The 576,716-nt window shown below is 40.9% G+C and overlaps 1 protein-coding gene across 2 annotated transcripts; it reads left to right on the forward strand.

Annotated features, from left to right (window-relative positions):
- The first annotated feature begins 56,204 nt into the window (after positions 1–56,204).
- SEMA3A (semaphorin 3A) lies at positions 56,205–459,529 on the forward strand. Of its 2 annotated transcripts, XM_074942567.1 has the most exons (19): positions 56,205–56,234; positions 174,188–174,257; positions 263,477–263,681; positions 323,071–323,228; positions 326,794–326,856; positions 345,849–345,968; positions 378,172–378,265; positions 386,668–386,787; positions 416,824–416,966; positions 418,170–418,284; positions 418,396–418,465; positions 419,872–420,016; positions 425,997–426,216; positions 431,543–431,634; positions 434,438–434,479; positions 440,619–440,776; positions 445,455–445,522; positions 452,589–452,731; positions 458,111–459,529. In XM_074942567.1, exons 3-19 carry the CDS (start codon positions 263,570–263,572, stop codon positions 458,564–458,566), a joined length of 2,319 nt encoding a protein of 772 aa, XP_074798668.1. In that variant the 5' UTR covers positions 56,205–56,234; positions 174,188–174,257; positions 263,477–263,569; the 3' UTR covers positions 458,567–459,529. The 2 variants fall into 2 exon arrangements, with proteins under 2 accessions (XP_074798668.1, XP_074798667.1); XM_074942566.1 differs by lacking the exons at positions 56,205–56,234; positions 174,188–174,257 and having other exon boundaries at positions 263,055–263,681.
- Positions 459,530–576,716: the final 117,187 nt, after the last annotated feature.

The raw sequence follows: 576,716 nt of genomic DNA on the forward strand, positions 1-576,716 counted from the left end.
GCAGAATGAGCTGAATCTTATTCAAGAGCTGTTACACCTCAGAAAACCTTTTAAAACCAAATTATGAATCTAAATGCAAAATGTAAAAAAATGCTTCCCATTGTTCCAAGAGGAGGAATCTCTTGGTAGTGGCCACATAATGTATTTAAGTATCCCTCTTTCTAGTGAGGGTGGGAGGGTTAGAGGACTATTCCACATGTGCAAGTGCACACATGTGCATTAGTGTCTTCCTACTGGGACAGGGAGTTACTCTACCTATGAGGCCTTACCATTTTGCATGGGCTGTGTGCCCTGCATGTGGAGATGGGACTGGCTTCCAAGGAAGGGAACAATGGAGCAGCCATCAGCTGCTGGGGGAATGATATTTATATGTTCTTTTCCCCAAGCATCTGTACAACGTGCCACCACAAAGCTGTGGGATTTTATCTCTTTGGCCTTCAGTGGTAGGATGACAATTTCTCTGCAAATATTCCTGGTTTTCAAGGGCTTTTGCAGCCAGAAAAGGTTGCAGGTATTTTTCCTGGTCTGGCCCTTATTTAGCAACATATAACTTTCTTATATAATCTCAAAAAAATACTGTTCTATTTTTGAAAAAAAAAAACCCAATCTGTTGCTAAACCATGTCCCATTGCAACTTGTGTGCTGGCCACTTGGAAACTGTGTGTCACTAACAAGCATAGGAGTCTATTCATCTGTTAATGCTGGTGTAGTGCTTATGTTTCATTTATATGTTTATGGCATGCAACTGAAAATGAATGATGATCATTCCATAGTTGGGTTTTAATAAATGTCTTCTAGTTACAGAGTATGCTTTGGAAAATGATATTCCACCATTTCCTTTCCTTGATGCATTGATTCTCAGACAAGACAAACAACTTCAGAAAATGTCTGAGAAATAAATTGTGTTGCATATAAACATTTATAGCAGCTACTGTATCATCCCAGATCATTAGTCAGCCGAATTTATTACACTGAGAATTGTGTGCATCTGCTGGTAATTTCAGAGAAATATTTAGTCATGCTTAATAGATTTTTTTTTGAAAGAAAGTACATGTCACCACCTCCACCTCAAGAAAATTGTCTTTAAGCCTTTAATGAGAACATTGTGGCCCTGAATCTCCATTAGTCTGCACCTTGCATAGTCATTTACAATCAGTGTGAAATGAATACAAAGTGGGTGTAAAATGCTGTGATTCAGTTTTTGTAACATTTTACACCCACTTTACTCTGGTGTAAGTGACTATGCGGAGTGTAGGGTAATGAAGAATCCAACCATGTTTTCTGAGAGGTTTGTGTCAATAAAGTTCAGAACACTGTTGGAAAAAATAATCCTCATGTGTTCAGAGGAAGCGGGGAGAGATCTAGTGATTAAGCAGGACACCTGGGTTCTATTACAGACTGACACTGACTTGCTGTGTGACTTTGGACACTTACCCTTTCTGTCAAATGATACCTACTTTGCAGGGATGATGTAAGAATTAATGTTTGGAAGGTTATTTGATCTTGCAGAGAAAGGAACTAAGAAGTGTAAATGTACCATAATCATTATGTTTAATACATTGCTTCATGTATTTTTAGCAAACACAACCCCTTGGGGCTTGCTCAAACATTGGTGCACTATGTTTTGCAGTCACATAAGCGATTCTGACATTCTTCCAATGTCCCTTAAAAAAAGGGGGGGGAAGCAATATTTTAGATCCCTGGTTAGATTCAGTAAGGACAGTGACATTCAGCTCATTATGTTTAGTTTATCCTGAAACTAGAGAATTATAATCAATTCGTTAAAAATAAGAAGAGGAAACCGAATCCTTTGAGAGGCACAGCTTGCCACAGCCATCCTTGCTGTTGTGATTTAGAGCCTGGATTCCTGCAAGGCACAAGGGTACGTTTGAATACCTGGGAAACTGGACCTGGTGCAGAGTGCGACAGCCAATGTATTTAACGGTGTTAACTGTAAGGATCATATTGCATGAATGCTCCAAAAACTGCACCGAGTTAGTCAGTTTTGGGTGTTGATTTTAATTGTTGAGGGCCTAGCTGTCTTAGCCTATGTCTGCACGTATGGAGCCATGTAGAGTACGGGTTCTATACATGTACCTACATGCCACAGTGAAAGGCAGGCTGCAAGATGCAGTGAAAGGCTCCAGCTGCTCCATGCTGCCGGAATTTTTCTCCACATCCTTCCCCCTTTCACTGCTGCCAGAGCCTTTCACTGTGGTGAGAATCATAGAATCTAAGAGTTGGAAGGGACCTCAGGAGGTAATCTAGTCCAAGCCCCTGCTCAAAGCAGGACCAATCCCCAATTTTTGCCCCAGTTCCCTAAATGGCCCCCTCAAGGATTGAACTGACAACCCTGGGTTCAGCAGGCCAATGCTCAAACCACTGAGCTATCCCTCCCTGCCCCCAGTGAGGAAAGGTTCTGACTGGGGAGGAGGGTGGAGAGGGAAGGAGCAATGGGACACTACACTGCTAAAAATAGCAGTGTAGATGTGGGAGCGATTGCTTGGGCACATAGCCTTCTACGGGGTATCGTCATGTAGGGCACTTTAGTTGCCTAAGCCATGCCTCACTGTCTGCACTGCTATCTAGTTGGGGGTACAGTGTCAGTACCTGGCACACCATCATAAGGGTAGATGTAGGCTTAGAGACTGCCTATCTCCCAATGAACTTCTGTAGTACGGGAGGTGAATGGATCTACTGGCCCCCCACACACCCTAAGACTGTCTGGGGTCAAGTCTTTCTCTATGGAAGACTCTCAGCTCTGGAACTTCCCATATTGGGCATGTAGATCCTGATTGTGCTGTCCTTCTTAGCCCACCTAATCACTTGGACTGTCTCAAGCTTTTGACAGAGGGCATGATAATCAGTTGCACCTTAATAGCTGGGTGTAGGGTTGGGATTTTAGGTGAGGCTGATGTTGATTAAATGCAGTTTGTATAGTTTTACAACAATTTGGTATTGTTTTATAATATTGCTTTGGAACCAGTCGATGGGGCACTGGACTGGGACTCAGGAGACCTGGGCTCTATTTCTGACTCAATTACTGACCTGCTGTGTGACTTTGGACCAGTCACTTTATCTCTCTGTGCCCCTGTTTCCCAATGCACTCTTCATCTGTCACATCTTGTTTAGATTTTAAGCACTTTGGGAGTGGGGATTGTCTCTCACTGTGTTTGTACAGCACTGAGCACGAGGGAACCAAAATGTTGGTTGGGGACACGTAGGCACTACTGTAATGAAAATAAAGAATGATAATAAGTTATAGTAGAAAGTCAACAGAGTTCCATTTGTGTAACGGGGGAGTGAGGGGAGTAGTAGGCCCTTATAAATTTAAAGCTTACTATGTTGTGACAGGTATATATTAGCCACACATCCTTTGTTTTGTTCTTAATCTGTGAACCTATATCGAAAAATAAGACATCTTTATAGGAGCCTGTAGTTTTCATTAGGATGTCAATACTGTAGCTTTGCCACAAGATGTTTTGCCAGTGGAGGAACTTTTCCAGAGTTTTGGGCACCAATCACATTTTGATTAATTGAAGAGTAAGAAAAGGGCTTTTGTGTCCTTCGTTTTTTGAACGATCGACCATGTTTTTGATGGAGCAGCACATTCTGGAACGTAAGGGGAAAGACTACTCTTGACTTATTTTTTGTGAAAGGTTTAGTTCAGGATGTAAGTGTGGTTAAGATACTAAATAGCACTGAGCATAATATAATCAAGTCTGACGTGCACTCAGGTGGCATGAGACTAAGAGGCAGGATTGTGACACTGAACTTCAAAAAGGGGGATTTTAACAGAAAAGAGGAAGTTAGAAACAGCCTTAAGGGAAAAGTTAGGAAATTAAAATACAGAGAATCAGCATGGAAGCTTCTTCGAGACTTAGATTAGGGACAGAATCTATGCTTATCCCAGAACCAAAAATAAAATCAAATGAAACAAAGCACAAAGGGGAAAATAGTATGGTCAAATGGCAAGGTATGAGAGTTTCCTGAGGCCAAAGGGTATTTTATATAATGGAAAGCCAGCTCAAGTGATGCTAATACAAAGGAACATGTAAACTTTGGAAGGTAAGATGTAAAATGGAGATTAAGAAAGCTAAAAGGAAATTTGAAAAACAAAGAGCCAAAGATACAAAGACAAAGAAATCCTCTTTAAAACTATTCCAATGCCTCAGAAGTAGCCCACAGAGTATCAGTGGGTCTGCTAGGCCACAAAATGCAAAGGGGCCAATGAAAAAAAGATTGCAGAGCAGATATTGGTTTCGTTGCATCTGTCTTCCCCACAGTGGGTTACAATAAAATGCCTACATCACAGCTACTCTACAGTGAGTTTGATACAGAGATATCAGAAACAAAAGTAATGGAACAAAGCAAGAAATGTCCTTGTTACAATAATTCACCAGAGGCCAGTCCTAACTACAGTTTTCTATGTAGTGATCACCCCCTACACTGCTGGAGCACTGTTGTAACATGTAGTGTTGACCTATTACTATAAAATACTGAACTGTGTTTACAGCAGGTGCTGTGTTCTTCTGTGTGGCATGAATGGGAAGGAAATTATAGTAAAATAAGAGGGTAGTAGTGTTCCTTTTAGTAGGGTATACAGACATAAAGGGGAATGTAATGGCAATCCAGGAGATTAGTTAGTGAGGTTACTGGCTCATCTCTCCCAGGTCAGCAAGAAACAGCCTGCCCGCCAACTGTCTTCATATAGAAATTCCTTATGTTCTTGTCTGAATTAGACGGTCATAGACGTTACAGTTGACTACATTATAACTTCAAAGCAGTGAGTGGTTGGGGAGCAGTGACTCAACAGGATGCTCTCCTCTTCTTCCTGGGAGGCAACCGTGGAAGCCCCTCTTCAGGGATACTGCAGGTTTGGAGGAGGGTTGTAAGTAGATCTGGCCAGAGGACAACAATTCCATTTTGTGACAACTTTCGAGGTTTCAAAATTTTTATTCCACATCGGACTGAACCAAAACCTTTTGAATGTGTTTTGCAAAAGGAAATTGTGTCACAAAGGTCAGGATTTTAATTCAGGTCTCTCTCTAGAAGTGACCAGAGAGTCTACTCTGGACCTCATGAGCCTTCCTGTCAAAATCTTCTTTTAATTCAGTCCATCTGCATGGAGAGATTTGGCTTCAACAAAACAGCTGTTTTTGGTGAAAAAGATCTAGTCGAAAAAGTTCCAGACAGTTCTATTGAGACAATATTGAGATGATAGAGACAACCTGGTATGGCCCCTGTAAGCCTACACCTATGCTTGAAGCTAGGAGTGTGATTCCTAGCTTGTGTAGACATACTCATGCAAGCACTCATTGAGCTAGCATGTTAAAAATAGTAGTGTAGCCATGGTAGCATGGGCAGCGGTGGCATGGTCTAGCCATCCCGAGTATGTACCCATTGGGTCCAGTCAGGGTTGTACTTGTGGTGGCTAGCTCGTGATGCTGATGCAGCTGCCTGTGCTATCGTGACTACGCTATTTTTAGCATACGAACTCAATGAGAACTAGCGTGAGTGTCTCCCCTCAGGCTGGGACTCACACTCCTACCGTAAGAGAACACTGTGCCTTGCTGATTCTTTTAAAAAGTCAAACAACATCCTGAAGAGCCAGTTAGCATCAATTATTTAGGCCTTCAAAAGGCTTTTGAATAAAGTCCCTTGCGGAAGGTGACTAAAGAAACTTGGTGTCATAAATATAAAGAGAAGGCAAACCACCTTTAAATCCCTCCTGGCCAGAGGAAAAAAACCCTTTCACCTGTAAAGGGTTAAGAATCTAGGATAACCTCGCTGGCACCTGACCAAAATGACCAATGAGGAGACAAGACACTTTCAAAGCTGGAGGGGCGGGGGGGAACAAAGGGTTCTCTCTGTCAGGGTGTTGCTTTTGCCGGGACCAGAGCAGGAATGCAGGTCAGAACTCCTGTAAAGGGATACTAAGCAATCTAGTTAGATTCTGTTTTGTTTAAATGGCTGATAAAAGAAGTTGTGCTGAATGGAACGCATATTCCTGTTTTTGTGCCTTTTTGTAACTTAAGGTTTTGCCTAGAGGGATTCTCTATGTTTTGAATCTGATTACCCTGTAAGGTATTTATCATCCTGATTTTACAGAGGTGATTCTTTTACTTTTCTTTAATTAAAATTCTTCTTTTAAGAACCTGATTGCTTTTTCATTGTTCTTAAGATCCAAGGGTTTGGGTCTGTGTTCACCTATGCAAATTGGTGAGGATTTTTATCAAGCCTTCCCCAGGGTATAGGGTTTGGGAGGATTTTGGGGGGAAAGACGTTTCCAAGCGGGCTCTTTCCCTGTTATATATTTCTTAGATGCTTGGTGGTGGCAGCAATAAAGTCCAGGGGCAAAAGGTAAAATAGTTTGTACCTTGGGGAAGTTTTAACCTAAACTGGTAAAAATAAGCTTAGGGGGGTTTTCATGCAGGTCCCCACATCTGTACCTTAGAGTTCAGAGTGGGGAAGGAACCTTGACACTTGGTAACCACAAAGTGAGAGGTAAAGTTCTGGGATGAATTAAAAACTTGGTTAGAAGGTAGGAAACAAAGAGTAGGAATAATTGACAGTTTCCTTTGGCACCATCTCTTTTACTTTGTTTTTCAAGGAGACTTTCATGATTCTTCCAAGGAAAGTTTAGTCTGTTTCCTTTGATGTAATTTGCCATTTGATTCTATTTTATAGTAGGGAGGCCTGAATGGAAAGTGATGATTCCCCCTTGGTAGAAACTGCTGTCAGATAGCAAAAGAGGATACCTGAAATGACAAGATCCATGATTGTTCACTTTTAGTTTTCTGATTTGAGATCAAACACGATGGCCCCAATGGTCAGTTGGTGTAAGTCAGTACACCTTCACTGAAGTTCATTGTACTAGCTGAGGATCAAGACAATGATTTTCTTAAATGAATATCAGAAACCCCTGTCACCAGTAGATGGCCAACCAGTTTGCACATGGGTTCATTATAGCCTTTTTATTGGATGGTTTAATTATAGGTATTCTAAAACCAGAGCACCAGATTGAAATGCCTTGGAAGGTCTGGGCAAATTCAGATTCAGATTGGGAGTCTTCATTTCAGCCCTTCTTGGCTGCATCTCTCTGCAAGCTCCTCCTTGGGTCTCCTATTTTGAGCATTATTGTCAAATTATTATACCCAGTGTCACACTATTAAGGCTAATTCCCCCTTTTGGCACTTCGAGTGCAGAAGGTGGGGTCCCACAAGGATTCTAAAAAATAATACTGGCCCCTCCAGGCTTTTATTAAACTCCCAAGATTACAGCTTTTCTCTGGCCTTGGATTGGTAGATGCTGCCACCGCCCAAGTGCAGAACCCCTTTGATAGCCCAGGAAGGCACACTTGGGAATTACTTCCTGTGGGGTACCCTAAAGCCCTTTCACACCACTACCCTTGCCAGGGAAGAGCTGAGAAAGGGGAGGGGGGAAGGAAATCAGCTGTTGTCACCAGTTAATTAAACACGTACACAAACCTCTTAAAACAAAAATCCAATCCTGTTCTAAAAAAAGAAAATTTTATTAATAAAATTTAAGAAAGAAAATACATCTGGAAACTCAGGTTATTGCTAGATTTTAAAAGAGCAACTACAAGGATTAAGTATCAAGAATAGCTTTCTTGAGGTCCAACTTAAAGGTTACAAGCAAAACAAAAGCACCTGGGGTTAGCACAGAGGAATCCACAAGCCATAACGAAATAAAAGGAATAAACCTAATCACATCTTTAGACATTTCCTGATACTTACATATCTGGGGTTTTAAATGATTAGTTCTAGGTATGATGCTGATGATTTTTTTCATACCTGGCCCAAGCTCTTAAAGCATAGCTGCTGACCTCTTCGGGAGACCTCTCCCCGGGAGAGCAGCCACAGACAGACAAAAGGGGAGTCTTGTTTCAATTTTAAAAAGTTCTAGACTTCCCATTGGCTCTTTTGGCCAGGTGTCCACTCATTTCCTTTTACCTATAAATAGCAGTGAGACTTTTTAACCCTTTACAGGTAGAGCAATTAGAGTACAGCCACTAAGAGGGATTTTATAGCTACTGGCTGGCCGGGTGTCCATAAAAGTGAGCTACCTCCCCCCTGCCCCTTCATTTATCACACATATTGTGGCTCAAAGCTGATGTCTGCATTGTTGGGGTGAAAAGGGACTTCACACAGCAGTGGGAATCCCTGGCAGAATTTTGGGTAGTTCAATCAATGTTCGTGTCTCTTGCGAAGTGGGAGCTCAGCCATCTTTTGCATGGGACAGCGCTGTTGGCTGTGTGTCTCCAGTCCTCACTCTGCCTATCCTTTTTTGTGGATTGGCTTTACACAGAGACGCAAGGGTAGGAGTGTGGGGCAAGCTCTTTGTACCTTCTCTCCAAGCCTTGCACATTGGTTGGATGCACGGAAGAGGACTGGTGCATAGGAGATGGGACTGTTTGCCCATCTGAAATAAGTCAGCGCAGTGATTGTGCAACTGTGCCTGGATCTGGCCTATAAGCAATAACTTTATTGTTACAGCATGGGTCAGATCTTTATTTTCTAAAGATTCTGCATAAAGAAGTGCAATAAAACCTATTTTGAAAACTTTCCTCTGCCCAGTGCTTCAGATTCCATGCTCCGTCCAGCTCCTAATAACACATGCTAACTCCTTGCCTTTTGTTTTTAAGTTAGGACAGCGCCACAGGGCACATATTAACACACATTAATGAATGGAGTATGGGCTTGTCAGAGCTTCCGGTGATGAATTTAGGCCCATTAAAGACTAGGCACTGATTGCACTGGAGACTGTAGCACACTGTTTAATCCCTAGCAGGTGGGCATCAATGCAGGCTTCACCATCTTGCATCAGCAGTGAACCTCGAACGTGACCTCTCAAGAGGGAGGAGGGTAATTCATTTGCCATGTTTACTTTATCCTTGACTCCTTTTTAGAAGGACATTTCTAACTGTGCTGAATTGTACCAAGTTAAGAGAGGCAGATATGTGATGTGGCTCGCGTTCTTGGAGGATTCCATAACAATTGCTGTGTGTGCTTGACCTTCAGCCAGTTTTTTAAGCCAAGTCTCCATAGCCAAAAAATGAGTGTGTGTGTTACGAGCTCTGTTACATTAACTGTAGCCTCCTTGGTGGATTTTCGCTGTCAGGGCGCATACAATAGATAATACATTTCCTTCCACCCTCCTTAATTTCTATTCAGCCAAAAGCACTGTTTGACTTTTACAAAGCAAACCACGACTTTCACAAAATAAAATGTAACAATGAAGATGAAAGCAGATAAAATCAGGATAAATCTGAAATCGAGACATTTAGTGACATTCCTGATTATTTGGGGCGAGGCAAGTCTTAATGTAATTTGGAAAACCCCAGTTTTCTTTTGAAATGTCTGTTGCTAATCAATGCTAATAAGATAAATGATAGACAGAAACATGGAGCTGTCTTGTCTTGTGTGTCCGCCTATCACTCAGACATTCATTCTATTATTTTGGAAATCGGGTCTAGGCAATTTTTTTTCCCTCCTCTCTCCACAACCGCACCATCCTCTCTTCCCCCCACCAAAAACAAACAGAACAAAGTTGTATTTAATTTTTGGTTTAGTATTGGATTAATTTCTTTGATTTTTTTTTTTTGTTCAAATCCCCAATGCAAAAATCACACACATTTGATAGCAAGACATACTTGAAAATTTCAATATCACCTGAAACTTTAGCTTTTTCCCTTACAAGCTATTTTCTTTTTCCTCTTCTATCCTGTATTAAAGCTCTGGGTGCCTTTTATTTATTTAAACTGCATTTTTCCTTTGTTGTAGCTGCACTGTCTCCATGGGTCCAGTCTTGTTTCTCCCTATCCCTGACTAAGGCTCAAGAGTATGCAGATGGGTTTATATTGGTTCTGCACTCCATCAGAAGAGGGGTTGAGACCCGATCTGAGGATGCCATGCTCTCTACCATCCAACCAGTGAGCATCACTTGGAATCTACAGGCAGGGGTGTGTGCAGGAATTTAAATTTTACTGCTTTTGGGGGGGAACCGGTGGGGGATGCAGAACTCCTCTGGTGGGGGGGCGAAGAGCAAGCCTCTCTAGCCCAACTCCTCCTGCTTCTGGGCTGTGGCAGGGATAACAAGAGAGCTCCTCCTGCTCCAGGGCTGCAGTGGGGAAAGGAAATTCCTTCAGCCCCAGGGCTCTCTCTGCTGCAGCCCTGGGGGAGAGGAGGTTTCTCTGCTGCAGCTCAGGAGCAGGAGGAGTTCTGTGCCCCTTGCCGGGGCCCTGGGGCCAGAGGAGTTCTGCATCCCCTGCTGACTATTGGGGGCCCGTGCCCCTGCTTGCCCCCCCTCTCCCCCCCCCCCACCGTGCATGCCCCTGCCTATGGGTGGATCTAGGGGAAGAATAGGAGAGGGCTGACATGGATGCTTCTTTGGGATAACAGCCCTTTCTTGGCTAAGGGAGCACTGTGTGTTGATGCCCTGACTCTTCCCCAACCTGAAACTTGGGACAGGACATAAGCTGTATGGAGAACATATCCTTTATTACTACATTATTATTTGTGTTCTCATAGTGCCTAGAGGCTTCATCAGGATTCCATTGTGCTAGGCACTGGGTAGCATACAGAAGAAAGTACCACCTGTAAGTGCAGTCAATCTGATAAGCTGACTTCCACACTTGTAGAGCTGTGGTCTAAGGGCCTGATCTAAAGCACATTGAAGTCAATGGAAGGACTGCCATTGACTTCAGTGAGCAATGAAGCAGGCCCTCAGTCGTGGCCCTAGCGAAGCTTGCTTCAACCCTAGTCCGCTTGCCTTGAAGACTCTAAGAGGAGAAATGGAAGCTGAATCGGCTTGCTTTCTCTCTTGCTTCCTTTCCCTTCTCTTGACAGTGACTTTGCTGCTCTCTTCACTCGGTTTCCACAATAATACTGCAGTAAGCGGTTGCCATTTGTTTTGCAGGTATTATGTATGCTAGCATGTAACAAATTCTTAGCACCCATTCCAGATTACTTAGAATGTAGAAGAGATTTAGTACAAAGATATTGTACTAATTAATTTGCACAGTTAGCTGTGAGCGCCACACTGAACTACCAAAACGAACTACCTACAGAGAATCAGTTTGTTCCCATACCGGTGCCTGCAGGATCATTGTTTTCCTTGAACAAAGTTATATAGCCTTAGGAGATTAAGCTCTATTTCTCCACCTTGTGGAAGGAACTAAGCATAGAACAACTTTGCTGGCAAAACAGGTGCATATGTAGGGGCACACAAAAAAGCAGAGGAGGTGCCCTGAAACGAGGGTGGGATTCATTTATTCACATGTTACACATTTTCCATAACTTCAGTTTCAAGATCCAGAGGGAGTAACAGGAAGAAGTTAACTGAAATGTATGTAGGCTGGCTGTTAGGAGAAAAGACGTGTAGTACTTAGAGGTGTGCCCCTCTATCTCTTTTAGTATTCCAGGATGATGATACTCTACAATATCTTGTGCTAAATCCAGATACACTTTTCCTGATTCCCTTCAAAACTCAGTTTCCTTAAAGCAACTGTGGTTGTTCAGGAACTTTCCATTTCAGTGATTTCACTGTTGTGCCCAATGATATTTCACTCTTATCTTGTCCTTCACTCATTTGTCTGTTAAGATCCTCTGGCCTCTTATTGTATGATAGATTATAAACTCTTTGGGGGCAGAGACTCTCTTTGTTAGGTTTGTGTTCTGTGCCCAGCAGGATGGGTCTCTGATCCCTCATTAAGGCCTCAAGGTGTGACTGCAATTCAATTAACTACTACTACTACTAATGAAATCACAGTATTTCATATAGCAGTTAGAGAGGTCTAAAGTGTCTCCCTGGCTTAAAATTTAAAGGAGTAGCCACCATGGCATTAAACACTACAATATAGTTTATTATAAAAGTATTTCCTCATTGCAGCATGTAAGGGAGCGGACTCACCTCTGTGGCGCCTCCTGCTGGTCCTCATCAGGAATTAGCTCACCAGGCTCCGGAGTGCCCTCTGCAGGTCAGTGATCCGCCTTACCACTGGCCCCGCGTCCCTCCCGGACCCGGTGCCCCTTGTCTCTTGGATGGCTGCCCCCTGGCAGTACACCCACTGTCTCTCAGGGTTCCCCCCAGGGGAACCTCCACCCACTATCCCCACCTTGCCTCAGTGTAAGGCTACTGCCAGTCACTAACTAGCCCCTTGTCTCAGGGGCAGACTGCAGTGTAAAAGCCACTTATCACTGGCAAGGAGGGTTTTGGACCTTCTGCCTCGGCCTACGCATGGGCTGCCCCCTTTGCAACCCCGGTACTTGCCTGGCCTTCTACTAGGCCTTCTTTCGGCAACTAACGGAAGTTACTAGATCGCAGGCCCTGGTTCTCATGGGAGACTTCAATCAACATGATATCTGCTGGGAGAGCAATACAGCGGTGCACAGACAATCCAGGAAGTTTTTGGAAAGTGCAGGGGACAATTTCCTGGTGCAAGTGCTGGAGGAACCAACTAGGGGCAGAGATCTTCTTGACCTGCTGCTCACAAACCGGGAAGAATTAGGAGGGGAAGCAAAAGTGGATGGGAACCTGGGAGGCAGTGACCATGAGATGGTTGAGTTCAGGATCCTGACACAAAGAAGAAAGAAGAGCAGCAGAATACGGACCCTGGACTTCAGAAAAGCAGACTTTGACTCCCTCAGGGAACTGATGGGCAGGATCCGCTGGGAGAATAACATGAGGGGGAAAGGAGTCCAGGAGAGCTGGCTGTATTTTAAAGAATCCTTATTGAGGTTACAGTGACAAACCATCCCGATGTGTAGAAAGAATAGTAAATATGGCAGGCGACCTGCTTGGCTTAACAGTGAAATCCTTACTGATCTTAAACACAAAAAAGATGCTTACAAGAAGGGAAGATTGGATAAATGACCAGGGAAGAGTATAAAAATATTGCTCGGGCATGCAGGAGTGAAATCAGGAAGGCCAAATCACACCTGGAGTTGCAGCTAGCAAGAGATGTTAAGAGTAACAAGAAGGGTTTCTTCAGGTATGTTAGCAACAAGAAGAAAGTCAAGGAAAGTGTGGGCCCCTTACTGAATGAGGGAGGCAACCTAGTGACAGAGGATGTGGAAAAAGCTAATGTACTCAATGCTTTTGTTGCCTCTGTCTTCACGAACAAGGTCAGCTCCCAGACGACTGCACTGGGCAACACAGTATGGGGAAGAGGTGACCAGCCCTCTGTGGAGAAAGAAGTGGTTCGGGACTATTTAGAAAAGCTGGATGAGCACAAATCCAAGGGGCTGGATGTGCTGCATCCGAGAGTGCTAAAGGAGTTGGTGGATGTGATTGCAGAGCCATTGGCCATTATCTTTGAAAACTCATGGCAATCGAGGGAGGTCCCGGACGACTGGAAAAAGGCTAATGTAGTGCCCATCTTTAAAAAAGGGAAGGAGGAGGATCTGGGGAACTATAGGCCAGTCAGCCTCACCTCAGTCCCTGGAAAAATCATGGAGTAGGTCCTCAAGTAATCAATTCTGAAGCACTTAGGTGAGAGGAAAGTGATCAGGAACAGTCAGCATGGATTCACTAAGGGCAAGTCATGCCTGATTAATCTAATTGCCTTCTATGACGAGATAACTGGCTCTGTGGATGAGGGGAAAGCAGTGGATGTGTTGTTTCTTGACTTTAGCAAAGCTTTTGATACAGTCTCCCACAGTATTCTTGCCAGCAAGTTAAAGAAGTATGGGCTGGATGACTGGACTATAAGGTGGATAGAAAGCTGGCTAGATCGTCGGGCTCAACGGGTAGTGATCAATGGCTCCATATCTAGTTGGCAGCCAGTATCAAGCGGAGTGCCCCAAGGGTCAGTCCTCGGGCTGGTTTTGTTCAATATCTTCATTAATGATCTGGAGCATGGCGTGGATTGCACCCTCAGCAAGTTTGCAGATGACACTAAACTGGGAGGAGAGGTAGATACGCTGGAGGGTAAGATACAGAGGGCCCTAGACAAATTAGAGGATTGGGCCAAAAGAAATCTGATGAGGTTCAACAAGGACAAGTGCAGAGTCCTGCACTTAGGACGGAAGAATCCCATGCACCGCTACAGACTAGGGACCGAATGGCTCGGCAGCAGTTCTGCAGAAAAGGACCTAGGGGTTATAGTGGACGAGAAGCTGGATATGAGTCAACAGTGTGCCCTTGTTGCCAAGAAGGCCAATGGCATTTTGGGATGTATATGTAGGGGCATTGCCAGCAGATCAATGGACGTGATCGTTCCCCTCTATTCGACATTGGTAAGGCCTCATCTGGAGTACTGTGTCCAGTTTTGGGCCCCACACTACAAGAAGGATGTGGAAAAATTGGAAAGAGTCCAGCGGAGGGCAACAAAAATGATTAGAGGACTGGAACACATAACTTATGAGGAGAGGCTGAGGGAACTGGGGATATTTAGTCTACGGAAGAGAAGAATGAGGGGGGATTTGATAGCTGCTTTCAACTACCTGAAAGGGGGTTCCAAAGAGGATGGATCTAGACTGTTCCCAGTGGTAGCAGATGACAGAACGAGTAGTAATGGTCTCAAGTTGCAGTGGGGAAGGTTTAGGTTGGATATTAGGAAGAGCTTTTTTCACTAGGAGGGTGGTGAAGCACTGGAATGCGTTACCTAGGGAGGTGGTGGAATCTCCTTCCTTAGATATTTTTAAGGTCAGGCTGGAGAAAGCCCTGGCTGGGAGGATTTAGTTGGGGATTGGTCCTGCTTTGAGCAGGGGGTTGGATTAGATGACCTCCTGAAGTCCCGCCCAACCCTGATACTCTCTGATTCTAGGCCACAGCCTGGGATTTTCCAGGCCAGAGCTCCCCAGCTCCCTTGGCCTTTCCCCAGCCCTGCTCCAATCGAGGTACTCTCTGCTCCCTGCAGCCAGGTCCCTCCCTCTCCAAAGGCTAGAGAGAGTGAGTCAGCTCCTGGCTCACTGCCTACTTATAAGGCCAGCTGAGCCCTAATTGGGGCGTAGCCCCAGCTGAGCCTACTTCCCTACTCAGCCTGGGCTGTTTGCCCCAGCCAGAGCTCTCTCTTTGGCTGTTCTAAGCCCCTCAGGGCAGGAGTGGGTGTCTACCCCGCTACACAGCATCCCAGAAAGGAGAGAGATATCCTTTTCCTTCATAGAATCATAGAATATCAGGGTTGGAAGGGACCTCAGAAGGTCATCTAGTCCAAACCCTCAAAGCAGGACCAACCCCAGATTTTTGGCCCCCTCAAGGATTGAACTCACAACCCTACGTTTAGCAGGCCAATGCTCAAACCACTGAGCTATCCCTCCCCCCTTCAGGCCCAGTTCTGCCACCTTCACTCACATCGAGTGTATCATCTACTTCTTGAATAGAAACCCCTCAGGGTTTGGCCCAGTAGGAGTCTTGACTGGGCAAGGACTTCAAGATTTGGCCCAATCACTTCAATGATATTTTTGCTTGAGTTAAGGACTGAGACAAAATGGTGTAAAGACTTCAGAGCGTGTCCCCATATAGAGCTGGTTGAATTGTTCGTTTCAGATAAGATTTGTTGCAGATGTAGTCCATGTTTCTGTTCACAAGGTACTAATGAGCCAATCCTTATTTCTGCAAACATATTGTTTAACCCCCATAGTGTAGTGGTAGTGTAGTCTCCACAGAATGTGCTATTCAAAGGGAAAAAAGCGGCACACCCGCTGTTACCTTAGCCTGGGAGTTATTTCATGGAAATCAGATGTGAATATTTTATTGGCGAGTGAAGGCCCAGTTTGATTTGAATTCATTTATTTATGAATTGAAGGTTTTGAGGTTCTTCCAAAACCTTAAGTGCTCTTTGGGTCAAGTTCTGCTTTTGTTTACACCTGTGTAAATCTAGAATATGTGTATTTTGTGCATTGTCTTCAGTGGGATCACTCCAGATTTATATTGGTGTAACTAAGAGAAGTATTTGCTCTTGTATATGCACATTTGGAGCCAGATCCTCCACTATGCTAATTTATGCCAGCTCAGAGGATCTGGCCCTTTAATTCTTAGACCCTAGAGGCAGGTTTAACATGCAGAGTCCATAGTGCTGCTAAAAGTTGTGGGAATGGAAACTCAGTCTGTTTTTGTAAGCATTTGTGCTCATTTTTGTCTTTACCTGCCTTGCCCCTTCCCCATACCAAAGCAAGGAATAGTTTCACTATCCAACTAAATCAAGGTTTGACAATGGCTAATAGATCCCCCTTCACAGTCAAAAAGCTGTCAGCAGCAATCCAACTAGCCATGGGGCGCTGGGTGAAACCAGTGACAGCTGTGTGTGGTTGTATTTCTTTGTGGGCTAGAAAGAGAGAAATGTTCAGGATTGTTAATGGCCAAACAGTTGGACACATCAATAAAAAGTACAGTTTGAGGCCATTATTCAAGAGCTCATTACGAAAAGAAAAATGCTCTGAAACCCTGGATGCAAAGCATTCCTAGGCCTTGGGTCAGAGGAGAAAGAAACGTTGCAAGCTTCTTCTTTATTTTGCTGTCCTTGAAACAGCAGTTTGGAAACACACACGCACACACGCACACACTTCTACTTCTTAGATGTTAGTTCATGATTTATTAGGTGTCCAAACGCAAACCCGAGAGCCACAAGATATATAGAAAACAGTCCTCAAATGGTCAGTCCAGATTTCCTGCTTGGCATAAAGGCTGTTATATTCATTAGGGAATCGAACAAAGAGAAACATTACAAGTTTCAAAAAACACGTCTGATCTGAAAGCTGTAAAGTGGAGCTTAAGAAATTCCAAAATGCGTGATTTGTTTAACATTTGTGTTACCTGCGTGACATTGTGTAATCTCGGTGACACACTTTAGGCTGATAACTCTAAAGATCAAACTGACCACTTAGCCTCATGCTGGTTTTCCCATCCAGTGCTAATTATGATGTTTGTCTTTGTAGAGCTTTTGTGCTCTTGGCATTCAAATGTCTTTTCCACTTGTGGCCCCAGCTGGAGGAATGATACTTAAGCAAGAAGGCATGAGGCTGGGCTGTTTTTATTTCCATGTTTGTTCCTTCTGTGCCTTCACCTACTTGCCAGAGGTTGACAGTATTTTCTCAGAAATGCCAGAAGAATTCCCATTACCTCAGCTAACAAGCACTGAAAGACAATTATATCTCTTGCTTTCCTCACACACATGTTGTGAGGTTTGTATAGATAATGTCTGTAAAATTCTTTGACATCTTTGGATAAAAAGCGACATAGTATAACAAGTATAACATGCTAAAAAGTACATTTTTAAAATCAGCATAGCTCCGTAAAACAGCCGAGCATCTGGCTCTATTGCCCCATACACACAGACACTGCAGGTGAAATATTTTGATTTTGATAGGGCCAGGATTTCACTCTGCAGTTGTCAGTGGACAAAGAACCCAGGACCTTTGTCATGAAAAACACAGGCCTTCACCACCTGAGCTAAAAGAGAGAGAGTTCTTAACACTGAGAAAGAAGTAAGCTTTTATAGTCAAGGGGAAAACCCACTGGAGGGACACATGATCATATGTCCTAGGCCACCATATTACAATCTTCCTCTAAAGAGACAAGGTGGGTAACATCTTTTATTGGACCAACTTCTGTTGGTGAGAGAGATGAACTTTCGAGGCACACGGAGCTCTTCTTCTGACCAACAGAAGTTGGTCCAGTTAAAGATATTACCTCACATACCTTGTCTCTCTCATATCCTGGGACTGACACAGCTACAACTACTCTCCACACAATCTTCCTCTAATTCATTTTTATGCTTATGTGCATCTTTAGAATTCCTAATGAAAAGGTCAGCAGCATCAGTTCTCATGGATGGACTCTGTGAGCCTGGGGCTTTGATCTCATCAGATCTTGCCTCTGACCATTGTTGGGACTCTTTCATGGGAAACCTCAAACAAAAAAATAAGGAAGTGCAGCTGGAAAATGAGTAGATGGAACCCTTTCCTCTGAACCAGTGTCCTAGCATGTTTCTTATGGGTGGGTTTTGGAGGTCCTCTGGGTGAGAAGTAAAATTTGCAACCATGAAATATCCTGTGGCACTTATCACAACAGTAGGGTGCTCTGCCCTGACTGAGGTGGTTGTATATAGTAATAGAGGTTGTCATGAGTCTTTTAGCACTTTGGGATCCTTTGGAATGAAAGACAGTATATAAATGTAAGCATATTGCTATTCATTTGAGTATTTTGGACACTTCCCTACTATGACCCATGGAACCTGCCCAGGTAGTAAAATTGATAACAACTCACCACCATTCACCCTAAAGAAAATAAGGCAACATTTATTTGAACAGCATCAATGATTATAATTCTTGGTTCAGTAAAACACAATCTATTGTGATTGTCCATTATTTCTCAAGGAGACAATGGTATTAGCTACAGAGACATGGCTCAGTGCTCTAAAGTGCTGAGTACCCTTAACTCCCATTTGATGTCAAAGGAAGTTATAAATTCTCAGCATTTCATAGGTGGCACTCAACACCTTGCAGACTTTGGAACATAGTACGTATATACTTTATCTCAGGCTGACTACTGACTCTGTGAAAGTATAACATCATTCAGCTAGCAAATAAGATTGGGGAGAGATGGGCAAAGAGCTCACTTAAACATTTACTAATTATATGGTAATGCTGAAGCCTGCAGTCCTTAATCCTGAATCTGTGTGCTGTCACACCTCATCAGCCCTTTAGTCAGAAAGCTGAGGAGAAAAGCACCAGGTTCCACTGGAGATTTTGACTCTTCAAATTCCGGAATCATTTTACCTTGTGAGTCTGCGTTGTTGCTCAAAGATTGAGTGTCTCTGCAGGTTGCTGCATTCTATCACTGCATTTCCTTAGGGAAAATGTGGAGAGGAAACATTTATTGACCCACTGCACTGTCTTCTGCTACAATTGTCCTGGATCCCATAAACACACAGATCCTTTTCCCTGCACCTTTCTCTTTTAACTTTAAAGTCTTAGATAATCCTGTGCTATAGTTTTCATGATTCATAAAATATTTCCATAACTGGCATATAATATCCATTGCACTTTCCTTGGAAATCTCCTAATTATATACTGATGCAATACATTAACATATATTTTTGTTATTGGACAAACTTTCCTTTAAACTTTAACCAACTTTTTCTCTGCTTGGGAAAGTTCTTCCCTACCAGTAACTATGGTGCCAAGAAAACACAGCCTTCTCTTTGATTATAATAATTAACTACTAACTTGTTCTTAAAGAGTATCTGCCATTCATAATCTTAAAGTACTTTATAAATTTCAGTGAATTAAGTATCAGTCCACTCCTGCCAGTTAAATATTATTATCCTCATTTTATAGATGGGGGAACTGAGGCACAGAGAGAATAAATCACAGAAACAATCAGTGGAACAGCCAGAAATAAAACAAGAAACCTGGTCCCTAGTCCTGAGTTTTAACTACAGTGCCATTATTCAATCCTTATTGAATGTCACCATGAAATGCTGGATGAACTGTAACATGGAATGAGTAAAAATGTAAGAGGAAAGTCTAAAGTTTCTTTATAGTCCATTTTTGTTCTACTGTCCCTTGTCAGGCACACTTCATTTGCCCAATATCCTTGTTACATATCAGTGGAAACCACTAATCTGTTTTATAGACTAAGGGGGCCCTCTGGAACTAGACTATTGCTAACACTGCCCTTTGTATCATTTTGAGCAATGCCCATTGTAATTGATGCCATTCCCTAGAATATAATATGTATTAATTTCTCTTTACCTCTAAAAACTAGTAGCTCCACAAAATAAAAAAGGCTAATATCACAAGTTGAGATTTAAGTAGGAGTGCACAAACCTTGCAGTTTGTTTGAATGAGTCAGAAGCAAATGAGCCCCTTCCGGTTAGCTCCTGGGTTGGTTTGATTAAATTCGAGAGCACTTGAGGCTAGAAAGTTGGCTAGATTGTCGGGCTCAGCAGGTAGTGATCAATGGCTCCATGTCTAGTTGGCAGCCGGTATCAAGTGGAGTGCCCCAAGGGTCGGTCCTCAGGCCGGTTTTGCTCAATATCTTCATTAATGATCTGGAGGATGGTGTGGATTGCACCCTAAGCAAGTTTGCAGATGACACTAAACTGGGAGGAGAGGTAGATACGCTGGAGGGTAGGGATAGGATACAGAGGGACCTAGATGAATTAGAGGGTTGGGCCAAAAGAAATCTGATGAGGTTCAACAAGGACAAGTGCAGAGTCCTGCACTTAGGACGGAAGAATCCCATGCACCGCTACAGACTAGGGACCGAATGGCTTGGCAGCAGTTCTGCAGAAAAGGACCTAGGGGTTACAGTGGACGAGAAGCTGGATATGAGTCAACAGTGTGCCCTTGTTGCCAAGAAGGCCAATGGCATTTTGGGATGTATATGTAGGGGCATTGCCAGCAGATCAATGGACGTGATCGTTCCCCTCTATTCGACATTGGTGAGGCCTCATCTGGAGTACTGTGTCCAGTTTTGGGCCCCAAACTACAAGAAGGATGTGGAAAAATTGGAAAGAGTCCAGCAGAGGGCAACAAAAATGATTAGGGGACTGGAACACATGATTTATGAGGAGAGGTTGATTGTTTAGGATTGGGATTGTTTAGTCTGCGGAAGAGAAGACTGAGGGTGGATTTGATAGCTGCTTTCAACTACCTGAAAGGGGGTTCCAAAGAGGATGGATCTAGACTGTTCTCAGTGGTAGCTGATGACAGAACAAGGAGTAATGGTCTCAAGTTGCAGTGGGGGAGGTTTAGGTTGGATATTAGGAAAACCTTTTTCACTAGGAGGGTGGTGAAACACTGGAATACGTTACCTAGGGAGGTGGTGGAATCTCCTTCCTTAAAAGTTTTTAAGGTCAGGCTGGACAAAGCCCTGGCTGGGATGATTTAGTTGGGGATTGGTCCTGCTTTGAGCAGGGGGTTGGACTAGATGACCTCCTGAGGTCCCTTCCAACCCTTATATTCTATGAGGGTTATTATTTATATGGTGCCACTTCTAGCCCTGTGTAATCACCTCTGGAGTAGCCCAGGGACTGAATTATGTCTCATGACTAATAGGAATTGGGTGTTCAGAATCTTCATGTAGCATTGGAAACCTCGGTCCAAGAGAAACAGGAAGAACCCTACGTTGTTGAAACTTCATCACATCTGCAGCAGCTAGTTTCCTTGATGTCTAAGTTGCTACTGAATTTTTAAAATCCGTGTTAACTTAGAGACATTTTCAGAGACTTGCATTGCCACATTCTCTATCCATTTACTCTTTTTCACTTAATTTGACTTGGGAACTATATTAAAGATGAAAATGGAGGCTTACTTTCCTTTTGCTTTCTTAGCCATGAATAGGAAATGACACAATTACTCAAGTTACAATTAAGTGGCAGCTGATATCACTATAAAAATTTCTAATCAATTTCAGCATTGAAAGATGAAGGATAATTCCACTGAGAATTCTGTTCATTTGTGAACAGATCAGGTGCAACGAACACATGTGTAATACATTATGCCTTATATTACTTCATTAATCCAATAGAAATTAAAACAAAAGGAATGCTTCAGTCTTCATTTGTATTCAGTACTGGGTTTTTAGAGCACAACAGTGTCAGTTACGTAATAGAATTTAGCTCAAGTATCTGATCACAAATATGGAAAATAATGGCACTCATAACATTGTAGCTGCTGACCTCTCTAACAAAATGTTACGCTGAAGACAAGGAAAAGAAATAACAACAAGCATATTGACTGCAGTATAACAAGAAAGGAGTGTGTGCATTGGAGATAACATGCCTTTGAGAATATGGCTCCTAAGGGCTGATTGGCTATTTCAGAATTCTGAGATATTTTCCCCCCTTTTCCTCACTTTATGCTTAGCCTCTCTTCTCCCATCAAGTCTGGTGGACTATTTTCACCCCCCCGCCCCTGCAATTTATGGACCTATAGAATAGTGCAGGCTGTTGAAAGTGGGTGGGTGAAATTGACATGTAAAGAGGTGATCCAGCAGTGGGTAAAATTGGTAATGTAACTGATTAGAACCATGATAATTGATGTCTACCTGTCCCGAGGAGCCATTTGTGGTACAGTGTCTTTGTTTACCAGAACGTATTGGAGAAATGAAACCGTGTGACAATTTTGCCCCTGTGAAATCAAGCAATGAATGTATATCTGTAGGAACTATTTTATTCATGGCAGCATTACAGTGTACATGGGATATTTTCCAGATACTGTAAATTAAATGTGTGTGTATGTTAGTTCTAACAAAAAAAAAAGTAAAATAAAATAAAACCAAAGCTAATTAATAATAACCTACACTGAGAAACTAATTACAGTACTACAGAACTGCCATAGAGAGAAGAAAGCACTGGCCCTATTATTTTGTGGAAACCTCTGGCAGAAAGGCAAGTAACTAGCAATAGTTCTTTTTCCCATTTAGCAATGTCATTCCAGTAAATAACAGTGCTGTCTCAGGCAGCAATCTGACTAAGTCTGTGGGACACGATAGGCAGATGGGGGGTGATGCACACTTTGATTGTGACAAACACAGCAGCAAAGGAGGCACTGGGAATTCAGCCGTTCTTGTCTATCTGGAATGTAAGGAGGAATTGAACTGTATCTCTCATTCATCAAACCCTAACTTCTGATTCTGAATCGTTAGGGAATTATTCAAAACAAAGCATTTTATTGGGGAACCCTGTTGGCAGATTCCTTTAGGGGACTAGATTCTTTTACATCTTACAATTATGGGTTATATTACATCCAGGAAAGTAGTGCAATGAAATTAACATGTATTTTATTGCATGTTAACTTTGTAGGTTGTCATTGATGTCAAAGGGAAAAATGATTTCTTGATAGCGTGGACTGATCCAAGCTGTTGCATAAAATCAAGTGAGATCTTGTTACGACTCAAAAGTAAGTTAATGGGCCTTATCAGCATAGTGCATACAACCAATCTATTCAATATTCTTCTGAAAATTTAAACTTTTACTGAGTATATGGAAAAATTTGTGTTTGCCCTTTAAATTAGGACTTTAGGAGAGAAGTTTTCAAATTTCCTGCTTTTGAGATTGTGGAGGAAAAGATAGGGAGTGAAGTCAACCAGTTGTGTAAAAGAAATAAAAAAGGGGACTTCCAGGATAGTACAACTCTTTTGGCTCTTTGTATAAAAATATTGGCTACAGGCCACAAAAGGCCCCAGTTAAAGTTTCTGATAGAATAACATATAGGACAATTCAGAAACAGAAAATTCAGCTACCAACTACGGAGCTGTGCTAATTGGTTAAGTGCTCTCAAGTGTCTGGCTGCATATAGGCAGGCACAGTGGTGGAACAGGTGGATTTGAAACCCAGGGAACATTCTAACATAGTCAAAAGTAAAAGGAGAGAGAGAGAGAGAGAGAGAGAGAGTGTGTGTGTGTGCCTAAAATTGCAAATATACACAATGTCAAAGGACAGCTAGAAATAAAGATCAAAGACAGTGTTGTGTCTTTCTGTTTGAAAGCATATGTTGACAAATAAATGAGGCCTTCAACAGATTTTAAAATTCTAATCCTCCTTTAGTACCCATCCTATCTCTGTGAGAGAGGTTTTATTTCCACTTTACAGATGGGAAAGTGAGGCACAAAGAAACTCATTTTCAGCAGGGGATAGTGATTTCTGCATTCTCAGTTTTTGCCATTTTGCACATCAAATGTCTTAAGGGAAGCAGATTTTCAGGGAGAGTCAACAAACAAACAAACAAAAGCCCCTTTCGGGTGTTTCAAATTGGGCAGCCAAAATCATTGGTCACTATTGAAAACTGTACTTAAATGACTTGCTGGAAATAACAGAACACCCTGTGGCAGAGCCAGCCGTTAAATCAAGCTCTTCTCAGTCCCACTCTGGTGCCTCAACCTCAAGATCATCTTTCCTCTCAGTGACAGCTTGGATAAGAATCACTGCAACTGAGATCTAGTTTCCTCATTAAAGAGAGGTTTGCATTAGCATCTAAAGAACCAGTAACCACCCAGCATTTGATCATCATCATCATTTATCTGTGTATAGCCCCTGAAAGGCAATTCTGATTGTCAAGCAGAAATCAAACATTGTGTACTGGGTTAACCCCCAGGATGTTTGCTGAGGTGTCCTATGAACTTTAGAAGAAATTTTACTAAAATAATTTAAGCAAATTGCAAATGAGTTCCCACATCTGGCTTGAACTCATCTATCATTCATTGTAACACGAATAAATGAAGACATTCATCACAAAGCACGCAACAGAAATTGTGTTCTCCTATTGATATAATTAAATACTCAAAGAAGGCTAAATGCATAATAGCTTCCAGACCCTTTATTTCATGCCAGAATTCAATGGCTCCATACTCATCTGTTCTTAGTCAGAACCATTGTGAACCCTCTCCAGTTTCTAAACATTTATTGCTGCTGCGGTAATAATAAACATCTTGCATTTATAAATTGTAATGTTGCCTAGAATTTTTCATTTTTCAAGACTATAGCTCACACTGTCTAATGGCTCTCATATGTCCAGCATGCCCACGAACAATTTGTCTTCTGAGTGGAGTGTTAATCTGACCCCTCAAGGACAGAGCTGGTTTCAAGAAGATGCAAAGAAAAGCTGGAAAGTTTTATATTTTGCAGTAACGACTGAAATTCCACGTGAGCTGGTGCTGGGGTCGCTCACGCTCTGGACTGCATTACCTCTGATTTGCAATATTTTGCTTAAGTGGGAATTATTAAAGAATAAAGATCATTTTCAACCTAATGATATATTTATTGTTCATTTCTTTACTGGAGTTAGAGATCAGTTGGGGAAGAGTAGCTGACTCTTTGATCTGTTTGGAGAGACAAAGGGAATAAACTTACCCCAAACGCATAAACACTGAGGTACAGTCCCCTGTTGGGTAAAGTTTTAACCTCAAGATTCCTTCTGCAAATCAAGGTCTTTGTTTCCACGGGGCGAGGGGTGGGGGCGGGGGAGGTTATTAAACTGGCTGCTCTATGAGCACTCCCTGTGGCTTGAATAATAGAATATCAAACTGGCTTGCAAATGGGGGTAGTATGGTCTCCATTCAACTTCCATTAATATCAGTGGAGATATTTTCATTGATTTTAGAAGATGTTTGATTGGGTCCTGTGGGCCTGGTCCAAAGCCCATTTAAAAACTTATATCAATTTTAGTGGGTTTTGAATCAAACCCTGTTGTGCCTTCATCTGCAAGGACTGGGAATCCAAAAGAAGAAAAAAAGTTGTGGAATTTAAAGATACTTCATTGGATTTACCATCTAGCTGGGAAGAATTAAAAATGAATAGAAAACAAAGATCTCAGAACCCTACCTTTCTGTTGTATTTATACATGACAAAAAGGCACTAAATAAAGGACACACAATGTAAACCAGTAGAAGGTGTTTGGAATGATATGGTTAAATTTTCATAAAGTATTTAAAAATGTTGATTCCCTGAAATTCTTGAATATGTTGTCAGAACTGTCATCAAAATGGTTGTCAAAAACATTTTGCTTACAGAAAACCAGGTTTTGTGTAAATTAAACATTCTCGTAAGCATTTCAGTAAGGTTTTTAAATAGCGTCCCTGAAAATGTCACAAAAATACTTCTAAACCGTCAACAGTTTTAGTCAAAAGGTTTCATAAAAGGCCATTTTTCAATAAGAAACACCCCAAACTTTTTTCATTTGAAAAATTTCAACCAGCTATAATTTTAAATAAATTAAATGGCTAGCTTATAACTTGGAGTGCACAGCCACAGAGGGGAGAAAGAACACTATTAGACCTCTGCGGACTATCCTGACCCTGGCTTTGGATGGGCAGGAGTGAGCAGGGTCTCTCTTCCCCCAGGACCAGGAAGGCTAGAGAAACTTTGTTTCCACCCCCAATGTGCCTGCGCAGCTGGGCAGAGGTTGGGGTGTTGTAATTTGGTGCTGTTTTAGGCTAGGAGAAAATTACTAATCCCCTCTCACCATCACAACCAAGCAAGTGGGAGGCAGGGCAGGAATTATGCCGCATGGTCACTCTAGATTGCTACTGTTGTCATGCAGCAAACACACCAACCTTTGTTCAGGGCTATGCCTAAATAGATAAAATAGCCATAAGTGATTAATATTGAAGGTCCAAAAATATTGGGTTAAAATTTTGGGAGCAGTGGTTGTCAGTTCTTATTCTCGTGGAGGACTAGTTATATTCTTGTGGTAGCAAGACCAAACTGAATTGGATGACGTATATCCTGAGTCCCAGGAGAGGACTGGGACCAGAAGGGGCATACAGGCCATCTTAAACACTGAATAGTTCATTCTTGGGCTATCAGATTTCCTTTCCATGGAGAGGAAATCATCAAGACTGCATTGGGTGGTTTCAATGTCCCCCTGGGTGATTACTCATGTAGTTTGTTCACATTTTTCTGCCTGATTTTGGGGTGAGATTAGAAGTAAGGGGGAGTGAGACTTATATCCTTTTCATGGCTCACGCTGCATATTTCTCTACTTGTATCTGTCCTTCTTTTCTCCTGTCCCCTACTGGTTCAGCTCTCTGTACAACATGTTGTATTTTATAGTGAATGACCGATATTCCGGGGGTAGCACAACCAAAACTAGATTGGACCCCTCTTGGGTCACTAAGAAGGACTTGTTTTTATGCTTGTCCATGGATACTAATGGAACCAGAGGTCTTTGAGGGAGAATGTTATCTTTTTAGCAGTTAACTTTTCTGCTAAAAAAACCTGGGTGTTAACCTCAGTTATCAATGGAGTGGCTCCTCTTCCTAAGCTTCATTATCACATGTCACAGTGGTATTATGGTGGTATCAGATGACTTATAATGTAGGGAAATGGATAGAGTACTGGTGGTTGTGGTCTCGTTTTGAATCAGGCTGCTTGTGGCATAATGAATATTTTAAATCTTAAGTTATTTTTGTGCATGAGTTTTCTTCACCTCCACCATAGCACACAGGAAATCTTGATCAGCAAAACTGATTGGCGGATGTTCAGATACAACCATGATGGTTGTTTGTAGATTCATTTAAAATGTCTTTTTAACATTTGATTGTTGTATGTTCTTTAGAATTGTGTATGTGTGGTATATTGAAGATTGTTTGGAATTACAAGCTGTTACTTTGTATGTGTGTCAGGGTGGGGGGCGGGGGGCGGAGATTCCTGGTCCTGCTTGCAGGCGAGGGGGCTGTGTAGGGACGTAGGAGATCAGATTTAGTTTGCAGAAAGCAAACCTAAATTAAGATAGGTTGTGTTGTGCCTCTGTGTTTTAGGGAACAGCCTGCTTTGTCTGTCTGTTTGTCTCTCTTTCTCTCTCTCGGGGTCTTGTGTGTAATTGTTCTGAATTCAAATAAACGAAGTACTACTATGTTGGAACTTGCCATCAAGAATAGTTTTATATTTTTAACTAATTTCTCTCTGTCCACATAGCAGTAAGTGCTTGACAAAACGCAGGTAGATGCAGCAGTAAATCACAATAAGCTGTTGCAGTGGATCAGGCTATATAGTCAACTAAAGTTATACTGGGTAATGAGCAAATCCAAAATAATATTTTAATTAAAAGCAAATACTACACTATTCAAATAGATTTTATACAGATTTTGAAAATTAGGACTCCCCTTAACTGAAATAACACACCCAGAGATATATGAAGGATTCACCTGGGTATTAATATTATTTGCATTACAGTAGGGCCTGGAGGCTCCAAGCAAGATTGTGCTAGGTGATGTACAAACACACAGTAAGAAACAGTTACTGCCCCAAAGAAGTTACAGTTTAAACAGACAAGCATAAAATATTTCCATTTTACATCTGGAGAACTGAGATGCAGAGAGATTAAGGATACAATTGTCCAAAGTGACTTAGGAGCCTAACACCCAATTTTTAAAGTGACTTAGGAACTTAAGTCCCATTCACTTGTCACTTTAAAAATTGGGAGTTAGGCTCCTGTGAGATTTAGGGATAGATCCACAGAGAGTCTTAGGCATGGAAATTGCGTCATCTTATGCACTTTTAGGGACTTCTTACAGCTGAGCTCACAATTAGGGTAAATTTGTTGGCCCAACTATCATGACATGCCCTATTCATCAGGCTGTTGGATAGTCTGGAATGGGTCCTGCATAATCTCTTCTGTTAGAGCTGCTCCACTTTGTATAATTAAATATTAATTGGGCCTAAGGTAGTGAGGAATTGATTCTATAGCCCAGTGGTTAGGGCACTCACCTGGGCTGTGAGAGAGTCAGGTTCAAGTCCCTGATCCATAAATGTTTGTTTAATTAGTTGTACTAAGTGGAACACCTCCAACAGGAGAAATTGAGAGGTAACATTCTAGAATACCCAATAGCCTAGTGGTTAGGGTAGTGCCCTGAGAAGCAGGAGACTTGTTTTCAAATCACTGCTCCACATTAGGGAGTCCCAGTGAGTGTCTTAACCATTCGGCCATTAGGTTGACTGGGGAACACACACATATACACACCAGCCAGTCCCCAAAATTTTCAGTCTTTTCACGCCAGCTGCCTTTTGTGGAGGGCATGAACCAGTAGGCATTCTCAGAGCGCATCATCTGGATTAGAGCCCACAAGAGAGGGAGGTCAGGGATCTCTTGGTTTGAGAATCCTACTGGGACTTCGGCATGTGTAAGAGCTCCAAACAACTCATTCGCTGTCAGGCAGCCTCTGGATTTAGGCTGCGTTGTGCCTAAACTACAGGGCTAGGCAGTAGCTGAGCAGTGGTGGTGCCTAAAGAATAGTTAGGCACTTAAGTCCTGGTCTACACTAAAAACAGGTCAATCCAGCCATGCCACTCCAGGGTGTGAAAAACCCACATCCCTAAGCAGTGCAGGTAAGCCAGCCTAACCCCTGATGTAGACAGTGCTAGATCAATGGAGGAATTTTTCTGTTAACCTAGCTACCACCTTTTGAGGGGATGGATTATCTATGCTGGAGGGGGAACCCTTCCTGTTGGCATAGGTTGTGTCCACACTGAAGTTCTACAGTGGCACAGCTGGTGCACCACTATAGCATTTCAAGTGCACACAAGCCCTAAGTTTCTTTGTGAATCTAGCCCTTAAGAACTTCTGAAAATTTTAACTGAAGTCAGACATGAAGTCTGCGGCAGAACTAGGAATTTAAGCCAGGTCTCTGGAGTCCCACTCCAGTGCTTTAATCACAAGACCATTTTTCCTTTTGATGGGTAAATGTTTACTCTTAGATAATTGCAAAACCCGTTGCACAGCCTCTTTTCTGCACTTCACATTTTATTTCATTGTTGTTTTTTTGCCAAGAAAATTATTGTTGGGTTATGAGGAAAGCATTTAATTGTTGCTCACATTTTGGCATCATGAAGAATGGGCTTGACACAGCAAATCCATCTTTTCACCAGACATAGCGGAATCCAGAATAGGAGCATTCACTTGGCTTTTGGATTTACAGTGTCTACAGCTCCTCTTAAAATGACAGGTTATAAAGATAGTCTCATCTAACTGATTGCTACAAATATAGTCATTTTCTTCAGTAAAACGACAAAGGCTATGATTAAAACATTTTGCTATGATCTTTCCAATTCATAACATCTATTCTTCTACTTATCTAGATACGTGTTTGGCTTTCTTCCTTGGACTATCTTGCATGCCTAATAGGGCTGAAATAACTCTTTGTCTTTAACTAGCAACTGTTTCCAACCATTCACACTTGGTAAAAGGTATAGAAAGCATATACAAAGCTGGGACTGATATTCTGTAAAAGTTTTGCATAAATTATTAGATAATCACAGCTCCTGGAAAGATTTCAAGTATTACTTAGATACAGCTTACATTCATAAAGACACCCTGTGGAATGCATTGTACCCAGCAAAGGCCTGGTATGATTATCAGAGAACTGTGGCATAATACTTACACTTCAGTAGAGTAGGGGAAAATATACACGATGATTTGGGATATCATGTGCTTCAGAAATAATTGTATAAATTCTTTTTGATTATGTGATTCTCTTATGACCTAGTTAAAATCATTAAATGCGAAATCTCTGTTAAAACAGGCTAATCCTTGGCTCTCATCCAGGAATGCTTTGTACAGCTCTGAAGGAGGGTGTGCAAAGGTGGTGGGAAGCCACCCACATGCTCCCTCAGTCCTCTGTCTGACCTTCCCCAGGAACCTGTTACAACAAGCTGAGGTGCAGGGATGTCTTGGCCTTTTACCCTGGTCACACACCTGTTCTGCCAGAGAAATGGAGGGGATTGTGTAAAAGCTCAATGCCGCCTGAACATTACCCTATGCAATGATCTTCCTGTGAGTAGCTACACTATTTTAAGGAGTTTTCCCACAGTTCTGTCCATACCATTCACTGCTATATATTTCTAGTGAGGTTTTGCCCCAAAATATAGATGGGTAGGACTGGCAACTAATAATTCATTATCATCAAATCACCATTCTCATCATTGCTACTCTTCGCTAGTGAGGAAGACAGAGCACTGGAACCGTATCCATTTGCTTACCCAGGTTTACATTGTGGTTACTCCTGACTTACACCAGCATGAATTCAGACTCCAGCCTTTGAAAGAGGAAGGGCATTCGTAACCTGCCTGAAATTATAGGCAAGCACTTTGGAGAATGGGGTTTTTAAAATTAGGCAATCTCAGAGATAATCCTTCCCTTCCTGATTGTGGTTTTCCACTCATCTGTTTTATAAGTCACATATTTTTCAAGAGTTGGATATAATGTTAGCATCTTTAAGCAAATCCTTGCAACTGTGTCTTTAAAATTAAGACCATGGGCTGAGTTTGTCGATGGTACAACATTATAAAAGTCAATGAAGTCACACTAGGGATCAGTTTAGTTTGTTGGTACTAACAGTTATTAAACGGATCTAGTGATTGCAACAGCTCGTGAATCATTATACTGTATCAAGCCAATAGCTGTTTGAGGCATGATCATGGTGAAATGACTATAAGAACGTCGAGAAACATAGTTTCTGTTGATCAATAAGCTCAGAAGCTTGATAATGGTGAGACAGCTGGTGTACTGAGACCAAAGCTTATCATGCTGAGTATTTTCTCATTGTTTTCTTGTGCTCTTCCATCCTTCTGTGGGTATCCACCTGTTGTCTCTTGTATTACACTTAAACTGTAGTGTGCAGTGGTGTTGTAGCCTTGTTGGTTCCAGGATATTAGAGAGATAAGGTGGGGTGAGGTAATATCTCACTTCTGTTGATGAGAGAGACAAGCTTTCAAGCTTACACAGAGCTCTTCTTTAGGTCTCTCTCACATAATTTGTAAGCTGTTTGGGGCAATACAATACAGTACACATAATGATAGCTGATTTAGGAATGTTTATAATAATATAATTGGAATATATATTGTTTAAATAAGTAAAAACCACCAGTGCCTACAAAATGTCAGCTTGCCAATGCTAGAACATTTCATTGCTAAAACCACACACACAATTGAAACCATATGTAACTATTTATTTTGCAATATCATAATCAAAAATTGGCCTAATAAAGATTTGGAAAAGGATAAAAAGGGTCCCACATGTTCAAAATGTGTGTTCAGATTGAATATTTTATGTGATTGCTTTTTAAATCCATGAGAATTACAGAACACTATATAAAGAATCAAGGTGTGAACTGTATTCACAATACACCTGTTGTTTATATATTTGTGTAGAACTGTTATAAATTTTCTGAATTTTGAAAATTTAACATTTTGAAATTAAAGAAACATTTTGATGATATTTTAACATAATTTTCTTTCTTCCCAGTTTTTCAAAGAATTAGAGAGCTAGTTGACTTTTTTTTAATTTAAATCGCTTCATTAAATTTCAATTTTTAGAAGTGGTGTGTGGGTTGGGAGGCACTTTTGAAAGACATTTGTTCTTTTTTTTAACCATGTCTAGTTTGTTAAGGTAACTGATAATGTGCACCAACATGGCAGTGTCCCAGGCAGTATTACCCCAAATCATCAAGTGGAAGAAGGAGAGATAGAAAGAAACACTATACTCCTGCCTTTACTAATGGTTCAGGCATTTGCTCTATTTTACTTGCATTCTGAAGAAATTTTCATCCTCAAGAGTTCCAAGCCCTCTGCGCTCTAAGGGCTACCTTATTTAATGTAGCCTCATTATTTTCAATTATATGCAGAAACAGCTGATGACGTAAGGTAAATTTGCAACATCGTGCATGGGGAGTAATGGACATAGTTTCTGTAGAGTGGTGTGTGTACAAAGTGTATATTATATCCAGGAAAAGGCCATACAAAGTCTGATTTTGGAGGGATGCTTGGTATCTGCCAGGTTAAGAAGTTTCATAACAACCCTCCCCCTTCCCCATCTCTCTGCATCATCGGATCTGTTTGAATTTTGACTTGTATGTCTTGTTACTTTGACCCATTACACTTTGTCACACAAGAGTATGTCACACACTGGGGCTTGAACCAAACCTGGAATCTGGAAAGCCCAGGAATGTGGGTCTAGATGCAAACTTTGCAGATGGAATGATCGAAAAACCCCAGATCCAAACACTCTGAAATGTTGGCTCTTTGTCCCTCCTCCTCCTCCTCCTCATCATCATCATCATTGAAATTACAAAAGAAACGTAACCTCCTGGTAGATCTCTAGCTAGCTCAAATCCATCTCTGATACATCATCTGAAGTGTAATTAATTCACAGAACACCAGGATTGAAGCTGGAATTTTCCTCCCTGCAGAGGGGCTGCACCAGGCCCTATATACCAGGTAAGCTCTTAATAGTGGGTTTAAGTGGTGTATGGCACCTAATATTCTACCTCAATAAGCCTTCTATAAAAATATTTTCAGCATGTTAATAATTCACACCATGTGGACTGAGAGAAAGCTCCTTATAATAATAATAATAAAGCAGCCTTGTCTCTATTTCACTGGATATAAGCAGTAGCGAAATAAGTAAGCCGTTTCTAATTGTAACCTTTAAAAACAAGGAAAAAGCAGATGAGGTAAACCACTAATGAAATCAGTACATTTTGGAACAATGTGCAGTTTTCAGTTGAGTTTTCCAAACGTGTTGATTCAGTTAGTGGTATTCACCACATTCTGTTATTCTTTGGATTTTGCCGTGCTCAAGTAACCCCTGTTGATCCACCTTCACATTTGTGTCAGAAAGCCAAATTCTGCCACAGGTTATGGGGGCATAATGGTCACTGACTTCAGCAGAAGTTTTCAGTGTCTAAAGGAAGGCAGAATTTGGTCTATATATATTTTTAGGTCGAGAAGGAAACAAAAGTGTTGGAATTTTGTAATATTTTTATCAGGGGGTAGCCATCTTAGTCTGTATCCACAAAAACAGCACGGAGTCTGGTGGCACCTTAGTCTTTAAGGTGCCACCGGACTCCCTGTTTTTGTAATATTTTTTAAAATTCATGTATAACCCTTTTGCCAGGTGTCAGTGGTAGTAACCAGGACTGGGCTCAATAACACATCTTGGAGACCTCTTCTCAAATAAATTAAGCTCACAGGTTAAGTCACCACCCACAACCTTATACCCAGCCATGTTTTGGGAACTTAATTATCTAAGTTTTACAAGTGTTTCTTTCCCACTTACAAACACCTGAGGGTCCCTGGAGATGTGCAGCTGCAAATATATTTTATTGAGAAACCTCATAACTTCATATTTACATAAAAATGAACAGGAATCACACAGTGTATTAGGGATGTGGATAACCACACAGATCCAATTATTTCTTTCTTTTCACCAGTAGGTCTGGCTCAGAAAAGTCAGCTTCACCAAAGAACATAAGAACTTAACATGAGAATGGCCATACTGGGTCAGACCAATGGTCCATCTAGCCCAGTATCCAGTCTTCCAACAGTAACTAATGCCAGATGCTTCAAAGGGAATGAACAGAACAGGGCAATCCTCAAGTAATCCATCCCCTGTCATCCAGTCTCAGCATCTGGCAGTCAGAGACTTAGGGACAACCAGAGCATGGGGTTGCATCCCTGACCATCTTGACTAATAGCCACTGATGGACCTATCCTCCATGAATTTATCCATTTTTTTTAACCCAGTTATTGTTTTGGCCTTCACAACATCCCCTTACAATGAGTTCAACAGGTTGACTGGGTGTTGTATGAAGTACTACTTCATATTTGTTTTAAATCTGCTGCCTATTAATTTCATTGTATGACCCCTGGTTCATGTATTATGTGAAGGGGTAAATAACACTTCCTTATTCAGTTTCTCCACACCAGTCATGAGTTTCTATACATCTATCATATCCCCACTTAAATCGTCTCTTTTTCAAGATGAATAGTCCCAGTCTTTTTAATCTCTCCAATTCAGCTACTGCCCAGATGGTGGGACACCAGGAACTAATGAGACAAAGTTGGTCATCAGGATAGGCAATGAGAGAGAATTTACTTTAGAACTAACTCCTAAAAGAAAATACTTTTTTGTTGGCAAAGCACAACTAATCTATGACACTTGCTGTTAGAATATATTATTGATAAGGGATATAAATTCTCCTGCTTTGGGCCATAAATCCACAAGTAACTGCCAGGGGTTAGGAAGAAATTTGGGTATTAATGTTGCATAGCTGTCCACTGTGGGAGTTTTATACCTTCCCTTGAAGCATCTGATACAGGTTACTGTTGGAGATTGGACCACTGATCTGATCTAGTATGGATCTGATTGCAGAACTAACTGGGCATGCAGTGAATGATGGACATTTTCACATAGCTTAGATTATAGTAAAATATTTGATACATCTCTGTCAAAACTTACTCTGTTTTCTTTTAAATCAATTTGGATATGAGCATGATCACTTAGACTGGAAACTGAAAAAAGGGCCATAATCAAAGATGATAAATCGTAATGGAGGGATGTCTAGTGGAGTGCCATAGAGTTCATGGTTGGTCTCTGTGTTATTATATACCTTCATTAACCATATGGAAGAAGGGATAAACAGTATGTTAATGAAATTTTCAGAATACTACAGTACTGAATTGTGAGGTGCTGTGAATATCAGTGAGGACAGGAAAATACCATCAAGGGACCTTGAAAGGCTAGAATAATTGGGCAGGAAATAATGGACTTTGGCTGGAGACAAATTTGTGTGTAGACACATGTACACGTAGGTAGATGCAAGATGACTTGCATCAACCTAACTTGTAGTATAGACCAGTGGTTCTCAAAGCCGGTCCGCCGCTTGTTCAGGGAAAGCGGGCTGGTTTGTTTACCTGCCACGTCCGCAGGTTCGGCCGATCGTGGCTCCCACTGGTCGCGGTTCACTGCTCCAGGCCAATGGGGGCTGCGGGAAGCGGCGCAGGCCAAGGGATATGCTGGCTGCCCTTCCCGCAGCCCCCATTGGCCTGAAGCGGCAAACCGCGGCCAGTGGGAGCTGCGATTGGCCGAACCTGTGGACACGGCAGGTAAACAAACCGGCCAGGCCCTCCGGGGGCTTTTCCTAAACAAGCGGCGGACCAGTTTTGAGAACCACTGGTGTCGATGAAGCCTAAAATTCAGATAGGAGAAGTGAATACTAATGCACTAAGGGAAAATTACCGTTATCAGAAACACAGATATTCAATGGGAGAGAAGAAAACCCAAAACAGCTGAAAAGCAATGAAGGAATATATTGGATGCACGGATGAAACTGAAGGGTAAATCATGTATGGAGTTGTAGTGCAATATAACCACATAATAAAATATGCAATATAGGGCTGCATACAGAAGGACATCCCATCATGTCTCAGGGAGATGATACTCTTGGAATATATGTGATTAGGTTAATATACATCTAGAGTACTGAGGTCATTCAGAAAGATGTAGACATTTGGGAAGGGGTTCACAGAGGAGAAAAAAATATTATGGGGCCTGATGTTAGCTTATGAGGAATATGTTGAGGTTGGCTAAGCAAAGATAGGAGATCCATCTACATGTACTGGAAGTGTATAAACACACCAGGGACAGAGAGTAGTTATTTAGAGAATAAAACTCAGGGCATGTCTACACTGTAGCTGGGAGGTGTAATTCCCATCTCAGATAGACGTACAAGTGCTAGCTCTGATTGGGCTAATGTCCTAAAAGAGCAATGTGGCTACAGCATAATGGATGGTGGTTTGGGCAAGCTGCCCAAGTAGAGTCCCATCCAGCATCCTAGGTATTTACTAGGGTAGCTAGTTTGAGCTGCAGCCACACTGCTATTTTTAGCATGCTAGCTCAATCAAAGTATGCCATTTAGTGTCTAGGTGAAGTACTTGCACTGGTAGTTGGTCACCTGAGTTTTCACATTGGACTACTCATAAAAGTCATTTTCCACAGTTTTGTACAGTCTAGTCCTAAGAAGTAATACCAGAGCTGGGGTGAGGGAATTCACTATATTTGACAGTTTCAAAACTGGAAATATTAAAAGTTAAAAAAATTCGAAACTGTGAACCAGCTCCACCATTGTTTGAAAAATAATGGAGAAAATTTTCAAAAATGTATTTGAATTTTTCCTTTTGTTTTTTTGTTTCCTATTTGGAAATTTCCTCCAAATTTTGTCCATATTTTAGACCCACATTATTTAATATTCCTGAGCAGAATCTTGGGTAGCATGTGGAGTAAATGTAGGGAACAACTAACATTTTCATGCTGAGAATTTACATAACCACATACCCACTGGATAACCAGCTGAACACCAGCTTCCAGTGTGATGCTGTGGTCAAAAGGGCTAATATGATCATTGGATGCATAAACAGGTAGGAGTAGAGAGGTTATTTTACCTCTGTATTACATAAGTCACATAAACACTTTTGAAAACTCTACTCAACATGAACTGAAGTGTTTATTTGCCTACAAACTGCTCTTAAACATTACAGTAACAATAATAATAATAATGCATTGTTCCTCCACTCCCAAAAAATATTCCACATAGATGTGGGGAATAATATCAAAGCTTGCAGTGGCTCACAGATAAGAAACAAAGGGGTCAAATTGCTGAGACAGTGGAGAGCATCATTCAGTCATGTTGGCCTTTCATCGAAGTCTGCCAACAATTTCACGGCTAAAGTTGATCCATAGTACTACGTCCCTTTGCATACATTGCACTGTACATAGGATCTTCTGCAACTCTGTGATGCTCTGGCCTAAAGAAGAATGCTGCAACATTTGGTTTTATATGACTGATGCTACCGTTCCTACCCAGGGCATCTAAAGTGCTTTACATGGGAATATGTTTAATATTGCTCATGCAGCATTCTGGTAGGAAAATACAACACATCCATGGTGGAAACAGCAATAGGTCAACACTGCCTTGGATACTAAAAGCTGTGTTACTTGGAAGAATAATTTTGGCTGGATACTGGAGAGATGTCTTGCTCTTTTAGAAAAGTGTGATGAGTTCTTTAACTTCCATCTGGGCAGAGATGAGCAGAAGCAACGTTGGTTTTATCACAGCATGATCTGAAACAATCAAGACTATCTGGATCAGTGCTCAAAGAGTTACTCTACTGCCCAGTGGAACATATTTTTTAGTCTTTCATTCTCCACCTTTGCTCCAACTCCAAACTAATCCATCATGAAAGATGCAGGACTGTGCATTTACAATCTGTGTTTTGATTTCTTTGTTTTTTTCTTTTATTTTCTTTTAAAGACAAGGCCAAATATATATTTCACTTACTAAAAGAATCACAACATGCATTTAGTTTTACCTCCAAGTTCCTGGATCTGTATTAACAGAGAACATTGCCAACATCGGGAGCCAGCCAAGGCCCATTGACATCAATGGAAGTCTCTCTATTGACTTCAGTGCGTTTTGGATCAGTCCTACCGTGCGCACACATGCCTTTGCTTTGCACATTTAAGCCTAGTCATGAATAGTTTCCTCACTGTTGTCTTTGGTACTGAAATCTGTTAGGAAATTGGGAGTGCTTGTAAAACCTGTGGTCAATGTTCTGTCAAAGGCAAAGCCAGGAAAATCCTGAGCTAGCTCCAGGAAGAGACCAATTTTTCAAGACACTAGCTGAAGCAGGAGGTTCCAATGTGTTTGGATATTATGTAGTGTGTGCTTGAATGGCTTCTGAGAGAACACAAAATCAAAGTAGTACAGTATAGAGTAGGAAATGCAGATGTAGAGCTCACCTCTACCCAGTCAAATTATGCTGCCTGTTTAGATTGCAAGCCAGATCCTTAAAAGCAGTCATTGGAGATGTCATTGGTGATAACACAATGAGCAGCCAGATGCTGCCATGTATCAAATATCTTCACATTCTGCGTGAAGGAGTATGCAGCTGCATTCGTATTTGTGCAGAACTTAGACTTCAGAATCAGAGAGGGGAAAAACTCCTACAGGGGCATGTAGCCATGTGCTTGTGGTGGAGCCGTTGGGGAGGGAAGAGCTGGACAACCACAGCTGGCGTTCCAGCTGGCGCTGGACTTGCAGCAAGGTCAAGGCATCGCAGAGCTCCAGTCAGTGCACCACTCTGAGGGATATGCAGAAAATGCTGCTTTTTCTGTCCAGCCAGCTCTGCTGGAGAGGCTAGTGCTGGCAGTCATGTCAGCCCTCTGGACCTAGCTATTGCACCCTCCGAGTCTGACCACTGTGTGGAGGGCACAAGAGTGGGAGAGAATTATTGTGCCCCTTGCATACTTTGTAGGGGAGGCATGGTGGCTTCAGGTATTGACAGTATTATTGTTAAGAATGTTTATATCACAGCAGTACCCAAAGGCCCCAGCCAAGCCTGTGCTGGGTGCTGTACATATGCATGTGAAAACAGTCCATACCCAAAAGAGCTTAGCAATGGAGAAGCATTGCTCCCTACTTCTCTGAAAAGTCCTTCGGCAAGCAGCACTCTCACCCTACGCAGAGGGAGGGAAGGGTGGTCCAACGATTAGGGTGCTAACTTGGGAGACCTACGTTCAGTTCCCTGCACAAACTGCGTGACTTTGGACTAGTTAATTAGAGTACGTCTACTCTGTTTTAAAAGCCACGAAAACGAGTGTCAGAGCCGGGTCTGCAGGCTTGCGAGGCTCACAGTGCAGCACTAAAAACAGTGGTGTAGAAGTTTGGGCTCAGGCTCTGAAACCCAGTGTGGGGGATGGGCTTCAGAGCCTGAGCCCGGGCAGCCGCACTGCTGATTTTAGTGCTGTAGTGCAAGCCCTGTGAGTCCAAGTCTGTGGATCTGGGGTCTGAGACTTGCTGCCATGGGATTTATAATGCAGTGTAGGCATACAGTGAGTATCTCTGTGCCTCAGTTCCCATCTATAAAATGGTGGTAATAGCACTTCTCTATCTCACAGGGGTGTTGTAAGAATAGATACATTACAGATTGCGAGGTGCTTGAATGCTATGGTAACAGGGGCCATATAATTACCTAAGATAGATTCACATGCAGACATATACAACATCACTGAACATCCTTCCTGCAGTCTATTTTATCCTCCTGATGTCCCAACTCCCATAGGTAGGGCATGTAATTTTCATGAAATAGCAGGAAGTGCAGAAGATATGAATGTAATAATAACCCACGACACAGGAAACAGTACAAACAATTTCTTCTGTACCCATTGCTATAGTCATGAAATCTTTTAGCTTTCTGATTTTGGGTTCCAGTTTTCCCTTAAAAAACGTTACAGGAAATTGAAAGAAAATTGTTTCTGAATTTCCCAGGAAAATAGTTGGCAGTTTTTACCCGCTCTAAAAACCTAGGAATACAGAATTAAGCACTGGCAAAACTCACTGTAGTTGAGCTGTCATCGTGAGCTAAGTAAACGAATGCATTTTCAGAGTTACTGGCGGGATTCTAAAACCGATTGAGCTAGTGTGGAGTTTCTTTAAAGGGAATCCGCCTATCCCACTTTATGTCCATTACCTGCCTCTTTGATTTACATCCAGATGATCAAGCTGAACCTGGAAGGAAATGAGAAGGACTGATAAACTCTCTCTGCAACATCTGTGGGTGATCGTCCTCAAACCTCAGACATCTTTGCTGATATAGTAAGTGTGCTGCACAGCTGTGAGTTTGTCATCTCTGAGGCAGGGTCATTATTTGCCATATGTCAGTTTCTTTATGTAAAATGGATTCATGAAGATATTATAGGGAAAAGAAGAGGGAAGGGTCTAAAAAGAGCAAATGCACAGCACACGCTTAGGAAGCATTCTTTTCTTCTTGCTGCTAACTTTGTATCCATTCTCCTTTAAATTTCGTTCTTCTACGTGTTATGGCAATGGTATGAAAAGTTGCAAGCCTGCACATACAAATAATTAGATTGGACGTCAAACATCTGAGACTTTTCTTTTCCATTCTGGTAGTTTGTATCTGATTCCCCGTTTGTTTTAGGAGTAACTTCCAGCAGGCATTACGACTCTTGCCTGTGTGTGCATGTGTAGATATGGTGTGTAATGTTTCAAATAGACCCTTTACTTTAGTTTATCCTTGATCCCTTTACACAGTTTTAGTATTTCACTTATCTAACCCTAATGAATCTTGTACTAAAAGGGGCAGGCTCTGCAGAAATATAAAATTTTACGAACTCTAGGTAAAATATGCAGTCAAGTTTTCAATGAACTGTCATTTTCATGAGAGTTAAGAACAGAGCTTGGGGTTAAGAATTTCATGACTTTTGGCAATATACAGCACTGATTTTTCTCAATGGGAGTGATATACCAGTGATATATTGTGCACCGAATGTTCATTTTTGGGGGTTTTAAAACAGCTTGTATAAATCTACATGTGGAAAGATGTAGCTGCAGAGCAGTAAAATGTTTCAGCAGATCACTTGAGACATAGTGAAAGCCTTTTATAATATTAGGTAACCTCCTGGAAACATTATTCTTACACCGCCTTTGCTGGATCTTGGCTAGACTGTAAAAGATTTAAATCCCAGCGGTGGCGAGAATTGACATAAACAAAAACTATGTATTGTAAGTTTCCTGAGCCTCAATAATTCTATCTTGGAAAGCAAGTTCATTTTCTAAGAGCAGATCTCTGTCTTTTGTTGCTGTGCTCTAGAACTGCATAATGCAGTAGCAACATTGGGTTGTGTAACAGTGTGAATTATGCTACATAAATATGCTCTCCAATATGAAATGTGCCAGTAGAAAGCTATGTATGTCAATCAGATGCTGCAGTGATGAGTATGATATAAATGTGGAGATTGAAGTTTTAACGCTTGCACCATAGAAACCTCACATGAGCTTTCAGTTAGGGGTGACTAGCTTCCAGATGACGATTGCAACACACTTCTGAACGCTTAGAGGAGCTCTGATGGTGGTGCTGGTGCTGCAGCTCCGGGGTGAGCTTTGTGCGTATCTTCAGGAAAGTTGCCTTTGGTATCCCAAAATTCTGCACACTCCGCTGGTCATCCCAGCTCTGTATTGCAATGTTTTCTCACCAGTCAGCGCTTGTTTCCTGAGCCCAGAAATGGTGCTGCACTGAGACAGTCTGCTCCAAGAAAAGTTCATCCATAAGCAGCTGTTCGACAGCCTCCTTTCTTCCTACTGGCACCAGCTGACTTCCAAACCACAAGCCAAGACAATGACGAGATCTCTCATACATCTCCACCAGCCTCTGCATGTTGGAGGTTGTCAGGATCACAGCACAGAGTATTGTTCTGTCCATGCTGCTTGACAGCAGTTTGAAAATGGCACTGGGCTCACGAAAAGGTAAAGAATCCTGGGAGGGTATACAGGAGTCATGGGCATTTTTGAGTTTGATTCCAAGTCTCAGAATTACAGTAGTTTATGGCTGGCATAGGCTATGTATCTCGCAATGCATTGTGAGAAAAGTCCCAGGATGCACAGAACCCTGCAGTTACGCAAAGCACCATGAGATACCCACCCAGAACCCTGCATGCTTATTCCACAAAAAGTCTCTGCCGTTTGGTCACAGTGATCCAACTGAAGTAGGAAACAGCTGGCTACATGCATGCAGGTATTGCGGAATATCTAACCTGCAACAGTGAGTGCGCAATAGCTCAGTACAAGATAGCCCTTCTTTCCCCATGTAGATGAGGCCAGTCTCTCGTATTCCCACCTTGATGGTACCTCAGTGCCCGACACTTGGGTCTTTTAATAGTGGATTTAATATGTTCATATTTAAAATGACCATTCAGCCATTTATAAAACACATTGCATCTTCAAAACACTTTACAAGTGTTGATGAAATGATCTTGACAAGTTAGATTGTAAAATCTTCAGGGAAGGGATTGTTTTGTACTCTGTTTGTGGAGCACCTAGGGCCTCTCTGTTATTACAGTATAAATAATATTGTAACCTGAGCCTCTGTGAATGCTGTGCATCTTTCACAATTTAGCAATACATATGATGAGAACTCTCAAGTCATCTGATGACACTGACTTTGTGTCTTAGCAGCACAAGTGTAATGTATTCCACATCGTACAATGGTTTGCTGCAGTGTGGAGACTTGGGAGAGCAGAGGAGGGTGGATAACCAGCTGAACATCAGCTCCCAGTGTGACGCTGTGGTCAAAAGGGCTAATATGATCATTGGATGCATAAACAGGTAGGAGTAGAGAGGTTATTTTACCTCTGTATTTACCTCTGTGCAATCACTTCTGGAGTGCTGTGTCCAATTCTGGTGCTCACAATTCAAGAAGGATGCTGATAAATTGGAGAGGATTCAGGGAAGAGCCACGAGAATGATTAAAGGATTGGAAAACATTCCTTATACTATAAGGCTTATAGTGACAGAGACAAGGAACTGAACATATTTATCTTAGCAAAGAGACAATGAAGAGGTGAATTGATTGCAGTTTATAAGTACCTACTGTTAGAGGGCTTTCCCTCAACCCTCCCACTTCCCTGGTTCTTGTCACGCAGACAGCAAGCAGCAAAAGACCAGAAAAGTCTGAAGTGCAGACATTGCAATGTTTATTGGGGTTAGTTTCCAAGCAAGCATATTCCGAAGCCCTTCACACCAGTCAGGCTTATCTCTATGCCGATAGAGTCTGTTCCCCAGTGTTCCCTTCCCAGCTCCGACGCCTCAGAGCATTTACACCGTGTCCCCGTTCCCAGCTCTGATGCCGCAAAGCCTTGCCTGTGTCACTGTTCCCATCCTCCCCTTTAGCAAGCATGATTCCAATTTCCCTTCCACTTCCTGCTTGACTCCAGTTTATATAGTAATATTCTCAGTTATATCTTACCCAATCATTTTACTGAAATCTATCTAACCAATCCTAACACATTGTAACATAATTCTCTAACCAATTATATCCCACTACACTAATTGACAGGTTTCAGAGTGGTAGCTGTGTTCATCTGTCTCAGCAAAAACAACGAGGAGTCCTTGTGGCACCTTAGAGACTAACAAATTTTGGCATAAGTTTTCATGGGCTCGAACCCACTTCATCAGATGCATGAAGTGGAAAATACAGGAGCAGGTATAAATACATAAAAAGATGTGAGTTGCCTTACCAAGTGTGAGGTCAGTCTAACAAGACAAATCAATTAACATCAGGATACCAAGGGAGGAAAAATAACTTTTGAAGTGGTAATGAGAGTGACCCATTTCAGACAGTTGACAAGAAGGTGTGAATAACAGGAGGGGGAAATTAGTATTGGGGAAATTAGGTTTAGGTTTTGAAATGACCTAACCACTCCCAGTCTTTATTCAGGCCTAATCTGATGGTGTCCAGTTTGCAAATTAATTCCAGTTCTGCAGTTTCATGTCGGAGTCTGTTTTTGAAGGTTTTTTTTTTGTTGAAGAATTGCCACTTTGAGGTCTATTATTGAGTGACTGGAGAGATTGAAGCGTTCTCCTACTGGTTTTTGAATGTTATGATTCCTGATGTCAGATTTGTGTCCATTTATTCTTTTGCTTAGAGACTGTCTGGTTTGGCCAATGTACATGGCAGAAGGGCATTGCTGGCATATGAGGGCATATATCACATTGGTAGATGTGCAGGTGAACGAGCCTCTGATAGTGTGTCTGATGTGATTAGGCCCTATGATGGTGTCCCCTGAATAGATATGTGGACAGAGTTGGCACCGGGTTTTGTTGCAGGGTTTGGTTCCTGAGTTGGTGTTTTTGTTGTGTGGTGTGTAGTTGCTGGTGAGTATTTGCTTCAGGCTGGGGGCTCTCTGTAAGCGAGGACTGGCCTGTTCCCCAGGGTCTGTGAGAGTGAGGGATCGTCCTTCAGGATAGGTTGTAGATCCTTGATGATGCGTTGGAGAGTTTTTAGTTGGGGGCTGTAGGTGACGGCTAGTGGAGTTCTGTTACTTTCTTTGTTGGGCCTGTCCTGTAGTAGGTGACTTCTGGATACCCTTCTGGCTCTGTCAATCTGTTTCTTCACTTCACCAGGTGGGTGCTGTAGTTTTAAGAATGTTTGATAGAGATCTTGTAGGTGTTTGTCTCTGTCTGAGGGATTGGAGCAAATGCAGTTGTTTCTTAGAGCTTGGCTGTAGACAATGGATCATGTGATGTGGTCTGGATGAAAGCTGGAGGCATGTAGGTAAGTATAGCAGTCAGTAGGTTTCCAGTATAAGGTGTGTTTAAGTGACCATCGCTTATTCGCACTGTAGTGTCCATCTTTGTGTGGAACGTTCGTGTAGAGAGCTTCTACATCCATAGTGGCTAGGATTGTGTTTTCTGGAAGATCACCGAAGGATTGTAGTTTACTCAGGAAGTCAGTGGTGTCTCGTAGGTAGCTGGGAGTGCTGGTAGCGTAGGGCCTAAGGAGAGAGTCTACATAGCCAGACAATCCTACTGTCAGGGTGCCATTGCCTGAGATGATGGGCTGTCCAGGATTCCCAGGTTTATGGATTTTGGGTAGCAGATAGAATACCCCTGGTCGGGGCTCTAGGGGAGTGTCAGTGTAGATTTGTTCCTGTGCTTCTTTAGGGAGTTTCTTGATCAGATGGTGTAGTTACTTTTGGTAATCCTCAGTGGGGTGAGAGGGTAATGGCCTGTAGAACGTGATGTCAGAGAGTTGTCTAGCTGCCTTTTGTTCATATTCCAACCTATTCATGATGACTACAGCACCTCCTTTGTCAGCCTTTTTGATTATGATGTCAGAGTTGTTTCTGAGGCTGTGGATGGTGTTGTGTTCTGCACGGCTGAGGTTATGGGGCAAGTGTTGCTGCTTTTCCACAATTTCAGCCCATGCACATCGGCAAAAGCACTCTATGTAGAAGTCCAGTCTTACTTACACCTAGCAAAATTAATTATACAGCAGACAGAAACAATTAGAGAACCAGACAGATTAATAATAGAAAAGTGGGGGCCATAAAGATAAAACAATACAGAAATGAGGGTTTTACCACCACGGCCATTTATAAGAGCGTCCTGTCTGGCAAGAAATCAATCAGACTAAGTTTTCTTTAACCATCTTAAGATCGGTTTCTTTATCTGGTGGTGATGGGCATTATCAGGACAGGATCATCTTCCTAACATCCCAATACCACCTTATTTCAATGTGACTGGTTTGGAATGTGAGGATGTGACCCTATGGTTCCCAGCTTATCACTGCCCCTGCTGCTTAGCCAAGGCCTTAGCCTACGAACAAGTTCTCAGACTATCCTAATGAGAGAAGGCCCATACACAGGCAGACTGTGATTTTGATTCTTTCTTTTATATCTCTATAGCTAGCTAAGTGATAAAAATACACCTAAGTTCTTAAAGTATAGTCCTTTACAGGCAGGCCTGAAATATCTGTATTCTAACACCTACATGAGGAACAAATATTTGATAATGGGCTCCTCAGTCTAGCAGAGAAAGCTGTTACATGATCCAGTGGCTGCAAGTTGAAACTAGATAAATTCAGACTTGAAATAAGGCCTACATTTTTAACAGGGAAGGTAATTAATCATTGGAACAATTAATCCAGGATCACGGTAGATTCTCCATTACTGGCAACTTTTAAATCAAGATTGGGTGTTTTTCTAAAAGATAAAAAAATATGTTGGGGAAATTCTATGGCCCGTGGGGGGGTCTGACTGGGTGATCACAATGTTCCCTTCTGGCCTTCGAATCTGACTCTATAAACCTATGAAAATCAGTCACAGATTTCAATAAGAAGATCTCTGGATGGCATCATGGCCAGAATTCTATATGATGGAGAACAGAAGGGCCAACAAATGACATCCCTGTTATGTATGTTGTTCTGCGTGTTGTTGCTGCTCTGCCTGGAAAGAGAGAACCTTCTTTCTTGTTGTTTAGCTTTCTGTACTCAACCAGTTGTGTTGTTCTCAGAAAACATGATCTGTCTCTCAGTGCAGGCTGCTTTAGTGGCTGGCCCATTGAATATAAGTCTGCTAATTACTTATAACTAAAGCAGTAGCATCTTTAGCTCTTGTGAGTAAGGCCTTTTTGGACTGAAGGCTCTGACAGGATGATGCATGAGAAAATAACCCACAGGCAAGAGGATGTGGAAATGTTACTGGTGAGGGGGTCAGTATATGAAAGAAGAGTGTTTTGAAGCACAGAGATTCTCCAGTGATAATGGGTATATTAGATACGGAGAAGGAGAGAGGGGAATTGGAAAAAAGAGAAATGAGATGGTACTTGGAGCACAAGCAGAGGGAGGCTGCCTCAGTCCTAAGAAACACTACAGAAGAAGACAATTCCAAGTTGTGAATGGGATAAGGGGTGGATGGAATAGTTAGGAGGTAAAAGCAGAGGAAGTGTAAGGAACAAGGAGGAGTGTAGGATCAAATGAGAACAGAGATATATGCATGGATAACAATATAAAGAGCCTTGAAAATGAGGATGTGGAGCCTGAAGCAGAAAGCCAGTGTGTGGACTTAAGGTGGGGCTGATGCGGCCAGAGCAGGAAAAGAAGATTATTCCATCAGGGTCCTTTTAGTATAGAGTGTGGAAGGGCCAAAATTGGATCCATTAAATCAAACCTTCCTCGTAACTCTTGGGGTTAAGATAAAATTAACACTGGATCCAAACAATGAGCGTTTGGATTCTTTTTGATTTGGTTCCCAAATGAGATTTTGCAAAACTCAAACCATTTTCCTGTCTGCGCCAGATGGAGAAGTAAGAAGTTATGAGAGAGGCCAGAGGAGACGAGGCTTAAGAAGCCAAGGTGAGTACGTAGACAGAGCAAATTTAAGATAATTGAGGAGGAGAAGAAGGAGGAGAAAGGGGTAAATATTGAGCAGGAACCAACCACTTTCACAGTAGCACTTTGTAAGAACAGCTCGGTTGGCAGGAGTCAGATGAGGAAACCTCTTTGGGAACCCAGGTAATAATAGGCTACTAAATTATGAATGGAGAGAGAGGTGGATGTTAAGTTAAAGAAACTGAACTTCCTGTGCTTTTAAGTTGCACTCATAGAAAAAATCTGGTCTTACTAAATAGGTTGTATTTACCTTGTATAGTTCCATGGTATAAATAAAATGACACATGTAATATGCTGCTGTGAAATATGGAATTATTGTAAAATGAGAATTGGGACAATAAGAAACAGCTTCCATTGCCATTGAAACTTCCTGTCTGAAAGGGTCTCAACATTTGCTTTAGTTTTTCCATCTTCCTTCAGGCTCCTGTGGAAATGCTGCCAAATGATTATAATCAAAGTCTTCTGGTCTGGTTGGAAAACTTTGAGTGTCATAGTTACAAAGGACCAGATTTTGGTATCTAACTTTCATTGATTTCAAGGAAACATAATTTGCTTTTAAAACTGATGAAGATGATCAATCCACAGAAATGTCAATATCATCAATTTAGATTAAAGTGTCATCACAGGCTTTCCTTGATGTCTTCAAAGAGGCAGTTCTGAAAAGCCCTATATCAAACAGGAAGAGAGTTAGCAAGACGATTAATTCCTATATGTGACTAAGCAATTAAGGAGGACCATTACCATTTGTGGATCAGATTCTCAGATCATGTAATTCAGCGTAGCTCCACTGACTTCACTTCAGCTGTGCCCATTTACATTAGTTGAGGATCTGGCCTGTAATTTCTCTCTCTCCCTGAATTATCGGGAAAAAATTTCACCATTGAAAAATACAGAAATCCATTTTGAAGAATGTAAAATCAAGTGGGATAGTTAAGTCTGACTAAAAGAAGCATTTAAGTAAAGGTGTGAGGGAAGGATGAAGGCTTGCACCATGATCACTTTGTAATGTAATAATGCCACACTTTTCACTGTTAAATCTCAAAGCTCTTTGCAAAGGAGGTTATCATTATCCCAGTTTTATAGATGGGAAAACTGGGGCACAGAGTGGTGAAGTGAATTGCCCAAGATCACCCAGTAGTGACTCTGCCACCCACTGGCAGAGCCAAAAACAGATGCCAGGTCTCCTGAATGGCTCTATTTACATGTTCACACTGTCTCCTCAGTACTGTTATCACATCAGAACAAACATGCTAACTTTACAGGTCGGGCTGTGTTGGCACTTAGATAGAACAGACCAGCTTCTCCAGTGTGGTGTGACTGTTGTATCACACTACTGGTGTAATCTAGTTCTTAGACAGCTCCAGGATAAAAGTAATTTGATCCTCCAATGTCATAGAGCTGGTGGGTGGGTTCTTATGCCATTGCTTAGCCTGGTTGCTGATGCAGGAGGGAAATAACAGGTGTGGTGAAGAAGCTCTGTGGGCGTTGTCAGGGATCTGCTGCTTGGTGGGAAATCTCTTGGTCAGGGGTTGGCTGCCCAGAGTGGGGGTGTTTTTGCTGGGTGGGATGTTCTACTCTCTAGAAGATGACACTCGACTGGTTAGGTGGGCCTTTTTGCCAGCAAGATGAGTGAGGTACTCTGATAGGCTCTGCAACCTCTGGGGTGTGTGTGTGCATTTAACTGGTGGGTGTGGCATCTGCTGCCCAAACGGGCAACCTAGCTGCGCCATTTATTTTGAGCATCAACCATCACCACTGGAAATGGAAGTGACTTTAACAGAGGAAGCTGAAGGAGCAGAGGGATCATACATCTAGTTTCTGATAAATGTAATTTTTTTTGTTCTCTTTAATTCTTTTAATTTTGGGATCTGCATTTTTCTGATGCAGCAACTTGTGTCAGGAATTTTGCAACCCAGGGCTATCATCAAAGCTAAAAACATGGTAATAAGTCACAACAGAAATATTTATTTCTACCAGTAAATTCATTGCTGGGCAATAAAAACCCCTCTTTACATAGTCATGCTGGAACTTCTACACCATGAATGAGGTAAATCCCTCAGGTACCTCCCCAAGAGACAGTGGTAAAGCCTGATTAAAATATTCCCTCTGCGAGCAATTTTTTTCTTTTTATCCTCTAATATTGCTCCAGAACAAAATAGTAATTTTCACCAACAAATTCTCTAAAGAATGAAAATTAATGCTTTGGCATGTTCTCAGTAGTTGCAAAGAAGATGTTGTGGCAAGAGCCAATCTTGTGCTTTCCTATCCAAAACTATTTATGCGTATTTCCCATTCACGTTGCCAACGGGTGTATTTTACAAACACTTTTTTCATTACGTATTTTGGAATCATTAATATAAAATAGAATCCAGTTCTGCAGCTGCTTGCATGTCAGAGCAACATCAGGATGGTGCCAATATAAAGAATCCAGTGGGTTAAATTTTAAGGTCTTTGGTCAGTTTGTATTCAACCCTCGCTTACACTAGTTGACTAGTTGACTTCAGTAAGATTTTGCCACATTAAGAATTAATTAAAACTCAGAATTCATCCCATTGTATGTTACACCCTTGTAAAGAGGAGCCAGAGACTAGGGCAGAGGAAAAGTGGCAAAAAATACAAAGAAGACAAGAGGAGAAGAAACATGGTGGGGAAAAGAAGCAACATTGAAATGAGTGGACAGAGAGAATGTGGGGGAAAGGGAACTTGGGAAAACCATCAATGATTTAGATAATGGCATAGAGAGTACACTTAGAAAGTTTGCGGACGATACCAAGCTGGGAGGGGTTGCAAGTGCTTTGGAGGATAGAATTATAATTCAAAATTATCTGGACAAACTCAAGAAATGGTCTGAGTAAATGGGATGAAATTCAATAAGGACAACAAAAAAGTACTCCACTTAGGAAGGAACAATCAGTTGCACACATTGTGATGGGGGCCCTGTGCCGAGCTTGGGTGCCCCCATTGGCCCAGTGTGGGGTTGGTACACCCTGTCACCCCATCGTCAGGATCACCCCGTTAAGCGGGTGATTTCGGCCAAGTGGGTCCCAGCCCCCGATGGGATCACTTAGGCGAATAGTCCATAGTCCCTGGGTGAGCAAAACAATCAGTCTGGAGCCTCTGGGCTGGGGCAAAATGAACAACCAGTCTAGACCCCTACAGCCTCCAGGCTGGGGCAGGCAGCAACACTTGGGGAGGGGAATTAGCCCCCTGGGCAGGGCAAAACAGTAAGCAGACTGCAGTCCCTGGGCGGGGCAAAGCAAACAAACAGTCTATGGCTCTGCAGTCTCCAGGCTAGGGCAGACAGTTGCACTGCGGGGGAATTGAAGTAGCAGAAATGGAAGGGGTGCAGAGATGGTGGTGCAAAATGACTGGAGGCATGACAGGCTTCCAAATGAAAAGAGAAACTGAAAAGATAAGGCACTGATACTTTAGAGAGGAGCATAATAGAGGTATACTAAATAGTGAACACTGTAGAGAAAGTAAATACTAAGGAGCTCCTGTTGCCATTTCCCAGGATACATAATACACTACAAGAAAAACGGGACAATCAATGAAACTGTCAGGCAATACATTTGGAAAAGAAATGCCTTTTTACACCCAGCTAAATTAGCTCTGAAACTCTCTGCTATGATTGTGGAAAAGAGATTAGAAGGGTTAAATAAAAAGATTAGGTATATATGTGAATAATATATATATGCTGCATTACCTTAGCTCAGATAGAAATGTATGAAGGACATCATGCCGCCTTCTTCAAGGAAAAAAGAACACCACTAACTGACAATTAACAAGAAACTTTCCCTATGGGCCAGTTATTCCATTAATGGTGTTTCCTGTGATGCATCTGCCATTGTCCACTGTCAGAGATAGGATACTGGAGTCGGTGAGTCTGATCTAATATGACAATTTCTGTGTTCCTACCAAGATGTTGTGGATTCATCTTTGGCTTTTACTGATCCTCTCCAGGCAACTCTTCTTCCAGTGAAGGCCCAGGACAGAACTAGCCACGTCCATAGCAGCCCCTGCTTGAATTGTTGTCGAAGGCTTTTCTGAATGTTCATAGAATCATAGAATATCAGGGTTGGAAGGGACCCCAGAAGGTCATCTAGTCCAACCCCCTGCTCGAAGCAGGACCAATTCCCAGTTAAATCATCCCAGCCAGGGCTTTGTCAAGCCTGACCTTAAAAACCTCTAAGGAAGGAGATTCTACCACCTCCCTAGGTAACGCATTCCAGTGTTTCACCACCCTCTTAGTGAAAAAGTTTTTCCTAATATCCAATCTAAACCTCCCCCATTGCAACGTGAGACCATTACTCCTCGTTCTGTCATCTGCTACCATTGAGAACAGTCTAGAGCCATCCTCTTTGGAACCCCCTTTCAGGTAGTTGAAAGCAGCTATCAAATCCCCCCTCATTCTTCTCTTCTGCAGACTAAACAATCCCAGCTCCCTCAGCCTCTCTTCATAAGTCATGTGCTCTAGACCCCTAATCATTTTTGTTGCCCTTCGCTGGACTCTCTCCAATTTATCCACATCCTTCTTGTAGTGTGGGGCCCAAAACTGGACACAGTACTCCAGATGAGGCCTCACCAGTGTCGAATAGAGGGGAACGATCACATCCCTCGATCTGCTCGCTATGCCCCTACTTATACATCCCAAAATGCCATTGGCCTTCTTGGCAACAAGGGCACACTGTTGACTCATATCCAGCTTCTCGTCCACTGTCACCCCTAGGTCCTGTTCCGCAGAACTGCTGCCTAGCCATTCGGTCCCTAGTCTGTAGCGGTGCATTGGATTCTTCCATCCTAAGTGCAGGACCCTGCACTTATCCTTATTGAACCTCATCAGATTTCTTTTGGCCCAATCCTCCAATTTGTCTAGGTCCTTTTGTATCCTATCCCTCCCCTCCAGCGTATCTACCACTCCTCCCAGTTTAGTATCATCTGCAAATTTGCTGAGAGTGCAATCCACACCATCCTCCAGATCATTTATGAAGATATTGAACAAAACCGGCCCCAGGACCGACCCTTGGGGCATTCCACTTGACACCGGCTGCCAACTAGACATGGAGCCATTTATCACTACCCGTTGAGCCCGACAATCTAGCCAGCTTTCTACCCACCTTATAGTGCATTCATCTAGCCCATACTTCCTTAACTTGCTGACAAGAATACTGTGGGAGACCGTGTCAAAAGCTTTGCTAAAGTCAAGAAACAATACATCCACTGCTTTCCCTTCATCCACAGAACCAGTAATCTCATCATAAAAGGCGATTAGATTAGTTAGGCATGACCTTCCCTTGGTGAATCCATGCTGACTGTTCCTGATCACTTTCCTCTCATGTAAGTGCTTCAGGATTGATTCTTTGAGGACCTGCTCCATGATTTTTCCAGGGACTGAGGTGAGGCTGACTGGCCTGTAGTTCCCAGGATCCTCCTTCTTCCCTTTTTTAAAGATTGGCACTACATTAGCCTTTTTCCAGTCATCCGGGACTTCCCCCGTTCGCCACGAGTTTTCAAAGATAATGGCCAAGGGCTCTGCAATCACAGCTGCCAATTCCTTCAGCACTCTCGGATGTAACTCGTCCGGCCCCATGGACTTGTGCACGTCCAGCTTTTCTAAATAGTCCCTAACCACCTCTATCTCCACAGAGGGCTGGCCATCTCTTCCCCATTCTGTGATGCCCAGCGCAGCAGTCTGGGAGCTGACCTTGTTCGTGAAGACAGAGGCAAAGAAAGCATTGAGTACATTAGCTTTTTCCACATCCTCTGTCACTAGGTTGCCTCCCTCATTCAGTAAGGGGCCCACACTTTCCTTGGCATGTTGATCCCTAATACATGCATAATACATTTTCTAACTAGCTTAGAGTTTTGTACTGCTGTCCATTAACTTAGTAGCTGAGCCCCCTCCATGTTAAATTGGCAATAATGAATGAATAGTGGATTTCTTAAAGTCTGGGCTCTTCTCCTTTTCCAGGAGAACTGGTGGGAATATGGAATTTCCATTCCATGGGACATTCTGACGTTTGAAATTTGTTTTCATTCCTAATTGTAATGAAAAGTCAATTTTTTCCACAGAATGGAGATTCCCAAAAATTGTGAAATTGAACCACTTCATTTAGATAATGGTGAGTTGTTTCATTTTGATAATGTCAAAAGCTTATAAAGGAAAATATTAAGTATATTTATAAACATATTAGAATTAATATGTTAAGATAATATACATGTCAAAACTAAATCAATCAAAACATTAAAGTCAAAACAAAATGTTTTTACCTTGTCTAAACTAACCATTTTGATATTACTGAACAAGAAAGTTAAAATGTTTCATTTAGACATTTTTCCATCACGTTTATTTTCAAGCAGCTCTGGTTTCTAGGTTATAGGAAACTCTGCTTGAGGTAGATATTTTTTTAAAGGGAACTGTTGATGTTGTGCCTGTTCCTTTGACTTGGGTGGAAAAGCTTTCTCAAATAAAAAGGGTTTGCAATGTTTCCAAAGGGGGCTAGATTCCTGATTCCTGTAATCTCCTTTGGCAGTTTGTTCCAAACTTGGAATCCCCTCAATTGAGGGCACGAGCTCCGCTCTCTAGAATGTTCTGTTCCATTATTATTTTGGCATGTTGCAAACATTTTGCTGAAGAAGGGAACTGGCTATTTTTAACAGTTTCTATCTTGGCTAAACCCAAATGGAATTTTATGTGAGAAAACAAACAAACCAACAAATCCTCAAACAGACAAAAAGGCACTTCTCTACCCCAAGGGCTTTCTTTCTGCTGACAATCAAAGCCTTGCTGTTAAAAGAGGTATGAGAGCATCACTAGAAAAAGGTCACAATTACCTAAGTAAATCATTGCCAGCTCCACACTCAAGACCCGATTTATATTTTGAGGCAGGGAACTTCTGTTCCATGCTGGGTGGCCATGGAGCAATTCCATAGCCTGCAGCTCCTGCTCCTTCAGGACTCTGGGAGTTGTCAGGAGAGTACTGAGCCTGAAGTCAACAGAGTTGCACTGGTAAAACTCAGAGGCAATCAGACTGACAGGCAGCCAGGGAGAACCTAAAAGGGCCACATGCCAGATGATGGAACTTGAGGCTCACAGCTCCAGAATAGCTTCTTGCCCCACAAGGGAAAGTTTCTGTTTTAAAAGGACAAGCTGGGACCCCATAACAGCTCTATAAGGATTACAGCAGCTCTGTGGCAGTGGCAGTCCCTGCACAGGGAAATGAGAAAGACTCAGGATCTGTAGAGGTTTGCTTTCCAAGTAGTTCCATAGGTCTGAGTGCAGACAGGTTTGGAAATTTTCTACCCTCCATTTGCACAGTCCCCAGGGTTAATCACTGTGGTATAGAGCTGGCATAAGATGTAACAGTTGGGTAGAACAGGGCCATGCATTTGGCCCTTTGTTATTAGAGAAGAATAGTTTCATATCAATAACCTGCTTATTAAAGAGCTCTAGGAGGTAATGAAAAATACATTTTAAAGAGGGCATTTTACCCCACAGCAATACAGTGAAGTGGAGTGGGAAGAACATTCTTATAAAAAGAAATGTATTAGGCTAGTCAGCTCATTTTAATGTTCCCTTTGCAGTTTCAGCTATTTGGGTATAAATAGACCTATTAAAAATATAGTATATTTGTGTGTGTGTGTGTGGGGGGAATATTCATAAACTTTTCTGTGTAGCCCTTTCCATTATAAAGGGCCTGATCATGCAGCTGGTAGGTCTGAAGGACGACTATCCCTTAAACACAATATATACTAGAGTACTCTACAGTAATAGCCCAAAATACTGTAGTAACACTGTTGTAAGCTACCTGGCCAGAGCCCCAGCTGGTGTAAATCAGCATAGCTATTGCCTTCAGCGAAGTATATTGACTTACACCAGCTGAGAATCTGGCTCCCAGTGTTTTGGGCCATTACTGTAGAATGCTGCAATAAGGACTCACTAAGGGACTGAGTGGGAGTTCCACATTCATCGCTGTGCAGGGGGCCAGCACAAGATCTATATGGACCAATTAAGTCCTACTTAACCCCTCATAATGAGCAGTGGTGAATAGCCTGAGCCTGGGCCCTCTGTACCGGATGAATTGCTCTCTCAGAGCAGCTGAGGGTCACTTCTGCAGTGGATGTTTGACTGCTGTCCAGCCTGGGTAGGAGTTGCACATGTGAAATATTATAAAGCATTGTTGTCATAACAGGGATCCTCAGGCAATCTGCACTTCCTGAGATTCAGTATCCTTCTATGAGAGACAGTAAGCCAAATTTTTCCCTAGTGTATATCGGTGGGGCTCCACCAGGGATGAATTTGACCCAATGTACATTATACAGAAGTATATCATAAGGGACACTTCAACCGTCCTCAGAAATAACTGCTAACTGAAGAGTCTCTCCCACCAGTCCGCCTCCCTTTTCCCTGTAAACTGAACATTGGACCACCTCTTGAAGCAGTTCTAATCCATTTCCCAGTGATTCCTCGGGTCGTACAATAGCACAGGATTCTGTTTGGAATAAACTGTTAACACCAGCAGTAATGGAGTAGTTTTAATTAAGTGTATGCAAAAAGTGGGGGAGGGGCAAGAGAGCCATTGCTAATCGTGATGATTACAGGATCATGTAAGTTGGTCAGACTGAACATCCACCCTGCTTTTTCAGTTCTTGTTTATTATATTTGCTTGTGACTGCCCAGTCCTATTTCTGGGCACGTCAGTTCCTGGGAGCATTCATGCTACCCCATTTCCAGCACCATAAAACGGAGGCCTGCTGTTTTAATCACGCCTCCCTTTCTCAATGTTGTTTGCGCCCTGGTACAACCCATCTGCCTTGAATCTAGTGCTCCACTGGGGCTGCACACATCTGCCAGCCAGACTACCTTCGTACACAATTACTCAATCCACCGTAAGGCTCTTTAATAGGAAACAAGTGTGACAACAGCAAGCCCTTCTCGCTCTCGCTCTCTCCTTAAACCACAGAGTCAAACTGCTCTAATAGAGATGAAGCTTGATAGATCCGCCCAGGTGTAGGTGAAACGGTAGAGCCTCGGGGATAATAGATGCCGTGCTCTTGTGCTGAAGTTCAGCACTGTGTCCTGAAGGGTTGTCTAGCAGCAGTGAGATGGGTTGCTCTTTGCACAGTTAAAAAGTCAATAAGCTTCCTCCAGCTTGTATGTATGACTAATTTAGAATGCAACCTGGATCTAGGTGAGAGCTGCAGAACTGTCTCTTCTCAGTGCACGGACAAAGCACAACACACAGTAAGTGGAAAATTTGTCTTTACTTATTTTACTTGGGAATTAATTAAGGGTGTTTACTTTGGAAGGAACCCTCTAAAGACTGGTTCAGAAATGAACCAGAATAACGCTTGCATGCATGTCCCCTGTGGATAGTCTCCTGTTTCATTTTACACCTTGCCTTGGCATTGCCACTGCTGCTTGAATGCTCAGATTGAATTCCTGGTATGAAGAGGACCTCCGATCTAAAATGTGGCATTACTGATAATAATAATATATCTTAGTTAATTTATTTATCCAATTAGGTCTCTGTGCTATACATTTTATTGCTGGGCAGAACTGATGATGTATTTTTATTACAAAAATGAAAAAAATAAATGTTTTAAATGAAGGAGTAAAAAACCAACAAATAAATAATTAAACCCTTTGTTGTAGCCAGCCAGGGATTTTAGAGTCTAAAAGATGAAAGTAGTTTATTTTGAAGAAAGCTGTATTATTTGTTTACTAACTTGTTCCTTTAAATATTATCAGAATAACCCTAAATGCTGAAATTAATGTATTGGAGCAACCGCACTGATAGTGAAGTTTTAAAAAGCAAAAAATAAGGTCACTTGTCTAAACTGCACGAAGCAGCATATTAAAACCAGATGTATGGAATCTCAACTTTGACTTCTTGGTCTTTCATGCTTGGTTTAAAGCAGCCTTAAAATTGCATTTACTTTGCATTTACAACTTTGGATTTGCTGTTAAACTATGCTTGAACTTGAAGTTAAGATTTGATCTTAACACACACACATATTCTTTGAGCCTAGTACCCCAATTTTACTTTGCTATAGGGAGTCTATTTACTACTGCACCATATATCCTGAAGCACGTTAACAAGCTTGCTGTGATGGTCTTTCAGGTGGAATGTCAGCCAGTGTAAAAGAATGTGTCTGTTGCATGTATAAAAACATTCTGTGAGAGAAATAAATGTGCAATTAAAAAAGGATCCACCAGAGTCTCCAATAGATGATGACACAAACAAAGAATGCAGACCAGAAAGTGCCAGGATATTCTAATTTCTGGAAAGTCCAGTGAGATGACAGTTCTCATGTTAGGCTTTATTTATCTTGAAATATTACTTTGCTTGGTGTCTCTTGTCATAAGAGTGGAACAAATGACTCAGCGCTATTATGCTTATAAGATGCTTTTAAGTAGTCTTCCGTTTTTCAAAGGATTATTTTCTTTGCACTTGGACAGGATAGTAGGTGTTGTTTCAATTAGCCATGGCTTTAGGCTGCTAGGGATTCCTTTGATCATGACAATGGCTTACTTTTGCTGCTGTGAAAAGTCCCAGGTATTACTAGTTACAGTGAGCTTCTATATACAGCAATGGTGATTTGAAATTGCTGAAGTTGAGGGGATAGAGAGGTAAGACAGCATCCCACAAGAAATATTTAGACTTGCATTTGCTGTCATCAAATAGCAGTCAATGCCTACCCCCTACAGGGGAGAGAATCTAATTTCACTAGTGCATGAACACTATATAGTAGTACGATTCACACATATGAACAGTGCAGATAGTCTCTAGCTCCAACAAGTGTCCCTTAATGAGGAGGTCAGACTATGATTAATATGAAGTGAGTTTCAATGGGCTGGATCTCTCTTCAGCGCCACTGATAAATATCAATGGACATTTTATTTCCCTTCAGTGTAATTCAATGGACAGGGACTCTTTGAATTTAAAAATTCGAGTCAGCAATGCACTTTTTATATATGTAAAACTTAGATTTTAATTAATTACACACAAACTTGCAGATTTACTACGTGTCAAATGCACAACAATTTAGGGCCCAAATCTGCCACACTTCTGCACACAGAGTATTATCCTATTACAAAAGTAGCCCCATTGATTTCTGTGGGAATACTCTTGGAGTAAGGTACTATTCAATATGAGTAAGCATGGTAAAATTGGGCCCTTAATTACTAAGGGCCAGATTCTGCCCACAGATTTTGATCCAAGAGTATTCACATTGAAATCCATGAATGTGAATCTTCCACCCTTACACATATCACGTTCAGCGGAACTTCTTGTCGAGTAAGGGCACTACTCAGTGGGAATAAAGACGCAAGAGTCTGGCCCAGTGACACTGCTTGTGGATAAGATTCTATTCAGCATTAGTAAAACTGACAGAATTTGGCCACAAAGATTCTCTTGAGGCCAGATTTTTTGCCCGTTCTTCTTGATGAGTTGAAATCACTCAACTATTCATTTCAGTGAGATTACTTACAGAATAAGGTATTAATTATTGTGGGCAATAGTACAAATTCTGGCAATTGGTGTTTTATGTAGGTATATATTCTTTTAGAGAAGTGAAATTCTGAACCATCAGATTTTTGAATAAAATATTTTAATCAGTACATAGTCAAAACAGAAGGTTTCTTTTAATGACACCCCGCCTCACCCCACGAACGTCTAAATCAGGCATTTTCCACAGAAGTTTATCCTTTGCTGATTCAACATAAATTTAAACTTATCTGCTTCCCAGGAAACATAAGGGCCACATTCCTCCCTCAGTTATAACACATGCTCTCCATTGGCTATCCATGCCTTCACTTCAGTGGTTTTGCATAGTACCTGAGGACAGAATTTGGCAATAGTTTGGAAACCATGTCCAAAACTAACTGTATTCTCCAATGTGGAGCCCTAATACAACAAACCCTGGTCCTGGTAAACAAAGAGCCAGAAACCAGTTGAAACTTTGAGATTAATTTGCCAACTTTGGTAATAACAATAGGATATATATTATGGTGTTGGGTAAATAGGCTTTTTTCATGACAGCCTTCCCCAAAATGAGGGATCTAGCTCCTTCCCTAATTTGTTCAACAGTTCAATCTATTGAAGTATCTTTTATGAACTTTGGATTTGTGGAGTTTTACTATTTAAACGTCACAGCTTCTCTCTTGCTCTCTCTCACACACACACAACACAAACTAACACATAGATATTCATAACCAGCTCTGTCTTGTTTCCCCTGTTTTGAGAAAGAAGCTTTGGTTCCTTCAAATGCTCATCCACTGGCATCAATTTCAGTGCCCTAATTGCTTTGAGAACTGAAAATGTGGCACTCCATCAATAGGCATGAGGCCAAAATCTGCTCTCAGTTATACCTCTGTTGACATCAAGGGGGTTTCAAGGGTGTGATTCAGGATACGTTTTAGGTCATACACTTCATTGTCATTACCCTGGCTAAAAAACAGACCATGTAACAATGTATACAGTGACACTATTTGTTGTTGTTGTTATAATTATTTAGTAAACATTTGACAATGTGCTTTTGAAGTCAATTTGTCAGCTACTGGAATTAATAACCCTTCTACTTTTAAGCTCTTCTGGGTATATGAACAAAAAATTAAAAAGGTACTGAAATAAAAATTTTCAAATTTGAGTACTTCAAATCAGGCACCTAACTCCATGTTTAGTCATCTAAGCAAATGATTTGATTTTTTGTCAGAGATTAATGGTTTATTTTTATTGCCACTTTCGTTTAGGTGTGTACTTATGGATTTAGGTATCCAAGTTAAGTCACTCACATTTGACAGTTTGGGGCTATGTTAATTCCAGGAAGACTGGTTTCAGAGTAGCAGCCGTGTTAGTCTGTATCCACAAAAAGAAAAGGAGTACTTGTGGCATCTTAGAGACTAACAAATTTATTTGAGCATAAGCTTTTGTGAGCTACAGCTCACTTCATCGGATGCGTGCAGTGGAAAATACAAGGGTGGGGGGGAGATTTTATATACACAGAGAACATGAAACAGTGGGTGTTACCATACACACTGTAAGGACAGTGATCAGGTAAGGTGAGCTATTACCAGCAGGAGAGAAAAAAACCTATTGTAGTGATAATCAAGGTGTAATAGCTCACTTTACCTGATCACTGTCCTTACAGTGTGTATGGTAACACCCATTGTTTCATGTTCTCTGTGTATATAAAATCCTCTCCCCTCCCCCCACCCCGTATTTTCCACTGCACGCATCCGATGAAGTGAGCTGTAGCTCACAAAAGCTTATGCTCAGATATATTTGTTAGTCTCTAAGGTGCCACAAGTACTCCTTTTCTTTATCCAGGAAGACTGTTTTTTAGCCCCAGAGCAAGCTGGCTATGACTTTCTTGTTTAGTATCTGTAGAGGAAGTATGAATCATAGAATATAAGGCCAGAGGCAACAATTGTGATCATATAGTCTTACCTTCTGTATACCAAAGGCCATGGGACTTCCCTAAATTAATTCCTATTCGAACTAGAGTTAATCTTTTAGAGAAACATGCAATGTTGATTAAAAATTTTCCAGTGGTGGAGAATTCACCGCAGCCTTTGGTAAGATGTATAATACACAGATAAATTGGCAATAACCATACAAAGGGAAGTAGAAATTGCTAGTAAATCTTTACTCATTGTAAGATTAAAAACTTGTTAGTTCATTATGAAATCACTGGGTCAAATTCTCTGCCAATTTAATTCTATTATGCTGGCAGAGAATTTTCTATGATGAATCTTTTCTTACACAAGGCTTTAATTTTATTCCTATTTGCTGGTCTTGTGGAAGCTGTAGATATTGCATGACCCAGTGAATCATATATTATCTCCTTTGATACAATTACCACTGGCTGCTAATATTTAATAAGTCCTAAACTGGACAAGATGTAGAAATAGTGCCTACAGGCACAGCAATGTGTTATTAATGAGCATCAAAAGATTACTGGAATATCAGCGAAGATTACATGAAAAAACAAAACCATATATATATTTTTGTAGTTCTGAAATATTTTCCATAAGAATTCACTGGAAAGAGTCCTCCATCCTTTGTGATATAATATGTATATATATAATACTTATATAAGCTGATCAGATCCCTGGACACCTATCTAGAACTATTTTGTAAGTGTAGTTAACAAGTATGGCTAGCCTTATTTACACTGCAATCTCAATCATCATGATCACTGATATACAGCATATTTTGTGCAAAGTTCTGTTTGCCTTAGTCCCATTCATTTCAGTGGTTGGTATTGGTATGAATACGTTGAGATTATTTGGACCTTGTTCTTTGTAGTTTGGACATCAACACTGTTTTGATGCATGAGCTGTTAGCTCTGATAGCATTTTAAGTACCAGCATAGAAACCGAGCCTTTGATCCAGAACATTAGTGTCCAGTGATTATTTGGTTTGGGCTTCAAATGTTTGACCCACACTTTTTTTAAAAAAATGTTTAATGCCAAAATGGTCAGATTGAAGGATAAAAAAATAGTTCTGGATAAAATAAGGCACTTATCACTCCAAAATGACTGCCTGGTATCAGATCCAAAATCAGATCAAACCGAATCTTTCAAAGGATTCTGATACATTCATATGGCTTTATTTTTGCCTTTGCAACTGGGACTAGAAGTAGAATTGACTAAATACCATGGGGCTATTATTTTGGTTTCTTCAGCCCACTTTTAAAGACTTAAAAGGATGTCAGTGTTCCAGATAAATATTCAGGGCTTGTCTACAAAGTGCCACAGTCCGGTCTACAGGGAGTATGAATTGTAGAGCACTCTAGCGTGTTGTGTTCCAGCTGCCCTGTGTAGATCCTCCTGGCACAAACTAAAAGGTACCTAGTTTTCACTGATGTAGTCTTGTTTCAAACAGGATTAATATACAGACTTCTGAATATTCACTCAGACTATTTGATGCTTTCATGGCAAGGCCAGAAGGGACCATTGTGATCATCTAGTCTGACCTCCTGTATAACACAAATCATAGAATTTCTCCAAAATAATTCCCAGAACAGATCTTTTAGGAAAAAAAATCCTATCTTTCTTTTAAAATTGTCACTCATGGATAATCTTCATAAATTGATCCAATGGTTAAGTACTCTCACCATTAAAAAGTTATGCCTTATTTCTGGGTGATTTGAATTTGTCTCACTTCAATGTCCAGCCGTTGGCTCGTGTTATACCTTTCTCTGCTAGACTGAACAGTCCATTATTAAATATTTGTTCTGAATTTAGAGACCTACAGACAATAATCATTACCCCACAGCTGTCTCTTCGTTAAGCTAAATAGATTGAGCTCTTTGAGTCTATCACTATAAAACATATTTTCGAATCCATTTATCATTCTCATGGCTCTTCTCTGAATCCTCTCCAGTTTATCAACATCCTTCTTCAATTGTGGACAGAGTATTCCAGCAGCAGTCACACAAATGCTAATAAATAAAATAACGTCTCTACTTCTGTTTGAGATTCTCTTGTTTATGCATCCCAGGATCACACTAGCTCTTTTGGCCATAGTTGCACTGGGAACTCATGTTCTGCTGATTATCCACCACAACCCACAAATCATTTTTCAGAATCACTGGTTCCCAGGATACAGTCCCCCATCCTGTGAGTATAGCCTACATTCTTTAGTCCCTGATGTATACATTTACATTTAGCTATATTAAAACATACATTGTTTGCCCTATTTAACAAGCGATCCAGATCACCCTGAATCAGTGACCTATCCTCTTCATTATTTACCATTCCCCCAATTTTTTTTGTCATCTGTAAACTTTACTGTGATGATTTTATATTTTTCTTCCATGTTGTTGATAAAAATGGTAAATATCATAGAGTCAAGAACCAATCCTTGCAGGACCCCACTGGAAATACACCCACTAAATAACACATTCACTTATCAGCATTGAACCTGTCTGCAATAGATCTTAGACTCACCTGTCACATTACCAGATGGATTTTTTGTTGTTGTTGACATTATGTTCTAGGTAGTTGAGCAGTTTAGATGCCTGTGGCTTTGAGATGTAATCACAAGTAACGGGGAGAAGGCAGCAAGGTTATATAAAGAGAATTGCATTGGACAGTTATACTTGTTCTCATAGTTCAGGGTAGTGCTAGTTCTAACAGTTCCAATAGTTTTACTTTCCCCTAGCTAGAACACATTGTGTGCAAATGTTCGAAAAACAAACAGCCGTGGAAACAATAAGTGTATTTAAAGAGCAACTTGCTTATGTCTTTGTTGTAAATGGAGTGAGTTCACTTGGAGTGATTAATGGGAAGTTAAAATTTGTATGCTGTTCTTTAAAGGGTGGTAAAGATACATAAACCTCATAATGTGCATGCAAAGTGACTACGAGCCTGATTCACCACTACATTAACCTGCTTATACACTAGTGTAACTCTGTTGTAATCTGTTTCATTACACTGAAGTAATGCAGCTGTGAATCAGGCCCCCGTTCTTTTTCATATGTGAAAACTACTTTTCTCTCACCTAAATTTCGGGGTAGGGAAGTGAAACTATACAAACAATTAAAAAAAATCCTTTGGGCTCAATGAGCCAAATTAATCACTGGTGTAATTCAAATGACTTCACTGAAATGAACACCAGGGCTGAATTTGGCCAGCCATTTTTATTTGGAGCTGCTTTAAACTAACACTCATTTATGAGTTCTGTTCCTGTGACAACTTTGAAATAAAAACCCTGTAAAATTGGGACAAATTGGCCAACGATCCTGCATGGAGCATGGGTTGAGGTCAAAAATGTGTTTGTTAAATTTCCAGACAGTAGGGCTGGACTTTAAAAGCTCCATAAATTTAAAACAGTCTTTGAAATATCAGCACAGCAAATTCACATGTTGCATATCACAGATGTCATCATACCTGAGTAATAATATTAGTGTTACCATCAAATTTACATTTGACCAAATGAAAGAAACATGTATGGTACACAGTCATGGGTTTTCTGCTGGAAGGTTTTGTCCCACTAGTTTTTTTCAGAATACAAACAGATCCCACTATCTGGAGAACGGATACATTGTACATTATTAGTAATATTATTTTTGAAATAATATGTAAGATGCCTTGAACATGCTCAGAAACGTAGCTTTTCATGGTGCTCCTTTCCATTTTAATGTTGTGGCAATATGAGTAATAAATGGCCTATATTTATAAATCATTTACTATATATTCTCTGGCAATAAAGGTAGCAGCCAAACATTAAGACAGGGGTTTTGATACCACACATTGCAATAAATTCCAGGGCTTGTTAGCAGGTCCAAACCTATTCCCATTCAAATCAGCTAAAGTCTTTCCATTGATTCAGTGGTAGCTGGATCGGGCCCATCATACTCTGTTAGTATTTAGGCCAGATCTCCAGCAGAACAAAGTGTCTCCCATCTACCCACCTATTTAAATAACTGGCCAGATTTTCAGAAGAGCTCAGCTCCCACTTAGGCATTAAATGAAGTGGACAGATTTTCAAAAGTATTCAGCACTAGGCAGCTCCCACATTGTCCTCAGTGGGATCTGGGGGGAGACAAAGACTTCGGAAAATCTGCCCACATCAGTCATGTGCCTAAGAGACCATGGATTCTTCTGAAATTGGACCCCCAATGTGAGCACTAACATTTTTGAAAATCTGGCCTGTAAGCCTGACTGCATGTCTGTCTTGATTTATCTGCCAGTTGTATGATTCACTAGATAAAATATACTTGTAGGTAGGTTTTTATTTATTTATTTTTCATGAAGCTCAAGTTTTTCACATGTGGTTGAAAGCAGGTTTGTGCCTACTTTGCTGGTAGAAATGTAAGTACCTTCTATTTCTATTTCATGGGCTGACAACAGAACAAACCACGGCTCACACATTGCTTAATGCACAATTGGAAGACACTCAGACACTGTGGTCATGAGGGTGGTGTAAGAACCCGAATAGAATAGGGTAGAATAGAAAGGGGTATGTGTTACAGTGCTAGATCTACTTAGAGGCAAATCCTACCTGCTTCTGCCTTTTGTAGCCAAGAAAAGCCTGAATGCAATAGAAGAAGTGTGGGGTTCCACTTTGATACATTGGGGAGGATTTGAGAAGACTGTGCAAGCGGTCGGCACTGCAGAGCACAACTTTGTAGGGCTTCCTGTTCCTTGGCATGGAGTGCAGCAGGCCAGTACAGTTTAACAGTCTGTGGATCAACAACTCCATGGCTCAGCTGGTCAAATTTCCACTAGCTGATGTAGGGGGACAGCATGTCAAATAAAGTTACGTCATTTATTCTGGGGAAATAATGTGGGTGTCTCAGTTCACACAGGTGTCCAAGTTACATGACACCCCACTACAACTGACATTAATTGGCAGTCTCAGTCCAAAGAAGCCAGGAACGTAATGCTCATGACATCTGAACTACCCTTTTTATCATTAGAAATGTTCCCTCCAGGCCAGGTTTAAAGCACATGACAAGGCGTTATGCAAAACCATATATAGCCAATTCCCATGCTGTGTCTGTTCTGTGAATAAACAGATGACTTTACTCTCCAGGGGTGAAATCCTGTCAAAACTCACATTGACTTCAGTAGGGCCAGGATTTCACGTTGGCTCTTAATTTAGCACCTTTTACAACACTTAAATTCATATACTTGCGCTCACGAAAGTGTATGTCAATCACAACATTTTTCAAGCCTAGACCAGTGCTAAGCTATGAATTTACTTGTTGTTTGAATTCAAGTGCTATTCGCCAATATCTTGATGGGTCTCCACAAATTACATGAGACTAAAAATACTGACAGTTGCATCACTGAACACAGCTTCATTTGTGGAAGGCAGGGTTTTTTAAACCTTATAATCTCAGGTGTTTTGAATTTGTTTCAGTTTCAAAAAGCCAGTGGCTCTTTGTCAAATTTCATTTTAAATCAAAATTGTTTTTAAGTTCTACATCTGCAAAACAAGTGTCCAAAACGTGTAAACTTTTTTTTTTGCACCTTCATGTACAGTGGACAGAGTCCAGGACAAATTTTATAGCTGAGTTATAAACGCTTGAAAAATGGAGTTTGCAATGAAAGTGCTGACACAGCCTTAATTATTGCAGCATGAATGGCTTTATTATATACTATATACAGTGTCTATACATACACAGTACATGTTATAGTGTAAAGAAATATTCCAGTTAAGCAAAAAGCAATTACTTAACAGCTGTAGAGAGCTAAATATAAACAGGCTAAGCCAACAGCTCTATGCTTTTTGAGACAGTATAGAGAAATGTTATTACCACATAAAAGGGTTTGTAGTTTAAAAGACTTAAAAGTACAGAGAGCCAGACCCAGCTAAAGTAATAACCTGTGCCAGAGTATTTAATTAAAAAGCCTCAAGTTACTAAAGTCTATTGAAAACCAGAGGCATTGATTCTTTGAGCTAATTTTGCCCTCCTCTGTTAAGTGCTTATCGGGTGTTAAAGAATTAAAATGCAGCCCCAGCACTTTAAATAGAGAATAATTTGTCTTTTTTTGATTGAAGGCAATTATTTATTCTGTCAGCTTGTAGACACTGTAATAAAATGGAGAAGGTGGGTGTAATTGGGTGGCATAGTTGGATTTAATTTACCTTTAATTAAGCAAAATTGGAAAAGAACCTGGGAAATCGGCCTAAAGGAATTTCAGTAAACCACTGTCACAGTATCTTATAGTCTTCGCATAATCACAGCTATAAATCTTTGCAATGATTGCCCAAGGGGTATGAGAAGCTGTCCAGAAACTACTGCTATGGTATATCCTCTATTTAACACATACAGGCCTTCAGAGTTAGCTTTGGCTAACAAGGCATTAACATTTACCAAGCTACAACTAAAGATTGGCTGTGGTTGTATTTGTGAAGCCTTTGGAGTTTGTCATGAAATCAGATGCTATAAGAAAGTTTTTCAAAGTGAGTTTTGTTTTGGTTTTCCTTTTGTTTTGTTGGTCGGTTCATTTTTGCTATTTGGTTTCAGTGTTTAAGACATTTTAAAAGAAAATTAGTTTAGTTTTCCTTCCCCTCTCCCATTTAAAATGCCATTGGGTGCTCCTGAAAATGTCTTTAAAAGTGATGGCTTGGATTCTCAGTTGTGTCCAGCAGATCCTGGGATCAGGTGAGTGTGCATGTGTGTGGCTGCAAAGGAGATGTTTATGGCTCCCTCTTTCAGTTCTACAGCAGCTCTGACATAGTTTGCACCATTAGATTATACTAGTGAAGTATAGGCAGAGTGCATTTGTGCTGTGTGCCATGGTCTCAACATACCTCCTGTGCCAAAAGCTGCAAGGTGGGTGGCATAGGGATCACTAAATCAGCTTGGAGCTGTTCTGTGCTTTGGAAATGTCCAGCTGGAAAGATCTTCTGCCTTTCTCGTCTCTCTGCAATGCCTGGAGGAGCAGAACAAAGGAGTTGGTTGAAATAAGGAATCTGGCTCAATCTGCATAGTATATAAACATACTCCTGTATTCAAACTTCTTCATTCTGTGTTTGACTTTCTCCTTTATTTTATTAGCACTACTCTAAGAACATTATTGGCTAGGTTTGTTCTTTATGTAGAACCTAGTTATAGATGGTCCTTGTGAACTCAGACACATACAGAACAAAAAGCGAGAGTGGAATGAATCACCTGCCCAGCCTGAAGGCACAAAGAGGTGCTGGAGTGACATGTAGGTGTTATAACTGGAAGACAATAAAGAAAAAGTAGAGTTTTAGCAATCTGAAGCAAAGGGAACATGTTTTGCCATAGTTAATTGATCACGAGGCTGTTGCATGGAAAGCGGTTGTCACATGAAAGAAGGCAAAAGTTGGGAATGGGAAAAGAAGACAGGAGGAACAGTACGGAGAGAAAGTGAGTGAATTGTAGAGAACAGGACTTGGTGTAGGAGGAATGAGGTCTGAGATGTGGAGGAGTACCATGTAAGTTAGAAGGAGACTGTGTAGTTTAACAGTGTGGCCAATCATTCATGCACCAATTGAATATTAATCCTCTTTATCTAATATTAATCTTGAATAGTAATCTTGTTTATCCAAACGAGTGTGCCATGGAATTACTTTCCAGCAGATATGAGGGTAATAGGTAGGCAAAATTCAGGTACTGATAAGAGAGCATCCAAAGATATGAATGTTTGTTTTAGTTTGATTAAATTAGCCTGAAATTTGCATACAGCCCATGGCACGGTCACGAGTTTCCTTGCTGCCCCACTATTAAAAATACGTGGAGTCAAATTCTGATTTAAGTTACACTGATGTAGAACAGGCACAACTCCACAGATGTCATGGAAGTCACTCCCAGTTTACACCACTCTGAGTTCAGAATCTGGCCATTATCATTCCTATAGTGCTTTAGATCCTCAGAGCATTACTTATATCAATGAATGAATTCGGTTGACATTTCCATAAGGTGTGTATTATTGTTCTCATTTTACATATGGGCAGATAGTGGCACAAAAAGATTAAATTGTTTCCCCTAAACCATACAGCAAATCAGTGGCAGACCCAGCACTAGACTACATTAGTCCTGTGGTCAAATCTTTCAACATTTGCAGAGCTGCCTATTACCTCTGTTTTAATATTTTTGTAAAAAAAGATGAGTATTAGAAATACTTTTTCTCCAAACAGTCTATCCATGAGTGGGTCTGCAGGATCAGAAATGCCACTGGCTTCATTATTAATTTCTAGGAAAGATCTCACAGGATGGTTGTCCAGCCACCACAATGTCAGCAGTCAGGACTTACCTAAATACTGTGGAATTCACCCTAGGGCAGAAGGCTCATTCAAAAAATCATCTTGCATGAGCTCATCAAAAAATGGGAGATGGTGTCCACCCAAAATGTAGATTTTTCCAGCAAAAACTTGGAAACCAAAATGCTTTTATTAGAGAAGGCCACCGCAATGCCTCATGTGAGTTGTAGTCTGGCTGGGGTTCTCAGCCCATAGAGAACAAAGGAGGGCGTGATGTACTTGAATGACAACCTCCATGAGGAAACACAGCGACATTTCCTCATCAAAATAGTTTCTTTTTTGGCCAAACTATTTTGGGTTATTCTGTAGGGGAAAGAAAAGAAAGAAATTTTGCGTGGAAAACAGATGCTTTTTCACACAGGCACACACAAAATTATTTAGTCCAAAACCCAAATTTCTTTTGAAAAATAGCTTTCTGGGAAATTCTTTGACTCGCTCTACTTTTGACATTTTAGCTTCACATGTGTCCTCTGCAAAAGGGTTGTGTGTGTAGCAGCAGGGGAGTGCCACACCCCACTAAATGTGGAGGTGAGTGCATCAGACCTGAACAAAACATGCAGGGGGTGACATTGAGGCTGGTTCTGGGGTAATGCAGAGAATATGTCACTGGATTCACATTTATGCAGATCCAGTGGCCTAATGCCTTACTCAGTTGGTACGCGGGGAAGAGTGGGGGCATGAATAGCTATCAGCTAGAAGCTGTGGAGAAGATGCCCTTCATTCCTTTGCCTTGGCCTCAGTTTGGGAAGGTGGATTTCACTCCAACCAGTTGTGCAAGTAACAGTCCTAAAGCCTCATGTAGTTGAAGTAAATTTCAATCTTAGTGAATAGTCAAATATTTTATTCCAGCAAATCTCTAGATTCTAAACAATGAGCCTGGTTTTCCTCTCACTTATATCAGTTTTACCCTGGCATATCTCTACTGACTTTGCACCACCAAAAGTGAGACCAGAATTAGGCACTTTATATTTAAGATTTTAGGTATGAACGAGATCACATTTCATTAAATCCTAATATTCTTTCAGATTAACTGTGTTTTGTCCCTGCTGCATAATTACTTAGTAAATTACAATATGTAATGTATCAAGCCTCAGATTAGCTCACAAACCTGTTTAGTGGGTGGATATTTTGTTTCCACTACCTGGCATGTATCAGCTGAGATCAAATACAGTAGGATCCTATTGTTCAGCATTCAGAATTCATATCTACTAGATAAAGTAGCAGCACTACATCAGCTGCAACAAAGACGTTGAATAACTTTAGATCTAATTATTCATCATTGTCAGGATCCTTGGATTCCAAAAAGGTAATTTGGTAAAGTTTCAAATACAATATTTACCTACTACATAGTGAAAAACAACTGACTGAATTCATGGAAGCCACCTGATACTAATGTACTGATTATTTGTGGATTTTCTGAAGCATTCAGCAGTAGATGCTGTCTCTGTGGAGTCAGACAGTTCAAGAAAAGATGGGGACAAAGCGGGCTGCTAAGCTAGTACTGATTCTTAAGAGGATAGAATCTGGTCCCAAATATTTCAATTGTGTTTTTTTTTTAAATTTAAATATTAAGTTGAAAAACAAAGTGTCCTGTAAAACTCCCAATCACTTCAACGGGAACAGCATGAGAACCATTAATAAAAAATGTGCCTAATTCTATTCTCAGTTCCACTGGCATAAATCTGGAATAACTACATTGACTTAAGAGGATTTAGTCCACAGAGTAGAATCTGTCCCCAGACCCTGTCACTAGTATAAGTGATAGGAGAATCAAAACCTATAGCAATGAAAGCAGATATATTAGGAAAGGGTTAGCCATCTCAGTGGTCAAATTAAATATCACACAAATAAAGCTAATTAGGTCCTCATTCAGATTTTATGGGTTTATGAGCCCTAGCAGGCAGATCATGCTATTTGTATCATATTTAACTTGACCCTTTCTTAATATTTTAATCTTTCTGGGCATGCATGTTCCTGCATGTTCCACATGTTTACATGTGTAAAGTGGACATGTAATAATATTCCCTTTCTCTCGCCGTAATGGGTCTTGTCTATTTTCACCGTAACGTTTTTGGGGCAGGGACTTTCTCTTACTGTGTGTATGTACAGTGCCCAGCCCAAGGACTATGTCTCAGTAAGTACTATTATAATAACAATAATTATTCACCTAAAAGCTACATTAAAAGAACATTATGAAGGTAGGCAAGACAAGCACTCAAAAGTTAGGAAATGACAGAATTAATGTTACCTCTGATACCTTAATTTTGGTCTCATTGGGAGTATGCATTATGGTATAGTCTTTAATTACATGACCACATATAATTTTTTCCACAGGACACCTCAGTCTCTTCCTACAACCTACTAGTCCCCAGATCCCCTCCCTGACTCCCAGTTTCAGTCTCCTTGTCCAGTCAGTTACAGCCTTCCCACCCACCCCAGTTCCCAGTTTCCTTCTCTCGCCACTTGCTAACCTCCCATCACAGTCTCCCTCCATCCCTCTCCTTGCTCCAGTCTGCTCCCCTGCCAGCTTCCTTCAGGTTTTGTCTCCTCTGCCTTCAGACCCAGCAGTTTTGTCCTCCACATTGCCTGAGCTCATGGGGAGTGGTGGGAGGGTGGTCATAGACAGCATATGTTAGACATTCTCCCTGCTCTTAATTCAGGTGCCCAGAGCCAGCATAGACTGCAACAGCCTAGACCTGCAATTACAGGGGAACTCATGCTCAGCTGCAGGCTGGAGCATGTCCAGTGCAGATGGAAAATTTAGGGAATTTAGCTCTTAAAATCTAAGGATCCTCACCTGAGAATGTGCACAGTACAATTTTTCAAGGGCTTATAACTTGGTCAAATTTGGGTAGATTTTCACAAGGACAGCAAAAGGCATACCCCTGACAAAGTCAACCACCTCGTCCAAATTGTTCTAGTCCCTTCACCAAAGCATGGGAGCACTAAAGTTTTTCAAATAAATGGTCACCATTGTTTTTTCCATGTTCAAAAATCATGAATTTCCCCTTAACCTCATTCTCAGAAACTGCTGAATAACTCATAACAAAAATAATACTAATCCGCCTGAGGCAGAGACCTGATACGGAAAATTTAAGTCCAAATGCTTGAAGTTTGGCAAAGTTATAAGCAACTAAAAATAGGATCTTATGATAGGAAGTTTCAGAGTAGCAGCCGTGTTAGTCTGTATTCGCAAAAAGAAAGGGAGTACTTGTGGCACCTTAGAGACTAACCAATTTATTTGAGTATAAGCTTTCGTGAGCTACAGCTCACTTCATTGGATGCATTCAGTGGAAAATACAGTGGGGAGATTTATATACATAGACAACATGAAACAATGGGTGTTACCATACGCACTGTAACCAGAGTGATCACTTCAGGTGAGCTATTACCAGCAGGAGAGCGGGGGGGGGGGGGCGGGGGAGACAACTTTTTTAGTGATAATCAAGGTGGGCCATTTCCAGCAGTTGACAAGAATGTCTGAGGAACAGTGGGGGGTGGGGGATAAACATGGGGAAATAGTTTTACTTTGTGTAATGACCCATCCACTCCCAGGCTCTATTCAAGCTTAATAGGAAGTGTCAGGGAATATTAACAATAGGCAATGCTACCAACCCTTCCTATAATACCAGGAGTTTAATTTAATACCATTGAAGCATGCTTCACTGTCTTCCTTGGGCCTAATTCTGCAGTCAGTGGGAAGTTTATTTTGAGTTAAAAATGCAGGAATGTCTTCAGTCACTCTGAACTGGCTTGTCAGGGGATGGATCACTGGATGGTTATCTGTTCTGTTTATTCCCTCTGGGGCACCTGGCATTGGCCACTGTTGGAAGACAGGATACTGAGCTAGATGAACCTTCGGTCTGACCCAGTATGGCCGTTCTTATGTCCCCCTCTTATGGGAAATCAGTCACTAAGGGCTGGGGAGTTGCATGACTACTGCAAACCAATAAGTAATGGGAAACGCAAGCAGCCATTTTGACTGACCACAAGCAAACTGGCAGAAAAACAAGCTTAGCCTTCATTGAGGGTCTATAGCCAGCATCTGAAGAAGTGGGTTTTTTACCCATGAAAGCTTATGCTCAAATAAATCTGTTAGTCTTTAAGGTTCCACCAGACTCCTTGTTGTTTTCGTGGATACAGACTAACACGGCTACCCCCTGATACTTATAGCCAGCAGAGGGAGCGCAGGTACAACCAAAGGAAGAAGTCTGCAGTTCTGGCACTCAGCCAGAAGAGGCAGATCAAGAGCAATAGGGCAGTAACAACAAACAGTCTACATGTGGCAGAGGAGATGTCCAGGAGGTGTACAGGCCAACAGGAGAGCAGAGAAAATGGCAAATTTTGTGGGCAATGTTGGTGAATTTGATGACAACCGTGAATCATGGGTGTACCTAAAATGTTTTGAGCAATTTGTAACTGCAACACCATTCCAGATGGACGAGTTTCAACCTTGCTGACAATGATGGGGCCGAAAGCATATGGACTGCCATGGGACCTATTGTCTCCAACTGTGGCACGCACACCACAATTACTGCAGCAATGCAGGGATGTTTTTCTCCTGTCCCATTGATGACAGCAGAATCCTATTGATTTCATCAATGACGTGGGAAGCGGAGAATCAGTAGCACAGTTTGTTGCTGCTCTAAGGAACTTGTCAGAGTGCTGTCAGTTTGGACAAACATTAAGCGATGCCCTGTGATCCTGTTAGTCTCTGGATTACACAATGACCAGGCCCAGAAGAAGTTATTGACTGTGTCAGTGCTTACATTCAAGAAGGCTGTTGAAGTAGCAGTTGCAATGAACACCACAGAGAAGGATTTTTTGAAATTTAGTGTGAACCAAGAAATTCACCTCATGAATTGGTGAGACAGAGGACCATGGGAACATAAGGAATTTCCACGTGGCCATTGTGCACAAATTACTCACGCTGAGAAGGATTGCTAAACATGCTAGATCATTTGCAGAAAGTGTTAGAAGAAAGGACACATCACCATGACTAGTCACACAGGTCAATGACCAGTAACACAGCATATCAGTTCATCCAAGAAGACATCTATGAAGATTGAACCTAAGCAAGGATGGAAGTTGGGAATTCATAATATGGAAAAAGAAAGATCTCTAGTGACACTGACCAAGATCCAGCACTACATGTATTATCTCAATCTGGAGTTACATGGCATCTGGATTATTCCCTTGATCAAAGGAGTTCCTACAAGAATGGAGCTTAATACTGGAGCTGCCATTTCACTGAGTTTGCCTCTACCTGTCACCAGACTTTGTCACAAGTTCCTTTGGATGAAACTGCCACAGTTTTCAAGACTTATACCAGGGAAAAATTAGACCCAGAAGAGATACTCCAGTTGAAAGTTCAGATAGATGGACAATCACTGGCTTTATCCTTGAATGTGATTTAAGGAAAGTTTTGGCACTATTATTTGGCAGATCTTGGCTTGAGAAGCTCAGGATGAATTGGACCAAGATGAAGGCAAGCACAGAAACAGCTTGAAATCTTCAAGACATACTTGACAGACACTCCAAAGTTTTTGAAAAACAGCTTGGACAGATGAACAATGTGTCAGTGAAGCTCACTGTTCAGTCTGACAGCCAGCCAAAATACTGCAAGCTCTGAGTTGTGCCTTACTCTCTGAAGCCTCTGGTGAAATTCCATTTAGTGAATATTGGAGTCCTGTCACCAGTTTCACACAGTGAGTGGCCTACTGCCATTGTGCCAGTGATCAAGAGAGATATCTCATCTGAATTTGTGGAGATTTCAGAGTAACACTGAATCCAATTATACGTGGAGATCAGTATCCACTACCTCATATTGAAGATTTGTTTGCTATTGTTAGTGGAGGACAGGGGTTCAGTGAATTGGATTTGCTCAGTGCTTACCAACAAATGGAGAGTGATCTGGCATCTCGCAAATATCTCACAATCAACACACAAAAAAGCTTTATTTTATTACAACAGGTTGCCTTTTGGTGTCATATTGGCACCTACCCTGTTTCAGAAATCCAAGTGTGAGATCCTGAAGGGACTGAATGAAGGTCAGTGCTATTTGGATGACATCCTTGTTACAGGAAAGGATCAAGAGGATAGTCTTCAACATTTGGATGCTGTCTTGCAACATTTGGAAGAGTTGGGCTCAGAGTACATTGAGACAAATGTGAGTTTTTCAAACCTTCTGCTGAATATCCTGGAGATGTAATTGATGCAAAGGGCTTAAAGAAATTACCAGAGAAAGAAAAGGCACTGAAGCACTAACACTGGAGAAGTGTCAAAGTTAGATTCATTCTTAGGATTGCTTAACTACTATGCCACATATCTGCCTAAATTGGCAACGGTACTAACATCTTTACATGAACTATTATGAACAAAGAAACAATGGAAATGGGCTAACGCATGTGAGTGTGCATTTAAGGAAGCAAAGAAACTGTTGAGATCAACCAAAGTTCTTAAGCACTTCGATGCTTCGCTCCCCAGTTCTTTTGTGATGTTTCACCATATGGAGTGGGTGCAGTTGTTTCCCACATTTTTTCTAATAACATGGAGAAACCAACTGCTTTTGCATCATGAACACTCACTACGCCTGAGAAGAACTTTGTGCAAATAGCGCTAAAAGCTTCTCATTCTATCTTGGAACTTGAAAGTTCCATACCTATCTGTATGGAAGACTTTTTACCTTGCTAATGGATCATCTTCTGTTGATTTCAGTTTTTGGACTGAAACGTGGAATTCTGTCATTAGCTGCTGTTCAGATGCAATGTTGGGAATTGCTACTTTCAGCTCATTCCTGTACTATTCAATTTCCTAAAGGGATTCAGCATGGCAATGCTGATGGGCTGTCACACCTGCCATGCCCAAGCTCCTGTCAACCCAAAGAAACTTTGTACAAAGTGTTCTTATCTCAATTTGATGGCTAGATTACCCATCATTAACATAGACATCAACAAAGAAACTGCTTTCTCTTATGAAGGGAATGGTACTACAGAGTACAGTGTTGGATCAAAAGAATCTCCAGTTTACACAATTCATGTCTTGTCAATTTTATCTATCTACCTTATGGGGAATGTGAGTGATCATTCCAAAATCACTTCAGTCTTAGGTTCTGGAAGTGTTTCACAAAGGTCATTTTGGTATTATATGGATGAAGACCATAGCCTAGAGTCATATCTGGTGGCAGGGGATATTGAGAAGAAGGCAAAGTGTAATACCAGTGTCAGCAAACTCAGCATGATTCTGGCACAACTCATCTAGACCTGTGGTCATGACCTCTGACTCCTTGGACATGTATTTCACATGGACTTTGCTGGACCTTTAGAAGGTTATCTATTTTGGGTTGTAGTTGATGCCCACTCAAAATGACCAGAAGTTTGCAAAATGACTACATCTACCGAGACCATTCAACATCTTTGTACCATGTTTTAGCCAGTTTGGTTTACCTTTACATTTGATGAGTAACAATGGACCTCAACTCCATTTTGAAGAATTTCACAGCTTCAAATGGAATTTAGCACATATGCAAAGTTCCTTATCGTCCTGCTACAAACAGACTAGTGGAATGCTTTGTACAAATATTTAAGCATGTCTTGAGAGCTAACAAGTCTGTTTCAAGTCATCAGCAGAAATTGGACAATTTCTTGCTTGTCTACAGGAACACACCACTTGCTACTACCCAGGGGTCACCTGAAACCCTTTTACTTTTCCTGGAGTAATCTTTACATACTTGTTGGGACCTGCTCCATTCTGATGTTGCCTCACACGTAGCTAAATCCTAAGCTATGCAATTGATCGACAATGTAAGATTTGTCATAATTCTTTTCATGTAGGAGACTTAGTGTGGACTCACAGCTACCATTTTGGAGTGAAATTGGTACCCAGAGAACTTACAAAATGTATGGGACCTATTTTGTTTGTGGTAAAATTATTCAACGGTATTTTATGGAAATGACATATGGAACATTGCACCCTCAATGAATATGAGAGTCCAGGGATGTTCCAATCAGACTTTCTGATCCTCTGATCGAACATCCTTTTGTTACAACTCCTAATTTTGATGACCTATTGGGAGAAAATTTGGTACCAGAGCCAGCTGATTCCTTATCAGAGCCAGCTGATTCCTTCCCACCAACTGTTCCCGTTCAGGATGCTGCCACACCACCATCACTAAGTCATCCCAAGGGAGTGTGAAAACCAGTGGTGTGCCTGAATTTATAAATAGTTTAGTTAGTGAATTGCTATTCCAGGGCATAATAATCCCTTGCAACTTGAGAGTCTGGTGTTGTCCACCCACAACTTTTAGTTAGGTTATACAGTGTTTCCCCTTTAAATGTGTGAGCACTCCCCTCTCCCCAGTGAAAAGTCTCCATTTCATGTTGTTTTCAGTTTTGCGGCCAGAACAATAAACATTTCCACAGCAGCTAGCTGTGCTTAAATGAGCTGCTCTGTGTTTGTATCTTCTTCTCTGCAGGGTCCAGATATAATAATAGGCTCCTAAATTACTTAGATGCTTTAGAAAAAATATACCCATTGTGAGTGGTTAATTTATATAATAAGATTCTAGGATTGTCCCTCTGTCTGTGTGTCACTCTGAAGTCTAGAATATCTGTTGAGTCAGTGTAAAGCAATGGAAACAACTACCGGCATGGCTGACAGCGCTTTTTGTTTAGAAAATCACCAGATTCAATCATAATTGGATTTTGCAGTCTGTTACCATCCATTTTTAAAAAGTTTCAGCTGTTTTGACTTTACAAACTACGCCTGTGTGACAGTTATGCATGTATGTATGCCATGCCAAAAGTCCCAGACCATTACGATATCAGCGGTAACTCAACCAATCACTACTTTTACTCTACAGCTAATTCGTACGCAACAATTTCATTGGTTGTATGAGGGAGACTGCACAGATGGTGGATTAACTGGCCCAATGGCCACAGTATTTCAGAATAGCCCACACAACACAACCATCACACTGTGTGACAACAAGGACTTTCATCTACTACTGACACAATAGTAACTTTTTCTTTATAGGATATCCTTTCCCTGCAAAGCACTGTCCCAGTCAATGTAAACATTGATAGGTGCTTAGGTTCATAGTGCAGCTAAGCTGAACAATATACTATATGAGCAAATAACCTGCTTTATTAAGCCATTTGATACATTTCCAAGTGACAGTCTCACAGGGAAACTATAGAGATATGAATGCGTAATTGGCTAAAAAAATCAAACACTGAGAGTAATTGTTCATGGTTTACTGTCAAATTGGGAGGAGTTGTCAAATGGGGCCTCCCAGGGGTCCAATCAGTGTGTAATAATATTCCATATTTTCATTAATGATTTCGAGGCTGGAGTAAAGAGCACAGTGGTCAGAGTTGCATATAATCTAGACCTGGGAAGTGAGCATACATTGCATAAAATTAATATCAGATAAGGTGCAACGTTCTGTACTGATTTACACTCATTGAATTAACTAAGGTGTACATCAGTGCAGACCACGACCCGGAATCAATAAACCAAGGAGATGGGAGAATAAAAATAATCAAAATCAGATTCAATATATGTGAAGTGTTTTCCATAGAAAGGAATAATCAAGGGCATAATATAGGGCCAGATTCTGTCTTTGCCTTGTGCCAGCGCACAAAGGGACAGGAGGAAAGGTCACAGGGAATCCTATTATGGCCTTCACAGTGGGGAGCAAGAATCTCAGTTCTGATGCTCACTTGGGTAAGATCCACAGCCCATTGAAGCCTATAAAATGAGTCTTTCCATTGATTTCAGTGGGCTTTGGATCAAACCTTTTGAGCACAAGTATTGGAGCTGTCAAAGGCTACTGGTGCCACAAGATACCGCAAAGTATTTGCGAAAGAAAAACAGGGGAAGTTGTATTTTTTTAAAGTTTGCAAGCTGTGTGGAGTTGGATGGTGCAAAAAATGATCACAATTGCATACCGCTGAGTGATGCATAATCTTCTTGTAGGTGCACACTCTCCTTGTGTCCCTACCCGGGGAATGAATGAGACTGCAGGCCGCCTCACTAGCCACATCCCTCTCCCCTTGTGGAGCTGCTCTCCTGTGCCTGCTTCATCCTCCCCGGGCCAGGGGAAGGGAGGAATTGTTCCCCTTCCCCCTTTATTACTTTTCTGTTTCCACGTGGAGCCATGCGGCTGAGACGTGCTGAAGTGCTGCGTTCCCTCCTGCTTCAGCCTGGTCCGTGTGAAAGAGAGGCTTCAGGTGCAGAGCTGCCCCTTTTAAACCCTGCATTCCTAGGGGATGAGTCAGCAACCACGCTGACCCTTTTTCAGCAGTTTTCATCTCTTCCCGCCCCTCAGCCATAAAGCACTGTTCCCTTCATTCAGCCTGCCAGCCAAATATACCCCCCTGCTTAAAGGTGCAGGGCGGTCGCCGGTCAGAAGCCGCATGGCTGCCTAATCCACTTTAGCTGATTTACCAGTGGCTGTGCCTGACAATTCTTACTATGATTTTTCATGATGATTAAGACCAAAGGGAAGATGTTAAACCCTATACATACAGGGAACTCCCACTGAATTCATCCCTTAGTGTTGTTCTGCTTTGGAAGCCTGTATCTCTTAGGCTAGGATATAGTGAAATGAAATCTGTGAGCAGATGAGACCAACAGCACCGAGCCCTGCTTATGGTCTTTCAGCATTTATGAGCTGAGGCAGTTTTCAGACCCATATTTTTAAGAAATTGCCAACTCCTTATCTGTGTGCCTCTAGCTTTTTTCATCCCATGCTGCTCTGTACTGTGAAACTAACAAATTGCAGCACTAAACTGGAGATGATAGGTGCTAAATTCAGTGCTCCATAAAAGTGGGCATTGTTTTCTCCATTCACCTTGTTCTTGTTCTGTTAGAACATAATCTTGACTTTGTGGGTGCTCAGCATTTCACCGGAGGTGCTCAGGACCTTGGAGCATGAGGCCCTTATTTTGTAAGTAAAATATTTAATGATGGTTATTGGTTTTAACATGCAGATTTTGAGGAAATTCTAAATTTAGACTGAAGAATATCAACGTTTTTCCTGCCTACATCCCTGATCCTACAAAATCCTACTCAGACAAATAATCCATACTCTCCTGAATATGCCCATTGACTAGTGGCAGTAATCAGAAAGAGTCACTCATGGGAATGTGAAAGAGTCCATACTCTCCTGAATATGCCCATTGACTAGTGGCAGTAATCAGAAAGAGTCACTCATGGGAATGTGTGTTGCAGGATTAGATTTCTGCAGAATCGTTTTTCTTGACTGATCTAATGGTGGTTGTCCAGGTCTGACTATAGGTGTGACGTCTTCATTCTCTGGAATTGACATAACAATGCGCAAATCTAAGTCTTTTTTTGCTAATTCATTCACTTTGCCAGTACTTTTAGTTTCACAAAGATCTTTTGTTAATACACAATACACTGTTTCTATTTCAAAATGTTTATGGTGAAATCCAAAACGTTCTTGCTCATCTGATTTAATTAGAACAGGAGGACTTGTGGCACCTTAGAGACTAACAAATTTATTTGAGCATAAGCTTTCGTGGGCTACAGCCCACTTCATCAGTTGCAGGCAGTGGAAAATGCAGTAGGGCGATTTTATATACACAGAGCAGGGCCGGCTCTAGGCACCAGCAAAACAAGCAGGTGCTTGGGGCGGCACATTTCTAGGGGCGGCGTTCTGGCGCCGGCCATGCCGCCCCTAGAAATGTGCCCCCGCCGCCCCAGCTCGCCTCTGCTCCGTCTCCACCTGCTCCCCTGAGCACGCCACTGCCGCTCTGCTTCTCCCCCCTCCCTCCCAGTTTCGCGCGGCAAGCCTGGGAGGCAGGGAGGAGAAGCTGTGCGGCGACACGCTCTGGGGAGGTGGCGGTGGAGTGGAGGTGAGCTGGGGTGGGGAGCAAGTCCTCTACCCCCCCCATTACTTCCTGTGCTCCCCCCCCACCCTCGCTCACCTCCGCTCTGCCTGCTCCCCTGAATGAGCTCCCTCTCCCTCGCCTGAGAGGGACGGGGGAGAAGCGGAGCGGCGCCGTGTTCAGGGGAGCAGGTGGAGGGGAGGTGAGCTAGGGCAGGGGGTTGCGGGGGGGGGGCGCCGCAGGAAGCAATGTGAGGGGAGGCGGGGCTGGGGATTTGGGGATAGTAGTGTACCTGTTTGCCCAATAGTCTACCTGTTTGCATACTTAGTTTTGAATAAATTCAGGAAGAATTTCATGGAAAGCTTGGTAAAATTCCAAGAGAATCGGAGCTGATTTATGGTTTCAAGTGTCTAGTACTTTTGAATTGTTTCAATCCAAAAACAGACACAGTTCATCTTTATATCTGTCATAGCAGGAAGAGAGACAAAGGTTTGTCTCTCTTCCTGCTATGACAGACATAAAGATGATGAGTCAGAATAAATGGTAATGTCAGTAATGCAATGGAGCCATTTCCAGAATTAAGGGTAACAGTGCTGGAAATGGGTTGCTTCATTTGGAAGGCCTTTCACTGGCATTAACATTCCATGATCCTCTGGGAAAAGAGACATCCGAAGACACAAGACAAAAGTAATTTCAACATGAGAGAAGGGTCTGATTTCTGTGCTGACAGTTGAAATGTTTTATGTCAGTCTCGACATCAGAAGCCATAGTCTTCACCAAGAGAGAAGGATGTTCCCTCCTTTCTCCATTTTGTCCTCTTTGTTTAGACAACACTCCATAGACTTAGTCCAGTCTACGTCATGTACCTTTTCCCTTTCTCTCTCTCTCTCCCTTCATTTACCGAGTGCTAGCGTCTTCTTTCTCTCATCCTGTGGTCTCATCGCTGTTGGTATGACATTTGTCTCTGATGCAGCTCTTGTCTTTTTGGATCCTTCAGCCCTTTTGATCCCAAAGGATCTTGCCTTTTTGAAATCTCATCAGAAAACTTTTCTTTTTGGTGTTTGTACAGCTCCTAGCACAGTGGGGTCTGGGTCCGTGATGAGGGCTCCTGGGCACTACAGCAATACAGATAAATAATTAATAATAACAGTAATTTTTGTTTTTCCTTACCCATGCCACTCTCTAGTTCTATGCAGTGTTATTGTAGCCATGTCAGCCCTAGGAAGTTAGAAAGACAAGCTGGGTGAGGTAATACCTTTATTGGACCAACTTTTGTTGGTGAGAGAGACAGAAATGGGTCCAATAAAAAGATATTACCTCACCCACCTTGTCACTCTCCAGATCTGTTATTTTTACTTAGTTAATTCTCTGTCTATTCTTTTAATTCCACTAAGTGTTCTGGGATTCAGTTTGTATGAAAGACACTGTACAAATTAGTTAGACGTGTCTTGCTTTAATGTCAGGGGTATTTGTTAATTCTGAAGATGGTATTACTGGGGAGGTAACATAATCTTGTGCATAGGACACTGGACGGGGGCCTCAGGAAACCTAGCTTCTATTTCCAGCTCTGCCACTGACTTGAGTAAGACACTTCATCTCTCTGAACCTGTTTTCCCTCTGTCTTGTCTACATAAACCATAAGCTTTTCAGAGGGCAGGGACTGTCTCTCACTGTGTGTATGTACAGCACCTAGCACGGTGGAACCTCATGCTCAGTCGGTTCTTCTAGGATCTACTGTAATACCAATACGAGGGACACCATTCTGGAAAAAGTGCCATCCCTGAGATTTGATGTATAACATGGACTGATCATTTGTTTTAATCAAAGATCCCATAGCACATTTTGTACGACTCAGGTGATCATTTCAACTCAAGGAATTACCTTTTGCCTCCCTCAATTCCCTCTCTCATTTCAGTTGGATACACTAATCTTCATCTTCTGTCTTAAGTTCTTATGTACTAGTGCTGTGCACTGCCAACGGTTGCCATATTTAACTTCACTGGCCAATGAAGTGACCCCTTGGTAAAGCTTGTATTTCAGTTTGTAAAGCACTTCAGGATATTTTAGGATGAAAGGCTGTATATAATGGTATTAATAAGTGGACTCCTTTTAAATATAATCTACTGTAACTGCACAAGCTGATAGAAATATATGAACAATATTTTATGGATAATAATATTTAATGAGCTCAGAAAATTAGAGAGACCCTAAATATATAACAGAATATAAATTATAAAATAAAATATTAAAATGTTTCATCCACTCCTCAGCTCTTTGGAAAAAGATATTTTCATCGGTGCCTCATTTCTCAACTGTTGAGGTCAGTGATTAACATTAGCATAAAGTACAAATTCTTAATGGCCATCAGTTGCCATGTAAGGTATCAGGGCTTTGCTTATTATATGTGACACAGAAGGAGGAAGTAACACAACCTGCATTTTATTACCTTGAATCAGACACAAAGGGTTTTCAAAACTTCAAATCCAACTGAAAGCAGCTGTTGGGAAATATCATTACATTATACCTTAAGCTACAAAAACCAATTTAATGGTGACATTTTATTTTATTCAGATGGTCCCCTCTTTTATTCTGTCTAAATGGATGAAGCCCATGGAAACTGTATCTGGATGAAATCACCAGAAGGTGAAGGGCCCATGACTAAAAACATTCTTTAAAGATTATACAGGATAACAGTCAAATGGAATAGCAGCACTAACAAGAGCAAAGGTCTCCATAGCTACAGGAAGTCATATTACATCATTTAGCCTCATATATAAGAACACAGAGTGTCCTTGTGCTAGTTGCAGTTGAATTTTGATTAAAGCGAAATACAAAAATATTATTGACTAAAGTAAACACAGGTATTAATTAAGAAAAGCACAAGCCACACTTTCCAGATCAGCAAATCATATTGTTTGTAAATGGAATTAACTCTTATCCCACTGGCTTCAGCTCATTTTTGTTGCATGGAATTTTTGTAACAATTCCAGTGGCTTGGCTAAATAATTTTTGAGTGATTCCTTCAAACTTTTCCCTTGAAGGGTAATGCATGCAACCCATGTGGGGACTGAACACAGCTCTTGTGATTCTGCATCTGATTTCATTGCCTGGCAGTATCAATAGAGATTAAAATAGAACCCTGAGCTAAATTCAGATCGAAGGCCCAGATCTTGCTTTCATTTAAATAAATGGCAACATTCCAGTTGATTTCAGTGGGGCAGGATTAGGCTCCAAGAAACAAATTCTGCTCTGTTACACCCTGGCAGTCTGATACAGGAACATTCCTGTGTGTACAGTATTGTTAAAAATACATATGACCAAAATAATAGTGAAAGGTGCTGGTTTGACAGTTTTATAGAGTGCACTCTTCATAAAAAAGGCCACAACTTCCGTGTGCAAACCAGATCCACAACTGTGTCTGAACTGCAGGAGCCCCCTGCAGGGGAGAGCGTATTATTTAACATTCATGGTCCATTCAGTCCTTGACCTCTGCCAAAACTGCCTACAAAAATAATGATTAGTCTTTGTGGTGTGGACAAGTATCCACTAGGCCGAAAACCACCAACTCGCTTGTTGAACATTCATCAGATTATAAAAATGTTTGGTCTCTGGCTGGATCCAAACCAGTAATCTAGTACTGAAAACTTTCTAATTCATTATCAATCTGCTGAAGAATACAGTTTCTGTTGTGTACAGTATAATAGCTTACAGGATCATCTACTAAGTTTGCCCACCTTTTTATAGGCGTGTAAATACTAGAGAATAAGCTCAAGCCCTGAATGTCCGTTGATTGTAGCTTATCTCCATCTTTCATCTTATTTCTCATTGTTTTCAGATATATTTTTCAACGATCTGAACACTATTCCATCTGTAACATCAGTTTGAGAATCACACAAAATGTAGATCTGTGGAAAAGAAAACGTGTAAATGAGCCTACAGTATCTTATGTAATTATATATAATTATATTTTGGTGGCATATTTACCAAATGCAGCATGTAGTTAGTATAACCCTGATGAACAATGTTAGGCAGAACATATTTTTACATGGTGTGAGTTTGAGTGGCTAGCTAGTAAAGATCTACGATGCAATTATCAGCATTCTAATCTTGCAATCTCATACATCAGTGAGTAACCCTTATTTGCATGAATAGCTTCGTTAACTTCAGTAGGACTACTCACCTGAGTAAAGGTTTTCAGGATCAAGCCCTTACAAAACTATGTTTATGAGAAGACGTGACTCAGGGAAGGCTCTTTTTTTAACCAGTTGTCACTGAGCCTCTTGCAAACAAACATGCAAAGGCTTAATCAAACAAACACACATGGCATTCTGAAAAAGTTCAAGCTAGTCAGCACTGTCAAAGAAATTCCTTGCAGAGAGAAGAGCCTTGCTTACTTTGAATAACAGTACTGCTGAGGCAGGAGAATCCTCCCCAAATCCCTGTTGATCCAACTTTTGTCTTTGCGTATAAGAGTTCAGTGGAGCGGACTTGAAAGAGATGGAGAGATTAGAGCTCGGGAAGCATTTGCAAAATTCTATAACTATTATGGTGCATAAACATTAGGAAATTAATTGATTTTTCCCCACTGAGTTGTATATTACATGCAATATTTGAATTGGCAGGACTTTAATAGGTCGTTTTGAAGCAAATCATAACCCAATTTCTTAAAATAAATTGTTAGCCTTCTCCCAGAGGATCCTTACATTATTTACACAGCAACAGTGTGGAAGGCAATTTTCCCCATTGTTTTGGCATACTCTGTGCTTGTTTGCAACACACAGAATAGTATTTCTACATGCCTGAGTGGCTGATTTATGCATCCAAAGGCTGCCTTCATTTAAAAGAGGTGAAGTGTGCCAATAATAAAACTAAAGATTTACAAGTATTTATGCATCAAAATACATATTCATGTTGGAATATTATGACAAAAGTGTCATCAGCAATTAGCCAACATTTTAACTCTGTATAAATTGTAACCAGTCGCTCACATTTTCTATCTACCCAGTTACTTCTACTCTGTACTCAGAGAGCAGGGAAATGCTCCAGGTAGAGCAAAATGAACTATAGAAATGCTGATCCATGTGCTTTCCACGAGAGATGAGTATTTGTACATAACAAATTTGAAAAATTGAAAAGATAGAGTGCTGACACAGCAGGGAGGCCACATCTTGCCCCAAAATGAATCTACTCGCATATTTAGGGACTGATCCAGCTGTTCAAAATCAAGCAAAATTCCCTTGGCAGGCACCATTTCAGCAAGGTACTTAAGCATATGCCTAACTTTAAGCATGATTTCAGTGACACTACTTGCATACTTAAAGATAGGCACATGCTTATGTGCCCTGCTGAATCAGGGTTCAGAACTGTGGTTAGAATGCTCAGAGTCTGCACCTCTACCACTGAGTTCAGTGGGAGTTTTGCCATTGCTCTCTATGGCAGCAGGCCCTTACGCTGCTATTTACTTTACATTTTGTAGTTACGAGATTATTGGGCACTTTACAGGACACATATTCCAAAACATTTTACCACAACGAAAATAAAGGGGAGGTGAGAAATATGGATATAAAAATATAGCCAATGTGTATGTTAAAGTTTTTACTGATTACCTGTACTGGCTGCTTCTGGGTTACTGGGGTGGAGTTTACGGTGGTGGTTTTCCTCCTGTTAAGCCCTAAATAGCTTAAGACCTACCTATCTGAGAAACCACCTCTCTTCCCATGCTGTACTGCCACAAATGAGATCAGCAGAGGCACTGAAATGAAGTCCCATTGGCATAACAGAGAGGGGGTTGCTGGCCAAGCATTCTCTGAGAGGGCCCTGTGGCTTTGGAATGTGGTGCCTTTGTTTGGTTCCCAAATAGCCAAATGTGATGATCTTCATATCATGCTTTAAAGCCCATTTGCCCCCAAGATATTTATTCATAATGGAGTATCATGAGAGTGGCAAATTGATGGAGGGGCAAAATATTATACCTTTTAATTTGCTTGGCTTGCTGGTTCTGGTTTATATTGAATGGTACTGCTGCATATTAGTTGTTTTGCGGTGTCTTTGATGTGGGTATTTTTAAGTTATGTTAAGGGCCCCTAGAGCATATGATACAACACCCTTATGTATGCAAATACATATATAAAGTGACTTCTGTGTAACAATTTATCTTTCACTACAGTGGCCAGATCCTGTGAGAGGCAAGAATCCTTGCTGTGACCAAAACCCTCACAAAATGCCATGAGCATTTTACAAAATGTGTCTGTTTTAGAAAATGTGCAACACAAAGTTTTTCTAATTTCCCTGTGAAATCTTCACATATCTCTGATCTTCATCTAATCTGAGTCCAATAAGTATTGCTCTATTGATCTAGGTAAAGCCACCTAAGCAGGAAGTCCTATTACCAGCAAGAAGCGGGCTGTTTTGAAGCAGGATTTTCATGCTAGAGAAGATGTTCCAACAGATAGATGTGTCAGAAAGGTAGTAAATATGATATTTTTTGTTGTTGCTGTGATTATTGTAACGGCTGGATCAAGCAGAGTGGTGGAAGAGGGATGCTGCCAGGCAGAGGTGTTCCTTCCAAGCATAGGTGCAAAATATCCATGAGGTGCTGGGCACATGGAACATCACATGGCAGGAGTGCAGAGTAGTTTTACCCAAAAGCAGCTGTAGAAGAGGGTCTTGAAAAGCTATGTCTGAGAACCCCAGGCACTAATTCAGATATTTCTTTGGTGGGGAGTGGGGCAAATTCCGGCTGGGGAGAGCATACGTAATTTTGACCACCTCCCATTCCTCTATCCAGCCCCTGGTGGTGTGTGTAAACCAATGCTGAAAGCCAGTGCTGTCAGACACTATTAACCTCCTTGCAGAGCCCTTCCTTCTTTAAGGAGGTTCCAGAGACAGCCCCTGTGGTACCCAGGAAAGGGTGCAGGTTGCAAGAGGGCCACATTTTTTAAATTATATCGAGAGTCATGGAGCAGGGGAAAGTATAATTATAAATAGTCATATTTTTACCCAGAATTCTTTGCCTTCTCCACACTGAAATATAGTGGGAATGGCTAATCAGGCCTATAAACGTTAAGATGAAGCCTCCAGACAGCTGGAAAAACAAAACCACATCTTCTCCTTGCACATTTATCTTGTTCAACTTGGGGGGCCTGGGATGAGTTGGGAGAAGCAAAATTCTGTTGCACGAGTTGTTAAAAAGTAACCTTATGTTCTTCATGGATTTAAAACTCACTGGTTCTATTTACTTGACAAATATAAAAGAACTATTCACTTCTTACTGTGTTCACCACCACTGACAAGCAGGTGACAAGAAGGTAGCACTGAGTAACCTTTGGTGATGATCCCCTAATGAGTTTCTAAAAGGGTTGTTGATGGGAATACTCTCTGGTTGGGATTCCAGAGATGTTTATTCTTGTTTGCTACTTATAAACATGGTGAGTGAAAGGCAGTTTTTTGATGACAGAGGATTCTGAGATTTTATCCCGTCTGCAGTTCAAGTGTTCGTTTTACTGAGAAAACATTTGACTCTGAGAATTGCAGGAAAATGTAAAGGCTTTGATGTTCAAAGCAAGATGCAGAAACATTTCTTTTGGTAAAAGGGAACGTGTTAAACAAACAAAAATCACCATTTTACTTTGACAGCATTGCCACTGTTCATTGCTAGGTGGTAGAAGGATATATTGTTAAATTATTTCCCTGGCAATTGTGGAACTTAATTGTGGAAACTGACAAATGTGTCAGCTCTGTTTGCACTACTCTGGTGGCAATGGGGCTAATCTGGGCAAAGCGACATGGTGGTTTAGTAATATTGTGATATTAATAGTGATCTTGAGAAATGTCCACTAAAAACTAAGTGCTGACCACCAAAGATTTTAACTTGTGTCTCCAACAATAAATAGGAGTGTGTTAAATCACAGCACTATCTTCAGTTTTTCACTCTGTCTCTTCCAGAATCTTTTCTTTATGGCCTTTTTACTGTTTTAGCTGGTGTCTGTATGAACAGATCCTGTGCTTTGTTTTACTCTATTGTAGGCAGGGAATCATAAATTTGTAACTACTTTGGTAGGATTAAGGCACTGACAGGTAAATTCCAGAAAACATTAGGGGGAAATGGATGCCATTATGAGAATCTGGATAGATAGATAGAAGTTCTGCCCTCTGCTGCTTGCAGCTGTTGTTCACGTCAAGGGAGTAGCACACATATGACAGCAGAAGCTGTAGCAATGTGAAAAGACTGTCTTTAAAAATCAGCACCTAAACTACTTTCAAAAAATATTCAGACACAGGTGTGAACAAGTATTTATGAAATTCAAGCATCATATGAAAATCCGAGTGCACAAATATGGATATTTGGGTGCCCAAAATGAAGGTTTTGTGCAATAAGTACCCATCTGCATGCAATTAGTTTTTCCTGAGATTGCACGTAGAATTGTTTGAAAATTTAGCTAGGAAGATCATCTGGTTAAGAGAGAGATCTGTTGAACATTTTTCAGAAAAAAAGATTAAGTTGAATTATGTACACCTATTTTCAAGCTAATTAAAACCAAAACAGGAGTCAAATAATTGCTCACATCACTGAAAATCTTACTGTTGCTTGGATGGCTGCAGCCTTTTCAAGCAATCAGATGGGAACTCATTTGAAAGGGTTACAGTAATAGGAATCTATGAAATACTAGACTACAGTCTTGTAACTACATAAGTCTATTTTTTGTCTTCATCGTACAAACAGTCTGTTTCTTTTCTAATCATCTTCCCAAATATTTGTCACAATATTTTTTTTAAGAATCAACGAGTTTGGATTTCCTTTGTTTTAGAGTTTTCTGTTACTTTAAAAAAAAAAAGAATCTCAAGCATTTTAATTAGATTCAACAGTCTGGATGTGTAGAAGGATTTAATACAGAACAATTCACTCCATGGAAAATATGATTTGGAGGGGGGAAGCTCTTTTTTTTTCGTAATAGAAATGAGACATCTTGAATTCCAGATGAAACAGCAGGGATTTGAACATTGCATGAACTCTGCCCATCTGTAGGAGTCCTAGTTTAAAATTCATTATGAAGCGTTGGGGTGGCAGTTATTGAAACAGGATAATAATAATAAATGGGAAACCCACACACTAATCTTGGGGCATTTTAGTGTTACTCAATAGTTTATTAAGATCAAACTCTTGATGACAAATAATATATCCAGTGGTATATACTTTCAAAATGCATGGTAGTGTCTCTACTTGAACAGTAAAATGTAGTTTAACTGTAGTTTATTTTATTTGTACTGCACTACAAATGACATCAGCCAAAAGTACCTATCTAACTAGACTAACGACCTATTTGGGATGTCACTTACATACGTTTAGTGGCAGTATAACTCCACTGGGACAAATTTTGTTCTGTTACACCAATGAAAGCCTTGTATGCTCAGTGCTGTCTGCGTTGAACTGAGTGGAGTTGTAACCATTTTTAACAGGGCTGAATTTGACCAATTAAACTCAGTGTTATTGCAGGGATCATCACTTTCTAAATGTGTGTATATCTCCTTTCATACTGAGGCCCCAATTCAGTTGGGGGAGTAGGAGCTGGGTAGATACATGGGTGCAACCATAACAGGATTAAAGTGAGCAGGATTTGGCTCAACATCAGTTTGATCCAAAATCAGAGAAAAAATCTATTGTAATCGATAAATATTCACTGTGGAAAAAAGTTTACCCCCCACCCCCCCCACACACATAATTCAAAATTGAATTTTGCTAGCAGCAGGTGATTACTAACATGTGTTTAGACATAGTATTTTATCCTTCGGCTCAGACTCTTCACCTTAATAGCCTAACAAATACCCCCCCGCCCCATTTTTAAGCCAACAAACTTCTGAAGTTTTCTGAATACATCTTAGCTTATACTAATCTGTTGTGATGCTCCAGCTGTGTGGGCACGTTAACTTAACATGATATAGTGTCTATACATGTTCTAATGCTAACATCAACAGAGGGAGGGAAACACATGACAGTGGGTAAAGATTTACTTCCGAAATCATGCCTCTTGTTTGCTTGCACAAATGGCCGCAGAGAGTGACGAGTGACCTGCTGCTCTGAGTTCAGGCGAGTTACAAAAGGCAAAGACAAATGGTACCCCTGCTCACTGACAGATGAACTCAGCATTCTTCACTAGAGCTCCACAGTGAAAGCAGGTGGCAGTATTGCTAGTCTTAATGAGGAACCTTTGCCCTGGGCTAAAGGAATAACTTCAGCAGAGATGAGTAACGCTGATTCCAGCATGCATATATTTGTTTTATTGGAGCTGCTTTAATTAACATTCTATGAATATTCATAAACTACCTCTGGATTATATAATATTGCGTTAGGAAAGCAAAAAAATGTGGGTGGCATTAAGGCAGATAATTTAAAACATGAGGAGATTTAATACTTTGCGCCTATTTTGCACTTTTTGACTCAGGCTCTCAAGGTGTTTTACAAAGATGGGCCGTTTTTCTCAATTTACAAATGGGGAAATTGAGGCACAGAGCTGTGGCAGAGTCAAGAGTAGAACTCAGCTCTCCTGAATCCTAGTTCCCTGTTCTAACCGCAAGATAAGGACTTTACAACTGGTGTATGACACCTGCAAGGTGGTTGTGAGGTGGCACCTGCTGAGGTTCACTCAGCCGCTGAGAAGCTGCAAAATCCTGTGGTTGCTAGGAACCAACAGGAGACAAGATGGGGAGGAAAGAAGTAGCTCACGCCCACCACTGCATCTTCCCCCACCACTCATTCTACTCCAGTCTTGAGACATATCTTCAGTCCTTTCCTCTTCTTCTCACTCCCAGCCAGTATTCTGCCATAGGAGTTGGGACTTCAAGAGGCTATGGAGCTAATTCAACAGCAACCTCCTCTCAGTACAACCCACCCATTATTTTATTGATCTACAGACAATGCAATACATTTTTCCCTCCACAAGGTAACCTTAACACAATGGTTAAGGGTTAGTGTCCCGGCCTAGCCTCCGTTTGCCAGAAGCTGGGAATGAGTGACAGGGGATGGATCACTTGATGACTACCTGTTCTGTTCATTCCCTCTGGGGCACCTGGCACTGGCCACTGTCATAAGACAGGATACTGGGTTAGATGGACCTTTGGTCTGATCCAGTTTGGCTGTTCTTATGAGTGACTGAAAAACATGATATAATTAGAGGATCACCTTGGATCCTATACAATGGCCAGTTTCCTAGGAGATGGAATCTATTTGTATGTTGATACTAAAGAAATACCTATATTTTGTCTGCCTTTTTGCCATGTGGACGTATTTTAATATTTTAAAATGTTATTTAAAAAGGGATGGTGATCATTAGATAATCCGAGAATACCAGCTTCTCTCTTATTCTGCTCCTTTATTATACTATAACCCTCAGGGCACTGTTAAAACAGCCCAATTCTGCTGCAGGTGTCGTCTGGTTTTTGTTTGTTTGTTTGTTTTTGAATTTGTAGATTTAAGTATCTTCACGCTTCCCAAAGGTCAACATAGGTAGGATATTTTCTTCAGTTAATAGCCTCCCTCTAAATCAGTTTTTGTGTGGTTAACGTCTAATGGCTTGCTTGGCCTCTCTTTGGAACTACCGATCAGGCCTGTCAACTACTATAAATACACCAGAATCCATGTCTGGATTTCAATGTGCCAAGACATAGCCCAGAAATCATCTTTCCAGCTATGCATATTCAGTCTACAAAACTAAATGGGCAGGGTTGACCTTACCGATGCTGGCCATGGATGGAATGGGAGCTGATAAAATACATTCTAAGAAGGAAAGCTGACTAACGAGCCAATAACATAAGTAACTGTATTATAGCAAAGAGTAGAAAGCAACCTCAGCTACATTTATTTAGCTAACTTACAGAAGTTTTACCTTATCTGTGAAGATTGTTTTCAGAGTTCTTCTCAGACATATTCCGTCCTCCCTGCGCCCCCTAGAGTAAGTCAGTTTATATTCTTACGAACCTTGTGGGATTTGCATTCACTTATACCACCAGGTCTGAGTTTGGCCACCAACCTCTTCTTTCACTTGTGTCTATCTTAGGTACTTCATATGGTCCCCATTATCATAGTTATCTGAATTCCTCTTTACTATATTTATCCTCACAATGCTCCTGTGAGATGGAGAAGTGTTGTTATCCCAGTTCTACAGATGGGGAACAGAGGCAGAGAGACTAAGGCTACATTTACACTTGGAGCTAGGGGGTGTGATTCCCAGCTTGCGTAAGGCATACTCACACTAGCTCTGCTCGCACTAGTGCTCTAAACTTAGTAGTGTAGTCGGGGTAGCGTGGGCAGTGGTGAGCCATGTCAGGTATGTACCCACGGGTTAAGGCAGGTTTGTACTCAGCATAGCTAGCCCGTGCTACCATCCATCACTGCCCGGGCTACCCAGGCTACACTATTATTTTCAGCACGCTAGCTCAGTGAGAGCTAGCATGAGTACGTCTATGCAAGCTGGGAATCAGACTCCAGTTCCAAGTGGAGACATCCCCTATGTGACTTGCCAACATCTCTGGCAGGGAAGGGAATTAAATGAGAGTATCCTGATTGCCAGGCTTGTACCCTAAACCCAGGACCATCCTTCCTCTCTTGTACTGATCCAGCTGTCTGGAATGTTCCTTCATTCTAAGGACCTGATCCAGAACTCACTGAAGTCATAGCAAGGCTCCCTTGACTTAGTAGGCTGTGGACCATGTCCCAAATCAGTAAGGGTCTCTCTCTAAATTTTGCCTTAAACTCTTCCTTAACACTTTCACTTATTAATGAGACTTATTTCCCCAAGAACTTTCCCTGCTGCCTTTACTGCACCCTTTCATTGTGTTTTCTGTCAGCACTGTCTGCTCAGGATTTATTAGCACAGTGGGGGGAAGTGTATTACATTGCCTTCCTGAATGGCCCAGTGCTCTGGGAAGTAGCGTGCTGGTTATGCCATCATTGGCATAGTACAGACTGCTCCCTGCTCTCCCAGTGTCCCTGGCTACGTGCAAGAAGGCAGGGTCATAATTCCACCTCCTCAGGATGATGTACACACACAAGGGAACATGGAAGAAACAATTTCTGTGCTCCCAGAGACAGCCTTAGTAACTGTATGGGGTGTGTAAGGAGGCAGACTGCTTGTGCTCACCCAACTTGCCTCCTCCCATACAGGTCACTGCAATCCAGCCTTAAGTCTGAGAACTCCAGTATCTCCCGAGAGCACATTTCCAACTGTATTTTGTATTGTAGCATTCACAGTTCATGTTGCATTGGTTAGGTACATACCATACAGTCAGCCACATAATCTGGGAACAGAAGCAAAACAATGTGGAGAACTGAAGGTCTTCACAATGGTGTACTTACTTTCTGCACAAGTGGAAGAGTTGGCTGTGAACCACTTCTGAATCCAAATTTTTACTACCACAGTACTGATAAAAGCTGTTTTCAGGAACCAAGCAAATTGCGTTAGGGAGAACAACAGGTTTCTCACCACTGTATTCAGGAGTCAGCAGAATGCAGTAATTTCATTTGAGCGATTCATGTTAGTAGGACACCAGACAACAAGGGAAAACTATACGCTATTTACACGTAAACAATAATGTCAGCAGTGGCAGTTGTACAGAACAGGTTAATATCCCGCTGCTGATAAGTAAATAACTCAAGCTTCAGGCAACAGAATGGCTGACAGAATTGGTAATGGGATACCGAGCCTTTCACCTCTAGATCACTGGATGAATGATAAGTAAATGGCTAGTGAAAGTCATTACCATCTGAAGTTCATTAAGTGGTCTATATGTGCTGGTGGCAGCAGCCAAGTTTAGTGGAGAAGCGTCCGTACTTCAAAAACCACCCCCATATCATACTGGTTGGCAGACTCAGTAGAGAGGCCAAAAACTGAATGTGTATAGAGGCTAACCTACCCTCCATACCCAAAACATAGTCCACCCAGAAAAACATGGAAGCGTATTGGAATGCCAGTCTGGGGCAGCTTCTGAGCTGGGCCATTCTTCTTCTGTGGATTACAAGAGGACTTTCTTCTTCAAGCATCGTGATCTTGCATCTTTCATGAGGAATACATTTGCTTTTTAAAAAATGGCTCTGTTTCTTTCTTAGTCTTTATTACCAATAACCATTAAACAGAAGCCAAGCTGTTCAATTTCACAGGTGAAATATTTACCAGAGGAGGCTTAAATGAGTTCGGAGAGTGGACAAGGGAGGGGATTCAACTAGCAAATCTTTGTGGAAGTGTGATTCTATTTTCCTAGGACGAGTTCACGTTCAGTACAGTTGAGAGTTGGACTGCAAATGATTCTAAACATAGACAACATGATCTTCCCCACACTGCCTGAATCTGACCACAGGTGAATAGCCACTCGGGTTAAGGACTGGACTGAGACCATCCTATGCTAGTGACTCTAGGGGCTAGATTCACAAAGGGGGTTTAAGCATTCCAATGTCTAACTCCTAGTCACCCTTCCATCCACTGGAATTCACAGCCCTGAGTTAGGTGCCCATACTTTGCATCCATGGATCTAGTCTTCTGGGCACCTGACTGATAGGCTGGAAAGAGGGACTTATCTCTACTCAGTATTCTCAGCTGCAAACCCCCTCTTGAAATTAGAGCTGACTTGTCTTAGGTGCTTTTCTCACAAAAAAGCAGAGCGAGACCCAAATGTAGTCACTAGCTCCATGGGAAGGGCATGTGGAATGTGGGAGACCTGTTTCTTATCCCTACTATACCTGATCTGATGCAGACACTTGAACTGAGGTCTTCCCCATCCTATCTCAGTGCCCTAATCAGCAGACTGGCATGAGTGGTGCTCTCCATCTTTTCTTTTGAAGCAGTTCCACTTTGCGTACATAATTATTCATTGGGCCAGAGAGAAAATAAAAGGGACCAATTGGCTTCGGCATTCATCTAAGATGTGGGAGTGTCTCGTTCAAGTCCCTGGGGCAAATCAGGTAGAGCAGGAATTCACATTTAGCTCTCCACATCCTAGGTGAGTGCCCTAATCTCTGGGCTGTTGAGTATTCTGGGGCAGGCACCCACATCAGCCAGCCCTCAAAATTCCTGACCTGCTTGCCCGTGACTGTCTTAGGGCAGGTGAGGCATATTCTAAGCCTGCCTACTGGATCAGGCCCTATGGGTGAGAGAACACCTAGTTTGAGAATCCCATCAGGTCTTATGCATGAGCAAGGGCTTGTTAGTTGTGGAGTGGTGTCAGGGCTGAGGTGGCTTTGCAAATGCATGCTGGCGTAAACTTAGGCTCCTATGGATTTTTGGCACCCCCAAGGTTAGGCTGTAGCTGAGTAGTGGTTGTGCGAATGTCAGTGGCACCTAAATGTTGGACTTAGGTACCTCAAGAGGCAGTTAGGTACCTAAATCTCTTTGTGAATCTAGTTCTTGGTCACTAATGTAATGTCCACATTCCTAACGAGGGTTCCAGGACAAATTAAATAGATACCACATTCAAAGAATCCATCCCAGTTTCCAATCTGAGCCCAATGAAAGCTAATGGAGTGCAGATCAAAGCTTTTGCAAATGAACTGCAGATCAAAGCTTATTTTCTGGAGAAATCTGTGAAATTTGTGAATTAAGAAAAACATGAGAATTTCATGATATCTCCAGGAACAACTCATGGATAGACACAAGGGGAAATGTGTGAAACATGTTACTCTTTGCAAATTGTTTGTTTGCAAAGCTCAAATTCCCAGCATAGTGAATTGTTGGTACTGTACAGGTTACTTTAACATATGATTATTTTAAAACTATGTTAAGAAAGTACCATGGGGAACTGAATAAATAAAACTTGCTTCACTATATTTTCACAAGAGCTCGATCATCCATCCTGTTTACAAATAACTATGTTAATCATTGCCGTCTGAGAATCCAGTGACACTATCGTATAAATAGCTTATCTATTATGAAACCAAGCTTTCCTTTAGCCTCAGTTGCTATAAACAATTTGCCTAATTAGTTTTCATATGTCCCTCCATCTGCAGATTAATGAAAGATCTTCCTTGCATTATCTTAACACCACCGGTTTAAGATGAAATGTTCTTAAGAAATTACAGAAGTACCAACTGGGCCCCAATCCTGCAGACATTCAGGCACCACACTAAGAAATGCACTTAAGCATGCACTTAACTTAATAGGAGTTAAGCATGTGCTTAAAATTAAGCAAGCACTGAAATGAAGTCTTGAGTAAGGTCACTTTCCTAAATCACAGTTTTAAGTATGTGAATAATCTTACCTACAAGAATAGTTCTATTCACTACAAGGGGATTACTCACATGGGTAAAGTTACTCACATACTTAAGTGTTTGAGGCCCCAATCCTGCAACTTTCCATTGAAATGAAATCAGTTGGAATTTGCCAAAGTACAGAGTACAGGATTGTGCCCTGATGTTGACATAGGGAAAACTGCTTCTAAATAACAGTGAAAGTCATCTTAGCCAAGAGAAAAAACCTTGGCTACCACTATATCACTGCCAGTAAGGATATGTCTGCACAGCAGTCTATAAACTAGCTTGAATCCAGCTAGCATGGGTAGCAATAGAAGTGAAGGCAGCACAGCATGGGCTTCAGAGCAGCTAATGAGCAAATTATAGATCAAGGGTCTGTGCCAGGCTTCTATTGCCCATACTGAAGCCTATGATGCACTTTCTGCATGGTGGTTGTTACTTGTGCTAACTGGATTCAAGCTAGTTCGGGTAGGCTAGCCTGTACACAGCTTTTACAGTGTAGTCATACCCTAAAAGAAAATTTTACACTAGTGTATCAAAGATCAGAAATGAGGCCCATTGGATGTTGCATGCAGATAACTATGGCCCTTCTAATGTAGTTTTATTCTGCTGGGTTGACTCCTGTACCTAATTCCTGTTTTTCTGAACACCGCTAATGTGATGTGAATGCGGAGGCACTTGTATTGGTCTAAATTATATTGTGCCAATATTGGTGTGGTCCACTCTCACCCCAGTTCAAAACCTTAAGCTGTACGCTCCACAAGGGTGAACCTTGTTTTCTCCGTGGCATTTTGATAACTTTGCAGCTGCAAATAATCTATGTTGCAACAAAAACATCACATGCCATGTTAGTAGTATCATCTTTCAGGATAAGAAACTGTTTCCAGTAATTCTTGTCCTTAAACTGCATCAGAAATCTCCCATCAGCATAGGAAATAAGCTTTATGATGCTGAATCAGAATGTGCCGTCAGTTACAAGAAAAGTCATTTTGGGGCACCTCATCATAGAAATAATATATATATGATTACCACCCTTTCTTCTTCATGTCATGACGTTTGGTCTTGCAGCTGTTTCTCCTCCAGCTCCTTCTCCATAGTAAAACTGGGATTATGTGTAAACTTAGATAGAAGTTTAATACTTTTTCTGTATTGTAAACAAACACATAGCTAGAAAACCACATGGTATTTTCCCCATTATAATTAAAAGCTGTTGACACTAACCTAGCTCCTTATCGAATTGGGATGCTTTCCTCATAATTATCCCTCCTCAAGAGAGGAAATAAAGTAGGATGGAAGGGGTAAATGAGAGGAAGGAAACTTGGTAACATAATAAAGTCAGTTCAAAGAATCATATTTGTACTATCATGTACTTATACATCAGTACAAAGAAACATATTTTGATGTGAATGGAATACTACATTTTCATTTGACAGAGTAATAAATCACTTATTCTCCCGTGTTTGTTTGGATATGTATATAATATTGACATGTGTATCAATCTGCATATATACTTAGGCCAAATTCTGCTCAAAGTTACACTGGTGAAAATATGGACTAACTCTGTTGATGTCAATGGATTTATTCTTGATTCACATTGCTGTAACAGGTTTTTGTTTTGCCCAAAATATCCACTGCAATCAATTCCACCTTGCAATATAGTGTAGACAATTTAATTTTCTTTATTTCCCAGTTGTCAGAATCACAGCAAAAGAGCATAGATCTACAGTCCCAGCCAAGAGTAAGATGCAAACCAAATGAAACATGAGACAAATAGTAGTGACATTCAGAGTTCAACAGAATTGCTTTTCACAAGCTATCATGTAGTATGGAGACATTTGTTTATAAATCACAATAATAAGGGCTGCAGCATTTATCATGATCACTTCTCAAAAAAAAAAGTCAGTGAGTATTGGCGCTGGTTTGGTTAATTAAAGTTGACTTAATTTTTTTAGTAAATTAACTAAAATCAAATATCAAAAGAGATGCGGGAGCTGGGTGTAATGTAACTCGGTCAGCCTATTACTAAAAGATTGAGTGAAGTGTTAACGTGGAAAGTAATAGATTTTTTAAAAAAATTTATTTTAGCTTGCAGAGGAAGATGGGCCAGTGGTTAGGAAACTAACCTAGATGTGGGAATCCAGCATTTAATCTCTACTTCGCTGCAAACTTTCTGTGAGACCTTGGGCAAGTCATTTACAGCTCTCTGTGCCTCAGTCCCCCATCCCCAAAATGGGGATAATATTTCCCTGCCTCACAAGGGGCATTGTAAGGATAAATGGATAAAAGATTTTAAAAATGTGAAGGGCTTTGAGATCTGCCGATGAAAAGTGTTATGAAAGAGCAGAACAACAAGTCACATGTGTGCTTGGGTTATAAAATGGTCTGCTAGTGCAGATGACCAAACAGCTGTATAACTTATTTACTAAGCAGGATGTTACAGATATACTTAAGTAATTTAAGGTGTTTAACAGGCTGGCATACATTAATAATATTCTACATTAATGTAGATCCCCCTGTATTGCCAAAAATACATTTCCCTTATGAAGTCCTGTTAGTAGTGTAAGGGAGAGTAATTTGCAGTTAGGCTGAACCTGACTGGATAGTAATATTAAATATTACTAAGTAAATTCATCACTGACTAACTTGGGTTAACAGTTCACCTTAATAAAATCAATTCAGGTTCAGATTGTCTAATCTGTCCTCCCTCTTAGATATCTCCATTTGCATGTTTCACATGTGTTTGTGGTTATTTGTGATTGAAATTAAGGGTTTTATTTTTGCATTTGATCCTTTTATTCAATGGAAGATATAACAGTAGCCACATAAATTAGTAGGCACTGACCCTTTTCATATGACAGGGAACCCCTACATGCATCATGTGTCTGGAATAAGTCAGCACCTTGCCAAATTAGGCCCAAAGTGTGGTTATAGTCAGAAAAGTGACCATACAAGTGATATCTTACTCCTCTTATGTGCTCCTGGTTTTATGTTCAGCTGCTTTCTTTACAGACCAAATATATTTTAATGAACAAACTAGATTCTCTCATGCCTCTGATATCAGTATCATTGCTACCTACATCCTTACCACAGATGTTCCTTAGTGGCGATGATGTAAGAGGCAGAAAGGAGAGAGTATGCTGTTCAAATCCCAGGCCAAGATTGCTGCACAGCCAGTTAGGGTGAAAAAGAAAACCATACTTGGCCATATAAACTGAACTAATTGGATCTGGAAGTCATTGAGAGATAATTAATAGAGAAGCCTGCCATGTCAATTTCACAATCACTTTTGTGACTGTAACTAATTACTTCGCAAAAAGATCATGTCAATTTTGGTGTTTGAATGCAGACTAAAAAGCAAGAATATTTACTTTGAAGTTTTTGAATGGCTAAATACATTCAAAATGTGAAGACAATTCACTGCACAGCACCAATGGACCTGAACATCACTTATGTCTGCATTATATAGTTGAAACCTCTATGGAAAGAGCTGTGCAAATAATGCTTATTATGGCATAAATTAACCCTATAATTGTAATGAACACAATACGAGTGTAATCTTGTGGCTCTACCCGGACAGGGCCAGAGTTCAGTTCCTAACACAGATTTACCTGCTAATAGAATGAGTCACACTCACAGTATTTCAAGAGTTACAATGGATACATTCAACCTCTTGCACCTAGTGTAATGCCCACCTGAATCAAGCAGGTGGGTCCCTGGAGTCCAGTCCTCCCTGTAAAGTTATTTGTATTGAAGATTTCCCATTGGTCTGGATCAATTCCAAATTCCTTCATATCTCACTTGCATGTGTCTTTATAGCAAAGCTTGGGACGTCCTGTTGTTCTTGTTCCTTCTGACAGCTCCCCGTATAGCATGTCCTTGGGTATGTGTCTGTCTTCTAACCTACTCAGATGGCCCAGCCAGCGCAGTCATCTTTGCTTGAGCAGGGCTGTCACACTTGGTAAATTTGCCCTTTGACGAACCTCTGCATTGGTGACTTTATCCTGCCATTTGGTGTTGAGTATGCAGCATAAAGAGCGCAGGTGGAAACTGTTTAATCTTTTTTCCAGATAGGCATAAGTTGTCCATGTTTTCCCACCATACATGAGAATGCTGAGGATTCAAGCTTGGTACACTAGCATTTTGGTCTTGATGGTAAGCTTTGAGTTGTTCAATGCTCTTTTAGTTAGTCTGCTAAAGGTGGTGGCAGCCTTTCCAATATAAACATTTAAGCCTCCATCCAGTGAGAGGTTGGCAGTCACTATAGAACCTAAATAGCTAAACTTTTGGACTACTTCTAGGTGGTTTGCATTTAAGGTGATCAAAGGATCTTGTGGAAACCCCTGTCCAAATACAACCATTTTCTTAATGCTGATGGTGAGAGGAAATGCCTGATAAGCACTTGAAAGGCAGTCCATGAGTTCTTGTAGTAGATCTTCATTGTGGGCTATGAGAGCAGCAGTATCAGAGAATAGAAGTTCCCTGATTAGCACCTTTTTGTCTTTGGTCTTTGACTTGGGTCATGAGAGGTTTAAGAGTTTCCCATCCAATCTTGTGTGGAGATACACTCCATCTTTCATGGCCTTAAACACATAGTTCAAGAGTACTGAGAAGAGATTCCAAAGAGTTTAGGGGCAAGAACACATCCTCACTTCACTTCACTTTTCATCTCAAATCACATTTAATAATAAGCTCTTCAATCTAATAGAGAAAGGTATAACATGATGCCTGGAAGTTGAAGCTAGACAAATTCACACTGGAAATAGAGTATACATTTTTAACAGTGAGGATGATTAACCATTGAAACAACTTACAAATGTCTCTCTTGGACTTTTAAATCAAGATTGGATGTTTTTCTAAAAGATTTTCTCTAGGAATTATTTGCTGGATGTTCTGTGATCACAGTGGTCCCTTCTGGCCTTGTAATCTATGAATCTATCAATATACTATACTACTTACATATCCCTACCCCAGGACCTTCCCATTGTAGGAGAGCAGTGGCTATCAACATTAAAGGAAAGTGTCAGAATGCTGGGTAGCCTTTGACATCACTGGAACTTGAGGGTCCTCATCACCATGCAACATCAAGTCCTTTAGCCCCAATATTAATTCACCTTATACAAGACTGTTACAGTGATGGGGAATAATCTCCAGATTCTAAATACCTACTTTTTGTATGTGGATTTTATTATTCTCACTACCTTGTTTCCAAGAAATGAGTTGGGGGAAAGAGACACAACTCTGAAATGCTCTCCTTCCCCATCAACACCTGAATACACCTGTCCAGGGAAACTCAAGGAGTGAGATCCCGATCCCATGTAAACTGGTGTGAATCCAGAGCAACTCCAATGAAGTTCATGGGGCTAATTCACTATGAAGTTACACTGGTGTAATACAGAAGTAATGCAGTGGTGGTGTGGCCCATGACACAAAAAACACCACCAATGTTTACTTCCATTGTCAGCACGGGGGACATACTGAAACAGGCATGGAAAATATACTATCCAATCAGCCTTTCAGGAGAGATGCAGTGTGGGAAAATGTGTGTCCGTTCTATGGAACTAATGGAGCACTTTAGTCTCCAAGATTCCTAAACTGGGTTTTATATCCGCACTGATGGGCTGGGCCTCAGCTGGTGTCGATTGACCAGTTCCACTGACTTCAATGGCGCTATGTCAGCTTATCCCCATTGACGATCGGATTCTAAATTGATAAAAGAAAAAAGAGGGTCACTAAGTCTTCAGAAGAACTGGCAACACACAGAGAAAATGCTGTTGCTTTCGTATTTACAAAGCTTCGAAAATCTATGTCGTGTATGGGAAAGCAGGGCTATGGTTTTAAAAATGAGATGACATGGACAAGTGTTGCTGCTTTTGGCAAAACAATTGTCCTTTTTTCTGTAAGGTGAGCGTTTTCTTTCATGGTGTTCAATACCGAGAAAAAAATTGCTAGTGATATTATTTTTCAAAATGCACTTTGAAATTCTGTCTCGTCTTGGAAGCGTGTTTGTCTTTTGTGGAATTCATATGTTCCAGTTCTTACCTTAAATCCCCTTGTTCACAGCTTTTGAATCACCCCGACAAATCCTCCGTGAATATGACAAGCTTAAAAAGCTACATTTAGCCTAGTTCTGGGCCAGGCCAATATAACTTTGCCCAGATGGTAATTCAGCTATGTCATGTCATAAAAGCAGAAGTTATAAAATGATAAATTCCTGAACAGAAGCCAAAAGCACATGAAAAGAGAGATATGCCTGATTTAAGAAACAGCTAAATGAATACAGAGATAATATTACTGAGAGAGGCCTTTGTCAAAATTATCTAAGGTAAATGCCATTTATCTTGTTTGGGTAGATTTTATTTAAGAAAGGGAAGAGTTATCTTTCCTTAAGTTCTTTGCCACCCTTGGGAAAATGACTGACAGTTAAATTATTTGCAGTAATTTTAAAAAAACATTTTAGATAAAGAGAGAGCCCAGTCCTACAAACCCAGGCTCTCATGTCAGTAGCCTTTAAGCCATGCAGTTGTCCTACTGCCCTCAGAATACTCTCATGAATAAGGGTTTGCAAACTGGGACTGTTGATTTTAATGGGGCTGAAATGGGACTGCTCATCCGAGTAAGAGCTGCAAAATAAGAAAAAAAGTGACTGAGAGGTATTTATTGTCTTTACTCTCTTACTTGTTTTCAAAGGCATAAATGATCCTCGAGGATCAACTGAATTCCATGATATTTCTGATGATCCTGTCTCAGAAATCAAGCTGAATGTGATTAAGGTGTCACTGTACAGCTGTCTCACCTGACAGATTTTTTAATCCGATGAGAAGCTAAATTGCCCCAAAGACCATCGTTATAAGTTCATTAGGACAGGGATCATGTCTTTTTCTGTCTTGTACAGCAAGAAGCACACAGCTGGTGCTTAGCACATAATTAATAATAAATAACTCATACAGGACCTGATCTTAAGCCCCTTGAAATCTATCAGAGTCTTTCTAGTGACTTCAGTGGGCCTTGCATTGGGCCCATATTGTATTAGATATAAAAGAATCCCCAAACCAGTCTGTTTTATAGTGCTGGGTGAGAGCGTGTCACTGGGTTTAAAGCTCTATTTAACAGGGTCTGTTTTAATCAGGAAAGGGTAAGGATTCGCTGCTATCTATGTAAATTACTTAGACTAGACAGATCTCCTGTTTTATTTGCCTCTTTCTCAAATCACCACTGAGAAAAGCCGCCTTCAAATAGCCTTCAAGCAGTAAGGAGCTTTAGGGGGATTTTTAAGTGACAAGCACCGTTACTAATAAATTGTCTCAGAATGTAAAAATGTGACCCCCCTCAGGTGGTTCAGTCGCATTGTTTGCAAACTGTGACAAAGTATCAGATTCCTGCCTTTTTGCTAAGCACTCACCATGGGATAATACAGTTCCACGACTTAGCACGCCAGCTTTGATTGTGCAGCCTGTAATTAGGGATTCGGACGAGGATGAATGACAAAGAATGCCACTGTGCAATTGGCTGTAACCAATGTGACCTTACCTGATCCTGTCTCTTTAAAAAGAAAAAAAAATACTGACCTCTGGTCCCCCCCTTGCATGATCCATATATGTAGTTAGCGCGGACACCCCTGCCAGGCTTTTCATCGCTGCGCTTTTAAAACCATTAGCTTGCTTTGTAGTCTTAGCGAGACATACATTTCTGAGCTATCATAAATGAAATCTTAGAAGATACCTTTCAACATATGCCAGGCACAGTTAAAAAAGGGGGAAAAAAGGCCATTATGGTTTCTTTAAAGGGGAAAAGTACACAGGGTGAAACACTGCAGACTTCTGTAGAATATGGAAAGTTTGAAAGAAGCTAACAGGCTAAGGACTGCAAGAAAATATGGTGCTATTGGATAGAGAGGAGATATGCAGCTAGTCTACAGGTTTTTATAGGATTTTTTTTCTTTTCCCTACAGATTGTTTTGCCTCTTCTCTACCAGGTTGTGGGTTGGTTGACCTCACTTTCTCTCCCAGTAACTTACGCCTAATACTTCTTTCTATTAAAAAATAAAATAAAATGCTACCAAGGAGTTGTCTTCCACAGTCCAGCTGTTGTCTGCTGTCATGGGGGAAAACGTGACTGGGAAAAATATATGTCTCAATTTATTTAGGAAAAATAAGGTTTATGGGTTTTCCAGTGGAATTTTTATGTGGCTTTTGGACTGCACCATATGGAGCATATTCAGCTATTCCTCTCCACCCCTCAAATTTCCTAGTTACAAGCAGAGATGGTCCAAAGCTGCCAGACTGTATCTGGACTCAGATCTGAGTCCAAACTTCCCCCTAAGCACTGGGTTTGTGGTTCAAGTTCATTATCGAGATTGGCTTGTGGTCTCAGATCCAGAGATGAATTGTTCCAGATTTGTTTCAGACATTTGTGTTTTGGTAGGTGCCCTGCAGCTAGCATTCTGTAAGAAGGGTGCATCAGAGCACCCTTCTTCCCAAGTGCAGGAGGTCTGGACTAATTTGCTTTCAGGGGAAGGCCAAGAGGCAGATCTTAAAATGTTCAGTCCTCTTGCCTGAAGGGAGAACTTGGAATACGATACAGAGCAAGCTAACTGTGCTGCAAATAGTCTCAGGTGACTTATTTGTTCCTATCTGAGCCATTCTGGTGGCGAGAGCCTAAAGACTTGCTAGTGCTTCTTTTTAATGATAAACAGCAAAGCAAACTTGGAAATGAGGAAGAGTCTGGAGCCCTTATAATACAGATACACCCCTTAAAGTAGTTGAAGGTAAAAAATCTTATCAAGGGAAGTAGGCAGATGGTTGGTCAGGAGTCACTTGGGTCTTGTCTTCACTACCAGGGTAAGTCGACCTAACTTACGCTACTCCAGCTCTGTAAATAACCCCGGTGTCTTCACTGCACTGCACTGATGGGAGATGCTCTCCGGTCGACTTCCCTTACTCTTATTGGAGAGATGGAGTACTGGGATCGACCAGAGACCCCTCTGCTGTCGATTTAGTAGGGCTTTAATAGACCCCTAAATTGACACCTGCTGCATCGGTTGCAGCAGTGTCAATCTCCCGGTAATGCAGACAAGCCATTGGAGATATAGAGCAAGTTGGGAGAGCCTGGAGTTGTTCACCCTCCCATGCACAACTGTTGTGCGGTGGGCTCTGTTGCTTTTAGCTTTGCAGGATGGTGTATACGTTCTATCACTTCTGTGTTGGGAAGAGTTATCATTCAGCTGTGGTCATGGCGTGTTGTTCATCCCCATTTTTGCTCTGTTCATACAGACTACCCTGGAGTTAACCATGTCTCCGTCTTCTTTAAAGGAGAAAGTAAACAAGTCTTAGCGATACTGATTCCTAGGTATGGCCCAGATCCTCCCCATGCAGGAAAAGCCCACAAAGGGAAAAGGAAACTCACCAAGGTTCCCTTAGGAACTTTCCACCCTGCATCGTTCTGTCTGGTGGGTAGTGATTACCTCCCAGTATCATCATGGAATAGACAGTCTTGGTCTTAAAACGTGAATGTCCCCTCAGTTCAGCCAGATGCTTGAGCGAACGCTGTGGAGCCCCTATGACTTTATTCTGTCTCTGGGGACCCATGATCCTGCCATCAGAAGATCTGCCTTGGAGCTGCTCTTCCAGGCACTCTCCCACTTCTGCCTATACAAATAACCCCCTCTCAGAATGAGTTCAGCACTACCGGAGTGGTGCACATGGAAATTAATAACATGGCTCAGTCAGTGGGATGAAACTTGTTCTCCTGATTCTGCATCCTCCTAGATCTTCCTCATACATTGATCCTCAAATGCATGGAGGAGCTTCTGTGGATTTCAAGGTGGAGAGATGTGCTCCCTGATTGGTGATGCATGGGGCATTCGCCCCTTCTGCCCCCAGAAGTGAAGAGGATAATTTGAGCCTAAATCTTTACAAGGTGCATTAAGATTCGAACACTTTGCTGTCGCTGGGCTTGGAGGTGACTTAAACCTTGTTTCCTGCTATATGTTTCTTGAGTGACCAGCGTGACGAGGAACTGATCTTAATTGGGGTCTCTAGGCAGCACTATAATACAAAATAATAATTTAATAATAATAATGAAACTACTCTCACAAGCACTTCCAGAGTATTAAACTTCTAATATTATTAAGCCTTTGAATTTCTGCGTGTGTTTGGAGCAATGAATAGTGGCATTCCTTCGTATCTCTTTTGGGACCTGGAATATCTCTTCAGTTTTGCTTGTGGACACAATCCCTAGGACATCCCAGATAAGACAAGTGGATAGGGCACTGGATTGTGACTTGGGCAGCCTGGATGGTAATTCCATCTGTATTACCAGCCTGTTGTGTGACAGTAGGTAAATCTCTGTGCCTCTATTTCCCCTTCTTCTTGTTTGCCTGTTTTACCTGTTTATAATGGGATGGGCACTACTCTAATCCAGATTATTATAAGAAGAATCTTTTTAGCATAAGAGAGCTGGACACACACTTACTTCTTTTAATTGGGCAAAGGATTGCTGATAAAGACATTCCCTTTCCATAGGATCTGAGAGTGCTGGGGATGGGAATGAGAAGCCAAGATAGGGAACAGAGCCTGGCTCTCCAAAAAGCCAAAATATTTTACGCTTTATGGAAAAAAAAATAAAATGGCATAAGAAAGAAATTGCCCACTTTACTAAACAATCCTCCAAACCACTTCCTCCAAATGAGAAAAGTATGTTCCCTAGTGTAAAATATTTATTATCCTGAAAACAATGTAGAAAGCACATTAGATCCCATTACATTTGTATGTGTGTGTTCCTTTAAGGTACAATGCATTCTGGGCAAGCTGTAGGACATTAGTCTTTGTGACCCAAGGCTTTCTTCAGTAGTCATCATTTTTAATGAATATGGATGAAGGAAACTTGTTACAAATATGTCACCAATCCTGCATTTTTTTTTTTTTTTGGTTTCTCCAGAGTAGTCCGTTTGTCAGAACACGGATGGCTATTTCCAGCTGTATTAGTCATTCCCCACAAGGTAAAATAGCCTATTGTGAGAAGATGGAGTGCAATATTTCAAGTTGCTTGCAATGCATTTCTTACCCCCTCTGAAAATTGAAAGCTCAAGTATATGGTGATGGGTGAATCCAGCTTCTTAATGAATCCAGCACTTGCTGCAAGCAGGCTAATAAAGTGAAGGAGCACCTGGTTTACGCTTAGCATGTGTTAAGGCTTAGCTCACTGAACTCACTCAGGGAAGTGCATATAAACCACCCCCTGAAAAAGCAACTTAAAACAGCTTGGAAAAAATCCATTGTATTTAACTACCCACCTGCACAATATCAAAGATGATGCATAGATATTTGTGTGGTTTACTGATAGTTTAAAAAATAGAAATGGCTCAGGCCCTGATTCAATAAAGCACTTAACCATGTGCTTAGCTTTAATTGAGTGCTTAAATCCCACTGCAATCTTTCTACTCCATCTTCTCACAGCTCAGTGGAATTTAAGCACATGCTTAACTGCATTACTGAACTGGAGCCTCAAGAACCATGATGATACGCACATCGCATATAGCCTAGGATGCTGGATAATCTAGTGATTTGCAACTAGATCTGGTGTCTTCAGACTGTAGCTGTTTTGCTGTGAGCAAATGCACTGGCTATAAGAAGATGATTTTTAGCAAATATTAACTGTTTACATTTTGCAAGAACATTATTTCACAAAAATATATGAAGAAGGCATGGCTATGATAAAGCAAAACACAAACCATTACTATGGTAGCATGCCTAACTTTCCAGCATGGAGAAGAAGTGTTCTCTCCTAGGAATGCAAGAGGACCTACAACACTGAGAAATAAAAATGGAAAGTTCTGAGGAAAGAGGGCTACAAGGGAAGAGGGCCCCATGACTTTCAGCCTTGTTACTATGGCATGAAAGTGAAACTGGTTGTGAAAAGTTTTGTTGTTGTTGTTCCCTTGAAAAATGTCAAAGGGGGGAAAAAAAGTTTGTGTTGACATTTTTCTTCAAATATGTTTGTGTTTTGTCAAAATAAATCCTATCAGCTGACAAAATTTCAGTTTTTGGCAAGTGAAAACAAAAAATTGGACAAAAACTAAATTTTGACTGAAAATTTTTGGTGTTTTTTAAAAATGCATTTTGAACTAAAACATGTTGATCAGCTCCAAATGAAAGTTCTGTTTAAGAAAGAGATTCATAGCGGAAGAGTGCATTCTGGGCCCCTGTTTGGGACCTAATGACTTTGTTTTGAAAACTGATGCCAAGACACAGGTATGTGATGGGGGTTAGCACAGTTCTGCTTACAGCTGAATATCCTTAGTTTTCCATGGATGTAAGCAGGGACCTGCAGTTCATACCTTGGCTGCTGCTGTTTGCCTACAAAGCATTTTCTGCAATGTTTCCTGAACAGAGAAATATTACATTGACATATACCCACTTGGGAATACTGTCCCCATAAGACAGAGGACTAAAAATCCTGATTTTGAATTTACACCAAAATCTTGGATTCTACTGAAAACAACACCACAGCAAACATTTGAGTTAGGATACCGCACTCACAGGATCTGTTTCAGAGTAGCACCCATGTTAGTCTGTATCCGCAAAAAGAAAAGGAGTACTTGTGGCACCTTAGAGACTAACAAATTTATTTGAGCATAACCTTTAATCTGGTCTTTGCCAGAGCACCCCAAACCCAGATATACATCTCTCTCCCAGTAAAATCATCCGATGCTTGCTATGCAAAAGGCAAAACTTATACACTGTGAGCTAGCTGAGGCAGGCGAGCTCCAAATCACACTCTGGTGATAACATTACCCACTGAAGAAGAAACAGAAAACCATTACAGATGATGCAGGTGAGAGACAACCTGAACCAGTCTGTCCTTACATTGTGCCAAATGGTGGACTCTATGCTCCTGTTGGTGAACAGTTACTCATAGGTATTGTCATGTTGATTTCAGTAGAATTACTTGTGTGAGTAGCTGTTCACCAATGGGAGTAAGAGCTTCACAAGTATTTTGCAGTTGTAATTTTGCAGTTGCCCATCACCATAGTATCAAGCTGCAAGATAATCAAACACACAGGAACGAAACCACTTGCAAAGCAGAGCCAGAGGAATGCCGTGGTAACCAAGCCCTTGTCTGAGTGCTCATTCGTAAACCCTTGTTAAATTTTTTAAATAGTAAGTCTCTGTTGCCAACATACCTAGTAAGATGTCGTTTCAGGCCTTTTCTTCTACTTTATGTTAGATGGAAGGCCACACCTCTTTCCCGCTGAGCTTCAGAGGATGAAAATGTTGACAATCATCACCACAACAGTTTCCCATCTCTCTCTTCAAGCATACTTGCTAAATACAACTTTAATTTAAAATACATTTTTAAAAAGTCATTTGGAGGTTTGCCACTGACTTTAGTGGGAGCAAGATCAGGCTCTCAAATGCCAGCATTGTATTTTTCTTAAAACATCTAAATCCAAAGGGGATTAACCTAGCAGCTATCCTGTTTGGAGGGCTTTTAAACAAGATTTCTCAAATGAGCCTCTAAGCCCACCTGTCACCTGAAAATCTTTTCTAAAGTGGCCAGGCTTTGAAAGGTGTTTGTGTGTTTTGCAAGCATGCGAGATCTGTTTGTACTAATTCTTAGTCTAGCCACAACCTAAAAGAAGCATTATGCTGGAACACAAAACCCTTGTGTTTTCAAGTCAAAGCTAATGTAATTGTGCTGCTACAATTAACGTAGTGAACATAGCAAAATCTATTGAGCTATACAATGTATGCCATTACAATTATTCATTTAAATGGGTTATTTCCATTGAGCACAGGTGGTAAACTTATCTCACATTTTTTATATAAAAGCCTGAAATAAGCGCACACTGACAAACAGCATCTAATGGTGTCATTAAAATGATTGTAAACATGCCTGTTGTGGCAGATGTGTGCTTTCTTTCTGTTGAGATACATTCAGATCGTTGGTTAAGATCAAACAAATGCAGCCTTTTAAATGTCAGAAATGTCTGCATTCTAACGGGTTCTGTTTCTAAAGAGATCTGTTTCCTTGGGAGCCAGGACAGCTATAAAATAGCCAGACTGCATGATCGGATCCAATGTCTACCCTTATTTTCTTTGATTAGAGCAGCGCTCGCGATATCTGTCTCTCTGCGGTCTACAGTTTCAAGTGAACAAGGGATTATGTGTTGCATCACTCTGGTTTTAGGAAACATTTCAACAGAGCAATAAACGTAGAGAAATACACAAAACTCAGAGCTGGGTGCATGTATGCTTTTTTCTTCCATCTAGCAATATTGCTCACTATTTGAGTATAATTGCCAGCCTGACAATGATTATTTACTCTGCTACACAAAGTAACAAGCTGGAGTTGTGTTATACTGGAGGACAAGATGAATTTAAACACATTTCCTCAGAGCCAAATCATCAAGCCTCAGAAAGGTTGGTGGATGGCTCTGACCGATGGAGTTTCCCTCTGCTTGGAGCTGGGTAGAGACAGCTTGTGCAAGGTTCTGCAAGCCTATGTCCAGGAGAGCACAGCTTGGTCAGGACTTGATCTGCACTCATGTGGAGGATAGTTCTGAGGTTGGGAAAAGATACATCTATGAGGGAGCCAGTAGCTTTGCAACCATTTGTCTCTCTATGCCATCCAGTCATCACCCTTCTCTCTTAGGATGATGCTTGTGCGGTGGCCACACATATCTGGGGAGGGATTGCTTCACCAACAAACTTTGTGGTGCTCCCCTGCGCACAAAGGGTTGTGTGCAGAATACATGATTTGACATCCAGAGTTTAAACTTTAAGACAAATTATTTATTGAGAATAATAGTCACAGTCTTTAAATTTACGAAGTTTCATGTGTTTATGGTAATCTTATTTACTGAGATCTTTTCATAACTAAATTCAATTAGCCAGGAAACATTAATAGAGTCAGGTGTGCTCGCTATACAGCAATCCAGCTTTATTATCCAATTGAACTTATATCAGCTAATTCTATTCTTCTGTACTTAAATACTCAGAAGAATGAGATCCTTAGATGGTGTAAATCAATGGAGTTTTGTTGATTTATATCAGCTACAGATCCTGCCATCTATATCAATGAGGGCTTTGGAGATGAATGTTACTCTGTGTTGAGTGAAAGTTTGAGATCTCATTCTACTGTCACCTATACCACTGTAAATCAGGCATAACTCTGTTAAAGTCAGTGGAATTATACAGGGGTAAAATTGATGCGAGCTGGAGAAAAACCCCAGCCCATATGTTACAATGAGCCTTTAGTAATGGTTAAAGACATACAATGTGCCTTTCTTTATTTAAAGCACAAAGCTCTTTACCTAACACTACATCAAAGTCATAGACTTCCTGACTTCGGTTCTCTCTTCACTGGGAACCTCCCGAGAATAGCTTGCCTTTAGTGTTATTAGATTACTGTATTTGGACTTGAGACATGACACACAAGCAACCAGTAGCTGCATAATATCTATGCAGCTCCGTTACCTAATTGATGTGCTTCCCATGTTCTCTGAACTGGATTTAACATACAGTATCATGCCAGGTAGATTTTCTTATTTCACCCATTTCAATATTTGGACCAAATTTGATACTCTTTATGCCAACAATTGAGTTATACTGGCTATGTAGTGATGTACCTGAGAGGAGAATTTGGCTTATGTTAGAGATTCCTTCTTTTCTACCTCTCAAAAAGTAAATCAGTGCCTGGACAATACACACAAAACAAAGAATCCACAAAATATTTACTGATCGTTGTTAGCTTTGTGTTCCTCTCTTTGCAACCGAGATAACTGACAGTTGGTGGATCTTTACTTTTACAAGGATCATACTGGCGTGCGGACTGGGGTTAATGAGGTTCACCACACATGTAGCTGTTAGAAAAGCCTTCTTGACTGACAGAGAAGAGGTGAACCTGCACTACGGGTCAATGCCTGGCGGGACCTTGTGCACAAGACATGTTGAAGATCGTATTGAGTATGTGGAGATAGTCTGTAATTATGAACTTCAAAATACCCAATTTTCCCAGGAATAGAAAAGCGTTAAGACAATAAGCGTGGTTTTGTAATAATCCTGCTTAGTCTCAATTTGTGTTTTGAAATTAACAGGAGAAACAATCTGTGATTTAAAGAAGTAAATATTTTGAGTTACATCTAAATGGCATTAAGTCTTGTCAAAGACATTCTCAGTAAACTGATATCCCTGTGGTGCTAAAAGTTTATGTTGGTTTTAAGGCACAATTAAGTTTCTATTAACTATTTGATACAGGTTTCAAATAGTGTGTGTTAAGCATTTTTAGGAAACCCATATTATGGGCTGTGCAAAAACTACCTGACTGTATTTAAGCATTTCAGTCCTGGTCTTTTACACACTTAAGACAATGCAAAACTCCCATTGACCTGAATAATTAAGGATCAGGCCCTTGTTGCCTCTGGTTAAGTTCCCTAATGTCTCTCTTTCTGAGCTGTGAGGAGATTAATTGAGTACAGAAGGATGGTCCAGTGGCATGGGCACTAGCTTGGTGTTCAGAAGATCTAGATTTAATTTCCTGCTCTGCCAATGACTTCCTGTATAACCTTGGCTAAGTCACTCTCTCTGTGCCTCAGTTCTACATCTGTAAAATGGACATAATACTTCACAGAGGTGTAGTGATGATAAATATGTTGAAAGATTCGGAGGTGCTCATATGCTGTGGTAATAGGTGCCATATTAGTACTTAAAATTGGACATTTTACAGAAATGTTTCTTACATAGCATTTCTGTTATATTTGCAAGCAGCAAAGTTATATTTTGAGACATACCTGTTGGAAGAATGAGAATTGATTTGCAATGGGTGCACTAGATTATGGTTTCATCTCTTTTCTGTGGCATCTGCATTGCAGTATTGCATTTTTTAAATGTTTAGAAATTGGTTAACTTTCAGCATGAGAAAGACAAGGTGGGTGAGGTAATATCTTTTATTGGACCAACTTCTGTTGGTTAGAGAGACAAGCTGTCGAGCTACACAGAACTCTTCTTCTACAACAACTTTCAGTATGAACAGCTGATTGAGAATTTTGAAGGACAATTGTCATTTCATGTTGTATAATATTAGACAAGACAGTTCGAGGTGGGGAAATCACAACTGGTGAAGCTGGCAAAAATTAATCTACGTTATGATGAATTTATGGTCTAACCAGCCAGTTTTGACTGTCTCAAACTTTTCATTTAAAAAGTCTCGTCAAGGCACAGAATTCACTAAATGAAACAACATTCTTCCCAGTCACAAGAAATCACTCCCACGTCCCCCCACTTCAGTTGTATTTATGCAGTAAAATATTCCCCCGACACTCTTGTTTTGTGAATAGCCATGAGAGATATAAACTTTAACACAAAAATAGTCACAATAAAAAGCTTCACCCTTTTTCATATTGAGTTGCATTTACTAAGGCAAGTAGTCCCGTTCAGTTCAATGGGAGTAAGATTTTTTTTTTTTAGTAGCGGGACCAAGATGAAAAATTGGTGGCAAAGGCTTCCATTTTGAGCATAAACATTATTATGAAAGTAGAAAAGAACGTTTCCTGCAGCAGTCTTTAGAATAGTATTCTGTTTCTTTAACAGAACTCGTTACCCACACATGCCAAAAAAATTATCTTGAAATAGCTCTGCAGGGACTCATCTACAAATTTACTTTTATCAGAGATTTACCTTTCTAGATGCATGTTATTTTATTGCCTTTTGCCTAGCCTAATAAATATTTATGGTGTGATCCTGCCTGGCATATTATTATTTTTATTAATATTCTTTGGAATATATGAACTCCTGCATAGCTTGGCAAGGTGAAGTGACCTGTAAGAGTACAGTGGGGATAGGAAAAGCAAGGTTTCAAAATGAAATCAATTACTGAACACTGATTATGTCACAGAACCAAGAATTTGTGGCCTAAAGAAACCAAATGTTTTGCCTTATAAACTTTGACTTTGAAAATTCTTCATTTGACGCTAGTGAGATTCTGATGCTTTTTCAATGGATTTAGAAATGGTTTTGGATTTAATATTGTCCCCAGGAAAAACATCTTCACTTTTTTTAAACATTTAAAAAGCTGAACTCTGGAAAATTGCCTTTGTATGACTGCTGCATTTGCATCACTGAAAGGCTGTTAAGATGGAGACATTGTTAGAGCAATAAACATCTGCTCCAGAAGTGTAAACAGAACTTATGCAGCTACGATTTTGCATTTTATAGTCAGGAAGTTTAGAGTCTGCAAAGTGAAAATGTAACACCCTTTGAATGCAGATTCCATCATTCAAGGAAGAGGTGTGATTTAGGATTCAAGTCTGAGATCTATTCTGGAAGGAGCTTTTAACAGAACACTGCATTACTTTAGGATGCTAATTAGCATCACTGTGCTGCCCTATAAACAATTAAAGACTGAAAAGGTCGGTATGTAATCTCTCTCTAACTGCCTTTTCAGAACATGATTTGAACAAACAGAATTTTATCCTCTACTACTAACATAATGAGTTTTAACATGAGGCTTTGCTTTTTAAATGGCAGGCTAAGAATAAACTATCTCTGGGAACCTGGCACCACTAAATTCTAAGGCTGGACAATTAGAAGTCAGTTACTTATTGTCAACTATTGACCTGAAGTTTATAATTCTGGGTGCATTGAGTGACCAGAATTCTTTACATGGATCTGAATATTAAAATTGCACTCCCCACCCTAACGTCCTTGTAAATGAACAACACATTAACATATGACAAATTTTAATTTTTAAAATAAATTATCTAATTTCAGTTACCAAAAATGGGGACAGACAGATTTGCTTGTTTGATATCCATGAGTGGTTGGCAGGTTGTCCTTAGACAGGTCAGGTTACACATACAAAGATCACAAATTTCCCTGGGATTTGTGCCAATGAAACTATCTACTTCATGATTATTTTTAGTGGCAATAATGATTATTTATTATATTTAAACATTTATGTTATAGCAGCACCCAAAACCCAAGTCAGGAGTGAAGTCCTGTTGTGCTGGGTGCTGTACAAATACAGATCAAGTCCTGGAGGACTTACAATCAGACACAAATAGATGAAAGGTCATCAAAATTTCCTCTTAGGGCATTTACAGCAAGTAGAAGACCTGTAGAAAAGCCTACTCAGCCTTAAGCCTCCTGTCACCTTCTCTCCCTAGATGTTTCTGCCACTGCCACATTAAGACCCAAGTCCACCACCAACCAGCAGGGATGAATGTGGATGAAAGGAAGAGGAGGCCTCTCCTCCCCCAGTTTGAAGAGATGCTCTACAGCCTGTGGACTAGAGTACCCTCTGTGGTTTTAGTGACATGGCGAGTGTGAGGTAGATCAGAGAATCCTGTGGAGTTATCAATCCATTTGCTCATCTCAGCTCTCCCTGAGGAGCTGCTGTGGGTATCCATGTCAGGAAAACCTGCAGAGCTGGTTCCCATGATACACAACATGTGAGCAGCCCTGATGCAGGCTGCTGAGAACATGCTTCCTTCCCAGGCACAGTGGTAGTGCAGTGGTTTTGTTGTGCCAGGGTCAAGAGGAGCCTTGCAACCACAGGGAAGGGGCAAGAATTTGGTCCAAGCGGCTTAAGTGATGCATAGGCCTTGCACTGGGGTACATTCACCTCTGCACTGGGGTGAATTTTATGCATAGGGCAAAGGTAAAAAATATCAAATACGCTCATCTACTGAATTCCCTTCCTTGCCCACACTATGCTGAAGCCAAGCACATGGAATTGGCTTTTCAGAAGTATGCAGCACTAAACTCAATCTCATCCCTCAGTTATTCCCCTTACTTACACTCCAAGCATTTGAATCAAAATTGCCAAGAATTAGATGCCAAACTAATCCAATTTATGATTTTTAGCAATGGCTCAATTCATGCTCTGAATGCTCTCTGTTGCTTCATTTAATACAAATTGTCCTTAATTGGCAAATACCACACAAGACAGAAAATAAAAATGAGGCCCCGCCAGATCTTTGAAGTCCATTTGTTACCCAAATGGGCTGTGTTTGCCAGCTTTAATCTTTGATCAGGGTACAGTTAAGCCTTTTTCCTACCATCTTGCTTGCAATATTATCTACCTCATGCCTGCTAGAAGCTACGAGCTGTGCCTTTCTTCTAGCCAAAAGGGCAAATGGTAATTGGTGATATCCCCACCCCTACCACAGCACGCAACCACATCCTCAAACACATGCTTTGTTCATTTAAATAGCTTCTATATTGTTAATACAGCCAGTGCAGAAATACAGCACGCAGATTATAGGTGTATTTATTTGTGTATGGGGACTAATTACAGAGGGGCAAGGTAAAAAAGTAAGCAAATGGCCATAATGATATGTTATTTGCAAACATTTCTGCAGCTCTCTTATGAACTGGACTTTTATATGGGTAATAAGAGCTTTCGCACTTACATTAATTAGAACAAGCTTGGCTATATTAGAATCTCAATTGATTTAATTATTTATTATTTATTCGAGGGGCATAAGTAAGGGCACTAAACAAAAAATTCACAGAAGCCTGTGACCTATCCGTGACTTTTACTAAAAATAACTGTGACAAAATGGGGAGTGTGTGTGTGTGTGTGGGGGGGGTCCAGCACCCACTGTTGCTGCAGCTCCAGGGTGTCTCTGCCCCCCGCCCCCCCCCGCTCAGAATTGCAGAGGCACCCGCCATAGCTCGAGGCTGGCATCTGGGAGCTGCAGAGCTCCCCCGCCATGGCTTGGAGCTCCACGGCCGGCAGCTGGGAACTGTAGGGTCCCCCTGCCAGGGCTCAGAGCTGCAGAGCTCCCCCGCCGTGGCTTGGAGCTCCAGGGCCGGCAGCTGGGAACTGTAGGGTCCCCCTGCCATGGCTCAGAGCTGTAGAGGTCCTCCCACCGTGGCTTGGAGCTCCAGGGCAGCAGCTGGGAACTGCAGGGTCCCCCTGCCATGGTTCAGAGCTGCAGAGCTCCCCCGCCATGGCGCGGAGCTCCAGGGCAGCGGCGGGGAACTGTAGGGTCCCCCTGCCATGGCTCAGAGCTGCAGAGCTCCCTCGCCATGGCTCGGAGCTCCAGGGTAGCAGCTGGGAACTGCAGGGTCCCCCTGCCATGGCTCAGAGCTGCAGAGCTCCCCCGCCATGGCTCGGAGCTCCAGGGCAACGGCTGGGAACTGCAGGGTCCCCCTACCATGGTTCAGAGCTGCAGAGCTCCCCCGCCATGGCTCGGAGCTCCAGGGCAGCGGCTGGGAACTGCGGGAGGCCCCGCCACCTGTGGCAGTCGAGTACTTTTGGGGCCACCACTGGCTGACAGCTGAAGCAAAAAATGTCACAGATTCTTTGACTTCTGTGACATCCTTGACATAATCGTAGCCTCATGCGTCAGGTCATAAGACGGCTAATAACAGCTCGAGGTTAGGAAGAAACTTTCCTGTGGGCAGGTTATTCCATAATTGTTCACTACAGGCTTTCATTCATCTTCCTCAAAAGTATCTACTTAATGGCCACTGTGAGAGACTGGATACTTGTTTAAAGCAGCATGGACCTTTCTGGGTCCATATGGAAAGACTCATTACAGTACAAAAAGAGAAGCTGGCATTTGCACATACAAACTTAGGCCCCAATCCTGCAAACACTTAGGAATATGCTTAATTTTACTCCTGTATTTAGTCCCATTGAAGTCAAGGTGGCTACTTAGAGTGCTAACGCGAAGCACATATGTAACATTCGGATCTATTCAATATAACTTTCGCAGCTGAGGTTTCTGCAGCTGTCGTATATGGGGCATTCATGGTTATGGCAGAGCTAGAAGTCCTGAGACTTCGGAGACGGTCCTGAAGGCCTGAGAAATCTCCCCTTTCAACAAAAGCTGAAAATTAGACAGGCATGAAGGCAGTAGGCAGAGTGCTGCATTGGAGCCTGGTGAGGTTACTCCACCTCCCTCTCTTCTTCACAAGATGGCTATAACCCACGTGCAACTCCCCAACCCTCTTCTGAGGCAAGGGAGATCATGGGTCATTTATCCATCTTCACCTTTTATATCTAATTTTGATGCTCACTGAAACCCGGTAATGTAATTTGAATGCACTTACCTAAATTCAGTTATTTCAAAGCTACCTTTGTGCCCAAGTATTGTGCCAACAGCAGCCAGTATGTTCCAAAGCAACTGTTGTTTAATTACAGAAGCTTCTTATCTACTTATGTAACTTTCTAACCACTGGGTGTCTAGATAGATTATTGAAATGCCTCGGTTTTTTTAGAGAGAACTGCTGCTGAACTGTGAAGTTGATGAAGAGTACCGGTATTTCCTGTAAATAGAGATTTATTATAACTAGGGATGGACCTATCTATCTTCATGTTGTGGTATCCTCTCACATTGAGGAGTGAGCTGTAGCTCACGAAAGCTTATGATCAAATAAATTTGTAAGTCTCTAAGGTGCCACAAGTCCTCCTTTTCTTTTTGCGGATACAGACTAACATGGCTGTTTCTCTGGGGGAGTGAGCTTCAGTTATTAGGAAGAGACAGGTAATAGTTATGGGGGATTCGATCATTACAAACATAGATAGCTGGGTTTGCGATGACCAGGAGAACCACATGATGACTTGCCTGCCTGGTGTGAAGGTTGCAGATTTCTCAAGACATCTAGATAGACTTATGTGTAGTGCTTAAGCTGGTGGTCATAGTACATGTAGGTATCAATGACATAGGGAAGGATAGGAGAGAGGTCCTGGAGGCCAAATTTAGGCTGCTAGATAAGAAATTGAAGTCCAGGACCTCCATGGTGGCATTCTCTGAAATGCTTCCAGTTCCAAGTGCAGGCCAGTTAGACAGGCAGAACTGCAGGGTCTCAATGCATGGATGAGACGGTGGTGTAGGGAGGAAGGGTTTAGATTTATTAGGAACTGGGGAAACTTTTGGGAAAGGGGGAGCCTATACAGAAAGGATAGCCTCCACCTAAACTAAAATGGAACCAGATTGCTGGCACTTAAAATTAAAAAGTTTGTAGAGCAGTTTTTAAACTAAGGGCTGGGGGAAAGCCAACATGTGCGGAGGAGCACATGGTTCAGACAGAGACATCCCTTAGGAAAGGATCTACTAATGGAGATTCTCTATGTCCTAGTAAGAAGGAGAGGATGGAAGATGATAAAATATGAGTAGGATCTGATGAGAAACAGTCAAATGAAAAAGAGTCCCATTCAATTACATCATGTAATGGCAGACAGCTACAAAGTGACAATTTTTAAGTGCTTATATCCAAATGCTAGAAGTCTAAATAATAAGATGAGTGAACTAGAGTGCCTCATATTAAATGAGGGTATTGATATAATAGGCATCACAGAAACTTGGTGGAATGAGAATAATTAATGGGACAAAATAATACCAGGGTACAAAATGTATTGGAAGGACAGAACAGGTTGTGCTGGTGGGGGAGTGGCACTATGTATGAAAGAAATCATAGAATCAAATGAACTAAAAATCTCAAATGAACTAAACTGTATTATAGAATCTCTATGGATAGTAATTCCATGCTCTATAATAAGAATATAGCAGTAGGGATATATTACCAACCACTTGACCAGGATAGTGATAGTCACTATGAAATGCTCAGGGAGTCTAGAAAGGCTGTAAAAATAAAAAACACAATAATAATGGGGGATATCAACTATCCCCACGTTGACTGGGTACACGTCACCTCAGGACAGGATGCAGAGATAAAGTTTCTTGACATCTTAAATGACAGCTTCTTGGAGCAGCTAGTCCTGGAACCCACAAGAGGAAAGGCAATTCTTGATTTAGTCCTAAATGGAGCACAGAATCTGGTCCAAGAGGTGAATATAGCTGGACCGCTTGGTAATAGTGACCATAATATAATTAAATTTAACATCCCTGTGGCAGGGAAAGCACAACAGCAGCCCAACACTGTAGCATTTAATTTCAGAAAGGGGAACTACACAAAAATGAGGAAGTTAGTGAAACAGAAATTAAAAGGTGCCAAAAGTGAAATCCCTGCAAGCTGCATGGAAACTTTTAAAGACACCATAGTAGAGGCTCAACTTAAATGTATACTCCAAATTAAAAAAAATATAGTAAGAGAACCAAAAAAGTGTCACAGTGGCTAAACAACAAAGTAAAAGAAGCAGTGAGAGACAAAAAAGCATTCTTTAAAAAGTGGAAGTTAAATCCTAGTGAGGAAAATAGAAAGGAGCATAAACTCTGGCAAGTGAAGGGTAAAAATATAATTAGGAAGGCCAAAAAAATAATTTGAAGAACAGCTAGCTAAAGACTCAAAAAGTAATAGCAAAAAAACATTTTAAGTACATCAGAAGCTAAACAACCAGTGGGGCCACTAGATGATTGAGATGCTAAAGGAGCACTCAAGGATGATAAGGCCATTGCAGAGAAACTAAATGAATTATTTTCACAGCTGAGGATGTGAGGGAGATTCCCAAACCTGAGCCATTCTTTTTAGGTGACAAATCTGAGGAACTGTCCAAGATTGAGGTGTCATTAGAGGAGGTTTTGGAACAAATTGGTAAACTAAACAGTCACCAGGATCAGATGGTATTCACCCAAGAGTGCTGAAGGAGGAACTCAAATGTGAAATTGCAGAACTACTAACTGTGGTTTGTAACCTATCATTTAAATCAGCTTCTGTACCAAATGACTGGAGGATAGTTAATGTGACACCAATTTTTAAAAAGGGCTCCACAGGTCGCCCTGGCAATTACAGGCCAGTAAGCCTGACTTCAGTACCGGGCAAACTGGTTGAAACGATAGTAAAAAACAAAATTGTCAGACACATAGATGAACATAATGTGTTGGGGAAGAGTCAATATGGTTTTTGTAAACAGAAATCATTTCTCACCAATCTACTGGAATTCTTTGAGGGGTCAACAAGTATGTGGACAAGGGGGATCCAGAGAATATAGTGCACTTAGATTTTCAGAAAGTCTTTGACAAGGTCCCTCACCAAAGGCTCTTAAGGTTAAGAGGGTAGGTTCTCTCATGGATGGGTAACTGGATAAAAGATAGGGAAAAAAGGATAGGAAAAATGGTCAGTTTACAGAATGGAGAGAAGTAAATAGTGGTGTCCCCCAGAGGTCTGTACGGGGACCAGTCTTATTCAACATATTCATAAATTATCTAGAAAAAGAGGTAAACAGTGAGGTGGCAAAAGTTGCAGATGATACAAAACTACTGAAGATAGTTAGGTCCCAAGCAGACTACAAAGAGCTACAAAAGGATCTCACAAAACTGGGTGACGGGGCAACAAAATGGCAGATGAAATTCAGTGTTGATAAATGCAAAGTAATGTACATTGGAAAACATAATCCCAACTATACATATAAAATGATGGGGTCTAAATTAGCTATTACCACTCAAGAAAGAGATTATGGAGTCATTGTGGATAGTTCTCTGAAAATATCCACTCAATATGCAGTGGCAGTCAAAAAAGTGAACAGAATGTTGGAAATCATTAAGAAAGGAATAGATAATAAGACAGAAAATATCATATTGCCTCTATATAAATCTATGGTACGCTCACATCTTGAATAGTGCATGCAGATATGGTTGCCCCATCTTAAAAAAGATATATTAGAATTGGAAAAGGTTCAGAAAAGGACAACAAAATGATTAGGAGTACGGAACAGCTTCCATATGAGGCGAGATTAATAAGACTGGGACTTTTCAGCTTGGAAAAGAGATGACTAAGGGGGGATATGACAGAGGTCTATAAAATCATGACAGGTGTGGAGAAAATAAATAAGGAAGTGTTATTTACTCCTTCTCATAACACAAGGACTAGGGGTCACCAAATGAAATTAATAGGCAGCAGATTTAAAACAAACAAAAGGAAGTATTTTTTTCACACAACACATAGTAAACCTGTGGAACTCCTTGTCAGAGAATGTTGTGAAGGCCAAGACTATAACAGAGTTCAAAAAAGATCTAGATAAGTTCATGGAGGATGAACATATTAGCCAGGGTGGGCAGGGATGGTGTCCCTAGCCTCTGTTTGCCAGAAGCTGGGAATGGGCGACAAGGAATGGATCACTTGATGGTTACCTGTTCTGTTCATTCTCTCTGGGGCACCTGGCATTGTCCACTGTTGGAAGACAGGATGCTGGACTTGATGGACTTTTGGTCTGTCCCAGTATGGCTGTTCTTATGTTCATCTGTCAGTGCAGTTTGGTGCGGGATCGGTATACAACCTTTGTGATTGGCCCAATCTCTATTAAGGGTTGAAACAAATCAACAACACTAAATACTCCTAAACCTTGGGAATGTTTGGATCCAGAAATGAACTTTGCAACTCAGGGTCATCTAATTAAAAACATTGGCTATGTTTGTACTGGCCACAATTGCTCAAACTCTGTAGAGGAGGAAAAGAAAGCTCAAGCCCAGTAAGCATTGGGGTAAATAACTATTGCTAACCTTCCCACACCCACAGTCACTTCCTAAATCAAATAACAGGTCTGAGATCTGTTTTCATATGTTCATCCTTGTCTGGGCCATGCGTAAGTCCAGTTTGACCAGACACCTAAACATTCAAGTAATAGACATGGACCAAAAAGACTCTTCTTTTTTTTGTGTTTAAATTATTGACTAGTGGAGTCTCAGACTGGTGACAGGTACTTAGAGGGTAGCCAACCACTAAACATAATTACATATGATATATTAGAAAATGTGAAACAAACAAACATTGGGCTTATTAAATCTCTAGCTTTGGTTCCATTGGGGTTTTATTGGGATTCCAAATATAAATCCTTGCACCACTTATCTACCTCTATGGTAATCGAACTTGCAGAAACATTGCGGGGCTTGACAAAGCAATTCTATTACAGTCAGAGCAAACTGGAAACAGGGAGAAACACATATATACTGTTAATTAACCTAGGCACATGGCTGGCCATGAGAGCTATGTTTAAGAAAAGCACAACAACAAAAAAACCAAAAACACAGCATCTAACCACTAGCATTAGATCTGCAGCAGTCGAGTTAATTCTCTCAACAATGCCTAAATTATAAGCCCAGAAAATTGTTTGACAGTCCTGTTGGCTGTTCATCTTAGGAGACCACAATTAAAAGTTCTGGAAACAGATATAAAAGCAGAACTCTTTTTTTAAAAAATAACATTCCTTTTTCAGGTTTTAGAGTAGCAGCCATGACAGTCTGTATTCGCAAAAAGAAAAGGAGTACTTGTGGCACCTTAGAGACTAACCAATTTATTTGAGCATAAGCTTTCGTGAGCTACAGCTCACTTCATCAGATGCATTCAGTGGAAAATACAGCGGGGAGATTTATATACATAGAGAACATGAAACAATGGGTGTTACCATACACACTGTAACGAGAGTGATCACTTAAGGTGAGCTATTACCAGCAACAATTCTGGCTAACCCTTTGCTCACCATGTACCCTGAATATAAAACCAAACCTCCGCTTCCTGATGCATTGCAGCTCTTAATTAGCCACTGGTTTTACTTACCATGTGGCTATGCCACTAAAATATTCCAAGCTAGCCCAAATCTTCAATTGCCCATAGCATCTCTCTTGACTGCTATGTTACTCTGTCTTATGGCATTTTAATCTCTGCTACTGAAAATAATGGGCAGAGAACAAAAACAACTAAAACCCCAGATTGATCTCTGAGTCTAAATGACCTTCCATGAACAATTCAAATGACCCATTTAGTGGCTGCTTTTGTTTCTAAGTGATCTTCTTTGCTTAAATGTCTCCTGCACTAAAAAACGTTAGGAAGACAAGACTTAATTTCCCCCCAATTCAGTGTCTAATGGTGCTGGCATTTTTAACTGTGTGTGGGGAGTTAGAAAGTCCTCCATGTGGGACAGGGGGATAAATAATAGTAAAAATGAAAAAACTCTAAATAACGCTAAAGTTAAATAAAGCTTCTCTAGATCTATAAATATCTGACCCATGTTAAAGAAAGAAAGGAAGAAAGAAAGAAAACCCCACCACCCCTAGGAATATGTTTATCCACAAATACTTGTGTATGAATTTAATCTCTCGAAAACATAACTCCTGCCTGAACTCCCACCCCTCTCCTTGTACACCAGTCGTCATACTAGTATACCACGGTATGTCTTCTGCATTTCCAACCTCGACTGAAAACACTTATATATCATGCTGGACTCACAAGCAACTCATCATGGGCTACAAGCCACATATGGGCTACTGTCCCAAATTCAGATTCTTCTTTCGTTATCTATTCGCTGTGATGGGATCCCCCGAGTGCAACCTGGGACTGTGGGACCGCTTTGCCTCCTTAACTCTCCAGCCTGGGCTGTCTCTCAGAATGCTTTGCTAGTAACAAGCAGCAAACCCCTCCAGGTGCTGTTATCACTCAGCACAACAGTATGTGGAGCCCCACTACCAAGTAGATTGCATGGATGCTCCCAGAGCCATTAATGAATCACACAGATTAGGGCCCCAGACAAATCCCCCCAGCTCCAAGCCTTGTACCTCAGGAATATACCATCTTGCACTGCTCAAGATCCTTTCTTGAGCAATGCAAGTTTATTAATTGATTCATCACTCAGTAGAAAGTGGACATACACCAGCCTTTGTAAACTTGAGCAGATTTACCAATCACTTCAGGCAAACCCACTGGTAAAGATAAACAGTAATGCAAATTTACTGATTACAACAGATAGATTTTAAGTTATTATAAGTGATAGGCAAAAAATCAAAGTGGTTACCAAAATAAAATAAAATAAAATATAAGCACACAATCTATAATCTCAGCCCTATTAGACTGGGAAACATCTAGATTAAGCAGTTTTCACACCCCTTTGGATATTGCTGTTCATAGTACACAGGTTTCACTTTTGAAGCCTGGGACAGTCTCCTCTGTTGGAGTCTTCAGTCTTCTCAGTGTCCTCGTTGCTTGCAGCACAGGTGGTAGGAAGAGAAAAGGCAAAGCATGGGGCCACTGCATTCTGTTTTATACCCCTAATCCAGGTGCATGGAGAACATACGTCTAGGTATGTTTGGTGGGCATTGCTGAGTCAGCAGGCAAGGTTGAGCAATTCCCCTGGTGTGCCCTTTTGCAGGTGAGTTATTGAATTGTAACTCCCTTGCTGGACAATGGCTGTTGATGGTTGTTCAATACCTGCTCAGGCATTGGTGATCCCCCTTGTTATTGTCTTTAGGGAGCTAGTATCTGGGCACGTCCCAAACCCACAGCATATTTTAGTGACAATCATGCAATACAATTCTCATAACTTCATATGCATTAATGATATACATATTTAGATGGAACAGTGGGTTTCAGCCAATCATAACCTTTCCCCTGATACCTCACATGGCATGCTTTATATGCAATATCACAATTAGATATAAATGAGGAATATGGGGCTAACAGGATGCTCCCCGAGGTATAGCGTGTCACACTCCCACACTGAGAGAGAATAACTATAAATCATCTTGTTATCCTCCAGGCAATTTCTAGAAACAACTCTAAGATCTGCCATTCCACTATGAGCCAGACAGTCCAATCTAATTCATCATCAGCATGATTGTAATATTTCACAATGACCTTTCCTTTTTCCTCCTTGATATGGCTCTGATACTGCACCTTAAAAGATTTTGCATATACCTACACTATCTCCCCAAAATATGTACAGAACACACCATAACATAATTATGTGATTCATCGCAGATCTGTTTCCCTGAATGGATATATCTCCATCTCTCTTCCTCTCCATTTTATTCATAAGACACTTGCCATCTTGAAATCACCTTCAGTCTCTGACCTGAAATTCCCAGTCATCATTTGTATCATGCACCCCAGTAGGACACTTTGAAACCTTCAAAGAAAATTCTGCAGAATGATTGTTCTTTCAGTGCTAACCTGCTTTTAATGGAAAATTTGCTCTTAGCAGTCTCAACCTTGTTCCCATGCTTGATCTCCTTTTAATCAAAAGCATCTGGGGACATTGTGAAACCCTTACGCCCCTTTCATCTGGTCTGTCAACTGATGGGGCACTCAATGCCTTGCTTTTCTGTGTGTGAACATACAAACTCAGCTCATCTCCATTAGAAATTTGTGTGTGATTCCAGACATTCCAAGGAGCATCCAAACATTTGGATACTTATCTGATTCTTTGGTGCCCTTTCCCATCCAGACTGTAAAACTCACTCTAATGTGCTCCCTCCAAAATCCCTGGTTTTACTTAGTTTCATCTGAAAGGTTTCCACTTGGGGTGGTTGATCAGCCTACTCCCCTAATCCAAGAGGGAATCCTCTTGTAAAGGGCAAGTTGCATGACTCACTTTCCCCATCCGGGAAAGGTTCTTCATCAGTGTTTGGATGACCTGCATTCATGTAGTAAGCAAATACCTTTGAGACCCAGTAATCCCTCTACTGGAACACTGAGTTGTCGTTTTAACATGTCATGACTCTAGGTCTTATCTGTATTTTATTTGGCTCCATCAGCTGTATACAGTACCACCATGAAATTGTCACTATGTAGATTATTTTATACAAATAACTGGTTTTCTAAGTGCAGAGTATCTTTTTCATCGTGTTAGGTGGGATACTAAAGTACTTTCTTCTCCAGATGCTCTGGGCATAGAAATCCCATTGATTTCAATGGCACTTCTGCATATGATATGAGAAGCAGCTACAGAATCAAATGCTAAAATAGCACATTGATAGGAAGTTGTATTTTATATGGTGTGTGACTAGATAGTTATTGACTAATTAAGAATGCCAATGACTTCTAAAGACACATTCTGGTGTCACCCTTGATTAATTGGGACGTGCCAATGCATGACGAATGTTGTGGTGCATACTGTGCTTGCCTAATTTTTCAACTATGATAGAGTTTTTCAACATAAAATGTGTTTTTTTTCTTTATTTAAAGTTCTCAGGAGAAACATCAACACATAGCAAGATGCTGACTACTCATTTTGACAGGAGTGATTTATACAATTATCAGTATGAAGGTACAAATCTTGAGACCCTTACTCAACTTTTATTCAACCTGATCTGAATCAAAACACCCACTAAACTCATTGAGTAAGGACTCCAATGTTTGACTTAAAGCATATCTATGAACTTTATCCTAATCCTTCCTACAAATTGTGGCCCTGATTACCGAGGTACTTAAGCACATGAGTAGTACTATTGACTTCAATTTAATTCCATTGATTTCAATTTATTCCTGACATTTCAATAGGACGTTTCATTTACTTAAGGTTTACAGACACTTAAGTACCTTTTTGAACCAAGACCTAATTCTGCTGTTATGATTTTAATTGGCTAGTTCATTATTTTTTAATCCTTAATAATTCTTCCAGCTTGACAGTCAGCATATCTTTTGGAGAATAATTACTAATTATCGTTTCATTTCTCCACTTTCTAATCAAAATTGCTATTGTCATCACTCTGAGATCAATTTTAAGGTATGTTGGGTTAAACTTGGGTGGTTAACTATCATCATACCGGCAATTACTCATAAGCTATTGTCATAGTTTTGAATTTTGCTGTTTCACACATAACAGAAAAACTATGTTTAACTAATATCAAGGCAGGGGAACAAACTAAAAAAAACCCACCCCAACAACCAGAAAATTCAGATTTAAGAAAAAAAATCTACCTGTAATTCTTTCTCTTTGGACACTGTAGCATGTGTAAGTAAGTGTGTGTGTGTGTGTGTGTGTGTGTGTGTGTGTGTGTGTGTGTGTACACACCTGTTGATTCAGATGCACAATTCCTGCTAATACCAAAATAAGAGCTATACATTCTAAAACGGTACTCTGCCTTCCCTGAGATAAAATGTCTTTGGTGAGACTAATGATACTTGACTCATATATATCCTTCATGTCCAAAGTGCTTTCTAAATTGACTTTGATCATATGTATGTGTTGAGAAGAAAATGTACCCAATGGTCATACCCATCAATAAACACATAACACCATTGATTACATAGGAACTGAATGACTAAGTGTTATGAGTCAGGACTCTTGGGTTCTCTTCTTAGCTATGCAACTGATTGTCAATATGCTGATGGGCAAGTCAGCTAACTGTAACTCTAATCCTCAGTTTACTCAACACTAATCCAAGTATGATGCTTCCCTACCCCACATGCTGTAAGTAGTTAATGTTTTCAAAGTGCTTTGAGATATGTGGATGAAAGGTGCTTTAGTAGTGTTGTCTGACACTTTTATTATTGAGAATATTAGGTCTAACCACTTACTGCCTGGCTTCTGCTGATTTTTGACAAGATCGATTATCAGTTTTACACATTTTAAAAATTGTTACTTATTTGTTATTCAGCAGTATCTAGAGTTTCCTATTAGGGTTTGAGGTTGCATTGTGAGGGGCAGTGCCTGCACAAGTCATTCCCCAAAGGGCTTACTATCTAAGCATTTGATGAGAGATGACAAGTGGAGAAAACAAAATTGGGGTGGGGGAGGAAAAATACCCATAAAACAATCATGCTTGATACAGTAAAAAGTCAAAACACTCTAACACTGAAATCCTGTCCCCACTGAAGTCCATGGAAGTTTTGCCACTGGGACATGGATTTCACCTCAAGGGTCTAGACAATGTTAATCTCCTGGTGGTGTTGGGTTTATTAAAGGAATGTTTGTTATAAGAAAATATCCTTGAATCTAGGTTCCAATCCTACAGGATTCAGGAGTTTTGCCATTGGCTTGCAACAGAGTAGGATTTTACTCCAGACCCTGAAAAGTCAGCAGCATAAGCACCTGGCAGGCCTAATGCAGCAAAGATCTGTGCAGATTTCTCCTCATACCTGCCAAATAAGGTCATGAAAGACGACTGCTTTTTCCTTCACTAAAGACACTCGGTATTCTGCAAAGTTTTGTCCAAGGCAAAGTACATTTTAATTGTAGTAAAATTTACTGTTTGTTTTTGAATTTTCTGAATTTATTTCTGGCTTTGATTGTCATTGGAACTATTTTCAACAGTTTGAAAACATTATTTTCTATGCTGGCAAAATAATAATAATAATAATTAATAATAATAATAAAGGATATGGGTCTTTCATTGAAATGAAAGGCACTTTCCATCTTCCAAAACCTGCCTATTGACATAGAAGAAAAATTCAAAAAATGTGAGACAAACAAGCCATATGTTTTGCTTTTTATGCATCTGGCAAAAATGTGATTTCTTTTGCTATGTTTCTCCAGTGATGATAATTTATTCCACAAAACTGACATTTGTGTATTTCCCCTCAAACCTTTCCCTCCCCATCTTTCTGGCCAAATCTACTATTTTTACCATCACTCATCATGCTTCCTTGTCTCTTTTTCCTCTTATACCCAGGCTGTAATTCCTGGGCATAAGACATTTTTTTACAACATTGATAAAATCATAGTCAGTTCTTTAGTCTAGTAGGAAAAGGCACCAAAAGATCCAGTGGTTATAAACTGAAACCAGACAAATTCATACTAGAGAGAAACACATTTTTAACTGATAGTAATTAGCCATTGGAACCATTTATCTAGGGATGTGCTGAGTTCTCTGTCATTTGAAATCTTTAAATCAAGACTGGATAACTCTAAAAGACATGTGCTAGCTCAAGCAGAACTTATGGATTTAACGCAAAGATTGCTGACTGAGGTTCTGTGGCCTGTGTTATGCAGGAGGTCAGATTACAATGATCATGATGGTCCCTTCTGGCCTTAAAATCTGTGAATCTATTAAATTTGTCATCTAGTTCTCCAGTTCTCCTGCTAGAACCCAAGTCCATGCTTTGCTCCTCTTTCACTTTCCCTTTTCTGGCCATCCTGCATCTTGCCTCCCTCCCCAACAATCCATCCAAAATACTGGAGCTAAAGTCATTTTTCTGCTGCCAAGATCACATCAGTTACCTGATAACATCCCTTAGCTGGCTTCCCCTTGCCTCCTGAATCAATGTCAAGCTTCTTGTCGTCATCCTCAAGGCTCACCCAAACTACTTTGTTTAAATCTCTTCTTTTGCTGCCTATTCTCTTTGCTCCAATCAAGCATCCATTCTAAGTGCTTCCTTCATAACCTTGTTCCAGGACGGATTTCATGTTCTTTCCCATGTTGCCTCTTATGCTTCAACAATTTTTCAATTGCAAATGGCCATCTTCTTCTCATTTACATCATCATTAAAACAGATTCCTTCCTAGATGCATTTCAGTGAAAATTAATCTAAGAAGTATAGTTGCCTAAAAGAATCTTCTCTCTCTTTTGAGATTAATTTTCACCTGGTCAGCCAGCATATCCTGGGCCCAGTTTGTATCATATGCCTTATTTACAGATTGAAAGCTCCTTGAGACAAAGGGTCCATTCATTTCCAGCCTCATAACACATTGTAAGAGGTGAAATCCTGGCCACATTGAAGTCAATGATAAAATTATCACTGGGGCCAGAATCGCATCCAAGGAGTTTATCGTAGGCTGTTTATTGTCTGAATCAGGGATGGCCAACCTGAGTCTGAGAAGGAGCCAGAATTCAACAATGTACATTGCCAGAGAGCCACAGTAATACGTCAGCAGCCCCCTACCAAATTCCCCCTACCCCGTTCCCAGTGCCTCCTGCTTACAAGAGGCTTAAAAGAAGCTTACAAGAAGTGGAAGATTGGACAAATGACCAGGAATGAGTATAAAAATATTGCTCAGGCATGCAGGAGTGAAATCAGGAAGGCCAAATCACATCTGGAGTTGCAGCTAGCAAGAGATGTTAAGAGTAACAAGAAGGGTTTCTTCAGGTATGTTGGCAACAAGAAGAAAGTCAGGGAAAGTGTGGGCCCCCTACTGAATGAGGGAGGCAACCTAGTGACAGATGATGTGGAAAAAGCTAATGTACTCAATACTTTTTTTGCCTCTGTCTTCATGAACAAGGTCAGCTCCCAGACTACTGCACTGGGCAGCACAGCATGGGGAGGAGGTGACCAGCCCTCTGTAGAGAAAGAAGTGGTTGGGACTATTTAGAAAAGCTGGACGTGCACAAGTCCATGGGGCCGGATGCATTGCATCCGAGAGTGCTAAAGGAGTTGGCGGATGTGATTGCGGAGCCATTGTCCATTATCTTTGAAAACTCATGGCAATCCGGGGAAGCCCCGGACGACTGGAAAAAGGCTAATGTAGTGCCCATCTTTAAAAAAGGGAAGAAGGAGGATCCAGGGAACTACAGGCCAGTCAGCCTCACCTCAGTCCCTGGAAAAATCATGGAGCAGGTCCTCAAGGAATCAATTCTGAAGCACTTAGATGAGAGGAAAGTGAGCAGGAACAGTCAGCATGGATTCAACAAGGGCAAGTCATGCCTGACCAATCTAATTGCCTTCTATGACGAGGTAACTGGCTTTGTGGATGAGGGGAAAGCAGTGGACGTGTTGTTCCTTGACTTTAGCAAAGCTTTTGACACTGTCTCCCACAGTATTCTTGTCATCTAGTAATCTAGTTGGCTAGATTGTCGGGCTCAACGGGTAGTGATCAATGGCTCCATGTCTAGTTGGCAGCCAGTATCAAGTGGAGTGCCCCAAGGGTCGGTCCTGGGGCCGGTTTTGTTCAAAATCTTCATAAACGATCTGGAGGATGGTGTGGATTGCACCCTCAGCAAGTTTGCAGACGACACTAAACTGGGAGGAGTGGTAGATATGCTGGAGGGTAGGGATAGGATACAGAGGGCCCTAGACAAATTGGAGGATTGGGCCAAAAGAAATCTGATGAGGTTCAACAAGGACAAGTGCAGAGTCCTGCACTTAGGACGGAAGAATCCCAGGCACCGCTACAGACTAGGGACCGAATGGCTAGGCAGCAGTTCTGCAGAAAAGGACCTAGGGGTTACAGTGGACGAGAAGCTGGATATGAGTCAACAGTGTGCCCTTGTTGCCAAGAAGACCAATGGCATTTTGGGATGTATAAGTAGGGGCATTGCCAGCAGATTGAGGGACGTGATCGTTCCCCTCTATTCGACATTGGTGAGGCCTCATCTGGAGTACTGTGTCCAGTTTTGAGCCCCACACTACAAGAAGGATGTGGAAAAATTGGAAAGAGTCCAGCGGAGGGCAACAAAAATGATTAGGGGACTGGAACACATGACTTATGAGGAGAGGCTGAGGGAACTGGGATTGTTTAGTCTACAGAAGAGAAGAATGAGGGGAGATTTGATAGCTGCTTTCAACTACCTGAAAGGGGGTTCCAAAGAGGATGGCTCTAGACTGTTCTCAGTGGTAGCGGATGACAGAACAAGGAGTAGTGGTCTCAAGTTGCAGTGGGGGAGATTTAGGTTGGATATTAGGAAAAACTTTTTCACTAGGAGGGTGGTGAAACACTGGAATGTGTTACCTAGGGAGGTGGTGGAATCTCCTTCCTTAGAAGTTTTTAAGGTCAGGCTTGACAAAGCCCTGGCTGGGATGATTTAATGGGGGTCGGTCCTGCTTTGAGCAGGGGGTTGGACTAGATGACTTCCTGAGGTCCCTTCCAACCCTGATATTCTATGATTCTATGGTGACACTGAACTGGCCATCCCCTACACATAACATTTGCATGCTTCTGGTCTGCCTTCACACGCGGAGGCCTGGATCCTGCAAACATTGAAGCACACGCTTAACTTTAAGCATGTAAGCGATCCCACTGTCTTTAATGGGATACCTCATGTGAGTTAAGTTAAGCACATGTTTTCAGAATGGAGCCCAAAATCCATATGCTAAATATTTTATATAATGATCCTAATCCCCAAAGGCCTCTGGGCACCTTATCAAAAATTAAATAAAACAATATTTTCAAAATAGACATGTCCCAAATAAACCATAAAATCACCAGACTGTGGAACAAAAAGAAAAAAAAACACTTTCTTGAGTAAAGCTACACCACATGTGAGGGCTGAAATCATGTTTCCTCTCTGTTTCCAACATGTCAGTGTGTAGTGTGCTAATCCATTCTAGAACCAGCAGCTTGCAATTTTGAGTTATAAGAATGCAAAAAGCAGCAAAATTGACTAATTTGACCATTTGGTAGAATTGGGGGGACTCATCTGAACAGGAGAAATACTATTTGTCCATAGAATTTGAATAAATAGACGCTGGGAAGATGAGCCCAGACCCACTGCTGGTGTACATTGGCGTAGATCAATTGAGCTATATTTAATTACACCAGCTGAAGATCTGGCCCAATGTTTTATAATGGAAATACAGTCATAAGCTCCAGATGTTTCTGTTTAAGTTTATACAACTTTTGTTGATGTGTGTAGGTTTTGCCAATATATTCCAAAGCTGCAAACTTGGCATACCAAAAAAAACTCCTTTGGAGGTCATCAGGAGTTTTGGGTGCCTCTGGACTGAAGGACTGGACCTAAAAACTATTGTTATAGTATACAGGAGCAATGTTCAGATACTATGGTTACTATAAAACAAACCAACAAACAAACAAAGGCCCAATCCTACTGACATTTATGTATGTGAGTAACTCTCCTTAGTCAACTAGTTTTGCTGGGTTTTCTGTATCACTAATTACTTACAGGAGTGAGAAATGTATGCCCAACCTTGAAAGTCATCCATTGCAGTTATATGTGATCCATTGAATAGGGCACCAGACTGTGAGTCAAGAGACATGAGTTCTCTTTTGCATGTTTCATTAACTGGATACAGTGTAAGCTGGGATCTTGGGAAAATCATGTAGAGCAAAACAGCCCTCAGATTCTGAGTAGCTCCTAGGCTGGGTAAGAACAAAATTCTGTTCACTGGTTCACAAGCAGCTGAGACTTCAGATTTGGTTGCATGGCGAAAATTGCCGTGGGTTTGTGTTCTCATTCACTCTAGTAAATAGAAATAAATAAAATATTGTGGTTTCTGTGATTGCCATTATGCTTCTCCTCTTATGGACTATTGAGGCAAGGTTTCTTCTTTTTAGTCTCCTGTTTTAGTGTGTCTGACATGCTCATTATTATCATTAACATTAATATTTATATTACGAATGATTAATTTGTATTGTATTAATGACAAGGCCTTAATCGAGACTGAAGCTTGTCGTGCTGGGCACTGTACAAACATATAAAAGAAACTACCTGTCCCTGAATAAATATTGTTATTGTCATTATTTGTATTATCGTAGTGCCTCGGCGCCCTGATCATGGTCCAGGACCCATTGTCCTAGGTGTTATACAAACGTAGAACAAAAAGAATGTCCCTGCCCCAAAGTAGTTACAATCTATGTATGCCCATCTGGACTGAAATCTAGATAAACTCATGCAGTACTGCACTAGTCTAATCCAAGACTAATTTTAGATGCTTACTCTATTTCCATAAATACGTTTTGTTCCTTGTACCCCTCAAAACCAGCAGAAAATAGCCTTATGAAGCTAGAAATTATCTGCACTTGAGCTGTTACATAAGAATGGCCATACTGTGTCAGACCAATGGTGCATCTCGTCCACTTTCCTGTCTTCCAACAGTGACCAATGTCAAATGCTTCAGAGAGAATGAACAGAACAGGGACATTATTGTATGAGCCATCCCCTGTTGTCCAGTCCCAGCATCTGGCAGTCAGAGGCTTAGAGACACCCAGAGCATGGAGTTGTATCCCTGCTCATCTGGGCTAATAGCCACTGATGGACCTATCCTCCAGGAATTTATCTAATTCTTTATTGAACCCAATTCTTGTTTTAGCCTTCACAATGACCCCTGACAATGAGTTCCACAGGTTGACTGTGTGTTGTATGAAGAAGTACTTCCTTTAGTTTATTTAAAACCTGTTGCCTATTAATTTCATTGTGTGACCCATGGTTTTTGTGTTATGTGAAGGGATAAATAATACTTCCTTATTCACTTTCTCCACACCATTCATGATTTTATAGACCCCTATTATTATCATCCCCTAATTTTATCTTTTCTAAGCTGAACGGTTCCAGTCTTTTTAATCTTCCTCATATGGAAGCTGTTCCATACCCATAATCATTTTTGTTGCCCTTCTCTGCACTTTTTCCTTTTCTAAAATATCTTTTTTAAGATGGGGTGACCGGAACTACATTAAGAATTGAGGCTGTGAGTGTACCATGGATTTATATACTGGCATTTGAATATTTACTGTCTTATTATACATCTATTTAATAATGCTTTCTAACATTGCTAGCTTTTTTGCTTGCCATTGCACGCTGAGGAGATGTTTTAAAGAACTATCCACAAAGACTGCAAAATCTCTTTCTTGAGTAATATCAGATAATCCCCCATCATTCTGTATGCATAGTTGGGATTATGTTTTCCAATGTGCAAAACTCTGCATTTATCAACACTGAATTTCATCTGACATTTTGTTGCTCAGTCACCCAGTTTAGTGGAAGTCTTCATAGTCTGCTTTGGACTTAACTATCTTGAGTAATTTAGTATTGTCTGCAAACTTTGCCACCTCACTGTTTACCCCTTTTTACAGATCATTTGTTACTATATTGAACAGCCCTGGTCCCTAGTACAGACCCTTGGGGGACACTGCTATTTACCTCTCTCTCTTTTGAAAACTGACCATTTATTCCTACCCTATCTTTTAACCAGTTACTGATCCATGAGAAAACCTTCCCTCTTATCCCATGACTGCTTACTTTGCTTAAGAGCATTTGGTGAGAGACCTTCAGAAATTCCAAGTATACCACATCCACACTTGTCCACTTCTTTTTTGACCCCCTCAAAGAATTTGAATAGATTGGTGAGGCATGATTTCCCTTTCAAAAGTAGTGTTGACCCTTCCCCAACAAATCATGTTTATCTATGACAGGTTTCAGAGTAACAGCCGTGTTAGTCTGTATTCGTAAAAAGAAAAAAGAAAAGGAGTACTTGTGGCACCTTAGAGACTAACCAGTTTATTTGAGCATGAGCTTTCGTGAGCTACAGCTCACTTCATCGGATGCATAGCATATCGTGGAAATATATATAATGTCTTCTGCAGTTTCCACGATATGCTATGCATCCGATGAAGTGAGCTGTAGCTCACGAAAGCTCATGCTCAAATAAACTGGTTAGTCTCTAAGGTGCCACAAGTACTCCTTTTCTTTTTTCTTTTCATGTTTATCTATGTGTGTGATAATTCTGTTCTTCACTATAATTTCAACTCATTTGCCTGTTATAGAAGTTATGCTTAATGGCCTGTAATTGCCAGGGTCTGCTTTAGAGCCTTTTTAAAAAATTGTCATCATATTAGCTATCCTCTTGTCATCTTGCACAGAAGCTGATTTAAGCGATAGGTTACATACCACAGTTAGTAATTCTGCAAGTTCATATTTGAGTTCCTTCAGAGCTCTGGGTGAAAACCATCTGCTCCTAGTAATTTATTACTGTTTAACTTATCAGTTTGTTCCCAAACCTCCTCTACTGATGCCTCAATCCAGGACAGTACCTGAGATTTGTAACCTACAAAGAATGGCTCAGGTTTAAGCATCTTCCTCACATTCTCTGCAGTGAAGACCAATGTACAGAATTCATTTAGTGTCTCCACAATGGCCTTATATTCCTTGAGTGCTCCTTCAGCACTTCAATCATCCAGTGGCCCCATTGATTGCTTGGCAGGCTTCCTGATTCTGTTCTCAGTTTGTTCTTAGTTTTTGTCTTTTACTAGTTGCTCTTCAAATTCTATGTTGGCCTGCCTAATTATAATACTTTTATGCTCGACTTGCCAGAATTTATGCTCCTTTCTATTTTCCTCAATAGGATTTGAATTCCAATTTTTAAAGGGTGCTTTTCTGCTTCTAACTGCCTGTTTTACCTTGTTGTTTAGTCATGATGGCATTTTTGACCCTCTTATTATTTTTCTTTTTAAATTTGGGGTATACCGTTTCGTTTGAGCCTTTCTTATCGTATTTTTAAAAGTTTCCATGGAGCTTGCGGGCATTTTACTCTTGTGCCTGTTCCTTTTAATTTCTGTTTAACTAGCTTCCTCATTTTTGTGTTGTTCCACTTCTTGAAGTTAAATGCTACTGTGGTGGGCTTCTTTGGTATTCTCCTCCACCCCCTACATGGATGTTAAATTTAATGACCTTATGGTTGTTAGTGTCAAGCAGTTCCACTATATTGACTTCTTGGACCAGATCCTGTGCTCTACTTAGAACTCAGTTGAGAATTGCTCACATCTACATCTAATCCTGGAGTGTTCTTTGGTACCTCTATGTGGTTAGGCTTGTTTTGATCAAGCTAATTTTGGAAAACCTGTGTTCCACCACAGGGAATTGGAACAGTATTGCTATCAAGGGCAATATATTCTGAAAGCTAGGTGTTTAAAAACTTAGTAAAACATGAATGTTCACCGTCATTAGTTTGGGATTTGATGGTATTTAAGTGTAATTACAGTCAAACAACAATGGAGGAGACTCTCCTTTCCCCCTTCACTGAGTACCTGTGTAAGTGGTTACGTGGGTTGTCAATTTGTGCACTGCAGTCATGTGCCAATACTTTTTAAATCACTAGACCACTGTGTGGAGTCAAAGCACTGAAAACCATATGAATGGTGATTGGTGTAGCCTGATCAATCTGACATCCATATATTCAATGACTGCGACAAGCATATCAGTGTGATTTTTATGTAACTTGCAAAAGATATTTATATTTTCAGATTTCTGCAGTATATTCCGAATGGGTTACATCCATATAATTATAACTCTTTAAAATGGCATTCAGGGCTCTTTTATAACTAACAAATCTCTGAAGGTCTTTCAAAATAAATTCCGACTTCTGTAAGGCTGAATGAATCTATTTCAAACATTACAAGGGTATTCTCTGAGATGGCCTGGCTGATTGACTGGAAAAACTAGAGTGAGGAAGAAGGAATATTTCACACCTTGGCCATGCAACAAAAATAATTGAGCAATGTGGCGATGGGGAGTCAGAGACATACCAGGAGGATTTGTTTTTTGTTTTTTATTTTTTAAGAAAACTCAGCTTCCTTGAGAAAGAGGAAAACAGATTGGGAGAGTCACTCTCCGAGTGCCCATCTACACTTGGAAGTTGTTTTGGGGTAACTTGAGGTTTTTCAAGATAAACTGCCTTGCGTCCACACACAAATGTTCACCAGACATCTCAATACTCCCTAATTAACCCATTTTGAAAGTGAGTTTTCCTGCAACTAAGTAGCTGCACATGCATTCCCATTTCAGATCAACTCTTCCACCTCTGGCAGACATCTCACTGTTATCCCACACTGCTTTGCTGCCCAGCTTGGTTGGCTTGCCTCTTTACTTGTGTGCCTTCTTCAGCTCTGTGTAACTTCACTGGATGTCACCTCTGTGTTTAAACGCTCCCACTTAGCCAAGTGGGACCTGTTGCAATTCCAGTTCCTGGTGAGTTTGCATGCATGGAGTCATGTACCAACTGTACATCAGCTCATGATTCTGCATGGTTCCCTTGTCAGTTCCTAGACTTCTTTGCTCTCTGCGGGGAGGAGACAGGAGTAGACTTTGTTATGCAACACTGACATTAAAAAATAATGATGTCCCAAGAGCACATTGGCTTCCTGAAGGAATGTAAGTTGGTTCTGTTCTTTCTTGTAACTCAGGAGAGAGGACCATCAATTTAGCTTGTACTGAAGCATAACATTGAATGAGATTGTAGGCTCTATGCTCTTTTGATTTTTTCCCTCTAAACTTTGCTTCTACTGTTGCACAAAATGCTTGAATTTAAGAAAGCTGTTAATACTATATCACTGGTCACAAGTCCTTAGCTGAGCCTATACAGTAATAAGCAGTTGGCATTGCCTGGTGTTGTACCCAGATCCTGATCTAAGAATGGGAGAAATGTGTGATTCCACCCGGAAAGAGATAAGGCGAAAAAGCCTAACACCTGAGGAGGTGCACTCAGATAGACCAGAGAAAGGGTAGAGGTATAGCTAGCCCAATAATTGTGATATCATCTTTTTTTATATCTAGAACTTGAAGTTAAAAGTTGTGCTGGAAGCAATCCACCATGAAGGAGCATCTTCTTTAAACTTCGTCTGCATGGCTATTTGAACAGTCTATAACCACTACTGCTCTCTCTACATTCAGGCCAGCCAGTTTTGATTTCAGCTTTTCCCATCAAGCCGAAAGCTGTTTTTATTCCCTGTCAGTTGTCCCTAATTCCAAGTCTACTATGTCCGCTAAGAGAGTGCAAGGAGAAATCTGGTGTGCACTGTCAGCTAGAAATCTGTCAGTTGATCCATCAGCATGCACACAAAAAAAGTTAGTTTGCCTGTCTGTAAGCATTTCTGTGGCACTTCCTTAATACTTTGTAGTTGCTTCCAGGGTGGTATTATAGTTTGATCTAAGATTAAGGCCATTTGTAGCCTGCAAATTGCAAATTATTTAAAAATCTCTGCAACTGAAATCACATGTAGTAACCATTTGTAACCCCCTTTTCCCTCCCAGGTTACTTGGGAGAAGATAAGTCTCACCTGTTGCCTGGGTGCCTTACATCATTTAGGATAATGGAGATCCTGGTGGTCTCAGCTGAGATAGGGAATAGGGTCGGAATCCTCTAGTCATCCCTATGCAATCGTCCTCTTACTCATATGACTATTTATAGGCACTGTATACCTCTGGGTGTACCTCGGTTGCCTGCGGGAACAAAAATATAAATAATGGTTCTTATACAGGCAATAAACACCCAAAATAGAACCCAGATAATTTTACTTAAAAGTTATTCCAGCAACATACAATGGGAAATGCAACAGATTAATATAGGTTAACTTGTTATAACTCTACCAGATCAGTAAGTGGCACTGCAATAGTTCAGCCAATGGCTGCAGCTTTCAACAGGGCCATAAACCTAACGAACATTCTTCTCACTACACACAAATCCACCCCATCCCTGAGTATGCACTCTCCCTTAAGATTATAGTCTTGGGCCCTCCCTTGCACTGGTGTGCTGGGCAAGCAGGAGTTCAAGCCAGCACTCCCCAAGTCTGGCAAAGGCAGTCCAGGTAAAGCAAGAAGGAATAAGGCAATTTTGTGTTGTGACCATTTTAGACTGCACAGTACTATCTGGCACTAACAGTTGCTATATTAGGGAGCAATAGCTCCTGATTCTGACCAGACTTTTAATTCTTCGACTTAATAGAGCCACATCAAGCTTTAATTCTGTATAGCCCAGGGGCAACTCCCTCTATCCTCAATCATCTGTAAGCAAAATTCAGCTCTGTTGCACAAGTGACAGTCTCTGGCCTCTGCTCTCACTGCCTAGCTGGGGAGCAAGAGTCCATGAGCTATGGCTTAGAACTAACAAGTTGTCAGCTGTAATGTAGTCTTAACCCTGGTTATGTCTTCAACCCCAGCAACTCAACAAAAGGGCCCCATCACAGCTTTTCCTTGGCTTAGGCCTATTGTTGCCAACTCTCCAGGATTGTCCTGGAGTCTCTGGGAATTAAAGATTAATCTTTAATTAAAGTTTATGTCATGTGATGAAACCTCCAGGAATCTGTTCAACCAAAATTGATTACCTAGGCCACAAAGGGAGAAGCAGCTCTCTGTTCTAGCTCCCTCGCCACAGAATGGAGCCTGCTGTGCCTTCTACAGCAGCCTCTGACCCAGGAGGTTCAGTCCTGTCCCAGAGAGTACCCACCACTTCATCATGGGGTGTGCGGTCCTTCAAAGCCAGCATACAGCACATAGAGGTCTGTCTAATCAGAATACTTCTGGTAGGTTCAGAGGCTCCTGAGACAGGGGGCCTACACATGTAAGCTTTACTAATGTTTGGATCTCCTCGTCATGTGGCTTTTTTTATGAGCAATCTAGTAATGGGAGCTTATTGTGGACAAAGTGACATGTTTTCTTCTTCCATGCATTTCACATGAGGTGCAGATTAGTCACGTGCATGCAGGAAATCAGTTTTAAAGGTCCAACACCCACATCCAAGAACACTGGTCTTATCAGAGAGTTTCTCATGCTTTCTGCAAATTACACAAAACACTTAATCTTTCTGACATGAAATCCATGGCTATTTAACTTTACATGAATTATGGAATGCGTATATGCAACCAAGTTTCTCAGCATACGCTTCTGTACCATTTGCTCTTTGCTTATCCGCCCTAGTGCCTTCAATATGATCATCCATTGATTTAGGTAGATGAGTTTTGAGGGATTCAAATGAACCTCAGCAAGATAGTTTCATACGTTCAATAAGTTTTCCATATATATGTCCTAATTAACCAAGTCTATGTGTATATAATTTTCATACAAAAATAGAAGTGGCAAAAAATTTGCAAAAACTTTCACTGATTTTGTGGACCTCCAGTTTGGGCATTCTGCTTAAGTTGTAAAAAGAGTTGGACGCCGAAAATCAGAGGCCATGTTTGAAAAGTACTGCATGCTAATGTTTCCCTTTGTTTAAAATGAAGATAATAATTCACACACTTTTATAAAATTGTTTCACTTTTTTGCATCTAAGTGATAAGTATTATTAGCAGGAATTCTGCGCACAGAAGGTTGACAGGATCTGGTCCTTTTGTTAGCAACCACCAAATGACTTTGTTATGCAAAACTGGAATTTAAAAATAACTTGATGTCCAAGATATGTCTAGCAAGAAATGAATTGCACGTGTCTACTTTTTTTATTAAATTAAGCCTTGAAGTAAAATCAAGTTGAATTTATGGAAAAACTCAAGTAGTTATTTTTACTAGTATCATGTACGGATGTCATTAGTAATCAGCTAAAGACCTAACCATTTTTAAGTTAACATAAGCTAAAGATAGTTGCTTAGAGCGTAGATTGTATCCCAGCAGGCTTCTTTAGCTACGTGTTTGATAGTCGTTGCGAGAAATAGAGGGCAAAACCAAAACCTTATGAACTTTGAATTGCACCTTTTTCTCATTAAAATTCACGCTGCATAGGTCTTTATTTCCACAATGACTTGATTTTACTTCAACAAATCCAATTTATGGTCATTTAATTGGCTTCCAGTAAGTCACTGCTTACAATTAGAAAGCACATTTCAAATGTTTTCCTCTTTAAAAATCACTTACAGTCAGATAGGTGGGTATGGATATTGCTTTGTACTGTAGTGTGAGGGGAGATGCAGGGTGAAAAGCAACATCAGGGTATTAGTGCTTAATGAGATGGTATGATTGCACTCAAAAGGAAAGAGCAATAGGTGAAATCATTATGAGGCGAATATGGTCTTGACCTTCTGGACCATCAGAAAAGAAGAAGGGAATGCTGAAGACCAACCTTGTGCCCTAGAATATAGGTCGGGTCTGCACACAGATTTTATCCCAGTATAATTATTTTGGTTATCGCACCATTTTTTACCAAAATAGTTATACCACTATAACCCCTAGGCTGGGTACAGTATGTCAGTATAAAGATGCATTATACCAGAATAGCTTATTCCCTTACCTATACTGGAATAAGGTCTCGTGTTGTAAGTACTTTAATACACCATCCACACTGGGGGAAGGGGAGTGGGTTAGCTGCTTTAACTATACTGGTAAAGCAATAAAACTTTTATGTGTAGATAAGGCTATAGATAGGAAGATATCACACTCACAGAGGAATTGTGACCTCTGGCTCCTCTACTTTATGCATCTTCATTAAAGCAATAGTTCATGGCTTCCATTTTCCAAATGGTTCAGGAGCACTACAATATACAGAGCTATGATCATATAACTCGCATAAAACCATATATATGTGCATATATATTGCCAATTTGTCAAGCCCCATGACCGTAGTTCCATCGTAACACTCTATATTTGTGACGTTATGCTAGTAACGGGTGGATATTATATAAATGAGCCATTTATCTTGCTTTAATTTACTTTTAACTATTTGTGCACTGTGAATCAAACATGCTTATCTAACCTAGTGCAACATTTTACATGTGTACGGCTAGACTATGCCCCCTTTACTCAATGATTAATACCTGACTCCCCTAGTAGCACCTTTGAAATCATTTGAGACTACTTTCCTAGTAAGGAACTATTCCGTGTAGCAAAGGGTTGCATATTTTGGCTCTATATGAATAAGAATAAAATAGAAGCTAAGGGACAAATCCACATGTATTCACTAAAGGCCCCAAAGCAACTAAAGACCTGCAGGATGATTGCATAAGGGGGGAGAGCAGCAAAAACCTGCCACGGAGGACTCCTCTCTTTCCCCTACACTCAGTAGATGGTCTTCGCATCTCACTTATTGTGTAGGACTGTGGTTGATGGGCCAATGTATCCATGCACTGTGCAGATCAATTGACTGAGATTCGTTTGCCAGGGATGCCTGCCTGCACTCTTCTAATCCCTGTTCTGAATTAGCATCTGTGGCTTAGCTGCACCAGGAGCCCTTCTGACTGGGATTGAGGACTCCATCCCACTGACTTGTTGTGTTTCTTATGGAGCAAATACATGGTGTGTATGCTTCTTCCTTCAAAACCTAAAGCCCTCCAAACATGTTTGCATTTTGAAGCTGATTATCTCCCTCCCTTAGGTGTTTCTTCCTGCTTGAGAATAGAAAATAATGGATAACGCTTGGACTTTCCCTGATGAAATCAAAAGGGTTGGATGCATCAAAAGCTTCTTTAAATATTCTGACTGTTCGCTTAAGTTAGACTCTGTTTTGACTTTTAACTGAAAAACACATTTTCAGGCACTGTAGCCAAAAGAAAAAAAAATTGGAAGGGAGAGATAAGTGCAGTCAGACTATAAAGCTATTTTCCTAGAGCTGATGAAAGAATATTCAGCATCTCTCCCAAAAATCACAGAAAAGTCATATTTTAAGGATATGAAAGTCCTTTTCACTTGGACTCCAGCTGCTTCATCAGACTTTTGCCCTAAGAAATATCAGCTAAATGTTCTCCTTCTTTTGGAAACCTAATTAAAAAGACTTTTGAACCTCAGCACCCCACAGTCTTTCAGATGAAACAAACAAAAAAAGAAAGAAAGCCCCACTGACCATTTTTTGTCAGAAAGAACCCCTGGCACTTTTAGAAAGAATTGGGGTGGTAGTTCAAGTGTCCATTCAACTCAGGCAATTATATTTTGCCTGGTCTGAGTTATCCCTAGATGTCAGATATTACTTTTCACTTCTTCATCCAAATGGTTGCTATTTACTGTTAAACATCAGCTGCCAAAGCCAAAATGGCAGGGAGCAAAGACCCTGGGCAATATATTCTGAACAGCTGATTCTGTTAGAAAACGACTTTTTACTTCTCCCCAGTTTACAGCAGGATGGTAATTTTGAAACCTAATGATGGGGATTTCATTGGAGACTCATGATTTTGAGAGGAGATCTCAAAAATTCAAATAGGGGAAGCCATACATTTTCTCATTGCCTACCAAAGGCGACACAGAAATTACCATACCATATCAGATCTTTGGTTCATCTAGTCCAGTATCCTGTGTCTGACAATGGCCAGCATTAGATTCTTCAGAGGAAGATGAAAGCAACTCTTCAGTAGGCAGATGTGGGATAATCTACGACGCTGCCATAAAGGTCTCATCTTAACCTCGACTAGTAAAATGACAGATGCTGCCATAATATTCTGGGAAGATCTGCCCCAAATTCCTGACACAGAGTTTGGGACAATGAAACAAGAGAGAAACCCCAAATGACCCATGCAAGGCTTTACAGGGAGCCCAGTTCGTGCTGGGACAGATTTTTAAGAGGTTAGGGCGTGAGATTGTAGGATCATGAATGGGAGCAGGATCGGGACTACAGGGTGATAAAAAACAAAAATTAGAGGGCAAATTTATACTTTTTCCAAAGAGTAAAAGCAAAGTTGAAAATGCACAGTAGAGGGAAAGCAACCATGCTATATGCAATTTAAACACAAGCAGGACTTGTCATTCCCTGTTGCTTAGTTACATTTTTTTTTTTAATATTGCAAGAAGCTTGATCCAAAGATTATAAACACAAGAGAAAAATATGGTTGAAAACCTTCCCATCAAATTGCTATTCGAGCAGTGGGTGAAAGAATGTTAGTTTTATTTTGTATAATTCTCTCTATCCCAGAATAAATAAGAAAAGATTTGCTTATATAAAGGGTAAATTCATACTGGAGCTAGCTTACGGTCTATAGCAAAATTGGCCTGCATGTGAACAGAAAGCAAATCTATGGGTTAAATCCTCCAAGATAAATACGCTATCCTAAACCATGGAGTAAGCAGTAATCTTACATTGAAAGAGACACATTGCAAATGGCCTTTGGCATGTCTTTCTATGCTTCGGACTCCTGTGGAGTTGTTATTACAACGTTAAAAGTCTTATTTTATATCTGAAATATTTATAATATCATTTTAATGAAACTTAATATTTGGCTAGGACATGGTGACATTTTTATATGCTTTCTTTTTCAGAGTATTGTGTCCAGAGTGTAGGTCTTGAGGGCAACTGTTACTGTGGCAGTGTAACACATGTTTCCAATAGGTAACTGACACATGAAAGGAGAGGAAAGTGATTTAATGTTACAATTTTATTTTATGCAATTTAACATATGGCAGGAAAGACGACACAATCCAAAACAATATGAATGTGGAAGCGCCCAATAAAAGATACCTCGGAGGGTCTGATTTAATAATTTATTGTGTCTTACTGGTTAAATGATTCATTTTGAACAATTTATTTGCTGGGTTTGGACTTGTTGTTTGTTTGCAAGTTGTTAGTGCACAGCTAATAATTTTTACAAACCTGTTTTTTCAGGGGTGACAGGAGGGTCTGAACTGCTCCACAGATCTATCTGGGTTTTACACCCTCACCCATCACCATAGTATCTGAGTACTTTTACAAAGAAATCATAAGCAAAAGCAGTCACTGGACTGATTTCCTTCCTAGATTCCCTGAGGAAATTGAGATTGTGATTCCTCTCCCCCTTTTAATCTCCCCCTTCTCTCTTCCCGCCTTTTCTCTTGTTTTTCTTTCCCTCCTGCTCTTCCCTATTCTGCCTTACTCCATTGCTGCTTCTATTATGGGTCTGGGAAAATGAAGCTAAAATGAGTTTTTGAACTTCACTCTGAAGGCAATAAAAGTTTTGGTCACTTCCTCTGGAAGTGAGGAAAGTTCGCCAAATGTAGGTACTGAAGGTTAAATAGAAATCCCATGCTTGAATAATAAGAGTATCGCAGTAGAAATATACTACCGACCACCTGACCAGGATGGTGACAGTGACTGTGAAATCTTCAGGGAGATTAGAGAGGTAGAAAACTCAATAATAATTGGGGATTTCAACTATCCTCATATTGACTGAGTATATATGTCCCCTCAGGAAGGGAAACAGAGAGAAAATTTCTAGACACATTAAATGACTGCTTCTTGGAGCACCTTGTCCTGAAACCTACAAGGAGAGAGGCAATTCTTGATTTCATCATAAGTGGATCATAGGATCTGGTCCAAGAAGTGAACACAGACGAACCACGCAGTACTAGCATCCATGATGTAATTAAATTTAACATCCTTGTAGGAGGAAAAAATGCCAAAGAAACCCACTTCTGTGGCATTTAATTTCACAAAGGGGCACTGTAAAAAATGAAGAAATTAGTTAAATGGAGAATAAAAGGAACAATCACAAGGGTGAAATGCCTGCAGACTGCATGCAGATTATTTAAAAACAGCATAGTGGGGGCTCAAACTAAATTTGTACCCCAAATCACATACAAATAATAAGAGAAACAAAAAAATGTCACCCTGGTTAAAGAGCAAAGAAACATTTGGTGTACCTCATCCAACGCATTAAATGCCCCAAAGCACCCAAGTTGGAGAAACCAAACAGTCACTACGCTCTAAAATGAACTCACACAGGAAAATGATAAAAGACAAAAACACCACGTCACCTGTGGGTGATCACTTTTCACAAAGCGATCATTCTGTATCTGACCTATCAGTCCTCATCCTCAAAAGAAATACGCACAACACTTTAAGATGAGCTTGGGAGCTTAAATTCATAACTTTGCTAGACACTAAAAATCATGGACTGAGTAGAGACTGGATCAATGGCTTATTAAAACAATCTATAACCCTGATACGGCTATATCAGGGATCAGCAACCTTTGGCATGCGGCCTGTCAGGGAAATCCGCTGATGGGCCAGGACAGTTTGTATACCTGCAGCGTCCGCAAGTTCAGCCGATCGCAGCTCCCCCTGTCTGCAGTTTGCCGTTCCAGGCCAATGGGGGCTGCAGTAAGTGGCATGGGCCGAGGGATATGCTGGCCACCGCTTCCAGCAGAACCCATTGGCCTGGAATGGTGAAATGTGGCCAGTGGGAGCTGCAATCACCCAAACCTGCAGACACAGCAGGTAAAGAAGCCGTCTCAGCCCGCCAGTGGATTTCCCTGATGGGCCGCATGCCAAAGGTTCTCAATTCCTGGGCTATATCAACACTACATACCATATTTTCAGAAGACAGACAGACCTTGGCTTATCAAATATTCTTTGTTAACTTATTCCAATGACAAATAACCTTGACCCAACACAAAAGGGAATAAAGTGGTGTTGATTCAATTATGAGACTGCTTCAATTTCAGATTATTATCCTTGAAATTTATTCTTTAATAAGAGTCACTTACGAAGTGGAGTTAATTTTGTAAAGTTCAATGTAATTTGGTATCTTATTCAATAAATATATAACTAGTTTAGGACTGTTGCTTACTTGATAAGTGTTTATTTACAATATGTAAAGGATTAGATTTTCAAAGGCTTCCAAGAAATTTGGACATCCAATCATGAGAATTGAACTTCCAAATCTCTTAGGCAGTTTTGAAAATTTCAGCCATATACATAGTTCCTATTGTTAATTCAAAAATTAGTTTTTAATGTGGATATTTGTTGAGTAGCTGTCATAGCTTATTTGGGATTTTAATGGGACAAGGGTAACTACAGATTAGGGAGTTGTAGACCATTCAGGTTATTGTCTGCCATGATGGAAGATTTGTACAACTATCTTAAAGGTGGTAGTAGAATAAGCACTGTTTGATTAAGGTGAGCCAGCCGTCAGGGATTCAACAAGTAACATCATGTCTGACTATCTACTACAGTATTAAATATATTACCACCAAGGTAGATACAGGAAATTTAGTACTGTACATATGATATGCTTTCAATTTCAGAATCCATTTTACTAGGCTCTGATATTACAGAGATTAATGGCTGCTACAAAGAATCATGGAATGAGGGCTTAAATAAAATGCTGGGAAGAACACTTATTTATGGGTAAGAGAACAATGAAAGCTATGATTGGAACTATAGTTATGAATGGGGCATTAGAAGTCAAATGTTGAACCTCTTTAATATAACAAAACTGGATGTTTTTCACAGTGATCTTGGGAGTCATGAGCTCCATTGTTTAATTTATGCTTTTTTAACAAATATCTCTGGCTCTTGGAAGTTTGGCATCAGGGTGGGTGGTTGGCATGATGAACACATTAATAAATTTCATTGAAAACTTCAGAATTAAATCTTTTGCTACATGTGAGGCTCATAGATTGCAGAAGCTTGTAAACAGAAGGGAAACAGAAGGTCGGAGACATGAAAGATCAGAATAGACTCTCAGCAAATTGTTTGATCTCCAGGGCTCATGAGGTCCCACCCATCAGTATAAAAAATCCTGAGCTGGATCCTACTCCATAGGAGTCAATGAGAGTTTTGCAATAGATTTTGATGGGAACAGGTAAGGTTTACCTGGGTCATCCTTTACTGTTAATAAAATATTAATCCATATTAATAAAATATCATCACAGCTCATGCACTGGTCTTAATATTGGCATTTGACCTGTTTGGTCAGAATATCTGTTTTTTACACATGTGGTTCTTATTGAACAAAACTTGGATTTCTTATGTATCACAGGGAGCTGTTTTGGAATAAAGTATGGTAATGTTTATCTGAGGTATGGTGCTTTGTTATTCCTTTCTCCACCCACCTCATGCTTCATTGGATGAGGTGAGGTAAATTTTTAGCTATCACAAAGCATTTTTTGTGAGGTACCTAATTCTGTGGTAAATGAATCTAGCTGGGGTAATTATATTGTCCCCGTTCCATTAGTATCTGAGTGCCTCACAGTATGCAATGTAATTATCCACACGACACCCCGGGTGTGGTAAGCCAATGCTAGAATCCCCATTTCATAGATGGGGAACTGAGGCACAGAGGCCTGGATGTACCAAAGAAGTTAGGCATTGTGACACTCAGCATCACAGCACCTAACTTTTAGGCACCTGGAAAATCACTGCAATTCACAAAGCTTGAGTTGGGCACCTGGGCTCCTATACATTGAATGGGGACAGATAGGTGCCTTAGACTGTGATTCACAAAAGCCAGTGTGGTAAGCAGGGAGCTGCCTAAGATAGCCAATGGGAAATGCTGACAAGAAGCGGGGTGCTAAGCCCTTCTTACAGATATAGGTGTCTTAAGTTCAGCATGCAGGGAGGTGCCTATCTCTCAGCCCCTTCCCCATCCTTCCCCGCAAGCTGTTTTGTGTGAACTTCCCTGAGGGGCCCAATCCCGTAAGCAGCCTTTCAGCACACCTACCAGATAGGACTCAGCATATGATGTAGGTATCCAGATACCTATCATCTCCTGATTCGCTCTGGGCCTTGGGTGGGAGATGGGCACCTGGAGGCCAGGACAGAAATAGTCGTGAGCATGCTCAGAGGCAGAAACATAGGTGCCTAGGCAACTTTTACTGAAAAAAACTTAGGCGCTGAGTGAACATAGGCATCTACAGGGTTCAGTGGGAGTTTTGTGCAGCACAGTGGAGCCTAAAACTGGGACTTAGTTGCCGAACTCCTTTTGTTCATCCAGGCCTAAGTGGCTTTTCCAGGAAGCCCATGATGTAGCAGGGAATTGAATCTGGGTCTCCCAAATCCCAAGTTAGCACCCTCACTACTGGATCATCCTTCCTCTCCTGAATGACCACAACTTTTTCCTCTGGTAATTATCTAAAAACCAACACCAGCAAAGACATTAAGGTCCCATTTATAAATAGTCTATGAAGGATTAATGAATGATGAGCGGGTGTTGTAATCATGTGACAGACATGAGTGGTCTGCATTATACTGTTCTAAGCTTATCAGTAAAAGGTGTGATTTATAGTTAGTCGTTATGAGCAATCTATTGGTATGTTGGACTATATTGGTCTGTAGCAATTCATTAATCATTTATTAAAATATCTATTAATTATTTATGAACCTTTTATGAACTATTTATAAATAGAACCTTAATATAATTCATGACCATCCAGGACTTGATATAAAGTGTGAACTCAAAACTAACTGAGTTTGACTTTTTCTAGTAGGTTTCTATCAGTGTCATCCCATGTGCCATGAAAAAAGCTGGTAATGACTTGTGCTATATCTAAATAGGAAGCTTTACAAAATTCCAAGTTACTACAATATCTTGTGCTGAAGGTGAAGCTCAGTTTGTTTGATGCTACCTGTTCCCTGGGTGAATATTAATGAATTTTGCATGATTGTGGTGAAAACATGGGACCTATTTTATTTCTTGTTGTGTTTTATGGATTGTGAAACTGCTTGGGATATGGCTTGCATGAAAGGTGCTATTTAAGAGTAAATTGTAATGTAATGAACATCTATCCAAGCCACTTGTTTGACCCCTTCTGCAATTATCTGTACAGGCTTTGTCATCGCACAATAGGAAGACTCATCTGTTCTGATGGCAAAACCTGTGAGGAGAGAGAACACACAAGAATTTCCATTAGGTTCCCCTCACAATATATACTTCAGATACTTTTCTGAGGGTGGAGTTGTTGTAGGGATTGTGGAGGAATCATGTTCACCAGTCATTCTTTCCCCTCCTCTAACTTCTTGTCCATTTTTCTTTGCTGCGGCAGGGGAAGGTGGGGATATGGCATATCCTGTGCACTAAAAGAAAGGAATTCCAATCATATGCGCCGTGTACAAATTGAGGTAGCTGGAGGAATTAGAACCACACTGCTGTGATGGGTGGGTGAGAGGTGGAAAAGGCTTTGTAACCTGCAGAGCATCTGATCTATGTTCAAGTTGTGAATGTGAATCTTATAGGGACTCATAAGAAGGTGGTATCCCAGTCTAGTGCTGACTTTTTTTTCAAGGTTGCCACTAACTCATTCACTATAAATGGATCCAAAAGATTGGAGTAATACATTAATTCATACAAGACTTAATTCACTCTTGCCCAGAATTCTAAAAGGGTTCTATACAGTTCTTGTGTAACAAGCTTCTTCCTATTCTATAGGACCTTCTCTGGCTATTTAAACTCTCCATCTATTATTTGGCTAAAAATAAGTTTGTCCTACCATGGTAACTGCCTAACTTTTCAAAGAATGCTGCCTCTGTGGGCTTAAAAAGCTGGCAGAGAAAACTCAAGGCTGTCCTTACAGTGGTACAATTAAAACAGTCATCTACTTAGCTGGGATCAGAAAGGTATCATCTGAATCTCTCCTAAGTGAAATAAACTGGGGACGTCTCCTTCCACTGCATTATCGCACTAACCTCTACACACCCCGTAATAGCATGTCCCAAAGGATTATGAGTTTGAAGAATAGCTGTGTCCGACTTCAGATGCTGGCACATGAAAGTGAGAAAATTTAAAATGAGAAAGGGAATCAGCTCTTTCATTATGAACATGACTGGCCTCGTAAGATACATTGAGGTGCAAATGGCTGAGAACCAAAGCCCTCAACAATTTAATCACTGGTCCCAAATATGCTGACTGCCTGTTAATTGCTTTGAGAGTGCCCAAACGGTCCAGCCCCAAAACCACCCTAGGATTCCATAGCTATTCATCCCATGTGACCAGAGCCACAGCTACGGGAAACAGTTTTACTGACATTTTTTTTAATACCCTCCCTTTTCCATAGTTCTTGCCAACCTTGTACACAGTAGGAACCCTGGAAACAAGCTCTAAACCCTCTCCTTCCTGACATGTCCATGAACAGCTGCAACTCCTTAGGCATTGAGAGCAGCTGCCTTGATAGTGCCATTGACATGCTCCACAAAGATAGCGAAAATGGAAATATATTATACAGGATATATTTAGTGGCCTTAGCACAAGAAGAATATGTGCATACTGTGGAGGTCAGTAGGCATCAAACAAAAAATATAAAAGGTCTGATTTTCCCCTCACTGTTTTTATAACTTATTGCTCCTGATTTACACTGGTATAAGAAAAGAATCAAGCTCAAACAATCCTGTAGCGACCACACAGGCAAAAGTCAAGGGTGAAATCCTGGCTCCATTGACTTCAAATGCCCAGTGACTATATTATTATTATTATTTATTATGTATTATTATCCACTTTAACATGACTTTCTTTAGGGTTACTCTCTACTAGACAATGCTTGAATTTAAGCAAGATACCATCCCTGTATCTAGCTCTATGCTTAAAATTATCATAATTGTGCTGGTTTAAGCTTGTACCCTATGTTTTATGAAATTCCAAATTGGCTGTTTGCTTCCTGAGATGCCTAAAGCATTTCAAGGAAATAAAAGACAACTGTGTGAAAAATACAGGATAAAGGTTATTTGTCAGGAACAGCACCCCACAGTGTTTTATTCATGGCATAAAACCACACATCTGTGTTATAGTGTCTGAGTCTTTGTAGCTCCCTGGGAGATCTTGACTGGATAGGGGACATGGGACTTTCCATACTGAGGGCTTGATCCTGCCATGTGTTCAGTACTCTGGCCCTGATCCAGAAAAGTACTGTTTAAGCCAAGAATAGTCCCATTACTATCATACAGGGCTGTGACCTTGACATCAGTAGGCCTACTCATGTGCGTAAAGTTAAGCAAGCGCTGAACTGCTTCTCTGGATTGGAACTGAATTCTTAGCCTCTTGCAGGACAAACCTCTTGATACAGAATGTCCTTTACGACACATGGTGCATAGTCGTTGCAGATGTATAAGCCCTTGCTGGGCCTGTAAAAGGAAATCATGGAGAACAGGATATACCACAGGCATCTCAGCTGCCACTGAATGTAAAAGAACAGCCCAAACAAGGGGCCTTAATTACAAAATATTTTTACTTTTCATTGTTTCATTTCTTAAGAGGATTTTTTGGTCTCAGCCTCCAGCTCCCATGAAGCAGTCAAGAGATTTCAGTGCATTGTCTGCATCATATTTTTCTCTTTGCTTTGTAGCATTTCCTTCGGAGCATTCAGCATTGCACAAACTAGTTTATTTTTTCCACAGTCTGGCTTCTCTGTGGCACTTATATGATTGCTCTCCATTCCATACCTGAGTATCTTGATCGAGTGGTATGAAATTATCTAAACTCCCCATTCTTGGGCAGATAGCTTGGTCCTCAGTTGCGAAAAGGTTGACTTCAAAGTAGACCTCTACCAGCCACCTCCCACAACAAACAGGGAGAGGGGAATGGGCCAGCTGCCTCCCCATGGAAGAGCTGGGAGCTAGACAGCAAGCTTGTTAGCTGCCCTTTGGCCACAGTAGGGGTATTACCACTGAGCCTCCTCCCAAGATGGTGATTCAAGGAGGGAAGCCCATCCTTTCTGTGAGAGAGGGTGGGCATGTCTGGGGGTTAGTGGGAAGTGTTGGTGGAAGGTTTCATATTTGGGAGAAGGAGCATCCCTAACGTTAGATGACTGTGTTAAGCATCTGGACATTTCTAGATTTTGAATAATTGATAGATGATCTTTTCTCTCAGTGATTGTTTTGCTTCTACCAGGCTATTTGTTCCATATCTGCACTGAGTGCTGATCTCAGAACACCTCTTTTGTGCAGTTGTTGGGATATACTGATGTGATATCTTGCTCAGGCCACCCTGAACTGTGAGCCACTGCGTTACTGCTCTGCCTCAGCAAGACCGAGCTTTGCTGCTGACACACCATCACGTTTGCCTTGCCAACAAACTCTCCAGATCTCTGCCAGTCCAAACCTTGCCTTGCAGGTAACAATCTGTGAACCCCAATTCCTGATTTCTCCAAAGACGTCTCCCTGCAGTGCCCAAACCCTTTCACTGGACACTCATGAAAGTTACTAAGATTGCTGCCTCCAGAGAGACAGAGCACAAACCACCCTGTTAGGTTAGCTGAAGACTGACACTTCACTTCAGTATAACAGCACTGCTGAAATGGTTTTGTTAATAAAACAAGAATAAGTTTATTAAAAAAGAACATAACTTTAAGTAATTTCAGGTGAGAGTAAAAGAGATATGAATAATTACAAACAAACCAAACAAAACATGCTTTCTATTGACTAAAACAACAGGAAGTTACAATCTTTGCCTAAGCGGGTTTCTCAGCTATGGTCTATCCTCAGAGACTTCACCCCCTTGGTTGAAGGATCCACCTTTCTCAGATTTCAAGAGCTCTGGCCTCTTTTGTCCCTAAGATCATGGATGCCAAAATGGCTTTCTGTTTCTGCTTCTATTTCCCAACATCTGTTGCTTCTGTTTCAAGAGCCAGGCAGGCTTCCTGGGGGTACAGCATCTATCCCCCATCAGAATCATTAAGTGGTCATCTCCCTCACTTGCTGGTTTGATGGCTTTGTTTTTCTTATAAGTAAATGTACCTCCATTGTTTCTGCCCTTGTCTTGCTTACTTCACATTGGAGACACAGTTAAGCAGGTGAAACAACTTTCCTTTGTCGAGGACAAGCTGAGCTTATGCACTTAAGCCTTAAGAACGTATTTCCAGCACACATCTGTAATTCTTTATACACCCCCTGTAAATATATCATACAATGATATTATGTGTTATCAGTTTATATATAATACCTCATATGACACCTTTTAGATACAGTGTGTGTTGGGGCAATGAGCATGTCAGGCCTGGTCTGAGTTATGATATGATGTTGCTTCTGCAGTTAGTTTTGAGGGGATCCTAGGATCACACCACTGAATAGTTAACAATGAATGTTGTAAATTGAAAAAAAAACCACTCTCATTCTAACTCATCACAAAAACTGAAGGATAGCAGAAGCCAGATGAGGCCACAAGGACTGGTATAGCTCAGATTAAAATCTAAACACCTACAGTGATGCACAGATGTGCACTGATATTCTTAAAATGTGCACTGACTTTTTAAGAATATGCATGCACACTGAATATTAAACAAACAGATGAATCTCCAAGTGCAGATTCTACCAACCAATGCTTCAGTCTCTTTAGATTTGAGACACTGGCTCCTATGCTACATTAAGAAACCAGAAATACTGCTTGTTAACCTGAGTGCAACAAAACACCATATTTGATACATCTGGGTTTCAAGATGAAAGCATGGGATGCATGTTTATATACCCATGTCTTGGATAGGAGACAGCAAGCAATAATTTGTTCTCACTGTATATAACACCTTCCAGCCAAGAATCTTGTAGTGCTTTCCAAACATCAGTGAATATATCTTCAGAACACTTCTAAGATTTATTTACCTCCTACGAGATATTATCTTGATCAGGGAAACTGAAGCACAGATGGATTATAGCCAACATTTTCAAACATCAGAGCCTTAAGTGATCTCTCTGTCTGTCTGCCCAATTGTAGTGTTTTTACTGCTAGCAATCACCTTCCTATCTCGGCACCATCCATTCCAAATCAAAAGCAAATGTGAGGTGCCTTGTGGATTTAGTTAGGCACCTAGATCCATAATTAGGCATTTTAAAAAGTATGTCATTTGTGATTCCTCAGCACCTATGAGAATCAGGCCATGATTTAAATGCCTAAAGATGTATTTAGAAGCCTTACTGCAGGCATCCAAGTTTGAAAATGTTGTCCCAAGAAGTCTGTTGCAGAGCCAGGAATTAAACTCCGATCAAATGACAACCACAAGCTCATTCTGTATCTCAAAAAGAAAGGAAGAAAAAGTGTTGACTATTCTTTCATGCAAAAAAAAATCATAATAATGCACCAGAACATTGAAATAATATTCATTTATTTACAATTCTTAAAAATGCATTTCTAGGCTAACTGTAAATAGGTGACATCAACAAGGCATCGTCTGTATTTATTTTTTGTCTTGTGGTAGAACCTAAAGGCCTCAAACTAGGCATGTTTCACTCTATAATGGAACAAAGTTCCCTGTCCCAGAAAGCTTGCAATCTAAGTATATAATGGGAGAGGTGGATACAACAAACAAATCGGGGTAACAAGATTATTATGGCTAGTGAAATAAATAGGGTGAGGGGGAAATCACAATCCCCATCAGCAGAGTTGCCATTATCAAGAGTTTTGTAGGCATCACAGAAAAAAGGTGTGTTTGAAGAAGAGATTTAAAGGTGACATAGTGGTTTGCAGATTTCCATGGGGAGCTCCATTCAAGTGTAAAATCAGGATGGGAGAAAGCCCAAAGGTGCCTTTACGTGATGTTGCTGGGGTAACCTCAGGATGAAAACATGATCAACCACCAGTCTGATAATTCTATTGACTTAGAATAATAGAATATCAGGGTTGGAAGGAACCTCAGGAGGTCATCTAGTCCAACCCCCTGCTCAAAGCAGGACCAATCCCCCATAGTTGCCCCAGATCCCTAAATGGCCCCGTCAAGGATTGAACTCAGAACCCTGGGTTTAGCAGGCCAATGCTCAAACCACTGAGATATCCCTCCCCCCATGAAGTATCTATTATGTGACTGTGCTCTATGTGACTGTGGTCCAAGAAGAGCTACATAAAAACGAGGTAGTCAATGGAGAAAGGAGTAGCAACCAAAATGATTTCTGAAACTAATTTTCATTGTGCAGCCAAACACAAATCCAGTCTGTTTGAACAGAGTCCATTTTCCTGTCATTTTGCATATTCATAAATAGAATGCACATAACACACACACACACACACACACACACAACTTTTCATATAGATTGTTGCACAGATACAGCTATAGATGGTATGTTTTTCAGAATACTGGATATTATTGTGACCTCAGGATGGATTGGACATTTCTTCCTCTTCCTGATGGTGGTGTTGAATACATAACAATTCATTCACATTCTCCTTTTATATGTTGAAGAACTGGAACTGTACCCATATCCTCCCCTCCCCTCCTTCCCCCCCCCCCCCCCCCGCCCATCACATTCATATGGTGGGTTCCATCTGCAGTCCAGACTTGCCAACAAGTTTTAAAATATGTTGCTCAGAAAACAACCGCAGCATCTGGATCAGTGTGAATTTTACTTTGGCAAGTTTCATTTCCTGGCCTTTTGGCTGGACAGACCTTTGACTGTTCAGGCACCCATGGAAATCCTGTACGTCTAAATGTGATGTCAGATCATAGGTGGGAACCTTGTTTCCCAGGGCAAAAGGATTTTTTGCTAGAGATTGATGCCCACCATAAAAATCACATCAAATCAGAATTTGGGGAGATCAAACCCTCCAAATGTAATGTGTTGAATCCTGGATTTTAGTTTAGTCCTTTACAAAGAAAGGGAACATTAGTAAAATGCATACACTGATCCATCTGGGATTTTAGTTAGGGCTCTTGTCTACTTTGTATAATTGATTTTAAGGAACTTTTTTAAAATGATCCAATTGTGCAAACAGCATAGGGAGAGGCAAATGGATGCATTATTATTCTACAAAGAAAAGAAAACTACAGTGTTCTTTAAAGGTCACATAGGTGCTGTTCAATGTGGTACAGATAAAGATTTTTGACAATTATAGAAACATCTATCAAATTCCCCTTTGGCTGATATGCTGTAGTGTGTAAATTCTAGATATTAGGAACAAGTATGCAGATCCCTGTATTAAAGCATTTGTTTCATTCATAGAAATAAAGCTAGTCTTCTTTCCAGATTTGTTGATGAATGCAGAAAGAAAGAACCAGTATAAAGATAACCACTCGTTTACTCAGTCGGCCAATACTATTGTTAATTTGTTACACCGTCATGAAATATAGATAGCAATATAAGTTAACAACAACATTATTGTTTAGGATACAGTGTCCCTTCAATTAAATGCTTAGACAGAGAAGTAAAAAACACAATTATAGAAGTTCTAACATATAAAGATTTATTCCACCAGATAGAACAAGGGCTCTAACTCAAGCAAGAGCAATGAAGTCTCTATTAAATTATTAAAGAGTTCTGTATACTGGGGATTAAATCTAACCATATTGTATGTACCATGTGGTGCAAGATATTTTTAGCATTCTTCGTAACCTCTTTGATTCTCAGATGCTGTAGCTACAAAGATGCTAAAAGCCACATTTGGTGTCTATAATAAAAGCTTGTATTTAATACCTGGAACAACCTGGAATTTTAAAGAATAACATCTAAATCTGATGAACTACCTGTTAAAATTGATCTAACTTTGAAAGGTCTGGTCTTAAGTATGCAAGAGTCAGGTGAATTGGAGTGGTGATACCCAGAATTGTACAGTTACACTGGGATATTTCATGAGATTTACAATGTAAATCTCACATTAATATAGTATTGTTCCATTGAGTAGAGTAATGTTATTTCAAGATATCTACTAACATTCATAGTAAAAATTCTTAGCATCCCACAGTGACTTCTGTGGGGACAAAACATTCACTCAAAAATATAAATTATAAAACTGAAATTGTTTTATTTGTATTACCAGAGCATGTAGGAGTGCCAGTCATTGACCAGGATCCCATTGTGCGAGGTGCTGTACAAACATAGAGCAAAAAGACAGTCCTTGCCCCAACAAGCGTACAATCTAAGTATAAGACAAGAGACAACAGAAGCATACAGACAGATAGATGGAGGAGTACAAGGAAACAGTGAGATAGTATTGATCAACATGACAGGGAGTGGTATTGGTGCGTCAGGCTGGGTGGGGTTGTCTGAGATGTTTTGGTGACACTCTATTATGACACCCTAAAAGAGCCAAAGGATTACACATTTGCTTTAAGCCCGATGACTTGACTTAAACAACTTAAGTACATGCTTAACTTGGACTATGTGAATAGTCCCATTGACATCACTGTTGGCTCATCATTATCAGCTATAATTTCCTAAATCTGCGGTCAAGTACTGGAACTTTATAGGTCATTCAAAGCTGACCGCGCCAGAGCACTAGCAAGAGGTTTGCCTTTCTTTAGGGCTATTCTGGATAGAAAGCTACCTGTTGCTTTCTGTGAATTGATGTGAGTGCCAACGTTTGATAGCAAATGGCTAACAGCAAATTTTTGATCAGTTTCTTGGTCACGATGCTACTTATCTTCTAAAAATATTTTAAGATAGCACATCCTAAGAAAACTACAGTATTGTCACCTTGCAGAAGTGGATCCATAAATTGGAATATTTTGCTTTTCTTGGGATAATGTTATGTGATAAATAGATGCAGACATGATGTTTAGCACAATTAATCTAAACGTATATCAGAAAGAGAAAGCACAGAGTAAGAAAACTAGTTCTTCATGATAGGACATTAATCAAAAAAGAACATTTACATTTCGCACTTGCCTTCCTTCATGAGGTTTGCCCTAGTGTTTAGCTGAGCAAAAAACTGAAATAGAGGCAGAAAGACCTTTTTTATTCTGAATGTGAGAGAGAAAAGCTATAAAAGTGGAAAGCAATATGTTTCTTCAAAATCCAAGGATGCTGAGAAAAGGGACAGCGGGAGACTCTTATAAATGAAGAATGGTATATTTCCTTTGACTGCCCATGTATAAATAGGTTTGTACAATGAAAATAAATGATATGGACCTTGAAGAAATACATACTTGATTTTGATATAAAGCCTGTTAGGTGTAATTGCTCAAGAATAGTTTGTCTTAACAAAAATAGCTTTTGTTGTTTTGCCAAGATCAATAAAAGCTTGAGTTACCCGCCACATGAATGCATGTTTGGTAATAAAGAAATGAAACTACCCAAGACACCTAACTTTTTAGAAGTTCATAGAGTCCAACTTTACTGGTTCATCAATCAATTTAACTTGCTGTTTCATGCTGGCTTTTCCTCTCTCACCTCATTTGCTACCAATTTTAATTTATCTTATGCACCTACTCACTGGTGCATACTAGATGAATTCCCTTTTGCATAGCCAGCATGTGCTCCTTTTGAACAGATTAACCTTCATCTGTTAGCCATGTAGAAGAGTTGTGTTTTCTGAGCTTTACATATAGCTCATTGCAGTAATTCAGCCCTACACAGTGAACAAAGCAATTGGCAAATAGGAAAATTAGCAGATAGAACAAAGCCCACACATTTTAATTCTCAGTTATAAATTGCATCCAAACAGATTAAAATTGCTACAGAGATCCAGTTGTGTGTGGAACACGAGGGGATGCTCAATCTGTACTTTAGTGGATTCCTGCATGAAACAATGGCAAGAAGAGAAAGAGAAATTAGAGATAGGGAAAGCCAAGGAGGAGGTTAATTCAGTTGCAGTTAGTTGGTTTCTTGCAAGTTCATGGCATGGACAGTCAGATATACTGTTTAGGTTGGGAGTTAAAGCATTCCTATTCACACAGTATTAACACTTCACAGAAGAGTTGGGCATCTGGTGGTGATCATTGTTTTAATGTTGGAATTGTTGGAAGGAAAAGAAATTAATTATTTTGTATTTCATGTTGCATCTTATGTTGTTCACACTTAGAATAAATATGACAGGTGAAATGGTCTCAGGGATTTTTAGTGTGGCTGGAGAGTTCTGAGTTTTTGAGGCCTGAAGAGGACCACTGAGATCAGTTACACTGACTTTCTGCATAACACATATCATAGAATTTCACCCTGTAATTCCTGTAGTGGATGTAATTATTCTTTGCTACTAAATAAATACTATAGAGCCCAGGAACATGTGGCTGAATGAGAGCAGTGCAGCAGACCCTGAACTGGTGTTAGTTGTCATTGTTCTGTTACATCATTGTAAATCCAGAAGAATTCAGTAGAAGCCAAACCTGATCATGTTATTGGGAACTGTTGAGTGGAGGTGAGGTTCTTCTACCACATCTATCCTCTGGATTAACACTGAAAGCATGATTTGGCACTTTAAAACCAAAACCAAAATATGCCCTGACAGGACTCAAAGTACGCTGTGAAGTTTTAGGTTTCTTCAAGTTCACCCAAAGCTGAATAACCTACAGAATAGCTCAGATCCCTACTGGATCATCAGGTCTGGCAATTAGAACAACTATCTAGAGTGCCAGTTGAGCACCAGATGAGACTCATACCCAGAATTTCTAATACACTGACACCATTCCTTCCACTGCGTAAGAGAGTGCAAGTGTTGTAGGTAAAGAACAAACTCCCTGCACTGCAGTTGGTTGTGCAGAACAATGCTAGGCCAATACCATTATCTTGCAAGTGTGGTAGCACGCCGAAGCCTGTTGACTTGGATTCTGACTGACAGTTTGCTGATGAGCTTAATATAATCAGTCAGAAGCCCCATGATGCAAAGTACCTTCAGTCAACTGAGATTACTTCTTGGGACTCTAGGTAGATTGTATGTCCACCGTCAATTCCAGATTGTTGATGAGAACTTCACCTTTTTAGGCCACACAGGGTGCATCCTCCTTATGACTAGAACTGCTCCCAAACCTAAGGCTAAGCTCAGTGAATTTAATGGTGAGGTGGCTGGGGATCTTTTTTACTTCCTTTTGAGAGCTTATCCCTTAGATTTATCAGGAGACGTTCTCAGATACGGTTGAGAGGGAGACACAATGTAAGAGCGTCTAAAATAGACTACAGTCAGATATGTGTTTAGTTCTGGAGCATGTAAGTAAGGATGATTAACTTTTAACACAGTAGTTTGCACAAAAAGACTTTCCAACTACAGCTTGGGGAAGACTTCAAGAATTCCAGCAGGGAAAATAAGCACCGGTGGGATTCAGTGTGCTGCTTGGTTACACTGTTCTGTCCTGCCCTGCAGTGAACTTGAGCTACAGAATCAGTTGGCTCTTGATAAAGTTCTTAGCATACTGAGAGATATGATAAGTGATATATGAAGTTATAGTTTGTGATGTCACAACACTAGCAGAGAGATTGGCTTAGAGACCAGAATATAGTCTGTAACACTCAGGGGAGGGGAACCAGCACCACATACTTCTAATGGAGAAGTTGACAGTGATAGTCTCCCTAAGACTGCTTCTACTCTGTAAGCTAGGGGTGTGATTCCCAGCTCCCAGAGATGTACCCGTGCTAGCTTCCATCTGAACTAGCATGCTAAAAATAGGAGAGGAGCTGTGCTAGCATGGGCAGTCCCAGTGGCAGCATGAACTAGTAGCCCTGAGAACAAACCCACCTCAACCTCATGGGTGTGTGCTCGTGGTAGCTAGCCTGTGTCTTCACTGCTCCTTCCTGTCCTACTGAGGCTACATTACTGTTTTTAGCAGCTAGCTCAGATGCTCCCATCCCAAACTGGTTGCTGGTGACTTTAAACCCCTAAGAGATAGTTGTTCATCCAGCCATGGGTACCTGTTGGAGATGAATTGCAACATGAATTATATTTCCAGTTCAGTAAACTAAGTTGTGCCTAATTTTTAATGTTAGGATTAGTATTAGGCCTTCAGCCTTGCTGAGCGGAGAGATGGGAGGTGGGCCAGGGATTTAATTTGGGGAGATGCAGTAGAAGGAGGTTACTTGCTCTTCCTGTGCTGAACCAAAGACAGGTTTCAATTCTGATTCAGTGAGGAAGGAAAAGCCAGAAAGGAAGTCAATCAGTTGGTTGCTTTCCAATTTCTGGCATAGATAGTGAAAAACTGGTCTGTATTGGAGCTAAAGGAACCTGATCTTTCATGTTGTTTCCTTCTTGTTATTTTGTCTCTATTTCTTGTAACATCCTGTGTCAGCTACGCCTAGAAGCAATTCGACAATAATTACATACATAACCCAGAGAAGTCCATCAAGATGAAAATGTTGCAATGATGTGACATCACAGCCTTTGGCTAAGGAAACCATGATGATGGCACAGAACACAGCCATACAGCATTACAGACAGGGGAGAGAGGACGTGTGGAAGGGGGAGGTTCTTGCTTAACCAAAAAAATGTCACCCATTTTGGGAAAGAGCAGTTCTTGAAAAGCATCAATTTCATTTTGATTGTAATACATTCCCAATGCATCGCTCCATGGGGAGATTTCTGCTCAACATTTTCAATTGATTTAGGTTTAAAAATCACACAGGTGAGGTGAAAGAAAGGAAATAATGAAAAACAATTTCAGTGGAAAAACAAGTGTTGATGGTGTGACTAAGCAATGAAGTAAATTTATGAAGTGATTTGATCTTGGGTGTTAGCACCTCCTTTCCTTCCAGCATGACTCAGTGTGAAATTAAACATCAGAGCTACGTGCAAAAAATGTACATCCCTGGTTTTTGAAAATAATAAAAATAATAATCAAAGCTTTTTGCAAATTCACTTTAAGTTTTTGATAATTGCCAGACAAAAAAGCAGTGGTAAAAGCTGACCAGAAAACCTGTTTTCACTGTGAAAAGGGGTAAATGTTTGTTATGGGATAATGAGTGACATGCTGTGATACATGCTAGAATGGAATGCTACTGCTTTTCTGATGGTGCTGCTGTGTGGTTAATATTCTTGAGTGAAAATAGGAAATGGTTGTCCTTCAGCAAACTTGAAAATTTCTCAGGTTTTCACAGTAAAATTCACATCTCCCCTTTGCTCCCTTTGGAATGTCTGACGGGAAGTGAAGCCAGAAAAAAACAGCTTTGGAGGTGTGGCAGTAACTTGCAGGCCTTGTCATGAGCTGCCATAAAGGGTTCATTCACTGAAGACAAATTCTACCTCTACAAATGGTATGCAGTGTCTGTTATATTAATCCTAGACTAAATAGTCATTTTGTTTGCTTTTTTTGAGAATGAAATTTAATTTCGTAAATTACAAATGCCAGTGAATGCTGATCATTTCAGTATCAGTCCCACAGCCAAATTCTGCACTCCCTTTGTTTCAGCCATATGCTCTTTCCTTTATGCTATATAACAATCTTGTTTTTGTAAGTTCATTGGAGCTGGCAGATAACTAAGAGAGCTTGAATACCAAAGCAGATTCAAAATTTACTTTATACCCGTGACTAATGTCAAATCTGAACTCTATCTAATAGAAATATTGAGTAACCTCACGTTAATCTCCTCTCTATGCCAGCTATGACTAACTCTAATAGCTAAGGTCAGATCACTATTCCTGATATATTTCTTTCTTCCCCTAGAGTTTTCTTTGGTAAGCAACCACCCTGTGGATGAACTCCGCTCCCCTCCACCCCCACTCCACCCTGCAAATCAGGCTGGCCTGGCACAAGGAAGTTTAAAAGCATTATGCACACCCTGTAATTTAAAAATCCTTGACACATGGTGGCAGGAATTCAACAGGACCAAACCAGTACACTGGCAAACACTTGTTCCCTAATACTTTTATCTATTTACCTATTCTGACGTTGTGTTGATTCACCAACTTTTCAAAATTGGCAGCATGGAGTGAAATACATGGTTGAAAAGTTCTGAAGCACATTATTTTTAAACCACTCGAGGACCCCAAAAGGAACAGAACAAGCAGACTCCGATATGACTTTATAATTTTGTTCAGGAGAGCAGAAAATTGTCCGATAGAAATATGGTTTTTATTGAACAGATGTGTTGTAACAAAAAAAATGCATGGGATATTACATTTTCTCTGCTATAAAACCAAAAAAATTAAATGTTACAATAAAACAAAAAAATCCTTACCCTATGGTGTATAAACCTAAAGCGATGGTAATCAACCTTGATGCATGACTAAAGCGCACATCTGTCCAGATGATTTATGGTAGAACACAATCAGAGAATAAACTGATTTTTTTAAAAAAAAACTACAGTTCACTGTAAGAGGATATTATGCTCAACAATGGAGGCATAGCATTTTCTGTTTTCAAATTTTCTTTCCCACTCTATTTCCTAATCTTTCTAAGAGTTACTATCCATCTACAATATTCACTCACTATAGGAGGCATAGAAACCCCTTTTGATCTCTTCTGTGTAGAAGCACAGATCTGTACTCACTGTCATAGATTCGGATTGTTCTGTTTTAGTTTTGAAACAAAAACTGTCATTTTAAAAAAATTCTTTAAAAAATTTAATGAATGCTAAATTAAGAGGCCTAGACATTAAAGTCCTTTGTTTATTCACAGATCAGAACAGTGCATGCTTCACTTATACACCCCTATAATGCTTTCACCTGGAGGGAACATCTCTTGGGGTGAAAGTGTACTTCGGTTTTCAAGCCTAACTGATCCTTTGCTTAGACAGTTAACAAAGGTCCCAGTTGTCGGGGACATTTCTGATGTGGACAGTATTACCCAGGGAACCAGCTGAAGACTATTGAATTATTAAGTTCAAATAGGCTGCTGAACTGCCATCAGATAACCTTTTTTTGCTACAGACATGAACTGTGTTCAAACCAGTGACCTGTAAGAAAAGGCTCCACACCCCCTTAACAAGCAGATATGTATTATAAAGGAAATATAACTTGGATTAGAACTGGAAGCCTGGTGCTGCTTCCATTGCAGTCAGCGGCAAAACTCCTCGTGATTTCAAGATTTCAGAGCCAAGTCATTTATGACCCAGTGTTTTTACATAAAAATGGTCTCCTAGCAATTGGCTTTGTTTCAGATGGTTTGAAAATGACAATATATGACATTTTTTGTGGGCTACCGGTCGAAATGTTGATGATAGAATTTAGCATAGTAGCAGGATATTTCCAAGAAACACACTAAACTACGTAAGAACTTAAAGTAGTTTGTATTTTTTCCCATGGACTAATCCTTGGTCTGTATTTACTTACACAGTAGTAATGATTGCACATTTTGAGGTATATCTCACTAAGTCAGTTTACTTGACTAGCTAGGCTTACCAAATTAGCTGCAGGGGGATAGTACCCGAGAGTCTCACTGTGCAAAACCTTTGGATTCCTGCCTCAGGGAGGAAGCAAGTTGTGCTCATGTATTTATCACATTTAATTACCTTTTCAGAAGGAAATCACATGTACCATCTATTCCCAGTAAAACTGGCTTAATAAAGAAAAGGAAGGACTTGCATTAGTCAGAACAGGGCAATCAGTAATATTTACAGCCATGCCGTTGTTATGGGATGACATTTATATGACACAGTTCTCTTTGTGATGTAGTACGTTGGTCCCAGGATATTAAAGAGACAAGCTGGGTGAGGTAATAATCTTTTATTGGACCAACTTCTATTGGTGAGAGATACAAGCTTTCAAACTTACACAGAGCTCTTCTTCAGGTTTGGGAAATGTACTCAGAGTTAAATACATGGAAGATGCAACTACTTGATGAATAAGTGAAAAATCAAAGATTCCTCTTTGTGCGACTGTGGTGTGAACATCCAAACCACAGAACAAATCATAAGATAGTCCACCAAATATGTATTCAAAGATGAAATGGATGATATCCACAACGTCACAGAGGAGAACTCAAAAATGGTTTATGGACCTACAACCGCATCTATAGAATGTTGCTCTGCAGACACCATACACAAGAGAGCTAAATACTGTGTGAAACAGATTGTTTAACATAAGTAAACACACAATTCAAGGGAACCATTCAAGGTGAAGTGGCCTGCTAATTCTCCTGTCATAGGAGTGGAAAAAAACCTGGGGGGAGGGGAGGTTAGTGGTTTACAGATTGTTGTAATAAGCCCAAATCAGTGTCTTTCTTCAGTGCATGATTTTTAGTGTCCAGCAAAGTTATGAATTTAATCTCCCAGATTCATCTCCTGAAGGTGTTGTGCAGGTTTGAGGATGAGGACCGATAAGTCAGATACAGAGTGATCATGTTGTGAAAAATGATGTGATATTTTTGTCTTTCATCATTTTTCTGTTAGTTCATTCGAGAACAGAGTGATGGTCTCATTTTACACACATAGTTTTTATTGGGGCACTTGGTGCACTGGATGGGATACACCACATGTTGTGATAGGCACATGTAGGACCCATGGATCTTGAAAGGTATTGTGGGAGCTTCTTTTTGGACAGTCCTACAGCTATCTTAATGAGAATAGAAGGCATGGTTGATGGATTCATTTACTGCCTGTAGTAGAAGTCAAATGCTTCATTTCATTGCATTATTTTAATCTACAGATGCATCTACTTCTGCATCTTTTATTAATCCTGAGGCATTTATCATATAGCAATCAGAAATTCCTTAAGTAATTCCGCATCCTGGAGATGTTTTGCAGTAGCTACATTTCATGGTGTTTTACCTGAAAGGCACAGTCCAAAGGAGAACATTTATCAAATTAAATTATTTGTCTAACTAGAGGCCTAAAATAGCTGATGAAATATTTTGACATGAGGAATAGCCAGTTATAGATTATGGGTCAGAACCTACAGCCTTCGCTCAGGCAAACATCAACAAAAGGTTTGCCTGAGTCAGGACTGCTGTTATATTGGAGTGATCTGCTGTGAAATTCAAGCAACGAAGACCAGATGCTTTCATTACTCTATTATTATTATTATTCCTCTAAAATATAAGACTGTTTCTTCTCTCTATCTTAAATGGAGATCTATGTGTGACAGAAAACAATACAGAGCCAAGGATATTAAAATTAATCAGGGAGGGCTATCATTTATAAAGCTGAGTCTGGCAATTGTTTTGTCCATTTTCATTGATAATTTCAAAGGCAAAGAAATTGTTCTCAACTCTTTTTGCTGCCAGATGGATACAGGTTAAAAAATGTTAAAGCTTCTGGGAGTGCTTATTCCAATCATGACCTGAACTGAACTCACTCTGTCCTTGCCACGTTCAGATTTTGCTTATTCTGTGCATGTCTGCTTTGGGAAGGTCAGAGTTTGGTGGGTATGCACATAGAGATCATAGCAATTAGAGAAGGGAAATTTTTATCCATTTCTCTGCAAATATAGGATTGTTCTCTACTGTGATCCAGACTGTGGTATCCTTATGGGGCTGGAATTCACCTTTGTGTAAAATGTGAGCACAAGGCTTGTCCCGCATTTCAGTCCCACCTAACCTTATTTTGAGGACTTAAGTGATGCATAGGCCTAATATTGGTCCTCAGCATAAGGGTAAATTTCACCCATTGGTGAGAACTTTCTCACACAAATATTCTCATTTGAAGTCAATGATAACTGCTTCTGTAACCCATGCCTGCTTGGTGTAGCACTCTGTCCCCCTCCAGTTGCACCTAGCCCAGACAGAGATTGCTGAGTCTGCTACAGCCTTGGCTAAGAATCACATAGCTTTTATAGCTGTTCAATGGCATGCAGGAGGCACTGGCGGGAGGGGCGAGGGTGGGAAGAGGCGGGGTGGAGTTTTGGGGAAAGGGGTGGAGTGGGGATGGGGCCTGGGATGGAGTGGGGCGGTCGAGCATTCCCCAGGAACTTCGGAAGTCGGTGCCTCGAATGAGTAAGGATTGCACAATCAGGTCTTGTGTATTTTTACAATGCATCCAGTCTAGTCTGATGAACCAGATCCTCACCTGGTGTAAACCAGTGAAACTCCATTGACTTCTATGAAGCTATGCCAAGTTATATCAGTCGATGAATTGACCCATAGTGTATGTTATAAATGATACAGTATAATAATAAAAAAGCATGTCTGTACGGTGACAGGGATTGTCTAATATGGATTTAGTTCAAGTATGACTGAGCCTGTGAAATAAAACTCCTCACAGACTAACATTTTTTGTGAGGACTAGAATGTACACAAAATATATATTGAATATATGTTTGATTAAAAACTGCTACATGATTGCAGAACTCATGTCTCAAAATCATATTCTGTAGTTCCTTTGATTTCATTTTCAAATGGGTAAAAATTGATAAAATCCACATAAAAATGCATCCACTCTCCAAAAGAAGTCAATAAAATAAGCAAAAATGTTTTTGAATTCTAGAGCCCTATGCAAAGTCCATGCATATCAATGTTAGTTGTTCCATTTACTTCAGTGGGCTGTGGATCAGGCCCTACAAATAAAGGAAAGAAATTTAGGAGCCTGTATCAAGATTTTCCAAAGTCACCAATGATTTTAGGCACCCCAACTTTTGGTGCCCAACTTGAGATACCTTAAAGAGGCCTGATTTTCAGATCATGCTCCGGAGTTTCCGAAAGTCAGGCCCCTTCAGAATGCCTCAAATTGGACATCCAAAAATTGAGGTACCCAAAGCAAAGAGTCTTTTAAAATAAAAAAAAGAACGAACCCTTGACCCAGGTATATTTTTATTTTTCACATTTTCATGACTCAAATATAAACGATGGTTCCCCCCGCCCACCCCCGCTGCGATTAAAGACACACAATTTCTCTTTAGCTAAAAATTTCAATCTGAAATTTTAGTCTGGAGAATGTTTCGTCTAAAATTAAAGAACTCTGGAAATACAGCTGATATTTTATCTTGTACAAGTGCTGATAGAACTTTAACAGAAGCCTGACGAAAGGTGATGCTTTTAATATCTCTCTACTTTTAATATGATTAAGAAACATGGTTTCTTCAGCTGTTCTTTGCTTAAGTAAATAGTTTAATAAGTTTTAGCGGACACATTATGGGAAATAAATAGATTTGAGGTTTAAGTCAAGGCAAGATTGTCCTTGCATCAACTTTAGTTTAGGAAATCATAAGAGAAGACAATCAAATGGGAAGCTTAACAAGCTATTGTCAGTGATTTACCTATACTCAGTGGGGCTCAGAGTGTTGAACCTGTTTGATAGTGGGACAGGGTTGGTTATCTTTTCAATCAGTTTTGTCGGTAGAAGATTAAGGCATAATAAAATAGAGCAGAACACAAAAAATATTTTCAAACAGCAATAACCTAAGAGCAATTTTGGCCCCATTTGTTCTTAATATGACTCATCTCAGCCTCCTCAAATCTAGAGTTAATCCATAGGCTTTACTGGAGTTACTGTGTGTAGTTGGCTTGATCCTAAGCCTACTGAAGTGTCTGGAAAGATTCCCGTGGACTTGAGTGAACTTTGGAGGAGGGCCTTCCCCCAGAGTGATGGAGTTCTGAATTTGATCCCCAGACTGGGAAGAGGAAGTAGACTGAGGGGTGAAGGAATTAAATGCCCATCTGCCCAGCCCCCCTCAGTTTTGCACACTAGACCTCTCATCTGCCCAATCCCCCATGGGTTTTGCCCTCAATCCTCCCATCTGCGATCGGGGGAAGTCCCGGACGACTGGAAAAAGGCTAATGTAGTGCCCATCTTTAAAAAAGGGAAGAAGGAGGATCCTGGGAACTACAGGCCAGTCAGCCTCACCTCAGTCCCTGGAAAAATCATGGAGCAGGTCCTCAAGGAATCAATTCTGAAGCACTTAGAGGAGAGGAAAGTGATCAGGAACAGTCAGCATGGATTCACCAAGGGCAAGTCATGCCTGACCAATCTAATTGCCTTCTATGATGAGATAACTGGCTCTGTGGATGAGGGGAAAGTGGTGGACATGTTGTTCCTTGACTTTAGCAAAGCTTTTGACACGGTCTCCCACAGTATTCCTGCCAGCAAGTTAAAGAAGTATGGGCTGGATGAATGCACTATAAGGTGGATAGAAAGTTGGCTAGATTGTCGGGCTCAGCGGGTAGTGATCAATGGCTCCATGTCTGGTTGGCAGCCGGTATCAAGTGGAATGCCCCAAGGGTCGGTCCTGGGGCCGGTTTTGTTCAATATCTTCATAAATGATCTGGAGGGTGGTGTGGATTGCACCCTCAGCAAGTTTGCAGATGACACTAAACTGGGAGGAGAGGTAGATACACTGGAGGGTAGGGATAGGATACAGAGGGACCTAGATGAATTAGAGGATTGGGCCAAAAGAAATCTGATGAGGTTCAACAAGGACAAGTGCAGAGTCCTGCACTTAGGATGGAAGAATCCCATGCACCGCTACAGACTAGGGACCGAATGGCTCGGCAGCAGTTCTGCAGAAAAGGACCTAGGGGTTACAGTGGACGAGAAGCTGGATATGAGTCAACAGTGTGCCCTTGTTGCCAAGAAGGCCAATGGCATTTTGGGATGTATATGTCGGGGCACTGCCAGCAGATGAAGGGATGTGATCATTCCCCTCTATTCGACATTGGTGAGGCCTCATCTGGAGTACTGTGTCCAGTTTTGGGCCCCACACTACAATTAGGATGTGGAAAAATTGGAAAGAGTCCAGCGGAGGGCAACAAAAATGATTAGAGGACTGGAACACATGATTTATGAGGAGAGGCTGAGGGAACTGGGATTGTTTAGTCTGCGGAAGAGAAGAATGAGGGGGGATTTGATAGCTGCTTTCAACTACCTGAAAGGGGGTTCCAAAGAGGATGGCTCTAGACTGTTCTCAGTGGTAGCTGATGACAGAACAAGGAGTAATGGTCTCAAGTTGCAGTGAGGGAGGTTTAGGTTGGATATGAGGAAAAACTTTTTCACTAGGAGGGTGGTGAAACACTGGAATGCGTTACCTAGGGAGGTGGTGGAATCTCCTTTCTTAGATATTTTTAAGGTCAGGCTTGACAAAGCCCTGGCTGGGATGATTTAGTTGGGGATTAGTCCTGCTTTGAGCAGGGGGTTGGACTAGATGACCTCCTGAGGTCCCTTCCAACCCTGATATTCTATGATTCTATGATCTGCCCAGCCCCGCATCAGTTCTGCCCTCTATCGCACACATATGTATCTATGTGGTGAACAAATATTTAATAATGGACTCTGCAATCTAGCAGACAAAGGTATAACATGATCAAATGGCTGGAAGTTGAAGCTAGATACACTCAGACTGGAAATAAGGTGTACTTTTTTAATGATGAGAGTAATTAACCATTGGAACAAGAGTCGTGGTGGATTCTCTGTCACTGATCATTTTAAAATCAAGATTGGATGTTTTTTTCTAAAAGATATACACTCGATGGCCAGTTTTACACAGGAAGTCAGACTAGATAATCACAGTCATACTTCCTGGCTTGGAATCTACGAATCTCCAGAGCCCATGTGGTGATTGGAACAGACTGCAAATATTGTATGGTAGAGAAATAGCATCATGAACTTTGTCTTTCCTTTTGGCAGAAAAGTTCAGTTATTTCATTGTAAATAATTATCAATCCAGTTTACACAAGAGTAACTTTGGTATTTTTTATATATTTGTAGCTTTTTTGTTGTTATTTAATTGTGCATGTTGACTGCTTTCATGGCAGTTGACATGGGCTAGCTGATGCCAGAACTTTTGTCTGAAAGATTATTAAAATTGTCAGTTGAAATCCTGTTGAGCAGGCTTATAGTAATGTATTTCCACCAGGTTTCCTTATTCTTTTGATCCCATGTGTCCCTTTGTCAGCACAGAAATTCATTTAGTGTGGTTCCCTTTTATCAGTCACCTTTATCAACATTGAACTACTCAGTTTTCAGTATAGCATGCTATACATCATCCAAATAAGTAATCACTTTTTTTCTTTGCTACCTTCACATATGCTATGCAAGGCATTAAATAATTTTCCAATGGAAATATCACAAAAACATTGGGCGAGGATTGCCTCTTCCTATAGTTTGTATAGTGCCAAGCGCAACGGGGCCTCAATTTCAGCTGGGGCCTCTAGATGTTACTATAATACAAATAGTATTAACTCATATAACGATAGTGTTCCAAATAACTTTACTAATATGTTTTCTGTTAACTGACTCTAGAGAAATTTCCTTTAGTTCCAGTTTGCCCTTGCATGATGTGCAACAGAGAGTTTGTTGCACTCCAGTGCAAGCATGAGTGGCAGCTAAATGTGGGTGCCTATGAGGTTAATTGCTAGGCAAAGTTCTCATCAATGGACAGCAGAGAAGCTCAAGTATCCTGCACCTGCCTCCTTTCTTGCAAAGGTGCAAGAAAAGAAAGGAGCGGAGAATGGATTTGTCTGAGGAGACACGGGCTTCAGCACGATCATCCACATACTAACGAGGTGCTTAGCTACATGTTTCCCTCTTAAGCCTTAATGAAGCTACTAGGCAAGAATAACTTGGCATCTACAGAACAGCACTCATGCTAATAAAAGATCAGGTTCCCCTGCATGCTTTGTCCTGATCATTATATTTTACCTTACACTTATACATGCAATATTCTCACCTGTGCTGTGCATCAATATTATTCACATATCACCATAAATCTGCTCATTCACTGTACGAAAAATAAATATTCCCCCTACTCTTCTGTTGTGGCAGATTCAGGGAATAGGGCAGAATGAAACCATGATGTCACCTTTCAGTGAAGTGGGATGAATTTGGTTCAGTGTCTTTTGTCCAGGCTTCTATTCATAAGGCATTTTTTTCTTCTTTCCAATATAAAGTGATGCATTATGGGTTTCCTTCTATTACTGAGACAGTCCTGACAAACTGCAGTTGCAAATCAAGACTTCATTTAGCAGTAGCATAAAAGGCTGGTGTTTTGTACAGTGACAACACGGTTCTATTTCATCACAGTCTCTTGCAATAGGCATTCTCAAACAATGCTAAATTTGAAATACTCTCCTATTATATAAAATAAAGACAAGGTTTTGAACACTTTCAAACAATACCATGGTACCTGATTAAATTATTTAAAAAAATAATAATGTCGATCAACCCATTTGTTGTACCTATAAATTAGGTAACGATTATTAAACCAATATGAAATTCTCTTCTCTTAGGGGAGCTGAAAGTGATACCAGCTGGATAGGATACATTGCCTTAACCATTAAGCACTTATGGCAGTGTAAGGTAAGAATTTCTTATATTTTAAATTATTATTTAAAATTAATTATTTTGACAGTGGTTGACATGCAGTAGTGAAGAATTCTGACAGAGTTATGATATTGTTTAAACATATAGGCTAACATCTTGAAAGTCACGGAAAGGAATTAAATGTTAATTAATTTCCTATTCAGATTTCAGCTATAAAGCAATTTAAACTCACACATTGATTTGGTCAGGGTCTGATGCACAAACATAGAGAGCCACATTTTCATAATGCTGGTCTTTTTTTCTTTTTCTTTTTTTTGCCGGAGCCAACTGCACCTGCAAAATTCTCATCCCACAGTTTTGAACTGTGTAAGTGCTCTGATTTTGCATCTGCAATTCATTTATTGCACAAATTTCAGAGGAGCAAATTTCACATGCAAAAATTGGCCTTTTAAAAATACGCCCCACGCTATCAAGACTTCACAATCATTGTTCAAGGCACTAGGATCCCAGTTTTGCATGCTCCAGTTTTCATTGTCTTCAGGTGAGCCAAAAGAATACAGGTTGGCATATCTAAGCAGTTTCCACCACCTTTATCAGGAATCTAATGCCAAGATTTTTACTTGCGGCTGTAACTAAGCAAATCATTTGGCACCAAAGTTTTTAAAATGACCATTTATGCCCAGATCCTGATCCACTGCTTGATTTCAATGGCTATATTTGCTTAAGTAAATACAGCAAGATTTAGCATTTAAGGATAATTGGAATTATCTTTGAGAACTGCTTACAATTTAAGATGATTTTCTTGTGAGAAAGGTTTAGAATTTTAGGGCTAAATCATGAATGTGAATCTGGAGTAAGTCCATGTTGTTAGTCCAATGGCGTTACACCAGTTTAGCACTGATGAAACTGAGATCAGAGTCTGTCCTTTAGGGCTAGACTCTAACTTCACTCTTTCATGGGGTGGTTTAGGCCTCACTATATACCCAGCTAGCTGCTCTTGCTTTAAAGTCCACAGCTGGACTTTCAATCTGAGCAAGGCCAGGCAGGGAAGAAAGAAAGGCAGAATTCTCACTCCTCCGCATGGCCAAGGAAGAGCTGTGGCAATCTAGCCCTTAGCATTTAAGCTTTAGATCAGAGCTGCATAAGCTAACTGAGCTTGGCACTATTGGAAGGAGCTTGCTGAACTGTGAAAGACACTGAAATGGTTATGATTATAGGAGTATTGAAATATTACAGGCAGACCGAGAGAGGCCTTTATTCAGTAGTACAAAGGTGGGGAGGATTAGCATGTACAAAGCCTCTTCCACTAAAGTCTTGCATAGCCGATTCAGTGGCATCTTACACTTGGAGTCCCTGTGTTTGAGGGTGTGCAGAGCCTGCTCCTTTGGTGTGCCCTGGATGTGGAGAGGAGGCCTAGCCACGTACTCTCCCTCCACATTGGGCTGACTGCAACTCGGGGGACAGGCTGTGTAGCCTTAAAGTTGAGTGTTAAAGGATGCTATAGCCTGCTCAGTGTGGGGTGTTCAAAAGAGAATGTGCATCAGGTACAGCTGCTCCTTGAGTTCCCCATGGGGCACTGCAGCTCTGCATCCCAGCCCCAAGCCCCTTGGCTTAAGTGCTGCCCTATTATTACCCTGTGAATCGAGATGAGTGAATCTCAGTTGTGGTTTGAGATCTGTTCAGAGAGGAATCCATACTACTTGAATCTGCAAAACACACTGGAATTTTGAACACTTGGTTGATCTCCGGTCGCATTTGGTCCTCTAATCACAGCTGGAAAGCAGCAGAGAGGGAAAGTGCTAACATTACCTGTGTGTGTCAAAACCCTAAGGAAAATTTAGATGTAGTTTGGCTCTAGAAGTACAGGACAGTTCATAGGGGTTCCTGATTTTCTGAGTACCTGTTCTCACATCCTTAATTGTAACCATTTAAAATACCCAGAAAAGGCTTGATGTTGGGTTAATTTCAAAGGAGAAGAAAGGATCTTAACAAGTGGAGCATATGCAAGTTAGCAACAAACTTTAGAATGAGGAGACTGTCATTTCCATTACTGTGAAACTATGGCTGACCCCAAAGTTTAAAGACAAATATTTTTAGATTCTCCTTAATATTGTAGTCCAGTTTTCATAACTATATTTTACCGCTATAGATGAAGGCTAAGTATCTACCTTGTATTTCTGGTAAATAATAATCTCCTGATTTTTTCCAATCTAAATTGCCCCACAGGGCACTAATAAAACAAGTCATGGCTCACAAAGTAAATTTCCTGTGCACTAATTGAAAATGGTTTCAAATTTATTAGAGTTTCCGTCATCACCCTGAGATCTGATGTGAGCCTGTGCAGTAGTCACCATGACCCTTAAATATATACCTGGGCGATAAAAGAAAGATTAAAGAGCAGTTGTCGTACCATAGCATTAAAAATAATAAAACAATAATGATGAGTGTTAAGTTAACTGAATGCTGCTTAAATGCCACGTGTTAAGCTGAAGCAGCAATCCTCTGGAAAGATTTGATATCGTACTGCCAAGTCCTTTCCTAGATGTACCTAGACACTTACTGTAATAAATAGGCTCTTAAACTTTGCTTTAAATGCTCACGGTAGGCTCCTTTGCTCTAAGAAGTCTGGGAAGGCATGGAAGTTGGGAGAGCTACCTCTTTCTTGTGTCCCTGTTTGCCTTGGTAAGCCACAAGAGATGAGGTTCTGTGGCGATCCCTGGGGTGATGCCATATTCCCATGGCATTCTAGTTCCCCCTCCAAAGCCCCAACACGAAGCAGCATAAGTGACTGTGCAAACTGAGTCCTGAAATAACTCATGCAGGTTCCCCTTCTGTGCTGTGGAACCCTTTCTTCCAAAATGTCATTCCACAGGTGGAGAGCACTTGAGGGAAGTACTACCACCAGGCCTCGTGAACTAGCTGTGCCATCAAGGATCCACAGCTTACCAGGTGCACATGTGCATTGACTGGTAGTACAGAAGCACAGGGCCTGGACGCAGATGTTTTTTGCCTCTAGCAGATCCCAAAGAAAGAAAGAGCCCTCCTTAAAGCTTGGAATTTCCATTGTATTCAGACCCAAACCTTGTGACTTGGGCCATCTCTGTTACTGAGATATATTCTTAGCCAGTCTGTCCAGTGGGACTATATATTAATATCTGCTAACTATTTTATCCAGCCACAATTTCACTATAGAAGACCCATGCTCTTGGCAAAAATGGCAGAAGGCCAGATGATGAGCACTTGTACTGCTATAGAGTCATTCTCAGATGTGCAAAAGACCAGTTGTAATTATCGTATTGTACTTGTGGGAATTGAGTCTCCTACATACTGTAACCCGCACAGGCTGGCAAGCCTATTAAAATGCCAGTCACACCAGCAGCATAGCAGATACTTTGTCATTGATACGTATTCTGAGGTATTCCAATATTTGTGTGTGTACCTTTATAATATATATATATTATATATATAATATTTGTTTGTGTACCCACAAATAACCTTTCCCCATCCTCCAGCTACTCCGATGATTAATAGAATTCTGAGAACTTTATTCTTAACTCATAACTGCTGCACTTCAGTGATGACCACATTGTTTCTTTTAAACTCTCTTAATATTATTATTTTTCAATCTAGCATTGTAACTCTGCAGTTGGTATGCTGCCCTGTAAAGCTGCATGTGGTGCTTACAGCCCTGAAACATTATGTAAAATCAACAATACATATGCTTTGTAGAAAAAACTGAGCCTGTCTGGGATGGTGCAGTCCAAAACCATTCAATGATTAATTGTGATATGGTTACAGAGGCTATGTCTACACTTAAAATGCTACAGTAGTGCACTTACTGTAATAAATAGGCTATCAAAATTTGCTTTACATGCTATCACTGGGTTAGTCTACCTCCGTGAATGGTGGTAGCTAGGTCAATGGAAGAATCCTTCTGATGACCTACCGGTGTCTACACCACAGGTTAGGTTGGCTTAATTACATTGCTCCGGGGTGTGGATTTTTCCTACCCTTGAGCGACATAGCTAGGTCCACCGAACTTTTCCATGTAAACCAGCCCACAGCCATAACTGGCAAGGTGAATTTTGGTGAGAATGGAATCATTGCCATAATTTTTCAGCACTTTGTAACTACCTCTATGCATTCTGAAAACCTTCAGACAATATGGGGTTAGCCCTGGTCTACACTGAAAAGTTACGTCAACCCAGCTATCTCCCTCAAAAGTCTGAAAAATCCACATCCCTGAGAGATGTAGTTAAGCCAACCCATCCCTGCTGTAGACAGCGCTGTCAGTGGAAGAATTTGTCTGTCAACTTAACTACCACCTCTCGGGGAGGTGGTAGGCGATGGGAGAACCATTCCTGTTGCTGTAGTGATTGTCTCCACTGAAATGCTGCAGCTATGCTGCTGTAGCATTTTAAGTGTAGACATAGCCTTAGTGTGGAAGTCCTTACTAAAGAAAATGTCTAATTGACTCCAGTGGTAATGTCTTTCAATAGGAATGTAAAGGGACTAATTTTCATTTACACTAAGGCAACTTTACACTGCTCTGGTTAATGTAAATTACATCCACTTTCAGGGCCCACGACCCAGATAAATGTAGGGTGGCCATAGTGCAGCTGAAAATCAGACTTGTTGAATTGTACCCTCTGATAATAGTGATGCTTCAGTTGCTCAGGGGAGGAGTGATTCCATTCTTAGCTGCTGCTTTTTAATTGTTCATTGCAACCTCAGCATTTTTCCTTTTGGGGCTAAGATTTCTCAGACTCTGTCTTAGTCGCAAGAAGATGTTTTGGAGGGCTCTGAGTTTGGTCAAAGAGGAAAGGGCCATTTCAGGTCATTTCCATCTACACATGTAGCTTCTTAGAGGCAGGAGAGCAGTATTTTTAAATTTACCAAATGCCGCAATGAGGTCCATCTTGATTAGCATGGTTGCATTTTCTTTGTCGGTGGGTAGGAAGAGTTTATCCACCATAGCAACAATTGTTCTTTCAGTGCCATATCCTAGCCTGGAGCCTGACTGAGAAGGAACCAAACGCTGGCAACTGAAAAGTTTTCTTCCATTGAAATGTCAGTGACCCACTTTTCTGAGATCTCACTAGTCCTGTTGCAAATTTACAATCTGTACTGCCCCCACTTCAGCCCCTCTCCTGGCTACTCTCAGAGGGGAATTACTTCATCTGGTTACACGCTTGACAACTTTTAAGAAGTCAGTTCCTGGACTTAGAAGAACAATTAAGGCTCAAGGTCTACAAGCTGCCTAAATCCATAAAAAATGACAAAAAGGAGTAATTACATGGGATACCCATATATATGTTTTTAATGTACAATTGTCAATTTCTTCCCTCTCGCCACCACTTTTATATGCACCATTTTGCCATTTGTTTTTTTCTGTGTTTTTCACGACCCTTCCTTTTCTGTGCCTTTATTTTTACTATAACAACACTAATAGCACTGTGGAATTGCTGCTGATCCAAAGCCATAAAGAAAGGGATGTTGGTCAGTAGTTAAATGTTCCCCCACTTCCTAGAGGTATCAGTTCCCTTTTTACACATGTTTCTGACCTCTCTCACTCCTCTCTTTCACCTTTTCTGCTTTTCCCAACTGTTCTTCAGTGCTCTAGGCTCCTCTCTGTCTGTTTAGTTAATAGGTGGCTGGGGCAGAATTTTGTTTCTGGAGATGTTTTCCCCTTAACTCAGAGATATGGAAGGGGAGGGGATTGGTAATGGGATATACAGCCTTTAACCTCGAGATCATCATCTCAAATACAGCCCAGGTCAGTCATGTCTGAAAGCAATTATATTCTCTATATGGTGATCTATATGAAATGCATTGGTGGGCTCATCCCACATCCACCCACATCAGTTAGAAATCTTTTTGGTGGTCCTAATGGGGAGTCTAAACTTTGAATGTACATGGGCACTGCACTATTTCACTTCTAAAGAGTGTTTCTTCGGATTGGAGTTGAAGCACTCATTGGAGTGGGATGTGAAGATTCCAGTGACACTGACCACATTTTGGATAAACAAATGAATTTGGTCTCCAGGGCTCTTAATCTGGCACCTTTCATAATGACTAAATTCAATTAGCTTTTTAAAATACTAAGTGGCTCATTGAAGGAGGACCCCTGCTTAGGTAGATAAAGAATGGAGGTTATCCCCCAAACATCATAGAATAATAGTCTAATGCCACTTCAAAGACTTGTAGTGCTTCAAAGCAATACTTAAGAAAATTAAAAATTGTTCTGAGGTCATCAAGTGCATTTCAGTTCCTCCGACACTTGCCATTTGTTTCAGTGGGGGTCCAAATGTTATGGAATCTGAGTTGGATACTGAAACTGGTTAAGGAACTCTTAGGAAAACAAACTACACCTTATCGTATTTCCTTAACATTCTCATGAAACATTTTACCCCAAGACACCCCCCACAAGCCCCACATATTCACAATGCAAGTCTCAGAGCAGTATTAACATATAAACAATGATGCAACAGAGACTGGGAAATCAATCTGGATAAAATAAGAAAGGACTCAGGCTTGTGTGCAAATCTCCAGCTGAACCTTTACAATGAGGTTCCGAAGAAGTTCACTTAAGTGTATTTCCCTATTATGTTTAATTCTTATCTCTGTACTTCCTGGTTATGAGTTGGGACCTGGGACAGAAGTGCTAAAAGCCTGTGAGGAAAGGCTGTTTCTGAGGCATTTTTAGCCCAACCAGAAGCAAGGACATCTCAATCAATCTGTTTGAAGATTATTGATAATTCCAATTCACTTCAAGAGAGAGTCTCAGAGATGTACCTGGACTATATTCCCTGGCCTGTACACAGAGCAGGGTGTTGTACCTGTCAAAACTTTGGGGAGGTGCTAGAATAGACACTTAAAACCACAATCCACAAAGTTCCCTTGTTTTTTAAAAGTGACCAGTAGTGGCTGCAAAGATGCAGTCGGAAACAAGATACTGGTATTCAATGAAAGACAGTGATTAGAAAAGGAGACTTATAAGTAGGAAAATAAAAAATGAGCCATCACTTGCTCAGTTGCATAGCTTTCCCTTGATCATATGCTCATTTCTTCCTCTTTTGGACCAGTGCAAGATCTGGTCAGTAGTTCCTTAGATCTTTTCAGTTAACATACATATTCCAAGATGAGTCTGGGCAGCTCTGAGTGACTTTTTTCACTGCTCCACTTTACTGAGTGGCTTCTTTCCTTTCCTTTTCTTCATTTCATTTTATTTTCTCATCTTACTACCATTTCTCAGTTTGTCCTACATTATAAAGCAATGAACAACTGGGATGTGTTTCTTTGGTGCTGTGAAAATGATTTATATGGAACTTGACTCTGCATTTCCATACTAATGTAAATATAGATTATGTATAAACATTTCATCATGCTCATGAACAAAAAAAGGGCCAAGACTCAAAAGCTGGATGCCGAATTTAGGCGGGATTCAAATGTAGGAGACTGGTTTGACTTAAGCAAAGACCCGTGCTATGATTTTATCTGGGTCTGAGCTTCCTCGAAGTTAGGGTGTATTTGGAGGTCTGGGGTTTTGAGTCTGTCCCCTTATTAATATGTATAATGTAGTGATGTATGTTTAGAATGAAACATTCACTATATAATCTTCATGATCTCTGGGTAAAATGTTCATAGCCAATTCACAACATGGAGTTCCACATATATAATAAATGTCATCCGAAAATGGCTAATCAGGTGGCAAGTTGTGATTGCTGCTACTGATTAGCTATAAGAATTGTGCACACAGCTAGTTTCACCAATCAGTTGTCTGAGCTACCTGTTATGTCTTGTCTCTTTGATTGCAAGCTCTTTGGGGGAAGGACTGGTATTTACTTTGTGCTTGTATAATGGCCAGCACAAAGGGTCCCCAACCTGGTAGTGGTCTCTTAAAAAAAGAACTAGATAAGTTCATAGAGGATAGTTCCATCAATGGCTATTAGCCAGGATGGGCAGGGATGGTGTCCCTAGCCTCTGTTTGCCAGAAGCTGGGAATGGGCGACAGGGGATGGATCATTTGACGATTACCTGTTCTGTTCGTTCCCTCTGGGACACCTGGTATTGGCCACTGTTGGAAGACAGGAGACTTGGCTAGATGGACCTTTGGTCTGACCCCGTGTGGCCATTCTTATGTTCTTTGCATGCTACTGCAATATAAATGTTTAATAATAATAAACAATGCATATGTATTTTGTTCTTTTTAACTGAGCTTTCAGCAAGACATAGGGTAGATTTCACATTATCCTTCCTACCTTTCATAGATACAGACAATTAAGCAGGATTAGCTTTTTTTATCAACCTTATCTTCCCAATTGGAGTGGAATGGAAGGTTATTAAGGACATCATGAGGGATTTAAAAAAAAATAAGAAAGCTAGAGGAATGCAAAAGAAAATAAAGATTGATTTCTCTTCCCTTATTGAGTGCTAGCAGTTAGGTAAACTGATTTGCAGTGAGGTCATCAGTCACAATTGGATGATAATTCGAAAATGGATTAGATTAGAAGTAGCAATTTCTGCTCTCTGGGTTTCAGCAGAAAATGGTTCAATTCTGTAACAGACCTCATAAACTAGTGGAGATCAATGCCCACCTAATGTGCCATTACACAGTGGGCACACTTCAGTGACTGCAAGTACAGCTGCAACTTGGGTTTTTACCATCTATATTTCCTCTGCTCTTTATTTGCTTTCCACAGGTGCTTTCACTTGATTATTTTTCCCTAGGGAATAAACAGTTTAAGAGAATTCTTTTCACTATTTCCATAAGCAGCAGTAAGAGAGAGGTGTTAGAAACATACTCTAGGGTGGGGAAAGAATCAGAACATCTCTCTGCTTGTATCAGAGTAACAGCCGTGTTAGTCTGTATTCGCAAAAAGAAAAGGAGTACTTGTGGTACCTTAGAGACTAACCAATTTATCTGAGCATAAGCATCCAATGAAGTGAGCTGTAGCTCACGAAAGCTTATGCTCAAATAAATTGGTTAGTCTCTAAGGTGCCACAAGTCCTCCTTTTCTCTCTGCTTGTAGTAGTATTCAGTAATGTTAGTGGCCTATTAAATTTGGGCAAGAAACAGTTTTCCCATGTTGAGAACTTTTGAGATTTCGAAAGATTTTCCTGTTCTGAAGTGAGATAAAACATTAAAATATCAAACAAATTTGTTTAAAAATGGATTCATCACAATGTTTTACTTTGATATTTTTAAATGTTTCATTTCAACTCTGATCTTTTATTTTTTGACATTTTAACTATAAATTACTTTACATTTCTTAATGAAAAGTTGTTTTGAAACTTAAAAAAGGAACTTTTATTCTTGAAAATGTCAAAATGGACATTTTGAAAATTGCAAAACTTTTTTTTCATTTTTTCTTTTTCAAAATGGGAAATTCATCTAAACTTATCCCTTTCATATAAACAGTGCTGGTTTCACGGAAATGGCAGAAAAATGACCAATTCTATAGCCTATTCCAGTGTAAATCTGGAGAAAGTATAGGTAAATAGTGGGGGAAATTATTCACAAAAGGCTAGATTGCACAATTCCTATTCACACCGATGAGCACGTAAATAAATAGTGCCTGTGAAGTCTATGTGCAAAAATTAGAGCTGAATGAATAGTGTTAGTAATAGTATAACAAAAAAAACCAACCATCCATACTAAGCCTTTTTATTTGTTTCCCAAATTGTATCAAATTTCTACTAATGTATTATTAAGTATTCTCTGAATAGTTTGGACAAATAATTTTCAAACTACGTGTTGTCCACTGCTGCTATTGATAGTCTGAGATTGGTGTATTTCCTAGCCCTTATCTATATAGATGACTGATATTTTTCAACATTATGGCAATATTACACTTCCATACAAAGTGATGAAACTTCTGGGACTCAGTACTATTTTCCTGAACACTCATGGTTGCATGAATGTTTGCAAATAATGAAAAATACAACCTTAGACATTGACAGTGAATCACATGCAGGTCATTTATCCATAAATATATGCACTGAATAGTGCTAAAATATATAAATAGGTTAGTGACTAATCTATTTATATATTTTAGCATTATTCAAACAGGAAATATCATGTAGGAAATATCATGAGGTAGGGTGTTCAAGAGCACCTAAGACTCATTTTCATAAGTGACTGAAGCACTTAAGTGGCATATGCTCCTAAACCCCTAAAGGTATTTAGGTGCCTAAGGATGTAGGTAGGTGTCTAGTGGAATTTTTAAAAGCTCCAAGGTGTTTAGGCCCTTTTGAAAATCCTACTAGATGCCTATTTACATTTTTAGGCAACCTAAATACCTTTAAAAATCTGGCCCTAAGTGACTAAGTCACTTCTGAAAATGAAATGTAGGCTCCCAAGTAACTTAGGCACTTAGCTATAATCTATCTGGGTGCAAACAGTGATCAGAAAGATCTAATATCTCTTTGGTGCAGAGGTTGTGTCTTCTTTGTGTTTACTCAGGGGCCAGCCCATTTTCGTAAGTGCATTATTTGCCATAATGTTAAAATTTTCAGTCATCTGTCTAGCTCCCACAATATAAATCATGAATAAAAAAAATAAATAATGTAGTCACTAAATAAACTGGTCAAAGCAAATAATTCAAGTAGGTCTAAACTCAGATGACCTAATTGCTTTCATCTGAATCTACTAACTCGCTGATAATTTAAATTTGCAGAAAAAGTCATTCTACTTTTTTGTTTTGCCCCCTTAAACTCAGTGACCTAGACAGTTCATAAAACAAGTGAGTTTTACTATCAGTGTAATTCTGCATTATTCTGAAGCTGCAAATAAAAGTTGCTCTTCTGTAGCTCTGTTTAGTCATTGGTTGCTTAATAGGTAAGAATAGCATAAGGGATATAAGATTCTGAAACCTAATAATATCCAATGCTTAGTTTTTGAAGTAAATATTAGCTGCTAACTAGCTCCAGAGTGAAATTTGAAAAGGGAATTGAAACACTGCTTGTAGCCCCTATTAAAATCTCTCTGTTTTAATTGAGAACATGACCTGGGGGTTCCATAGCTCAACTTACACTGTTCCATTGGTACAACTCTCTGCTTGATTTTGGCAGCAGGGTGCTGAGCTTGGCAACTGCAGAGCAGTGCACCTGTTTTCAACACAGGAAGTTATGTTACTTAAACTGAATCTAATCTGCTAATGATTGTTATGATTGGAGTGCAAGGTCACTTCTAGATTGCAATCAAATGTCAACATCTGGTTAATAAACAAAATGACACTTTGTGATTATTGCATAGCAAATTAGAAGTGAGGTGAAATTTCCGGCCTTTCAGTTAGCAGAAAATCTGTGATGTCTAGTGATGCCAGCTCCCATTTTCTGACCACAAAAAATGAAAGAGGCTGTTTAAAGGATTAGATGTAGGAAACTACATTTTTTAGATTAAATGTATACATGCCAGCAAAATTCATCCCTGGCGTAGCTCCATTGACTTAATTAGCATGACACCAAAGATGAAATTGTCCCACCATTTAAAACAAAACTTCCTAGTGACTATTTCTTAATTGCTTCAAGTAAAAATGCACTGAGGTTCATCGGGAACACTTGAATGGACCAAATCTTGATCTCTCATGCAGTATTCAAGGAACAGATCTTTTCACAAGGAATTTATGGCTTAATCCTGCAAGATTCTGAGGATTTGGCTATAATCCACCCAACCACTTTAGTATAGTGTGAGGAAAGAAACACAACTAGCCATTCTTTAACCAGCAACTAGAGAACTCCCTAACCAGTAAGTTTACGTGTTTATTAAGCTCTTCTCTGCAATACTTCCTGGTCCTCTCTGGTAACTGTGGAGGACCAGGAACTTTATAACAACTTCACAGTTAGCACATAAATTGTCCCACTGATTTCAATGTGACTAATTGCATGCTTGAAGTTAAGCATTTTTCTTAAGTACTTTGCAGGATCAAGTCTTTAGCAGGGTGAGGGTGGGACAGAATCCACCTGCCATGCAGCCAGACTGCAGTCTTTATTATAACCTATGGTCACACACTGTGTCCATGGCCTTATTCAGGCCCCTTTCCAGCCACAGATTTGGGGCTGCTTGTTCAGTGACTGACCAAGACTCATGAATCCTTTGACTCATCTGACAGTGTTGCCAAGTGTATTGGACAGAGCCATGGCACAGGTTGCAGAATCCCACACTTGTGGCCATTCAGTGGCTTGAACCTCTTGTGCAACAGAAATGCAGATCCTCTACTTGTGTGAATTTGCATAACCCCATTGCGGTGAATGGAGGTACCCTGATTCACACAAGCAGTAGCTTTACCATCAGGATCTGGCCTGTAATGTTTCCACTATATTTTGAGCATTCTGCACTTGCCAGAGGGTGCATATATTCCTTACGACATATGATAAAAGTTCATGGGTAGGACTGAAGGAAATCAAGCCAGTCGGGATGTTCCATTTCTGAAAGTTCTAAAAGAATTATGTTCAAGTCACTTTGTAAGTCAGATTTTGACATCCGATGAAGTGAGCTGTAGCTCACGAAAGCTCATGCTCAAATAAATTGCTTAGTCTCTAAGGTGCCACAAGTACTCCTTTTCTTTTTGACACTTTTACTGTAATAAGTAGCACCTTACTCCATGAGTAGTCCCATTGAACTCAGAGGGGCTACTCGTAAAGTAAGATGATATTCAGTGTGATGCAAGGGTTTCAGAATTTAGTTCTATGTAAGTGGGATAAGCCCTATGTAACTGGATCAAATTAAGTGTCACCACTGGGAGTTCTATATTACTCCCCACTTCCTGCACATCAGCCTAATGGTATGACCGCTGTCCCACAGTTCAGACTACGGGGAGGTGAACGGCAACACACATCAAAGTGCTGTGCTCTAACTCCCCCATATAGATGCTGCAGGCACAAACTTGAAGTTTTCTAGTATACAAAGATTCCTGTTCAAACACGACTAAATTAGGGAGAACAAGGGACCCTTCGGGTCACGCCCACATCATCCACACGGGGGAGTAACCACGCAACACTTCAGTACGCACTGCTATTTACAGGTCCAAAGTCCAATCTGCAAGGCAGTGTAGACATATCTTACCTTTTAGGTGAGGAGCTCAGTCCTTTGAGAAAGCATTAACATGGTCAGACCCAGAGCTACTGCGTTTGAAGGTGACTGGGAACAATTAATAAAACACCAAAGAGAGAATTCCACATGACTGCTTAGCATACAAATATTTCAATTTAATACATTTAATTGTGGAAGCAAATAAATATTTTAACAGCACATAAATTATTTAAAAAATTTAAATAGCTGGGCTAGAAGTGAATCTTTGTTATAACAAATTCACATGCAAAATTCACACACACTCCTTGACATACACATGCATATAAAAGTACACCTTCATATGTATACATTCTTCTTTGATTTTTTTACAAACCATTTCTAATGTATTGTGTTCCATAAAATGTAGTTGGATGGGACATAATGAATCTGCCAATCTGGTTCCCATCCCCCCAATTAATTCTTCAATTGTTTAAGAAGAACTGGAACGAAAACTGCAATGTCTCTCTGTCCATATCTAAAAGCTTCAGTCAGCACCTGAAAAAGGTCTAGGCCCTACTCCTTAGGTTCAGCTGAACTCTGCTTAGTACTGGACTCAGGAACTGACGGGCAAATATGGCTTTATATCATCATTGCACACTGCAGATCCCCAGAGCTGCTGGCGAATGAATAGCTCCCAATATAATTTAGAGCAATCTCCACACTGCGCTAATATGACCAGCTGGAAATGGATCCCAAGAAGGTTGTACAGCAGTCAGGGATTACTGGGGTGTTAGAGGCGCTTCTGTCACACCTCTTCTCCAAAACTTCTACTCCTCCCCTCGGCCATGCCTTTGATATATTCTTTATAGTAGGGGATGGCACAGAGCCAGCAAGCAGGCTATATTCACCTCCTAGGGTTTGTCTATACGACAGTTTATGTCAGTATAATTTATGTTGCTCAGGGGTGTGAATAAGCCACCCTTCTGAGCGACGTACGTTACACACACCTCAGCTCTGGGGTGGACAGCGCTATGTGAGCGGGAGAGCTTCTCCTGCCGATATAGCTACCGCCTCTCGCAGAGGTGGTTTTATTATGCCAATGGCAGACCGCCAGTGGTGCAGCTGAATCAGCCACTGTAGCGCTACTAGTGTAGACTAGCCCTCTTTGCTGCCACACTGGCACAGAGAAGCCCTACTGGGGGCCAGGATCAGGTTCCTAGTTACTGGGTACTGACTGGCTAACAGCCATCAGGTCTCTGTTAATAGTGACTCGCTGCCATTAGCTACCTTCATGTGAGGTCGGAAATATTGCCTGCAGCCTCAATGGGATGAGACATCCAGGGATTAAATAATCCACCCCACTTCAGATTTTCATAGGGCTTCCACTAATCTAGAGCACTATCTCTTCCCAATAGGCTCAACTCTGAATCAACGAGAGGATATACAGGTCCTCATCTCTCTGAGTTTTTCTTCCATTCATTTTCATACTAACTAAAGCAGATAGATTCTAGATTCTGCACAGATTCTAGAAGTGATGCACTATGGTCACCCAACTTGTTTGTACAAGGGCTTGCCCCACCCCCAATTAACTTAATTTGACTAAAAAATTAACACTACAGTGTCTCTGTATCTGTATCTAAAAGCTTCAGTCAACAACTTGAAAAAAAATCTAGGCCCTAGTCCTCCAGCTGAACTGTGTTTAGCTTTACTCAGGGACTGGGGGACAAAAGTGTCTGTACACCATCTTTGCACAACCCACATCTTACCTGAGGCCAGGTCTGAGACCTAGTAGTCACAGCAGTCATAATGTCATGGCTTCATTCTGCTGGCTTTGTCTGATGGGAACAGCAACTAATTTCAAACCCTGATCTGTTGAGCTCCTGGCCTGAAGAAGGGTGAGATGAAAATCTGCTTCTTTTGTTGATAGCTTCTATGTCAGCTTCAGACTCCACCTCCTGGCTCTTTCCCAGACACTTGTGCTGGGCTTGCGCCCAGCCATGCTTTCTGCACATGTACATACATATGGATCATACAGATGTTTACAATGCATCCAGTCCTCCTTCTCACTGCTCTGGACACACACACACACACACACATGCATTCTATGATCTATCTATAAATAGCGTTTACTTTTTAAAGGATCTGTGTAATTATATGTATAGAATTCAGTGAGATACATTACGCTGGTCCTTTAAAAAGTAAACTCAATTTTTAAAACAAGTGCTTTTAAATTCAATACTGTACGTTATTATATAGTTACAGGCCATATGTTAAATTATTTTAATTTCTTGCTTTTAAATTATTATTACCACAACAAACTTGCATTTTAACATTTAATTTAAAAGAAATGCAATATATATTTTCTTGCTCTATTTAATATACTGTAGGATATTACTTTCCTTTACCACACCCAGGTGTTATGAGGGTTATTTTTATTTTAAAGACTATAGTATGGCTACAGCAGTTTTGTATTCCCCAGAAAAGCTTGAATACATTTTATGAATCATGAATACTTTACATATTTTTTTCTTTAATGTATCTCCCAGGAACTGAAAACACCTGCTGTGTAAGCCTGTGCATTAGAAAAGCAGAGAGGTTATATATTGGAACGAGGCTTATGGATGAAAATAAACCCTTTTTTAATAGGAATTCCACCTGGGAATGGCTGGTATAAGATCTGCTAAAAACAATGGGAAATTTTGTTTAGACCCACAGCCACGTTAAAAGAGAAAAAAAAAGAAACTAAAATGAAAATTTAACTCAAAGTTGCAAAAAAAAAAAAAAAAGAAGAAGAAGAAGAAGCCCCATAGGAAAATTGCAAATTTCCCTCTGCCAACAGTGCTTTGAGACCCACTGTTTCCCCTGTAGGTATCCACATGGTTTTGATTTTCCCCTGACTACAAAAAAACAAACATTGGCAAATGCGGCTTGGAAAAAGTGGCGACCCCACTGTGTGAACTAGCACTTGATGCTGTTTGCCTTGGTAGATGCTCAGTTTGACTGTAAAGATGAGTTCTTTTGGTTTTAATTTGAGGAAGTTTTACATTTCAGTAAAACCAAAATGAAAATCCCCATGTTTGGATTAGTAAATTGCAACAGTTGAGCTTTACCCGGGATTAACATTTTGCCATTTGTTCATTGTGGCTTTATCATTTGTTGTAATTTTTTTCCTGCTATTTAAAGAAATACAAAATCATTGGAGAAAGAATGGATGGTGGAAGAGAGGAAGAAAAATTGAAAAATTCACTAATAAAATAAATCAACTCATTGTAATTTTTCCTGTAGTATTTGCACAATGGGAGATTCAAGTTTAAGGTCATATTCAGGGGCATAGGCTCCTAGCTTCATGAGAGGAGGTGACAGATTTAGTCTTAGAAATCTTTGGCCCCCTGGTATTGTGGCTGCAGTTGCTATTTGCCTAAGTTGTGGTGTTGGCAGTGAGAACAGATTTATGCGCATAAAGCTGCCATTCTGCAAGGGCTCTTATAACACAAAACGCACTTCTCAAGTTGTACCTTGGTATGAAAAGAGCTGAAAGAAAGAAGCAATTGACTACCAAGAGAATGGTACCAGATGCTGGCCTTTTGACATCGACCAGTGGGCCATGGCTGAGCACTTCCTCAGCATACCTTGCTTTCACTCACTACAGCGTCCACCCTAGGAACGCTTATAATGAAAAGCACCATAAAAAAACAAAGAGATTTAGGCCACATTTCAAAAGGGGAAATTAACTAAAACTCAGAGAAAAGATGGTGAAGCGTACCATTAATAGTTTTCAGTTCCCAAGTAGACAGTTCACCAAATTTACAATACCACGCAGAACATTTCTGGTCTGCTTAAGATTCAGAAGGGCAACAGTGTTTTACATGATCTCAGATTCCATACTGCACCATTTTCTTTCAGATCCTGCTAAACTTCTTCAAAAAGGAGACAAACTTGATATACGCAAATCTGTATTATAATGACTAGGTGCACTTTATAATTGCACTTCCAATAGCTAGAATAATCAGTAACATACCTATTCCTTGGACACTGTAGGTACAAGACCATCATTTACATAAACTATTGGACTAAGTCTCAGGAGACCTGGGTTCAGATCCCAGACCTGTGTGACAGGGTCGGGCCAGATGGCTACAGGAGAGTAATAGAAGGCAGATATATTAGCCCCAGGTTAAGTAGGTCCCTTTTCCCTGGATAAGGTAACACGGAAGGTTCCAGAACAATCAGGAACCTTCTGGAGACAATTAAGACAGACAGGCTGATTAGAACACCTGCAGCCAATCAAGAAGCTGTTAGAATCAATTAAGGCAGGCTAATCAGGGCACCTGGGTTTAAAAAGGAGCTCACTTTAGTTTGTGGTGCACGTGTGAGGAGCTGGGAGCAAGAGGCACTAGGAGCTGAGAGTGAGAATGCGGACTGTTGGAGGACTGAGGAGTACAAGCATTATCAGACACCAGGAGGAAGGTCCTATGGTGAGAATAAAGAAGGTGTTGGGAGGAGGCCATGGGGAAGTAGCCCAGGGAGTTGTAGCTGTCGCACAGCTGTTCCAGGAGGCACTCTGGACAGCTGCATTCCACAGGGCTCTGGGCTGGAACTCGGAGTAGAGGGTGGGCCCAGGTTCCCCCCAAACCTCCCAACTCCTGGTCAGACACAGGAGGAGTTGACCTGGACTGTGGGTTCAGAAAAACGGCCAAGCTGAGGGCTGCCATGAAGCTCCACGGCGAGCAAATCCGCCAATAAGCGCAAGACCCACCAAGGTAGAGGAGGAACTTTGTCACACGTGCTACAAACTTTCTGTGTTACCCTGGGCAGGTCAATTAATCTTTCTGTTTTTCAGTTCCACATCTGTAAAATGCAGATAATAATACTTTCCCCCCATTGTAAGGTCTTTGGGATGGGGACAGTCTCTTACATCTTCAGATTTCTAGATAGGGTGATGTGAAAAGGTCCCTCGTGAACACAGCAAGATACATTCAAAATCAACTCATATAGCTTGATTTAAATTTTAAACTTTGTCCTTCTATTGCACCTTTTAGCTAAAGATTGCCAAGCAATTTACAAACAATACTGAATTCAGTTTTGCAGTGTCCCTGGGTGGAAGGGATATAATCTTATTACTGTTTTATAGATGAAGAAAATAGGATGTCTGTGACAGAGACAGCAATAGACTTCACATCCGCTGAGTGGCAGGCCTCTGCTTTAACCACTAGGCCCTCTTTCCTCACTTCCAAAATCATCTGCCAAAAATATTTACAAACTAAATATGGGGACATGGTGATATGTGGCATGTCAAATGACAGTTGCTGCTGCCTTTCTAATTCGAGCCCCAAGATGCACACTGCCAAAATATTGTAGCACCAACATACTAATAATGCTGGCGTTGAAAGATATGAAAAGAATAATTTTCAGCTGGGACAAGGTGAGAGAGAGACAGAGAGGTGGTCTTTTTGCTAACCTGGTAGAACTGCTGCTTACTGGGCCATGATCATTCTAGCTCTAGTCTTGGCTGTTGTACAATGTACTGGAAATAGACAGAAGTAGCCCAGGCACTGGATGACAGTTAAGGAAGGCAAATTCTGCTTCTTGGACAAGTCTTCGCCACTGTCTGGCTATCAGTTGACAGACACAAAGAACATCCAGTCACAATAATATTTTAGGACTTTTTTTTTCCCTTTGCAAATAATTGGAGAAGTTTCTTTGTGGACTTGAGACTAGCTTAGAGAGGACGATGGCTCAGTGGTAGGAGTCAAGAGACTTGGGTTCTGTTCCCAGTGCGGTCACAGCTTTCCTGAGTCACCGAACCCTAACCTCTCAGGGCTTGACTCTTCATTGCCTTGCACGTTCTCTAACTCTTAGCATCTGCACAAAGTGAGTGTTAAATCTTGCTCCACTCACATCCATTCAGAATGCTGCCCCAAAGATCAGGTTCCTAGCCCCTTGGTTTGACCAGCTCACAGCTTTCTCTGAATCCCTCCACTGGCTTCCTCTTCTCTGGCACATCCCCTTCTCTTTAAAGGCCATTTACAGTCAATCCCCGCTCTGTTTTTCATCTTTCGTTTGCAATCAAGCAGTCATTGCTCTCCTCCCGTCAGCCTTTGTTGCCAGCATCACCCACTTGTTAAATTTTCAAACAAGCATCTTTGTGCTTTCTCCCATGGTGCCCCTCACAGTTGGGAGAAGCTCCCTATCAATATCTGCAAGATTACCTCATTATCCATCTTCAAATCCCTCCTCAAAACTCTCCTTTGGCTTGATACCTACAAAAAACTTGAGAACGGTTAGGCCATTAGTGTGCAGAGACCACTACCGAGTACCAATATTGTCTCATTGTTCACTTATGCTCCCGTCTGTCTATATCCATCTGTTGCCGCTCATCTTCTAAGCTCCTTGGGGAAGGGATCATCTTTTTGTTCTGTGTTCGTACACCACCTAGTACATTGAGGTCCTGGTCCATGACTAGGAATAATAATTATAATGCTACCAAATCAAAATGGTGTCACTTTGCACCGGGGCAAATGACTATATAAAGTACTAGCAATGGAGAACCAGGCCCTCAGTTTCCTCATCATCAAATATGAAGTAACATCTGACCTCACTGAGGTTAAATTAATTTATGTTTGTAAAGTGCTTTGAGATCCTCAGGCTACAGAAAGGCAACATTTCCCCCAAATTCGCCAAGGTAAACAGTTAGGGTTACCTCGCTGTCTGAGTGTTCTCATATATTTCCCCATGCTTACTAATGTTGATTACTGCCAGCCATGTTGCTATCTAACTGTAAATACTTGATTTAGTTATCTGCAGTAATTGGCAAGTTTTTAAGAGCCACTGCTGTATTACAGGTTTCAGAGTAACAGCCGTGTTAGTCTGTATTCGCAAAAAGAAAAGGAGGACTTGTGGCACCTTAGAGACTAACCAATTTATTTGAGCATGAGCTTTCGTGAGCTACAGCTCACTTCATCGGATGCATACTGTGGAAAATACAGAAGATGTTTGTTTTTATACACACAAATCATGAAAAAATGGGTGTTTATCACTACAAAAGGTTTTCTCTCCCCCCACCCCACTCTCCTGCTGGTAATAGCTTATGTAAAATGATCACTCTCCTTACAATGTGTATGATAATCAAGGTGGGCCATTTCCAGCACAAATCAAGGGTTTAACAAGAATGTCTGAGGAAGGGGGTGGGGGGTTAGGAAAACAAGGGGAAATAGGTTACCTTGCATAATGACTTAGCCACTCCCAGTCTCTATTCAAGCCTAAGTTAATTGTATCCAATTTGCAAATGAATTCCAATTCAACAGTTTCTCGCTAGAGTCTGGATTTGAAGTTTTTTTGTTGAAGAATTGCAACTTTCATGTCTGTAATCGCGTGACCAGAGAGATTGAAGTGTTCTCCGACTGGTTTATGAATGTTATAATTCTTGACATCTGATTTGTGTCCATTTATTCTTTTACGTAGAGACTGTCCAGTTTGACCAATGTACATGGCAGAGGGGCATTGCTGGCACATGATGGCATATATCACACTGGTAGATGTGCAGGTGAACGAGCCTCTGATAGTGTGGCTGATGTGATTAGGCCCTATGATGGTGTCCCCTGAATAGATATGTGGGCACAGTTGGCAACGGGCTTTGTTGCAAGGATAGGTTCCTGGGTTAGTGGTTCTTTTGTGTGGTATGTGGTTGCTGGTGAGTATTAGTGCATAATGACTTAACCTCTCTTGTCAGATGAGGAAACCAAAGATGTGCTGAAATGACAAAAGAACTTTCAAACTAAGCAACCTTTCACATTACAAAAAAAATTAAGTGAAGTTTCAGGAAAAGAGATTTCTCAAGGTGTCAGAGGCATGTATTCTAGCTGGCAAGAAATAAAGGCTTAGCAAACTCCACAGCTCTAAAAAAATAAGCATTGGAAAATGCTATATTTCAAGACTAACAATGAATATGTCATACATTTTCACCTATGAAATGCTTGAATGCTTTTCACTATGCTCCAGAAATCAGTAGCGAAAAACATAGAACAGAACCTTATTGTTTGAAGAAAAATAGCTTGTACTGAAAAGACTGTATCTCAGTGTAATTACATAAACATATTTTACCATGTATATATCATATAACACTCTGTACTCACAAGGATTCCAAAACACTTTACATATGAATAAGGACCACTTCACCCATCACTGAAATGCAGGCACTTCTGAGGTGGAAAATGGAAGCTGCTGTCTGCTAGCATATTCCACAAGAGTCTTCCAGCAGGGGACATGAAGAGTAGCTTATCCAATTGGAACTTCATGGAGAATTTAGATAAGCATAACATAATTACCCATGTTGGAATTTGGCCAGAATGCTAGGGTTAACACTGCTACTTATGTGAAAAGTGCCATGGGACCTTCAAGGGCTACTAAGTGGTCAAGGCTGTGGTTTTAGGTTTCATCCATAATACAGGTGACTTCAGGACATTGCTAAATGTGTTGCATTGAGTGTGAGTTTCACTTGTTTAACGAGGCCAAAAATACTCTCTCTTTTTTTTTTTTTTTACTTTTGCTGATATTTCTGACTATTCATGGCTATTTGTGATAAAGGGAGTTAAAGAGGTTGAAGAGAAAAGGAGAAGGAATGTTGTTTTGCATTGAGTTCCCAATCCCAATCTCAATGAAACCGTTTGCCACTTGGGGCACAATCTCCCAGTAGATAGATAAATGTGAGTTTTGCTGTTGATTTGGTTGGGGACAGGATTAGGCTTCTAATGAATAAATGTGAAGGAAGTATCTTGCATATGAATTCTGTGATTCTTTTTGTATAGAGTGTTCTAAGACATTTACGCTATTTTTTTCTGAACCTATTAGGTGTAGACTTACTCATTTCTAAGGGCTTCATCATGGCTTTTACTTGAGTCCCGTTGTAGGGGCAAATTGTTGCTATGCTGATCCTGGAGCACTGCTCGAGTCACAATCTCGCTCCCAGTTCCCCCACTGCTCCGGGGAGGGCATATGCTTTATCAGGTCTGCTCCCCAAGGCAGCAATATAGCTGCATGGCCAGGCATATTACAGGGGGTGTGGAGCCAAGACCCAACCTATTCTACACCTCATCTTACCTGGTTGTTGCACCTTCTTATACCCGAATGTCGCTGTATAATCTGTGCCATGATTTAAATGAAAGCAACACTGACTCCCATTCTTTTATTCAGAATTTGAATTGTGTGCAATAAAATGGGCTTCCTTTCCTACACACTCTCTTTATTTTGGTCTCTTTGTTTCTAGATTGAGACACCATGAGGTGGGGTACTTTTTTTTCTCTCTCTCTTAGTATTATTGGGCAAGATTTTCAACAATTACTTTGTGATTTAGGGTGCCTCCGTTTCTGGGCATCAGACTCAAAACACCCTTTTTTGGGTCTAATTTTCATAATGGCTCTGATCGATTGTCTCTCTGAAAATCAGACCCCTTTGAGTCATCTCGAGCTGAGCATCCAAAAACTGAGGCATTCAGAAAAACTCGTCACTATTCACAATGTCAGCCATGGTGCTCTAATGATAGAACGCCTTTGTGCCTCTGATACTTTTCATTGTAAACTGGGAGGGACAGGGGAGAGTAAAGTCTTTAATAAATCAGACACACACAAAAAGGATCTCCCAAATGCAACATTTAAAAAACAAAAAAGAGAAAGTGATAGTTAGTTCAAATGAAACAGGGCTGACAAGCAGACTTCTTCAGTGCTCACAGGTAACTGCATAACTCAAACTGTCTGGTGTAGGTATAATCCTAGTACAAATGCAGACTATTCATGACTCTCTGAGACTGGACTCAGTATGGTCAGACCACTGGCATTCAGTAGAGCTGCTAAAATGTGAAGGAGGCAAATAAGCATAGATATATGAGTGGAGATAGTAGAGTAGTGCCAAGAACCACTGACAGGATTTATTGGGCCAGGAAAAGATGTGGGGTTCAGCTCTGGTGCTGATAGATGAGGGAGAGGAGGAGAGAGAAAAGGCACTGTAAGAGCATAGCTGATGGAAGGATAACCTGCCCAGATCAGCATAGGCCCAGGAAGACATCTCTGGTGCTTGTCCCCTCCTCCACTGATCTGTTATGAATTGTGCTGCTCTGTCCAAACGAAACACATCGAATCAGAGAGCAGTCTGGCATGGATATTGCAAACGCCTCTGCAGCAGCTGTGTACAGCTGTGCATATCAGGCACACAGGTGTTTCTGCCTGTATTTTCTGCCTTGCCAACACTGTTTTTTATATGGGCAATCGAGATTGTTGGCAATCCCAGTCAGATGTTTCACAGCTATATAGAGTGTGGGTGTGTAGACCACCCAGTGAGAATAAATGAAATTATTCTTAGTCTTTCAAATGACTTCCTGGTCATTCTCATCCTTTGAGGAGAAAGGCAAATGGGGCAGGTGAATCATCTAGGAAATATTGCCAGATTAATCTGATTGTAATTTAGCCAAGAAAGATCTGATGAGATGCTCAGCGTCTGGTTGTCAGCAAAGTCCTGCTTTTTACTCAGCTCTTCAGAAGGCTTTGCTGAGGCACAAGAGGGTCAAGTGACTATCCCCAAGGTCACACAGTGAGTCAGTGCCTCAATTCATATTGAAATCCAACATCCGCTTGACTCTGCATCCTTTGTTCTAACCACGAGACCCACCCTAAATTAATTGGTGAATAATTCAACACTGGTTGCACTGTGTGGGTTCTTTTGTGCTAGTGACAATACCGTGGCAGTGTTTTCATGCTGAATAGTGGAAAAGTCTGGTACACAACAACAATCCCTATAGAAAAATCCAGTCCTTACAGGAGGAAAGCACTTAAAAAACTTAAAAAACACAGACATACAAACAAAAATAAGAGACAATCTTGAGGTTGTTTATTGTCCTTTAAAGACAAGTTTTCTTTCCTAATAGCCCTCAAGCTATTTTCTGCTGAGACCAAGGTCATCATAATATGAGAGAAAATCATTCTGTGATAGGAGAACACATTCTCAGGTCTTCATTGCATCCTTCTTTCTCCCTTCTAACTTAAACACTAGACTCCTCATTTCTGAAGGACAGAGATCAGGCAGCAGAGATATTTCAACTCCTGTTTTGTTTTGTTTTTTTACGCAGTTATCATCTGAAAACTCAGAAAGCTGAGTATATGGGGCCAGTCCACAGCTTAGGAAACTCATTGAAAGACTCTCTTCACCTCTGAGGTAGAAAGTAAACTGCTCACTTTCCAAATGTATTTTCTAAATCTCCTTACAAGGCTATCCAGCTGTGGTGTTTGTTTCTGAGTTTACCACTTGTCACCTAAACAGTGGTATCTACCTGAACAAATGAATGATGACCAGCAGTGGAAACCAAGGGTGTAGTTTATATAAGAACTGTCTCTTGGGAACGTGGTGCTGGGGGAGGGATAGGACCATGAATCCTGACCTAACCAAAGTAGCATTTATAAGTGCTGGGTTATTATTTTCTGAAATAAATGTTTTCACATTGCTTATAGCACAGTTGGGAAAAAAAGTGAAATGGCTTCTTTGGGAGTCCACCAGAAGTGGAAAGATAATATGGTAGTTAGAGTGATTTCTGAGGTCAGAGGAAGTCTTTAGATCAACCAAACACTGGAACAGCTAAATTAACAAGTGTCTGTCCATCCAGTCAAGGTTGCATGGTGTGGACCCACCGTTAGTACAGCAGGTCTACACTTAAAAAGCTGCAGCAGCACAGGTGCACCAGTTCAGCTGCAGTGCTTCATCGAAGACTAGGGTTCCCAAGCCTCCAGGATTGGCATGGAGTCTCCGGGAATTAAAGATTAATGTTTAATTAAAGATTATGTCATGTGATTAAATCTCCAGGAATACGTCCAACCAAAATTGGCAACCTTATCAATGAGGCTAATTCGTCGACAAGAGAGTGTCTCCCAGTGGGGTAGTTAATCCACTTCCACAAGAGGCAGTAGCTATGTCAATTTATTTATTTAGCATGTGCATAGTCATCTAGCCAAGTGATGGCATCTGCAGTGGCGTGATGCAGTTCTTCTAGGCCACCGCTGAACCTTGTCAGCAGGCATTCATCGACAATGTGCGTCATCGTCTGTGCTGCACCACAGCTGCACAAAGGCCCCAGCAACACTGGCTGGGTGCACAGAGACCTTGCCTGCTCCAGTTCAACAGGGACCGTTAGCGACTGGGCAGGTCAAAACCAGGAGGGCAAATTGTGGGGTCAGCAATGAGGGACTGGTTGGGGATTATAATAGATATCCATTCCTCTCACCAGAGCGTTTCTGCCCTAACATCCTGGCATGGCAGATGAGACCATAATGGGCGATGTGACAGCAAACGTGCAGCTGGTGGTTTAGAAAGGTCATTGTGCAGTGGAAGGCTTGGGTTGGTGCGTACTTTCTCCAGTCAGTTGCGAGTGGCAACCTCTCGTCTGATATGAGGAGGAGCCATATTGCTCAGAACTAGAAGACATGGGAGTGGAGTCAGATGCAGGATGCCAGAGATGATACACATGGCGCCATGTAACTGCATATCCAACAGTTTGGTGTGTGATGATCGACTCCATACTGGTGCGTAGTACTCCGCCAGTGAATACAAGGTGGCAAGAGCTGACGTCTGCAGAGTTAGAGCATGAGCACCCCATGACGAACCTGCCAGTTTGCTAAGAAGATTGTTGCACATCTTAACTTTAGCTTCTATCTTCTTCAGGGGGGCATAGTAACGCAGTGTGCGGTCTAAGGTCACACCTAGATAGACCGGTTCTACTTCATACTTCACCTTCTGACCCTTCAGATAAACATTCAGTTCTTGGGTTGCGCTGGCGTGATGAAGATAGAACAAACTGGAGACTGTTTTTATGATGCTTGGCTGGAGGCGTCAAGTCTTACAGTAGTCAGCTAACTTTATCATGTCCCAATTTAAGGTGGCATCAAGCTTGTGGAACATCCGGGACTTAAATTGTAATCCATCTGTTTTAGAACTTCTGGGATACCAGTAGTATGTAACTTTGAGATATTGCTTGTAGGTTATCCATTATTTTCTCGTCTTTGGGGGAGAGGGGGAACCAGCTGTAAGCAAAGAGGAATATTGCATTGCACTCCCATCAATAATTATGCTAATTAAGGTTCTCCATATTGTATATGATTACTCATTGGCATTTCTAATTTGCCAACACTTTGGGATGCATTTTGCAGCTCTAACTCAGGCAGAGTTTCCAGGGAATTCCAGTCTTTTAATGAGCTTTCTTTTGGAACAGAATGTGGCCTGTGTTATGAAGACAGTCTGACTAGATTGTCATAATGGTTCTTTCTAGTTTTCAGAAATTCTACAATATATGAATGAATTGGTTACTGGGAACTTCATAACCACCAGGACTGTAGAGAAGTTGTGTCCTGAAAGCAGCTCTTAACAACTATAACTAGGTTAAAAGAAATTACAGCTCTAACTAACCCAAAACACCACAAGTCAAAAACGGACTTCTATTTGTCCTGCACTTCATATTACTTAAGTGTCAGAGGAGTCTAAGTGCCTTCGTAAAGACTTGAGTATCGTGGTCACACTTATCCAGCTTAGTGCTGTATTGCCTTAAAACATTAATTTAATTGATGCAGTCCAACAAAGATTATTGTTGTTTTGTTTTTTAGTTTTTTTCTCCCATTGCTTTTAACAGCAACATGTAATTTGAGATCCAGGGGTACCTGAAAGTAACTTCTGCATCTTATTCACAAAGTTGTTAAATAATTATATTCAACAGTAGAGTATTTGGCTTCTCACCGTACAATGCATAAATCTTGTGCTGAATTGCTGCTTCACTGTTTCTCTTTCCCTTGAACTCTTGCATGGAGGAAAAGAATTTCTTAAGAGTTCAATAGGAATGTCCCATTACTGAGCATCAATCATCAAATGCCCATTGTGCACGGAAAGTGAGGTGACTGTAATAAAATTGACACAACTAAGCAAGCATCATCTGACCTTTAGAAGCCAGTGCTTATGATCCGAAGACCCATACTTCCAAACCTTCAGAGTTAAGAGTTATCATCCCTCTGGAAAAAAAACCCTTCAGTAAATGAAGTGCTACATATGAATGTGTGTGATAAAAGAGGTGGAATAAATTCCTCTGTGACCCTTAGTTGAGGAGTGTTGACAGAATAGAGGTAGAGATTGAATTTTGAAAGGAAGGACAAAGGAATGTATCTTTTGGTCTTCTAGATGGAAGCAGCTGCTCCCCTTATCTTCAGTCAGTATTAAAATAGTTGTTCCTTCTATGCCAGTCAAGTCACAACACAATATGCAATACTACATTTGAGATGCTGCAAAGTAAAGGGGAACGGGTACAGTCAAAATGTTGTATCCACAATGCTGACACAACATAAATCTTCAAAGAGTTTTGTCAACTTGTTTGCTTTTGTCTACACTCTATTTCCCAAGTAACTTGTGCTGCCATTACCATGTTAGTCTTCCTGAGCTTGTCCAGTCCTTCAAGTATCTCCTGGGCTGCCTACAGGAGAGGACGCTGCTGTGAGCTCTGACTCAGCATCAGCATCAAGCTGCTGGATTAGTGACTTTATAAAGCCTTCCCCTCCCTCATGTGCTCCATATTGTGTTCTGTTTATTTTAAGATGAGCCATCACATACACACAGCTGATGTATCTGATTTGTGCAAATCAAAGAGTTCTGTGTTTTAAATCCTAGTGGAAGGCTTCAAATCATCTCTTGCAAGGATTAGTGTTTCAATTCAGGTACCACATACTTTTCCTAAAGTTGTGGCTGTCTAACATGTTCTATTTGCTTTTTACAGGAGTATTCCTTCTAAGACTATAAACATTACACTGGGTTATTCCAGTTCCTTCCTTAAGTTTTTGTTTAAGTTCATAATAAATACCAAAAGGAAATTACAGGAATGTTCAAATGCAATATTTCCAGAAATCTCTAGTCCCATTATGGAGGCCCTCGTTAGCTAAGCCCCTGGGTAAAGATGTAAGCTTTTAAACAGGTAGCATGGTAAAGCAGCTTACAGTAGAGCTGAACTGCAGATGGGTTACTCACAGAAAAGTTACCATTTCAAAGAGCTCCAGCCGAGCCTTAAAAAAAAGGTCCAGCCTGTTTTTGATGTGTGTTTGACATTTATTACTTCCTTTAGGTTTTTCTGTTAGAAATACCTTGGTGATTTAAGAGGACTTGACTACTGCATTCTGGGGTTAAAAATGGATTTAGGCAGAAACTGATATTTCCTTGTTACTCTTTGATTCATGAAAGAGTGGAGACACCAAGGGGGAGAAGAACAATGCTTAAATCCTCCTTTTCAGTATCCTGGCTGCTTGTGTCTGGGATCCCTGCCTCCTTGGAAATCCAATGTGAAAAGGGGAAAAAAGAAGATATTTTATTCTTAATTCAGTAAAAGTATCTACATACTTATATGGCTCCCATGACCGTGGTATAAGAGCCCATGCCAATATTTAGTGTATTTATCTTCACTTCCGACCTTGTGAGGTAGGGAAGTGCTAATATCCCTATTTTACAAATGGGAAACTGAGGCACAGAGTGCCTACGGGACTCAGAAGGTCACATAGCAAGGGTGGTAGAGCATAGACTTGAACCCAGATCTTCCAAGTCCAGCCTCCCTTTCTGAGCAGAGTTCTTAAGCTCTCAAGTATAATCTCTCCTGTTTTGTCAGAAAAGTACTGTCAGATGCCCTATATCACAGAGCACTTAAGCATGTCTGAGCATATTCAGGAAACCACTTACGCATGTGCTTACATCCCAATGCTTTCCTGAATAGAAGAGGTCTTAGGTAACAAGATAATTAGATATCGCCTTAACTTGGCCGGCCTTGCTGATGTTTCAAACCAGTTTTCATTATAGGGTTCAGAATCCTGTGCATTTATAGCTCACAAACAAGTTTAAAAATAAAACAAAAAAAAGTATGCTAACCATATGCCATCTCCCAGTTTGTGACTTCAAGGGATATAGTTACAGGAGTTCTTTCAGCTTAGGAACAAATCTTCATTTTGCATTCCAGTGTATGGTACAATAATGGCAACCCATCATTGCGAGTCTGGAGTACCGTATGTTGTGGCTTTAGTCCAGCATAGTACACTATGCTGAATGTCACTTTGTTATTATCGCAGTAAACTTGGGATACTCTTGAAACAAATGCTTTAATTTGCTAGGTATTTTTGAAAAAAGAATCCTTTTGTTTGGCTTTACAATGTTGATCAGATCAAGGAAAGGAATTCATGTTTGAAAATAGCTTTTCAGTCAATATGGAAACTATGCAATGCAGACCTAGGATACTTTTGTAAAGAGGTGTTATTTAAATTAAGTTTCAATGTAGAGATTGCCAGATTCTGTCTTCTTTACACCTGTGTGACCCCCTCAAGTCAGATGTAACCGAGGGCTGAACCTGGCTCATAGACAGACTTTGTTGCTTAATATATACTGTGCCACAAAATGAATACTGAAATAAGAAATTTGCTGCATTACTTTCCTATTACAGTGGAATTCAGTCTCATTGATCACCAAGTGCAACTCTCTGGAGAAAGTCTAACTTTCCATAACTCCCTGCCCCCCATGTGTGCTGTTGTCTACAACTGGCTTATAGTGATCAATGAGGATTTTGGTTGTAAATTTGGGCTGGAATTGGTTCCTTTGATGGTTTTCAAAGACAGGAAAGAATTATGTTCCTGTCTGAGTTCCACTTGGCTGCAGGTAAAGAATGTTACAGCTTGTGGGAGTACTAATTCAAACCAATAATTGACCTGAGTTGGTACTGAAATGCTTATTAGAACTTGCTCTGTCCTGGAAAGATGGGAAGATTGTTTCCGTGCATATGTCTGATTTGAAAGTTCTCCTCTCCATGGATCCACAAGTAAAATTAAATCCAGCAAAATAGTGCACCCGACAAACAGAATGTACACTTAGAAAAAGGACACACAAAAGGTGTGAGCCCAGAGATGAGATTCCCAACCCTGATCTGCAGGAGCTTGTTTGACATCTAGGACAAGGCCACTACTGTAGAATGTACCAGGTCGCTTGTAACACTGTGGGAGTCACACAAACCTCTAAATGGCTGGGTCTCTCCTTCCTCATACCTTTTCCCCATCCTGCATGTGAGCAGATTGAGTTCCCATCCTGCTGGTGAACGAACAAAATATAAAGTCCAGACTTCCCTCCTTCCTGAGGTTTGGTAACTCAAATAATAGAACATAAAACTCACTCTGAGTCTTCTCCTCAAGGTAGGCTGTTTCTAGGGTTTTCCTACAATGTCTTTTCATCTCTGCCCCTAGCTCCCTCTACCAGAGACACTTTTTGGGGGGGATTTAATTAGGGTTCTACAATCTAACCTCAGTATCAGGACTCCAATATCGAACCCAGGCCCACCAGTGGCATCCTTAGCCTCTGCACCACGGCAATGCACTAAACCAGCACACTGATCAATAGCCCTAGTGCTAAAGGCCTACAGCCCCACAGAAACCAAGCCCCTGATTGAATGGACAGGCCGCACTCTCACTGGGTACCTGGACTATATAATGGCCCTCAAAGGAAGAGGAAGCTGTCTGAGCAACAGACCATTCCCTGCTGGTTGTGCCTTTCCTCCACAGGGTGACCAGACATCCTGATATTATTGGGACCATCCTGATATTAGAAGCTTTGTCTTAGATAGGCAACTATTGGCTCTTCCCCTTCCCCCCTGCAAAAAACCCCACTGATTCAGCTCCATGGACTGGGTCTTTCAGCTACTGACCCCTATGAGAGCACCGACCATTGCCCAGGTTGCCTTATATGGATTGACCTGCCGGCTGCCCGACCACTCGCATACCCTTGACTACTGCTCTGGATTTTCCCCTAGCCTGCCTCAGCCACCGGGCATTGCAATCAGAATGACTCACTAAAATACCTCTGCATCTCTATGCAGAGCTCAACCAATTGACACTATGAAAATCCCTGGATCCCTGGGTGGGTCTGAGAATTTACCACCCTGTTTCATTACATAAAGCAGTGTGGAGTAAGGTTCAGTGTGGAGCAGGCAGCAGTGGAAGGAGGTACATTGTTTGCCCCAGAAGATTCTCTTGATTGGATTAGGAGCCAGCAGGCAAATTTACCAGAGTCACAGATAACCAAATAGGGGAACAGGTCAAATTAATGTCCCCACAAAAATGTTGACAGAGAGTTGCAGTCTCTATACCAGTGGTGGGCAACCTGCAGCCCGTGGGCTGCACGTGGCCCATCAGGGTAATCCGCTGGCAGGCCGCCAGACAGTTTGTTTACATTTGCACGGCCGCCCGCAGCTCCCAGTGGCCGCGGTTTGCCATTCCAGGCCAATGGGAGCTGTCGGAGGTCACGTGGGCCATAGGGACGTGCTGTCCACCACTTCCCGCAGCTCCCATTGGCCGGGAACGGCGAACTGTGGCCACTGGGAGCTGCGGGCGGCCGTGCAAATATAAACAAACTGTCTGGCGGCCTGCCAGCGGATTACTCTGATAGGCCACATGCGGCCCGTGGGCCGCAGGTTGCCTACCACTGCTCTACACCATCCTCAGCAGTATATGTAAGGCAAGTCCTAGAGCAAACTAGGGAGATGGATCTGTGGTTGAAGGGCGTTGGGGGAGGGGGAGGAGGGGAGGAAATCATGCAAGTTTCATTCATTTCAGATTTCATGAAACTGAAATGAAAATATCCTGTAACTTAGTTCTCCCCAGTGTAGGACACAAGCACTTCAGTGGATTGTAGTCATGTCCCGAGAAAAGAGAACTGGACCAAGGATGCCAGAAACGTTTGAAGTGAACTCATTTGGATCTGTTTATGAAAAATATTTACACTAACATGCTGGATTTGGGAGCAGCTGTACTTTAATAGCAATTGAAAGACATTTATTTTTCATCCAATATGCTAACTCGCTATACGTTACATCCGTGAAAGGATGTTTAGTACCATAAGGATCAAAGGAGTTATCAAGTGTCACCATGTTTTGAAGACAGTTGACAGTTGCAAACAAATTACTATTTAAAATCTCAGATCCTGGTTAATTTTTCAGGTATTTATTAGTGGAAAATTCTAGTTCCTTGTGTACCTCATGAGTGCTTCTTCTGGAATTCTGTCTTTTATGAACACCCACACTTTGGGGCAAATTCATCCCTGATGTAACTCCACTGAGTACTACAGAGTTATACAGGAGATGAATTTGTCTAACCTCTGTACAATTACTGATTCAGATTTATGTGGAGAGAGATTGATACCTTGCACCCTGCAGGTCTTTTAGTTCTTCTTATGCCCACATGGCTTCCATCCAAAAACCTTGCAGAACTGTCTGGGAATTGCAATACCCACTTTTTAAAAATGTGTATTTTATTATCAAGATAGCAGTAAATACCATAAAATAGTATAACACACTGATTCTGCTGCCAAAAAAGGTAATAATGATCTATGAAAATCCTTATATCTGGGCTTTTAAAAAGACTTAAAAAGTCATAAGCATCTGAGACAGCAGTCAATTTTTATATGCATATTCTATTGCACATCCATCCACCATTTGTGGGAGACAGGGAAAACAGTCTATGCTGAAAATTGCTTCATTCATCTCCTGTCCTAGGAGTCATTAAAGCAAGTGAATAACATGCTCAGATTATGACATAGGAAATATGTAGTACATTGCATTTTTGTTGTTTATGAAAAATATATTTTTCCTGGTATTTTGTTGTCTTCTCTGTTGAGAAGCCATGTTAAGATCTGGAAAGTCCCTCTAGGATCCCATTAATTTCCTGTATTGTATAGCTGGCTCAGCTGATATATACTCTGGGATAGGGTCACTGGTAAGTTTTCAGAGCAAAAATTTGGAGTTCTTTACTCGGTGTCTGAGTACTAGGGAACCCCCACACCAGTATACCTGTAATCAATGTCTGGATTTTAAAACTTTAGTGAACAGGTGCATTTTCAGATTCATACTTCAGTACTGAGCACCGGTTTGAAAAGCCTCCATTCGACCTTTAACCAATGGCAGTAGCATATTCACATCAGCTACATGTAATTTGTTAGTGTAAAACAGGCCAAAAAAGAATCCTTATTGTGGCTTAACCTGCATCTATTTTTAAATTTGCCTTTCATATTAAGAAACTGCATGATCTGTTCTTTGAAATGCTCCACATGTGGTGATGGAGCGTTGAGTGTTCCAAAGGTTTAGAATTCTCAGAAGCCATCGGGGGAGCAGGTAATTTGCATGGAAAAACTCTAAATTCCAAAGAGTTAAAGTCACCCAAATGTAAATCTGAATGCAGCTAAGATATCTTGGCTGGTGTAAATGGGCACAGACCCATTGATATCATTTACACGAGCAGAAGACCTGACCCCAAATTCATTGGATTAATGAACCGGCAAAATGCTGTCTTCGGTTTTCGAAACACTGAAGGTGGCATTTTGCCCCAATGTTTGTCCACACAATGATATTCCTTACTGTGGCTTGGAACCCTACTGTGCCCTGAGGCAATCTCCTTCCACCTCCCAGTAGGTTAAGTCAGCCTTCACACATGCACACAGAGAGAAGCAGGAGGGAGAGAGTGCTCATTATCAATCATAGAACACAAGCAGTTTGGAGGAGCCATCCGTCGCGCTCTCTCTCTCTCTTGAAGGTAAAGAGGTTTACAGCCCCCAAAGAGCTTATTATTATTGCTGGACTGATCTCATCAAAGTCATTTGGCTTTGTCCTGTACAGTAGTCAGAGGGGTTCAAGTGAGGTTAAATTGCTTAAAGAAAATGGAAGTAATTACACAGTGGAATAGCATAGGGCTGTTTTTTTTACCCCTACAGACAAAACAATATAATAAAAAAGGATCCCTGGATCTTTGCGGTCATGAAATACATTTGTCCCTTTGATTAAGTTAGCTACAAACCTCATTTACCTGTGTCTTGTTGAGAGTGTTTCCGGCTGAAACAAAATCAGTTCCTTTGCTGAGTGAAAACCCCCTTGCTATGCTCAGCACAGTGCCTATACAGTATCTGATCAATGCTGCGTTGTCACTGCTCTGCAAGCCACTTCTCCGGGCAGTCCTTACACTGTGCCTCCAAAAGTTATGCCTTAGCATTTTCTACCTTGTGACTTCACAGGGAAAGGCAGAGGTGCATGAGAGCATGTGGAAATGCACTGGGAACAGGAGTGCAAAACTGACCCATTCCCTGCTTAAGACAGCAAGGTGGGGGATTTGTTCCCCTCTCCCATGCAAACTTGTATCATGGCTGAATTGTCAATCCTGGCCTTCCGGTGACCCATATCGTGTGATGGGGGAGATCTGTCCTTGATTAGGCCTACTTTTTTGTTCCCTGAAAATGGAAGGTAGTAGCATAAACAGCTTTCACTTACAGTGTGAACAGTGCCGCATTATGGATCTAAATGGAGTCTTTATTGAATTCCCTCCAGGGTCTTTGCTGTTAAGCAGAAAAACACATCAAAGAGCCCTTTAAAATGGTATGTTTAAAGAAAGAATAGAAAGAAAGTTCTTTTAATTCTATAAACAAGAACTGACATGGTGTTTATTGAAACTTGTCTGTCTGAAAAAGCACTGGGGGCTTCTATAGATAACCCAACTGAGGAGTTGCATGTTTAATTTTATCATTAGCTAAAATTACTGCAGGCCGACTCCAATGTAGCCTAAATGTGTATTACAGAGGTACTTTTCTGTAATGCTGTGAGTTTTTGGAAAGTTTGTGGTGAAATATTTCTTTGACCCTACATCAAAACTCCAAACAAAAGGTGAATCTTTCAAAGAGTTCTCTTTATCCCTGTGAAGGATGTTTGTCTTGTTCAAGCCTGTTACAAAGCATTAAGACAGAAACACAGGGGGATGGGTGGCAGGGGGAACAATTTGCTTTTACAATTGTAAAAGAAGTTGCAACAATGTGGAATATCTTCTGTTGGAAATGGAAAAGGCTTTTTATAGAGAAGTCATAACACACCCTTGCAACTGAGCCAGAATATTCAAATGCAAAGAAGACTTAATGGAGTCACACTGGAAAAGAACTGGAGTAACACTGTGATGAATCAGGGCCTTAGTCCTCAAACCATTTCTGTAAATGGTGAAGACTATAGAATTAATCAGTAAAAAACATATTTCTTCTCACGCAAGTGGCTGCAGATGTCAGATAATCAATAGTGGCATGAGCACAGAAAGACAGATTATGATATGACCTACTCCCTTCTGGCTCTGGTGTAGGAAGAAGCCAGGTCTTGGTATGTATTGTCATGGCAGGCTGTTAAAGGTGGCACTGTTACACAGTCTTCCAAGTTCTTTTGAACATGCAAACAAATGTTCAATCTGGGGAAGACATGTGTCACGGAATCACTGGGCAATGCTCTGGAACTACTGCATACAAAGCCAGTCAGGACTCTGGGGGAGCCTCCTCTCTGTGAGCAGATTGTCTCCAGGGCAAGAAGCTCAGCCAGCTTCGACCTTCCTGAGTCTGCCCTCAGAGCATTCAGCATCCCCTTCTATACCATGCGCTTCCCACAGTGAGTCCGCACAGGCGGGGTTCCTGGGGGAAGCCAGTGGGTCCTGCACCCCAGTTCCGCAGTCAGACGTGACTCTCAACCAGCCAGTAAAACAGAAGGTTTATTAGACGACAGGAACATGGTCTAAAACAGACTTGTAGGTACAGAGGACAGGACCCCTCAGTCATGTCTGCCTTGTGGGGCAGGGAGGCCAGAGCCCCATTTTCCCAGCCAGCTCCAAACTGAAACTCTCCCGCCCCTCCTCTGGCCTTTGTGTCTTTCCCAGGCCAGTAGGCCACCTGATCTCTTCATTCTCCAACCCCTTCAGTTGGCACCTTTGCAGAGGAGGGGCCCAGGCCATCAGTTGCCAGGAGACAGGGTGTCAGCCATTCTCTGTGCAGAGAGCATCATGGCTCTCTAGGGCTCTGCAACAATCACACACCCTTACCCCACCACCTAGATACTTAAGAAATGCCTAGGGGAAACTGAGGCACCCACACAGTATTCAGAGAAAACATTAAGAACATTCCCACTTTGTCACATCATGCTCTGTTGTTGTTAGCTGTTGTTATGCAAGGTTCTGTGTAGAGGCAGTGATCCTTGGGGAGGGAGCTATGTGAATAGGTGGAGAGTTTGCTCTCTGCCTTAGTCTCTGTTTGGAGTCAATTTCTGAGGCAAAGTTGATTTCTGGGGACCAGGCACTGCTGTGGGGCTGAGATTCCTGGAAGAAGGGATTGCCTATATGCTGTTTGACCGCCTCTTTTCCAGGACTGGTGTATAAGTTACATTTAGAACATACCCATAAGAACAAAAGAATGGCCATGATGAATCAGACCACTGGTCCATTTAACCCAGTATCCTGTCTTCTGACAGTGGCCGGTGCCAGATGCTTCAGAAGGAGTGAACAGAGCTGGGCAATTTAATGAGTGACCAATCCCCTGTTATCCAGTCCCAGCTTCTGGCAGTCAGAGGTTTAGGGACACCCAAAGCATGAGGTTGCATCCCTGACCATCTTGGCTAATAGCCATTGATAGCTCTGTTCCATGAACTTATCTAATTCTTTTTTGAACTCGCTTATGCTTCTGGCCTTCATGACATGACATGGCAAATAAGTTCCACAGGTTGACGGTGCATTGTGTGAAGAAGTGCTTCTTTATGTTTGTTTTAAACCTGTTCCTTGTTAATTTCATTGGGTGACCCCTGGTTCATGTATTATGTGAAGGGGTAAATAACACATTCACTTTCTCCACGCCTGTCAAAATTTTATAGACCTCTATCATATCCCCCCTTAATCATCTCTTTTCTAAGCTGAACAGTCCTAACCTTTTTAATTTCTCCTCATGGAAACTGTTCGTACCCCTAATAATTTTTGTTGCCCTTCTCTGTACTTTTTCCAATTCTAATCTCTTTTTTGAGATGGTGTGACCTGAGCTGCATTCAGCATCCAAAGTTTGGGTTTACCATGGATTTATACAGTGGCATTATGATATTTTCTCTCTTACAATCTATCTCTTTCCTAATGGTTCCTAACATTCATTTAGCTTTTTTGACTGCCACTGCACATTGAGCAGATGTTTTCAGAGAACGATACACAGTGACTCCAAGATCTTTCATGAGTGGTAACAGCTAACTTAGATCCCATCGTTTTATATGTATAGTTGGGATGATGTTTTCCATGTGCATTACTTTGCATTTATCAAGCTTGAGTTTCATCTGCCATTTTCTTGCCCAGACACCCAGTTTTGTGAGATCCCTTTGTAACTCTTTGCAGTCTGGTTCAGACTTAACTATCTGAAGTAATTTTGTATCATCTGCAAACTTTGTTACCTCCCTGTGTACTCCTTTTTCCAGATTATTTATGAATATGTTAAACAGCTCTGGTCCCAGGACAGATCCTTGGAGGGCCCTGCTGTTTACCTCTCTCCACTGTGAAAATAGATAATTTATTCCTGCCTTTTGTTTCCTATAATTTAACCAGTTACTGAACAAAGAGAGGACCTTCTCTCTTATCTCATGACTTCCTTCTTTGCTTAAGAGCCTTTGGTGGGGGCTTTCTGAAAGTCCAAGTATACTGTATCCACTGAATCACCCTTGTCCACATGCTCCTTGACCCCCTCAGAGAATTCTAACAGATTGTTGAGGCATGATTTCCCTTTACAAAAGCTGTGTTGACTGCTCCCCAACATACCATGTTCATCTATGTGTCTGATAATTCTGTTCTTACTATAATTTCAGCCAATTTGCCTGGTACTGAAGTTAGGCTAGCCAGCCTGTAATTGTCAGGATCGCCTCTGGAGCCTTCTTTAAAAATCAGCGTTACATTAGCTATTCACCAGTCATCTGGTATAGAGGCTGATTTTAAGAAATAGGTCACATACCACACTTAGTTCTGAAATTTTATATGTGAGTTCCTTTGAACCCTTGGGTGAATACCATCTGGTCCTGGTGACTTAATAGTATTTAATTTATCAATTTCTTCCAAAACCTCCTTTATTAATAACTCAATCTGGGACAATTCGTCAGATTTGTCACCTAAAAAGAATGGCTCAGGTATAGGAATCCACCTCACATCCTCTGCAGTGAAGACCAGAGCAAAGAATTCATTTAGCTACTATGCAATGGCCTTGTCTTTCTTGAGTGCTCTTTTAGCACCTTGATCGTCCAGTGGCTCCACTAATTGTTTGGTGGGCTTCTTCCTTCTGATGAGCTTTATAAAAATTACTCTTATTTTTGTGTCTTTTGCTAGTTGCTCTTCAGATTCTTTTGGCCTGCCTAATTATACTTTTACACTTGACTTGCCAGAGTTTATGCTCTTTTCTATTTTCCTCAATAGGATTTGAATTGCATTTTTAAAAGATGTCTTTTTGTTTTGACACCTCTTTTACTGTACTGTTTAACCACGGTGACAGTTTTTTGGTCCTCTTACAGTTTTTTTTATTTGGGGTATTCATATATTTTGAGCCTCTATTGTGGTGTTTTTAAAATGTTCCATGCGGCATTTCACTCTTGTGACTGTTCCTTTTAATTTCCGTTTAACTAGCCTCCTCATTTTTGTGTTGTTCCCCTTTTTGAAGTTAACCAGACTTAGCATTACTGATGTCTCCTCCACTGTAACATGAACCTGTAAGGCCTGAGACATTTACTTCTCTCAGCATAGGGTCAGACTGGAACGCTGGTGTTAAAAGAGGCAATAGTATCTTCTTCCCCTTCTCCCAATGTCAGCTGTGGGGATTCAATCTCCCAAGGTAAAAGAGAAGGAATAGGTTTGGGGTTTGATTGTTACTCCAGATAATACTAGCTTACACTGAAAGAAGAGTTGGCAGTTCTCCCTTCTTCAATAACCTCCTGGTATTTCATTCCCACCCCCTGAATTGTCCGAGACAGATGGATATTTCCAAGGCACTGGTTTGAACTGCTGGGTTCTGTGGTGAGTATTTTAAACACAACCTGTCTCACTCACTCCTTCTGATCTTTTTCTACTATAATTCAAACACGTTTAGACGTTCGAACCTCAGCCGATACTTTTTATTTTATTTTTATGGTCCAGTTCTAAAGGGTTCTTGATCTATAAACATGAAATTGCTTCCAATAAAATATAATTGGAGCTGGATTTTAGTTAGTGACAATCAGATGCTGAAAAAAGACATGGGTGCAATTATAAAAGTTTCTTGGCACATTAAGGACATGAAGATTTTTCCATTGAAGATTTGTATTTCTGCTGAGATCTTTCTGGTAAATTTTACTCTCCCATTCACCCCCAAGTCCTTTTCAAATACACCATTTTTTAGATATACATGTTTTTAAAATAATGTTTTGATATGAAGTGTGTGCAGCATGCTGGGCACAAAATATATAAGTGCAATAGTTACAAGAACACTATATTTAGAATTTGTATGGCTTTAAAGTAGCAGATACTTATAGCTCTGATTCTCCAGGCACTTAAAAAAAGCAGTGTAAATCAGGAATAATATCACTGAAGTCAATGGATTTATAACAGCGTCAAGCCAGTGCAAGTCAGAGGAGAATCAGGTTGCTTATGTTTACGGAACCCTTGGATCCTGTGTACTTGATTTCCTTGAGTAAAAATTAGAAATTTGTGGGTGATGAAATATTCCTGGTTTTGAATTTTTCTGTGGAGAATTCATATGATTTGGTTTGAGTGCCTGCCCAATCCACTAAAACTCTGCCAGAAGTACAGACATTATTCTGCACAGTCTAGTTATCTAAGCTGAAAATAGTGTGGGTAAATATGTTTACTTTTAGGAGCAGCAACAACTGAGTGAAATTGTTGTCTTGTTTCACATTAATGTTGCTGAGCTGGTGACACGCTTGTTTCAGGGCTTAGAGGTCATGAGTTTAACTCCTGCGCTCGGTCTTGCCCTCATAGGACTTAGCTGCATAAGCAGAACTGCGTGAATTCCCACAGTTTTGATTCACAGGGGTCTGTACAACAGTTTTCTTCGGTTTTGTGTGAGCTTGCACCCAAGCATAGCTTTCGAAACAGGCGCTCCAAAAGCTGAAACTCTTGGGCGTGGTTCTCAAACTTTGTATTGGTGACCCCTTTCACACAGCAAGCCTATGAGTCTGACCCCCTCCCCCGCTTAAAAAGTAAAAACACATTTTTTTAATATTTAACACTATTATAAATGCTGGAGGCAAAGCAGGGTTTGGAGAGGAGGCTGACAGCTCTCGACCCCCCACGTAATAACCTCATGACCCCCCTGAGGGGTCACGACCCCCAGTTTGAGAACCCCTGCTCTAAGGAATGCTAAATTGTAATAGGAATCATGCTTGGTCTTAAACTGAGGCCCCTTCTACCTGTGTCTAATGACTGTCCAGGTGGTATTAAAAGTCACTTTTTAATGTGATAACTTTCAAAGTTTTGTGCATTGTCCCATCTCTCAGTGAAAAGGTTTCGCATTCTCAGGTGTCTGAAGCACATAATGGCTGCTGTATTTATCTATATAATGATGTAACTATCAGCTTTTAATTTAATTATTTTGTTTTATTTTTCTAATATTGGGCCTCCCCCTAAAAATGTTCAGTAGATGGAACACCCGTTCATTCATGCGCATTCAGATTTCTTAATAGATCAATTAACATAAGAAAATAACTTTTTTAAAAAAATTACATCCTTCACAATATTTCTCGTAGAAGGAGAGAGGCAGTCTTTCAAATGGCTTGGATTGAAATCATTTGGGTTTACTGAGGTCAAAGCAGCATCTTAAACTTAACCTGGAAATTAGCTGGTACCCACTGCAGTGGATGGAATTTATTCTCTGCATGAAATAATTCTTGTAAAACTGCACTGGCAGCAATTTAGGAATGGCTTGAAGGCCCAGTCCTGTGCAGAGTGCTCTACAATAATCCAGCTTCAAGGTGATGAAGGCATGGATAACTCTTGTAAGGTCTGAATCCAAACAAAGGATTCAGCCTCTTGCTCTTCTTTGCAACTGTTGCTTCTTGGATATAGCAAAGCAGTTTGGGGAGTTGGCAAGAAGAATGAGAGAAAATTCTAAGATATTTGTACCCCTCAGCATTCTTTCTTTCTTATTAATGGATAATTTACATAGAATCATAGAATATTAGGGTTGGAAGAGACCTCAGGAGGTCATCTAGTCCAATCCCCTGCTCAAAGCAGGACCAACACCAACTAAATCATCCCAGCCAGGGCTTTGTCAAGCTGGGCCTTAAAAACCTCTACGGATGGAGATTCCATCACCTCCCTAGGTAACCCATTCCATTGCTTCACCACCCTCCTAATGAAATAGTGTTTCCTAATATCCAACCTAGACCTCTCCCACTGCAACTTGAGACCATTGCTTCTTGTTCTGTCATATGCCACCACTGAGAACAGCCTAGCTCCATACTCTTTGGAATCCCCTGTCAGGTAGTTGAAGGCTGCTAGCAAATCCCCTCTCAGTCTTCTCGTCTGCAAACTAAATAACCCCAGTTCCCTCAGCCTCTCCTTGTAAGTCATGTACCCCAACCCCCGAATCATTTTTGTTGCCCTCCGCTGGATTCTCTCCAATTTGTCCACATCCCTTCTGTAGTGGGGGGACCAAAACTGGACACAGTGCTCCAGATGTGGTCTCACCAGTGCTGAATAGAGGGGAATAATCACTTCCCTTGATCTGCTGGCAATGTTCCTACTAATACAGCCCAATATGTCATTGGCCTTCTTGGCAACGAGGGTACACTGCTGACTCATATCGAGCTTGTCGTCCACTGTAATCCCCAGGTCCTTTTCTGCAGAACTGCTGCTTAGCCAGTTGGTCCCCAGCCTGTAGCGGTTCATGGGATTCTTCCTTCCTAAGTGAAGGACTCTGCACTTGTCCTTGTTGAACCTCATCAGATTTCTTTTGGCCCAATCCTCCAATTTGCCTAGGTCACTCTGGACCCTATCCCTACCCTCCAGCATATCTACTTCTCCCCCCAGCTTAGTGTCATCTGCGAACTTGCTGAGGGTGCAATTCATCCCATCATCCAGATAATTAATGAAGATGTTGAACAAAACCGGCCCCAGGACCGACTCCTGGGGCACTCTGGTTGATACCAGCTGCCAACTAGATATTAAGCCATTGATCACTACCCATTGAGCCCGGCAATCTAGCCATCGTTCTATCCACCTTATTGGCCATTCTTCCAATCCATACTTCTTTAACTTGATGGCAAGAATACCGTGGAAGATCGTATCAAAAGCTTTGCTAAAGTCAAGATATATCACATCCACCCTTTTCCCTATATCCACAGAGCCAGTTATTTCATCATAGAAGGCAATCAGGTTGGTCAGGCATGACTTGCCCTTGGTGAATCCATGTTGACTGTTCTTGATCACCTTCCTCTCCTCCAAGTGCTTCAAAATGGATTCTTTGAGGACCTGCTCCATGATTTTTCCGGGGACTGAAGTGAGGTCTGGTATATCTCCTTAGGAGGTTCAGAGTTGGCTAGAATGTGTGTGTTTTGCAGTCTTGTCAGAATGGAGAAAAACTTTTTTTTATTTAGCAAGAACAGAAAATGTGGGAATGAAACCATGCAAAAGCAGCCTTTAGATTGCTACCTTGGGCTGGCAACCTCTTGGATGAACTTTAACAACCGTGACTGAAAAAACCACAAACATTCCATAACAATGCAGATAAATCAGAACCATTTGTTTTCTGGGGACTGAAGTTCCAGGACACCAGCAATCAGAGGGGGCATTATAAAAGGCAGAATTGCTGGTGTGATGGTTCTCACCCCTGGGGTGCAGTCTGGGAGCCGTGAGAAACTGCTGCACCTCTCTAACCACTCAGTTGGGCTGGTCCTGCTCACACTGCTTCCCTAGGTTGGAGAAACAACAGCCTCTCCCAGGCCTTGTTATCACTGAATACGAAAGCAGGTGGCACCACTCACTCAAACTGGGCTACCTGAGTGCAACCAGCAGACACCAACCAGTTTCCCAGCTCCCAAGGCACGCACCCTCCCCTCTGGAGTATAAAATCAAAATTGTACTGTCTTACACTGCACAGAGATTTGCACAAAGTCAGCTCATAAAGTTTGCCCCTCCCTCAATGAGGAGAGGAAATTCAACAACCCCAGCCCCTTGAGCTAAGATTTCCAAGCACTTCACTTCAAAAATGCAAACTAAGCATAACATACTAGAAGGATATGATCTGAATTAACAATCTCTCACCCTGACTGATGATACAAGCAGGCTGCAGATTCTTAAGGCATGAGCTGCATTTGCTTTGCAGCTTGGGATCCCCTGGTCTTCCATACACAGGCTAGAAATCTTTTTAGCCTGGGTCCAGCACTTTGCCCAGTTCAGTCTTTGTTCCTCAGGCGTTTTCAGGAGTCCTCTTGTGTGGGGAGTGAAGAACAACCAGTGACGTCACTCCCTGCCTTATATAGCTTTATCATATGGTGGGAACCCTTTGTTTCAAACTTGGTTCCACAAACCAGTGGAAAATGGAGTCCAAAGTCATGTGGCCTGGTCACATGCCCTTGCTGAGTCAATACAAAGGTTTGCAGAGTTGGAAAATGAAGAAGGAGCTCAGCAGGTGGTCACTGAAGGTGGAATGGCAAGGAAGGAGAGAAGAGCGGCTAGTCCTATGGGAAAAGGGGAAGAGTCAATGGAGACAACGCCAAATATGAGCCCCAGGAGGATACAGGATGGGTTGAAGAGGATTACAAGGGAGAATAGGAATGGAAAGAACTTGCAGCCAGAGGGAACAGGGGATAGACCGGAGAATCGCACCATCACCAGGAAAAGGCAGGTCTACGTGATCGGGGACTCCTAACTGAGAAGAATAGACAGGCCTGTAACCAGAGCCGATCCAGAGAATAGAAGGGTGTGCTGTCTCCAGGTGCTAAGATACGGGATGTGGACCCGAGGTTGAAAAGGATCCTAAAGGGAGCAGGAAAGAATCCACTGACTGTCCTTCATGTGGGAACAAATGGTACGGGTAGATTCTCGCTGGAACGTATCAAGGGAGACTATGCCAGGCTGGGGAAGACGCTTAAGGAAATTGAGGCTCAGGTGATCTTCAGTGGGATTCTGCCTGTTCCTAGCGAAGGGCAACAAAGATGTGACAAGATTATGACTATCAACAGATGGCTCAGGCAGTGTGCTATAAGGAGGGCTTTGGGATGTATGCCCACTGGGAGGCATTCATGGACAGAGGACAGTTCTCTCAGGATGGACTTCATCTGAGTAGGGAAGGAAATAGACTTCTAGGATGGAGGCTGGCACAACTGATTAAGAGAGCTTTAAACTAGGAATTTGGGGGAGATGGTTGGGAGATGTCCAGGTAATCTCCACGCCGGATTTAAGCATTGAGAGGGAAGAAAACAAAGTAAGAAAGGATACAGCTGTGGGTAGGAGAATGGACATAAGGAGGAAGGGCAGTGTGGATACCAGTCTAATAGGTTCTACTGGCTGTAGAATGTCCATGTTAGGGAAGTGGATTGGACTGAAGAATTTATGGCTCTAAAAGCAGAGGAGGCCTGGGATTACTTCAAGTCAAAGGTGCAGAAGCTATCGGAAGCCTGCATCCCAAGAAAGGGGAAAAAATTCATAGGCAGGAGTTGTAGACCAAGCTGGATGAGCAAGCATCTCAGAGAGGTGATTAAGAAAAAGCAGAAAGCATACAGGGAGTGGAAGATGGGAGGAATCAGCAAGGAAAGCTACCTTATTGAGGTCAGACCATGTAGGGATAAAGTGAGAAAGGCTAAAAGTCAAGTAGAGTTGGACTTTGCAAAGGGAATTAAAACCAATAGTAAAAGGTTCTTTAGCCATATAAATAAATAAATAAGAAGAAAACAAAGAAAGAAAAAGTGGGACCGCTAAACACTGAGGATGGAGTCGAGGTTAAGGATAATCTAGGAATATTTAGGTATTTAAGTATTCCACTTTAACATGGAATGTGTGTTGAGATGGGCAAACCTCATAATGTTCAAGGATGTGATTCTATTTAGGATGAGCACTCAAAAATTTAGAAGCTAATGTATCTGAATCTGAGCTTGGTCTAAAGTGGGAAATTCAGATTTGGATGTAGATTATGAATGCCCAAGTTTGGTAGTGTTCATATCTCTGGTTAAAATCTGTAAAATGGGGATAATCCTTCATTTGTCTGACTTGTCTATTAAGTCCCTTATCCTGCAAAAACTTACACACATGCTTAACTTTATACACAGTGAGTAGTTCTGTCAACTCCATTGGGACTAAATCTGGTGCCTAAAACTAAGCAAGAGCATAAGTCTTTTCAGGATCAGAGGCTTAGTTTTTTAATTCTCTGGAGTGGGGACTATCTTATTGAGTATGTAGAGCACCTAAGGGCAAATATACAGTTAAAATGCTGCATCGCCACAGCTGCACCAATGAAGACGCTCTATGCCGATGGAAGAGAGCACTCCCATTGGTGTAGTTAATTCACCTCCCCGAGAGGTGGTAGCTTTGTCTGTGGGAGAAGTTCTTCCACCAGCATAGCGCTGTCTACACAGGGGTTAGGTCAGTATAACTACGTCACTCAGGGTTGTGGATTTTTCACACCCCTGAGAGACATATTCATGCCAATATAGGTCTGTAGTGTGGATCAGACCTAAGTCCCTGTTGAGGCAACTGGACCTGATCCAATGTTCATTGAAATCAGCAAAAGATTCCTGTTAGTTTGAACTGGCTTTGGAGCAGGACTCTGGTATAACTGTAATACAAATAATAAAAACAACTGATAATCACATGGTTTTTAACAAATTTTGTCTTGAAATCAGGTTTGTAATCTTACTGAAACGTGTTATGTTGGGAATTTTTCCACACAACCAGTTTTTGGCTACTTTGTAATTGCCACAAGAGTAGTTTTGTATCATGGTAGTTTGGTCTGTCTGCTGCCTGTCTCCCCAAAATCCAAGAGGAACAGAATCATGCTTGTTTGTTTTCAAATTGAATTCTTTTAGACCTCAGAAAAGCTTTGTACCTAGTTTGGGTTGAGCTTTGGGAATGGTTCCTGATGATTCTTACTTTTACCCAAGCCAGTTCACTCAGCCCGACACATTTGTGGATATATGGTGGCAGCACCACTTGGAAGGGAGAGTGCAAGGAGCCTTCTCTTTGCCCTTCCGCAGCCCAAGCCTTCCCATTCCTTCATGTCATCTGAAAACAGACCTGCCCTTAGTGTGCAAATATTGTGAAGAAGTCTAACTCAGACAGCAGTGTGGAGAGGATCAAGGAGTGGGCAGGTCCATTGTCCTGCCCCTTTGGCACAAACCAGTCTGCCTGGGATGATATTAGGAAGAGCAGAGCGCTGCATGGCCACTAAGGCCTCCACTCTACCAGTGCTCCTGATGCAATATGCCTGTCTCAGACATACTGCTGCTGAGAGAGGCCACTGGTCCAGGATCCCTTCACAAACACTCGTAAGGCAGACAGTGGCTTAAAGCCGTATTCTTGTCCTTTACATCACATAAAACTATAATGCAGCAAAAACAAAGAATAACAACAATGAAACATGTCCCTGTCTAAGCTGTGATTGTCATTAATCATACCACTATCTCAATCTGAATGTAGCCAGGGTCCATTTCCCTCTCCCCCACCCATCCGCCAAATTCTCATGAACCGATCAGCTAGAAACTCTTTCAAACTTTTGCCAAGTGAAAATAAATACCAACAGCTGGGGCCAGTGACAGAATCTTGTCTGCCCTACATCAACATTTAATTGTTTCGTTTGGTTGTTGTTTTGTGTTTGTGCGTGTTTTAATGGACTACCCTCAGAAAAGTATCTGGATGGAATATGATCTAGTGATTAAAACACAGGGCTGGCATTCAGACCTATTTCCAACTCTCTGACTTGGCCCAATTACTGCTTTGAATTTTCAAAATGTGTCAATTCCCACCCTTTCCTTCTTATCTTTTCTTGGCTACACTCCTACATTTATTCTCTCTTCCATGCTCCTTCTTCCATCTCATTGTCTTTTTTTCCACCATAGGCCCTTTCTCACCACAGTCACCATGTAAGAACATAAGAACGGCCATACTGGGTCAGACCAAAGGTCCATCCAGCCCAGGATCCTGTCTACCAACAGTGGCCAATACCAGGTGCCCCAGAGGGAGTGAACCTAACAGGTAATGATCAGTGATCTTTCTCCTGCCATCCATCTCCACCCTCTGACATACAGAGGCTAGGGACACCATTCCTTTTCCTGGCTAATAGCCATTAATGGACTTAGCCTCCATGAATTTATCCAGTTCTCTTTTAAACCCTGTTATAGTCCTAGCCTTTACAACCTCCTCAGGCAAGGAGTTCCACAGGTTGACTGTGCGCTGTGTGAAAAAGAACTTCCTTTTATTTATTTTAAACCTGCTACCCATTAATTTCATTTGGTGGCCCCTAGTTCTTATATTATGGGAACAAGTAAATAACTTTTCCTTATTCACTTTCTCCACACCACTCATGATTTTATATACCTCTATCATATGCCCCCTTAGTCTCCTCTTTTCCAAGCTGAAAAGTCCTAGCCTCTTTAATCTCTCCTCATATGGGACCCATTCCAACCCCCTAATAATTTTAGTTGCCCTTTTCTGAACCTTTTCTAATGCCAGAAGATCTTTTTTGAGATGAGGGGACCACATCTGTACACAGTATTCAAGATGTGGGTGTACCATGAATTTATATAAGGGCAATAAGATATTCTCCGTCTTATTCTCTATCCCTTTCTTAATTATTCTTAACATCCTGTTTGCTTTTTTGACTGCTGCTGCACACTGCGTGGACATCTTCAGAGAACTATCCACGATGACTCCAAGATCTTTCTCCTGATTTGTTGTAGCTAAATTAGCCCCCATCATATTGTATGTATAGTTGGGTTTATTTTTTCCAATGTGCATTACTTTACATTTATCCACATTAAATTTCATTTGCCATTTTGTTGCCCAATCACTTAGTTTTGTGAGATCTTTTTGTCTTTATTTTTCCCCATTTCTTCTTTTTTTTTCTTCAAGTAGGAAAACACCTACTTCTTTATTGTAAATGGATGTGCTAATCAAGGCAGGGAAGGAGTTCCATTATCACTAAGTAACCCAGCAAATAATAGGAAGAAATACTGTAGGATAAAGGGCAGGGGGAAAAATGGGACTCAACTCAAAATCATCCAGTTGTCTTGTCACGTGGAAGGAGTAAAGCCCAGACAAGGCATTAGCCGTGTTCTGCCAGTGAATTTCTTGTAAAGAGCCCAAAGTGAAACACAGATGTCCCATCTCATCAAACGTAGATCAGGGCTGGCACTAAGCCATGCTGGGGCTCACTCAGAGCTGATTGGGCCCTTCAAGAAGCCCTGCTTCACGATTGGGAAATTCAGCTTTGCAAGTTGGAATGGGAATGTGCATGATCGGAAGCTGCCCTTAATACACATTTTTGTATTAAATATACATGTGGAGCCAACCCTAGCCTCAGCGGAGTGTCAGAGTATAGTTAAAAGCCTAAATAAAATTCATAGCACTCCGGTGAAATTCCTTCCTTATTGTGAAGGTTGAGTCCACCGCACTTTATTTTACATTAATAGGCAGATATAAAGGTTGGTTTGCATTGGCTCAGTGGAGGAATATTTGAGAGGCATTGCTCTCACTCAGCATTTGGATGGGCTGAGCTCCCTTATGCATCTGGCTCACTGGCACCTACTGTTTATTTCCAAATGTCTTACAACAAGAGCTTATATGGGAGCAGAAAATCTTTTTTTTTTCCTGTGGTAACATGATTATCGGGGCAAACTTTTGTAGCTCAAATCATGCTTTTGTTGGGACTGGAAATGTCCCAGTGGGTTTCTCTAATCCCTCTTGAGAGAGACATCCTGGGGCAATCAACTCATTTGTACATTCTCTACTTTTTTTTTCTCTTTTTTCTGCTGAAGGAAAGAGCTGGTTTTTTGCCAAGACCTGTTTAAATGGTAGCCTATGCAGTTCATTCTAAAACCACTCATTTATCATTCACAAATTAACCTTGTAACAGGATAGCTGCTCTTATTTTCCTTGTCATTTTGCCCTTTGGATAAGAGATTGCAAACACACAGAAATCCAGCCGAAAGAGCATATGTAATGTTAAGAAGGTAACTCTGAATGGCATCACTATAATTACAAGCAAAGATAAGTCACCATACATCTTCATTTCCCACATACCAGATCTATTAATAATAGAATGAAATGTAATTTGTGCTAAATATTATGCAGTGCCTCATGCCAGCATCATAATTGCTTTCAATCAGGTTGGATCTTAAATGAAAAAAAAGTTCAGCCTTGAATACATACACAGTAGTAATGCAAAATGATTTTAAAATGGTATGTCCCATTTCTTTGGCTCTCAAAGTGATTTTTGACATGAGGGATTTTATAAACAGCATGTTGTATGGTAAGAATATGTATGGAACTATTGTACTTTATTTTTAAATCACACACATACATTATTGTGGAGGAGGAAAACAATGTCTTGGCATCTGACGCAAACAGCTTGCTATAATGAAATACACTATAGATGTAACTCTTTATAGTAAACATGAAGCCTCTTTCAAGTTACGCCTTGTAAAAGCCTGGCAGACAAATTTAAAGGAAGGGTCAAGATTTCTGTAGCAGGTTTGGATGCTTGACTTGCCCCCTACTCTCTCTCTTTTTTTTTTTATAAAGTTTTATGGGCCCTGTTTGCGCACACTTAGAGGCTTTTCTCTCAAAAGGACTTTCTTGTAGAGGAACACACTGCAAAATGTGTGATTTCTGACACCTCTCCTGATCCCAGCAACTCAAGCCTAAATTTATGTTCTCTGTCATGTATCTTGCTCTACAGGGGCACAAAGAAAAGAACGCCTTCTTTTTTTCATGTGGTGACACCTTTCTTCAGACTGCCCTTCCTTCCCCTTGGGCATATACATATTTTAAGTATTTTGAGGGGATGGTCTCTTCACTTGAATGGTAGGTTGAGCTGGACAAATTAATATTGCAGGGAATATGTTTGTTTAGGATATAAGGGCCGAATCCAAAGTCCACTGAAGTCAATGGGAATTTTTCCATTGACTTCAATGGGCTTTGGATCAGTGCCTTAGTCCTTATTCCTGTTCATGAACTGTTTGCAAATTGACTTTTTTATTAATTTAGTAGTAATTAGTCAATTTATGCAAACAAATTTCAGCCTATGGATTCTTCATGGAGCATTTGGGGGGAGGGATAGCTCAGTGGTTTGAGCATTGGCCTGCTAAACACAGGGTTGTGAGTTCAATCCTTGAGGGGGCCATTTAGGGAAATGGAGCAAAAATTGGGGATTGGTCCTGCTTTGAGCAGAGGGTTGGACTAGATGACCTCCTGAGGTCCCTTCCAACTCTGATATTCTATGAATCTTCAGCTGCCTACCATTTTGCTGTTTGTTGTGTGATTGGTCACATGTATCATTTCTGGGCCATGGTTGGAATGACTGAAACTTTTTAAACAGATAAACTACTGCAGTAGCTAGTAGAGAATGTACTTGCTTATATGTAAGACTCCTTAGTGGCATGCCATTTAGGGTATTCATGAATCGTACATCTGTTCACCAAACACTGGTATACGCAACATCCCACTTGAACAAATAATTGCAGTCGAGGTGGTCAGAAAATGGTGAGTGTGTTTTGCTGATTTTTTTTTCAAATGTCAAAAATCTTCAAATACTCATTTTTTCAAAAAATCCAAAAATTGTGGGGAAAAACTGAAACCATGAAAGTTTTTCCATCTGAAACAACGACAATTTTCCATTGAAAAAAAGTTTAAATTTACTTGTTTTCCTCCTCTGCAATTATGTGCTCCATATAATCAGGCCATAGAGAACAATCCTGCATAGGTAGGATGATTGGGTAGGCTATCGAACAGATCTGCTTCAGTGGCAGCTATGTACTCATATAGTTGAAAATTTTGCTGTGGAACATTTTTTCCATTATAAAATACTGACTGGGCAAAATCTAAATGTTTCATAGGAACATATCCGTTTTGCCAAAATTTTAGATGAAAACTTATCAAATGTTCATGCAATGTTTAGATAAAGTCAAACCTCTTCATTTCAATAAGATTGAAGTGTTTTATTCTGAATTATTATATACTGTATATCATAAAAGTTGAAATGATAAAGTCAAAATGAAGCACTTGGACCTTATCAAAGTGCTTCATTTCAATAATGTTGAAACAAAATGTTCTGATACGGTCATTTCAAAATGTCTGAAAATACATTTTCTGGGTGTTTTGTTTTGCGGGAAACTTCAAAATTTTGATTTTGGGTTCAGATTTGGGATGAAGGGATATCTTGAAATGCGACTTTCCCGTGGAATTGAAATTCCAGGTTTTGAGCTGCTCTAGTGGCAGCATTGTGAAGTCTAAGCCAATCCCCAACCTTCACTGGGACAGGTGAGATTGGTCAATGGCATTTGTCCTGCCTAGGAGGGCAGGATGCCCCATCCAGAGAACTGCTTCATGGGATTTCATGTGTGACCCTCTTGGTTAATTGGCTGAAGCCTGAAGTAGCATGCTGGAAGGACAGAGGAAACACAGACATTTGCAGTAATCATGTCTAAGTAAAACAAGCTTTGATTATAACACTTGCAAAAGCAAAAATGGGGCTTCTGACGGATACTTCCTTTTGGTTTATTTGAGGTTCACTCTCAGCTCTTGACGTATTTTGTTTATTTATCCACACTGTAAACTCCCTGTGAGTAGGGACCTAGGACTTCTATTTGTTTGGGTGCCCATGACACTTTATGAATAAGAAACTGTAACATCCATCATTAAGTGCCTGGTTTTTGACAACCCACATAGGGATGTCAGCCAGTTCTGGTGCTTGGAGGAAGGTGTCCAGTTGCCCTCTTTTCTGTTTTCCTCCATTGTCAAACAGCTAGGGAGACCTTGTCCTTTCATGCAGAAACTTGGACTTACCTAGTGTTTGTGGGTGCAGCTCCGGATCAGGGTCTGGGTCTGTGGCTGGGCTCTATACCTGCAAAGTGAAGGACTCAGGGTATGGCCTGTATATTGCCTGTCTAGTTATATAGCAAGAGAGAAAGCAAACTCCTTACAAGCACATGTGAGTCAAAACAAAAACACCAGGAAGGTCAGCTGAGCACACCAGCAAGATGATGTTGGCATAGTCTCTTAGGCAACTTTTGAGCTGCCAAAGGCAGCCAGTGGTGGTCTCACGCAAAAGACATGAGAAGGTGCCAGCTGGGAAGCCACCCACTAACCCACAGGCAGCTTCTAAAACCAAACTTGAGTTTCAGAATTTGAGAGTCAGGTCCAGGAGCAGCTGCCAGGCACATCCTGGCACCAGGGACTTCTCATCATTCTTTTCAGTGGAAATACTGTACATGGAGAGTGAGTCCATAAATTCCAGTGTGGAAGGATTTCCATTTTTTATGGGGGAACAGCAATAAATTTAAGCCTTATCATTAAGTTTCATTGTTGAAACCTAGCTGGCATAGCATTAATCCAGCAAGTCAAACTTTGTTTTAAATATTTTTTGCTAAATATGCTAGTTTAACTCTTTGGTTGCTGCCAAGATATTATAAACAGTTCTCAGATACTGACCTAATTCAAAGTTAACTGGGGCTGATCAAATCTCTTGTACAGTCCTCAACTCCTAGCACTGTGGATGAGAGCAAAAAGGCCTGAGTTATAGATGGTTGGTTTGTATTGTATTGAATTTCACTATAACTTTTTGTCTATAAATACCCTTCTTTAGTGATTTGTTTTAATAATAGCCATCATCAAATCCTTCCTGGAAAAGTTATGAAAACATATTTAAGAGAATACACCATAAAAGGTATCTTTCATTTTTAGGACTATCATTACCCACTTGTGTGAGAAGTTCTACTGTGTTACAACCACACATTGTTATTTATCATGTTTGTGACAGTAGCACCTTTTGGCCCAAACCTTGACTGGAGTCCCACTGTGATAGGCACTGTACCTACACATAACAAGAGTCAGTCCCTGCCTTGAAGAGTGTACAATCTATATGGACAAGACAGACAGGAAGTATGATCCTCATTTTACAGATGGGTAACTGAGGCACAGAGAGATTGAGGTCCAGATTTTTAAAGGTATTTAGGCTTGCCCGAGGTCATACAGGAAGTCTGTGGCAGAGCTAGGAACTGAATGCAAGTCTCCTAAATTCCAGTCCAGTGCTTTAACCAGAAGACGATCATACCTCTCGGTTACTGAGATACCTTGAACTGGATTGCGCTATAAAGGCACAGGTTGCAGTGCAGTTACATTGCCCCTGAGGAACCTCTGGAGGCACTATTCCTCCCAGCACTTTGGGGGAGTGCACCCATTGCATTACCCCCTTTGGAGCACGTAGTCTGTGCTTCCCACCATGACCCTCCAACCCCACAGACTAGTCTGGCCCCAGAACTTTGCCTCATTTAGGAGTATATCTACTCCAGGAAGTGCTCCCAGAATAAGTATTTTCTGGACTGAGGAGAGCACAGGAACTTCTGTTTTAACTTGTCCCTGTGTGGATGTCGTACTTAGTGTGGAGGGTGTACCTGGTGTGGGAAGGCTCCTCTCCCCACTCTTCCACCTTTGCTCATGCCAGGGCTGCTCACATTCTGGCTTCTTCAAGTTCTTATGAGCTAGTCTGTAAAAGCTAGGTTCTGCCACCCTTCCATTAGGTAGCACCTTGCTCCATGAGTATCTCCACTGAGTTCAATACGTCTACTCATGAAGTAATCTACTATTCACCATGAATAAGGATTACAGAATCTGGCCCTCAGTTAGGGCTTGTCTATGCAGTGAGTTACTGTGTGGTAGGCCAGGGTGTGAATTTACAGTGCACCAGCTTGCCACACAGTGACGTCTCAATTGAACACTGCTGCAGTGCAGTTAAAGTCCTGGAGTGTGACTTAGCTGTTACTTTTTGAAAGCATAACCACTAATTAGCTCTCTGGGACTTTCACTGCACTGTAGAAGCATCCACATGGGTTGTTATTGTGCAGCAAGCTGGTGCATGGTAAATCTGGCTTGCTGCACACTAACATGCCATGTTAGTGTTGGACATGGGTCCAGGCAGAGTCCTGGATGAAACCTGCCACTGAATTTTGTGATTGAAGCTTAAATCTGTGGTGGGAATATCTGATCTGGATTTATTCCTCTCTGATGCCTCCATGATATGAATGTGTATTTTGATTTCATCAGTTTTTAATCTTTTGCCATGAAACACTGTTGTGATATCACAGATTCACTGTTGCTAAGATGCTTAAAGTCTGTGCAAAAGCATTAAGATATCTTGCCACCCATCCCCAACTATTCAAAGGTCTGGTGACACCATTATGTGTAATTTACTGACAGTTTGACTTGAATATGATGATTTTGACGGACAACATTTTCAAATGTGGGGGTCTGAAGTTCGGTAGCTACATAAACAGACCGACTGGGAAGTGATGAGCATTTACAGCTCCCACTAACTTTAGCAATAGGCTAGTCTGAATAAGTCCCCTTTCACCTTGCTAGAATGTGTCTGCCTGCACAGACACACTTACTCTGGCTTCACACTCTTTTCCTCAGTTGTGTATATATGTGAATTATCTGACAGCCTTTCAGAACAAAGGCTTCTGTGTGTCCACTGAGCAGGTGTAAGTTTAGCAGGTTTAGCATCTCCCAGTACCAAAACACCTGCCAGTAAAGGTGAATGCCTATTCTCTTTGCAAAAAGAAAAGGAGTACTTGTGGCACCTTAGAGACTAACACATTTATTTGAGCATAAGCTTTTGTGAGCTACAGCTCACTTCATCGGATGCTGTAGCTCACGAAAGCTTGTGCTCAAATAAATGTGTTAGTCTCTAAGGTGCCACAAGTACTCCTTTTCTTTTTACGAATACAGACTAACATGGCTGCTACTCTGAAGCCTATTCTCTTTGCAGTCTCTCTGCTGAGATTGCCAAGTGGAGCAGTGACTTTTGTGACATGAGGACCCTGTCAGATTGAGACTAGATAAATACCACCAAACACATTAGAAATAGGCCACTACACAGCCACCAGATCATAGTACCACTTCCATTTACTGATGATGCAAGTTGGCTTTAAATCAGCACCCTAGACGAGAAAGGCGGTTGAGTCCATTTCCGTTGCTCTGAGCCACTGGGTACCCCTGGATCAGCTTTACTTCTTTGCAAAAGAATATTCTCTTATGGTCATGGTAAAATATTCTATCTATCAAAGGTCAACATTTCCCTTGTTCTATTATTACTTGATCAAATTCCTAAGGGTTATCAATACTTGGGGCATAGACTTGTGCATGCAAAGTCTGTAGGATTTGGCTGGTGCAGTCAAGTAGCTAAATCCTGATGCTTCCTTTTGAAAATGTCCCCCCAAGTCTTTCACAGTGTCTTGATGGATATGTCAAATATTCCCTGTTCCTTATGTAATGTGGGAACAAAAAATGGTGTTCTTCTCGTATTTGCAGCGGGTAAGCCTGGACTATTATACTGTACGTACCACATGCAGTGTTGGTGTCTTAAAATCCTCCAGAATGAAGTGAACCGATGACTTAATTAACTTCCACTTAAATAGTTACCTGCTCGAAGGCCATTCAGGAGGCATTAAGCAATTTGAGGGTGACAAATGAACATACATGAGGAACCACACGCCACCCAGTGGGAAACCTGACAACAAACATAAGTTATTTCACAAGTGGTGCCAAAGTGGGCATTTGATCGGAAAACTTAAATATGTACCACTGTTTTAGGAGAAGTGGAAGCAGTATGGGCTTTGTCTGAACTAATTGATTTTGTGTTCATAAATGTATATTTCCATAGGAAAGCTTAAGTTTAGTGTCATTGTTCATCCGTCATGCTTTGATTTTATGTACTAGCCTAAACGGTTTAAAACAAAGTATAAAAGGATAAACAATTGGAAACTTTTGAAACTGGCGTGGTTAAAAAAAAACAACCTTTACACCCCCTCCCTCAAACAACAACCACAAACTGAATCAGGATTAACTTCGGAGCTGTAGACTATATTTATAATTACTCTGCAGTTGTTGATATGGAAGTATAGATACAATCTCAAAAGTTGTTGGCTTTATTCAATTTTATTTTAATTTATATAGTGATAGGTAGTGGCAGCCTTTAATTATGCACAGAACCAAAGTTCCCTAAGTGAAAACTTAAGATCAAAGGGCATGAATAATGGCCTTAAAGCGTCTCCCCTTACACAAGCAACTCTTAGCCACTCTTCTGTCCTTTGGTATAAATTAAGCACCTTAGGATAAACGTTGAATAAAACATGAAGCACAGAAGGTTTAGATTTCACAGAATATGAGTGGTTAGATTACAGATGGGAAAAGGAGCACGGGAAAATATAAACCATTTACTTTAAAAAAAATTAAACAATGCAAATGATCAGATTTGACTTTTCTAATAACTAACCCCCATTTTCCTATTGCTTTCTACAAAACTGCTTAGGTTGGTGCTTTGGCTGTGTTGTTCTATATAAAGGTTCAGACTTCACTTTTAACCAAGCTGAGAAGCCTACAGCAGTGCAGTCATGCCACTGATTTCATTGATTTTAGGGCCTGGTCTAGTTACTAGTTGTTATGAACAATACAAACACGTACATCCAATTACAATGGGAAAGGTGCACCCCATTTGTGCCTCATGAAGCACTAACTGAAAGGCCAGTTGCTTCCAACATATATGAGCCAAATTCACTCCTATGTAATCTCCATTGCCTTCAGTGGTTTTACACATGATTAATTGGATCCAGTTACAATATCTGATCATGTTATTGGTACTGCAACCCATGAAAAAGGGCTAAAGGATAAGGCCCAAAGTCTATACAATTCGGAGTAGGTATTTATACTTAAAATCGGCTTCTGTATGTTGAGTGAATAAAGACACAGGATAAAAGCTGTGTACTTATTTTGAAGAAAATGTTATGCTTTTATGCAGTGTGTCAATACGCAACAGAAAAATAGCTCTTTTAAATGAATTAATACTTTGGGAAATCATAAAATGAAAATGTTTTGCTGGTATTTTTCTTTAGTAATTTTCTATCTGGCGTTTTTATTTGAGTGTGTGTCCAAAGCTTTTGGATCATGATCATAATGCTTGAAAATATGGTTTTGTGTTCAGCATGAGCAATCCTAAATGCATTACAGGAAGGAAAGTGGCATTTCTCAAACTGGGATGTCTCCATATGGTCTACTCTCTAAGTGAAGACAGCTTTTGCTAAATGGTCTGGGTCCTGAAAACTTTAGGATCCCAAGCTTTGGTCCACAACCCACTGGAGTAAATGAGAGTCCTTCCATTGATTTTAATGAACTTTGGATTGACTTCAGTGGTCTTTGTAGCAAGCTCCAGCAGAACTTAAAACCTGTTAAGTGTGTGTGTGTGTGTGTGTGTGTGTGCACGTGCACACATGTGTAGAATATCTGTATAAAAGAAAGATAATGATACAACAAAATAAGATACCACAACATTGCAAGGGAAATAAGGAAATATATTTTCAGGCTGGGCTTTTTGTTCTCCAACCCCACATTAATTCATGGATGTAACACATTGGTATGAAGACATTATAGAAGCTCATAGATTCCAGCCAATGAGATTATGTTATATGAACATTCTGAAAACCCTCATCGGTCAAACAGCTCTAGCAAACAAAGACATTTATAAGATATTGTATCACTCATTATATTACACACACAGAATAAAAAGAGTGATGAACTTAGTTCATCATGACAAATAAATCTTCTGGAGAATAAATAAATAGATTCTCAGTAGTTCAGTTGTAATTATGGTACCATTTCAAAAATAAAGGGAGTTCGCAAATCATGCTTATTAAGAGTTCAGTCGTACTATTTAGGCACAGCACTGCATTAGCGCTGAAGGGGGTGCGCTTCAGAGCTTGAGCTCCAGCCAGAGCTGCAACTTCAAAGTGCAATCTACAGAGCTATTTTGAAAGTGGTAGTGTGACCTGAGTCTGTCGAGCCAGGTTGGGAGGCTTGGTGCCCTGTTGACCCATGCTGGGGCTGTCTTTTCATTATGTGTACGTACAGCACCAAGCACAGGGTTGCTACTTAACCGGGCCCTCTGGGGGTATATCAATCCAAATAAATAATAACTTTTTTACAAGTGATTGATAACACAGTTGTGTTGCATTGAGTTATTACATATTACCAGTGTACTCACGTTGCAGTTACAAAGTACCATGTGGTATTTCCTGTAAGATTAGGCTCTGCCATATACTGGCGAGGGAAACCATGTGATTGAAAGGTTTGATGGAAAGCTGCTAAGGTGGCTTCACAGGCTAAAGTAGTCATCCATAATCTCCTCTTAGTAATGTGGTTCAACCTCGTGGACTTCAAAGAAGTAGGAGACAACAAGAGGAGAATTTGACTGTGTGTTGTCACTGAAATCTTTCTTCCTTTTTTTCTTTCATAATTAGTTCAGGATCTTCAGCTCATGTCATCTACATATCATTTATACATCCATTGTTTATTATCCTCATCATTTATTCCTGCTTTGCAGGCATTTGACATTTTTACATTGTTGCAGAGGAGGAAATTATAGAGCAAATTAGCTAATTATATTTTTATCTTCTTCATCTTATTTAAAGCAAAGCGGAAATGTGACTCCAAGCCCAGTTCCATCAAAGAGATCCTTGGTTTCAGTAGTATCTGGAGTACAAGCTGAAAATACGTTACAGCTGTGCAGATCTCTTTGCAGTCACTTTGAATCGCTGGCTATCTGCCCCACTTGACAGTTTGTGAACATGGAGAATAATTTAGCATTCATGCTGCTGCTGTTCTGGCACAATTAATGTGAATGACATGCCCACCACTTTCCAAATGGATATTAAAAAAAAAGAGTCATGACTACATTTTTGGTCGCGTCATGTTCCATTGTCCCATAATAACACACAATGTAATGTCAAACATTAAGGCATAAAGGATATTTTTGTGTACTGACCTATAAGTCACTAGGACATCTTACTTAGTAAATGTCTGCTACCAATTTAGAGAGTTGGTTTCTAATTTTGGAAGTTTCCTGGAGAGTTTTGTCAACTGGATGTCCATGAATGTCAAGCATGTTCCTGGACTCCGTCGTGAATTCAGAGACTTCCAGGCTACAGTGTAATCAACCAGCCATTTGCAATACCTTCCAACATATCTCAGATGTATATGTCTGATCTCAGTTCATCCATGTTTCGAAAGGCTGCTTAAGTGGGTGCAACAGATTTTCCTTGCCATCATAACTTTTTAAATATTTTTTGTTCCTGAAAAGCTTAATGCTTGTGAAAGGTGGGAGACTAGAAGCTATCAAATCACAGAATAAATTTGGTATGGGAGCAACGGTGCTGCTCAGTCTTCACCTAGATTGTGGTCCTGACCCAACTCTAAGGGTATGCATTTACTGTGAAGTTACATCTCTAGAGACAGCCAAGCCTGAGTGAGTGCAGCCACCCTGAGAAATAACACTCAAGTTATTGTGGTGCTGGACTCATTCTTGTGTGGCACTAAGGGTATGTCTACACTACGGAATAAGGTCGAATTTATAGAAGTCGTTTTTTTAGAAATCGGTTTTATATATTCGAGTGTGTGTGTCCCCACAGAAGTGCATTAAGTGCATTAACTCGGCGGAGTGCTTCCACAGTACCGAGGCTAGAGTCGACTTCCAGAGCGTTGCACTGTGGGTAGCTATCCCACAGTTCCCGCAGTCTCCGCTGCCCATTGGAATTCTGGGTTGAGATCCCAATGCCTGATGGGGCTGAAACATTGTCGCGGGTGGTTCTGGGTACATATCGTCAGTCCCCCCTTCCCTCCCTCACTCCCTCCGTGAAAGCAAGGGCAGACAATCGTTTCGCGCCTTTTTTCCTGAGTTACCTGTGTGGACGCCATACCACCGCAAGCATGGAGCCCGCTCAGGTAACTGTCACCGTATGTCTCATGGGTGCTGGCAGACGTGGCATGGCATTGCTACACAGTAGCAGCAACCCATTGCCTTGTGGCAGCAGACGGTACAATACGACTGGTAGCCGTCCTCGTCATGTCCGAGGTACTCCTGGTCGCCTGTGTGAGGTCGATCAGGAGCGCCTGGGCAGACATGGGCGCAGGGACTAAATTTTTAGTGACTTGACCAGGTCATTCTCTTAAGTCCAGCAGTCAGTCCTATTGAACCGTCTTATGGTGAGCAGGTAGGCAATATGTCCTTCTGCACCGTCTGCTGCCAGCCAAAGATGTAAAAGACAGATGGAGTGGATCAAAACAAGAAATAGACCAGATTTGTTTTGTACTCATTTGCCTCCTCCCCTGTCTAGGGGACTCATTCCTCTAGGTCACACTGCAGTCACTCACAGAGAAGGTGCAGCGAGGTAAATCTAGCCATGTATCAATCAGAGGCCAGGCTAACCTCCTTGTTCCAATAAGAACAATAACTTAGGTGCACCATTTCTTATTGGAACCCTCCGTGAAGTCAACCCTGTAAGCCGTGTCCTCAGTCGCCCCTCCCTGCGTCAGAGCAACGGCAAACAATCGTGCATCTGAGTTGAGAGTGCTGTCCAGAGCAGTCACAATGGAGCACTCTGATTGGGCTAAAACATTGTCGCGGGTGGTTCTGGGTACATATTGTCCGGCCCCCGTTCCCTCCCTCCCTCCGTGAAGGCAAGGGCAGACAATCGTTTCGCGCCTTTTTTCCTGAGTTACCTGTGCGGACGCCATACCACAGCAAGCATGGAGCCCGCTCAGGTAACCGTCACCGTATGTCTCCTGGGTGCTGGCAGACGCAGTACGGCATTGCTACACAGTAGCAGCAACCCTTTGCCTTCTGGCAGCAGACGGTGCAGTATGACTGATAGCCGTCCTCGTCATGTCCGAGGTGCTCCTGGCCACGTCGGCTGGGAGCGCCTGGGCAGACATGGGCGCAGGGACTAAATTTTTGGTGACTTGACCAGGTCATTCTCTTTAGTCCTGCAGTCAGTCGTATTGAACCGTCTAATGGTGAGCAGGCAGGCAATACGGATTGCTAGCAGTCGTATTGTACCATCTTCTGCCGGGCAGGCAAGAGATGACGATGGCTAGCAATCATATTGTACCATCTTCTGCCGGGCAGGCAAGAGATGAGGATGGCTAGCAATCGTATTGTACCATCTTCTGCCGGGCAGGCAAGAGATGAGGATGGCTAGCAGTCATATTGCACCATCTTCTGCCAGGCAGGCAAGAGATGAGGATGGCTAGCAGTCGTACTGTACCATCTTCTGCCGAGCAGCCATGAGATGTGGATGGCTTGCAGTCCTTCTGCACCGTCTGCTGCCAGCCAAAGATGTAAAAGATAGATGGAGTGGATCAAAACAAGAAATAGACCAGATTTGTTTTGTACTCATTTGCCTCCTCCCCTGTCTAGGGGACTCATTCCTCTAGGTCACACTGCAGTCACTCACAGAGAAGGTGGAGCGAGGTAAATCTAGCCATGTATCAATCAGAGGCCAGGCTAACCTCCTTGTTCCAATAAGAACAATAACTTAGGTGCACCATTTCTTATTGGAACCCTCCGTGAAGTCCTGCCTGAACTACTCCTTGATGTAAAGCCACCCCATTTGTGGATTTTAGCCCCCTGAAGCCAACCCTGTAAGCCGTGTCGTCAGTCACCCCTCCCTCCGTCAGAGCAACGGCAGACAATCATTCCGCGCCTTTTTTCTGTGCGGACGCCATACCAAGGCAAGCATGGAGTCCGCTCAGCTCACTTTGGCAATTAGGAGCACATTAAACACCACACGCATTATCCAGCAGTATATGCAGCACCAGAACCTGGCAAAGTGCTACCGGGCGAGGAGGCGACGTCAGCGCGGTCACGTGAGTGATCAGGACATGGACACAGATTTCTCTGAAAGCATGGGCCCTGCCAATGCATGCATCATGGTGCTAATGGGGCAGGTTCATGCTGTGGAACGCCGATTCTGGGCTCGGGAAACAAGCACAGACTGGTGGGACCGCATAGTGTTGCAGGTCTGGGACGATTCCCAGTGGCTGCGAAACTTTCGCATGCGTAAGGGCACTTTCATGGAACTTTGTGACTTGCTTTCCCCTGCCCTGAAGCGCATGAATACCAAGATGAGAGCAGCCCTCACAGTTGAGAAGCGAGTGGCGATAGCCCTGTGGAAGCTTGCAACGCCAGACAGCTACCGGTCAGTTGGGAATCAATTTGGAGTGGGCAAATCTACTGTGGGGGCTGCTGTGATGCAAGTAGCCCACGCAATCAAAGATCTGCTGATATCAAGGGTAGTGACCCTGGGAAATGTGCAGGTCATAGTGGATGGCTTTGCTGCAATGGGATTCCCTAACTGTGGTGGGGCCATAGACGGAACCTATATCCCTATCTTGGCACCGGAGCACCAAGCCGGCGAGTACATAAACCGCAAGGGGTACTTTTCAATAGTGCTGCAAGCTCTGGTGGATCACAAGGGACGTTTCACCAACATCAACGTGGGATGGCCGGGAAAGGTACATGACGCTCGCATCTTCAGGAACTCTGGTCTGTTTCAAAAGCTTCAAGAAGGGACTTTATTCCCAGACCAGAAAATAACTGTTGGTGATGTTGAAATGCCTATAGTTATCCTTGGGGACCCAGCCTACCCCTTAATGCCATGGCTCATGAAGCCGTACACAGGCAGCCTGGACAGCAGTCAGGAGCTGTTCAACTACAGGCTGAGCAAGTGCAGAATGGTGGTAGAATGTGCATTTGGACGTTTAAAGGCGTGCTGGCGCAGTTTACTGACTCGCTTAGACCTCAGCGAAACCAATATTCCCACTGTTATTACTGCTTGCTGTGTGCTCCACAATATCTGTGAGAGTAAGGGGGAGACGTTTATGGCGGGGTGGGAGGTTGAGTCAAATCGCCTGGCTGCTGGTTACGCGCAGCCAGACACCAGGGCGGTTAGAAGAGCACAGGAGGGTGCGGTACGCATCAGAGAGGCTTTGAAAACCAGTTTCATGACTGGCCAGGCTACGGTGTGAAAGTTCTGTTTGTTTCTCCTTGATGAAACCCCCCGCCCCTTGGTTCACTCTACTTCCTTGTAAGCTAACCACCCTCCCCTCCTCCCTTTGATCACCGCTTGCAGAGGCAATAAAGTCATTGTTGCTTCACATTCATGCATTCTTTATTCATTCATCACACAAATAGGGGGATGACTACCAAGGTAGCCCAGGAGGGGTGGTGGAGGAGGGAAGGAAAATGCCACACAGCACTTTAAAAGTTTACAACTTTAAAATTTATTGAATGCCAGCCTTCTTTTTTTTGGGGAATCCTCTGTGGTGGAGTGGCTGGTTGGCTGGAGGCCCCCCCACCGCGTTCTTGGGCATCTGGGTGTGGAGGCTATGGAACTTGGGGAGGAGGGCGGTTGGTTACACAGGGGCTGTAGTGGCAGTCTGTGCTCCAGCTGCCTTTGCTGCAGCTCAACCATACACTGGAGCATACTGGTTTGGTCCTCCAGCAGCCTCAGCATTGAATCCTGCCTCCTCTCATCACGCTGCCGCCACATTCGAGCTTCAGCCCTCTCTTCAGCCCGCCACTTACTCTCTTCAGCCCGCCACTTACTCTCTTCAGCCCGCCACCTCTCCTCCCGGTCATTTTGTGCTTTCCTGCAGTCTGACATTATTTGCCTCCACGCATTCGTCTGTGCTCTGTCAGTGTGGGAGGACAGCATGAGCTCGGAGAACATTTCATCTCGAGTGCGTTTTTTTTTCTTTCTAATCTTCACTAGCCTCTGGGAAGGAGAAGATCCTGTGATTATTGAAACACATGCAGCTGGTGGAGAAAAAAAAAGGGACAGCGGTATTTAAAAAGACACATTTTATAAAACACTGGCTACACTCTTTCAGGGTAAACCTTGCTGTTAACATTACATACATAGCACATGTGCTTTCGTTACAAGGTCGCATTTTGCCTCCCCCCACCGCGTGGCTACCCCCTCAACCCTCCCCCCTCCCTGTGGCTAACAGCGGGGAACATTTCTGTTCAGCCGCAGGCAAACAGCCCAGCAGGAATGGGCTCCTCTGAGTGTCCCCTGAAGAAAAGCACCCTATTTCAACCAGGTGACCATGGATTATATCTCACTCTCCTGAGGATAACACAGAGAGATAAAGAACGGATGTTGCTTGAACGCCAGCAAACATACACTGCAATGCTTTGTTGTACAATGATTCCTGAGTACGTGTTACTGGCCTGGAGTGGTAAAGTGTCCTACCATGAAGGACACAATAAGTCTGCCCTCCCCAGAAACCTTTTGCAAAGGCTTTGGGAGTATATCCAGGAGAGCCGCGAATGCCAGGGCAAAGTAATCCTTTCACATGCTTGCTTTTAAACCATGTATAGTATTTTAAAAGGTACACTCACCGGAGGTCCCTTCTCCGCCTGCTGGGTCCAGGAGGCAGCCTTGGGTGGGTTCAGGGGGTACTGGCTCCAGGTCCAGGGTGAGAAACAGTTCCTGGCTGTCGGGAAAACCGGTTTCTCCGCTTGCTTGCTGTGAGCTATCTACAACCTCGTCATCATCATCATCTTCTTCGTCCCCAAAACCTGCTTCCGTATTGCCTCCATCTCCATTGAAGGAGTCAAACAACACGGCTGGGGTAGTGGTGGCTGAACCCCCTAAAATGGCATGCAGCTCATCATAGAAGCGGCATGTTTGGGGCTCTGACCTGGAGCGGCCGTTCGCCTCTCTGGTTTTCTGGTAGGCTTGCCTCAGCTCCTTCAGTTTCACGCGGCACTGCTTCGGGTCCCTGTTATGGCCTCTGTCCTTCATGCCCTGGGAGATCTTGACAAAGGTTTTGGCATTTCGAGAACTGGAACGGAGTTCTGATAGCACGGATTCCTCTCCCCATACGGCGATCAGATCCCGTACCTCCCGTTCGGTCCATGCTGGAGCTCTTTTGCAATTCTGAGACTCCATCATGGTCACCTCTGCTGATGAGCTCTGCATGGTCACCTGCAGCTTGCCACGCTGGCCAAACAGGAAATGAGATTCAAAAGTTCGCGGTTCTTTTCCTGTCTACCTGGCCAGTGCATCTGAGTTGAGAGTGCTGTCCAGAGCGGTCAAAATGGAGCACTCTGGGATAGCTCCCGGAGGCCAATACCGTCGAATTGTGTCCACAGTACCCCAAATTCGACCCGGCAAGGCCGATTTAAGCTCTAATCCACTTGTCAGGGGTGGAGTAAGGAAATCGATTTTAAGAGCCCTTTAAGTCGAAATAAAGGGCTTCATCGTGTGGACGGGTGCAGGTTTACATCGATTTAATGCTGCTAAATTCGACCTAAAGTCCTAGTGTAGACGAGGGCTAAGACTTCTGGGGGAACGCCCCATGGTGCTTTACACTGCAGTAAGCTGAGCTGCTTTATGAATTCTCTCTCAGTGGCTTGTGGAAAAACGTGTCTGTCCTTTCTAGGCACACAGGGGGAATTGTGGGAAGGCACTGGCACTCCAGAGTTACTGGCCTGCATCCAGACTAGAGGATGGTTGTGTAAGCAGCTGACCAGTTGTGCTCACTTGAGCTTAGCCTCTTGGGCCAATCAATTCGAGTTAAAAGCACTACGACATTTGAGTTATGGTTTTTCTGTGTGGTCAGGACTCAAGTTAGGGGCAACAGTAAAATTATCACGTATATTAACTTTTCAGTGAAGACAGGCCCAAAGGGTTGAGAGTGTAATTAATGTTAACTGGCGGTGGTGGTGTTCATGATCTGTACACCTGTACTCTGAAAGCTAGGGGCTTGTCTGCACAGTGGGGTAATGCGCTTTACAGGAGGGAGGGGAGTTCTAAAAGTGCACTGCCGTGTTGTGCATTAATTAACTGGTGCGCTTTAATGTAGTGCTGTGTGAAACAGTACGATATTAAAGTGCACTAGGGAACCGTTAGTGCACACCAGCAAGGTCCACATGGACCAATTAATGTGCAACTCATCAGTGCGCTTTATAAATCCCACCTCTGTAGAGCACGTTATCCCACCATGTAGACAAGCAATTGATCTGCCAACATAACTAAAGGGCAGCATGATTTTCTCAAACCTTTGGCTTGGCACCATGGATCTAGTTACAAATATGCATGTAGGGTGTGATGTGGTTGGCTTAGTATGGGCTAGGAACACAGAGCAGTCCCTCCCAGCTTGTGCACCCAGGGGCTGCTCTAGTTATTGGCAGACTAGGCAGCTACTGGGTGGCAGATTTCTGGGACATTAGACTTGCTCCAGTACCCTCCAGCAGCAGCAGCAAGGGACCCAGCTGGCAGGGCTGCCCTGTGGAGCAGGTGGTGACAAGCTGGGGTTCTGACCAACCAGGCTGCAGGAGAAATGTTCCTTCTCTCTCCCCAGCCACTCCCTGCCCCTGGCACAGGTAAGATTGTGGCCATCTCTCGGGTGATGAGAGGCTGAGGGCTGCTTCTAGTGACACTGTGAGCACTGCTGGGGCTTCAGCCAACAGCGCAGAGACCTGCCTGCCTCCATGTTGCCAGCAAGCTCCCATCTGCCTCTCTCCATTCAGCCCCTGCAGGCCCTGCTGCCCAGGCAGCCCCCAGCCTCTGCCCCAGCCACTGCTCTGGAGTCATACTGCCACCCCCATTTCAACTCCACCATGTCCAGGCTCTGGAGGTGCTGCCATTGCGCAACCTACAAGCCCATGGATGATGAGCTTCTCAGGAAAGGTAGGAGGGTGGGGGGTGGGCTGTGGAGGTGTGGGGTTTGCTGGGATTAGGCAGGGGTGCAGGCTGGCTTTGCAAAGTTTGGGGACTAGGCAAGGGACGGGCAGTGCAGGGGCCACGGTGTGGGGGCAGAGGCTGAGGTGGGGAGACCCCTTCTCTTTTCAGTGGGAAGGAGCCTGCCACCCTTCATGTGACAGAATCAGCGTCCCCAGTCTGGATGTCTTTGTGAAAGACCAGGGGTCCATGCTGCCCATCAATGGGGCTTTACAGGCTGGGAACTGCCCCCTGCCATTGCCTGGTTCCCATTATGGTTCAGCTGAGCAGCTCTAGGAGGAAGGAGCCGCTATTTTCCAGAACTGCTGAGCTGGGCTTTGCTCCCACCTTTAGCCCTGGGCAGATGGGGCCAACTCATCCAGAATGGGCCACCGGGAAGGTTGGCGGTATCACCCATCCAGGGAGTGAGTTGTAGCCGCTTGCAGGGCTGAGGGCAGAGGCTGGGGGACTTTCATCCTGGCCTAGCCTGGCTGAACCCACTCAGGTGTCAGACTGTTCCCATCCCTTGGGGTCTGTCCCTAGGATCCATCAGCCACTGACCCAGCTGCCCAGGGGCCTGTGGTAGCAGTGGGGGAGGTGCTGAGTGTCTGCTGTCAACTTCTAAAGGAGTACGAGGGGTGGCAGCACATTGTAGTTTTACCTAGGGTAGCAGATTTCTTCTGTGTGCACCACAATAAGTGGTAGTCAATCCCAGTTCTTGCATACCGAAGTGCAAAGAGGGGGTGGGGTGACAACCGTACCAGTGTCCCTAGATTCCTAGAAGGGGCCATGCCAGATTTCAGACCATATTTGTCACAGGAGGAGTGCACACTGCACCCTTTCAAAGGGTGCAGAAGTAGTTATTCTGGCATGTGCTCTCTCAGCACCATGAAGCAACCAGGATGCCTCTAGGGCTTGCCACTGGTGCAGATCCCTCAAAACCACCTACCAGATTAAAAAACAAGCTAGAGCCCGTACTGCAAAACAAACAGACACAAGCTGATGGCAAAACATGGCATCAAAGGGCAGGCAGCATTTCAGCTTGATTCAATACAAAAACCATGAATTTATGACAAATGAAGTATATATTTTAATCCTTCTTCTGATGCTACGTTGGAAAATGTCTTTGATAGTAATCTGGGTAAACAAGCTGCCTGCTGTAAGCTCCTGTGGTTAAAAACATAGCTGGAACTGGGAGACGTTTTTAGCTTTTGGCTCCAAACTTTTCTTTTTTTTTTTTAATGGTAAAACTGGACATTTTCAGGTCATCTAAGGTGATCTGAAAAACAGAAGAAATTCTGTTTCCTCTGGGTGAGTGGAGGCAGGCACAAACAGCTGGCACAGTGAAGGAAGCTGCATCCCTCATGCTTTTTTAAGACTCTGGTCCTGCTTGCTGCTCTGAACTGCAAAGAAAACCTGGGGAGCCGAGTTTCAGAGCCTGGGCCAATTGCCTTGGGTTCAGCGGGCTTGGGCTGTGGGGCTGAAAATGGCAGTGTTCACGTTCCTGCTTGGGCTGGAGCCTGGGCTCTGAAACTTGGCAAGCAGGGAGGGTCTCAAAGCCCAATGTCCAGCCTGAGCAGGAATGTCTACATAGATATTTTTAGCCCTGCAAACCCAAGTCAATGGCTTGGTCTTTGAGACTTGGAGCCATGGGTTTTTCTTTGCAGTGTAAACATAACCATTGATTTCAGCTTTGCAGGATCAGTGCCTTAGGTATCAGTAATTCTGCCGGAGATTCTGAGAGGCTTACAGCCCTCAAGTTATATCTTAGCCACCTGTCTGTCTAATCTATTTTACCCATCTAATCAACCTGCATCTATTCTATATTCATAAAGCACCTGTCACCACTATGGTAATGGATGCTAAGACAAGCACCAAGAAAGATGCACACCAGGATACCCTAGGCACTACACAGGTTTAAAAATACAGCGGCAGCTGTCAAGGTTTAGTCCATCTTCGCATTCTAGCCGTAGATAGGATCTGAAAAAAAGTGGAAGCCCTGTTGCTTGGGATATTTAAAACTAGACTGAGTGAAACACCAGTGAATGTACAATAAACCAACAGTGTCAGTGTAATGGACTAGAAGCCTGATCCAAGGCTTTCCGCTGAAATCAGAAGAATGTGCAAATCCATAAAAGCGTACAGTGGATTGTTGTGATTCCATCACCTTCCCTCTGTGAAAATCGTATGCTCCCCACTAATAATTATCATTTTGGAATGTTAATTTAGGGCCTGATCCAAAGCTCATTGAAGTCAAAGATTCCCATTGACTTGCATGGGCTTTGGATTAGCCTTTAATGAAACAAATAAAGTGATGAAATAGATTTTAAGTGTAGCATATATTTACAGCAATGTGAATCTAGAAAGATAACTGGAAGGACCAGACCCTCAGATATGTAAATTGGTATTGCTTCCTTGAAGAAAAGGAGCTAAAGCAATTTACCCCAGCTGAGGATCTTGTCCAGTGCACATGAGTGTAAGATAGCACACTGGCGGCACAGAGCTGAACTAAGCAGGAGCTGGTAAAACACAACAAAAATATAGAAGAGACTCAGCCACACACAGCAGGTTTCAGATCTATTGTACTATATAAATTCTACCATGGTAGCACTGCACTTCAAAAAGGGGAACTACACAAAATTGAGGAGGCTAGTTAAACAGAAGTTAAAAGGAACAGTCACAAGAGTGAAATGTCTGTAAGCTGCATGGAAACTTTAAAAAACACAATAATAACACAATAATAGTGGCTCAAACTAAATGTATAACCTAACTGAGAAAAAAAAAACAGTAAGAGGACAAAAAAAAATACCACCATGGCTAAACAACAGAGTAAAAGAGGCAGTTTGAGAGGAAAAGATATCTTTTAAAAATTGGAAGTCAAATCCTATTGAGCAAAATAGGAGGGAACATAAACTCTGGCAAGTCAAGTGCAAAAATATAATTAGGCAGGGCAAAATAATCTGAAGCGGAACTAGCAAAAGACATAACAATTAAAAACATTTTTTTTTAAATTACATCAGAAGCAGGAAGCCTGCCAAACAATCAGTGGAGCCACTGGACAATTGAGGTGCTAAAGGAGAACCCAAGGAAGACAAGTCCATTGCAGTGAAGCTAATAAGATCCCCACACCTGAGCCATTCTTTTTAGGTGACAAATCTGAGGTAGTGTTCCAGACTGAGGTGTATTTAGAGGAGGTTTTTGAACAAATTGATAAATTAAACAGTAATAAGTCATGAGGACCAGAGGTTTTCACCCAAGAGTTCTGAAGGAACTGAAATATGAAACTTCAGTAACTGTGGTATTTAACCCACCACTTAAATCAGCCTCTGTACCAGATGACTGGAAGGTAGCTAATATAATGCCGATTTTTTAAAAAGGCTCCAAAGTGCAGCGCCAGTCAAAAAACTAACTGTGTTAGAACCATTAGGAAAGGGATAGGTAATAAGACAGAAAATATAATACCACTATGTAAATCCATGGTACGGTCAAACTTTGAATACTTCATGCAGTTCTAGTTGCCCCATCTAAAAAGGATATATTAGAATGGGCAAGGTACAGAGAAGGGCAACACAAATGAATAAGGGCCTGGAACAGCTTCCGCAGGAGAAGAGATTAAAAAGACTGGGAGTGTTCAGTTTAGAAAAGAGACAACTGAAGGGGGACATGATAGCGGTCTATAAAATGGTGAGTAGTGTAGAGAAAGTGAATAAGGAAGTCCTATTTACTCCTTTACATAACACAAGAACCAGGAGTCATCCGACGAAATCAATAGGCAGCAAATAAAACAAACACAAGGAAGCACTTCTTCACACAACACACAGTCAATCTATGGAACTCGTTGCCAGGGGATATCAGAAAGGTCAAATGTATAAGTGGGTTCAAAAAAGAATTAGGTAAGTTCATAGAGGATGGGTCCATCCATGTCTACTAGCCAAGATCATCAGGAACATAACCCCGGTCTCTGGGTGTCCCTAAAACTCTGATTGCTGGAAGCTGGGACTGGATGACAGGGGATGGGTCACTTGATAAATTGCCCAGTTCTTTTCATTCCCTCTGAAGCATCTGGCACCGGCCACTATCAGAACACACAATACTGGACTAGATGCACTATTGGTCTGACCCACTATGGTCCATTCTTGTGTTTTTACATTGAGATGCCATGGATTATGTTTCTGCCTGGGAAGCTAAACTTACTGATGTTTTTTATTAAAAGTTTATATTGAAAAATGCAATTTATCTATATCTTTGTACTCAGGTCCAGACAGTTGGATTCAACCGACCTATGTTTCTGTGTGTGCTGGAGGGGACGCTCTGTGTGAACCCAAATTAAAAACTGCTGCTTTGGAAGTTTACCTATTTGTTATTCAGCTACTTCCATCAGCTCTTGCTGCGCTGGCTCAGACTGATTCATAGTCGTTCCAGACCTACTTTGCTCCAATATTGTATGTTTTTTTCAGCCCCGACACTTGTGTGGCTTTTTACTTTTTTTTTTAAACTGCTTGTGAAAGCTGAGGTATTAGTCCTTCTGGAGGTCAGAATGAAATCTCCACCTCTGAAAATTAGAAGTGAAAGGTTTTGGTTTTTTCTTTTTATTGATGGTCCCATAAAAAGATTTATGTCACCACTTTCGAGTTGTCTGATGATGTCATGTCTTCTTTTAGGACTGCTCAGCTCCTCATTAGGGCCTGATCCTGCTTTTGCGTAAGTCTATTGCATTACTCCTATTGACTTAAATGCACCCAAGATCAGCCCTCTAGTCTGTCTTTATTTACACCCTCCTAATCAGTCACATCTCCCCTTACTAGGGTAATGATAAAACTGCAACAAGCAAAAGATTGGGCAGGGTATCCATTTGTATTGCAGAGTTAAACTTTGGGTGAACTTCCTACCCAAATAACCAGGATTATATTATTAGAGAGATATTATTAATTATTAGTGTTCATTTGTATTTCAGTAGTGTCTAGAGGCCTCAACCAAAGATAGTGCTCCATTGTGCTGGGTGTTGTATATATGCCAAGAGACATCCCAGGCTGAAAGAGCTTACAGTTCAAATAGACAAGCGAGACAACAGTCGAGAGTCAGGAAATATTATCCCCATTTTACAGATGGGGAACTAAGGCAGTGATTCCTGAGCTTTTCTCTGCTGTGGCACATTTTGAGCTTCAGGGGCTCTTCCTCCCAATCCCAGCCGACAGCTGCTGGAGGGTTGGGGAGGGACAGAGGAGCCTACCCATTGCTTACACAGGAGGAAAGTGGGGGAAGGGATGGAGACTGAGTTCTGATCGGTTGCTCCACCCCTGGAGGAGGCGGGTCACTGAGGCAGATGGCCAATTAGAAGGCAGCTTTCCCACCCAACCTTGTTCTTGCATGTAGTTTTTTAAAAAAAAAAACTCAGCACACCTGTTTGGGCCTGAGGGCACACCGGTTTGGAAATACTGAACTAAGGCACAGAGAGATTGTGATTTACCCAAGGTCACACAGGCATTCTGTGGCAGAGTTAGCAATTCAATGCTTATCTTCTGGGGTACCTTATCTACAAGAGCATCCTTGCTCTCTCATTTCTTCTCAGAGAAGAAAATTAGATGAATATTGCTGTTTAAATTAAAAAATTGTAATAAAATTCTAAGTTTTTGGGTGTGGCTGGTTTAGGTACAGGAGCCAGGCACAGTTTAGCCTTACAGCTGTACTGCATGACTATCTGCACTGTAGTAACTCACTCCAGAAGTCTTAATCTAGCATTCATTGGGCTCAGATTGGAAACTGGGATGGATTCTTTGAATGTAGTGTCTATTTAATTTGTCCTGAAACCCTTGTTAGGAATGTGGACATTACATTCGTGATCAAGGACTAGATTCACAAAGAGATTTAGGTGCCTAAGTGCCTCTCAACATTAGGTGCCACTGACATTCATACAACCACAACTCAGCTTCAGCCTAACCCTGTGGGTGGCAAAACTCCATAGGAGCCCAAGTTTTTCTGCCAGCATGAATGTGCAAAGCCATCTGAGCCCTAACACCATCCCACCCGCAACTAACAAGCTTCCTAGAGCCCTTGCTCATGCATAAGACCTGATGGGACTCTCAAACTAGGTGTTCTCTCACCTTCAGGGCCTGATCCAATAGGCAAGTTTAGAACATGTCTCATCTGCAGAAAGACAGTCATGGGCAAGCAGGTCAGGAATTTTGTGTGTTGGCTGATGTGGGTGCCTGCCCCAGAATACTCAACAGCCCAGAGGTTAGGGCACTCACCTGGTATGTGGGAGACACAAATGTGAATTCCTGCTCTGCTTGATTTGCCCCAAGGACTTGAACAGGACACTCCCACATCTTAGGTGAATGCCCGAGCCAATTGGTCCCTTTTTCTTTCTCTCTGACCCAGTGAATAATTATGTACGCAAAGTGGAACTGCTTCAAGAGAAAAGATGGAGAGCACCACCCATGCCAGTCTGCTGATTAGAGCACTCACTTAGGATGTGTGAGACCTCAGTTCAAGTGTCTGCACCAGATCAGGTACAGCTGGGGTTAGAAACAGGTCTCCCACATTCCACATGCCCTACCCATGGAGCTAGTGGCTACATTTGGGTCTCTCTCTGGTTTTTTGTGAGAAAGAGCTGACTAGTCTTAGGTGCCTAACTTCAGGAGGGGGTATACAGCTGAGAATCCTGGAATGGAGATAAGTCCCTCTTTCCAGCCTGTCAGTCAGGTGCCCAGAAGACTAGATCAATGCATGGAAAGAGCAGGCACCTAACTTGGCTGTGAATTCCAGTGGATGGCAGGGTGCCTAGGAGCTAGACACTGGAATGCTTAAATCCCCTTTGTGAATCTACCCCCCAGAGTCACTAGCATAGGTTGGTCTCAGTCCAGTTCTTAACCCGAGTGGCTATTCAGCTGTGATCAAGTTCAGGCAGTGTGAGGAAGATTATGTTGTCTATGTCTGGAATCATTTGCAGTCCAACTCTCAACTGTATCAAACATGAGCTCATCCTAGGAAAATAGAATCACACTTCCACAAAGATTTGGTGGTTGAATCCCCACCCTTGTCCTAGACTGTCGATTCTCCCCACACTCCAAACTCATCTAGCCTCCTCTGGTAAATAATTCACCTATGAAATTGAACAGCTTGGCTTCTGTTTAATGGTAATTGGTAATAAAGACTAAAAAACAGCCATTTTTTAAAAAGCGAATGTATTCCTCATGAAAGATGCAAGGTCTTGATGCTTGAAGAAGAAAGTCCTCTTGTAATCCACAGAAGAAGAATGGCCCAGCACAGAAGCTGCCCCAGACTGGCATTCCAATACGCTTCCATGTTTTTCTGGATGGACTATGTTTTGGGTATGGAGGGTAGGTTAGCCTCTATACACATTCAGTTTTTGGCCTCTCTGCTGGATCTGCCAGCCAGTATGATATGGGGGTGGTTTTTGAAGTACGGACGCTTCTCCACTAAACTTGGCTGCTGCCACCAGCACATATAGACCACTTAATGAACTTCAGATGGTAATGGCTTTCACTAGCCATTTACTTATCATTCATCCAGTGATCTAGAGATGAAAGACTCGGTATCCCATTACCAATTCTGTCAGCCATTCTGTTGCCTGAAGCTTGAGTTATTTACTTATCAGCAGCGGGATATTAACCTGTTCTGTACAACTGCCACTGCTGACATTATTGTTTACGTGTAAATAGCGTATAGTTTTCCCTTGTTGTCTGGTGTCCTACTAACATGAATCGCTCAAATGAAATTACTGCATTCTGCTGACTCCTGAATGCAGCGAAGTGGTGAGAAACCTGCTGTTCTCCCTAACGCAATTTGCTTGGTTCCTGAAAAGAGCTTTTATCAGTACTGTGGTAGTAAAAATTCAGATTCGGAAGTGGATCACAGCCAACTCTTCCACTTGTGCAGAAAGTAAGTATGCCATTAACCATGTCTCTTAAAGTTATTTATCTTGTGAAAGCAAAGGAGTTCAAAGCCCTCCATTTGCTGTCATACAGACTATAGATATCCGCTATCAAGTCTTCCCTGGATAAGCTGGGCACTTGAGAGATAGAAGTAGAATATACGGTATTGCATGGTGTATGCTTTAAAGTTGTTTGCAAATTAATAGGTTAGCCAATAAAATATACATTGTCTATATTGCTGCAATGAAAAACAACATTATCACTGGGGACATTATTGCATGCTGACATTATACTCTTACCTGACTAAGTTTTATTCTCTTAGAGACACAGTGTGGTTTAATGGATAATGTGCTTTGACAGGATTCAGTTCCTGGCACTGCCACTGTCACAAATTTGGAAGAGTCACTCCATTTCTCTCTGCCTCTGTTTCCCGCTCCCCCTTTGCCTATTTAAACTATAAGTTCTCTTCAGAGAAGATGCTCTCTCTTTAGTTTGTAGGTATAGCGTACTGAGGTCCTGCTGTCAGCAAGGGCCTTGATGTGCTACGTAAATACTAACAATTTTAATAATCCTCAGGAACAGAGTCTTTTTTTCCGACTGAGATTGAGGCCAACTAAAATCACCAGATTGTTTTAGTTCTTTAAAACAAACAAACAAACAAAAAATCACAAGCCAGCATTCACAAAAGAGACCTGATTTGCAGCCTTAAACATGAAGGTTAAGTAGATGTGGTAGTGCAGGTACACCATGTTGCCCCATCAGTGCTTCATGGACCTCCTCTCAAAGTGAGCAAGGAATTGAGAGGACTTGGTTCCTCTGTTGAGACTTTGAAGAGAGAGCATTAGTGCCAGTTGTCATTGCTTTTGTGAAATGCACACCTGTCCCTTTGGAAAAGGACTGAGACCACTAATTCATTTCAGATAGCTTGTTGAACAGCCCTCTGATGTTAATAACTTTCAGCAGAGGAGAAAATCTCTGTATCCAGTTACCAAAGCACTGCTGACCAGATTGTTTCAATACATCATTGGTATTCCTACCCAACCACATATACATGAAGACAAGGTCTTCTTAGAAGAGACAAAACAGCCTAAGAAAAAAAAATTCTTAACTATCCCAGGTGGGGGAATAAAGACCACTTACTTTGTTGTCAACTGGGAAGCAGGGGACCATAAGCACAAACTTTAAAATAGATTCCCTTTTCACCTGCACTACCACTAATAACCCTTTATATATATATGATCTGTTCTGTATAAAGATCAGAGTGTGAGATTTTCAGAAGTCCCTCGTGATTTTGGGTGGTTCTGTTTTTGTGTACACAACTTGAGACACCTTCCAGGTCTCTGGTCAAGCACTCATCCTCTGAAAATCAGGAACCTTTAAAGTGTCTCAGGCACCCCTAATCACCAGTCGTTTAAGTAAATCTTGACCCAGGATCCACTGTAACAGATGTGTATCATAAAGTCCATTGTGGGACAGCTTTCAAGTGTCAGTGGAACCATTTGCATCAAATTGTTAAGTGTGGCTTATATTTATTAACTTAACTGGACAGGGAATCCATCTTTATCTGTTCTGTCACATTCCAGGCACATCTATGTCACTATGTAAGTAATAATGTCACTGCCAGTCTGGCTTCCTTTGTACATACTGTTGGAAAGGAGTAGGTATGAAGGTGCCTGTGATCGTGTGTAGCAGCCCCACACTGGTGAGGCAAGGTTTAAGGAGTTCCTCTAGACACAGGAAGCCACACCCCCTCACTCCTGCTGGGGATGCACCAGTGGAGGGAAGGTTCAAAGGGAGCAACTCATCTCAGTCTGGGCTGACCAAGCAGAAGAGCAGTTGAGTGCTACAGCCTCCTGCAGACAAGCTGCAGAGGCTCCTAAAGGTCAGGATCAGGCATTGTGGTCAAGTTGCTACAGATCCTTCATCTGCAGAAGCCAAGGACACCGAACCACCGCAGACAGAGGGAGACCTTCCAGAGAATGGCCCAAAAGAACTCCCGGGGGACCCCAAGTCAGACCAGTGACATCAACAGAGCATCTGAAGCCAAGGTTGGAAGTAGCCCATGGAGCAAGTGTAGGGGCACCCATCACCTAGGCCTTGCAATTTGAATGATTGTTTCTTTGGGCCATGTGTTGGTACCTAGTGGAGCAGGGAGGGCTCGGGTGCCCCTGCCTCTGGCCACTGACTCTCATCATTGGGAAGCACAGCCATTGAATCCCACCTCTAGGCAAGGCATCCTCTGACTCATGCTGCTGATTGACACAGCCGTGGAATCCCACTGCTCGACAAAGTGGCCACTGACTTTCATGCTGAGTGACATGGCCACTGAATCCTGGTACTTGGCTGATGACTCTTGCCACTGGATGGCAGACTCTGGAGTATCGCCACTAGGTGGTACTGCCAGCCTGGGACTCCAAACCCCCTTTAATTGCGCCATAATTTCAGGAAAAATATATTGCAGACATTCTGTCACATCTAATCAGATGGAGAAAAAAATCAAAAGGTTAAATAGCTCAAGATGAAATAGCCTACATAGAACGCTAACAGGATACTTTTTAGTTTCCAGACTTCAAAATGACAGTAGAGAAAATGTGGCAATTACAGACCCAAGTTTAATGCTTTACAACAACACAATTTAATTGCTTTTATATAAACATTGAAACATATCTTCATTGTGCACAGGGCATTATGCTCAGTCATGTTATTTTTAATGAAAATACCCTTGAAAATGGGTTAGGCAAAGAACATTTGTTATATCTGCTCTGTTAGCAAATCATTCAGGCACTATTTGATATCTAAAGTGCTATTTCCTGCCACTTGTTAGACATAACTTAATCCTTCTCTACATTTCAGTAGAAGGTTCTTAATTTTCATCTGAGCACCTCAATCTTAAGAAGAATGTGACATATTTTTATAGTCTAGACCTTATATTTATAATAGGAAAAACTGGCAGACTTGACCCTTGCCCCTTCAATAGCTGAGCACCATGTTATGTAAAGAAAATGCTGAGTGATCCTTTACTGAACTGATTTTTTAAAAGATTTGTTTCACGATGCTTGAGAATGGGACCATAGGAAAATGTAGATCTTTAGGAAATGGGTGTTGCAAATATAAAGTACCAGAAGAGATTAGTGAAATAGGTTTTGCATTTTCCAGCTGTTTCTAGAGGAGATGCTCTGAAAGCCATAAAGATATGCTTCTTTATCCCACTAGTCTATTTCACATATACAATAATTTGCAGCCAATAAATCTAGGATGCATTTCCATGATATGGCATTGTGTGGCAAACAGAAAGGATAACCTTATTCATACTGTGGTGGTTGGTATTTTTATAATCAGCTTTGTCATGTAATATTACTGGAGAGAGTCGTGCAATATTCAGTATTAGAAAAGAAATAGTTTTGCAAAAGGAAGATATGCTATACATCAATTTATGTCATCAGGGATCCATTGTATGCTACAAGAGAATCATCTTCTAAGCACATGGGGTTTGGTAAGAGGACAGTACAGAGGAGTTTGTTTTGTAAGTAATACATTTTTGAAGCTGGACAATCCAGCTGAAGCTATTGCAGTCGCACATTCTACCAAGAGGAAAATTAACTTCTTCAGAGCTCTCTCGAGTCATGAAAGCAAAACTTGTGGAGTAATGGGTGCTTCAGATTAGCTTAATGAGATAAAAATATCAGTAACGAAGTATTCCCATAACAATAGTTCAAATGTTTGACCTGTTGACCTATGTTTTGAGGTGTTCCATAGAAAGCATGAAAATAATTTTCTCAGAAACATAAAGACTCACTAAACTGTGAAACTTGTTGAAGTCCTGTTAAAAACCATCCAGAGTTTAATGTTGGTTATGGTCACCAAATGTGTTAGGGGTCTAATCATGGCTTAATGATCTAAAAACCTTCCACAACATGTACAGTAAACTGGGAAAGGTTGGAAATCTTGGTCTCACATCTGGCTGCGTGAGTCACGAGAATCTCATCTTAGTAGTAGAGTGCCATTTTTCTGAGGTTTGCAGCTGTTTGTCAGCAACAACAGGTTGGAGTTGTACAGCTCTTGTTAGCCTGTTCTCCCTGACTTTTATCTTTCTCCAAAATGTCTTTCAATAAGGTTCAAAGTGAATTAAAGAAGAATAAAAGCTAGCCTTCAGTCATTGTGAATTGATTTGGGTAAATTATCTAGAACAAACAATTTAGTTGGGACAGGTAAGCCCTGATCCAGCAAAGCATGTGCTTAACTTGGAGCATGGGATTAATCCCAATGAAGTCTGACAATGCTAGGGAAAGACTAAATTACTGAATTCCAGGGCAGCAGTAAGGGACAAAATTGGCTCTTGAATCAGAATGAGGTTTTGTAAATTCAAATTTGGCATCCTATGAAGATGCTTCTACCAAGCACCTGCAGGGAGAGATGTTCTATACTGTGTTTATCACTATGCTATCTGAATTTTGCTGAGCAATTCCTGAGACATTTGTTATATTTCTTTGGCTTCTGCTCATTATGACTTCTAACTACTGTAGGGGACTAGGTTGACTAGATTGTGCTATATTTTCTAATCTGGCAATATCACTGTGACTTACCTAAGCAAGCATTAGGTAGAGAGTGGAAACATTTCTGAAAGGTCAAATCATAAAACCGTAAAATCCAGAGGGAATTATCTCTAGGGAGTTATTTCAAGTGTATCACTCCCATGTATGCAAGTTTAATTGATGTCACTTGGCTGAAATTAATATCTCAGGATTGAAAGTTGATATGACATTATGTAAGATACCGTAGTAAAATGCATTTTTAGGATCAGATTTTAAACCCTCCGTGTGGTATCACAATTGGACATTGTGGAAATGATTATTATGTCACAAACCGAGGATTATGATGTCAGGTGGGGAATAAGTGGCAGAAGCAGATAAATTCTTAAGAAACAACGGAGATCCTGTTTTAATGCACTGTCTTCAGTAAGAAAGAATGAGGGAAGAGAAAGACGGGGAAATATGTGACACAGAAGAACACATGTTTCCAAATAAGATATTTTTCAAAGTTTTCCATAAGGTGACAGCTGCTTTCTCAAAGACCGCATTCTGCTCTCAGTGTAAATACAGAGGAAATGCATTGAGTTTCTATAGCCCTGGGCTTACACCCTGAACTGAAAGTAGATTTTGGCTCTAAGGCATTGCTACAAAATAGAACACACTCCTTCCCCTCAAAATAGAGATGGGGGAATTGCCACACATTATATGATGTCATATATCATTCCACACTTGGGAAGAATAATGGAGAGCAAGTTTTGTTTGAAGTTTGGGTTGGTGGGTTGTTTGTTTCTTTCTTCTCCTCCTTCCAATTTTCACAATTTATTGTGAAAGCCTCCTTTGCTGATGCATAGTACCGACCTTTTGGGCACACAGGAGCTCTTTAAACAGTTGGTTTTGCCATCATAATAAACCCTTTAAGGAGACTAATACTAGGCTTCAGCACACTGTTCCCTATCGTTAACAATGTAATGCAAGTTGTTTCAAGGCTCTTTAACAGTAGTTAAAAGGAACTGTTTAGAATGAAATTAAGCTTCAGTAAAGTTATGTCTACAGTAAAACATCCCTTTAAATGGATAAAGACAGAGCTCATAGGTATCAGCTTTGTCTAGGGCCTGATGTAAAATAACTTTCTAGGAGTCACCATGTTTTTCATAGTTTTTTTTCCCCCTGCCTTGGATTGGGAGTGGGGCGAGGTTGCTGGTTGCTAAAAGCAAATAACTAGTAGCTTCAAAACGTAATTACTCACAAACCAACCTGCCACCTTCATTTGTATTCAACAGATGCCTCGTTTTTCCCCTTCGCTGCTTAGTCTGTACTGATCAGTATATACAATGGAATTTTTGTCTCTTGCAAACTTATTCTTGTTCCATTTCACTTGAAGGTGGAGATAAACATGTAAGAAAAAAAAATGCTGCACCGACAGGTATTTACATTTAAAAGGAAAATACATAAAGCTTTCCAGAATCCTTTAGTAATTTGGGAGAGGGTTCTATGAAGTAACTCTATGAAACACATAAGCTTTACACTGTGAAGAAAAAAACAAGGGATCCATCCATCAGTAACGTAGTCTGAAATGCTGGGGAAAATGATGGACTTAAGAGGCTGATTATGATAAAAATAATCTTATGTTATACAACATATATCACAAATGTTATACAATGTGTGTGTGCCCAATCCTCTGCTAATGTAAGCTAGTGTAACACCATTGTATTTAATAGAGTTACACCGATTTAGCTGAGCTGAGGATCTGGCTCTAGAGTATATATCGGTCCAGATTTTTCTCTCCCTGTTCTGGCCACTTACCAAGTGGTGGATTCTGGTTCCAAATGGCCAAATGAGAATTCCCCCCAGCTCAGCTGGGATAAAGTGGCATTACCAGCTCCTTCCCTGGCTATTCTTCCCATTCTGGTAGGGGGTTGGGACAGGGGCATGCTGAGGGGGTAGGAATGCATCCGTGCACCGGTGATGCTCAACTGACATATGGTCCCGTAGTGACCATAGCCCCCTAGCTGCTCTAACTCATGCCAGGTTCAACAAAAACACACCACGAGAATCAGGGAGATGTAACTTGTTCCCTGATGCCTTTCCCTCCACTCTGCCACCTCCTGCACAGATCAAATCTCAGCACAGGAGACAATTGAGTCACTTTCTTTCTATCTGTACACACACAAAAAGAAACACGTCAAGTTATTGCACATGCACGGACTATTTTTAGAACCCCTGAGGAATAGAAACCAAGCTGGATTTTTAGTTTTCCCTCAAGAATTCCTGGATGTTCGTGTGTCTAACCCATCCCTAAATTTTTACAACCAAGAGTTAGGTGACTAAATTGGTCCCGCTCTGATCTAACTTTGCCTCGCAATTGAACATTTTCCACCAAAGACAAAAAGAGCCTGTCTTTCCTGTGTCTGTGTTTACCTGCTTCAAATATCATGAGAATGATGTCACAGGAAAATAATATACAGTGAGCTCCTCTTAAATAGTTTCATGTTCAGCCTAGAGGAGGGATACAATGCCCTCTCTTCCCCTGCCCTCCTTTCTGAAATCTCCATTCATCCGAGAGAGAGTTAATGCTTTCTTAGAGTTTGTTTTCCTTTGCCTTCCCTCCCACCCCCGGCCACATCTCTCCCTTCCGACACACACACTTTACATATTGCTGCCACTAAAAGCTTTCACAGAGGTCAAATTATTGAAAGTTCAGCTGAGTTTTCCTGATCTATTGCAATTTACCTACCACCCCCAGTTTCCACGGAGTATCTCAGTAGTGATTAAATAGCTATCAGTTTTTGGGTCTCAAATAAACATGCACCAACGATTTAGCTCCTATATTTTGTGTGATCTCTTTTGATCTTGCAAAGAATGCTTGCACCCACACACTCTGTTAGACAGAATCAGGCTTCCCATTCCCTGTACAAGGAAAGCCTCATTAAAAAGACTTTTCCAGCATGGGAAGTCAGCTAGGACCAATGTCTGACAATGACATGCAGTTGTTCTAATGTTGTTGCTCTGATGTCTTTGTCATATACTACTAATGAACCATTCAGTAGGGAAAAAAATAACAGGCAAGAACAATGATTATAGCAGATGTTGCATAGGGACTCTGTGGTTTTTGCACATGACTCAAGTGCAATGCACCTAGGCGTTTTAAAAGCCCAGTGATGAATGGGTGCCATGGAAAATTTCTTTCAAGTGTTTGACACTCACCAATAGAGGTTACTAACAAAATTTTCATAGGGCCATGATGGGTCCCAGACATAGTAGAACTGGTGAGGGTCAGCTGCATAGAATAGATGGCTTTCTAGGCCTGATGGGGAACTCACACTCTATGAGGAAGGCTAGTCCAGCCTTAACTTGCTAGCCAAGTCACTTATGGCCAGATTTTTAAAGTTATTTAGGTGCCTAACGATGCAGGTAGCACTGAAGCATTTTTGAAAAACCCACTAGGCACATATATGTAACTGTTTAGGTGTCTAAATACCTTTGTCTCTGTGTTTCAGTTTCCCTCTGTAAAATGGGGATAAAAGCACTTCCCTACCTCACAGGGGTGTTGTGAATATAATAAAGATAGGCGCTCTGACAATACGGTAATCGGGGCAATGGAATAAGATGGATAGATATGAGTGCCAAAGAGCCCACCTCTGTAGCAGTGGTTCTTAACCTTTACTGAAGCCTGCACTCCTTTGGTTCTTAAAATATGTTCTTGCACCCCTTATCAAAAATCAAAATATGTTCTCGCACCCCTTATCAAAAATCGTTGAAGTAAGTCAGTTCTTTAAACCTAGATATATTTTTGTTTCTATATTACACTAATCATTAAAAATGTATAATGTTAATAAATACATAGGTTTGGTGAAACAAAGCAGTTGTACTTACGTGCCTGTGCTTAATTTGTGTTTTCGATGATTTACCGTCTAAAAAAATCTGTCATGTCTCGTACCCCCAGAAAGGGCATCTCACACCCGCAGGGGGTGCATGCACCCCAGGTTAAGAACCACGGCTCTATAGCATCTTCATGTACATTCCAGTGGCCTGAGTCTTAGCATCAAAGGCAGAATCAGCCAGGGAAGGATGAAGAACAGGATTGGTGGATCATTTGCCATTTCAGGCCATTTGCCTAATCCTTGTGGATTAGGGCAGTGGGGGATCAGTTGTTCTGTGGCTTGGTATTTGGGAGGGCACCTTTCTGCTCCATAGAATCCCCTGGGCATAGCTTAGCTTCTTAGGGCTTGCTGTGGGGCTGGGCCAGGATTTAGGAGTCAGTTGTATTATTTTGTTCTGTCTTGATTTTCTTGATGTCTACTTTGCTGTGAAGAACTAGTAGATTGACTCTCACATTTGTCCTTTTTTCTTCTTCTTCCATAAAGGGCATATGTCCTTGCCAATATTTCTGCAGGTGAGGTATATCAATAAGCTTAATCAATCAGGGGAACTGAAGTAGCTTCAGTTGAAAGTTAAGAGATTTGGTGCTTCTCTTCACTTTGGAAGAGCACCCCACACTTTATTCCAGCATCTATTGGAAACAGCAGATAATGACACATCCCATATGACAGGGGTATAAGCCTTTTGTCCATGGCACATGCCATGTGCTTGGGGCTAGGCTATAAAGATCAGTTTCTTACCAGCATGCCTTTGTGTCACACCTTTACTACATGTGGCAAAGCTACATGATCAGGTGTGTATGATGATGGACCCCCACTCCATAGAATTGGAAATAATGGAACAGGTTTGCTTCGGTTTGAAGAGCAGTCTGAATGCAGCTGATCACATCCATGTATAGTCTGTTTACAGAACAGGAGACAGAGAATATTCTTAAAGAATGTGATGAGGTGTTTGACCTGAACGCATTGTGAATAAAAAACATCACACTGATATAGATCCCAGTGTGCTGCCAAAAATACCTGCATCATATATAACTCCAATAGCCCAGAGAAATAAAGTAAAAGCTGAATATGACAGGATGGTAAGTTTCAGTGTTTTTGAGAGAATACAGATACTGAGTTGGTTAAGAGAATGGGCACATATAATAATACCAAACAACTTAAGCATTTGTATAGATCCAAAAGATTTGAATAAGGCTACCAAAGACATGCCAAGACAGCATTGTGGGCATCATGTCTAACCTTCAAAATGCAAGAGTGTTTTCAAATTTGGATGCAAGCCAAGGATTTTGGCAAGTCCAGCCTGCTAAAGTGCAACTCTACCCTTTCAGCTCCCTTTTCTGTAGATACAGTACACTCCTATTTATCCAAATTATCTGGGGGACATCCGAAAGTTTCAAATAACTGGCAACTCAGATACACAGAAGTGTACTGTAAGTAGCACAGGGCTACATGGGGGACAGACTGTGGATTTGACTAACTAGGATTTTTGGATAAAGGGAATTCAGAGAACTGGAATTATACTGTATAAGTATGAATAATGTCTCTTTTTGATGGCCTGGGTGCTTAAAATGTACCACAGTATTGAGACTTAGATCCTTTTAGGATCTGGATGGAAGTAATTGTTGATTTAGGGTGACAATGATCAATGCTACAAGGGATGACAGCATAAAATTCTGCAGTGTAGATTCATTGATTATAAGGCCAGAAGGAACCACTATGATCATCTAGTCTGACCTCCTGTGTGACATAGGTAGTAAAACTTCAGCAAATTAATTTCTATTTGAACTAGAAAATACCCTTTAAGCAGAAAACAACCACAAAAGGACAAAAATCCTCAAGCTTCTGATCCAAGGTAGATGTCTTATCTTTGCCAAAACATAGGACTTTTAGTCAAATAGGAAAAAATGCCAGATCAAGCTGAGCGAAATTAATTATAGAGGACAAGTTCTCAGTGACAAATGAGAAAGAAAGGTGGAGGCAACTGAGTAAGGACCCCCCAAAAGAAGTAGGACTTACACAGATTCATAGGAATGTCAACATAGCTAAGTAAAGCAGCACCTAAGTAGCAGAAAATGATCATGACAATGCAAAAGTGCATTTGAAAATGTGAAGTACAGAGCTGATAAAGAGCTTTGTACAGCAGCACAGCTTTCAGGAGCTCCTGTAAGTACTAAAAGCAAGGAGCAGCAGCAAGAGGAGTTTGAATAAATGTGACTCAAGTAATACTAATTTCTGTAACAACATCAACAAATGAAAAACACAAAATGACCCCAATTTGCTTGAGAGGGTAATTCTAGATGGATAGCCAATGGGAAAAGCCCAGACACTTCCAAGCATAAACTTTTATAGGGACTATCGAGGTGAAATTACTGCATATGGTGAGAGGCTGTATAAAGAACATTGATTCATAATGCCACACAGCAGGAGGCCAGAAATGCTAAACAGAACCCACTATGCCTATCTGGCTTTTGAGAAGTATAACTACAGAGCTTGAGATGCCATATTCTAGCCAGGCAGGCATGTTACTATGGAACATGTAACATGCAGATAAGTGTAAAATCTGGAACAAGTACAGGAAACAGAATGTATAAGAAATGCTGTTTTTCTTGAACTGGAGCTGTTATACAGCACATCCAATAGCAATGTACTAACCCTCACAGTCAATGACAAAATTCTCCTTTACTTCACTGGAGAAGGAATACATTTGACTGAGGAATGGATGAAGATTTGAACTGGATTTTACTCTCTCTGAACTGGTCTCTCCATCTCTAAGACAATCAATTGGGATTGTTTGCAAATGGATATGTTGACCATGGGGGAAAGAGGAATCAGTTGTAAATTTGAAAGTAAGTTGTTGAACACCCTGAATTAAAAGACTTTGCATTGCTGGGACTTGCTTTAAAAGAATAGGCGAGCTTGTGCCTACTAAGCAAAATCCTTTGTGGGAGACTGTGTAGAGACACCCTGTGCCAGCAGAAGCAACATGTGGCTGGCCAGCATTGCTTATTGGTGCAGAGCAGTGGGCAGGACCATGGGCTCACCTTCTATTTCTTCCCGTCTCCTTGGGTTGTCACAGACATGTGAAGTCTCACTCACTGGGTGTAAGTCTCACTCCTTAGCATGCTATCTCACCCACACACGCATTTCTAAGGTTATCTCACTATTTTGAGTAAAATATGTACAGGTGTAAATTATTTTTATTCAGGCACTGAAAGAGAAGACAATGCATATGGGCCCTCAGGAACAGGGGTGACAGCTTGGAAAGTGGCTTTCCAAGCTTGTGCACTGGGGTAACCATGGAGACGACAGGCCCATGTTCTATACATGTGCAAGAGGAGAAAGGAGGCTACATGGGGGGAGAAGGGTGTGTGTGTGAATACTTGATGTTCAAAAAAGTATGAGTTCACCCAAAAAACGAGCAGGACTTGATCAAAAGTTTGCAGGTTCTGCAAAATACAGTTCAAAATTTAAATGACACTGGGCAAATTCATGTCCTCAGGGATCACCAATCATCCAGGCTTTTGTTCCAACCAGCAAATAATTCTTTTTTATTAAAATCCACTGGTTTGCATTGCATATTGAATTCTCATGAGCCTTAGACAATATGAATTAGGATATTTAAGTGTTTCATATGTAATATTAAGCCATGTACATTTTAGAACAAATTATTAAGCGCTGGTTGGATTAAAAACCTGGACTATTGGATGTTGCCAAGGACCAAAGCTGAGAGTCCCTTTTTTAAGCAATGACCTACCACACCACTCTTTGGTCTTGAATCTCACTCTTTGGGGTTGTAAATCTCACTCTTAAGGACATCCAAACCCTGCTATCTCCGTTTGCATGTCCCCTTGAAAAGCATGGGGTCTGTGATTGTGAGTGGCCCCTGAGTGGGGGCAAAAAGAGAGAAAGTTTCTCATACCCTTGTGGCTCATGTCTATGTTTTCTTTCTCAAAATGAAGACTTAAATAGCGTTACTAATGGTATGCAATCCATTTTTTTTTGTGTGCAACATTGGTCAGAAACAATGATTTATTTATTTCATTTCCTGGAAAATAGCCTAGAATAATATTCTCTCTACGTATCTATATCTATATCTAAAGATACATTTTTAGCTACTTATTCTTTTATACTTAAGAGAAGAAAAGGAGCTAGGTCTCTTTTATCCAACTAGCAGTTAATTGAGTGTAACAACATCATTGTAAAATGATGTACTTTTATAAAGTCCTGAAAATGGTGCATCTTTTGTATTTTGTTTCTTATTGTTTGCTCTACACAAAAGGATAATTCATTAGGCCAATTCTCCAAATAATCTCAAAGTGACATGAATTCCTCTGCAGAGTGAATGTCTGTAGTAAGTAATCCATGGAAAACAGACAGGCGTCTCTTGTCATTTTGGAGCTTTAATCCACTGCCTGAAGCATGAAAATGCTCAGGATAACAAGTGTGGGAATGACCAAAATCAACATTATTTTTGGATTTTATTTTCTTTACAATGCTGCTGATCAGTAGAATTGCTGAATCTGGCAGATACAATGCCCTTGAATTAACGAAAACTGTAAACTCAGGAGGAAGAAAAATTTGTTAAAGAGGGATGGAAAAAAACTTTTTTTCCCTTTGGCAAATGTTAAGCAGTGAAACCAGTGTTGACAGAATGTTTAGGTCTAGTTTACAACAGTATTAAGCCCTTTTTTTAAAGTGTTTAAATTTTTAATTAAAATAAAAAACATCTGCAGCTTTTCAAATATGTACTTCTGTTTGAAGCTCAGAATAGAGTAAACCTTATATCCTAAAGAGTGAATTTGTACCTGCTTGTAAGTATAGAAAACTGATGTTGTATTCTATTGGGGCCAGATTATGATGCTTTTACGTTGACTTTAATGGCACTATTTATATGATTAATTATTCACCAATGTGAGTAAGAGAGTCATAATTTGACCCTTAGCTTCTACTGTCCTAAAATATCTGTCAATCTTTTCATTCTGGAAAAGTTTAAAACAAAATAGATGGAAATACTAAACTGCTTGGACAACATGCTTGTTTAGTAAAAGTTGACTTCCTATGCTTACTTGAATGTTGGACGATTCTGCATGGCTGGGAGACTCTGGTAATCCTTCAAGCACTGAAAACGGAGTGTGTGTGTGTGTATGTGTGTGTGTAGGGGTGGGGCAGGTTTGTGTTTGTATTTACAGTTTTCCTTAACACTTAGCAGACATTGGGGTCTTCCTGCAGTCTTCCTTCACTCTTTATGATGGGGGGGGGGGGAACCAACTTCATTAATGAGTTTCACATAATTATTTAAAAAACAAAAAACAAAACAATACCAGAGTGTCCAAGCAATTGGAAGGTTGTGGACATCTTAAATTTATAAGAATTCTTCGGAGAATCCCCCAGTATAATTTACAAGCCCCGCTGGACCTATACATGCCTTGAACTGACTGTTGAAGTGAGCTTTACTAGGAATTTCTTTTGCTGGATTGGGTTGGGGGGGAGGGTAAAGGAACTTTTCCTAACAAGGCTTTAAAAGCTTCAGTGGTAAAGTTATGTTGATGGAAGTCTTCCCTACTTGTTCACTGATAGCAAGTCACACAGGATTACACTATGGGCAGGAGATGTTATTTATGTGGGTGGCAATATTCAGGGTTTATTTTTTGCAGGCGGTGTTTTTTATTCAAAATAGTCAAATCAAATCAAATCCCCAACTGGCTATAAAATCGCTTGTGCCTTTAGAGGTGAATTTATAGCTCCGTGCCTTTCAGGAGCTTGGTGGAGGTTTCTCTTCCCTCCTCTCCTCTCTGCCTAGATGTTTTTTGCATGTGTTGTGTGACAGCAGGGGAAGGGGAGTGGGTTGTGCTTTTCTCTTCTCTCATTGTCAGCTAGTGTAAGAGCGTGTTGGGAAAAACCTGTCTGCGGGATCCTGTGTCATCTCCCGTACATGTGCACAGGAAAAGTCAATGCTGCTCGCTGCGCCGCTCTGTTTCCCTTTCATTCTTGCTTGCGCTGAAGCAGGGAGCAGGATTAGCTCGTGGCACTGGCTATCAGAGGAGCGTAGATAAAAGGCACAGCTCGTTCAGCGCCCCCGCTGCAGCCCTTGTTATTGTTTCCCCCTTCCCCACAACAGTTGTGCCTCGTTATCCACTGTCTGACTCAATTTTTGTGCCCGTGTGAGTACTGGAAGGGGCTTGAAGTTTTCCCTGCTCCACCGACTGTGGCAGAAGAAGGAGAGATGTTCTATAGCGTGGCCATGAGGGCTTGATTGTTCTGCGTTTATGAATGAAACTGACCTCAATCACCTGTTACCTCCAGTTTCTAGATTGTTGGAAGTTCTGCGGCTGTACCCTACAGGACCGAGGGCACCGAGACGCCAGTGTACAAGGACCCTACAGTATCGTCGGCAGCATGAGCTGGCTGAATAGGATTGCACTGCTTTTCTTGGGAGTATTACTAGCAGAAAGAGTGAACTGCCAGCATGTGAAGAATAACGTGCCAAGACTCAAATTATCCTATAAAGGTAAGTCTGTTGTTGTCTTTTATTTCCTCTCTCCCTCGCTCTCTTTTCTTAGGATCTGTTCCTATTTTTCCTGCTTTTCCTTATCATTAAAAATGGAGATGTGTGTTCGAGAAAATATTTTCAAACACTTTAAAAAAACGTTTTAAATTCAATACCACTCAGTTTAAATGCAGACAAAGAAGAGTTAATTACATTTGCAGACAAAGATTCTAGAATATGCTGATTTTTGTAAGAATATTGAATTATTTCATAGGACTTTACTCTTTCAAAATGATTAGACATCTTTGACCACCCAATTAATCTTTATGCTGCTCTGGGCATGTTGTACAGCTACAATCGAGTATTTATCTAGTTCAAACACGATGAAATAGAGGGAGATTTATGTTGGGTTTTTTTATGCATGAAGTGGTTAAATCTCAGTCATGAATATTCAGTTTGTACAGATCTGACAATCAGATGCCTCACATAAGCAGTAGATGGTGGGTTTGCCAAGAAAGTATAAACTGAAAGGAACAGATCAGCTCCAGAAAAAGGAATAATGTACTAGATCTTCAATGCAATGCTATTTTTTTCTTAAATGAAATTGTATCATACATACTTTGAGTATATTTCAGTAATCCTTACAGAGAATGTGTTATTAAGGGAAGATAACTGTGAGATTACTCTTACCTTTGGGAATTTGCATAGCATTAGACACAATGCATTGTCAGTAATTAACTTTAGTAAAATTATGGCTATTATTAAAATTCAGGACTCTGAAGAACCAGGTATACCCTCTCCCTTATCATTGCAGGACATTTCATTACAGATTCTATATATGTACACTGTAGGGAGAAAAAATAAAAGCTGGACAGTATACAAATGGGATAGAAGATTAAACTATAAGAGCTAGGTATTATTATTACTAAAAGAGGTTTCCACCCCTAAAAGTTGACTTTTTATAATCCCAGATGATTTAAGATGGGGAGATGGGGGAAAGTACCTTCAGTTCAAAATGTGTGTGTGGGTGCTGGGGGGAAGAAGTGTACCCTTTCTACAATGGAAAAAAGTGAACATGTGTGTTTGTGGTCATAGATGTCAATCTCTGTCTGCTGTATAGTCTATATAGCTCATGCCTGGAGAAGAATGTTCTCTACTTTTTGCATAACAGGGAGAATCTGTCTTTCTGGTGGCACAAGTGTGAAGAAAGAAACATCTAAATGATTCCAGGCAGTCGTCATTTTCACACTTTAAACCAGAAAATTAAACACCTATAAAACTTGGATGTGTTCTGACTTCATTGTGAAATAAATGAATGTGCATATTTTAAAAAGAATGTGTGTTTGTGTAAGCAGCACTTTATATATGAAAAGAACACTTTATGTGTCACTTTGTGTCACTTTGTTTTTTGTGAGAAAATTATTTTATATTGAATAAATGCAAATTGGTTATTTTAAATAATTTAATCTGAGAAACAACCTGATGCATGTTCCATGTTATAAAACTCTTTAAATACCATTTTAATTGTTTGTGATCTAACTTCCAAACTTTAATGGCCCTACTGTAAAACTCAATTAAATTATTATATATGAGCTTAACTTCGAGTGTTGCTTAAAAGTGCTCCATTAAAGTGTTTAATGGCTAATTAATAATTGTTTGCTATTTTTCACCCCATTAAAGTTTATTGAGGGCTCAATTCTGGCATTCATACTAACGCTGAATCGTCTCATTGAAATCAGTGGGACTAGCTGTGCAAAAAAGTGCTACTGTGGTTTGAGGAAGGCAGAATCTGGCCCAGCATTTGTATCCATTGATACTATATCCAAATTATAACCAGCTTTGCAACACTTGATTATTCTGCTGGCTGGTTGTTTTTAACTTCTGCTTCTGCTGGGAACAAGAATCTAATTCTCACCGTTTTTTATTTAATAAACACCAGCTTCTAGGGCAAAGTTTTTCACAATAGTAACTCGGGAAACTGATAGACTCCTTAGTACTGTTTGTGTAATTGACTGAACAAGCTGTTAAAATGAAATGATTGCAAGACATTGAGAACTCCAGTCCTACAAAACACTTAAGGGCATGCTTAATTTTAAGCATGTGCAAAATAAGAGCTCTATCCTGCATGGTGCTGAGCACATTAGCCCAGTCTACCAAAACAAGCATGTGCTTAACTTTAAATGTTTGGGTAGTCCTACTGACTGCATAGGTCTACTAGCATGCTTACAATTGAGTACAGGCTTAAGAGTTCTGCTGGATTGTGGCCAAAGTGTTCAGCATCTTGCAGGGTGGACCCATACTTTCGAGTTATTATAAAATAGAGAAAAGTAAGACTTAATTAGCTGGTGTTTTTCAGCTAATTATCCTTCTGATAAATTGTTGGGTGGATAAATAGGCACAGTGCTTTGTGAGTATGCTGCTTTAAGAGTTGTGTATAGTGAAAATATACTTTGTGGGCAATGAATGAATATATTACATATCAAGGTGGATCTCGTGAAGATACCATAGGCCATTTTCTTACTAGTGGGGCTAATGGGTATTAAAACTACTAACAATTAGGAAAAATAACACACCACTCCTCCAATTACCTAGCAGTTCTATTTCTGCATTGAGAGCCTGGCAGTTTAGTAAAATAAACTGTGAAATGAATGAGAACATGCAGGGTAAAAAAGAATGTGTCAAACAATTTTTCTTCTGTTGTTTTACTCGCAGTCGTGTTTTTGTTTTTGAATGTACACTTGATTTTTGCCTAAGCAAATGCCTTGTAGCCAGTTGTCATTGTTTTGTTTCTAAAGAACAATAGGGATTTATTTTAGCTTCTTGTTTTTTCTGACTAATTAGATGTCAAACATAGTTAAAACATGCAGGCATTTGGCTTAAAAATTTCCAAAGTGATTCATGAAGGGTTAAATCCCTGCCAACCTTAATTTCCTATGGTCACTTGTTTTCAAAGGTCCACTATTAGCTCTGTCATTTCTCAGGTTGCCAGATAGACATTTCAGTGAACTCCCATTCTTACTTTCTCTTGACTTCCCATCGCTCAGTCTCACAGCAGATTAGAAGTATCATATCAAGCACATTTTGTGTAGGGTAAGGGAGGGAGTCCATGTAATAAATATGTTATAAATTGGGCCACCTTTATGGAAGAGGGACCAAAAAGATGCTTTCAGGTTCATTGCAGAAGTGACATATTAGAAAAATGGGATCTTGGCTTTGTAGCAGTCAGATCTGGGCAGTTCACTGGGGGAAGCAAATATGGGGTGAACAGAGATGACAGACATCCTTTCCCTATTGAAGTCAATACTCACAAAACTCACATTGACTTCAGTAGAAGTCAGGATTTCTCAAACACTCAGATCTCAAACACTGACATTTCACGTAGGTCCATAAATAGTAAGAAATCTAGCCCAGACAATATTTCTTTCCAATTCTTTTCATTGACTTCTGTGGGCTTTGAATCATGTCCTAAATATGGGGAAAAAATTAGCTTAAAACTATTGCAGGTTAAACTGATCCCCACCACCTCCACCTCCCTTCTGTAGCTTTTAAAGGCTGCATCTGGTGAAATAACAAAAAAAAAATTAATCTCCAAGATGCAAAGAAAGCCTTTAATAAAACAACTGTTAAACGGTGAGGAAATAACATGTTCTTAAAGTTTCTTTTTATCCCAATGACTTGTGTTTCAATGAATAATGTAATGAGCTCTACTGTGTTATTAGGTTGTAGGTTCTGTTCAGAAAGCATCTATTATATATTGAGTTCTCTGTGTGATGGTGATGAAGTTGTGAGTGCAAAGTTTAAAACAATAAATAGTCTTAGCTCCACAAGGATTTTTCCTTTCTTTCCTTCCCGTATTTTCCATCTGTTCCATCTCTCTCTTTTTCTTTTATGCAGTGAACCAACAGTATAAACAAATGCTAGATCTAGCTACAAGAAGTTTTGTTTTTGTTTTTAATAAAAAGAATGCTCATTAAAATACCTTGTTTCACAAAGCTCTTCCCAAGGCAACTCTGATTTTTGTCATGAGTAAATCTTGTGAACTCAAAGTTTCTCATATCCATCTGTCTCATCGCATTTGTTTATTGAAAATTTATAAATCCTCTAAGTATGTTTGGTAAAAGTACATGTGTGGTTCTTTTTTTTTTTTTTTAATTGTTGCTCAATTGGATGCACGTTACTTAAGAATAAGTAACTGGAAAAAGATTGCATGTAGATTCAGTTGTACTACTCCCTGGTTTCCATTCAAGCCATAGTAAAAATAGATATTTTGCCTAAAATTGGAATGAAAATAAGAGCTGCCTCCAGACTCTGTGTATGATCAATCTACAAATGTGCCAGAATTTCATCCACTCTTTTATAGACAAGTAGCACTACCTGGGTACACATGAGTCTACGTATGATATTTAATTGGTAAGGTAGCTTATCAACTTGTCCTACTGGCACTTGATAACATGCAGGTGTTTTTTTTTTTCTACCCAATTCTTTAGCCAGCCACATAATCCCAATACAAAAAACAAATTAAAACAAAAAACAGAGAGCATTTTAGTAAGAGCATTAATAATATACAGGGCCTGATTGGAGACATGTCTCTTATCACCTAATGTCACAGTTTGTCTCAAAACTCAAGATACCCATTTAAAGGGTCTTATAATTAAATTACTTTATGCATATAGCCGCCTCTCTGAAAACCTTTTTTCACACTCATTGTGAAGAAGATAAGGGAACTGAGAACTTGGAAAGAGGAGAAGGGAGGTAGGAAAAACAAGTGTTTATGGACATAGGCAAGGACTTGTAAGATTCTCCAGGCCCCATTCTCAGTAAATAGCAAAAAGATCTATAGTTTAGGCTCCTTTTATGTCTATATCTATTTGGCACAGGAGTTGGAAGTACAGGACTTAGATGCAGCCACAAAATTTTCAGGTAGCCTTGGTCCTGATCCTGGAGTATTTTAGAGTAGCTTTGGTGCTGATTTCACTAACATTAGTTGACCATGATCCCCAAGAAGGCCAGATACCAGATAAGAATTGTCAAAACAGAACAGAGGCCCACTCTGACACTGGAGAGAGGGGAAGTTGGTGTAGAGACTAGTTAAAATGCTTTACGTCAGCTGAGATCTTGCCTGTTTAGGGGAATTCTCAGCTGGCCATTTAGGACAAAAGATGCAAAGTGACCGGAACAAGGAGGAAGAGAACCTGGCCCTACATTTTTATTTTATAGTCCCAATTTTCCCATTAAATGCTAGTAAGGAAAGTGTGATTTCTGAATTCCAAAATTCTCCCTTTCTTAGAGGGCTTACTATGTCCATGTAACTCGGCCTGCTATACAGTTTTTTGTTCATAAAAGGTGCTGGGTTAATAGTAATGTAAACTGTGCTCTTCTCTTTGTCTATGGAGCAGCTTACCTTTGCTGCTTGTTGCATTATACTTAAAGCCCTGATCCAGCAAAGAATTTAATCAGATCAATTCAGTGGGACTACTCACATCATGATTAAAATCTAGCATGCGTTTCAGTGCTTTGCTGGATTGGGACTTAGATGCATCTCTGAGTGCTTGGGACATGTTTAAGTACATGTTGGTACCACAACACATGACCAAAAAAAAAAAAAGTTTAAAATAGGGAACCCAGATGTACAGGTTATTCCAGTGTTCATGGTCAACTAATGCCTATCCATTATTACACACTATATAGTATATGAATACATGGAATTATATCTGAGAGGAAATCACTAATTACTCCTATTTTTGACTTTCCTAAAAGAAAATGTGTTTTTCAGGTTTCATTTAATATATTGCCATACTCTGTTCCCTTCACTGTGGTTTTGGTTTGACTACGTCCTTAAAATGATCACTGATGATTTAACCTGCAACCTCTTCTGCAGTTGGTGTTAGAGAGTCTTCTTTCTATTTGTCTTTTCTGGGCTGCAGGCTCACTCTTTATTGCTCTCATGCTCATCTCTGAAAAAATTGTAATGGAAGCAATAATCATGTAAAGATGCACCAATGTGTTCAATAGTTCCCATATCAGCCAGAGTCTGACTTGACCTCGATTCAATCTGAAGCAAAATAAGATCTCTACCTGAGGCAGTCCCTGAGTGAGGGAGATGAAAACAAATCCCTGTAAGTGATGTCAAGGACTGTGACATTCTACTTCCAAGTTTCAAAGTTTAAAAAGGGTAAAATCATTCTCAGGATCCCACATGCTTATTTTTAAACTAGTGCACGTAGTGGACGGTGGCAGCTCGAGGTCAGAATTGTAGATGAGGCTCTGTAATTTGCCTTAGTGCGCTTATTAATTAAGGTCATTTGTGGATGTTCCCTTCAGTGCTCTGCTGTGGCTGGTGGGCTATTCAGCAAATTCCTTCTACTGTAGCATTAAAGCCCCTTCTGGAATGTGCACATGTACGCTGTGCAGTCACAGGGGCCTGCCCTATGGAGCCTTCATGTGGGCTAGCTCTTCTTGTCCAGTAACAGCTGTGAATGGTGAGCATAACTGTCATGATGGTAAATTCACTTTTCCTACATTTTTTGAGTAGTGCAAAACCCCATTGCCCCCCCAGTGAAAGAGCCAGAGGGGAGCTCTCCTCAGCTGCGGAGACCACGAACATTTTTAAAAGTGCCGTAGGCTCCCTCACCACTCGAAAGTGCTCCCTGTTACATCTCTCTCTCTCTCTCTCTCTCTCTCTCATTAATGTTACTGTACTTTGACTCTCAAGTAGGTGAACCTCATGGAGCTGGAGTTGGGCTTGGATTTGTTATAGTTATGCCTCTCGATAGCACTTACAAGTTTAGCCATCTTCTTCTTGTTATCCTTATTATTTACTATTATTACTTTATAGTATAGTCGCACTCAGGATGAGCTAGGCGCTGCCCAGATGAAGATAGAGGAGAGGGTATCTCAATCCTTGCCATGAAGAGTTACAACGCAGTGGACCTTTTTCACTTGCTTTCAGTTTTAATGGTTGCAGGTTTTTGTTTTCACTGAGTCGCCTCTGGCGAGTGTTGCCTTAACTTATAACATCAGTCTTCTTAGTATGTAATGTAACTTTTGGCCCAGTTGTTACCATCTACTATGCAAGTTTGGCACACACAAGGCACTGGCATTTTTACCTCCCAGAGTATGACATGCTTCTTAGGAAGACAGTACCATTACATACTTTCCCTGTACTTCCATAGGAGCAGATTCTGATCTCATTTACACTTGTCTAAGGCCCCAATTTGGGAAAGCATCCCTATTCATGAAAGCACTTAAGTACATGGTTAAGTTCCACTGATTAAAGTTAAGTTTGCGATTAAATGCTTTTCTGAATCTCAAGTAACTCTTCTGAAGTCAATTGAATTAGTCTGGATTTACACTGCAGTTACTGACATCAGAATTTGGCCCAGAAAAGGAAATATACAGTATCATTAAGTTCAGCATTTTCTTAAATACTTTACTCCAGTTCACCCCTCCTGTATCTACCTTCATTGCACAAGCAAGTTCTTCCAAACCCAATTACACCCACTGGTGGCGACTGGCTGCGGCTGCAGATCCTTTCTTAATAGTCTCATAGCTTTAAATAGGCTGATTCTAAATCAGGTCTGTTACCCTGTGTCAGTTACCTAAGTCTTCTAATTGAAATGGCATATATTACTTATAGTTTTTAAATATTTCCATGACCCAGTTTCATATAATGTGGCTTGCACATAAGTATGCATATGCATCTGTGCAAATCTATGGAGATATGCAGATCCTGGACCTGATTCTCCTCTCACTTATCTTGGTATAGTTACATTGACTTTATTGGAGTCACTCCAAATTTACACTAGTGGAATAAGAGCAGAATTAGACCCTGATTTCAGATTAATTCTGAATATTCCAAATGATAAAACTTTGAGTGATCCTTTTGCCACCCTGACATTTACATATTTTCTATGTGTTAAAATCACCTGCAGCGGTCTCTGAAATGTGTGGGCACCATTCTGCTGTGCGTCATCTCTGTTTTTCATCCTTTGGTGTTTGATAGCCAAATACTAAACAGTCAAAAGTGTTTGCCATTCCTCTAATGCTTCAGAATTGTTTGGCATTTGTTGGGCTGCTTGCTTATCTCTCCAGCTAAATGTTATAGGAACTGTATAACCGAGCAGTCAAATAACATTCTCTTCCTTTATAAATATTTTTGTGCAAACTTGGATCTTGCAGAGAACAGTCTGAGGAATGGTGCAGTTCTTTGCTTTGTATCTACTGTGCAAGCACATGAAAAAGAAAGTCCTCTTTCGCTATTTTCTAATGAAGTAAAGACGATATTGGCTTCTATGTGCCATCCTATCTTCTATGGAAGCTTCTGCATGATGTGGGGAAAGGATTCCAATAACATGGTGAGGTTCATTTAGCTACCAAGGGGAAGGGTTCACAGCCCTGGGGAGATTGAAAACGGGTGCAGCCTGCAAACATTTGAGATCCAGACCAGGCTTGGGGAAAGCGGAGTACAACCCCCTAGATCACAGAGGCTATGTCTCTACTATGAGCACTGCAGCTACACTGTTGTGGTGCATTACCGTAGACACTTCCTAAAGTAATGGAAGGGATCTTTCCACTAGTGTAGTAAATCCACCCCCTCAAGAGGCAGTAGTTTGGTCAATAGAAGAATTCCTCTGTCGACCTAACAGTATTCATCACCAGGACTTTGAGAGAAGAGATGAGCCACGGTCTTATCTTCCGTGCTGCCTTCTTTTGACCTCTCTTGCTCCCCTCAGCTTGAGGACGTGAAAAGGGAGCACCAAGAGCATTGTTTGGAAGAGTCTCCATGGCATAAACAGATATTAAATGAACTCCTGAACTACCTGCAAAAATGTCTTTTCTCCCAGAAAAGTGAATTCCAGAGTTTCTGTTCTTCCAAGAAATGCCAGAGTCCATCTGCCAAGAGTCTATGTGCATCAAGAGAAAAATGTAGGAGGGGAGCATAAAGTGATTTTAAAGAGCTCCTGTCCACACTGGCCGAAATGTCCTAATCATCAGCAGGATATTGTTTCCAGCATTATAGCTATGCAGCTTGTGCCAGTACAGATCCCAACTGTCAATATTGCTATTATAGCATCTTTCCTGGGGTCTTTGTCTTCTGGTAGTCACAATGGACTCCTAGCTGAAATCTGGCATACAGGATTTGCTCTCTGGAGAAAAGAAAAAGAGAAAAATCTTTTTGGTCTTTTTTAAAAGGGTCTCTTTTAGAAAGTACATTATGAAGCTAAAATATAAGTGTATTATATCTTTAAAACATTTTCCTTACCTGCAGCTTAGATCATTACAACTAAAATGATCGTAAACACCTAATGTTATTTTTTAGCTTGATGCTGGTTGTTTCATATATTTAAAGAGTTCTGTCAATGCTTTTCACATGATGTCCAAGGGTATGTGGTCTGTTCACCTGAGCATGGAATTCCTGAGTGCAAAATCCTTGTCTGCTATTGACTCACTGTGTGGTCTTCTAGCTATCGCACTTTGATCCCCACTACAGTAGCATCTCCCAGTCTTTGAAGTTTTTTCCTCACAACACCCCTGTGTGTAAGGGAAGTGATATTATCCCCACTTTACAGATTGGAAACTGAGGCACAGGGAAACTGAGTGACGTACTCCAAGTCTCACATTTAGCCTGTGGTAAAACAGGGGTGAGAACACCCATCTCCAGTATCCCCGGCTCACACCCTAGCTACTGAACCATATTTTTTCTTTTGGTTTTGGGCCGCAGTTTCGTCATCTGTAAAGTGGCGCTAAATAGTGTCGGGAGATGTTGGTTAGAGCGAAAGTCTTGCCACGCTTACTCACATTGAATAGTATCTTATTCTCAGACTAGTCCTATAGATTTGCACATTCATATTTCAGCCAGGAGTCTTATGCTCATCATACAAAGAGCTGAAAAAGGTGCTTATTGTAACAGTATTGCAGCTGTGTACTGAGATGGCACCACTTAAGTTGCTATCATACTGGAAATATCTCACTGATCATTTGGATATTTCAGCTAATGCAGACAGGAACTCTCTAACCTTTTTCAGATACCCTTGTACATTTTGATCTCAACATATGCAGTAAATGTTCGGAGTGGCGGGAACTGTGCCCTGAATGAGTGTTTATTATTGGTATTATTGTATTTGGTGACTACTAAAGTTACACAAGTATTTACAGGATCAGGGCTTTAGTTTGTTCATTTTTAAAACTAATGGCAATGAATAGCTAACAAGATAAAGTCAAAAGTGGGATTCTGCAGGTCTCTTGTTTTCATACACTTAGCTTCTAGACTAAGTAAAGAAGCACCTGTTTCTTAAACTGGAGATTGCCTTGATCTTTCAAAATATAAGTTCCAGTTCATATCTTGCACTTGCCTTCAATGCAGCCATATGACATTTCATGAATTAACACAGGAAATGACTTACGTTTGCTTTTATACTTACTTCCTGTCCCCTTGTGATGGAGGGGTTGTTCTGAATATCATTTTGTTCCATAACGATACATCAACTTGAATGACAGACTGACAAAGAAACACTGAATCAGAACAATAATTAACACAAATATTGCTATATTAAAAAAAAAAGCTCTTGCTCTGAATTAAAACTAACAAGATGTCACTGTAGTCTCCTCTTAGGCTCTGTGGATTACTTATTAGCTGGTTTCTGTGCAGAGTATGCAAGCATCATAGAAGCTAAACCAGATGGTCACAGCTAGTAAACAGAATGACAAATCAGTTGAAACAGACATGAAGGATTCAACCCTACTTCCATTGAAATCAGTGGGATTTTTGCATTTTGTAATTCAAATGTAGCAGTGTTTATCCTCATAAGTGTTTATTTGTTTCTTTGTTTCTTGGGATCTGATTCTCCTCTCAGTTATCCTAGTATAAATCAGGAGCAACTCCATTAATGTCAATAGAACTATATAGGAGTAACACTGGTATAAATTGGAGTGAAATCAGAGACTTGCTATTTTTAATTTTTATTGGATAGTTTGAGCAACGCAGGTTTTATTTCAGAGTGGCTGTGGTAGTCTGTATCAGCAAAAACAACAAGGAGTCCTTGTGGCACCTTATAGACTAACTAATTTATTTGGGCATAAGCTTTCGTGGGCTAAAACCCACTTCATCAGATGCACGGAGTGAAAAATACAGTAAGCAGTATATATATTACAGCACATGAAAAGATGGGAGTTGCCTTACCAAGTGGGGGGTCAGTGCTAAAAAGGCCAATTCAATTAAGGAGGAAGTGGCTTATTCTCAACAGTTGCCGAGAAGGGGTGAATATTAACACATGGATGTTATCTGATCATGTTATCATGCATCTGATGAAGTGGGTTTTAGCCCACGAAAGCTTATCCCCAAATAAATTTGTTCGTCTCTAAGGTGCCACAAGGACTCCTAGTTGTTTTTGCAGGTTTTATTTGTTAAGAATGATTCCCTAGCCAAGACTTGCCACAGAAGGCCTTTAAAAGGAAATTTCTGAGAGCTGAAATTCTTTTTAAAGTGTTTTCTATCAGCATGAAAAAATATGACAAAAGCAGAGTTTTATTTTGCTGTACATTCACCCTTAGTGCTACGCACACAAAGTATTTTACCTTATACCAGACATATGGAAGTGATCAGTGTATGTAAATTACAAGAGAAGAAGGTGAGGTATAGTTAGGAAATGTGTACTTGTTTCTGGTTATAAGACTTTGAAACCACACCAAAAGAGAAAAAAGAGAGAGAGAGAGACTTTACGTTTTGAGGCACCTTTTCTTTCAAAATAATGAATGGAGAATGGTTAAAACAGCAATGATTAAAAAATAATTCAGCACGAAAGCACAATATGGTACTGAACTTAGCCCTTCAATTAGTTCTTTTGGACACTGGAATCTACAGAGAAGGACCAGATTGCGAACTCTTTCCACGGAATGGAAAACTGGAGTAATCCCCGTTTTTCCTCATTGGGACTACTTGTGTGAGTAGCAGTTCACTAATGCGAGTAAGGGATTTCAGTCTAGCACAAAATAATTTGTATTTACATTGAACCTGATCTTGCATCTACTGTGCTCTTACACATTCCCATTCTGAAAATCCCACTAATATTCAGGATTGCAATAAAAGCCTGATCAAAAGCCCATTGATGTATTTTTGGTTATCTGGGCAATAGCACATTTTGTATTCTGAGAGGGATTGTCCAAGGCAACTGGGTTTATCCTCCTACTCTTTTAGAAAAGCTGCAAAAGCTCAACCTTGCATGTGAACAGCAATCAGAAATAGAAGGATAGATCTGCCCTTATCTTCTGCCAGCTTCTGCTATGAATTGCTGCATTCCAAACCATTCTGGAAATTAGCACCTGAACATATAAACTCAGACGTATTGAAACTTTCATACCTTTAACAGCTCTACAGATCTATGTATTTATAGATCTATGTATCTCCTATGATAATGACCACTTGTAGTCAGCAAGCCTTATAATGAAGTGTCAGAGCTTCTCTGTCACTTTAAACTTACCCCTTTATGGGAAGAGGTGAGAACTACTCCATGTTTTAAATGTTTCCAAAACTAAATGAAGACAAAAACAAATCAACAGAAGTATTAAGGCTAGATCCTAAACTGGTGTAGATTAGTGTCTCTCCATTAGAGTTACACCAGTAGAACGTCTGACACTCAATGTGTAACAGTTGAACAAGTGCACCTTGTGGTGTGATGTACATAGTAAGCCAAATGGTGCTGTGCTGATTTACCTAGATGTTGAGAGATCTGGCCCATTATATACTCAGATTACTCATCACACTAATACCCCTTACATCCACATTTTCCTTTGTTGCATATTAGCAATTTGTTTTGCTATATGTAGTGTAAAGATTCTCTGGTTTAAAAGTAATTCAATCCTTCTGATAAAGTGCTTCTAAAAAAAGCAGAGGTAAACCGCTACAGTAGATAAGCAAAGAACAGAGAATATAAGAAAAATCTGAATAGGCTTTGAGCCAGATGGTTTTGTACATGTTTTATAGCACTACTCTGCTGCTTAGATTTGGAACTGGTTGGCGTGGATATATATATATTTATGTATATATATGAGAGAGAGAGAGAGAGATTTACCAAGCCATTCAAAGCTGAAGCGGCTCCAAAAACTGATTACTTAGGCATCAAAACTAGAGACTGTTTCCAATGCAAAGTTCACTTATAGGGGTGATATGAGTTATGTATCTACTCCATAATCATGAGATAACATGGTACCACCACTGGAGTTTACCATGTAATAATAATTTTCACTGGTGTTAGTCTGTAGTTTCCATCTGTTTCCTCAGAATACCATGATGTATTTCATGCAAGCTTCATAATTCAGTAAATAGCTCATGTCACCTCAATAATCATTTACAGAACTCATTTTCCTTCTCAGAAAAGCTTCTGTGTGCTAATTTGATTTGGTTAAATTATTCCGTAAAGGACTCACTGAGACAAAGTTAAATGTAATTTCATTCAAAGGCTATGGGATTTGCTCACTCAGGCTAATATTCTTGTAATGAAATGTGATTTTGTCTTGATATTTATGAGGCGTTTTAAAAAAAAATCAGTTTGATCTTTCAAATTCATCCTCATGTGAGTAGTTCCATTGATTTCACTGCAATGGAACTACAGGCATGATTAAGCCAATACTCTCATGAGTAAGTGTTTGCATGAAATGGCCTTTTTTGTAAAATTGTGTTTGATGTGATTATAAATATGATTGTTCTAAATAAAAAGAGAGAAAGCTGGCACTCAGAAAATAGTTTCCCTTTTTAAGTAATGATCCAACAAAACCAAGCCATTCATAGAACTGCATCTGAAATTGTTCAGATTAGAGTAAAAAATTAGGCAAAATTGTGGAGTTTTACATCATCCCCAAATTGAAATCACATTGAACATCTTGCAGGAATAGTCTGTCTTGATCTTGGTTACTTCCCGATTTCAATGTGGTTCGAAATACCACAACAGTAATGGGAAAGACACACATTGACTCCAATGGGTGCCGGTTGAGCCCCTGGTAAGGAACTGCGGCAGTGCAAACAATTAATGAGGTGTTTTTGAATGCAAAATAGGTTTGGATTGAGTTTTTGAGTGAAGGTTTAAAACCGTTCTCATTTTATCCAATCTTTTTCATTCCGTCCCTTGTTAACAAGTTAACTAATAGGCTTATGTTTAAATTTATATCTGTTTGTGTGTAACACTGAATAGACACTGGGCCCAATTCACAGGTCTAGAATCTGTGGAGTTACACCAGGAATGAATTGGGCCTAATGTGTATTCCAGGTTACACATAAACAGATATATATTCTTTCTATACTGTAATAGTGGGATAGAGTTTCCATAATGCAATTATGCAATTATTCTGTTTCAATAACCATTCTCTTAACTATCAAAATAGAACAACGTACTGTGGAAACTTTTCTCCACTGTTGCAGCATTAGTTACCAAAGTTTAGGGCTCCAGGCAGCACTATTTACTTTCTTTGACTGAAAGTTGTTACTGCCGGTTCCTCAGATGAGCTCATCAGAGAGCAGCCCAGGAACTCTCTCCCCAGCAGGAGCCCTTCAGAGTTGGCTTCCTGGAGGCTCCAAAGAGTAGCAAAAACTAGAAAGCAAGCAGGCGAGCAAGGAAATTCCTCTTTCTTTTCAAATATCAGCTTGACAAAATGGGACAGCGAGCATAGGGCCATGTGCTCATTCACTCCAGGCATCTTGTCAATAGTTCCTCAATGCAAAACAGCAAGAGAGATCTCATCTTGCAGATGCGTAGCCACTTGTGGAGACATATCTATTATCTGAAAATTTATTGTGTCCTATTTCACATGTGAATCAAATGCAGCAAATCTCTCATGCAATATAGGATGGACAGGCAATAATAGATTTCACATTCTACGATAGGTATACATTCAAAGAAGGAAACAAAAGGAATGTTTTTTATTAAACATCGGAGTGGAAACCATTTGTGGCATAAACCCCAATAGGAAACACATTTATACCACCTCTGATGTCTCATGCAGTTTCGATGCTAATTTTTTCACTTGGCTGTTTCCCTGCCCTAAGAGTTCATAGCCATTCAACTGATTTGTGCTATTACTTAAACAGTTTTAGGAATCTGACAGCAAACTACAGAGTAACTCTCTAATAGATATCTCATGCCAGGACTAGGATGTATTGGAAGGGATGCATCCCAAGCCCAGTGTGGTGTCAGGGAAGGGTGAGTTTTCGTGTTCAAAGGGCAAAACTGTATTCTGTGTGTGGTGGATGTGCACAGATGCTGCTGTTAGTGCACTAAGCATCCACATATGTCAGGAATCCCAATTACTACTCCAAAGTCTATTGTCTCTGCTCTCATGGCAGCTAGGGGACATATAAAAATACCAGACAGCTGCCTAAAATGACTGCATGGGACCAATCAGTGCTGAGCTAGATAGGTCCAGTGTGCAAAATGGGGGACAGAGGACTGCACTTGCTCCGTGGGAGCAATATGTAGTTTCTTAGGATGGTAACAGGGAAGACCATGTAAATTAGCCCTCCACAACTCTTAAGCCAGCCTCCATAAATTGTATGTTTGCTTCTGCTGGGCATCTATATAACTTCTCTTGAGACTGGCCTTTCCCCCTTCAAGATCAGATTAGTCTCTATCACTGTCCAGGTGGTGCCTCAGCTCTGCAGCATTCTTTGCACCATGGATGCTCCAGGCCCAAGGATTTTTCCTTAGGCCAGGCATGCAAATACCTACATACAGTATGTGCACACACACAATTATTTGCAGCACCACATTGCACCCAAACTCATGTGTTCTTGACCACCAGAGTCTATAGAATGCTATAGTTTAGTTACTTCTCAGTATACACAACTAATTCCCACTCTAATGAATGAATGCCAGAACATTTGTTAGCCTCAGTGGGTAGATATTCGCATGGCATAGCAGATGTTTGTAGCATGATAATCGTGCATCCCTAAATCTGTATAAAGGGACAGGAAGTCCACTCTGTCCTTTACACGTGCACTGATAGACAAATAATTATTCCATATGCCAGAGTGAATTTTCAAAGGTTAATGGGACTTATGCATGCACAATCAGAAGGGAATAATGGCCTGAGTTCAGTGGCAACTGAAGGTGTTCAGTGTGATGGGTTCCCCCCAGGGTACCACCTGGAACTGGGGTAACACTGAGCCCTCTGACCCACCAGCCTAGGCTCCCTTTCACACTCTGCTTCTGTGGCAAGCTGCAGACATGCTCCCCATTTTACACTTCCACCAGCATACACACAGGTAGGGACACACCCAGCTGCAGTTACATGCAGGCTCTCTGACCAGCACTGCATGTGAACCAACAATAGAGAGGCTCCAGCCAAAATAACCCCCAGCTTTCCAGCCTAGGACCTCAGAGCTGTACCGTCCTGCCCTGGTCCAAATCACAACAAATATGAATTTATTATCCAGTTCACCTCCCTCTCAGTGTGGAGAGGAATATTCAGCAGCCCCTCTGAGCTAAGATTCGCACACACTTCACTCCAGACTCACTGGTTCAGATAAAGCAAAAACAAGTTTATTAACTACAAAAGATAGATTTTAAGTGATTATAAGTGAAAGCAAACAGATCAAAGCAGATTACCTCATAAATAAACAAAAACACAATCTAAGCTTAACATACTAGAAAAACAGGATTTGAATGAACAGTCTCTCACCCTGATGGATGATACAAGTGGGCTGCAGATTCTTAAGGCACAAACTACACTTGCTTTGCAGCTTGGAATCCCCAGGTCTTTCATACACAGGCTAGAAATCCCTTTAGCCTGGGTCAAGCACTTCCCCCAGTTCAGTCTTTGTTCCTTAGGTGTTTCCAGGAGTCTTCTTGTGTGGGAAGTGATGAACAACAGATGATGTCACTCCCTGCCTTATATAGCTTTAACATATGGTGGGAACCCTTTGTTTTGGTTCCCAGACCAGTTTGTGGAAAAATACTGACATCCCAAGATGGAGTCCAGAATCATGTGGCCTGGTCACATATCTTTGTAGAGTCATATCAGCCATTACTTACAGGCTGTCTGGAGTGTTCTTAGGAAGGCTCGCCAGGTGGGAGATAAGCTTCTCCAAAGGCCTATTGTTTTCCCTGATGGCTCATTACCCTGAATAGGCCCTTCCCAACCAGATATCTAAACTGAAAGCATCTTGCCTAGTGGGCATTACCCAGGTGTAACCACATTTGAAGTACAGCTACATTGTCAGTATTTATAACCTCAGATAAAAAAGACACATGCATACAAATAGGATAATCATATTCAGCAAATCATAACTTTTCCAATGACACCTACACGTGACTTATCTTGTACAAAATGCATCATAATTATTCCACAATCATATCATAGTATTACTATGATGAATATGGGGTGCAGTGTCATATTCATAACCTCTGAAAATCAGCCCACTGGCCTCTGATTCTATGCTAATTATATATCGGGGGCACAAAGAGTCTGCAAGGCTAGTACCACTGTTAAGCCCAATGCCATGATCTGACCCCTCTGCATTGGTCTGCGGAGTTTGCTGGGTATGGAAGAGAGAGCATTCTGGACCTGGAGCACCCTTTGCTCCCTGACTTCAAGGACTCTCATTCTGCCCATTCCCTATGCAAAGGACTAAGGGGCTGGGTTAGTCTCCGTGCACTTTCTCCTTCCCAAGCATACCTGTGCAGAGCCAGGCCAACCCTGGTTCATGAGGAACAAGATGACCAGAATCAAAAAGTGTTTTCAGAAATCTCCTGTTTTCAAACTAAAAATTAAGTGATTGTTATCCTTAGGTACGTTTAAAAATGATGGAGTTATTTCCACTAATAATATTACTCATAACAGTATTGTAGCCCTGAGCATCTATTTATTTGCATAGATACAAACTCTGGGTGCTTACCATATGCAAATCTACCCATCTGTAACTCAGTACAGAGAATGGAGACCTCATGGCTGAAGTGAGTGACAATGGTAAATAGAGCCTTTCACCATCAGGTCAAATGGAGGTCAGGGTCTGTAGTGTCTGAAAGCCACCATCGTCCAAAAATTGTTCTATGGCCAATGTGAAAACGAGCTTCCTGCCCAGTTCGCTTTATTAAATTCACCACCACAAAAGTCACTAACTGGCACTGCAGGATGAAACTGGTAGGGAGACTGAACTACCCTCTCACATGTAGGTCAGGGTTGTACCACACTGGGGTAGAGTTGAACTTGCCATAACTGCTGAGATCCATGCTATATGCATCATTTTGGTAGCGGACTTGTCATCCGGGCTGGCCTTCTGATCCCCAGGGCCGGTTGGGAATTTTCCATAGAAATGATTTTTCAGCAGAAAAGTAGTTTCCAAAAAATTGAAATTTTCCATGGGTTCAACCCAAACTGACACATTTTGGTTTGTTGAACTGAACAAAAAAATTTCAGTTTCAGCTACTTTGACATGAAATGGCATCTGCCTAAGGTGACACCGTGACTGACGGGAGATGTCGCTTGGGCACTTCATGCCCCCATTCTCTCCTCTTGGCCAGGCTCCTCGGCTACAGTACCTCTCCCAAGAGGCAATTTCCTCTACTGAACCACATGCTTTGTCATGAGAGGCACAGTGCATTATGAAAGATGTAGTCTGGACAGGGATCCTGGCCCACATGGAAGAACAAAGGCATGAGGTAGCTGAACTACAACTCCCATGAGGCACCAGAGCACCTTAATCAGATGCAGTTTAATGTCAAACTGATTGGAAATGTTTTGACATTTCTGAATTTAATTTTTTTGGAACTTTTCATTCTGTGAAAACAGTTTCTTGTTTTGATTTTTCACCCTCATTTCATCCTCACAGTTCAGAAGTTCCAATTTTCACTCAGTTCTAGCTCTTTCTACTATGAAGCTATGCCTCAGAAGCCATGATAGTTTATGAAGCTCCCACTGGGGTTGTTCATCTCCAAACCACCCTGTAACACAGGGCCACACCTTAGTATATATGCCCAAATATAGTCCTGAATGTGTATTGTAACAAAGGCAGAATTAAAAATTGATGTCAGATTCTGTAGCAGAAAATTCAGTAAATTATTTAAAGAAATACTGTTAGTAAATTTAGTCATAGTTCATATTTTATAGAAGTATCATTTAAATGAGGCCTTCATGATTTGATTTGTCAGCTTTTTTTCCCCTAGATAGAATCTAGGGATGAGTGAATACTTTAGATAAAATAAGGCCCCACTTCAACTTTGATCTCTCCTCTAGTTTTACAACCAAACCTTGCAGACACTGAAAGATTTAAAGGTATAAGGTTTGGTTTATTTTGTTTTTTTTGTCATTTTTTTTTTTCATTTTCACACAAATTTACAATCTCAAGCAGATTGCTCCTATGGTTAAGGTACTGGATTGAGGTTTAGGAGATCTTGGTTAAATTCTAGGCTCTTGTGACTTTCTGCGTGATTTCAGGTACTCTCTCTGTGACTGAGTTTCCCATCTGTTTCTCCCATACTTTTTTTGCCTTGTCTGTGTATGCTTTTTGGGGAGGGAACTCTTATTATGTGTTTGTACAGCATCTAACACAATGAGGTATTGACCTCAGTTGGGCCGCTAAAACCAAATATACAAATTATATATATTCATAATACCAGATTTAATCCCATAATACAAATTATATATATTAATAATACCAGATTTAATCTGGGCCCAAACTTTCCCAAATAACATGAGAAAAACTATTCTTGCTATATTTCTGTAGAGACAAGAAGCATAAACTATAAAAAAAAAATCTTGTGAGCATTTCAGTTGGGATAAAGCTCCAGCCTAATTTTGCAAATTCAAGTGGACGCTGGATGTTATATAGGATTCTGTGTACAGAGACGGCTACAACAGTTTTGCTGGTTCTATTTAATAAAGTCAGTGTGAAAAGGACACAGTTCCTCATTACCATATGTTACTCTGAAGCAATAGTGGTATCATTTCTATTATGTTTAACTTGAAAATCTTTGTCTGTAGACATGTTTTACATTCCCTCTTTTTTGTAATCTATGAATTCAGGTGTGTTTAGCAGTGTCAGTAGACTGGAACACTGCAAATTACCAAGGGGACTTCAAGATGTCATAAAAGAAGAATGACTGTTTTCCAAAACAAGCTGTGTAATCCCCTAGGTTCTGGCATACCTGACTATGATGAGTGTTACTAGGCATGGAAAACATTTCTGAAAAGTTAATCCCATGCTGTGTATAAGTGTTAGAGAAAAGGCATCCACTTGTTCCAAAGGGTTTAACCTTATTCAGGAGTTAAATCTGGCACAAAGGTCCATATTTACAAAAGGTTTCCTTTATTTTCCCTAAAGACTACAAAAGGATAATTACTCCTTCACTTGAATTGCTCTTTCCTTGATTTAAGTATTCATTTCCATTGTTGCTTTATTCAAATGCAGCATAGTACATAATATTAAGTGACAAGCTATGTGTTATTTTGAAATAACACACATTATGGTTCACTTCATGTCTTAGGAGACCCAAGCAATGGGTTATTTCACATGGACAAATGCTCAAAAGTGTTTGCCCTTATGGATAAAATATAATGTATGTAGCTATTTTCAACGGTGCTTAGCACAACAAAACCTGGATGTGGACCTTGCTGTAGTCATTCTAACCTTTGTCACCTCCATATTGGATTACTGTTCTGCACTCTTATCCAAAGTCTATGGAAAGCCACTCATTGACTTCAATGGGTTTTGGATTATTCTCATAACAGATGGTGCCTGTGGAATCTGATGTCCTGCTTGCTACTGCACTGGGTCCCTACTAGCTTCTGGGTTATTCAAGTCATTGGTAATGATCTGTAATGAGCTCATCCAAATCCCATTTAATCCAGTGAGAGTCTTTCCGCTGACTTCAATGGATTTTGAATCAGGACATCAATCACTCACTATATGACTTTGGGTATAACTAATTTAGGGACCAATTCTCTATCCAAGCTCAGCCACAACATCTGAGGTCAAATGGGGTGATGAAGCTAAGTGTCACAATATTTTTTTGTCTGGAGCTTGCTGTCAGAACCTTTCCAATGGAGGGTCATCTGATCTGGAATTTGCTGTTCCCAATGGGTTGTTAGAGCTCAAATCTTCTCAATGCCCAACTTTTGCAGAGGTGTTTTCTAGATAAGATGTATTTTAATTTAATTGTTGAATTTGTGCTTTCTTTGTGAATTGTGTGGTTTAAATTTATAAGGCTGTTGAGAATCAGGACCAATAGTGTAAAAATAACAAAGTACACATTGCTGCACACAAGGCCTTTGCACAGGCCTTTTTAAATGTTGGGCTAACTTCTCGATATGGTGTTATAGTATGCCAAAGGACAGGTGAAACTCTGGGCCAAATTCTCATTGGTGCAAATGGGCACAGAAGCTGTACCCATTTAATGCAACGGTGAATTTTGTTGTATATGCATGAGAGTTCACAATTTGCTCGTGCTGCAAAATTCAGGGAAAAGACTGAGAACATCTTCAATACAACCCTTCCAGTTCCAGCTGAATTTTACCTCCTACATAACACTTCCAATATAGAAAGTATTTCAAAGGAAAAATCTCACATGGATTAATGTATTTATTGGTTGTCAAGGTAATATTTTGGAGTTCTCTCCAGCAGAAAGATAATATCACAAACAGAAGCAGGTTATTATGAAAAGGTAACTCTCAGACTTCAGGGCAATGAAGACACATTTCAGCTTGTTTTTAATTATTTCTTTTGTCATGTTTCTTTTATTGTTATCCATTTGCATTATTATTTGTATTACAGAATCTAGAGGTCCTTATTCCAATTGTCTCCTTGAGGAATTGCTAGCCCATTGTGCTAGACCCTATACAAACACATAGCCCCTACTCTGAAAAGCTTGATCAGGCTTGGCTGAATCATGGTCTATGTGCTTAAATCCCATTGACTTCAATGAGTGGTAAGCATGTGCTTACAGTTAAACATATATTTAAGTGCTTGGCTGAATCAAGACCTTAAGAGACGTGGCATGGACATACGCAATAGGGCTTGACTGTATCATTTTGGCACAGCACAGAGTATTAGTGGAGTGAGGAGTTGCACCACCCCTGGGGAACTTAGGATGTCAAGAATGCAGAGACCTAGCACACTTTGGGGACTAAGCAAATAAATATTGATAATTTTTCAGCTTTTACAGGAAGCATTTTTGAGAGTGTAAACATTAGCTTTACAAGACACTTCAACAGTTACATCTGAGGTTAACAGCAAAGTGAAGGCAATTAAAGTCAAAAATTTTCAGTCAATAGTGTGCGATCAATTTGGTTTTTTGGTTTGTTTTTATTTAGAAAAGGAGCTCCTGAATTCCATGTTGCTAAGTCTAAGAGAACATCAGCACATTGTATTTTACAAACCAGGAATGAGAGTGAATGCAATTGAGAGTGAATGCAATGGAAAGCAGACAATTGAAACTCTGCCACAGTGCTCTGTGGGCTGTCTGAAACCTAGCAGCAGCAGAGGAGTGTTTCTAGGTACTGTTGCAGAAGAGTCTATGAGTGTGGGGGTGCTGGGATATGCTTAAGTCAGGATGTGTAGATAGCAGAGGGGCAGACAGAATGGTGCCAAGTGTGCTGGGGAGTACATGATAAAGCAAAAAGAAAAGGAGAACTTGTGGCACCTTAGAGACTAACAAAGTTATTTCAGCATAAGCTTTCGTGAGCTACAGCTCACTTCATCAGATGGATGCAGTGGAAAATACAGTGGGGATACACAGAGAACATGAAACAATGGGTGTTACCATACACACTGTAAGGAGAGAGATCAGGTAAGGTGAGCTATTACCAGCACGAGAGAAAAAAAAACCTTTTGTAGTGATACTCAAGGTGGGCCATTTCCAGCAGTTGACAAGAACGTGTGAGGAAAGGTGAAGGGGGGGAGGAATAAACATGGGGAAGTAGTTTTACTTTGTGTAATGACACATCCACTCCCAGTCTTTATTCAAGCCTAATGTAATGGTGTTCAGTTTGCAAATTAATTACAATTCAGCAGTGTCTCGTTGGAGTCTGTTTCTGAAGTTTTTATGTTGAAGAATTGCCACTTTTAGGTCTGTAATGGAGTGACCAGAGAGATTGAAGTGTCCTCCGACTGGTTTTTGAATGTTATAATTCTTGACGTCTGATTTGTGTCCATTTATTCTTTTATGTAGAGACTGTCCAGTTTGGCCAATGTACATGGCAGAGGGGCACTGCTGGCACATGATGGCATATATCACATTGGTAGATGTGCAGGTGAACGAGCCTCTGATAGTGTGGCTGCTGTGATTAGGCCCTTTGATGGTGTCCCCTGAATAGATATGTGGACACAGTTGGCAACCAGCTTTGTTGCAAGGGTAGGTTCCTGGGTTAGTGTTTTTGTTGTGTGGTGTGTGGTTGCTGGTGAGTATTTGCTTCAGGTTGGGGGGGCTGTCTGTAAACAAGGACTGACCTGTCTCCCAAGATCTGTGAGAGTGATGGGTCATCCTTCAGGATAGATTGTAGAGGCTGAGGTTGATGGTGGGATGGAAATTGTTGAAATCATGTTGGAATTCCTCAAGGGCTTCTTTTCCATGAGTCCAGATGATGAAGATGTCATCAATGTAGCGCAAGTAGAGTAGGGGTGTTAGGGGACGAGAGCTGAGGAAGCGTTGTTCTAAGTCAGACATAAAAAATGTTGGCATACTGTGATATGATAAAGCAGTCATTGCTACACCCTGTGATAGAGTGAAGCATATGTTCTCCCCACCCCTGTGCAAACTGTGGTCTGACAGCTTCGATGAATGTTGGGTAGGATTTGCCAGACCTTGTTAAGATGTGAGCTCCATGGTTCCGTTGCCATTTTCATTGGATTTTTATTTTCCTCCATCCCACCACTGCCACTCTTTTGATAGTTTCTCCTAAGCAGAACCAGGATGAAGTGATAACTAACTTTAGAACCAGTGAATAATCGATACCAAATGTTCCCTATGTCTATCTAATCAGTCTAATCTAGTGTTTGGTATTTCTGAGGCACCTCTTGTCTTTGGGTCTGATTTTTCAGAGGAGTTGAAGGTGCTCAACCCCAGCTGAAATCAATGGGAACTCTGGGTGTTTAGCACTCTGGAGAATCATGCCCCTTGAATCTAAGCATTGATGCCAAGTCAAAACAAGCTGGCCAATTCCTGCTATACATGTTTTGTGGTCTGCCCACCCTTGGTAAATTCTATATGTTGTTCTGAAATCTCACTGGGCTCATGTGATCACATTCAGTCAAGTTTTGAGATATTTACTGTACTTTCTGATTTATCACATAAGGTGAATTAGAGCCAAATCATGGATGTTATGAGTAGAGATATCTTCTAGAGACTAAGGAAAGATGAACTGGCTTGGATAACAGAAAAAAAAGCTTGAACCATTACCAGAACGTTATGTCAAATCTTTTGTGTTGTGAAAATAGTCTGACTAACATTCCCGCTAAATCGGTGGTTCTCAAACTAGGGCTGCCGCTTGTTCAGGGAAAGCCCCGGCGGGCCGGTCTGGTTTGTTTACCTGCCGCGTCCACAGGTTCGGCCAATCGCGGCTCTCACTGGCCGCGGTTCACCACTCCAGGCCAATGGGGGCTTCAGGAGGGGCGGCCAGCACATCCCTTGGCCCACACCACTTCCCGCAGCCCCCATTGGCCTGGAGCGGCGAACCGCAGCCAGTGGGAGCCACGATTGGCCGAACTTGCAGATGCGGCAGGTAAACCAACCGGCCCGGCCCGCCAGGGGCTTTCCCTGAGCTAGTGGCGGCCCTAGTTTGAGAACCACTGCTCTAAATTATATTTCACTTTTGTGTCCCTCTGTCTTTCTTCAGGGACTGGAAATAAAACTGCCCACAAGGTAAGCTATTCTTGCAGTATTTATTAATTAACTAGAAGCAAGAAGGACTAGATGTCTCTTCATCTGATGCGTATAAGATTTTCAGACTACTTTTGCAGACCCAAGGCATTGGGGTACCAGTATCTCAGATAAGCTAAATATTCAGGGTGGAATCCTGGCTTCATTTATGTCAATTGGATGGTTGTCATTGACTTAAATGGTGCAAGGATTTCATTGTTTTGGGTACTTCTCCAAATCAACACCAAATGTTGTACTTTTTAAAGTTCACCCATCTCTAAATAACATATAGAACTGGCTTTCAGAAAAGATGGGTTCAATCCAGTTTTGCCACTGACTTATTCTGTGGCCTTGTGCAGATTACTGAACATATTCATACCCCATCTCTACAGTGGAGATTTTGATACTTAATCACCTTTGTAAAGTGCTTTGAAATTGAAAGAAGAAAAGTACCTACATCATATTATTAATAAGAAATTATAGCATAATAGATTAAAACAGCCGTGGTGTATTTTCACTGAGGACCAAGTGAAAATTCTGTTTAAGCACTTTCATTCAAATAAACTACATGTCTTTTGTTTCCTATATGATGTTCTGGTTTCGGGGGACATTAAACCATGGTCAGTAACTTGTGTCTTATACAAAAAAAAAATAATAATCTTATACCATATGTAAAAACAATCTATCATATGTTATAAGACACCTAGCTCTTGGTATCTAAGTGCACCCTTCTTCTCTGTACAATTCCAAATGCTGATTAAATCACATTTAAAATAATTGTGTTCGTACTGAAGGATCAAACTGAGATCTGGAGGAAGAGGATGAATGGCGTTTCAGGCACACTAGGACTGAGTTTGCCCCCCCACACACCCTTTTTTTTTTTTTTTTTTTTTTAATTTGCTGCAATCCTACATGTGGAATTTAAGTCTGTTCTGCAGCCTGTATAGAATTACACTGGCCCCTTGCCTTCATTAGCATCTTTTACATTTCTTTCCAAAATGGACTGGGTTTTATTAAATTTATTACAAGTTCTTCAGGCTATGGACAAGGAATAATATAAAAACCTTTATTAAAAATTTGAATCCATGTTTTTTAATAACTCAGCTCTCCACTTTACAATATACCTGGGCTTTTCAGTGATGAAGCTATCAGTAAAGAAATACAGTGAGGTTTTGGGTGTGTTTTTTTTTAACATGCTAAAAGCTTTTGATGAGACCACTGCACAATGCACCCATCTCACCCCCTGCAAATTGCTTTGGATTAGCATTCTGATTTTGGTTTGGGAATAAAATTAAATGCAAAATTTCCAGTGACTGGAAAATAAGCCATTTATTGTGAGGCTCTGAAACAATCAGCTAAGGGCTTGTACAATACAAGCTTCTTGTACTGTATGCAAATGCCTATTTAAAGGGATTGGAGATCATCATTCTTTATAATTCAGTGTGATATTGTATTCCATCACCAACAGCTTAATTTATTTCTTTTACCATCTGTTCTTTTCTTTCTCTCTGCCAAAAAATCAATAGCATGCAATGAGCAAAACTGAGCTGTTCAGTAACCTAACTGTAGTGGCTTTTTGTTGTTGTTGTTCAGAATATATTGACCTGGTTCTTAAATTGGTTTAATTTAATTAACAAGCCCTTTGATGAATAAAATTGTACAGAAGAAACTATAAATACCAAGTGTATTGTAACCAGTCCATGCTACCATCACAGCAACCAAGACTTTGAGCCATAATTCAGGCCATGATCAGCTTTTAGTTGCAGACAATAGTAAAAGCCTAGTAATACAGATCTGTATCTTGGCCAAAGATTCATGTAGATTAACACGTCCAGAGATAGCAAGAACAGCCTGCACAAATATGGAGAAGTAGAGTCAAGGACTATCCTCTCTCACATAGATTGTCCTTACCCCAGGCATATCCCGTAATATCCCCTCCATGCCTGCACAATACTTCTACAGTTTTAGTGAACCATAGATCACAGTTCCTAAGGCTGATATTACCCAGATGTGGAGAGTTTGCATAAGGCCCCTCATGCTGTAAATTGTATGCTGTAAATTGTTCATCCAAAGGAGGAAGAGGGGTCTGATAGTCCCAAACAGAGTTAAGTGTAAACAGGCATTGCTAGAGGCAGACTAGGAGAGGAATTACTGTGTTTGCATGTATATGGACACCAGAGCCTAGAATTCTTGCACTGGGGTTACAGAGGGACTGCAATCATTCTTCTGGCCCATAGGATGGAATAGGTGGGAATAGGTTGCTGCTCTGTGGTCTGCCTCTGAGTTGCGGGTGACGGATTGCAACCTCCCAATGCCCCACAAAAAGCCTATATTTTGTGTTGTGTGTCTGAATGCCACCCAAAGGCCCTGGTCATACTCTCATTCAAGTTAATAGCAAAGCTTTGATTGACTTCAGTGAAGCAGGATCAGGCTTTATGAGAAATCAGTAATTATGATAAGTACCTTACCACAGAAAATGTATTTAGTTACACATGTTTAAATAGGCTCCCTCCACACACACAATACAATTCGTTATTCATATTGACTGTTATTAATGTAACAATGCAAGGAACTAGGCTGGATTTCAGGCTCACATCCTACATGTACAGTGCAGGATGTACTTGAGACCAACTTATCTGCATCATTTTATTCTAACTATGGCTAAGATAAATAAGACCACCATTTAGAACAAACTTGAGGCAGGTCTTTCTGAGAGTATGACTACACAAAAAGAAAAGGAGTACTTGTGGCACCTTAGAGACTAACCAATTTTAAGGTGCCACAAGTACTCCTTTTCTTTTTGCGAATACAGACTAACATGGCTGTTACTCTGAAATATGACTACACTGTGATAAAAGATCAGTGGCATGGCCACGACTAGCCTGGGTCAGCTGACTGAGTTCAGGAGAACTGGCAGTTCCTGAAGGAGACAATATTCAAGGCACAACTGCAAACTGTTCCAATGCAAAGGAAATATAGGAAGAATAGTAAGAGGGCAATATGACTACATCAGGAGCTCTTTAGTGACCTTAAAATCAAAAAGGAATCCTCCAAAAAGTGGAAACATGGTCAAATTGATAGGGAGGAGAACAAAAGAACAGCACAAGTATGTAGGTACAAAACCAGAAAGACTAAGGCACAGAATGCATTATACCTGGCAAAAGACATAAAAGATAATTAGAAGAGATTCTTTAAATGCATTAGGTAGAAAAGAAGGATGACGGAAAGTGTAGGTCCTCTACTTAGTGGGGAAGGAGAGCTAATAACTGATGACATCAAGAAAGCTGACATGCTTATGCCTGTTTTGCTTCAGTCTTCACTAAAAAGGTTAATGACACAATTAATATTGACAATCGGGGGTAAATGAAAGTCTATAGGTACTGTGTATGCCCTTCTCCAGTCTTCTGGGACCTCTCTCGTCCTCCAAGAGTTCTCAAAGATGATTGCTAACGGTTCTGAGATTTCTTCAGCTAGTTCCTTAAGTACCCTAGGATGAACTTTATCAGGTTCTGCTGACTTGAAAATATCTACCTTATATAAATATTTTTAATTTGGCCTTTCGCTATTTTGACCCCAGGGAATTGTAGACAATCAGCCTAACTTCAATCAGCCTGGAAAGATACTGGAGCAAATTATTAAACAATCAATTTGGAGCACCTAGAGGATAATAGTGCTATAAGGAACAGTCGGCATGGACTGGTCAAGAACAAATCATGCCAAAGCAATTGAATTCCCTAATTTGATAGGGTCACTGACCTAGTCTGTGCTTAGTTTGTGCTGGGGCTTGCCAGGGTTGAGTCCCAGCACTTCTAGGCTTAACAGTTCATAGCCCCAGCACCTCTGGGCTTGCCGTGTCAGTTATGAAACAATTTCTTGAGCCTTGATACCTCTTTCTTTACAAATCAAGCACTGTACCTAGTGGATGGGGGAAGCAGGAGACATAATATACCTTGAATGTAGTGAGGCCTATGACACAATTCCTCATGACATTCTCATAAACAAATGTGGAAGTATGCTCTAGATGAAATTACTATAAGGTTGTTACACAACTGGTTGAAAGACCATACTCAAAGAGTAATGATCAGTGGTTGGCTGTCAAATTGGGATAGTGTATCTAGTGGGGATCCCACAGGGGTCAGTCCCAGGTGTGGTACTATTCAATATTTTCATTCATGACTTGGATAATGGAGTAGAGAGTGTACTTATAAAATTTTCAGATGGCATCAAGCTGGGAGGGGAGCAAGCACTTTGGAGAACAGGTTTAAAATTTAAAAAATGATCTTGACAGATTGGAGAATTGATCTGAACTCAACAAAAAGAAATGCAATAAAGACAAATACATCACTTAGGAAGGAAAAAAAAATCAAATGCACAACTGCAAAATGGAGAATACCTGGCTAGGTGGTAGTGCTGCTAAAAAGGATCTGGGGACCACAAACAGGATGAGTCATCAATATCAGGCAGCTGCAAAAAAGGCTAATATGATTCTGGGCTGTATTAACAGGAGTGTTGTACGTAAGCCACAGGAGGTTATCATCCCACTCTACTCAGCCCTGGTGAGACCCCAGCTGGAGTACTGTGTCCAGTTCTGGGCACCACAATTTAGGAAAGATGTGGACAAATTATACAGTGTCCAGAAAAGGGCAACAAAATGATGAAAGGTTTGGAAAACTTTACTATGTGGAAAGATTGAAAAAACTGGGACTGTTAATCTTGAGAAAAGAAGACTGAAGGGATATGATAACAGTCTTCAATAGGCTACGGGCTGTTATAAAGAGACAGTGACCAATTGTTCTCCATGTCCACTGAAGCCATGACAAGAAATAATGGGCTTAATCTGCGGCAAGGGAGATTTAGATTAGATATTAGGAAAAACTTTCTAACTATAAGAGTAGTTAAACTCTGGAATAGGTTTCCAAGGGAGGTCGCAGAGTCCCCTCATTGGAAGCTTTTAAAAACAAGTTGGATACACACCTGTCAGGGAAGATCTAGGTTTATTTGGTTATGCTACAACACAAGGGGCTGGACTTGATGACTTCAAGGTCTTTTCCAGCCCTACATTTCTGTGACTGTATGACTTGGGCTCACAAGGCTCTGAATCTGCAGTGTAGATATTCAGGCCTGGGGTGTAGATGGAGCTCTGAAACCTTGTGATGGGATGGGTCCCACAGCCCAGGCTCCAACCCAAGCCAGAAGTCCACACTGCACTTTTTAGCTCCACAGCCCACACCCTGTGAGCCCCAGTCAACTGACCCAGGCTCTGAGACTCAGTGCTTTGGGGTCTTTTTACTACAGTGTAGACATCCCTGAAAGCCTAGTAGACATAATGATTAATCTTTTCAGGGAGGCTGATGATTAGACAAAGTTATTTTGTAGAGAAGAGCTTCCAAGGAAATGCAGTGAAAAAGAATCCTCACCAAAAACAGTTGGTAATCTAAACTATCTACAGAAGTAGGGTATCCACATTACAAATGCTGAGACTGAAAAAGGGCCGTGGAAACAACAGAACTGTTAAATTAAATGTAATTGAGAGGTCAAATAACAAAAGACAAGGTTGGTGAAATAATATCTTTTATAGGACCAAATTCTGTTGCTGGAAGGAACAAGCTTTCAAGATGGCAAGTGGATGAGATGAAAGACAAGCATCTAGAAAAGAGAATGTAATACTGTTTTTTGCTGTTATTATAAGATGCACCCTTTTGTCAGACAGTGATTCATCACCAAATGCATTTGCCTTCCACACCTAACACCAGGGTCATGCTAACAATGCTGTTTTTGCTTGAAGTCTCATTCATCTTCCCAGACAGATCGTTGTGTGTGGGACTGTCTCTTCTCTTTATTCACCCCCACAATATTCTTGTTTTCTTCATATCTTTTGGTTTCAAAGCATCAGAAACCAATGTTTTAGCTTTAGCTGCTAGAAATGGGGATGGGGGCGGGGGAGAAGAAGAATACATTTTGGTTTGAGTTTTCCTCACTGAGAGCTAGCAATACTTCTTTCTGAACTACTAGGCCTCAGTCCTTGATAATACCAGAAGTCTGATTCTGACCTCGGGTGTGCAGCCCATAGAACCACCTGCGTACTAAAGTGATCAGCTGGATGTAAGCATGCTTTGTTATTGGTACCTTGGCATTACTACATTGGGTACTTATATGTCATATTGAAAAATCTCATTTTTCATCACCAAAATGTTAAACAATATTTTCCTTCCATGCTATTCTGCTTCAGGCAGATCAGTTGTTTACCATGTAGACTGCTATGGAGGTGATAGGACGTCCTTCATATGATAGAAAATGGTCACACTCAGTATATACATAGGAGTAAGTCAAATAGTTAAACGAGATGCTTGAGTGCTTGTGTGAAAATAGGTTTCAGAGTGGTAGCCGTGTTATATTTACTGTTTAAAAACTGCTGGTAGCACTAATCAGGAGCTGGACAATGGGGATGTCCATGTAATTGAGAGACCCCGTGAGAAACCATTTCATGCAGTCCATTTAATGGGATTTCTAGTCTGTTTTATTAGGTAAACCCCTGGCCATCCTGCTGGATAATAAGGACGGGAGGAGTAGCATTGTGTCAGTAATTATTGCATCAAGCATATACAAATATTCATGCTGAGACTGTAAAGAAAAAGTGAATTACACAGCATTTTTGAAGTGCTTTGACTGGATTTTATTCTTCTCTGTACCAGTGGTTCCTGCACTGTAGTGTGTACAAGACTAATTCCTATTATAGAGATGCTTGGCAAACTGGGATGGCTTGTTTTCTACAGAGGTATGCCTAGTAACCAAATCCTACCGTCTAATCAGTTAGACAGAAATCAAACTAGAGGGATAAATGACCTCTGAAAGGCATTACAATAGTGTTAATTATCTAATTTTGGCAAATATGCATGAAAGCTAACAACTCGCCAACACTGGTGAGCTGTGATGGGGTGCACTAGTTACTGATTTCAGTTTTCATAATGTCTCCATGAGATATTGTGCAAAATATGTGCTGTTACTCCTTAAGTTGTGGTTGTGTCCAAAGCTCCAATCACCCGAATTATGAGTCAAATATATGATCAGACGAACAGAAACTGTTCACTGGTCTCCGTTGTTCCCATGAAGTTATAGAGTGAAAAATCTCATGCTTTTTTTCCTGCACTGTCCTTGTAATCTGACATCCTTTAAACTGGTCTTCCATGTGCAAAATAAATAGTATTTATTATCTCTACAAATGGAACGATCAGTGGTTTGTGGATATATTGGCTAAGGACAAGAACTAAGATATTTGTTGTCTTCAATGCAAATATAATAAACAAAATAGCAATTAAATATTAGAACAAATAGAGTAATTATGCATGGTAAAGATAAAAGTATTCATCCAGTAAAGTTTCATTTATTTGCTACTCGTATTAGAATACCACCTATTGTGCCTAGGGATTCTCAAACTTTTGCACTGGTGACCCTTTTCATGCAGGAAGCCTGAGTGTGACCCCCCTTAAATATAAAAATATATGTTTTTAATTTATAACACTATTATAAATTCTGGACGTGAAACGGGGTTTGGGCATGGAGACTGACAGCTCATGATCCCCATGGAATAACCTCATGACCCCCTGAGGATCACAACCCCGGTTTGAGAACCCCTGTGCTAGGCCCTGTACAAACACACTAAGAGACCATCACTGCTGTGAAGAGTTTACAGTCTCAGTAGACAAGACGGGCAAAGGAAGAAGTATTATCCCCATGGGATAGATGGGGAACTGAGACACAGAGTTTAGGTGACCTCAGGTCATACAGAAAGTCTATAGTAGAACCAGGAATTGAACCACACCTATGTTAACTCAGTACTAGATTAATACAACATACTCTACTTGAGGCTAATTTTAAAGGCCTTTTGAAAACCTCACCCCTTGACTTCTGTCTGAAATTCAATATGCTGGTTATTAACGACAGAGGCCCAAAGTATCTGGGTCTCATGATAACCTTGGAGGCAGCCTCTCCTTCTCTGCCCTATTACAAGCTCTCCATTTGACTGGAATTCTTCATCTCTTCCCCCTCGCAATGACCGCATTGGATGGATTGTGGATAGCTGCACACTACGTGATCATCCCCATTACCATGGCTTCCTGGCTGCAGCAGGCTGGCCTTAGGGAAAATGGTGCCCTGGGGAAACTTGTATTTTGGTGCCCTTTCTTTGCTATACCATGCCACCCTTACTTGTGCGATGCTATTAGCAGCAGTCCAGCCTTCAGAGCTGGGCACCTGGCCACCACCTGCCACCCTTGTGACCCCCCCCTACAATAGCCTTGCAACCCCCTTTTGGATTGGAACCCCAGTTTGAGAAATGCTGCTCTTGACCGCAGCACCCCCCTGACCATAGCGCCCTGGGTGGTCACCCACATCGCCCACCCGTAAGACTGGCACTGGCTATAAATCTTCAGCAGTATCAAAGGAGTCTTCCACCCACTCCTCTGCAAGGGGTAGAAAGGAACATCATTCCTAGAGAGCACAGACCTAAGTTACCCTGCCTGCAACCTAGTAAAATGGGTCATGGTCTTCTTAGGCCATTTCGGGAAAGGATAGTTCATAGTTCAAACGGGAAAATTTGGTCACTGGGCACCTTCAGTACCATCTCAGACAGCAGCCCACACTTCACCCCTCATATAGGTTTTGGCACAGTGCTGATGACCCTGGAACCTGTGACTATTGTGCTGATCTATGCAGCACAGATGCTTGCCAGAGACCAAAGTTATTTTTGGTGCCAAGTGACTTTGTGGTGACCACATAGTCTCAGTCACCATTACTCTCTTGAGCTATTACAGCACCTTTTAGGTACCAAATTTTAGTACCAACTACCAGTTTTGCTACAGTACCAGTCAGCTCTGTTGGGGGGGGGGGGGGAAAGAGGGGTAATGCAAGTTCAATTAGAATGCTAGATGGGCTAGCCCTTCCACTAGAGGAGCCATACTTATTTTCTTCCTCCTTTCCAGGGCACAGTAGGCAGGTATCCCATCTCCCATTCACTTAGTTCCCACTCATATGACCCCTACTATTTGACAGAGAAACCAGGAGCCATCACTGTAAACATAGACCCATGCTAGAGCACTCACCTTGGTATCCACACTCTTAGCCCACAGGCCCGTATTCCTACAATATGCAGTCTTGGCCTGGTGGGGTATACAACCATACAGGAGGCCTGCCTTTACTGATGACCCCTTCCCAGAATGAGGTCTCCTTCCCCTAACAAACTTTATAGCATCACTCAAGAGGGGCAGCTGTCACAGGCTGGCCTTGCTCACCAGGACAGGAAACTGAGGAAGAATAGCTACGGGAGTCAGAATAGCATTTGATCCCAGCAGTGCTCTCCTCTTCCTCACCAGACAATGCAGTAATACCCTCCACTCCCATTGAGCAAGGCAATTTTAAAATATTTCAAGAACTTTTGCATCACGTGGCATGCCTGAGAAATTTCTGTGGATTTAGTGCAGGAAGCTATTGCATTACTCCCTGGCCATGCCTATTACTGTGGGGCTATTGGAACCAGAAAAAAAAAAAAAGAGGCTGATAACATCTGTGGCCCCTATGTCTAAGAAGGCAGGTAGCAGCGATCAAGTTCCTACATGCACTGAGTTTCAGGGTCTCTGGTAGCAGCAGCAGTGCGTGAAAGGTCCAGACAGTAGGGACCTTCAACATGACTCAATAAAAGTGGTTTATATGGCAGGAAAATTTACCATCATCAAGTCTGCAGATGTTCCTCTCAAGTTACTAGGCACTCCTGGAAAAGTATAATTACCTGAATTGGGGCAAGGTTATCACAGGTTATAGAGAAAATCCCTCAAAAAACAAAACAAAACAGAGGAAGCAACTAAACATCTGTTATATCTGAGGGACAGCTGGTACCTCAAATATCACTACAAGCAGTGTTAGAGGCATCAAATACTGCAGAACACTCAATGGCTACCTCCATCTATAGGTCCAGGGATTCATGGCTCCAAGCTTTAGGAATACCAGAGATGGTCCAAATGATAGAGAGCCTTCCTTTTGAAGGCTGCAACCTGTGCTCCTGAGGGCATTCTGAGCCCCCCCCCCCCCCAAAAAAAATCTGTGCCAAAAATATAAAAATTCTGCACACAATATTTTAAAATTCTGCAGTTTTTATTTGTTAAATAAATGTGGAGGCTCCAGCATGGCATTGGGGTGCACAAGCCATTGGCTGCACAGAGGTTGGAGATCACTGTGCAGCTACCCACTGGGACATGGACTCAGTGGTGAGGACACAGCACAAGGGCCAGGCCTGTCTCAGAAACACCCCAGGGCCCTGCCACTCCATGGCTGATGCATCAAGTGTGGGCAGGCAGGCTCATCAAGGCAGGATCCAAGCGTGGAGGGGCTTAATGTGGGGGGACAGGTGTTGGTTGAGAGGTATGGGGCAATCCGGATGCAGGTGACTCAGTGGGGGATCTGGGTATGTGGGGGATCTGGATGCACAGGGGCTTGTTGGGGGATTCTGGGTTCAATGGTAATGGGACTCTGCTGGGGGGTCCAGGTGAAGGTGGTTGGGGCTCTGCAGGTGGGGGGAGTGGTACCTGGGTATCAGGGCAATAGAGCTCAGCAGGAAGGCCTGAGTGTGGGGAGCTCCGTGGGGTGGGGATTCAGGTGCATCTGGTTGTGGCCTGTGGTGTGGGGATCTGGGTCCGGGTGGTTTGTCGGGGTGGTCCAGGTGCCACTTATTGCTCATGGTCCTGTACCTGTACTAATGAAGGAAGTGGCTCGATCCTGTGAAGGAAAGGGCTTTCTACGTAGGGTTTCAAATGTGATACATGAAATACCAGATGAATCTTCAGAGAGCAGGGTAGTTGTAGTTCAAAGGTGACTGAATTAAGTTGTTGCAAGAACTTGAAAGGTCCAGGATCTCACAAGTCCAGCCTACACACAGGTCTGTTTGTGTGGAGATACTCCATGGAGAGCCATACCTTTTGTTCCATGGAGTAGGTGATGCCTTGCTGTCAATGCTAGTCCACATGCCATTTATAGTTTGCTCTTGCTTTTTCCAGGTGTCCCTTCACTTCTTCCTGGTCCCAATGAATCTGCTGGATCAGGTCTGAGATGGCCAGGTTGGGAGAGAACCCAGATAATTGTGGCTGGAATCAGGGGTGGTGCCCATAGTTTGCCTTGTAGGTGCATGGTCTGCTTTGTACCATCGTTTGCCCAATAGATGCGTGGCATATGTTGTTGTAGGCACAATCTGTGTAGGGGAGATGTGAAGACAAATCCTCCTGGTGGTGATTCATAGATTCATAGATATTTAGGTCAGAAGGGACCATTATGATCATCTAGTCTGACCTCCTGCACAACACAGGCCACAGAATTTCACCCACCACTCCTACAAAAAAAAACCTCACACCTATATCTGTGCTATTGAAGTCCTCAAATCGTAGTTTAAAGACTTCAAGGAGCAGAGAATCCTCCAGCAAGTGACCTGTGCCCCATGCTACAGAGGAAGGCGAAAAACCTCCAGGGCCTCTTCCAATCTGCCCTGGAGGAAAATTCCTTCCCGACCCCAAATATGGCGATCAGCTAAACCCTGAGCATATGGGCAAGATTCATCAGCCAGATACTACAGAAAATTCTTTGATTGATGTAGCAGCATAGATACTGCTCAAGAATTTGGTTGACCCTTTCTGTTTGGCCATAGTACTGGGGATGGTAAATGGAGGAAAGACATTCTCAGCCTCCCAGAAGGTGAAGGGCCTTGCACCAGAACCGAATACATGAGCTAAGACCCTCAATCAAAGGTGATGCATTCTGGAAAGCTGTGGGAGAAGACTACATTGCTAATCCATAGCTGGGCTGTCTCTTCAGCAGAAGGGGGGCCAGTGCAAGAGTGAAGTAGTTCATTTTGGTAATGTAGTCCATTACTGTGAAAATTATTGTAAAATTGTTTTGCTCTGGTAATTCTACAATAAAGTCTAGGGTGGTAGTTTCCCAGGGTCAAGATGGGGTGTCCAAGGGATAGAGGAGACTGTGGGGCTTGTGGCATGGTGTCTTGGCATGGGTACAAACCTCACAGGAGGCAATGAATGACTGTATTGTCGGGCACTTCTGGGGACATCAAAAGGAGTGGAATATTAGTCGTTGGGTCTTGAAGCACCCCACATGTCTTGCTAGGGGAAAATCTCAGCATAGTTTTAGGACTGCAAGTCTTGTGGGTCCAGGGGGAACATAGATGCAGTGCCTTACATATGTGAGCCCCTCCCGACAGGGCCAGCCCTAGACCAAATGGTACTCCAGGCAAAGAGCCTCTTCAGGGCCCCCCCACTTCCATTTGTTAAACTTTTTTAATACCTTATTTTTTATTGCATTTGTAAACCATTTCATGACTTTGATGCACAATTTGCATGCATGATTTATTCCTGTCATGTTAGAAGATAAATTTGCTTGCTAGGATCTGTAGATCTATGTATTCATGTCATACATAAGCAAATAAAAAAAATAATTTCCTCTAAGCTTATAGAAACTTTTATTTTAAGAATAACTGAAATGTATTAACATGAAGCAATTGAAGTGTGCACCAACATTGGGTGGACCAGTATTAAATAGTGTTACAGTAGGTGACAGCCTTAGAATGTTAACCCAAGTCCTTTAGTTCAAAAGGTAACTTCTCTAATCTTTGCCCTTGCAAACTGAAGTACAGCATCAGAGACATTCAAAGACTGGCCAATGGCATTTTCAAGCGATAAAATAGCAAGTGATTTCAGTCTCTCATCAGCCATCGTCAACTGAAGATATGTTTTAATGACTCTGAGCTTCGAAAAGCTGTGCTCACCACCACCATTCACAACTGTAACTGGCAGCATGAGCAGAATCCTCAAAGCTATTCACATATTAGGAAAAGTGTCCTTCAGCTCTACATCATGAATGAATTGGAGAACTTGGAGTGGAGAGTGCTTCCCATGTGGCAAAAAGTGACGGATATTGTCCAATTCGGCATAGAGGTCTTTATCATTGATGGGAATGGCAGTCACAAGAAAGCTCTTGAATTCAGCACAGGGATCCTTGCCTGGACACCACTGTTTCTAACCTTCATGTTCAGACCATTGTTATAGCCTTGGCCATGGCAGTCCTGAAGATTTATTTTATTCTCATTTAAAATGTTCATGAACAGTTCTGGTAGGCCTTTTCCAGTAGAGTCATTCACAAACCAGAAACAGATAAAGTGTTCCATGACTTGGATACAACCTCCTCCATACATCCTCATTGTCAACAAATCTTATTGTAAATGATACCTTTTCATTGTTATTAATGTTCAGAATGCAGTCCATTATTACGGTGTAGTACTTCACTTTGCTGAGCTGCATCAATATGTTATCAAGCACCTTCCTTGTCATAACATCAATCAATTTGTTTTAAATTATTTTGCTGCAGTAATGGTCAGTGGCTTCTTTATGAACTACTCAACATAGGTGCTCATGCATGAAATTGTTGGATTTCCCATGGAGCTCTACCAAACTGAGGAAATCACAGTTATATTCAGTGAACAACTTATTCGATGAGCCCCAGAAAGGCAATTTTTTCTTTGCAAGGAAGAGGATTAATTGAGATCAGATGCTGAAGCCCATTCCTCCAATGCTGGGTTTTTACATTATTAATGCGCTGATTTTCTATGTCCGTGCACTTATTCAACTTGAGCTGGACTCGACCTCCATCTATTGGAAGTGGGCTGTAAAATGGCCTGGTGTCTTTTCATGTTGCTTCAGAGCATTAGCTAAGTTATGCCAGTAATTGTACCTAGAAAGCACAATCAGTGATTTGGCATTCTCGTCAACTAGTTTGCAACAAAAACAGAACATTTTGTCAGTTGATTTTGAGTAAACTAGCCAACGCCAGTTCAGTTTCTCACCATTCTCGAGCGCTCTTTTGCAGTGTGACTTTGAGAAGTGTTGCTTCTGCTCACTTACTGGAAATATCATATCCTTGATTTTGCCTCATCCATTCAAAATTGTACAGTCAATGTTGGCAGAGTTTAGGATCACTGTCCATAAAGCAGTAGCTGGTGTATTGATTTGTGGTGTGCATTTTTTCACATTGCCGTGTATGTGACCATGCAAGGCTGATTCTTCTTTATCATTTCTCTCCTTTTCATGTAAACCAGACTTTTCTTTGTCATGACTCTCTTTTCTATGTGAGCCACATTCTTCTTTATCGTCACTCTCCTTTACACCGCCAAGAAAACTGGATGATTCTCCATTCCTTTCCTCACATTTCCATTCCTTATCTTCAGGTAAATCTGCTAATTCCTTAGTAGTAGGACTTCCATTATTTACGCTTCGCTCCTCAATCACAAATGTCCAGAACATGCTAGGAGGTTAGTGAAAAATTAATCCACATATGCAATACCTGAAACATTTTACTTAAAACATTCTATTTTTCTTTTTGTTGCTAGCAACAGAAATAGCACCCCAAGCCCAGTGCCCCCCAAGTCTGCAACCTCAGGCAGTTGCTTTGGTGCCCCTAAATCTGGCCCTGCTTCCCAGGAATCATGCAGCTGCTTGTGGATAATAGCTTGTTTGTCAGGTGAAATTCCTGAGGCAGAGGCAGAGCATATCAGTCTGAGTATAGCCTGGTGAAAAGCTGCACTGTGAAAGTTACAGGATTTGAGAATGAGGGTTGGTTCCTGGGCAAGGCCTCCTGGGTTGGTACCATATCTTCGGGACAGGGTGTCTGTCTTACCATTTTTGGATCCGAGGTGGTAGGTGATAATGAAATTGAACCATGAGAAAAATAGGGCACATCAAAGCGGCTGTTGGTTTAAGGATTTCACCCTACATAGATATTCCAGGTTTTTAAGGTCAATGAATAACTGGACCAGGTGGCGAGATCTTTCCAGGTAGTGCCACCATTCCACAAAGGCAGTTTTTATCGCCAGGAGTTCCTTATCAAGCATTTTGTAGTTTAGTTCTGCGGAGGTGAGCTTCCTTGAGTAATAAGTGCACAGCATAACATTTGTTTGGGACCGAGTTTCTGGGAGAGGACAGCCCTAATTGCTGTACTGTGATATCAGGGAATAGGCCTGTGTGAGCCATGTCTGGAGTATGGCATTTTCAGCACACAGTTGCATGATTTGCTCCTACATTATCAGGTTCTCTGAGGTCAGCTGGATGACAAAGGCCTGTAGGGCGCTTGGTTGTCCACCTGAAGGAGGGTAGCTGATGCAGGTGTGTCTGGTGCTCCGGAAAGCCAGGTCTATCCTGCTGAAACTGGGAGGAAGTTATCACACAGTCTATACTGTCTGGATTCTGTATTGGTGAAGGAAATGAGGGATGATTGGTCGGCTCCTACCTTTTTTCCCTCACACTTAGGAGTGTGAGGTCATGCAGGGCACTGATATGCATCTCAAAGAAGCACAGGTTCTGTAGGGTAAGTAACCATTCCTTTGCTATTTCTAAGGTAACTTCAGTCAATGTGCTATTATCTTTTAGCACATCAAGTGTATCAGACAATAGTTAGGAGTCAGAACAATAGGAGATGAGATGCTGTGTCAGCATGTGGGCTGCAAATGGAACAAAAGAGTTTCCTTAAATTCAGTATATTCTGAAAACAAAGACAGTGGCAATGCTTCAATCGTGCAATAACAATCTATAAATGGAAAGCTAGTTAATCTTCAAACGTTACAGTTCTTTTGCCCTTTTGTATCAACAGCACCTTGTTTCTTTAAGATATTATAGTATATTTTTGTATTAGCATGAAACATTATGTTATTGTAGTCTGAACTCACCCTTTTAGCTCAGTTTTCCCACACACACCTTCATACTTTCCCCCATGCTATTCCTACACATGAAGGACCTCCACAAAATTAGCAATAAACGTACTAAATTATGGTTCTTCAAAATTGCTCCTTAAAACTCACCTCTGTCTTGATACATCGAATACTGAGGTTGACTGAACAGCTGGGATGAAACCCTGGCCCCACTGGAATCAATGGGAGTTTTGCCATTGACATCAAGGGGGCCAGGATTTCAGCCTTAGTATGCTGAAATTATTACTTCACCGTGATTGTTTCCCTTGTCCTCCCTCTATTTATTTATTATTGTTGTTTCTTATCAAACCTCTTCATGGGCAGGGACTATCTCTTTACTCTATGTGACTCTAACACCTTGCACAACGGGGCCCTGATCCCCAATCTGAGTCTCTACGAGCTGCTGCTGCTGTTGTTAATAATGTATTACATATAATATTACGTAACATTAATATAATTTAATATAACATTATATAATTAATTAATATAATATAAATATTTTCCATTTTAAAAGATTAAAATAGCCTTGTTGGATCATATTATAGGATTAGATGACTATTGTAGAGTAGTATAAATCCCCAAAATATGAATAAATAGATTCTTGCCTGTTCAAGTTTGTGTGCCCTTTAGCTGTGTTTTTAGACTGATTATGCCTGAGAATATAAAGAGAGGATTTATGAAAGAAAATATCATGAACTGGTGTAAATCAACATCACTCCTTTTCAATAGAGCTTTTCTGATTTCCACCAGCTGAGGGTCTGGCCAGGAATATATCTATGGTTCTCTGTGTCTGATATATATTCTGTGACACAGTATTTGAGATTTCTGTGCAATCTCTGAATCCTGGTTTGCTCTGTGGCATGTTGGTTGTAGTGGTCATGACTCCACCACCTTTTTCAATTGTTTGGCATGAGCATACATCACATCCACTGCTGACATTGGTCACTGTGTGCTGTTGCTTAGAATAAGGAAATCCCGCCATTGAAGGGAGTTAGCTTCAATGAATTCTTAATTGTTCTCCTACAGGGAGGAACCTGTTATGCCTGTGCTGTGATGGATGTTAACCTAACATGACTAAATCAATTAATATAAAGGTGTGAATTAATAAAGCCATGTGTCCAGTGGTTAGAGCAGGGGACTGGAAGTGAGGACTTCTTTCTTCAATTTTCATCTCTGTCAGCATTTTTCATTTCGTAACCTTGGGCAAGTCAATTACCACATCTGTGCTTCCAATTACCCATTTGTAAACTGGGTATAGTAGTTCAGACCTGCCTTACAATATTGTTGGAATTTTATTGGGCTCATTGTCATTGGCACTAGGGCCATTTACACCACTCTGGCAGTGTAAAGGGGTCTTAAAGAGAGTGTCAAAATAATTTTCACTCACTTTAAGAGACATTTACCTGTAACTGAGACTCATGTCCTGTTGGTTTTTAAAAGTGCTCTTAGATCTTTTTATGATAGATGCAAGTACAATGTTATTATTAGCAGTACTATTAGTAATATTTAGTATATTAGGATCTGTTGTGCATAAAAAAGTAAAGTATGTTTACTTATACTGAATGAAGGGTTTGCCTCCATGTTTGTAGCCACTGGAAAATAGTCATGCAAATCAACATTTCAGTGAGATGAACTCTGTAGGGAAGGATGGGACACAATCGGAGTACTATCACTAGACAGCATCTACTGGTATATTGAAATAGATCTACTAAATTACACTAGGTTCTAGCACTTGGGAAGGAATTGCTCTCCTGTTATTTTTGGGGAATACTTAGCTATATCCATTATGTAAACATCCTACTCACAGTAATCCAGTAAGGACATAAGGTACAGACTGTTTATTTTGAGAAGTAAACCACTCAGGATTAGGCAGGAATTAGGATGTAGCTGCAGCCATCACTTGCAGTTATGCAGTTTTCTGATGTGTGGAAACCTCAGATTGTCCATTTCATGTGACTCTTTCTCACTCTCCATAAAATATAAATTAGTCACTTTACCTAGAAAATAGCTTAAGACCCCAATTCATGAAAGCACTTAAGCACATGTAAAGCATTAGAAACATGCCCAAATCCCATTGACTTCAGTGGGAGCTAAGCACATATTTAAGAGTTTTCCTGAACTTCAACCTAAATCATGCAGAAAATCATGCAAAAAATAATAGCCCTCACAAATGTGAATGGGTATGTGTGACATATTCACATTTGTGAGGGCTATTATTTTTGTATAATCTGAACTATGATATTATTTACTTGGTGCTAAATGAGTACTGGGAGTTTTATTATAGGTGAGACTGGTAGTACTGCCTATTGTTAAAGTTGTCCAACACTTTCCATTATAAGACCCTTGTTCTGGTTGCTTATAACTTAGTCAAATTAACTGCTTGGGCTGAAATTTTCCATGCCAGGTGTTCTATCTCAGGTTCAATTTTTTTGGAAAATTTCAGCCAGTTTGGCAGTTTCCAAGAATGAGGCTAGGGAAAAATATATTGTTCTGCCCATTTAAAAAAATTCTTGAACTTTTAGGGTCTTGAATCAGGGGTGTATAATAAAGGAGATTGGTGGACCCCTGCCTCATTTGATTCAGAAGTTGGAAGATGTGCAGTGAATGAGGAAGGGGATTGCAGGAAGAGAAAGGATGGTCTTGTGGTTAAGGTAGTTGAATACTATGCTGGAGAATTTGATTCTGTCCCTTCCTATGCCACAGAGTTTCTGTGTGATGCCAGGCAAGTCATTTAAACCAGACTTTTCACTGGTAGGCACTAATTTTCTGTTCCTCAGTTTCTGGATGCTCAACTTGATACCTTGGGGTCTGCTTTGCAGATGTGCTGAGCTCTCATCTGCAGTGAAGCCAATGGGAGTAGCACTCTGAACATTATCTTGGAAGAATTCTGCACCAAAAAAATTAAAATTCTGCACACAATATTTTATAATTCTGCATATTTTATTTGTCAAAATAACACAATATAATCACTCCAGTTTCAATTATTTTGGTAATTTATTTCAAAATACCTGTCAACAAGTATGTCAACATCACAGACAACAGCAAAAATGATTCCCCCAGGAGCAGAGAGTTAAAGAAACCCCTACAACAACCCAGTTCCGGTTGGAGGATGCTGGAGGTGGCAGTGTGGGGCCCCCAGAGCTCAGACACCTGCACTCCCATTTCCTAATTTTTGAATACTTGACTTTGCTAACTTTTCCTAACTTTTGAATACTTGATTTTGCAACCTTAGTGGTGTTCTTAGCATCATTTTTTGTGAGTGTAATAGATAAATATGAAAACAAGGAACACGCTCCAAAGAGCTTATGGTTTAAGTAGACAACAAGCAAAAGGGGATGGAATACAAAGAACAGCACATAATTCTCACACATGCTATCTCTCATTATTGTCTCTTTTGTTAAAATTTTCTAGAAGGGAGGAATAGAGGTTTTAGCCCTTGTTACTGAAGAAGTGTCTTTGCAGAATGCCTCTCTGTGAGGGCTCAGCCAAGGTTGTGAAAAGACTCTCTGGGGATGGAGGAAGGGATGGGGGGAGGTGAAGTGGATTTTCATCTGGGCTTCTCTGGATTTGCACCTTTTCAAACTCATCAGAGAAAGTTATTCTTGCCTCGTCTTCCAACAACAATGTCCCATTCTGACACCCTCTGCCAAGTAGTAGCAGATGTCCAGGCCTTGCAGGCCAGCCTCTCAGTGGAGAAGAAATCAGCCAAACAGAGTCTGGTTATATTATAAGTGTAATTTGTTTTATTTATACATTTGCACCAATACTGGAATAAAGATTGTCAAGCAACATCCAGGGCAATCTTCTTCCAGGAATCTTTGGCCAGCACCAATGCCCTGTTCCCAAGAGCAACCCTGTTCCCATGCATCCGATGAAGTGAGCTGTAGCTCACGAAAGCTTATGCTCAAATAAATTGGTTAGTCTCTAAGGTGCCACAAGTACTCCTTTTCTTTTTGCGAATACAGACTAACACGGCTGTTACTCTGAAACCTGTTCCCAAGAGCAGCTTCAAGAATTTACTCCAATCAGAGGCCAAGGCAAGAGAGTCTACTCTCCTGATGGTTGCACGGCTACTTATACACAGAACATTGTATACTAACTACACAGCATACAGTTGTATACTAACTACAAAACTAACAACACAGCATATTTTCCTGAAGAGTGAACATTTACTCACAGGCTAAGAAAAAGGTGGTGTGTAAGAGCGCTACCTCGTGATACCTGCCAGAACATAATATTTTAGCTTGAGCTGTAGGGACTATGCTCTCCAGGGGCTTGATCCATTGTTCAATGAAATTTGTAGAATCCCATTGCTTTCAGTTAGCTTTGTATCAGGCCACTGAGCCCCTTGGGGGTGAGTAGTAAAGCAGATGCAGACTTCCTCAACTATGACTCTTCCTACCAGATTTCTTTTTCAACTTGTCAGCATCTGTATCTCACGATTGTATTCTTGAATATACATCTGCAGAAACAACAGTTAGCAGCAAATTTGTAATGATCATTTTAAGGCTAAAAGATGATGTATCTAAAAGGAGCATTTGTTGTTGTTTTTTCCATAGGGGTTTGGGTCGTGCTTTAATTCTAAATTGAAATATTTAAAGTCTAGTTCCACTGTGGGTTTATGGCTGGATGCCACTGTGATAGGCATGTTAGCTATGGTTAAGACAGACTGAAAGATAGATTAGCATATTTTTTTTAAAAATATAGAACGGTGTATATACACTCATTGACAGTGCAGGAGCCTTAGTGCTCATTGGTATCAAGAATATGCGGGTGACAATATCCACTCTGGAGGAGCTTGCAGTTGTTGGATGCATGGATAGATAATATATTAAGAGGGAGATTTTCAAAAGCACAGAGGATAGTTAGGTGGCTAACTCCGATTTATGTTCTGGAAGTCTCTCCATTAGCATCCTTATACATTATTTTAGCTGAACTATTTGCAGATGTTTTGGAAACAACTACATTGCTAACTTGTGTCCTTAAAAAATTAGATATAAACTGATGTCTACGTAAAGTCAAAGAGTCATTTTCCCAGCTATTTTAGAAGCCTGGTGCATTCTGCCACAGGATACCACAGTAGTATTTTATAACTTCTTTGCCACAGATATTGTTTAGTCATTAAATATTATACCACAAAGAAGGCTAAAGCACAAAGGCTTCATCATTGCTCGACATTGTCTTGTGCTATAGCTGGCCCAATGTCCCCAGTCCTATTAGGTGATAAGTGGATTCTCAGAGGTTTTGAGCTAGCTCAACTTTGGGACAGATCCTCATCTGGGGTAAATCAAAACAGCTCCATTAAAGTCAGTGGAGCTACCAATTTATATCAGCTGAAGATCTGGCCCTTTGCATTCAATTGGAGGTGTTCAATACCAACCAGAGTTCCTTTACTTGGAAAACACTGAATCAGTATCCTGTTCAATTTTAGGTCATATGCAACTTTTTTCTTTTGAAAGTCTTCAAGAGTACCATTTAATCACAATGTGTTAGTCGTGTGTGACCATCAAGAAGAAACATGAGTTCTCCCTTACCTTTCAGCAGGTGCTGTCTACAGCTTTCCAGATTATCACAGATGTTTCTCATCTGTCAATGATGAAGCAAGGTACCTTAGGTCAGTGTGGGCATTTTTGAAACTTGAGGTGCAGTTGACTAACACACAAATATTGCACGCCAAAAATATGCTTTTGAAGAGAAATTTGTACCATAACTAGTAGCACCATTGTGAATGAATAGGATTGTTGGCTCTGGAAAAGTAAAAAGAGGTGTCCCCTACATTGAGAGTTGGTCAGGAATTATTTTACAAAATGCTAATTTTCTTGGAAATGGACAATTCATCAAAACTGAAACTTTTCATGCAAATGTATTGTTTTTGACAAATATTGAATTGGAAACTTTTCTTAGTTCCAGGATGGAAGAAAGAGAGAGAGAGAAAGAGTCACCCCAGGATGGTCAATAGCCTAGTAGTTAGGGCACATACCTGGGAGGTGGAAGAGCTAAGTTCTATAGGCCTCTAGGTAGTATATACCCAATAGAGACACTCAGGCAGGTCAGGAAACAGAGCTTGCTTAAATACCTTTGAGGATCTGGGCCTAGGAGTCTCTCCATCGATTTCCATGGGCTTTGAATCAGGCCTATATTGATTTCATGGTCCTTCAGCCTGCATGTCAGAGGAGAGCATTTTCTAAAGACTTCTGTTGTGATAGATTCCACAGGTGGAAGATATGCATTTGATCTCTGTCTAAATATGCAAGGAGTAGCTTTCATAGAAGAAATTATCTCACTGGTATACCACAGGGTCCTCCAAGAATATAAACCATTCATTTCTTCTGTTGCCTCATATAAATATCTGATTCTAAAGCAGGATTGTCTGGATGCAATACACAAATTACATTATTGCACAAAAATTGCCAGAGATACTCTAATTTGAAGCGTTGTAGTTAGCTGTATGGGCTCTTTCTCCATTAATTTTAATTAACAAAATATTCCTCAATTCAGGAAACAACTTTCAAAGCAGTGTTTTCACTTTCTTGGTTGTCATTGAGGAGCATGTTTCAGACATGGGAAAAATAAGGTCAGGTCATACAGTGAAGAGGCTGAAATGAAGAAGGGTGAGCTGGTACCATCCAACATGGATTCAATGCCAGATCCTTGATATCTGCTGCAAAGCTGCCTTAACAAGCCAAGTGGGGATTCCCCTTGCAAAAGGGAGTTCCCAGTTTGTACAGAGCCAGCATAACCTGTTCTACACCACCTCTATTTTATCCCCCCATGGCACAGAGGGAGGGAGGCAGCATGGCTGGAGTGCACTGCACTTTGGCTGTGCCAAGTGGTTTAAGAGCCCTTAGGGGGCCATTACAAGACAGCACAGTTCAGATCAGCTCTGAGGCTGCTCTAACATGTACTTGGGGCCAAACCATTCTAACATCACTTTTGCCCCCTCTTCACCATTTTCTCAAGGTGTGTTGAATAGAGATGTGGTGTACCTGAGGTCTGGGGCATGGCATTTAGGTGCCATAGTTTCCCAACTTAATTGACATTTTTTGTAGGATATTATTGTTTAGATGGAACAGCTCTCATCCCATCCACATTCTGGAATGATAGAGCAATGAAAATACAGAACATGACAGCGATAGCATGTTTAGTGCTTACTTTCCATGTTTGACTTTAACTGTTGATTAGGAACCTTTTGTACGAGAGTGAATTACAATTACACCAGTGTAGGGAAGAAAAAGAAGGGCAGGACCAGAAAAAGTAGGTTTGGTTAGTATGGCTTGAAGTGCACTGAAAGTTTTGATATAGGGCGTTGCACACCATAAAAAACTCACTCTGAACTGAAAACAGTATTGTGGGTTGTGTGAGTTGTACACTGATGACTATCATCTCTTGGGACGGGAAGCAATGTTTGTACAGCACCTACCACATTGTGGGTACAACTGGAAACATTTGATAAATAACAGTAACAAGTTAAGAGTCAGATCATATTTGAGAAATACCGAGTAAATGAGAAGTATCCGACATCCCAGAAAGACAGAGTTTGATTTCATTCTGACTGATGTAACTCCATTGACTTTTTTCAGAGTAGCTTCATAAACAGACTCCAAGGAGAAACTGCTGAGCTTGAATTAATATGCAACCTAGATACCATTAACTTGGGTTTGAATAGAGACTGGGAGTGGCTGGGTCATTACACATCTTGAATCTATTTCCTTAAGCTAAGTATCCTCATACCTTCTTGTCAACTGTCTAAATGGGCCATCTTGATTATCACTACAAAAGCTTTTTTTTCTCCTGCTGATAATAGCTCATCTTAACTAATTAGCCTCTCACAGTTTGTATGGTAAATTCCAACTTATCTGTATGTATGTATATATATATCTTACTATATGTTCCATTCTGTGCATCCGATGAAGTGAGCTGTAGCTCACGAAAGTTTATAGTCTAATAAATTTGTTAATCTCTAAAGTGCCACAAGTCCTCCTTTTCTTTTTCCTTTGTCTTCTGTTACTCTTGTTTTTCATGGGTGTAACTGGGAGTAGAATTGGGTCCCATCACATGTGTGATTTGGCACTATAGTCTACGCAGGGGAGGTCTGCAATTGAAAAAGTAACGCTTTTTATCTACTGTGATCAAAGTGTGTTAGCAGAGTTGTGTGGGAAAGTTTTCATGTCACCTGCCCAGACTTTTTTTTTTTTTTACACTCCAACCGCTGCTTTCAGTCTCTCATTGAAATTAATTCAAATTGCCCCCTGTGGATTAGAGGCAACAGGGGCTATCAAGAGACTGGAGAAGATGTAAATCTCAGCTAAGCTTTAATTATCCTTTATTCTATTTTGAAAGGACACTTTCTCAAAGTGCTGGGTATGTGATCAGAGAGTAGGGTGGATCCAATTGAATAAAAACCTGATTTAGGGGATTGACTGTTGATTGCTAGGTCTTGAATTGGCAGTATCAGGTCAGTGGTTTGCACCTCATAAGGAAACCAGGACAGAGTCCATCTAACTAGCTCCTTTTTACAATATAATGATTTGCCAACAAGCAGAATAACTGGTGGCTACTTTCATTTTGTGAATCACAGAGCTCTTAAGGGTGTTGGACAGATAGACACAAGTTTTCATGCATAGCTTTCCGTCATGAAAATATTGTCTTCCTTGAAAGAAGTCAACAGTAACAAGACAAATATATTTTCCATTAAAACTCTATTCCTGATGTTGTAAAAAATCTAAAGTGGTTTTATTTTTCAACTCTGAGGATATGATTGAGTTTCTAGTAATGATTCTAAATCTTTGTCCCAATTCTGTATATTAATTAGCCCACCCTGCATTAGGTATTAAATATTTTCTTTGCATTTTTATATTGCCAGCTCAGTACCTAAACTCCATTTAAAATTATAACAAAAAGAGGGACTTGTTGCATTTGGGGAATAATATTTTCCTTTTAAAATAAACTGAATTAAAGCCACTTTAATTCTGAATGTCTGTCTACACAGAGGTTTAATGCATTTTAACTAATCCATTTTAAATTCACACCTTTAGTTAATTTGGTTTAATTTTCCTGAGTCTCCTGGTATAGAGAAGCCCTAAGTCCTATATTCAAATGTGACTTTGGAATTTAGGAACCTAAATCCCATTTTCAGAATAGATTTAGGCACTTAGGAACAAAGGGCTCACTGAAAGACAGTGGTACTTAGGTTCCTAAGTTCCAAAGTCACATTTGAAAATAGGATTCCAGGGGGAAGTAAATTACTGTACGGCAGTCTTTCATCTTAGTTTCCCCTTTGCACCTCACTAACTCTGGGGTTGGCCTTATTCCCTGTCACTCCCCTATGTGGCTGAGCCACACAAAGGCACAGTCTATTGCTAGCAACACAACATTAAGCTTTTTGTCTAGTTTGTGTAAACACTTTCACTGCATACAAGTTCTAAACATGACTATGGAGACTCCCTGGCTATGTTAATTAAATCAATTTGCGAATGCTAATGTTAGATTTTGAAAGCCTGTATATGCCTCAGTTGCATGACGTTTCATGAGATTGAAATGGCACTGTTTATAGATAATGTGATCTCCCCAGTGGACACTGTGTACACTTTCATTTCTTGATAACTTGTACCTTTTCACCTCGTTGAAGACTGACTTTCATAGCAATATCACTTATGGGGCTTGAGCATTAATAAAGTTCCCTTTCAGGGCTTGATAAACTGCCTTCCCTGATAAGTGGGTTTGATTGCATTTTTTGGTGGAGGTTTCCAGAATAAGGCAAGGGGTTAATTTTTGCGGGGAAGGGGCTCTTTTTAATAGCTATTAATTTTTTAACTAATTTCTGATAGGTTTTTTATTGCCAGAATCTGCAAATAGTAAGACCAGAACTAAGTTTTAAATTGATGTTCCGACCTATTCATAATGACAACAGCACCTCCTTTGTCAGCCTTTTTGATTATGATGTCAGAGTTGTTTCTGAGGCTGTGGATGGCATTGTGTTCTGCACGGCTGAGGTTATGGGGCAAGTGATGGTGCTTTTCCACAATTTCAGCCCTTGCATGTCGGCGGAAGCACTCTATGTTGAAGTCCAGTCTGTTGTTTCGACCTTCAGGAGGAGTCCACCTAGAATCCTGGATTTATCTCTCTGGTCACCAATCTCTCTGGTCACTCGATTACAGACCTAAAGGTCACAATATTACAACAAAAAGACTTCAAAAACAGACTCCAATGAGAGACTGCTGAATTGGAATTAATTTGCAAACTGGATACAATTAACTTAGGCTTGAATAGAGACTGGGAATGGATGTGTCATTACACAAAGTAAAACTATTTCCCCATGTTTATTCCCCCCCCCCCCGCTCCTCAGACGTTCCTGTTAACTGCTGGCAATGGCCCACCTTGATTATCACTACAAAAGGTTTTCTCCCCCCACCTTTCCCCCCCCCACTCTCCTGCTGGTAATAGCTCATCTTAAGTGATCACTCTCCTTACAGTGTGTATGATAACACCCATTTTTTCATGTTCTGTGTGTATATAAATCTCATCACTGTATTTTCCACTGAATGCATCTGATGAAGTGAGCTGTAGCTCACAAAAGCTTATGCTCAAATAAATTGGTTAGTCTCTAAGGTGCCACTAGTACTCCTTTTCTTTTTGCGAATACAGACTAACACGGCTGCTACTCTGAATCCTTCAAAGAAGAAATTGTATGTAGTCTGACTATTACTCCTTTGGGGACACTGAAGAATCCTTAATCTCCACTTTGCATGCAGAGTTTGAGGGCTGGTAGTGAAGTGCATATATTCTAATTTTCCTAAATTCTCTTTAATCATCAAAAATATGTAGTTTAAAGAATTCCATTGTGTCAGTTTCTGTAACAGGACTTAGAGTTTCAAAGATATACAAAACCCATAGTAAAATATATAGTGGACTTGCCAAGTCTAACTGATAATAGTTACAGATACATGAACTATATCTTAAAAAGCATCATGTTTAGTTCAAAGGTTAATAATGTTCATGTTGTTATAAGGTAATGATTGCCCAATAGGGATAATCTGGATTCATTTCAGAGACCAAATAGACACGTAATAAAAGAAAACAGGTTGGTTTTAAACATTTAAATGTTTTATGTCTTTAAAATATCATGTGACTCTTTCAATTATTAAGACAGAGAACACTTCCAGAACTGCTATACAACTGGATACTAGTGGGCCAAACTCTACTCTCAGTTTCACAGTATAAAAACATACATAGAAATTCTATGGTATATTGAAGTCTACAGTATATTGTGTTACTCCATACTCCAATGACAGAATGTCTGTTTTTAGTCAAGGTATACTTGCGGCATTGAAATCTTTTTTGCTAGAATATGATGGGTGTTTCATTTAGAATATTTGCCTTAAAACACAAATCCAAGGTCAAAGGTCATATATTGTGTCTTTGGACGTCCAGATTTTTAATTGATAAAATTTAATGAAAATGTTATTCCTTTACTTTTCATCTCTGAAAACCAAATGGTTTATATCAGTGCAAAGCTAAGCAAATGTTGTTTGGGATTTTTTCCAGTAGAGGTCAATGGAAGTCAGTGACTGGCGACTGTTATGATAAGGTAATAGAAAAGGATGAAAGCTAGGATTGATTGAACAGCTGTGAAAGAGATGCTGGTCCAATTGTATTTAGATTACTGATAAGGTAATTCCCCCAATGATTTGTTACATTCAAATTACAATAACAGAGAATTGCCATCAACAAGGCATAAAATGCAGTTTCAGACTTATCTAACTCATAATGTAGGAGGAAGCAAAGTTACTGATTGCAAAAGTTTTTTGGTTTTAGAGTAACAAAAATGGATATGGCCTTCATAACACTGATAAAGATCATATGCTTGTATAAATTTGGCTTGTGTTACATCTGGAATAAAAAATTATCACTTGGTGATATTCCCAGTTAGAGTCATCATTGTGTAACCATTTACCCATAGAAGTTACCATTTTTCTTTCCTTTTTTCTGCTGAGCTTATCTTGAAAGTGAAGGGTAATTGTTAAAGTCCAATATATATGCCATAAGACAAATGCTGCTACAAGCCTCACTAATACCTTCATTATTTACAAAGCATTCATGTCCAAAATCTAATCAGAATTCTGAGATTTTTTTTAATGGACATTGAAATAAGTTATGCAAAATTAATTCATTTGAAGAAAACCTCAACACAGAGTCCTGCTCTGAGGAAGCTGTGATGGATAGTGATGGTTTGAATTACATCACAACAAAAGATTTCCCTTAGCTGTTCTGATAATTAATTTGTTTTCTAATGGGGCATTTCTTATAGGGGATTATTGCATTCCCTTATAATATATTCTCTTCATTGAAGGCCAGATTCTGCTACCTTTTGTCAGACTAGTACTTAAGTTAGAAGGGGCTACGCACCGGGACTAAGGGTGGCAGGATCATACCATGGGACGGTATTCATCTAGGCAATCCAGTACAATTAATTAACATTGAAATTGTCGATCTGCTTCTCAGAACAAAATAAAGGACACTGACCATGTTTGGGTCTCGGCTGAGATGCAACTTCTAGACATGTAGATGAAGCAGCTTGGTGTAGGGACAGTGAGTCACGATTCCTTGTCTGGTTTCTCACTTGTTTAAAATAGGAGAATTAAGTCACTGGAGCCTTGTGCTGGATGCAGTTTACCTCCTTTACCAGCTAAACTCTGCTGTTCGGTGTATTATGAGGGACTCTGCTCACTGTCTGCAAGTCTCTGCCTTCTTCTTACCCATTGGTTATTGGCAGGGTGTAGTGGCCCCATAGTGCCTGCAGTGTCCTCTGCAGATGGGCAGCGAAGTGTGGAAAGCCCTATAACACTTCCTCCATCCCCTGAACAGAAGTTGGGGTGAGGAGAGCTTATACCTTTTCTCCCCTGCACAGCCTCCTTTAAGCAAATGGTCAGATGTACAGTGATGTCTGACTTAGAGCTATTTCAAGAAGTATGGAACAAGAAAGATATGCATCAGTTAGAGCAAGATATGTATCTGCACATAGTGAGCAAGTGCTCACTTAATGTACTGTGGCTGACAAAAGCCTGGTGATACAAGAAGGAAATATTCTAGCAAGATGCTGTGGGAAGCATCATTAACATTTCAGAAAAATCCCCTTATGATGGCTATAATACTTGTTGATTCATCTTTTATCTATCGCTAGAAGATGCACAATGAGACAATATCACTTGAGGCAAAGCAACGGAGGTGGGGAAATTTCTGAAAGCAACAACCCACTCATTTGGTTAGCAAGCAAGTTCTGACATGTGATTCTGAATTTATAATGCATCTGTATAGTCACCAGTAATGGGCTTGGGCCAGCTCCAGTTCCCATTGCAGACAAGGGGAGTCTTTCCAACACCTTCTATAGAAATTGGTTAGGGCCCTGGATTGTAAACAGTAGAAAACACAGGAAGATACTTTATTGTAAAGACTTTAAAAAGAATGTTGGGCTAAATCTTACATTTTTGTTCAGAGTTCCACTAACTCCAAGAAGAGTTTGCCTGAATTAGGACTAAGTAAATACTAATTCCAAAAGGCCGAGTCTCTTTTCTGTTACACGTTCTTCTCTGCAAACTCTACTAAAGCCAGTAAAATTAAACTGGCATAAAGTTAGCATAACAGAGTGGATTATCAAGCCTTGGGTAAGCACCCCAGGGTTTCACTCACTGCATTCATATGAGTTACATTTGTGATTGTCTACTTCATTCTCAAAGGAAAGAAAGTGTAGTAAAAATAAAGCAGGCTTGCATGCCTTGTGCATGCAAAACTTCTACTGACTTCACGGGGAAGGATCTGATCCTTAATCTCTGTATGTATGACTGGACTGAAATTCTATGAGGAAATAAAATAAACATATATTGAAAGGGGTATTTGGGAGTGGTTCTACCAAGGTGCTTTGACAAACCCAGCATTCAGATTCAAGTGAAAGACACATTGGATCAGGGGTGAAAGTAATATGAAACACTTACCAGTAGGGGGCCTGGCTCTGGACCCCTGGAAGGGATCGAGCCTCAGGTAGAAGAGGTGGGGCTGGGGTCAGCCTCCCACAGCCAGCCCTTCAGCGCTGCCTGGCCTGCGCTGCCTGGGGCTCCGGCAGCGATTTAAAAGTGCCCAGGGCTCTGGCCGCTGCTGCGGTAGTGGCGGCCGGGAGCCCCAAGTCCTTTTAAATCACTGGTCCCTGGGCAACTGCCCCTTTTGCCACCCCTGTCAGTGGCCCGGGGGGGGGGAAAAGGGCAGTGACATTAAAGCGCTGTCACGGCAGCACTTTAACGTCAGCTGCGTATAGGCCAGTACCGGCTTTTTACCGGTACGCCGTCCCATCCCGGCGTACTTTCACCCCTGGATTGGATCAACAAAAACATCAATCCATTAAAAATGTTTTATGGCATCTAAAGCAGAAAGATTAAACCAAATGCAAATATTTAGGGATTGGAAATGTTAGAAAGAGCGAATAAAATAAGAGGAGAGACCATACCATGGACCACAGCCTTAAAGGGGATTGCAGCGGTGGAGTTGAGAGCAGAATTTGGCCTGCAATCTCTTGAACAATTCAAACTCCATGTGGCTTCAGTGAGAGGAAAAAGTGAAAACTCATCAGAATTGGAAATTTTTACAACATACAGTGCATTTCCAAGTATTAACTTTGGTCATCTGCATCAATCCTGTTGAAGGTCAGTTGGGAATAGCAGCACCAAAAGTGATAAAGTCTTTATTACATTTGAAGTATTTCCATCCACTATAAATCTACCTTTTATAGATGATATTAAGGTCACAGCACAGTGATTATAGCTTTACAGAGAAATGATCAAAATGACAGGAATGAGTACAAGCTGAAGACATATAAAATGGAAATAACAAAATGGTCTCCAAGCAATTACTCAAGAAAGGAAATTTGGCAAGCTGCAGCACCTCGTGAAGTACTGTTACCATGTTTTCAATAAAATAATTGGAGAAAGGATAGAGGAAGTCAACCAATGATTACAAGAACAGGTAACTATTGTGTGTCTTCATAGGTCATGCGCAAAGCAGGCTTCCACCCTTCAATATGAAAAAAATAATGAATTAAGGTCTTGCATTGTAGACATCAGTATTAATTACATTGAGTTTGTGAAGGCATTCATCATGTAGCCCCCGTCATTTTAATTCAACCTTTGTTGTAAATATGGGTTTATTTTAAAGCTGATCAACACAGTACCTAGCCCGTATGACAAGCTGACAGTGAAAAGAATTGATCGGCATCATTGCTCTTCCAGGAATGTGTCCTTTCATTGCTACTTCTGTCATAATCTCTTCTGTGGCTACTGGCTGAATACTAAAAAAACCTGTTGGATGAAAGGCACTTGGAAACTAATTAATTTGAGGAGGTAGAATAGTTAATTTGTATTGATTGAGCAAGTGCCATTGCTCTGCTCTTCAGCAGCCCTTTACAGAATATCATAGGAGGCAGTGCCTGGTTATATTCTTTGCCAAAGTAATAATGCAACGCCTGAAAAACAAGCAATGTGACTTTGGAGAATATTTAGCCTCTCTGTCTCTGTCTGAACCCCACCCTACTAGAAATCGGTAGTGAGGGAGAATCATCGACACTTGAACTTTGTTTCAAGTCCTCAGACTCAGTTGTCAGTTCCTAGTGAATAGAAGGCTGTTTCTGATTTCACATCAGGTTTTGCAATATTATGGCTCCAATATTGTGAGTTCTGATTTACAATGGCATAAATATGATTAGAATCAAGCCCTAGGAACCTGATCCAATGCCAGCTAAAGTCAATGGGATACTTTGATGGGCATTGGATTGGACCCAAAGGGTGAAATCCTAGCTCTATTGAAGTCAGTTGGAAGATTGCCACTGGAGGCAAAATTTCACTGTAGGTGGTATCACATTTAACACCTTTATCTGTTCTGCAAAGAAGCCAGCAATTGAATGGGCAGGAAAAATGAACGATCTCTGCATACCCTTTCAGCTCAAAATAGACTCACATTTGCAGAGCAGTGTTAAAGAAGATGTAATTGCTCTTGACTATGCTATACTTCGTTTTCTTAATGAGAACTTCAGATAACAGTGCTATAACTTGACACTGTCAGTAGACATTAAATTAGAAAACAAAGTAATGCACAAAGCAGAAACAGTAGATGTGAAATAATTAGAACTAAGTGGTAACCCCATCATTTCAGTTCTCTACCAAGCAGAGATGGTGGATGATGGATTCTCATCTCATTTATACTCGGTGCACATTTGTGTAACTCCATGGAATTGAATGGCATTATTCCTGATTACACCAGAGTAACCAAGAGCAGGCTCACACCCTTGGGAATTTAAACTGAAAAAGTGTGTAAGAGAAAAAGTATAAAGGCTTTTGACAGCTATATTATGTGGAGAATTATCAGATAAAAATAACATCAATGGATTTCTAACCAGGAGAGTCCTAAGACAAGTTAAGCTATCAATCATTTGTATCACTCACCATTCAGTAAAGAGATTCAACATCTGAATCAGTCATTACAGTGTAAAGGAGAATTAGTAAAGTTTCAAACAAAATGCAGATAAATGAACACGAGGACAATGCAATTGAATTTTAAAACTTGACAAGAATCCAGAATTATTTCCTCAAGCTGATATGGGATCATTTGGTTTCTTCTTGTTATGCAAAAAATTTGAGAAGTTAAGTCTTAGGTAGAATGATTTTTAAAGTGTAATATCATATAATATACTTTTATGTATCATCTTTCCTTCAGAAGGAACCTAGAGGACAGCAAAAAGTATGGTGCACATCCTGAGTTCCTTATTAATTTTTGGCTCAGTCCCTATTCATGCAAGCTGCTCTTCATACCAATGAGAGTTTGCCTGAATAAGAACAGTGAATATTGAGCAAAATCTAAGGAAGACTTTAAGGTTTGCCTCAATGCATATTGTATTACACCTTCTTAATTTTGTTTTTAGTTCTCCTGGGATATGTACATATATTACTTCTTTTCACTACACAGAAATTAGGCAGGAATCTATTTTCAAATGTACCTTGTTCAGCTCATTATAAAGTTTATTCCTTTTGTTTTTTTAAAAAAAATATTTTGCTTACAGATTACTACAAAAATGGGTGCTGCTCCAATCCTGCAAAGCTATAAAAACTGGCGTCATATCAAACCAAAAACATACACCTCAAGTGGTCCGTGTTTTAGATCAATGTATTTGTTTGTTTCGTAGACTACAGGAAGAAAGAGAAGTATGGTGCACATTTTTTGTAAAATGGTTTTGCCCTGGATTATGTGAGCACATTGATAGATACAGGGGCAGGTGACATTCTAGCCTTCAATCACATGGCACAGCATAGTCTGCCTATGCATTACATGTGCCATCTTGTCCAGGCAAGGTATGATGAATCAAGGCAGATAGGTGCACTATGAGGCAGGGTCTGAACATCGCAGCTTCATTAAAAGTCATTCTGGGTAGCATGTTCTGGAGACACCAAACAGATTAGCTGTCTGGAGGCCTGGGCATGCCCGCTAGCCAGCACACCCCTTGGTGTGGAAGTCAACATACCCTCCACTCCCTTTCCCAACTGTCATCTTGGGCCGTGAACCAGCATGTGAGGAGTACCTCTGGATTCAGTGGAACTCCTCATATGCTTTAAGTTGTGTGTTTGCTTCAGTGCTTTCTAGATTCAGGGCCTACAGCACTAGACTGGAATTCTGCCCAGCTGTTATGGAAGATGTCCCCCATGTTTCTGGGCCCCTGCTGGCATGTGCACAGCCCAGAGCAGAATTTGGCCCATAGTATTAAAATTATTTTTAGTTTGAATTGCTAGTGTAGACATGTCTTGAAATGACTGAGTAAAAGGTTTGGATCCCAAATATGTGTAGAAAGAAAGAGAAATGAAGGAAAGGTATGTTTACAAAACCTAATATAAATGCAGTCTGAGTGTTTTAATGCAAATTATTTTTACAACAACTTTCATGAAAGTCTGTGTTTATATCTGGGAGTAGCTGAGATGGTTCTGTGAACACTTGGACTGAAGAAGGAACTCACTCTTGGTTAAACACAACAGCTGTGTGGAAGTGAGTGAGAACTGGAAAATGAAAGTTGCTATAAACATAAGTGAAACTGACCCATATAATTTTATTATTCTGATTGCTGAGTATAATGCAATAAGCATGCTAGCTTGTAAATGGCAAAAAGTTAATTGGCTTTTTTTTCAAATTCTTCCTGTTTCAGCAATCGCAGATGTTATTTGTAATACAAGTAAGGACCTTGTTTAACATGTGGCTTTTATCTCAACAGCTTGTCATGTTTGTCTCCTTTTCCCCATATTTGAATGGCCTGTGTGAAATGGCTTATACATGCCCACAAACATTATAATAAGATGGAAGAGTTAGTCTCTGCATTTAATTTACCTCAGTTGGCCAGATTCATCCTCAGGTATATGCCTGCAACTCTCCATTGACTGTAGAAGAACAAAATTTGGCCCACTCCTGGTTAGTTCCCTGGGGTAAAATTCCTCACACCCCACATAAGTTCTCAAAATAGGGTTTCAGTGGACCTTAAGTGGTGTTGTGGCCTTGTGCTGAATTTCATTCATAGTTCAGCGCTTGTGTAACAGTGAGCTTAGGCTTTCATCCTCCAGTAACTTGCAAATATGCTTACCTTTATGCATCTAACTGTTCCCATAAAGTCAGTGGGGCTGCATATATGCTCAAAGTGAAGTCTTTACAGGATCAGGACATTGGCCCGCGATCTTCATCAAATTAACAAAAAAAAATCTTTAACTTTATCTTGCAGAGATGTTGGAAACCAACAATGTAATCACTTTCAATGGACTAGCCAATAGCTCCAATTACCACACTTTCCTTTTGGATGAGGAACGGAGTAGACTATATGTTGGAGCAAAGGATCACATATTTTCTTTCAACCTGGTTAACATCAAGGAATATCAAAAGGTATCTTCAATCCTACTATCATTGTTTTTTAACAAAACCTGTGGTACAAATCTTGCTATGCAGAGGTATAATGTATAACTTGACAATAGATATAAACTACATTTAAAGTCATGACAGCTTATGACAGCTAACCCTCCATCCACCCCCCAAAAAAGAAAATTGTTGCAGCTAAAAAGGGGGGAAATAATAGGCCAAATTTGGACCTGGTTGAAATGGTTACACCAGTTCTAAATGTGGACAAATATACACAAACAATGCAAGGGCTTGTCTACATGAACATTTAATGAGCAGCAAGCTGGGGTTTGAATGTACTCCATGCTAGCTTGATGTGCTATTTGTCCATGTAGACCCTGCTGCAGCACCCCAACTGTTAGTGTACTTTAGTCTACTCGTATTTCAAAGCGGGGCAGATCAGGGGACACTAACAAACTGTTAGTACATGTCAGCAGGTTCCACGTGGACAGGTAACGCTCAGCAGGATAGTGCAGGGTAAAGTCACATCCCAGCTTGCCATGAAAACACTTTTTGTGTAGACAAGCCGCAAGTCACCAAGATAGGGAATATAGAATGTATGATTTTTAGCTACTCATTACAGAGAACATAAGGTAAACCTCATTTTAATGTTCTGTAATTATTTGTGCCTGTCATGTGTTAGGAGCCTGGGCAGAATAGTTAAAGCTCTACTATATTTTTTACAGAGGTATTACATAATTATTTTATATAACATATCACAACTATCCCTATTACAAAGGTTAATCCCTAGATCCTAACGTGAAGCATAAAACCGTGGGATTTTACATGCGTCTATTGAAGCAATCAAGCTTTAAGGCTTTGTAAAGCCATGGTGCTAATATCTACACAGCTCCCTTTTTCTATGTGTATTCTTCTGGTCCAAGTCCACTATATCCACAGTAGCATAATCCTTTTTAACATCTCATAATAAGGAAGAGTTGATTGAAAAGTAGTAAAACAGTAGCAGTAGCACCAGTAAATGAATGCACTTTACCTTAAGCCAGCTAGTCACCAAACAGTCCATATTTTTATGTTTACTGCTCAATAAAACGAAGATGACTGTCACGACAGCTCTCACAAAAAGGTCACATTACCATTCACTTTTTTTTGAGAGTAGGGCCACTTCAGTGTTTGTGAGGGTGAGTGTTGATTTCTTTTCCTCAGCATGGAGTGTTTTAAAGAAGTGTGTTTCTGCTACTCATAAACCATAATAGATTGCATGCTAATAAAAGAGTGACAGATTTCTCTTTGCCCTTGATGGAGGACATTACTTTTGGTAAAGTTGTAGACTTAAATTAAAAGCTGATGTACAGTTCAACTGTGCTTTTGGGTATGCTTCTGCTTGAGTCTAAAAAGTTGTTTTATCTTTTCATTTATTCTAATGAGCTTTGCCAAAGAAGGTAAACACAGAGATGGAGGTTTGATTTGTTATGTTCAAGCCTTTAAAATCCCACAACTTTTATGGTGCATTTTAGATTCAACTTTTATGAAAGATATATTGCTTTAGCACTAGTGGATTTTTTCTTGGTATTCCTGACCTTTTGCCCATTTGCCTATTAGCTTCCTAAGATGATAGCAATAAATACCTTGTGTTCTGTATTCTGAAGGAAGACAGGCCATTCATTTGTATTCTCTAAGGGAAAAGATAAAAGGGAAACTGAGTATTTTCTTTTCTATTCTCTTTAAAGTAGCTATAAAAGAACCTGGCTATTTATTTGTATCCTCTGAGGGATTCATAGTTTAATGTACAAAACATCTGGAATAATTAAAAGAAAGGATGGTGCTTCCACAGTAGAAAACTGCTCTCTGACATTAAGTGAATTGTATCTTCTATTCTTCAGTCTTCAAACACTTCTAGAACAATGTGTGAAATAATAAACAGACATTATTATGTTAAAGAAAGATGGCTCAAAACTGCAGATTCAAAGTGGGATTTGAACATTCCCAAAGATTTAGAGAATTTTTGGATCATCCTAATATAAAGACCATGGTCACTGAAGAAATTTAGATCCAAATCAAAACTTTTCTAAAGTCTTAGCTGTGTTTGAATCTCAGGTTGTGGTTCAGGTTCATCTCTTATTATTATCAATTATCACATCATCCCGTCAGTTTTTGAGCAGGCATTTCCAATGAGATCAATGAGGATTTCTACCTAAGCACTGGAAGTAAGTTATGGCCTCAGCAAAATAGCACAGATAAGGCCAAATTCACCTTGTCATTACAGTGGTGCAAATTCACTGACTTTCACATCAAGTCAACATAATTGCAGCATTATCAGAGGAGAATTTGGCCTGCCCATATTAGAGATATGAAAAACTGGTTAAGATAATATAGGAACCTTTCCCTAAAACTTCAATTGATCCTTTTGGGAGCTCTAAAAAATTTGATTATTTTTTTTAACTTAGTAAATTTTCATTTTCACTTTCTCTGCACTGCTTAAGCCAGGAATAGAAGCAGGAAGAATCCTTTGAGAGACTGTGTTCTCAGGAAATTTTCAGCCCAATTTTATAGATGTAAGAGGTTCAAATTCTGTTTGGATTATATTATATTATATTATATTATATTATATTTATTAAAGAAAAATCTGAATTTTAGGGTGTTGGTTGAGGTCCATCCTAGACCTCAAAACATCACTAACAATATGTTCTTAATTCTCTTTTGTCACCTGCAATCATCCTATTTTCCTAATACTTTCCCCTTTACTTTATAAATAAGATGTATTGAATACCAAGGTTATAATCCAGTCTTGTGGCCATTCATATTGCATTATCTGAAGTTACCAACTGGAATTGTAACCTGGCATTATGTGAAGATCATGTTTTATTCTATATGTAATTCCTAAAAGATTTTCAACAGACATGAATAATTGACTGAAATGGTCTCTGAGTTTTCTCTGTAGAAAGTGAGATACCTCTTTTACCAGAAGTAATACTACAGCAGGCTTAGGGAGTATTACTGGAAGAACTTTATAGATATTTGCAAAGACACTTATCCAACTCAGCAACAGCATTAGTGCTTGATGGAATGATAGCATCAAACTAACATAGCCATTTTTATTCATTTAATTGAAGAGCAGGAAACAAAAGTGAATTACTATATTAACTGAACGGTCACGAGTCCCATTTATGTTACGATATTCCCAAACCCAATTAAATGGCACACACTAATAGATATCTATCATATTCAGTGATGTCAAGAAGATGCAAGTTTTGGGCCTGGGTCTCCATTCCATTTTTAAACCAGTGTTGTAAATACATTAAAATCAATATCAATATACCAGTATAACTGAATGGAAAATCAAGCCCTTTGCCTCCATATTTTTCAAAGTCAGTAGCAGAGATCCACATTTTACATCTGTATTTATAATCTTCTTTGCCATGATTTCCATCATATACACCTTGTTCTGCTTATGTTTGGTTTTTTTTTCAGTGAAAAGAATAAAGAGAGAAAAGGAAAGGAACTGGGTGAAGAGACTACATAGAACACTTGGTATACAATTTGTGATTATTGAAGCATGAAATGGCATAAAGTGATTTTTATTTTATTTCTTTAGATTTTTTGGCCTGTGTCTCATACCCGAAGGGATGAGTGTAAGTGGGCTGGAAAAGATATTCTGGTAAGTACAAATCTTTAGAATGGTGTTTTGTTTTTGTGTGTGAAGGATTTGAATATTTCATGAAGTCTTGTGTTAATTTTTAAAGCACTTATTTTTCCTAAGATTACTACTCTTCTTACTCTAACATGAGATTTGGGTCACATCAGGTTTTTTGGTTGGTTGGGTATTTTGGTCCAAAGAAATGGATGCTGAGTTTAAATGCATAAGAGGGTAAAAATCATGCAAACTGAAGAGAAAGTGCTTCTTAAAAAAAGCACCCACTAAAAGTAAGAATAATTGATTCTTATTTAATTTTCTTCTGATTTCATTAATTTTGCACTGAGTTAGCCACTGATCATGCAATAAGCTCCATATAAACCCTTGTGCCCACATGGCACTTCACTGAAGCAGGTCTCCATGCAGGGTTTCCTTGGGTTCTGCCTGAGTGGAGTTCATCGCAGGACTGAGGCCTAAGTGGTTTTAACTTTCTGCCTGAGTTTTGGTGCCTCAGGAAAGAAACAGTTATATAACTTTGAGCAGGGGGTTGGACTAGATGACCTCCTGAGGTCCCTTCCAACCCTGATATTCTATGATTCTCTGAATACATGCTTTACTGTACCTTCTCACTTTCTCTCTCACTCACATATCTCCATCTTTGTATATATGAGAGTGAGAAAGATTTCGCCACAAGTCCTAACAATTTTCTCTGTGTATATTGATAGTTTAGTCCTGTCTTCCATTATAGGAGCAGAGAGAGAAAGAGGATACATATACACAATAAGTCAAATGGACACATGCACAGTGGGCCAAATGGGAAATCAGTGAAGTTTCAAGGCTATGACTGAGAGTGGAATTTGGCCCCATGTGTATACTTTACTGGCCTGAATTTCAGAGATGGTTCACTAAAATATTCATAATGCCGATCTTATGCTTCTGAAGAACTATGTTCTAATACTGTCTTAGTTCAGAAGTGAAAGTGGGTTCACTGGGCTTAACCTAGTCCCTAGAGGACAGTTGTCTACATCAAAAAAACATTTTTGGAACAGCAGAGGTGGTTTAGGTCAGGACTGACATGTATAAACAGAGCTGTGTATGTGGAGAGGGAGCTCACAATTTTCATGTGCCTGGCTATAGTATGAGTGTCTCTAGCCACTTCGTAGTCCCCTGATTTTAAGTGACTACAAATATTTTTTACTCAAACCATGTATGTATTCACAAGCACTTCCCTTAGAAATATTCTGTGAGCTAGAGATCAGAAAATCTAACCTGCTAGGTAACCCAGAAAGTGCTGGCTGGTCTGAAGTACCTGAAGAAATTAACTAGTGGCTGCCCAGCGTTGTACTAAGTATTGTTATATTAAAGTAAACAAGAATACCATCCCTTGAGGAGAAACTCAGAAATCTACCACACTGAGAACAAAAACGCTTCCTTTACTTTAAAAAGAAAAAACATTTTCTTTTAAAAATTCACAATAATAAAGTGGTGTGGGGGAGGGAGGGAAAGTTGCAGACATTGCAGAAAGTCAGTTTCCAATATACTCATAGTAAGTGGCCGTATTTTGTTGTGTTGCTCCTGGAATAGTCCCGGAGTCATAATCTTCTTTCTGGAGTCACAATCTCACTTCCAGTCACCTCTGTGTGTATGTGCATGCATTACACAACAAGTCTATATCCTGCACAGCGTATACTCACTGGCACGTCAAGGTAGCTACTCCACTGGGCATGAATGTGGAGTAGATCCATGGCTCAGTCCCATCCTGCCGTTTTCTATCTACCTGCATTGGGTATCCCCATGCACTGGAAGCTTCAGTACAGTGTGCTGGCAGAAGGGCATAAGAAGGCATAACAGGGAGTATGGTGCGCAGGACATATAACAATCTAACCCAAAGTGAGGGTAACAGTGTTACAGGTTATACGGGGCTGGTCAGAAAATTTTGAAAGAAGAAAAATGTTGGTAAACAACAGAAAAGATATTGCAAATTTTATTTTCTATTTTCCAAACAGACCTACAAATGTATGTAAACTGCAAAAGAGTTCATTCTATCTATTTAAATATAAATAAAGAATGACTAGTAATATTTTATGTGGGTCCAGGTCAGCACTGTGGTTCTGGTAGGTGAGTTAGAAATCTGAAGCACGATTAACTCTCAGTGTGTCTAGTTCTCAGCTGGTAAACACCCAGAAGTACCTGAGTCACAGGTTTGTCTCCAGTCCTGCTCTTGCCATTTAATAATGCATTAGAAACAAAGTACTGAATGGTGTAACATAATATAACAATTCTACCTGTAATAACATTAAAGATTGCACATCGTTAAAGAAACTTAGCATTCTTCCCTCCTATATTCCTTATAGCTGTTGTCAATACCTAGGAAATGTGAAATATAATGCCCACAAAAATAGCTCAACGTGCTCTCATTAAACAGAGAGAGGACGCTTAAAGTGGAATATAAAGCACATTTGATTTAATGTTGCTATCAACGTGGACCATTGCTAAGATATTAGATATTTCTCCTATGTGATTGCTCACACTTTCCTAAATGAAGTTCTGTATCTTTTATGACAGTTCTCATTTTTAACATTTGTAATTATTGATCTCAAGGGGGGGCAGCCAATACTGAAAATTCAAGTCCCCACTAATAAACCAGGTGCAGTACAGCAGCTGCAATGAAAGTCTTTCCCTAATATTGCCCCAGTGGTAACCTCAAACATGACCTGAGAGATTTTCCCTCATAATTAAAAGAAATAATTTACTGTATCTTTTATTCTGAGTCCAAAGGATTCCTTAAATCCACAGTGCCAGTCATGCTAATCTAGGAATAGCAAATTGGTAACATTTCAGTTTGCATGGGATAATGCTGAGGGCAGCATATTATGATATTCTAAATCTAATGATAACCCTTTATTACGTGTGTAGCAATTTTCATTTGTGTGTTTAAAGCACTTTATAAATGTTAATTAGTGAAGCTTTGCAATACCCCTGTTGTATATTGTCCATTTTATAGGTAGGTAAACTTTTTAAAATATGTTTGACTCCTTTATACATATGGGTAAACTGAGACACTAGGAGATTAAAAGTCTTGCTCAAGATCACACGGTGCTTACAGCAGAAGCCACTTTTTTCATAAACAAAATTGTCTACTAGACTTTCTCATCAGGTATAGGGATGTTGCCATTAAACTCTTTATTAGCAGTTAGAGTTGCTGTGATATTTCTCTATCCTTAGTACAGGAAAAACTACAAATAGCAAAGTAATGTTATTAGAGAAAAAGGCAAAACTGTAAAATATTTAATAGCAACCAAACTACTTACTTTTATGGCCAAGCTAAACAAGCAAATGTGATAGCCCAATAAAAGGAGACAGAGTTTCTTATTGTTTTGAACCTCAGCCATGGATAGATACTCTCCCTTGATCTACAGTGATTACATCCTGAAACCTTCCCCTGTAGATTCCTGATCAGGAGTTTGGAACAATCAAAGAATGAATTGTCCCTACAGAATACATCCCAGGTTTTACACTGAACCACACAGTGCAGACATGATCAATAAAGCTCCTACTAATATAACTCATTACTGAGTTTCAATATTTTGATTTAAAGAGCTCACAGACACCCAGGCCACAGTGGTAACGCATGACAATTTCTGCATTACATATGGATTAAATAATAGGCAAACAAGAAAAAATGTGGCTATAATTCAATCCTGGGGTTCTAGTGATGTCATAAACCATGAGAGTGTAGTTTGAGTGATTTATGTAGGCACTGGAACCCTAAGGTGGAATTGTAACTGGGGACGGGAAAACCAGTGCATAAACTGGAGCTGAGCAGAAACTTCACCTAGAATTCAAACCATTATTTTGTTACAGTATGAAAAGGTTTGATTATCTTCCCCCTTCTCCTCTATTCAGTGCATCTCTGCACTTCCTAATTTTGTGATGCACAGGAAACAGAAGTGCCAAGACATCAAAGGAGTAGTTCTTGTGGTATTTAATTATGAGATTTAACTATGGGATATGGTAAATTCTCCATGATTTGAAGTCTTTAAGGATCAATTCTAATAAAGCACCTAAGGGTGCTGACTTGTAGTGGGAATTGGATACCTAGCTCCTTCTGAAAATCCCTCTCTAAATCTAAATCAAATTGGTAGGCTAAATGCAGCAATTACTCTATAGCCTGTGTTTTGCAAGATGTCAGACTAGATCATCATAATGCTCCCTTTTGGCCTTAACATCTATTAATCTTTGACTTTCCAATCTACCCCAAAATGCTTGGAAATAGTTTAAAAAATCTGCCTAGAATGTTTGTTCTCACAAGGTATCTAGACTGCATAGAATCAAATAAATTTGTGAAAGCTTTGGAACACTATTGGAATGTAACCCACACACCTCCTGGGTGTGGTGTCCTGTTCCATCTATGGCACCGAGACCACTTAAATAGAGAGATAAAATAAGCTCGCTTTACAGCCATCGCTAACAGCGAGTTGGCTTTTAACTTGTGGTAGAGACTCATGCAATAAGCTCCAGAGGTCCGTGGTTCGATTCTGCCTGCCAACAACCGGCATCTGTTAGCATTACAGGAACATTCCAAATCTTCTCTTAGCATTTTTAGGAGTAATTTATTGTTAGTGAATTGTGACAAATTGTCGGTACCAGGATGATGGTCTTGTATTTATCCATCAATCTGGTGCAATTCATCATAGGCAGCCATAATGCAAGCACATTGTCCAAACTATGTGCCTCCAACCTGTTCTTCTTAACAGATTACTCTTTAAAAGTAGTTCAGGCTTCAAGTCATTAATTCCTTGGCTTCTAAACTACCCCAGCCAAATGGGGTGCCAATTAGTGCTCATAGTTTTTGTGATGTGGACATTTGTCTGCTCGTAATTGTACTTTGGCCACCGACTCAGCTTGTGAGCCCTAGGAGGTTTGTCTGATCATCAGTGGCCACAGGAATTCAAAGTGTGTTTTATTTACTTGAATAGATAAAAATATATCTGCCTATTTTACTTCAGTGCCGCTGCTAATGTGGAGTCAAATCAAAATTTAAAAAAGTCTCTGCAGCTGAGCAGCAGCAGCAGAGGCTCATATGAAGTACTTTGTGGATACGTTGCATTTATGCATCTTTGCATCTCAAGAAGTGTTGTTCAGCTCCTTCTTTGAGGATTGCATGGATGTAAATGAGATCACAGGCCTTTGAGTTTAAATAGGACACATCCAAGTCAAATATGCCACTGAAGACTTTATCTCCAGGAGATGGGAAAGTTCAATTTCCAAACCCCTCCCTGAATCATGTGACAGTGCGCAATTCTAAAGGCCACTGCAGCCTTGCATTTGGAATCATTGTCTGATGGTTGAAATCTGTGATTTCAAAAGGGTGCAATTTACTCAGTTGCCTCTCCTCTCCAAAATCATTTTTGATGACATTTTGGAAAATGAAGCGAGAAAAAAAAATATTGTTATTCCTTTCAACTTCTTTTTATTACCCCTCTCGCCTTAGGGAAAACATAAAGGCAGAATATAAAAGTAAATTCATTTCATGTGCTATTGTAAATGAAGAACTGAGGAGGGAGACTGAAAATTAATTATAGAATACCAGTTGAAAATAGATAGCCTGCTCATAAATTAACCAGAAAAGATCAGGCCAGGTAATAACTGACCCTTTCCCACTTTCTTTTGTCCCCCACCACAGGAGTCAGCTCCAGCTAGGTGGGGAATGCAAGCAAGCACTGTGCAAATGTAGTCTCACCAATGTATAAAACCGCATTGTATAGGCTCCACAAAGCACAAGGGGAAGGGTGGAGATGAAGGCTGTATAATTCCTTGCCACTGGCCAGCGGAGGTGAGCTGGCATGCTGAGGAGAAGAGTCGAACACTGGAGCCTTTCCGAATACTGCGGCGCTATCTCTGTAACATGTGTTTCCTCCCCAGGGGAATTCTGGCTGAGTTAGGCACAATTCCTCCATGGACCCCCTACAATGCAGCCAGTGGCTTTACGATACAGTATATGCTGTAATCAGTCAGTTCAGATGTCAATACTGGTGTTTGCTTTCATTTAGGAGTTGGCATAGGATGCCTTGTGTAAACTGGCCAAGGCAAATCAATTACTGCAAGGTAGTGCCTTGAGCACTTGAGTAGAGGAAGAATTAAGTTAGTGATGGCAATTCAAGTACTCTATCCTATCTAGTACTACACAGTTTGACTGGTAATTTCATAATATAGGAACATAATTAAATATCCTTGAAATGATGGCAAAAAATAGTTCTGCCATACGTTAAGGAAAATAATATGATAAATATGCTTTTGTACTCGTTCTTGTATTGTGAGATTCTCTGAAACCTCAGATTATGATGGATAAATTAATCTGGATCAAGGATAAGAGCTAAATTTTCCTGTCTATGGATTATTTTTCTATTCTAGGAGTGACTAGAGAGATTTGCTTCTGAGGGAAAGCTTACTTTCATCAAATCCAGTGCAGGATTTTCTCAGCAATGAACTCCTGCCTTGAATTACGAGCCTTGCACAAATAGCACTTTTGTTTTTAGAAATGTAGAAATTATTTTGAAGTCACTGGGTTCGGGCTGGGGGGGGGAAGGGGAAACAAAACTGTTTCACAAAATAATGATTTTCGGATTTCTACTGATGGAGTTTTCCTCTGAGCCCGAGTTTGGCTTTGACAAAGATTGAGGGTTCTTTTTATATGCTACTGTGCCACCAGTGATTGCTGTTTTGGGACTGCTCTAGACAGATTCCTTGTTATGATTTATTTTGTCTCCATAGGTGGACAGGATAAGTGTACCGCTTATATCTTTCAAGCAACATGCTCACTTGAATAACTAGTAAAAATGATGTGCATGTTTCAGTCCCTGAATTCTCTCAGGAGTTCTGACTTCAGATTCAAGTCTTCATAGCAGTTCATTTCTAAAGGACTCATCTATCTATTTCTAGTTCTGCCTCAGATTCTTTCTGTTTGGGCAGATAAATTATTGTTTTAATGGAAGGAAGGGTTGGTTTCACTTCACAGTCTCAAGCAAGCTTGTTTCCAAAAGCACATTTCTCTCTTTCTCCATACCCTTGCAGCATAGCTCAGAATTCCCCACTTGCATTAGTCCACACCTGATCATCTTTCTATGATACTGCTGGCACCGCATGCCAAACAGCTAGCCTTCTAAATGCCTCTCAACCGTTTGCAGACTTAATATCCATTTTCCTTTGAAATGTGTAAAAATAACCAAACTATTGGTCAAAGAGAAAGTTCTTAAAATACTCTCCAAAACTGTGTAGAATTATTTTTAAGTTAAAACTATAGCTTTGTTTTCTTAGTTCCACAACTGTTAAGAAAACAGTTCAAGATCATTAAAGAAGAGAGAGAGAGAAAGAGAGAGCTTTGCCGATGAGAGGGAAATTTGTATTCCAAATATGGTGGGGCCACAATGTTAAGGCCAATAAGTGAAGAGAGACTTATTTTTGTGGATAAACAATCTGATCTCCGTTGGAACAGATCACCTATTACTTCCTTTCTAATTTAGACAATCCCTTCCTGATTAACTGCTTCTAAAGCTGTAGGTCCCTATAAGGGTGTTGTGAATCTTGCAGGAAACATAATTTGACAACTCTTGATTCAGTACATGCCAAATTTTAATTGAATGGGAATTTTAGGCTTCCATCAGTTAAGAATTTTCTGCCTAGTTTCTCTCATGGAACTCAGAATAGCTTTATGTCCACACCCAAAAATCAGGACTCCCATGTTATGGAGCATGTAACTTCATAGTCAAGCTTATAGTATATGTTTATTTACTTGTGTACATATTGCTAAGCAACTGCATCCTATAGATCTAGCATTCTGTTGCTTGGTTTCAGCACTTCATGCATTAATTTGTCACTTTCATCTCAGAAGTTTACGTATATTTATCTTAGATGACTGTGTCTGGAAATCATTTCAGGATGTGCATAAAGTGGAATAGAAAAGAGTGACTGTTACCGCTTCTACGTGCTTTATGTGCATGTAAGAGACTGATGGCATATGTCTGAAACACCCCACCCTGCCAACAGGTGTTAATCCTGCTAGGGAATGTGGAGTGAGATCTGCCGATTCAATGAGGCGTGTGGTTTATACCCACATCCAGCTATAAGGGAGATGGCAGAGACTCTTTAGAAGTTCTAGAGCAGCGGTTCTCAAACTGGGGGTCGGGACCCCATTTTAATGGGGTCGCCAGGGCTGGCTTAGACTTGCTGGGGCCCGAGGCCAGAGCCTAAGCCTGAGTCCCACTGCTCGGAGCCGAAGCCTGAGAGCTTCAGCCCTGGGCAGCGAGGCTCAGGTTACAGGCCCCCCTGCCTGCGGCTGCAGCCCTTCGGCTTTGGCTTTGGCCTCCTCACCCAGGGTGATGGGGCTTGGGCTTTGCCCTCCCCCCTCCACCTGGGGCGGCGAGGCTCAGGCAGGGACAGGCTTCAGTCCCCTCTCCTGGGGTCATGTAGTAATGTTTGTTCTCAGAAGGGGATGGCAGTGCAATGAAGTTTGAAAACTCCTGTTCTAGAGTGTGGGCTGAGCAACCCCGAGGAAGGAACTCAGATAGCAGACAGGCTTCATGAGAAGCCTTGAGCCGAACTTTATGGCATTGTTAATTTCTTGGTTAATAAAACCAAATCCCAAGATATGGGAGAGTTTTCCATTCAATAAAGTATGCAAAGTTTGTTTTAGAGCTAGCTGGAAAAAGAACTTTCTCATATCCCACTATCAAGGCTGCTGTTTCTTTTAGGCTTATTCAAGTTATTCTTGGAATATTATTTGGTTCCTTGATTAAACTGATTCTTAATATGTTGTAAAAATATTATTAATAACCTAGAGAAAAAGAGGCTTAGGGACACTTACAGGGCTGTACTTCAACTCAGCATCTCAGTTTATACATACTGAAATCCCACTTGTTTGCTGGAATCTGTCCACACAAAGCTTCAGTTTGTCTTGTATTCTTTGCTTTAGCCAGATGTACAAAAGTATGAGGGGGTCATTAAAACAAGTCTTTAGGACCACAGTATTTTCTTGGCCTCACTGTAGTTGTTTATGAGCCCAAAACAATTATTAGCTGCATCTGTTGAATGACAATACGTCATTTGCAGCCTTGAAAAATTGTTTGATTTGAATTTTAATAGAATTGGAAGGAAGAAAAAACAGAAGGACTTTACTTTTCCATATCTTGGGCTAGTGTCAGGTCAGAGTTCAATGGTGATGATGACAAAAGTGATCAAGCTGAGTACTCCCAGAGCACAGGAACTTTTATTGTGCCCTCTTTCTGCCCAGAGTAGAAGGAAGGTAGATAGGGTCTTTATGCCTCTCCCACTGACGCAAGGCTGAGACCAAATGAACCCTCAGTAGGACTACGGTGCACAAGTGTGCTTCCAATAAAACTATTTGCTAAAAATGACATACACCTTTTGAGGTTTGAAAGCGTTAAGATATATTTGTTTTTCCCAGTGGTTGATTTTTCTAATCTGCTTTGTAAATTGGCTTCCTTTTCTTTTATCAGTTGTGAATAATGGATAAAGAAAATTCAGAGGACATATCCTAGGACATGTCTATATTGTGTATTTTCAAAATTCTCACACACTCTGTCATGTCAAGAAATCAGGTAGATAAGACTCTAGTCATTAAACACTTAATCAGGAAGATAACTGCACTACACTAAAGTGGGCTGTGTCAGGTTCCCCAAAAAAGTCTTATCAACATCTAAGCAGCTTCATTCTGAAAATTCTTAGGTCCCCTCTCAACAGCAGAGAGGAATCCAATTTTGTGATTATCACTGCTGCTTCTGCACTTCCTGCTCTGCCCATCCTGCATATGAGTAATGCTGTTCCTGACATAGTCTGAAGGTTTCAAGTCATACTTATCAGAAGATTATGTAATGATCATTGATTATGTTTCAGATTCAAGCCACTTTTTCAGAGCTTGGAGACCAGGAACACCATTCAAAAGTATAGTTATCACTAAGACTGTTAAATAAAGTGAAGGACATAGATTTATGATATGAACCAGTTATAGCATTTATTTATGCACACATATAAACACAGCTGTAAGCACACTCCTCTTGTGGTGAAATCCATTCCTCTGCATAGAGCCTGATTAATATGGGTGGAATCCACAAGGATGGTGAAAATCCATTCCTCCTACGCAGAGCCAATGGGAGTGGCTGAAGTTGCTATCCCTCCATGGTAGTTGCAGAGGGTGCTGGCCTTTTCCCATTATGGAATTCTGCACCAGCCTATTCAGGGCCATCATGAAGATCCTACTGCTGTGCACAGATGCCCCTGAATAGCTGTTCCACCTGTTTTCTTTGCATGGTCCTTTAGTGGGGTTTAAATGGCGTGGAGGGTCTTTTACTGAGCGAATTTTGCTCTTTGTGCCCAGGCAATATTTACAATAATAACTGAATTACAATGTTACAACAAAACAGAACTTTACAGTGTAGATGAGGTTGTCATCTTTGTTACTTACCTAGTACAATGGACCCTGCTCTTAGACTGGGGTTAGTAGACACTGCCATAATGCAAATGCAAAACGCAAGGATAATAGTTCTTAAACAATATTATTACACGTGAACAAGAATGAAAACAAGGATCCTACAAACAATTGCATGCATGCAGGTAGTGCCATTATAGCAAGTAGAGTGCATTTCACCATCATGGAGTGCTCAATGGGACTACTCAAGAGTTGCTCAAGTTGCAAAATATTTGCAGGATCAGAGGCTAAGTTTCATCTTCAGTTTCTCCTATGTAAGGGCAGCATAGCTTAAGCTAAGGGTTGAATTGGTTGTGAGTGCATCACCAACGATTAGGAAATAATATTTATTTCAATAGAGAGACAAGGTGGGTGAGGTAATATCTTTTATTGGACCAACTTTTGTTGGGGAGAGAAAGAAGCTATTGAGCTACAAGCTTGTCTCTCCCACCAACAGAAGTTGGTCAAAACAAGATATTACCTCACCCACCTAGTCTCTCTAACATCCTGGGATCGGCACAGCTACACACCACTGCATACTTTGACATTTAAGCAACCTTTTTCTTCAATTAATACTATTGCACTCTGAAAGGGATACCCACCTTGTTAAGATTGAACTGATCACAGCTGGCAATAATGCACTGGTATAAGAAAGAACAAAATAAACTCCAAGATTACTAGAGAACATCTTTCAACAGTGGAATAAATTGAATGACAGCAATAATATTAGGGATTATTTATTCTCTACAGATATCCCTGACCCTGCTATTCCAGAATTCAACTAATTAGATAGAAGGGGAAAAAGTAAACATATTCACTAACTGTGAAGATGAAACCTACAGGTTTTTATATAGAAAATGTCCACCCAATTTGATTTGAAACACATGATTAATTTGTTTTATTTTTCCAGCTGTGAGATGATATCTTTAAAGCCCCTTGCTCATCCAATTTGGACAAATCTCCTGATATTTTAATTGTGGAAGAGCTGGAATAAAGTAAGGTTCTTTCAGTGCTCATCTGATGTAAATCAATATAAATCTGTTGGCATTAATGGAGATGCATATTTACATCAGATGAAGATCTGGATCTACAAGATTCCCTAACTGCATATTTCTAATATTCCCACTCACTGTAACATCTGGGAACCAATTATGAACCTTTTTACACTTTAATAAAAAGAAATGGCTGCTGTTTAGAAGAAGGAGAAAAAGTCTAGACATTGGTTAGAATAATAGGGATTTACACTTTAGATTTTCAGTTAAAATGTCATTAAAAAGCATTATTCTGTTAATTCAGATCTAAGCATGCAAGTTGCAAGCTTCTGAAGGAGAGATAATTACTGGAAACTAGTGAAAAACACCTAAATTCTGTTTTAATTTTCATACACAGAGCAGATGTTTTGACAGATGGATGGACTTTATTTTTGTAACTGTCCGGGAAAAGTCTGCATAACACAGCCTAATCAGTGTTACATATCTGTATTGTTTGTTTTTTAATCATTCTGCATTTGGCTCCTATGCTTTTGCTTGTAGACATTTTCTTTGTAATTTATTTATTCAGGCTAATGTCTCTCTGCATAGTCCCTTCTATCAATTTGATACACAAATATTGGAAACCTCTTAAAATAAATGTAAATGTTTTGTTAGTGAGACAGACATATTGATCCTAAGGTGGAGGCGGCTCTGCTGGAACAGTTAATTAACACTTTATCTCCTCTTCAGGCTAGTTCCCCTGCTCTTTTTAAAGTATACATGCATATTTGGATGGAGGAGGAGTGACAAATTAGGGACTCTAACAAGGTGTATTGAGCCTACCAGGCTGTAGATCTGGCCCTTAACACATTTGAGAATTTAATGCCTTCTCACTTTATAATGAAGACCTGCAGATGAGCTAGAGTATTTGTCTGCAAGAGGGCTGTCACTGGCCCTTCTCTTACTCTGGGACAGATCCTCAGCTGATGTAAATTGTCATAGCTACTTTGACTTCAGTGATCGACAGCGATATACTCCAGCTGAGGATCTTCGAGCGAATGTATGTAGCAACTTAATTTCCATTGACTTTAGTGGGAGCAGGATTGGGCAAATGATGAAAATATAGGACATGAGCGCAGGAGAGGGAACCAAGAACTCCAGAGATCTAACACACTGAATCACTCTGTGGCTTATACAGTCACTTATGCGTTGTGCCTCGTGTCTATATAAACTCTCATGACTCAGGGGATAAGCCATCCTCCAATGACTAAGAAGAAACCTCCCCATTGGGCCTACTATTCCGTAACTGCCTTGTGCAATTTTTTCCGGGACCCTTCCTGTCAAGTATCTGATAGTGGCCATTTTTAGGGACAGGAGACTGGTCTAGAAGTCTGATTCAGTGTGGCAATTCCAATTTTCCCCACATTTAATATAAGATAATGATGCTTTCTTGCCTCACAGGGGTTTTGTGATGCTAATATAAATTAATGTTAGTAAAGCACTGGTAGGCTGAAACATGCTACGTAGTAGCAGTAGATTAAAAATAATTTGAACAAATCTACCTTGCTCTCACACACATGCAAAAGTTTGTGATACCCAGTTCCAAAGCAACCAAATGTTAAATGGCCTCTTTCCATTATTCCTCTTGAAAAGGAACAGTATTGAAAGTGCCCTGATGCAAAAATGTCCATATTTTTTTTAAATCTTGACATTTCTGTAAAAATATAATATAGTCAAAATAATATAAGTCAAAACCCAAGATAAATGAACAATGAGGCTACAAGTAATGCACATGCAGCATTTAAAATTCTCTGACAATTTGCACATTAAAGTTTCTGGCTCTTGGTTACTTCCTGTTCATTTTGTTCCTGCCGCTCCTGTAGATATATTCTCCCATCTTCTATATTTAACTGACATACTATATTTCTTGTGTTGTCTTTGTTTTGCTTCCAGTGTCTTACACTTTGAGCTCATGTACTTAAATACTCCACTCTGCTGGCATTGTCCTTCACATTAACAATATCCTGCTGGCCTGAGGGCATGACAACAATATGTCCTGCTGCCAAGTGGGACAAGCCCAGTTTGAGACAGACTAAGTCTTTCCAGGCCTTCAGCCAGGAAGGCGGGATGGATGCTTTGTAGTGAAATTGACACATACAGTCACCAACTTCAAGAAGAAGGGTTATGTGCCAGGTTTCACAGTTAGAGGTATGTGAATGCCAGGATGCCAGCCTCATTAGGAAGGGATAGAAAAGTAGAACTCTGGTAAAACTGGTGGAGCCTTTAAGGCCTCAACAGACTGACAACCGTATACTTTGGCCCAGAGCCTCAAAGGTAAGTACCTTTAAGGCTCTGGGCCTTTGTACTTAGATGTAAACTTTCATCTAAGACTCTCCATTTGTCTTATAAACATTAATTAATTAAGCTTTCCATATGGTATCTGTGAGATAGGTAATTATTGTCATCCCTGTTTGATAGACACAGAGAGGTTAAGTGGGTTGTCCAAAGTCACATATAGCAAACCAGTGGCAGAACCCAGCAGTCTGAACTAACAGTCTGAGAGCTTGTCTATACTACCACTTAATTTGATGTAAGTTACGTTGCTCAGAGGTGTAAAAAAGCCACCCCTCTGAGTGACATAAGTTACATCGGCTTAAAGCGATGTCCACACTGGCTCTCGGTCATCGGGAGATTCTCTTCCACCAACATAGCTTCTGCCTCTCATTGAGGTGGAATAATTATGCCAGTGGGAGAGCGCTCTCCCATAGGCATAGCACATCTTCACCAGACGCGCTATAGCAGAGTGGCTTCACAGTAGTGTAGACTAGTCCTGAACCCAGCACCCTGAACACGGATCTAACCAATACACACCCACACCTTCCATTATTGTAGTAGATTCCTTGGAGTCAACATGTGTTGAGATGTTGAGCCTGCCGGAATGCATATGAAGTGCTGCAAACTGTTACATTACAGACTCTTGTTTCCCCTAAACCCACAAAGGTAGGAAAAGGCAAGAGGTCACTTTGAAAAACCAGACCGCCATTCCATAATGCACAGGTTCACTCCATAATGCACAGGTTGTACTGGTGACACAACAGTGCCACACATTGCATTGCAACAGTGCAGAGCCTGATTCCATTATTATTATTATTTTATTTATTAATCATCATCATCACTGTAGCACCTAGGAGTTCCCATCATGGACCAGGACCCCATTTGTGCAAAGCACTGTACAAACGTGGAACAAAAAGAGCTCTGAAGAGTGTACAGTTTAAGAAATGAAGGAGCATCTTGCCATTGTCTGAAGTGCAAGCAGGATTGACCTGGTGACAGAGCAGGAAACTTCACTATGAACTTATTCACTAGATGAGAGCTTAAATCAGAATCATAACTTTATTTTTATGTCATTTATTGTGGTCTAATATCCTCCTTTATTTATTTGTTTAAAGTTGTGTAAAATGTATAAAGAAATCTAATCTGTTAGAGAGGTGTATGAGAATTTACTCTTACAGATTTTAATGGATACTTAATGCAGCTGTAAAACACAGAGAAGCTATATTAGTCATTTTAGCTAGACTAGAAATTTTAAATGTTATATAAATATATTTATTATAGTCAAAGGTTTATAGCTGTAAGTATCTCCCTCCTAGTGTTTAATTAGCTCTTGTATTTCTCAGACATCTATGGTTAAAATCTGTTCCACCGGGAATCAAGGAAGAATTAAAAGTTGGAGAGACGAAGCTAAATTCTGCTTTCAGATATGGTTGTGTAAATCTGAAGCACCTCTGTTGACATTAGTGAAGTCACACTGCTATAAATCCAGAGTAATTGAGAGCCGACTATGGCATATAAAGACATGGAAAGAGTTCAGTTCTGCTCTCATTTCCACAGGTTTAATTTGGAGTAACTGCGCTGAAGTCAACGGAATTATTCCTGATTTCCACCCATGTAAATGAGAGCAGAATCTGACTTATTGGGCTTTGGATCTAGCCCTCAATGCATTTAGCAATTTCATACCTTCTCACTCTATACTGGAGATAAGCAGATAAGCAGTATTTGTCTGTTCATGTTTAGCGTGTGAGTACATATGGGCCAGATACTCAGCTGGTATAAATCAATGTAGCTACACTGATTTCAATATAGCTGCACTGATTTAAACCAGCTGAGGATCAGCCCATATACTGTGAAAATTGCTAAACTGAATGGTATGTGTTTGTTTGCCCTTAGCTCCTAATTTATTGTGGACTGTGTTTACCTGACTTTTCTTAAAAAGCTTGAAAACTTGTTAAAAGAAAAGGAGTACTTGTGGCACCTTAGAGACTAACCAATTTATTTGAGCATAAGCTTTCGTGAGCTACAGCTCACTTCATCGGATGCATACTGTGGAAAGTGTAGAAGATCTTTTTATACACACAAAGCATGAAAAAATACCTCCCCCCACTCCACTCTCCTGCTGGTAAACTTGTTTTAAATCATTACAAGCCCAGTCCTGTGCGTTGCTGAGTGATGTTACAGTGGAGTTGAATTTGGCCTAGGATGTTTGCAAGTGAGCAAAATCAGCATCCTTTTGATTTTGCAAATCTTATCAGTCAGTTTTAGATTTTACACGGCCAAATCAAGCGTACTTCATAGCTTGGTCCATTTAGCCAAACCTCAGAATACATAGCTTCAGCTTTTGTTCATCTTTAGTATTACATGTGTTGGCGTTATGCTGTGTCAATACTCAAGCACTTTCAAGAGAGATTTTCCCTTCTTTCTTTTATGCAACATTAAAAATAAAAATTGAGAGAATCAAGGAATAATATCCTACATCTAAATGAAACTACAACCATTTAGTCTATTTAATCATTTAACCCCTATCACTGTGGCACTGAATGGGAGTCTATGTGTCTATGTAAAACAATATATGTCTCTGTGTGTGTGTGTGTTTGTATATCTGTCTGTCTATAATGTCTTTGTGTTTTTATTAAGAGAGGTCAAGCTAAAAAACATTAAGAGAGAACACTTGCGAAACATACATCTCCAGCTCTTTCAATTTCCTGCTGGATTCTCTTAACTACCTCTGTGTTTTCTCTTCCATCTCAGTTGGAAGGATAACTTGTGTATTTGTCTGGTCAGCACTGGAGCCAAGGATGTTGTAAGACTCTGCATGTGTGTCTCCTGGGATGTTCTTTTTAATACAATGTCAGTATGTTTTATGCAAATACACATAAGCAAAACAAAACAAAAAAAATCTGAAGAACAATGTCAGGTGTATCTTACATTTTAATACATCAGGGTGCCATTACTGTTCTATCCCTGTTGAATTTTGTATAGCTGGCCTGTATGGTGGCCTATAACAGATCTAGGAGTTGTATTCTCACCTGCTCTCGCAGAGCCATGGTTTGTGCTTGAGAGTCTCTTTCATTCTCTCATCACAAACAAGTCATAGGGACTGATGCTACAATCCGATGAAGTCAATGGGAGTTCTATGCAGGTAGTGATTTAAGCATTGGACCACTATTTCCTGATCCTGCAAGCTATTCACATGAGTGGAGACTGCACCTGCATGGAGCCCCACTGAAGTTAATGGGTCTCCATGCGGTAATATCTCATGAATCAATTTGCAGGACTAAGAACATAATCTCTACCTGTTCCCAGTGGGCAATAGAACTTCACTGTTTCTCATTTGTTCCCACTCTGACATTGTATTGTTTGCTGTTGATTGCAATTTTTCCTCCACAAGTAAAGGTAAATTAGATTTTAAGAACACTATTTAGCAGGAAAAACTGTTAATTTAGGTCCCAAATTCTAGATCTTGTTCAAAAGGTGTATTCAACCAAATAGCAATATAAATATTTCCATTCATTGAAAAAAGTTTCTATGTTGTTTGGATTTAAATTTTTCTCTGCAGTGTGCAATCCAGGCTTTGCAGCTTGATGTCAGAGCACGAGATATCAGAAAGTGACACTGACATATTCATTTTCATGGCTCAAACGGAAGGAAATGCATAAAAGTAAATAAATAGATACCATGTACTATTGATGAGCAGATTAGATTTTAAAATTTCTTTCCTTTTTAATAGCATAAGGTATCATTAGCAAAACAGGTAAATAATTTTTAATTAAAGATAAATAGAATTGATGACAGTTTGTTATTTACTTAAAGTATAAAATGTAAGGCCTGAGTCCTGCAAAGGCTTGTGAACATGCTTAACTTTATGTACTGTGAGTAGTCCAACCAACTTTGCAGTGAGTAAAGTTAATCATGTGCATAAGTCTTTGCAGAATCAAGGCCTAAGTGACTACAGTAAAGTTGAGGCAGCGGAGATTATGCATTGCAGCTAGTATGTATATTATTATTTTAAATGTTATATCAGTGATTTATTTGGTATCAGTTCATCCCATCTGCCCATCTTTTTTCAAAATTTTAGTTGATTAAATACAGGAAGGCATTTCTCTTAATTATTTTATTCTGGGCAGCCATGTTTCTATACATGAGATTTGTTTTGCAAATGGAAAAATAACCTATATCACAAAGGCAGAGACTACCTCAAACAGAAAGAAGGGAAATTGTCTCTATGTATTTTTTTAGCTATGTGGGGTAGGCCCTAACTCAAAATAGCAATGAAATGCCCAATAATAAACAAGTCTTACAAACATCATAAAAGGACCATAACTGTAAAATCCGTTCATTCTGCCAAACATGCCTAATGCACTGGAGCGTCCAATATACGGTTGCCAACCCTCCTGGATTGGCCTGGATCTACCATAATTGGCATCTATCTCCTGATGACTATTGAAAGCAATCCAGGAGATTTTAATAGGCTGCTAAAAGTCTGGTCAGCGGCGCAGCAGGGCTAAGGCAGGATCCCTACCTGCCCTAGCTCTGTGCAGCTCCCGGAAGCGACCAGCATGTCTAGGTGCAAGGTGCAAGGCCAGCCTAGGTGCAAGGGTAGCCAGGGGGCTCCACACACTACCGCCGCACCAAGCGGCAGCTCCGCAGCTCCCATTGGCCAGGAACAGTGCCCAATGGGAGCTGTGTGGGTGGTGCCTGTAGGCAGGGGCATCACGTAGAGCCACCTGGCTGCCCCTGAGCCTAGGAGCCAGCGGGACATGCCGCCGCTTCTGGGAGCCTCCTGAGGTAAATGCCACCTGGCCAGAGCCAGCACCCCTCACCCTTTCCTGCACCCCTGTCCCAGCCCGGAGCCCCCTCCCACATCCCAATCCCCTGCCCCAGCCCTGAGCCCCCTCCTGCACTCCAAACACCTCGGCCCCAGCCCAGATCCCCCCCTGCACCCTAAACCCCTCATTCTTGGCCCCAGCCCAGAGCCCGCACCCCCAGCCAGAGCCCTCACCTCCCACTGCACCCCAACCCCCGGCCCCAGCCTGGTGAAAGTGAGCGAGGGTGGAGGTGAGTGAGTGATGGAGGGAGGGGCAGGGCCTTGGAGAAGGGGAAGGGGCAGGGCAGGGGGTGGGGCAAGGGTGTTCAGTTTTGTGCAGTTAGAAAGTTGGTAGCTCTAGTCCGGTAGTCATGCTCCCTGCTAGAATTCATTTTGCATATGTGTTTTCTTTCCTTCACAGAAAGAATGTGCTAATTTTATCAAGGTGCTTAAAGCTTACAACCAGACTCACTTGTACGCCTGCGGAACTGGGGCTTTTCATCCAGTTTGCACCTATATTGAGATTGGACGACATCCCGAGGTAAAAACAGGATTTTTTAATACTTTTTCTTTAAAAAAAATCATAAAACCCTTTATTGATGTTTATCCAGACCTCTTCCAGCTGAAATGGATCATTACTAATTTCTGTAGCACATTTAGTTGCTAGATTACTGTGGCTTCCATAGGTCCAACTTCTGATTCCAGTGTTTTCTGATTTATGCATAGGAACAGTACTAAACCAGAAGCTGGGAATGGGTGACAGGGAATGGATCACTTGATGATTACCTGTTCTGTTCCTTCCCTTTGGGGCACCTGGCATTGGCCACTGTCGGAAGACAGGATAGTGGGCTAGATGGACCTTTGGTCTGACCCAGTACGGCCATTCTTATGTGGATTACCTGCCCTCCAAAATTAAACAAATAAAAATACACCCATTTTGTCTGGTTTATAAAATCAAATGTGCTTCCTTTTTTGTTCGTGACAGATATCAGCTATCTGAGGATACAATATTATCAACACCTTTGTTCTAGTGCCAGCTTTGTCCTCCAGGTCTCCTCCTAGTCAGTAGAGTCTGACACCACAGCGGCTTTCTCCCATCTGGGAATTAAGACACAAGACCACACAAGCATATTTCTCAGCTCTCCAATTTGTCCTGACACACAGTTTTGAGGCCCGGTTTTCATGTTCTTACCCTCATCCCTGCTATCCCTCCCCTTGCTTTGGTTATTTATTTATTGAATGCCTGTATTGTGCTCTGTGCTGCAGAAAGCATGGAATAGACTCAGAAGAGCTCATTCCACTTTTTAACTAAATATAAAACTGATGGGCCAGATCCTCACTGATGTAAATCAGTGTTGCTCCACTAAAATCAGTGCAGCTTTACTGATTTACATAGCTGAAGCTTTTGGGGATGGTGGCGGTGTCTTAGATTTGATCCATTTTCTGCTTTGTTCTTTCCTAAAAGGTTAAACTTTTATTGTAATATTAGCATAAGTCTATAATATAAGTGAAGCCACTTTGCCTTTGTTCTCTATGTGGCTATTGCTCTCTGGATCCTTTCAATTCATAGAACAAATTCTGTTGATGTGTTCTCAGCCATCACTTATTTAATTTATGGAGCTGAGGGGGGAAGTGCTGTTGTTTCTGGGGGGTGGGGGAGAATCCATCGTTGTGTTACATTGACTTGCTCTGATCACTGAAGCAAAATTATTAGAGTCACCTCATGGAGTTGACATTCAGGATTGCAGATTGCCAGGAAAATAAAGACATCTTTGTTTAAATGAATGACCCTCAGTCATTTAAAATTTGGATTCTGCTTCTTATAGAAAAAATAACAGATTCTTTGAGTGATGACTTAACAGTCTGGGAGTGATTTTTCTCTACAAAAATGTCTTTTAATATTCAAAACATGCATCCTTCTTAATGTTCTAAGCATAAGGTTTTGGGGGAGATGACGGGAATGCTTAGTGGAAGGATTTGGGGCTCTTTATGGCTTGTAGTCTTGGCAATTAGTAATTGTCTCTTGACCACACACAGTATGCCATTGCTTACTGCATTAAGCAGATTCTCTGCTTCCTGAGATCCATTTGGGAATTGGTAGACATATTAATTAACTCTAGTTCCGTAAGATGTGTGTCAATCAATTCTTGGCTATCTGCCAAATGTAGCTATCTGTGGAGAGATAGCAAGTATGAGGTCATTTACTTTTACATTTGGCTGTTTTATGAGCACACAGTAAAACTCACACACTTTATCAAGGATTTATGGAAAGGATGATCAAACACTAGGGACGAGATCCAACCTTGGTGTAACACCACTGACTTTGACATTGGGATGAATATGTCCCTAGAGCTGTAGACACTTATTTGCATTTGCTTTTTTTTTGATGAACTGTAATTACCAAGATGGTCTAAATCCTTGAATTTACTGTCATTTGGTCCTCCTGAGCCTGAACACTGCCCTCAGGCTGTAACCTCACAATCCAGTCAGAGTAAGGGGCAGCATGTAGCATCGGTGCTGGAAGTAAGGGTACTGGAGGTGCTACTGCACCCTCTGGCTTGACGTGGTTTCCATCATAGACAGGGTTTACAGTTTGGTTCAGTGGATCTCAGCACCCCACCATACAAATTGTTCCAGCACCAGTGGCTTGTAGCTGTGCTGCCTCAGAAGCAAGATTAATTCATCAGACAGAACATGCTACCCGCAAACATACATAATCTAATAAATACATTGTGAGTTATACCAGTTTCCTGGGAAAGGCAGGATCTTGTTTAAACCTGTTCCAGATTTGGAAAGGAATACTTGAAACACTTAGAGAGAAAAATAACATTGATTTCTGAAAGGACTCCCTTAAAAATGCCAAGACTACAGCCAGAGACAATAAAAAGAGAGACCCAAAGAGGCAACATTCTCCCCACAACTCTTTTATAAAGGTTTCTGGAGAGAAACTTAGGCCTCTGTCGTGCTCCCATTCAAACGAATGGCAAATTTCCCATTGACTCCAGTGGGAGCAGATCAACCTCTTAGTGGTATTACCCTTATTATTATAAATCACTGTGAGTCAGAGTGTGCCGTGAAGGAACAAACCATAAGTACAGGGAGGCACAGAGCAGCACTAACCCAGAATGCAACATACACTTGTCTGCATGTCTGGCCAGCTGCAATGGGGAGAGAGCAAGACTTGGCCTTCTCACTGTCCTCTTTGGGGTAGCTTGTGCCCCACAGCGTGCTAGCAGGAACAGTCTTTGTGCTCAGAAGAGTGCAGGAGTTACAATTATACCTGGTCCTTGCATTAGGGGTGGAAGGAGCGAGATGTCTCCCTGCACCCTCCCCCACTTCTTGCACACTCAGACAGGCAGTACAAAATAGTGAGCCAGATCCACAACTGGTGTAAATAGGTGAAGCATTATTAACTTCAGCAGAACAATGCTGATTTACACCAGCCATCCCCAGCATCTTTAATTGTCTCCTCCCAAATCTCTTGTGATCGTTCTCCCGATTAACAATAATCTTTAACAGTATGAACCTAAAAGATCTGGGATCACTTTGTTTTGCAGTTCATTTCTCATCCTTACTCGATAAAGGAGCTCTATATTTTGTTTAGATTTATGATGTATATAAAACTTTAAGCTATTGCATCTGAAATTATATAATGCTACCACCTGTAACATATTTGCTTTTTCCGGTTTCTGTACATTTAAAAAACCCTTGGTACAACTCATAAAATTGTGTTAAATTATACCTTCCACTATGTTCCCTCCCCCCCCCCCAATACATCACATTAGAAGAAGTCCAGAGTGCACTTTTCCAAGTAATGGGCATCCTGTTAAGATACATTTAAATATTTTTTCCCAGAGCAATGGAGAACCACCCCTCTCCTAAGGAGAGTGTCTAATGGCATTGGCAGAAGTGACTGTAGCATGTGCAGGCATACCTAAGCTACCTTTGATCAAACTAGAGTGCTCAATATCACCGTGAAGCCACAGCAAGACAGGCTCACCATCCAAGTATGTACCCAGGGTCCGAGGCACCTAGCCCATGCCTCCGACCATGCTGTTGTAGCTTCCCTGCTGTTTTTTACAACTGATCGAAGGTAGCTCAGGAATGCCTACACATGCTGCAGTCACCTCTCAGTGTAGACACACCCCAAGGGACACACAATGATTGAGAAATGTGAATTACTGTTGGTAGAAAAGCAAATATGATGTTTCATCATATAATACAAAGCATGGAGGCAATAAACTGACTTCACTGGGAGCAGATGTGGCGTAAATGGGCATAGCTCCGTTGAAGACCATGGAGCTACACAAGTTTATATCCGCTCAGGATCTGGCCTGTGTTTTTTAAGTGAAACATTTGAGCAAATGATATTTTTAATTGTAAGTTAAGGCTCATCTGAGTGTAAACTTTCTAACTTGCTTTCTGTCCAATTAACAGTATGTTTATATGACATTCACAGTACTCTCCAATTTTTGGAAAAACAGAGTTACATTAACAAATGCAAAAGAATAGGATCTGAAGCACCTGCATGATATTAGAGTTCTAGTCATAATTGTAGTTACTGGGAGATGCCAGCAAAAGAAGCTGTAGGTTTATTAAAAAATTGTAGCAATTACTTTTAATATAGTGATGCCATTTAAACGCTACAACATAGGAGCTATCTCATTACTCTTGTGATAGTAAAACATAAGAGGCCAGATGCTCAGCTGATGTAAAGTAGCATTGCTCCCCCGGAGCACTGTCTTCATTTGCCAAGGGTGAAGCTGAGGGAACTAGGGTTATTTAGTCTGCAGAAGAGAAGAATGAGGGGGGATTTGATAGCATCCTTCAACTACCTGAAGGGGGATTCCAAAAAGGATGGAGCTAGGCTGTTCTCAGTGATGGCAGATGACAGAACAAGATACAATGGTCTCAAGTTGCAATGGGGGAGGTCTAGGTTGGATATTAGGAAAGACTATTTCTCTAGGAGGGTGCTGAAGCACTGGAATGCGTTACCTAGGGAGCTGATGGAATCTCCATCCTTACAGGTTTTTAAGGCCTGGCTTGACAAAGCCCTGGCTGGGATGATTTAGTTGGGGATTAGTCCTGCTTTGAGCAGGAGATTGGACTGGTCTCTTCCAACCCTGATATTCTATGATTCTAAAGTTGTCTTTGCTACTGCAATGAATTGTACAGGGTGATCTCTGCCTTGAATGTTCCAAAGATGAAATCCTGTGGTATGTGAAAAGGCTTAAAAGTCGGAGGAATAAGTAGCATTCTTCTGCACTGGGAGACTCCTAGCCACAGAAAGACTCTATCCTTCCTATATTATATTCCCTGTGTCAATGTGTGGGAGAAATTATATGAGTCAGGATGGTGGCCAGATCTAGCCAGTGATTTCACAAGACTACCTGAGGTGGCAGAGACACGGGGACTATTGATTCCAGTGTAGTCTTTAGAATACACGGAACAGCTCTGCTGGCACTCCATACCACCTAAGTGAATTTCACATGATCCCATGTTATCCCATGTAGAGAACCTTTGCATTACATCCAGCTTTGCACAGAGGTCAGATTTGGCTTCAGCTTCTAAGAAGAATAAATCTTGACATACTCAAAACATTGCAAGCATGTTAGGGCCTATTTTGTTTTCAGGTTATGTGTACAACTACCATTGATATCAGTTAGGCACAGGTACATAAAGTAAACCTTTCAATGAGCACAAGCAATCATTTACAACAGGTGAATGGGCATCACACAGAACAATGTAAGCCTGGCAATCCACCATGTGTTGATTAGTGTTTGCATACATGGAGTGGCCTGCAAACTGAACAGCTTGTCTTCAGTAAGGCTTGAAAATCATTTAAATAAAGAAGCGAAAGGTGGGTACTTGGAATCTCGGTGCATTTTTAAGCATCATCTCACATCAACATGTATTTCCTAGGAGTCCAATTTTATGTTTCTGCTGAGTACCTTTAGTTACATTGCTCTGTCTTGTTGTAAAGTTACAGAAATAGTAGGTCAACATAAATATGTAATTTGAGTCCCATATAAAATATTTTTTGAAAAACTCCATAACCCACTTAAAAAATATAAATATATGAATCAGGCTCAAGTTTTAATCACTTTTTTTGGTGTACTGCAGAGCGTGTGTTATTTTTAGCTGCATTTACTTTAGTGCTACAAAAGATAATGCTATTGATACTTTTCAAGGCTCAGTCCTGACTTCCTTACTCAGGAAAACGCCAATTGAAGTCCATTTCCTAAGTAAGCCTCTTTTTGTTGGGTGCTTAGTACTTTTATTTTGATATTTTAGGTGGTGTCAATAGTTTATTTCTGACAGCAGTTTGTCTATACTGGATATCATAGATGATGTCTAAATAGCAGTGGCTGGCACCTTCAGGTCTCGCTACATATACATATAGAACTTATTTTTTAAGAGTTTTGGACTCACATTTTACACCAACAATTGAATTGTGGACACAAATCAGAGCATTTGTCACTCTGGCTACCTAATTTGTGATGTAAGTCAGGTAGCTGTAAGCACAACTACTTAGATTTGTAGATACAATTCATTTTATGGCATGCTCAGAAAGGAAGGTAGGTCCCTATGCCAGCTGAAAATTGATCTCTAAACGTTTGTGACAATATTTTTAGTAGATTGATCCATTTGGTCTCCTACCTACAGAGTGTAAAGTTACATGAAAAAAGAATGGAGCTATGCCATTTTATTCCAGCAGAAGATCTGGCCCATTATGTTAAAAATTTGAATGTGGTACAGATATGTATTTTTTGGGAAAAAAGTGTTTAGCAGAGGGGTCGAGCTTTAATCATTGCCAGGGAATGTGAGCATCTTAGGCTTCCAGCTGTCATTTAGCACATTCAGTTCTGCCCTTGCATATTTCGTAATTACACATTGGTAACTTGGAATCTCTGTCTAAAGTGACAGAAATGTAAGTTGGTAATTATGTCTGTGCTTGGCTTTGAAATTCACAATTTGAGCGTTTACATGCAAAAGACAAAATCAAGTTTTGAACTGTCAGAAGTCAAAACAGGGAGTTGGGCTTTTTTTTTTTTTTGGATGGTCTTTATTCTCCAGGCTAGCAACTTAAACTGATTTAATGGAATCAGTAGTTGCTTAGCAAATCATAATAGGAGAAGATCTAACATATGATGAGCAGAGGAAGCCCTTGTAGCTTACAAAGCAGTAAGCATTTGTTGCACTGTAGAAGTTCCTAATGAATCCCTGTCTTATACTTCTAATCTGATCAATTCAGCTATTCAACAACTGTCCTTTATTTGGTACTTGATAAACATATCCAAATCGCTGCAGTACTGCTCTGAAGCTTACTCTTGAATAAAAAGGCTAAACCTTAGAATCATCTCACCTATAGATATATTTGTAAGGAATGATTTAATTAAAGTAGCTCTGCAGCATGATATTCTGTCATACTTAGCAGTTTTTGTTTTAACTGAAAACTCCTGTAAGATATTTACTGATAGGAGTGTGCTCTGGGGAAAATTCTGGGTGGCATTATGGACTCAATTTCTCTCCTTAAAGTCTGATCACCAGAGAGATGCAAAAACATAAAACTTTATTTGGTTTGTGGGCAGATATCCTGAATATTGTTTTCTAAAGATATCACACATGCACAAACAAGACCAATCAAGATCACAGATGCTTGGCTTTGTTTAGTGTGGTAAGATTCTAGGCTGAATGACAGTGTCAAATTTGGATCCTTCGCCTTCTAATGAGTAGAATCTATGTACTAGCACTCTTACACGACCAAAACTGGGAACACGATTGTTCTTTAGATGTACATTACTTTCAGCCCTCTGTCGCTGAGAAATGCTTGTTGATTACAGCGAAGAACTGTATACAGTATGCCACAGCTGAATGGCTTCCATGAATGAGAAACTAAAGCCAGTCAACATATTCATTAGGTTCAAAGAAATGAGCCTCAGAACTGTGGGAAAACTTTTGTTTATGCTACTGGAGGGGGAAAAAGAGAGAGAGAGAGACTGCCATGAAAGCACATTCATGGAGTGGATCACACACAGAGAGTAGTAGACAGAATTTTCATTTAGATTGCAGGTAATGCCATATTTGTTTGAGTCCATGCCTCAAAACTATCCCAAGGCATTTCACAGAGAATAGGTGCAGCACATTGGTAACTGGAGTACTCAAGCTTTAGGCAGTTCTTAGCATCTGGGACTTATTCGTCTATCACTTACATTGATTTTACATTGTTGCAACTGTCTTCAATGGAGTTTTCTTTGATTTACACCGGTGTAACAGAAAGGACACTCAAGTCTCTTTTTTTTTTTATTATCACAGAAACAGCATGAATTTCTAGCACCTCATGTTTGATGTGTCAGATAGTTTTGCCATAGCTTTTAGGAGCATGAATTCTAACAATCCTTTCTTGCTAGTGCTGGGAATACTCCCACTGTTTGCATTTGGATGTTAATTATTTCTCCTGTCAGTAAAAGGATGTTTAGGAGAATTATTTACTTCCCGGATACGAATAGTCACACTGTCAGCATGGTGACCTTGTCATATGAGACAAACAGAGCCTGACATAATATGGTGTAACACAACTCACTTCCTGATTCATTTCAAAGGTAGGGCACAATCCTGCCAAGTACTGAGAGCCCTCAAGTCCCAGTAACCTCTCAGGGTCAGATCTTTAGAGATTATATTTTAAAAAGAGTTGACTCACATACTAAGACTGTGGCACTGTGCTCATGTTGGGGGAGATTTATCTCCATTAATTCAGAGAGGCCATAATATTTCTAGTAGCTAGAAAATTCAGCACATCTTGTCTTATTAGAGAAAGTAATTGAAAACACTAACCCAACTTCATACTCATGCAGCATATGCAAAGTTTCATCCACACACCTCCAGTTACAATGGACAAGAATGACTGAACCCTTTGATCTCCATATGAACATGGAAAAAATAAAACAAGCAACCACCATCTGTTGGGAAACAGATTTAATGAAAAGGGTGGATACTGGAGTACAGTACATTCTCTGACTTAACTGAGGAAATGACTTTAAAATATATGGAATAAAGTAATACATGATTTAGGACTATAGGATACAGAAAAATAGCAACAGAAAGCTATATAGTACATAATTGAGTAGATCAGAATTAAGGCTGCATTATTCATAGTCAGAATCCATGTCCCAAAACCTGGTTGACAGGAACTGACCTCAGATAGAAGAATCACATTTTAAATGTAATTGTGCAGCTGAAGGAAAGGCCTGTATTATGTTTGATAGCCCAATACAAACATCTTGTCAAGTACGCTTTAAACATTTGGGGCAATGAAACAGCAGGTTTCAGCTGTGGCTGATGTTCTGCATTTAAGCCATGAAGTTATAAAATGTAGAAAGCTGCAAACATTACTGGAGCTTTTATTGGGTTTCGAGAGTAAGGGCCTGATCTGAATCGTAGTGAAGTCAGCAGCAGTGTTCCCATACACTTCAATGGGCTTTGAATCAAGCCCTGTGAGAGCCGATGCATCATTTCAGGTCTCCTGTTGCCTATTTCCTGATTTTTCAGTCACAGCTCCCTGGTTAGCCTCTTCGCCCATACACAGTGTGGACCACAAGGTTCCCATCCACATACAAATGCACACAAGAGGGGAAATTGCTGTCAAATATCTATCTCTGTTCTAGAAGATGATTGCCTTCCATGCCTCTGAAATGTGGGAATGGGGACAGAGCAGAACACTTATGGCCTTAGAAACCATCCAGATGGCTCAGGAAAATGATCAGATTCTCACATATCTAGGCCCATACACATGCCTCCATGCTGCCAACATCCTTTTTTCCCCTCATCAACAGTTTGGTTGCCTCATTTGCCATGTCACCACTGACTTCCTCATAAGGGCTTCTCAGATTATCCTTTTGATGGGAATCACTGAGACTCCAGGTGATAAGAACATAAGAACGGCCATACTGGGTCACACCAATGGTCCATCTAGCCTAGTATCCTGTCTTCTGACAGTGGCCAAAATTCCAGATGCTTCAGAGGGAATGAACAGAACAGGTAATCATCAAATTTCAGAGTAACAACCGTGTTAGTCTGTATTCGCAAAAAGAAAAGGAGTACTTGTGGCACCTTAGAGACTAACCAATTTATTTGAGCATAAGCTTTCGTGAGCTACAGCTTATGCTCAGATAAATTGGTTAGTCTCTAAGGTGCCACAAGTACTCCTTTTCTTTTTAGGTAATCATCAAGTAATCCATCCCCAGTTGTCCACTCACAGCTTCTGGCAAACAGGCTACAGACACTCAGATCATGGGGCTGCATCTCTGACCATCCTTCCTAATACCCTTCAATGGACCTATCCTCCAGTAACTTATCTAGTTCTTTTTTGAAACCTGTTATAGTTTTGGCCTTCACAATGTCCCCTGGCAATGAGTTCCATAGGTTGACTGTGCATTGGGTGAAGAAGTACTTCCTTTTGTTTGTTTTAAACCGGCTGCCTATTAATTTGATTGGGTGACCCCTAGTTCTAGTGTTATGTGAAGGAGTAAATAATATTTCCTTATTAATCTTCTCCAAACTAGTCAAGATTTTATAGACCTCCAACATATCTCCTCTTAGTCGTCTCTTTTTCAGTCTGAAAAAATCCCAGTCTTTTAAATCTCTACTCTACCCTAATAATTTTTGTTACCCTTCTCTGTCCCTTTGCCAATTCTAATATATCTTTTTTTGAGATGGGGCAACCAGATCTGCAGGCAGTATTCAAGATGTAGGTGTACCAAGGATTTATATAGAGAGGCATTATGATATTTTGTATCTTATTATCTATCCCTTTTTCCTAATTCATAGATCATAGAATCATAGGAGGTTAGGGTTGGAAGGGACCTCAGGAGGTCATCTAGTCCAACCCCCTGCTTGGAGCAGGACCAATCCCCAATTTTTGTCCCAGATCCCTAAATGGCCCCCTCAAGGATTGAACTCACAACCCTGGGTTTAGCAGGCCAATGCTCAAACCACTCCTAACATTGTTAGCTTTTTTAACTGCCACTGCACATTGCATGGATGTTTTCAGAGACCTATCCCCAATGACTCCAATATCTCTTTCTTGAGTGGTAACAGCTAATTTAGACCCCATCGTTTTATATGTATTGTTGGGATTATGCTGTCCATTGTGCATTACTTTGTATTGATCAACATTGAATTTCATCTGCCATTTTGTTGCCCAGGCACCCAGTTTTGTGAGATGTTTTGTGATGTTACTGCTGTGAGCTGGTGGAATTAATCCTGTGAGCAGAGCTAACTTCCACAGGTACTCCCACCAACTGGCAAATTGAACAATGTTTAATTGTGCTCTTCTTTCACTACCTGGATCACCCCCTTTTTTCATATGGATTGTGGTGGGAATGCATATTGGATGTAGATGGTCTGATGTCATATCCACAGTGTCATGGTATAAATAATACCTCATAGCTGCAATTCTTGCCTGCACAAAGCCTCCAGGTCCTTTAGAGTTTCTGCTCTATTCTTTGTTGTATACAGAATATTCATATATTGTCACTAGATCGACAGTTTACCTAAGAGAGTAGAATGTTCTACTCCCTACAAGGCTACTATTAATTCACAATATGGTTTGAAAAGCAGAGAGCACTAAAGCGTGATGCTGTGATTAATAGTTGGCACCCTTCCACCCTTCTTTTTGACAAGGAGAAAGAGGAGAAGCAAACATCTAACTGCCTGAAACTCCAAACATAATTTGCAGCAATACATGCAAAATATACCCATAAAGAGAAGATGGCTGCTAACAGAAGGAAGTTGTATTAGAAAGGACAAATATAGTATAACCATTGTGTGAGGTTTAATGTTGTTAAATGCCTCAAAGAGGATAAAGGAAAAAGCTTTTTATCAAAATAGAACCTTTCATCTCTCTGCATCAGGGTTTTATCTGGCATAAGATGACACAGTTAGATTAACAATCAGGTATTTCAAGAATAAGGGAGTCTGACAGGAAGCTAAATTCCATCATACGTCTTTAAACAATACTTTTCTGTGAACATGAGAGCCAAGGTAATACTGCATGTTTGATCACTGCTGCAGTGCCCATCAGCAGCAAAGTAATCCAATTTAAAGGATGGAGTGCAGAAGTGGCAGACATTGTGGGTTATTGTTATTTTTTGTTTAGTTTGATTTGGGTTGGGTTTCTTTTCTTTTTGGGGGTTTGTTTATTTTTTATGGTGGAGCACAAAATTATCTAAAAATTAATGAAGAGTATGCAATTGGCTTTACAATCAGAAATCAGAAATAATTATCTCCAAAATAACTGATTTTATATATTGGTTTACTATGAGGAGTGTATAAATGTATTGCTAAAGAGATAAGGGAGGTTAACTTTGGTGTTGAAGAGGAGCAGAACTTCTAAGTGTTTGTTTTAGTCCCATATATCCTGGCATTACACATCTCCATGTGTCCATCTAGCTCTATCTGTGTTAGGTATATTCTAAAAATATGCTCTAACCCAGTAAGAAGTTATGGGTCTTTGGTAGGAATTACTGGGTAAAATTATATGGCCTATGTTACACAGGAGTCAGAAAATCAGAATGTTACCTTCAGGCCTTAATATCTATAGCTGAAATCCTGGCCCCCAATGAAATCAATGGCACAATTTTCATTCATTCTCTCCGTTCTATCTATCTTACATAGTTGTTATCATCCTGCTTCTGAGTTGCTTTTTTCTTTGTAGCACTACATTTGAAAGTCATGGTCTTCCTCTCGCCTATACTGATCTAAATCAGGTCTAGTAAGTGTTTCCAGCCTTAATTTTCGTTTTTTAAAAATAACATGCCATTAAGTGTAGTTATACCCATTGTTCAATCCTAAATATTTTTTCATCTTCGTGGGGTTTATACCTTTCAAATAGTAGGAGTGCTGTCACATACCTCATCTTTATGTAATTGCATGCATTTTAGTTAATAAACACAGCATTACATGTGAAAGCTTTGGATTCCTTTAAGTTACAGCATGAACAGATTTAGGGAGAGATATTGGCTAACTCCTTGAAAGTGCATAATCAGACAAGAGCCCAATGCACTCCATTAATTAAATGTGCCCGGGAATGAATACAGCATGCAAGTTCTAATAACTACTTTTAGCTTAAAGTGCTCAGATAATCTCAGACTACAATAATACAATATGTGTCTTAGATATGTATCATTTTGGTAAAGTAATTAAAGGTTACTTAGCTGTTAAATGGTTACCTTGGAGGAATCCTTCAATAATGTGGCTTGAAACATGCCTTCACAGTGTAATTAATTAAGGAAATTAAATGCCAAGGCTGTAGTAATCTATTTTCTGCACAGAATAGCTGGCATATAAATACAGTAGATAAGTAGGTGGCAGAAAGCCTAGGATATACTCCTTCTTGTTACTTTCATATGGGAAATAACATTTATACTGTAGGTTGTAAGAGAACCATGACAAAAGAGCTTAAGAGCAGCAGAGTAGGAGAAATATCATGGTTCATATCTATGTGCTATTCTAGTGCACAGCTCAAATAACACAGTCTTAACATTAATTCAATCCTTTTTCACACCTATATGCCACATGGAGTTAAAAGATTGGTAATGAATGACAAGGGTTTTGCTAGCAGCTCTATCTGACTCATCAGGAGGATTCTCACAGGGTTGAGTACGTTGGTGCCTTCTTCTGCACTTAATATAAACCACAGCAGGAAAGGTTGAGTGCAAACAGTTGATCTGAGCATAAACATTCCCCTTCAGCCCTTTAAATGGGAAGATAACATGGTGGCACTTCTGGCAAAGCAAAGCATTAAAGATGTGAGACAAATAGATTTCTCCTCACCATTTCTGTGCTGGCATGAGAACTGGTTTCACACATTGTCTTTTTACTTTACAGCATGTTATATGAGCATTAGAGAAACCAACAGCATAAACACCCCCTGTATATTTCACTTCTTTTAGTATTTTTTTAAAATGATAATTTTTTAAATCTGGATTCTTTACTAAATAATCATAAAACCTAAAGTTCAGATCAGCATTGCCATCCTGACATACCCCTTGATCCAGTCGATGGGACCATTCATATATTTAAAAGTTACGTTCCTACTTAAATGCTTTTGCTGGATCATGGCCTTTGATAAACTGAAACACAAAACCTGCCCCTTCCTCCACATTGCAGAAAGCCTTGCCCACAGCATAACTGGGAATGGATTAGCTGCACAAAATGTAAAATGCAGGATTTGGGGCGGTCTGACATAGATGGGATAGAGCCATAGCTCGTTGGGATGCTCTTTGGAGGTGCAAAGATGACCTTCTTCAGAGATGCAAGAGGGTTGAGGCTTCATAGACTGGGCATGAGTGGATCAGGGTATAAACTGATGGAGCTAGGGAAGCAGTCACTCTAAAACGAATTCAACTTCTTGCACCTGCAAACTGCCTTGGAGATAAGGACATACGCCATAGATATAGGAGAAACAATGGCACCAGGGCTCTGAAGGGAGAGAGTCACTCTCCATGTTGTAACACGACAGTTCGTGAAGTTTCAGCTTTTTTTTTTTTGGAAGCAATGAAAAATCTACATGGCTGACCCAGCACGATGTTAGAACTAGAAGCCAATTTGAGCAGAGAATTGGAAGGGAATCATATGAGATGAATCTCGAAGAGATCTGGTAGACTTTCCCTTTCATTAGGATCTTTTGATTGGAAGTGCGAAATGTTTGCTTCCGTTTGAGGTTTTTTTAAAACAAGGCCAATAAATGTTGCATCTTAATGAAATAGCATTGTTTTTTCCCCAAAGCAGTAAATCACTAATCGTTTCTTTTTATACTACTGCCTTAACATGGTATTTGAAGCATGGGACCAACACTGAAACCTGCAAGTATTTTACTTTGTGTTTAAACAGAAATTATGCTCTGTAGCTAACATTTATTTACAAGCTTGCAACAGGTTTCATAAAGAATATGATTGTACCTACAATACAAACCACATGTTAAGTGTAGTAAATAAGTGCCCCTGCAATCATGTTTTTTCTGCTTGACTTGTTCGAAGTTTAGATTTTCATTTAGCTAAGCATCAGTGCTCATTCAAGTGGTGTGTTAAATACAAGCATGGAGGCACAAAATATTTCAGTCTAATTATATCTGGTCTAGGTGTTTAAGTTCTTTTGATATTTCTGTCTGAGTGTGATTTTATATTGCAAAATCTACTTTACCATATACCTTAGACTTCTAAGGTCCATCTTCTTGTGTTATAAGATTCTGTGACTTGGTTTTTATTACTTCAGGCTATGGTTTTCTACTTATGTAGACAAAGTCCAGCAGGCTGTTGTTTCCCCACTGAGGGCCTAATCCTGGACTCCTTAATGAGGATAAATTCCCTTGAAGCCAGCTGGAGTTCTTCTAAATAATGAGTGTAGGATCTTATCCAAAGAGCTTTGAAATTAATACTGCATTCAGTGCATGCAGGCAGAAGAACTGAGGGCTGCATTAATGTGGAACTGCAAAGGTGCTGCAAAGGTACAACAAGTAAGCAGAGTTAGTATAATAATATTAATTGATTCAGATATCCTGTACAAGATCAATTTGTTCTCTGAAAATATTGACTGGACAAGTCAAATAACAAAAACAAAATCCGACTTCGTGTAACCTTTCCCAGGAAAGGGAGCCAAAGAAGAAACTCTTGACATGTTAGTGGAAGTTCTGAGTATGGAAGCTATTCAGGGCTTGGACATTGTCAATAGAGTTGTGCAAATCGTTTTGTGCTGAAAAATGTAGATTTGAGGCAACTGAACCTATTTGTGAATTTGAGTTCATTTTAGTGAATGGTTTCAGTAAAAAAAATCAGAGCTGTTGAAACAGTTTATGTTGGTATTTCTGAAACAAACAGTTTTGACTTTGTTTGAGCAAGACAATTTGTTTCAGAATTTCCCTCAATTTTATTTAAAAAAACCCACTGGAAATGAAAAATTTCACTTGACCCCAAATTAATTTTTTCCAACTCTTTTCTTTTACTGAGAAATTTTTAAAAAATTTATTTTCAATCAGAAATTATTTTTTAAAATCTTTCAGTTCAGCCACCAAACCAAAAAATTGGTTATTCATCCAGCTCTATTTGTCTGCAAACAAACTTGTTGCACGTGACTAATTAAAGTGGGTGCAAACCCCTATTTGGACACTAGTTTGGTTTAAGAATGGCTTATTTTGAGTTAGCTTAAATTTGTTTCCAGTTGCCTTAAGCTAACCTGAAATAAGTCACTCTTAAACCAGACCTAGAATGTCCACACAGGGGTTTGCATAGGTTCAACTAAATTACTTTAAATCCCCACTTTTTAGTAAACTGGTGCAATTGTGTAGACAAGCCCTAGACCGAGAATGTTATTTAGCCTTTCAAAAGAATTTGTAGGAGAGCAATATGGAAAATAGCTCTTTTCTATTTGTCATTTGCAAGCTGGTGAATTTGTCTTTGATTCCTTTCTGTAAACGTGTTAGATGTGTACATTCAAAATCCATGACTCATTGTAAATAGGGTTACCTTGTAGGGATATAGTAAGTATATAATGTGGAGAAAGGCTTATTCAGAAAGCTAAATATCTTCTGGAAAAAGATTATCCTGCAATAAGTTTGCTAAACTCAAGTTATTGTGTATGATAGTATTTTTAAAAAATAGAGATATGTCAGAAGAAGGAAATGGGGTATTCAAATACCAAGAAAGAGGGATGCAAAAGTAAATAATAAAATTTTAAAATTGTAGACAAATGTGTGTCAGTTTTGTTGAAGGACATTTCTGAATCTGCAAAGAGATAACATATTTCACCTGCTTTAGCAGAAACTAGTTTGAATAACAGTTAAGGACTTAGATGATATTTTAGGTTCTGTATATCTCAAGGGGTATTAAAGATAATACCCTGGTTTTGTTCAACATCTTCATTAAAGATCTGGATGATGGGATGCGTTGCACCCTCAGCAAGTTCGCAGATGACATTAAGCTGCAGGGAGAGGTAGATATGCTGGAGGGTAGGGATAGGGTCCAGAGTGACCTAGACAAATTGGAGGATTGGGCCAAAAGAAATCTGCTAAGGTTCAACAAGGACAAGTGCAGAGTCCTGCATTTAGGATGGAAGACTCACATGCACTGCTACAGGCTTGGGACCGAATGACTTGGCAGCAGTTCTGCAGAAAAGGACCTAGGGATTACAGTGGACTAGAAGCTGGATATGAGTCAACAGTGTGCCCTTGTTGCCAAGAAGGCTAACAGCATATTGGGCTGCATTAGTAGGACCACTGCCAGAAAATCGAGGGAAAATCCCTCTATTCAGCACTGGTGAGGCCACATCTGGAGTATTGCATCCAGTTTTGGGCCCCCCACTACAGAAAGGATAAACTGGAGAGAGTCCAGCAGAGGGCAACAAAAATGATTAGGGGGCTGGGGCACATGACTTACGAGAAGAGGCTGAGGGAACCGGGCTTATTTTAGTCTGCAGAAGAGAAGAGTGAGGGGGGATTTGATAGCAGCCTTCAACTACCTGAAGCGGGGTTTCAAAGAGGATGGAACTAGGCTGTTCTCAGTTGTGGCAGATGGCAGAACAAGAAGCAATGGTCTCAAGTTGCAGTGGGGGAGGTCTAGATTGGATATTAGGAAAAGCTATTTCTCTAGGAGGGTGGTGAAGCACTGGAATGCGTTACCTAGGGAGGCGGTGGAACCTCCATCCTTAAGGTTCGGCTTGACAAAGCCCTGGCTGGGATGATTTAGTTGGGGTTCATCCTGCTTTGAGCAGGGGGTTGGACTAGATGACCTCCTGAGGTCCCTTCCAACCCTAATCTTCTATGATTCTATGATAATAAATAAAGAAATACATTTAAAGAGGTGATAGAGAGTTGTCAGAAAGACAAAATGTTGGGAGTTTAAATTATTCGTATAAAGCCTGCTTGATATCTTTACTTATGTTAGGCACTACCTTACTCCCATTGAAATCAATGAGGCTACTCAAAGAATAATGTACTACTTAATATGAGTTAGGGAGTGAGAATCTGGCCTATGGTTATGAAGCTGAGGGGGAAAAAACAAAGAAGGAGGATAGTTTTTTAGAGATACTACAGGATCCTTTTCTTATGCAGTTTTCTGAATAACTGATATGGTCAAAAGCAATTCTAGACCTAGTCCTCAGAAATTATTTTAACCTGAGAAATAATAAAGTTACAGCAAGGGAGCATCTAGAATCGAATGATAATATGATCCGATTTTAACTGATGAACTGATAAGGGTAAGCACTAGGAGCAGCAACACAAATAGTGTTGCAGCTACGTGAAAGATGACGTTCAAATTCTCAGTGGCCCTGATTCAGGAAAGCTTTGTTCTCAGGAAGGTACTTACCGACTTAGTACACATGGGTAAGTGTTGTTCTGGGATAAGAATGCGGTTAAACACATGCTTAAGTGGTTTCCTAAACTGGAGCCTAAAATGTCAAAAAGAAAAATTGTTAAACTCCAGTTTCTTAAGCTAGGATCTTAAATCTACATTTTTGTATTTAGGTACCTAAATGGATTAAGGAGTTTACTTTTAGGCATCAAGGATAAAAATTTATTAAGTGCCTAGGGTCCCATTTTTAAGAGAAGCACAGTCACCTAAGAACCTAAGTCTCATTGAAAGTCAGGTTATATCTACACAAGAGACCTGACTGCGGCACAGCTGTGCACACTACCACTTAGGCTGGCAAAACTTATGTTAGTTGCAGGGGCGGGGGGGGGGGGGTGTTTTTTCACACTCTTGAGTGACATCAGTTTTGCAGACATAAATGGTAATGTAGACATGGCCTTAGTGGCTTACGTCACTTTGAAAAGGGATTTAGGCTCCTAAGTGTTAAGCACTTTTGAGGATTTTACCCCGAAGCTTAAACATTTTGGCTTGGAATCCAAAGTAGGTAACAGAAAGGAAGAGTTGAAGAAACTGTAACCAAAATTCATTCTGCTTAACTCTGAACAGCGGTGTTATATCACAGGTCAATATGTCAAGGGGGGCTATAAAGGTGAGATGTAAAAGTTAATCTCTACCATGAGCAGAAAGCTTTAAAAAGTATCAGCAATCTGATAAGAAAAAAAATCAGAAAGAGCTATAAAAATAAGCATAAATAACTGAACAATTTAGATGGGGGAGGGGAGCCTGCACGCTGAATTTTAGAGACTATTTCTGTTGAGAGGAAATGTTCAAATAACTGGCAGTAAGCAAAGGTAAAAGGTTTTTCATGAAGAAAATTGAAATTGCAATGGAAGACTGGAAAAAGAAAATTAAAATGGCACATCTGTTTGCGTTAAAAATTGTCTGTCTTTATCTAAGGCCTAATCCTGAATTGATTGAAATAAATGACAAAGCTCATTGGGTGCAGGATCAGGTCCGTAGGTGCCAATCTGGCAGAGCACTGAAGCACATGTTTAACTTTGAAGTCAATGGTAATAGTCATAGGCTGCAAGCTAAGCATATACTTACGTTCTTTGCTGGAAAGAGACCTTAGGCCCTGATTCAGCAAGGCACTTAAGCGTGTGACTCTCTTTAAGCATATAAATTAATCCCAGTGGGACTACTTGCATGGTTAAAGGACCATAGGAGGCACTATACTGGTCAGATCTGAGGTCCTGCTCATCTCCACCACTAGATGCTCCAGCGTAAGCCATACAACTTCACAGTAAACAAATGTGGGACAATCAGCTTCCACCTTAGCTCCCATGCTGATCTCTAGGTAACTAGATATACTAGATAACTAGGTAATAGAGATTAAACCTTGAAGCATAAAGCTAAGTACCTTGCTAAATCAGGGCCATAGTGAGGAGAAAGTGAGTGGAGAATGCCAAAGCTGTGATCATATTTCTTAATAAAGTAGTCAAGGAGTTGAAGTGATGCTACGGTGTCGATAACAACAAAAATGCCCATGAGAAGTTTGGCCCTCTGAAGGGAAACAAGTAATGTGCATGTGTCCAGCTCAGATAGAGCATACATATAGCTACATGTTTGAAAGGAAATGAATGAGGCAAGAAGTCAGAAACAATATTTTCAGAAATTCCTTAATATTAAGTCAAGCTCTTGAGAACTGGAATGTGTTACATTTATCCAAAAAGAGGCCTCAGACTGTAGAATGAAATTATACATAGGGCTTCTGGTTTGGGGGGGCGGGTTATTCATTTACTTTTCAGAGTTTATCTTTAGTAATTTTTGAGTTTTATGTAAATGTCCAAAAATTTGGGGTTGTTTCTTTTTGTAAATACTGTAATGAGAACTGTATATTATAATGAGTAATATTCCCTAGTGTGCTTTAACATAGTACTGTTTCAAACAGCACTACATTAAAGTGCACCAGCAGGACTTTACTGTACCTTTAGTGTATACCAGCAGGACTACCTAAACTAACTAATGTGCAAAATATTAGTATGCATTAGAAGTCACACCCCCACAGTTCACATTATTGGACTGTGTAGAAATCCCTTAGATACAAGTAATCATTTCTGGCGTTTTTTCTGGTGTTTATTGGACAAACATCAATTTCTTTTTTTTTCTCTCTTTTTTTTTTTTAAATAGGGGTTGTTTTATTAATGTTTATCAGTTAAAATTTAAATCAGAAGTCCTAATTATAGACCAGTTATCTCAACTTCATTGTGAAGCAATTAAAGACAAATTCTTATCCCACTAAAGTCAATGGTAGCTTGCAATCTACATCAGTCTTCAGAAAAACACATACTTAGAAACATACTCTCAAACACACATGAATTTTCATCCACAGACTCAAATGCTTGAAATGTAACATAGCACATATACATAGCAGATGTTCAGAAAACATTTGATAAAGTTCCTCCTCAAATATTGTTTTGTAATACAATGGGCCAAATGCATACGGGATATAAGAGAAACTGTAAGTTATAGCTTGAAAAGTGGGTGTAAATGACTGTAAATTGGTGTAAATTCAGTGCTGAGATGGCAGGAGGGAGGGGACTGTAGGAGGAAAAGCTACCAGCCAGATTGTGTAAAGTGATGGCTACACGACTGCTTATGTCCATACAGCTCATGTTACTCAAGGGTGTGAATTAGCCACCCTGCTGAGCGACATAATTTATGCTGACAGCACTATGTCGGCATGAGAGTTTCTCTTGCTGACATAGCTATCCCCGCAGGTGAGGGCTAGAGTAATTAAGCCAACAGGAGAGCTCTCTCCACTGCTTAGAGCGGCTACATTAAAGAGCTTACAGAGGCACACCTGCATCGGTGCAGCTGCACAGCTATAAGCTCTCTAGTGTAACCATCATCTAGCTAAAGCAGGATGAAAGAAGATGTAAGATAAAGCAGGGTTCCCCTGTTGGTTGCTTTTCTTGTTACTAGTTCAACCTTCCTCCTCTTCTGTATTGTAGTTACACTCCCCAAATTACCAATATGCAAATTGCACTTCCATTTACATTATCTCTGCATTTTTGGCTCAATGAGTCAGAAGAATATACAGTGGTTTATATTATTTTGGATGGAAAACTGGACTGAGAACAGCAAACATTCAATCACAGCAAATTGAGGCCAACAGCTTAAAGATTCAGAAAGGATGAGGCATTTATAAGGATGAGAACGTCCACAGCTATATTTTTTAGGATAAAACTACATAAGGGATAAAATCACTAATGCATGAGGATATAAACCAACTTCTAAGTGATAGGGGTTTGATGAAATTTAGGACAGTTATTCCATAATTGTCAGCTACAGGGATTCATTCACCTCCCTCTGTAACATGTGGTGTTAGTTGCTGGCAAAGACTGGTTGCTGCTCTACAGGGAACACTGGTCTGGTCCAGAGTTGCAATTCCAAAATTCCTATAGAAATGATTCTATATGGAGGCAGATTCTCAGCTGGTGTCATTTGTCAAACAACAACAGGAGACAGAAAATCCAGACCATAGGGAAATAAGGTCAAATTGTTTGATTCAGAGCCATTTCATTAAAGAAAGGAAAATATATGGCATATGGTGTCAAGTAAGGCAATTGAAATAGAGAGTCAAAAAAGTTTAAAATACAGCTGTGTATCTGCGTGACAAATTGGAGAATAGAAGAAAACTGTGATGTATCAAGTAGGTGAGAAAGAGCTAATTAAAGGGGATGGACTTGCTGGATGTTTGTTTCTTTTTCTTATCCAGCAGTCATTAATGTTTTTGTTTGATTTATCTTCAGTTTCAACTTCTACCTTCTGTTCTGCTTCACCCAGTGACATCAGTGTCAACTATCAGAAAACAAAAGCTGGGTGGATCCTTAAACCTTGAAACACAATCAAAGAACAATTATGGGAAAGAGATAATAATGTTTTATCTGTTCTTTCCCTCCCCACTCCCCATCACCTCTCCCATATATTTAAACAGATTTGATTATTTAAATAAATACTGAACACTGAGGAGAAAAATTTCAGTGTAGTGCAGTACTGTGAATCTTCACTAAAATAATCTGAGTCACAAATGCCCATGACAATAATTTGAAAACTTACATCTACATGGCACATGATGCAATCAGATAAGCCATCTTCATTCTGAGTCCTATAAATGACCTTCTATGATATCTGCTTTTTTAAAAATACAATAACACTAGGCACTTTGTGTGCCAGGAAATTCTCTAGGAAGATTTTTGCTATCTGTGTTGTCGGTTCAAATTCAACCCCGGTCAATAATGACTGAATGCTATCACCTGATGGATATTCAGTATTTTGTGTACACAATTGGCACATTTGCTGGCAGTCTCAGAGAAAAACCAAAAGCTGAATGGGCATGGAGCCTGATTTACATTCCATGTCTCAAGGTAATTCCTGCAAATGAAGTTTAGCAGTACAGGTGCCAGATGCCTCTTCAGAGGTGTCCAGTGGATTGAGTTGTCATTTACTTCAGTGAAATTTGAGAAGGAAGCATGGCATTGTGGTTAAGCCACAAAACTAGGACTCGGGATGTATGGCATAACACCTTAGCTCTGCCTCACACTTCCTGTGTGACATAAGGCAAGTCACGTAATCTCAGTTCCTTGATCTATAAAAATGAGGATAACATTTCCCATACAGGGTATTGGAGTAGAGTGCTTGCAGGATTGCCTCTAACTTTCTACAAAGGAGAAAAAATGAAGCCAACTGTGTACAAAGTGTTGTTAAATGCCCAAAGTGAAAAAGTAAAGACAAGGATTTTTTACTGTCGTATATTTCAGTAATCTGAGGTTTTACCTATAACAACAGAGGTAAAACATTTTTACACAGAAGTGTAATTTTTTAAAAAATAATGTCAGTGAAAGTCTAATCCAATCCATCTGTGAGTAAAATCATCATCATCATCATCGTCACACTGAAGACCACTACACCAACCAGAGGGATCACGGTTGATGGTGTCACTCTAGCCATCGTGTAGTGAAATTCCCAGATCTGACTGAATCCTGTAAATCTACAAATGTATAGGGTGGCGCTGCAGGCACAGCTAGGTAGGAACAGGGTTTGCACCCCTTTTCACGTCACTGGAGACTGTGAGAACACTGTGTGCTGGGTTTTTGTCCATTTTGGCGACATAGTCAAGGAGCTTGCAACGCCACTGTTGAATATAATGAGTGATTGAAGGAAAGCCAGATCTCTTCAAAATTATGACACTTTGCATAAGGTCAAACCACTTTATGCTCATGATTTGGTGCTGATGGTGTATATGAAATGTCTCTAGTTGCTTCAAATCGGCTTGAAAAAAGGTCCAAGTTTCTGACCTGTGTAGCAATACAGGTGTACACAAGTTTGAGAGATCCTGAACTTTGTTTTAGTGCAAAGACATTTTTGTGTCCATTTTTTTTATGCTTTTTCATACATTTTTGTGACATCATGCAGGAAGCTGCAAGATATATTCAGTACCAGTGTGAGAGTGCGCACTGGTTCACGGCTTTTGCTGTGTTTCTACACAACCTCAAGTGTGCAGCAGTGATGCTTTCTTGCCAATATTCTGTCAAGCTATTGAATGGATTTTAGGAGCTGCTGCTCCACACATTAGAATCATGATTGTCAAGAAGTGTTCACTAACCAAGACTAAGCCAGTGCTGCTGCCTTGCTTGTGGAGAAGTCAGAGACTTTCAGCTGTGACCTCCAAGGTCTCCAAGACACCACCTACACTATGGGGTTGAATGTCTCATACAAGAAGACCAAGGTCCAGAACCTCAGAGCAGAGACACCAGATCTCCCGGTGCTGGTGAAGTCGAGTATCGTGGAGAGGGTTGATGAGTTCATCAACTTAGGCTACAAGGAGAGTTTGAATGGTCAGCAAACCAGATGTTCTTCAACAAATAGGTCTTACTGCCTCCTGCATGTGAGTACAATGATGCTTCCAATCTTTCCAGGCCCCATTCGTAGCACATAGTAATCAATGGAAAAGCTCCCATTGACTTCTATTGGCTTTGGAACAGATGTTTAGCCAGTGATGCAAGCACAAATGTCAAACCCTGCAACTTGACTTCCCTGCTAGTACAAACACACCTAGAGCCAGAAAGACAGCTGGGGTTTTATTTTTCAGACTTCAGTTGTAAATGTTAGTTTTGACATCTGCAATTAAAAACAAAGAAAGGGGAAAATGTGTTTCATTCCCACACTGTACATCTCCTGGACCTCTGAATATGCAGTAAGGGGCCAGCTAACCTTGCCTCCCTTTTAACCTCCTGATTACATGTGAGCACCAGCATTTCTTAGTATGTTCTTCCCTGCACTAGAAGGGCCTTTCTCATTGTCAAAGATGTGTATAGATAATGTGTTCCCCAAAATGTGTGTCTTACTCTTTATTGATATCTTATCCATCTCCAAATTGTAAGTTAGCAAAGTTTCAGTGTAAAGAAAGGATAACAGCAGAGTTCAGAAGGTTCCTCTTACAGGATAGTCACCTCATCCTGTTGACATGTTTACATCCGAGGTGACAGACTCCTCAGCAGGATAACCTCACAGATGTTCCAGACAGACTTGAATAAATAAATAAAATGGCACAATTTGCTCCCTGCTGAATAGGATCAAACTAGTCACTGTACCCAACAGTAAGTTTATACTTAACAAATAAGAGTTTTGTAAAACTAAGAGAAGAAGGACTTTGGAATGATCCCCTGACTTTTAGGTGGCATTTCAGATGGAACTATGCTAACAGCAAGTGGACTGTTCAGATACCCATGCTAGTTGCATGCACAGAAGACCAAACTCTTCCTTCAGTTACATTTATGCAACTCCCTTGGCCTCTTGTCTAAATCTACTGTTGTTCATGGACAACAGATTATAAGAAGGGTTTGTGGCAGAAGCTGTTTTTAAAATCTCAATGTGAGATTTTAAAAATATATACAGTGCAGAATAACACAGATACTGTTTTTTCCCCTGTGTTCATTACCGTTAGATGTAATGACGACAAAAAGCAGAAGCATTTTGTCATGGATGCAGGTTTGGGAGTGACGTGCCAATAAGTTAAAGCCTCATAAATTGGTGCTGAGGAAGAATAACTGTTTTAATTCATGGTCATTTAGAAGGGTAAATTTCAGATGTTGCAGAGACCCTGTCTTAATATATAAACATGGCAAAGGGCTAGGTAAGAGATTCATCCATAGCCCACTGGATTTGATGGAAATCTTTCTGTTGACTTCAAAGGGCTTTGAGATCAGGCTCTAATGTAGAGCCAGACTATGCCTGGCACCAGGACAGCTATGCAAGGGCAGGAAGGACACAAGGATCTTATGGTGTGGCACTTGGCATAGCAGCCAGCCATGACTGAAGTTCTTGTGCTCTCCTGAGCACAAGGATTGATCCTCTTTTGCCTAACTAGTGACCCTGGCTACCCCACAATGGGTAAAGTTAGGTATGGAGCAGTGAAGCCATGAGTCATTCCGCTCCATGCTGCCCTTATAGAAAGGTTCTGTAGAATTTGATAAGTGTGACATCATTTGTGTTCTATACAGATGTAACAGAGTTCAGAAACCCATAGACTTTAATAGAAAACAATCTCCGTGTTGAAGAGCTTTTTAATAAAATAATTGGATTTAGCTATCATGCTTTGCCTAGCTGAAATAAGGGTTCACAGGGCCCTGATCAAAAGCTCATGAAATGGGTGGAAGTGTTTCCACTTCTAAAATATGGCATCTTTACACATCAGCAAAGGAAATAATCTGGTTTGATACTGATCTGAGCCACTGATGCTGTGGATTGTTTTACATATATATATATATATATATATGTGTGTGTGTGTGTGTGTGTGTGTGTGTGTGTGTCTATATAGATATAAATATGTAGAGAAAGTGCATTACCTAGTTTTGCCAGCCTCAATGACCTTTTCTGTATGGGGGAGTCAAGAATCATGGAAATCCAGGTGAGATCCTGAACAGAAAAGTTGTCTTTTAATGTGAACTTTGTTTTGCAATAACATTGAATCAGGTATACTAAAATACATCAGTTTCTGTGTCCTTAACATTTTGGTTTCACTGAGGGAAAAAAACCACATTCTTTATATTTGTTATTGCAAAAAAATCCAACCTGTACTAGAAAACTACATTGTTCTTAAAAATACTGCTGTGAGGGGTAATTGTAACTTGTGACAGAGAGAGGTTATAATTATGTCTACATTACTTACGTCTCCATGCACACAATAGAATTAATCATTTCAAAGGTATTTTTCTCTTATGCAATATCAGCTTTTAATGTGTTGGGGACATAATTCTTTCATTATAAAGAAAGGTAAAATTAGACCATGGTACGACTGGGTGGTTTCATATGACAAATCACTGTAGGGAATGAAGACTGAAGATAAACTATCATTGCAAAATTGTCAGAGTTAAAATTGTGATAATCTTCCACATGGTGTCTTGCATTCCAGCCCTCTCAGACAGTTGACTCTCTCAATGGCCATTTGAGTGAAGTAGGTACTATTATCCCCATTTTGCAGATGATGACACTGAGACAAAAAATGATTAAGAGACTTGCCCAAGGTCACATAGGGCGTGCGTGGTAGAGCTGGGGCTAAAATCCAAGAATCATGTTTCAGGGCCCAGTCTAATAAGAAATCCTTGCATTGACTTAAGCATAGATGGATCAAGCTCTGTAATTGCCCAACGCTACACACAGTGCAGTTTTATTAAAGTGTATTCAAAGATAAAGCACTTTCTGCAAAGGTGAATTTCAACCGCCCCACACAAAATCTGAGTAAACTAAGCAGGGGCTGTGGTGCATGGAATTCATCTCAAAAACAAAGATAGACCACAAGGATTCAAATCCCACCCCCTCACAGGGGTGGTGCATCAGACTCATGGGATGGAACAGCAATCACAATCCCTACTGGGATTTCCTGCTCATTAGAGTTGTGGTATTGTGAAATCAGTGGCCTCTCCTGCACCTCCACAGAGCCCTATCCTGCAACTTACTTTGTGGGGAACTCTTTACAGTGTGTCTTCTGGACCTCTGTTGATCATTTTATTACCCACTTAGACCCTGATTCAGGAAAGCAGTCAAGCTGTTGATTTAATTGGGCCTCTGTTTTGTTGGTAGTTCAGAATTTTCTTCTTTATACCAGGTAATTTAAAAATAGGAATGAAGCAGACAGGCTAAACATAATGGAGACATATGGCTAATGATTTTGGGTGCCTCAGTTTTAAAGTGTTCAGTTAGGCATGCTGTAGGAGGGGCTGGTTTCAGAGGGTACTACGAATTTTCTGAAAATCAGTGCCTTCCAAGGGATCTCAAGATGAGACATGCAAAATCACTAGCCACATTTGAAAATCTTTGCCATATGCCAGCTCCACTTAATCCCTGTCTACATATTGCTATACAAATGTTTGATCACCGTGTGTGTGTGCGTGTGCGTGTGTACACGTGTCCAGGATACATTCAACACCCAAATCAGACGTGAAAATTCCCCAGAACAACTGCCAAAACCCTAATTATAGAAGCTAATTTTACAAACATTCCCCCAGAGCTACCATTTTCTTTCTCGTCAGAAAGTCTCTTGCATATAACAACACTTTTGTTAATTTCATTTATTTACAATGGGACAAGACTGAGACGGGGCAAGATTTATTACCATGACATCACTGATGTTCAGTAATTCATAAAACACTGGGTCTAGGAGTTAACACTGCTGTTATTTCCTCTGATGCCTGACCTCACCACAGTCTAATAACATACAGGAAATCCAGAAGACAAAGGGGGAAAGCAGTGGTCTTGATTGCTAAAAATAACCGTAGAAAACTAGCACAATCCTGTAATAAAGTATGGCCCAATAATTTATTTAACATAGTAGTAGAATCTGCTAAAGCAATTGGAATCCATTATTCCTGTTCTAAATTTATTATGGAAAATAAGGAGACCGGGGAGGGAACCACTTAAAGAACTGAGACTTTTAAGTTGTATAGTTCAATTGTATGTATCGGTTTTAGGAGTGTGTTTCTTATTGCTTACATATGCTGTCTCCTTAATAGCTCAGCTAGAACAGACAATCATTGTATAGCACTTATGTTTCCAGAGGTCATCCTGTTTGAGCCAGACAGTGATGTAGGTGATATATTACACTTGACACCCCAGAATGTTGCTATACAAAGGGATTCTAATTCTCAGCGTCCCTGAGAATTGTTCAATATTCTTGATGGTATCTAATGTCTGGTATGCCACTGAGATGGGATTTTTTGGTGTCTTTACTAATCAATCAAGGTTAACATGACATTCATGTTGTGCTTTTTTTCTGATCACGCTACTTTTGCTAGGTCATCTTGTACAGAGAAAATAGTATCATGAAATTCTTTGGGGGTTCCATGGTCATTTCATTTATTTAAAACAAGTTCTTCTTCTTGTCTTTAATACAGTCAGGATTTAGGCAGAGTTATAGAACAGGTAGAGTGAGTGAGGTTTGCATACTGACCCTACAACTGTTCTGTACAAATATTGCAAAAAACAAATGTTCACAAACATTTATTCCTATTTCAAACAGTTGTTCAGTTTGATCATGCTTGTGTCCCTCTTTATTCACTTATGTTGCACAGAGATTTGGGGAGTGCCTGTTCTTCCTAAGAACATCAATATTACCATGCAAACAAAGATATTTATGTGTGAACAAGAGTATTTGGTAATTGACATTGACAAACTGTTTTAACAGCTTTTTCACCTGATCAGGGAACAGAAGCATACCATGTGACTTAGATGACCAATCACACACCAGAAAAAATGAATAGCAAATAAATAAAGGCAACTGTTTGTGAAGAACTCATTTGAATTGCATCCTTTATAACGATTAAATCATTCAGACTCTAAACAACCTTGGGTACTAGAGGAGTATTTTGAGGCTAACCAGGTGAATCTGAGCCACCGAGAAATTAAAGTCAAACTTTTCAAAATTGGGTCTCTAAAGATCAGCCCTAAGTAAAAGTGGCCTGAGTTTTAGAGGTGATGAGCAACCACAGTTCCCATTTAAATCAACAGGGCCTAAAAATTGGGGCAAGGAGCCTAATGGATTTAGTTGCCCAAATTCTACCAAAGCCTAAGAACCAGATTTTCAAAGCTATTTAGCCACCTAAAGATGCAGGTAGGTGTCTAGTGGGATTTTCAAAAGTACCTAAGCAGGTTAGCCACCTAAGGCCTGTTTAAATTAATGGGAGTTACTAAGCTCTTACCTGCATCGTTAGATACCTAAATACCTTTGAAAATTTGACTCTAAGTACCTAACTGTATGAACCCACTTTAGAAAAGTTTGGCCTAAGTGACATACTCAAAATCTGTGGCAAAATCAGGAATAGAAGCCAAGGGCCCGATCCTGATTCAGCTTAAGTCAATGGGAAAATAGAACTAAGCTCTGCACCTTCTGTCTCTCAGGCTTTACCTCCAGGATTATCCTTCTTCCCTCGTTTACATTAGGGTTGACTTGAATTACATGGGAACATCTACAGGAAACCAAACCTAAAGACTTTTATAATTCCCACAGTGAATAAATGAAACTATTGTATATTCAGTATATTGGGACCAGAATTTAATTTACACTAAGGATATGAAGGGGCCTTAAAGTGGGAATACATTACATTTCCCTCCATTTTTAGATCTCTTTGCTCTGGCAGAGCCAAGGGAGCGGTTTTACTGTAAATGAGAATCAGGTCCTTAGGTCATTTTGTTACAATAATCTTTCTTTGAAATCTATCTGATTTTTATTTGCCCTTGTACAAAATTTCATCTTACTACCAGCATGCTTTTTCATGAATGCCAGTCTTTGATTATATAATAGACTTGAAACAATTTTGAAACAGTGAGCAGTTTGTGAGCCCACTATGTACTTCTTGCTATTTATGGATAGGGGATTTGCTGATTCACTAAAATGTGATGCTTTGCATTCAAATTATAAAGCCCAGGAGGTTTCCAAATTATATGTTCAAGCACTTTTCCAAGGGCAAATAGTTTGCATACTGTCTCACTAAAAGCTTCTTGCCTTTATTTATTATTTGAGTTTCCATTTTGGATCTATGTCCAGCACTCTTGAAAATGATCAAGTGCACATTTTTATAGAAGCTTTAAGGACTAAATTCTGCCCTCAGATGTATGTGTGGAGATCCCAATCTCCTGCTGCTGAGCTCCTCTGAGAGTAGAATTTGGACCTAAATCCTTCTTTATTGCTTCTTACTCTTATTTTTAGGTGTGTGCAAGATCTTCTTAATAATTTACTCTGTTTACTGCTTGTTTGTATTCTAAGGGGTGAGGTTTTACTATGACTTCTGCACTTAAATGTATTTGGGCAAGTTGCCCTACTTGTAATAGGTTATGCTTCCAGGAAAGCATGTTTCCAGAGACCTTCAGACTAACAATGATACATTAATGGGTCACCTAACAATTATACATTTATTATTATTATTATTATTATTATTACTTGCTGATAAATTTGGGAACTTAATTAACATCTTTACATAGTATTTAAGCTGAAATATGAAAACACTGTGGGATTTCTCTATTTTTCCTCTTATTTCAAAGGGGTTATTCCCCAAAAGCCAAGAGCAGGATATATCATCTGTATATTCTGTTGGCCAGATTTTCCACTCCTTTATGCAAGTCATAAACCATTGTTAATGGAACCACAGTGTCATCAAACCGCTACAATGGAGTCTCAAATCAGGGCCTTCATCTATTGAATAATTCTCCACATCTGTTTCTTATTTGTCTCATAATGGCACACTGGATTACCTTGGGATGATATTAAAACTGTCATGACACTAACTTTGTAACATTATCATGTATCCATTGGGGTACAGGTTGAGCAATTATCTGCATTAATGAAAGAATCCCAAGGAAATGTGTACTGATAATAACATTTATATTAAAAATGGCTTACAGCATTAGTGCCACTTTCTGTTACTATTGTCCAGTACTTATAATGTCATCTGCTTATTCCTTTAATTTATTATGCAAGAACTAGATTTGGGGTGTGCAGCTAAAGTTCGGATCAAGTTTTCATTTTTTGTAAGTTAATATGCTACAATTTGTGATTTGAGGGACAAAGTCAGGAAATAGAGTCAGAGTGGTGGAATGAAGATCATAGTTTGAAGACTAAACAAAAAAGGAGAGGTTGAAGGAGAAGAGAGTGATGCCATGATGCAGGAGATCAAAGAGGATACTCAGACATAGGGAGATAGCATAAGGGAAAACATAGAGTCCTTACAGGAGGTGACTAGGTAAATGTCAAGATGTGAATGAAGGGGATGAGAAAAGGAAGATGAGAGAAAATATGAAGGCAGGTTGTTATGATATTGGAAGAAAAATATCATGTGCCTTAGTTGATTTAAACTATTAATATTGTGTTAGGCCTAAGATACGGGACTGTTTCTTTGTACGCATCTGTACAGCACCTAACACAATGGGACCTCTGACTATAATCCAGTGGGAGAGGAAGGGAAAAAAGGGGGTTACAGCAAACTGCATCTGTAACTATAGTCCATGGCATGTACAGGTGAAAAGGAAACCTGTCCCCAGCATATATTCTGGCTTTTCATGGGAGATGTGGATTTTACCCACACTGCAAAAACTAGAAACATTGTGCTTATTTTGATTGGCAGATATGGCCCTGAGCCAATGAAAAATAATTGGATGTACTGAAATCCCATTGTTTTGTATTTATTGGACTGGATTTGTTTAGCGTTGGCGGAGGTTTTATTTGATCTAGTTTATATCTCATCATGCTGTTCCCCCAGCTCATAGAACTAAAAAGCAATGCATTGAAAAGTACTGAAAGAAATGACTACTAATAATGTGAATGAACTGCGTCTGGTGATAAGAGAAATGCCGGTCTTTAAAAGCCCAAGTTAGCTAGAGCAGGATGCAACACTGCCATTTATGCCAAGATTTCTCCTTGGGAAATGTGGGTATCGTGGTCCGTAAAACATGCTTCACCTTTTTTAATTCCAGATACAAAGTCCAAACATCAAGATCTTTATCCAATCCTTATTCAGGCAAATTCCCACTGAAAGCAATGCAAAGTTATTAGAAACATATGAGTATTAGACTAGAGCTCAGGAGTTGTCTGAATGAGTTTTGACTGATGTTCAGCAATGTCATTCTAGTTGTAAGACAGACCGTCTGGGCCAGATTCTTAGCTGCTGCAGGTAGGTGTAGCTTCACTGACCTCCCTGGTGATATGCCAGTTTGCCCCAGCTGAGGATCTGGCCCTCTGTAGCTATCTTGGATGCAACACTGTATTGAATCAGACTCAATATTAGTGTCCTTTTGTCACATAATTGTATTGCTTTTTCTTTTCCTCAACAGGACAACATTTTTAAACTGGAGGATTCGCATTTTGAAAATGGACGAGGGAAAAGCCCCTATGACCCCAAATTGCTGACAGCTTCTCTTTTAATAGGTACGTGCGGTGGTGTATAATGAATGAGACCTACTTTCTCCATAGAGAAATACAAGTTTGCTACATTTTCCCTTTCACACTATTTCACAATGGTTGTGGGGTTTTTGTTGTTGTTTTGGGGGTGAGGGTTCTATGTTAAAATAATTCCAGGCTGATTATTTGGCAGATGGCTTATCCAAGTGTTTTGAAAATAAGGTGACTATATAAAAGATGCCTCAAATATCAGCTGTTTTGTTTGTTTCCCCATTGAGATGGCACACTCTTAATTTCAGCTGAAGTCAGTGGGAACAAGGGATACTCAGGAATTTACACATACAAACCCTAAGACCCTGATCCTACAGCTGACTGTCTACAGGGGCTAGGGAGCAAGTCTAGAATCAGAGGTTGTGGAGTCCCTGGAGTGCTGACTCTCACTCATCAGCACCAAGGGAGAAGGGTGAAGTAGCACCTCGCTAAACCTGGAAGGTTAAACCCCACAGGACATTCCCTCGGAGCATCCAAGGCCCGCAGCCATCTGATTGGCTTACTCCTTCTACTTGAGCCAGCAACGAGCCAGCTGGTCTGTCTGAACAACGGATGCTGCCACATCAGACCCTGCTCTTGCTTGCCTCCTGCAATCCTGATCCAACTCTGTTCCTGGTTCCTGAGCTGCTCCTCACTCCTAGCTTCCACCTTGCTCCTGCTCCATGCCTGATCCTTGCCTCTCTCTTGTTCCTGCCATTTCACCTTGATCCTGACCATCGGCTACCAGTCCTGGCTCTGACCCTTGGCTCTAACTTCTGACTGACTCTGGCTCAACCCTTTGCTTGGCACTTGGCAGCTGACTCCATCTCTGGCCTCTACTTCCATACCCTGTCCTGACACCTGCTCTGCCCACTAGGACATACTGTCTATGTCCCAGTTTTGAACACACCCACACAGAGCCTCACTGAGGTTGTTGATGGCCCTATGAAGACACACCCACTTTCAGTTGCAGGATCAGGGTCTAAGGGCCAGAGTTTTAAAGGTATTTAAGTGATGTCACTGATTTCAACCAGAGTTAGGTGCCTAAATACCTTTTCAAAATCTGGCCCTAAGTTACTATTGCGTCATTGATCCTGTTTAGATTTTCTGGCTGAGTTTTGCAAAGCAGGCTAAGAGATTTAGACACACATCTTTCATTGAATTAACTATTATTAAATCAGGAGTGGCTAAATTAATGGAAGATGTGTGTCAAAATCCTCTACACTGCATTGAAAATCTAGCCTCCCTTTTTATTTTAATGACTAATTTTTCCTTCTCCTTTTTCTTACCTTGTGTTAATGTTGTGTGAGAAGGAAATAAAAAGGCATTTTTCCCCCTTTCCCCTTACCTGAGCAGTTAAAATTTCATGGGTTTTGCTACAGAGGCTTTGTCCTTGATATATGACTTTGTGGGTCAAGATTAGTAGTTATAACTCAAGATCTCAAGGAGGCATCAATGGGCTTTCAAAAGTTCACTGTTCTGTGTCCCCCCAAAACCCTCCCTAAGATAAAAACTAGTCTAGCGTGAGTTATATTCTCTGTTACTTTTCAAACATTGGTAATTGTAGGTCTTTACCCAATCAACATTCATGCTCCATTTACACTGCATTTGCTCATAAAAGACAGCAAGAATACATAGTCCAGAGGTAGCCCTAATGATCACAGGTGATGAGCTGCCCTGGGGCCACACAGTTTTGTAAACAAGAAAGAAGCACATACCTTGCTCCAACTTGCACCCTGTACTTACTCCAAACGAAAAGGAAAGAACCATGTGCCTAAAAGGCTGGTGTATAAATTAATGCCTGGAGCAACTTTAATTTGTGATGGAGCTGCTCCCCGGGATTGACTTGACTATTTACTTCAATATTCAATAAAGAAAAGGGATGATGACAAGCCGGTATTACGTGATACACACGGTATGCAACCACACAAAGTCAAGAGTCTAACCTTTCACATTCCTTTTTTTACCCGGTCCTGCACAAATATGATTATTTTATTTCCTTTGGCTTTGCTTTCAATGTTTTTAACAAATCTTTGCCTTTGTCAGGTTAGTCACATTTTTGCTGCCTCAGTATTTTTTTCCTCTGTCTTAAATATTTATTTCCCCACTATAGATCATTCTCCTGAGCACCTTGTTAGGTTTTGACTCAGGCTTCAAGTAGATCAGTGTACTTACTTGTACTCTTGAAAATCAGGCAGATTGATTTTTTTCCCTTTTTTTAAACCACAGGACAATTTTTGCCTCTCTAAGACTTCTTATTGGTTTCCTTATTGCCACACTGTGTTATGTGCTACATTACAATGCTACAATTATGTAGGACATTTTACTAAAAAGTTCCCTAAGTACGTTACGAAGTGGGGGCCAGATATACTCACTAATTTCCAATGGGTTACTCTGCCAGTGGCCCTCCGGTAGAAAGTTGATCTGGTGGGAAGCACTGCACCCACATGATCTCTGAGGCAGCTGATACAGCATTCCAAGTGGGTGGAATTGACCCAGAAGAGGGTGGAGCCAGGCTGGCTGGGAGATGAGCTGATTGAGCCACGACTGCTTCCCCACAGTACAGTTCTCCCAAAACTATTTCTGTCGCAGTCCCCCTTACCCATAATGGAACCTGTCCACGCCCCACAGGAAACGCAGGAGAGAGCCGGAGCCAGAAGTAAAGCTGTGGTCGGGGCCAGGAGTCAGGAGCTGGGAGTGGGGTCAGCAGTGGGGCAGCAGCCGGGGCCTGAGGCTGGGGCCAGATCGGCGGCTGTGGCTGGGGAGCAGAGCAGGGCTGCGTGACACTCATTCCCTGCCCCTCATGGGGCACTGGCCCATGCCCTGCCACATACACCTGGACATTCCTCTGCATTCCCCTCGGGGAGCGCACCTCACAATTTGTGGACCACTGCCATAGTAAAGCCCTTTGGAAGGAGACAGCTGTACTTTCTCCTGCCTTTTCCTAGAAGTGAATGATCTCCTTTGCTGCAGCTGCCTTCTTCCAGGCCAGGGATTGCAATTTGCACCCACACATACTCACATGTTTGTTTCTGTGAATATTTAAAATGATCACTCAACCATCACTAAAATGCAGCCACCTCTGAGGTGTAACATAGCTTCTATACTACCAGCAACCCTAAACAGTGACTTTTTTAAGAGTGAAGGCAAAGAATAAATTCTCGATTCAGAAATGACAGGGCAAATTTTAGGTGAGTAGAATGTGATTGCCCAAGTTGGAATTTCAGCAGGACACCAAGATTAATATGCAAAAAGTGCCCTACAATATTTAATAGCAATTAGCATTCAGGGTTTTCCATTTTTGTCTCATCTGAAAGAAACATTTATGTGTATAAAAAGGGTTTCTGGATAAAATTCAATCATGTTTTAAAGAAATATTTCATCATTATTAAATTGTTTCGGTATATTTTTAAAATAAGTTTCTCATTCCATCCACGTGCAAACATTATTCATTATTTTTTAATGTTTATTAAAGGTAGCTATTGCTACTCTGCTCTGAGTAGATGCCAGTTGTGAACATGCCCTCAAGAATCCAAGCCATTCTTTAGACATCATTTCCTAGCTATATGTTGCTAACTAAACAACCCGCATGTGAGCATGTTGATACATGAAAGTGTTAGGAATATCTACTCCCAAGGCACTGCTTTCATCTGTTGTAGGACAGGAGAAAAAGGGAAAGGTAGAGTTGGTTTCAACTATGAAAGTTGCAAGAGCAGGTTAGACAAACACCTGTCAGGGATGGTCTAGATAATACTTAGACCTGCTTTGAGTGCAGGGGACTGAACTAGATGACCTCTCAAGGTCCCTTCCAGTCCTACTATTCTACAATTCTGAGAGAAGATTGTTAGCTAACGAATTAGTCTGAGACACTTAGGCTTTAGGGATTTTCAAAGAAGTGTCAAGGAGTTAGACAGTCCAGTTGCACTGACTATCAATAGTACTGGAATCATTAAGTTCCTCTGAAAATCCCATCTGGGATTTTCAAAATCTCTTCATATTTGGCTTAACTGCTCCCATTGAAGTCCATGGAAGTTGTGCCATTGAATTCAGTGGGAGCAGAGTCAGGCCATCGTTTAGTGTCCCAGTGTCACAGGGTGCCTCCAGCATTACCCGGTGTGCTGACTGTCCAGCCTGTTCCTGGTACCAAGCAAAAAGCTGTTTTCCTTTCACCACTTGTATCTTTTATTCCTCCACATTTCTACACACAGAACATAACACAGACATATTTGCCACACACCCTCCCTCATCAGCACACCTCACCTGCTGAGCCCCACTTTACTTCTCTTTCCTTCTACTTGTATCTTCCCAATTTACATCATAAGCCCAGTAATTACCATCCAGGTGCTCATAACCCCCAACAAAAACTATTTAATTGCTCACTGGTGAGCCTGCAGCTTTCTGCATGCAGCAGCAACATCAGTGATCAGGGTGCTGCTGCTAACACTGTGTTAGCCTTAATAGTCTGAGGGCGTCCTCTGACCATTTGGTACCAGTTTTCATTAGGGAACTCTTTCCAGCCGGTTGCAGTAATCTGCCCATTCCAGCATTAGTTTTATCTTCATCCGTGGACATCTAAAATTGATCATGACCTTAAAACAAGAACCTCAAAATTCAGTAATCTAAAACAAGAACTAAGCAACTCTTTTATCCTTAAGAGCTGACGACAAAAAAGTACAAAAGATACATGAACATTGTTTAATTTCAGAAATCTTGGTATCTAAGAAAATCTGGAAATTGTTCTTAAAGTTCAATGGATCAGGAAAAACTGTTCCGTCCAAAAGATTTACAATGAGAAACAGAGTGGTTGTGCACTTTAATGGTCACCTTTGTGTTTGGAAAGTTAATATACAATATATCTGTTTGTGTACATGTGTCAACACCAGTCCTTTTGGCCAAAGAGATTTGTTTTCACAACACCTACCTCCTTACACAGCTCTCTGCATGCTGATGAAAGAAAATGATGTATTTGCTCTGTATAGGGAGCGGTATCCATTTCTTTATGCTGCCTGGACATAAATGAAAACTGACAATTTGGGTTTTTTCAGCTTCAGGAATTATTGTAAATTTTTTGAACTGTAAATTCCAAAATTTTTTAAAGTTGCTAGTGAAAATACTGTCAATTTAGGCATTAATGGGAGGTCGGAGGGCTTAGCAATAGCATGAGAAATCCTTTTAAATTTATAGTAGCCATGAGTGATTCTCACGAGGTTCCAAAGTGAAGGGCTGCATAAACACTCAATACTTATACCTAGAGAAGGGACAAAAATTTGATTTAGATTTCAAACTCAAGTTCTGGGAAATCATTTGGGGTCATCCTGAATCTGAAAAATTGCACACAAAGAGCCTCACCCCTCTTGTGAGATTCCTGGTACTTCTTGCTCCTGGTTGAGCTGGAAATAGAGTAAGAACACCCCTTCCTGCAGTACTGTGCAGTTAATCCTAACTGGAACAAGGAGACACAGAGATGTACAAAAAAATTAGAAATGATTTTTAAAACACAATGGGCTCAGTCCAGCAATCCTTACCCATGAAATCCCAATCTCTCACCCTTATCCACGATAAGGGCCTCATCTAATGTCCATTGACTTCAATTGGCACTGGATTGAACCCTGTCGGAACTCTTGCATATCTCAGTGAATCAGTTCAAGTTGTAGGCCAAGGGTCAAATAGTTATTCCCTTGAAACATACTTACCCATCCCTACTTTAGAGGTAGCTGTAATAGAAAGCAAAAACTTGCCTTTCGATGTCCAAAAGCTAAGTTCTAGCCCAGTTCAGAACTCTACGTAAAATGTGTCCTTCAGCTTCTTGTTGGTGAGATGCCCACCCCACCTATGACCACTGGCAAAGATAATCTCCATCAGATCAGATCAGACCACAATAATGTTAAATTGTCATGTGGTGAGCTGGCACAAACCTGGAAGCCATGTTGCATTCCTGAGGTGACTGCACCTCAACAGTTGTACAGTTCTTCGTGTGTTGAATGAGATCCTCAAATGGTGAGAGACCCCAAAATGCAAAATATTACAAAACTCTTAATAAGTTGTTAAACTATTTCCTTAATTGTAATAGTCTATTATTAAATTTGGAATCCTTTTTTTCCTTGAGTGACTTTCCCATCGGTTGACAGCTAAGAAATAAAAAACTGGTTTTGCTGATTTATATTGATTTATTCTGACTTGCCTGGGAGTGGATGAAAAGAAAATGAGGATAAGGTTAAGGAAAGGTTAAGAGGAGCATCAAAGTCATTTTTCACAAGCCAAAAGGGGTTGTTGTTCTTTAACATCTCAGCTGCATATGCTGTACGTAATAAGGACTATAATTAAGTGATTGTCTCCTGTTTGAAAAAAAAAAGTAGAAAATGAAACAGAAGAATGAGAAATTGTTAATTAATGATATGCTGTTCTGTTTCACTTCTGATTATACCTCCTGCTGGGCACGACTGGTCTATTTGCTTATAATCTCTGCTGTGAATTCATTCAATTCCATGCCTTTCTGCTATCATGTTTTCACCCTTCCTGACTTTCATGAATACCATATGGTACACAGTCATTGTAGCTTCAATTGACAAGTTTATGCTGTCAGTATTTCAGGGGAAAGATGCTAATGTTATCCAATAGGCATGTTGGGACATGGCTGTCCCACTATGGAAATATCTAAAACTGGCATGAGAATCATATGCTTGTTTCCAAAAGGGTATTTGAAAATCAGGGTGTGGTGGGGTTCAGCCTGACCAGAAAAATCTGTCACTGGAGCTTTAAAAACCTGTTGCTTCATCCTCAGCTTTATCCTTCTGTCTAACTCCTCTTTTAAGATGGGCAAATAAAATATTGGTTGAGAGGAATGACATACTTTTATTTTAATTTCCAAAGGAAACTCTAGGCTGGATCTGCTTATAGATGCACTATAAGGGCCCGATCCTGCAAAGTAACTCCATGGAATAACTGCATTTACTCCTAACAAAACTGACACCATCATTTCGCTCGATATCTGGCACCTTGAAACTGCTTGTGGATACAATTCGAATTGTGTATCTAATTCTTTTTCTTGGAATTCATCTCTTCACCAAGTGGTCTAGGACTACTGTGAACAGTGGCACAATGCAAGGATCTATTGTGAGATTTGAGCTTCGTCTTTTGAATTGGGAACACGTCATTCTTTGTCCCTGGTAACCTTTCTGGTTGAATCAGAAGTGGCATTTGTGGGTCTATGTTATTATGTGAGTTTGATTTCAGACTTGACCACCTATCTACTTTTATGGGCAGGGATGCCACAGAAAGGTTTATCCTCCTTCCCTACTGCCTATGCGGAGAGAAATGTGTTTCACTGAGTGACAGTCTTGCAAGCAGAAAGTTCACAGAAAGGAAAAAAAATTCCCCAAGCAGAGGAGAATGCTCATGAAAGTGCTTCCAAAAAATCATCATTAAAATCTGATATGAGAAGGTATTCACATGTAAACAATTAAAAGAAAGAATTCAGCAACTTTCTGAACTGGGAACCAATGGGCCTGATTCTCCACAGCCTGACACCTTGTGTAACCATTTGCAGCAGTGCAAAGTAAGGTGTAAATCTCTGACATTCTTGAGAATCAGGATCTAATGTCTTCAAGTGGCTGCTTTAGCAGGTACCGAAAAGACAACCACAGACATGTATCAGAAAGATGTCAAGATTAACACTAGGCTATAACAGCTGGAACTATATGCAGACATCTGCAACAGGAGGAATAAAGTTTCACTATGATATGACCTATGTGGCTTGGTCCCTATAGCCCATCAATATAACATAAAAGCAAGGTTTCAGAGTAGCAGCCGTGTTAAGTCTGTATTCGCAAAAAGAAAAGGAGTACTAGTGGCACGTTAGAGACTAACCAATTTATTTGAGCGTAAGCTTTCGTGAGCTACAGCTCATTTTCTGTGTGTATATAAATCTCCTCACTGTATTTTCCACTGAATGCATCCGATGAAGTGAGCTGTAGCTCACGAAAGCTTATGCTCAAATAAATTGGTTAGTTTATAAAAGCAAGGTTGCTAACTCTTGCTATTTTATCACAAGTATTACAATATTTAGTACTTTTCTTAAATGCCCCAGCTCCTAGAGGCAAGTGATTATGTGAGAAACTCAGCTTTAATTTTAAAAAATAACTCCTAAGTTTCTAGCCCTCATGGTTGCAGAACAAAGCCTGAAAATGTGACCCCAGTGCATCCTAAAGGCTCAGAACCCAGAGGGCAAATAGAGAGTACCACCACTGGTTATATTTTAAAACCTCACAACTTTTAAGCCAATCTCATGATTTTTGGTGCCTGACTCATGATCACTGAATCATTTGGGAATAGTGTAACAGATAGCAATATTTGTTCACTTCTTGACAGAATGTTTACAGTTATCTCATATCATTCCACAGATGGAGAACTGTACTCTGGGACAGCAGCAGACTTCATGGGTAGAGATTTTGCCATTTTCCGAACTCTGGGGCACCATCATCCGATCAGGACAGAGCAGCATGATTCCCGTTGGCTGAATGGTATGGAGAGACGTACATTTTTTTCCAATGTTATGTTCATTTAGCTCTCACAGTCTAGCATACCACAAACAGTTCCTTTCCAGTAACACCCATGACATGTTTACCTCTCCTTGATATGGAGCAGAATTTTGTCTTAAACCAGTTAAACTAATCAAGAGTGATTTATAAAGGAGCGCTTTTTGGTTTTTAATTATATTGAGATTTGTGGAGTGTGATTAAATTTAAACCATATCCAGAGGCAGCAGCTAAAGCAGTATCATGTGGCAGGAGCAAACTGCTGTACATGTGTGTTAAACAGGACTTCTAGGCCTGAGGAAGTACCTGCAGGGAAGTCTGAGCAGAGATGCGAGAGAGAATGTTAACTGGGATTGCACCCTCTACAGGCCAGTTCATAATGCAACTGGGTCATCTCTGAGGTGCAGTTCTGACATTAGCCCTCCTGACTCTCCAGGAGGAGAAAGAGGGGAAGGAAAATTAGATAACAGGAGCCATCAAACATGCCATAGCTCCCAATATTTTGGAGTGTCAAAGGAGCCCTGGGTGCCCTAGAGCTTGCCTCCATTACTGGAATATTTGCTATTTTCACAGGGCAGAGTAACTTCAGTTACTATGTGCAGTTAACCAGTTAGACTCAGAAGTGCTCATTTACCAGTGCAAACACCACAACTACGTGTGTTATCAAAGCATTTGCACATGCAAATAAAGGCCTGATCCAATTCCAAGTGAAGTCAGTTTCCACTAACTCTAGTGGGAATTGGATAGGTGCACTGACATATTCATGCATTCACATATTCATGCATTCTCAGTTTTAAAAAGCTAACTGGTTCCAATAGCTTGTTTAAAGTAATTGAAGACACTCTGGACAACCTCGTATTGATATTTAAAAGACTTAAGGCTAAATTTTGTAAAGGGCTGACAGCCTCTCTTTCTGTAGATCCAATTTGTATTTGCATTCCTATTTCTGAATCTCAAAAATGGGTTCAAATGTTTGCACCTACCGTGAGGGTCAGGTAACCCTCATTTGCATCCACAATTCAGTGCAAATGCAAAAATACAGATGCAAATTTTGCAAGTGCAAAAGGGAAGCTGTCTTTTGAAACATGTCCTTTAATGGAAAAGCATATTAGCTAATGTAATACAGATAACATGGATATAATAATAATGATAAACACATTGGATCTGATTCTGCTTCCATTGAAATCAGTGGCAAAACTCCCATGGGCGACAGAGAGAACAGGTTTGTGTCAATTGGGTATTGCTTTTGCAGGCAGTTGTTGCCTGATAGTCCAGAAATATTGCTCATTGATTTCTTGTTGTTCTGATGATAGACACGATATCTGGACTTCAGGGAACATTGAAGTGGAAGTGAGAGTTTGTCACTGATCTATATAGATAGATTCTGCCAGGAGAGTATCTTTCTGTGGGGTAGATTAATACTAAGAATAGCACAGAACCATTGTGATGGCCTTGGTGAAATAAAGCCCAGTAAAAGCTGTTTTTGTGCAGTAGATTCACACAATGACAGCTGAGTCAGGAGGATTTATGCAGTGGGAAAGCACAACCATTGTCCGCATCCCCTGCACTTCATTGCTGAAAATGTGTCATTCCTTTCTGGATTCAGTTATCAGTCTCTCAGTGCTGAATGTGAAAACTGCTTTTCCCAAATTAGCACTGAGTTAACATCTGAGAGGGTGTGGAAACCAGAACTGCTTTGTGCTGAAGATGGAGAGAAGTATAAGAGCGCACACAAAGAGCTTGCAAACCCTGACCCCTCTGAAATGAAATATTCTTGAACTAGCGCAAAACTGGGGACAATTTCAACCTTGTACAGAATATACATGAGTTTGGGATTTAATTACAGTCCTTAAACTGCATTAGTGCCTGGCAAAGTCCTGTTGAATTTACTAAGATGAGAAATAGTTCTCAAAAACCTATATAAGGGATTAGAGATTGATCCTGTGCGATTTACTAGAGTTAGATTCCTGTGAAAGGTTGGTTTAAGAATTCGATTAGAGAATTATTACTCCCTATTAAAGGCTATAGAACTTTTTCCAGTACATTCTCATTAATGAGGTCCTGGCTGCATTTCCGCTGAATTCTCTGTGACCAATAGAGAAGTCCAAAAATAATCATCTGGGGCTGAAACTATACAGACATACTGCTCCTTCGGTTTTTCTTTTTCTATTTGCCTTTTTTCAATGTGTAATTACAAAATAAATTTCCTGGTTTCAGATTTTTTTTAAATGAATACCTTTCTAATGAACTATGCCAGCGTTGAAGGATGAGATATGTTCTATATACACAGAGCTCTGTATGCACTAGAAGTGCAAGCTTTCCCATTCCTTCCCATCACCCTCTTCTGGAAACTTTGGCCTCTGCTGAGACTTCCAATAAGGGAATATCAGCCAAGTGCCAGTTTCTTATGTTGTGGGTAGCTCTATTGGAGTTATCCCAAGACCACTAAAAAGATATGTTCAGTGATAATGGTTTTGTCATTACACACAAGGCCCTGATTCTAACTGCCAAACTACAACTGAAAGACACCCTATCTCTTGGGCGAACCAGTCACTTGCGATAGTTTGGGAACATCTGAAATTAGTGACAGAAAGGTGGTATTTTGATCATAGATTAGAGGGTGTGATCCTGGCTCCATCTCCTATGTCCTGCTTCCTCAGTACAAAGGGGATGGAGGGATGTCCTAGCTGGGGATTTCCCTCATATGCTTCGACTCCGTGGGTGCTTCAGGGCTGGAGAACGGATGAAAAAAAATTAGCAGGTGCTTAGCACGCACTGGCAGCCAGTTTCCCCTCCCCCACAGCACCTCCCACCCATCGGCGGCCCTGCCACTCAACTCCTCCCCCTCCCTTCTAGCGCCACCCACCCGATGTGAGCAGCTCTTCCGCAATGGGCAGGAGGCGCTGGTGGGGAGGAGCGGGGACGGGGCGCACTTGGGGGAGGGGGTGGAACTGGGACGGAAGAGGCAGGGCAGGAGTGGGAGCTTGGGGGAAGGAGTGGAGTGGGGGCAGGGCCTGGGGCTGAGTGGGGGTTGAACACGGCTGGGCAAAGGGAAAAGCCAGCACCTGTGATTTCCCTGATGAAGTGGGAATTCTTGGGTGATCTAAAAACAGCATATGTAGCTCTATACCACCCACTCCCGTCCCCTGGCATAGGGGAATTCCTGGATGGGCTGAAGGCATGGCTGGAAGTGGGGGAGGAGGGGGAAGTTGCAGTGCAGTATGCTGAAGCAAATGCTAAGCAACACAGAGATGGACTAAAGCCTCTGTTTGGGCGGGGGATTAGGGGAGTGGAAAGATGGCTTAGTGCCAATTTTCCCTGCACCCTCCCTGGTTCTGACCTGAGCACAGGGGCTCCAGCCTTACATCTTTAAAGTTAAAAAATCAGATTTGAAAAATGAATAGTCCATAAATGTGTATTTTAAGAGAAAATATTAGGAGTTGGGCTACAGACAGCTTGAAAGGAAATTAAACCACAAAAGGGACATTAAAGGAGCATTATGCATCTGTTTTTCACCCATGAAAGCAAGGCAATGCAAGCCTGATACACCCTCCTGCTAACAGTTTGAGTTAAAGGCAGAATGTCAGGCTGGATTTCCAGTCTTAACTTGGAATTTCCTTCCTTTCTGTGGGTTTAAACCAGCCCCGTGATGTTATTTTAGAATCCTTTCTGCGGTTTAATATTTAAAGTGGGATAGTAGCTATGCATAGTCCCCTGGAGACATTGTCCTTGATAATCTTTACTTTACGGTTCCATAAACAGCTGAGTATTATAGAAGCTGAGCGAGTGTTCAGTAAAAAAGAAAATGCCCTCTTACATTTCACAGGCTCTGAGACAGGAAACATGGACTTGATCCTCTTATGACATTTGTGCAGTGCTTTATAGCCATCATTGTACACAGTTTCCCTTTATGACAGATTACAAGATGCCTCAGTGCTGGCGATGTGCAAATATCTTTGCATATTAGCATATCTCACTGTGTAGTGTGGTGTATGGAATCAGAAAGACAAGATTCTAAATATTTCAAGTATTTTCTTTTCTAAAAAGGTCATATGAAATGTGTGAAGACATTTAGAAGTGAACTATTGTTCCTTTCCAACTTCTGCTGAGACTTGAATGTGCTGATTGTCTACTGTATTTGACTCTATGCGTCTTCTTTGGTTAGCCACACTAACTCCTCTCTCTCTCCACATATGCAGCATTTCTCCGTACCACTCCCACTTCTGCATACCTCCCTTACCCTGAATGTTCTTAAATACCTTCCCTACCTCCCACTTTCATGCAAACCTCCCACAAGTGGTGCAGCTGAATTGGTGTAAAACATGGTTAGCATTATTTCAAAAGCCAGGGTTGAGTACTACTTGGGACAAGTGTGATATTTATTAATCTAGATATAACTGGGCTTGGAAAGATTAGACATCTATTGGTAAATGTTGGTGAACACTGATTTCACCACACACACATGTAAGCCAATTTGTTATAGTTTGATTTAAGGATCTTTACTTTGTACATTTTGACATGTGGTGCTGACAATTTGTGTTTTAATGGTTATAAAGCTTTTACTTTTTGAATAACAGCATCAATTGTCATTAAACAATTATTGTCTGAGCCCCCCATGGTCTAACACCCCGTCATTTGGAAAATTTGAATAGATAAATATCTTTAAAAAATGCGTACAAATATCGACATTATCTGTCAAAATCATTTTAAAAAATCAAATTCTGCTAAGCCTAGATATCACCAGCTCTGCTTAAGCCAACAGTCGAATTTGTTCCAAGGACCTCTTGCGCTTGAAGCCTGCACATCTGCTGCTTGAGCCCAAGGACTATGTCCATTAAAAAGCAGTAGTAGATTGATATTCTCTTATGTGGGCTAGCACTAGAGAGAGACAAAGAAGCACACTTTCCTTTTTTAGACACAACGGGCACGCTCACTCTTGCAGACACAACAAACATGTGTCCATATAAAGAGGAAGACTCCTTCCCCTCTTGAACATGCCCCCCTCCATGTTCTTCTTTACTAAAAAAAGAATAGTAATAATAATTTCCCATGTGACAATTTCCACATGTGACAGATGTTAGTCATGTCACTTAATGGGGCTCAGCTACTGTGGTGACGAGGGTGGCATAAGAACTTGAATAGACTAGAATCCAAATAGGATTTTCAGACTTTTCTCTTTCAGCTCTTGCTCCAAATTTGAGGTGTTGAAAGTGATTTAAAATGTTATTTCTTGCTCTCCATCAACTCCTTAATCTGTATACGCCTGTCTTCTATCACAGCCCCTTCCTGTGCTCATTCCCTTACCAGAGTGTTACAGCCACTTTACTGCAATTAAAACCTAATTATTGGAGTAAATGCAGAATTACTCGAAGCACAAAAATTCTCTTGTTTGCTGCTGCTGTTACTTGATGTTTATACAGCTACTGATTTAAGGGAATGTGGCACACGGAGCTTTAGGTCTGACCCAGTTCACACATCCCGTCTGGGTAGTTGGGGTATTTTTAATGAAATATAAGAAGCCATTCTAGCTGGGAGTTAAGGGCCAATAACAATTAGGAAATGAGCAATTTCTTTAAGATTCGTCCACTTTCAGGAGACATGTGCACACGCAGGGGAAAAGCATTCTTAAACTTCCCTCCACCAGAAAAATTGCTCTCTCAAATGTCTGGATGGAATGATTTGAAATTTTGTCAGCAACTAGACCCTATTTTCTCATTCCAGTACTTAATAATACAGCACTGGGTCATTTTCTTTCAAAAGGGTTTTTATCCACTAGGCAAGCTCCCCACCCTCACTCTGGCCCTTTTATGCTGGGTAAAATGGTCAGAGTAGCACAAAGCTGTGTGACAACCCCAGCTCTATGGTGTGCTTTTGTTTTTTTAGGGGGAAGAGGGATTTCTGTTGCAGGCACTGTGAAAGACAGCCATAAGACTACCTTCCGAAGATCCCCTCCTGGCAAGCAAGCAGGGGCAGGAGGGGCATGTGAAAGGTGGGGTGCAGCATGCACTGCTGCAGAGATTCTGGACAGTGCTATGGCCCATAGGCAACATGGGGAGGATGCTGTAATTTAGACAGGCCCACAGGGCATGCTTTTCCCCTGTGATGAAAGTACTGTGCTATTGTAATGCCGACAGATCCCGGTCGTTGGTGGGCAGGATCGAACCAGGGACCTCTGGAGCTTAGTGCATGAGCCTCTACAGCGTGAGCTAAAAGCCAGCTGGCTTTTAGCTAAGGCTGTACAGCAGACTCATTTAACTCTCTCTCTCTCTTTAAGTAGTCTCAGTACCAGTAGATGGGACAGAACACCACACCCAGATGGTGTGTGGGTTATACTATATCTCTTAAAGACACAGCCCAGAACTCATCCACCATATTTTAGCTCTAGGGCATGGGTAAGTGTTTACCTTCAGGTGCACACTCCAAGGGTCATGAGTGGGCCCTAGGGATCTGTTCTGTACCCTTTCTAGATTTGAGTAAGAAACATTTCTCAATATTGTATTTATGAGTTGTTGGTTTGTTAATCATTATGTTATTGATTTCAATGGAAGTGCTTGTAGCGTAATGTGGAGTAAGGTTCTATTCCTCATAAGGAAGGGTAGCCAGATAATGGCCTATGCTTGTATAATTGAAGTCCTGGTAGCTGTTAATAGCAATCTCTATGCTACTCCCTGTATATTAATTTCAATTAATTTTTTGAAATAATATTTAATCAATGCAGTGTGTGTATGTATATATTTATGACATAAAGGCCACCCACATTCACTAGTTTACAGTTGTGTAGCCTTGCCAGAATTTCCTCCCCATAAGAGTGAATTACATTGTATAACGCTGAGTTCAAGTAAAAAAGACACTCCTTCCTGCAGGACAGGTGGCATGTTAACACTCCCAGACTGTAGCTTTTCTTCTGTCTCTGGAACAGGTTTCTCTTTAAATAATACAATGTGTGGGTTTTACAAAGAATTGAATCACCATCAGAAAAGAAACATAGGTTTAAATGGCAGGCTGCTAATTCAAGACTATTCCTGTATGTGCAGGCTGGCTTCGCAAACCCAAGAGATAGTTCAAGAGATTTACAGGCTGCTGATGTTCATAAGATTCCCTTAACCCTCATGTAATGATATGTTAAGACTAGGTTGGCTAATCATGATCTTGGAAATGGTAAAATAAAGTCTTTGAAGAACATTCTTATTTAGGGCCATTTGTGACTCTCTCGCTCAGGCTGAGTGGTACCCTGCTCCACGAGTAGTCCCTGGCTTTCAGTGTGAATAGAGGCAAATGCAATTGCTATTGTGAGTAAGATGGGCTGGTCTACACAGAGATATAGTGAGTGACAAGCCAGGGTGCAAATCTATAGTGCACAAACCTGCCACGCAGTAACTGGCCACTGTACGCTAAAGATCTACAGCGTGCTTTGACGTACTGCTGCAGTGGCATGGTAGCAGGTCCACGTGGCCAGTTAGTGCATGGCAAGCAAATTCAGACATTGTGGATTTACACCCTGGCTTGCTACATGGTAAGTCTCCATGTAGACAAGCACGGAGTAAAGGTGTCAGCATCTGACACTTGGAGAGTTTTGCAATCACTGTTAATGGAGGTGACTAACCAGCATTTTCAAGAAAAAAATATTTCCAGTGAATCCCATGGCAAAACTCTAATTGACTTTAGTGGGAGCAGGATCGGGTCTGTCACATTCCCCTCTACTTTGAATATGACAAATGTCTGAATTTGCTTTTTTCTTTCCTTGTTTTTTCTCCTTCCGCTCTAGCCATCAGTTTAATTCATGTTGACCCTGTCAGTACCAATTTCCTCTTCTCAGGCCACCACATTCAGAGTCTGGTGGGCGTTCAATAGAGATTTACTGTTGACTGGGTAATTTGAGTTCATGTGTGTGGTGAAAAATTAGTGAGGAAAATTACCCAGCAAAGTGGATGCCATGACAATGCATTTCACCATGGTGTGACTGGCTCTGCTGACATAGCTCTCAAAAGCTCTCCCTCTGTGAAAATAGGGCCTGTTTGCAAATTAATTAGTTTCTGGCGGTGGCTTGATTGTTGACCCAAAGTTTGTAGAGTGGAAAAACAATCAGATTAGTGTGTTCAATATAAAGGCCCAGTGCGACACTTGAGTGTGGTTTGCCAAACTGTTGAGGCCGTGAATGGAGTGAAACAAATTCTTTTTTGAGAAGCCAAGCCAAAGGTTAAGTGTGATGTGACTAGGCATGCTGGCTGTGGGGGGATGGAGAATTAGAGGGTTTCAGCCACACAAAGCTGGATGGTACTAAGCAAGTTTCGTTAAATTTAATGACATTCACAGCATTAGATACAAAGTCATTGGGTGTGTTTTAATCTCCGTTAGAGGGAGAAATAGGCTGGCCTTTTTATTAGATTTTTTTTTCATGTAGTCATGGGAAACACTAGTGACTGGCTATGGGGGCTATTAGAGCTGGGCCCAGATCTTACCCCTGAATTCAACTGTCCCCAAACTTTGTGGAAATTTAGATCAGGATCCACACTTTGTAAATGGCCCCTTATCTCTGTAGTGGTGCAATCCAAACCTTAGATTCAACCCTTGAAGTTAGGGTCTGTATTCACATGTGATTGATCAGGTCCTTCTCTTAAACAGTATTGAAGATATCTCATAAGGCAAATACATTGGAAGATACATAGATTAAATAGATAAACTAGCTAACAGAAAGACACCAGGCCTGTATCTCTATTGTTCCTAAAAGATCTCATGGACCAGATCCTTAGCTGTGGTTAATTGGCATACCTGCATTGAAATCAGGATAGCTGTACTGGTTTACATTAGCTGAGGAGTTTGGGTCATATCACTAATGACATACTTTACTATCAATGCATTATCAATGTGATTAATTTATTTAATAGCAAAAAATGATAGCTGTTTTTCTTAAATATGACTCTTCACTTTAGTTACCTTTTATGGGATTCATATTATTTCTGTCACCCCATTATATGCCTGTTGAATTCCCTTAAAAGCTTTATTTAAATCAAACAATGCCTAGGCAAACCTTTTAGCTCTGTTAAATAAGTTCATAAAAAAAACATAGCTAAGTGAGAACTATACCATATGGGAATTTTAAGTGGTCTTAAACCAGTGTCCTGAAATATTTTAGATGGGAGCCCAATGGACCTGGATCTGAACAGTCACTGACTTTTGTGAAGTTTGTTTCCTGATCCAAACTTTGTGGCTGGTTTTCTGTATGTAATGGGCCGAACCAAAACCCCACATATGAACAATGCTAAACTTTCAACTGCTTGTACAAAAAACCATACATCACTGCATGCAATTACCACAAATGAATGCGCATATCAGGTATCTGATCAGGCAAAAAGACATAATTGGCCTTCACATGTGCAAATACCAGCTCCAGATTGGTGTTTGCACTGCAACAATTAGGCATATCATTTGAGTTAAACAGAATACTTGGTGCATACATTAAAATCCTAATTAGCTTTAGACATAGGTGAATTGTCCTGTAGACTTAAGACTTTCCTCTCACTGCTTGGGTCTATCACTCCCCCTTTTCTCTGTTCATGATTTTCTAAAAATTCCAGTCTGAATGGTTGTAAGGCTAAGTAATTGCTTTTGTTCTTTGGTTTATTTAATATAAATACACAAATCTCAATAAATGATAGGTCCTCACACTAATGGTAGACATCACAGTTGCAAAGTTATAGAATCCCAACATGAATTTGTGTGGCAAATCAGTGACTGCAGATTTATTCATGCCCTCTGGGACCCACGCTGCCTTTTCATCTTCGCATGCAATATGATTTAAATTACAGCTTGTGCAGAGCTGTGCCTTGGGATTCCACTGCATGTTTCCGACTGTTTATAGTTCAGTGAGCTTTAACCTCTGTGATTCTCAAAATTAAATAATGTCAGGGCTGATATCAAACTGATGGCTGGTACTAGGTTGCTTAAGCACTCTCTTGTATTAAAAGCCTATTTTTACAATGCAGTAGAAATATCTGTGTATTAAAACCATAGAAAATATATTCAGCTAATTTCAAGAGCTTGATTTAAAAGTTGCAACAACAAGGAATTGTAAAGGCAATACTAAGCTACATTGTTAAAGGCCTGCTCCTCTTTCCACTGAAGTTAATAGAGGTATGACATTTGACTTCAGTGGAACAGGACTGGGCCCCAACTCACCACATTGTGCCTAAGTATTGCAGCACAAATGGTATGTAAGATCAAGAAATAGTACAGGTTAGGTTTCTTTTATTATGCTTTGTTTTTTTGTTTACTTATCAAAACACAATAGGCAGTTAACTAGTCCCTTGTAGAATATCATGGCTTAATTATTTTTAAATACTAAACTGTATCAGACAGTATTACTCCTGGGGGAATTCTGCACCCCTGCTCATGCACAGAATTCATGTCCCCTGCAGATTTCTTTGCTTCCCCACAGAAAAATGATTTTCTGACAGGGAAGCTGCAAGAGCAGTCACGCATCACTCCTTAGGTGTGCAGGTACATTGTTTCAGGCACCCGGAGCAGCCGGCAGAGAGGTAAATCACCACAGGGCTGGGGACACCCCAGCCACTGGCTCCTACCCTGAGCCAGGATCAGCTGCTAGTTCCAGCTGGGTTCGAGGCAGTAGGGGACGGGACTTCCTCTTCCCCTGCAAGGAGTGGCTGGGGCTTTGTCAGACCCACCCCCAGAAACCTCCCCCAGCTGCAGGAAGTTCAAGATCCTCCCTTGCTTCCTGCCCCCATTGCTCCTCAGCTGTGGGGAGAGGGGTCACTGTATGGGGAGCTGCTCCCTCATATGCCCAACCCCCATGCATCCAGACCTCCCATACCCAGACACCCCTGCCAAGCTTCACCCCGTACACCCAGAACCCCCCTACCCCTCCATACCCAATCCCCACCTCACTGAACCTCAGCCCCTGCATCTGGAGGACCCTGCAACCAGACCCCCTGCCTCTGGACCCCCACCTCTTCACCCAAACCACCACCACCCAGCACCCTGCACTTAAAACCCCACCCTGATGAGCCCCCTGCACCACCCTGAGCCTGCACATTGAGATCCCCATGCCACTGACCCCCAACGAGCTGCACCCAGACACCCATCCCACCAAGTCCTGCTCCCCCAGCACCCACACCCCCCCAGCTGAGTCCCCCACACCCAGATCTCTTTGCTGAGCCCCAACCACTTCACCTGAAAACCCATGCAGAGTTCCATTGCCCCTGCATCTGGAACCCCCGCAACAAGCCTCTGTGCATGTAGATCCCCCCACACGTATACCCCCCCCGCAGAGCTGCCTGCACCCAGATTGTCCCATACAGAATCCTCTCACCTTAGGATCCAAGTGTGGAGGGGGTCAATTGCCCCACATCGACCCCCTCCACACTTGGATCCTGCCTGGTTGTCTGCCTACCCCACACCTGGTGCACCTGGCGCAGAGGGGCAGGGCCACAGGGTGTTTCTGAGGCAGGCCCAGGCCTTGTGCTGTGTCAGGGTCAGGTGCAACCTCATCACTGAGTCTGTGTCCGGGGGGTGGGGGATGTGGGGGGCTGCAGGGTGATCTCCCACCTTCATGAAGTCAGTGGCCTGTGCTCCCCACTGCCATGCTGGAGCCTCTGCATTTATTGACAAATAAAACTTGCAGAATTTTGCAGAATTTAAAAATATTGTGTGCAGAATTTTTAATTTTTTGGCACCGAATTTTTAATTTTTTGGTGCAGAATGCCCTCAGGAGCACAGTTGCCTACTTTCACCCAGTAAATAAGCACCCCTATTTTCACAATAAGCCAAAAATCAAGCTAATCACATTTCAAAACAAGGCCAAAACAAGCCAATCCCTAAGAACCCCAACACTCTGTGTGACTAGATCCCCCTCGCATGCAGTCTGGGACTGTGGTGGGCCCGCTGTGCACCCCTGACTCTCCTCTCTGCTTGCCCCCCCCTTGCCCCTGCTTGCCAGCAGCTGATCTAAAAAAAAGAAACAACAAGCAACAATATATGAGCCAAACAAGCAACAAGCTACAAGCCAAAAACTAGCCAACAAGCAACTCACAAGCCAATTAAGCCAAAAACAAGCCCAATTTCTGCATTTTTTTCACAGGTTTGGCATGTCTGCTCAGGAGTAATAGTATATACTAGAAATCTTTCAGTACTATAGTTGCATTTCCTCTAAATACTTGAGGAAGAGCACCCAGAAAGGATCCAATGAGAATCTGAACATTCAATCTGTTGTGGTAATTTATTCCTTCACAGATCTCCATCTGTATTCAGAATCGTAGCTGTCCATTTTAATGGCAAAAATAAGAGTTTAGTGGTTTTCATTCCTATGAACTCTTCAAAGCCAGCACAGTCAACAGCAGTCCTATTCTATGCCTTCTTCAACTTCCTCAACTGAGTTGTTTTCCTAAGTTCCAATATGCAACACCTGTGCAAACCGTGAAGGCCAGGGGGTTGTATAAGTGTCACCGAGGGCCTAATCTAGCCTGCACAACTTTATCACTGGCAACGATGCACAAGTGGAGAGAAGCCAGCTTGGCTGTCACTCAGACCCTAGATTGAGTTTGCAGCTCTGGAAGCAAGGGGAAAAAAACAACCCCTTATTTTGATTTGTAAGCTTGCTTAGCACATTTGACTGGAAATCACTGAGACAGTAAACGTGACACTGCACAAATTTTTTTTCCACAGAATCACAGTTGTCAGGTACTATGGGGAAAACACAGTAAAAGAACGTAGTTGGATCCCCAGTGTGATGCCTTTGAGTCCTGCATGCATCCTGCTTGGCTTCAGAATTCCCATTTGCATCAATGGTGTGACCATCAGCTTTTAAAATTATCCAGGCCAGGCATACAACTATGGACGCAGACTAATTTCCTTCAGTGTTTGTTACTGTATTACGACAAACCTCAAGCACATATTCCATGATCATCAGTAGCTGAGGGACTGTCGTTTTTTTCTTAGCGGCTGAGTGAAGCTTAGATATACAAACACATAGTAGATTATTCAGAGAAGATGGAAGGAATGCAGTTGTCCATGTAAACATTATTATGTTCTGTGAAAAATATTCTTGTACGGTGTATTCCTCAGCTCTGTGTATTTTTAAATAAGATCCTTAACACCCTATGGACTGAAATCTGTATACCTTTTCCAGACCTGAAGAAGCTCTTTGTGTAGCTGGAAAACTTGTCTCTTTCAAAGTTGATCCAAGAAAAAAATATTACCTTGCTCACCTCGTCTCTCTAAAATCTTGTGATATTTTATTTAATTAACATAGCTGATTTTTCAGTTAAACAGAAGTTGACAAAAATCCAAAGTTTCTGACTCATGTGTTATTGTTTTTGCATTTTTGAATCTTATAAAATGCCAAAATATTTTAATGTAACAGAAATTACATGATAGCTAGTTTGTTCTCAGATCTTGCATGCTCAGTAAAAAGCCCTTGGAAATATGGAATTACACTGCTACTAACATTAAGAATAGAATGTGTATAAGGATACAGGTCCAGATCCTAAACTGATGTAAGTCAGCATAGGTCCATAGGCTTCAGTGGAGCTATGCCAGCTTACACTAGTTCAGAGACTTGCCCATAGATTTGATACTTAACATATTTGCACAACTATATATTAAAATAGCTCTTAATGTATAGGTTCATATATATACCCAGAGAGACAGTGTTGTTATACTATATAATAAAGAATCTATCACATAATTACAATTTTATGGTACAATTTAAGAAACATCGAGATATAATGGCTTCCTATGCCAACAACTGATAGTCAGTAAAGAATAACTATTAGTGTATCATGAATTGTGATACCGTATAGTTCAATAACCACAATATAACAGGAAAGCTGGTAACAAAATTGCTTTTAGGAAGCTTTCCTGCAGGAACTGTATTTCCAGTGGTATAACTCAAGTCATTTTATCTGTTTTGATGTGCATGCAGGATATTGTATATCAGTATCTAAAAGGTTATTGAGAGCTTGAAACGTGTGGACAAGCCACAAAAATTGAACTGCCAGCTTTACCCAAACCTAATTTGGAGTCCCATTCCACTCCCATTTCACTGGCAGTGTCCCAGAGTGGATTGCAGTTGGCTGGTCTCATCCTATAGCATAAATGATCCCATTGTTTGGTCGGTATAGCAGGTGGTAGCATGATGGACATAGGAAGTTGAGGTGCAACGAAGTGGCAGAGGAGGAATAATTTGCTTTAGAAGAGTGTCTTAGACTGTAAGCTGTTTGGGGCAAGGATCATATTTTTGTTCTGTATTGTACAGAGCCTAGCACAATGTTGTCCTATGCCATGATTGGGGCTTCTAGTGCTGCCACAGAACAGATAATAAATAAATAATACAAAAAAGTTTCCTCCCCCCCCCCCTTTTTTTTTTTTTAGGAGACAGGTTTGTATGGGTTTTTTTATTAAATTAGTGGCACTCTCTAAGATATGGAGAAGGGGCTTTTCATAAACATAAGCATACACATAAATCTTGAATTTCCTGTCTGTAGTTTAGTAAACAGGGACAAAGCCATGGCTTGGACTGGATTGGCTTTTCTTTTAAACTGGCAAATCTGTGGTAGCTTTGTGCCAACACTGAAATCAGAGTATATAGTCCTTATGTTAAACCTGGTATTTACTGGTTACTAAATTATCTTTGAGTAAAATCCAGGTTCCATTGTAATGAAGTGCAAAACTCCCATTGATTTCAATAGGATCAGGATTTGGGTCTCTGTGAATGTGCAAGTGTTCGTGAGCAGTGAATTGCTAATGCAAAGAAAAATTATAGGGCAGTTCAAACCAAGCTACTAAAACCATTGAACCTCCAAGGAAGCTGTAGCAAAGTAACTGGGGAATAGTGGGCACTGGAAGTAGTAGAGACATTTACTGGAGCTAACATGCATTGTGAAAATTTAAAGAATGTTATTTTGATGGGGTGGGAGAGTGGAAGTTTTCCATAAAAGTTTTAAGCAAGAAAGCAAAATCCCGGGAACCAAGGAGATGAAAGAAGGATTTGATTTCATAGACTAAAAGACAGGAAATAGTAAACTTTAAAAGATAACTGTAAAAACGTAACTGTAAAAAGAGGAGTTGTGGAGTAGGCAGACACAGTGTGTTGTAAAGCGAGCAAATAAAGGTCTCTTAAAATGGGTTTAAATGGTTGAAATTAGATCTAGAAGCTTGGAGAAAAGAAAGAGTCAACGAATACTAGCACCACAACTGTACAGGGAGATGTCAGCAAACCAGTAAAGTGCCTGAAACCACTATGGCTTATTGCTAAAAGCAGCCAAGTCAGCAGGCTGTAGATTGGCCAAGTCAGCAGGCTTAGCTTCACCAGGCCAGGAGGGGGGGAGGTGTCTTTGGATGCCACAGAAAGGGCAGCTTGACTCCCCGTCCTTCCTGATAAGAATTGTGTTGAAGTGGCTGATACATGCATTTTAGAAGAGCAGGATGTGCCCCAGGAATGTCTGTTGGGGCCTCAAGGCTGCAAACTCTGGAAAAACCCACACCTGGTTAATCGATAATCAGAAGGAACCTCTTGCTTGACCACTGAAACTGCTTGCTTAACAAGTTTTCTTTAAGGGACATGTCATTCTATTACTAATGTATAAATAAGGGGGGAAAGTTTGAGGTAGTTGGACTCTTTTTGGACTCTCCCTCTGAATACATCTTGCAGTCCCCACCGGCAGATGGAATATTTGGCCACCGGAAGCCTGCCGCTGTGTCACTCGAGAGCCACTCGAGAGCCACACTCAGCTTTGGTAATATCAAGGGTTGGGGTATTTTACTAACCTTTTGCAGACGTGTGTAAGTGCTTGAGACTAAGTAAGTTTAGCTTTAAGTGAAAGCACTCTTGTGTTGTCCTCTTTGTGCCAGCCATCTATTGGTCGGATGGCTGTGTCTCTCCTGATTTATTTCCTGACAGCACCTCACACAGAGTAAAAGTTATCAAGAGCTTTGGGTTGAAAGACCCTGGGTAACATAGCCAGGGAAGTGTTTAAAATGATGCTAACAGATTTGCTATAGAGGTCAAAAAATTGTAGAGTAAAACCTTTGCGAGAATTTTATGTGATTTCCTGATGTGTAGTTTGTCTTGATTTTAAAATGTATCTTCAGTTACCAAACAGTAACACACATGAACTGTAAATAGAAAGCCTGATGACAGCTGACCCCTGATCACTAAGGAGCTTTCATAATTTGTTGGGTAACCTGTCATCTGTATTCTGTACAGCATTCAAGGTACATGCAACAAGAAAAACTAAATAAAATGTGGGAAAGAAAGGGAGTGCCATCCCTTTTGCCAGAATTATGCTTTACTTGCTTCCTTATGATACCTAGATACTACAGCGGTGGGTCCATTAGAAAGAGAAAGCAGTCACTATTTTGTTTTTACATATAATTTAATTTTATAAAATAAAATGTTTCTGTATCTTCTAAAAGCTGAAATTTAAAAGTAGAGTTCATTGGCAATATCTGTTTCCTGAATGGTACCACAGCAGATATCAACACTGCAAAGGCAAAATTCTCTTCAATCATCTGCATTGCAGGTCTCAGTTGTATACTCTGCTGTATTTCTGTGCACAGAACTCCCATTGAGGTCAATGAGAGCTCTGAACATGGAATGAGTATAGACTATGCAACAGAGAGCTGCACTGTGAATTAGTGAGTGATTCTCACTGGCTTGTGTATAGGGATTGGTATTATTGCTACCCAGCCCTGTGATATACAATATGAATAGCTCAGTTATGTTTTTTGACATAATTACCAGAATCTTTTTGGTGGAAACTTCTCCTGAGAGACTGTTCCACAGCTTAATACATCTTACTGCGAGAATATTTTTCCTGAGTTTTCACTTTTTAAAAAAGTCATACCCTTATCTTTTGTCACTGACTAAATAATTCTTCTCTCTTTGGTGTTTAAGCTCCTCAAGTATTCATATGTGCTTGTAAGCACCCCACCATACCCACTAAAAAATAACATTAAAATGCAGGTGAACCTCCCTTTCTGACAACAGCTTGAGAATATTCCCAGAAACTTTTTATAATTTGGAGTTACAGTAATTATGCCTCAAAGCTTTCTAAACCTCTGTATGCAGACATGGAAGTACATGTTTTCTGTGACTACAATGAGCAAGATTTGACCCTTAAAGTCTAATTGATGATGAACAATCCTCTGTTAACAGGGAGATGGACTAGATAACCGAGTAGGTCTTTTCCATCTCTAGGGAATCCATGATTGTAATCACAGCGTACGCCAATATTTGCCCCCCCCCACCTCTTTTTTTTTTTCTGTCGACAGTGTTAATATACCATATCAGTGATAAGCCTGTAACGTATTTCCATTCAGCTATAACTGCTGGTAATTCTTTTTTTTTCTGCTGATTGATGCTAAGTTAATTTGGAATTACATATTATGTCCACGTGACTACTAAATGAGGTCGTCATAATTGATGTTATCACACTGAATATCAAAAGTAACAATGAGGATTTGTGTCTCCACTCCCAAGTGTTGCTGAGATGCCCTGCTGGATTTTGCATTATTTCACTAAATTGAGAGATTAGTTAAAAACTGTCATTCACCCAGTGCTTATTTCAGTCTCTACTGCCTTCATTTATTAAGCTTGCCTTAATGGATTTTGTGTCAAGTTCTTGTACATTGGCTGTAAAAGTTAATTATAATAACAAAACCATTTTACATAGTCTGACAAAATGACCTCAGCTTTGTGGCTACATCAGAAGGACTTGGCAAAGGAATTAAATTATTATGCAAGGATTAGAAAGGTTAGCGAATCTCTACAGGACTCTTTGTCTGCTGGATCACTACTTTGAAATGGGACTGGTCTGGTGATCATCATCTGATGAACATTCCCTAAAAAATGATTTGATGGGCTCAATCCAGTTCTTTTTGTATATATATGTAGCACCTTCTAGTCATTACTGGCATTAATGGATTAAGCCTGACAACACCCCTGTAAGGTGCAGTAGATAAATATTATTCTTCCTATTTTGCAAATGAATGAGCTGAGACCCAAGAGATAAGGGCCATATTGTCCACTATGCAGGAAAAATATACACAGGGGACAGGAAACAACATGAGTGGAAAATTTGTCCTGCCAGTGAGGAGTTTGTGTTCCCTGTAAAATTGGCTAGGGGATCCTAAATGCCTAGATCTCAGGAGTTATGGTGGGGCTGAGATCACCATGCAGAGCCCTCTGCACTGCTGATCAGCTCACAGCTTCAGAGACTCAGAGAAATACAGGACTCGCAGGGACCTCGGTAGGTCAGCTAATCCAACCCCCTAAGTGTTATCTAGACCATCCTTGATAGCTGCTTGTCTAACCTGATCTTAAAAACCTCCAGTGGTGGAGATCCCACAGCCTCCCTAGGTAGCATGCATCCTTCGTCAGCCATGCTATTAATGCCTGATCCATATCATTTTCCTCTCCAAATCCCCATCATACATTGGCTACAAACTTTAAGATAATATAGATTTTTTTTGGAGGATATCAGTCTTCTGGCTGCTGGACTTTAGGAATAACTCAATCATCTTAAAATTAACACAGTGGTGATAGAAATATAACACCTTCAGATATAGGCAGCCACAGGAAAGAGGTGCTAATGACATCCCATAAATTTTGGTGGTTGTTCTTTAAAGAGATAATAATCACCTCTTTCAGATTAAATAGGATGGGTAGATCACAAGGTTTGTTTTGTGGGAAATCTAATTTACTTTGTGAATTATGCTATAATTTGACTGAACTTTTGTGTTCACTTTACTTCACCATATAATTAGTCATTATAGAGAATCAAAATTATTGTTGTCTCTTTAAGAACAAAGGCCTCAGAAACTGATAATTATTTCACAGTTCAACATTTTGTTCTTTTTCCTTCCCATGCAGCCTACAGTATGACTTGTTAGAAATGTTCAGACTAAGAACTACATTATCAGGGAGGGGAAAGATCGGCTCCACCCTAGTGGCAGTGCAGGGAGATTGTGGGTACTGCTGTACCGCAAACACAGAATCAGCAGGTCTTGCATCCTCTCTGTTGCTCATGCACTAGAGGGAAGCACCACACACTCATATGCAAAGAATTAAGTTATGTGGCACTGAGGGGAGCTTGTTACAAATTTTAAAGGGGTAACAAGGGCTATCTCTCATCATGCTCCCGCACAGCATCTGTAGAGGCACCATGGATCTGGTTCTCATTGACATTAAAGCCCACTTTCACTGCTTTGGCAGTGGAAAGTGGCCTTGAAGAGAGCATACATTTAATTCACTGTCATTGTAAGACTTCTTTACACTGGAGGAGTGGTATAAAGGAACCTTAGGGTAAATGAGAGTCAGGCCCTAAGCCTAAGGGCATGTCTGCATTACAAGCACAGGGTGCGACTGCAGCTCATGTAGCCATACTTGAGCTAGTTTTAATCTAGCTAATTCAAGTACCAGAACAGTGAGGCTGCAGCAGTGTGTGCTTCAGAGTGGGATGTACAAGCCTGCCTGGAACCCTGGTAGTTACTTTTGGGGCTACTCTGTAGTGAAGTGCACTTTGCCACAGCTTCTCTGCTGCAGAACCTGAGCTAGGTTAGAGCTAGCTCAGGTATGTTTACGCAAGATGCAATCCCCCCACCCCCCATGATGGCAATGCAGACACGTCCTTATGCTTAGGGCCTGACTCTCATTTATCCTAAGGTCTCTTTATATCATTTAGCAGTTGTAGTGGGCCAAATAACAACCAAGCCTAAATCTCTCTCCATTCCTGAAAACTATACCTGCAGTTGCTGATTTTTTCTTTTCTTCTTTTTTAATTTCCTGATTTCTTACGGTGAATGCTATACTTAGAATACAAATGGTGCTGTTCAACTAATCTGAACTGATGTTGAGCCATGTCTTTGTCAAGATGTGACAGCCCTCTCGGGGGGTTGGTTTCAATCTGCATGAGTTTCACACACCTAAACCAATAGATTCTGTCCACAGGGCTGGAGCCCACAACGTCCCTTCTGGTTCATTTGGAATTTGGAGTTTGTATAAATGGAGAGAGAGAAAAATTGGTCTTTCCCGTCTTATCCAGAGAGCAGTTATAATCAGCAAGCAAACTAGATTCCACAGAAGTAAAGATGTAATTATATAACCCACAACCATCAGCATAGACCCTGAGGTACAGAGATGTTTTTATTTCAGGAGAAGTCTAAGTGTCAGGATAGTTCTGAGAATCATGCCTTTGTTTTTTTGTCCATGCCCAACCTGCAGTTCTAAAGAGCTTGAATAAAGAAGACAGCTTTGTTTTAATGTTTCTTACAATAAGAATTACTCTTAGATGATGATAATCACCAAAATATTGAAAATCCTTTCACACTATGATTCGATCCTTGTTGCCAATTGTGTGACAGTGGAATTGAGGTCTGGACAGAAACTGGATGTGGAAGAGCATTGTGAGTTCATTAGCATCCTCAGCTAGGTGTTTCCTTCTTCCTGTGCTACCTTCTTGTATTGGAATGTGAAAAAGGTGCGAGCTTAATATCATGTAGAGCATCTTTCATCCTTAAATGTCCCAAAGCACTCTGTTTCACTGACCAGCAAAATGCAGACACCTGTACAGTGAGACAGTGTCGGTATTTAACAGCACAAAGCAACATTACACAAGTTTTAGTCCAAAAAGTGAAAAATATTATATGCCATTGAAATTGCATGGGGAATTTAGATAAACTAAACACACATGATCCAGTATTATAATTTTGCTATGACACTAAGGCTAGTATCACTAGACTTTGAAAAAATATGATGAGATCTCTAATCTCTTATCAGACCCTAGTTTAATTTCACATCCAACAAACACTACCTATAAAACCATAGTCCTGTAACATCATTCTGGAGTACTGATTTAGTAATAATTCAGAGACAAAAGTGCTATCTACCAAATCATAAATACCATTACCTTGAGAACTCTTGATTTTTCCCAGGAGCAGGATTCCCATTAAAGTATGAATGACCAAAACCAGTTCTGCTTATCTTGCAAGAGCAGCAAATATCACAACCAGATATGGAATGAATACAGAAACAGTATGGATGGCTCACAGCCGCTTTTACTTATGCTCTAAGCTTCCCAAGGTCCTCTACAGGCCTTGAAAAACAAAGAATTGCCAGAACACACTGCACTTCAGCCACACTCTTTCTTTGTCCCTGGCCCTGCCCTGACACAGCCCCTGGGCTAAGGGCTGGGAACAGGACTGGTGTAACATCCTTACACCATCTTTTAACAGCCAAGGAGTCCCCGTGTATAAGGGATATTCTCAGGGAGCCATTTTCAACATCTCTGAGGAAACTTTATGCCAGCAGACTGCTGTAAAAGGGGTGACGTCATGCTCAGGACATCCAGAAATGTGAGCCCCTGTGTTACCCTGTGCCTTAGCAAGAGCAAGGGCTTTGCTGTTGCAAAACTGTATCAGTTCCCTGACACACCAACTCATCTGCCTTGCCAGAAAGCTCTTCAGGACTCTGCCAATCTAAACCTTTCCTTGCAGACAACAACCAGTGAACCCCAGTTCCCAAGTTACCCACAGACGTCTCCCTGCAGTGTCCAATCCCTCACATGGGATGCTTACAGAAATTATTAAATTCATTGCCTCCAAAGAGACACGGCACACATCAGCCTTTAAGGTTAGCTAGAGGCTCACACTTCACTTAAATACACAGCGCTCAGATGGTTTTGTAATAAAACCAGAATAAGTTTATTAACAGGAAATAAGTGATACTAAGCAAAGAAAAAAAAGACAGGTATGGTTACAAACAATAAAATAAAACATGCCTTCTAGTGACTAAAACTTAATTTTAGCTAGTTATGATCTTTGCCTAAGTAGTTTTCTTACTTACCACTGGTTCACATCATCCCTGCCCCACCAGATTGGGATCCAACTTTCACAGGCTCAGAGAGTGGTTTACCCTCTGTCCACTCAGTGATGGATAACTAAAATGCCTTTTTGCTCCCCTTGTATTACTCAAAGTCTATTGTCTGTGCCTCAAGAGCCAGGAGGGCTTCTTCGGGTGCAAATTCTATCCCCTGACGTGATTGTTAAACAGTTTTCTCCCTTGCTTGTTTAGCTTGGTGGCTCTGTTTACCTTATACATAAATGTACTTTCATTGTCCACTGTTAGGATTCTGCAAGCTGGTCAGACAAGTAAATACATATTCCTTTTTCTAGGGTGGGCTAGGTTTATGCATTGTCTCCCAAGCACATGTAAAGCACACAATTTCAGCACACATCTATGCTTTGTACACAACCGGTCCTTACATCACACAATAATTTTTGGGACCAATGTGTCACCAGTTTACATAGGATACCCCAGATGACCCCTCTGAGATACATATTATGACAACAATGCATTGGGGCAATGATTGTGTCAGGCCTGAGTTACAGGATGGGGGACCCTCTTTCATTTGGCACTGAGGTGCTCCCAGGGTCCCAAAGGGGCTTATCTGTAAGTGAGAATCAGGCCCAAAGTTTGACTGAGTCAGTGGCAAAAGAAGGTGTTTGACAGGTGAGGAATTAAATGAGAGAAATGTAGAAGCACACCATTAAAAGATTAAGAGGTTTGTAAAATATTGTAAAGTGTGCAAGAGCATAAGACATGTTAGCTCTCTTGTCATCACATGTTAAAAGCTTTGTCCCCTGGTGACTTACGGAAATCAGTGAGGACTTGGAGCTTTGCAGTGCACATTTGTGACTGGGGCTATAAGTCTTCCTCTGTCAAGGTTCCTCCCCCACTCTGAACTCTAGGGTACAGATGTGGGGACCTGCATGAAAAACCTCCTAAGCTTATCTTTACCAGCTTAGGTCAAAACTTCCCCAAGGTACAAAATATTCCACCCTTTTGTCCTTGGATTGGCTGCTACCACCACCAAACAAATACTGGTTACTGGGGAAGAGCTGTTTGGACACGTCTTTCCCCCCAAAATACTTCCCAAAACCTTGCACCCCACTTCCTGGACAAGGTTTGGTAAAAAGCCTCACCAATTTGCATAGGTGACCACAGACCCAAACCCTTGGATCTGAGAACAACGAAAAAGCATTCAGTTTTCTTACAAGAAGACTTTTAATAAAAATAGAAGTAAATAGAAAAAAAGAAATCCCCCCTGTAAAATCAGGATGGTAGATACCTTACAGGGTAATTAGATTCAAAACATAGAGAACCCCTCTAGGCAAAACCTTAAGTTACAAAAAAGATACACAGACAGAAATAGTTATTCTATTCAGCACAATTCTTTTCTCAGCCACTTGAAGAAATCATAATCTAACACGTACCTAGCTAGATTACTTACTAAAAGTTCTAAGACTCCATTCCTGGTCTATCCCCGGTAAAGACAGCATATAGACAGACACACAGACCCTTTGTTTCTCTCCCTCCTCCCAGCTTTTGAAAGTATCTTGTCTCCTCATTGGTCATTTTGGTCAGGTGCCAGCGAGGTCACCTTTAGCTTCTTAACCCTTTACAGGTGAGAGGAGCTTTCCCCTGGCCAGGAGGGATTTCAAAGGGGTTTACCCTTCCCTTTATATTTATGACATCCTCTGAGAAGGCAATAGAACTAGCTATGATTTTCAAGTTCAGATTTTCTGAAGACAGTTCCTGCTTTTTTGTATATGCTGGGTCTCTGTAGACAAGCACTGTGTGTTTATGAAGTCTGAATTGCTGTCTGGTTTTGTTATTGTTAAATTTTTAATGTAAGATTCCCTCATCTCATTACCTCTTCGCAGGATTCTAGTCACCCTTCAATAATTTTCATTAAATTACAGCAACTGCAACTTTACTGAGTGTAAAATTTCCCTACAGTGTCCTCGAATGTTCTAGCTGTGAACTGGGGAAATTTGTAATTCTGACCACAAATCTACTGTAACGGGGGCATCTGATTCAACCTCCTTACAGAATGCCTCCTGTGAGAACTGCCCTTTTTCTTCTTTGAAATGACAAATCTCCATCATTGGAGATTTTTAAGAGAAGGTTGGACAAACACCTGTCAGGGATGGTCTAGGTAATACTTAGACCTGCTTTGAGTGCAGGGGACTGGACTAGATGACCTCTCAAGGTCCCTTCCAGTTCTATGATTCTATGATTCTATGAAGGAATGACCCCAACTTCTGTTTGTTCAGCGTAGTTAGTGCATCTTGACATCTAAAGGCAATTTTGGTGCCGTTTCCTTTATGGATCATCATTAAAATGCTAATACGATTCATTCGGGAATCCAATCTCCTTTCTTTTATTGTTTTTGCTGTTGTACTTTTGTTGTTATTGCTAAAGAATAATGCTTGTGAAGGAGCAAATAAAGATTGATTTTACTTTAGCATTATCTGAACCTGAAGTGCTGAGACAAGCAAAACATGTTTCCATTACTTAACTAAGCAAACAATGGCATATCAATCATAAAGGCAGCTGGACCAAGGTGTCTTTTTCATAAAGTGGTAGATTTCTCATGAAGGACAGTTTAATGGGCTGCTGCCAATGAAATTGCTAAAGAACTGGTAATCCCAGAGGGCCATACAAAACTGGAGCTAGCAGAAGGTGTCAGTTAGGATATGAGAAGTAGCCCAGTGTCAAGAGACTTGAGAAAAGGAGATTGAAAAAAGTTGAAGTGCATTTCTTAATTATTTGCTTCTTGACACTGATTGTTTTAAATCAACGTTTCTATTTTTAACCTGCTTGGACTGGCTATGAGATCAGAGAAATGTTTCTGCCATTAATGTTTATCATGTTAACATTGTGGTTTCTTTTCCCCTTTGATCATGCTTAAATATACTTCTGACATGTTCTTTTGATGTTTGTTGTCTTTTTAAAACACATTTTGACTTTGATTAAATCCTTTCCACTGAAGGTGTTTTTTGGGCCTGGAATGTGGAAAAGAATATGATACACAGGGTGTTGTGACTGCTTATATTATTAGAAGAACCATGTGTTTCTTAATAGTTGTTGTCAAGGTTCCTCCCCCACTCTGAACTTTAGGGTACAGATGTGGGGACCTGCATGAAAAACCTCCTAAGCTTATCTTTACCAGCTTAGGTCAAAACTTCCCCAAGGTACAAAATATTCCACCCTTTTGTCCTTGGATTGGCCGCTACCACCACCAAACAAATACTGGTTACTGGGGAAGAGCTGTTTGGACACGTCTTTCCCCCCAAAATACTTCCCAAAACCTTGCACCCCACTTCCTGGACAAGGTTTGGTAAAAAGCCTCACCAATTTGCCTAGGTGACTACAGACCCAGACCCTTGGATCTTAAGAACAATGAACAATCCTCCCAACACTTGCACCCCCCCTTTCCAGGGAAATGTTGGATAAAAAGCCTCACCAATTTGCATAGGTGACCACAGACCCAAACCCTTGGATCTGAGAACAATGAAAAAGCATTCAGTTTTCTTACAAAAAGACTTTTAATAGAAATAGAAGTAAATAGAAATAAAAAAAAAATCCCCCCTGTAAAGTCAGGATGGTAGATACCTTACAGGGTAATTAGATTCAAAACATAGAGAACCCCTCTAGGCAAACCTTAAGTTACAAAAAAGATACACAGACAGAAATAGTTATTCTATTCAGCACAATTCTTTTCTCAGCCATTTAAAGAAATCATAATCTAACACGTACCTAGCTAGATTACTTACTAAAAGTTCTAAGGCTTCATTCCTGGTCTATCCCCGGCAAAGACAAAATATAGACAGACACACATACCCTTTGTTTCTTTCCCTCCTCCCAGCTTTTGAAAGTATCTTGTCTCCTCATTGGTCATTTTGGTCAGGTGCCAGCGAGGTTACCTTTAGCTTCTTAACCCTTTACAGGTGAGAGGAGATTTCCTCTGGCCAGGAGGGATTTTAAAGGGGTTTACCCTTCCCTTTATATTTATGACAGTTGTAGACATGTTTTGGGATCACATAGACTCCAGTAATTTGTATATGGCGATCTGAGGTAGTCATATCCTTCGATAATAGTCTGCAGAGCACTATCATGGGTACTACTGCTTTCGCCTCCTGCTTCCACTTCCCATTCAGCAGTTCTTTTAGCTCATTCCAGCGTAGCCTCTCTTCTATATGTCATCAGCTTCCTTATGTGTCTGTGCTGACCATATGAAGTATGTCAGTGCTGCCTGAATTATCTTAAACTCTCCCTGGGGAACTCTTGGTAATAAGATAAGTTAGTGAACTAGCTAAAATTTTCAGGGTGATGCTTTATCCCTAGTCTCAACAGCTGAACAGATATGCTGGGGAACATACTTCCTTTTGCTGCATGAGTGCACTAGTAGGAAAACAGGGTATATGAAGTGCCTGACTTTTAGGCATCATCTCCACTCCTTCCCTGAAAGAAGAGAAAGACAGAATTGCAATCCAGGGCTGCAGAGATTTCTAAATTGGGTGACAGGTAACTATCTGGCTGGATCACCGTGGCCCCAAAGGACTGGGTTTGGGCAAAGTCAGGCCCCCAAGAGTTGTTGGGCAATAGGCTCCAGACATCAGGCAAGACGTTCATCACAAGCTAGGGCAAGACCATTGCAAAGTTGTTGAATTTCCTCAGATCAGGTCAAGTGCGCATGGCTGCTACTGGTATCACATAACCCCGTACAAGTTGGGCGCTCAGCATTTAAACTGGGAATCTCACCACTGAGTGGTGGGAGGGGTGTGCCAGATACCCACTGGAATGAAAAATAATATCCACAAAGGAGTAATTCCAGCTGTCACTGCTGGCTTTCAGTTAGCTCTTGGTTGAGCAAAGACTAGGGGAGACAACTCTGAACTAAACCCGCTGTGGAGAAAGCGTCAGATGGTTGGCATTGCAATTCAGCTCTGCCTTCCAGCATCTCCTGCAGCTGTGCTGGCTTCTAAACATCTTGGTCTTCTGAGCCTTTGGGCCTGGATAATACCACCAAGAGGGGGGCTGTGATCCTAAGCCCAACCGCTGCCTCCTTATTTCTTTTCTGCTTAGGTGTATGCACCAAAGATTTGGGTATGATGGTCTCCCTCTTCAAACTTGCTTGTTGGAATATGAGGACAACATGCACTGGTATGTCAAACAACCTAGAGGAGGTCAGTTACTGGAGGAAGACTGCCATCACTGACAGAGAGCTGGAGAAGCTTGACATTGACATAGCCTCTCTCTCTGAGACTGGATTAACATACAGGCTCTCTATGCAAGATGCAATGTTTCTTCTTTTGACATGGAGAAAGCAAACAAGACCTCTCTGAGGACAGGGTGGATTTTGCAGTCAAAAATTCATTCACATCTCTAGTCGAATGTCCCATTGCAACATCAGAATGTATCATATTAGTAAGAATATCTACCACAGGTGGATTTGCCAACATCATTAGCACATATGTGCCAACACTTTTCTTGACCTCTGTAGAGAAGGACTTGCTCTATCAGCAGCTCAGCTGTGTCATCAGCAAGCTACCACTAGGCAAGCAACTCTGTCTACTGAGAGACTTCAATGCTGAAGTCAGTTCACATCACGAGATGTGGCTGCTAATCACTGGCCACCATGGAGTGGGAAAAATTAACAACAATGGTCAAAGACTACTGGAGCTCTTCACCCACCAACAACTGTGTATTACCAACACATGCATCACTGGAAGGTCTCATGGAGACACACTCCTGATCTGGACACTAGCACCAACTAGATGTAATTGTCACCTGTAGAAAACACCTAAAGGATGCTCTCCATACTTGCAATCTTCACAGTGGAGACTGTGATATAGACCATGCACTTGTATGCTCAGAGGTGAAAGTAACTTAAAGGACTTACCGATACGCCATAGTCCTGAGCAGAGGGGCGGGGCCCCAACCAGAAGGGGGTGGGGCCTCAACTGGAAGAGGTGGGGTCTTTAGAGCCCCGGGCTCTTTAAATTGCCGCCGGAGCACACCCCCCCCCCAAAAAGTGTCAAGAATAAGGATAACCTCTATGCATGGCCTTCATAGATCTTACAAAAGCTTTTGACCTGGTTAACAGAAAGGATCTTTTTCAGTTGCTAGAGAGAACTGGTTGCTTCCCAATCCTCCTCAGTCTGATTCAATCCTTCCATAATAGCATGAAGGCTATAGTCCAATGTGATGGTGATCAATCTGACAGCTTTGAAATTCACAGTGATGTTGGACAGGGAGGAGTTTTGGCACCAACATTCTTCAGTTTATTTTTCTCTTTGCTGGGTCATCATCTAGCACCAAAGTGGACATCTCCATACAAGATCAGATGGAAAACTCTTCAACCTTGCATGTCTACAACCAAAAAGCAAAGTCAAACATCTGCTGATATGAGAAGTGATATTAGTTGATGACACAGTGCTCATCACACATAGTGTATATAGTTAATTAGCATCCTTAGTAAATAAAGTAGTGGTTTTAATAAGCCAGATCCTCAGTTGATGAAAATCAGCATAGCATAATCTGGCTCATTATCTCCCTAAGTATGTGGTGGTATGTGTTAAAATGATATTTTAATATATGATGCTAGAACAGCTTATAATCTGACATAGGGACAGGACTCTTTCAATAGTTAAATATAGTTCACACTGAATTATCCCAGCAGGATGTAAAATGCCGTAGGAAGAAGAACAGCTTGGTAATTCTCTTTGATTTACCTCCTTTTCCCTGGTCAAAGAGGCCAACGGAAATACTTGAATGAAAAATGCAATATTGGGCCAAGTTTCAGAGTAACAGCCGTGTTTGTCTGTATTCGCAAAAAGAAAAGGAGTGCTTATGGCACCTTAGAGACTAACCAGTTTATTTGAGCATGAAGTGAGCTGTAGCTCACGAAAGCTTATGCTCAAATAAATTAGTTAGTCTCTAAGGTGCCACAAGTACTCCTTTTCTTTTTGCGAATATTGGGCCAGATCTTCCTCTGGTGTAAACTGGCACAGCCTCATTGAAGTCAATGGATCTATGCTGATTTACACCGAGTATATGTCCTAATTTCTTTGCCCATTGTTTTCTATTTTTTTATCAATCTCTCTTGAGGCTTTATATATCTACAATATCACTGTCTAGATATAGACATATGTGTGGAAGGGGAATTTGTACTCTGAATAATGATGTCATTAGAGCTGGTCAGAAAATGGTATTTTTCATTAAACTTTTCTTAAAAAATGAAAAAAACTCATTTTAAAAATCTTTTCCATCTAAAGGGTTTTGTTTTTCCACACCAAAAAAAAAATGGTTTTCAAAACATTGTTTTGTTTTTGTTTTTAGTAATTAAAAAAATGGAAAATTTCAAACAAAATTTTTCATCCAAAAATGTTTTATAGAATGATTTTTAACCTATTCTTGAGTGTTCTGTCTATAGTTCCTATTATTACAGATGCTGAGAACCTCCCAATCTTTAGTGTATTTATCTTCACAGCACCCTTACATTTTATACAGGGGGGACTAAGACACAGAGAGATTAAGTGACTTGATTAAGGTCACAGAGGATGTATATGGTAGTTCAGGGATGTGAACACAGCTCTCCCAATTCTCAGCCAAACACCATAGCTACTGGACAAACCATCTTCTTCCTCTATCATAGCTTTCCTGAGCAGTTTTCATTTCTGCTGTATAGAAAGTCAAAATAAACAAGGAAATAAGAAGTAGGCAAGACTGAATGTAAAAGAAACTCTCAGCAATCCATGCATGGAATTAGGAAGCTGTGCTGTAATGTTACAATACAGTTAATAGAGCAATTTCATATGTATTATATTACTCCATATGCTTTCTTGAATCACTACAGAGTATGAATAGCAAGTGCTGCTATATACTGGATAAATAAACTATAGATGTGTGCTGGTGTGCAGTGTTGGGGATGTGTGTGTGTGTGTGTGTGTTGTTCTAGTAATAGATTCAAAGAGCAGAAACAAGTTGTGATAGGAATTTCCTTTGGGTGGGAGCACCAGGAAGAAAAGTTGAAAATTTGCTTATTTGATTAAAGGGTTAGTTCATGTGTGCAAGTCAGAATGGAAGAATCCTTTCATGTAAATGAGGCAACAGATTTTACTTGCTATGTAGTAACATGTACATTGGCATTTTCTTCTCAGATCCTAGGTTCGTTAGTGCCCACCTAATACCAGAAAGTGATAACCCAGAAGATGACAAAATCTATTTCTTCTTCCGTGAAAATGCAATTGATGGAGAGCACTCTGGAAAAGCCACCCATGCCAGAATAGGGCAGATCTGCAAGGTAATATGGTGACTTAATTTTATGAGAATGAATGCCCTCAGTTAAAGCTGTAAAAGTGATATTAGCAACTACTCTTTCTTGGCTGTACATTAGTTTATGGTAACACTGGCAATGTAGTGATTCCGAGGTCTTCCAGAATGACCAACAGTCAAGGGAAAACATCAAAGAGATATAATATTCAGTTCTGTTCTGTTTGGAGTAGCACCCCAAATTTACAATGCATCATCCAAAAATTATCAGAACCTCCTGAGTTTTCAAAATGTGGCTGAGAGAAATAGAGTCTTGTGCAAGAAACATGGTACTCCCTGCTTCCAGGTGGACCAGATGTTCTGTAGACATTTTCTTTCTTGAGTTATTTTTGACATCCAAGGCTCCCATTCTGGGTAGAACTTCTAAAGGAAGAGGCACATTAAAATGAAAATAATTGCTTAGGCTAAGTTTTATAAATGAACAGTGGCAAGGGTCTCAAACGGGTTCATCCATCCCAACAAATATCCAATATTTTCCTGAGGGACCTTGAGAAAATATCTGTGAATTAAGTGATCTCCATGAATTGGTAAATATAATGTTTAGAGTAGAATTTCACATTATTCCTTTAGGCAGGACTCCAATTTACCATCTCTGAAAAACAAGATAGCAGCTTGGAAAATTATAGCCCCACCCTTACGGAGACCTTGATCTGCTCCCACTCCCAGCCCTGCTATTAAACATCTGATTCTCCCACCCTAACACCTTTTATACTTTGATCTTGTCCAACTTGTGGGGCTACTTTGTTGATACTCGGTAAAGAATAATGAGCTGTTTAAACTTTATTGAGTCTTGGCCACATGTAAGCTTGAACAGAAGCAAAATACTCTGTCAATCTGCCTAATTGCTTTCTTTCTTTCTTTCTTTCTTTCTTTCTTTCTTTCTTTCTTTCTTTCTTTCTTTCTTTCTTTCTTTCTTTCTTTCTTTCTAATTTAATCTATTTCAAGATTTTCTTGAATAAGGAATAAGTTCTTCTGAAAATGATATTAAATACGTAGCAATGACCATGATAAATTGAAATTGATTAGGTATTGGTATATTTGAAAAATGAGGGAGATTTTATAATTTCCTAAACAATAAAAAGGACAATATGTAAAACTGGGGATTATGATGTTATAGTTAACATTTCAAACAGGAATACGATTATGTATTAACATATAGTACTTCTTCTGTTAGAATGACTTTGGTGGACACAGAAGCCTTGTTAATAAATGGACAACTTTCCTTAAAGCACGCCTGATTTGTTCTGTGCCAGGGCCCAATGGCATTGATACTCATTTTGATGAACTACGTAAGTAGCCACAATGGCTTTGAATGCAGAATCATTTTCTGGTATTTTCATTACTGAAATGACCATGTATTTTCTTTTTTGTTGTTGCTGTTGTTGTTGTTTTTGTTACAGAGGATGTGTTTCTAATGAACTCAAAAGACCTCAAAAATCCAATAGTCTATGGAGTGTTTACAACTTCCAGGTACAGAATGTATCATTTTACTTGTATGGAAACTTGTGTGGCTGGTTGCTTTAAAGAGTCTCTTTGTTAAAATGTTCTTAAGAAACACAGCATTTTCTTAACCTTTGAACTGCTAGAAGGCAGTGAAAGTTAGAAGTAATGAATTAAATTTCTTTTCTTATGAGCAATGTACATCATTGCCCTGACACACGTCTGAAAGAATGTGTCAGTTTCTCAGCCTCTTCCTGTTGAAAAACTGGCTTTAAAGATGAAGGGTGAAATGTCAAATCCCTTGCCAAATAGAGCTGGTAAAATAATGCAGGAAAATTTTTAAAAAACCACATTTTTTAAATATCAAAATTTAGAATTTTAGAAAACTTCTGGACAATCAATAAGCTTTTTAAGAAAAAACAGCAAAGATTTTTTCCATCACTCTTCAACTGAGCCCAGTACATCCTTGGTGTAAATCCTTTGGCTTCATAGGCTCATAGATTGTAAGGCTAGAATAGATCACTGTGGTCATCTAGTCTGATCTCATGCGTAACACAGTCAATAGAACTTCCCTCAAATGGGCTTACACCAGGGATGGAATTGTCCCTAGGCTTTTGTCTCATGAGGGACTGTTGAATTTGCATCTGAGGGAAAAGCCACCTATAACCACGGAGGGAGGCATATGTTTTTAAATGTAAGTTTCTAGTCATCACATAATCCACAAGAATGAGGCTCATGTGGAATCTACTATCCTTGTAGAAACCCCAAGGAAATGCATAGCAGTGCAGTTTCAGTGTGTGTTGTCAAAAGGGGGAAGTGAGGGAGAGAGAGAAAGGGCAAAACTAAAACAAATTTGCTGACTATTAGCAAGGGTATATAAAGTGATTAGTTGGCTACAGGATGAGTAATTGGTTACAGACCCTTTTGCATGAAGGTCACCACTATGAAAAACACATGAGACCTTTTTATTTCATATTTATACCAATAAATTGCATTTGCAGAATAACAGCTATTACAAATAGATTTTTCACCCTGCCTTCTTTATGAAGCAGTTCAGTTTCAAAATCAGGGATGGAAAACTGAAAACACTTATTATCTATTAAGAGCCAGATTCAACCATCCTAAGTATTACTCATATAGAGTAATACCTACTCGAAGAAAAGTCCCATTGAAATTGGATCTGGACGTATATAAACAATAAATTTTAAGTAGCAGCCAGCAGCCATTCTGTTTAGAAAAACATCTGAGAGATTTGTATCAGTTAAACTGAACTTTCTAAGGAACGTGTTTGGGTTCGCTTAGACAGCATTTCAGAGTTTGGAAAATCAATGCATGTAATTAATTAAAGAGCCTTTAATCCCACCATTCTCCTGTGATTAAATTGACAAATAATTTAAAGAAACTGACTTATTTTTCTTTCCCTACCCCATTTTTAGCAACATCTTCAAGGGGTCAGCAGTGTGTATGTACAGCATGACAGATGTAAGGAGGGTGTTCCTTGGTCCATATGCTCACAGAGATGGTCCCAACTATCAATGGGTGCCTTACCAAGGACGTGTACCATATCCGCGGCCAGGAACTGTAAGTGCACTGGGAAATCTGATACTGATTTCACTCATTCCATTGTACTTGAACTTATAACACAAAAGAAGCTGAACAAGTGGGAAAGGCAGGCTAATGTAAGAGCAAACTAGCTGTTGCTGCAAATCCAGAATTCGCTGCCTCGATTTGCAAAGTGCAGCTGGCTTGTCAATGAGCCTAATCCTGTAAACCTCAGTCAGACAAAAACCATATCGACTTCAGGAGATGTTTGACTGGAGCAGGGATGCAGGATTTTGTTGAGTATTTGTAGAGTAGTTAAGGAATAATGCAGCTTTCCTTTCATAAATTGCACTTCTTTAGAGTTCTAAGGTAACCATTTCTGCAGTGGACGGGGAAGGCACTGGAATAATTTCCAATTCCAAAAGGGATTTTTTAACTGTTATTCTACTTTCCTGTCTCTTTCTAATGTCTCTGTCACTATGGTGTCTATGAAACCACTATTTATGACTTCCCATCCACCCCGGTCATTGTCAGGTCCCAGAAATGCTGCTGAGCTTTGCCTATTCATCTGCCTTTTCTCCGGTAGAATGTGTTAGAGGAAAAGGTTTGGGTTGTACATATCAGGGTAGATCTTCAGCTGGTGCAAATCAGCTTAGCTCCATTGAGACTCCTGTGAACACTAGGCTGAGTATCTAGCCCATTCAGATGTATCTATGCCTCAAATAAACTATACAGATCCAAGTAAGTACAGTGAAGTAAAAAAACAAGAATAGCACATAAGCATTATTCATATATGGGCATTTCTATGATTCTGTGATCATATAGATTGTCCTTTACTTGTTAGTAACCTTTAAACTATCCTTTCTAGCTTCTTCTCAAAACTGGCTTCCATGATAAATGTGTAAAACAATGGTTAAATGATACAGATGTCTGGCCTAACAAAAACTGCTTCATATGTTAAAGAAAAGAATGATTTCTCAGCAAAGGGATTGTATAATTCTCCTCATTCAGTGGATGTGATTGCTAAGGAATAACCAGATTTCTTCACAGAAAAGTCTCAAGCTCTGCAGTGTTGTAGTGCCCATCTTTAAAAAAGGGAAGGAGGAGGATCCAGGGAACTACAGGCCAGTCAGCCTCACCTCAGTCCCTGGAAAAATCATGGAGCAGGTCCTCAAGGAATCAATTCTGAAGCACTTAGAGGAGACGAAAGTGATCAGGAACAGTCAGCATGGATTCACCAAGGGCAAGTCATGCCTGACTAATCTAATTGCCTTCTATGACGAGATAACTGGCTCTGTGGATGAGGGGAAAGCAGTGGACATGTTGTTCCTTGACTTTAGCAAAGCTTTTGACACGGTCTCCCACAGTATTCTTGTCAGCAAGTTAAAGAAGTATGGGCTGGATGAATGGACTATAAGGTGGATAGAAAGCTGGCTAGATTGTCAGGCTCAACGGGTAGTGATCAATGGCTCCATGTCTAGTTGGCAGCCGGTATCAAGCGGAGTGCCCCAGGGGTCGGTCCTGGGGCCGGTTTTGTTCAGTATCTTCATAAATGATCTGGAGGATGGCGTGGATTGCACCCTCAGCAAGTTTGCAGATGACACTAAACTGGGAGGAAAGGTAGATACGCTGGAGGGTAGGGATAGGATACAGTGGCCCCTAGACAAATTAGAGGATTGGGCCAAAAGAAATCTGATGAGGTTCAACAAGGACAAGTGCAGAGTCCTGCACTTAGGACGGAAGAATCCCATGCACCACTACAGACTAGGGACCGAATGGCTAGGCAGCAGTTCTGTAGAAAAGGACCTAGGGCTTACAGTGGACGAGAAGCTGGATATGAGTCAACAGTGTGTTCTTGTTGCCAAGAAGGCCAATGGCATTTTGGGATGTATAAGTAGGGGCATTGCCAGCAGATCGAGGGACATGATTGTTCCCCTCTATTCGACTTTGGTGAGGCCTCATCTGGAGTACTTTGTCCAGTTTTGGGCCCCACACTACAAGAAGGATGTGGAAAAATTGGAAAATGTCCAGCGGAGGGCAACAAAAATGATTAGGGGACTGGAACACATGACTTATGAGGAGAGGCTGAGGGAACTGGGATTGTTTAGTCTGCGGAAGAGAAGAATGAGGGGGGAATTGATAGCTGCTTTCAGCTACCTGAAAGGGGGTTCCAAAGAGGATGGATCTAGACTGTTCTCAGTGGTAGCAGATGACTGAACAAGGGGTAATGGTCTCAAGTTGCAGTGGGGGAGGTTTAGGTTGGATATTAGGAAAAACTTTTTCACTAGGAGGGTGGTGAAGCACTGGAATGTGTTACCTAGGGAGGTGGTGGAATCTCCTTCCTTAGAAGTTTTTAAGGTCAGGCTTGACAAAGCCCTGGCTGGGATGATTAAGTTGGGGATTGGTCCTGCTTTGAGCAGGGGGTTGGACTAGATGACCTCCTGAGGTCCCTTCCAACCCTGAGATTCTATGATTCTATGATTGCTAGACTGGGCTCTCTAGATAGATAGCTCCAGGATGAAATCTAGCATATTTTCTTCACTGATGAAGAAACTCTGACCAGGTGTAGTGAAGTATGACCTCCCCAACTGGCAAATCACAAAGACATGCACTAGGGTGACCAGACAACAAGTGTGAAAAATTGGGACAGGAGGTGGCGTGTAATAGATGCCTATATAAGACAAAGCCCTGAATATCTGCACTGTCCCTATAAAATTGGCAAATCTAGTCACCCTAACATGCACTTAACTTTAAGCATCTGAGTAGTCCCATTGTGGACTACTCAGATGCTTGCTTAAATGTTTTGTTGGACTGGATTGTTGGATCAGGACCTCTGAAGTCAGAGAGAGTCTTGCCAATAACCTCTAAGCAGTATCAGGCCCTGTCTTTGTTATGTGTACTGCCATTATGAAGTCTAAAGTCTCTGCAAAAAATCCAGCATAAATACACATGTAAAAGTGACAAGACTTTTCCACTGGCTACAATATTTTGAATGTATTTCTCTAAATCCATACCCTTAAAAAAACTATTGTAAAAAATATCAACATGCGTGGGTCAATAATTAATTCAACAAGTTTCACTTCCTTTTCTGAATGTGAATTATTTGCAATTTTTTTGTGACTTAGATTTATTCCCTCAGTAATTTCTGTAAATAATTGCTGGTCGGTAACCTATTAAGGGAGAGTTCATTGTGAGAAGTCAGTATTTGAAATTCAGGCTGCATTGATTGTACACAGAGGTTGCATGGTATCCAGTGTTCTGTATCCTGGATTGTAACTCATAGGGATAGGTTTTGACTTTAGACAGAGCTCTGAACATGAGGTGGGGCAGAAGCAGCACCACGTCAGGAGTAGCTCGGGGGATGCAGGGTAAAGCAGACATATCTCTGGAAAGCATAATTCCATCATTTCTTCCCCCTTGCTCATGAGAGTTAGAGATTTCCTGTGGGTATAGAGCAGCAACAAATTGTTATACTTTCATGCTGCGCTGGCTCAGCTGCACTGGCCAGTGAGCAGGGAAGATGGATTCATGGCTCCACCCATTTCCTACCCACTTACACTGGGGAAGGAATAAGAAGAAATGTATGCCCATTTATTCTTGCATGCCCAAGCACTAGGTCCAGGTAACCCATATAGAGGTTTAAAGGGGAGATTCTTACTTCCTTTTACTGCGTATGGAGTCCAAGTCATAACCTAGCCCTTGGAATTAGGTTTTTCTAACAAATGCTCATGATTTCAAATCTAAAATTGGCTTTCTGTAAATATTATGCCTAACATGTGTTGACTTGATGAACATTGCTACCAGTATGTTTCTTTGCTAAAATATTGGTAGAAAATAAATACAAACAGGATTGAAATACAGCAGAAATATATGCATTTAAAAATTGAAATGACTATACATGGATCTTATTTTATTTTTTCAGCATTTGCCCAGCTGCAATTAATAATACTTAGTACTTGTATAGTGATTTTCCTGTTGAAAGCACTTTACATACATTATCTAATTAAGCGTTGATTAGTATAAGTAATCAGTATTACACTCTAGTTGGAATATTAATCCAAGCATCAAGAAAACTTTGGAACTCCACCGTAGAAACACAAAATTTCAGATTGACTCCAGCAATGCTAAAGATCATAAAAGGTTTATTCTAGTAGTATATTGTATTTTTCTAATTGGAAGTAAATGAACATATGGATATGAAATAATAATAATAATGGCTCAAATGTAGAGATAATAAGAATAGGTGACTAACTTGCTATATTTGCTATTATTGTTTATTTGGCTAATTGGGTTTAAATCAGTAATTCTTTCTTTCTCTAATATATAATGAACGAGAATGTTGGAAATTGCTTCCTTGACAACATGCAAAAAAGTGAAAACCTATCTCTCATACCCTCCATGCTTCCCACTGCATTGACGTGTCCCTTGGCTGCAAATAACAACTGCTCTTTTTGGCCATATTGATTTCTTTATGTCATTTCTGATGAATTATTAATAATCTGGATCAAGGTGATGGCAAAGACGATTGATTTCTTCTACTGAGAATCCAGCAAGATCCGGATTTCTGTTTAATTACTTTTTGGTTTCAAAGTTTTTACTCTAAGTGGTGGATATTCTATCAATGTGAATAAAAGATGCATTACCCCTGGCTTTATATCACTGGGATGTTTATATTTCAAGATCAAATGCGGTGAACATAAGGATAAGCACAGTGAAATTTGCCTCATAGCTTTGTATGTCTGAGATGGATGTCTTGTGCTTAAGGGGTTAGGGTCAGGCACCTGAAGTTGTCTTCTCAAAATTCCTGTGAGATCTATGACAAATCATTTAAGTACCTTATGCCTCAGTCTCCTCATCTGTAAAATGAGGCTAATAATAATTTCCCACTTTACAGAGAGATGTTGTAAGGTCAAAATCTCTGATGTTCATAAAATATTTTGAGTTTTTGAGAGAGAATTCATTAGATAAGGGCTAGTCTTTAGCATATAACCACAGTCCTGATGCATAAGTGCACTTCCCTCAGGAGGAATTGTGGGTGGGGAAAGCAGAGGGGAATGCTTGTGGGGGGACAGAGTCATGGCTTTGCCTGCTGTCCTCCTCACTCTTTCCCTCATCCTCACCCATTTGCTCAAGGGTGGAGGGACCAGTGTCTGTGTAGTCCCTGTGCTTTGCATAGGACCCAGAGCCAGGATTGATTAGTCCTAACATGACCACATGAGGTGGAACATGGAATCTTTACTCCCCTGTGCTGCTGTGTGAGGACTAGGGACACCCTAGTCCTATGAGTATTGCTCCCCCTCTGTCATTGTACTGTTCACTACAAGTGGACATTGAGGCAAATAACCTGAACTCACTACAAGCACTTTATTCACCACCCATGCTAGAAAATTTATACAAATAATTCAACACAACAGGAGCCTCATCGTCAGAACCATTTGGTTGACGCCAGATATGTCCAGATAATCAGCAGTTTAGATAATCAGGAGTAAACAGAACAGGGAGTCACACTGGCAGCTCATTAGGGGCCAAATCCAAGGTCCTTTGAAGTGAATGAGTTTTGACTTGAGTCCCAGAAGAAGATGCTTAGATAGTGGGGTGATTGTTACGGATAATTAGTTTTCTACTGTATAGATAACGAAGTGCTTTAATCTGTGTCTTTTGTACGGTAATTTTTAGCATATTCAGCATCCCTATGGTCTTGTACTACCAATTAAAAAGATAATAGTAGTCAGTAAATCACTGACAATCAATTATTCGCACAGCACAGTGATAAGAAAGATAATGTATACAAACCGTAATATTCTCTGGTATGAGCTATATTGATTTCAATGAAGAAAAATATTTCTCCAAAGACTTTTGGTGCCAGTATTAACTCCCTGTACAGTTGTTGTCCATCATGGAACAATTATATCCTGGGCTGTACTTTATTATAGACTGAGGACTCATAAGGATCTCAAAGAAACGAATATGTCTAATTGCTCAGTTATAAGGTGCAAAATATTCTCTTTGTTGTTCTCAGTGTCCCAGTAAAACTTTTGGAGGCTTTGACTCTACCAAGGACCTTCCTGATGAAGTCATCACATTCGCAAGAAGTCATCCAGCAATGTACAATCCTGTATTCCCTATCAATAATCGTCCAATCATGATCAAAACAGATGTGGATTACCAGTTCACACGGATAGTAGTAGACCGGGTCGATGCAGAAGATGGCCAGTATGATGTCATGTTCATTGGAACAGGTAAGAATCTTTCATGCTACATCCGATGTTCTCACATGGAGTATGGAGAAGTAGAGTAGATGAGTGGTTTTCATTACTGGTAGAAAGCAAGCTTATTTTTGTGTACTGTAGAGTACATCTGTGGAATTCTTTAGGGCAAGGCTCAACACATTTTTTCTTTTCTTTTTTGTTACTTAAGGGTTCATGTTGTTTGATTAGGACTTGACATCAGTAGGTGTTTTGCCTTTGACTTCAGTTGGAGTAGGAACAGAGGGTTTGGTTTTGTTTTTTAATTAGAGGCATCTTCCCACTGGTAATTATAATTTTGTTTTTAGCTAGATATTTTGGGGTACATGTTCACTCCATAGGAACTAGTCATATGAGTAAATCAAGCAGGATTTCTCCAAGTTGTGGGATATTTCTTGTGTCCTCTTTCAACATATTTTGAACTGTGCTAATCTAAACTGACCACCAGCCAGAAGAATGCTTCATTACCCTCAACACACCAGGTTTTCTGATATCTATAAGAGGTCCTAGGAAGGACAAAAAGTTATGCTAAAGCACGATGCCACTGGTAAAGTGTTTGTACTATCTTATGGCTTGGGCTTTATATCTTTCTTCCAGCGAGCAAAAGAGGAGATTTTCCTGTAAATAAAGCAATTTTTACTACGCTAAAAGTTCTACATGAAAGCACCAGGGGCCAGCCACTCAGCCCAGTTTCTCCATTGACATCATGTAAATACATTGATTAGCACCATGTAAGGAGCTGGCCTTACATCTTTGATGATTTTCCACCAGATTGACTAGTGTTTCAAACTTGTATTGAACACAGTGACTTTATTACTAGCCTCAAGAAGTTAAATCAAAGAAACCAAAGAACTTTCCCACTGCATCACTGCAGTGTTCTAAAAAATGAACAGCTTCTCTGTCTGTCTGTTTCTCTTTCTTTCTCATAAGAATACTGTTTCTGAATGGCACCAGTTACAAATCTACAGCTCCATAGCTGGGGGTCAGATTCCAAGCAATAAATCTCAAGGCTCTCTTCATGTTGATGCCTAACATAAATCATGAGTAAACTGAGACCTGTGCTGAAGCTTTGTATAATAAACGTATTGCATGTGTACCAAACATTTACTGCAGAAGATGCAGCCATAAACAAAGTGCTCCAGCTCTCTGAAATTGTGAACTGAATGATGACATGTTTGTGCTATAGCAGGTTATTGTTTAAAACTCCAAACAATATTTTAACCTGTTTTTATTTGCCACAAATATTTTCCATCACATAAGGAAAACTGGATAATGTATGCCCATCTTGCAATGACAATAATAAGATGGCTCTTATATAGCACTTTTCATCTGTAGACCTGAAAGGGCTTTACAAAGGCAGGAAACATCATTATCCCAATTTTACTGATGGGAAAACTGAGGCACAGCGAAATGAAATAATTTCCCCACAGTCACTCAGCAGGTTAGAGGCTGAACCAGGAATAGAAACCAAGTCTTCTGAGTTCTCATTCACTGCTCTGCCTATTAGGCCACACTGGTATATGACTTTCAGCAAATCATTTATTACTTGATCTTGTTCTCACTGACGTGAATGTAAAACTCACTGAATTTGGTGGTACATGAGCAAGCCTTTAATCTCTCAGTGCCTCAGTTTACTTCTTTGTGAAATGGATCTACAACTGCCAATCAGAGAGGGATATTTCGAGACTTGCTAAATTAACTTCTGAAAAACCCTTTGAGATCCTCAGGAGAGGTCTTGTATACTGAGGGTGGTTTTAAACCTGAGCTCAACTTGACTTCCATTGGGAGGGAGCAGTTTCCTCCCTACTGTTCACTACAGATTCAAATTTCAGATTTCTAGGTGAAAACAGCTGCAGTGGTTAGACAGGCAATGCAGATATTTGTGTCCACAAATTGTGAGCAAAAACATGCACCTGCCAAGACAGAAGTCAGCACTGAAAATGTAGCCCTGTAAATGTAAAGTATTGCTTTTATTTTCTGCAATATTATGTTTGTCAGACTAAGATAATAGCTGCTCAACAAGGACAGTAAACGAGGGACGCATAGGGGAGTAAGGGGGTATAAGGTGCCCACTTGCTCATCTGCACTCGCTAGAAAGTGATTAGTAATGTGGGGGAAGAAAACCTTCCGTGGAACTCCTACTCTCACTTCCATGCAAATAGGGAATGTATGGGCAGCCAAGGCTCTCCCTCCATTGTGCCAGCAAGCACAGCTAAACCAGCATACTGGGGTTAAAAATCAGCACCATGTATGGGACTGGTATAGGGCATGACACCTCTGCCTCCACCCCCAGTGCAAAGGAGGAACCAGGAATCAGATTGTGGTCTCACATCACAATCTAATTTACGGTTAGTTGAGCAGGGCTTGTGACAAAGCCATGATTTAGCCCTGTGTGGTGTGACTGGGTTTCTCTGCAGTTCTGTGCCATCAGATTACATATAGCCATTAGCATTGTAGCAATCAGGCTGCAGAATTTCAGTAAAATGGGGAAACCTTTTTTGGTATTGACATAAATGGTGCTAGTTAACCCCAGGATAATTAGCACGCCATCCTGCTTGGTCATATTTTCCTTTCCTGTGGGTGAAATCTTCGTCTAAGCAGTTTCTTTCTCATTGTCATTGTAACAGTGACTATCCCCTAGCTACTCCACAGTGGAAACAAAATTATATTGGAATGCCCGAAAATATGTCTGTGAAAAACCAGGTTCCAATGTATCCATTTAAAGCGTATCCCAAATATCTGATGTGGGGGATCATTGTGCACAGTCTAGGTACATCTGTCAGTAAAGTGAATTAATAACAGTAATCTTATCTTCTAAACTAAGTTACTCACCCGAGCTCACTGATCCTAAAAGAGAAGCCCAATTCAATTTGTGTGAAATTGTTTGAAATACTACTCTGTACAACTTGATCTAGAACTCAGATAAAACGACACTTTGGTACCTGAGGCCTGATCAGAGTCGCCATAGTGATTAACATATTGTACCTTTGACCTCAAGGGCTTTCCGCAGCACCAAGCTACCATAATCATTGCAGGATCTTCTTAAAAGAAAAGCATTTATTTAAAAAATGTGATGCTTAGAGCTACAGTGTCTATCTGCCCTGCTCAGATTCCACAACGCCACTTGCCTCACTTTATCAAAACTCCATTTATGCTGTCCCAAAATGTAGCTTCAATAGACTATAAATGTGGTGCTGATGACAGTCCTCTACTAATAGTGTGTAAAGCCCTACAAACCATGACACCCTGTTATGTTCATTAGCTTGAAGTCCTCTCTCTGTTGTTAGCAGGTTTTTCTCCAAACCACAATTACTAAATTGTAGCCAGGGTAATTAGAGCAGTTTCCAATTCTCATATTGCTAATAACCTTAATAATGAATTATTAGTTTTTCCGGATAGTTGTGGAAAGTTCAGGAGTTTTTGTTTTAAGCTTATGTTCCGCTTGTCCTATGATGTTCTGTGAAGCTACTTTTAAGTATATTGCTCAAAGTAAATATTTTAAAATAATAGTAATAATAATAGTGAACAACCAAAGATTTCATAACTGTCCAACTATTATTTTTCATGAGCCAAAATCATACATGCAGTATTTTAAATAAAAGGCAAAACTTCCTTTTAAAACTTTCCTTTTTCACTAGGAGGTTACCTAGGGAGGTGGTGGAATCTCCTTCCTTAGAAGTTTTTAAGGCTCGGCTTGACAAATCCCTGGCTGGATGATTTAGTTGGGGATTGGTCCTGCTTTGAGCAGGGGGGTTGGACTAGATGACCTCCTGAGGTCCCTTCCAACCCTGAGATTCTATGATTCTATAAGAGATTTATTTTATTTTCATTTTCTTTTAAAAATTGCATCTGCAAATTTGGCGTTCATGAAAGAGATTAGATTGCAATTGATATTTTGTGGAAAAATTAAACAAAGATGTACAGGTTTAAAAAACAAACAAACAAAAAAAACTCCTAGCCATGGTTATTTAGATTTCTGCTTTTGCTTAAGACAGGTATTAGAATTGGTCAAGAAACAAAATTTCTGTCTCATGGGAATTTATGAGATTTTGAAAAAAAAATTTTGTCCCAATTGAAGATACAAACTGGATAACTATCATTTTTATCACAGAATGAAATATTGCAAAAAAAATGTTTTTACTTTATCAAAGCATTTCATATCTATAACAACCAAAATATTTTGTTTCAGTAAGGTCCAAATGTTTAATTTTGACTTTTATGGTTTCAACTTTTACATGATATTGTAAAGTAAAATGTAAAATAACATTCTAAATGATAATGTCAAAATGATCAAAGTAGAAGTGAAACATTCCAACCTTATCAAAACAAACTATTTCAAGACTTTTCTGTGGACATTTTTTGGTCGAAGTAGATACTTGCCTTCTAATCATTTTGATTTAGTTGACTCAGCATTTTCTGATGGAAAAATGGAGAATTTTCCAACACAGCATTTTTGACCATATCTATATAGTTATTCTTGAGGAATAACAAGAATTAGATCTTAAGTTAGAAAGTTCAGTTCCAAATCCAGACATCCACACGTGTTTGCGGGGGTGTTTAGTGCTGGGGTTTTGAGACCTGGACCTGTTCACATTAACGTCAGTGGAAATACTCTCAGTAACCTAAATGGGTGTAGAATCAAGCCCTTGATGCAAAGCTATCTCTAATGAAAAGACACAAGTTGTACAGGGCTGCTGTTGTTTTATCCTGAAACAAGGCTAATGCCATTCATCACATAATGGCAATACAGATGTCTTTAGGGACATAGAAGCCTTAGATGCTTTTGCTTGACACCAGGACAGCAGGTACTTAAAAGAACTGACAACTTCATCAGTTTGACAACATTCTTCCAGCTGTCCTTGTGTCCACACTGAGCCTTCTAATAACATCTGCACGTGTATTTTAAAACAAGTATGAAAAACTTCCTACTTCAGAATGGCTAATAAAATGTGGCTGAGTAAATTTAGCACATTCCCATCTAGAATAATACCTCAGAGGCAGCTGAGATTTCATGGCACCAATCTAATAATATTGTGCTGTCCTGTTCATTCTTTAACAGCTGAAGCCGAGTAATGAATCATTTTTCTGTTGAACTTCCACAATTAAGAAATTTCAGACCAATGCCTTATGGAAATTCAAAACCCTGCTAGTGCATTTCAAATATCAGTGGGTATTGTGTGGAGTCAGTTCTCAGCAATATGCAGTGTCAGGACCCTTGTATGGAAATTATTGCATATGGCAAGAGATCAAGAAATTCTGGTTGCCCTTAAATTGGAGTCTACTTATTAAGCACCTGAAAACATTTTTTTTTCTTTTAAAGATATTGGGACAGTTCTTAAAGTGGTTTCAATTCCTAAGGAGACTTGGCATGATTTAGAAGAAGTCTTGCTGGAAGAAATGGCAGTCTTTCGGGTAAGTGCTGCTGAATTCCAAGTGTCAGGTTGTAGATTTTTCTGTGGACAGCTGCATGCTGAACTTGTTGCAGGATAGCCAAGGAGTAGCCTGGCATACTCTTCTAATTAGCTTGTCAATTATAGACCCAGACACTAGCCAAAATAAACCTTGAAGCTTCCAATGCTAGTTGGAGGTTAATGATAAAAGAAATGGCATTCCTGATTTTTGTGGTGCTGTTTCAATGGTAAATTAGAATCACTAAATCTTTGAGCGATTGTCAGTTACAGTTAAAAAATGTGTATTTTCTGGAATTTCCCCACCCATCCTCTCCCAGAAGGTTATACAAAATAATAACTACACACGTGGCTATTAGAAACAATTCAGATTATCTGGCTAGGAGATGACTCTTCAGTCTTATTCCTTGAGCTTCCATGACACCTCAGTGAAAACGTAACAAATACACATGAAATATACATTTTACCTCTCTTAGGCAGAGTGTTGGTCTCCCGAATTTTTTTTACGTCTGGTACCATTTATGGTTGCCTTCAAAACCAAAAGGAATAGAGGGCCTACATTTTCAGAAGTGACTTTGGGTGTCTCCATCGTTAGGTACTTGAGTTGAAATAGCTTAAAAAGGCCTGATTTTAAGAGTATGGGAACTCAGCATTTTATGAAAATCAAGTCCCTTTAAGGTACTGTGAGCTGACCCCCCATCTTACCCCAAGTGAAGTATCCACTAGTCACTTCTGAAAATTTAGCCCAAATAAATCAAACTTTTTCTGAATCATGTCAGATAGATCCCAGAGGATGTTCCATGTTTTCTGCTACAATAAAACATTTGAGTTTCCTGAATTATTCCTCTGTTCATGCTATGTTACCATCACTATATCTTTGACTTGACAGTAGACACAACATATTTGGGCAGGTCTTATAGAAATGTTTACTTTCGGCATTCTATGCTTCACAGGCAAAGTTTGCACAAGAATCACCGCCCAGAGATTGGTCACTGTCAGGCTGTGTTTCATTTTTCTGTGGGTTTGTTTTTTTTGTTGTTTTGGGTTTTTTTAACATAAATGTAAATTAGAAGCTATGAAGGGAAAATGAGAAGTGTAATTTGTGGCTTCTGGCTTTTCTCTCTTTAACATGAAGCAAGATTATTATGTACTCCACAGGGTAATCTGGCAATTTTGATAGCATAGGAGTTTCTTCCTTAAATAAAGCAGAAGTGCCAAGAGATCAAAGAAATAGGAGAGTAAATTAGGAAAAACTGAATCAACGTTATTTTCCAAACTGGATTTGCAGCAGCCCTACACTAAATGTCAAATTAGGATTTGGGTTTTAAGTTTACTGGTGCATCTTTTGTATTATATAAAAATAGTTTGCCCCTGATTCTCATTTACATTAAGGCCTCCTTAGTTTAATAGTGTAAGGAGGCCATGGAGTAAACAAGAATTAGATCTTTTAATAGAAATTTTGCAATAATTTTTAAATGGAACCTACTATATCTGAGTTTTTACTGGCTACAGAAGAGGCTACCTCTGTGTCACGAAGAATGTTTTTCACTGTTTGAGCCACAGTATGATGAATACAATGGTTTTCATTTATAAATCCACCAAACTGAAAACCTTCCAGATCTGTTACATTGATAACAAATGCCTTTTTTAACCTGAATTGTGGAATATTCCCCGGAACAGCTGAGCAAACAAGCAAATGAGTTCAATTTTCATTCAAATGTAACACGTAATTGATGCTTTCTAATACCAGGTCTATTAACCCATTTGTAAAGGAGTCCACATGCTTAGCATCCACTCAGCCATATTAAATTCTCCCAGGATCAGCAGGTTGAAAGCTTAATGCGAACTATATTAATATACGTTACTAAAAACATGATGCATAGGGTCAGTAAGTAGTACTCTTTTGCACCCCATGTAATAAGGTTTTACACTGCACTGAAACTTAAACTTTGTTAGAATTACTCATTAAGGGCTCAGTCCTGTAGCTTTTACTTACATAAATAGTCCCACTGAAGTTACTGGGACTACCCTACCAATGTAAAAAACAAAATTAAAAATCCTTTAGGATCAAGACTAAATCCATTATTTTATTAATATGCTTATAAAGCTACATTAATTTGTATAGGAAACTACATGGTGGTCCAAAGTCTGCTTACTTTACTCAGGCATAATGTTTCATAGACGTAAGTGCCTGAGAAAGGTGAGCAGGATTTGCCCATTATATTGATTAAATACTTCACAGTGTAAAAATTTACTACCAGTTTGAGCTCCGCATTCCATAAACATAAGTAACTGTATGTGCATGAGAAATCCCAATACAGTCAGTAGGACTACTCATGTGAGGAGAGCTAGTGCCATGAGTAAGTGTTTGCAGGACTGGGGTCTTCATCTAGGTATTATTAAAGTGATTGGTTTATTTGGGTTCCATCACTTGCACTTTATCATATTAATATTTATTCTTAAGCTTTTCTCTATGCATGCTATGTGGATACATTACTGTAAATTTAAATTTAACAATATGAGCAGAAATGAATTTCAAAAAGTGAAACAAACAACAAAACCAATAACGCTGGAATAATAAAGTCTGAGAAATGATTGATAAATTGTGATGTTGAATTTAGACATGCACAGGCACAAATGCATTCTAATTCACCTATAACAATACAAACATTTCATGTTAGTAGTCAGCAAGAAATGCCGTCAAAGAATCCAAAGAGTTTTTTAGCTGGTAGATGGCCCTCTAGCACTAGTTTCATGTTTATTAAAAACACATTTTACATTTTAACCCATTTTAATGTTTTTTCTAGGAACCCACTGTTATTTCTGCAATGAAGATTTCCACAAAGCAGGTACTGTATGCACAAGCTTTAAATCACTTTTTAAAATATTTATTGGCCTGTATAGTTCAGAGACAGTAACTTGGCACTTAGGAGAGGCATATTAATTATACCAGCAACCGTCCCATCCCTTTACATAAACATCAGCAGTTTCTCAAGGAGAATGTGTCAGGCAGTGGAGAAAGGAAAAAGTTAGTTTTGTGCTTTACTGGCAAGGTGTAAACTAAACACTAACTAACCAGCTGCTTGTAGAAAAATTCCACATTACCAAATGCTCCAGTGACTGAGAAGCTATTGAGTTTAGAGGCATTGCATTCACTTACAACATGTCTGAATATGGCCTTTATACATAGGAACCCAGTGCTGTTTCCTGTGAAGTTAGTGGCAAAACCCTTCATTGATTTAAGTGGAAGTACAGTCACCCCCGGTATGCTTTATAATAGCTTGTATTATAGATATATAAAAATAGACAGGTGATTTTTCCCAGTTATGCGGATTTGGGGCCTGATTCTGAAAATATGAAATAGTATCTTGCTTACTAACATGAGTATTCCCATTGAAGTTCTGGTAGTAATACCTGATAGTAAGTTGTTGCAGGATTGGGTCCATTAATAATGGTGTACAACACCTCTCAGTGAAGAGTCACAATGAGACCTATGTCCTGTTGAAATAGGTCTTAAGTGGTGCATTGGCCTTGTGAGGGCGCCCTTCAGAGGGCTAAATTGTATTCTCTAATGAACAGAGCTCAACTCTCCATTTCAAATGCTGAACCCTGCAGCTAGGAATCCATTGTATATTGGAAACCTGCCTGAAAATCTGCAGTATTTGACACAAAACATTTTATTTGGGGCCAATTCCCTGACATATCACCCAAACCAACAAAAACGGTGGCTTAAAAAGAATGTACCATTTACAAACAAACCTGTCAAGTGGTGTATATGTTCACATCATACCAAAATGCTCTGCTTTGGATTATTTTTACAAGTACATTCTTTTAAGACAGCCGATTGTATTGTATAATGGGTTGTGCATTTTGTATAACTTCTTCTTCAAAGCATCTTTATTTACTTAGGAGGGTTTACAATTTCCCCCAAGTCATTAGAAAACAAATTTACAATATTAATGTTGTCTACAACTAGAAAGAGCACAGTATGAGTTATTCAGGCAAAATTAAGCTTTTGAAATATCAGCCAGCCTTGGATTAAAAATGACAGAATCATGATTCAGCATGACAAGCTTTTGGCACAGAGACTTTGTATCAAAGAAGTATCTGGCAACATGCTTCAACACTATATTTATGATTAAAAGATGCTCTAGGTTTTATATCTCAAACACATTATTCATTGTGTTTAAGTTGTAGGGTTTCACATAAACATCATAATAGCATAATAATTCTAGGCCAGGGTGGGCAAACTATAGCCCGCGGGCCATGTCCAGACCACCAGCTGTTTTAATCCGGCCCTCGAGCTCCCGCTGGGGTGCGGGGTCTGGGGCTTGCCCCGCTCCAGCACTCCAGCCAGGGAGCAGAGACGGGGGCCACTCCACATGGCTCCTGGAAGCAGTGGTATGACCCTTGTCCAGCTCCTACGTGTAGGGGCAGCCAGGGGGATCCATTCTGCACGCTGCTCCCGCACCAAGCACCGCCCCCGCAGCTCCCATTGGCCAGGAACTGCCATCAATGGGAGCTGCAGGGGTGGTGCCAGCGGAAGGGGCAGCATGCAGAGCCACCTGGCCATACCTCCACATAGGAGCCAGAGAAGGGACATGCCACTGCTTCCGGGAGCCACTTGAGGTAAGTGCCACCTGGAGCCTGCACCCCTGAGCCTTTCCCCCTTCCCCAACCTCCTGTCCTAGCCCTGATCCCCCTCCTGCCCTCCAAACCCCTTGATCCCAGCCCAGAGCACCATCCTACACCCCAAACTCCTCATCCCCAGCCCAACCCCAGAGCCCGCACCCCCAGCCAGAGCTCTCACCTCCCCCTGCACCCCAACCTCCTGCCTCAGGCCAGAGTTCTCTCCTACACCCTGAACTCGTCATTTCTGGCCTCACCCTGGAGCCTGCACCCCCAACCAGAGCCCTCACACCCTCCTGTATCCCAGCCCCAATTTTGTGAGCATCCATGGCCTGACATACACTTTCTATTCCCAGATGTGGCCCTCGGGCCAAAAAGTTTTCCCACCCCTGTTCTAGGCACTGCACACTGCAAAAGTGTAAATGTAAACAATAAAATCAACATGCTTTATTCAGTAGTTTCAGTGCACTCATCACTATATATATAAACTGGGAATGTGTGGATGTGATTCAGACAGCCCTGTGTACAGACCTTTCTGCTTACTCTTGCATACTTTACTAGGTCTGTGGGTCCCATCTGCTGCTACTTCAACACTTTACCATTGCTACCTCTCTGTCAGTCTTGCCAAATCAATTGGCATTCCCCACTAGGTGTCTAGGTAAGGCCTAGTGCTTGCTGGTCCTCTGCACAGGGGTGAATTTTACCCCTTGAATCAGCCCTTAACAATGCATTCAGAGTGAGCCTTGATGTGCCTCCTGTCCCTCTCTAGCTCACAGAGGTTAGATTTTGAGTTCATCACTAAGGATCTCATGTGTGTTCCATCCCCTAAATCCACTGATCCCTGAGATCTGCACTGTCCTTGGTGGATCAGCAACAGGAGCAGGCCTTCGGAGGAGAGTCCCTTGCCCGCTGGCTCTCTGCAGTTCCTTAAAAGCACTGTTACTGCAGGAACCAGCATGCCCCCAGAGGTTCCCTCAGATGGGGCTCCACACTACAGAGGAAAAACCTGAAAAGTTTACCCAGATTCAATCTACAATAACTTTCTCCTTGTTGCCCCCTGAGTTTGGGAGGAGGAACAGGCCACAGAAAATCCCTTGTACCCCCATACGTATCCCCCTCCCCACCTGCTGCTATGAATACCCACAGAACAGAGTAGGGGAGCTGGAAGGAACATTTTGTGGTGCAAACCCTCACCCCTTCTACCTCTTGGGCTCAGATTCATAGGTTTTATGAATCCCTATGCTCATAGAAGCCACATGTGGGATGGGGCAAGGAGATCACGGGTTGATACAGACAGACTTTTTGTCTGGAACAGAGAATTTCTGTGGTTTCCACCACCCACATTTCCATTCAAGCTGGGGAGGGGGAGAGAGCGAGAGAGAATCTCTTAAATCTTCAAAAAACAACTTACAGTCTATTTGCATACATGTGTGAAGTACTATATTTTATTCAGTGCTCACTGTTTCTGTTCCTGCATATCTTCACACTGGATAACATTCAGCCCTGTGCTGAGGAGCCATACAAAACCTATGCCCCACTTTCACGGCCTTGTGCTGGCTTGCTATACAGGGATGCATTTTACATCTGTTACTCCAAACCATAGGAAAAACAGTTGCATCTCAGACATGAATGTGTGGTCAGTGATGGCAAACGGTGACCACTGCCACGTATTTGTCCCTCCCTTAACCCACAGTTCTTCCAAAGAACTCTTCAATGGACAGCTTCTCTTGCTGTAATTTGATCTGATAAAACACAAATTGTCTTGTGAGAGTGCAGTGTCAGGTCATTTTGGGGGACGCCTCCATGACCATTTTTCGAATTTCGTATTGGCTGGAATTATTTATTATTAATGTCCAGCATAATGGTCAACAGCTGGATCTTAAATACATTGCTTTAAAGAGAAGCAAGTAGAGTGATTTGGATACTTTCTTGATTATAGGATTCCTAAACCACATATTATACTTAACCGATTGAACATTCTGAACTGTCCCATAAGAAGTAAAATCTTTAAGCAACTTTCTTTTGGTCTTAGTTCATTTATTTTAGATTTCCTATGATTCGCTGTTCTTTTGTTCAGTTCAGAGCCTCTCATTCTAGGGTGATTTATTAGCAATCATTTTTGACTAATAAAAAATTGGTACATTGGTGTACATGAACTCTATTACAGTTTGGACATTGATTTTTCAATATACATCCTAGAATTCATTGTTATATGCTCTATACAGTAAGGGACATGCCACATTGTTTATATATAGTAGTGCCCCAGTTATATACAGTCCTACTACTATATGGTAATATATTACACTTCTGATTAATCATTAAATGTCAGTCATGTCTGCTGCTAGTCACTCGTTCCATGCATTATTCCATCATTGACCTATATGCCTAGCTGAAGGCAGTTATGTAAGCTTAAGACTTCCCATATAGTACTAGATAATCCCTGTGTGATCAAGGGGTTTCTCCAGGACACTGCAGCTTTTATATCCCAGCCAGGGCTTTGTAAGAGGTGGAAGTTTCCTTGGGAAAGGTGCTAACACAGCGCAAGTGATCTGTCCCTGCCACCTCTTGGGACTGTGCTGGCCAGCTGTTGGCATCTCAACAAAGTAGCAACTGCAGCCAGCTTGCATTACTGAATCCTATATGGGCTTTACCTTTATGGAATCGCAACACAGGAGGTGAATCAGGTCCATGGGCTCGCTTGTAATACAGTTTCTTATGCAAGCCCTTCATCCTCTAAAACAGAAAAACTAATGAAAATCTGTTTCATGAGACCTTAAAAACTGAGATCCTGGCTACTTTACCTGGGATTTAAAGAGTCCCATGGCATTTTCAAAATGAGAGGGCTATAGCCCTGAAGTCTTTGTGCTTCCTCAGTTTTGTAACATGAGTTTTCCACCCCACAGGTAGCTGCATTTCAGTGACTTTGTACATGTGTCAGGAATTTTTTTTTAACGAGGAGGGCCAAAAACCAAAATATTTTAATTTGATAGGTTGCCATAATGCCTCTTGGGAGTTGTAGCTCCGTTGCCTTATCCCCATTACCCTCTAGGGGCCAGGTCTCCCAGATGGATTACATCTCCTGTGTTGCATCATAGCAGCTGATATTATTGGGAGGGGAATCTAAAACTGAACTGTTTTCATTTGGATATCTTGCTATAGTGTTTCTTAAGAGTTGTAGTCTGGCTGTGAAGCCCGGCCCAGAGAGGATAATGGGGATATGACAAAACAAAACTACATCTCCATGATGCACCATAGCCAAGGACTATAATCAGCTGCCACCCTTCATCATGATGGGATACTGTTGTGCGCTATCGAAGATGTAGTCTGTCCAGGAAGAATGGTCTATAGAGGAGTATGAGGCACCCAAACTACAACTCCCATGAGACACCATGACCAACACTCCCAAGTGAAAATATTTTGATCATTGATATTCCACCTAAAAGGCTAACTTTTCTGTGAAAAAGTTTGACAAAAATTAAATTTTGTTGTTTTCTTCAAAAATTTCAACTTAAAAAGAAGCACATTTTCCAACTAGCTCTACCACTGAGATTAGTTAGGCTCTTCATGGGTGGAGAAAGTGAATAGGGAAGTGTTATTTACCCCTTCACATAATACAAGAACCAGGGGTCACACGATGACATGAATAGGTAGCAGGACTGAAAAAACATCAGAAAGTACTTCTCCACACAACACACAGTCAATATGTGGAACTTGTTGCCAGGGGATGCTGTGAAGGCCAAAAGTATAACTGGATTCAAAAAAGAATCAGATAGATGCATGGAGGATAGGTCCATCAATGGATGTTAGCCAAGATAGTCAGGAATGCAACACCATGTTTTGGGTGTCCCTAAACCTCTGACTTCCAGAAGCTGGAACAGGATGACAATGGATGAATCACTTGATAGTTGCCCTGTTCTGTCCATGTCCGCTGAAGCATCTGGCACTGGCCACTGTCAGAAGACAGGATACTGGGCTACATGGTCCATTGGTCTAACCCAGTATTCCCATTTTTATGGTATTGGAGGATAGGAACTTAGAGACATAGTCTCCCTCGCTTCATTTGTGGCAATTCCACGGATGTCAGTGGAGGTTTCATACAAAAATCAGCACCAGCATTTGTCCCACAGAAACAGGAAATAATTTTCTTACTTGGACTTTTTTTTAAATATTGGGGCTAATGTGCCTCTTGCTCACATGTGTGTAAATCAGGAGCAATATAATTGAAGTCACTGTAGACACACTGCTGTAAAACCCAGGTAAATGAGATCAGAATCAGCCCCCGCTGTATATATTTTTGATGTATTGTGCATGTCTTTCCGGTGAAACCTGATTATTTGCAAACTTGCACTTATTTCACAGCAACAACTCTACATTGGCTCAGCTGCTGGAGTTTCACAGCTCCCTTTGCACCGCTGTGATGTGTATGGAAAAGCATGTGCTGAGTGCTGCCTTGCTAGAGACCCTTACTGTGCTTGGGACGGCTCTTCGTGCTCGCGTTACTTCCCTACTGCTAAGAGGTAGGGACAGTTGCAGATGTCTGCATTATCTACTGCTTGCCTTAACTGATGATCTGAAAGGTGACCTGTGGGCTTTAGAGGTTTTTCATGGGATGGTTAACTGGAGCCCTTTCTTTTTCAAAGAAAACATATATGTGAAAGTTACAAGCAATATCAAGTCTTGGTAAGTGAACATTGCTACTTTTTGGGATGGCTTGGAAAGTCCATGCTAAAAAAAACCAAAACATTCAGAATGGTGCCATCTCTGAAATGGAAATCTGCGCTCTTGTACAATGACAAATGTCAACAATAAAAAACGGAGAGAAAATTAATTGAGAGCTCAGTCCTGCAATCATTACACACTTATGAATACTTCACAACTGAAACATCATTGCCCTACACTTTCAAAAGTTGTTGTGATGCTAACTGAATGAGAAAGCATTTGGGGATTGATGAAAACTGACAGATAGATACCACCTGATTCTCTATTGCTCTGCAACTTGTGCAAAGATGGTGCAGCCATTCTGATTTGATAGCATTTTACATTCACTTTGCACAGATGTAAATGATTACACGAGATGCATCGTGAAGAAGTATCAGGCCCTGTACATGAAAAATAATATTCGTATTGTTTCTAAGTACTGTGGAGTAGCTGTTTGGCTTAATGTTTTCAAAACATACATTTTTAGCCTCCAAATAAACTTTAAGTCTATCGCTATTAAGAATTGACTTTGAACCTGGGTCTATAATCTGCTGTCAATTACTCAGGTGTAAATCTGGAATAACTTAATTGATAAACATTGTTGCAAATCAGATCAGAATTTGGCCCACGGTCACCATATCATCACCTTCTGACTATCAGTATATTAGACAAATTATTGCAAAAAAAAATTGCTCGGATGGTGATAATGTAAAAGGGAATATGCCATAGGTGTCTTACACCAAAGGAGACATGAGAGATCCAAGCATCTATGTACAGAAGAGGCAAACTTCATCTTGAAGCTAAAGTTTACAAATACTTCAGTTAGGAATTTCATGCTTCCAAAATGTATTTAACTCCAGGGGGTGGTTGGTTGGCTGCTGGAAGGGATGAGATAATGTAAGGGACAGTAGGGAGAGTTTCCTCCTCAGATATTTCAGCTGGAGAGGATTGAAATGTCAAGCTTTGTACCTCAATGTAGCCTAAGCAAACACTTGAAAAAAAAAAGGTGCTTATGAAACATGCAGTCTTATTTTTGCACCAGACTATTGAAATAATTTGAGGCAAAATAATTCTTCCCAGGGGAGGTAAAAAAGATAAACTAAATACACCAGTCACAAAATGAGCATTCCTGGAAAGAACTCAAATGCCATGGCCTCCCACTAATGCATCCCTACAAGTCCAGATTCCAAAAGTGTTGAGAATGTTGTGGCTTGATGCATGTGTAGGGATGGTTTGCTTATAGTCATTTTCTTTATCTGTCTGTCTTTTATATATTTCCCACTCAGTGTAACTTTAAGGAGCCTAAATGACAGTTTAGAAAGCCCATAGTGTGACCATTTGACTTGTGCAGAGGCTTTGGATCTCATGTTTCATAGATCACCATGCTGGCTTAATGCTGAAATGTGTGACATTTGCTTGATATCCTAACTAAATGCTTCATCCAAAATCCATTGACATTAATGGGAGTCTAATTAGGCCTAATTCCTACAAATAGAATTCTATAAATAAGTTAGCCAGTGGAATTTATGAAGGGAGTGACAAAAATTGCATCTGCAGCTCATTTGGGCCTGGGTGTGGTTCTGATTCACCCAGCTAGCTTTCCATGGGGAAAATACAGCGCAAACGTCCAGCACTGGCATGGGTGAGAGAGATGAAGTATATCTTTAGAACATGCACCTAAACACAGAAGGGTGCCTTCTATTAAAATGCTTTCATGCATCTTGTTGTGTCATTACACTGGAAAACATGATATTAATAGTGGTAGACAGAAGTGTCTAAGGCATCTAAGGCCCACTGATTTTCAGTGGGATTCATGCACCCAAGGTGAAGTGTTCAAAACTGCGTAAGTCCCATTTTCAGAAATAAATTAAAACTAAGTCTCCTCAGTGCCTAAATCATTTTTGAAAATGGGACTTAAGAGGTATCAGCTGTGGAATTTGATTCTGGATCTGGGTGGGAATTTTTTAACCATGTCTCCAAGAAAAAAAATAATGATTTGTTCAAATCAAAATTGTTTGTGAGAAGAGGGCAATTTCCACAAAATTCCTGTGTCTGAAAAAAAAAAGAATTACGGGATGGGAAAACCATTTTCCAGCCCATTTCTCCCTTCAGCCAAAGTTTGTTAAGCTATGCAGCATACCCAATAGACTATCTATTTATTCAGGGCTTTGTGACAATTGAATGTAGCTCACGGAGGGAGGGAATGATATCTGTGGAAGAAGAGAGTTATATGAGTGCTGGGTGAAATGTTCAATAGCTTCAGTAGTTCAAAAATACATGAAACTTAGGCTCCTCTCTGACTAAATCACTTTTGAAAATGATATGTAGGTGCTTTTTTTCAGAAATGGGAATTTTGTGGAAATCGCCTTCTCACAAATAGTTTTGATTTCAACAAATCAGCATTTTTTCATGGAGAGATTGTCAAAAAATTCCCACCCAGATCCAGAATACAATTTCAGAGCTGATAACCCCTAATGGAAAACCCCATGCATGCCTCCCCCATCAGTTCTGGGGCTGTTCATGAGTTGTGTTCCAACTGATTTTCACTCTGAGAAAGGGAAGGGTAAGAGATGGTCTCTGCATTGCAGAAACCATTATATTTACTTAATTTGGACCATTGTGACTGAAGGGTGAGACCAAGCGTGGCTCTTACAAGGATACTTCACTTTTTTGTGTGTGTCAATGGATGCCATAATCTGACATCTCAATATTGTTTGGCCATCTAATCCTTTTTGCTCTCTCCTGACTTTGCAATCACTGTGGTTTTCTCCTATTCCCCAAGTAAAGTGCTTGTTCTCAAAACACATCTTTGTTTGCCCTGTTCTTTTCTTCTTTTTAAAATAAATCTCCTTTCCATGAGCTGAATTGGGTTTTGTATCACAGCTGTTTAGGTAAGAAAAGAAACAGACAAAGCAAGCACAACAAATGCAAACCAAAGAGAACTGTATAGAAAAATATGGGTTTTCTTTTTTTGTAAAACACATTTTTCAAACAGATCAACACTTTATTAAAGAGAAGAGATGAAGAGCAAATTGGAGGGAGAATATAAAGTTATATTAAATGGGATTGTGATAAAAATTAGAGAGGGACTCAAGCTACAAAATTTAGATCTGGACTTTGAATACACCATTTTTCAAGGATGTTCCATTTCAGAATTTTAATTCAGCCCATACTAAAGATGAAAGCCACTTGCAAAAACTTGCATATGGATTTAGATCCAAGGTTGTGGTCAAACCAGAAGAAAACTGAGTTAAACATTATCCTATCCATCTCTAAATATATTAAGCCCTAGCAGTAACATTTGTGACAAAGCTCTGTCCTTGCCTCCGTGGGTCCTGTGTTTCCTGGCGGATTTCACTAGCCTCAGAAGCTCACTGTGACCCTCCACGTAACTCTTCTCTCTCTAGAGACAAGGGTCACAGTCTACTGAGCCATTTTCATCATAAGCCAGCGAGGGGAGGGGAGGAGAAGAAAAGTTATCCTTCCTTGCACAGTCTCTGTTGTCTCCCAGTAATTAATCAGGGGGCAAAGGGCGGGGGGAGCCCGGGCCCACCCTCTACTTCAGGCTCCAGCCCAGGACCCTAATAGTATCAGCTATGGTAGCTGACCTTTTAGAAACATGACATGTACAGTTCCCTGGGCTACTTCCCCCACAGCAGCCCTCACTTCCTCAAGCTCCACTTCACCCTTACCTCAGGGCCTCCTTCCTTGTGCCTGATATGGTGTGTACTACTCAGTCTCTCCAACAGCACAACTTCCTCCCACAGCTCCTGACATGCACACCCACCTGACTGACTGGGAGGCTTTTAACTAGTTTCAGCCAGCCCCTGATTGGCTTCAGGTGTCCCAATCAACCTAGTAGTCTCCCTGCCTTCTGGAAAGTTCTTAATTGGCCCCAGGTGTCTTAATTGACCTGGAGCAGCTGCCATTTCACTTATCCTGGTACCAGGGATTTGTTTAGCCTGGAGCTAATATATCTATCTCCCACTACTTTTCTATAGCCATCTGGCCTTGCCCCGTCACACATTGTAGTTTGCCAAGTAAGCCTCTTGCCTATAATCTCGAAGAATCCGATGTTGAAGCTAGGCTATTTGATGTAATCTCAGTTTGTAGACAAGAGGGTGCCATTTTAAATTCCTTGTACTTTCAATAAACATTAAACATGCTGCACTTTGTACATGTTGGACTCTTATTAATCTATATTTCAACGGACGGATGAATTTACCCATAATCAGTATTTTTCGGAGGGCTTACTATACATGCACATGCATTTATCAATGACTGAAGCTTTCATTTGGAAGCATGAAGAATTTTATTATCTACAATGCTGTAGAATGCAGTAAAGTATGACTTTCCTTGCCCTGGTATGTTCTAGGTGATGTTGCATGCCCCAGATAACTGTAAATAACAATGCCCTTCTTTTTTGGCTTACCTAACACAAATACGTAATTTCATCTCTGAGAAAGTGAATAACATTTTCTGATGTGATTTTCTTAGGCGTACCAGACGACAAGATATCCGAAATGGAGATCCTCTCACTCACTGTTCTGACCTGCAGCATCATGGTAAGTTATAGATATTTTGTTTAAGTACAACCAGCAGGCATGTAATGTTCAGACTGTGCATGATTGCTGTGGGAAGCAAAAGTATGAACCAGGAGTGAAACTATACTGCCCACTCATGAAAAGTTAACTTGCCTTTGGTCATTACCCTAATTTTGACTGCCTGTAATAATCAGATCAAGGATTCAGTATACTCTTATTTGCAAGCTAATAACACATTCAAACTTTTTTAAAGTTTCTGATACACCTGACATTGTAACATAGGAACAAGCTTTACATATTATATGGGAAATGATCATATTGGCCACCATCATTGCTATCGTCAATGTACGTGTTGCTTTACATAGAGGTGATACCATAGCTCTTTGCTATATATAGTGATGTAACTAACCATACTGACACAGAATTGTATATGCTTGTAGTGGAAAAGAACTGTTACATCATCTAGTTCATTCCTGGGACAAGGATTGTTTCCTGTAATATAAACAGACTGGTCTAATTTTAACTGGGATAAGATTTCTAAACTTTTTTAATCCCTTGATTTTGTTCCTGGTTGTAGAGGTGCCACAAAGGGGAGACAGAGACAGGCAAATCCCCCCACCCCCTCTGGTCCTAACACATTCGGTATAATTTCTCCCCCAACTGGGACATGCTGACTGCCGCTTCCCGCAGCTCCCATTGGCTGGGAACGGTGAACCGCAGCCACTGGGAGCTGCAGGGGGCTGTGCCTGTGGATGGTCAATGTAAACAAAAGGTCTCGCAGCCCACCAGCGGATTACCCTGATGGGATGCATGCCAAAGGTTGCCGACCCCTGCCATAGACAATGGAAGCAGTGCAAGAACTCAGGCCGATAATGCTGCCAGCCCATGGGGGTGATGCTGCCTCTCCAGGGCTCTGTGCATGCTGCCTGTCGGGGACAGGGGAAACCGAGGAGCTGTGGCTCTGGGGGTGCTGTGGGGGGGAGGAAGGATGCCAAGGAGCTGACTCTGGGAGTGCTGGTTCTGGGGAGGCAGCCGTAGTGGCCTGGAGAATGGTGTTACCACTGCCAGGCCTTTTTCACTGCAGCCTGTGTAGTCCCCACCCAGAAGCCCAAATCTGCCACCATCTCTTCATAACAGTGTGGGGCAGGGCTGGGCTGGCTCAGTCCCAGGAGCAAAGGGCCCAGCCCAGCATGCTAGCACATAGTGGAGGGGCAGTGGGACAGAAAAGCACCAACCCCATCCAGCAGTTCAATTTTGTGGCTCATCCCCCATTCCCGTTGACCCACGTAACTCCAGCCACTAACCCCAGCCCCCAGATATGTCTACCCCAATCTCCTCCCTCAACCGGGGTCAGATTTTTGTTTTAGTAACTGGTTATATGTCAGAAGACAAACCTGTCTTCCCACAGGTACCCAATTTTCTGCCACACACTTCACAGCATCCTCATTCAGAGAACGATAACTTTACTTTTTGCTCGACATGAAAAAGAACACTTAGACGATACTTCCCTCTGCTGGAGAAAATTGTCCACTGTTGGTTTGTGACATAAGTGATGCTGGTGTTGGTTAAACCAATTAATAGACTTCAGGGATATACAAAGCGGAGATGCCTGAAGATCCCATGTGTCTTCAGCTCCTTATAATAACAGCAACTAATCTATGCTCACATTGCTGTATTACATTGCAGTAACACTGCTTATTTCTAGGGCTGTCAAACGATTAAAAAAATTAATCGTGATTAATCATAAGATTTAAAAAAATCTTGATTAATCACCGTTTTAATCTCACTGTTAAACAATAATAGAATGCCATTTATTTAAATATTTTGGATGTTTTCTACATTTTCAAATATATTGATTTCAATTATAACACAGAATACAAAGTGTACAGTGCTCACTTTATATTATTTTTATTACAAATATTTGCATTGTAAAAAAGATAAACAAAAGAAACAGTATTTTCCAATTCACCTCACACAAGTACTGTAGTTCCATCTCTTTGTCACAAAAGTGCCACTTATAAATGTAGATTTTTTTTTAACATAACTGCACTCAAAAATGAAACAATGGAAAACTTTAGCGCCTACAAGACCATATTTGTAAGGCAATTTATTACAGTGCTTAACTACCCTAACAATTAGGAAGTTTCTCCCAATGTCCAACCTAAATCTCCCTTGCTGCAATTTAAGCCCATTGCTTCTTGTCCGATCCTCAGAGGTTAATGAGAACAATTTTTCTCCCTCCTCCTTGTACCAACCGTTTATGTATGTAACACCTGTTATCAGGTTCCCCCTCAGTCTTCTCTTCTCCAAACTGAACAAACTCAGTTTTTTTCAATTTTTTCTCATAGGTCATGTTTTCTAGAACTTTAATCGTTGTTGCTTTCCTCTGGACTTTCTCCAATTTATCCATATCTTTCCTGAAATGTGGTGCCCAGAACTGGACACAATACTCCAGTTGAGGCCATATCAGCATGGAGTAAAGCAGAAAAATTACTTATGTCTTGTTTACAACACTCCTGCTAATACATCCAAGAATGATGTTTACTTTTTTTGCAAGAGTGTTACACTGTTGACTCATATTTAGCTTGTGATCCACTATGACCCCCAGATCCCTTTCTGCCATACTCCTTTCTAGGCAGTCACTTCCCATTTTGTATGCTTGCAATTGATTGTTCCTTCCTAAGTGGAGTACTTTGCATTTGTCCTTATTGAATTTCATCCTGTTTACTTCAGACATGTCTCCAGTTTCTCCAGATCTTTTTGAATTTTTATCCTATCCTCCAAAGCTCTTGCAACCCAGGCTTAAATAGAGTACTTTCCAGAGCCCCCTCCAAAACCACCTCTAACATGCCATAAAAGCTCCAGGGGGGGGTTTAAAATATTTACTGGAGCTCCACTCTGGATAGCTCCACCTGAATTTAAGGCCTGCTTGCAACCCCTCCCAGCTTGATATCCTCCACAAACTTTATGAAAGTGTACCCTCTATGTCATTATCTAAATCATTGGTGAAGATATTGAACAGAACCAGAACTAAACCGTGTGGGACTCCACTCGATATGCCCTTCCAGCTTGACTGTGAACCACGGATAATTACTCTCTTGGAACAGTTTTCCGATCAGTTATGCACCCACCATATAGTAGCTCCATCTATGTTGTATTTCCCTAGTTTATTTATGAGAATGTCACGTGAGACAGTATCTAAACCCTTGCTCAAGTCAAGATATACCACATCTACCACTTCCCCCAATCCACAAGACTATATGGACAATAACGGTTTGCAACTTTTTATGGTATGTATTTTACCAGATGGTGAATTAAGGCATTATCAAACACGATCTAACTGTCCATTCTAGCAACCTACTAGAAAGCAATCATGTGTACTGTATTTTTCATTTGGAAAAACCTACTCTAATCATCCAAAGTCATATTCATAAACACTTATTCAAATACATCAACAGGAGACACATAAAGGCTGACAGCAAGATACCCTTCATGAAGTCAAATTCAATGAGGAAACAAAGTGGGAAGTGATTAGAAACACCATTAACTTAGAGAAAAACAGTTAAAATGTCTTGACAGTGTCCTCCAGCTTTAGTTCCACAAGGCACTAGAGCTTAAAGACACTGAGTTCAAAATAATGCACATGCTGGATAGCTTCAGTTGTTTGATGTAAAGTGAAATTTCTCCCACCTGAATTCTGACTCTTTCTAGGTTGTCACATTACAAAAATTGCATTGGATTTAAACTATGGAATGTTACCAGATGCACTCACTATTGCAGCTGGAAATGTATCACACAGTGTACAACTGAGCTACTTGGTTCTATGGAAAATCCTTCTAAGCTGTTTTCCATGTTGCACATGACAGTCTGTTGGGTATCAGATGCAGAATCAGGTTCTTCTGCATGACGATTGTGTGCTCTGGTGGTCCTTCCACCTACTCGCACCTCTAGGCATTCCAGTGCATTCGCTACTGATTGATTCTCCCTCTTTGTGCCAGGGAACTGCATGAAGATAATATCTTTTTTGTGTTAAAAAGGACAGTCTTTTACCTGTAGCTTTTTCAAAGACAGTACAGAGCAACTTTCACCAAGAGGCCTCTGAGTGTGCGAGCCATTTGTGTGTCCTTAGAGCAGGATACAGATAGCTTATGCACCAACCGTATCTCTTGGGTGTGTAGAGGAATTGATTTCAGAGCCACAGTAGAACATGAGCACTGTGAACCAAATATTGAAAAGTGCCGAACACCCACAAATTCCATTTTCATTAAAAGGAGTTGTTAATGCTCAATGTAACCAGTCTTTTGGTCAAATATTAAGGTGTGAATCCAGGATTTACAGTCCTGAACACATGAACCTTTCTGCTTGAGCTAAAGGACAAGTCCCCCTATGGCACCTGTAGTGGATTCATTAATCTCATATTTTTTATTTGCCATTAAATGGGGACAAAGATCCGCATTCTCCTCATGCTAGTTGCATCAGCAGGAACTCACAGCATCTCATCGAATATGGCCTTATGTAGAGGAGCATCAGTATATAGAAAAATCTCCTTTGTGTAAGTAGTTTTCCATTCTAAGCACTTCTGTTATGTCAGAAGTAATGTATTTAAAGGCAATTTATCAGGATGGTAAATTGATCTTGTCATTAGATTCACCTTGGGAATTGCGATATTCTGACAGGACTTGGGTTTGAATTTCATGGCCAACTTCATGACGCCCACAGCCTTCTGATTCTCCTAACTGCTCCTCTGAAATTTCCAGCCTTTAATTTTCCTTCCCAGCTTCTCTCCAGGCTTTTCCATCACTTCTAGGCCTGCATCCTGCTTTGTTGGCTACTCCATCATTTCACCCACCTTCTTGCATTCAGTCTATCCCAATACTACCTGACTCTTATAACCCTTTCTGCCTTCAGCACCCCTGAATCATAGAAATTAGATTTCAAAGGCCTATTTGATCAGCACCAGCCAATGCAAGATTACTGTCTACAATACATTTTCTTGGGCTATGTCCGAATTTAAATGAGCTCAGTGATTGGGCTTCCATCACTGAAGGTTTGCCACAGTCTAGAACAGATCTCACCATTAGTCTTTTTTCCTAATATTCATCCTAAGTTTTCCTCTGGTAAGTTTCATCCCATCATTTCCACTTATACACACAGGATCACTTCACACACTATCAATTCCTCCCCTTTCTTGACATTTCTGTCATTTCCCTTCTTCTCCCAGGTTCAACCCAATGCTCTACAACAGTGTTTTTGGCTGCCTTCGGTGCCTTCAATTTTCCCACTCCTTCCCTTTCTTTGCTTTCTCGCATCATGTCTCCCCTGATGATCCACCACCACTCCAGCCCAAAGCTCTTTCGACAGTCTCCATAATGGTGCAGTTTCCAGATGAAGCCAAAAAATTGCTTCACTGACTCGTTTATTTACATAGCACCCCACTTGCTTGCTCTAAAGGTTCACAATCCAGCAGAGAAAAGCAAAGCAATACACTTTCTATCTGGTTAGTGTTTATAGACCATTTGATGTTTCATTACTTTTCAATAGGTAGGCACCAATTCCTCTCCTACCCCACTTGGGTTTTGAGGGCTGAATGTCATTAAGGAAAAACATACGATTACTGTATCAACATAAGCCAAAACCATGGTTTTCTTTCTTAACTTCAGCTCAGCAGTTCAGCAGACAGACTGTGTTTGCGAAATAAAACAGCCAACATGATAAAGACATTGTGAAATCAAACAGCCCTTGACATAGGATTGCTCTGCAGAGGTTTTTAATTATGCATTCTTCCCTGGTTAAAAAAAAATCAGATTCTTTAAAGATTTCCTATACTAAAGATAAAAAGGGTAATATGGAAACCACCACAAATAATGGCAAAAAAAGACAGGAAACCCCATGAGATCAACAGTGTTAAATAGCTGACCAATCCCTTTCTCCTCATATATTCTCCATTATTATTGTACAATTGCCACTTAAATCCATAACATTTTAAAGAGCTAAGGTGGAGCATTGAAATATGATGCCTGACTGCCTCTGTGGTATTGGAGGAGAATCAAATGCTGTATAAGTCGTACAGCAATGTGATATTTCCAGCAAGTTGGTGGATATCATGGAGTATTGTTGTTACAAAAGGAAGTAATTTATTTAACTTTTCTCTTTCTTCCCCCCCCATAATGTCTGTTTTATTCGTCTCATTACATTTCCATAAATTATACCACCAGAGGAAATGATTAACTGAAGATTGTTTCCTCAAAAACATTATTCCTGGTCATTAACAGCTGCATCAAACTGCAATGCTATATAATCTAAACACATTATTAGTACTTGTAAAAAGCCTCATGTTTTATTACTTTGCTCCAAAGAATTGTGATCATAAAGCCCAGGAGGCATCATTATAGACATTCTAAAACTATACCCCAAATGTTCTCATTGCATACGTTTTGTCATAAAAAATGTTTGTCGTGACCTAGATGTTTTTTCTTGATGTCTAACAACTAGGGTTGTGCAAAATATTCACCGTGAAATTTCTTAACTTCAAATGTTGAGGTTTTTACATTTGGTTCGACTAAAAAAAGATGCAGTGATATTTGTGTAGATAGGAACTTTGGCCAAGATTTTCCAAACTGATATTGATTTAGGGTGCCTACTTGAGACACCCTAAGGGGACTTGATTTTCAGAGTGCAAGTGCTATTTCTTGTAAGTTTTACACCCAGTTCTAATTCAGTCTTAGTCTCTGATTCTCCACTGTCCAGGGAACTTGTATAATCATTTACACCCATGCAAAGTGGGTACAAAATGTTGGCATCCTTATACACCATAGATTATGGTGCAATTCAGTGCTATAGCTCTTAATAAAGACACAACAAGCTTTCTTATTCCTGACACGAGTGTAAATATCTGTGAGAGGTGCTCAGTTGTGGCGAATCAGGTTAACTGTTGCCACCTACACCAATCTACTAATCTGGAATATCTTTCCAAGATGGAGCAATGAAACTATTTACCGAAAGAGCAAATAAATATGACAGTTAGGATTTTCTTTGCTGACCATTTTCTTTTGCACTGGCTTTTATTCCTTCTTTTCTTGCCTTATAGATAACCCAAGTGGGCAGAGCCTGGAAGAAAAGATTATTTACGGAGTAGAGAACAGCAGCACTTTCTTGGAGTGCAGTCCAAAATCTCAGCGTGCTCTAGTTTACTGGCAATTCCAGAAGCCAAATGAGGACCGAAAAGAAGAGGTACGTTAGCATGAATTCAAATACATGTGTCACCATGCCCCAATGAGTCACAGCTGCGAATACCAGATTCAGGACAAACTGCTGAGGAATTGGGCAGACTCACCCCCAAACAGGTGGTTATTCTTTCATTAGTTTATGCCAAGCCAGTAACAAAAGTAAATGTCTATCTCACCACACGGGTTAAAAAGAAGTAAAAAATGCAGTCTCTTTAGGCATACCAGACCATGTCTCAACACCCAGACACTGGACTCTGTGATGAGTGGTTTCTGAAAACCAATTTCATCACATAGAGATCAGCCAGGTCAATAACTCAGATCTTACCCAATAATCATACTATTGCCAATCCTTTAATACCTAATATCTAAAGGTTTATTTATAAGAGAAAAGAAAGAGGGGAGAGTTAAAATGATCAAAGAACTCATACACACACACCATTGCAAAGTTCTTGGATCAGGTTGGCTTGTACAGTCTCTGGTCCTCAGCCATAGTCAATATGTTCCTTTTAGTGTAAATCAATAGTCCAGAGATCGGAACAGGAAAGAGGCAAAATAGAGATGCTTCCAGGGCCTTTATACCTTCTCCCACGTGGAGAGGGTGCTCTCAGTCTTGGTTTGTGGAAAATTACAGGCACAAAATGGAATCCAGGTTCACATGAGCAAGTCACGTGCCCTTATATGGCTTGATGACTCCTAGGACCAGCCATAATATTCTTGCTAAAGCATCCACAGAAAAGCTCACCGAGTGGGGACAAGCTTCTTCTATGGTTCATTGTGAGAGCTAAGTGTTCTTTAATGGGCCATCAACTTGAATGGTCCATTCACAATGTGCTGGCTAGATTGGATGTAAACTACCTTGTGGGTGTTACCCCAAGAGCAAACACTTGAAATACAGGTAGATAGTCAATATTCATAGCTTCAGATACGGTGATGTTACACGGATTTAAACAGGATAATCATATTTGATAGATTGTAACTTTTCTATTGATACCTTACATGACATACTTTGTAGAAGAGTTGTTGCAATTGTCAAACAGTGGCAATATTAATGATATAAATGGTCATGTTTCAATCATACAGCATAACAACATGCAATATAGAATCATAGAAATATAGGGCTGGAAGGGACCTTGAGAATTCATCTAGTCCAGCTCCGTGCACTGAGGCAGGATCAAGTATATCTAGACCATCCCTGATAGGTACTGTCTAACTGGGTCTCAAAAATCTCTGGTGACAGGGACTCCACAACTTTCATTAGAAGCTTATTCCAGTGCTTAACTATCCTTAAAGTTAGAAAGGTTTTTTGTAATAGCTAACCTAAATCTCCCTTGCTGCAGTTTAAGCTGATTACTTCTTGTGGTGCCTTCAGTGGACAACAAGAATAATTGATCACCATCCCCTTTATAACAGCCCTTACCATATTTGAAGAGTGTTATCAGGTTTCCCTTGTCTTCTTTTCTGAAGACTAAACATGCCCAGCTTTTTTAATCCTTTCCTCATAGGCCAGGTTTTCTAAACTTTTTGTTGCTCCTTGTGGATTCTCTCAACTTGTCCTCATCTTTCTTAAAGTGTAACACCCAGAACTGGACACAGTATTCTAGTTGAGTATTCACCAGTGCCTACTAGAGCAGGCCAGTTATCTACTGTGTCTCAAATATGACACTGTGGTTAATACATCCCAGAATGATATTTGCATTTTTTTTTTGCCACAACTTCACACTTCAGACTCCTTCAGTTTGTGATCCACTGTAACCCTCAGATTCTTTTAATCAGTACTACTGCCTAGCCAGGTAGTCTCCATTTGGTAGTTGTACATTTGATTTTTTCTTGCTAAGTATAGAACTTTGCACTTGTCATTATTGAATTTCATCTTGTTCATTTTAGACCAATTATCCAATTTGTCACAGTTGTTTTGAATTCCAATTCTGCCCTCCAAAGTGCTGGCAACCCCTCCTAGCTTGGTATCATTTGCAAATTTTATAAGCCTACTCTCCACTCCATTATCCATGTCATTAAAGAAAATATTGACTAGTATCAGATCCAGGAGAGACCCTTCTGGGATTCTACCAGATGGACACTTGCAATTTGACAGTGAACCACCGACAACTAACCTTTGAGTCTGGTCTTTTAAGCAGTTTTTCTACCAACTTTATAGTAATTTTATCTAGAACACATTTCACTACTTTGCTTATGAGAATGTTATGTGGGACTGTGTCAAAAGCCATACTAAAAAAAACCCCACAACAAGATATATCACGTTTATAGATTACCCTCTATCTACTAAGTCAGTAACCCTGTCATAGGAGGAAAACAGGTTGGGTTTGGCATGATTTGTTCTTGACAAATCCATGTCGGCTATTACTTATAACTCTATTATCCTGTAGGTGCTTACAAACTGATTATTTAATCATTTGTTCCAGAATCTTTCAAGGCATCGGAGTTGGGCTGATAATTCTTTGTGTCCCCTTTGTTTCCCTTTTTAAAGCTAGATACTATGTTGCCCTTCTCCAGGCCTCTGAAACCTCACCTGTCCTCCATGAGTTCTTGAAGATAACAATCCAGCTGAATTCCAGCCCTTTACCTAAACAAGACAAGCCTTTGTTTTAATTTGCAAATGGAACCTTGCCTCTTTCCCTGTCCGTCAGCCCACTCTAACAAGATATCTCATCTCTTCTATTACCCCAATTACTCCTCATTCCATGAATCCTCAAAAGATTGTTCTGGCTTCTCAACAGGAAACCTTCACAGTCTCTTCCCTCCTGCCAAATAGCTTGCCCTAAATGACCAAAGTGCCCTTCCAGATCCTTCCTTCTGCAGTCCTCACTGTAGACATGTCTAGCTTGAGATAGGGCTGAACAGACATCCTGGCTTTGAACCCTCCTGAGCCTTGGAAGAGCTCAGATCAGGAGATGACCTTTGTCTCTTTGTTTCCACTTCAGAGACACCCCTTCTTGAAGGTACCAGTACCTTTCAAGATATTGCAGATTCCTAACACTCACTGCTTGTGCAATCACCACACTCCAGGTTTTTCCAGTCAGATAAGTTCCTGAGAGGGTGAAATCCACCCCTGTGAAGAGGGCAAGCACAAAGCATGTTCACACCTAAACCCCACTTAAACCATCCAGTAAGTCTTCATTGGTACTAAGATGGTGAAGTGGCCTGGTACTTGCTCTCTCCACAGGGGTGAATTTCACCTAGACTTCATTGTGTTCCTCTAAATACAGAGTCCCTAGAGTATCTGACTGGATCAGCATTCAGGCAGCCGAATAGGAACATTATCAGACCTATTGGATCTTGCGAGGCTCTTCAAAAGTAAGTAAGATGGAGAGTCAGGAAGAGGGACCAGAAGCCTGTTAGTGGACTGAAGGCTAGGAAAGCATAGTGGTTTGTTTGTTTTTTCATTAAGAACCATAGAAGACTTGTACACAATCAGTAGAGTTTAAGAAGATCTGAGATGTGTTACAATTAGTATGCAAAAGAAAAATCAGTGTTTGTCCACTGTGATAGTCATCATTATGCAATAAATGTATATTGTGGATGTACAGGCACAGACCTGCTCATGTTCCATCAGCAGAACAACCAAGTAACTAAATGTTACCCAGTCCTGCCATCGTTTTGTGTGCTGAACTGTTATCGAAAGCAATGGGAGTTTTGAGGGAAACTTGGGGCCATAAAAATAAAGAAACAGTGCTAGGTATTATTCTATATTATCACTGTTGTTAAAGGTTTTTTTTTTACCAGAGTGGATAGAACTTTGGAAACTCTTCCAACTGTACTTTGGATCTAATTCCAAAGCTATCTCCTGAAGTTATCTTCCCCTAGCTGCTTCCTTAACTTTTCCAAAATTCCAATTGCCTTCCCAGCTGCTCTCAAACACGTCCATATCTCTTCTGTGCTCAGTTGACTATGCCAACATGTCACTAGGAGGCTGGGTTCAAACTGTTCCCATTCCAACCTTCTCAACATTTGCTGGGCTTCTCTTTGGGTCTCCTATATTAATACATAATAGAAATTATTAGACAAAGCTGGTCACTGAATCCAAACGACGTAGCAGTAATTGTGAAGCTTTCTGAATAATAATAAATAAAATTATTAGTAGTAGTAGTAATAATAAAGAATGCATTACTATTAGTTTGGACCTCCATAACACATACTATCCAAGAATCTCAAACCAGTTGCCTTTATGGAGACCACTACACTGGCACTTTGCTTTTTCACAAACAACCATGGTAATCAATATATCATTTTTCACACCTAAAGAAATGTCCACCAGGGCAGAGTTGACTAACCCTTCCTACACAGCACTGAAATTTTTAAAGTGAGTTTTTTCTCCTTCTGAAGTTACCTACATTACATTGTTTCCTATATATAGTACCCCCAGGTGCTCAGGGGGATTAGTAGAAACACAGACATCCTCTTAGCCAGTAAGATCATATCATCACATCATTTTTAAGGGAATAACCTTTATCCTGCTGGCTAGACAGCTCTGCCTGAAACTGGAGAACAAAAATAATGTCTTCCATTGCATTTTTGTGAAGAATGAAAATTATAGGCAACTTAGTACCTGAGTCAAACAAGGAAGCCAAGGACTATGTTTTCAAACTGCATGCTAACTGTCTGGTCACATTAGGAGCTTTATATTGTTTGATTTGCTTTGTTTGCTTAGCTGGTTAAGTATTTCATTCTTTAGAATCCAGTTTTAGTGGATGACACAATGGGTGTGATGCACTTTCTCTAACATCTGCATGTGCACACGTACATGTGCCTGCACACACACACACACACACACACACACACACACACACAGTATACCTATCTGAATCACTTACAAAAATGTGAGTTTTTGCCAGCCTGCTTATTGCACTTCATAATTGTAGGCTTAATATGTAGTCCTTTCCTCATACCTTCCTCTCTTCTAGCAGCATGCTTCCCTCTGCCTGAGGGCTTTGTACTGGGGAGCACCAGGGTGGGGGTTAAAGGGTCAGATTTTACCTTCCCAACCTTGAGGAATGGCATAGAGCAGGGATCATGGCGCACCTGGTCCATGGTGGCTGGTATCATCCAGGGTGGGTCTGTTGATTCTGCACAGTTTGCATCTCCCATAGCCTGCTCACAAACCCCGCTAACAGAGGTTCCACTGCACACAGAGCCCCACAGCACACAGGATTGTGAAATAAACTCTCTTCCTCCTAGGCTTCCTGAGTGTTTGCATGTCTATATGGAACCTTTCACAGCTACAGAGGGACCAGGTGCTCTTTCCCCTTAATATGCTTTTTTATGCCAAGTTTTCCTGCAACATGCCAGGGAACTAGGGATGGTTAGGGAAAAGTTCTGAACATTTATAAGAGATAATTGTTGAAATGTTTCCTTTTCTCCAACACAGATAAAAGTGGATGATCATTTCATCAGGACAGAACAGGGCCTTCTGCTACGGACCCTTCAGCGGAAAGACTCCGGCATTTACTTTTGTCATGCCGTGGAGCATGGCTTCATGCAAACACTGCTCAAAGTGACTCTGGAAGTAATTGATACTGAACACCTGGAAGAGCTGCTTCATAAAGAAGATGATGGTGATGGCTCCAAGGCCAAAGAGATTTCCAACAGTATGACCCCTAGTCAGAAAGTCTGGTATAGAGACTTCATGCAGTTAATCAACCACCCCAACCTCAATACAATGGATGAGTTCTGCGAACAGGTTTGGAAAAGGGATCGCAAACAACGTCGGCAAAGACCTGCCAACGCACAGGTGAATACTAATAAGTGGAAGCACCTACAAGAAAATAAGAAAGGTAGGAACAGGAGGACCCACGAATTTGAGAGGGCACCACGGAGTGTCTGAGCTGCATTACCTCTAGGAACCTCATCCAAGTAAAAACTTGTATAGACAGATAACTGGAAAAAAATGCAATATACATGAACTTTTTCATGGCATTATGTGGATGTTTACAAAGGTGGGAAGTTCAAACAATTTCCACCAGGTTTAAATAAAATCAATTTCTAACTTTCCTAGCAGAGCTTCCCCCACCAATCCCCAGACAGAGTTTCAAGGATGAAAACTCACCCTGGACCCAGCTTATTGCCCAATGAGTTCTGCAAAGAGTTCATCAGAAAGGTTTTGCTTTCTCCTTTGCTCAAGATAGAAAAGTGTCATGTTTCATGCTGCCATTTAAAAGGAAAGTAAAACAAAACCCACCTTTCATCAGCTGCGCTACCTTTCCTGAACTTAACTGAAAAAACTGCATGGACTAGCTAAGCTGATCAACATCCCAACATTTAGATGGATGCAAGGTTTTTTTATTTTATGGCCTTCCAGGTCTCTTGCTTATATGTACTGGAAAGATAAAAACAATACTGAATGAGATGGTCTGTGGAAATCTGAACAGCATGAACCAGCCAGCATCCAGAGGGAAAAAAAAGAAAAAAGAGTGGAGTACACTGGCCTACTACTGATGACTTCTTTCATCTTTGATTTAAAGATGTATTTTATTAAAACTATAATTTAAGTGTACCATGATGAATATGCAGTAAACGTTAGCTCTTTTCTAAAATAGAATAGAATTTTTGTCTTAGAAATATTGTACTTTCTAATTATTGGTTTAAAGGGAAAAAGAAAACAACTTCCAATTACAAGCTGCTTTACTCTCTTGTTTGGAAATTCTTTCACGGCAGTAAGTAACACTGCAGCTAACCCTCTTGCTCTACCCTCACATTCTATATGAAAGTAACTTCTATGCTATTCAACATGAAAGTCTCCGTTTAGCATGGAAGTTTTTGGATTCCCCTTCTCCCCCCTCCACTCCCCCCCCCCCCCGGCCCCAATATAGCACATGAAAAAATTCAGCTTGTATAATATCTTGATACGAATAGATTGAACCAATGAAGAGAAAATCATCTAAATACTGTAGCTCATACACAGCCATTAATCCATGAGCAAAACTCCTGTTCAGTTCAGAAGGAGCTTCACTCACAACTCTGTGGTAGGAATCAATTTTGGACAATATCCTAGGCCCTTGTGGTCTCCCTGCATGGGGCCCTCGGGGTCAATTTCACCTGTGGGTTGAGTCCCCTGCTGTTGTAAATTGGCATATTGAAGTATATGAAGTTACAGCAGTGGGGAATTTGGACCAGTATATATTCTGTGTGCAATGGGGCTGCAGGATAAAAGCAGGTACAGTGCAATTGTACTATAAGAATCTCCATTTTAAGGATCTATGGATAATGGTTTTGGTCCACCCCAGTACAGATATGTCCCAGTTTTGTTGAAGTCCATTTTCAGCTATCCTGTCTCCTATATCTCACCTCACTTTGGTCTGTAAACTCCTCTTGGCCTATGCATAACCTCTATTCATGTTGGTGAGAAGCAGATTACTAGAGCCCATGTGATATCCTTGGTTTGCTATAACAGCTTTATAAAAGGGTGCCCCTTGTTTGGAGGTTAATAACCAGCCTCTTTCACTGTTATTCACTGCAACTTCTTGCAGTTGTGATTCGCAATATTATCTGCATTCACACATGCAGTGCAACACAACCTGCCGTGGCACAGCCACTCTCACGTGATCCAAGTCCCTTTACCACTCAATAAAAAAACAAAACAAAACAAAAAACCCACAACTCTTCTTCCTCATTCGTGAAGTATAGTTTCTAACATCTATAGCAATGAGGTTTTCATTAAGGGCCCAATCCCTCAAGCCCTCTGTGTGGAGCTTGAATCAGTTTCAGGGATGTTGGGAACATGGAGGGCTCACAGGATCTAAATGCACTAAAACATCCAAACTTGCTACCATTTAATTTAGTGGCAAAACTCCGTTACATGATGCAGGATCAGGTTATAAATCCCACATTTAGCAAAGAACTGAAGTGTTTAACTTGAAAGCATGCACTTAAGTCCTTCTCTTTTCAGCATAGCACTGAAGTATATGCTTAACTTGACTTCTGTGGGACTTACGCATGCTTAAAATTAAGCAACATGTGCAAATGCTGTGCTGAATATGATGAACTTAAGTACATGTTTGAGCATGTGCTTACAAGCTCTCTTGTATCAGGACCCTACATGAGCATTAATTTCTCAGCTCAAGTGTTTGAAATTCATCACAGCCTATCAGCTGCAGTATTTTGTTGTACTTATAGCTCATTGTTCAGCCTATTAAGGCTACTTTGTATCACCAAGTCATTAAAATCATTTAAAATGTTTTCCCCTTTAGCAAAGAGGACTTCCAAAGCCCACTGAAATCAGAGGAAAGACTCAGACTTCAATGGGCCCCAAATTATCCAATCTGCTGCTTTGTATGTTTAATGGTTACTGTCACTTATTATTTCCCCTTCAACTTTGTTCCCTTTTACAACAGCCTATTGAAAAGAAGATTAATTAGAGATTACATTTGAAAACTGGCATTCCTTCACAGAAAAAAAAAATCTCTGTAAAACATAATTCATTCTGTAAGAGTGAAATTACAGCAGCCATGCGGTTTTGTCATTTGATAAATGTTTAACTGTACAAATAAAAGGGTCACCCCCTGCAGATTTCAACTCACATGTACAGTCCTTCTTGACATAATCAACCCTGCTGAAGTCTGTGCATCTACTCACATAAGGAAAGGCTGAAAGGATCAGACCCAAAGATGAAACAGTTGATTTTCAGGTTGATGTTAACCAGAGTACACTCAAGCAGGAATTGGTCTGAGTTACAACAGCATCTGATACTATTTGAAATGAACTGATTTTAAAGACCATAGACTGTGACAAATTTGTGCATAGAAGGATGACCTACAATTTCAGTATAGCTCACATATCCTGTTTGTATTTTTTCTTAATATGTCATAATGTTGCAAATAAAAGGAAACCATCCCTTTAAAGCACCAACAAAAAAATCTCTAAACCTCCAGTTCCAAGCTTTAGGTGAAACAAGTAGAAGGTTATATGTAAGATGGAGAGAAATAAAGGATTTTGTTTATAACCAGGAAACGCTATTGAAATTTGTTTAAAGATAGAAATTTGCAAAACTTTTATCGTCTTACTAAACTACCCTTGGCATTTGCATGGACCGCTGAAGATAGGAGTTGTTCAATAGCTCATAATGACTGTCTGGTTATGTTAAACTACAGTAGCAAGCTAAGAAACTGCATCTTTGCAGAACAGAGTTAACCGTTGATGGCCCAAACGAAGTCACTGTGTAAAAAAGAATTAAAATGCATGTGAATGCGCATTTACGGATCCTTTTTTTATGTATTATTTAGTGAATATCAATGGTATGTGTTTAATAGTTCAGTTTTTGCTACCTACACATTAGCCAAAAGAGATGTAAATATTTTTGACTAGGGTAAGGAGGTACAGTATAAAGTACTGCTATCTAGAGGTACTCCATTTCAATGTGTTCAACACAAGACTAAAATGCAAGGTTTTGTCACACAGTTTATAGGGTGGTTTATTTGCTATTTCGGTGCCAAGGTGATGTGCCACTTTGTAAGCACATTCCTCACTGGGTAGTAAATAATTCTACTTCCGTATTTATCACTGCAATTCAGACGGGAACTAGAAAACTGGAGAGAAAAATGTAATGAAACTGCTGCTGTAAATTATTTCTTTTAGCATGTATTCAGTTGTTAAATAAACATTTCTTCAAAAGAGTTGACATTGGCTGTCTTAACTGCTTACATGTTATGTTCCTTGTAAATTTCATGGAGCTATGGAGTGAATTACTGTCAGCAGAATGCTATCATTTTATATTAACTCTGTTTTCCAGGCTAGAACTGTTGTTTGTTTTTAAGGTGTATATTGATTCTGCATAAAGGTCTAGTGATGATGAACCAAGAGCCAAGATCTCTTAGCCTCATTCTGACTCCCTCTGCTGGCTTAGAGAAGTTTTGCAGTAGGTCCTAGAGGTTCTAACCAGGATCGTATCCCCATTGTACTCAACACTGCACAAATGTAGTAAGAGACCTAGACTAGTATGAAGAGTTTACAGTCTGAAGCCTGGTCTACACTACATAATTCGGTCAGTTTAACTACATTGATCAAAGGTGTGAGAAATCCCCAGAGTGATGTAGTTAAGCCCATCTAAGTCCCCATGCAAATGGTGTTAGATTGATGGAAGAATTCTTCCGTCGACCTTGCTACCACTTCTCGGGGATGTGGATTACCTATGGTGACGGGAGAAGCCCTTCCCATTGGTGTATATAGTGTCTAAACTGAAGCGCAGCGGTAGTGCGGCTGTAGCATTTTAAGTGTAAACAAGCCCTAAGTGGACAACACAAAAGATGAGGGAAAGGAAGTGTCATTAGCCCCATTTTACAGATAGGCAACTCAGTTACAGAGAGGGTAAGAAACTTACCCAAGATCAAACAGAAAGTCTGCAGCAGAATCAGGAACTGAACCAGGCCGCCTGAGTCCGCACCTTTCTGTCTAAAGCACACAGCTTCTGTTTTCCCATCTGTAAAGTAGGCAGAGTATCAGTCACCCACTTCCCAGGGATGCTGAAGATGTTTTAATGTCAGTAACGCCTTTTGAAGCTGGAATCCCATATAAGCCCCAATGCCCACCTCCTACCTGTCTTCCTACATCAAATAACTCAGCTACAGGCTGTGAATCTCTCCAGGCACAATGGGAGAGGAGAAGGCAGCCGAGCTACAGTGTATCCACTTTGCAGCCGCTTCTCTAAGGGCTGCAGTGGCCTCTTCAGTGCTTGTGCCATTCCACTGGGGGGTGGAGGATCAACGTATCTGCCCTGTCTCCTGCCTGCCTTCCTCACGCAGAGCAACCGTGCACCACTTCCCTAGGTACCATCATGGAGTTGTGTTCTGTAACACATGGAGAAATCCAGCCTCTCTACATAGCCTCCTGGCCTCATCCCATGTAGTACTTAGGGATGCCTTCCATTCCCATCAAGAAGGGGGAAGTGTTTGGATCTAATGCTTATTGTTAATATTTTTAAAGGATTTAACCACACCGTTTCCGTAGAGATGAAATGTCCTGTTTCCAAGATTATCCTGGGGATTTATTGCCAAAGCGTGATGTAATTCCAGGGCACCTCTCTCTGAAGAACATGTGTTTGAGCTCTTTGGCCATGTTTCCTTTATGAAGATTGAAACACACTTCGCATGTAGGCACTTGATGGGGAGTTCAGTGAACATAATCAGGAAGGAAACAGCAGTGTAAGATCCCAACTAATTTATCCTAGCTGCTGCAGAGCAGAAACTGAAAAGGTTATTTCCCCCAAATTCATAGATCCCAAGGCCGGATGTGATCACTGGGATCATCTAGTCTGACCTCCCGTCTAATGCAGGCCATAGAACTTCCCCAAAATAATTCCTAGAGCAGATCTTTTAGAAAATCACCCATTCTTGATTTTAAAATTGTCAGGGATGGAGAATCCACCACAAGACTTGGTAATGAATCTCTCTTTTAAGCATCACGCTCAGGAACAGCAGCCGGAAGGCTCTGCAAGTTAGTACACCAGCCAACCAGTTTACACTCTGTAGAGACCTCAAATCAAGAATTGTGGGAGCCCTACATAGTGTCAGGAGCTGTGGGTCCATGCCAGTGTGCTTCAAGGCCAGACAAGGAAATTGCAGCTGACACCCCACAAACAGGGGCTACACCCACTGGCTCAGTGGGCTCAGCTGACTAGCCACAGACTGCGGATTGGACACCTCTTAGCATAAAGTTTCCTGTTCCTGCCATACCCTTGTCTGAGCAACATTAGGCCTGCTGCTGACCAGTCCCCTGAGACTAAGTTGCTGCTCCTTGCCTGGTTCCTCCTCCTTGTTCTTGTCACCGCACCTCATTCCTGCTTCCTTGTGCTAACTCCAGTTATTGACTCCAGCTTGACGCTTTGTGTACCTCGGACTCCGGTTTAACTGTTGGTGTGGCTTCGGACTCTCACTCCAGCTGGGATCCTTGGTGTGACTCCGAACCACGACACCAACTCAGCTCCAGGCTCCAACCGTTAGGTCAGACAACCCACGTTACAGGCCCTGACAGTTTACTCAGGCCACTGTTCGTTGCCTCTGGAACTCATTGCTGAACTCTTGGACCAGCTATGTACATTCCTGGGGCTCTCAGTGCCAGGCACACTGGTTGAAACTATAGTAAAGAACAGCATTATCAGACGCATAGATAAACATGATTTTTTGGGAATGAGTCAACATGGCTTTTGTAAGTATTTGAAAAACAAGCCACTTGTTTAGGTGCCTAAATACGGAATTAGGAGTGTAATTTTGGTCAACCATTGTTTTTAAACCTTGGCTATGGTGTGTATGTTGAAACTGTTTATAAAGCATGATTGACAGCGATAAACCCAAGATTTCAACCAGAGGGAAAGTAATTTGGCCTAGAATTGGAATCGCTCACTGGTGTTTCAAGTTTTCTAGTCACCCAGGCAGAACTTCTTGACAGGGAGATGCACTCAGTTATGGAAGGTCCATTACTTCAGATTGTTTAACAAGGAGCCAGACAAGTGAATTGGGTATGGAATAGAGAGAGAAAGGAAAGACTTATTATATTGTCTACCCATTTTACTTCCATTGGTTTGTGTTTTTCAACAGTTAGCCTACAGTGCCCTCTGGTGGCTATCAATGGACAGTCCCCAGCTTCCCAAACATCTGGATTTCCAGGAGACAAAAAAATACAAGACATGCGTCTTTCCATAACTGTCTGTGCTTAATTATACTGTCCTTGTTATGCCTTTGTCTATTATACAGCTCTCTTCTATTTTTGTCCTCTGTAGGTATTTGCAGACTGTGATCAAGCCACCTTTTAACTGTCTCTTGTATAATCTAATCAGGTTGAGCTCTTTGTGTCTCTCATCGTAAATCAGGTTTTCCAGACCCCCAAATCATTCCTGTAGCTCTTCTCTGAACCTTCCCTAGTTTTTCAGCTTCCTTTTTTATACCATGGATACCAGAACTGGGCACAGAATTCTGAGTGATGAGGGCCTTTTAAGTGAATATTGCTGCTTACTATACATGAGATAAAAATGATAAAAACAATAATCCCTGTGCTTCCTGCCACATGGAGTCACAACACATGGAGCCCTTCTTTGTGAGACGGGAAGTCTTACAAAGGAGTCTGTGCTTAGTGCGCCAGGGCAAAATAAAGGCTTGCAATGAGATCATTTGCAATCATCCTCTGCAGCTGAGTTAAACAAACAGAATAGAACACATCTCCCAGCACACATTTTTCAAATACCAAATGTGCAATTTGACAGGTAGCCTAAACTCTTTGGTGCCAAATAAAGACTCAATGGTTAGGACTTGCTACGTTACATACAGTTTGGCAACATTTAAAACATTCATACTATCTACAGTAAATACTATGCCAAGGACTGAGCCTTCCCCTCCTTCATGGTTTGCGTGCGTTACTAGCATTTGGGTAACAGTCAGACTTATTTTGCAGATAAAGTAGAGAATTGCTGGAAAATGATTATCAAGGCCCCTCTTTCGATAACTAGACAGCTACAAGGAACAAAGTTTTTCTGTCAGATCAATTTGTTGAATTGTACAAAATGCCTTTAAAATCATTTTGTACAATGCTTAGAGGTGCATTTCTGTGTCCAATTCTAGCTCAAATTGTCCACTCTACTATGGGAGGAGATGAAACCTCAGAAGCTCCATCAACAGGCCGGGAGAAAGAAACCACTGCAAATGATCGGCAAAGATGCTTCCCCCTCCGACTTTTTCTCCTATAGGCTATGCTAAAGCAATGTGCTCTAATAAAATCCAAAAGCAGGAGATGGTAAATTAAGGCTAAACTTTTTCATTTGTACATTAATGAAGGTTAATTTGGTTGCAGTGCATAAATGTAAAATTTTCCCTTTTATGCTTGTCTGGTTAAATTTATAGTTTCATGTAATGTGTGTGTCTGAGTAAATCCCACAAAATGCAAAGACGTGCAATGCTGCTGAGTTAATATTATGTGGAAAGCTTTGCTGACATTTTCAAAAGTGGCTGTCAAAAGTTAGGCTCCTAAATATATGATTTATCAAAATCCTGAGCACTTTGTAGCTCTTAATGAGGTCACTAAGAGCTGTTGGATGCTTAGCACTTTGAAAACCAGGACAATCATTTCGGAGCCTAACTTTATGGTCAGGGTTTTTTTAACACTATAGACCCTAATGTTTGCATTTCCTGACATCTCTTGACTTTAAGAATGGACCTTGAATATTACATTGATTTTGACTTTTTACATCAATTTCTTTAAATAAAATGTGGCTGTATGCATGTTTCAGCATAAGGACAAAGGGTAACAGTTCCAAAAGCCCCTAAGTCCCCATTTTAAAAAATGACGTCAGAACTTAGAAGCCTACGTCACCTTGAAAATCAACGGGATTTGAGCTCCTAAGTGCCTAAGTCTCTTTTGAAAAATGGGACTTAGGCTCCTATGTCATTTAGGCTCTTAAAAACAAAAACACATTACCCAAAATTCTGTGTCTGATTTGCAGCGTGTGAAGTTCCAGGATTAATTCCAAATTTGGTCTTCGAACCTGCCTTCCAACACCATCAGTGTATCTCTGCGTAGAGAGACAGCACAAAATATGCAGGCGGGATCCACAGGGAAGTTTAGAAAGCAGCATTTTGCACTAACATTGCTGACATGTCATGCAAGTCCACTGGCTAGGCACACAGGGGGAGCAGCAAAACAGCAAGGTGGTCAAGGACAAAACTTTTTTTTTTTTAAGAAAGGGAAATATTTTTAAAAAGGCTCAGATTCCCCTGGCTGATGCCTGATCCTAGAGTGACCCACAAGAGGAAAAATGTTAGTTCAGGTGGTGTTTGGCATCAGCCGCTCCTCTGTTCAAGGTTCCACTTCCTGCCCCAAACGTGCTGCATCACGTTTCCTGTTAACGCACTGGCGTTGTCGCTATTAAGGAATAAATTGAGAGAATTGCTTTTAGGTGGACGGGAATAAGAAGGATCCACTAAGTGCCCTTGACTTTGCAGGTGGCACTGTAGAGCTCTCTGTAAAGCTTTGCAAGTGCAAAAGGCAACTAAGATTCGCTGAGTTCAGAAAATCTGCTGTTAACTCAAAGGTGATTCATATCAGGGAAAGCGTATTAGTAAGGAGATGGAGGAGGTTTCTTCAGGAAAACAACATAAAGTAAAATGTTTCACTTGATTAGGCAGCCCAATTACAGTGTGGCGATCAAAGGAGAGCTGAATTGGAGAAGTGAGGAATGCATTCCAACCTATAAAGATCAGCAGCAACAGGGAGATTAGTCTACAAATAATAAGTGACACCTGTGTAACCTCAATGTTTTATACACATGCTTATTACAGCAGGAAAGCCAACCAGAGAGCGGGCGAGTGGGAGTTTTTGGCAGAGAGTGTTGGCTTTGAAGGATGCTTCCCTTGGGGTTCAGTCTTGTTAGAATGAGATGTACAGCACCCCCACTATCTGCATCTGCATCAAAACTGCAGAGGGGACAAGAGATGTGAAATATGATCAGTGTTAGATGTTATGGTGAGGAGCTCTACAGAAAAGTGAGAGACCCAGAGTAAGGAAGAGATCACATCTGAGAATCTCATTTTAGTTTTAATCACTTTAGAGTTTTTTAAAAATGTAATGCTCTGAAAAACAAAGAACCCAGAAACCCAGGGTTTGTGAGGTGCTTAGGTACTAGTGATTATAGCCATAACAGTGGACAGATTAAAAGACTTTTCCCCTAATTTAATCAAAATCCTGCTCTTTTGCCTTCTGCCAGACAACAAAAATTTATAAAGCCCTGATTATACATGTGAAAACCTTCAGAATACATTGTTAAGCAGTTGTTAGAGATTTTGCCCTCATCATCTTCTCATGTTAATGGTAGTTTCCTGGCTGAATCCTTAGGTAGTATTTTCTAGTGACAACAGAAGTTATGCAATCTCAATTTTTAAGTGGTAAAGGAAAATCAGAATGAAGTAGGCTTGCTTTTCAAATGGACCTTCATTTCAGATCTGCCTGTTATTTTTGATTTGTCTCTTTCTGCCCCAAATTCCACCATATTTCAGTTATTTAACCATTGTTTAATTTCCATTATTTTCTGGAGCTTCCAATTAACACCACTAGGAGAGGCCCCACTGAAAGAGGCATCACACATTGACCAAGCCTAGAGCGTGTGCATTCATAAATCAGTTTTATCAGTGGTCCCTTAACTAACACCAGAGGGCAGGCAAACAATGCCAGAAATAATCTGAATTGAGCAAGGGATCCTGCTGCTTCTATACAGTTTAGCATTGTGGAGTCATGCTGTCATGGTCATGCTGGGAGTTCATCGCTAACACAAATTGCCACAGGAAGCATTTTGTCAAAATTTCAATATCAGCGTGGTCACAGCATATAGAGTGAGCAGCTTTATTTACTTAGGCGATAACATCAGTTGAGTAGAATGTTAAATTAGGGTAACAGTCTCCAGCCTCTGTATAAATGCTTAAAGGAAGCCAACACATTTCTGGAAGCCCAGCATCAAAGGGAATAAATTTCACAGGGTATTCATTTTTAAGCAGCCCATAACATATAACATAAGAAGCATAATTAATAGAAGAAGAACCTTTGGCACCCATATTATGTCTTAGCCCTTATGCAGATCTTTCCATTTTGCGCCTATTTTGCATAGCCCTGAGCTACTCCATACTAGTGGGACTTTTGGGTGATTTTGAACTTGAGTGATTTTGAACTTAGGGGGCAGTGACTCCAACATCCAGGGAGCACTCAAAAGGCAACACTCTTAAGACATGCAGCATACCTCACCTCCTATCCTCCGACGTGCCTAGCAAGTTTTACTAGATGACATGTAGGAATCATGGCTCCAACTACATCTCGCCCTCTCTTTTGAGTTCCGTACTGCATGGTGACGGGTCTTGGTATTAGCTCTGTGCTCCCCTGATCGGAGGGGCTGCAAATCTGCCCAGAACCTTATGTGGGAGTACAAGACAAAGGGAGGCTCCTCTTTCAAATCTGGATTTCAGCCCCTCTCCCCCAAAATTAAAGACTGTTCAAGAAAAATTAGGTGCACACATTCAAAATGACTGCTTAGGAAGGAGTACTGCAGAAAGGGACCTGGAGGTCAGAGGGGCTCACAACCTAAATATGAGACAGTGTTACACTGTTGCAAAAAAAAAAAGCAACCATCATTCTGGGATGTGTTAGCAGATGTGTTGTAAGCAAGACATGAGAAGTAATTCTTCTGCTCTGCTCTGTGCTGATTAGGCCTCAAGTGGAGTATTGTGTCCAGTTCTGGGCCCCACATTTCAGGAAAGATGTGGACAAACTGGAGAAAGTCAAGAGAAGGGCAACAAAAATGATTAACGGTGTAGAAAATATGACCCCTGTGAGGGACAATTGAAAAAAACTGGGGTTTTCTAGTCTGGAAAAGAGAAGACTGAGAGGGAACATGATAACAGTTTTCAAGTACAAGGAGGAGGGATTTAGGATTCCGTACCCTAATCAGGATAATTAATGAGCAATTTATCTGCCAAAGATCCTCAAGTAACCCCTGAGGGCAACAGGAGAACAAAAATGCATAGTCCTCATTTTTTTGTTTCTGGTTCCGGGCAGCGTGCTTCAGATAAGGCACAGATATCAACATTCAGACTTTTCAACAGTTTGACAAGGAGAGTGCCTTATCTGAAGCACGCTGCCCAGAAGGAGTTTTAAAAACAAACAAAACAAAATTAGTTGAGGACTATATGTTTTTGTTCTCATGTTGCCCTCAGGGCTTGCTTGAGCAGAGTGGCTATTGTACTTTCACTCAGTGCCCAAACAGGAACTGCAGCTTTGGCAGATAATTAATGAGCAATTTATCCTGATTAGGGTATGAAATCCTAAAGCCCCAAATTTGAAGGGATGTTCAGATCTGGGATTGTTCCATCTCAGTAAAGACAAAAGTTTCCAGTATTAAAAATATTAAATATAAATAATTATACATTAGTACATGTTTACAATGACTGCACAGCACCTGGAGGGACCTAGATGGAAAAGAGGGGGAGCTGGTGGAAGCCCCCCTGGTAATTACAGAATAAACGTGGGATTAGCTGCACTGTACACGTTTATCTGCCAGGTAGTCCCAGAAATCGAATGATAAATTTGTGGCCTGATTAAACCCATGTCAAATGTCTCCTGTCCTTCTTGTATAGCCGGACAATATAAAGTAAATATTACATATAACCCCTTTGAGAGCACTTTCTTCCCTTACAGCCAAATCCCCAACTCAATCCTTGTGCAGGCAAACTCCTGCTAAAGTCTACTGACAAAAGATTGAGGAAGGAGGCCCTTAGTATTTGATCCTAACTTTTTATGGAACCATTTTCTCATAGCTGTTATCAGGTGTTTAAGGATGTAGCTGCAGACGTAAGGAGAGGGTTATGGAGAGTATCAGTTTACCTTTAATTCTTGCAATGTTTAAAATTCTTTCAGCTGTGGACATCCAAACCAGTGAAACAGATCAGTGCTGACAGGATCACTGACACTCACACACTTCCTTCCTTGTGAATCTCAGTTCCGGCATGTGATGGCTAATACACACAAAAAAATGTAATGATCCCTCTATCGGGGCAGAAGTTTTAGCACGTTCATCTTTCTTGGGCATGGCAGGAGATTGAGACGAGTAATTCCAATGATATAGACAGCATGGGCCTGTGACAGTTTCTGGTTTTGTGGGCACTACTTTATGCCTATGAGTAACTGCACCTGCATTTTTCAGTAATGAGCTGTGAGTGCAAGTGTTGGTTAGTTCTCTGGCCCAAACTGTCAAATGTGGCTTCTACTTTTGGGTACCTCAAATTCTGGATGGCAGTTAGAGACACTTAGTGCCTGATTTCTGAAACTCACCTCCCACATCGCCCACTGAAGTGGCGTTCAACTCCGGCCTTAGGTATTTCAGGTTGGGCAACCATAAACAGCAGCGTCCTAAATTAGAGGCCTCTATTGAAAATCTGGATCAAAATCCCTACCTGTCTGAATGTGCATAACAGGGTGGGCTGCCCCCTTTTGAGCCAGGAGGTCTGAAGTCAGCCATCCCTGTTCTGTTACCAGACCGGCTGGGAAGGGGGAGGTGTGTTCCCTACAAAGGGCTGAGAGAGCTCCATTGGAAGGGGAGCTAGTGAAAGGCAGTAGGTTTCTGTGGTTGGGCCTGGAATGGGCGATAGACGAGCTAAGGGAAAGGCCTCTGCAGCCTGTGTTGGTGACTTTGGGCATGGCCTTAGTCCTTCCGGGGCTGGAGAGACAAGCAGCTTATAATGTGTTATTTATCACAGATTCCTAGCTATCAATGATTCCTTCAGATTGTTCAGAAAAGGGGAAGGGAATAAAGAGAAATGAGATGCATGCAGGTCAAGGTTCCTCCCCCACTCTGAACTCTAGGGTACAGATGTGGGGTTTGGTAAAAAGCCTCACCAATTTGCCTAGGTGATTACAGACCCAGACCCTTGGATCCTAAGAACAATGAACAATCCTCCCAACACTTGCACCCCCCCTTTCCTGGAAAATGTTGGATAAAAAGCCTCACCAATTTGCATAGGTGACCACAGACCCAAACCCTTGGATCTGAGAACAATGAAAAAGCATTCAGTTTTCTTACAAGAAGACTTTTAACAAAAATAGAAGTAAATAGAGATAAAGAAATCCCCCCTGTAAAAATCAGGATGGTAGATACCTTACAGGGTAATCAGATTCAAAACATAGAGAACCCCTCTAGGCAAAACCTTAAGTTACAAAAAAGATACACAGACAGAAATAGTTATTCTATTCAGCACAATTCTTTTCTCAGCCATTTAAAGAAATCATAATCTAACACGTACCTAGCTAGATTACTTACTAAAAGTTCTAAGACTCCATTCCTGGTCTATCCCCGGTAAAGACAGCATATAGACAGACACACAGACCCTTTGTTTCTCTCCCTCCTCCCAGCTTTTGAAAGTATCTTGTCTCCTCATTGGTCATTTTGGTCAGGTGCCAGCGAGGTTACCTTTAGCTTCTTAACCCTTTACAGGTGAGAGGAGATTTCCTCTGGCCAGGAGGGATTTTAAAGGGGTTTACCCTTCCCTTTATATTTATGACACAGGGGGAGATGAACAGAACACACAGGAGTGAGAGACGGACTGAAAGGAAGAGCAAAAATTAGATAGTGAAATGCCGCCTGAGATGGAGGCATGCTCAGGCTCTAAAATATGTCCTTGCTTTACTGTGTCGTATAATCAGTTTCTCACGACAACGTGTGATTGCGTGGGATCATGGCTAGGAAGGGATAAGGCCCATAAGAAAATATCTGATAAGATGTGGACTACTCCACAAAGAAGTTTGGGAACTTCTGTTCTAGTGCTCAGTCCAATGACATTTATCTGCATTTTTTAGAGACTTTGCTAATTCTCCTTTACATAGTAATGACTGAGTCAGAAGCTGAATCTTTTTACTGAATGGTGAGTGATACAAATGATTGATAGCTTAACTTGTCTTAAGACTCTCCTGTCTAGAAATGCATTGATGTTATTTTTGTCAGATCCATACTAAAGCTGTCAGAAGCCTTTATAACTTTTTCTCTCTCTCCCACTTTTCAGTTTAAACTCCCACTGGTGTGATTCTGCACTCGGTTACTCTGCTGTAATCAGGAGTAACGCAATTGAATTCCATGGAGTTACACAAATATGAAACTAGTAAAAATGAGAGGAGAGTGAGTCATGATTCCTTGTCTGGTTTCTCATTTGTTTGATGGGTGAATTAAGTCACTACAGCCTTGTGCAGGATACAGTTTACTTCCTCTAGCAGCTAAACTCTGCTGTTTGGTGCATTATGAGGGACTCTGCTCACTGTCTCCCAGTCTCTGCCCCTTTACTCACCCACTTGCTTATTGGCAGGGTGTAGTGGCGCTATAGCACCTGCTCTATCCCCTGATTCTGCCACCCTTACTCCTGGTGAGTAGCCCCTTCTAACTTAAGTACTAGTGTGACATCTCAGTGTGAACAAAGGTAGCAGAATCTGGCCTTCAGTGAAGAGAATGTATTAAAAGGAAGTGCAATAATCTCCTATAAGAACTGCCCCATCAGACAACAAATTATTAGAACAGCTAAGGGAAATCTTTTGTTGTGGTATAATTCAAACCATCACAGCTTCCTCAGAGCAGGACTCTGTGTTGAGGTTTTCTTCAAATTAATTAATTTTGCATCATTTATCCCAATGTCCATTAAAAAAATAAATCTCAATTCTCTGATTAGATTTTGGACATGAATGCTTTGTAAATAATGAAGGTATTCGTGAGGCTTGCAGCAGCATTTGTCTTACGGCATATATATTGGACTTTAACAATTACCCTTCACTTTCAAGATAAGCTCAGCAGAAAAAAAAGGAAAGAGAAATGGTAAATTCTATGGGTAAATGGTCACACAATGACGACTGTAACTGGGAATATCACCAAGTGATCATTTTTTATTCCAGTTGTAATACAAGCCAAATTTATACAAGAATATGATATTTAACAATGTTATGAAGGCCTTATTCATTTTTGTTACAAAAGTTTTCCAGTTTTAGAGCAATCAGTTTCTTTGCTTTCTCCTACATAATGAGTTAGATAAGTCCAAAACTGTATTTTAAGCCTTGTTGATGGCAATTCTCTGTTATTGTAATTTGAATGTAACAAATCACTGGGGGAATTACGTTATCAGTAATCTAAATACAATTGGAGCAGCATCTCTTTCACAGCTGTTCAATCAATCCTAGCTTTCATCCTTTTCGATTACCTTATCATACCAGTCACCAATCACTGAATTCCATTGACCTCTACTGGAAAAAAATCCCAAACAACATTTGCTTAGCTTGCACTGATATAAACTGTTTCGTTTTGAGAGACGAAAAGTAAAGGAATAACATTTCATTAAAATTTTATCAGTTACAAAGCTGGATGTCCAAAGACACAATATATGACTTTTCTTGGAGTTGTGTTTTAAGGGAAATATTCTAAAAATAGCAAAAAAAGACCTCAGTGCCACAGGTATACCTTAACTAATCACAGACATTCTGTCATTAGGGATGCTGGTCCAAGTTTTGGTTTCAGTTACATTGCTATGAGCATGGAGTAACACAATATACTGTAGACTTCAATATACCACAGAATTTCTGTGTATGTTTTTATACTATGAAACTGAGAGTAGAGTTTGGCCCACTAGTACCCAGTTGTATAGCAGTTCTGGAAGTGTTCTCTGTCTTAATAATTGAAAGAGTCACATGATATTTTAAAGACATAAAACGTTTAATTTTTTAAAGCCAACCTGTTTTCTTTTATTATGTTTGTATTTGGTCTCTGAAGTGAATCCAGATTATCCCTATTGGGCAATCATTACCTTATAACATGAACATTGTTAACCTTTGTACTAAAAATGATGCTTCTTAAGATATATTTAATGTATTTGTAACTATTACCAGTTAGGCTTGGCAAGTCCACTATATATTTTACTATGGGTTTCATATATCTTTGAAACTCTAAGTCCTGTTACATAAACTGAGACAATGGAAATTCTTCAAACTACATATTTTTGATGATTAAACAGCAATATATGCACTTCACTACCAGCCCTCAAACTCTGCATGCAAAGTGGAGATTAAGGATTCTTCAGTGTCACCAAAGGAGTAATAGTCAGACTACATACAATTTCTTCTTTGAAGGAATTCTTTACAACAGACATTTGGAGCCAGATTCTTTCCCCCTATCCAGACCCCTCCCTCTTTGCGTGGCACAAAGGGGCTAGGATATGGCAATACCTAGCCAGGTGAGAATTCTCTCATCGTGGGGGAGTTCCCACCTAGCATAAAGCCAGCATAGCTGGCTCCTAGGCCACCTGTCTGTCTTGTTACTGATATAGAGGGCATGAAGGGTATCAGAGGGGCAGGGAAGCATATGGAAGGTGTGTATCCATAGAGCACTGAACTCTGTCAGTCCCCAGCTTTTAAGGACCATTGCTATAGGCCTTAGTATGCTCTAAACCAGTGCTTCTCAAGCTATCTGATGTGGGAGACTGGCAATTTTTTTTTCCCAATGTGCGTGCAGACTGGCAGCCGATGGCACGTGGACCGGAACCGGTCCACGGATCACCACTTTGAGTAGCACTGCTCTAAACCACACCATGGCCTGAGATGACACAGAGATGGCCAGAGACTATGGGCCTGTCTACACTTACCGGTAGATTGGCACTGCTGCAATCAATGCAGCGAGTGTCGATTTAGCAGGTCTCGTGAAGACACGCTAAATCAATGGGAGAGCACTCTCCCATCGATTTGTGTACTCCACCTCCCCGAGGAGCGTAAAGGAAGTCGACTGGAGATGCTCTGTCGACTCAGCGCAGTGTAGCCACCACAGTAAGTCGATCTAACTACGTCTACTTCAGTTACATTATTCACATAACTGAAGTTGAGTACCTTAGATCAATTTGCCGTGGTAGTGTAGACCAGCCGTCAGTGAGCCATAATCAGCCGTCTGACACAGCCTCCACTCCAATGTGCTAAATGCTTGTTAGCACAGCAGATAAATTGGGCTTTTTTCCACTGGGCCTTATTAAAGACTAGACGTTGTAGAAATGCTAGTAGAACCTGTGAACCTACCAAAGATAAATGTTTTGTCTCTTCCCATACGAATCAACTTAAAACTTAGTTCTGGTCTTATTATTTCCAGATTTTGGCAAAAAAATTGTTTCCTCAATAAGCCTATCAGGAATTAGTGAAGAAATTAATAGCTATTAAAAAGCAACCCCAAAAACAAATAACCCCTTGACTTATTCTGGAAATCTCCACCTAAAAATGCAGTTAAACCCACTCTTCAGGGAAGGCAGTTTATCAAGCCCTGAAAGGGAACTTTATTAGCCCTCAAGCCCCATAACTGATATTGCTGTGAAAGTCAGTCTTCGACAAAGGAAAAAGGTACAAGTTATCAAGAAATGAAAGCGTAGACAGCGTCCACTGGGAAGATCACATTATCTATAAACAGTGCCATTTCAATCTCATGAAATGTCATGCCACCAAGGCATATACAGGGTTTCAACATCTAACATTAGAATTTGCAAATTGATTTAATTAACAGCCAGGGAGTCTACATAATCGTGTTTAGAACTTGTATGCAGTGAATGTGTTTACAGGCACAGGTTTCAGAGTAGCAGCCGTGTTAGTCTGTATTCGCAAAAAGAAAAGGAGTACTAGTGGCACCTTAGAGACTAACCAATTTATTTGAGCATGAGCTTTTGAGAGCTACAGCTCACTTCATCGGAATGCATCCGATGAAGTGAGCTGTAGCTCACGAAAGCTTATGCTCAAATAAATTGGTTAGTCTCTAAGGTGCCACTAGTACTCCTTTTTACAGGCACACAAATTAGACAAAAAGCTTAATATTGTATTGCTAGCATTAGACTGCCTTTGTGTGGCTCACCCACTCAGCCACACAGCGGAGTGAGGGGGAATAAGGCCAACCTCACCTGGTGTGGCGCATGGCCCTGCTCTCTGACGTTCCCCCTATATGAGCAAGTGGGTGGAGAAAGAGCAGAAAGGGAGGGGTGGAGAGTGGACAGAGTCTTGGCTCTGTGTCCTGCTCTCCTCTTTCACTGGCTAGAGTTAATGAGGCATAAAGGGGAAACTAAGATAAAAGATTGCTGTAATTTACTTCCCCCTGGAGCAGGAGAGGAATTGTGACTCTCTATTTTATCAATGATAAACTGAGTTAAGGCCACTTTAATTCTGAATGAGTGCATCCACACAGGGGTTTAATGCAGTTTAACCAATCCTCTTTAAATTCACATTGTTAGTTAATTTGGATTAATTTTTCTTGAGTGTCCAGGTGTAGACAAGCCCTAAGTCCTCTTTTCAAATGTGACTTTGGAATTTAGGAACCTAAGTGCCACTGGCTTCCAGTGAGCCTTTGGTTCCTAAGTGCCTAAATCTATTCTGAAAATTGGACTTTTCACAACATCCCTGTGAGATGAGACAGTGCTATTGTCCCCATTTTACAGATGGGGAACTAAGGCACAGAGGATTAAGGTAAAAAAATCTGGCCACCCAATTTGAGACACCGAAGACCTGATTTTTCAGAGTTTGCCACATTCCATAGCACTTTATATGTTCTAAGTGCTACTCCTGTTGGCTTCACTGCAGCTGAGAGCTCAACACATCTGCAAATCATGCCCCCAGGTATCAAGTTGGGCACCCGGAAAAGAGGAACACAACATTTGTGACCACCAGTGCAAAGTCCGGTTTAAATGACTTGTCTAGAATCACACACAGGAATTCTGTGGCATAGGCAGGGGCAGAATCAAATTCTCCAGCACAACATTCACCTACTTTAACCAGGAGACCATCCTTTCTCTTCCTGCAATCCCCTTCCTCATTCATTTCACATCTTCCAAAGCAAATGAGGCAGGGGTCCTACAGACAACAGTATCCTTCATTATACAACCCTGATTCTCGACCCTAAAAGTTAAAGAATTTTTTTTAAAACGGGCAGAACAATGTATTTTTCCCCTAGCTTCATGCTTGGAAACTGCCAACCTGTTTTGGCTGAAATTTTCCAATACAATTCAGCCTGAGTAAAACACCCGGCATGTAAAATTTCAGCACAAACAGTCAGTTTGACGAAGTTATAAGCAACCCAAACCAGGGTCTTATAATGGGAAATGTTAGCAACTTTAATAATAGGCAGTACTACCGGTCTCACCTATAATAAAAGTAGTACACATTTAGCACTAGGTAAACAATATCATACTTCCTATTCTCAAAAATAATAGCCCTCACAAATGTGAATGGGTATGTTTGACTTTTGCATGATTTATGTCACAGTTCAGGAAAGCATTTAAATGTATGCTTAACTCCCACTGAAGTCAATGGGATTTGGGCATGTGTCTAATGCTTTACATGTGCTTAAGTGCTTTCATGAACTGGGGCCTTAAGCTATTTTCTAGGTAAAATGACCAATTTATATTTTATGGAGAGTGAGAAAGAGTAAAATGAAATGGACAATCTGGGGTTTCCACACATCAGAAAACTACATAATTGCCAGAGATACCTGCATCTACATCCTAATTCCTACTTAATCCTGAGTGGTTTATTTCTTAAAATAAACAGTCTGTATCTTATGTCCTTACTGGATTACTGTAAGTAGGATGTTTACATAATAGATATAGCTAAGTATTCACTGAAAATAACAGGAGAGCAATTCCTTCCCAAGTGCTAGAACCTAGTGTAATTTGGTAGATCTATTTCAATATACCAGTTGATGCTGTCTAGTGATAGGTTTCAGAGTAACAGCCGTGTTAGTCTGTATTCGCAAAAAGAAAAGGAGTACTTGTGGCACCTTAGAGACTAACCAATTTATTTGAGCATGAGCATGCAATGAAGTGAGCTGTAGCTCACGAAAGCTCATGCTCAAATAAATTGGTTAGTCTCTAAGGTGCCACAAGTACTCCTTTTCTTTTTGTCTAGTGATAGTACTCTGATTGTGTCACATCAGCTCACTGAAATGTTGATTTGCATGACTATTTCCCAGTGAGTATAAAAATGGAGGCAAACCCTTTGTTCGGTATAAAGTTAGCATACTTTACTTTTTATGCATAACGGATCCTAATATGCTAAATATTACTAATAGTACTGCTAATCCTAAAATTTTACTTGCATATTTCATGCAAAGAGCTAAGAGAATTTTTAAAAACCAATAGAACATGAGTCTCATTCACATGTAAATGTCTCTTAAAGTGAGTGTAAATTACTTTGACACCCACTTTAAGGCCCCTTTACACAGCTAGAGTGGTGTAAAGTGTGTTAGTGCTGATGGGGATGAGGCCCAATCATTTACTTCTTCTAACACCCGAGTAAGGCAGGTCTGAGCTACTGCACCCAGTTTACAAATGGGTAATCTGAAGCAGAGATTGGGTAATTGAGTTGCCCAACATTACACAATGAATACATGTTGACAGAGCTGAATATAGAAGCAAGGAGTCCTCACATCCAGTCTTCTTCTCCAACCACTGGACAAACTGCTTTATTAATTCATGTGTAGGCAGAGCCTGAAGGAAAGCATGAAGGTGCTTGTGGGAAAATTGAGCTAAAAGGGTGCGTTCAAACGACAATAAAATGTTTTATGCTAATACAAAAATAAACTGTAGTGACTTAAGGAAAACAATGTGGTGTTGATATGAAAGAGCAAAAGAACTCTAACATTGGAAGATTAACAAAGCCCTGGCTGGGATGATTTAGTTGGGGTTGGTCCTGCTTTGAGCAGGGGGTTGGACTAGATGACCTCCTGAGGTCTCTTCCCACCCTAATCGTCTGTGACTGTATAATTAGCTTTCCATTTCTAGATTGTTATTTCACGATTGAAGCACTGCCACTAACTATGTTTTCAGAATATACTGAATTTAAATAAACTCTTTTGTTCTATTTGCAGCTCACATGGGCTGACACAGCATCTCATCTCCCATTGTTCTGACTTCTAACTATTGTGATGTGCTAAACGATAATAGCACACGGACTCAAGTTACCTTAGAAATAGGAAGCAAATGGTTACTTACCCTACAGTACCTATGCTTCTTTGAGATGTGCATCAGTGTACTGTATGCCCTCACACCCCTACACTTGAGAGCAAAAATGCAGGAGGAGACCAATCATCCCTCATTTCCTTCACTAATACAGAATCCAGATGGTATAGATTCTGTGATAGCAGGGTGGTGGGTTTGTGTGTGGGGACCATGAGGACCACACATCTCAAAGAACCAGAGTTGTGGGAATGTAAGTGTCACAGGTTAGCTGGTCCCTGTGAGTAGAACTGGGCCCAGCTCACTTGCATAAGAACAGGTGAGCCCAATACAGCCAATTAAAAGATACTGGGCTACACCTGCACCTATAAAGGGCTTCCTGAGGCCAGGAAATGAGAGGTGGAAGAGAGTGCCTGGGAAAGGAAAGCTATGGTGGAATATAGCCAGCTCCTCTGGTGGGTTCCTAGAGGAAAGGAGCTAGATGTTCAAGGGAGCAGAGCTGACTAGAACTGGGAAACTGGCAGGATTAGGAGTGCCAGAAACCCCCTGGGAGGGATAGCTCTGAACTCTGAGAGAAAAGGAGTAAGTTAAGACTATTTTCTGTTTGATTACTGGGCAGTTTTAACAAAATAACCTTAAAGGAGAGTGGGCATGGCAGCGAATGTTTGGAAGCTGGGGAGAAGCCCTGCTCTGTGACATATAGTGGAGAAAGTGGGTACATGGATCAGCCCTGATATAAGGGAAGAAAGAGGTGGATCTTTGGTGCTCAGTGAAGAAGAAAGCTGAACTCATCCCATCTCATTTGGGGTTTAAGGGAAAGATGGAGGGGATGATCTGCTTGCTAGTGACACAGCAGCAGCAGATGGCCATGATACAGTGGCAACAAGGTTGGAAACAGCAGACTCAGGCCCTGCTCATGCAATTGCTGGAGAATCAACAGAAATAGGAGGAGGCCCAGTTCGCAGCACAAGTGAGGTGGCAAAAAGTCTACTTCCAACAGCAGGTGTGGCTGCAATTGGGCAAAGTTTGAGGGCAACAGAGTCAGTGATGGGACCCTTGGGTTGTGTGGCCCCAGATCTGGTGAAGCACAGATTGGAAGATGATCCCAAGAATTTCCTCCATGTGTGTGAGAGGGTGGTGAAGGCAGAGGCTGGGAGGATTTGACATGGATGGTCCATGTAGCACCATTCCTAATGGGAAAGACACAGGTAGCAAGCAACAACCAGGTGAACTGCTACCCAGTAGTGAAGGCAGACATTTTGGACTGACTCCTAAAGCATATAGATATTGGTTTTGGGTAGAACTGTTTCTGTGAGGGGCAGAAGTAGCAGCTGTCAGGGACCGCAGGTCTTGAACTCTTGTCCACAGGGTTCTTTAGCCCTACTAAGATCCAGCTCACCACCCAGTGACCTGCTAACTGTCATCAGAATAGGAGCTGAACTCTGACAGAGGACCCCAGTCCTGGAATCTGATTGACACTATGCTGGTGGTCCTGACTGGTTCACAGTTTCTATGTAAACCCAGGACAGGAACAGGAAGTTGTCCATGCAACTGTGTTCTCCCTGCTTTGGACTGCTTCTCCTGTGACACCTGCTTCTATTTCCTGCTGCAGATATCCTGGTAACCTGACCCTGCCTGACATCTGATTCCCAGATTGCCCTCCAGCCTGTCTCAGACTCTGATCTCCAGGTATCAGACCTGCCTGACTCCCGACTCCTGCTCTGACCACTAGGTCAGACCATCTATGTCCAGTCATGATAGTTTGCATGGACCTATTAGGCCACAGGAGCAGTTCCGATGTCAGCAGAATAGACTTGGCTAACCCTTCAGGAGCACCAGACACTTGAGTGGGCCACCCACCTCCTGGTAGACAACCAATCCCTACAGACCTGTGTCATCCAGCTGACCTCAGAGAATCCGCTATTGCAGGAGCAAATCATGCAGCTGTGTGCTGAAAATGCTACACTCCAGACATAGCTCATGCAGCCCTGTTCCCTGATACCACTACCGGAACAGTCTGACGGTAATCGCAGGTGATTCTGGGGTTTTATAAACCAGTGCAGCCTCCTGTTCATGATGCACCCTCAGTCCTACACTAGGTGAGCCTTGCTATCAGCCTGCTGTCTAGGGAAGTCTTAGACTGGGCCTCCCCCTTCTGGAGCGCGACAGCCCAGTTCTGTCAAACCGTGAGGTCTTCCTCCATGGCATGTCAATATTATTTGATGATCCACACTGATCTTAAACAGTGGAGGCTGTCCTAAGGAAGCTTCAACAGGAGCAGGGCACTCTAACCTCCTATCGTCTTCAGTTCCACTGCTTCAGGGCCGATACAGACTGGAACAAGGTGGCACATATGTACCAGTTCCAGTGAGGCCTGGAAAGAAGAAATTAAATATGAATTATCCCAGGTAGAGAGAAATTAAGAGCTCTCTTGAAATGGTGGCTCTGCCCTAAGACCAGCGCGATAGGGAAAGTGATAGACCAGATTATCTTGGAACGATTCCTAAAGGTTCTACCCAGGGGAGCACAGAGATGGGAAATGGTGCTTCCAGCCAACCTCAGTGGGATAAGCTGTGGACTGAGCTGAAGCTTTTTTTTAAGCTGAAGGAGAGGAGTGATTGGGGAAGTGCGGAAAGTTGAGGGGGTCTCAACAGAGGTGTCTGAGAAGATCTCAAGGGTGAAGGACCTCAAAGAGCAAAAACTTGGGGGATATGCAGAACCTAAAAGGAGCCCAGGCAGCCCTGTGGTTTAGCAGAAACACTCAGAGGTGAACCAAGAGGTCTCATGGAATGCTTAAGGTGTGGCCAGCTAGGCACATTAAAGGGAATTGGCCAGTGATGGAATATGATTATGTAGGCTGTTACACCAGCACTAGGCAGAGAGGGTTCACTTTGAAACTCAAGGGGGCCCGGCAGTGGATTAGGTTGGGAGGAACAGTGGTTAACGACTCAGACTTGGCTTGTGGGTGTACTCTTGTCTGGGAAAACTGGGCAAGAGTAAATAACCTCGACCAACATCTAACAGTACATGTCTTATGTATCTGTGGTGACACCCATGTTTAACCCACAGCTGGAGGTTCAGGGTTAGAGAGCTCAACTGCATGTCACAGTTGTCCAGAGTCCACCTTGGCCAACAGTTCTGGGGAAAGACTGTGTGAGTTTCTCATCCTTCATACAGCAGGGACTAGAACAGCAGCCCAGGATGCGGGGGAGGGCAGGATTGACTACAAAAGGAAGGAAGAGGGCTAGAGGCTGAAGCAAGGATGGCAAAGGGAGACTGAGAGGGAGAGCATAGCCAGCCCCAAAGACTGAGGGACTAGCTTAGCAAGTGCCAACAAAATTTGGATGACTTCAGCACCTCACAGAGGAAATTATTAACCAGTTAGTGGCTTTAGAATAAAAGGAAGGAATTAGCCCAGACCCAGACAGGGAAAAGTGCCAGGGAATGGAGGCCCGTGGAAACTCAAACTGAATCTCAAACTAACCAGGACACCTTGAGGGCCCAGATGGAGTCCCAGACTTGGCAGGATACTGTGGAGAACCAAATATAGTCTCAACAATGTATCGTGGGGATCCAGATTGGACTTGCTATTAAGCAAACCTTCCAATGGGACCATGGTAACAAATACAGTCCCAGATGAAGGGCTAGGTGTGGAAACAGGGTTCCAGTATGGGGAAGGAGATAACGGGTACATGTTTTATAATTCTTGTCCTGAGAATTGGGAAACTTACAGAGCAATTGGAAGCAGCAGAAAGCAAATGACAGAACCTCAAGCATAAGAGAGAAAAACCCATGGCAGAGCTTCAATTCACTAAAAAGGAAAAAGATTGCTTACTCTTCAGTGTCCATGACTTCGAGACTGAGGTTGAAACTCTGCACACAGAGACAGAAAGGCCTGTGAATGCAGGGACCTTGAAATCCAGGCAATGAAGATAAGACTGTATGTTGCAAGGGCCTGGTGAGGCTGGGGATATGACCCTGGCCCTATTGCATAAGACTCAGGGAATGGGACTAGGGGTTTGTGCTTGAGGAACTGTGCTAGGGTCCCTGGAACTGGGAGAACATTCTGTGGCCTAGTGTGAAATGCTCTATGGGGTGTTTGTGAGAAGCTAAAAGACTAAGGGAATGTTTTGATTGGTGTGGGTAAATTTTGGGTTCCTGAAGTGTTATGAAGAATGTTTTTGTAAAAAGAACAGGGGAGGGGATAGGTGTGTCACATAGTAGTGGGTCCCTTTGCATAGAACTGAGCCTAGCTCCCTTGTGTCAGAACAGGTGAGCCCAATCCACACAATGAAAGGGGGCTAGGCAACATCTGGGCCTATAAAAGGCTGCCAGAGGGCAGGAAATAAGAGGTGGAAGGGAGTGACTGGAACCTGCTGTGCCTGCAAAAGGGAAGCTGTAGAGCTATCTCCTGAGGGCACTGCTGGGTCCCTAGAGCAAGGGGCGCAGGGAAGGAGTCCTGGAGGTACTGTTCCAGCAAGGGAGCAGAGCTGCCTAGAACTGGAAGGCTGCCAGGAGCAGCAGCGCCAGAGAATCCTGAGAGGGGGTGGCTCTGAAATCTGAGAGAAAAGGAGTGAACAAAAAGACGTTTTCTATTTATTTATTTTGCGTGCGTTAAGAGAATAAATCTTCTTAAAGGAGACTGGACATGGCACCGAGTGTTTGAAAGCTGGGGAGAAGCCCTGCCCTGTTACAGTAAGGTACTGGTTGTTCTTATTTATTTCTTCAAGCGATTGTCCAGATGGATTCCACTTCTGGTGACTAACAAGCAGTGACCTCATAATCAGAGGTGGGTGCCAGAAGTCCTATTTAAAGGACGACTGCTGGACAACTCTGTTAAAGCAGGCATCAGATCTTGGGGCCTGAACTAAGGAATAAAGCTGGGTTAAAATGCAGACTGATCTTTGTGTTGCTAACTTACAAATTTCTGAGGTAGAGATGCTTTTTAGAGAAGTCACAGAAGCTTCCTGAGCCCTGGTAGAGTGGGCTCTAACTTGAATGGGTGGAATCTAATCTAGCTGATTCTTAGCATGATCTAATACACCTAGATACCCGTTACAGACAGGATGAAAGGTCAGGCAATATCCATTCATTGTATGAGTTCTCAAAGCCTGATCCTGCTTCACTGACATCAATCAAAGCTTTGCTATTAACTTGAATGAGAGCATGATCGGGGCCTTTGGGTGGAATTCAGACACACAACACAAAATATAGGCATTTTGTGGGGCAGTGGGAGGTTGCAATCCAACACACCCAACTTACACACAAGCCATAGACCTGCAACCCATTCCCACCTGGGGATACAGAGTGGCTAGATCAGTGCAAGAATTCTAGGCCCTGGTATCCACATGCAAACACAGTAATTCCTCTCCTGGTCTGCCTCTAGCAATGCCTGTTTACGCTTAACTCTGTTTGTGACTATCAGATCCCTCTTCCTCCTTTGGATGAACAATTTACAGCATGAGGGGCCTTATGTAAGCTCTCCACATCTGGGTAATATCAGCCTTAGGAACTGCGATCCACGGTTCACTAAAACTGCAGAAGTATTGTGCAGGCATGGAGGAAATACTACAGAATATGCCTGGGGCAAGCACAATTATGCAAGAGAGGATAGTCTTCGACCGTATTTCTCCATATTTGTGCAGACTGTTCTTGGTGTCCCTGGCAGTGATGATCTGCATGGATCTGTGACCAAGATACAGACCCATATTACTAGGTTTTTGCTATTGTTTGCAACCAAAAACAGATCATGGCCTGAATTATGGCTCAAAGGCTTGGTTGCAGTGATGGTAGCAGGGACAGGTTACAATATACTTGGTATTGTTTCTTCTGCACAATTTTATTAACCAAAGGGCTTGTTAATTACATTAAACCAATGTAAGAACCAGGTCAATATATTCTGAACAACAAGTTTCAGAGTAACAGCCGTGTTAGTCTGTATTCGCAAAAAGAAAAGGAGTACTTGTGGCACCTTAGAGACTAACCAATTTATTTGAGCATGAGCTTTCGTGAGCTACAGCTCACTTCATCGGATGCATACTGTGGAAATTGCAGAATACATTATTATATAATAATAATAATAATAATGTATTCTGCAATTTCCACAGCATGCATCCGATGAAGTGAGCTGTAGCTCACGAAAGCTCATGCTCAAATAAATTGGTTAGTCTCTAAGGTGCCACAAGTACTCCTTTTAACAACAACAAGCAGCCACTACAGTTAAATTACTGAACAGCTCAGTTTTGCTCATTGAGTGCTATTGATTTTTTGGCAGAGAGAAAGAGAGAACAGATAGTAAAAGAAATAAATTAAGCTGCTGGCGATGGAATACAATATCACACTGATTTATAAAGAATGATGCTCTCCAATCCCTTTAAATAGGCATTTGCATACAGTACAAGAAGCTCATATTGTACAAGCCCTTAGTGACTGTTTCAGAACCTCACAATAAATTACTTATTTTCTAGTCACCGGAAATTTTGCATTTAATTTTATTCCAAAACTGAAATTAAGGCAATTTGCAGGGGGTGAGATCGGTGCATTGTGCCGTGGTCTAATCAAGAGGCAAAAGCTTTTAGCATGTTAAAAACAACACCCCAAACCTCTCCTGTAACGGAGCAACGACTCACTGGCACGGCACCTCCTGCTGGTCATCCAGGGAATTAGCTCTCCAGCATATGGAGCGCCCTCTGCAGGGCAGTGTCTCACCTGCCACTGGCCCCATGTCCCTCCTGGACCCTGGTGCCCTTCATCTTGGGGTTCTGCCCCAGCAGTACCCCCATTCTCTATGTCTCCCCTCCCAGGGGACCCCCCCCCAACCCTCTAAACCCACCTTGCCTCAGTGGCTACTGCCAGTCATCAGCTAGCCCCCACTGACTGGGGCAGACTGCAGTGTAATGGCCACTCATCCCTGGCAAGGGGTTAGGACCAGCTGCCTCTGCCTATACCCAAGATAACTTTCTGGGCCTTTACCAAGGCCTGCAGGTTTACCAGGCTAGAGCTCCCTAGCTCCCTTTGCCCTTCCCCATCACTGCTCCACTCCGCTTAAGGTACCTCACTCTCAGGCAGCTAGCCCTTCCCACTAGAGGAGACTCTCTGCTTCTAGCCCACAGCCCTCTTATAAGGGCCAGCTGGGCCCTAATAGAGCTGGCCACAGCTGTGGTCAGCTACACAATCAGCTTCCCCCAGCTGTTCTTAATCCCTTTCCCTACTGCAGCCCTCTCCAGGACTGCTTTTAACCCCTTCAGGGCCAGAGCGGGGTGACCAGCCCACTACATCTCCGTATTTCTTTACTGATAGCTTCATCACTGCAGAACGCAGGTATATTGTAAAGGGGAGAGCTGGGTGATAAAAACATGGATTCAAATGTTTAATAAAGGTCTTTATAGTATTCCTTGTCCATAGCCTGAAGAACATGTAATAAATTTAATAAAACCCAGTCCATTTTGGAAAGAAATGTAAAACATGCTAATGAAGGCAAGGGGCCAGTGTAATTCTATACAGGTTGCAGAACAGACTTAAATTCCACATGTAGGATTGCAGCAAATAAAAAAAGTGGGGAGAGCAACCTCAGTCCTGGTGTGACTGCAACACCATCTATCCTCTTCCTCCAGATCCCACTTTGATCCTCCAATACACACACCAATTTTTTAAACTGTGATTTAATCAGCATTTGGCATTATACATAGGAGAAAGATGCACTTAGACACCAAGAGCTAGGTGTCTTTTAAAATATGATAGATTGTTTTTACATAAGACACAACTGACCATGGTTTAATGTGCTCCAAAACCAGAACATCACATAGGAAACAAAAGACAAGTAGTTTTTTGAATGAAAATGCTTAAATAGAGTTTTCACTTGGTCCTGAGTTAAAGTACACCGCGGCTGCTTTAATCTCCTATGCTATAATTTATTATTAATAATATAATTTAGTACTTTTCTTCTTTCAATCTTAAATCACTTTACAAAGGTGGTTAAGTATCAAAATCTCCACTGTAGAGACGGGGTATGGAGATGTTCAATAATCTGCACAAGGCCACAGAATAAGTCAGTGGCAAAACTGGACTGAACCCATCTTTTCTGAAAGCCAGTTCTATATCTTATATAGAGATGGGTGAACGTCAAAAAGTACATTTGTTGTTGATTTGGAGAAGCACCCAAAATGGTGAAATCCTTGCACCATTTAAGTCAATGACAATCGTCCAATTGACTTAAATGGAGCCAGAATTCCACACTGAATATTTAGTTTATCTGAGATACCGGTACCCCATCACCTTGGGTCTGCAAAGGTGGTCTGAAGATCTGCTAAGAATGAGATGAAGAGACATCTGGTCCTTCTTGCTTCTAGTTGATTAAGAATAGCCTACCTTGTGGGCAGTTTTATTTCTAGTCCATGAAGAAAGATGTGGGGCGGCGGGGGAAACAAAGCATAATTTAAGAGGAATGCTAGTCATACCATTTTTCAGCCTCAAAAGATTTGGTATGAAATTCTGGCAAAGGTTCAAGCTTTTTCCCCCCTGTTATCCAAGCCAGTTCATCTCTCCTTAGTCTCCAGGATATATCTTGACTCATTTAGAGCCAAATCAAGGCTGTTTTCACCTTATGTCATAAATCAGAAAGTACAGTAAATATCTCAAAACTTGACAGAATGTGATGACACAAGCCCAGTGAAATTTCAAAACAACATGTAGAATTTATCAGGGGTGGGCAGACCACAAAACATGTAAAGCCAGGATTGGCCAACTTGTTTTGACTTGGCATCAATGCTTAGATTCAAGGGGCATGATTCTCCAGGGTGCTAAACATCTAGAGTTCCCATTGATTTCAGCTGGGGTTGAGCACCTTCAACTCCTCTGAAAAATCAGATCCAAAGATAAAAGGTGCCTCAGACATACCAAAGGCCAGGTTAGACTGATTAGGTAGATAGAGGGATCATTTGGTATCAATTAATCACAGGTTCTAAAGTTAGTTATCATTTCATCCTGGTTCTGCTTAGGAGAAAAAAAGCAGCAGTGGTGGGATGGAGGAAAATAAAAATCCAATGAAAATGGGGATGGAACCGTGGAGCCCAGATCTTAACAAGGCCTGGCAAATCCTACCCTACTTTCATCACAGCTGTCAGACAACAGTTTGCAAAGGGCTGGGGAGAACATATGCTTCACTCTATCACAGGGTGTAGCAATGACTGCTTTATCATGTACTCCCCAGCACACTTGGCACCATTCTGTCTGCCCCTCTGCTATCTACACAGCCTGAATTAAGCATATGCCAGCATCCCCACACTCATGGACGCTTCTGCAACAGTACCTAGAAACACGACTCTACTGCTGCTAGGTTTCAGAGAGCCCACCGAGCACTGTGGCAGAGTTTCATTTGTTTGCTCTCCCTTGCATTTGCTCTCATTCCTGGTTTGCAAAATACAGGACGTTCTCTGACTGCTGACGTTCTCTTACACTTAGCAGCACAGAATTCTGGAGCTCCTCTCCTAAACAAAAATAAACCAATTTATCCCACAACACTGAATGAAAATATTTGACTTTAATTGTCTTTACTCTGCTGACTGTTAACCTCAGATGTAACCACTGAAGTATCTGAAACTGTCCCAATGGAAATGTTCACAAGATTTTTTGTATAGTTTATACTTCTTGTCTCAATGGAAATATAGCAAGAATAGTTTTTCTTATGGTATTGGGGTAAATTTGGTCCCAGATTAGATATGGTATTATTAATATATATAATTTGTATTACAGGAGTGCCTAGTGGCCCAACTGATGTCAACACCTCATTGTGTTAGACGCTGTACATACACATAATAAGAGTCCATGCCCCACGTCCCTCAATCTGCTGGCAATTCTCCCACTAATACAGCCCAATATGCCATTGGCCTTCTTGGCAACAAGGGCACACTGCTGACTCATATCCAGCTTCTCAGCCACTGTAATCCCCAGGGCCTTTTCTGCAGAACTGATGCTTAGCCAGTCGGTCCCCAGCCTATAGCAGTGAATGGGATTCTTCCTTCCTAAGTGCAGGACTCTGCACTTGTCCTTGTTGAACCTCATCAGATTCCTTTTGGCCCAATCCTCCAATTTGTCTAGGTCACTCTAGACCCTATCCCTATCCTCCAGCGTATCTAGCTTTCCCTCCAGCTTAGTATCATCCGCAAACTTGCTGAGGGTGCAATCTATCCCATCGTCCGGATCATTAATAAAGATGCTGAACAAAACCAGCCCCAGGACCGACCCCTGGGGCACTCTGCTTGATACCGGCTGCCAACTAGACATTGAGCCGTTGATCAGTACCTGTGGAGCCTGACAATCTAGCCAGCTTTCTATCCACCTTATAGTTATAGTTATAATTAGTTATGTGTACTGAGAAGTAACTAAACTATAGCATTTTATAGGCTCTGGTGGTCAAGAACACATGAGTTTGGGTGCAATGTGGTGCTGCAAATAATTGTGTGTGTGCACATACTGTATGTAGGTATTTGCATGCCTGGCCTATGGAAAATCCTTGGGCCTGGAGCATCCAGGATGCAAAGAATGCTGCAGAGCTGAGGCACCACCTGGACTATGGTAGAGGCCAAACTGATCTTGAAGGGGGAAAGGCCAGTCTCAAGAGCAGTGATGTAGGTGCCCAGCAGAAGCAAATGTACAATTTATGGAGGGCGGTTTAAGAGTTGTGAGGGGCTAATTTGCATAGCCTTTGGGAGCAATGGGGCTTTGCACTACTCAAAAAAGCCAGGTAAAGAAAAGTGAATTTAACATCACCACAGTTATGCTCACTATTCACAGCTGTTATTGTAAGAAAAGAGCTAGCTCACATGAAGGCTGCCTATGGCAGTCCCCTGTGTCTGTACCGCATACATATGCACATTCCAGAAGGGGCTACAGTACAAGTGTTACCTGCACACGCTAAGGACCCTCACCTTTACCCTTCCATGGGCTCAAGGTGTAACCTGGCTAATTTAGACACCCCTCACCCTTTCTCAATTCCTAGGGCTCCAGGTGAAAGGCACCTACCCTTACCCTGTTCCTAGGGCTCAGGGCCACCCTTACCCTTCCATGGGCTTGCAGTAGTAGGATTTTATGTTTATATTTTGTATAATTTAGAATGCAGGATAAAGAATAATAATATACCATGTATTAAATGTATTGATGTATGATCTGACCATATCCTGACAGCCACCCTTTCTGGAAGCAGAAAGGAGTCACCTACAGTGGCCATTGGTAAAGATACATCAGCCAGAATCTGTATCTGAGCTGATTTCAAGGCAGTAACAGACCTTTTTGGGTCACCACTTTGTTGTAGGTTTAGCATTTTAAAATAAGTAAAAGAATGCAATGATTGTTTTCTCTTGCATTGCAAGTTGATATTCCTGTTCAAATGCTCTGTGTAAATCAATTCTGTTTCATGTGTGAATGAGGAATGTGTGTGTTAGAAGATAAGTGTGAAGGCCATCACCGGACCAGATATTCTAGGGGGGAACCGAGGACAGACGTAAGGCGCCAAGAGGAGATTGCAATACGCCCCTATTGAGATGTCAGAGGAGGGCAGATTGATGACTCTAAAAGATGTGGCAGGCACCCATCAATGGGGACACGATAGCTGTGATCAAAACCAGCATAGGGTATCTCCCTGAAAGACTTGATGGAAGAACAAGATAAAGGCTAAAAAGAACAATTTAAGAAAAAAAGCACTCGTCAAACAAAAATTGATTACAGCATGAGAGTGCAAAACTCATTGGTCCCAATGAAGGAAAATTACTATACAAACAGGGTGCCTTGCCATGAAACTTTGGGTTCGTCCTGCCAAGACTTCCCCGGAGCACCTGTGATCAATCTAACTGGCCACTAGATTGATCCAGACTCTGGACTGGTAACTATAACATTGACTGGTGAGACAGAGCGCGCGTGCATGTGTGTGTGTGTGTGTGAATGCATATGCTAATTGTTGTATCTTCAATAAATGCTGCTTATTGCCTCTTCCCCTGAAAAAGATCCCATGTGCTTCTTATAAGCATAACAGGCTTAGGGCATAATCTTCTGCGGGTTTGAAGGGACTTTTAACAGTGAAAGAGACTTACACAGTAATATCCTTAACCTCTATTTATTAACAGTTGCCAGAACAATACATGGTCTAAACATACAATACTCACCACTCCCAATATGGCAGACAGAATTTTCCTGATGGCTAAACAGAAGCAAGTTGGCCAGGGATTCCAACTTCTGTATAATATAGTTGGCAGGATGTTGAGATCTGGCAGTGCTGATCTTGGGCTGTGTCCTGAAGTTACGTTCCAAAGAACTTCCTTTTGGACCCCAGTTTATACAGTTAAACTTGAATCGTGCTTAGTTATACCTTAACCAAAGTACTACAGAATAATTCTTTGACCAGTCCTAACATATTGCAAAACAGTTCTTTAACCAGTCATACCCCACCAACTTTATTGATTTAAATCTTGAAAAATTAGTTATGCAACAGACAGAAACAAATAAAGAATCAGAGACCATACAGATAAACAATAGAGAAGTTGATAAGTGGTTCCTTGCCAGACACAATGCTATGAAAGTTTTATTTAAACATCTTAAGATCTGTTTCTTTATCTGGTAATGGTGGGTACGATTAGGACAGAAGCGCCTTCTTAACTGCCCAATTACATTGTTTTGATATAATTTAGAGGGAATGTGAGGATGTGATTTTCTGCTGCTTGACTCATGGCTGCTGCTATCCTAATGTGGCTGCAGAAAAAGGTCTCAGACCTTACAGTGCCCTCCTTAATGATGCTTTTACCAAAGCCATTATTATTATTAAAGTCCAAAACTCAGACCTGCTGAACTTGGGCTTGCCTCCTGGGTATAATTAACACGGGCCTTATTTGACTTTGTTTGCCAGCTTCCAGTATTTGCCAAACAGTTCTCTTCATCCAGCAAGCCCAATCTATTATGATCACTAATAAAGTCTATTGGATTCCAATGATCACCACAATGGGGTGAACTATTATATTTAGTATACCAGTTGCAGAAGGCAACCACCCTATTGGTGTTTACCACCACGAGTGATGTCCTGCATCTGGAATAGTTTTCAGTACATGCGTGATTTCTGTATTATCATGTTGTAGTTCAATAAGTGTGTGACATTATGCCCCAGATTCGTCATAGAAATATTGTTATGATATGAATATGGCATAACTAAGATATGTTTTATGTGAGATGGGTCATGTGAGATATCATTGGAAAGGTTATGATTTACTGAATATGATTAACCAATTTGTATGTATGTATCATTTCTGTATCTGAAGTTAGAAATATTGACTGTGTATAATTACAACTGTGTTTTCACCTGGGGAACACCCACCAGCCAGTACACAAACAGCCTGGATGGGCCATTAGAAAGGACAATAGGATTTTGATGATACTAATCTCCCTCCTTCCTGAGAAGTTTCCTGATCATGTAACCTGGTACAGCATACCATCCTGAAATGCTAGTATTTTTCCAAGGGAAGGTGGTGGTGGTCAAACTGGGAAACAAAGGATTCATGCCATATGCAAATCCTATTTAAGGCTGGGGAATGAGTTAATCTGGGCTCTTCTCCACTGTCTCCCAGCTGAAGAAGGAAGACTGCTGAAAACACCTGAAGAAACGAAGGAACTAAGCTGGGGTGCAGGGGTTGAGCCCAGGTGAGAAAGGTCAGCCTGTGAAGGGTATACCTGGCGATTTAAGCAGCAAGTAGTGCAGTTTACCTTCAAGAAACTCTGCAGTCTACATAAAACAACATTTAGGGTGACAAATTACTATTTGTAGCCAATTTCTTTAATGTATTAAGCCTAGTTTGCATGTTTTGTTTTTATTTGCTCACTAATCTGCTTTGTTCTGTTTGCTATCCCTTATAATCATTTAAAATTTACCTTTTGTAGTTAATAAATTGTTTTTTGTTTATTCTAAAATGCAATGTATGCAATTCATAACGCAGGGTGGGGGTGGGGAAAGCTGTGCATATCTTCCTTCACATTGAGGGAGAGAGTGAATTTCATGAGCTTGCGCTGTATAGATTGCTGTACAGAGCAAGATAATATCATTTGGGATTTACACTCCAGAGTGCTGGGCAATTCCCTGAGCTGAGTCTTCCCACACAGAGCTGATTGCAGGCTCTGTGTGATTCTACAGCTGAGTGTGTCCCTACCTGTGTGTGTGTGCAGCAGGACAGGGTAAGGGAACCCAGGCTGGTGGAACGCATGGGCTCAGTGGGACCCCAATACATCAGGTGGCACCCCGGAAAGGGGTCCAACCCATCACAAAGTATTTGTTCTCTTGTCTGTGCAATATATTGTAAATGCAAATGTAACATAGGATGGACCAACGATTTTCTTATCATGGTCACCTTCATACCTAAGTTTACAGATTTTACACTGTGATACAACTGTGGTTTATACTTCAAGTAGTTTACAGTCCATACAGGTACATAGTACTCAAAATCACAACTTATAATCTTTGTAATATTGCAAAAACATCTACTAACTAATTAGGTCATAAAATACAATTCATTATTGTCCACTACTATTGTTGGACAATGCCTCCGAACACAAACACATCCCTTCCTCCATACACAACACCTGATTTTTGTTCAGTGAATATATCAAACATACATCTTCAGGTTTCTTTGTCTTTAACATAGAAATATTCATCTCTTTCTTGTAAATGTTGATCCTCACACACGTCTCAAATTTTCACAGGCCACACACTGTAACCTATCAATAGTTTTCCATTGTTGATGTTTTTTATATTCCCAGGAATCATGATCAGCAGACTACATCACCAAATTTTTGGTTAGCTGGATTCCCACAGGTACCACTGGCTATATATCAATAGTGAGACTGGCTTGTACAGTTACTACATATGCTCATAGAACCATTTGGTCTTTATTCAGTGTAAAGTTTACCAATTTCCACCATTTCATTAATGATCTCTTCCCTTCTGTGACATTTTCCCACAATGACTTTTGTTATTTCCAGAGGCAAATTTCCTTGCATGCCTTTCCTAATTATTTGAGTGACCAATTGCTGAGTTATCTCCTGGGCCTGTGTACAGGCTAATGCTTAGGACACATTTTCTTGTCTTGTTTCCATAGTCCCTGCTAAAAGTTACAAATCTTTTTCATCTTGCTGTTGCCATACTGGCAATATTTTAGAAAATAATTGTTGGCTCATTCCTAATTTTAACAAGGATGCACTGATGGGCTCTCTCAGTTCTTGAATTTCAACTGTAACATAAATTAGTTTGTTTGTCAATACCGCTGTGTTAGTAGCATCCAGTTTTCCAACTCCTAATCCAGTTTCACCCAAAGCAGTTTCCAATACATTCCTTGGGAGCCTTTTCTTTAGGCTATCCACCCTTCCTGGTTGCTAAGTAAATCTAATAACCTTCAGTAGTTCACATTGAGTTGGTGTTTGGGCAGATATACCTTCACTGGGCCTTTATTGTACTACCCTTTATAGGAATCAGGGAAGGTGTTGCAATGGCCTTCCTTTCCTTACTTCCAATTTTATACAAAACCAGATGCATTCAGCTGGACTGACATGCTGAAGGTTGATTAAGACTCACCAATTATTACTGATTTTTTTTCAGTAACCATAGGCAGAGTTTGGGGGGTATTACCCAGGGTTTTCAGAATGCCCAACAGTGGCAACTTAACTGTTTCACTCCAGGCGGTGTCAGGAATAAATCAATGGAAACACAGCAATTCCGTCTGATCAAGGATTAATACAAGTAAGTGTGCTCTTGTCTAACACTGCAGTTTATTAGATTTAAGTATACACAGACATAAGCAGTAGGTTTAGAACATCCCTCTGGAATGGTATTGAGTAATTAACAGTGGATTTGCAGTGGCCAGTTGCTCACCCACCAGGGAGAAAAGGTGTCAGGAAAAACGTTTCTCAAGATGGCTTCAGAGGACTGCTCCAAAGTACAGTCTATTAACTAATCTTTTATAACTAACTTCTATAAGACACATAGGTAATAGTGACCCCTACTAAATCATCATTTTTCCTAACTTTCAATAAACTTCTAAGATCAGAGACATCTAAACTCAAGATCTCCATCCACCAAGGTTTTCAGTCTCAGGCTATGTCTACACTACCGCAGTAAGTCAACCTACGCTATTCAACGTCAGCTACATGAATAACGTAGCTGGAGTCGACATACCTTAGGTCAATTACCTTGGGATCTACACTGGGGGGGGGGGTCGGTCGATGGGACAAAATCTCTCGTCGACTTACCTTACTCTTCTCGTCGGTGGTAAATACAAAGATCGACTGAAGAGTGATCTGCTGTCGATTTCGTGGGTCTTTACTAGACCTGCTAAATTGACTGCTGTTCAATCGATCTCAGAGCATCGATCCCCGTTGTAGCATAGACCTGCCCTCAGTTGTTTACTTTCTTTCCCCTCCTCCCATCTGATTAGCAGAAACTGTAGTTAGTTTTGACCTTGCTTCTAAAAGCCTGCTTTCCAATTAACCTTTCACTATGTGATGTTCTATTTTATTAATTCAGGGTGGCTGAATGCACAAAATATGGTTACAATTGGCTTGATCACATTCTGGGGTACACACACCCCTCAAATCCAAGGTTACAGGGGTACATGGGAGGGCATTGCCCCTCGCCCCCACCCCAACTGCAAGCCTCAGGAAAGCAGCCTGAGTGTGCAATCTAACGAGTTCTGCAGAGGAGACAGGAGATGTGCTGCTCCCTGCTGAAGCCCCTGAAAGGGCTGTTAGGATGTTTCCTAAAGTTAAATGATCTGTTCCAAGCTTGGTGAACTTCAAAAAGTAAGTAGCTGAAATGATAGAAAGTAATTATAGATTTTTTTACAATTGTTTCAGTTATTGTATTCAAGAGGTGGTAACAAAGTTACTAATATCTCTTTGAGAAGATAACTGATTTTTAGACAAAGGAAATGCAGTAGATCTATTCTACCTGGATGTCAGTAAGACATTTGATACAGTTCTATATGAGAAATTATTAGTTAAATTGGAGGAGACAGGGATTAATATGACAACTGAGAGGTAGATAAGGAGCTGGTTAAAGGGAAGACTACAACAAATCACACTGAAAGGTTAACTGTCAGGCTGGAGGGAGGTTACTAGTGGAGTTCCTCAGGGACCAGTCTTGGGACCAACCTTATTTAACATTTTTATTACTGATCTTGGCACAAGAAGTGGGAATATTCTAATAAAATTTGCAGGTGACACAAAGTTGGGAGGTAGTGCCGAAACTGAGGAGGACCAGAATACCATACAAGAAGATCTGGATGACCTTGTAAATTGGAGTAATAGAAATGGGATGATATTTAATAGCTCAAAGTGCAAGGTCATGCATTTAGGGACTAACAACGAGAATTTTTGCTACAAGCTGGGCACTTATCAGTTGGATATGACAGTGTAGGAGAAAGAGCTCAGTGTTTTGGTTGATCACAGGATGACTATGAGCCATCAATGTGATGTGGCTGTGAAAAAGGCTAATGCAGTCCTAGGATGTATCAAGTGAGGTATTTCCAGTAGAGAGAGGGAAGCGTTAGTGCCATTATACAAGGCACTGGTGAGACCTCATCTAGAGTATTGTGTGCAATTCTGGTTTCCCATGTTTAAGAAAGATGAATTCAAACTGGAACAAGTGCAGAGAAGAGCTACTAGGATGATCTGAGCAATGGAAAACCTGAAGAGACTCAAAGAGCTTGGCTTGTTTAGTCTAACCAATATGATATGATGACTCTGAGGGAGTCATCAGATATGGAGATATGATGACTCTGAGGGATGAGGGAGACTCTGATGATGAGGGAGATATGATGACTCTGAGGGATACATCAGAGGGATAAATACCAGGGAGGGAGAGGAGTTATTTAAGTTAAGCATCAATGTGGACCCCAAAACAAATACATATAAACTGGCCATCAACAAGTTTAGGCTTGAAATTAGGTGAAGGTTTCTAACCACTGGAGGAGTGAAGTTCTGGAGCACCCTCCCAAGGGGAGCAGTGGAGGCAAAAAACCTAACTGGCTTCAAGACTGAGCTTGATAAATTTATGGAGGGGATGGTAAGACAAGACTGCCTACAATGGTGTGTGGCCCACCTGTGACTGCCTGTAGCAAAAATCCCCAATGGCTGGAGATGGGATACTAGATGGGGAGGGCTCTGTGCTACTACAGAAAATTCTTTCCCAGGCATTTGCCTGGTGGGCCTTGCCCACATGCTAAGGGTCTATCAGGGTCTAATTGATCATCATATTTGGGGTCAGGAAGGAAGTTCCCCCCAGGTCAGATTGGCAGAGACTGGGGGAGGAGGGGTTCACCTACTTCTGCAGCATGGGGGATGAGGTTGCTTGCAGGTTTAAACTACAGTAAATGGTGAATTCTTTGTAACTTGAAGTCTTTAAACCATGATTTGAGGACTTCAGTAACTGAGCCAGAGGTTAGGGCTTTATTACAGGATTGATCACAGGACTGAGTGGGTGAGGTTCTTTGGCCTGCAATGTGCAGGAGGTCAGACTAGATGAGCATGATGGTCCCTTCTGACTTTAGTAAGAGTATCTGAGTAAGAATATACTTTACAATTTTAAACCTAACCAGTGTCCCATAAGTGACTTACCACACAATGTCAGAACATGTTAGTATTAGAGCTAAAGGGGTCTAATCTTTATTTAATTTTCTTTCTTGATATAGGAATTACGTACAGTGCTCCTGTCAGATATTTCTAAGTTATCTTAAAAAACACTAGAGTTTTCAGTTGCCTTAGTAGCCCCTGGAATCACGGTTAAAGTTGTGTCCCCCCCAACTGAAATGGCACCCCTGGGGCCAGCACGGAATTGCCCCCCCCCCCATATGTGGCCCCATTGACCTGACTGAAGCTCATACAGAAGTCAAATTACACCTATGTCACTAACCAATGTTTTTCACATACCCTTTTTCTTCCTTTGGTAATTTGTGCTCAAAATTTTTATGTTTATCCTTTCATTCCCACCAACAGATAAACCTCGTGTCCCACGTACATTTCGCCTTTAAACTTGCCTTCACCACCTGTAGATGTTTCCCTATTAACAGACTGGCATTCCTTGACCTCTGCCCTTCTGCAACATTTGTTTCTGTAAATACAGGTAAAGAACTCATTAATCCTTTTCTGCCTAAAGCAGTATCCCGTTTTTTTAACACAACACAAAACACAATCTTCATCGTGACAGTAGATCCATGGTATTCTGGGTTGCTCTTCAGCTGGTGCCAGCTTTTCCAGAAATTCTGAAAGACAAAAAGAACATTTTTCTATCCTCTTTAACGGGGCTGCAGATTATTGCTTAAAATACATGTCGCTAAACATGTCCCAAGCACTCAGAGATGCATCTAAGTCCCGATCCAGCAAAGCACTGAAACGCATGGTAGACTTTTCAATGGGACTATTGATCTGATTAAATTTTTTGCTGGATCAGGGCTTTAAGTATAAGGGTAAGCTGCTCCATGCACAAAGAGAAGAGCACAGTTTCCGTTGCTATCACCCCAGCACCTTTTATGAACAAGAAACTGTATAGCAGGCCCAGTTACATTGAAATAGTCATCCCTACAAAGGGAGGGCTTTGTAATCCAGAAACCACACTTTCCTTACTAGCATTTAATAGAAACAGTGGGAAGATAAAACAAAAAATGTAGGGCCATCTTCTCTTCCTCCTTGGTCTGGTCACTTTGCATCTTTTGTCCTAAATGGCCAGCTGAGAATTCCTCTGCACAGGCAAGATCTCAGCTGATGTAAAGCACTTTGTTAGGGGGCTTATTCCTTCACCCACTTACTTCCCTGGTCCTTCTAGCATAAGCAACAATACCCGAAGTCCAAAGGTGCAAACAATTCAATGTTTATTGGGGTGAGCTTCCAGCAAGCATGATTCCAGTTTCCTTCCTTAGTGTCCCCCTTCCCAGCTCTGACACCACAGAGCCTTACCTGTGTCCCTGTTCCCATTTCCCCCCCTCTTAGCAAAACATGATTCCAATTTCCCCACCCCCATTCCGTTCCCATTCCCTCCCGTAGCAAAACATGATTCCAATTCCCCACCCCCAATCCCCCGCACCCACTCACTTCCTGATTGACTGCAGACTATATAGTAAAACTTACTAACATATTGTAACATGATTATGTAACCAATTATATCCCACCACCTTAATTAGTTTACACCCAGCAAAATTAATTATACAACAGACAGAAACAATCACAGAACCAGACAGAGATTATACAGATAAACAATAGGGAAATGGGGACCACAATGATAGAACAACACAGAAGTGAGGATTTCACATCCCAGCTATTGAGAAGTGAGTTCTCGCCAGACAGGATGCTATCAAACTAAGTTTCCTTTTACATTTTCTAGGCACTTCTCTTTCTCTGGAGGCGACAGGCATTATCATAGCACATTATTTCAATGTGACTAGTTTGGAATGTGAGGAGGTGACCGTTCACTTCCCAGCTTATGGCTGCCTCTACTGCTTAGCCAAAGATCTTAGCCTAAGAACAGGGCCTCAGACTGTCACAGTAAGAGAAGGCCCTTACACTGGTAGACAGTGATTTTGACCTTTCTTTTATACCTCTATAACTAGCTAAGTGATAAGAATACACCTCAATTCTTAGAGTATAGGCCTTTACAGATAGGCCTGAATATCTATATCCTAACACATTTTAACCAGTCTCCTCTCTCCAGTGTAGAGGGTATGCTGGGGGCAAGAAGTTTGTGCCAAAGTAGGCCTCTGTTCTGTTCTGACAATTCTAAACTGGTATATGGCTTCTTTGGGGATCACGGCCTGCTAATGTTAATGAGATCAGCTCCTGAGCTGCTCTAATATATTCCAGATCAGGACCAAGGTTGCCTGAAAATATTGTGGCTGCATCTAAGTCCTGTACTCCCACTCCTGTGCCAAATGGATCTTGACACAAAAGGAGCCTGAATTGTAGATCTTTTTGCAATGTACAGAGAATTGGGGCTGGAGAATCTTACAAGCACTTTCCTATGTCCATAAACACTTGTTTTTTCTATATCCCTGCTCCTCTTTCCAAGTTCTCAATTCCCTTCTCTTCTTCACAGTGAGTGTGAAAAGAAGATTCAGAGAGGAGGATATATGCATAATATAATTTAATTATAAGATGCTTTAAATAGGTATCTTGAGTTTTGAGACAAACTGCAATATTTAGTGATTACGGACACGTCTCCAATCAGGGCTATATATTATTAATTCTCTTACTAAAATACTCTTTGTTTTTTTGTTGTTGTTTTGGTTTGTTACTGGGGGTATGTGGCTGGCTATAGAATTGGGTAGAAAAAAAACACTTGCAAGTTATCAAGTGCAAGTACGTCAAGTTAAGTAGCTACCTTACTAGTTAAATATTAACCTCAGACTCACATGTACCCATGTGGTTCAGCACTACTTGCCTGTAAAAGAGTGGATGAAATTCTGGCACATTTATAGATTGATCATACACAGAGTCTGGGGGCAGCTCTTATTTTCATACCAATTTTAGACAAAATATCTATTTTTACTATGGCTTGAATGGAAACCAGGGAGTAGTACAACTGAATCTACATGCAATCTTTTTCCAGTTAGTTCACAGAATCATAGAATATCAGGGTTGGAAGGGACCTCAGGAGGTCATCTAGTCCAACCCCCTGCTCAAAGCAGGACCAATCCCCAACTTAATCATCCCAGCCAGGGCTTTGTCAAGCCTGACCTTAAAAACTTCTAAGGAAGGAGATTCCACCACCTCCCTAGGTAATGCATTCCAGTGTTTCACTACCCTCCTAGTGAAAAAGTTTTTCCTAATATCCAACCTAAACCTCCCCCACTGCAACTTGAGACCATTACTCCTCGTTCTGTCATCAGCTACCACTGAGAACAGTCTAGATCCATCCTCTTTGGAACCCCCTTTCAGGTAGTTGAAAGCAGCTATCAAATCCCCCCTCGGTCTTCTCTTCCACAGACTAAACAATCCCAGTTCCCTCAGCCTCTCCTCATAAGTCATGTGTTCCACTCCCCTAATCATTTTTGTTGCCCTCCACTGGACTCTTTCCAATTTTTCCACATCCTTCTTGTAGTGTGGGGCCCAAAACTAGATACAGTACTCCAGATAAGGCCTCACCAATGTCGAATAGAGGGGAATGATCACGTCCCTCGATCTGCTGGCAATGCCCCTACTTATACATCCCAAAATGCCATTGGCTTTCCTGGCAACAAGGGCACACTCATATGCCTCATATCCAGCTTCTCATCCACTGTAACCCCTAGATTCTTTTCTGCAGAACTGCTGCTGAGCCATTCGGTCCCTAGTCTGTAGCGGTGCATGGGATTCTTCCGTCCTAAGTGCAGGACTCTGCACTTGTCCTTGTTGAACCTCATCAGATTTCTTTTGGCCCAATCCTCTAATTTGTCTAGGTCCCTCTGTATCCTATCCCTACCCTCCAGCATATCTATCACTCCTCCCAGTTTAGTGTCATCTGCAAACTTGCTGAGGGTGCAATCCACACCATCCTCCAGATCATTTATGAAGATATTGAACAAAACTGGCCCCAGGACCGACCCTTGGGGCACTCCACTTGATACCGGCTGCCAACTAGACATGGAGCCACTGATCACTACCCGTTGAGCCTGACAATCTAGCCAACTTTCTATCCACCTTATAGTCCATTTATCCAGCCCATACTTCTTTAACTTGCTGGCAAGAATACTGTGGGAGACTGTGTCAAAAGCTTTGCTAAAGTCAAGGAACAACACGTCCACCACTTTCCCCTCATCCACAGAGCCAGTTATCTTGTCATAGAAGGCAATTAGATTAGTCAGGCATGACTTGCCCTTGTTGAATCCATGCTGACTGTTCCTGATCACTTTCCTCTCCTCTAAGTGCTTCAGAAATTCTCAAGTAACGTGCATCCAAAGCAAAAAAAAAAAAAAAAAAAAACCACACGTACTTTTACCAATCATACTTAGAGGATTTAGTAATTTTCAATAAACAAATGCGATGAGACAGATGGATATGAGAAACTTTGAGTTCACAAGATTTACTCATGACAAATATTAGAGTTGCCTTGGGAAGAGATTTGTGAAACAAGGTATTTTAATGGGAATTCTTTTTATTAAAAACAAAAACAAAACTTACTGAGGCTAGATCTAGCATTGGTTTACTCTATTGGTTCATTGCATAAAAGAAAAAAGAGAGAGATGGAGCAGATGGGAAAAAATGGAAGGAAAGAAAGGAAAAATCCATGTGGAGCTAAGATTATATTTGTTGTTTTAAACTTTACACTCACAACTTGATCACCATCATACAGAAAACTCTATATACAATAGATGATTTCTGAACAGAACCTACAACCTAATAACACAGTAGAGCTCATTACACTGTTCATTGAGATAAAAAGAAACTTTAAGAACATGTTATTTCCTCATTGTTTAACAGTTGTTTTATTAAACGCTTTCTTTGCATCTGGGAGATTAAATTTCTTTTTATTTCACCAGCTGCAGCCTTTAAAAAGCCACAGAAGAGAGGTGGAGGTGGTAAGGATCAGTTTAACCTGCAGTAGTTTTAAGCTAATTTTTTCCATATTTAGGACATGATCCAAAGCCCACAGAAGTCAGTGAAAAGATTCTCACTGACTTCAGTGAACTTGATTCAGGCACTTGGTCATATTTATATTAAAATCAGAAAATAAATTTCAGTTCATGGACCTGCATGTGATGTCTGTGTTTGAGATTTATGGGGTGAAATCTTGACTTCTACTGAAGTGAATGTGAGTTTTGCGAGTATTGACTTCAATAAGGATAGGATGTCATCCCTGTTTACCCCATATCTGCTTTCCCCAGGTAGCTGCCCAAATATGATTGGTACAAAGACAAGAAACCCCATTTTTCTAACATGTCACTTCTGCAATAAACCTGAAAGCATCTTTTGGGTCCCTCTTCCATAAAGATGCCCCAATTTATAATATATTTATTACATGGACTCCTTCCCTTGTCCTACCCAAAGTGTGCCCAATAGGATACTTCTTTTACAGCTTGTTTACTCAATTACACAAACAGCACCAATGAGTCTATCAGTTTCCTGAGTTACTGTTGTGAAAAACTTTCCCCTAGAAGCTGGTGTTTATTAAATAAAAACTATGAGACTTAGATTCTTATTCCCAACAGAAGCAGAAGTTAAAAACAACCAGCCATCAGAATAATCAAGTGTTGCAAAGCTGGTTATATGTTTGGATATAGTATCAATGGATACAAACTATGGACCAGATTCTGCCACCCTTCCTCAAACCAAAGTAGCACTTTATTACACAGTTAGTCCCACTGATTTCAATGGGAAGATTCAGCGTTAGTATGAGTGGCAGAATTGAGCCCTCAATAAACTTTAATGGGGGAAAAATAACAAACAATTATTAATTAGCCATTTAACACTTTAATGGAGCACTTTTAAGCAATACTTGAAGTTAAGCGCCTATAGAATAATTTAATTGAGTTTTATGGTCAGGTCATTAAAGTTTGGAAGTTAGATCAAAAACAATTAAAGTGTATTTAATGAGTTTTATAACATGACACATGCATCCGGTTGTCTCTCAGATTAAATTATTTAAAATAACCAATTTGTATTTATTAAATATAAAAGAATTTTCTCACAAAAACAAATTGACACATTTTGAGAACCATAAAGTGTTCTTTTCATATATAAAGTGAGGATTACACACACACACACACACACTCTTTTTAAAATATGCACATTCATTTATTTCACAATGAAGTCAGAACACATCCAAGTTTGACAGGTGTTTAATTTTTTGATCTCAAGTGTGTAAATGATGACTGCCTGGAATCACTTAGGTGTTTTTTTTTCCCCCTCACACTTGTGCCACCAGAAAGACAGATTCTCCCTGTTATGCAAAAAGTAGAGAACATACTTCTCCTGGCATGAGATATATACATTATACAGCAGACAGAGATTGACATCTATGACCACAAACACACATGTTCACTTTTTTCCATTGTAGAAATGGTGCATTTCTCCCCTCTTACCACACACACACATTTTGAACTGAACCTACGTTCCCCATCTCTCTGCCATAAATAATCTGAGATTATAAAAAGTCAATTTTTTGGGGGGATACCTTTTTTAGTAATAATACCTAGCTCTTATAGTTTAATCTTCTATTCCATTTGTATACTGTCCAGCTTTTATGTTTGTCCCTATAACGTACATATATAGAATCTTTAATGAAATGTCCTGTAACAATAATGGAGAGGGTATGCCTGGGTCTTCACAGTCCTGACTTTTAAGAATAGCAATATTTTACTAAAGTTAATTACTGACAATGACATTGTGTCTAATCATAAAAGATTAGGGTTGGAAGAGACCTAAGGAGGTCATCTAGTCTAACCCTCTGCTCAAAGCAGGACCAACCCCAACTAAATTATCCCACCCAGGGCTTTGTCAAGCCAGGCCTTAAAAACCTCTAAAATGGAGATTCTACCACCTCCCTTGGCAACCCATTCCAGTGCTTCACCACCTTCCCAGTGAAATAGTTTTTCCTAATATCCAACCTAGACCTCCCCCACTGCAACTTGAGACCATTGCTCTGTGTTCTGTCATCTGCCACCACTGAGAACAGCCAAGCTCCATCCTCTTTGGAACCCCCCTTCAGGTAGTTGAAGGCTGGTATCAAAACCCCCCTCACTCTTCTCTTCTGTAGACTAAATAAGCCCAGTTCCCTCAGCCTCTCCTCATAAGTCATGTGCCCCAGCCTCCTAATGCTAATCAATTTCCAAAGATAAGTGTAATCTCCTGGTTATAGAATCATAGAATCATAGAATATCAGGGTTGGAAGGGACCCCAGAAGGTCATCTAGTCCAACCCCCTGCTCGAAGCAGGACCAATTCCCAGTTAAATCATCCCAGCCAGGGCTTTGTCAAGCCTGACCTTAAAAACCTCTAAGGAAGGAGATTCTACCACCTCCCTAGGTAACGCATTCCAGTGTTTCACCACCCTCTTAGTGAAAAAGTTTTTCCTAATATCCAATCTAAACCTCCCCCATTGCAACTTGAGACCATTACTCCTCGTTCTGTCATCTGCTACCATTGAGAACAGTCTAGAGCCATCCTCTTTGGAACCCCCTTTCAGGTAGTTGAAAGCAGCTATCAAATCCCCCCTCATTCTTCTCTTCCGCAGACTAAACAATCCCAGCTCCCCCAGCCTCTCCTCATAAGTCATGTGCTCTAGACCCCTAATCATTTTTGTTGCCCTTCGCTGGACTCTCTCCAATTTATCCACATCCTTCTTGTAGTGTGGGGCCCAAAACTGGACACAGTACTCCAGATGAGGCCTCACCAGTGTCGAATAGAGGGGAACGATCACATCCCTCGATCTGCTGGCTATGCCCCTACTTATACATCCCAAAATGCCATTGGCCTTCTTGGCAACAAGGGCACACTGTTGACTCATATCCAGCTTCTCGTCCACTGTCACCCCTAGGTCCTTTTCCGCAGAACTGCTGCCTAGCCATTCGGTCCCTAGTCTGTAGCGGTGCATTGGATTCTTCCATCCTAAGTGCAGGACCCTGCACTTATCCTTATTGAACCTCATCAGATTTCTTTTGGCCCAATCCTCCAATTTGTCTAGGTCCTTCTGTATCCTATCCCTCCCCTCCAGCGTATCTACCACTCCTCCCAGTTTAGTATCATCTGCAAATTTGCTGAGAGTGCAATCCACACCATCCTCCAGATCATTTATGAAGATATTGAACAAAACCGGCCCCAGGACCGACCCCTGGGGCACTCCACTTGACACCGGCTGCCAACTAGACATGGAGCCATTGATCACTACCCGTTGAGCCCGACAATCTAGCCAGCTTTCTACCCACCTTATAGTGCATTCATCCAGCCCATACTTCTTTAACTTGCTGACAAGAATACTGTGGGAGACCTGAGTGTCTCTGGATTAAGTTTAGAGTTATCTTCTCTTAGTAACACTTTCTCTGTAAGGATTACTGAAATATAGTCAAAGTATGTATGATACAATTTCATTTAAGAAAAAAATTGCATTTCAGTTTATAGTTTTTTGGGAAACCCACCATCTACTGCTTATGTGAGGCATCTGATTGTCAGATCTGTACAAACTGAATATTTGTCAAGGTTCCTTCCCCACTCTGAACTCTAGGGTACAGATGTGGGGACCTGCATGAAAACCTCCTAAGCTTACTTTTACCAGCTTAGGTTAAAACTTCCCCAAGGTACAAACTATTTTACCCTTTGCCCTTAGACTTCCACTGCCACCACCAAACTTTATCTGGGTTCCTGAGAAAACGTAATTTGGACACGTCTTTCCCCCCAAAATCCTCCCAACCCTTGCACCCCACTTCCCGGGGAAGGTTTGGTAAAAATCCTCACCAATTTGCATAGGTGACCACAGACGCAAACCCTTGGATCTTAGAACAATGAAAAAGCATTCAGTTTCCTTACAAGAAGGCTTTTAATAGAAGTAAAAAGGAATCACCTCTGTAAAATCAGGATGGTAAATACCTTACAGGGTAATTAGATTCAAAACATAGAGAATCCCTCTAGGCAAAACCTTAAGTTACAAAAAAGACACACAGACAGGAATATTCATTCTATTCAGCACAGCTATTTTCTCAGCCATTTAAAGAAATCATAATCTAACACATACCTAGCTAGATTACTTACTAAGTTCTCAGACTCCATTCCTGTTCTGTCCCCAGCAAAATCATCACATAGACAGACACAGACCCTTTGTTTTTCTCCCTCCTCCCAGCGTTTGAAAGTATCTTGTCTCCTCATTGGTCATTTTGATCAGGTGCCAGCGAGGTTACCTTTAGCTTCTTAACCCTTTACAGGTGAGAGGATTTTTCCTCTGGCCTGGAGGGATTTTAAAGGGGTTTACCCTTCCTTTTATATTTATGACAATATTCATGACTGATATTTAACCACTTCATGCATAAAAAAACCCCAACATAAATCTCCCTCTATTCCATCGTGTTTGAACTAGATAAATACTCGATTGTAGCTGTACAACATGCCCAGAGCAGCATAAAGATTAATTGGGTGGTCAAAGATGTCTAATCATTTTGAAAGAGTAAAGTCCTATGAAATAATTCAATATTCTTACAAAAATCAGCATATTCTAGAATCTTTGTCTGCAAATGTAATTAACTCTTCTTTCTCTGCATTTAAACTGAGTGGTATTGAATTTAAAACTTTTTTTTAAGTGTTTGAAAATATTTTCTCGAACACACATCTCCATTTTTAATGATAAGGAAAAGCAGGAAAAATAGGAACAGATCCTAAGAAAAGAGAGCGAGGGAGAGAGGAAATAAAAGACAACAACAGACTTACCTTTATAGGATAATTTGAGTCTTGGCACGTTATTCTTCACGTGCTGGCAGTTCACTCTTTCTGCTAGTAATACTCCCAGGAAAAGCAGTGCAATCCTATTCAGCCAGCTCATGCTGTTGACGATACTGTAGGGTCCTTGTACACTGGCGTCTCGGTGCCCTCGGTCCTGTAGGGTACAGCCGCAGAACTTCCAACAATCTAGAAACTGGAGGTAACAGGTGATTGAGGTCAGTTTCATTCATAAACGCAGAACAATCAAGCCCTCATGGCCACGCTATAGAACATCTCTCCTTCTTCTGCCACAGTCGGTGGAGCAGGGAAAACTTCAAGCCCCTTCCAGTACTCACACGGGCACAAAAATTGAGCCAGACAGTGGATAACGAGGCACAACTGTTGTGGGGAAGGGGGAAACAATAACAAGGGCTGCAGCGGGGGCGCTGAACGAGCTGTGCCTTTTATCTACGCTCCTCTGATAGCCAGTGCCACGAGCTAATCCTGCTCCCTGCTTCAGCGCAAGCAAGAATGAAAGGGAAACAGAGCGGCGCAGCGAGCAGCATTGACTTTTCCTGTGCACATGTAGCGGGAGATGACACAGGATCCCGCAGACAGGTTTTTCCCAACACGCTCTTACACTAGCTGACAATGGGAGAAGAGAAAAGCACAACCCACTCCCCTTCCCCTGCTGTCACACAACACATGCAAAAAACATCTAGGCAGAGAGGAGAGGAGGGAAGAGAAACCTCCACCAAGCTCCTGAAAGGCACGGAGCTATAAATTCACCTCCAAAGGCACAAGCGATTTTATAGCCAGTTGGGGATTTGATTTGATTTGATTTGACTATTTTGCATAAAAACACCCCCTGCAAAAAATAAACTCTGAATATTGCCACCCACATAAATAACATCTCCTGCCCATAGTGTAATCCTGTGTGACTTGCTATCAGTGAACAAGTAAGGAAGACGTCCATCAACATAACTTTACCACTGAAGCTTTTAAAGCCTTGTTAGGAAAAGTTCCTTTACCCTCCCTCCCACCCCAATCCAGCAAAAGAAATTCCTAGTAAAGCTCACTTCAACAGTCAGTTCAAGACATGTATAGGTCCAGCGGGGCTTGTACATTATACTGGGGGATTCTCCAAAGGATTCTGATACGTTTAAGATGTCAACCACCTTCCAATTGCTTGGACACTCCTGTACTATTATTTTATGTGGGGTTTTTTTTACATATTTTAGGACAGTAGAAGCTAAGGGTCAAATTATGACTCTTTTACTCACATTGGTGAATAATTAATCATATAAATAGTGCCACTAAAGTCAATGTAAAAGCATCATAATCTGGCCCCAATAGAATACAACATAAGTTTCCTACACCTACACACAGGTACAAATCCAGTCTCTAGTATATAAGGTTTACTCTGTTCTGAGCTTTAAACAGAAGTAGATATTTGAAAAGCTGAAGGTGGTTTTTATGCTAAGTAAAAACTTCAATGCTTAAACTAAAAAGGGCTTACTACTGTTATAAACTAGACCTAAACATTCTGTCAACACTGCTTTCATTGCTTAAAATTTGCCAATAGAAAAAAGTGTTTTTTCCCATCCCTCTTTAACAAATTCTTCTTTCTCCTGAGTCTAATTCCTTAATCCAAGGGCACTGTATCTGCCAGATTCAGCAATTCTACTGATCAGCGGCATTGTAAAGAAAATAAAATCCAAAAATAATGTTGATTTTGGTCATTCCCACACTTGTTATCCTGAGCATTTTCATGCTCCAGGAAGTGGATTAAAACTCCAAAATGACTAGAGATGCCTGTCTGTTTTCCATGGATTACTTACTACAGACATTCACTCTGCAGAGGAATTCATGTCACTTTGAGATTATTTGGAGAATTGGCCTAATGAATTATCCTTTTGTGTACAGCAAACAATAAGAAACAAAACACAAAAGATGCACCATATTCAGGACTTTATAAAAGCATATCATTTTACAATGATGTTGTTACACTCAATTTACTGCTAGTTGGATAAAAGGGATCTAGCTCCTTTTCTTTCTCATAAGTAAAAACCAATAAATAGCTAAAACGTATCTTTTTTTTAATAGAGAGTGAGTGCATATTCTAGGCTTTTCCCAGGAAATGAAATAAATACATCATTGTTTTTGTTTCTGACCAATATTGCACAAAAAATATGGATTGCATACCATGGGAGTAGTAAAGCGATTTAAATCTGCATTTTGAGAGAGAAAACAGATTACTTTGGTTTTAAAATCATATGGGCCACACAGGTATGAGAAACCTTCTCTCTTTGTGCCCTCCCCCCTGAACCTGTGCAGAGGCTACTCACAATCACAGGGTCCATGCTCTTCAAGGGGACATACCAACAGAGATAGCAAGGGTTGGCTGGTTTAAGAGTGAGATTTACAACCCCAAAGAGTGAGATTCAAGGCCAAAGAGTGACACTTTTCAGGTGAAAAGAACGAGGAGTACTTGTGGCACCTTAGAGACTAACAAATTTATTTGGGCATAAGCTTTACCCAAGATCCATAAACCTGGAAATCCTGGATGCCCCATCATCTCAGGCATTGGCACCCTGACAGCAGGATTGTCTGGCTATGTAGACTCTCTCCTCAGACCCTATGCTACCAGCACTCCTAGCTATCTTCAAGACACCACTGACTTCCTGAGGAAACTACAATCCATCGGTGATCTTCCAGAAAACAACATCCTGGCCACTATGGATGTAGAAGCCCTCTACACAAACATTCCACACAAAGATGGACTACAAGACATCAGGAACAGTATCTCCGATAATGTCATGGCAAACCTTGTGGCTGAACTTTGTGACTTTGTCTTCACCCACAACTATTTCACATTTGGGGACAATATAGACCTTCAAGTCAGTGGCACTGCTATGGGTATCCGCATGGCCCCACAGTATGCCAACATTTTTATGGCTGACTTAGAACAACGCTTCCTCAGCTCTCGTCCCCTAATGCCCCTACTCTACTTGCGCTACATAGATGACATCTTCATCATCTGGACCCATGGAAAAGAAACCCTTGAGGAATTCCACCATGATTTCAACAATTTCCATCCCACTATCAACCTCAGCCTGGACCAATCCACACAAGAGATCCACTTCCTGGACACTACAGTGCTAATAAGTGATGGTCACATAAACACCACCCTATACCGGAAACCTACTGACTGCTATACTTACCTACATGCCTCCACCTTTCATCCAAACCACATCACATGCTCCATTGTCTACAGCCAAGCTCTAAGAAACAACCACATTTGCTCCAATCCCTCAGACCGAGACAAACACCTACAAGATCCCTATCAAGCATTTTTAAAACTACAATACCCACCTGCGGAAGTGAAGAAACAGATTGACAGAGCCAGAAGAGTACCCAGAAGTCACCTACTACAGGACAGGCCCAAAAAAGAAAGTAACAGAACACCACTAACCGTCACCTTCAGCCCCCAACTAAAATCTCTCCAGCGCATCATCAAGGATCTACAACCTATCCTGAAGGACGATCCCTCACGCTCACAGATCTTGGGAGACAGGCCAGTCCTCGCTTACAGACAGCCCCCCCAACCTGAAACAAATACTCACCAGCAACCACACACATCACACAACAAAAACACTAACCCAGGAACCTATCCTTGCAACAAAGCCTGTTGCCAACTCTGTCCACATATCTATTCAAGTGACACCATCACAGGACCTAATCGCATCAGCCACAGCATCAGGGGCTCGTTCACCTGCACATCTACCAATGTGATATATGCCATCATGTGCCAGCAATGCCCTCTGCCATGTACATTGGCCAAACCGGACAGTCTCTATGCAAAAGAATAAATGGACACAAATCAGACGTCAAGAATTATAACATTCAAAAACCAGTTGGAGAACACTTCAACTTCCAACACTCAATTTCAGACCTAAAAGTCACAATTCTTCACCAAAAATCTTCAAAAACAAACTCCAACGAGAAACGGCAGAACTGGAATTAATTTGCAAACTGGACACCATTAAATTAGGCTTGAATAAAGACTGGGAGTGGATGAGTCATTACACAAACTAAAAACTATTTCCCCATGCTAATTATTCCCCTACTGTTACTCACACCTTCTTGTCAGTTGTTTGAAATGTGCAATCCTGATGATCACTACAAAAGTTTTTTTTCTCCTACTGATAATAACCCACCTTAATTGATTACTGTCGTTAGAGTTGGCATGGCAACCCCCATTTTTTCATGTTCTCTGTATATATATATATATATCTTCCTACTGTATTTTCCACTGCATGCATCTGATGAAGTGGGTTTAGCCCACAAAAGCTTATGCCCAAATAAATTTGTTAGTCTCTAAAGTGCCACAAGTACTCCTTGTTCTTTTTGCTGACACAGACTTTTCAGGTGGTGTGGTAGGTCATTGCTTAAGATGGGGAGTCTCATCTTTGGTTCTTGGCAACATCCGATAGTCCAGGTTTTTAATCCAACCAACATTTAATAATTTGTTTTAAAATGTACACTCCTTAATATTGCATATGAAACATTTAAATGTCCTAATTCATATTAAAGTCTAGGGCTCGTGAGAATTCTATATGCAATGCAAACCAGTGGATTTTAATAAAAGCAATTATTTTCTGGTTGGAACAAAAAACTGGATGATTGGAGATCCTTGAGGACATGAATTTGTCCAATGTAATTTAAATGTGAACTGTATTTTGCAGAACCCGCAAATTTCAATCAAGTCCTGCTTGATTTTGGGGTGAACTCATTTTGTTGATTGTCAAGTATTCATTCACTGTCTCACACACACACACACACACACACACACGTCCCACGTAACCTCCTCTCTCCTCTTGCACATGTATACAATGTGGGCCTGTAGTCTCCATGGTTACCACAGTACACAAACTTGGAAAGCAACCTTCCAAGCTCTAACCCCTGTGCCTGAGGCCCCATATGTATTGTTGTCTTTTTCAGTGCCTAAGTAAAAATAATTTACATCTCTATATATTTACTCAAAATAAATGAGATAATCTTAGGAATGTGTGTGTGAGTGAGATAGCATGCTAATGAGAGAGTCTTACACTCAGTGACTGAGACTTGACATGTCTGTGCCAACCCAAGGAGATAGGGAAGAGGTAAAAGGTGAGCCCATGGTCCTGCCCCGTGCTCTGTGCCAATAAGCAATACTGGCCAGCCAATCATTAGAGCCGATGCTGATCACTTCCTCTAAAGAGTAGGGCAATGGCTACACTTCCCCAGTTTTCAGGAGGCTTTGTGTCTCAAAGAAGCCCAATGCCACATGTTGCTTCTGCTGGGGCAGTGCGACTCTACACAGTCTCCCAAAAAGGACTTTGCTTAGTAGGCACAAGCTGGCCTGTTCTTTTAAAGCAAGTCCCAGCAATGTGAATTCTTGTAATTCAGGGTGTTCAACAACTTACTTTCAAATTACAATTGATTCTTCTTTCTCCCATGATCAACATATCCATTTGCAAACAACCCTAATTGATTGTCTTAGAGATGGAGAGACCAGTTCAGAAAAAGTAAAATCCAGTTAAAATCTTCACCCATTCCTCAGTCAAATGAATTCTTCTCCCAGTGAAGTAAAGGAGAATTTTTTCATTGACTTTAAGGATTATTACATTGCTATTGGATGTGCTGTATAACAGCTCCAGTTCAAGAAAAAGAGCATTTCTTATACATTCTGTTTCCTGTACTTGTTGCAGATTTTACACTTATCTGCCTTATCTTCCATGGTAACATTCATGCCTCACTAGAAAATGGCACCTCAAGCTCTTTGGTTATACTTCTCCAAAGCCAGATAGGCATAGTATTTAGCATTTCTGACCTGCTGTGTGGCATTATGAATCAATTTTCTTTGCATATCCTCTCACCGTATGCAATAATTTCACCTTGGTAGTCCCTATAAAAGTTTATGCTTGGAAGTGTCTAGGCTTTTCCCATTGGCTATCCATCTAGAATTACCCTCTTAAGCAAACTGGGGTCATTTTGTGTTTTTCATTGGTTGATGTTGTTACCGAAATTAGTATTACTTGAGTCACATTTATTTCAAACTCCTCTTGCTGTTGCTCCTTTCTTTTAGTACTTACAGGAGCTCCTGAAAGCTGTGCTGTTATACAAAGCTCTTTATCACTTTTGTGTTTTTATGATCATTTTCTCCTACTGAGGTGCTGCTTTACTTAGCTATGTTGACATTCCCGTAAATCTCTGTAAATCCTAATTCTTTTGGGGGGGTCCTTACTCAGTTGCCTCCACCTGTCTTTCTCATTTTTCACTGAGAACTTGTCCTCTGTAATTAATTTCACTCAGCTTGATCTGGCATTTTTTCCTATTTGACTAAAAGTCCTATACTTTGGCAAAGAAAAGACATCTACTTTGGATCAGAAGTTTGAGGATTTTTGTGGTTGTTTTCTGCTTTAAAGGGTATTCTCTAGTTCAAGCAGAAATTAATTTGATGAAGTTTTATTACCTATGTCACACAGGAGATCAGACTAGATAATCATAGTGGTTCCTTCTGGCCTTATAATCTATGACTCTAAACTGCAGACTTTTATGCTGTCATCCCTTGTAGCATTGATCATTGTCACCCTAAATCAACAATTACTTCCATCCAGATCCTAAAAGGATCTAAGTCTCAATGCTGTGGTACATTTTAAGTACCCAGGCAATCAAAAAGAGATGTTATCCATACATATACAGTATAATTCCAGTTCTCTGAATTCCCTTTATCCAAAAATCCTAGTTAGACAAATTCACAGTGTGTCCCCATGTAGCCCTGTGCTACTTACAGTACACTTCTATGTATCTAAAGTCCCAGGTATCTGAAACTTTTGGATGTCCCCCTGACTATTTGGATAAATGGGAGTGTACTGTATCTACAGAAAAGGGAGCTGAAAGGGTAGAGTTTAGCACTTTAGCAGGCTGGATTTGCCAAAATCCTTGGTTTGTAACCAAATTTAAAAATACTCTTGTATTTTGAAGTCTAGCCATGATGTCCTCAACCACTGTCTTGGCATGTCTTTGGTAGCCTTATTCAAATCTTTTGGATCTATACAAATATTTAGCTTGTTTGGTATTATTATATGTGTCCATACTGTTAACCAACTCAGTTAGTATCTGTATTCGGATGCATCCGATGAAGTGAGCTGTAGCTCACGAAAGCTTATGCTCAAATAAATTGGTTAGTCTCTAAGGTGCCACAAGTCCTCCTTTTCTTTTTGCGAATACAGACTAACACGGCTGTTACTCTGAAACTGGTATTCTTTCAATAACACTGAAACTTACCATCCAGTCATATTCAGCTTTTACTTTATTTCTCAGGGCTATTAGGGTTATATATGATTCCGGTATTTTTGGCAGCACACTGGGATCTATATCAATGTGATGTGTTTTATTCACAATGCATTCAGGTCAGTTAAGCACCTGATCAAATTATTTAAGAATATTCTCTGCATCCTGTTCTGTAGACAGACCATACACTCATGTGATCAGCTGCATTCAGACTGCTCTTCAAACCTAAGCAAACCTGTTCCATTAGTCTATGGAGTGGGGGTCCATCATCATATACACCTGATCATGTAGCTTTGACACATGTAGTAAAGGTGTGACACAAAGGCATGCTGGTAAAAAACTGATCTTTATAGCCTAGCCCCAATCACATGGCATGTGCCATTGTCACAGAAGGTTTATACCCCTGTCATGTGGGATGGATCATTATCTGCTGTTTCCAACAGTCACTGGAATAAGCTGTTGGGTGCTCTTCCTAACTGAACAGAAGCCCAAAATCTCTTAACTTTCTACTGCAGCTACTTCAGTCCCTTTGATTAGTTAAGCTTATTGACTGATATACCTCAGCTGTAGAAATATTGGCCAGGACACATGCCCTTTATGGCAAATAAAATAAAATAAAAAAGGACAAATGTGAGAGTCAAATTACTAGTTCCTCACAGCAAAGCAGACATCAAGGCAGAACAAAATAAAACAACTGACTCCTAATCCTGACCCAGCCTCACAGGAAGCCCTAACATGCTGAGCTGTGTCCAGGGGATTCTATGGAGCAGAAAGGTACCCTTCCAAATACCAAGTGTCAAGGTTCCTTCCCCACTCTGAACTCTAGGGTACAGACGTGGGGACCTGCATGAAAACCCCTTAAGCTTATTTTTACCAGCTTAGGTTAAAACCTCCCCAAGGTACAAACTATTTTACCTTTTGCCCTTGGACTTTATTGCTGCCACCACCAAGCATCGAACAAATATATAAGAGGGAAAGAGCCCGCTTGGAAACGTCTTTCCCCCCAAAATCCTCCCCAAACTCTACACCCCCTTTCCTGGGGAAGGCTTGATAAAAATCCTCACCAATTTGTATAGGTGAACACAGACCCAAATCCTTGGATCTTAAGAACAATGAAAAAGCAATCAGGTTCTTAAAAGAAGAATTTTAATTGAAGAAAAAATAAAAAAATCACCTCTGTAAAATCAGGATGGTAAATATCTTACAGGGTAATCAGATTCAAAACATAGAGAATCCCTCTAGGCAGAACCTTAAGTTACAAAAAGACACAAAAACAGGAATATACATTCCATTCAGCACAGCTTATTTTATCAGCCATTTAAACAAAACAGACTCTAACGCATATCTAGCTAGATTACTTACTAAGTTCTAAGACTGCATTCCTGTTCTGTTCCCGGCAAAAGCATCACACAGACAGAGAGAACCTTTGTTTCTCCCCTCCTCCAGCTTTGAAAGTATCTTGTCTCCTCATTGGTCATTTTGGTCAGGTGCCAGCGAGGTTATCCTAGCTTCTTAACCCTTTACAGGTGAAAGGATTTTTCCTCTGGCCAGGAGGTATTTTAAAGGTGTTTACCCTTCCCTTTATATTTGTGACATCAAGCCACAGACCAACTGAGCCCCGACACCCCTAATCCACCAGGGTTTAATCCACCAGTTGGTGGATCCCTGAAATGGCAAATGATCCATCAGTCCTGTTCCTGATCCTCCCCTGTCTGACTGCTGCCCTAGATGCTAAGACTCAAGCCATTGGAATGTACATGAAGATGCTATAGAGGTGGTCTTTTTGGCACTCATGTCTATCCATCTTATTCTATTGCCCTGTTACTCTGAAACCTATCATTACCCTAGTAATGGAAGATCTGACTGATTATGAGGATGTGAATAAAGATAGATCAGAGGGCTGATCTTGCTTGCATTTAACACAATGGGAGTAATGCAACAGACTGAATCAAGAGCAGGATCAGGCCCTAATGAGGAGCTGAGCAGTCCTCAAAGGAGACTTGACATCATCATATTAAAGTCAAAATGTGGCAGGTCAGTAAATTACACATTGGCGTAGCCAGAACTTTGAATATTTTGGGATGGGTGAGAAGATATCTTAATGCTTTTGCACATACTTTAAGCATCTTAGCAACAGCTGATCTGTAACATCACAATAGTTTTACATGGCAAAAGGTTAAAAACTTCTTGAACCAAAGTATACATTCTTATTATGGATGCCTCCAAGTGAGGTAAGTCCAGATCTGAATATTCCCACCACAGATTTAAGCTTCAGTCACAAAATCCAGTGGCAGGTTGTGATATCAGTCAGTTCTGTGTTCTTGGAGAACCAGGGCACAGTATCCAGCCTGTCTAATTCATGAAGGACCCCCCTCCCGCACGCAGCCTCTGCTTGAACCAAAACCAATCAGAGAAAAGACTTGCAGAGAGCAGTGAAGGGTGGTGGGAGACACACCTAGAGCCCTCCTGACAAGGGTGATAGGATTAAGGCAACTCCCCTAGCCTCATCTTCATCAAAGGTGGGACAGGGAGGAATCTCCATTAGCATACAGAATGGAGAACAGAGATTCCAAGGCAAGAACCACACTGAACTCTGGGACCAGAAAAGCAGGGAAGCACTGCATCCTGGGGAATCTCTGCTCCAGATGTTAATGAACCTACGCCTGCACACACAGCTCAGCAATTATCAGACCAATTCTAGTAATACATCCTTGATTGATATCCAAAATACTGAAGCTGCCTAATTGCATTGTGAGCTCCCTGGAAGGAACACACCCATAGCCAAGAGTGATCAGCTCCTATTGTCTAGTCCAGTGGTTCCCAAACTTTGTTTACCTGCCGCGTCCACAGGTTTGGCCCATCACGGCTCCCAGTGACCGCAGTTCACTGCTCCAGGACAATGGGAGCTGCTGGAAGCGGCGCGGGCTGAGGGATGTACTGGCCACCACGTCTACCAGCTCCCATTGGCCTGGAGCAGCAAACCGCGGCCACTGGGAGCTGCGATCGGCCAAACCTGCAGACGCGGCAGGTAAACAAACCCACCAGGGGTTTTCCCTGCACAAGCGGCGGAACAAGTTTGGGAACCACTGGTCTAGTCTAAAGAAAACCCTTGAGTCATCAGTTTACCCATAAACAAATCTACTGTTCTCCCTTGAACTGCTGTTGTTTCCCTGCAAAAATCCCTACCCATGCTCAAGTAAGTGTTTTGATGCATGGATCCAAACTCTGCATCAGTTCCACTGGGATTTCATCTTCTCCTGACTGATCGTGCTGGGGGCTCTGCCTGTCTCAGCACTCAGGACCCTGAGCTACCACCACTACCTGAGAACCCTGACCAGTTCAAGCTTCATGGAGTGGTGAGATCCCATTGCTCTCTCTCTTTCTCTCTCTCTCCTTTTCTACCTCGGGTATAACTTTCTAATCCTGACTTGTTTGATCAGGTATAGTTTTCTATATATGACTTTTGTAACCTTTAATAATGTAACTGTTATGTTGGTTTAGGCTCTCCTTGTGCGGTTATCACTGTTATTCAATAAATAACTTTTATGGTTAAGCTGGTTACTTCTCTCTCTCTCTCTCTCTCTCTGACCTTTACTCTTTTGTGGTTTTGGCTTCTCCCCATTTACTCCACAGCAATGCTCCTCTTACCTAAGCTAAAGATCCCTGTAGCGCCCAAAAATCCTGTGGGGTTTGCTCATCAAGGGGGTTACTACCAGAACAATTGTGATGTGAAGGTGGGGATAGGGACGTGCTGAACCCTGGGACATACGAGGGTGGCAGCTTGGAAGTGCTGCTCGACCCAGTCCACTGAGTCCAGGGGCATATCAGGGTGGCAGCCTGGAAGTGCTGCTTGGCCCAGCAGCATATAAGCCCAGGGGCACATAAGAGGTCAGCGTGAGAGTGCTGATTGACCCGGCCCACTCAGACTTGCTCTGTTAATATGTGTGTGTGTGTGTGTTCATCTGATTCTGGGGCTGGAGGAACCTAGCCTGGGGAACCTAGGTCCTGCAGGATAGCTCCACTGGGAGGGGACTTGCAGAAGGGAGGAGTAGAGCTCCATATGAAAACACAAGTGACACAAGCAGTACATTAATAGAATTACTGAACCACCCCCCTACCCCCGGAAGAGTAACCCTAATAAATGAGCATACCCCAAAGTAACGGGCAAATCTGGTAGCAGTTGGCTCCAGGATTCTGCCGGAACCCATCTCCAACACTGTGTCTACATAACATGTTAGTGTGCAGCAAGCCAGGGTTGAATTTACAATGCACCAGCTTGCTGCACAGTTAATCCCAGGTGGATGCTGTTACAGTGCAGTGAAAGTCCCAAAGAGCTAATTAGTGGTTATGCTTTCAAAAAATAGCAGCTAAGTCACACTCCAGGACTTTAACTGCACTGCAGCAGTGTCCACCTGAGACGTCACTGTGTGGCAAGCTGGTGCACTGTAAATTCACACCCTGGCCTACCACACAGTAACTCACTGCATAGACAAGCCCTAACTGAGGGCCAGATTCTGTAACCCTTATTCATGGTGAATAGTAGATTACTTCATGAGTAGACGTATTGAACTCAGTGGAGCTACTCAGTGGAGTAAGGTGCTACCTAATGGAAGGGTGGCAGAACCTAGCTTTTACAGACTAGCTCATAAGAGCTTGAAAAAGCCAGATTGTGGGCAGCTCTGGCATGAGTAAAGGTGGAAGAGTGGGGAGAGGAGCCTTCCCGCACCAGGTACACCCTCCACACTAAGTACGACCTCCACACAGGGCCAAGGAAAAACAGAAGTTCCTGTGCTCTCCTCAGTCCAGAAAATACTTATTCTGGGACCACTTCCTGGAGTAGATACACTCCTAAATGAGGCAAAGTTCTGGGGCCAGACTAGTCTGTGGGGTTGGAGGGTCATGGTGGGAAGCACAGACTACGTGCTCCAAAGGGGGTAATGCAAGGGGTGCACTCCCCCAAAGTGCTGGGAGGAATAGTGCCTCCAGAGGTTCCTCAGGGGCAATGTAGCTGCACTGCAACCTGTGCCTTTATAGCGCAATCCAGCTCAAGGTATCTCAGTAACCGAGAGGTATGATCGTCTTCTGGTTAAAGCACTGGACTGGAACTTAGGAGACTTGCATTCAGTTCCTAGCTCTGCCACAGACTTCCTGTGTGACCTCGGGCAAGCCTAAATACCTTTAAAAATCTGGACCTCAATCTCTCTGTGCCTCAGTTACCCATCTGTAAAATGAGGATCATACTTCCTGTCTGTCTTGTCCATATAGATTGTACACTCTTCAAGGCAGGGACTGACTCTTGTTATGTGTAGGTACAGTGCCTATCACAGTGGGACTCCAGTCAAGGTTTGGGCCAAAAGGTGCTACTGTCACAAACATGATAAATAACAATGTGTGGTTGTAACACAGTAGAACTTCTCACACAAGTGGGTAATGATAGTCCTAAAAATGAAAGATACCTTTTATGGTGTATTCTCTTAAATATGTTTTCAAAACTTTTCCAGGAAGGATTTGATGATGGCTATTATTAAAACAAATCACTAAAGAAGGGTATTTATAGACAAAAAGTTATAGTGAAATTCAATACAATACAAACCAACCATCTATAACTCAGGCCTTTTTGCTCTCATCCACAGTGCTAGGAGTTGAGGACTGTACAAGAGATTATTTGATCAGCCCCAGTTAACTTTGAATTAGGTCAGTATCTGAGAACTGTTTATAATATCTTGGCAGCAACCAAAGAGTTAAACTAACATATTTAGCAAAAAATACTTAAAACAAAGTTTGACTTGCTGGATTAATGCTATGCCAGCTAGGTTTCAACAATGAAACAAAATATGTAGGCTTAAAATGATGGCTGCTCCCCCATACAAAAAGGAAATCCTCCCGCACTGGGATTTATGGCACTGTTCTGTGTGGGCAGTATTTCCACTGACAAGAATGATGGAAAATCCCTGGTGCCAGGATGTGCCTGGCAGCTGCTCCTGGACCTGACTCTCAAATTCTGAAACTCAAGTTTGGTTTTAGAAGCTGCCTGTGGGTTAGTGGGTGGCTTCCCAGCTGGCATCTTCTCATGTCTTTTGGCTGAGACCACCACTGGCTGCCTTTGGCAGCTCAAAAGTATTATGAGAGACTAGGCCAACAGCATCTTACTGGTGTACTCAGCTGACCTTCCTGGTGTTTTTGTTTTGACTCATATTTGCTTGTAATGAGTTTGCTTTCTCTCTTGCTATATAAACACACAGGCATATACAGTCCATTCTTCTTTTTGCAGGTGCAGAGCCCAGTCACCTATCTAAATCCTGATCAGGACCTGCACCCACAAACACTAGGCAAGTCCAGAGGGGCAGGTTTCTGCATGAAAAGACAAGGTCTCTCTAGCTGAGTGACAATGGGAGAAAACAGCAAAGAGGACAACAGGATACCTTCCTTCAAGCACCAGAACTGGCTGACATCCCAATGTGGTTTGTCAAAACTCAGCCACTTAATAATGGATATTACAGCTTCTTATTTATAAAGTGCCATAGGCACCCAAACAAATAGAAGTGCTAGGTCCCTACTCACAGGGAGTTTACAGAGCCTGGATTAATAGACAAACCATGGCAAGAGCTGAGAGTGAACCTCAAATAAACCAAAAGGAAATATCCATCAGAAGCCCCATTTTTGCAAGTATTATAATCAAAGCTTGTTTTACTTAGACCTGATTACTGCAAATGTCTGTGTTTCCTCTGTCCTTCCAGCATGCTACTTCAGGCTTCAGCCAATTAACCAAGAGGGTCACACATGAAATCCCATGAAGAAGCTCTCTAGATGAGGCATCCTGTCCTCCTAGGCAGGACAAATGCCATTGACCAATCTCACCTGTCCCAGTGAAGGTTGGGGATTGGCTTAGACTTCACAATGCTGCCACTAGAGCAGCTCAAAACCTGGAATTTCAATTCCACAGGAAAGTCGCATTTCAAGATATCCCTTCATCCCAAATCTGAACCCAAAATCAAAATTTTGACGTTTCCCGCAAAACAAAACACGCAGAAAATGTATTTTCAGAAATTTTGAAATGACTGTATCAGAACATTTTGTTTCAACATTATTGAAATGAAATATTTCTTTAAGGCCAAGGTTCTTCATTTTAAATTTATCTTTTCAACTTTTATAATATGCAATATATAATAATTCAGAACAAAGCACTTTCAACCATATTGAAATGAAAAGGTTTGACTTTATTTAAACATTGCATAGAACATTTGATAAGTTTTCATCTAAAATTTTGGCAAAACGGATATGTTCCTGTGAAACATTTAGATTTTGCCCAGTCAGTATTTTATAATGGAAAAATAAAATTTTCAACTATATGAGTATATAGCTGCCACTGAAGCAGATCTGTTAGATAGCCTACCCAATCATCCTACCTATGCAGGATTATGCCTTATGGCCTGTCCTCCTGATTACATGGAGCACATAATTGCAGAAGAGGAAAACAAGTAATTTTAAAAAATTTTTCAATGGAAAATGTCCTTGTTTTAGATGCAAAAACTTTCATGGTTTCAGTTTATCCTCAAAATTTTTGGATTTTTTGAAAAAAGACAAACTTAAAGGCAAAAAAAATTGAGTATTTGAAGGTTTTTTAAATTTGAAAAAAAAAAATTCAGCAAAGCACACTCACCGTTTTCCAACCAGCTCTACTGCAATTATTTGTTCAAGTGGGATTTTGCATACACCAGTGTTTGGCAAATGGATGCACAGTTCATGAATACCCTAAATGGCATGCCACTAAGGATGTTTACATATAAGAAAGTGCATTCTCTACTAGCTACTGCAGTAGTTTATCTGTTTAAAAAGTTTTAGTCATTCCAATCATGGCACAGAAACAATACCATGTGACCAATCACTCAACAAGTAACAAACAGCAAAATGTTAGGCAGCTGAAGCAAACGCTCCATGAAGAACCCATAGGCTGAAATGTGTTGGCATAAATTGTCTAATTACTACTAAATTAATTTTAAAAAAGTCAATTTTCAAACAGTTCAAGAACAGGAATAAGGACTAAGGCACTGATCCAAAGCCCATTGAAATTAATGGAAATATTCTCATTGACTTCAGTGGACCTTGCATTAGGCCCTTATATCCTAAACAAACATATTCCCTGCAATTTGTAAGTTGTCCAGATCAACCTACCATTCAAGCGAAAGGACCATCCCATCAAAATACTTAAAATATGTGTATGCCCACAGGGAAGGAAGGGCAGTCTGAAGAAAGGTGTCACCACATGAAAAAAAAAAAGGCATTCTTTTCTTCGTGCCCCTGTAGAGCAAGATACATGACAGAGAACATAAGTTTAAGCCTGAATTGCTGGGATCAGGAGAGGTGTCAGAAATCACACATTTTCCTCTACAAGAAAGTCCTTTTGAGAGAAAAGCCTCTAAGTGTGCGCGAACAGGGCCCATAAATAAATAAATAAAAGTAGGGGGCAAGTCAAGCATCCAAACCTGCTACAGAAATCTTGACCCTTCCTTTAAATTGTCTGCAAGGCTTTTACAAGACATAATTTGAAAGAGGCTTCATGTTTACTATAAATAGTTACATCTATAGTGTCTTTCACTATAGCAAGGTGTTTGTGTCAGATGCCAAGACATTGTTTTTCTCCTTCACAGTAATGTATGTGTGTGATTTAAAAATACAGTACAATAGTTCCATACATATTCTTTCCATACAACATGCTATTTATAAAAACAACGAGGAGTCTGGTGGCACCTTAAAGACTAACAGATTTATTTGGGCATACGCTTTTGTGGGTAAAAAAACCCACTTCTTCAGATGCATGGAGTGAAAATTACAGATGCAGGCATAAATATACTGACAATGCACACTTTACTTTTCTACAGAGGAAAAAGGACATTAAACTATCTGAACTCCTACATACCACAGGGGACTACAACAATGGTACCCTTAACTCACCCAACAATAGAAAAGGACAGAAAAGGACCAGGGGATTACAGTGGATGAGAAGCTGGATATGAGTCAGCAGCATGCCCTTGTTGCTAAGAAGGCCAACGGCATATTGGTCTGTAGTAGTAGGAACATTGCCAGCAGATTGAGGGAAGTAATTATTCCCCTCTATTCGGCACTGGTGAGGCCACACCTGGAGTATTGTGTCCAGTTTTGGGCCCCCCACTACAGAAGGGATGTGGACAAATTGGAGAGAGTCCAGCGGAGGGCAATAAAAATGATTAGGGGGCTGGGGCACGTGACTTACGAGGAGAGGCTGAGGGAACTGGGGTTATTTAGTCTGCAGAAGAGAAGAATGAGGGGGGATTTGATAGCAGCCTTCAACTACCTGAAAGGGGATTCCAAAGAGGATGGAGCTCGGCTGTTCTTAGTAGTGACAGATGACAGAACAAGAAGCAATGGTCTCAAGTTACAGTGGGGGCGGTCTAGGTTGGATATTAGGAAACACTATTTCACTAGGAGGGTAGTGAAGCACTGGAATGGGTTACCTAGGGAGCTGATGGAATCTCCATCCACAGAGGTTTTTAAGGCCCGGCTTGACAAAGCCTGGGCTGGGATGATTTAGTTGGTGTTGGTCCTGCTTTGAGCAGGGGATTGGACTAGATGACCTCCTGAGGTCTCTTCAAACTCTAATATTCTATGGTTCTATGACTCTAATATTGTTAATCTATCCAACCACAGACTTAGCCTGATAGAAGAGTCTGTCCTATCTTGGGGACTTTCTTTCTGCCCCACCACACAATACAGTTCTGCGGTGATCTGGAAGCCTACTTTTGCCGTCCCTGATTCAAGGAATATTTTCAACACACCAATGAACAGTGCACTGACCCACAGGAACCCTCCTACCAACACTAGAAGAAGAATTCTGCGTGGACTCCTCCTGACAGTCGAAATGACAGACTGGACTTCTACACGGAGTGCTTCTGCAGATGTGTGTAAGCGGGGAAACAGTCCCGCTCTTGTGGGGAACTTTTCTGGCTTCTCCCAGTGAAGTGGGCTACCGAAAGGATCTGAGCCCTCGCTCCCACTTCCTTTACCCAGTGGCCTCCCTGCCCTTGAGGACTCCCCTTCCACTCTCCTGTCTGGCAGAGTCCTTGTAACGCCAACAAGGCTGGGCCCAGGATTCCTGGGGGGCTCGACCCCCAACCCTACCATGGTCACCTAGGACAGGGGCTAGGGTGTCCCCACTCCGGGGTACTCTCTCTGCCTTGGGCACTTCTCTGACCCACTGACCATTACATACAAGTTAAAGCAAATGCAAGTTATTTAATCAACAATTAATTTTAAAAAGAATAAGGGGAAATGGGAAAGGTTAAAGGAAACACATCACCCCGCTCTGTGGCAGGGAACATCACAAACGGTGTCTCTGGAATGTCAGGGCAGTTCACAGTCTGTTCCTTGTAAGTCCCAGGCCTCCTTCTCAGGCCCTGGCTGTGCTGTAGGGATGCTGCAGGTTGGACACTTGCTCTGGTGGTGGCCACACACTCTCAGGCTCTAAGTGGTAGGACCCTTCTTCCCAGTGTCGTCCCCGCCCTGTCGGGGTTATGATCCAAGCCTGGCCTGCAGAGCCTCTTGGCTGAGGCATCTCCCTGTGCTCGGCCCGCTGCCCAGGGTCCCCCTCAGTCTACCCAGCTGCTCACCACACCCAGCTCTGGACTGCTCCAGCCCCAGTTGCACCACTCTGTCTCTGCACGGCTGCTGCTGCTACTGCTGCTCTGTCTCCAGCTCCCTGGGCTGCTTCTCTGGCCCCTCTGGCTCTGGTTGCTGCAGCTCTGCTCCCAGGACAGGTCTGCTCTGCAGGCTGCTTCTGTGACTCTGCTCCCAGCACTGACCTGCTTCCTGGGCTGCTTTTCTGGCCCCTCTGGCTCTGGTTGCTGCAGCTCTGCTCCCAGGACAGGGTCTGCTCTCACTGGATCTGGCATAGCTCAGCTTGGGCCCCTGCTTTCTCCTTAGCTCGGCCCCACTCTGTCTGACCCAGGCAATTCCAGCTCACATGGACGACGGGACCTCCCTGGCCTCCTGACTCCCTGATTAGCCTGCCCGCCCTGTCATTCAGGCTGACCTAGAGCATTGGCCTCTCCCCATTTGTCCTGGGGGTTGTCAGTCTCAGGGTTCTGATTCCCCATCGACCCTTCCCCCTTTTTAGTACTGGGAGCTAGCACTTGCCCCATAACTTCAGGCGTACAGAACTCAATGCCATCCACAGCCTCAGAAACAACTCTAACATTATAATCAAAGGGGCTGACAAAGGAGGTGCTGTAGTCATCATGAACAGGTCAGATTATGCACAGGAGTTCTGCCAGGCAACTCTCCAACACCACATTCTACAGGCCACTATTCTCCGATGCCACTGAGGAGTACCAAAAGAAACTACTTTAAGGTCAGTATATTTACGCCTGCATCTGTAATTTTCACTCCATGCATCTGGAGAAGTGGGGTTTTTTACCCACAAAAGCTTATGCCCAAATAAATCTGTTAGTCTTTAAGGTGCCACCGGACTCCTCGTTGTTTTTGTGGATACAGACTAACACGGCTACCCCTCCGATAGATGCTATTTGTAAAATCCCTCGTGTCAATAATCACTTTGGGAGCTAAAGAAGTGGGACATACCATTGTTTTAATTATTTTGTATTACTACTGTCCATGTATTCAAGGCTGATCTTTCTTTTTTCATTGAAGATCCAACCTGATTGAAAGCAATTATGATGCTGGCATGAGGCACTGCACAATATTTAGCACAAATTACATTTCATTCTATTATTAATAGATCTGGTATGTGGAAAATGAAGATGTATGGTGACTTATTTTTGCTTGTAATTATAGTGATGTAATTCAGAGTTACCTTCTTCACATTACATATGCTCTTTCAGCTGGATTTCTGTGTTTGCAATCTCTTATCCAAAGGGCAAAATGACAAGGAAAATAAGAGCAGCTATCCTGTTACAAGGTTAATTTGTGAATGGTAAATGAGTGCTTTCAGAATGAACTGCATAGGCTACCATTTAAACAGGTCTTGGCAAAAAACCAGCTCTTCCCTTCAACAGAAAAAAATAAAAAAATAGAGAATGTACAAATGAATTGATTGTCCCAGGATGTTTCTCTCAAGAGAGATTAGAGAAACCCATTGGGACATTTCCAAACCCAACAAAAACACGATTGGAGCTACAAAAATTTGCCCCGATAATCATGTTATCACAGGGGGAAAAAAAAGGATTTTCTGCTCCCGTATAAGCTCTTGTGGTAAGACATTTGGAAATAAACAGTAGGTGCCAGTGAGCCAGATGCATAAGGGGGCTCAGCCCATCCAAATGCTGAGTGAGAGTAATGCCTCTCAAATATTCCTCCACTGAGCCAATGCAAACCAACCTTTATATCTGCCTACTAATGTTGTATAAAGTTCTGTGGACTCAAACTTCACAAAAAGGAAGGAATTTCACCAAAGCGCTATGAATTTTACTTAGGGTTTTAACTATACTCTGACATTCCGCTGAGGCTAGGGTTGGCTCCACATGTAAATTTAATACAAAAACATATATTAAGGGCAGCTTCCGATCATGCACATTCCCATTCCAACTCGCAAAGCTGAATTTCCCAATCGTGAGGCAGGGCTTCTTGAAGGGCCCAATCAGCTCTGAGTGAGCCCCAGCATGGCTTAGTGCCAGCCCTGATCTACGTTTGATGAGATGGGACATCTGTGTTTCACTTTGGGCCATGGCCAGGAACAAGCCTAATCACAGAATCATAGACTATCAGGGTTGGAAGGGACCTCAGGAGGTCATCTAGTCCAACTCCCTGCTCAAAGCAGGACCGATCCCCAATTAAATCATTAAATTAATGCTTTGTCTGGGCTTTGCTCTTTCTGTGTGACAAGACAACTGGATGATTTTGAGTTGAGTCCCATTATTTCCCCTTCCCTTTATCCTACTGTATTTCTACCTATTATTTGCTTGGTTACTTAGTGATAATGGAACGCCTTCCCCACCTTAATTAGTGCATTCATTTATAATAATGAAGTGGGTGTTTTCCTACTTGAAGAAAAGGTGAGGGGAAAAATAAAGACAAGCTGGGAGTGATGAGAAAGGGCCTATAGTGAAAAAAGACAATGAGATGGAAGAAGGAGCATGAAAGAGAGAATAAATTTAGCGGTGTAGCCAAGAAAAGATAAGAAGGAAAGGTTGGAGGGGGGGGGATTGACACATTTTGAAAATTCTAAGTGGTAACTGGGCCAAGATCAGAGAGCTGAAAATAGGTCTGAATCATAGAATATCATGGTTGAAAGGGACCTCAGGAGGTCATCTAGTCCAACCCCCTGCTCAAAGCAGGACCAATCCCCAATTTTTGGCCCAGACCCCTAAATGGCCCCCTTAAGGATTGAAGTCACAACCCTGCATTTAGCAGGCCAATGGTCAAACCACTAAGCTATTCCTCCCTCCTGGGAATGTTGTCCTGTGTTTTAATCACTAGATCATATTCCATCCAGATACTTTACTGGATGTGCAGAGGGTAGTCCATTAAAACATGCACAAACCACAAAACAACAACCAAATGAAACAATTCAATGTTGATGTAGAGCAGGCAAGATTCTCTCACTAATTGGCACATCTGCTCAGAAGGGTTAAGAGTGGGGCTGCTAAAAGAACTAGAAGTCTTTGTCATGAAAATTTTTGAAGTTTTGAGATTTGTTTTCATTTCATATTGTTGTGAAAACTAGACCTTTCAAAGAAATGTGAAAGGAGAGAAAGAGAGCAGAATAGCCAGTAGCTCAGTAGTTATGGCACTCACTTGGGCTACAGAAGACCCACAGCAGGGACTTGAACATGAGTCTGCTATATGCCAGGTGAGTGCCCTATAGCCACCATGCTACTTTTGGGGGAAGGGGGGGGTCTCCTTTTCTGACCAGAAATTTCATCCTGGACTTTAGAAACCTTTTTGACAAATCAGCATTATGCTTTACAGATTTTTTTAAGTTATTGTCTGTGGTGCAATAGAGAATGTATATTGTTGAGGTGGTTACTACCTTCAAGAAATGCCACACACACTACTGCCAGTTCAAAATGTAGTAAAGACTTCCTTTTTCTTTTTACTAGACATTCTGCCTTTTATAATGCCCCCTCTGAATGCTGGTGTCCTGGAACTTTGGTTCCCAGAAAACAAATGGTTCTGATTTATCTGCATTGTTACTGAATGTTTGCGTTTTTTTCAGCCATGGTTATTAAAGTTCATCCAAGACGATGTGAGCCCGAGGTAACAATCTAAAGGCTGCTTTTGCAGTCTCTCATTCTCGCATTTTTTGTTCTCTCTAAATAAAAAAAAGTTCTGTATTCATCACCTTGAAGCTGGATTATTGCAGAGCACTCTGCATAGGACTGGGCCTTCAAACCATTCATAAATTAGCCGCCAGTGCAGTTTTACAAGAGTTATTTCATGTAGAGAGCATATTCCATCTACTGTACTGGGTACTAGCTAATTTCCAGGTTAAGTTTAAGGTGCGGCTTTTGACCTAAGTAGACCCAAATGGTTTCCATCCGAGCCATCTGAAAGACTTTCTCTCTCCTCCTGTGAGAAATATTGTAAAGGATATAATTTTCTTAAAAGTTATTTCCTTAGATTAATTGTATCCATTGATCTGTTACAAAATCTGAATGGGCACAAATGAATGGGTGTTCCATGTCCTGAGCATTTTTAGGGTGAGGCCCAATATTAGAAAAATAAAACAAAATAATTAAATTAAAAGCTGATAGTGACATGATTATGTAGATAAATACAGCAACCACTATGTGCTTCAGACACCTGAAAATTAGAGATGGGAAAATGGACAAAACTTTGATGTGCCTTTTAATTTCACCTGGACAGTCACTTGACACAGGTAGAAGGGGTTTCAGTTTAAGGTCATACTTAAAGCATGATTCCCATTACAGCATAGCATTCCCTAGTGTTTCAGCGGAGGTTTGCTTTTGGAGCCCTTGTTTCGAAAGCTGTGATTGGGGTGCAAGCTCACACAAAACCAAAGAAAAAAGTTGAACTGGCCCCTGTGAATCAAAACTCATGACTTCTTAATCCCTGAAACAGGAGTGTCACTAACTCAGCAACATTAATGTGAAGCAAGACAATGATTTCACTCAGTTTGTTGCTGCTCCTAAAAGTAAACATATTTACCCGCACTATTTTCAGTTTAGATAACTAGACCGTGCAGAATAATGTCTGTATTTCTGGCAGAGTTTTAGTGGATTGGGCAGGCACTCAAACCAAATCATATGAATTCTCCACAGAAAAATTCAAAACCAGGAATACTTCATCACCCACAAATTTCTAATTTTTACTCAAGGAAATCAAGTACGCAGGATCCAAGAGTTCTGTAAACGTAACCAACCTGATTCTGCTCTGACTTGCACTGGCTTGACACTCTTTTAAATTCATTTACTTGAATGATATTATTCCTGATTTACACTGGTTTTTTTTTTAAGTGCCTGGAGTAGCAGTATCTGCTACTTAAAAGCCATACAAATTCTAAATATGATGTTCTCGTAACTACTGCACTTACATATATTTCTTGCCCAGTCTGCTGCACACACTTAGTATCAAAATATTTTGTAAACACATGTATATCTAACAAATGATGTATTCGAAACGGACCTGAAGGGTGAGAGGGGAGTAAAATTTACCAAAAAGATCACAGCAGAAATAAAAATTTTCTGTGGAAAAATCTTCATGCACTTAATATGCTAAGAAACTTTTATAATTATTCCAATGTTTTTTTCAGCATCTGATTGTCACCAACTAAAATGTAGCTCCAACTATATTTTATTGGAAGCAATTTCATTTTTATAGTTTAAGAACCCTTTAGAATTGGACCATAAAAATAAAAAGTATCGGCTGAGGTTGGAACTTCTAAATGTGTTTGAATTACAGTAGAAAAAGATCAGAAGGCGTGACTGAGACAGGTTGTGTTTAAAATACTCACCAGAGAACCCATCAGTTCAAACCAGTGCCTTGGAAATATCCATCAGTCTCAGACTATTCAGAGGGAGGGAAGAAAATTCCAGGAGATTATTTTCAAAAGCTTGAAAAAAATCAAATGAAATTTTTATCCCCCAAAATGTATTTTTTGATCAAGAAGCTCCAAAAAATATTTTGGCAAAAAACAAATAAGTTATGTCGGTGTACATAACTTATTAGCAAAAAGAAAAGGAGGACTTGTGGCACCTTAGAGACTAACACATTTATTTGAGCATAAGCTTTCATGAGCTACAGCTCACTTCATCGGATGCATGCAGTGGAAAATACAGTGGGGAGATTTTATATACACAGAGAACATGAAACAATGGGTGTTACCATACACACTGTAAGGAGAGTGATCACTTAAGGTGAGCTATTACCAGCAGGAGAGCGGGGGAGGGGACCTTTTGTAGTGATAATCAAGATGGCCCATTTCCAGCAGTTGACAAGAATGTGTGAGGAACAGTGGCGGGGTGGGAATAAACATGGGGAAATAGTTTTACTTTGTGTAATGACACATCGACTCCCAGTCTTTATTCAAGCCTATGTTAATTGTATCCAGTTTGCAAATTAATTCCAATTCAGCAATATCAAGCGTTCTTACAACTACAATACCCACCTGCTGAAGTGAAGAAACAGATTGACAGAGCCAGAAGAGTACCCAGAAATTACCTACTACAGGACAGGCCCAACAAAGAAAATAACAGAACGCCACTAGCCATCACCTTCAATCCCCAACTAAAACCTCTCCAACGCATCATCAAGGATCTACAACCTATCCTGAAGGACGACCCATCACTCTCACAGATCTTGGGAGACAGGCCAGTCCTTGCTTACAGACAGCCCCCCAACCTGAAGCAAATACTCACCAGCAACCACACAACAAAAACACTAACCCAGGAACCTATCCTTGCGACAAAGCCCGTTGCCAACTGTGTCCACATATCTATTCAGGGGAATCACATCAGCCACACTATCAGAGGCTCGTTCACCTGCACATCTACCAATGTGATATATGCCGTCATGTGCCAGCAATGCCCCTCTGCCATGTACACTGGTCAGACTGGACAGTCTCTACATAAAAGAATAAAGGGACACAAATCAGACGTCAAGAATTATAACATTCAAAAACCAGTCGGAGAATACTTCAATCTCTTTGGTCACTCCATTACAGACCTAAAAGTGGCAATTCTTCAACAAAAAAAACTTCAGAAACAGACTCCAACGAGAGACTGCTGAATTGGAATAGCTGGTAATAGCTCACCTTACCTGATCACTCTTGTTACAGTGTGTATGGTAACACCCATTGTTTCATGTTCTCTGTGTATATAAAATCTCCCCACTGTATTTTCCACTGCATGCATCCGATGAAGTGAGCTGTAGCTCACGAAAGCTTATGCTCAAATAAATGTGTTAGTCTCTAAGGTTACACAAGTACTCCTTTTCTTTTTGCGGATACAGACTAACACGGCTGCTACTCTGAAACATAACTTATTAGATACTTTTATAAAGATATAACTCTGTCCAGACTAGAAGTTTTGTTGGGACAGCTAGGTAAAAATGAATAAACAAATGCAGCCCTAACCAAAGTAGTTGTATAAGTACAAAGAACTGGGTGTAGACCTGGACTTTTAATGTTAGGAAACATCAGAATTAAGGTTACTTGTAGAACCTTAGTGCAGTTCCATTGTGCATATGTATTATGATACAGAATCGCAAGTGTGACCTTGAGGTCAGTTCCCTTCTCCTCACTGCATCAGTTTTCTCCAAACTGCCAAGGGAAGTGGTGGTTTCTTCATCTCTTGATGTTTTCTAATGAAGACTAAATGCTTTACTGGAGTATACTTTGGTAAAAAACTAGCTACTGTTCTATACAGGAGGCCTGTGTTATGCAGGGGGATCAGATTAAATGATCTAACATTTAAATGGCCTTAAAGTCTACAGATCTATGAAAAACTGAGTGTAGCACATTCAGCAGCCCCTGATGTTTTCATGTGTAGCCTGCTTGATGCCCAAAACTAACAATGAGTGAGTGGGGTAATACAAGGGGAGCAGCTCAAACATCCAAAGGGGCTGGCCGGGGCAGGACATTAGCCCTGCAGGGCAGGAGCGGGTGTGGCAGTGACATCACAAGGGCATTTTTCAGGACCTCAGCTTATTGGTCAAAGGAGGTTGAGAGGCAGTGACCTCACAGAGAGACCCTGACAATGTCCAGGTGGGACAGGCTTCAGGGCCAGGGCAATTTCAGAGATACCTGTGGCTTTGTTGCAGCGAGTCTCCTTCTCAAGGTCTCTCCTTGGGGACTGAGAGAGAATTCGGGTTCATGTATGTGAGCATGAGGAGGAGCCTCTTTGGAGTTTTCTCCTTTCCCACTACTGATTTTGCTGGAAAACAGACTTCCCTCTTCAGAAGGTAAGCGCCTCAGAGAGGTTTGGTACCTATTCAGCCTGACCCATCTAGTGCCAGCCAAATTCTAGGCATGGAAATACTAGGTTAAGGTGGCAGAGTTTTTTCCCCCCCACCTAGGCCTTTGTCCCTTAGAATCACTGGGGACATTGGGGTTTGTCTTTTTCAGTTTCCCTTTTCCCTGCTTCCTTCCCTCCACTGGCGAGGAGGGGTTTGCTCTGCAGCCCTCATTGTGGGAGGCCCTCAGAAAGACATGGGAATGGAAGAGTGCTCTGACCATGATCCCCACTGGTGACTTGAGCTATCCTTTGGACAATCTGATGAGAGCCCTCAGAGACTCAGTGCTGATTGGCTGAGCTGGGGGTCTAGTGACAGGGAGGAGACTCAGAACTTTGGTTATGGTTTATTTGCTTGGTTTTAAAAGAAAACAACAATCATATGCTTGATTAATTTTGATGCTTCTCTCCATTAATTGTCTCTGAGCAGTTCATGGTTCTCCCTAATGTTCTAGTTCTAAACTACTTGCTGAATAATTACTATGAACCATTGTTGGTCTGTAGCTCATTTGAGATCATTTTTTATGATCATTCCGTATATGAAATTCAAGATTGATGATTAGTTTGAAAGTGAGGACTCCTGCGTCCTATTCCCAACTCTGCCACTGAGTGGCTTTGTGATGTAAGAAAGGTCCCTTCACCTTTCTCAGCCTTAGTTTCTCCCTCTGTCAATTAGGGATAACAATCCTCTTATATCTTACTCATGATGGGTGGAGATTGGGGAGCTTTGAAGATGTGTTTGAGAGTGTCACTAATAGCAGTGTATTATAGGAGGTGTCCTATCGTGTTGAATCATGGCAGACTATGACATAATGCAGTAAAACACTGTTTATCCAACTCTCCATTTTCCAGGTCTCCATATTAACCAAACAACCAGCGCACACAGGTCCAGAAGCAGGCGATTTCTCCTGTGGCCACTAGATGGTGATGTAGCCTCGCACTTTCCCATTCTCTGGATTATCCAAATTTTTGATTTTCCGATCTGTCCCCGGTCCCAATTAGATTTGATAAACAGGGTTCTGCTGTGTAATAGCTGAAATATTCTATTTTATTTATATTTTATTATTTTAAAATCATTAAGGCAGGGAGCAAGTCCTCATGGAAGGCCCTGCCCACATCCCTTTGCTCCAGGCTCCCTTCGGGGCAGAAAGAATTAAAAGTCTAGCTCTAGCTTCTCTCCCACAGCATCTCCTGCAGAGGGACTTGGGGGAGAGAGACTCCTGGCTCACAGGAGACTGTGAACTGATAGTAGAATGCTGATGAAGCCCACTCTCCTCATTCTTCCATTAGAACTCAGCACATCTCCCCAAGATGGGGAATCTTATGGATCATCTGGGTCTGTACCTCAGTAACCCAGCCAACAACATCAACTGGCACACCAGGGAGTGTATTTACTGGCTGTACCAGCTGCTGATACAGAGATGTAAGGGAACCCAGCTGGGAAATGGGGCCCAATAGAAGACAAAGACTGATGGAAGCTGGACAATGGGCCCCTGAAGAAATGAGCCCTGTCCCTTCTGAGACTGACCCCAGCTGGGTAATGGGCCCCCTGCTGAAACCTGCCGAGTCCTCTGAGATTGACCCCATCTGGATGATGAGTCTCTCTCTCTCTCTTTCTCTCTCCTTTTCCCGCTCCCCAGTTTAGGATCAGATTCCCGCAATCACACACCCAGGATACTCCAGCCACTGGAGGGAGCCCAGTTATTCTGTTGGGCAAGGGATGCAGCGAGAGCTCCTCCCAATGTGTAGCCACCAATGGGAATGGAAGAATACAGGCACCGAAACCAGAATGAGAAACCTGACTGCATCTCTCTCTCTCTTTCTCCCAGGGCTGATGACACATGATGCCGAAGACCCTGCGGTGCGGGGATTGGCATCAGGATAGCAGGCTACAGGGAGCACAGCCAAGGTGGGGGAGATAAAGATTTTCTCTCCAGGAATTACACAGCTCAGAGTGTGAAGCTGGCTGGGTGTCCCTGAAATGGCTGCATCCTGGAGACTGGACAAGATCCTGCTATTTGCTTTTAGCTCATAGGCTTCCTTGTTCACCCCAGTGGGAGAGGATGGCATTAAAGGTCCTGGGTTGCAGCCTGGCTAATGGTTGTGGGTTCGTGTGTTCCATGAACCCATTCCTATGTGGAACGGAAAAAATCCCTGGGTGGGTGAGTTACTGCAGGATTGTTTCTTTGGGGATCCAGCTCCTGTCCCTGTCTCCCTGGCTGACAGACGTGTGTCTGAAAGGGGAGCCACTGGGTTGGTGAATGGGCAGGACACACCCAGCTATTGCCTGACCAGATCCTTGTTGGATGCCCAGAAAGGGGGTCATCCGCCAGACCCAGTTACTAGAGATATCACTGAGTTGCTCCTATCACTGACAGCTTTGGGTGCCAGGGACTGACTGGGCCATGGCAGGAGTGGGTGGGTGAGATTCTGTGGCCTGTGTTGTGCAGGAGGTCAGACTAGATGATCATAATGGTCCCTTCTGACCTTAATATCTATGAATCTATGACTCTGGCTATTAGGCCACACAGCCCTGAGTGAGAGGGCACCTATATTGACTCTGGCCATTGGGCCACGGAGCCCTGAGGCAGAGGGCCCCTTTATTGCCTCTGGCCATTGGGCCTCACAGACCTGAGGGAGAGAGCACTCATATTAGTTCCGGTCATAAGGCCAGACAACCCTGAGGTTAAGGTCAGTCCAATGAACTTAGCTGTGAGGCTGCAGCACCCTTGCCCTGCACAAGAGCAGAATGGGGTGTACTTGTTGTTAGAGAGCTTATTCCTTCACTCTCCCACTTCCCTGGTCCTTCTCGCATGAACAGAGAGCAACAATACCCGAAGTCCGAAGGTGCAAACAATTCGATGTTTATTGGGGTGAACTTCCAGCAAGCTTAAATACAAGTTCCTTTTTCCTTATTTTCGAATCCCAACTTACTTCCTGTTTGCCCCTAATTTATATAGTAATATTCTTAGCTATACCTTAACCAATCATTCTACTGAAATTTAACTAACCAATCCTAACATATTGTAACATGATTATGTAACCAATTATATCCCACCACCTTCATTAGATTACACCCAGCAAAATTAATTATACAGCAGACAGAAGCAATCACAGAACCAGACAGAGATTATACAGACAAACAATAGCAAAGTGGGAACTATAATGACAAAACAATACAGAAGTGAGGATTTCACATCCCAGCTATTGATAAGTGAGTTCTTGCCAGACAGGATGCTATCAAACTAAGTTTCCTTTTACATTTTCTAGGCACTTCCCTTTCTCTGGAGGTGATAGGAATTATCAGGACAGGATTGTATTCAGGACAGGATTATTCCTAACAGCCCAAAAGCACCTTCTTTCAATGTGACTAGTTTGGAATGTGAGGATGTGACTGTTCGCTTCCTGGCTTATGGCTGCCTCTGCTGCTTAGCCAAAGGCCTTAGCCTAAGCACAGGGCCTCAAACTGTCACAGTCAGAGAAGGCCCTTACACCAGCAGACAGTGATTTTGATTCTTTCTTTTATACCTCTAAAACTAGCCAAGTGATATGAATACACCTAAATTCTTAAAGTACAGGCCTTTGCAGACAGGCCTGAATATCTATATCCTAACACTTGTCCCTCAACATCCTCTAACAACTTCAGGGGTCAAACATAAATCCTGCAGCAAGACCTTCAATCAGCACTCCAGCTCCAAGAATTCTGATAAAACTCACAAAGAAGAGAACTGAAGATGACCCAGAAGCCATCGTCATCACCTTTGACCAGGTTGCCGTGGCAGCACAATGGCCACCCAAGCACTGGGTTATTTTGTTGGCAGGGCTGTCATAAATATAAAGGGAAGGGTAAACCCCTTTAAAATCCCTCCTAGCCAGAGGAAAAAATCCTCTTACCTGTAAAGGGTTAAGAAGCTAGGATAACCTCGCTGGCACCTGACCAAAATGACCAATGAGGAGACAAGATACTTTCAAAAGCTGGGAGGAGGGAGAAAAACAAAGGGTCTGTGGCTGTCTGTGTGATGCTTTTGCCGGAGACAGAACAGGAATGGAGTCTTAGAACTTAGTAAGTAATCTAGCTAGGTATGTGTTAGATTATGATTTCTTTAAATGGCTGAGAAAATAGCTGTGCTGAATAGAATGAATATTCCTGTCTGTGTGTCTTTTTTGTAACTTAAGGTTTTGCCTAGAGGGATTCTCTATGTTTTGAATCTAATTACCCTGTAAGGTATCTACCATCCTGATTTTACAGAGGTGATTCCTTTTTACTTCTATTAAAAGTCTTCTTGTAAGAAAACTGAATGCTTTTTCATTGTTCTAAGATCCAAGGGTTTGCGTCTGTGGTCACCTATGCAAATTGGTGAGGATTTTTACCAAACCTTCCCCAGGAAGTGGGGTGCAAGGGTTGGGAGGATTTTGGGGGGAAAGACGTGTCCAAATTACATTTTTTCAGGAACCCAGATAAAGTTTGGTGGTGGCAGTGGAAGTCCAGGGACAAAGGGTAAAATAGTTTGTACCTTGGGGAAGTTTTAACCTAAGCTGGTAAAAGTAAGCGTAGGAGGTTTTCATGCAGGTCCCCGCTTCTGTACCCCAGAGTTCAGAGTGGGGAAGGAACTTGACAAGGGCCATTATCAGGGAGGGACAAACGGGACAGCCACCCAGGTGGCAGATCTGGGGTGAGGGGCAGAAAAATGTTGAAAAAATGGTAGGGGCTAGAGCCCAGCAGAAGCATGGGGATCCAGAGGGTCCTGCATGACCCTCTGCCATAATAGCAAGAGCGGGATATAATTTCAACAACCAATGCAGAAGCAGGTACGAGTGGGAGTGGCAGTGGGTATTGTGGGATGGCGTGGGAGCAGGATTAAAAAAATAGACCTCCTGCAAGGCAAGCAACATGAACACCCGGTCCAGCAGCTGCCACTCTCTGGCGGTCCAGCTCTGAAGGCAGTGCCACCGCCAGCAGCAGCACAGATTTAAGGGTGGCAATACCATACCATGCCATGCCACCCTTCTGTGCGGCTACTTATGACAGTGCTGCCTTGAGAGCTGGACGCCTGGCAGCGGCCTCCACTCTCCGACTACCCAGATCTGAAGGCATCACCACCACCAGCAGCAGTGCAGAAGTAAGCGTGGCAATACCATGCCACCCTTACTTCCACGCTTCTGCTGGTGGCGGTGGTGCAGAAGTAAGGGCTGCAGTACCATACACTGAGGGTGGCCTCCGAAATACCATTTATCTTGACTAAATCCACGGACGAACAGCAGCTATGGCACGATCCTGGAGATCCGGCCTCACATGGAAAAGCCTGATCCCAAATGAGGGCCCTCCTTGGGCATCTATCTACCCTTAGATGAGCAGGGAGTTGAGTGCAGTACCTCTATGGGAAGCTCTTTTGTTTGTGCACAGCATGGTCATTTCCATAGTGACTGCTTCTTCATGGTCTGCAATTGTTGATAGCCATGGACAGCTGACACCAGGGCTCAGAAAAGTGGCCCAGCTAAGACATTTGTCCCAGTACAGGTTAATGGGATAGATGTGCCAGGACTGCAGCCATTGGTTAGGAAACAGCTAGCAGGGCTTGAAGAGACCCTTGGAGATACCATCTATCTCCAGTGCATACAGTGTGATGTATGCCTGTATCCCAGTGTGTGGAAAAGTCCCATTGTACTTGTGCCAAAGCTGGATGGATCAACCCATTTTTCCATCGATTTCCAGAAAATAAATGCACTATCAAAATTTGACACTTATACTATGTCTAGAGTGATGAGTTGCTGGAGAGATTTGGAGCCACCAAATATATTGCGACTTTGTCAGGTCAAGAGTGGTATTGGTACTCAAGTCACAAGAAAAGACTTTAATCTCCACCCTATTCAGACAATATCAATTTAAGACCATACCATTTTGGTGTCCATGTATCTGTGGCCACCTTTCAATGCCTGATGGATTGGGTACTCATTGGCAACATGCCACAGTGTACATCCATGGTATTGTCATTTACAGCTACATTTGAAATTACCATGTAAGTATGTTTGTTGAAATTGGTACCTCTGAACCTGAGTTTTCATAAGGTTCACAAATAATTGACATCTTTACTCAACAAGTCTAACCAAACAGGTTGGATGATCACAAACATTCCTCAAAGTACTCCTGTAAAAATGGCATCTTTCATGACAATCATTATTGAAGCCATGACACTCCTCAATAAATAGGGCATTTAATATCTCCTCCCCCAACCCCTGCCCACTGATGTCCGCTATATGTTTGCATAAAAGTTATAATGATAAAACCAACTAGACCACAGTGATCCATATGCCTCAACCTCAACCAGGAGAGATCACCTCTTGCTAGCAAAGGATAGCTTAATCTCCATGCCAATTCAATCTTTGTCTTTTCTGCTGAGGCTGGCTGGATGATACTAATTAGTGCCTCCTTTCAACTGTTTTTTTTTTGTTTGTTTTTTTAGTACATTTGGAACAGAGCTCTGACCACTGAAAAGATGTCAAATGATAACTTTTGGAATCTAGCGGCAAGGGGTAGATATTAAACAGAAACCTAGGAGTTAAAAATATTTATATCTCATTACTAATCCTCAGAACCATCCATTCCTTGCTAATCTTTAGAGACATTTTAAAACCACACTAAAACACTCCAGAGCAAACATTATCCTTATGATCCTGAAAATACTTAACTTTAAATCTTATCTAGCAAATGAATTAAATGCATAACATTATCACACTACGACACTTCCTTACATGTCTTAGCAATTAAGAGCTTGCACATTCTTGTGCTAGAATTGTTATACTAAGTAAATGTTTATACAGTACATAAAATGCTACATGATTACACAGACATCCAGCAAAAAAAAAAAAAAAAGTCATGACATAGACTTCAAAACATGCTGAAAGATGGAAAAAGAAAGAACCATATCTAGATTGTGATTACATTTCTCAGGACATGCTCAGCATTTCTCAAGGCCATTGATATTATGCATGATTCATTTGACTGGCCGGAGTCCAGATAGCAAAACCAGAATTTGCAAATATCTTTGTTCTCAATATAATATGGAATCTGCACCACATTTCAAACTTCATTTTGTCAGAGAAATGTGGCTGAAGTAATGACTGGCGTAATTCCACTGACCTTAATGGAGTTGATTCAACAATGAATTTGGCCCACTTACGAGAAAAATATAAATCAGATTATAATTACCAATTTAGAAAAAAATTCCTTTTGTTTTATGGTTGTGGAAATTTATTAAATGAATGAATGCATGTGAATTTCTTTTAGTCCCAAATATATAGAGCCAATAAGCCTTCTATTTATACACAAAAAGAGCAGTAAAACCCTTCCATATTTCTCATAAAAATAGTAAATCTCTCAGTTTCTAAAATCTATGTTTTCTCTAATGTTGAAAGGTGTAGGAAAGCACAAGTCTGAATTCTACACCCTCATCTTCATTATCTGCAGGAATTATATTCTGATCTCTTTCCTGATGCAAAATATTAACCTTTGCCAAGTACATTGTGCAGTAAGTAAAAACAGGTCTAGATCCTTTATCAATCAAGATTTCAAAGACATTATAATGGACAGATGCTATTTCAAGCTAAGATGAAAGCATGACATTATCATGATTACAATTTATGTATTCTGTGGTTCTAGAACCACAGCTAAACTCAGAGAAGATGTTAAAATTGTGGCTTTGTTTGCAAAAGGAGAACTAGTTCCCTGCTTGTAATTAGTAAGTGAAAAGCCAGCAGAAGAATTTCACTGATACATGCCGCTTTGAAAAGGGATCGTAAATATGTACTTGAGAGGCTAAAAGTGAACCAAGGAGTCTCCAGTGAAAATGAATGAATAGTGGTTGTAGCTGAAAAATTATCAGTATTAAGACTAAGTTTTTCTCATGGATATTTTTAGTGGAAGTCATACACAGATCATGGGCAATAACAAAAATTTACGGAAGTCCCTGACTTCCACTAAAAATATCCCAGACAAAATGGGGAGGCGGGTTCAGCAACCACTGCTACTGGGGCTCTTGGGTCCCCCACCACTGTGGTCAGTGGGAGCTCCGGGGTCCCCCACTGCAGTGAGGAGCGGGAGCTGTGGGGCCTTCCTGCCCATGGGGCTCGACTGCTGTGGGGTCCCCTCGCCTCATGGTGGCTGGGCGCTCATGGGGGTCACCCACTGCCTGTCACAGCTGGGAGCTTCAGGGTCCCCCAGCCGCTTGCCATGGGTGGGCAGCTGTAGGGGGTCCCCTCCCTGCCTGCTGTGCTGGGCAGCGGTGGGAGGCCTCTGGCAGCCCACTGCAGCTGTGCAGCTGCAGGGGTGTCCTCCGGCTGCCTTCCACGTCTGGGCAGCCGCGGGGCGTCCCCACTGCCCCCCCACTTGACAGCTGCCGGGTGCCTCCACCAGTGTGGGGGCTGGGAATTGAGGGGTGCGGTGGGCTGGCTGGGAGCTCCAGCCCCGGGGCAGAAAGTTTCATGGAGGTCAAAGGAAGTCATGGATTCTGTGACTTCCCTGACCTCAATGACATAATCATAGTCTTAATCATTATACCTCTAAAGAATGAATCATTCCAAAATACAATTTCAGAGTAGGATGACCAATAGACTACAGCAGCCAGGAATACAGATTTTTGAACCTTGAGCTGTCTGACCTTTTAATTTAAACCACAAATGAGGAGAAGATGAAGAGTGTCCTTCAATTCCGGAAAGCAACATAAACAAACTATAGTGAATGCAGCTCAGTAGGTTATATTAAGTCCTTTGAAGTGAATATATTTCTGATGATTGTGTTTATAAATGATGTATCTAAATGCTAGCATTACAGTCAAAGCTAATCCAGCCACGATATGTTCATTTAATTATCAGATCTTCTGATGATTTGATTTAAAATGGGATCTGTATTTTCCCCCCATTTGCTGGGATGATTCTTTATGTACTTAGAAATAGTTTAAACAAAATCTGTCAGAGAAAACATATTCCAAAATGCCAAGCTAGCCTGCAAAACTGCCATGAAAATTTTCCACCCTAGATGCAAAACCAATTGGCTCATCCTTACTATGATAATGACAATAACAATATTTTATTCACCTGCCAAAATAAATCCTTTAGCTTGGATGAGAGGGTGAGTAGAACTTTACAAGGTTGTGGTACAGAATAGATATTGTTGAATGAATCTTTGTTGTACTAGTTTTAAATGCTGTCCTGTTATCTTACTCTGATTACATCCAAGACAAAGTCATTTATATGACACTTAATCTCTCTTCCAATTGTTTTTTTTTATTTTCCAAATCCACCGTACCTATCATTATCATGCCATTGTTTTTCCATCTTTCTCTCTGGTCCGATGAATAATTCGTTATACAAAATGGAACAACTCCAGAGAGATTGTAAACACCATACCCCACAATGACCACAGTGGTTAGAGCACTTGTCTGTGATGTGGGAGGCCAAGTTTCAAGTCTCTGTTCTGATTCCTCATTAGATAAACTCAAATTTTACCTTGGGAGTCTGTTACTCCAGAAGGGATTTCTAACTCTACATAAACATAGCCTTCAATATGGTTATTTTAGAATATTAAACTGTACATTTGACCTTATCCATCAGTGATTTTTCCCTGTAAGGCCACAGGACACTTTGTAGTATTTACACACCACAGGAAATCTTCCCTCCCTATATGTCACCACAATTCTTAATGAAAGTCAATGCGAGTTATGCCATATACATGGTGCACCACTTAAAGCATAATCTGATACTATTAATTCATTCAAATAGGATAATCTGTTTATGATATTACAGATCTTCAGTTGTTCCACGGTTGCCCATGTTTCTTTGGTTTGCGATGTATTCCACTTCTGCTGGACAAACACACAACCAACCTGTTGTCACTAGGGATGGGAGAGCCTGGAACAAAGCCCTGCTCCCACAAGTTCTCCAAAAAGTTCTACTCTTAGCACATGAAAAATTTCAGGCACACAGTTTAGGCTTCAGTGAAGTAATGTGGTTGAGAGCGGGGAATCAGGTGTACAATGGAGAGTTAATTACACCAACAACAGGTTATTTTATTTAAGGCACCTTATTAGGTATTATTTGTCCACAGTATATACACTTTTACACTCCCTACAACCTTCTGACTTGAACATGACTTTAAAATGTTTAATGTATTTGGTATCTTAAAACTCAGGAAGTTCAGACTTACTAAAATTATGGCTTCTTGGTCCTTACTCCTTTAGCTATTACCATGGTATCCATGAACCTGTTACTCAATGGAGACCCAGAAGGGCCACCCCTCCAGAAACTATATGGCCAAGCAAGGAAATGCTGAGTTAAATCCTGACTGGGGTCTTTCACCCCCACTGTGTATCTGACATTTTCATCAAGTTACAGGACTGAGTGACAAGAGATTTAATGTTTTGTAATGAGAGGCTAATTTTTCAAAAATTATATTGAGGGCAAGGGGGTCTATGTAACAGGGCTGTGTCAATGAAAATGACAAAATGGTGAGATCACATCCAGGTCACTGAGATCAGAGGTAGGCAGTGGTGTGTCCACAGTACTCTAGTTAAAGAAAATACTGTGGAGGACTTGGTTTTACGGCTGCAGTTGTGCTGTAACTCATCTATGCCCCAGATTTGACGTCTCTTTTTCACTCTTTGTCCCCATGTTTATGATTTAAAGTGTGCAATAATAACCCTTCAAACTGTATTCTCCCAGATCCAACAGGATTGAGAACTTAAATTGAATTCAGGAGTTCCAAACCAAATATTCAGTGGAGAGGTGGGATGAAAGTATCAAAGGGGCAGGATATGTTGTCAGTTGTATACAAGTATGAAGAAAGTTTGAATTTGAACTCTTTTCTTTCTTTTCCACCTTGGGCATAAATCACAAGCCATTGATCTTATTTGGCTGTGTAGACATGTACACAGCATACTTCTTTTCTTGAACACCAAAGCAGAATTAAAGTCTTTGTGGGGTATTGCTTCATTAAAGATCTATGGATGAAAATCGTGGCTCAAGAAATAATGGGGATAAGCCACCACAAGGCAGAGGATACTCCAAAGTCTTTAGGCACCACCATTTAAGTTCCTAAAAACCCTGTATTAAGGACTCATTTGGGATGTTAGTGGTTTACAGGCAGTTTTAAGTGTCCTCCACCCTGGGGTGAATTTCCTTTTATGGACTGGGACCGATTTTCCAAAAGTGACTAGTGATTTTGGGTGTCCAACTTTTTGGGTGCCCAATTTGAGACACCAGAAAAGAGCCTGACTGGTAGAAAATGCTAAGCACCCTTCATGTGAAAATGAGATCCTGTTAAGGTGTCCCAAATTGCACTCAAAAGTTGAGGCACCCAAAAAATCACCAGTCATTTTTGAAAATCTTTGGCCAGTGCGCGCGTGTGTGCGTGTGCGTGAGATCAATTAGATCATTGCTTAGCCATCTTAAAGGTAGATGGATGTGAACCAATAATAAAACTGAAAGAGACAATGACCCTGTTTATTTTGGTGTTTTTAGCTTGTTAAGCATTATTTAGGTGGATTATGTAGATATTTTTAAAATATACTGACACAAAAGACTGTATCGACATCTGCTCTGAAGTTATGTTTGTTGCGATGCCAGTTTTATTGTAAAAGAGAAAAATCAATAAAAAAGTGATGAAAAGGAATTTGGTTTGGCAGAAGTTTGAATGAAAAGTGAAGCAAGGGTGGAGCTAAGAGCTAATTTTTAATTGGTTTTAAAAACATCGGCTCATGGGAAAGAAAAGGCTTATTTTCCTTTGTCCTGTAGCAACAGGCAACATTATACTTCTGCTGTAACCACTAACTGTCTAACTCTGTGTGCCTGTGATATGTCCTTCACGGATTGACACAGAATTTATTCACCAGTACAGCTGCAGGACCAGGCTGGCGATGAAAAGCTAGGAACCCTATAGAAGATATGTGATCGACTCCCATTTAGACAGAAATTCAAATTGTTGTTTACTAATCCCTTTGAGGCTATTATTAATTACCCTAGAAAAATGGTGCTCGATTCAAGATGTTATGATTTAGCTTTGCATTTAACCAAGCTGACCCTCCTCTATGAAGGCCTCCTGTTCTCTATTAAGCGCCTGTACAAGCAGAGTTTTTTTCTCATGTACTCCCCAGCCCCCTCACCCCCAGGATGAATGAGAAGCAGAACCTCGCAAGGAATTTTACGACTTCACTTCCCAAATGATAAAGCACCATGTTAGAATCAGGTACCATCCATGGGTGAAATCTTGGCCCTGTAGAAGTCAATGGGAGTTTTGCCATCAACTTCAGAATTTCACCTGAGGTCTTTTAGAGATTTCCTCATTTATTATCACAAAAGAGACAAGGAAGAATAAATAATTGCATTGTGTACAATGATCTCCATAAGCAACATGCACCTTGTGCAAAAAGCTAACAAAAAGTGCTATATGCACCATTTAAGCCCCTTCTAAGCCTTCAAAACTTGGCTTATGCTGACCTTCTGTACAGAGTTAAGTTTTACTCAGTGACACCTGAAACCATGTAAAACTCACCTACCTGAGTTTCCTCACAAGCCTAAAAAAGTGTGCATAAAGCTCTGTCGAGTTCCAAAACCTCTTGGACTGAGCCTGTGTCGAATTTCAAACAAACCTGAGATGATTTGCTGTTCTGCAACAAAACACTGGGAGGATCATGGATTTGATACAAAGCCTGTTGGAGCTCTGCAGTTTTGCCTAAGTTCAGCTTTGAGATTTTTGAGGTTATTCAGTCATCCCCAACCTTCATCATCCTGCAGGTTGCCTCTAGTGAACATTTCATGTCATATTTTATATGTCCAATATCACAACTTCCACAGTTAGCCATCAGCACCAGCCTTAACAAAATGAACTTCCTGAATCCTGTGCATGTAAAATCTGAACTTTAACACCACTTTTTTTCCATTTAATTTTTGCACTTAATGCAACATGTTCCATGATCGTCTTCCATGTAACTAGCTACAGTGATCTGTAACCAGCACTGTCACGCAAACTGCAGGAGTCATCATGCCTGAACACAAAGAGGAACTAAAACCTTGACCTTTCTTCTAAGGGGAAGTGATAGGAGGAAATGGTCACTGCTCATGTGAGGTAAGCAGCTATTTGCATAAGTGAATTGTAAGGCAGGGGTTCTCAACCTTTTTCTTTCTGAGGCCTCCCCAACATGCTATAAAAACCCCTCAGCCCACCTGTGCCACAGTAACTGGTTTTCTGCATATAAAAGCCAGGGGGTAGCAAGCAGGACAATTGCCTCGAGCCCAATACCACAGGGGCCCCAGCAAAGCTACATTGCTCAGGTTTTGGCATCATCCCCAGGTGGCAGGCCTGAGGGCCCTGGGCTTCAGCCCCGTGCAGTGGGGATTTGGCTTTCTGTCCGGGGCCCCAGTGAGTCTAATGTTGACCCTGCTTGGTGGACCCCCTGAAACCTGCTCATGGCCCCGCAGGGGGCCCCGGACCCCCTGGTTGAGAACCACTGTTCTAAGGGCCTATTTGCACATCAAAATTTACCATGACAAGACATCACGTTATTACATCACAATGCTCCAACCATGTATTTTAACATTGTTTGCTCTTGCCTGTGTGAATCAGACTAACCCATGTTATAGACATATTATGGAATCTTGTTACAGCCCTGAGGCTAAATTCTGGTTTCAATTTTTAATTAATATCTGTGGAGTTACTTTGTATTTATATGAATGTAAACAATAGCACAATTTAGCCTCTGACCTTTACAGGGCTATAACTCTGATTTAACATAGCTATTCAACAAATCGCTTATGTGACCATTTTTCAATATATAGATTGCTCCTGAACAGGTCACTGTGACAACAAAGATGATTCCCTATTCATAATATGCTGTGTGGTTGGTCACCTTATTCCCTTTGTACTGTTCCCTGTGATTATATATATCATATATCTATGTAACGGCAACAGTGGACTTGCTAGATCCTTGGACTTGAATCCAGTGGATTTGGTGGTAACTGGAACCTTCACGCTCAGAACATAGACAAAACTGCTATAAAATTAATTCTCTCTCAACAGACTTTGGATTTTAACCTCTCATCAGTATATTAATTGTACAGATCTAGCTCATCTCCATTAGCCATAACTGGAATAACCCATGGAAATCACAGGGTAGAGATAGGAGAAAGGACTACAGAAATGGAGTCTCCACGTGCTTTGTGGGAGGTATGGATGATGGACAGAGTTCAGGATCAAATGAGGAGCAAATTAAGCTGAACCCTCTCATTCTTGTGAAATGATACTACAATGTGTCCCTCAATTGGAATGAAACAAATTGATTTCCAAAGTGGTCCTACCTGGATGCATGCTCTGTACTACAATGCAGCACATTTGCCAGCTAATCAGAACTGGGCTTTTGATATTGGCATTCTCTCTCTTGAATGCAGAAAATAATAATTCTGTTATATGAACTCTAGCAGATCGGTTAAGCCACAAGCTTGTTCCATATGTTTGTAGCGTACACCAGAGGGAATTGTGATAAATGGTTTTTCAGTATTATTAGAGCCAGATTTTATTTCACCAAAGCTAGATTTATTTTGTGTTCAAAAGAGCAAGTCCTTATATTATTTCCCTAGTTATCTCTAATTTTATCAAAATCTATTTTACTCCTGAAGTTGCTTTTCAATCATTGCTCACTAAGGCTAGAGAGTATAAATACTGTGAAAGTAAAGTTCCTGAGCTGGAGCCTTGCAAGGTCTACAATTATCCAATGACTTGGTATGGCAAGTTAATCATATAACATTGCTATGGTATCCTTTCAGTTGGATTCCCAAGGTCTAAATAATCAAGATCACAGAAATTTAGTTTTAATTCTCTCTGCATGCTTACCCTGAGATTTACACTATTCTCTCAATACAATATTTAGCATACCTGAATGTCTTTGAAACCCTTTCTATTTATAATCATGATAATTTAAAATGGGTGGTAACAGCAAGAGATATGTTTGTCACTAAACCACAAAACCGTAAGAGGTGTAAAGTAGAAACAGGATCCATTTTCAAATGGAGTATGTGATTCTGATTATCACCTACCCATCTCTAATTGATGTTTTAATCCTTTAAAATGTTTTAAGTGTCTATCATTGTTAACCTGTTGAGATCCAATCACTGTATAAAAGCGGGTACCAAAAGGAACAACCAGAGAATGTCAGGCTGCCTACTACCAGCTCAAATCCTGAGTGTTTCTTCCTAAACAACAGAATTATGGCAAATTCTGAAAGATCCATTCAGATGAGATTAGTGATTTTGGGTGCCCATCCAGAGTTGCCTTAAAAAGGGCAGATTTTCAGACAATGCTGAACAACCATGCACCAAAAATCAGGTCCCATTAAGGTGTCTCAAGCTGGATACTCAAAAATCAAGTCATTCAAAATTATTGGTCACTTCTGAAAATTATGGCCCTTACTCATGTCAGCCTGTAAATGTGCAATAAGGAATAACATATGCCCTCGATGAACTATAAGGCTAGCAAAGTCGAGACAAGTAAGCACATACCTACCTTGAAGACACAACACTATGACCAAGGCCCTGGCACCCGCTGCAGCAAACCTGACCTCATTTTTGCAGCAAGCCAGTGCAACAGTCAAGAATTCTCCAGCAGCATCAGGTGCATTTTTTAAAAGAGAGGTTTTATTGAATTACACATGAAACCAACGAATACGAATCAGTAGAGTATTTCTTGTGTTGTCTATCTTGATGATATTCAGTTTAATTGATTTGATACTGCCACTAATTTCAGTGTGCTTCAGAATTCCAAAACAAACTCAAAATTGCATTGTAAAAGTTACAGGGGAAGTTGGAGTTTCTGGCACCTCCTAGGCAATTGAGGGAAGGCAGTTTTTGATTGTATCATAGGTTCTCTAGTTGGATGGTCCTGCTAAATTGAGCAGCAATGAACATGTTGTCGTTTAAATCATCATTATTAGGTTTCAGTTACCACACTGAGATGAAAGGAGGCAGTTCACACCTGTCACAGCTGTTTCAGGCTGTCTCAAATTTAAGATATCAATTTACAAAGAGGGCTTATCTTCATTGTGGGGAGGAGTGATCTGGACCTGTGCAAATTTTTAGGGCAAGTCTACAAAACTAAGTTATGTCGACGTACAGCCACTCCGGGGGGGATTGTAGGACGGCTTCTGAAAGGCAGCAACACTGTCTACGCTGACACTGCATCAATCTAACTACACTGACCTAAGTGCTCTGCCTCTTGTGGAGGTGGAGTTATTAAGTCAGTGTAGTGTGCAAGTTACATAGGTGGGAGCAACTTTTTAGTGTAGATACTTACAGATAGTTGTCCCTGACAGCCTGGCCAGCGGGTGGCTGAAGGAATGGCTAGAACAAAACGAATGTCGTGTTGTGATCGGTACTCTCTCTGAGAGGGCTGATGGTGACAAGGTGACTTACAGAGTGAGGTTGATGTACGCTGCCTTATTTCAACCTAACTCTGAAGTGTAGACCAGGACTAAGTGTTTATGCATTGTATCAGTGTAAAAAGTGGCTTAATCAGTTTACTCTGGTTTGAAATTGAGATAATCCACATTGGTGTAAGTCACTTTTTACACCACTACAGTACATCTAGAATGATATCAAATTAACATGACATACATTAAATGGATTTAAAACTGGCGAACTGATAGGTCTCAAAATGTAATTGTAAATGGGGATTGTCATAGAGTGGGTGTGTTTCCAGTGACGTCCCACAGGGACTGGTTCTTGACCCTATGCTATTTTTATCAATGACCTAGAAGAAAACAAAATCATCACTGATAAAGTTTGTAAATAACACAAAAATTGGGGGAGTGGTAAATAAAGAAGAGGACCAGTCTCTAATTCAGAGCAATCTGGACCACGTGGTAATATGGGTGCAAGTAAACAGTATGATTTTAATATGGCTAAATGTCAATGTATTCATCTAGGAAGAAAAGAATGTAGTACATATTTACATGAGGGGGACTATCTAGGGAAACAGTGACTCTGAAAAAGATTTGGGGGTTGTGGTGGACAATCAGCTGAACATGAGCTCCCAGAGTGATTCTGTGGCCAAGAGAGCTAATGCGATCCTGGGGTACACAAAGAGGGGAATCTTGAGTAGGAGTAGAGAGGCTATTTCACGTTTGTATTTGGCACTGGTACAACTGCTACTAGAATACTGTGTCTAGTTCTGGTGTTTACAATTCAAGAAGAATGTTGATATATTGGAGACAGTTCAGAGAAGAGCCATGAGAATAATTAAAGAATTAGAAAACGTGTGTTATAGAAATAGAGTTGACTCAAGGAGTTCAATCTATTTAGCTTAACAAAGCAAAGGTTAAGGAGTGACTTGATTACAATCTACAAGCATCTACATCAGGCACAAATCATTCCTGTTCTGGCAGAGTCCTTGCAAATGAAGTCTGTGTGGGGTTGATAACATAGCTTTTAGTTTGCTTTCACATTCAGTCACTGATTAGTGACAGGATATTCAGTTCAATGTTAGGTTTTCAGTTTTGTTAGTTCTAACTCAGCCATTATGGTTTCAGAAGAGAAGTCTCCAAGAGTGTGCTATCTGGTCAGGAAGAATCCACACCTCACCTGAGGGAAGAAAAACCAGCGAGTGTCAGCAGATTCAGGTCCTTATTTTCCAGTCTGCTAGAATGATTAAAAGAAAGCATCATTCATTTTCCTCCATGCTCTGTCCTGATGGTTCACAGGGTGAGAAGGAACTCTTGCCATATATAAACAATTATTTACAGTATATTTGACAATTAAATTTTACTGGCTAAAAATGGCTTCATTTCTACCACCCACAGCATAGAGGTCCAACATCAGAGCTTGTAAACCAGCTTCCACCCTCTTCTAAAGATGGTTTAACAACCAGAAGAACTTTTCTGTTTAAATCTGAAATATTTATGTTTAAACATTTAACCATCCCCAACGTTTCAGAGGCGTTTGACAGTTTACAATGTCTCGTCTGAAAGGCAGACATTCCTCGCTATGTCAACCCTTAGCGTTTCACACTGAGTAGAGCTGGCTTAGTTACAAATTAACTAACTGATTTATTTGTCAATATTTTTAATTGCAATAAGCAGCTTCTTTGATATAGTACCTATACTGAGAACAGGGCTCTATGGCGATGCCTGGGTTGCCATCAACAAAGGATCCAGCTTTAATTTGCCTAGGGGTCCACTCTCATGGGTGCCAGACACTCTGAGGACCATTATTTAATATTAAACTGAGTACTGAATTTAGTAAAGATCAATAAGATAATACATGTAAAAGACACAACTTCACAAAACAAAATATTAAGGATCCCATTGAGAGAGTTCCAGTAACTTAAACCACTATACTTTATAAACCACATTAGCACCACACAGTGTTGGTCTTTGTCCCCTTCTAGTGGTCAGTCTACATAAGATAATGAGTTTACTCCAAATGCCACCTAAAGAATTACTCAGGCAGTAGACATTTATGTTTTCAGTACAAGAGGTCCCAGGTTCAATTCCCTGCTGACAGCTTAGAGTTGTTGGTTGTCAAAACTTGAACCTTATCACATTTATACAGGCTTACTTTATGGGAACAATATGGCTTCAAGATCTTATAGAAAATCTCATTATAAAAGCAGGACCCCTCGCACATGGTTGAAGGAAACACATGGCAAGGGGAGAAAAGAAAGAAAAAAAGAATTAAATCCCAATTTCAACCCTATTCCAGTGCAGAAGCCTGGAAAAGTAACCCAGTGAAATGACTCAGCCTTGCTATGTTATTAATATGCTCAATTGCTTTCTCTCAAATTTTGGAAAATATTTTTGGCCTCTTTTCTTTACAGTAAATAGTGTTTTTCAAGCTATAACACCCAATCATGATTTACCAAACCATTATTGCAGAAGACTATGTCCTTTCATTGCCAATATTAGTTTGTTCACCATCAGTCCATAAAAGCAGTTTTTTTTAAACCATACTTACTCATCTCAAGGTACAAAATACCTGGAATTCAAGGCATGCCCTAAAATGACTGAATTTGATGTAAGGATACAATTCATAGTAAGTATTTTATTAATATAAAAAATTCCAGTACCTTCCAGTGTTACAATTTGTTAACTTCCCAGAATTGGTTTTTCATCTTTAGGACTTGTTGGATAAATGATTTTGCCTTTAACATCTTGCAAGAGGAAAAGTAACTTCTGATGATGCTGTTGCATTAGACTGGTCTTAGAATCGGTCTACTGCAAGACTATTACTATACTGATATCCCCAGTGGTATTGGTTTCGAACCTATTCAGACACTTACCAATAATAGCACTCCAGGGGCCCACAACTCTTACTACCCATAATGAGACTGAGGTTTGACTTTAGCTCATTTTTTTTTCAAGTTCAAAGACAGTGTGGAGTTCAGTTTGAGTGTTGTGTGATGGTTCATGTAAAACCAACGATCCCATCCCTAATTCTGAAGCAAAATTACTATCAGCTTTTTTAGCTTCTTAGCAATGTCTTGTACAGCACCGAATACATTGTCAGCACTTAAGACATGATAATAAACTAATAAGTAGAGCTACTGTACCAATGATATATTCCTCACCTTACAGTATACTTTCTTCATTAGATGAAGACGGCTTTCCCCTCCCTCTCAGGCTGAACTAAAAAAGTGCAGTTCAGAGCTTTGAAACCACTCATGATTATGGCCAATGACCAGAGCCCATAACCAGAAAGACCATTTTCACAGTGTATCACTAATTTATACAGTATAGCTTGCACTGTGGCTAGTCACGTGTAGACAGCTTTTGTCCATGCTCCTCAAAGAACAACATATAACTAGCTGAATACACTTCTTTCATGTGTTTTACTTACTTCCTTTGCTGCTCTTCAAATGCTTCTCTCTTCATTAAACAAGGTAGCAAATTTACAATTAATTGAAGGCGCTGGACTAACAGCTCTGGAGGCTGAAGTGCTCGTTTCTTCACAGAACATGTTTAACATGGGTTATAACTCTGCAAGCTTCCATATGCTCCTCACCCTGACCTAGAGTGACCTAGTGGTGATAAGGGTAGTTCAGCATCCATGTGCACGCAGCCCTTGACCCCTTAATAAGACAGCCAACAACAGTGCCAATTATTACAATTTTTTCTGGATTGTTTTTGTTTTGTTTTACAGACATCTGCTCAGGAGGAATTAGACTGAGACTATCAATGCATTCACATGGGCCAACAACTGATCATTGTTCCTGGCCTGCTCTAAACACAAACCACACACACAAGTGTAAAACACTGATGATGCTTTATCAACTTTCTTATCCAGAGTTTCTCAATCTTTTCTTTAACCTGTCACCTCACATTCATCAACTTACACCCAGTTCTTCTTAAATGTATCCAAAAGTGTGATCCAAATTTGACCAAACTCCAATATTCAAAGTGCAACTCAGCTGAAATCTTTTTTGTTTCCTACCTTCAGGCAAAAACAGTGTTAGATGATGGAGGGCATGTCTACACTGCCCCTCAGTTCAGACTACGGGGGTAAAATCATGGAGCAGGTCCTCAAAGAATCAATCCTGAAGCACTTACATGAGAGGAAAGTGATCAGGAACAGTCAGCATGGATTCACCAAGGGAAGGTCATGCCTGACTAACCTAATCGCCTTTTATGATGAGATTACTGGTTCTGTGGATGAAGGGAAAGCAGTGGATGTATTGTTTCTTGACTTTAGCAAAGCTTTTGACACGGTCTCCCACAGTATTCTTGTCAGCAAGTTAAGGAAGTATGGGCTAGATGAATGCACTATAAGGTGGGTAGAAAGCTGGCTAGATTGTCGGGCTCAACGGGTAGTGATCAATGGCTCCATGTCTAGTTGGCAGCCGGTGTCAAGTGGAGTGCCCCAGGGGTCGGTCCTGGGGCCGGTTTTGTTCAATATCTTCATAAATGATCTGGAGGATGGTGTGGATTGCACTCTCAGCAAATTTGCAGATGATACTAAACTGGGAGGAGTGGTAGATACGCTGGAGGGGAGGGATAGGATACAGAAGGACCTAGACAAATTGGAGGATTGGGCCAAAAGAAATCTGATGAGGTTCAATAAGGATAAGTGCAGGGTCCTGCACTTAGGATGGAAGAATCCAATGCACCGCTACAGACTAGGGACCGAATGGCTAGGCAGCAGTTCTGCGGAAAAGGACCTAGGGGTGACAGTGGACGAGAAGCTGGATATGAGTCAACAGTGTGCCCTTGTTGCCAAGAAGGCCAATGGCATTTTGGGATGTATAAGTAGGGGCATAGCGAGCAGATCGAGGGATGTGATCGTTCCCCTCTATTCGACACTGGTGAGGCCTCATCTGGAGTACTGTGTCCAGTTTTGGGCCCCACACTACAAGAAGGATGTGGATAAATTGGAGAGAGTCCAGCGAAGGGCAACAAAAATGATTAGGGGTCTAGAGCACATGACTTATGAAGAGAGGCTGAGGGAGCTGGGATTGTTTAGTCTGCAGAAGAGAAGAATGAGGGGGGATTTGATAGCTGCTTTCAACTACCTGAAAGGGGGTTCCAAAGAGGATGGCTCTAGACTGTTCTCAATGGTAACAGATGACAGAACGAGGAGTAATGGTCTCAAGTTGCAATGGGGGAGGTTTAGATTGGATATTAGGAAAAACTTTTTCACTAAGAGGGTGGTGAAACACTGGAATGCGTTACCTAGGGAGGTGGTAGAATCTCCTTCCTTAGAGGTTTTTAAGGTCAGGCTTGACAAAGCCCTGGCTGGGATGATTTAGTTGGGGATTGGTCCTGCTTTGAGCAGGGGGTTGGACTAGATGACCTTCTGGGGTCCCTTCCAACCCTGATATTCTGTGATTCTATGATTCTAAGACTAGCAGTGCGCACCAAAGCGCTGCAGTGTAACCCCCATGTGTGGACACTGCGGGTGCAAATTAAAGGTTCCTTGTTCACATTAATGCAGTCCCCTAGCATTAATTACATTAGTGAAAACCAGGATCCTTTTAGTTTGCACCCACAGCGTCCACCCTGGGGAATTACAGCACAGCACTTTGGTGCATGCTGCTGTTCAAATCCCACATAGTCTGAACTGTGGGGCAGTGTAGACAGGCCCTCTATTTAACATGGTTTCCATGTAAAACTATGAATTGGTATGCTTCAAAGTTTTTCTAAGTTTGCTCTAAACACAGTCAAGTTTCAGACAAACCGTGGTTGACAGTGCCTGCATTTTGAGTTTGTAACAAATCCCACGTGTGTGTGTGTGTGTGTGTGTGGAGGGGGGGGACAGGGTTCACTCTTCTGACCCATGGGTTAAAATATGGTGTCAGTTACCACACAGTTCTCCAAAGCTGAAGTCCTCTTCAGAGTTAATGCTTGTTTTTTTAAATGATATGAAATATATTTATTTGTTCAGTGTGTGTTCTTGGTTTATATATGCATATGTATTGTGCACATTTAAAAACAGAGTGGGGACAATTTGTGTAAAGATCCTACAAATAAAACAAAAACACACCAAACAGAAGCTATGTAAAAATTGGTAGGAAAACTCAGTAGGAAAACACAAAGCTAGCTTTCAACCTCATAGTTTTCTGTGCTCCAGCCAAGCTCATTGCCAACTGGTCACAGGTGAAGACATTTTAGACCATGATTTTGAAGGGTAGTGACAGGTCTGTATCTATAATATATATTCATCACGCACACATCTGGTTTATATCCGTGTCCAGTTATAATTTGTTAGAGTCTTGAAATGTTTTTCTTTTGTATTATTATATGTTAGTGTAGTGTATTGTGCCTGGACAGACATCCCGGAAGTTAACTGATACAATGAAAAAAAGTGTCACAAACATTAGCAGAAAACAAATCAATATATAAATTAATTCAAGGGATGCACTAAAGGTTGTTATCAAAGACTGCTGAAATCTAGGGTAAGTGTAGTGACAGATGTTTAACACTGCATGCTAGGTACAATTTATGGCATGATACAACAGTTAACTGATATTATTTGGTAAAATTATATTTATTAATTGTATGCAGTAGCTCTTAGAGCCGGCCACTGGGGCCCATTGGCTGTAGATAATGCATCAATGTATTCATGTGAATACCTGAGCTGATGGCAAGGTTTCATTTTCTCTCTGACCCCCTTTATCCTATGTATATATGAAACCTGACCATCTCCTCAGGTATTTACAGGAATACATCAGTAGCCCTACATTGTAAAAACAGCTTGATCTAGTAGATAGGGCATTGGACTGGGATTCAAGACACCAGGGTCTACCGCTGACCTGCTGAGAAAAGTAGAGAAAATCATTTTCATTTTAATCCAGTAGCTCAATATCACTGAAGATGTTTGAAGGAATCTGAATCATTTTAAAGGCAACAAAAATATAAATCATAAAAAGACTCTTGTGGACTATAGAAGTAAGCAAAAGAAATTCAATGTCATTGACTGGTGGAAAGTCTAATTAAAACTGAATGTGCTTAGCTGTAACTAGAGTCATTTTAGCTAGTCCAGGTAAGATAACATATCAAATAAATTAAGAAACACAAACATTTTATGAAATTTTGGGTTGATTTCTGGAAGAATATGAATATGATTAACTTACCAACTAACTCATCCCTGCATGAAAGGCCAGAACAAGACCTATGAACCACTTATTATTCTGATAACGTTTTTGGTGTGTATATTATATTTATAGACACACTCGTAATATATACATGTATACAAACATCTATACATGTATATTAAGTTGCAAAGTAAAAGTTGGAAAATCTCTTCTTTTCAATAAGTAGCATAATATATCTAAACTTGGCAGTTTTTCATTAATCCACCCTAAATTCCAACTTTCTCCTACTCAAAACATTCATACATTCTCAGAATGGTGTCCTTGGAGGAATTTATTGCTGTGGTGTCTATTCTGATTTCTAGGATAGGTTCCTGACATATACAGCCTTATAGCATCTTACATTCTGAGAGAACAGAGAGATTTTTCCATTTACCAGAAAGCTGCCTGTGTGTTTTTTCCTTCACTCACTGATACTATATTGCCAGGAATGATGTCATGCTATTCCTATCATATCTCACAATAACACTTTCCTAAAGTAAACCATAATCTCTTAAATCCACCGGACAGTGGCTGTCCAAACAGAACAGATCTCTCTTTTTTTAATAAAACCCAGGTACAAATTAAGTGCTTCTGATTAATGACAGCCCCCCTAGTTCTGCAGTCCTAATCCTTCCGTGGAGACCAGGCATAATATGTTTCTTATGAGGGACGTGCAGTAGCTTTCACAAAGAAGCCAAGGCACAGAATTTAGGCAACCAATGCTTTGCATGAATATAGTGCAACCGATTCATTGCACAGATATAGTTATATATAAATATATAGCACATGACAGCAACAATAAAAATCACTAATCATTTTTGTCTAGAAAAAGTAAATATGTAGGGATTCTGGCCAACATTTTTCAAAGTTGGGTGTCTAAAAGTAGGCACCTAAATCCATATCTAGGTACCAATGTAAAGGCAATTTTCAGAGGTGTTGAGCATTCATAGTACTCAACTCCCAGTTGGATGTAGGGGTTTAACTTTAGGGTCTCAGCTTTGAAAATATTGACTGCTGCAAATACATAAACTCAGAAATTGTCCCAATAAAAATATAAAAGATTTGTCATATAACTTTTCCTGTTATCTATCTATCTATCTAGGTACTTATATGGCCCCTGTCACCATACTTTTGGAGCACCTTCCAAGTATTTAAAAAATAAGTATAAATCTCTCTCTCTTTCTCCCTTCCTAGCTTGCAGGTTTCTGGCTTGTTTGGCTATGTGAGTATGTTTATGGTGTGTGCCGTGAAGGAAAGCTAAGTTGAAGAGATGAGTTTTGCTTTGTGTTCCAAAGGGGGCAAGGCCTGTGGTCATGATCGCTCTCAGAGTGAGTTCTCTAATCTAGGGCCAGCTCCAGTGAAAAGTTTATGTCCTGAACTCCCACTAGTGGACAGTTTCATTGCTCCAGTGGTACTCTGATGTCCTGAGAGGCCATGTCCATGGAGGCAGTGGAGGATTAACACACAGGCCCCAGGGCCCTGGTCAATTTGGGAACCCCAGGTGTGCTGGAACCTTTGTAGAAGTGGGGAAGCCCACCAGCGCCAGAATGATGGCCCCGCCCCTGCTCCTCCTCTTTTCCCCAAGGCCTCACCCCTGCTCCTCCTCTTCCCACTGTGGCCCTGTCCCCCTGGACAGGTCAGAAGCTGGAGCTGAGCAGAAGTAAGATACACCCAGGAAGTCCAGGTCACTGTGTAGAGACCTGGACCCTTCACCTGCCCTCAGCAGGGGGTCAAGGGGCCTGAATTCCCAGCCCATGTCTCTGCCCCTCTGGGCATGCTGCTTCAGCCAGGTGGAGGGTCCGGGGCTCCCCACAGTGGGCCAGGATCCCTTGGTGACTCTTAAGGGCCTCGGGAGGGGGAGAGGAGGAACAGAGGGCAGGGCCCCATGGAGAGGAGGGACTAATGCCCACCTCAGCTCTCCACCCTCACACTGGGAAGAGGCTGATGCCACTAACAGGGACTGTACTTCACGGTGGAGGAGCTAATCACCTTATCAACTCCCCCACGGCGAAGCACAGCCCCTGCAGTTGCCATTCCGCACCTGCCTGAGGCTTACACCCATCTTAAACAGTGGGGCACATGCCCCTCCCAGTTTTGGTGCCCCTGAACCCCTCGGGTTTGGGGGGGCCCAAATCTTCTTTTTGCCCAAGGCCCCCAATAAATCTTAATCCACCTCTGCATGGAGGAAGAGCTAATCTCTTTGATGGCTAGGGCAAATCCCAAAAAGGATTTAGACTATAAGGACAGAAAACTAACTGCACTCTCTATTAAATGGGCAGCCAATGCAGAGAGTAAAGCAATGCATTCACAAGATTTTACTGAATGGGCAGGCTACTGAGTTTTGTACCAGTAGGAGCTCTCTCGAGGCGTGTGGCTTCATTCCTAGATATGGTGAGTTGCAACAGTTAAGTATGGAGGTGATGAATTTGTGAATAACTGTAGCCGGGGTGTATCTGACAGGACAGAGACAGTGTGGCCAATGCAGATGAAAGTGTGCACGCTGGAAATTCAGTAGCACTGAGGAATCTAAAATGACCCCAATGCTTTGACAGACATCATCTGAGGACAGATGTCCTTGATAGCGATGGATGTTACCAAGGATGCAAGTTCTTCAAAGCACTTCCCGTCATCCTACCAGCATCATTTCAGTCTTGCCTGGGTTCAGCCTTTAGCCAGTCACCTTTTTTCCACTCACGGACTTCAGCTAGGCACTGAGAGAGCTGTGAAATTATGTTGTTTGCTTTTGATGTAAAGAAGATGTAGAGCTGAGTGTCAGCCATGGACAGCTGGCACTTTAGCCCATGTTGTCTTGCCAGTTCTGCCCATGGCTTCCTACAGATGTTGCATATTACAGGGGAGAGAACTGAGGACTCTATAGGTAAGGGCTTTGGAGTGGAGAAACAACTGTCCAGAATGACCCTCCAGGTTCAGTATGAGGAGGAACATCTGAATCAGCTCAGGGTATTTCAGTTAGGATTTGTTCATCTACAATGGCTAGGGACAATTATCAGAATAGCTAACTCAGAAAGGAAATGACTAGGTTTCTCCACTCATGAATGATGCAGCCAGCCCATGTTTACAGTAAAGCTCATATCTTTATACCACCCCACCGCACTATGCATTCCTTACACATGGATACAAACAGAAAAGATGCACAACATTAACAAAAATATTTAGGGCCATAGATTACCTAGAATTTTCCCAGTGAATCAGCACAGAGGGATATAGCAGTGGCATTTGTGTAATTTTGATATATGATGAAAATTCATAATGTTCAATTGCCCCAAAATGTATGTTGCCCTAACTGTGTATTGAGCTGCCGTGGTTTTGCATTAACATTTATTATTTCTAGAATAGTAGCACCTAGAGGGTCCAACCAACATCAAGCGTTCATTGTGCCAGGCGCTGTACAATCCCTGTCCTGAAGAGCTTACTTTCTAAGGCCTGGTCTACACTGGGGGCCAGGGGGAAAGAGGCAAGCTAAGTCGGTCTGTCAGTCTAAAGACAGACAAAGTTTGAGAGAAAGGGGAAAGAACATACAAGAAGAAGGTTGGGAACTGAGACACAGAGTGATAACATGATTTGCCCAAGATCACATGGGAAGTTTTCCTAACCGAGCCAGGAATTTAATTTAGAGATCTGAAGTTCCAGCCCCATACATTTACCAAAAGATCATTCTTCCTTTCTTGGCTATGTCCATCATTTGCTTATTAAGTCAATGTATACATTATAAATGTACTATATATTTACAGGTCAATTGGAGGGTTCAAGTAGAGCTAGTCCAGTGTATCTGCTATATAAGAATATTTGGGGTTTTTTTTAGCTACTTATGTATTGCCATGACTGAGAAACTAAAATAGCACCTCAGTGTAGCTTGTGATACTGCATAGATGCATACAGGCATTGATTAAGGTAGAAATGCAAGGGCTAGAGGTCTAAAGCCTGTCAGAAACTTAGCTTAATCAGATGAATTAAGGCCTAGGCCTACAGTTGGCTTGATATGAGTAGCTAACTGGTCAGAAACCCAATGTCACAAGCTAAAGTGCTGCAGTAAACAAGTATAGTAAAGTGTTGAGCAGTGTGCAATTAGCAACTGCAAAACATGACTCACTGATATTTTTGGTTTCAGAGTAGCAGCCGTGTTAGTCTGTATTCGCAAAAAGAAAAGGAGTACTTGTGGCACCTTAGAGACTAACCAATTTATTTGAGCATAAGCTTTCATTAGCTACAGCTCACTTCATCGGATGCTGTAGCTCACAAAAGCTTATGCTCAAATAAATTTGTTAGTCTCTAATGTGCCACAAGTCCTCCTTTTCTTTTTGATATTTTTGGCTATTCTTAAAAAATGGGTGCAAACAGATTTTGCAGATGTTTAACTTCAAAATGTCATAGTAACCAGTTGATGTAAATGCTAGTAAGTCAAATGCAAATAGCTAGCGAACCTATGGAAGATGGGAACCCCAGTATTAATAGAATATAGAAATCCAGATAAGGGAAAGGGGATGAACCCCTTATGAATATTCATAAACCATAACGTGCACCAGAGTAACCTATTATAAAAGGGGTTTCCTTGCCTATGAGTCGGGAGATGCATTGGGATACGCCAGACTGATGGTGACCCGATGATAATCTTATCTACTACGGGGTTCCCCATCAGGAGATGTGCGCGATGCAAGTACTAATGCAGGACATTTTGTACTTTCTCTCTATCTTCTGTTCTATTGCACTGTCTGTTGGGTTGTTTCTCTGCTCAGCAAGATTATTAATAATAAAGGAAAATATGATTAGCTTAGGCTGTTCCTCGCCTGCTCATCAGGTCTCTCACTGTAATAATAATCAGGATACTGTAAATGATTTGGAGGCCGAACCCTCTGAGACCACAGGTCTGTTAACTGTTAAATGATTGATAACCCCCAAATTCCATTTAGCCTACATCAGGATTTTCCATAAAATACATTTTCCTTACTATATTATTTTTTTTTAAAGGCCAAGAAATTGAAAACACTTTCCTATATGTGGGTTTATGCCAGATTGGGAGATATGTTATTCCGCTGAAAATGGAGTATCATGAAAAATAATGGTTTTGCTAGTGTTTGGGAATGTCAAATCTGAAAGTGATGTAATTCTTAGTAAGATCAGAGTGATGCCCATAAACAGTGATCTTAGAGATTTACCATATGAATTAAGAAGTAGGATACAGCCTGATCTTACTCAGATGTTATGCCTTAAGTTTTTTAAAAAACTGTCCTGACCTTAAAGACTTTAAATCCCTCATTAGATATCATCTTTTTTTAATTTTACCACTTTTCATTCTTCTAGTTAGCAAATTCCTTGAACCATCCATTATCTTACAAAAGTATGTTTGAAAATCTTAATGGTCTAACTGGCACATAATCCACAATACATTATTACTGTGTCTTCTAACACCTACATCATTTCAAGGAGCCAGGCGAGACAATTAGAATAAATATTTTACTACAAATGTCCACAGCTAAATAGCTTTGCACTATTCTTTCTATTAATGGCTTCCTACTGAATATTCTGAGTGTGCTGAAGATACTCTACAAGATGGATCACAATGAAGCACTGTAGGTACTGTAATTTACATTACTGAGTTTAATTTGTTCTCAGCAAAGATGGGCTTTCAAAAATAAAGCTTTCTTTTAAAAAAAAGTGAAATTTTTACAGTGTTGCCAATGGTGTTTTTCTGAAAGCTCCCATTCCTGATACTGAGAGATTACATGAGAATCTCACTTTTTTCCCCAGTAATTTTCTAGCTCCTGTGGTTGAAAGAATGAAGCCACTTAACTGTAAAGGCTCAGAAACCAGAAGCAGTATAAAAAAAAACCACAACCCTTTTTTTTTTAAATCTCCTGAATTTTAAGCTAGTTTCATTAATCTGGGGGGCCTGACTCATGAAAGCAATGCTAGGGACATCAGCTTGGGATGTCTCCATTGAATCCTGGGTACATGTTCATCACACGAGGGTAGTTCAGACTAGAGTTCACATAAACTATGCACTTATCATGGCATGGACCCATGTTTTTACCCTCTGAAAAGAACTCTGATTATCTTCAGCTTGTCCACATTCTTGCCTGGGGAGAAATGTCCAGTACATTGGTAGTTAATGTACCTCACTGCAATAGAAGGCAAGTGTAAGCCACCACAGCTCCAGTTATGTAATGAAGTTGCTGTAATGGACTGTGCCTTTAAGAGACATGATGGTGGCCCATACCAAGAAGTACGACTGGCTAGATCTGGGTGTGACACAGGCAGAATAAGCTTTGATTAAAGTGCAATAAATTCCTCTTTGTTGAAGCTCCTTTGGTGGAAACATCCCTTAAGATACCATGGTTATGGGCAGTGTGTAAGTATCTGAATAGAATAGGTTGTCTCTCTTTCCTGGGTGTGTCTGATATCAGTAGGGACTATATAGTTGTTCCTGCTTATACCAGGCCTGAATCTGGCTCAATAGAGCTTAAGACAGATTCTATCTGTGACCCTCTTTTGGCAGACAGTAGTATAATCAATTACATGCATTATACCCACCACCATAGTATCTCGAGGCCAGATAGTGGGGTTGCACAGGATTTTGCCCCTCATGCCTTCTGTTGACCACCTCCTCAGCCCTGTGATGGCCTGTCCCTTTCTGGGTCTTCCATGCCCCCAGCCAGGTCACTTTCAGTTCAGCTGCTCTCCAGGGTAACAAAATCCCACTGTATGTCCAAGTAAACTAGCAATTCTTCTGGCCCTCTTGGGCTGCACTGAAGTTCTCTACTTTTGCCCCTATTCCTTGGCCCCACAGAGCCTTTCCTATGCTGCTTTGTCCCAGCAGGTTTCCCCCACTGCTTCCCCTCCTCAGGGAATCTGGCGGCTTCCCTAAGGGATCTGCCTGTTCCTTATAGGTCCTACCTCACACATGCACCCTGCTCCCTGTGCGTCTTTTCCACCTGACTTCATCAGGCTCATCTTAGAGAGAGGGAATTCACCTTGCTCCTTTTTCCTGGGTCTCTTCCTCCATCTGAAGCCGTCTCTCTGATCGCCCTCCTGTCCCAGCAGCTGGCGACAGTCATCATAATAAAGTCTCCATCACACTCAGATGTGGGAATACTGGTCTGGTCCTGAGCAAGGCTGAGCCCGGCTTGCCTTAAAGGGCCAGCCAACCTGTGATGTGCTTATTCACATCATAGCAGTGGCAGCTCATTAGCCCAAGCAAGTGAGGTGCAGCCTAATCAAGAATTCCCAAACACTACAAAATACATTTTGCATATTCTTTTTTATTTAATGATAAATATCTACAGGTTTAAATACAGTTGTGATTTGATTTAAATGTCGCAACTCTCTCTTTCTCCAGGAGCAAAATGCAACATCAGAAAGTTCAAAGAATTTTACGCTGTGTGAGGCTCAAATCTCAGTATAGCTAATACTGCCATACAAAGCTGACTTGTTACCATGGCAATTTACCATCCCCTGGAGTCACTTTATACAGGTGTTGCTGTGAGGCCAAGGAAGGATGGTAGCAATTAAGCCCAGTTTGTACGGGGCTTGCAGAGGGCAGTGATTGGGCCTGCATCCTATGCCTCCCTGGCCCTCTCCCAAATCGGGCAGGCCCCACTTATGTGCACAATGAGCCCACAGTAGTGGCTCCAGCTCTTGAGTGAACCTGCTGCTTCTTCACTATAAACAATGTAATCTTTTAATAGCTATTAAATTATACATTGGGCAGGGGTGACAATAATTACTTTATGATTTGTGCCTCACCCATCAAAAAAGTCACCAGCCACCACTACATCATAGTCATATTTTTCTCTGTAGTTTCTGTAAGTAACTGACTAGTTACAACAAGGTTTGCCTCTCACGAATTCAGGGTAAAATTTACAAAAAAAGTCTGACACCTATATCCTAAATAACGGGCCTAATTTTCTGAAGTCACTCAGCACCTCTGAAAGTCAGGCCATTTTTACTGAGGTGCCTATATATGAATGTAAATACCTCACTTTAGGAATCCCAAGTTTAAATATTGGCCTTAAGCTATTTCATAGCTGACTATGAGAAAAACGTTGTTGATTAGGTTGCTCACCATCGAGAAATGGCTGTGGATGTAAAAAATTTAAGAATGTACTTTTGACCTATAGTGTAAATCTGTGGTTCATTTATACTAAGTAACTAATCTCTTTATGATCTTAACTTTCTCTTTGTGTAACTGTTCAATTTCTCACTCATTTTCATCAGGAGCCCAAAGGGTATGTTCTTTATTTGGTTTTGGCAGTTTGGTCATCTTCCCTAGTGGCTGAGAAAATATTAACAGATCTAAGGCTGACAGATGGTTATAATTTCCTGACAAATTATTTATTTGAATTCTGAAACATCCAGCTCTTACTTATTACTTTTCAGTTAAAACTCCATTTACAACTAGAGTGATCACACATTGACTCTACCACCCCACCAGGCATCAGAGGTAATGTGCTCATTTGCTCGTTACAAGTAAGAGAGTTAGTGAAAAGTGAAGTGGTTCAGACAGAACAACCACGAAACGTAGGTTTGAACTGACCTACGCACTTGTTCAAGTTCAGCTAGCTTCATCCCTGCAGTGGTAATCAAACCTGATCTGCAGATCCCCAACCTATCGTGTGCCTCAACCCAACCTCTAACATCTCTTCCTGAGAGCTGGTCAAAAATTAATTTAAAAAAAATTCCAAAACATTCTAAAGTTGTTTCCATTTCACAGGATTCAAGATGGGATCCATTTTATTACAAAATTTCACAATTTTTTGTGTATCAAAAACTGGGTTTTGATTAAATGAGAAATTTTGAAAGTGGTCCTGATAAAAAATATGGATAAAACAATATGGGAAAAAATTGTTAGAAACAATGTTTTTAAGTCAACAATGTAGGCCATCTCTTCTCCTACTTCACTGTTTATTCCTCCCTATGCTTTTTTTAAATGAAAGTCCAGCAGTTCCTGCTTGGATACAGTGTACAGTGGAGTTGAATCTTATGTGGGGTTAGGTTCTAAAGTCAGCGTGTAAGGCTAAAATCGCGTATAGTCAAAATTACCCTTGAAAATCCCTTAAATTGCCCATAAAGTACAGTATACTGTACATGGTTTTGTGTATACAACCCTGTACGGTAATATGTATACATGTATAATGTATACAGTAATGTACAGTATTTAATAAAGAGTACATATGCAAAATATAATTTTACAGTACTGTATTTTTAATTACAGGGGGTATTTACGGTGGGGGGTAATTACAGGGGGTTGTCAGGGCTTGATGTTGATCTAGGAGATGGTGGTGACGGAGAACTTGGGTGACGGAGAGTGAGTCGTAGATGAAGTGGTTGGCTCTGGTTCAGCTTGAGAAGTTGATTGCGTAGGGTCATCTGCTCCTGGTTGTTTTTCCTTGAAAAACATGGTGATCGGCAACTGTCGCTGTTGTCTCTTGAGCTGCTCAAACATTTCTTGATACAGTCTCAAATCGTCCGTAACACTACGTGTGATTTTGAGGCTTCGTTCCATAGAAGGATCGTAGTCAGAAATTAAATCATTCAAGTGTTTCGCTGCTTGGAACACTTCAGCAAATTGGGCTTGTCTTTCTGATTTCAAAGTGTAAGTGCGGTTGGGCATTTTTTTCCAGAAGAGCCCAGTCTCATCAGCATTAAAAACTTGTTCCGGAAGGTAACCCTTTTCTTCTATAGTTTTCTTTAATTGTTCGGGGTAGGGTTTTGCTGCCTCTTCATTGGCAGATGCAGCTTCACCAGTAGTCTGCACGTTTTTGAGGTTGAAGTGGTTCCTAAAATTGTTAAGCCAACCTTGGCTGGCTTTGAATTCCTTCTCATCAGAAGGCTGTCCCTCTTCGGCGGGAGGTTTGACAGTGCATAGAGGCTAAGAGCCTTTTTTCACAATGTGTTGCCATTGATAGGCACATGTTTACGGTTCATGTCTTCCAGCCATAAGTTTAATGACATTTCAGTCTTCACTAAAGTCTTATCACGCACCTGGCTCGTCACCTTAGCAGTTACTGGAGCACTTGATTCCACAGCTTGATGAATTTCTCTCTCTTGAATCTTGATGGCATGGATGCTAGATTCGTTGTGGCCATATTTACGCGCCACGTTGGAGACCAACATATCGTCTCTCAATAAGTCCAATAAAGCCAGTTTTTCCTCCAACTTTGGAACAGATCGCTGTTTCTTCAGTTGAGCACCAGATGACGTACTTGGCTTGCGTTTAGGGGCCATGTTGTGTGAAAAATACATACAGTATCTTTAAACACTAGAATCACACTCAGCGCGGCAAGATGCTCACTCTATGAGAGGCACGCGGGAACTGAGACCAACTGAGGGAACAGCAGATTCACGTCTCCCATCTCACGCTCACTCCAGGGCATACACTCATTGAGTGGAATGGTGGGCGGAATCGCCCGCACTATTTACAGGTTTCTTGTTATTTTTCTTTTTTTTTGCTGAGCGCGTATAGTTGAATTCACGTAAGTTAAATGCGTGTATGATGCAACTCACCTGTACTATTCCCCTACAGGTTTCCTGGTCCTCTGGAAGGCATTTCAAATTCAATATTAATCAAAGGATTTCCAGTATTAGGTTAAATATTATTAAAAACTCATCAAAGGGGTGTTTTGTTATTTTTTAAAAGACTGCAACAAAATCTCTCAATTTTTTAAGTCATGAGTATGACTTCCAGATACAGAAAACCACTCTTTGAGGCTTCATCCCCTGGAGCGCGAGAGTTTAATAAGGGTCAATTTTCTATATAATCTTAGGAAAACAAAATCTATAAATGTAAACATGTTTTAAAACAAAAAATTAACCTGAGTTTGTTTAAAATTTAACACCAAAATGTCAGAAAAAAATATATATCACAAACTTGAAGTGCTAATTAGCCATTTGTTTTTTTGCCCAATATACTTCAGTTCTGCTTCCCCCCTCACCGCCCCGCCATATTCTGTATAAATGACAACACTCTGTGTATGTGCATATGGAACAGCCATAAAGATTGCAACAAATAATATGGAGTAGGCAAATTTCCTTTCATGTGGTATCATTATCATAGGTATACAGGAATCTCAAATAGTACTAACTTTAGGCTCCCTTTTTTGAAAAGTTTGCTTTAAATTGGGAAGGAACTTAAAGACAAGAAGCTTGCCATAAAGAGCCAAATCCTGCTAGTCTTTGTTATACAGATATATATCCCCATTGACTTCGGCAACAAAAGGTTTCAGCGATGCAGGAATCTAACTGCAGAATCAATATTTAAAACATGATGAATGATTACAAAACTAAGAAAACACACCAATCAGTCCTGCATCTGAAGCCCTGCTCTAATGGAAGACATAACTAAATGATCTAAACAAAGCGGGGCTAAGCAAGTGACAACACACAAGACCACCCATCTGGGACAGACAGCTTGCTTCAAGGTTATCTGACTGTTTCCTTTGCCTGGGTTCACACAGTGACAATTTGGTCTATGTTCTGTTGACAGTGACCACAGATTAATTAGATCAGCAGTTTTCCAAATGTAAACATTCCCAACTCAGCAGACAAATCTTATATATAGCTTCCACTATGTTTGCCAGAGAAATCCCTATCCTGCTATTTTATCTAACCCTCAACATTTCCACCATCTATCTTTGTTCTAGCAGCAAGGATATGTATGTGAATAGGTACAGAGGCATGCACTACTATGGCTGAGAGCTTCCCGTACTATGTGCGGTTTTTTAAATCATTTAAAGCCTTTTATTTTATGTTTGCAGATTTGTAAAAAGCATCAAATGGAAATTAAAAAAATACAAATATATTACACACATTCATGGAGGATAGGTCCATCAATGGCTATTAGCGAGGATGGGCAAGGATAGTGTCCCTAGCCATTGTTTGCCAGAAGCTGGGAATGGGCAACAGGAGATGGATCACTTGATGATTACATGTTCTGTTCATTCCCTATGGGGCATCTGGCATTGGGCACTGTCGGAAGACAGGATACTGGGCTAGATGGACCTTTGGTCTGCCTCAGTATGGCCGTTCTTACTTCCACTGCACAGGCAGCAAAAGGGTTGCTGTTTTATGAAAAAATAAATGTAGTAAAATATTTAAGGGTAGATAAAAAATACTAACACTTGTTACGGCATATTGGCTTTTGAAATAAAACAATCGGTGCATTAAGATAATTTCTTTTTATTGCAAACCATCAAAAAGTAAACTCTTAGGGCCAGATTCTGCTATCCTTACTCACAGGAAGTAGTACCTCACTCCACTAAGAGCTCTAATGATTTCAGTGGGAATACTCAAGGAATTACAAACTTCTCAATGTGAATAACATGGCCCTAAATAATGCAAACGATTCCTCCATCTCTCTTCTTTCCATTCTTGTTCTTTTCTCCTAATTGCTAGTGCTGAATGCTGGTTAACAGTGATAATCTGAGTGCGCTCTCTCTCTGGCTAACATCCTCCTCCTCAGAAACTGTTGCCATGTTGTCTTTACTACTTTTCCATAGGATCCTAGGGAAGTGCCATGGAAAAGTGAGAAAAAGCTCCACTAACTCATTTTGTGATTCAAGTGCATCATAGAAAGAGGTTTTAGGCAAATTCTATTTTTCTTGTCCTTCTTAAGGAGCTTTGCCCTGGTTTTATGGGCTCCCAGTGTGTGGTGCTTCTGAGCAGAGAATGATGACCAATAAACAGTTTTGCTGATAACTACTTGCAGACCAGGCTACACAATTATGCCTGCTCCTTCTGAGACAGGCACACAAGGGAGGGATCTGCAATACACTTGGAGCCAAAGTAACACCTTCTTCTTTTGAGAATGGTATCCATCTCCAACAGCAAATATAAAAGCAGTTGAAACGAGATTTCATGGGCCTCAATTCCCACAGCCTTTTCCGGGCATCAGATTTGATCACCAGTATAAAACATTCTATGTAAGTTGCCTGGACATTGTAAAAAAATAAATAAATCCCAAACCCTTTAGTTCTGTATGATTTAGAAAGTAGAAAGATTCAATTTTGTGGAAGTCATTTTGATGTGCACTGGAGAGCTTTCAAATCAGTTTTCCATTAGGTAAAGAAAGGACCCTATTTCTTTCTGCTGGGCTATTGTGCATTGTTTTTTCACCCTGATCTACCTATTGTGACACAATTTTTGACATTACTAGAAAGGGGGAAAGGCTGTTATTTGAATTTATTGGAGATAATAAAAGCACTCTCGAGTCACAGGAAGAAGAGGGCTCTGTAAGCAAATTATTTGTGAGAAATAACTATATCGAAGCAATTAAAACCATATAAAATAATTATTTAATTCCAATACAGCTATTTCTTTCTTTAATGGAAATGAGGTCCTCTTGCAGCAGCATTTTCAAAAGGGGAAAAGAGATTAGATCTTCCAAACAGGACATTAATCTTTCAGTTGTTCTCTCCTTAGAACTAAGATCCTGAAGTTTGAGTCCATGAACTCCATATGTGGTTTTATTCCGGGGCCAAACTTGCAGTTCATTTTTTATTATTAATAATAGATGGCTACCAGATAGTGAAGCCTCTTGTTTTTGTCATGTCACTGACAGACGTTTACATAGAAATCCAGTTAGGCCAGCACTACCACATTAAAAAGAACGTTTCAGTTCACAATGTGCGTTAAGCCATAGCATTTTCAGAGCAGATTCCTACATGAAATAGAAGCTACATTTATAGAGAAGTGCCTGAACCAAACACTTCCAACACACTTTAGGGGGGGTGGATCCAGATCTGAATTTCATAACCTGCATAATCATTTATGGGGACAGATTGTGGTTATCCCTCATCTGGGGACTGTCATGCAATGGTGGTGAAGAATTACAGAAATAATTGCATTCATGTAACACTGAACAAGGAACTTATTGAAAGAAGGAAAGCAGTATTACCCCTGAAACTACTCTGTCTCTTCTACACTGTAGAGCTTTTGCCCTAGAACCTTCCTCAGACCCAGTACTGCCTGGCACTCTGCTACAGTTTTGAAGAAAACTGCCATATATATCCCTTACACCTTCCTCCATTGTTTTATCTGTCTAAACCATTTGCTTATGGAGACCCTCAGCAGGGTTAAGAACTTGCTCAATATTCCACCTGTCCCTTCACTACGTTATACCTTAATGAGTTTTACATGGGAGTTCAACATGTAGTGACATCAACTGATGTCATCCAGTATTTTTCCTCACTCAGTACAGGGTCTTCTGGTTTTATTACAATGATTCAAGAAGAAAACCTGACACTTCTTCGATTTGACTTGTTTCAACTTCTCATCCGTTAAATCCGACCCACAAGCAGTGGAGATTTACCTCTAAAATTGGCAATGTTCTTCTGCTCTGTTGACCCAAAGTAGCTGAGATTTGGGCTTACTCCAGTCACTGACAGAAGGGTTCCCCTTTCACTCACAAAGGGACAACTAAAAGACAGCGCCATGCCTTCTCTGAGGTAAATGGATTCCTGCTGTGCTATGGCAAGACCTTGGTGGGAAGGGGAAATGTGGTATGTCATGTATTTGTGATTTTAAAGCTAAATGTCCCCTTCTAAGTAAGCCATAAATCCCATTTATTCAAACAGCATTACAAGCTACAGACATCAGCGTTGTGGCTCTTAGGGAATGTTAGAGTGGATAAAGAATGCTTCATGGCAGAGGAGAGGGGATGGAAAGCACAAAGGTATAAGGGAGTGGTAGAGTCTTGTCTGGAGCAATGGAGTGGGGAGAAAGGGCAGAGCTGAGAGTGCAAAATTTGTGGCAGGTTATGACTGACACTTGGGAAGGATGAAGCAGGATGCTCTTTATATGTCCTGCATAAGGACCAGGAAATCACAAACCCTGGTCTCAGCTAGGAAGTGCCCCTAGAATCACAGAAGTGTAGAACTGGAAGGGACCTCGAGAGGTCATCTAGTCCAGTCCCCAGCACTCAAGGCAGTACTAAGTAATAAACAGACCATTCTTGAGAGCTGTTTGTCTAACCTCTTCTTAAAACCTCCAATGACAGAGATTCCACAACCTCCCTCAGCAATTTACTCCCGGGCTTAACTGCCCTGACAGGAAGTTTTTCCAAATGTCCAACCCAAACCTCCCTTGCTGCAATTTATGTCCATTGCTTCTTGTCCTATCCTCAGAGGTTAACAAGAACAATTTTTTCACCCTCCTCCTTGTAACAACTTTTTATGTACTTGAAACTTTATGTACTTGTTACCATATCCCCTCTCAGTCTTCTTTTCTCCAGACTAAAGAAATCCAGTTTTATTCAATCTTTCCTCATGGGTCATGTTTTCCAGACCTTTAATAATTTTTGTTGCTCCTCTCTGGACTTTCTCCAGTTTGTCCACATTTTTCTTGAAATGTGGTGCCCAGAACTGGACACAATACTCAGCTGAGGCCTTATCAGCACAGAGTGGAGTGGAAGAATTACTTCTCATGTCTTGCTTTCAACATTCCTGCTAATACATCCCAGAATGATGTTTGCTTTTTTTGCAACAGTGTTACACTATTCACTCATATTTAGCTTGTGATCCACTATAACCCCCAGATCCCTTTCTGGAGTACTCCTTCCTAGACAGTCATTTCCCTTTTTGTATGTATGCAATTGATTGTTCTTTCCCTAGTGAAGTACTCTGCATTTGTCCTTACTGAATTCCATCTTATTTACCATTTCTCCAGTTTGCCTAGAATATTTTGAATTTTAATTCTATCCTCCAAAGTACTTGCAACCCCTCCCAGCTCAGTATCACCCGCAAACTTTATAAGTGTACTCTTTCTGACCTTATCTAAATCATTGATGACGGTATTGACCATGTATTGAACCCAGGATCAATCCCTATGGGACCCCCCACTCAATATGCACTTCCAGCTTGACGATGAACTACTGAGATATACTTTCTGGGAATGGTTTTCCAAGCAGTTTTGCACCGACCTTATAGTAGCTCCATCTAGGTTGTATTTCCCTAGTTTGTTTATGAGAAAGTCATGTGATACAGTATCAAAAGCCTTACTAAAGTCAAGATATACCACATCTACCTCTTCCCCCCATCCACAAAGCTTGTTAACCTTTCCAAAAAAGCTATTAGGTTGGTTTGACATGATTTGTTCTTGACAAATCCATGTTGACTGTTACTTATCACCTTATTGTCTTCTAGGTTAGTGGCTCTTAACCAGGGGTACCTGTTTCCCTTGGGGTACACAGAGGTCTTCCAGGGGGTACATCAACTCATCTAGATATTTGCCTAGTTTTACAACTGGCTACATGAAAAGCACTAGTGAAGTCAGTACAAACTAAAATGCCATACAGACAATGACTTATGCTCTGCTGTATACTATACACTGAAATGTAAGCACAATATTTATATTCCAATTTATTTATTTTATAATTATATGGTAAAAACGAGAAAGTAAGCATTTTTTCAGAAATAGTGTGCTGTGACATGTTTGTATTTATATCTGATTTTGTAAGCAAGTAGTTTTTAAGAGAGGTGAAACTTGAGGGTACACAAGACAAATCAGATTCCTGAAAGGGGTACAGCAGTCTGGAAAGGCTGAGAGCCCTTGTTCTAGGTGTTTGCAAATTGATTGTTTGATTATTTGTTCCATTGTCTTTCTTGCTACTGAACATAATTTGACTGGTCTGCAATTCCACAGGTTTTCCTTATTCTCCTTTTTATAGATTGGCACTATATTTGCCCTCTTTCAGTCCTCTGGAATTGCTCCTGTCTTCCATGAGTTTTTGAAGATAATCACTAATGTTTCATATATGTCCTCAGTCAGCTCCTTGAGTATTCTAGAATGTATTTCATCAGGCCCTGGCGACTTGAAGACATCTAACTTGTCTAAGTAATTTTTAACTTGTTCTTTCCATATTTCAGCTTCAGATCCTACCTCATTTTCACTGGCATTCACTATGCTAGATGGCCAATCTCTACTAGCCTTTTCGGTGAAAACTAAAACAAAAATGTCAGTTAGCTCTTCTGCCATTTCCATGTTTTCTGTTATTGCCCCCTCGCCCCCCAAAATTAGTAACAGGCCTACCTTGTCCTTGGTCTTCCTCTTGCTTCTAATGAACTTTTAGAATATTTTCCTGTTACCCTTTATGTCTCTAGCTAGTTTAATCTCATTTCATGACTTGGCCTTTCTAATTTTGTCCCTACGTGCTTGTGTTGTTTGTTTATATTCATCTTTTGTAATGTGAATTAGTTTCTACTTTTCCTATGACTCTTTTTTGAGTTTCAGATCATAGAAGATCTGCTGGTTAAGCCAGGGCGGTCTCTTGCCAGACTTCCTATCTTTCCTACACAAAGAGAATAGAAAGGAGGAGAGACCATCATCCCACCTTCTCCCTGCACACCACCCCAAAGAGCCGACCTGTCTGGTTAGGAAGGCATGCTGCTCCATCTTCAAGGATAGGTGTCATCGTCACAGCCCACAGGTGCTCTGTGAAGCTCAAGGAGGGCTTGTTTGTCTGAGTGGTTGGCTGAACAAGAAGTTGGACTGAGTGGACATGTAGGCTCCAAAGTTTTAAATTGTTTTACTTTTAAATGCAGTTATTTTTTTACACAATTGTAATTTGTAAGTTCAACTTTCATGATAAAGAGACTGCACTACAGTACTTGTATAAGGTGAATTGAAAAATATTATTTCTTTTATTTTTTACAGTGCAAATATTTTAATCAAAAATAAATATAAAGTGAGCACTGTATACTTTGCATTCTTTGTTGTAATTGAAATCAATATATTTGAAAATGTAGGAAACATCAAAAATATTAAAATAAATGGTATTCTATTATTAACAGCGTGATTAATCGCATAATTAATCATGATTAATGTTTTTAATCGCATGATTGAGATTAATTTTTTAATCACTTGACAGCCCTATTTTATAAATGAATTTGCAAGTCAGGAGAATGGGCCTTTTCTTGGCAAGAACAACTTAAACATTCCTTTAAAGGACTGGTAGACATCAAAACATGTGTCCTTTGTGAGTGTTCTGGACCCCAAACTTAATTTCATTGAGTTTTAAATAAAGGAACTAATTTGGGCTTTAGCTAAGTTTATATTTACTAGTGCATATTTTAAAAAAGCTCTAACTGTATTGCAATGTTGGGCAAAAGGCCAGAAATTCAGGCTTAAAGGTCAAAGCAACCTTGCCCTTAACCTCTACTGCTTGCACATAGTTATCCTGAGAAGGTCTTTCCTTACTGGATCACATAACAAATTCACACCCCATTCCTGCTAAATAATTTGCAACTGTTTGAACCTGAGAGTTTCTCACTATTCACATCAAGTTCCATGCCAGACGGCCACAAGTGTGTGCCATATGAGCAGCTGAAAATATTATTGTAATGATGGTTGTGTGACCAGAATGTACACCATTAAATTAGGCTTGAATAAAGACTGGTAGTGGATGTGTCATTACACACAGTAAAACTATTTCCCCATGTTTATTTCCCCTCCCCACCACCCGACTGTTCCTCGCACGTTCTTGTCAACTGCTGGAAATGGCCCACCTTGATTATCACTACAAAAGTTTTTTTTTCTCTCCTGCTGGTAATAGCTCACCTAACCTGATCATTCTCGTTACAATGTGTATGGTAACACCCATTGTTTCATGTTCTCTGTGTTTATAAAATCCCCTTACTCAGTGGTGTAGCCAGGTGGAAAAAACAGGGGGAGTGGAGATTAAAAAAAGGCACCACCCCCTGGTACTCACCCGGCGGCGCTCCGGGTCTTC

The sequence above is a fragment of the Natator depressus genome, chromosome 1 (genome assembly GCF_965152275.1).
Source record: "Natator depressus isolate rNatDep1 chromosome 1, rNatDep2.hap1, whole genome shotgun sequence".
In the NCBI taxonomy this organism is placed as follows: Eukaryota; Metazoa; Chordata; order Testudines; family Cheloniidae; genus Natator; species Natator depressus.

Excerpts from the sequence above, each read along its gene's own strand:
- SEMA3A (XM_074942566.1), top strand. The coding sequence starts at position 263,444 with ATGAAACTGACCTCAATCACCTGTTACCTCCAGTTTCTAGATTGTTGG. Across the intron at positions 323,229-326,793 it reads ACATCAAGGAATATCAAAAG|ATTTTTTGGCCTGTGTCTCA; the intron begins GTATCTTCAATC and ends TTATTTCTTTAG. Across the intron at positions 420,017-425,996 it reads CATATCCGCGGCCAGGAACT|TGTCCCAGTAAAACTTTTGG; the intron begins GTAAGTGCACTG and ends TGTTGTTCTCAG.